At 43.2% G+C, this 557,054-nt stretch overlaps 6 protein-coding genes and 1 pseudogene across 30 annotated transcripts; 3 read left to right on the forward strand and 4 right to left on the reverse strand.

Moving 5' to 3' along the window:
- Window positions 1-34,077: 34,077 nt before the first annotated feature.
- On the reverse strand, window positions 34,078-35,013 carry LOC117360360 (olfactory receptor 2D3-like). Its single transcript, XM_033944059.1, has one exon. The coding sequence runs from the start codon at window positions 35,011-35,013 to the stop codon at window positions 34,078-34,080; it is 936 nt and encodes a 311-aa protein (XP_033799950.1).
- Window positions 35,014-43,511: 8,498 nt separating this feature from the next.
- LOC117360453 (NACHT, LRR and PYD domains-containing protein 12-like) lies at window positions 43,512-83,046 on the reverse strand. The gene is made up of 7 exons (XM_033944215.1): window positions 82,876-83,046; window positions 81,844-82,124; window positions 71,537-71,575; window positions 60,306-62,031; window positions 54,365-54,451; window positions 51,429-51,596; window positions 43,512-43,989 (listed from the first exon to the last, which is right to left on the reverse strand). Exons 2-7 carry the CDS (start codon window positions 82,103-82,105, stop codon window positions 43,893-43,895), a joined length of 2,379 nt encoding a protein of 792 aa, XP_033800106.1. The 5' UTR covers window positions 82,106-82,124; window positions 82,876-83,046; the 3' UTR covers window positions 43,512-43,892.
- A 7,741-nt stretch (window positions 83,047-90,787) lies between these two features.
- LOC117360845 (protein AF-10-like) lies at window positions 90,788-296,804 on the reverse strand. 22 transcript variants are annotated; one of them, XM_033945350.1, is made up of 16 exons: window positions 296,230-296,575; window positions 286,393-286,472; window positions 286,251-286,305; window positions 253,603-253,712; window positions 245,277-245,371; window positions 237,323-237,416; window positions 230,988-231,095; window positions 216,054-216,270; window positions 197,982-198,482; window positions 189,779-189,851; window positions 187,753-187,949; window positions 177,474-177,647; window positions 165,168-165,238; window positions 155,037-155,195; window positions 132,616-132,707; window positions 131,194-131,324 (listed from the first exon to the last, which is right to left on the reverse strand). In XM_033945350.1, the coding sequence occupies exons 1-15, from the start codon at window positions 296,360-296,362 to the stop codon at window positions 132,651-132,653; spliced, it is 2,124 nt and encodes a 707-aa protein (XP_033801241.1). In that variant the 5' UTR covers window positions 296,363-296,575; the 3' UTR covers window positions 131,194-131,324; window positions 132,616-132,650. The 22 variants fall into 22 exon arrangements, 21 of the variants coding, with proteins under 21 accessions (XP_033801236.1, XP_033801237.1, XP_033801235.1 ...); XM_033945351.1 differs by having other exon boundaries at window positions 131,222-131,324; window positions 132,664-132,707; XM_033945352.1 differs by lacking the exon at window positions 132,616-132,707 and having other exon boundaries at window positions 131,141-131,324.
- Window positions 296,805-316,854: 20,050 nt separating this feature from the next.
- On the forward strand, window positions 316,855-317,656 carry LOC117360361 (annotated as a pseudogene).
- A 62,147-nt stretch (window positions 317,657-379,803) lies between these two features.
- Window positions 379,804-465,906, reverse strand: LOC117360807 (zinc finger protein 883-like). Of its 3 annotated transcripts, XM_033945214.1 has the most exons (5): window positions 465,845-465,906; window positions 455,991-456,296; window positions 389,001-389,160; window positions 388,782-388,895; window positions 379,804-383,298 (listed from the first exon to the last, which is right to left on the reverse strand). In XM_033945214.1, exons 3-5 carry the CDS (start codon window positions 389,065-389,067, stop codon window positions 381,863-381,865), a joined length of 1,617 nt encoding a protein of 538 aa, XP_033801105.1. In that variant the 5' UTR covers window positions 389,068-389,160; window positions 455,991-456,296; window positions 465,845-465,906; the 3' UTR covers window positions 379,804-381,862. The 3 variants fall into 3 exon arrangements, with proteins under 3 accessions (XP_033801105.1, XP_033801103.1, XP_033801102.1); XM_033945212.1 differs by lacking the exons at window positions 455,991-456,296; window positions 465,845-465,906 and adding an exon at window positions 394,879-394,996 and having other exon boundaries at window positions 389,034-389,160; XM_033945211.1 differs by lacking the exons at window positions 455,991-456,296; window positions 465,845-465,906 and adding an exon at window positions 394,879-394,996.
- Window positions 428,328-449,064, forward strand: LOC117360806 (zinc finger protein 436-like). 2 transcript variants are annotated; one of them, XM_033945209.1, is made up of 4 exons: window positions 428,328-428,450; window positions 440,717-440,843; window positions 442,857-442,970; window positions 445,223-449,064. In XM_033945209.1, the coding sequence occupies exons 1-4, from the start codon at window positions 428,439-428,441 to the stop codon at window positions 446,734-446,736; spliced, it is 1,767 nt and encodes a 588-aa protein (XP_033801100.1). In that variant the 5' UTR covers window positions 428,328-428,438; the 3' UTR covers window positions 446,737-449,064. The 2 variants fall into 2 exon arrangements, with proteins under 2 accessions (XP_033801100.1, XP_033801101.1); XM_033945210.1 differs by having other exon boundaries at window positions 445,226-449,064.
- Window positions 465,907-466,158: 252 nt separating the features above from the next.
- LOC117360805 (zinc finger protein 436-like) lies at window positions 466,159-531,601 on the forward strand. Its single transcript, XM_033945208.1, has 5 exons — window positions 466,159-466,475; window positions 473,633-474,136; window positions 519,949-520,075; window positions 525,501-525,599; window positions 528,754-531,601. The coding sequence occupies exons 1-5, from the start codon at window positions 466,407-466,409 to the stop codon at window positions 530,115-530,117; spliced, it is 2,163 nt and encodes a 720-aa protein (XP_033801099.1). The 5' UTR covers window positions 466,159-466,406; the 3' UTR covers window positions 530,118-531,601.
- Window positions 531,602-557,054: the final 25,453 nt, after the last annotated feature.

The raw sequence follows: 557,054 nt of genomic DNA on the forward strand, positions 1-557,054 counted from the left end.
GATAAGTGTAAGGTGATGCATGTCGGTAACAAAAATTTTATACACGAATACAGGATGTCCGGTGCAGTACTAGGAGAGACCCCCCAGGAAAGAGACTTAGGAGTACTGGTCAACAAGTCAATGAAGCTATCTGCACAATGCGCAGCAGCGGCAAAAAGGGCGAACAGTATGCTAAGAATGATTAAGAAGGGGATCACAAACAGATCAGAGAAGGTTATCATGCCGCTGTAGCAGGCCATGGTATGCCCTCGCCTGGATTACTGTATCCAGCACTGGTCGCCGTACATGAAGAAGGACACAGTACTACTCGAAAGGGTCCAGAGAAGAGCGACCAAAATGGTTAAGGGGTTGAAGGAGTTGCTGTACAGTGAGAGATTAGAGAAACTGGGCCTCTTCTCCTTTGAAAAGAGGAGACTGAGAGGGGACATGATAGAAACATTTAAGATACTGAAGGGAATAGACTTAGCAGATAAAGACAGGTTGTTCACCCTCTCCAAGGTAGGGAGAACGAGAGGGCCCTCTCTAAAGTTAAAAGGGAATAGATTCCGTACAAATGTAAGGAAGTTCTTCTTCACCCAGAGAGTGGTAGAAAACTGGAATGCTTTTCCAGAGGCTGTTATAGGGGGAAAACACCCTCCAGGGATTCAAGACAAAGTTAGGCAAGTTCCTGCTGAACCAGAACTTATGCAGGTAAGGCTAGACTCAGTTAGGGCACTGGTCTTTGAACTAAGGGCTGCCACATGAGCAGACTGCTGGCACGATGGACCACTGGTCTGAACCAGCAACGGCAATTCTTATGCTCTTATGTTCTTTTCTATGGGGAGGATGAATTTTAAGAAAATGCTGAAAACTCAAATGTTTGCTAATGCCTTCTTATGCTAAGATGTATTTCAGTTGATAGTCGCCTTCTAGAATTTTTCTGACATTGAAGTATGATGTAAAGCTTGTTTGTACTTCTGAACTGATTGAATTTGTGCTCTATCCCTATTATAACAGGGATGATTAACGATGTTTTCTTGATATGTCTGTTATACGTGACAATCGGAGGGAAACAAGATTCTATGTTTGTCATTTGGAAACCGCTTAGTTGTATGCAGTATATAAATTTTTAAATAAATAATAAATAAATCTGATCAATTTCTTTGACTGGGAGACCAGAGAATTGAATAGAGAGAGAGAGCACTAGATGTGGTGAATTTAGATTTTAGCAAAGTCTTTGACAGTGTTCCACACAGGTATCTAATAGAGTGCCTTTATTATGGGCTCCAAAGTGACTCACTGGGTCAGGAACTGGTTGAGTGGAAGGCAACAAAGGATAGTAGTCAATGGAGATTGCTCTGAGGAAAGGGATGTTACCAGTGGTGTGCCTCAAGGTTTGGTTCTTGTGCCTGTTCTTTTTAACATTTTTGTAAGTGATATCACTGAAAGTCTGTTTAGTAAGATTTGCCTCTTTGCAAATGATACCATAATCTGCAATAGGGTAGACACCCCTGATGTTGTGGATAACATGAGAAAGGACCTGAGGAACAGTCTAAAATTTGGTAGATAAAATTTAATGCTAAGAAATACAAGGACATGCATTTGGGCTGCAAAAATCCAAGGGAATGGTACAGTTTAAGGGATGAAGAACTTTTGTACACAAAACAAGAGCAGGACTTGGATGTGATAGTATGTGATGATCTTAAGGTGGCCGAACAAGTTGAAAAGGAGATGACGAAAGATAGACAGAAGCTAGGGTGCATAGGGAGAGGAATGGCTAGTGGGAAAAAGGAGGTATTGATGCCCTGTATAAGACTCGGGTAAGACCTCATTTAGAATATTGTGTACTGTTCTGGACACTGCACCTTCAAAAAGATATAAACATAATGGAGTTGGTCCAGCGGAAGGCTACTAAAATGGTTGGTGGTCTTCATCATAAGGCATATGGCAACAGACTTAAAGATCTAAATATATATACTTTGGAGGAAAAGCAGGAGAGAGGAGATATGATAGAGATGTTTAAATACCTATGTGGCATAAATGCTCATGAGGTGATTCTTTTTCAATTGAGAGGAAACTCTGAAATGAGAGGTCATAGGATGAAGGTGAAAGGGGATAGATTCAGAAGCAACCTCAAAAAGTATTTTTTCACAGAAAGGATGGTGAATACTTGGGACAGCCTCCCAGTGGAGGAGGTAGAGATGAAGATTGTATCTGAATTCAAAACAGCTTGGGACAAGTACATTGGATCTCTAAGGGTTAGGAGGGGATAGTGGATGGTGATGGGTCTTAATCGTGCGAGTCAACTAATAAACAGACTGGAAATACTTAAGATTTTAAAACTAGAGAAACTTATTATTGTACTCTCAGATATCCGCTAGGTTGATCATCAAAGATCTCAACAACCTTTTATAGCGGGATCGAATATCAATCATCGAGTACCTATTCAAAATATCACAGTGCACTAAGTGTATAAATAAGCTAATAAATATAAAGCACTTATCTTAGTGAGACGTTAAGTGTGACCACTGTGCCCTGAGGCTTTTGAAAAAAGCCACTATTCCCTACGGGGACCCGTTTCGCCTTGACTAGGCTTCATCAGGGGTCAACGTTCTAAAAAGATAAATCAAGAAAATACTAGTTAAAATCTTTTGAAATGAAGGAAAGAATTACTTAATATAAACTATGATTAACAAGATAAAACTTTCAGACTTACTTGTATATTGGCTCGGGTTCACGAGACAAAATGGCGTTAAAGCTCTGTGAACGCCGACGCATGCGCTGTATTTATATGGATTAATTAATGTCAATGTTAGCGCATGCGTGTTCTAACTAACCCGCCAAATATATTAATATATTAATTGATGTTAATGTTGGCGCATGCATATCACTAACCAAAGAGATATTAAAATGTTACTATTCAATAGAATACCTTCCAGTCTATTATACTATTCAGACCTTTAGGACTCATAGTCTGGAGTCTATAGATCCATCTTATCTCCCTTTGTGCAAGACGTTTTTTTCGGTCTCCCCCTCTTTCATGGTTTTCTTCTTTATCTATACAGAAACATTTTAGATCTTCAAACTTATGTTTAGCTGTATTACAATGCTCTACCAACGGAGCCGTCCTTTTATTAAGTTTAATGTTGGATTTATGTTCGATCATTCTGGTTCTAAAACTTCTAGTCGTCATACCTATGTATATTTTGTGACACGGACACACTATCATGTAAATCACGAAGTTTGAAGAGCAGGTCAAAAATTTATTAATGTTGCTGTATAGATAAAGAAGAAAACCATGAAAGAGGGGGAGACCGAAAAAAAACGTCTTGCACAAAGGGAGATAAGATGGATCTATAGACTCCAGACTATGAGTCCTAAAGGTCTGAATAGTATAATAGACTGGAAGGTATTCTATTGAATAGTAACATTTTAATATCTCTTTGGTTAGTGATATGCATGCGCCAACATTAACATCAATTAATATATTAATATATTTGGCGGGTTAGTTAGAACACGCATGCGCTAACATTGACATTAATTAATCCATATAAATACAGCGCATGCGTCGGCGTTCACAGAGCTTTAACGCCATTTTGTCTCGTGAACCCGAGCCAATATACAAGTAAGTCTGAAAGTTTTATCTTGTTAATCATAGTTTATATTAAGTAATTCTTTCCTTCATTTCAAAAGATTTTAACTAGTATTTTCTTGATTTATCTTTTTAGAACGTTGACCCCTGATGAAGCCTAGTCAAGGCGAAACGGGTCCCCGTAGGGAATAGTGGCTTTTTTCAAAAGCCTCAGGACACAGTGGTCACACTTAACGTCTCACTAAGATAAGTGCTTTATATTTATTAGCTTATTTATACACTTAGTGCACTGTGATATTTTGAATAGGTACTCGATGATTGATATTCGATCCCGCTATAAAAGGTTGTTGAGATCTTTGATGATCAACCTAGCGGATATCTGAGAGTACAATAATAAGTTTCTCTAGTTTTAAAATCTTAAGTATTTCCAGTCTGTTTATTAGTTGACTTGAGATTCCTAGACTTGGAACATTGAGTTAGTTCAGTTATATACTTCTTCAACAATGGCCACAGAAGGATGGAAATCAGTTTTTAGTTTTACTTCAGAGAGAGTAGGTAAACTCATAGATGTGCCTACACAATTTGACTTACCTACATCAATAGATTCACAATCTCCAGCTTGGCTCGACGTTAATAAACTTTACAAAAACATCATCAGCATGGAGGTTAACAGTGATATGCTGATTGAATATTGCAAAAAGGAACGTATTCCAAGAGGACTTAGAATTCTTAAGGCTCCTCAAATCTTTAAATCAGATTTATCATTTTTGGATACTTGGAATAAGATCCTAAATAAATGCGCACTAGATCTGATGCTACTCATCATTGAGAACAGCTCGAAAGAGATTAACAATCATAAAAGCGAATTAGATAAAAACTTAGTTACTCTTAAATCCACAAACACAGATCAAGATTTTGAGAGTAATTATAAAAAACTTAACGAAGAAATGGAAGTTTTTAGAGATAACCTGAAAAAAGGAAAATTACGAAAATTTAAACGTGACGAAAACGATTACTTCCATCAAAAGGTGTATCCATGGATGACTAGTACCGATCAAGATGTGAATGTGAGACCAGGAGGAGCAAGTTCGGATATATCATCTTTCTCTTCCTCTTCGAGTGGAGATAATTCTCGTTTTTTAGGCAGAGGCCAAGGAATGAAAACAAGAGGCAGGACAAGAAGAAGAGGTTTACAACGACCAAGACCCAACACCCGGTCTCAAACCACACGGAGTCAGTGGTAGTAAACATCTCTAAGCGTCCATTATCTGCCATAGAGGTAAACGTTCTTTCTAGGGGATTATCTTTCATACCTTCTACAGTATTTAATGAAGTACAGTTTAATATAGATCTTGAAAAATTAATAAGAAAATTACATCTTAAAGTGTTTTTTCAAGAAGCTACACCTGTATTAGATCGCACTATTATATCTCCTAAAAGTGTATGGTGTCCTCCCACTCCTTTGGATCCGATTCTACACTCTTTCAAACAATGTATTATTAAAGACGTCAATGATTGGAAAGAGGCCAATCAACACTCTTTTAGTCATAATAATTTAAATAAAGAAGAAAGGAAAGTTTTAGATATACTCTCTAAAGATCGTACTATCATTATATCTAAGGCGGACAAAGGAGGGGCAGTAGTAGTCCAAGACAGTCATCAATATCATGAAGAAATTAAGAAACAACTACAAGATTCCAAAGTTTATGAACCTTTAATTTTCAATCCAACTAGGAAATTACAAAGGAAGATACAACAAGTTACCAACCTTGGATTACTACAGGGATTCATCACTCAAAAAGATTATAAATATTTGAATCCTTTAAACCCTTTGACACCAATTTTTTATACTGTACCTAAAATACATAAGAATTTGGAAAATCCCCCAGGACGTCCTATAATGTCCTCAAAGGGTTCTTTGTTAGAGCCTCTTTCTACTTTCGTAGATGAATTTCTTAAACCAGAAGTCATCAAAATACCTTCATATATTAAAGATTCTAGAGACATTATGTTAAAGTTAGAACAAATTGAAACTGAAAGTTTTCCCTATATTTTGGTCACACTAGATGTGGTTTCATTGTACACATCCATTCCTCAATTTGAAGCCCTTGAAGTCGTTAAAGAGGTCTTGGAGAGAAGAACTAGACCACATACAATTCCTACTAACTTCATTTTAAACCTGGCACAAATTGCTATGAAAGAAAACTTTTTCCAGTATAATAAAACATTCTACTTACAAAAATCGGGGGTGGCTATGGGAGCAGTTTTCACTCCGTCGATCGCTAACCTGTATATGTGTGAATTTGAGAAAACTTGGATACAGCATTCTCCTTTTGAAACGTATATTTCAAAATGGTTTAGATATATAGACGATATTCTGTTACTGTGGAAAGGATCAGTTGACAGCTTAAATTTGTTCATACAGTGGCTCAACAACTGTGACGATAACATCCAGTTCACGATGAAATATTCTACAAAACGTATTGAGTTTTTAGACTTGAACATAATACAAACATCTAATAGTTTTGAATTTGATTTGTATGTGAAGCCCACCGATAGAAACACCTTTTTAGATTTTAGTAGCTGTCATCCCTATAGTCTGAAGAAGAACTTACCTTTCTCACAGCTCCTTTGGATTAAAAGAAATTGTACCAAAGACAGTGATTATTCTAAACATTCCAAGGATTTTTTACGAAAGTTAAAAACGAGAGGTTATCCTAAACAAGTCCTGAAATACTCTCAGAAGAGAGCTAGATTCACACATAGAGATTGGTTAATGCACGAAGAACAACATTTAAACCTTGATGAACAGGTAGATCTAAGTACCAAGCAGTCTAAAGAAGAAATTATGACTTGTGTCTTGAAGTACTTTAACAAAGGTAGCGATTTGGCTAAGATCTTTAGAAACAATTGGAAGATCGTCCAGTCCCATAGATGTTTTGAAAATACGGAACTAAGAATAGCGTATTCTAGAGAACGAAACTTGAAAGAAATATTCACTCCAATGAGGGACATTACAGATAAAGATGATTCATATAGATTGTTACCCAACGGTTTTCATAGATGCGGCCACTGTAGCATCTGTGCTTTAACAATCTCCCAAAATTCTTTCATCAATACAGAAGATGGCAAAACTTATTATATTAATAAATTTTTGACCTGCTCTTCAAACTTCGTGATTTACATGATAGTGTGTCCGTGTCACAAAATATACATAGGTATGACGACTAGAAGTTTTAGAACCAGAATGATCGAACATAAATCCAACATTAAACTTAATAAAAGGACGGCTCCGTTGGTAGAGCATTGTAATACAGCTAAACATAAGTTTGAAGATCTAAAATGTTGCTGTATAGATAAAGAAGAAAACCATGAAAGAGGGGGAGACCGAAAAAAACGTCTTGCACAAAGGGAGATAAGATGGATCTATAGACTCCAGACTATGAGTCCTAAAGGTCTGAATAGTATAATAGACTGGAAGGTATTCTATTGAATAGTAACATTTTAATATCTCTTTGGTTAGTGATATGCATGCGCCAACATTAACATCAATTAATATATTAATATATTTGGCGGGTTAGTTAGAACACGCATGCGCTAACATTGACATTAATTAATCCATATAAATACAGCGCATGCGTCGGCGTTCACAGAGCTTTAACGCCATTTTGTCTCGTGAACCCGAGCCAATATACAAGTAAGTCTGAAAGTTTTATCTTGTTAATCATAGTTTATATTAAGTAATTCTTTCCTTCATTTCAAAAGATTTTAACTAGTATTTTCTTGATTTATCTTTTTAGAACGTTGACCCCTGATGAAGCCTAGTCAAGGCGAAACGGGTCCCCGTAGGGAATAGTGGCTTTTTTCAAAAGCCTCAGGGCACAGTGGTCACACTTAACGTCTCACTAAGATAAGTGCTTTATATTTATTAGCTTATTTATACACTTAGTGCACTGTGATATTTTGAATAGGTACTCGATGATTGATATTCGATCCCGCTATAAAAGGTTGTTGAGATCTTTGATGATCAACCTAGCGGATATCTGAGAGTACAATAATAAGTTTCTCTAGTTTTAAAATCTTAAGTATTTCCAGTCTGTTTATTAGTTGACTTGAGATTCCTAGACTTGGAACATTGAGTTAGTTCAGTTATATACTTCTTAAGCGTGCGAGACAGACGTGCGCCGACAAACGAGCACCGACAATTCAGCGCAGAACTTCATCGCGCCAAAGAAAAACATTCTTTTAAAGGGCTCCGATTGGGGGGTGTGGGGCAAATCCCCCCACTCTACTTAATAGGGATCGTGCTGGCATTGGGGGAGTGTGGGGGGTGTAACCCCCCACATTATACTGAAAACTTAACTTTTTTCCCTAAAAAATAGAGAAAAAGTTAAGTTTACAGTATAGTATAATGTGGGGGTTACAACCCCCAACCTCCCCCCCAACGCCAGCACGATCACTATTAAGTAGAGTGGGGGGTTCCCCACCAAGATCCCCCGTAGGAGCCCTTTAAAAGAAGGTTTTTCTTCAGCGTGATGAAGTCCTGCGCTGAATTGTCGGCGCGCGTCTGTCTCGCGCGCTTAAGACTATGAACCATAGTGGATGGCATGGTTAGGCAGACTAGACAAGCTAATAGTCTTTATCTGCCTTCATTTTTTTATGTTTTTATGTGCTGGGTGCATGCCACTATAGCGCAGTGGTTAAAGCTTCAACCTCAGCACCCTGGGTTGTGAGTACTTTTTAATGTAACATTAATTGCATTAGCCCCCTAGAGTGCTGCTCAGATGTCTGTGTGGCAAGTTTGCTAGGAATGCTGACTGTTTGTATTGTCCTAGTGGCTTGTTTTTTTCTGAGGTTTTTGTTTGGACGTTTTTGTATTCAAAAATGGCCAAGAAAGATAGATGCACTAAGGGCCAAAATGTCTAGATAGGTCATTAAAAAAAAAAAAAAAGACGTCTTGTGGTTTCAAAAATGGACATTATCTATACTGTATTTCTGGATGTCATTCCCAAAACGTCCAAACTCAAACAGACATCCTATTGAAAATGCCCTTGTGTGTGTTACTGTGTAAAAAATCTATGGTTTATCTTTGTGGCCTTTGAAACATAACTGGTTATTACCATGATGTCATAGTGACCAGTTTCTTTTGCCAGGCTGGCATTTGAAGGTACAAAAACAACTGGGAGATTAAGGGGGCAAGCTCTCGCCCCCAAACACTCTCTAATAGAGCACTACTCAATAGCAGCTATTTCCCAAATTCTAAATATGCTTGGTATCAGGTGTAACTCCTTACTACTGTTTCTGCTAAGTGGCGCAGCTGCGAACACACATGCCTAAAAAGTATAGAAAATGTCTGTTATTTCCATGAAATTTTGCTTTTGTGACCAGGATGGTCAAATTTTGAAATTTACCTATTTAAAATGCCAAATTTTCATTTTTTTCATTTTTATAAAGTCAAAAAAAGCAACATATGAATCATAATTACCATGTATTTATAGTATAGACTACAGAATATTTAGAAGTGAATAGTTTTTTGAGATTTGCAAATTATGTTGTAAGCCACTTTTATGAATCAGCCCCTGGATTTAATCTTCCATCACATTCTAATTATGCAGTATTGTCCTTGGTAGCAGCCTTCGCAGTCCAGCAAATCCTGGTGGAAGCACTCACCTTGCTCCTCTGACTATGCTCCCATGTTCTCCTTGCATGTTTCAAGTTGAGCATCAAGGACCTGGAGTTTGAGAGATATCCTACAGCCCATTTTACTCTAATTCTTCACCATATTCTCAACCAACTCCACATAGTTTTCAGCCTTTTTGATTGTCCAGGAATTTCCTGTTGCATTTCGCCAAACAAGGCTGGTCAATGCTAACAGAAAACCATGTCTTTCATACATACAGGACACAGAACTCAGTATGGAATAAGTAATCACAAACTAAACACCCACCCCCACCCCTTTTTTTTTTTTTTTTTACAAAAGCACAGAAGAGGTTTTTTTGCGCTGGCTGCCAGGCTGAATGTTCTGCGCTGTTCTGATGATCATAGGAATTCTATGACCATCGGAGCAGTGCAGAACATTCGGCATGCTGTCTTGTGCTACAAACCAAAGGAACGATACAGTTTAGGGGGTGAAGAAACTGTGGTGCATATATCCCCTAATACTGAACAAAATATAAAAATAGCAGATGTAAATTTGAAAAAAGAGAAATAACAAATCACTTTACAAATTAACAAATAAAAATAAAACAAAAAATGGAAAATAAGATAATACCATTTTATTGGACTAATACATTTTTAAATTAGCTTTCAGAAGTCAAAACCTCTTTCCATAGGTCAGTGAAATACACTGCTGTTACAGTATCCTTTCCTGACCTGAGGAAGGAGAATTTGGTTTCTGAAAGTTATTCAAAAATGTATTAAAATTAGTCCAATAAAACGAACACCGTATTTCCATTTTCTATTTATAAACATTTATCAACACAGCTACAATACTACTTTATCCTAAAGCAAAAAAATTACAAAATAGAATTTTTTTTCTACCTTTGTTGTCTTGGTTTTCATATAGGCTCTCTATCAGCTGAATTATGTGTTTGGGTATTCCCATTTGCACTAGAGTTCTCCATAGTTTATTGTAATCCACACAGTCAAAAGCTTTGCTGTAGTTAACGAAGCAAAGGTATAGGGGGTTTTGGTATTCTTTGCTCTTCTCCAATATTCATCTAACATTGTACTAGAACTTGAGTACAAGTTGATGGCACCTAACAACCTTTGTCGCCTGGTTTCAGCTTTCCTCATCTTGTCATTTTCTTCCTTCCATCCACTGTCTGCCCCTTCCAGAAACTGTCTGCCAACCCCTTTCCATCTTTCCATTTCGCCTCCTGCCCTCCCCCTGCCACCTTGGTCTGGCATCCATCTTCTCCCCTCTGTTCCCCTCACGGTCTGGCATCTCTCTCCTTCCATCTCTCCATCCCTCCCCCTCTCTCTTTTTATTTCTTCTACTCGGATCTGATATTTCTGTCTCCTTCCCCCCTCTCCCATGTTCTGGCTCTCTCTCTTCTCTATTTTCTGCTTCTGTCTAAATTAAATTCTCTCTTCCTATTCAGTCCTCAGTTTCCCTCTTTTCACTGTGTCTACTCACAGCTTGCCACCCCTTTCCTTCATCCCTCCACTATCTCACTAACTCTCTTCTTCCCCACATCCAGAATATGCCCTTTTTCTTTATCCCTCCTTCCATCCAGTATGTGTTCTCTTTATCTACTTTCATTCAGCATCTGCTCTCCCCTCTCAACTGACATTCATCTGCTTTCTTCTCCCCACTTCCATCATCTGCCCCTTCTCTTCCTCCACCCCAATTCCATCGCATTATCCTGCCCCTCACCTCCTCATTGCTGCTGCTACTTTCCCATATGCTCCTGATGCTGACGACACAAGTTCTCCCCATTTCCATCATCTGCCCACTTAACCTCTCCCCCTAGTTGGCCCATCTCCCTCCCCCTCACCTTCATAGGTCACCTTTCCGATGTTTTCTTTGTCAAACGGGCCCCGGCAAATATTATCTTGCAAGCGGTGCTCAGCCCAAAGATTCCCCTCTGACATGAGCCTCTAAGGAGGAAACAGGAAGCTGCGTCAGAGGGGATGCTTTGGGCCGAGCACCGCTTGCAAGATAATACTGTGTTTCCCTGAAAATAAGACAGTGTCATATTAATTTGGGGTCCAAAAAATGCACTAGGGCTTAATTTCAGGGGGATGTCTTATTTTTTTCATGCACAATGATCATCTCTCCATTCCTATCCTACACATCAATTCTTCCTCTCTCCTTTCTCTCTCCCACATGTGCAGCATCTTTCCTCCCCTCTCTTCCATCCCCTTGTGCTTTCCCTCTGCAGCATCTTTCTATCCTCTCATCCCCCCTCCCCATGAAGCAGAACCCTTGCACAGCATTTTTCTATTCCTCCACCTCATCCCCCGTGCAAGAGAACCTTTGCACAGCATTTTGCTATCCCTCCTACCCTCCCATCCCCCCATGCAGTAGCACCCTTGAGCAGGATCTTTCTATTTACACACACACACCCGCCTCTGTGTAGCCGAACCCACGCTAATCCTCCGATCCGAACCCCGCTGACCCTCCCACCATGAGACAACAAACAAACCTCTCTTCCAGCAGCATCAGCAGCCACAGCACTCTAAACAGGCTGCTTTGCAGCCTTCTCCTGCCGGTGGAACTCCTCTCTATGAGGAAAGACTAAAGAGGTTAGGACTCTTCAGCTTGGAAAACAGACAGCCAAGGGGAGATACAAATGGACTGAATTTTTAGTCTATCAAAAATGGCAAAGACTAGAGGACACTCAAAGTTAAAATAGGAGGAAATATTTTTTCATTCAGAGAATAGTTAAGCTCTGGGACACACTGCCAGAGGATGTGGTAAGAGCAGTTATTATAACTGGTTTAAAAAAAGATTTGGACATGTTCCTGGAGGAAAAGTCCATAGTCTGCTATTGAGACAGATATGGGGGAAGCCACTACTTGCCCTGGATCAGTAGCATGAAATATTGCTACTATTTGGGTTTTTGCCAGGTACATGTGACCTGGATTGGCCTCCATAGAGACAGGATACTGGACTAGATGGGCCATTGGTCTGACCCAGTAAGGCTATTGTTATGTTCACTTATACCATTCCCACAGTTAATGTAAATGTCCATACCTAATATGCTAGAATGCACATGAATTATAGCGTTCTATAATTTATATGTATACTTGCATGCCCCACCCACAATCCATTCAAATCAAACTTCTTCCATGTGCATGCCCATCACCAAAGTACGCACTGTCAAATTGTGGTCATTTATAAGGTCACTTAAGCATGTAAACAATTAGAACACCAAGAACACAGAATCACATTCTGAACCTACTGAATGTTTCAGAGATAAAAGAAGATCCAGATACAGTGAATTGCAGTAGGGTCATATTCAAAGGATTTGGAACGTCAGGACAAATAAATCAAATTTTAAATTTTGAGTTTCTGCCCTACAATTCTACCTGATAGAAGTCTGTTCTTCAAAGGAATATAGGGATCTTCTATACATTATGGAACAGTAGTAAAACCAGGTATATATGCATGTAGGCATGAAAACCTAGATTAGTCATAGAGTTGATGTAAATGCTTATGCCTTGTTCATAACATAACATATAACCTATAGTATTGTATAGGTACTACTGCTATTACCACTTATCATTTCTGTAGTACTGCTAGACATACGAAGCGCTGTACATTAAACATGTAAGGGACAATCCCTGCTTAATAGTTATTTAAAACAAACAGAACATATAATGAGGGGCATAATCAAAACAAACATCTGTTTTGGGCCTAGGGCGCTAGGTGCTCAAAGTCGGCAGCGTCCAAAGTCCATTCTCAACAAATAGGTCCAAAATTTTTTTTGACGAAAATAGTCAACTTCTACATCCAGCTATTTGATCGTCCAGACCGCTAGTACGTCTATTTTTATACTACATTCTCGTCCAAAAAATTGTCCAAGTCCCAAATGCCTAGAACAAGACCTTTTGGACGTGGAAGGTCCCTATGTATATGTCTTTGTAAAATAGGCACCTACTTGGCTTCACTCAGTAGGCATGTAAAGGATCACTAAAGGATGGAAGATTAGGTAATGTGGTTAGGGGCAGAGATGACATTAGGCACCTCTAAGCGCGATTCTCCATCAAACTTAGGTGACGGTAATGTAGGCCTTTACAACCTTGGCCTACATTACCAGTGCCTAAGTTTTTCAGTAGCAGCAATTCTGTTAACAGTGCCTATGTGTGATTGGCAAGCGGCAGGCACTGTTTTTCAAGACGCCGGCCTATGTAGGCTCCGTTTATAGAATCTGGGCCTAAGGTTACAGAATGCTATAAGTTATGCATCTAAATGACAGCAGTTAGGTGTGAGCATTTATGCCAGCCATTGAGCTAGCATACGTGCTCATGCAGTGGTGTAGTAAGAGAGGGTGAGGGGTGACCGAGAAAGGAAATCCAAGATGGTGGCTGCCCCGGGACAGCATCTCCGACTACAATCTACAGAGCAGTCCAATTTTGTTCTTAAAAATTCTAGTGCCGCATTCAAAGCGTAAGGGGACGATTCGGACTGATTCCCCTGCACTCCAGACTTCAGCCCCTACTCAACGCTCTATTTTGGACTTCACAACCATACCTGGGAGTTCCAGACCAAATGTTGGAGGGATGTCTGGCGTTTCCTCGGGAGGAAGAGGAGCCGAGGTATTGGACTGGGAGATTTCTCTCTCCCCTCCGGCAGGTGTGCCTCCACCACGCCCAGACTACCCTGCAGCTGAGTTGAGGGAGTCAAACTTTCTCATGTGCCACATTGTACATCAAAGGGTGTTGATGAAGGCATCACGCCATGGATGAGTACCTCGTGGGGGGAGGGGGGAGCCCTGGAGCCCCTGGCTGCACTGAACAGTCCTGGGATGAAGTCAATGAAGCCATCTATGCAATGTGCGGTGGTGGCAAAAATGGCGAACAGAATGCTAGGAATAATCACGAACAGATCGGAGAAGATTATCATGCCGCTATACCAGGCCCTCACCTAGAGTACTGCGTACAGCACTGGTCACCGTACATGAAGAGGAACACGATACTACTCAAAAGGGTCCAGAGAAGAGCGACTAAGATGGTTAAGGGATTGGTGGAGCTACCGTACAGCGAAAGATTAGAGAAACTGGGCCTCTTCTCCCTCGAACAGAGGAGATTGAGAGGGGACATGATCGAAACATTCAAGGTACTGAAGGGGATAGACTTAGTAGATAAGGACAGGTTGTTTACCCTCTCCAAAGTAGGGAGAACGAGAGGGCACTCTCTACAGTTAAAAGGGGATAGATTCTGTACAAACGTAAGAAAATTCTTCTTCACCCAGAGAGTGGTGGAAAACTGGAACGCTTTTCCGGAGTCTGTCATGGGGGAAGACACCCTCCAGGGATTCAACACAAAGTTAGACAAGTTCCTGCTGAACAAGGACGTACGCTGGTAGGGCTAGTCTCAGTTAGGACGCTGATCTTTGACCAAAGGGCTGCTGCGTGAGCGGACTGTTGGGCATTGTGGACCACTGGTCTGACCCAGCAGCGGCATTTCTTATGTTCTTATGTAAAGGCAGCAATGTAAAGTCCTAGACCTCCAGAGCCTGCCTATCTGGCCCACTTAAACCACTCATTATGTTTAACTGTAAATAACTTAAAACATTTATTTTGTCTTTAAGGTTCCTTTGATGTACATTTGACCTTTCAATAAGTCACTGCAGAAACAGAATCACATATACCTGTTTTCCACTTACTAATGAATCAGAACTAATTGGAGTAATCCAAATATTTTTATATTATGAGTCTTTGTAGGTCAGAGCCTTTCTGTGTTGTTGATTTCTTAATTATTGCCTAATTACCATTGATCCTTTTTATATGGGCTACAAAACTTTTCTGAAGATATTACAAGCCGAACAATTAGCAGACCTATCCCTTTGCTATTTGCTCTTTTTGTGTTTGTTTGTTTGAGTTGTAACAAACACTTTTATAATGATCTACACTGGGCATGATTAAAACTGTATGCATCACAACACCAAACGTTTAAAAAAAGGACTGAGTTTCTCTGAGCATTGTTAAAAGTTGGTTTGATAAAAACTTTGAGAGCTATTTCCAGCTCTTAGGAGTAAAAAGGCTGATTAACACAGTAAGCCTTATTACAACAAACAACCATCGCAGACCATAGTGTATAATAGAAATCAGTTCTGTTCTGTGCAGATAATCTGAGATCGCTGATAGTTAACCCTCTGAGACTGAAGTTTGAAGCTCTATAGCTTTAGGGACATAATCTCCACAGCAATTGTTCTCATGATCTACAGAGCACGTTAAAATTAATTCACTTTACAACAGTATTTGGCACAGATGTGAAATCCAGCATGTGGCAGGGTTCCATGAGCCCTATAGCGAGCCACAGCTTCTTAGAGACAGCATTCGTTATCCTGATGAGTGCCAAGAATGACTTTATGCATTTTGTAACCTCTCTTTCAATCTTGTCTCATTCTACATCTGAGCACTAATAGTTTTAGCACTAATAAATCTCTCTGGGGCCAATTACATTTCAACTTTTTGATCAACTTTTCAGCTATGGGACACACTTTGACATTAAGTTAAGGCCGCTAAGATTTTAAGATATTTCCAGCACACAGTTGCAAAGAGGCAATTATAATGCCACAAGGCCCATGGCACCTATATACTTCAAAACATGTCACTTAGAGACAAGAATCTTGCTTTTATACATAAAGAGAAGATGAGAGTCCACTTGTTTTTAAAACTTTATCGCTGAATTGCGCAGAGAAATGTGGTTGCCTTGCTAGTCTGCTTAGATATGTAAAAATAGGAGTCAACAGACAAGGTGATGATGATGCAACTTTTTATTGGCCTAACCCAATATATCTGTAATAATTAATTTGGGAACAATTCCCTATATTCCAATCAAAGGTTTAACATCATGTTGCTAATAACAAACAATCATTATCCAGTTTTAAGAGTGGCACAGGGTTTTTTTGGAAGGGGATGCAGGCCATTGTTACATTGAGATTCATTTATATACTGCCATCTAGTGTTCTACATTTGGATATATGGTTCATTAATGCTTCTTTAAAAATTAAGAGACCCTTTAACTAAGCTGCGCTAGGCAGTAACTACACCTAACAAAATGCTAATAAGAAATGTGCTACAGCATTTTTTTTGAGCCACATGCACTAAACAGGATTGGTAAGACCGTGTGGCCAATTCTAAAAGAGCTATTGATGTGCTAAAAATTTGGCAAGTAAATGATTTGCACGGAGATTCATCATAATCCCCATCTCTCCCGACTCTCACACATGCATAGAGCTGGCAGGGGAAGCCCCAAAGCAGTCTCTTGCCACTCAGCTGTTCGGCACAGGAAACCTTTTTTTAATGGACACAGATGCTGTGTGTGTGTTATACATGCACAATATCTGCCCCATTTAAAAGAAAAAAGCCCCCCTCCCCATTGATGACAGCCCTCCCCAACATCTCCCCAATGAACCAGCACCATGGACTGACCCCTCCAACACCAGCGAAAATCAGCAGGAGAGATAGCCACTCCCTCCTGTCTTGCCTACCCTCCTCCCCTCCCCCGCATGAGAAAAAAAATTGCAGGAGCGATGCCCATTCCCTCCTGTCACCAGATATTCCCTCGAACCCCCTCGGTACCTTTTTCACAAGTTGGGAGTAGGAGAAATGCGGTCTCACCTGCTCCAAGGCCCGCCAGTCCAAAATGGCAGGCTTTTCCCGCCATGATGCATTATGTGATGCATAGGGAGGGGGGCCTAAGGCCCTGATTGGCTCAAACACCTGAGTCCCCATTTCTATGGTTCACTATAATACCTACCAGGCTACTCTAGGAACCTGCTTGCTGCTCTATTAAGACTGGCCGTAATATCTGAAGCTATCATACAGGCAGATATATATTCTATTTCATTCATATCTTTTGGGGGTACGGGGGGGGGAAGGCCACAGAGGGAAATGTGGGGGGGATGATGCTTACAACCCTCTGGTCAGTTTGGGCAGCTTTTTGGCATTTATTCATTGCTAAAACAGGTCTAGTCCCAGACATCTAAACTGTACCCTGGGCATATTCTAAAATGTTTGAATATGGCAGAAAAACATCCAAACTTCAATACTCACAGCTCTAAACAACAGATAAGTGAATAAAATATATTTTACCTTATCAATGTGAGTGGTTTGGGATAGTAAGGTGCTGTGATGGTCCCATGGCAACCATAGTTTGTGTTTATCACAATTGTTTATGGTTTTGGGTCTGAGCACTTTACATTTATAATTTGATATTAGTTTAAAAAGTATAGAGCTGTGAGTATTGAAGTTTGTGATTATTTATCCTCACAGATTATTATATTAATTTCCCTAGCACCGTATTAGAAAAACATCCAAGTCATAAGCCTACCCTAGCCCTGTCCAAATCATGCCTCTAACACGCCCTCTTGAGATTTAGATTAGAGAATGACACAGTGGTGGTTACCCGCGGCTAGCCGCATTTAGCCGCGGGTAACCTGCCAAAACGGGGAATGAAAAATAGCAGTCGCTGCGGGGATGGGGACAAGGCCATTCGCCACCCCGTGGAGCGGTGAATGGTCTTGTCTCCGCAGTGAGGCATCAAGGATCGCGCGGTGCCCGCCCGCCCGATCGATCGTTTAACCAGCTTCCTTTCTACACCTCACCTTAGTTTGCCGGCTTTCTTTTTCGGCGACCCGCATGTGTGGTTGCTCAATATTCAATCTTCTGCTCTGATGCAACCGGAAACAGGAAGTTGCAGCAGGGCAGAAGATCGAACTTTGAGCAGCCACGCGTGCACGGCTCTTTGAAAGCGTGCGGGTCGCCAAAAAAGAAAGCCGGCGAACTAAAGTGAGGTGGAGAGAGGAAGCTGGTTAAACGATCAATCGATCAGGCGGGCGGGTGGGGGCTGCGGGGACCGCGCGATCGCGCGTGTTCCCGGCACACACAAGGAAGGAGGGAGTAAAAGTGACAAAAAGGCTTTAGAAGCTTAAAATATACTTGCTGATGGATAGAAGGAATGGAGAATCGTGATGGAAACTTTCAAATATTTGGTGGGCTTCAGTAAAGGAGTCATGACATGGTATAACATTACAGGGAAAAAAGTGTAGGAAGACTGATGCCTGGAACAGTCTGCTAGTAGAAATGGCAAAAACCCAAATCTAAAAACACAGAACACAGTAATAAAGGGCTGCTAGTGGTGGTGGGGGGGGCTGATAGAAGATATGAAAGAAGGGTGGTAGAAAGGAACAGATGGTAAAGGAGGGAGGGAAGGGTGGTGGTGGAAAGGAATAGAACAGACATTGAAAGAGGGTAGAGAGGAACAGACCCTGAAGGGAAATGTGGAAGGCAGAGTGGGGAGAAGATGCTGGAAGGGAAGAAAACAGATGCCAGACTATGGGGGAGCGGAGGGAAGAAGATGGGTGCTAGACCAATTGAGGGGGATGAAGGGAGAGGCACAGTAACAGCAAATGGAAGACGCAGAGAGAAGACACACAGTGGATGGAAGGAATTGAATAAGAAGATGTGGAAAGCAGAAACCAAACAAAGGTAGAAAAAAAAATTATATTTATTTATTTATTTTTTGCTTTAGGATAAAGTAGTATATTAGTTGTGTTGATAAAAATTTATAAACAAAGCCCTGCCAGCTGAACATCTCTTTCTCTAGTTCAGAAGCAGGAACTTTGATTTATAAGAAAGGAATAAGCTAAATATTGCAGTAATATTGCTGCGGGGACGGGAACGGGGCGGTGAATGGGATGGCAGTGGCGGTGATGGGGCGGTGCAGAGGATGGTGGGACAGGGACGGTGCAGTGACGGGGACAGATTTTTTTCCCCGTGTCATTCTTTAAATGCACTGTGGACAAACACCAAAGAAATTTGTCTAGAACATGAGTTTCAAAAAAAGCAAATTGGAAGGGTTTGGCAAGAAAAACAGCCATCTACCCTTTTATACTACATTTTAGACATTTTTCTTTTTTGAAAATGAGCCCCTAAATGTACATTAACCTAGAAATTAATGCACATTAAATCAATTAAAGGATAATTCAATAATCTAGATGACTACTGTGAGAGAGTGAGAGGCACTGCCTCACTGCTACTCCAATTATACCACTATAAAGCAGAGGGCATTATCTCACTGGACAATAGGGGGTGCTAGCTCACAGAAGTTAAGAGTAGGTCACCTTAGGGAAGGTGGAACAACCCTATCATGGGGCAGGACTCAAGCAACCAGGCATTCACATGCCCTAGAGTGGAGTCATTCAAGGAAACCCCAAGACAAGAGGTCTCCGGATGGAGAGATCTTTCCTAGCTGTGGGTTGAGGAGAAGCCTGGGGAAGCAGAGTAACACTCATGTGATTGTGAGAAGGGTGAGACACCTGTTAATTATTTGAAGACATTGATGTTAAATGTGAAAGGCTGAAAGAAAGCCTGTGTGTGAACTAGATAATCCCTAGCTGTGGGTTGAGGAGAAGCCAAGGAAAGCAGAAGAGCTGCAAGAATGACTGTCAAGGTAAGAGGTTTGTTATCTGCTTGGCTGAGGTAAGCCTTCTTATCAAGTTTCAAGTTTATTATTTCTTGATAGCCCGCAAATCACAGAGTAGCTAAGCTGCTTACAATAAAATTAATATCAACGCACAATAAAATTAACATTAAAAAAACCAAATAGTAGTAATAAAAGTAAAACAAAATAACATTCTAGAGGCCAGACTATAATACCTGAATAGAGAAAGACTGTTGCAACCTGTTTTTGGGGTATGGCAGCTCCTGGCCACAAACAGTATCTTGGGCCCTGTAAGCCACAGGCCCATTTCAAGACTTTTGCCTTTAAACTAAGAGACTAATTTTCCCTTCACTGAGCCTGTGAAGTAACGAGACTCAGTTTTCTGAACTAAGGGCTAGATTCACAAAGCAAACCGATCGTGTACCGATTGGTTTGTGACCTCTTAGCGACCAAATTCCCCTCCAGCCCGATTCACATACCTCTCTGCCAACCATCCTCTTATCCACGCATGCAAATGAGGGGAGGCAGCGATTCACTAAACAATCAATCTGATCCGACTGGGCTGGTTGATCAACTGAAGAAGCGACTGCTGGGGACCAGTCGAAAACGTCTTTCCGACTGGAAGCCCTGCTCTCTGCCCTGCCTGCTTCCCCTGAATGCCGCCCTGATCTGCCCTGATCTTCCCCCTGAATGCTGCCCTGCTCGATCTTCCCCTTGAATGCTGCCCTACAGATGATCTGCGCATGCGCGTGGATCACACAACAGCAATCCGTGCAGGCGTTCCTTTGTTCACCCCCATCTGCATATTGGGGCTTGAAGAATTGGTCGGAACTGCCTGGATCAGGCCCGATCGGGCAGGTTAGTGAATCTGGCCCAAATAGTTTTTGATGCACCTTTCATACGTGTCCAATTGTGTGTGCACAGGCTTAACCTCAAAATAGCTTAGGCTATTACACCCACATTTATCTGCCTCTGGCACTTTTGAATTTATCTGCAAAAGTGCCAGTAGGGGGGCTTCTAAGTGTTATCTTACCACAGTGGCCCAGATTCTCTGTAGTTCGACCCAAGTTGCGCATGCAACTTAATTGTTTAACAAGCACTGATAATTGGCAATTAACACTTAATAATTGAAGCTAATGGTCACTAATTAGAAATTACACACACAACTTTCTAAGCACATCTTATAAAGTGGTGTGTGTAAGTTCTAGTGTGTGAATCTCAAAAGGGGGTGGAGCCAGGGGGGTGGAGCATGGGCAGATCATGGGCATTCCAAAAAATTAGGCGCAGTGTTATAGAATGCACCTGATCCACTCATAATGAAGGCACAGGTATATAGGCCTAGCTTTCATTGGCCTAAGGGTGCACCTAAATGTTAGTTATGCATATGGGCACTTTGATTCTATATATTGCAAGTGCCTTTTATAGAATCACACTAAGAGACTGAATCTATAAGCAGCGCCCAACATAAAGTGGCACCTGTCACATGTCAATCTCGGACATGTGCTGTTTACAGAATCGTGGCTAGCAAGGACTCTAGGCGCTGGAAATGTAGGCCAGGGTTTTACAGGCCTACATTTCCGGTGCCTAGGGTCCTTGAAGAATTGCGGCCAGCAGTGCTGAGTGATGCCAAAGTCCAGCACTGCCCTTAAACACACCTACTTCTGGGAACTTTAGCAGCACCTAATGTTTTTTTAATCTATTATTAATTGTTTTTAATGGCACAATTATCATGCCATTTAAACCCAATTAAAACACTTAAGTTAGACGCCAGCAGTGTGATCTAGGCGCATACTGGCACCTAACGTTTTTGAGAATCAAACCCTAAGTGCTGTCCTGGTTGGCATAGATTTTTTAGGCAGGAGTGTGCATAACTTACATAGCATGTACTCTATATGCAAGAGAGAATATACATGGGTGGGACATGGATAGGATTCCAAGTTATACATTTAACTTACAGAATACTGTAGGCTATATGCTTGCCTATGCCAGGTCCATGACTGGTATAGGCTTTAGCAAACTTGTTTTTATGCCCTCATTATCCTATGCCTGCTGGGTTCATCATGCTGCCTGCCCACCTGTGACATCATCAACCTAAGGTGAACAGAGCACTATTTAAAACAAGCCAGGACTGAGATATTGCACTTTAGCTACAACAAACTTGCTATCCGGTGCCTGCTGGGTTCATCTTGCTGATCTGTTTGAGCTTCCCTTGGTGTGGCTGGTAGCCCTGCCCACTTGTAACATCATCAGCCTCAGATGAACTGATGTTGTGTAACTACCCCCTGGTCATGGCTTCCAACTTCAAAGTGCCAGAAGCAGATTATATTTCCTACCAAGTTATTGAAATAAACTGCCCCTATATATCAGATCCAAAGGGCTTTTAAACTCGTCACCTTATTCCCTAGCCTGTATCCTTGTGATAAGTACTTAAACCCAATTTCCTTCAGTAAATATAAAATTTGGAATGAACAAATCATACTCTCTGTGAATGTTATTTTAGGATGAACAAACTGTATTATGTAAATGTCAAGCACCTGTCAACTAATTATTATATAACTATAAGGGGGATGCCTAAGGGATCTGGCCAATTGGAATCTTAGTCCACTTCCAGCGCATCCCAGAATGCACTGGGAAACGGGCCTAAGTTCCCTCCTTTTCTGTGAGTATTTAGTTGCTTATTTTGGGGGGGTCTGTATCCAGAGAGACTGAAGACGCAATAGTGAAAGGGGTCTCCCGTTGGGATTCTGAATTTATCTTTTCAAAGAGAGAGAGTCAATAGCACCTTGAAATTGATTTCAGCTAGCTCTACAACAAAAGCATTTGATGCATGGAAAACTTTTCCCCTTTGAGCTAAGTACTCTTTAAAGTTTTAGATGTCAACTTTTTGCGAGTTTTTGCGACATTAGCTACTGAGGACTTGAATGAACTGTGGATTTTGCTAAACTCGTCCATTGTGAGCAAAATTGAAAAGCTTTTTTGCAATTATTTTTTAACCACAATTTTGGTTTTCTACTTTGGCTGTTCCTGCCGTTGTTGGGAGATTTAATTGTGACATACATTTTGGTGGAGTTTTTTGATTTATGATGAATCGAGGGCCTTTTCATTTACACAGCTGATGCTGTATGACAGGTTCCTCGTATTGAGTGAGGTCTTTTTCTCCACCTTATTTTTTGAGCATGCACACAATCTCCCTCCTCTGCAGTAGGAGATAAAATATCTGTTTTTTGCTGGTAATTGAAATCACCCATAATTATTGTTACCCAGTTTGCTGGCCTCCCTAATTTCTGATAACATTTCAACATCTTGTTCATCCTGGTCAGGCAGACAGTAGTACACACCTATCACTATCCTTTTCCCCCTTACACATGAAATTTCTACCCATTGGGATTCCAAGGTATGTTTCTGCTCCTGTAGAATTTTCAGCCCATCTGATTCAAGGCCCTCCTTAAAATACTGTATAATGCTACACCTCCATCGATTCGATCCACCCGATCACTGCACTATAGTTTGTATCCCAGAATGACAGTGTCCCATTGGTTATCTTCCTTTTACCAGATTTCAGAGATGCTTATTATATTTTTCCTTTCATTTAGTTCAATATATTCAAACTCTCCCATCTTATTTCTTAGGCTTCAGGCATTTGTATACAGCCATTTCAAACAATGTTTATCATATTGATAGGAGGGGCCATAGGCACCTAGGCCAATCAGGGCCTTAGGCCCCAAGCCGGTTCCAGGATGCATTCCATTTTGATGAGGCGGACCTGCCAGCAGGAAGTGTTAGGTCGTTTTCCTGCTGATTTTTCATTAAAGGTACAAGGCTGTGTTGTGATGTCAGACTCGGGGAAGGGGGTCTCTTGGAGGGGATCAGTCAGTGGGTGGGTGGGTAAGAGGGACAGACAGAGGAATCGGAGATCAGCTGAGCTGGTTGGACCCACCAAAACCACAGTTTTGGGGAGTCCTGCTGGCTTAGCTGATCAGATATTCCTCTGCTGCAATCAGCTGATGGCAGACTATAGAAGGGATCCCCAGCATAGATAGGCATCAGACATATAAGCCTGGGTTTTCAGGGCCTACATTTCTGGTGCCTGTCTTTATGTGAATTGTACCTACTTAGGCACTTAATTTATTTATTCAATTTTCTATACCATTCTCCCAGGGGCACTCAGAATGGTTTACATTAATTCATTCAGGTATTCAAATGTTTTTCCCTGCCTGTCTCAGCAGGCTCATAATCTATCTAATGTACCTGGGGCAATGGGGGGATTAAGCAACTTGCCCAGGTTCACAAGGAGCAGCGTGAGTTTGAACCCACAACTTCAGGATGCTGAGGCTATAGCTTTAACCACTGCACCAGAGGTGTGATTCTCTAACTGGCACGGTCACATGATTGACACACAATTGGCAGCCGCTTTTAAGACAACCGCCAACTTGGGCGCCGGTTAGAAAATCCGGGGAGTAGTGTATAAAAGTTGAAAAAACTAACCCAAGTGATATAGGCATAATCAAATAAGCAATTAGACAGATTAGTTTAAAAATCATCTTAAAAAGGCAGAATGAGAGTACACATCCATATAGTATAAATATAATAGGCAGTCACAAAGAAAATCATACCCCCCTTATATCAAAATGTGCTGCCAAGCTGCGCAAGCTAAATGCCAAACCACCCATAGGAATAGAATGGGCAGCTTGGTATTTAGCTGGCAGTGCTCAGAAGCGCAGCTTGATAAAAGAGGGGGAAAGTTAAAAGTACATATCCAAGTGGTGTCAAAAACCAGCATCACCAGCCAGGTTACAACAAAAAAAATTATTAAAAAAGTGGAAAAAAAAGACAATGCTCCAATACTAGTAAAAATGAAAAATGAAAACGTGAAGCAATCCTCCTTACCATTGTAGTCCAAAAGATGGCAGTGTTCCATAACGAAAGTCATCAGCAACCAGCAATACAGTATAGCTACAAATACTGCTCTTTTGCAAACTCACAGGGGTCATAGAGGAAAACACTAGAAAATTTAGCGCAGCTATTTGATCCATTTTCTATGATTAATATTTATGTTTCTACCCTCTTATGATTCATGATTATTCATTTATTCTTGTATATTTATTTATTGTGTAGCACTGGCTTATTGTTCTTTTTTTTAACCTTAATTTTTCATGGAAATAGTTAAATTTGTACCTTTGGAGATCGTTTGTGAGCAGATTATGTTAAAATTATGTAAAGATGTCATCAAATCATGGAAGAAAAATCATAATTAAATGTGTTTTTTTTACCTTGATATTACATATTTTTAGAAATAAATTAGAGAGCAAGACCCTTAAAGTCCCTAATGCCCCTTCCTTCAATCCTCCTTCTCCCTCCTACCGAAACTTCTCCCCCCCGTCTCCCTCCTCTCCCCTCTTCTTCCTCCTTGTAGTTCGTAATTCTATGATCAATTTGGAATGTAACCACTTGTAACTACTTTCTCCTTGCTACTCGCAACTCTATGATCAATTTGGCATGTAACCTCTTGTAATTTGTTCTAACCCATGTGAACCGCCTAGAACTCTTCGGGGTATGGCGGTATACAAAAATAAAGTTATTATTATTATTATTCTTACTCCCCGTGCTATAATTATTCAGATAATGATGTTTTTGATCAGTTTTATGATTAATATTTATGCTTCTACCCTTTTTAAGATTTGTTTGACTAATTCCTTACCCCCCCTTTTTTTTTTTTTTTTTTACAAAACCACAATAGCAGTTTTTAGCGCAGGCTGGCACACTGAATACTCTGCGCTGCTCTCTATGAGCATCGGGAGCAGCAAAGAGCATTCAGCATGCCGGCCTAAGCTAAAAAACACCATCAAAAATATGATCATGTCACACCTCTTCTACAAAAAGCACACTGGTTACCAATTTTGAATAGAATAATCTGTAAAATTGCACTGATAACCTTCAAAATCCAACAAACCAATGCACCAATATTTCTAGATCGTTTTTTTGATACCATATTCTCCAGCCAGGACACCTAGATCAACGAACAGCATGTGCTGACTATCCCTTCTCTAAAAATAATAGTTCCTAGAAGATCTACAATTTTTTCAGTCATAGCACCCCAGCTTTGAAACAACTTACCAATCTATCTACGTTGAGAAACCTCATTAGAAAAATTTAAAAGCACATTAACATGCTACCTGTATAAAGATGCATTTGAGTCATAGATAGGATAATTCATCTATCATTAATCCCAGGCTCAAATACCTAATTTTAACCTGACCTTATGTATAGGTCACAACCTCCCCTATCCTCTTTTTAGGCTTAGCCATATTTATAAAACACTAGCTGATGCCCCGGCGTTGCACGGGTATTTAATTATAGCAATAACACTGTAAATGGATTTAAATAAAGATACTTTATAGTGGTGAATGAAATAATTTTGTTACAGCTTTATAAAAAGTAAAATATTCAAAGTATAATGTGAAATATTTGACAAAATGAATACAATTCAACTAACACAAAAATTGATTATAAACAACATTTTTAGTTTCACCTCCAGGAGCAAGAACATATACATTCTTGGGTGAACCCACCCTTCCCACGTGTGCAGGTGGGCCGCGAGACCCCCAGAACATATCACCCCAGGTAGTGAGGGATCTGCATACCAAGTTTCGTTCAAATCGGTCCCACAGTTTCTTACATTTTTTCCATTGACTTGAATGGGTGAAATCTGATTTTCTGTTTGTAGCTCCGCCCACGTGTGCAGGTGGGCCTCGAGACCCCCAGAACATATCACCCCAGGTAGTGAGGGATCTGCATACCAAGTTTCGTTCAAATCGGTCACACAGCTTTGTACATTTTTTCCAATGACTTGAATGGGTGAAATCTGATTTTCTGTTTGTAGCTCCGCCCACGTGTGCAGGTGGGTCGCGAGACCCCCAGAACATATCACTCCCGGTAGTGAGGGATCTGCATACCAATTTTCGTTCAAATCGGTCCCACAGCTTTTTACATTTTTTCCATTGACATGAATGGGTGAAATGTGATTTTCTGTTTGTAGCTCCGCCCACGTGTGCAGGAGGGCCGCGAGACCCCCAGAACATATCACCCCAGGTAGTGAGGGATCTGTATACCAAGTTTCGTTCAAATCGGTCAAGCCGTTTGTGAATTACTGTGAGAATGGCAGCTTTTTACATTTTTTCCATTGACATGAATGGGTGAAATCTGATTTTCTGTTTGTAGCTCCGCCCACGTGTGCAGGTGGGCCGCGAGACCCCCAGAACATATCACCCCAGGTAGTGAGGGATCTGCATACCAAGTTTCGTCCAAATTGGTCACAGTGAGAATGGCAGCTTTTTACATTTTTTCCATTGACATGAATGGGTGAAATCTGATTTTCTGTTTGTAGCTCCGCCCATGTGTGCAGGTTGGCCGCGATACCCCCAGAACATATCACCCCAGGTAGTGAGGGATCTGCATACCAAGTTTCGTTCAAATCGGGCAAGCCGTTTTTGCGTTGGCAGCTGTTTTACATTTTTTCCATTGACATGAATGGGTGAAATCTGATTTTATGTTTGTAGCTCCGCCCACATGTGCAGGTGGGCCATGAGACACCCAGAACATATCACCCCAGGTAGTGAGGGATCGGCATACCAAGTTTCGTTCAAATCGGGCAAGCCGTTTTTGCGTTGGCAGCTCTTTACATTTCAAGCCGTTTTTGCGTGATCGCGGCACATACATACATACATCCGATTTTATATATATAGATTCTTCATCACCCTCCTGATGTTGTTTTTTCCTTAAATGTACTTTTACTTTCCTCAAAGATTGTAGTTCACCCCTCTTCCCTTTTGTATCGCTAATTACTTGTGTACATACATTGTATGTTTATGTGTACAAATTGTTTAATTTTTGTCTCCTAATTTGAAATGAATTTAGGAAGTTGGTTGGGATGAGAACTTTTCAGCACTCTCTCGTCTCTATGGTCTTCCATCATGATTAGTATCTATTATTTTCTGAGGGGTATCTATGGGGTTTTATGTTACTCTATACCAGTGGTTCCCAAACCTGTCCTGGGGGACCCCCAGCCAGTCAGGTTTTCAAGATATCCCTAATGAATATGCATGAGAGATTTGCATACCTGTCACTTCCATTATATGCAAATCTCTCTCATGCATATTCATTAGGGATATCTTGAAAACCTGACTGGCTGGGGGTCCCCCAGGACAGGTTTGGGAACCACTGCTCTATACTGTCATCCCTTGGGTTAGGCAGGCGCCTAATACGGAGTGCAACACCAGGTTTGGTTCCAAATGATCTCAGCCAACTAATGCTTATGAAGAGAATCTTCTATCCTTTCTCCATTCACCCCAACATAGGGATTCCATCAGGCCAATTACTGGCCAAAACAAAACTTTATTGCATCCCAGCTAATGAGGCAAAAAATAATGCAGTCTTTATTTATTTTTTAAAACTTTCCAAAATAAGAGCAAAATTCCTTTAAGCAGCTGAAGTTTAACTCAAGTCAGCTGTTTCAAAAGGTCAACTCCTCAAATGGGCCAGAGTTCATATCGCTTTTAAGTTTAACTCAATTCCCGTTAAATTAGCCTCCTTTGTTTCTCAGTTCTTCCAGCAAACTCTGTACAGTTCTCTCTTCATCTAGGCTCTTACACTGGCAGTTCCTTGAGCCTTAGCTTCTGTTCTATAAACAGAAAGATTTTATTTCCCCAAAGAAAAAAAAAACCCACCAAAAATCCCATACTGCACGAAAAGTGGTTGTGCTGTCTTTAACTTTAACCACCCATTCCTTCAAAGCAAAACTGAAATGGGGGAAGGGAAGAACACTACTGAAACTCCTGTGCAAGTCAGGCCCTCCCACATTCTTCCCTGGCAGCTAAACTTTCTTAAAGTTTTAATAGTTCCAAGAGAGACCCCACACTTTATATAATCTATGGAGCCCTGCTCACGTGCATCTGCTTTCCAGGCACTCAAAAACCACAAGCTGCAGCTATTTTTCTCAAACACATATGCTGTGCTGATTAATCAAAGTTATTCAGAATCCATAAGCATAGGGTTACCAGTATGTCCGGATTTCCCCGGACATGCCCTCCTATTCGAGAACATGTCCAGGGGTCCGGACAGCTTTTCAAACCTGGAACTTTGTCTGGGTTTTGAAAAGCTTCCTCCCAATCGCATTGGGCAGGAGGGCATCCGCGCATCCCACCCTATCCCCACCCTCTGCTGCCTGCTGCCCGACAGGAGCAAGCAGCAGGGGGTGGGGATAGGGTAGGACTGGGGCATAACTGGACAGGCCTAGGGGGTTGGATTTTACTAAAGTAAAATCTGGTAACCCTATATAGGAAGGATTTCCAGCTTACCATCTTCAGGCTGAATATCCCATTTCCTATTTCTTCCTCTGGCTCTTGTATTTCCATAGGTTCAGCTTTTTCATACACTTCCAGCACTCCCTCGCAGGTGTTTCTTCCAACAGCTTTCTTTCAGATGACATTAAAAACTGTTCAAAATTGCTAAAACGCATGTAGATTGTAAAAAATTGCAGGCAGACCTTAGGAAATTGGAAGACTGGGCGTCCAAATGGCAGATGAAATTTAATGCGGTTAAATGCAAAGTGATGCACATTGGGAAGAATAACCCAAATCATAGTTACTAGATGCTAGGGTTCATCTTGAGGGTTAGCTCCAAAAAGCCCTGGGTGTCATTGTAGACAATATGATGAAGAGAGAGAGAGAGATCACTGTGCTATCAAGGAGGAAGGAAGAGATGCTGGACCTGATGACAACCCTCCATGGTTCCAAGGAGATGAGTGAGAGAAGGATGAATAGACTGCAGCTACTGGAAAGAGTTAACAGAACACAGACAGGAAAGTAGAAGAGAAAAACTCACTGGGACTAATATGATTGGAAAAATAAAATGCTCAGACAACAAATGTAGAAAAAAATTATGAACTGCAATATATTAATTTGGGGAAATGTTCAGTGCAAGAGGAAATTAATTTGGTTTTATTTCTCTGATATTATGGTACATGGTGAGTTTTGATATCTTAGAGTTACATAAAAACTTGCTTCTATACCGCATAACTGTGATGATCCATGCGGTTTACAAAAGAATAAGACAATCAAGAGGAACATATTAATTGCCTAGAAATCTAATAAACAGATAAGTTTTTTTAATGTTTCTTAAACTGTTGGTACGTACTAGCATTCAAAATCAGGAAATTCAAGTCTTTGTCCCAGGAGCCTGCTTGGTAAGCTAAAAGATGTTGGTGATATTTCTTAGATTTACATCCCTTGACAGACAGAAAAGAAAAAAGAATATCTAACCATCTTAAACGTTTTACATTAACAAAAGTAAAGGAATCCACGAGGTATCCAGATATGAGACTAGCTAACACTTTAAAGCATATACAGCCAACCTTAACCATCACACATGCCTCCACCAGCAGCCAATGTACCGGTTTAATTTTTATTTTCATATTTCTGTTTCTAAAATGTGATCCGTATTTGGTGAGGGTCTGTCTGTGCACAGGTACCAACATTTCAAAATGACTGGGAGTACCAGACACAGTGACAAAATGAAGGAACCTGTTTAATACTGGGGGGGTGCTCAGCACTAACTGGATCCACAAATTTGGCTTCTTTGTTACTGTATTTTGCCTGTGACTAAGGTGCAGTATTCTGTTTGTATTTAGTTTGTAGAAATCTCTCAAAAGTCTTATTGTTCTGTTTGACTAGTAGTAGGTATATTTGTGTTGTAGGGCCAAGAGTTCATGGATGCTATGTGTACTGTATGTTGAGTTAGGATTTTTTTTTCAGGTTTTGCATTTTACAGTATACCTGGTAGTGCAGAGGTTTATGTTGCTATTGCTCAAATGACATCAGAATCAGAATATTTTTTGTATCGTGACTTCCAAGGAGAATTGTCCCACCTGTTGCTGGGGGAAGTTGGATTTTTGTGGATGTAGAGCATGTTACATTTAACTCATGAACTTCTATACTGTGTCAGACCAAAGATCCTTGAATCATTTGAGTTCTGTTTACAGTATTAACAGTGGGCTCAATATTCAAAGCAACTTAAACAGCTAGGAGATGCTCTTAAGCATTTGAATTGTTTGTCTGGACCTAAGTAGTAATATGCAGTGGCACTTAACTAGACAGTGCCACTGAACCAGCGAAGTTAGGGGCAGTCTAGGGCGGAGTTTGGACAGAGCAGTCACCTAGTTGGTTAGTGACAATGTTCAGCCCTCTAGAAAGCCGCATGAAGTTAGGACAGAAAAAGGCTGTCCTAACTTTATATGATGAAGATAACCAGGAACCAGTCTGAATATCAGCCAGTATCTTCTGGGTAAAAACTCTGGTTGCCCTCCATATTGATTTCCCTTCCACCCCTTCCCCACCAAACAGAAATAATTCTTCCTTGGCCCAATTCTCCAGTCCCATAGAACCTGGGTAAGCCTGAACCTCCACTAACCTGGGCCTATCTTGATGAATCTTTGGTGGTCCTGAGGTAAATGGGCAGAAGTGATGCCCACTTGCTCTTTCCCAGATCCAAGACCACTAGAAAATTGCTGTCACAACCAGTGTTCCCTCTAAGCGGGCGGGTGTTGTGAGCAAACTTTTTTCACCGTGAGCCAAAAATATCGGGCGCCAGCAAGTTATGAGCCAACTCGCCCGATTCTCCTCTCGCCGCCCTGCCATCTGCCGTACGCCTCTTCCGATCGTGCGCTGTGACGAGAAACGTGTGCGCTGCGATGTAATATTTTGTGCGCCAGCGCACGCCAGCGCAGCTTAGCGGGAACACTGGTTCAAATGGTTTTATTTATTTCCCCAAATTTATTTTTGTTATACGCATTGAAAATATTTGATATTGCGTTTAAATCAAAATCTCAATAAACTTGAAACGAGTGCCCGTGAGATTGTGGGAGGGTTAAATACTCAAAACTTAGAAGTTTTTGCTACGCCAGCTTTCTGGTATCTTTACATACAGTGGCGTACCTAGCATATGTAACATCCGGGGCCCATCATTTTTTGGCACCCCCCCCCATCTGTAAGAAAAACATGATTTTTAGTAACAAACCACACGTCACACATGAGTACCTAGGAAAAGGCAGCATCTTACATATTGCAGTGAGCAGTACATCAATACACCCATTGTAAAACTAAACAAGCCAGACCAGCACAGATCAATCCTACACCATCAATCCTAACAGAAAACCATGTCTTTCGAACACACAGAACACAGAAAACACCTTCGCCTAGTAAGGAATATGTAATCACAAACTAACCCCTCCCTCTTTTACAAAACTGTAGTGTGGATTTTAGCTACGGAGGTAACAGCTCTGATGCTCATAAAATTCTGAGCATCAGAGCTGCTACCACCAAGGCTGGTGCTAAAAACGCTTCACAGTTTTGTAAAAGGGGGGATAAAATAAAAATACATAGACAAAGGTTAAATTGAACCAGCAAGAAGCTGGACTCTGCATACAATGCTTCACAGAAACAGTGACACATGTCTCCTAAAGCAATAAATAAATAGAAATTTTTTTCTACCTTTGTCTTCTGTGGTTTCTCCTTTCCTCATCTTCTTGTAACTCTCTTCCTTCCATCCACTGTCTGCCGTCTCTCTTCCCCTATATGGCATCTTCTCTCCTTCTATGCCCCTTCCAGAAACTGTATGCCTCCCCCTTCCATCTCTCCTTTCACCCCATTGGTCTGGCATCTCTCTCCTCGCCTTCCCTCTCCCACACCTCTCCTCATAGTCTGGTATCTCCCCTTCCCTGATTCTCTGGCATCTCTCTCCTTTCCTTTTCTTCCATCTTTCGCTCCCCCTCCATGCTCTCACATCTCCCCCTTCCTTTTCCCTTAGACTGGCATACCTTCCTCCTACGCTCCAAGCCCTGGCATCTCCTTTAATTCCCTCCCTCATCTTCCTTCTCCCTCCAGCTGGGTACCGCAACACTCTTCCCTGCAGCTCTGCACTTCCCCACAATTGCCATGCTTCGGTTCCTCTTCTTCCTTCCTTCCTCCCCCCCCCCCCCCCGCGGGACCCTGCGGCACCATCAACTCTTACTCCCTCTAATGTCGGCCCTGCAGCTCCAGACTTCCTCGCACCTTCTCCCCTCCCCCTTTGGATCGCTATTATTTTAAATGTTATAGCCGCGGAGCTGTATCCATCAGTGGAGATGTCTAACCTCGGCCTGCCCCGGAACTCTTACTGCAGCAGCCGCCCGTCTAGGCAGGAACAGGAAGTCACTGTTGCAGTAAGAGTTCCGGGGCAGGCCGAGGTTAGACATCTCCACTGATGGATACAGCTCCGCGGCTATAACATTTAAAATAATAGCGATCCAAAGGGGGAGGGAGAAGGTGCGAGGAAGTCTGGAGCTGCAGGGCCGACATTAGAGGGAGTAAGAGTTGATGGTGCCGCAGGGTCCCGCGGGGGGGGGGGGGGGGGGGAAGGAAGGAAGAAGGGGAACCGAAGCATGGCAATTGTGGGGAAGTGCAATCCCCCCAATGCGTCCCCTTACCTTACCGACGCGTGTGTGCGCTGTGAAGAGAAACTTTGCGCTGCGATGTAATATTTTGTGCGCGAGCGCAGGCCAACGCAGCTTAGCGGGAACACTGGTCACAACCTCTAGCAACAGCTTCACAGTACTTTATCCATCCCAACTAACCTGCGCTCAAATGTTTCATTGGGGGCATCTTCAAGGAGGTAGGCATTTCCAAATGCATTCTCTTTTTCTGTTGGGAAATGCCTTGTCCTTCAAGCATGTGATTCTTCCCCACTTCTACTTTCTATCATGAACTTGGGTACAGATGCAGAAAATGAGGGAGATAAACAGATTAATGAGGATCACTCCAGAGGTCTCTAAGGGCTGCCATTCAAAACACTGCCCTAAATGTTAGACATGGCACTGTAACCCCCAGAAGTGTCCTTAAGCCTGTGGTAGAGATAGACTGGAGTTATAACCTTTCTCTTCAAATACTTTATCCATTTTGACATGACAAAATACTAAAGTCTGAACACCGTTCCTTTCTATTTAGGAACAGTTTTCTGACGACTACAATTCTAGGCTTTATTCTTTCTGGGATCTGCACCATACTTGAAACCTAGACTAGTTACGGTCAGAGATAGGATGCTGGACTCAAAAGTTCTTAGTACGATTCAGCATGGAATTTGTCATGTTCCAAGACTGCTACATTACACATGCCTAAGACTAATCCTTAGTGGTGATTTTGATTTGAATGAAACTTAAGTCATATATATCAGATAGTTTATCCCTACTGGTGAACAAATACAACCCAATGGAATATTTCTGATTTGGATAAATCAAGTAGAATGATTCTAGGGTTTCTCATTCCTTTACTGTATTGCCCACGAAATGCTATTCTAGTATATCAGGTGAATGTTTTCAAGCATCTCACTTTTTTCAATGCCCGTTTTACCTCATTGTTTCTGAGACTGTAAATTATGGGGTTCAGCATGGGAGTGATCACTGTGTAAAAAACAGATACCATCTTGTCCTTCTCAGGGGAGTAACTTTCTCTAGGTCTCATGTACATGAAGATGGCAGTTCCATAAAATAACATTACAACCATGAGGTGAGAGGCACAAGTGGAGAAAGTACGACTTTGCCTTGTAGTAGAAGGGATGCGCACAACAGTAGCAATAATGTAAACATAAGTGAAAATAATTAAACTAAAAGGAACAACTAAGGTTATCACACAGACCACAAATATCACCACCTCATTAACATATGTATCTGTACAGGCCAGGCGAAGGAGGGCTGGCACCTCACAGAAGAAATGGTTAATTATGTTTGGGCCACAGAAGGGTAAGTGGAAAGTAAACACAACATCTACCATAGAGATCATTAACCCACAAACCCAGGCGCCAGCTGCCATATGATGACATGCCTTCTTGTTCATAATGACACTGTAGTGCAATGGGTTACAGATGGCCGTGTATCGATCCCAAGCCATGACTGCCAAGAGAATGCATTCTGTCTCGCCTAAGAACAAAGAAGCCAAAATCTGTCCAGCACAGCCAACAAATGAGATGGTCTTCTTCTGGGACAGAAAGTTCACCAGCATTTTGGGGACAATGATGGTTGTGTAACACATGTCTAGGAAGGAAAGGTTACTGAGAAAGAAGTACATGGGGGTCTGGAGTTGAGAATCTACGTAGACCACGGCGATTATCAGACAGTTTCCACTTAAGGTAATTAGATAAATAACCAGAAAGAGTAGGAAGAGTAAAACTTGAGTCTTTGCATCACTGGTGAGTCCCAGCAAAAGGAATTCTGTCACCAAGGTTTGATTTCTCAGCTGCATTTCATGCCCCTAAAAAGGAAGATTGTGAAACACAAACACAGGATTTCCATAAATTAATGTACCAAAGAGGCAATTTTACAACTAGGCACCTCAATTTAGGTGCCTCAAGGCCATGCAGTAGGATCCTATTTTAAAATGGAATTGGTCTCCCAGGAATTACAAATACCAGGAATACTAATATAACCTGGTATTTGCACACATAATATTTAGGTGCCCACATTGTTCAAGCCAAGGCTGGACACTTGAAGAGAGGGGCAGAAAGAATTTTCAGAATGAGTCCCATCCCCCAATATATGGGAGAATGTTCCCGTTCTGCAATTTTTAATAAGTCAGACACATAGACTGTACAGCAAACAGATTCAAATTTATTAATAGCATTTATGTCTGGGGAGAGAAATATGCCTTACATCCCACTTTCTTTCTCTCTGAAGGAGAACTCTAAGTTAAAACATCTGACATCATTGTGATAATTAGAGTATGTTAGAATACAATGTCTTAGCTGATCACACAGCCTGTTCTTTCTGGGAATACTGTACATTGCTAGAGCATTGCATAACCTCTATGCCTGGCATAGTCACAAAAGACATGCATTTGCCAAAATGATTTTTACACATTAAGCCCAGTAGATGGCAGTAAACTTCACAATTTTCTCATCTGGACTTTATTTCCTCTCTCTTAACTTACCACATTTTCCACATATTGTAGAATTTTTCTTGTCAATCTGTTTAGTCTGTTTTTCCCACCTATAACGATGATTTTTCTTCATCAGATAGCATTTGGGGAACTATCTAGTATAAATATCTGGGCCTTGCTTCCCCTCTAGCTAAAGCCCATTGACATGTTTTACAAGGCCTTTCCTGTCAATTGCAATACCAATGTGAATTTTAGTCATCCTGAAATTAAACTGGATTTTTTTTCCTCATCCTAAAGCTTTTTCTACATAACAAGTGGTCATAATATCTGCTAAACTTTTGTAATTCAATTTAAGGCTCATCTGCCACAATCCAATTAAATTAACATGTCACAGATTGTTCCACAATTTACATGTCTCACTCATCCCAAATAATTCAAAGTTAAGCATCTTGTATCACCTTGCATGCTTTTATTTTCCAATTTATTCTATTAGTAACAGCCAGGCACACCTATAAAGTTTACAAAACCTCTACATTTCCCTCTCAAATCAGCTTACAGATTTGCATATGTCATACTAGCTAGTTTTGTGCCCTGACTCACAGATTTATGGTATATAGTAGAGGAGAACAACAAAGGTCAGCAGAATAGCTGGGGTTTCTTCTGGTAGCTACAGCAGATCATGGAGAGTCAAGATAACTCACCGGGAATAACAAGTAGTAGTATGGTTAAGATGAAACAAGGTATAATAATGCCAACTATAAATCTTGGCTAGCCAAATATAAAGAACAGGCCCCCATATTTGGAACAGTGCAGCAAAGGGTTTCCATCACATCAGTATATAAACACACCTATAAACATCTATGCTATAGGTCAGGGGTGTCCAATCTGCGGCCCAGTGAAGTATTTTGTGCGGCCCTGGTCGAGGGTGATGCAGTGTTTTCCTTTGCTGCCCCTGGTCGAGGGCGATGCAGTGTTTTCCTTTGCTACCCCTGAGCGTTTACCGTCTTGCGGGCTCCCTCCTCTGTCTTGCTGCAGCGTTTGCGCATTTGTGCGGCCCCAGAAACATTTTTTTCAGCCAATGTGGCCCAGGGAAGCCAAAAGGGTGGACACCCTTGTTATAGATCATCAGGGTTAAGGAACTGTAGTTGGCAAAAAAAACTTCACAATGAGGACATTAAATTACCCTACTACAAGTGAAGTAGTTCCTTATTCAAACATCTTAAAATACTGTTCTTCTACATTAGTATATTTAAAGATACTTTAGGATTTCATCCTGTCAAGAGCTTACCTCATCTAAGGAGGCAAGTTAATAAACTCTTCACTTAAAAACAAAACAAAACAGTTCCTGTGCTCTCATAAGAAAGCTGTCGCCAGAGCAGATCTGATTACTCCCAATATCTTCACGATATCTCACTGTGTCAACTAGGATAAATTCTTTCACATTTCCTATATATCCTGACAGTATCACATACTTCCACTGTTAGAAACTTACTGACATCCATATAATCTCTGCAATATAAATTAATTATTATCATATCATTAACACAACTCACATTAGTAGCGAACAAATTGCATTCACATTTTTCTAACAGTCTCTCAAACAACTTTCTTTAACCTAAAATTCTTCAATCTTTCATAACTTTTACACCCTAATAATTTAAAATATGGCTTTTAAATCTCTGTTGTTTTAGCTTCTTAAATTAAACAGCTGTGCATAGGAAATGCTACAAAAAAAAAATCACTATATGGACATAATTTCATTAATGGAAAACAAATTAGACCTTTAGAAAGATAAAAATACTGAAGACTAGGATGCTTAATTTTTAACTGATTCTTACATAATTTCAAGAAGTTTATACATTACATAGAATTCTCTAATCCCACTTTTATAACTTGCTTTGCAGCAATACATATGTGAGTGAAACAAACCTCCTTTACTTTAGTGTATGGAAAAGAAAAGACAGTTTTGCAAACAATTTAAAACATTCAGAAAGGCATTAACTTTTTGATTAGGCAGAAATAAAACAATACAATATGTTGGACCGCAATATAACTTGGGGATTAATTCCGTTCCAAAGTTAAACATCTAGAAATTTAACATTTCTTCCAGAAGAATTATTAACAGTCGGTAATGTGATTTTCTGTTTCATTTCCTGTCTCTAAAACAGAATGCAAGCACTCATTTCAAATCGTAAAGGTAAAAAATAACATTTAAGCAAAAGTTATTCAAACTCAGCATGTTCCTAATTACTAATTTCTTTATGTGGTAAGACAGAGATCTTAAGAACTTCCTTAAATTTACTCTTCCATTTACTCAGTTTTTTTCAGTGGGATAACAGAGGAGCGATTCGCTATAGGGTACCATCATGTAATTTATACGTGATTGGCAGCTGCTGTTTAGATGGCTGACAATATCAGTGCCCTATAGAGAATCCAAGCCTATGTGGGTATCCCAAGGACTAGGTTGAGAATCCCTGTATTAGAACCACAATGTACACCTGTTTAAAAAGATTATTTTCTTAGATTACACCAACTTCGCTCCATCAGATCAGTTTAGTCCACTATCTTTTTGAACCTTTTTGAACTATTATACAGGGTGGGCCAAAAGTAGGTATACAGTATTTATTCATTATTTCTTTTTATTTTACAGGTGTCATGAATAACATTCGGGTGAAGTTTTTGTATCAGTTACATCATTTCACTTTTACCTGATTATCATTCAGTACTGTATTATATCTATTCAATATCTGTAAAATAAAATAAAAAATAATGAATAAATATTGTATATCTACTTTTGGCCTACCTTGTATTTCCTCAGCTTGACTATCACAGTTTCTTGAATTACCCATTAACTTGCAATACAAATTGAAATTATCATCATTTATCATTTAAAGTTTTCTATACCATCTGGCTATAAATGACCACAGCAATTTACAGAATATAATATTAAACAAAATAGAAAGGTACATCAGAATAAAAAAAAAGGAAAGACCAACTATATTCACACAAGCATCTCATATACCACCACCACCACCCCCTTACGAAACTGCATTAGGCTTTTTATCGCCAGCTGCGGTGGTATTAGCTCCGTGGCTGGCGATAAAAAAGCCCCACTATTAGTTCTCTACGCCCTTCCCCCTACTCCAGATACATCATGTGATCCAAACTTATGAATGAAAATATATATATTTTAGATAACATTTTAAATGTGACAGCTAAATTGAATTATGGCTCTTGCAAAATTGATAGCGTTGTCCCTTTGATGATAGATCTGCATTGGCTGCCTATAATGGTACATATTAATTTTAAACTAGGGCCGGTGTTTGTCAACTCAGTCCTGGAGTACCCCCTTGCCAGTCAGGTTTTCAGGATATCCACAGTGAATAGGCATAAACTTGAATTGCATACAGTGCCTCCATTATTTGCAAATTTCTTTCATGCTTATTCATTGTGGATATCCTGAAAATCTGACTGGCAAGGGGGTACTCCAGGACTGAGTTGAGAAACATTAAACTAGGCTCTCTGATCCATGATACTATCTCTTCTTATTTGTATAATTGCTCAGCTTTAAGACAATTGATTTTCTCCTTGAACTCCCTAACTAAAAAAGATGTTTGTTGGAAGAGTATTTTAGCGATTAAAGTCTGAAATTATTTTCCATTACTTATTAGAAACATCTCTTCCCACATTCTATTGTATTATTTTCTATGTATTTTAAGGAATCAAGCTGCAAGCAATATATCTAGTTCTCAACTAATATGCTGACTTCTTAATTGTACATCTGGAAAGGAGCAGAACAAATGCCTTAAAAAAAATAGAATAGAACAGAATAGATACCTAATGTATATTCTTTCCATTAATTTGTTCCTTTCAACATAATGTGGTTGAATGAAGAACATTTCAATGAGCTATAGGTACCTCCATCTCTTCTAATGAACTTTAGCATGCTTATTGTAAGTCATAAAGCATTATATAACTTTCAGATGCTCCAGGGACTATATCATGTATATGCAATTAAAATCAGCTGCAATTACTCTTAGTCTCACCAAAGTGCTTCCAAGCTTACAACTAAATTAACTTTATCTTACAAACAACTCACTAATTGATCAAATTAGTACTCAATACTGCGATGAACCAAATTCAGTAAGAGAGAAATATTTACTCATCTCTTACACCCTTAAGCAATTTGTGCCAAGCATCAGTAGAAGAGATAAGTCAAGTCAACACTCTAGCACAAGTAGGATGATCACTTTAACTTATGGCAGCCATGTCAAAGGGTCTTTAGTGAGTCTCTTCCAACGAGGTTGGTCTTAAGCAGCTGTAATAAAAGCATCCAGTCAAAAGTAGAGCCATCACAAAATACCAAACAGTAGCAAAGTGCAACTCGATATACTCACCATTTCAAATAATTCAGAAATGTGCCAGGAATTAGTGTCACACTGAACATATTGACCCATGATACATATTCAGAAAAGTACTACAAATTTAATATATTTGCCTCTGTGCTAATTCAATTTCATACCACTTGCTCTGGTATGACATTTAACTTAGAGAAGCGCATGTAGATGGCTTTCCCAACTGGGAACAATCTTTGGAAGAGTCTAGTTAATGCCATAAATGGATATAAAAGCCCAAGTTTGGTGGGGAAATGTATCTTTTGCTTCTTTTTTGCAATACAAATACAAAAAGAGAAGAGCAACCCAGTGACTCTAGCCATTTGGAAGGATGGGACACAAAATAGTAAAACTGGTTTGGATCAAAGAAAAAGAAAATAGTTATCATCTCTTTGCTATCTTTCCTGACAAACACAAGAGGGAGCACAGAGAAAGCTATTTTGAAACTCTATTAGTAGTGGGTGCAACGGCGGCAGAAGGCAGGAAAGACTGGGAATCTTTCCTGCCCCCAAAGAGGCCACTAGACCAGTAAGTTTTTTAAGGTAGGCCTGGGGAGGGCAGCCTATTCCCCATTACTGCAGCGTTACCATGACATTGGTTCCCATTCCTGCATCAATACCATGAAACTGTCTAGCGGAACTGTGGTAATACCAGGAAATAGCCCAACACGGCCCTCATTACCGCAGTAACCGTGGCATCACCGTGGTAATGTTTTCCTGCCCCTGGGAGACATGTTGTTTTTTTTTTTTTTTAATGTCTCTGGCTTTCATCCTGACAACAATGCTGTCCACTCTGCTTTTTTTCCCATTGACTGATCATGAACCACAGATGTTGTTTGGGAATGTTCTGGTGTAGCTTCACGAAAAAACTGATGGATATTATTCCTCTTTTTGTCAAATGGATTGGATTGTGGATTCATTCACATTGCTGACAGCAGAAATAGACTTGCCAGAACTAAGCCCGTTTAAAACACATATTTTGTCACTCAAACGCACGACATGCTTCTTTCTCTTTGGAGCTATACCTGCAGATGCTTGTAACTCACTCTCTTGATGCTTGGTGGCCATATTTGGAAGAAAAACCAAAACTGCAAAGTGAAAGGAATCACAGCTTTTTCTAAGGCAGGAGGTCTGCAAATACACAAACACATGGCGTGAATGACAAATAGTGAAGGCTACCAGATGTCTAGATTTCCCCAGGCATGTGCTCCTTTTGAGGACATATCTGGGGGTCCAGGCGGCTTTTCAAAACCCAGTACTTTGTCCAGGTTTTGAAAAGCTTCCAAGAAATCGCCATTGGGCAGGAGGACATGCACGCATGCGATGAGAGAAGGCAGCGGGGGCGGGGCTAGGGTGGTACAGGGGCATAATGAGGCGGGTCTAAAGGGGTCCATATTTTCCGTTTGGAAAATCTAGTAACCCTACAAATAGTGGTCACAATGCATGCAACCATGGATACGTGAAATTGCAAATTGGGAATGTGCGAATAACGAGAATGGACTGTATTTAGTAATATACAGTATTGTTACCCAACACTGGATGCCCATTCATGCACACAAATACACCTGCAGGCAGGCATTGACCCATATATAAACATATATACACACACACAAACCATGTGCATACTGTACATAATGAATTGGTATGTTAAGGCTTCAAATGTATACTTCAAATGTATATCTCTGTATACTAAGATTCCACAGCAAGGGGCCCTGGAAATCATCAGGGATACTTTAGAAGCTAGACAGGGACCCCAAAGAATTTCTACGGATTTCCTTGTGGTTCTTGCTAAATGGGTTATTCAGGAAAGCTATTTTAAATATGGGGATACTTTCTATAAACAAATTCAGGGGGTTGCTATGGGGGTGACCTTTGCCCCCTCTGTAGCCACCTTGTACGTTGGCAAATTTGAAGAGCAGGCAGTTTATCCATCTACCTATTTCCGTGATAGTATTCTGTTGTGGAAACGGTTTTTGGATGACATATTTTTCCTATGGACGGGAACAGAGAGTGCATTACAACAATTCATCCAATGAATCAATACCATTAATATGCATCTTCAATTTACTGCCACATATAGCCCGATTAAAATTGAATTTTTGGACATTCTCATCTACAGGGCGGGCAATACATTATCCACCACCCTCTATAGGAAACCAGTGGCTAGGAACGCTCTGCTCCACTTCTCCAGCTTCCACCCATATAAACTCAAATACAGTCTTCCAGTTAGTCAATTTTTGAGGGCCAGGAGGGTATGTTCTAATTTGATTCAGTTTCAAAGGGCAGCCAATGACATCACTCTCAGGTTTCGGGCCCGGGGTTATCCAGAAAAAGCCATTCATAAGGCCTATCTGCGGGCCCGTTATGCCCATCGTGACTTGTTGCTCCAAGACACCCGAGCCAATAATCCCCAAGATTCTGAAACCACTAGACTAGTCTGTGTCCTTCCTTATTCGGATGCGGTCAAGAGGGTGGTGGGATATATTAGACAACACTGGCCCATCTTGAGGGCTCTGAGAGGCCTCCAAGATTTCCCCTTGATAGCATACATGAAGGGTACCACGATAGGCCAGATGTTAACCCGCCAGACCCGTGGTGTTGTGGACCAGGCGGCCCACTCCAAATGCACCCACTGTCAGTGGTGTGATAAAACGGTGGAGGGCAGTATTTGGCAGGACCCCCATACCAAGCGTATTATTTGGGCCAGGACCCACACTACATGTAAATCCAGCTGGGTAGTATATATCATCATTTGCCCTTGCCCTTTAATATATGTGGGTCGTACCAAACGGGCAGTCCAGATAAGACTCAATGAGCACAAGTCAAGAATATCCACAGAAACTCTGACGGCCCCTCTTGTAGCCCACTGGATGTCTAAGAAACACACACTTGATCAGATTAAATGGCGTGTTATTGACACCATTGATTATCAGGGAGCAGAAGGAAATTTGGAGGCAAAGCTTAATTTTCTAGAACAGAGGTGGATCTATCAACTTAATTCGGTCATACCTCACGGGCTCAATTTAGAACTCGAATGGCAGTCCCTTTGGTGAGGTCTCACTGTATTTCCCTGTCTTCATATACACTGTCATAATAATATAGGAGTGAATTTAGCAACGGTAATCTTTTCCAGCAGGGTGCTTCCTGGGGGAACGCGGTTAGTTTCGCGCTTCCGGGTTGACCCTTTGACGTCATGTCTCAGCTATGATATTTAAGTAGTTACAGTAGACGCCGCGGCCATCTTAGATTACATTTTGGTTGGCCACGTCGTGATGAGCTAACAGTTTTGAGGTAAGAGAATGTTATCAGCCAAGTTTCTGATAGTCTTTGTGTCATGCGATTTCATTGATTATTAATGTTAGTTCCTATTGTAGGGATTGTGCCCTGAGGAAACCTTAACAGGGTGAAACATGTTTTAAGTAAACTTCGTTACTTATTTATTTAACTTATTTAACATATTTATTGAAAATATATATACAAAAAATAGACAAAAAAAAGCATTGCACTTTTCATCATACCAGGGACCCTATGACGATTGGGGGCATAAATCCAACAGTTGTGAAAGTTTATTGAACTGTCTAGTTGCACCTCTGAGGGCCTGGATAATTCACTTGATATACTTTATTGAAATAGGAGGTGTTCAAGGGAGGTTTACACATACCGTCCCTGTTGCTATACTGTACATAATGAACACATACCAGCCCACAAAGACATGAGAGCTCTTTACCAATGGGTTGTTCATTCCATTGTATTGTATTACAAGGAAATGCTCTTATTAATTTAGCAGCTGTATGCTTTTCTTTTCACGTTGCATTTGTTTTCAGTTGATTATCATCATGCTGGGGAGTCTCTTTCACATTAACAGTATGACACGGCCATGTTTTCCCAGCTTCTCTGAGAATTGGTTCAGTTGTTCTTTCCCATGTTCACTAAATTGATTTTCTGATAAACTGCAAAGACAGTTAAGAGAGGTTAAGAGACTACTATTGTACTATGAGGAAGAGGTTAGTTTATTTGTATACATTCTGTCTACTATACATTGTTTTTTTTCTGCAGTGTATCATTTATGTTCTATATAGCAGAAATATCCAATCCCAGTCCATGCAGATCCACAGGCTGGTGAGGTTTAAATATGCTGAGGTAATAATACAAATGTGACCCATTGCGTGAAAAGGTTCCAAAATTGGAGTATGTGACTTATTTATACTACTAGACAGAGGGATGTCAACTGTATAATCCTGCAAAATTTCAGCCCTGTGGTACTATTGGCAGATAGGACTGTGCTCCTGGCCACAAAGACCCCTCCTGGACCACCTGGAGGTAGACCTGGAGGTAGGGGCCCTCCCTACACATGGGAGGGGGTCACAATGCAGGGGGGGCTTTGATAATGGGAGGAGGAGAGAGAGGGAGCAAAGGGGGTTGTTTTGTTAAAAAAAAAACACTGATAAATTATGCGGGCCCCAGCTTGATACTCATCCTGGGCCTGCATAAGATGAGCAGGTAAATTCAGGACAGATTTTGATCTGGCCTAAATTCACCTGCTCATCTTATGCGGGCACAGGATAAATAATGCTGAAGCCCAAATAAGCCCCAGCTCCTCCCGAGCACCACCCCCTGGCTCAACCCTGACCAGCCTCCACTTTTGCGGGGTGGGGGGTTGATTAGAGCCAATATTCAGTGGAACGGCCCAGCTTAATGCTACTGAATCGGCATTTAGCCACTGATCGGTGATTTAAGCAGACCAGAGCCACTTTGATCACTTGAATCGCTCTGAATATCAGACCCTAACCCTTTCCACCCATATTCTCTACCACATGGAACTTTTGCTAGAAGAATGCTATGGTGCATAGGGAGAGGTATGGCCAGTAGGAAAAAGGAGGTATTGATGCCCCTGTATAAGACGAGACCTCAATTAGAATATTGTATACAATTCTGGAGACCACACCTTCAAGAAGATATAAAAAGGATGGAGTCAGTCCAGCGGAAGGTTACTAAAATGGTGTGTGGTCTTCATCAAATTGAGTATGGGGACAGACTTAAAGATCTCAATATGTTTACTCTGGAGGAAAGGCGGGACAGGGTAGATATGACAGAAACATTTAAATACCTAAGTGGTGTAAATTCGCATGAGTCAAGTCTCTTTCATTTAAAAAGAAGCTCTGGAATGGTGAATCACTCAAAAACCTCAATACAAACTAAATCCCACTAAAGGGTATTTGAAAGAGATTGTGGAGTAAAATGATCTCAGTAACCCACTTGGATAGGGATAATTCAATCCCAGGATATTCCCATCCAATACCAAGTCATTCAGATTTTAAGATTACCATCACTGACTAAATTACCTTCACCTCCTTATTTGTGTTACCAATTTTTACAGTATCATAAATTCATTATTTTAAAAAATTTTATTTTTATACATAGCAAATCAACACTTATCTTTAAAGTGTGCTGAGTACTGACAAGCTCAACAGGGACCCATTTTCGCCGCTACCACGGATTTTTCAAGGGTTCTCAGGATACTTTTTTTTACAATCCTGCCACACTTGGGGCTGTTAATCGCTGCTGAAGTTAAGAGGTGATAAGCTTAGGAGTACTCTAAGGAAATACTTTTTTCCAGAAAGGGTGGAAAAGTCTTCCGGAAGAGGTGGTGGAGACTGAGTCTGTGTCTGAATTCAAGAACAAATGGGATAGGGATATGGGATCTGTGGATGGGCAGACTGGATGGGCTATTTAGCATTTATCTGCTATCATGTTTCTATATAGGTATATGGGAAGGGGGGGGGTCCTTGCTACCATGCCAAGGTATTTGGGGGTTACTTTTGGGTAAAGAGCCCTGTGGTACTGCAGTTTATTAATTCTGTCAGAATTCTGCAGGTCAGTGATTTCAGTGAAGTCAGTTGGCAAGTTATGGATTCCTGGTACTATGAAATAATGAAAGGAAACTTATATTGATCTGGAGGAGGATAATTTTCAGCAACTGCCAGCTGTTTGCTAGCCCACAGGTATTTTGTTCCTGTGAGCCTGCATTTCAAATTTCAAAGAAAATTTCTTAAGGAGTTTCCTTTTGAAAATCAACCGGTAAGCCTATTTTCTGATGAATATTTTATGTATATTGTAAACATATTTTATTAAGGTTAACTAGATACAATAATACAAAGTTCATCAGTAAACACACCACAATCATAGTCAACCAACATTTTACATTCCCTCCCCCCCCCCCCAGAAAATCACCAGACATGGTTGATTAATCCAAGTCTGTATAAGACATACAGGCTTGGATTCTCTAAATGGCGCTGGTTTTTAGACACTCAAGCTCAGTAAAAAAAACACACCAGCGAAACAATGTTTTTAACCGAGTTTCAAGATGCCGGAATCGGGCCTCCATAGGCACTATAGCCCGCCTAATGCCATTGTAAGAATGGCTAATGCCGGAAGAGGCACTAGGTGGCCTAAAACGCCTATGGAGGCACGATCCACATCATAGGTAACCATTGGAAATGTAGGCCAATCCAGTTAATTTACTCAAGATAAATCTTAACCTATGGCCAGCCCTGCCCCTGTTATCACCATTAAGAACATAAGAACATAAGCAATGTCTCTCCTGGGTCAGACCTGAGGTCCATCATGCCCAGAAGTCCGCTCACGCGACGGCCCAACAGGTCCAGGACCTGTGCAGTAATCCTCTATTTATACCCTTCTATCCCCTTTTCCAGCAGGAAATTGTCCAATCCTTTCTTAAACCCCAGTACTGTACTCTGCCCTATTATGCCCTCTGGAAGCGCATTCCAGTTGTCCACCACTCGTTGGGTAAAGAAGAACTTCCTAGCATTCGTTTTGAATCTGTCCCCTTTCAACTTTTCCGAGTGCCCTCTTGTTCTTTTATTTTTAGAAAGTTTGAAGAATCTGTCCCTCTCTACTCTCTCTATGCCCTTCATGATCTTATAAGTCTCTATCATATCCCCTCTAAGTCTCCTCTTCTCCAGGGAAAAGAGACCCAGTTTCTCCAATCTCTCAGCGTATGAAAGGTTTTCCATTCCTTTTATCAAACGTGTCGCTCTCCTCTGAACCCTCTCGAGTAACGCCATATCCTTCTTAAGGTACGGAGACCAATATTGGACGCAGTATTCCAGATGCGGGCGCACCATCGCCCGATACAACGGCAGGATAACTTCTTTTGTCCTGGTTATAATACCCTTCTTGATTATACCTAGCATTCTATTTGCTTTCTTAGCGGCCGCTGCGCACTGTGCCGTCGGCTTCATTGTCATGTCCACCATTACCCCCAAGTCCCTTTCTTGGGTACTCTCATTCAATAACATCTCTCCCATCGTATAGTTGTACCTTGGGTTTCTGCCTCCCACATGCAATACTTTACATTTCTCAACGTTGAACTTCATCTGCCATCTCGCCGCCCATTCCCCCAGTTTGTTCAAGTCCCTTTGCAATTCTTCGCATTCCTCTTTAGTTCCAGCTCCACTAAATATTTTTGTATCGTCCGCAAATTTTATTATCTCACACTTCGTCCCTGTTTCTAGATCATTTATGAATATATTAAATAGCAGCGGCCCGAGCACCGAGCCCTGCGGAACACCACTCGTGACCCTCAACCAGTCCAAGTAGTGGCCCTTCACTCCTACCCTCTGTTTCCTACCTGCCAACCAGTTTCTGATCCATCTATGTATGTCTCCATCCACCCCATGATTCTTCAGTTTCCGGAGTAGACGTTCGTGAGGCACCTTGTCAAAGGCTTTTTGGAAATCACCTTTTTCTATAATTCACCAATCTGTCAGCCTGCAATCTCTTCCCCTCCCAACTGGTTTCCAGTCTCTATATAGCCTAAAAGCAACAGCAAAAGTGTCGTGAGTTGCTGAAAAGTTCTCAGCCCAACCAAGAAGGGAATGATGTGGAGCCATAAAACTTACAAGTTATTCCACATATTCACCCCCTATGTTCAACACACTTGGCATGTCAAGTCTGAAGTTTCTGTAACCCTTCCAAAAAATACTCTTGATATCTGGTCACTGAATCCTGCTCTGCTGCTGCAATCACCTCTGAACCACTCAAAAATTTATCACCCTTTCAAACTCTTTTTAAGCTTTGGAAACAGAAAATAGTCAGATGCAGCAAGATCTGGTGAGTAGGGTGGATGGTCTCAATGAAACCCCCAACTGTGTCATAATATCCATCGTTTTGCCAGCCTTGTGAGCAGGTGCATTGTCTTACAAAATGAGAACTCCTTTCTGCAGCTTCCCTCTCCTTTTTTATTTCAATGCCTCCTTTAATCGGCACAGCAAGTTACAGTAGTATTCTACATTAACTGGCCCCTTGAAAGATAGTCATTACAACACCTCCCTGATCCCAAAACACGGTGGCCATAATCTTTCCCAATGACTTATGGGTCTTGAATTTCCTTGGCCTTGGAGAACCTGCATTGCATGAACTGTTTTGTCTCAGGATCATAGTATTGTAACCCATGTTTCATCAACAGTAACTAGTCATTCAAAAGGTTGGCACCAGCTCGCTGAAAATGCTGCAAAATCAACTTGGTAGTGTCTACTCGATGTCATGTCTCATTAGTATTCAAACATTCACGCACCCACTTGGCTGACAGCTTCTGCATACCCAATTGCTTGTGGATTATACATCCAACACTTTCCCTGGATATCTGTAGTGTATCAGCAATTGTTTTAGCTGATATTCACTGATCTACCAAAATCAGGTCATGGACATGGTAAACCAGGGGTGTCCAACCTGCGCCCCAGCGGCCCAGTGAAGTATTTTGTGCGGCCCTACTGCCCCTGGGTGTTTACCGTCTTGCCCCCCTCCTCTGTCTTGCTGCAGCGTTTGCGCAGCCCCAGAAACATTTTTTTCTGCCAATGCGGCCCAGGGAAGCCAAAAGGTTGGACATCCATGTGTAAACAATTTTAGGAGCTGACACCAATTGAGGCCTCCCAGACCCTGCTGCATCTTCAGTCTCAAAATCTTCACGCTGAAAGCTTACACATCACTTCTTCACTGTGGAGTATGATGGGCATGTGTTTGCATCATACATTCATAGTTTTTCTTTGGAGTTTTCTTCTGCAGGAATAGGAACTTCATGACAGCTCAGAGTTCCACACTTGAAAATTCTACACTTTTCATTGACATGGTTCAATCAATGATCTGAAACAATGTCAAAACAGCATTATAATTCTGCAAATTGGTACTTGGCAAAATAACACTCTTTTCAGCTACAGTGGAAAAATTACACTCAGAATTTAGGAAGTTGGTTGGGCTGAGACCTTTTCAGCACCCCCTCGTACCTGTTGCACTTTTTATCCATGATGTGCAAAGTGCGTAAATGCAACAACACACTGGTACAGGAGAAGAGGACGGAGCATGTGATACCGCTGCTGTTTTATAGATTACCAAATCAGGGTCAGCAGCTGGAGGGAAGTGGGAAGATATATGGGCCAACCTGTCTCCTTGTCTCTTGTGGCAATTCTGTGGCCAAAACCTATACGTGAAATTAGAGATGAATTCTGTTGATCTTTCAATGCTCTATTAAATGACTGCAAAATCACAGAAGATTTGTGGCTCTAACAATACTGTACTCTGCTCTACTACTGACCATATTGGAGCCAATATTCAGACCGTGTGAGACATAAGAACATAGGACTTGCCATAATGGGATAGACCAAAGGTCCATTAAGCCCAGTATCCTGTTTCCAACAGTGGCCGACCCAGGTCCCAAGTACCTAGATAGATCCTAAGTAGTAAAACAGGTTTTATGCTGCTTATCCTAGGAATAAGCATTGGATTTCCCCAAGCCATCTCAATAATGTCCTTTTAGGAAATTATCCAAACCTTTTTTAAACCCCGCTAAGCTAACTGATTTCACTACATTCTCTGGCAATAAATTCCAGAGTTTAAATTACATGTTTTGTGAAGAAATGTTTTCTCTGATTTGTGTTAAATCTACTACTTAGTAGCTTCATCGCATGCCGCCTAGTCCTAGTACTTTTGGAAAAAGTGAATAAGTGATTCACATCTACCGTTTCCACGCATTCATTATTATATAGATCTCTATCATATCCCCTCTGAGCCGTCTCTTCTCCAAGGTGAAGAGACCTAGCTGCTTTTGTTTTTTCACTTAGGGAAGTCGTCCCATCAAATTTTATCATTTTTGTCACCCTTCTCTGTACCTTTTCTAATTCCGCTATATTTTTTTTGAGATATGGCAACCAGAACAGCAGCCAAACTAGAAATTCAAAGCCGGTGCTGTATCTGGCAATCAGCATTGAATTTCCAGGGGTATTTTGGCTGGCTAAGACACAGCTGGCTAAGCCAGCCAAGACCTATCACCAAGGACAGATCTGCTTTTTTAGGCAGATCTATCTGGCAGCTAAACTTAACTTAACAAAAAAGCAGTAATTCCACAACCAAATATCAAATACACAAAGAAAGTGAAATGAAACAAAAATTAACTTTGTCAATTCAATTGCACTGATAGATCATAAATGGAAGGCGGCAAAACCTCAGACCGTATTGCTACGTCTCATAACATCCAAAGGCTATTGACAAATGCAATAATATGATTTCAATCATTGGTCCGCCTCAATCCTTTTCATGTGAATGCAATAATTCATTAAGTGCTATAAATAATATTTTTTTAAAAATTTTCAATAGATTTTATGATTTTATATAAATAAAGTTATTGTGATTGTCAAAGTTAATAATAAAGTTGTATGAAGTCATATAAAAAGTTCTGTGTATTGAAATTTTGCACAGAACTTTTTATATGACTTCATACAACTTTATTAATTTTGACAATCACAATAACTTTATTTATACAAAATCATAAAATCTATTGAAATTTTTTTAAAAATATCAATTATAGCACTTAATGAATTATTGCATTCACATGATAAGGATGGAGGCGGACCAATGATTGAAACCATAATATTGCATTTGTCAATAGCCTTTGGCTGTTATGAGACGTAGCAATACGGTCTGAGGTTTTGCCTTCTTCCATTTATGATCTATCAGTGCAATTGAATTGACAAAGTTAATTTTTGTTTCATCCCACTTTCTTTGTATAGCTAAACTTAACCATACAGTAACTGGGCTAGCTGCTGACTGGTCTATTCAACTGGAAAAAGCTGGCTATCTTCTGTTGAATATCAGCAGATAGCCAGCTATTTGGCCAACCAGAAGCCATTTCTAGCCGTCCAAATAGCGCTGAGTATTCGGCAGATTCTCTTTATCTACAGCATTTAGCTCTTTATCCAATCTTTGCCTATGCCAGTGCTATGAATGAATGATTTCTCTGTACAAGACCTCTTTTTATTTTTATGCGACTTATTGACATTTGGATTGGAAAGCAACAAATAATGTAATAAGTACTCACTAGACGAGAGAAAGCTTGGGGCAGGATTCTATCAGCTGGATGAAGGGTCCAATGGATATATCTTTGAAAGAGTTGCTTGCTAATGACAGGGTTTCTAGAGTGTGCATTGCATGCATGGTGGAACATATGTTGTTGGTACATTCATCTGTGAGATAGTTCTCCTCGAGGCTAAAGAGAGGAATGAGGCCAAATATCTGAGTTGAGAAGTGCAATGCAGTCATACTCACTTTCTCAGAAAGAATAATTTATTTATTTATAACAATGATAACCCACTAAATCAAGCATTTCACAAGAACAGCTATATAAATATAAATAAATAAACACGAACAACAGGAAAAGCATAGTAACTTAGTAAATGACAGCAGATAAAGACCTGAATGGTCCATCTAGTCTGCCCAATAGTCACACTCATATATTCATGGTTAAATTGTCTTTTCTTTCATATTTCTGGGCACTAGATCATAGAGGTCCACCTAATACTGCTGGAGTTGCCATCTTAACCATCCTGTCACTGGAGCTTCTATCAAAGCCCTCCCCAGGTCATCCTAAACCAGATCACCATATATGGGACACAGACGGTGCAGGATTGCCCAGTACCGGCCTTAGTTTGTTTTATACCATTCATTTTCTAATTAGAGATCCTCTGTGTTAATGCCATGCTTTTCTGAATTCCGCCTTCATTTGAGTGGACAAAACTAATTAATTCCTCAGTAGAGGACCAGCAACAGGTAGTTGTATAATCTTTTGTAACAATCTGATGGACAGGGCAGACAGAAGGAACAACCAACAGACCAATATTAGAAAATGTAAAAGAACTATCCAAGCAACTACTAAGACTCAATGTAACGAGGAACCTCCTTATGCACTGCACACAGGATTACAAGGAAAATGTTTATCAACTAAGGCCCAAATTCTGTAACTAGTGCCTAATGTTAGGCACCTATTTTGGAGGCGCTCAACTAGATAGGCACCTATCTAAATTGAATAACAAGCTCAATTAAGCTTTTTAATCAGTACTAATTGAAACAGGCGCCTATTAAAAAGAGTGATTCTGTAACAAGGTGACTCTAAAAATTCAGGCGGCCTTCAAAAACAATAGGCGCTATGTATGTTAGGTATGGGCCTGGCTTCATGTTAGGCACCTTGTTACAGAATCGCTGCTCTTAAGCGTGCTTAAGCGCTCGCATGGCCGCCTACCTTTTAGTTGTGCCTAGAACTGGCCTATGTATTAGATGTCTCCAAAATAGGTGCCACTCAGTGTGATTCACTAAACAGCACCCAATTTTACTTGAATCACCCTGAATGGGGCCTAATTCAGCGCCGAACTTTTGGGCGCTTCTTCTAGAATTTGCCCTTAAGTACCCCATTCTTAGGCATTTTAAATAAAGATTAGATTCAGTGGGCAAAAGTATGCACATGCACATGCATTTCCACTTTGAAAATTACCCCAGGAAAATTATATGCTTACATTCATAATTGTTTTTTGGATGCATAAATTACAAGCACATCCTTATATTTTTAAACCTATGCATCTAAGTGCAAACTATTTTCAAAACCCATATTTTTATGTTTTTCTAGGCTGTTCATCTAAATTCCAGGGAGGCGTGTTGAAGATGTATTTTGGATGTTATGCTGCAATAATTGAACATTTCCCCAAATGTCCGGAGCACAATTTAGACATTTGGGGCTAGACCTATTTTAATAATGAATAGGGGCCAAAAAGGTACCCAAACTGACCAAATGATCACATTTCAAATGTTAAAAGTAGATGCAGCCAGCTGAGCTGATCACAGCAATGGAATCCCAGATCAGCTGAGCCAGCAGGACTCCCTGAAACCGAAATGAGCTGAGCCCTGCCATGATCAGCTAAGCTCAATACAAATACGGCTTTTGGTATCTTGCCCTTGATATCTGTCCAAGAAATTCAATAGTTTTGTACCAATTGGTATAAAACTATGATCAGCTAAGCTGGCAGTGGCAGAGGACCCCCCAACACGCACCCCAAAATTGACAGGAACTCAGCTGATCGCAGCAATGGAATCCCCGATCAGCTGAGCCAGCAGGATTCCCTGAAGCCGCGATCAGCTGAAACTTTCAGGTAAAAAAAAAAATCTTGAACTGTTTGTTTTTGTGGTTTTTCTTTCCTCTCTCTGATAAGCCAAGCTGCCTGGAACAGAAGGCGCTAAGTTACAGAAAACAGAGCTCTTTGGAGAGAAGTTTTTTCTTTTTTGGAAGGTATGGCATATGGAAAGGCATTGTGGGAATTGTAGTCTGGACTACTTTGCTTGTATTTTTTTTTTTTTTTTGTCTTTTGGTGTGAAGTTTTTTCTGTTGTTTTTTTTGAGTGGAGCTGAGTAAAACCGGAGTGGAAATAAGAGAAACTCTGGACTGCAGAGCTCTGATTGACCAATGGGAGCAATCAGACAATGATTGTAAATGATAAAATTTTGCAAACTGTTACCCGTCTCTACCCAAGCTTGTTGCAAATACAGTAGCCTGCCAGTGTATACTATTGGAAATATACTGGCAGTAGCCACAATAGACATGATTAGCATAAAAATACAAATACAATTTAAATTTCAGAAGAATACCATGGCATGGAAAATAAATTATTTTCTTATACCTTGCTATGGCCCTTCCTGAAGAGGTCTAAGCCACAGGAACTTGAGCCATATGCAGAAGCTTGCTCATTATCTTTTCTCTGGATAGTTTCATTTCTTACTACTAGTCTGTTGAACATTTCTCTTCCATTTCTGCTATGTTGTTACTTGCTTAATTTAATCACCGTTTCATATTTTTATTATATTATTTAACTACTGTAAACCGAGTCGAGCTTTCTCAGATCGAGGACTCGGTATACAAAACTAAGCATTAGATTAGATTTATTTTTAATCCCTACATTTGTAGTGCTAATATTGACAAATCACCTTGCTTACCTTAGGGTTTGCAATTTGCAACCTGAATTCATCAAACTTTCACAGAGAAGTTTAACTCCAGAGTTTCCCAATTTGTTGCTTCCCAACCTACAGAAAAATGGCGCAAATTAATTTTAAAAAATTATTAGTTTGATAAAAGAAAAGAAAAATAAGATGATATCATATTTACTGGACTAACAATACATTTTTCCACTAGTTTTCAGAGGCCACAACCTTCTTCCTTAGATCAAGACAGTGAACATAAGAAGTGCCTCTGCTGGGTCAGACCAGAGGTCCATTGTGCCCAGCAGTCCGCTCACACGGCGGCCCAACAGGTCCAGGACCTGTGTAGTAGTCTTCTATCTATACCTCTCTATCCCCTTTTCCTTCAGAAAATTGTCCAATCCCTTCTTGAACCCTAATACCGTACTCTGTCCTATCACACCCTCTGGAAGCTCATTCCAGGTGTCCACCACCCGCTGGGTGAAGAAAAACTTCCTAGCATAGATTTTGAATCTGTCCCCTTTCAGATTTTCCGAATTCCCTCTTGATCTTGTAGTTTTCGAAAGTGTGAAGAATCTGTCCCTCTCCACTTTCTCTATGCCCTTCATGATCTTGTACGTCTATCATATCCCCTCTAATCCTCCTCTTCTCTAGGGAAAAGAGCCCCAGTTTCTCCAGTCTCTCAGTGTATGAAAGTTTTTCCATACCTTTTATCAAACGTGTCACTCTCCTCTGAATCCTCTCGAGTATCGCCATATCCTTCTTAAGGTACGGCGACCAATATTGGACGCAGTACTCCAGATGCAGACGCACCATCGCCCGATACAACGGCAGGATAACTTCTTTCATTCTGGTTGCAATACCCTTCTTGATTATACCTAGCATTCTATTTGCTCTCTTAGCGGCCCCTGCGCACTGTACTGATGGCTTCATTGTCTTGTCAACTATTACCCCCAAGTCCCTTTCTTGGGTACTCTCCGTCAATAACATCCCTCCCATCGTATAGCTGTACTTTGGGTTTCTGCTTCCCAAATGCAATACTTTACATTTCTCTACATTGAACTAATATACTAATATCATTTGATCTAATATACACATCTTCTCTCTTTTGATTCATTGACTGACAGGATTTTCACCAAACCCAGCTTTATACCTCCCTGTGATCAACTCACTCCCTGCCAAAATCCTTCCTCCCAGCTCACTGGAGCGGTACCTTTAGAGGTTTATTAAGCCCCATTCATTTATTCTGTTTCAGTAGGGCTTTCAATTCATCTTATGTTCTTATCTATATACACATCTTGTCTCTTTTTGGTAATATACGCTGTGCCTCATTGAATTGTAATTCTCTCTCTTTCATGTAAAAGTGTTTTTGTACTTTTCAAATAGTATTTGGAATTTTGACTATTTCTCATAATGCTGTATTTTTAAAGGCCTCTCTCTCTTCTTTCCTCACCAGCCCTGTCTCCACAGATTCGTTCACTGACGGGATTTACACCCATCCGGGCTTTACAGATCACTGCAATCAACTCACTTCCTGACAAAATCCCTGCTCCCAGCTCAGCGAAGAGGTACCTTTAAAGGTTTATATAGCCCCATTCATTCATTCTTTTTCAGTAGGGCTTTCAAATGATCTACATACACATCTTGTCTCTTGATTCATTGACTGACAGGATTTTCACCCAACCCGGCTTAAAGATCCCTGCAATCAACTCACTTCCTGCCAAAATCCCTCTTCCCAGCTCAGTGGAGCGGAACATTTAAAGGTTTCTAGAACCCCATTCATTCATTCTGTTTCAGTAGGGCTATCATTTGATCTAATATATACTTCTCTCTTTTGATTCATTGACTGACAGGGTTTTCACCCAACCCGGCTTTACACCTCCCTGCGATCAACTCACTCCCTGCCAAAATCCCTCCTCCCAGCTCACCGGAGCGGTACCTTTAAAGGTTTATTAAGCTCCATTCATTTATTCTGTTTCAGTAAGGCTATTAATTGATCTAATATACACATTTTCTCAAACTACAGAGGAATCACAGTGACACCAGAGACTCTGTAAAACTCAGTTTAAACAGGGTGATATGCAGAGTTATCTGATTATTCCAAAGAATAGGGCCTTGGAAAGACAGTGAAGCAGTGGCGTATCTAGCATATGTGACACACGGGGCCCATCATTTTTTGCCTCCCCCCCAATCTGTACAAAAAACATGATTTTTAGTAACAAGCCACACGTCACACATGAGTACCTAGGAAAAGGCAGCATCTTACATACTGCAGTGAGAAGTACAACTGCAATACACCCATTGTAAAACTAAACAAGCCAGACTAGTACAGATCAATCCTGCAGTCAATCCTAACAAAAAAACATGTCTTTCGAACACACAGAACACAGAAAACTACACGAGTCAGCTGTTTTAGAGGGAGTTTAAAAAGGAAGTGAAAAAATGACGCCATCATCTTGACATATTATAAGCAAATGGTTGGATGGCGATGGAATGGTTGAGGTGAGTGCTGGTAAAAGAAAATTTAATTTACTAAATGCACTCAATATAAAGCTTAATATGTTTTTCTGATCTTTTATAGGGAAACGATCCTTGATAAAGCGTAACATGTGAAAGCTTTCCCCAATCATTATAACTAAGATAAGTAAATTAAGTTATGATAAGTTTAAAGTTTTGAATAAGCTTGAATGAATTTAGCACTTTAAAGCACTTTAAAGATACTGCCCTTCCAAGTATGAAAGGCAAAGCAGAGTAATAGGAAGAATTTAAACATTATTGGTACTTGGGATTGGAGGTTGTTTAAAATTTGAAAACGAGACATATTTGCAACCCTCACTGGGAAAACTGAACTGAGAACCTCTGCCTGGAGCCATCTACACCAGTGCTTCCCAAGTTGGTTCTGGAGTACCTCTTTGCCAGTCAGGTTTTCAGGATATGCAAATGAATGCCATGTATATTCATTGTGGATATCCTGAAAACCTGACAGGCAAGGGGGTGATCCAGGGTCAACTTGGGAAACACTGAACTAGACAGCACAGCTGTTTCATGAAGAAATATTTAACCGTGCTTACTTTATAAGAGGATATCATTTACTATTATGAGGTCTTCTTGAGCCTGTCAGAATATTTGAGGATATATTTTATCATTTCTTAATCGCTACCAATAGCACTCTATTTTTTTAAGATAACATTCTGAATCAAGGCAAAAGAGAAGTAGTCAGTGTAAAATTAGACCTCTTTGTTAGGGCATAATCTTCTTTATCTACCGTACTTACAGCATTTGGTATTGTACCCAAAGATAGTTGGGTATTTATTATTATTTGGGTTGCTTTGTAAACACACATTTGATCTTTTCAGTGGAAAAATTACATCTTGATTTTTTCTAATATTTTGTTATTTAAATTGTTCTACAAAAATTTAGTTTTATTTAATATAATATGCCCATGGATAGGTACTGAATCTGCCATTCTATAAAAAAACCAACCCCCAAAATACAGAATAAAATGTGTATTGTAAACTGAAAATAAGCTTAAAAATAATTAACTTTCCACAGAGCTTCTATATAAACAGGAAAAAAGCCAGAGCACAAAAAAAAAAAACCAAACAACAACATATGAAAATCTGAAAGAAAGTATATACGGGGTTAATATTGTGTTGGTTCATTAACCAGTTTAAGTTAAAATGCCAACATGGATTAGTACACTACCCTATTGGGGGGGACCATCTTGTGGGCTAAATTAGAATGAATAGGGGGAAATAGATTCATGAGATCCTTTTTCTTATTTGCATAATTAAATGCAAGTTTGCTAAAGCGATATAGGGCCTGTTTTACAAAGCCACGCTAGCAGCTGCAGCGCAGTAACAGCCCCGAAGCCCATAGAGATTTAAAGGGCTTCGGGGATGTTGCCGCATGGCTTTGTAAAACAGGCCCATTGTGTGGCCATAAATGATAACGCATTTTAGTGACTCAGCCCCTTAGTACCTGCATATAGTATTTGTAAACTACTTTGATTTTACCAACATAATCCATGACTCTTTACCCTTTAAAGCTAAGGTCCTTAGGTCCCCTTTTATCAAGCCACATTAGGGTTTTTTTTTGGTTTTTTTTTGGGGGGGGGGTTTATTACCGGCTGCAGCGGTAAAATCTTCAATGCTCACAGAATTGCCATGAGCATCAGAGCTTTTACCACAGCCCTAATGTGGCATGATAAAAGGGGGCCCTAGTGCTGAGAAATCTACAAGAAAATAGCAGACTATATAGTTATATTCTTTTTGACTAAAACATTGTTGTTTTATCCTTAAACTCTTCTGGGACAATTCTATAACTGGGTACCTCCATTTAGTCTCTCTTACCACCCCCCCACCCCACTCCCATTTACACTGAACAGTAAGGCCCTGATTCTATAAAGGCTACCTAAAGTTAGGTGCCAATATTGGCACTCAACACCTTACAATCAGCTTTAATGGGAAGTATTTGAAAGTTAGGCGCCTAACTCGATAAGCCATGATTCTATAAAAAGTATGTATCTAGCCCAAAGCGCATACACTGTAAGTGGGCGTGATTAGGGGGCTGTCTCCTGTTTTTGAGTCAGGCGCTTCTTTGCAAATTAGGTGCTACTAGCCCAGTGTGTCGCAAACTTTGCAAGGTACAGCACACTCAAGGCCACAGCTGGAGGGCAATCGGAAATTGCTCAGACGTCGATGCAATGATGTCACACGCGTGATGTCATCACATCAACATCCTCACCTGCATGGATGTCCTCCAGCTTCGGCCCTGAGCCTCCTATTACCGCCGGTGGGGAGGGGGGTAAGGAGGGGTAAGAAGGAGCAGAGGCACCAGCAAGGAGACGCCAGCTGCCTACAGGATGTGCCTCCGCCGCAAGAAGCACGTCCTGTAAAAACACTCAGCCGGTACCGGCACCTCTCCTCCTCGCCAGCATCTCACAGCACACCTGGAATCTGCCGGAGCACAATAGTGTGCCATGGCACACAATTTGTGATACACTGTGTTAATCAAAGAAAACCATAGCATAAACTGAGGATGACTAAAAATTAGGATGCTAGAGCATCGCTTAAGCATGCTTAAACGATGCTAAGTGTTATTCTATAATGGATGCCTAAGTTTTATATCATCGGTACACAAATTGGTGCCTAACTTTAGGTGGATTTTATAGAATCAGGGTCTAAGATCCTATTCTTGTATAATGAAATCTAGGCACACCTTTACATCTGGCTTTTGCAGGCACCTATATGTGGCAGGAATAAGTATAACTTATGGTATTCAAGTAGGAGTCCCGCCCATATCCCACCCCATGTGTATGCCCCCTTGTGTTTACATGGTACGCAAATTAGGCTAATCATTTCAGTACAGCATTTAGTATTGCACTCTGCTCACATTTTTATGGGCAAGTGTACACTTATGTGCATATACGATAGTATTCTAGACAAGAGGCGTGTAATCGTGGAATGATATTCAGCCAGTAATTGGCAGCATGCTATCTACCCAACGCTGGTGTTCAGTCCAGATGTTCAACATTGGGCCATTTTGGTAACTGGCATTGAATATCCAATGTTATTTTAAGCTGCGGCAACTTAACCAGTTATGCTGATATTCAGCATTAACCAGTTAAGCGATAAACAGCTAAAGATAGCTGCTAAACATAGCTGGTAAGGTACTAAGTAGCCAGCTATCTTCTGCTGAACATTCATGGTTAGGTGCCGATATGCTATTTAACCAGCCAGGAACAGCTCCTGGCTGGTTATATAGTTTTGAATTCAGGGGACTAGAATATAGCATTGCCCTTTTGTTGTCCAGACAGACTGGTTCACTATCCATGTTAATCAGAAAAATACTTGTATCAAAAATTATCATAAGAGTAAGAACTAGGATAATATGGGATACTGCGTTTCACCTATTGTGCACCTGTGTATATAATAGTGTTGTCAGAATCCATACTTACTCGAGAGCCGAACAATTTGGTATTCCGGATTTAAGAATTTGTATCTGAGGACCTGCAATGCGACAACAGGTTAGGTCAATAGCATGTTTCCTTGCACTGCTCTGTAAGCAGTATGCGAGTACACCACAGTCTCTGAGTGTAAAGTTCAGGAAAGACAAATTGATGGCTTCAAAGTGCTTCATTGCTGACTTCACAAGTTCTTCATCTTGAATCTCAAATAAGCAATGGAGCCAGTTTAGCAGGTCATAACCCTCAATACCATATTCCTTTGTAGCTGCAGCCTTCACTGACTTCTCTAAATCTCTCTTTATTTCAGGAGAAAATACTTTGCATTGGAAATAGCTCTCAATCAAAGGCTTTGTTTTTTCATTTAACAGGCCAAAGAGGAACCTGGCAGGGAGCTTTGATTGCTTTTGCTTGATGTCTTCACTCACTGTCAGCAGCCTTGCAACATCCTTCCTTTGATTCATCAAGCTTCCTATTTCTTCTAGATCATTGTCCAAGATGTAGTATAATGCAGCAAAAAACTGCTGGAATCTTAAGTGACTGAAGCTGAAGAGATTCTGGCAGATGAGGCCTCTCTGGAAGACTGTTTTGTTTAAAAACAGAGCTACAACCTCAGACACCCTCAGATGGTGCCTTTCGAGATCTTCCTCCTTGAAGAGGAGTTTCTTCTCCAGGATTCCTTCATGTGCCAAGAAGCAAAGGTTTCTCATACACCTTCCAACATCAAGCTCTGTAGTTCTAGAATGATTCTTTAACATGCTAATTATAATAGAGTAAAATAGTGATGTGATGGTCTCCATGGAACTTGTAATGTCTTCCCCTTTCTCAAGCTGCTCTTTTATCATGGTGCAAACAGTCCAACACACAGCTGGGATAAAACATATGGTGTAAACAATCTCATTTTCAAACACGTATCGATAGGCCTGTTCAGCTTTATTTTTATTTGCAAAAAATAGGTTGAAATATTCTTTTCTTTCATCTTCATCAAATCCCAGGATCTCTGTGAAACGAGGTGCCTTTAAATAGAGTTGCAATTTTTCCAGGGCAATAGATCTAGTGGTAATGATGAGATACGATTTCGGAAGGAGCTTTTTCAGAAGCAAGCCATTTAAAATGTTCTGCACTGTGGTCTTCTCACAGGGATCGCTGCATATTTTAGTACCTGGTACATTTAGGGAATATTTTAGCTCATCAAAGCCATCAATTAGAAAAAGGAGCTTTTCAGGCTCCCCTAAAATCTCTTGAACTAAAGTACTAGCATCTGGGTAGTTATTTAGAAGGAGATCTATGAAATTAATTTCTGCCTCCATGATGTTCATGTCTCTGCAGCTGAGATGGAAAACAAAGTTAAACTTTTTCTGGTATAGCTTCTCAGATGCCCAGTCTAGCATGATCTTACATATTAAGATGGTCTTCCCAATCCCTGCAGAGCCTTGTACCACCACGGTCCGAGGCAAAAGTCCTTTGGAATCAGGTTCAAAGAACATCTCCACACTAGTAGGAAAGTATTTCAAGCTGTATCTTTCAGTCATGACTTCTAGATGTTTCTTTCCAATGGCAGAGATCTCCTCCTCCTTCTCATTTGGAGTGCGATGCTTTCCAATGATCAGTGGCTCGATGTAAGTTGTGTCCAGGTACAGGCTCTCTCCTTGCTGGGCACCTCCACCTTTCAATACTTGATACACCTCTTTTATTTTTTCAATGTATTTCTTCCTACAACCTAATCACAAAACATCAAATCTTTATAGATGGTTATTTGATGAATTTTTTGTTTGAATTTCTGATCCCCCCCCTTTAAAAAATAAAGTTGAATGAAAATTCTATCAATTTATAAAGCATTTTGGTAGATAGTAAAAACAAAACAAAACCCCAAACAAACCTAGAGTGTCCTTTTGCTAAAATTTACAAATACCTTGACTTAAGGGCCCTTTTACAAAGCCACAGTAGTGAGTCCCAGTACAGCATATGCAACGCAGCCCTTAGGAATTAAATCTGCCATGCGGGAATCACTATTGCAGTTTTGTAAGAGGTCCTTAATGCGGGATTTTACTGCATAGTAGCTGCAAATTTTACACATCAACTTTTGGGAACAATTCCTTTATTTTTATTGCAGGTTATGTGTTAAATGTTTCCATTAATGTGCAGCACCTGCTGAGAATTAATGTGGGACCACTTATCTAGGAGACAGTAAATGATCCCATGTTAACTCTGCATTAGACAATGTGCTGACTTATGATTCCACACCCATTCTCCACTCATGTCAAGCCTTCTGAGGGAAAAAAAAAATCTGTAAAATACAGTAATTCACAGTTTCAAGCATGGAATCAGCCAAACTACCACACAACCCCTTAACACAGTCACATAAGTCTGTTTTTGCATATCAATCATTTAATCCCCTTTGTTAAAAGGGTCCCTAAGTTAGCTGAGGTTATCAATGAATAATAATTGATGCAGAATATACACTGCCTGCTTGTCTGAGTTTTTAATACTGTACTTTGAAATTCCATGATTTTGTTTCCATATGGAAAATTTCATTCAATTCTGCTCATTGTAATGCACTAAAGCTGTGACCCTGGACATAACATAAGAATTGCCACTGCTGGGTCAATCCAGTGGTCCATCGTGCCCAGCAGTCCGCTCCCGCGGCGGCCCCTTAGGTCAAAAACCAGCGCCCTAACTGAGACTAGCCGTACCTACATACATTCTGGTTCAGCAAGAACTTGTCTAACTTTGTTTTGAATCCCTGAAGGGTGTTTTCCCCTATAACAGCCTCCAGAAGAGCGTTCCAGTTTTCTACTACTCTCTGGGTAAAGAACTTTCTTATGCTTGTACGGAATCTATCCCCTTTTAACTTTAGAGAGTGCCCTCTCGTTCTCCCTACCTTGGAGAGAGTGAACAACCTGTCTTTATCTACTAAGTCTATTCCTCCAGTGCCCTCGCTTTGAATGTCAGCTTTGAAATGCCAAAGCCATAAATAGGCAACATACTTGTCCCCATTCCCCTTAGCACTGATCTCGTTATGCATTCCCCATTTTCTTTATAGCAGAGTATTTTAAGGCAAGAAATAGAAGTTAAGTTTATTCTACAATTTTTCTAGAGTTGATGATACTGAGTTAAATCTCATTTTGGAGCCTAGTTACTCAGCTGCTTTAAAAGGGCTGTTCTCTAACTGGGTGTCTATGGTTAGGTGTGCCTTGTACATGTAAGGGCCAGATTCTATAAACAATGACTTAGCATGCCTAGATTTTAGGCACCGGTAGGCATGGTTGTCAATCAGCTACTAGGTGACACTTAGAGAAACATGCCTAGTGAAGTCTAGGCATGCTTAGGCATTGCTAGGCATCCTAGAGGTAGGTGACGGGATGTTTAATCTACTGGCACCTAACTCGGATGCCTAGCAACGCCTAAGTCAACCATGCCTATTCTCTGCCCATAGCCATGCCTAGGGTTAACAGATTATACGTTAGTAAAATCCAGACCCCTAGACCCACCCCCAGGCCTGCCCAGTTCCACCCACCCCCGCCCTGTTATGCCCTAGCTCCATCCTTAGCCCCGCCCCCATTGCCTGCTTAAAGGCAGGAAGGCATCCGTGCATGCACGAGTGTGCACGTGACATCACTGCGTTGCATCCACACATGTGCGGTTGCCCTCTCCCAACGCGATTTCTTTTCAAAACCTGGACAAAATGGACATATACAGGGAAATCTGAATGTCTGGTAACCTAGCCATGCCTACTTTTCAGGTAGGTGTTAGGTGTCACAGGGTACCTGGACTTAGGCATTTCTAGGCGCCATTCTGAGTTCTGCGAAGAATTCTTAATTGGTTGTTTTAAAACTTTTTCAGTTAACTTCAATGGTGTGATCAATTTTCACGCCATTTAAGCTAATTAAACTAATTTAAGTTGCATGTGGATTTTTGATAGGCGTCCTCAATGCAGACGTTATTTATAGAATACGGCCTTAAGTATTGAAAGATTTGGCACTCACATTAAGCGTTCTATGCACCATTCTATAAGAACATACCTTATTCATATTTTTACAGGGTTCTGCACTTTATTCTTTCAATTTTCACTCGGGCGAGTCAGAAAACATCTTGAATAGGAGGAGTTTGACAGTTATAGAATCATAGCATAACTGACTACTAACCTAAAGGCCTGGAACGGTTAATTTTCAGCAGAGGCCCTTCCTACCTGCGTGTGGTGACTGGAGATCGCTGCAGCGAGATCGTTGCTGGAGGCGGCACCTGTGGTGGTACGGTCGATTGCTGCTGGTTGTTGCCTAGGATGGGGCGGCATCTGCTCTCTCATTGGGGAGGAGCTGGTGGTGTCTCCGGATCCGTGGAGTGGGGCCGTGCTATGGACTCCTCCTTCCGATTGTCCGCCGATGGAGGCAGAGTGCTGTGTTCTGTGGGAGCTGCCCATGAGCATCCGCCACCCACCGAGAGCAGTTCAGCCCAGCACTGGATTGTTCTATCTCTGTGCATCTTCTGCCTGGAAGCGATGAGTCAGGGCTGCAGCAGCTGGAAAGCCTGAGCTGATATCTGTCACGTCTGGACTTTTGCCATTTATATGCTGAGGCAACAAAACTGCTTCAGGAAATTGGACTTCTGTCAGACTTTATTAGATTTTTTTTTTCCCCCCAGTTTATGAATTATTTTAAATTTTTTTTCCATTGTTTTTACCCCTATTCTTTTTATTTTATTAATTGAATTTCCCTGAATTCTATTGTTTAACGGTTCCTCCCTTCTATTCCTTTTTACATTTTACTTGAATTCATTTAGATATCATTTACATAGATGGTGCTCCTATCTGTAAAGTTAGGAATTTCTGTGAAATATTCTACATGCTTCTCTCCTCTGCACTCCTTCCTGTCCTCCATAGTCCTCCCTACCCTATTCTAACCCCTTCTTCTGTAATGTCACCTAGAGCTTGTATAGGTATGTGTGATGCACAAATGGAAGAAATAAAATAATAAATAAACATGCACAAGTGCCATAGTGCGTACTTGTAAGGACGGCATACACAATGATGGAGCACAGGATTCTACATATGGCACTCAAAACTCGGCACTGGAAAAAACTGGCAATAAACATGATTCTGTAAAGAGCATATGCCCTTTATAGAACTGTGCTTAGCGCCGATTCCCATGCCTAACTATAAGTGCTAGACTGAATGCCTGCTGAGTCCTGGTGTAAACGCTGGCATCCAAATTAGTTACGCTGAGTTCGTATTCTATAATTCCACATGTAACATTTTGGAATGCCCCTGACACACCCATAGCCAGGTCCCCTTTTGAGTTAAGCTCTAGTAGAATTAGGTGTCATGCATTATAGAATCTATGCAGTAGCACAACACACGCTCTTCACAAGGGACTCAAATCAATAATTGTTCTTCCAAAGATAGCATACAGTCTACTACCTTGGTATACCCTCATGCATACATATTCATAATATGTTCTTAAGGATCCTCAGCGGCACCACTTAGGGCTCAATTCAATCTCATTGCCCCAAGCTTTACGTGTCAAATCTTCATCGGGTCCTATCTTAACTTAATTCAATCATTTTTATATCATTTTTTACTATAGGTACCTATAGGTATAGTACCTATAGGTAGAGTGGTCGGGTTGCTGGCGATTGAATACACGGGGATTTTCCTTGATAAAGCTAATGTATAGCGAAACATGTCGGTATGACAATCCCTGGGCCAGAGACCACATGATAAAGAGCTAAGTATAGCTTTTTAAAAAAATCTAAATTAATATAAAAAACTTTAACAAAAGTAAAAAATGATATAAAAATGATTGAATTAAGTTAAGATAGGACCCGATGAAGATTTGACACGTAAAGCTTGGGGCAATGAGATTGAATTGAGCCCTAAGTGGTGCCGCTGAGGATCCTTAAGAACATATTATGAATATGTATGCATGAGGGTATACCAAGGTAGTAGACTGTATGCTATCTTTGGAAGAACAATTATGCATTATAGAATAGCATGCAGCTGAATGCATGTGTGAATTTTAATGAATGCCAATTAAAGGGGGGGGGGAAGGGGAATGAGACTTGTATACCACCTTTTTGTGGTTACACATGCAAAGTGGTGGGTAATGGAAGATTAGGGGCTAGATTCACGAACCTGCCTGATCGGGCCCGATCCGGGCAGGTCCGATGAATTCTTGAAACCCCAATATGCAGATAGGGGCGATCGGAGGAATGCCCCCATCTGCCTGACTGGATCACTCGATGGCGATCCCAGCGCATGCGCATACCATCTGTAGATGATCTGCACATGCGCTGGACCTCCGGGCCCAACATAGATTTTTTTTTCAGAGCTGGGAGTTGGAAGTCACTACTGAGCCTTAGACTTGTGCGCTGTGAGAAATCTCCTCAAGGACATCTTTACATATGTTCCAAATGCTGATCTTAAACTTCCATAATGGCATCTCCCACTTACAACCCCCCTCCCCTCAAATCCCATTGGAATCGTTCTCATTCATCGTCAAGCGTGCCAACTCTCCTGCTCTCCCCAAGCCCTGCTCTTGCCGCCCAGACTCTCCTGCTCTCTGCTGCCTTCCCTGCAGTGCGAGCCCGCGGGTTTAAAGCGGGGCTGCACTGCAGCATGCAGCCCTGCTTTAAACCCGCGGGCTCACACTGCAGGGTAGGCGGCAGAGATCAGTCTGGGCGGCGAGAGGAATTTTAAAGTTGCGTCCCCAGCCCCAGGGCTTCTGCAGCCCCTGAAACAGCAAAATCGGGGCAGCAGAGAGCAGGGCGGTGAAGGTCTGCGACTGGTGCCCAGCAGTCGCTTCTGAAGTTGATCGGCCAGCCCAGTCGGATCGTGAAATGTGCGTTGTGAATCGCAGCCCTGCCTACTTTGCATGCGTTTCTCCTCATTTGAATGCACGGATCACAGGAGAGGTTAGTGAATGGGGCCTGAGGGAAATCTGGTTGCAAAGGGGTCGCACCAGCCATTTTTTTTGTATTTTCTATCCTTTATAGGCATTTTAAGCTGATTTTGATAGTAATAGTTCATTTTTATTGGCTTTTAATTTGTTTTAATATATTTCTTGCTGTTTTGCCCTTTGACCCCTGCGAATCAGCTCAAAAGATCTTGCATCTATGTTCACTTATGCTGCTGGTTGCTGCTTATTTAGACTATGGAACACTGCCATCTTTTGGCTAATACTGGTAAGTAGGACTTTTTTTTTATCCTGTTTTTGTAAATATTAGAGCATTGCCTCTTTTTAGACTAGTATTCAATTATCTTTTAGCTTCAACCTGGCTAGTGATGCTGTTTTTATACACCACCTAGATATGTACTCTCAATTCGTCCTTTTAACTAGGGTTACCAGATATCTGGATTTCCCTGAACATGTCCTTCTTTTGAGGACATGTCCGGGGGTCCAGACGGCTTTTCAAAACCTGGCACTTTGCCCAGGTTTTGAGAAGCCTCCTCTAAATCACGTCGGGCAGGAGGAAATCTACGTGGATTTCCTCCTGCCCGACGAGAGCAGGCAGCGGGGGGCAGGGCTTAGGTTGGAATTGGGAGTGCGATTGTGGCATAATGGGGCGGGGATGGGTGGAACTGGGCAGGCTTGGGGGCGGGTATGGGGGTCCAGATTTCAATATAGTAAAATCTGGCAACCCTACTTTTAACTAATCCCTGATATTAGCTAGCCTGTACAGGTACCTTTTTGATTGGAGTGTGATTAGATATCAGTTTCTTTAAACATTTTATGTAGCTCTTTGGTTTTAATATAATTTACCTGATGCTTCCATGGTTTTGCATATATAATTTATACATGCTTATATCTCTGTTTTTATATGTTCAGGTTTTTATACACATATATACTGTAATGTAATGTAATGTAATTTATTTCTTATATACCGCTACATCCGTTAGGTTCTAAGCGGTTTACAGAAAATATACATTAAGATTAGAAATAAGAAAGGTACTTGAAAAATTCCCTTACTGTCCCGAAGGCTCACAATCTAACTAAAGTACCTGGAGGGTAATAGAGAAATGAAAAGTAGAGTTAGAGGAAAAATAAAAATAAAATAAACATAAATAAAAATAAAATAAACTGTATATATGCTTGTATTATTTTTTTTTTTTTTTATTTGACTATGGGCTCCTTTTATCAAAATGTGGTAGAGCTTTTTACCATGGGCTGGCATGGTAAATATTCCAACATACATTCAATTCCTATGCGCATTGGAGCATTTATCTCGCTTGCTCACACTAAAAAAACAACTCTACCAGTTTGATATAAGCCAGTGTATATCTTTAATCATGTTTTTTTTATTATGATTTAATTGATTATATTCTGCTATTGTTTAATACTTTAACTAAACCCGATACAGCCTTTGCGTGGGCAAAACGCAGCCTGTGTTGAGTTTCTGTATCTGCATTGTGTCTCCACTACAACAAACTATTTTTGGTTACTTCACTTTGGCTGATCTACTATTTTGACCACCATTTTGGATTTTGCAGGCCACCTGCCCTATTCTGAAATGGTCATTTGCACACGACTACATATGCATGCAAATGACTAGAATATCAGCATTTACATGAATTCTTGACCCCCCATGCACAAATTCCTATTAGAAGGCATGTAATAGGTTGAGACCATGCCTCACAGTTAATACTGTAGTCCTACCACATAGAGCAGATGGCATGAAACATTTATACCTCCAGAACTATAATTGACTGCATTCTGCATTAGTGGCTGCAGAATGAAAAAATAGTAAATCGCTGGACTGAGTGTATTGGTTGGGCTGAGAACTTTTCAGCGGTCCCTCATGTACAGTATGTGGGGAGGGGGGAGGGAAAAGAGAAGCGTGTTCATAAAAATTGCAAGCATGATCTCTGTGCCTCTACCTGTCGGTATGCCAAATTTCACATAATCCAGCAGGCTTTTTGTAAACTAGATGTGGATACAAAATACTGTAGTCGTACATGTCAAGAGACTTAGAAGTGTGTTTGTGATTGTGGAGCCTCCCACAGCTTAGTAAAAGGACTCCTAATTTATTTTATTATTATTTATTGACAACCTTTCTGAAGGCTATATAAGGGAATGGGATTTGATATTGCCTTTCTGTGGTTACAATCAAAGTGGTTTACATAATACTGTATATACAGTACAGGCACTTGTTTTGCACCTGGGACAATGGAGTGCCCAGAGTTACAAGGAGCTGCATTGGGAATTGATCCCATAATTGCCTAATTTCCATATTAAACCTTTGTAAAAGGAGCCCATAAATTCCTATTTGGAGGTCACTACCACATGTTAACTACTAATACAGTACGGTACTAATAGGTGACACCCTTGGTATGGTGTGATGTACAGTATTGGAGGGTTCATAATAGAGAATGACACGGGGAAAAAATCTGTCCCCGTCACCGGCCCACCATCCTCTGCACCGCCCTGTCACCGCCGATCCCTTCACCGCCCCGTCACCGTCACCGCCATCCCTTTCACCGCCCCGTCACCGCCACTGCCATCCCATTCACCGCCCCGTCACCGTCCCCGCTGCATCCATATAAGCCTTTTTCCTTTCACTCCCTCCTTCCAATTTGAGCCGGGAACACTAGCGATCGCACGGTCCCCGCGGACACTACCTGCCTGCCCGGTCGATCCTGGTGTTTGGCCGGCTCTCTCCCTTCTCCTCACCTTGGTTTGTGGGTTTTCTTTTTCGGCAACCTGCGCGCTTTCCCAGGGAGCCGCACACGCGCGGCTGCTCAGTGTTCGATCTTCTGCTCTGCTGCAACTTCCTGTTTCCGGTTGCGTCAGAGCAGAAGATCGAGGCTGAGCAGCGGCGGGTGTGCGCGGCTGTCTGGTAGCGTGCGGGTCGCCGAGGAGGAGGATCTGCGGACTGGGGTGAGGAGAGGGGAGAGAGCTGGCTGGACACTGGAATCGATTGGGCGGGCGGGTGTGAGCTGCGGGGACCGCGCGATCCTTCATGCCTCACTGCGGGGGACAAGACCATTCACCGCCCCGCGGGCGGTGAATGGCCTTGTCCCCGTCGCCGCAGCGACTGCTAGTTTTCTTCCCCGTTTTCGGCGGCTAAAATGCGGTGGCCGTGGGTAAACCGCCACCGTGTCATTCTCTAGTTCATAACCAGAAACAAAAAACTTGTGGAGAGTCAATGTCCAAGATGAAAGCTTTATTAGAGCAAATAAATAATCCACATAAAAATGTCTAGGGTCTGAACCACTGGCAACATATGGACCCAACACGGTCCATGTTTCGACGCTATTGTCTTCCTCAAGGGTCCCTTTAAGCAGGCTTGCGGATTAAATAATAAAAACAACGATAACCTCTGCGTTGTGGAGATGCACTTGATAGGGCAGAGGTTATCGTTGTTTTTATTATTTATTTGCCTTCATCTTGGACATTGCCTCTCCATAAGTTTTTTTGTTTCTGGTTGTGTTTCCTTTTGTGGAGGAATCAGGGTCAATTTTCTTGCTGCAATATTGGAGGGTTCATCATACGCTATAAGAGGCCTATGGTGGGACTTATGCCCATGACCTTTTATGTAAGGTTCACTGCAGTGGCCTCTATGGTACCCCTCTGATCTGCTGGGATGTCTGTGTGGCCAGTGTACTAAGAAATGCTGGCCCCTTCTACATTCCAATGGCTTGTTCTTTGCATTTTTGTTTTGGACGCTTTTTTCAAAAAATGGTTCAAAAAGATAGATGCACCGAGCACAAATATATCCATTTTTTTTAAAAAACCAAGATAGACATTTTGCAGTTTTGAAAATGGGCAAGTATGGTACTGGATTTTTCTGTGCTTTCTGTAAAACATCTCAATTTGGATTTAGGCATCATATTGAAAATGTCCCCCTCCAATTTAGATTATATTAGAGTTTTAGCTCTTGAGTGATTAACCCAGTAATATATTTTTACCAAGACTGTTGCCTGATTTGCCAGTGGTCTGGGAGATTTTGATTCCCATTCTCTTCTGATGAGAGAAGGGTTCCACACTGATGCTGCTGTCACCTTTCAGAGAAAGGAATTTCCCTCCCAATGGGATGCAGCCAATTAGCTCAACACCTTATGGTGCAGGTATTTGCTTCAAATATAGTGTGCATTGTTAGCACACTATATTGTTAGTAGAATTATGCTCTTGTAGCCCTCTCATCATCCCCCCGCCCTCCAGCCTGAGGGGGTGCACATCTTGCTCATCATTTTCTTTATTCTGCATCTGTCTTTTGGCATATTATCCTACCTTCTATTTCTTTCTTCTTCTTCCAAGAGAAACCCAAAACTGAAAGAGGAATGACATTAGTTAGCATTGCTCATTTACAAATTCATAAGTCAGAACTATCCACATGCTTTTATGGCCAATTAAACAAGCATCACATTCCTCTGAAAGATAAGGGCATGCACATGTTCTTATGAGTTTGTTAATGGACCCAGGGGCAACAGAATATCTTTCTGACTGACAGAACCAAACAAACCAATTTGTGATCCTGCCCCCAGGCTCCCTAGTTGCTGATACTATGGGTGAGCAAAATCAGTCTCGCACCTGTATTTTGCAATAGTTGTAATATACTACATAATTTCTCAAACCACTATAGAAAGAATTACAGTAATCTAAATAAGGGAGTAGAATGGCCTGGGCATACTTCAAAAGTTACTTAGTGTCAATAAAGACCTTACTGGTTTAAGTTGCCTTAGCTGGGGAAACCCCCCCCCACCTTTTTACCAAGGTATTAATGTGATGCTAAGTCAAATTAGAATCCACAGTAAACCCTAAAATCTTAGTAGCATTGTCTATCTTAATCAGTTCATCAGAAATTAATGTCAGCTCTTTATTAGGAATTAAATCATAAAGCTCCAGACCAAAGTATCCTTGTTTTAAACTTATTCAATTTCAAAAAGTTAACCTTAATTCTTCCACTATATCTCTCAGATAAGCCAAAGTTTCATCAAAGTTGTCCCTTACAGCACATAATAATGCTGACTTTTTGTAGTTTCTGTGGCTGATTGCCTAAGGTTTAACTATTATCCCAGGACAAGCAGGCAGCATATTCTTAACGTATGGGTGACGTCACCGACGGAGCCCCGGTACGGACCTTTATAACTAGAAAGTTCTAGTTGGCCGCACCGCGCATGCGCGAGTGCCTTCCCGCCCGACGGAGGAGTGCGTGGTCTCCAGTTTCTTCATTTCCGCGGAGCGAAGAAGACGCATGTGGTTTCAACGGCCGTTGAAAACTTCTTTTTTGCCTTCCCGCTCGCGTAATTTCTTATTTTTTCTCTTTTTCCCTTCGGGTTTCTTTATTCCCTTCTAATTTGTAAAAAAAAAAAAAAAAAAAAAAAAAAAAAACTTTGTTTTTTCCCTTTCTTTTTCAACCGGCCCCGGCGGGGCCTGTTGTCATCATACAAGCCTCCGGCTTTGATTTTGCGGAGGCCGTCTTTCCCTTCATGCCCCCCCAGCCGGGTTTTAAGAAGTGCCAGCGGTGTGCACGCCCGATCTCCCTTTCGGACCCACACAACTGGTGCCTGCAGTGCTTGGGTCCGGAACATCGGGCTGACACCTGCACCCGCTGTGCTACTCTCAAAAAACGCACACTTAAAAATCGACAAATCCAGCAGAATCTTCTCTTCGGCACCGGTTCTGCTATGGATCCGACCCCGGCGTCGACGGCACCGACTAAATCGGTACCGTCAATATCGACACCGCCTGATCCTTCTTCGGGGTCGATAGCACCAGGTAAGCCGGCTAAGAAGCCTTCCACTTCCCTCGAGCGCCCTCCAGCCACAGCAGCGACACCGGTCCTCCCGGCGTCCCGCAAACCCCGTAAACGCTCCGCTCCGATCACGGTGAGTGCCTCTTCATCGGCCTCCTCATCGCCGGAGCGTAGAGCAGCACCGATGGTACCCAAGAAAACTAAAACGGTACCGGTGCCCCCATTGGAGGACCGTATCTCGGCTATCCTCCAGGACAAGTTGCATGAACAGCTACAGCACCAACTTCAGGAACTGCTTCCGACCCTATTGGCACCGCTCCTTCCGGTACCGGTCCGGCCCGAGCCTCGCACCACTCCGCCGGTATCCAACCCCTCGGTACCGATGAACACTTCCATGCCGGTCTTATCGGCTCAACCTGCACTTCAGACGTGCGCTGCGGAGGACCCCTCCCGGTCCCAGGACCGACACCGGTCGTCTCGGGACCGGGATCGGCACCACTCCTCCCGGGACAGGGATCGACGCCGGTCTTCATCCCCCGGCACCGTATCCATGCGATCTGGAAAATCCCTTTCTAAAACCCGCCATACTGAGCCGGCCGTCAGGGACCCAGATTTATGGGAGCAATCCCCAATCGGTACCGAGGAGGATGCCTCCTCTACAGATGAGGAACCCTCCATGGCTGAATCCACCTCCAAGCCCGAGCAATCCTCCTTCTCAAAATTCCTTCGGGAGATGTCTGCGGCTCTTTCCATACCACTTGAGTCCGACTCCAAGAAGTCCCAGGCCTTTTTAGAAGCCTTGGACTTCGACCAACCTCCCAAGGAGTTTCTCAAACTGCCCGTACATGATATCTTACGGGAAACTTTTTATAAAAATTTGGAGAATCCCCTTACAGTTCCAGGTGCCCCTAGGAAACTGGACAGTTTATACCGGGTCATCCCTATTCCGGGATTTGATAAACCCCAATTACCCCATGAGAGCCTCCTGGTAGAATCCACTCTCAAAAAATCTCATGGTTCCAGTGTTTATGCCTCCACCCCTCCTGGCAGAGAGGGAAAAACGATGGACAAATTTGGTAAACGCCTGTACCAGAATGCCATGCTGGCTAACAGAGCCAACAATTATACCTTTCATTTTTCATTTTATATGAAACACCTGGTACAACAACTTTCTGCTTTGCAAAAATATATCCCTGAGCGCAAGGTTCCATTATTTCAACAACAGATTTCCACCCTCCTTCAGCTCAGAAAATTCATGGTGCGCTCAATTTATGATTCCTTCGAGCTCACTTCAAGAGCCTCTGCACTGGCTGTAGCCATGCGTCGCCTCGCCTGGTTGAGAGTGTCTGATCTTGATGTGAACCACCAAGACCGCCTCGCCAACGCGCCCTGCCTTGGTGATGAACTTTTTGGGGAGTCTTTGGATACCACGACACAAAAACTTTCGGCTCATGAGACGAGATGGGACACCCTCATTAAGCCTAAAAAGAAGACTCCACCTGCAAGACCATACAGACCTCAGTCCTCTTACCAGCGTCGTTTTTCTGCTAGGCCACTTAATCCCCCTCAACAGCAATCTCGTCGGCCTCGCCAACAACAACAACAACACTCTCAGGCTCGCTCTCAATCTCACCAGGCGACCAAGCCTCTCCCTCAGACTAAGCCTCCTCAGCCCTTTTGACTCCTTTCTCCAGGGCATAGCCAGTCTACAACCGTCGATGCCTCTTCCTCAACCTATCGGAGGCCGCCTCACCATCTTTCTACGCCGCTGGGAGGCCATCACATCAGACCTGTGGGTTCTCAACATCATCCGTCACGGATACTCACTCAGGTTCCAGACTCTTCCTGTAGACCATCCTCCCGTAGAGTCTGCTTCTCATTCCTCCCAAACTCCTCTCCTCCTCAGGGAGGTCCAATCCCTCCTCCTTCTCAATGCCATCGAAGAAGTTCCACCAGACCAACGAGGTCAGGGATTTTACTCCCGCTACTTCCTGGTACCCAAGAAAACAGGGGATCTTCGTCCCATCCTCGACCTCAGGAACCTCAACAAGTGTTTGGTCAAGGAAAAATTCAGGATGCTCTCCCTTGCCACGCTTTATCCTCTTCTTTCTCAACACGACTGGCTATGTTCCCTGGACCTCAAAGAGGCCTACACTCACATTCCAATCCATCAGACTTCACGTCGTTACCTCCGATTTCAGATACAGAATCGCCACTATCAGTACAAGGTACTACCCTTTGGTCTCGCATCATCACCCAGGGTGTTCACCAAGTGCCTGATTGTGGTAGCGGCCTGTCTCAGGTCCCACAACCTACAAGTGTTTCCCTACTTGGACGATTGGTTGGTGAAAGCAACTACGTCTCCGCTTGTACTGCAAGCCACTCACCACACCATCTCTTTCCTCCATCTCTTGGGATTCGAGATCAATTATCCCAAGTCACATCTGCTCCCCACGCAGTGCCTTCAGTTCATCGGAGCAGTTCTCGATACCGATCTCATGAGGGCGTTCCTTCCTGCCGACCGGCACCGGACTCTGCTTCACCTCTGTCGACAGGTGCTTCTCCAACCATCCATCCCTGCTCGCCAGATGATGATTCTTCTGGGTCACATGGCTTCCACAGTCCATGTAGTTCCTCTGGCGCGACTCCACCTCAGGATACCTCAATGGACCCTCGCCAACCAATGGTCACAGACCACGGATCCTCTTTCTCATCCCATCTCTGTGACATCGTCTCTTCAGCAATCTCTTCAATGGTGGTTGAACTCTTCAAATCTTTCCAGGGGCCTCCTTTTTCATCCACCCCCTCATTCCATGATCATCACCACGGATGCCTCCCCCTATGCATGGGGGGCTCACATGGGAAGTCTCCGCACCCAGGGACTTTGGACCCCTCAGGAGCATCAACATCACATCAATTTCCTGGAACTCAGAGCCATGTTTTATGCTCTCAAGGCTTTCCAGCACCTTCTCTACCCTCAGGTTCTTCTCCTGTGCACGGACAACCAGGTCGCCATGTACTACATCAACAAGCAGGGCGGCACCGGATCTCGCCTCCTTTGTCAGGAGGCCCTCCGAATCTGGACATGGGCCACAGCCCACAACCTTTACCTCAAAGCTGTCTATATCCAGGGCGAACAGAACTCCCTGGCCGACCATCTCAGCCGCATCCTTCAACCTCACGAGTGGACCCTGGACCCTCCCACTCTCCACTCCATCTTTGCACGCTGGGGCACCCCCCAGGTGGACCTCTTTGCAGCTCCTCACAACCATCAGCTGCCCCAGTTCTGTTCCAGACTCTTCTCTCCGCATCGTCTGGCCCCGGATGCATTCCTGCTCAACTGGACGGATCAGTTCCTCTATGCCTTCCCTCCACTTCCTCTGATGTTGCGGACCCTGTTCAAACTCCGCAAAGACAGGGCCACCATGATTCTCATCGCCCCTCGGTGGCCCAGACAGCACTGGTTCTCCCTCCTGCTTCAGCTCAGCTCCAGGGAGCCCATTCCTCTTCCTGTCTTTCCTACTCTGCTTACACAGCAGCATCAGTCTCTACTACATCCCAATCTGTCTTCCCTCCACCTGACAGCTTGGTTTCTCTCGGGCTGACTTCTCCGGAACACCTATCCCAGCCTGTCCGTCGAATTTTGGATGCCTCCAGGAAACCCTCCACACTCCAATGTTACCATCAGAAGTGGACCCGGTTTTCCTCTTGGTGCCTCCTACATCATCACAATCCCACCTCATTGGCGGTGGAGACCGTACTGGACTATTTGCTCTCTCTGTCCAATGCTGGCCTCAAGTCTACCTCAATTAGAGTCCACCTCAGTACCATCACTGCTTTTCATGAGCCTATCCTCGGAAAACCTCTCACGGCTCATCCTTTGGTTTCCCGGTTCATGAAAGGCCTCTTCAATATCAAACCACCTCTACAGCCTCCTCCTGTCATCTGGGACCTCAATGTGGTTTTGTCAGCCCTCATGAAACCTCCCTTTGAGCCTCTTGCTACTACTTCGCTCAAATTTCTCACTTGGAAGGTGCTTTTCCTCATTGCCATCACCTCTGCCAGGAGGGTCAGTGAGCTGCATGCACTGGTCGCCGATCCACCGTTCACTGTTTTTCACCATGACAAGGTGGTTCTGCGCACCCATCCGAAATTCCTCCCCAAGGTGGTTTCAGCCTTTCACCTCAATCAGTCCATCGTACTGCCTGTCTTCTTCCCAAAACCCCATTCTCATCCTGGAGAACAGGCGCTCCACACGCTGGATTGTAAGCGTGCCCTTGCTTACTACCTTGACCGTACCAGGGCTCATCGCTCCTCTCCTCAACTTTTTATATCCTTCGATCCCAACCGTCTAGGTCATCCTGTCTCTAAACGAACGCTGTCCAATTGGCTTGCGGCCTGTATTGCGTTCTGTTATGCTCGGGCCGGCCTATCACTGGAAGGAGCTGTCTCGGCCCATCGAGTCAGAGCTATGGCTGCTTCTGTAGCTTTCCTCCGTTCCACACCTATTGAGGAAATCTGCAAGGCGGCTACTTGGTCTTCAGTTCACACATTCACTTCTCACTACTGTCTGGATGCCTTCTCCAGACGGGATGGACACTTTGGTCAATCTGTGTTAAAAAATTTATTTTCCTAATGGCCAACCATCCCTCCTCCCTCTCTGTTAGCTTAGAGGTCACCCATACGTTAAGAATATGCTGCCTGTTTGTCCTGGGATAAAGCACAGTTACTTACCGTAACAGGTGTTATCCAGGGACAGCAGGCAGATATTCTTACGACTCACCCACCTCCCCGGGTTGGCTTCTTAGCTGGCTTATCTTAACTGGAGACCACGCACTCCTCCGTCGGGCGGGAAGGCACTCGCGCATGCGCGGTGCGGCCAACTAGAACTTTCTAGTTATAAAGGTCCGTACCGGGGCTCCGTCGGTGACGTCACCCATACGTTAAGATTATCTGCCTGCTGTCCCTGGATAACACCTGTTACGGTAAGTAACTGTGCTTTATGGGGTCACCCTATAAGGATGGCCCAGCAGGTGAGAAGTGTCATCTTTTTTGCTAGGAAAAAAGCACTGGTTAAACATTTGAGATAACAGACTGACTGGAGCATAGGCTTGTGGCTATACAAATATATATACAAAAAAGGCCTCATGATGAGTCTCCACAGATGGCTCCTCATGTTGCTTCTGCCTGATATCTAGGCCCTTTCTTCTTTCCTTTACCCCCTACCTAGTTTCCCATTCTTCTTCTCCCTGGTCTTCTTTCCACATTCTGTCCTTCAATAATCTTGTCTCTCTAAAGATTTCTAAGCCTTTCCTATGACCCACCCCCAATCCTTCATACCATTTCTCCATCCAGCCCTTCAGACACATTTTCATACTTTCCCCCTTCTCACTCTTTCCTTCCCATTAAAGATTTTCCCCTCTTTGTCTATCACCTCCTCCCTGCCACTGGCAACTCTTTTTTTCCCTCTGCATTCTTGTCCTTTCCTATCAATTTTCTTCTCTCCCTTTTTTCACTCCCTAGAGAATCTTTACTCCGTTTCTTCCTTGTGTACTTCTTCCCTCCTACCACCAGAAATCCAGATTCTTCCATTTCTTAGCCCCTCCATTTCTTCTGCCTTCACTAATAACTGCCCCCCTTCTTGTCCCCTGCCTCTCTCCTTCCCACCCTCCCTTCTAGCCCATATTAGAAGCTATTACCCATTCTCATTTTTTCCTGGCCCCTATAGACTCTTTGCTCTTTTCCTCTAGAGGTGCTGCTCTCATCTGCTTCCTCTTTGTATTCCTCCATCTTACTAGAGGTTCATTTTTCCTCACTCAGTCACTTTCTTTCCTTCTCCCTCTTTTTACCTGCACCTTAAGAGTTTTTCCCCTGGACCTGAGCTGACACCTCGAGCAGGATCTGCTCTCCTTCCTCACATCTCTAGGTTTTTCCAAACCACCTCCAACTACCCACCCACAGGAAAGGTCACCACTTAGACCTGATCTCATTTCTCTCCAATGCCTTAACCACCCCCAGTGTTAGTTTTAAAGGCGAAACCTGGGCCAACACCCCCTTGTCAGACCACCTTCTATGTAATTTCAAATTACACTAGCTCAAAAAACACACCCAAAGGCATCCAAGGAGCAATCACAAAGAGAAAACAATATGGTCTAGAGGACAATTAAACCCAGTAGAATTCTGGTCACACTATAGCTCAATATCCACCCCTGACGCAGACCCCCAACTTCACCCTAGAATGGAAAAATTTCAGCAATCAAGTTCTAGATGACATCGCACCTTTAAAACTATGTAAAAAAAGACACTGTTTGTCTGCAAGCTGGTATGATGCCGACCTATTGACACTAAAACGAGAAGTACGTAAGCAAGAAAGAATATGGTGCAAATCAGGAAAAGATAATGACAGATACACTTGGCGACTGAAAGTCAAAGAATACAAAATAATGATTACTGAAAAGCGCTGCAAACACTACTCCCAATCAATTGCCCCTTGCTGAACAGCAAAGAACTCTTCAGAATAGTCAATTCCTTATTTGATATCAACCTTTACAAACGCTCCCACACAGACCTTCCACCCTCTGCAGCAAACCTAGCTGACTACTTTGCCACAAAAATTCATAATCTGAAAACGTCCCTTGTAGCTACTAGCACAGATCCATCAATCAATCTACCCGCCCTACAAATGACGGCTCGACTACTGACATGATCTAGAACCATTTCGATAACCCAGATTGGAACCAATCCCTCAAGCTCTACTCCAAATATGCAAAATCAAACTGCCTACTAGATAACTGTCCACCAATCATCATGCAAACAATCCCCTTTCCATTCAAAGCTGATCTTTTCAACTGGGTCTCTCTTTGCCTGTCCACAGGCCACTTCCCCTCGGAACTCGGTCATATTCTTGTGACTCCCATCATAAAAAACCCCAAAGAACCAGTCTCTTCTGCTGCAAACTACAGACCTGTAGCCAACATACCTCTCTTCCTTAAACTAATGGAAGGTCTAGTAACCTTGACCTTATGAAATACCTAGAGAAGTTCAACATCTTACACGACTCTGTCAGAATTTCTCACGAACCATAGTACTGAAACCATTTTAGCATCATTGACTGATCAGCTCTTCCATCTGTTTTTGCTGGGAAAAAGTGCACTGGTACTTCAATTTGACCTAAGCAGTGCCTTTGACCTCATCGACCATGACATCTTGATCAAATGCCTCGAATCTATTGGTATCTCGGGACAGGTACTAACCTGGTTCACTGGCTTCTTAAAAAACCGCACCTACCAGGTCCATTGTGATGGAACCTTCTCCCAATCCTGGTCTAACCCCTGCAAAGTCCCACAGCACTCCCCTCTCTCCCCCTCCCTGTTCAACGTCTACATGTCATCATTGGGTCATACACTATCAGACTTAAAATTGAAATCATACATTTATGCTGATGACATTACAATCATCATCCCCTTTACCTCACTGACACAAGAGACTGAACAACACACCTCTTCGGTTCTCACCAAGGTAGAACAATGGACTGCACAATTCAAATTCAAATTAAACCCAGAAAAAACTAAACTCTTCCTATCAAGTCCCAACAATAAGCTAACGAATATCTCTAACCTACTCGATCAATCTTACCATCAAAATCCTCGGAGTTATCTTGGACCGATGCCTTACTTTTGAAGACCACACCAATGCTCAGGTTAAAAAATGCTTTTGCACCCTCTGGAAACTCCGTGCCATCAAACATTATTTTGACTTCCTCTCATTTCGATTGCTGGTTCAGTCTCTAATCTTAAGCACTTTAGACTACTGCAATATCATATACTTGGGTTCCTTGAAGAAAACCATCAAACGCCCGAGAATCATCCGGAATACAGCCGTCCGTCTCATCTATGGTCTCAAAAAGTCGGACCATGTAAGCCCGTTCTACAGAAAACTTCACTGGTTGCCAATAGAGGCAAGGGTCATCTTCAAGTTTGCCTGCCTTTGCTTCAAAACCTTAACAGGTTCATCCCTGATCTACCTATCGCACCATTTTGCATTCCCAGGCACTATCTGCACACGGAATGCCCAACTGTTTACCTTCCCCTCCCAGAAAGGCTGCATCTACAAGAGATTCATTGATAGAACTCTGTCATTCCAAGCTGGCAAATTGAATAAATGTCTAACCTCCCTCATTTCAAATACTTCCTCCTACCAATCCTTCAGGAAATCAATCAAAACCTACCTATTTGACAAATTTTGACTCCTTCCCAACTGGTTGCATCTCTGAGAAATTACTGTATATCTGTCACATTCCCGATTACTCCTAACCTCTCTCAGCTCACTAATGTAATTTGAATTATTTTACTAATGTAATTGGCAATACCTTCTGTAACATCGCTGTCTATGTACAGTCTCTTCCTCTGTAAACCACTCTGAACTGCTTCTGGTATTGTGGTATACAAAATAAAGTTATTATTATTATTATTATAGCTCACAGTCTCCTCATTCATCAACAACAGAAGAAACATTTTAAAAGATGTAATCTCTTGCTGTCATAAGAACACTTTTATACTAAGAACTGTGAAATTTGCAGCTCTTTATTGTGAGACAGATATCTTAATAAACACTCCTGCTGCCACTGGGAGGCAGGAGGTCCGTACATTGGGAAAGAGAGAGGCAGATCAATATGCATTAGAAGTAATTAGGTTAGTAAGCCATTGGTTTAGGCAAGGATTTGGGTTATCCCAGGTCCAATTTGATGACTGGAACTTAGGTGGCAAAGGGATAGCAAAGCCATTTTGGGGAATGGCACTTGCTACTTCATGTTAAGTCATTGCCATATCCATGCTCTACATACCATTTCCTTCCAGCATGGAGGCCGTATCTCTAAAGTTACTCTGTTGTAAAGCTGCAACTGCAGTGTCCACCGCATCTTTACCATAGAAGTCCTTAAGGAGCATAAGTGTTGCAGCCTGGTCTGAGTCCTGGAGCTGCTCCCAGGGGATGGGGCTTTTCCCTTCTGTTGTAATGATACTCAATTGGAATTTAAAGCGCTTGAAATCATCCTGCCCCAGAGTTTCCAAGGCACTTAAGATGAATCCATCTTCTTGCTCCATCATCAAGTAGCAGGAAAATAAACTACAGTGAAACAAAACACAAATTTAATCTTTAATCACTGACATCTCAGTTCAGAAAAAAAGGAACATAAAGAAGTAAGTTTTAAAAACTTTCATGCAGGGACTTTTACCCATGTTGTAAAAGAGGCAGAGAAAGGTAGTATTAGGCCAGGTTATGAAAATACATGTAGCATATGGCACTACTGCATTTCAAAACCAGTTCTTTACAATTCATAACTCTGGAGACTTTATAACTGGGATCTAATCAGAACAGAACATTCCTGAACAACTGCAGGCTTTTGATTCATGATGCAGGCCTCTGGCCAAAACACAATTCGTGTTGAGTCAGTATTTAAATAAAGCGTTCCCACTTTACTCCACTGATTTCGTCTCCTTCACAGCATTATTTGTTGCTTGGTAGCCTGTGGAGGATTTGTTTTCATCAGTCCTACTAGACCACCAGTAGCCTCTGTGTCTTTGGGGTTGTGGCCCTTATCAACCTAGCTTGAGATTATCCCTGCCTTTTCCCCAAATGCATGTTTCTGCCTATCTTGATCAGACTAAGATCCACTGTATCTGAGTACAGTCTCTTAGATGCTTCTGTATACACTTATTAGTACTAAATACTTATTAGTAGAGGGAGAACCAATTTACAGTTTCAAGCCTTTGTTTCACCTTTAAACCTGATTTTGCTTTGTTGCATTTCTTTAACACATTCTCCTTTTAACCACATAAAATACAGAGGGATAGGAAACCTATCTATCAGCACGTACCTCTTCAGAAGGGCCGCACAGCACAGCAAGAGCACAGAAGAATCCTGTCTGTTGTGCCTGCTTGGAAGTTCCTGCTGAGATCTTTCTTTCCTGTTTCTGGTACAGCACAAGGCGAAAAATTTCCTGAGCAGCACAGAGCATAGCGAGAAATGGCAGTCTGCCCAAACAGTAAAACTGAAACTAAAAGAGGCCCGCTTTCAGAAATGAATGTCCTTCTATTTTGTCCTTGTTATCAGTGGGTTTATTCAGATGTCTGCACTGGTGAAAGGTCCCACCTAATATCTCTGAAATAATCTGAAAATCTAATCCACAGTGTAAAGAGTGAGTCTAGTAGCCCATCAGCTTTTAAGGGGGACGTTTTGTAAAGCATTTCCTGCACGTAAATCAGGCAGAAAAGGACTGTTCTAGAATTGCACAGGGGTATTTTTTCCTAAAAAGTATGTGAACTAAAAACACTGCATATATTTTATACAGCCTACATCTTCCGGAGGAGTGGAGTTGTGAAATATGTATTTTATAAAATACACATGCACATATATAGAATACAAGCACCAATTTGCACTATCTTCAGAGCAGGTGTAAATTTGTGCAGGTGATTTTGCACACTTTTGTGATTGCTTCAGTTTACTATTTTATAAAGGCACAATAGGTGCTCTGTTATTTACTCTCTCTTTTACTAAAGCCAACAGCGCATGCCTGCGTGGTAAATGCTCTAACACCCATAGGAATTGTAAAAGACTTTGTAAAACAAAGCTTAAATGAGCCCTTGATGAGCCTCTGCATGCTAAAACCAAGACACTCTGGTGAAGATTCTCAAAACTTAACGTGCCTTTAACACGGTCGCCTTAGGTGCTGGGGCCAATCAGAATCTTAGGCCCCTCCCCAGTGAATCCCATTTTGAGAATCTTCAGACCTGCTGCAGATCTAGCAGCAAATAAAGAACCTCCCTCACCCCAAGAAGTCTCCAAAGATTAGGGGAAAGAGATGAAGTCCAACTCCAAACTAAGGGAAAATAAAGAGAAATCTATGAATTAAGAGTATTAAACGGACAAGCCCTCAGTCACACAGCAACCTCTGGAATCTCCAGGGAAAAGCTGTCACGGGTTTACACCCAGAAAGGTGTTAACTGCGAAACATCCCCGGGCTAGCAGCAGCAGGGACAGGAAAGAGTTGGGATTCTTCCTGCTCCTGAAGAAGCCACTAGACCACTGAGGACATTAAAAGGAAGGCTTGGGGGGGAAGGTGCTCTGGGTCTCCATTGCCACGGTATGACCATGGCAGCAGTTACCGTTCCCGCAGCACTACCATGGACTGTTCAACTGTTGCCGCAGTATGCAAATGACCAGCATAAGGCAAGCAAAGTCTTTGTGGAGAACGAGAAAAGACAGAGGCAAGATAAGCAGTACCCGAGTCATATACTTTATTGCAATATAAGAATCTTGAAATATACCTGATGGTGTATAGGCAGCCAGTGATGCTGTTTTAGGAAAGGTTAGCTAGACAATGAGAGGAAATTTTGAAAAGACGTGCAAGTCAGAACATCCTAAAAAGACAACCATCGCCCGTGTATTTTCAAACAGGATACAGGCTTTTGAAAATATGTGAGTTGGATGTCTATGCACTGGATCATCCAGCATGAACACCCATTTTACAAACTGAAATGTTTGAATTTTGAATGTGGGGGGGGGGGGGGGGGGAGGGGACAAGGGGCATATCTGTACAGCAGCATTCTTAGAAAATGGCCACAGACATCCACGCAGAGCAGAAAGTCAGCTTAGTGGTTAGTGCAGTGAGCCTGTATACCAAGGGACCCAGGTTCAAATCCTATTTTTATAATTGTGAGCTCTTCAGGAATAGAAAAATACCTACTGTAACTTACAAATCTTTAGATATTTTTCTGTGTCTGCTTAATCTGGAGGGCTTACAATAATAAAAAAAAGAGCTGAAGTGAGCTTTGAACCTGAAAAAAATAAGAGCTGAAGTAGACTTTGAACTTGTCTCCCTTGGGTTATAGTCCATTGCTTTAACCACTAGACTACTTCTCATATATACTTCCTGTTTTGTTCAGAATGTTCATATTTGAAGTTGTCATACCAGAGAAGCTGGTTTCCCTTTCCTGTTTCACTCTGAGAGGGGGATAGCAACCACTGGAAGATTAAGGAGGTGTCACACATTGATCTCTCCAGCAGACAGCAACTCAAAGCACCTTTCTGTGACCTAAACGTGCCCGAAACAGGTCTAACATAAAATGTTCTTCTTTTTAGACATGGATGTTTGTTCCCCTTCTGTAATTGCTGTAGGACATCCAGATTTCAGACTCTCCCTAGTCCAAAACATGCCCCCTTAATACTTGGATGTACTGCAGTGTTGAAAGTCCCTATTCTGCCTTGGGAAAACTGGCATTTGGGTGTTTTAAGCAAATGAATGTCCATTTCAGCTTTTTGAGTTGTTCATTTGCTTCGAAAATGAGCACCAAAGTTTCCTAATGGCCATATTTTATAGAGATTGCCAGTGTTAAGTAAGACAAAATAGAAGCCCTGCATAAATAATGTTATAATAATCTAGCCTGGAAGCTACCGAAGCACATGACATTAGCAGTGCACAGGAAAGTTATCAAAACAAGAGACGAACAACACCTTGACAAATTTAAGAAAAACTTTAAAACTTTTTTATTTCGTGATGCATTCTCTTCTATTTAATTTCTCACTTCTTAATTTCTCTGCTATCTAATTTCTCTTTTACAAACATTCCATATATTCTATTCCCCTCCAACATGTTTTTTTTCCCAACCCCTCTTTCTCCTTTTTCTACCTACAATGTAACTGTACCCATCCGTTCCCTCTCTCCTCACTGTCAAGTCCGTCTTGTTAATGTCTTTAATGTTCACTATATATTATTTAAATAACTCAATATTTCTTCAATTGTTCCTACTCCTATCTGTCATTTTTAAATCTAATGTAAACCGTCCAGATATTTGCTTGATGGTCGGTATATTAAAATCTAATAAACTTGAAACTTGATTATGAGATATTTAGGGCCTAGAGCTACATCACAGTATCTCTGCAACACAATGGCCTCATCTTTGGAAGGGCAGAGTAAATAGCACTGCTTCGACTTCGATGAAGCAAACCTTATATTTCTTAATGTATAGAGACTTTTGGACTCTATTGAGATTACATAAATTAGATAAGTCTAGATCCAATAAATATTGGAACTGTCATTTGGAGGTTGGAACATTAGATCATCTTATATTCCAATGCCCTTTAATTTTAGATTTTTGGAAGTCTATTTGGAGCAAGATAATTCTTATTCTTGAAGTTCACATACCATTGTCTTACGGAATAATATTGTTTGGAACTTCAAAAATTAATAAGAATCCACTTAAAAAACAAATGGATAAACTCCTCCTGATTATGACTGGAGTCGCATTGCAAATGAAAGGAATTGGAAGCAATGGGATAGATTAAATGTACCATTCTGGTAGGAAACCCTATGTATGTACTATAAATTAGAGAAAATACTGGCAGAACAAAAGGGTGAAATCTGAAAATTTAAGGAAATTAGAGTCCATTAAATACTTTTGTAAAACATTTTTAAATTTGAAGGTATGATGTTTTATTAATTCTTACAACACTTCATTTCTTATACACTTCCAATTAAAGGGAGGGAGGGATTTCTTTATTCTTGCTTTGTTTGTACTTACATAGTATAAAAGTGCTTAGGTGATATTTTTATGTATTTTGTCTGCACTTTGTTAGATTATTTTTCTAAAAATGTAATAAACAGTTAAACAACAAAATGCATTATTTAAAATGGGTTATTTTACCACAACGAAGGGGGGAACCAACAAAGTCTGCAGTCAGGAATACGAAGGCAAACCAAAACAAGGAAAACTGCAGATGGGCATACAATGATGCAGGCAAAAGTTTTAGATAAAATGCAGTTAAAAACATCACCTAAGGGCAAACAAGCCTTTTTATGGCTTTGGTATTTCAAAGCAGTGGGCACTGGAGGATTAAGTGACTTGCCCAGGGTCACAAGGAACAGCACCAGGATTTGATCTCACAACCTCTGGGTGCAGAGGCAGTAGCTCAACCCGTGAACCACAGGATACTAGACTAGTTAGACCTTCAGTATGACCCACTATGGCAATTCTTATGATGCAGGACTACGAGAAAGCACTTGGGGAGAAATTCTATAAGTGGCGCCTAAAATGTAGGCGCCTACAATAATAAAAATCTATTTAAAAATTACCCCATTTTTACAAAACCGTGCAAGAGGTTTTAGTGCAGCCAGCGTGCTAAATGCTTTGCGCTGCTCTGAAAGTCAAATAGTTCCTATGAGCATCAGAGCAGCGTAGAGAATTCAGTACACTGGCCAGCACTAGAAACCTCTTGTGCGGTTTTGTAAAAGGAGAGGGGGGGTTAAGAGTTAATGGCATCATTAATGAGCTTTAACAAGTTTATAATGACTAAGGGCTAGATTCACTAAAGTCAGTGATTGTCGCTAAACCTGTTTTTACAGGTTTAGCGACAATCGCTGCTAACCGACCCCCTTCACTAAATGGCCCACTGCATATTTTTCCCCTCGATCACCCATTTTCCAATCCGGCCATACAAACTAGTAAAACCCCATGCAAAATAGCCAAGCGATTGATTCACTTATATTGCTTGGCTATTTAGCATCTGGTTTTAGCGATCATAAAACCCAATGGCTGTAAACCTATCGGTAACTGTGTTACTGACAGATCTGCCTGGTTTTTGTTTTCAATGGCAAATATTTTTCGTGTACTACACACGCAAAATATCTGCCCCATAAAAAAATCCACCACTGCCAACGCCCCCCCAATGACCCCCAACAATCGTGCATCCCCCCCGAAGAAATGCGGCAATCCACCCTAAAACAAATGGCAGGAAAGACCTTCTCCCCACCCTCCTCTCCACCTCCCCTGAAGAAAAAGGCAGGAGGGATGCTTGCTCACTCCCTCCTGCCACAAAGGCACCCACGCCCTCCCCCCCTGAAAAAAACAGCAGGAGGGATGCCCACTCACTCCTGCCACCAGAGGCCCCCCTCCAGGCCCCTGTGCCCTGTACCTTAAAGTTGTGAGCAGGAGGTACTAAATACACCTGCTCCTCCTCTCTTCGCGACAACACTGGGTCTTAGGCCCCTCCCCGGTGCATCAAGTGATGCACAGGGAGAGGCCTAAGGCCATGATTGGCTCAGACACCTCAAGCTCCTCCCTTGGTATATTAAAAACAAGAAGCCAGAAAAAGAATCAATTGGACAGCTAGACAACCTAGGGGTAAAAGGGGCGGTCAGGGAAGACAAGGCTATAGCAGAGATATTCACACCAAGGAAGGTATGAGGGAGATATCAGTGCCAGAAATAGTATTCAGATATGATGAGCAAGAGAAGCTGAAACAAATCTCTGTAGTGTTGAAAAACAGCACTAATCAGTTAAATCTGAAGTCTGTCTCTTTCATACCCTACTACATTTACCAATCCTGTAAATTTAGTAGGTCAGTGGGGTGGAAGGTTAGCTGGTTAAATCTACTGCAAATGAACCTTGTAGTTTTTTTTTCCCTCGCAGAGTAATGTACAGGCCATCTGCTTGTGTCACTTCAAAGAGATACAACTGGTTCAGTCTGCAGGGAGCCCCTCTTTGTTCTCCAAGGGAGGATTTCTGCCTGTGGATACAAAATCTTAAATCCAGCCCTGGTTGTGGAGGTATCGGGATGACACCAAGATCAGCTCAGCCTGTCCTTGGAGAATTACACAGGCTTCCTGTGAACCTTGATTCAGATTCCATTTATCAGATTGCTGCTTCCCAGATAAGATACCACCAAGATATTACCAAGCCACTTGTGCCCACCTTTGAGAAGGAGGAGGACAAGACTCAGAGAACAAATAAGAACAAAATGCACTGTTAACATTAAAGATATAATGGGTCCACTACTACCTGAACCTGGTAGTATACATCCCAGAGTACTGATAGAATTGAAAAATGAACCTGCAGAGCTATTGTTAGTGATTTGTAATTTATCTTTAAAATTCAGCATGGTATCAGAAGCCTGGAGGGTAGTTAACATAACGTCAATTTTTTTAAAGGGTTTTAGAGGTTATCCAGGAAGTTATAGACCGATGAGTTTGACATTGGTGCAACGCAAAATGGTAGAGACTATTATACAGAAAATAATGACAGAGCATATACATAAGCAATATACATAAGCATAGATTAATGAGACAGAGTCAACAAGGATTTAGTCAAGGGAAATCTTGCCTCAATCTACTACATTTCTTTGAAGGAGTGAATAACATGTGGATAAAGGTGAGCCAGTCGATATTGTATATCTAGATTTTCAAAAGGCATTTGAGAGAGTACTTCATGAAAGACTTCTGAGGAAATCAGAAAGTGATGAGATAGGAGGTAATATTCTATTATGGATTAAGAACTTGTTGAAAGAGTAGGATTAAATGGTAAATATTCTCAATGGAGAAGGGTAACTAGTGAGGTTAACTATATAAACTATATAAATAGTGGGGTTCCCCAGGGGTCTGTGCTGGTACTGCTGATTTTTAATATATTTATCAATGATCTAGAGACAGGAATAACTAGTGAAATTATTTATTTATTTTAAAAATTTATATTCCGCATAATGCAGATTCCAATAAAACATCCAAAATAATTAAACACATACAAATACTAAATACACTTAAAATAAAAATTAAAATAAAAACTAAAATAAAACTAACCTAAAATAATACTTTTTTCCTCCTGCTCCTACTCAACTGAAAAATTACATTTGTTTATTTAATTAAAACATTTTGAATCCACCTTTATCCAAGACAGCTTACAAAGTTCCATACATAATAAAATTGCAGAATAAAAAAAAGCTACCATACAGTTTTTGAAATGCACGAAAACAGGACAGTTTTAAGCCCTTTCCTGAACTGTAATACAGAGGAAGCTTGTCTAAATTTGTTGATGACAAAAGGTTGTTCAAAGTTGTTAAATCACAAGAAGATTGTGAAAAACTGCAAGATGACCTTGGGAGACTGGGTGTCAAAATGTTGTTTAATGTGAACAAGTGCAAACTGATGCATGTGGGAAAGAAGAACCCAAACTATAGTTAGGAGTCACCGCCAAGGGAAAGGATCTAGGTGTCATCCTTGAGGATACGATTGAAGTCCTCAGCTCAGTGTGTGGTGGCAGCTAAGAAAGCAAATAGAATGTTAGGAATTATCAGGAAAGGAATGGAATACAAAGATGAGAATGTTATAATGCCTCTGTATTACTCCATGATGCGGCCACACCTCAAATACTGTGTGCATTTCTGGTTGCCGCATCACAAAAAAGATATAGCAAAATTAGAACAAGTACAGAGAAGAATGATAAAAAAGATAAAAAGGGATGGGACAACTTCCCTATGATGAAAGGCTAAAGCAGCTAGGGCTCTTCAGCTTGGAGAAGAGATAGCTCAGGGGTGACATGATAGGAGTCTATAAATACTGAGTGAAGTGGAAAGGGTGAATATGAATCGCTTGTTCCAAAAGTACTAGGACTAGGGAGCATTCAATGAAACTACTAAGTAGTAGATTAAAACAAACCATAGAATATATTTCTTCACACAATATGCAACTAAACTCTGGAGTTCATTGTTGGAGAATGTAGTGAAAGTGGGGTTTAAGAAACGATTGGAAAGTTTTGAAAAAGAGAAATCCAAAAGCCATTATTAAGATGGCTTGGGGAAATTCACTGCTTATTCCTAGGATAAGCAGAATAAAATCTGTTTTTCTCCTTGGGATCTTGCCAGGTACTTGTGACCTGGATTGACTACTGTTGGAAACAAGATATTGGGCTTAATGAAGCTTTGATCTGTCCTGGTGTGGCAAATATTATGTTCTTATGAGCCTGTGACCCTGCTTCATTGTTCCATCTGAAGCTCTTTATACATATCATGGATTCAAAATATGCCTGATCACTTGTGTAGGTAGAAGTTTGCATGTATATTTGAAAATGCATTCCATATGCATGCATTTCCTCTCCAAGCCAAAATATGGACCAATGAACACCTTTTCTGAATACCACTAAAATTCTGTGCACTGCTTCATATTTAGTTGCATTGAAGGTGGGTAATTTTCAAACAGCTGATTTACATGGGTAAAGTAATTTTTGCCCCTAAATTTTCCTTGTAAATTAGTCTCAGTATTACTATATGAACTGCCTGCATACAACAAAAGAGAACTTTTCTCACACAATTATAATTAAACGACGCCCAGATTGTCTAATTCTCTTCTCCAGGCGCATGAGCTTTTTAATTCCATCTGAAGTCAATGGGCTCTTGTACAACCTAGAAAACATAAAAGGAAGAAATGAGTGAGCACTCCTGAGAATGATAGGAAAATATACATCTTTCAGCAGTATCGAGTTCCTTTGCAGCTTATTTATACTATAGAAATAATAAATATGAGAAGTTTGGGTGAAAGTAGCTTTGAAGATTAGTATTAATTTCTAAAAGGAAAATTGTTCTCACTTTTTTTTTCCAGAAGAGCTTTGGACACATTCTTGAACATAACTACAGTAAAACCTTGATTTGCGAGCATAATTCGTTCTGGAAATATGCTTTTAATCCAAAACACTCATATCAAAGTGAATCTTCCCCATAAGAAATAATGGAAACTCGGACGATTTGTTCCACAACCCAAAAACTTTAATACAAAATATTGTACTGTATAAAGTAAAATCTATTAACCTGCACTTTACTTTTGAACAGAATCGTGACTGATATGAAGGAGACGAGAGAGGAGAGGATGAGGGTTATTGTGTAGGGCGACTTTCACTATGACATGACGCGCTTATTGCAAGATCTCGCTCATTTAGCAGCATCAGAGAGAGAGAAGAACCATCGGCTCAGTTGTCATGCGCGTATACTTTATGTACTTGTATTGCAAGACCTCGCTCATACTTTATTTATTTGTATTGCAAGACCTCGCTCATTTAAGTTAAAATTTAATAAAACATTTTGCTTGTCTTACAAAACACTCGCACACCAAGTTACTTGCAATCCAAGGTTGTACTGTAATTTCTCTTTCCATTAAGTGACATCCTCTTCAAATCCAGATTCCAGCATTGTAGGAGTGATTCTAAGCATTTTGGGGGCCTGCTTCCAGCTCTATCCTTGGATATTCAATGCCAGGTTATGTCCAACCACCAGCACTGAATATCTAGGCGTAGGTGGCCGGTTAAGTTAAATATTCTGCATTTAAGCACATAATGTGAACTGCATATAGATAGGAATGTGTTTAATGCAGTTCAGCACAGAATATCAGCATTTAACCATATAAGTGCCGAAGACTACCCACAAATTAGCTAGTTTTCACTTAGGCACTAACAATTCATATTTAGCAGCACTATCCATCTAACTGCCACTGAATATCTGTAGTTAACCCTGGACAAGTGATTTAAAAGGCCAGGAGTCTTTCCTGGCCATTTTAATTGCTTTGAATATTGACCAGGTTATGTCTCTTGGCTGCTCAAAATGGCCTAGTGATTTGAGCAGCAGGCTGAGGACTAGGGAAGCCAGGATTCAAATCCCACTGACATTCCTTGTGATCTTGGGCAAATCATTTAATCCTCTATTGCTTCAGCTACAAAAACAAAGATCATGAGCCCTCATGGAAAAGAGATATCTGAGCTTCTACTGAAAAGGCATGATCTAGAATTAAATGCAAATCCCTTTAATTTCCATTTGGATATTTTTCTCATAAGAACACAAGAATAGCCTTACTGGGTCAGACCAATGGTCTATCAAGCCCAGTAGCCCGTTCTCATGGTGGCCAATCCAAGTCCCTAGTACCTGGCCAAAACCCAAGGAGTAGCAACATTCCAAACTACTGATCCAGGGCAAGCTGTGGCTTCCCTCATATCTCTCTCTCAATAACAGACTATGGACGTTTCCTCCAGGAAATTGTCTAAACCTTTCTTAAAACCAGCTACGCTATCCGCTTTTACCACAACCTCTGGCAATGCGTTCCCGAGCTTAACTATTTTCTGAGAGAAAAAAAATTTCCTCCTATCAGTTTTAAAAGTATTTCCCTGTAACTTCATCACATGTCCCCTAGTCTTTGTAATTTCTGACTGAGTGAAAAATCGATCCACTTGTACACTTTCTACTCCACTCAGGATTTTGTAGACTTCAATCATATCTCCCCTCAGCTGTCTCTTTTCCAAGCTGAAGAGCCCTAACCTTTTTAATCTTTCCTCAGATGAGAGGAGTTCCATCCCCTTTATCATCTTGGTCACTCTTCTTTGAACATTTTCTAGTGCCGCTATATCTTTCTTGAGATAAGGAGGCCAGAATTGAATGCAATAGTCTAGATAAGGTCGCACCATGGAGTTCTTCCTTCTCTATGGTTCTGTAACTTACTGTGAATTTAGTCAGTGAAAGATCCTCATGATCTATCCAGGCTGCCAATTTTAAGCAGAGTGGGCTATTGTGTAATATAATGCAAAAAGTAAAACTGCAGAGAATGTACAAGGTGCAGGAATTTATTCAATAAAAAAGAAGTCATAAAAAACATGGTAAAAAAATCAATAAAATAAAAATTGTATCCAAGGATGGTTTTTGTTATAGAATGTACCAGATCCAACATGGTCCGTGTTTCGAAAAACACTTCTTCCTCAGGGGTCCAAGATGTTCAGTACATAGATATTCAAGAACCAAATGGATGAAAACAAATGTACAGAGATTCTAAAAACACAGGTGAAGAACTCTCCTGTATGTGAAGCTGCATTGAGTAGTTACCCCGAATAAGTGTTTTTCAAAACACAGACCATGTTGGGTCCGGTACGTTCTACAACAAGAACCAGTCAGTCTTTGGCTACAATTTTTATTTTATTGATGTTTTTTTACCTTCTCTGATCTAACGTTGTAACCCTTCTTCCATAACTCTTTTTGTAATCCGCTTAGAACCGAAAGGTAATGGCGGAACAGAAATCTGTAATGTAATGTAATTTATAAATTACTTTTTCTGAATAAATTCCTGCACCTTGTACATGCACTGCAGTTTTGTTTTGATTTTTGCGTTGCATCTTCACTGTAGTTCCTGTTGGTTTCTTTTTGCTTTGCCTATTGTGTAATATACTGTAGATATGTAACCCACTCAGCGAAAAAATAACAAAAGTGGGGTTACCAATAACAGAGATAAAGGCTATAGATTTTAAAAGGGTAAATTTTAGCATGTTTTATTTTTGAAAATTTTATGTACTATAGGTTCCATAAAAAGGCACTATGCAATTTTTTTCAGTTTTGGATTACAAAGATATAGATTTTTCAGTTTTTGCTATTTTTCAGATGCTTCCCCGCCCCCCCCAAAAAAAAAAAGTACATTTTTGATTATAAACATTTCTTATTAGTCCATATCTGAGGCTGAAATTTTGCAGGATTATGCAGTTGATATCCCTCAACCTTGTAGTATCAATGTCACATATCCCACTTTTGGTACTTTTTCACTTAGCAGGCAGGTACAAGGGGCCACTGAAAAGTTCTCAGCCCACCAAGAAGAGAATGATGTGGAACCATGAAACTTGCAAGTTATTCCACACTTTTCATTTCAATGATATGAAATTAACAAAAAGTGTCAAGAAAAGTGTGTAACTTAAGTTTCATGGCTCCACATTCTCCATCTCAATCCCTGCACTCCAGTAACCAAAACTTATTAGAAATCCCTTCAACCCATCACATAGTTTATGATTCGACTAGAAAATCAATTTTCAGCATCACTGCTCCAACATTATGAAACAACTAGTCTTTAAGCCCGTTACATTAACGGGTGCTAGAATAGAGTGTCTGTCTGTCTGTGTTTCTTTATCTCTCTCTCCTTTGCCGCTGTCTGTGTCCTTCTGTCTCCCCCCCCCCGAGCAAAGCTGTCTGCCCCAGCACACACCTCCTACCCAAAGCAGCCCCTTTTCCCTCTCCTTATCTCTCCATGGCCCCTTCTGTCTCCCCCCAGCACACCCCTCCCCCAAAGCAGCCCCCTTTCCCTCTCCCTCTGGCCCCCTGAATTGATCCCCCTGCTTACCCTCCCTTCATCCCGGCGTCTTCTGGCCTGCTCCTCTTCAAAGCAGGCCGCGATTGTGGTGGCCAGCCCCAGCGAACTTCGCAGGCCGCTCCCCAACCCGGAAGCATGCTCCTCCCCGACACGATCCCGTGCGTCAGAGGGAACGTGCCACCGAGGCCGGAAAGCGGCCCGCGAGGCCCGCCAAAGCCGGCCACGATTGCAGGCTGCCCGAAAGAGGAGGATCAGCGGCAGCGGTGAGCGAGGGCGGGAGGTATGGTCCAGCTTGCTTCGGGTTGGTGAGGTGAGGGCGGGAGGTCTGTTGAGCTTCCTTCGGGTTGGTGAGAGCGGGAGGAGGGGAGTGGCCAGAGTGATCATTGGCCGGGTTCTAAAATGGAACACGGCCACGGATCACATACCACAGCCGCAGTAATCATGCTTTTTTTAAAAGCGCATGCACCACTAACCTTTTATTATATAGGATATGCCATCCCATCTCCACGAAGACTCCACCCTTTCTAAATTTAAATCAAACCTAAAAAAATTTATTTTCAAGGATGCCTCTAAATCTCCCTTCTTTTGTATCTCCCCTTAAATGTTTTTCTTTCCTATCAGAAACTGTATATCCACTCCCTCCTCTCCTCAATTTCGCTTGTTATGTCCTGTTTTTGTGTCACCCCAATCTATTTTATATTTTAGTCTTTTTAATTATGTACACTGCTTAGGTAATATGTAAGCAGAATATCATATTTTAATAAACTTGATTCTCTTCTTGGTTGGACTAAGAACTTTTCAGCAGCCCCTCATATGTACTTGAGCATTTGATAGTTTATAGAATCAGCTTTATGTGCTATATTGCCAATCAATTTCTCTCTAAGCAGTTTACCATCCAGTCATAATAAAATCAAAATAAGCATCTTAAGGGAACAGTAGAACTTGAGTACATAGAAGACATAATTAGAAAGCAGGATCTGTGGGGCAGCATTTTAGAAAAGCCAATAAAAAAATCGGAATTCAGATGTCCTAGCAAAATGTCTCAAATTTAACACAGCATACATATTTGGGGTAGTTTCAGTCTGTGGCAGTCAGCGTTTCTTAAACAGTGACTACAACGGGCAGAATTAGCCCCAGATATTCAATATCAGGCATGTCCAGTCACTGACACTGAATATTGTCACAAACCCTCTGCAGCGGCGGGCTGTCGTGTGACAAACACAAGGATTCTGGCATGTCCCCTCTAACCAGGGGTACCTTCAGGACTTTTCAGGTGGCTCTAGGCGACCGCCTAGGCCTATGAGAGACAAGGCAAGCAAAGAGTTTCCAAATATCACCAGTGAAACCAAGTTCTTCAAATAGGAATATGATGTTTATTCTGACCCAGAGGTCAAAAAGATGCAGCATAAAACAAAAATCACTTTTGCATTTCATTCAAAAATAAAGTCAATTGTAAAATAAAGATATCACAAAACAGCAATCTCCTGTAGTTGATTATTCCTGAGGTCATGTGCTCTGACTCAGGATTGCTTTACACTGGTGTTCACTCATAATTCAAACTTTCTCTCAGCATTAATATCAAAGGCATGTAACAGCAGATTTCAGCAGCCAAATAAAGTTTGAAATAAACCTTTGCTGTAAATCCAAATTAAACCAAAACTCTTTAGGCAATATAGCTCTTGCAAACGGATCAGCTTTTCCCTCAGCTCCCTGTGCAGGCAAAACAAACAGCTGAGGGAGATAAGCTAATTAGCTCTTCAGAAACGGAGCCACAGCAGGATTTCTAAAGTTCAAAACACAAACTTAAAATGTTCTATCTTGAGCTTCTTGTTTCCAAACTTGACTTTAAATCACTTCCATAGTTTAGGATTCAGGTAAGTGTTATTCTTAACCCAAAAATACTCATAAAGTCCAAACCTATCTCACATTCTTCAGGCTTGTTTGCACAGCAGAAAAACATAGGCAAAAGGGAAAAAAAAACCACAAACCACTAATGGTTTCCCAGTTACTCACTTTCTTCATTCAGTTTCCATACATTCTGTCTGGCTCTCTAGCATAGGGCCAGCTACTTGTACCTCCATGCTTTCCACACGGTCTGGAATCTGGAAGTTTGAAATTGGAAGGATTTCTTCCAAATCCTGCATGGGCCAATCTGGCACGGTTGTCTCTCCTGCTCTGCTCCACAGCTCCTCACCTGCCTTAGGCTGTGGGAGTGACTCACCCTGGTCACTCGCTCCTCCTCCTCCTCCTGCTGCTTGTCTCAGCCTGCTTTTAAACAGCTCAGAGCCAATCCCTTCAGCCTGTAGCGGGGGATGGGCTTTGGCTCTAAAGCAGCTTTTCTCTGCCTGGGTTTATCTAATGCAGCTATATTCCTTGTGGCTTCTCTAGCTGCCCTAAAGCCTGGAGGCTGCTGTTGACAGTCTGCCTGCCTCTGCTCCAGATCACTACTGCTCTGATCATAGGGGCAAGGGAGGTCAGCCTCAAGTTGTGCGCCAGAATCAATCTGATCAGCTCTTCTGCACCCAATCCTATTAGGGACCGAACTAGTACTGGTGCTGGGTTTGTCACAATATTCAGTATATAGTACACAATGGCACCTAGATATTTTTCTTGGGTGCAGACTCCTAAGGTGGACCCTAGCATTAGGTAATTATGATTTGGATTATTTTTTACAATGTGAATCACTTTGCAGTTGTCCGCATTAAATTTCATCTGCCAAGTGGATCGCCCTCTATAATGTCTACCACAGGGGCATAGACAGAAGTCCATTTTAGGGAGGGGAGGTTGCCAAAAGGTGGCTTGAGAGGGCCAAATATTTTCTCCACCCCCACTGCCTCTACCCCTGCCCCTGTCACACTCAAATGTATCTTTGCTGACAGAAATGCTAAGATCCCCCCAGCCAAAGAGGTCTCCTCACAAGTCCCACTTGTGCTGCCAGAGCAGCACTCAAGTCAGTGGCGCACTTCAACTGCCGACAATGGCACTGCTACACATGCTCAATTAAGCTGCTTAACTGAGTATGCGCAAGAGAGCTGGCATCAGTAACTTAAGTGCTGCTCTAGAAACACTGGTGGGACTGGAAATGAGACCTCTGGCTGGCGGGAACTCACACCTCCCCAGTTATTGAAGCAGAGTAGGCCCAAGTCAAAGATAATGAGGCCCAAGCACCTGAGCCCCCCCCCCCCCATCATGGCTATGCCACTAGTCTACCATCTTGGAGTCTCCAGGGCAAAAGACCTTCTCCTGCCTTTTTTCCCGTCCTTCCTTTTTATGACTTTGGCATCCATATCCACCACACTTTTTCAAAGATACCCGTTTATAAAACCTCACTACAGCCACTTCCACATCTGTCAGTTCAGGCAATCTGATCAAGAATGTTGACTGGTGGTGTTGAGTTCAGGGAGAAAGCCCTAGAGCCTAGAGAAAAGGCAGCTCCTCAGCTTAACATATCATGTAACCAGTCTTAGCTATTTTTATTGTGTACTCTAATGAGTTGTTGTTAGGTTTAAGGTGCATACTAAGGAGTTAGCATATTGCATGCAATTTTGTGTGCACATTAAGCTTTAAGAATATATTCATGAGATGGAATAGGGAGCTATTTGAAGGAAATGAAGATTTTACTATCAGTGTGTGTTACATTAGAAATGGTTAGTTTTCACAAGGCTGATCCTCAAATGTCAATGTTACAAAGGGACTTACGATAAGATGCGCAGGCGTTTGCAGTTTTCAATGAGGTAGGTGATGCTTGAAACTGATTTGTCTGTAAAGAAGTTCCCAATCAGGTACAGTTCAGTCAGCATCTGTTTCTCACTGAGAGCATAGCAAAGATCCATTGCACTCTCATCTGTGAGGCCAGTGACATTAAGTCTGGAGAGAACAAATGCAACATTTAAGATCATCATATAGCAGGAGAGGGCAGCTTTTATACTCAAGAGGGCACATGCATGTCAGTACTATACCTAGTGGCCGCAACATTATGTAATGTCTGAACCAGAAATGCACAAAGCTCCATAGATCTTCTGTGATAAATAAATTAAGATTTAAATGTATTTTTGAGAGCACAAAAAAGAGAACTACACATCATTGGCAAGAAACAGAAAGAGGTACAAACAAGTGTTCATTTTACATACAACTACTGATCAACCCGCCCAAAAATCCTTTTCCCACAGCCATACTAACCCAGTAGTTAAGAGACCCACACAGAAAGACCAACAACCAACCCACAAACCATGTGGTGCTATGAGCTCAATAAACTTAGCAAAATACCTCCCAGGGAACTCCCACTGGTGAAGCAACCCAAACAGAATGCCAACAAAACCATGGTCAACACCACCCTGGGAGAACATGCTTCCCACCCTCAGCAGCCAATGCGCACCTCCAAAACCAAGACCAGCAAAGGTCTTAAACAGAAGGAAAGGTAAGGGCTCAACATATCAAATATAAACAAGTAACCTCTAGCCAAACTGTCAGTCTCACTACTCCCATCCCATGTCTACCCAATCGTGATAAATAAATTAATATGTAAAAAAATAAACTACAAACGATGGAAACATGAGTGACTATTCAGAAAATATCTGCAAAATACCATCTTTAAAATTGTCAAAACTCTGGTTAATGACTTTTTCTGTGTGTATTTCCTATTCATCAATGCTCGCCCCACTCCTGTCATACCTCAGGCGCACATTTTTGATTTTCTATGGACCTGCAATTTTAAAAGGAAAACTTTTCTTGTAACATCTTTTTGAAAATCCACCTGGTACACACACTGTAGACAGAGAGAAATTCTATAAATGACGCCTGTTAATTGTGAAACACCATTTGAAACGTCAATTAACATTAAATTTACCGGCACCTAAACAAAAGGCATTGGAATCGCACCTAATGCCACTATAGGCGTGGCTAGCACTGGATGTGGCATTAGGCGCTTCAAAGCGCCTACAAGACTTCGAACCTGCATTACAAAGTGTACAACCAAAAGGGAGCTGCCAGGGAAAGAGGGTTTATTTTAGCAGGATGGCCACATACAATTTTAAAAACAGAGGCTCTTTTTAGTATGGTTGCACACATTCAGAATTTGAATCTTATTCTTGTGTTCTACTGCTCAAATATTCTGGTCTCAAGTTTGGAAGCATATACAATGACATTCCACAAAACCTCTTCACTATCATGGTGTAATTTTCAACATCTTTCCTTGTGGATGAAAGACCACAAACTAAAACTGAACCCAGACAAAACAAAATTCATACTTCTCGAAAAAAATAAAACCCCAACCATAACAAACCTAGTAATAAACTCAATCACATAACCCATTCAACCCACTCTAAAACTTCTAGGAATGACGACAGACAGATGCAGCACCATGCAACCACAAATCAACAAAACAATACAGAAATCTTCGCGGTCATGAGAAACTAAGGCAAGTTCGAAAATTCTAAGATCGAAAACAATTCCAGCTCATGGTCCAAGTCCTAGGTCTCCTTGACTACTGCAACATCCTATATCTCCCCTGCCCCGCAACAATGATAAAACAACTACAAACAGTACAAAACACAGCCCTGAGACTAATCTATTCACTAAGAAAACATGACCACATCACCGAGGCATACCTCGACTCACATTGGCTCCCAATTAAATTCTACTGTCTATTATTTAAATCCATAAATGGTGACAGCCCAGCCTACTTGAACAACCGTCTAATCTGAACTACCACAACGAGACACAGGAGAACCCAGACACCATTCACATACCCTCCAATCAGAGACAAACGGAAAAAAAAAAAAACTGTACGATGGCCTTCTAGCTACACAAGCAGCAAAACTAGACCACCAACTCTCCAATCTACTAATCGTGACCCCAGACTACAAAACTTACAGAAAAGAAAGAAAAATCCTGCTATTTAAGAAATCCATGAAGACTAACACACCGTATGACACAATCCTCTGAAGCAACCCGCTCTACTTTTAACACCTCTGGACAGGTCCAGAAATCCTATTCTGTAATCCACCTTGAACCGCAAAGTAATGGTGGAATAAAAATCACTAATGTAATGTAAATAACTCTTTTACTGACCATAATAAACTAATTTCAATTTTAACTGCAATTGCCATTTAAGATATTTTATTACATTACATTACATTTGTGATTTCTATTCCGCCTGTGCCTTGCTGTTCTAAGCGGATTAAAGTTAAAAGAGATCAGGACATTACCAAGAGAATTACATTACAACGATTTAAGTAAATTACATGTTATGGTATAGAAATTCAAGTATAAGATATCTGGATTTATCGATAGAATAACTTGACAGGGTTAAAGTAGTTACAAGGTTCAGTGGGGAAAACAATATAGGCAACTGAAGAAAGATACCTAACTTTGAAGGAATCAGTTAAGTGGATACCTAAGGGAGATGCTTATTTAGGAGAAGGTTAAATGGATACCTAAGGGAGATGCTTATTTAGGAGTTTGGATATTTTTGGTAAATGAGGTTCAAGGGGATGACTAGTGTGTTATTTGCTAGGGAGAGTGCATGTGCGATTGGGGAGGGGAATATTAAGTAAGGACGTGCTTTTTGAAAAGAAATGTTTTGATTTCTTTCCGAAACACTTTGATGTCTGTTGTTTTGATCATCAGTTTGGTGATGGTGGGGTCAATTTTTGCTGCCTGAGTTGCTAGAAGGCTGTCGTAAAGTTTCTTACGTCAGGTACCATTATGAGGGGGGAAGGTGAAAAGATTCTGAGTTCTTCTTGATCTGGGTAGTCGGTAGCGGCAAAGACAGTTGTTCAGGTAATTGGGAGCCATACCATGGGTTACTTTGAAAAGTAAGCAGTAGAGTTTGAATTGAGTTCTTGCTTTTATCGGAAGCCAGTGAGAGTCTACATGCACTTGGAAGAATTTACAATCACTTAACTATCATATGTGGTGGCAAAAAGTTTGTTGCATCTATAATAATAAAACGCTAAGCGCGCATGCACACTCGAACCGTGTGTTCCCTGAGATCTGACCTGTCGGGATGTGGCGGCACGAGTGCGCATGCGCGCTTCCAGGATGCGCAGAGTGGCGGCTGCCGGGAGGAGGGCTGTCGGCGGAGGGCAGACGCCGAAAAGGGCTAAGACCGGCGGGAGCGGCAGGGTCGAGGCACAGTCGGCAGTGCACGGCTGTGGAGAGCGCGCGATCTGCTGGCCTACGAGTGCACAGTCTGCTCTGGCCCACGTGGCAGCTGGCGTCTCCGTGCGACATGCAGCAGCACCATGGAGCACGGGTCGAGTATCAGTCAGCGGTGTGAGGCAGAGGGAGCGTGTTGTTTCCTTGGCAGCCAGGGTCTACATCCCTCCTGGCGGTGCATGACGGCAGTACTTGGTTGTGAAGATGTTAGAAGAAATGTCGCACTGGGCAAGGTTGCAGCTGCTAGCCGTGAGCTCGGTTCGTGCATGGAAGGTAAGGCAGAGAGAGAGATATAATTAATAGTAGCAGTAGCGAGGCAGAGGGAGGGGAGAAAAAAAGGGTGGGAGGCACCACAACCTAACACCTAACCAGGCACCATCTTGAAAAAAAACAAACAAACTCCTAAACTGCACAGGGAAATGGAGGGGAGGGAATGCTGCTGCATAGGGGGCAGGGAGAGAGACAGATATAAAAAAGACAGACAGCGGGAGGGAGACAGAAAGAAAGGAAGAAATACACAGGGGCAGGGAAGAGACAGACAGAAAGAAAGCAGGAGGGAGAGAAACAAAAATAAAAAGACAGGGATAGGGAGAGAGACAGAAATAAAGACAGACAGACATATATTCTAGCACCCGTTAATGTAATGGGCTAAAGACTAGTACAGTCAAACCTTGGTTTGAGAGTAACCCGTTTTGCGAATGTTTTGCAAGACGAGCAAAACACTCAGCAAACTTTTGACTCGCAAACCGAGTGTTGCGAGCACCACCCCCCCCTCGCAAAGGCCCCCTCGCTCCAACCAGCACACCCCCCCCCGTGCGAACCAGCCCCCCCGCCCGAACAACTTAAACTTCCCCCCCCCCCCCCGTCTAGCGCAGGTACAGATCGTGTGCCTAGAAGATCTTCCAGCTTCTGCCTGCCTGCCTTGAGCATACATCTGCGCATGCTCAAGCCGGAAGCCAGAAGATCTTCTAGGCACACAATCTGTGCCTGCGCTAGACGGGGGAGGGGGGTAAGTTTAAGTTGTTCGGGCGTGGGGGCCGGTTCGCACAAGGGGGGGTGCCGGTTGGAGGGGGGGAGCGATGCCAGTTATCGGGGGGGGGGGGGTAATTACGAGCATAATCCGTTCCAGGAGCATGCTCGTAATCCAAAATGCTCGTTTATCAAAGCGAGTTTCCATTATTTTCTATGGGGAAACTCGCTTTGATAAGCAAGCATTTTGGATTACGAGCATGCTCCTGGAACGGATTATGCTCGTAATCCAAGGTACCACTGTATATAAATATGAGGCCAATATTGCTTGAGCTTCTGATAGACTTTCAAGTTTTCTTCAAACTTGAAAAACCTGATAAAACGTATATTTCTAACTAGTTCTGACATACTTATTCTATAGGACTTAGAACCATAACTAAAGATTTTATTTATCTATTTTATATAAATTGAAAGGACATGGGAGGGAGGGTGGGTCAGATTATACTGCAGGTCATTGTATAATTGTCTTCTATTGACTTCAAAAAACACCGAGGAGTTAACCACACCTCTCTAAAGCCTGTTCCTCCAGCCAACCTACCCAATCTTACCTCTGATTCTCTCACCCCAGTCCCAACACTCTACTCTAACACCAGATCTGTCCGAAATAAAACCCAAATACTAAAAGATTTACTCGGAGACTTCGATCCGGGTTTCTTGTGCATCACTGAATCATGGTTCGAAAAAGATGATTTTTTTCACACAAAACGAACTTTGCCCCCCTGGCTACTACGGCCTCTTCTCTCCCAGAATCAACCGGAAAGGAGGAGGCCTGGCTCTGCTTTACAAATCATTCTTCGATGTCCAGCTCCTTGAAAAGGGCAGCCATACCTCTTTAGAATTCATGCTAGCTTCAGTCAACGATGAACTTCATCCCTACCCATTAGGTATCCTGTTACTTTACTGCCCACCTACCACCCGGAACAAATCCTCCGAACTCATTCTCGAGACCATAACAAGGGCCTTCCTAAAATTCCAGAGACTATTGATCATTGGCGATATTAACCTCCACCTATACGATAACACCAACAAGGATGCAACTGATTTCAAAGACTTCCTCACCTCCCTACCCACCTACCCACGATAAGGGGCATACTCTAGACATCATCAGCTTCCTCGACCTGACCGAACACAAAACTTCTGCTGAAGAGGCCCGTTGGGAACATGTCCCCTGGTCTGATCACCTTCTAGGCTCCATCTGCCTTCCCATTTTCATGTCTCACCTTGGCACTCCACCCCGAGCCACTAACTATTACCTACCGCAAAAAAATCACGAGTGAATTGTTCTGGTCCCAATTTCTCAACCAACTTCCCCCTTTTCCTAAACATGCCGACCCAAATTCCAACTGGCACAACTGGGTAACCCTTTCCGGGACCACTTACCGTGCTCTTGCCCCTTTATCTACTAAACCTATCTCCTATTCCCGCAAGGCTCCCTGGTATCTTCCATACTACAGGGAATTGAAGCAGAAATGTTGAGCCCTGGAGCGTAAATGGAAAAAATCGAAATCCCCTTCTGACAGACAATCCTGGAGAGACAATATCAAGTTCTATAACACTATTAAAAAAAGCAAGGAAGAATTTCTATGGAGATAAAATCACCAGATCAAAAAACCAAAATAGTACATTGTTCAACATCTGGCGCAACCTAACCTCAAAAAACGACTTCACCTTTCCCCCTTCCCCCCCATTCCCCCCATCCACAAATGACCTAGCCAAATTTTTCAACGAAAAGATTACTACCATAAGGAGTTCTTTCCCCCCAGCTGTCTCTTACAATTCTCTGCCTCCCAATGACTCCAACCCTATCCCTGCTGATAGATCCTGGACTGCCTTCGAACCCCAGATCTCTAAACTTTGTCTCAAACTGAAATCCTGCAAATGCATCCTAGATCCTTTCCCATCCTACCTTTACGAAAACATTCCTGCGCAGGCCATCTCCTCCCTTACCAGTCTTATAAATACTGCTCTATCATCGAGCCTGTTCTCCACAGAAATGGGACACATTGCCTTATCCCCTCTTCTGAAAAAAGCCGATCTCGACCCTTCCTTACCATCGAACTACCGCCCCACAGCAAATATCCCTCTCCTAACTAAACTGCTAGAGGCCATAGTCGCTACCCAGCTCTCTTCTTACCTAGAAAGATTCTCCATTCTCCACCCCTACCAACACGGCTTCAGGCCCAGCTTCAGCACCGAGTCCTTCCTAGTTTCCCTAATTTCAAAGGTTCAACTACATTCTCGTAACAAATTTGCTGTTTCTTTTACAATTTGATCTCTCTGCAGCTTTCGATGTCATCCACCATGACATACTACTTTATCAACTTTCCGAGATAGGAATTGACTCCACCGTCCTAAAGTGGTTCTCAAACTTCCTTCACTCTTGCTCCTCACTATCAATACAAATGGCACTATGTCCGTACCTTGGACACCATCTTGCGGTGTCCCTCAGGGATCACCCCTATCCCCTTTAACATCTACATGTCCTCCCTGAAGCTCCTCCAACTTTCCCCCCTTGAAACAATCTATACATACGCTGATGACATCCTTATCCTCCTTGAAACAGACCAGAACCTCACCAACCTCCACGAGAACATTACATCTTGCATAATGAGACTCCACTCCTGGTCCTTCTTGGTACAGATGAAACTAAATGAATCAAAAACAAAATTACTCTGGCTCAGCCCAAAGATAGAACACCTGCCCACCATCTTCGCACTACCCACAGGCGCTGCTCTGCACCTTGAGTTCTCAAGCAAGGTCCTTGGCATCACTATTGATTCTTCTCTCTCCCTTAACGACCACCTCAACTCTTTGGCAAAATCATGCTTTTTCAGCCTCCACATGCTGAGGAAAGTAAGATCCTGCTTTCGCCAAAAACATTTCGCCATCCTCGTTCAATCCATCATCCTCTCCAAACTTGACTACTGCAATGCCATTTACTTATGCCTAACAAAAAAAAGTCTTCAAAGACTCCAGCTTATCCAGAATACTGCAGCCAAGTTGATCTTTGCAAAACGCAAATCTGACCATGTCTCCCCACTCCTGTCCAATCTTCACTGGCTCCCAGTGATTTCCAGAATCCATTTCAAATGCTCCTGCCTGGCTTTTAAGATCATTCACAGCATCCTTCCTGCCCTAATCCCACTATCCTTTAACTCCTCGAGTCCCGACTCCACCAGACCCGCCCAAAGATATAAACTATCCTTCCCCTCTCTATGCGGTATTCTCTATGCAGGTAAACTGGGAAAATCTCTTCTCTTCAAAATCACAGGTCTCTGGAACGACCTTACTATCCCATTGCGGAACCTGGGCTCTCTCCAACTATTCCGCAAGCAACTGAAAACTTGGCTCTTCTAACATGTAATTCTATTTTCCCCCTTACTCTTCCATTCTATATATAAGCTCATGTAAACCTTTTCCTTTCTCTTCTTATATTTTAAGTTCTTGTAAACCATGCCGAGCTCCACTTCTGTGGAGAGGATGCAGTATATAAACTTAAGGTTTAGTTTAGTTCTATTGCCCCATTGTCCAAGGTACAGGGAAAAATGTTTGAGTACCTGAATAAATTCATGTAAACCATTCTGAGCTCTCCTGGGAGAACGGTATAGAAAATTGAATAAATAAATAGATTATGTTGTTATTATACTAGTTTTTTTAACCCATTACATTAACAGGTGCTAGAATAGATGTGTAGACTTAGAAAGAAAGACAGACATACAGAAAGAAATGCCTCTCTCTCTCTGCTCCCTTTCTTTCTGTCTCTCTCCCTGGCCCCCTGTCTGTCTTTCTTTCTGTCTCCCCATTGTCCAACAGCACCCCTTCCCTGCTCCCCTGTCCAGCAGTAGCCCTTCTTCCTTCCTTTTACTTCCCCCCTGTCCAGCAGCACCCATCCCCTTCTCCCCCTGTCCAGCAGTAGCCCTTCTCCCTTACTTTTACCTCCGCCCTGTCCAGTAGTACTCCCTTCTCCCTTCCCTGCTCCCTGTCCAGCATCCGGCCTTGCATTATCGAAGTGGGCCAGCCTAGCAAATGCCCCACGGCTGCTTGATGAAACCATGGCTGCTGCTGTTGCTGGCCCGGGGCTGAGAAGAGGCATCCTGGCAGCAGTAGCATAGTCAGATGGCAGAAAGTCAGCCGGCGTCTGAGATCAGGGCAGGAAATCAGCTGAGACAGGCATTGCGCATGTGTGGCACGGAAGCATGGAGATTGAAATGCGCATGCGTGCTAAGGGTTTTATTATAGCAGATTGTAATACTACATCCTCTTATTGTGATAGCTCTCAACACTGATGTATATTTTCTTTATCTTGATATATGTCAGACAAAATAAATACTGATATGCTTTGAATATATCGACCCCGGTATGTACCAATAACCTAAAAAGGAATACCTGAAATGAAGCACTTATGAAAAATCTTGGAAATGATATAACACAAAACAAAATTACCAAAGCACACCCCTAGTACAAACTTGCTAAATAGAAAGTCTATATGATAAATCAGGCAAGCATACCAAAAGTACAGTTTGAATAATGGTATCACTTACGTTAAAGACTGAAGCTCACAGTCTGGCTGCTTTAAACCTTCGCACAGGAGTTTCACAGAAGAATCTTCTAGTTTGTTATCTGATAGACTACAGAAAAATAGTAGTGGATTCAATAAAGAGCTTAAATCAACTTCAATTAATTCAGAACACCGGGGCATTATTGCGAAGGTTGTGGAGAAGGTCACACCCATCTGGCATAGCTCTCTCTGTTTCTCCCCCTCCCATAGTCTGGAATCTCTATTCTTCCCCCTTCCTCCCCATACCTGCAGTCCAGCATCTCTCTATTACCCTCATTGTATTTCTCTCCCCTCCTACACTTGCATCCCCTTGTCTAGCACCTCTCTCTCTCTCTCTTCCCTCTCCTGTAGTCTGGCATTTCTATCTTCTCTTTTATTTCCCTTCCCTGTCTTCCCTTGGAGATCTGACATCTTTCTTTCCCTTTCTTCCACATCCCCACGGTCCATCATCTCTCCGTTACCCTCCCCAATGCTATTCCTTCTTCCCTCCCGCAGAATCTGTTGCTTGCTCACTGCTCACGTTCCCAGAAGTGCTGCTCTTACTCTTCAGGCCACCGGCACTGCGAGTGAAGTAGACATGCTGCTTTTGGCAGCCCAGAAGCTCTCTCTCTCTCTGCTACTGCTTCCCACTTAGGTGGGGCAGGAAGCAGTAGCATAGAGAAAGCTTCTAGGTCACCGAAGGCAGCGTGTTTACTTCACTCACGCTGCCTGTGTCCCGGAGAGTAAGAGCATCACTGCTGGGAGTGAGAATGGTGATCAAACACCAGATCTTGCTTGGGGGGAAGGGAGAGGGACTCCAGATAAGTGTGCGGGCCATCCAGATGCCATTGGCTTGCATTGAAGACCACTGAAATAAAGCACAGTTACTTACCGTAACAGGTGTTATCCAGGGACAGCAGGCAGATATTCTTAACACATGGGTGACGTCACCGACGGAGCCCTCGGTACGGACCTTTTTAACTAGAAGTTTCTAGTTGGCCGCACCGCGCGTGCGCGAGTGCCTTCCCGCCCGACGGAGGAGTGCGTGGTCCCCAGTTAGTATAAGCCAGCTAAGAAGCCAACCCGGGGAGGTGGGTGGGACGTAAGAATATCTGCCTGCTGTCCCTGGATAACACCTGTTACGGTAAGTAACTGTGCTTTATCCCAGGACAAGCAGGCAGCATATTCTTAACACATGGGTGACCTCCAAGCTAACAAAGAGGGAGGTGGGATGGTTGGCCATTAGGAAAATAAATTTTGTAACACAGATTGGCCGAAGTGTCCATCCCGTCTGGAGAACGCATCCAGACAGTAGTGAGTAGTGAATGTGTGAACTGAGGACCAAGTGGCCGCCTTGCAGATTTCCTCGATGGGCGTGGAGCGGAGGAAAGCTACAGAAGCAGCCATAGCTCGGACTCTATGGGCCGTGACAGTTCCTTCCAGTGAGAGACCGGCCCGAGCGTAGCAGAAAGCAATACAGGCAGCAAGCCAATTGGAAAGTGTCCGTTTGGAGACAGGACGACCCAAACGGTTGGGATCGAAAGACAAAAATAGCTGAGGGGATGTTCGGTGAGCTCTGGTACGATCAAGATAGTAAGCAAGGGCACGCTTACAATCCAGCGTGTGCAACGCCTGTTCCCCAGGATGCGAGTGAGGCTTAGGGAAGAAGACGGGCAGCACAATGGACTGGTTAAGGTGAAAAGCCGAGACCACCTTGGGAAGGAATTTAGGGTGGGTACGCAGAACCACCTTGTCATGGTGAAAAACAGTGAAAGGTGGGTCGGCAACCAGTGCATGCAGTTCGCTAACCCTCCTGGCAGAGGTGATGGCAATTAGGAAAAGCACCTTCCAGGTAAGAAGCCTGAGCGAAGTTGTGGCAAGAGGCTCAAACGGAGGTTTCATGAGAGCTGAGAGAACCACATTCAGGTCCCAGACGACAGGAGGAGGCTTGAGAGGCGGTTTGATATTGAAGAGCCCTCTCATAAATCTGGAAACCAGAGGATGAGCCGTGAGGGGTTTACCGAGAATAGGCTCATGAAACGCAGTGATGGCACTGAGGTGGACTCTGATGGAGGTAGTTTTGAGGCCAGCATTGGACAGTGAGAGCAAATATTCCAAGACAGTTTCCACCGCTAAGGAGGTGGGTTCCTGATGATGCTGGAGACACCACGAGGAGAACCTGGTCCACTTCTGATGGTAACATTGGAGAGTGGCCGGTTTCCTGGAGGCGTCCAAAATGAGGCGGACCGGTTGAGATAGATTCTCTGGAGAGGTCAGCCCGAGAGAAACCAAGCTGTCAGGTGGAGCGAAGACAGATTGGGATGCAGTAGAGACTGATGCTGCTGCGTAAGTAGAGTAGGAAACACAGGAAGTAGAATGGGTTCCCTGGAGCTGAGTTGGAGCAGGAGTGAGAACCAGTGTTGGCGAGGCCACCGAGGAGCGATAAGAATCATGGTGGCGTGATCCTTGCGGAGTTTGGACAAGGTCCGCAACATCAGAGGAAGTGGAGGGAAGGCATACAGGAACCGATCCCTCCAATCGAGCAGGAATGCATCCGGAGCCAGACGGTGAGGAGAGAAGAGTCTGGAACAGAATTGGGGCAGCTGATGATTGTGAGGTGCTGCAAAGAGGTCCACCTGCGGAGTGCCCCATCGAGCAAAGATGGATCGCAGAGTCGGAGGGTCCAACGTCCACTCGTGAGGTTGAAGGATGCGGCTGAGATTGTCGGCCAGAGAGTTCTGTTCGCCCTGGATATAGACCGCCCTGAGAAAGAGATTGCGGTCCGTGGCCCAGGTCCAGATGCGCAGAGCCTCCAAACAAAGGGGGCGAGATCCGGTGCCGCCTTGCTTGTTTATGTAGTACATGGCGACTTGATTGTCTGTGCACAGGAGGAGGACTTGAGGACAGAGAAGATGTTGGAAAGCCTTGAGGGCGTAGAACATGGCTCTGAGTTCCAGGAAATTGATGTGATGACGACGCTCCTGTGGGGTCCAAAGTCCCTGGGTGCGTAGATCTCCTAGGTGAGCTCCCCACGCGTAGGGGGACGCATCTGTGGTGATGATCATAGAGTGGGGGGGCAGATGAAAAAGTAGACCCCTGGAAAGATTGGAGGAGTTCAACCACCATTGGAGAGATTGCTGAAGAGATGATGTCACAGAGATGGGATGAGAAAGAGGATCCGTAGTCTGTGACCATTGGTTGGCGAGAGTCCACTGAGGCGTACGAAGGTGGAGACGTGCCAGAGGAAGGACATGCACCGTCGAGGCCATGTGACCCAGGAGGACCATCATCTGTCGGGCAGGAATGGAGGGATGCGTGAGCACCTGACGGCAGAGATGGAGCAGGGTCCGCTGGCGATCGGAGGGGAGAAAGGCCCTCATTAGCGTGGTGTCCAGAACTGCTCCAATGAATTGAAGTCGCTGGGTGGGAAGCAGATGCGACTTGGGGTAGTTGATCTCGAAACCCAGGAGGTGGAGGAGAGAGATGGTGTGATGAGTAGCTTGTAGCACGAGTTGAGATGAAGGTGCTTTCACCAACCAATCGTCCAAGTAGGGGAACACCTGGAGGTTGTGAGACCTGAGGAAGGCCGCTACCACTATAAGGCACTTGGTGAAGACCCTGGGTGAGGAAGCGAGGCCGAACGGTAGCACCTTGTACTGATAGTGGTGGTGCAGTACCTGGAACCGCAGGTAGCGGCGAGAACTCTGATTGATGGAGATGTGAGTGTAGGCCTCTTTGAGGTCCAGGGAACATAGCCAGTCGTGTTGAGAAAGAAGAGGGTAAAGCGTGGCAAGGGAGAGCATTCTGAACTTCTCCTTGACCAGACACTTGTTGAGGTCCCTGAGATCGAGAATGGGACGGAGGTCTCCCGTCTTTTTGGGAACCAGGAAGTAGCGGGAGTAGAATCCCTGACCCCTTTGATCTGGAGGTACTTCTTCGATGGCATTGAGAAGGAGGAGGGATTGAACCTCCCTCAGGAGGAGGGGGGTTTGAGAGGAGTGTGAAGCAGACTCTACGGGAAGGTTGTCCGGTGGAAGAGTCTGGAAGTTGAGAGAGTAGCCGTGGCGGATGATGTTGAGGACCCACTGGTCCGACGTGATGACTTCCCAACGGCTGGAGAAAATGGTGAGACGACCCCCGATGGGCTGTGGAAGAGGTAGCAAGGGTGGATGACTGGCTATGCCCTGGAGAGAAGAGTCAAAAGGGCTGAGATTGTTTAGCAGGCTGAGGAGGCTTAGAGGGTTGAGTGGCCTGAGATCGAGCCTGGGCATGGTGTTGCTGTTGACGGGGTCGCCGAGATTGCTGGGGAGGCGGATTGAGTGGCCTGGCTGAGAACCTCCGCTGGTAAGATGATTGAGGCCGATAGGGTCGGGCAGGCGGAGCCTTCTTTTTCGGCTTGATCAGGGTGTCCCACCTGGTCTCATGGGCAGAGAGTTTCTGGGTGGTGGAATCCAGCGACTCTCCAAAAAGTTCATCCCCGAGACAGGGGGCGTTGGCCAGACGATCCTGGTGGTTGATGTCCAGGTCGGAGACTCTGAGCCAGGCCAAGCGACGCATGGCTACGGCCATGGCAGAGGCCCGAGAGGTGAGCTCGAAGGAGTCGTATATCGAGCGGACCATATACTTGCGCATTTGGAGAAGGCCAGAGATGTGTTGTTGGAACAGCGGGACCTTGCGCTCAGGAAGGTACTTCTGGAGGGCAGACAGTTGTTGGACCAAATGTTTCAGATAGAAAGAAAAATGGAAGGAATAGTTGTTTGCCCTGTTGGCAAGCATGGCATTCTGGTAAAGCCTCTTGCCAAACTTGTCCATGGTCTTACCTTCTCTGCCAGGAGGGGTAGAGGCATAGACACTGGAGCCCTGAGTCTTTTTTAAGGTGGATTCAACCAGAAGGGACTCATGGGGCAATTGAGATTTGTCGAATCCAGGAATAGGGATGACACGGTAAAGGTTGTCCAGTTTACGGGGGGCTCCCGGTACCGTGAGGGGACTTTCCAAGTTTTTGTAAAAAGTTTCCCGCAGGATGTCATGCACGGGAAGCTTGAGGAACTCCTTAGGAGGTTGCTCAAAGTCTAAAGCCTCTAGAAAGGCTTGAGACTTCTTTGAGTCAGATTCTAGTGGAAGGGATAGGGCAGCAGACATTTCTCTCAGAAATTTAGAAAATGAGGACTGCTCTGGTTTAGAGGTGGCATCGGGTGCCGATGGTTCCTCATCAGATGAGGAGGGATCCTCCTCGGTACCGAGAGGAGTTTCCTCCCATAAGTCAGGGTCCCTGACCTCTGGTGCATGTCGAGACACCGGGGTGGAGGGCGCGGTATGGCGAGTCTTGGACAAAGACTTTCCAGAGCGCACCGAAACGGTACCAGGAGAGGACGACCGGCGTCGATCTCGGTCCCGGGAAGAATGCCGTACCGCCTGGTGCCGAGGAGGATCCAATGTGGCATGGGAATGAACCACCGGATCGACATGGAGTTGTTCGGCCGAAAGGATCGGCATGGAGGTGTTTACCGGTACCGAAGGGGTGGACACCGGGGGCTCGGTACGGGGCTCGGGCCGGTCTGGTACCGGAAGGAGCGGTGCCAGGATAGTGGGCAACAGGTGTTCAAGTTGTTGCTTTAACTGTTCCTGGAGTTGAGCTTTTAAGATGGCCGAGATACGGTCATCCAGGGGTGGCATCGGAACCGCTTTCTTTTTCTTCGGTTCCTTGGATGCCGCTCCACGCCCCGGCGATGAGGAGGCCGATGACGAGGCACTCACCGAGATCGGGGCGGAGCGTTTGCGGGACCGGTGCGATGCCGGTAGGGCTGGTGTCGCCACCGTAGCCGGAGGGCGCTCGAGGGAAGAGGAAGGCTTCTTAGCCGGCTTACCTGGCGCCAGCGACGCCGATGTGGGGTCGGTCGGTGTCGAGGTCGACGGTGCCGATTTTTGAGGTACCGCCGTTGAAGACGAGGAGTCCATCGTCGACCCGGTGCCGAACAAAAGATTTTGTTGGATTTGACGATTCTTGAGTGTTCGCTTTTTAAGAGTGGCACAGCGGGTGCAGGAGTCCGCCCGATGCTCCGGACCCAGACACTGCAAGCACCAATTGTGTGGGTCAGTGATGGAGATCGGGCGTGCACACCGCTGGCACTTCTTAAAACCGACCTGCGGGGGCATGAAGGGGAAGATAGCCTCCGCGAAATCGAATCCCGAGGCCTGTATACTGGCAACAGGCCCCGCCGGGGCAAAAACGGAAAAAAGGGGAAAAAAGCAAAGTTTTTTTTTTTTTTTTTTTTTGGCAAATCAAAGTAAAATAAACCCGAAGGTAAAGAAAGAAAAATAAGGAAAAAAAGCGCGAGCGGGAAGGCAAAAAAGTGGTTTCAACGGCCGTTGAAAAAACACACGCGTCTTCTTCGCTCCGCGGAAACGAAGAAACTGGGGACCACGCACTCCTCCGTCGGGCGGGAAGGCACTCGCGCACGCGCGGTGCGGCCAACTAGAAACTTCTAGTTAAAAAGGTCCGTACCGAGGGCTCCGTCGGTGACGTCACCCATGTGTTAAGAATATGCTGCCTGCTTGTCCTGGGATAATGTATACACTGTACAATCTAGGAGTGATTTTAGACTCCAACCTCTCCATGAAATACCATATCTATTGAAAATAAGTAAGTTTTTTTATTGCAAGTAGATTTCTGGTTTGCTGTGTTCTTGCAAAATGTTTAATGCGTAGAAAAGTGTACATTTTTTAGGAGTTGTCATGTGTTTGTTCGTTTTGTTATGATCTGATTATTTATGCTTTAGTGGAACCTGCTCAGAATTATGGATGTAGCGGGATATAAATTTTTAAATAAATATTAGAGTGGTGATCAGTTGGGTAACAGTAAGTTTTGGGTGGGGTTTGGAGGGCTTACCACACAGTACAAAGGGATTATTGTGAGATGTGAACATGGGACTTTTTATGTGAAGTTCACTGCAGTGACCCCTAGGGTGCCCCACTGCTCTGCTGAGATGTCTGTGTGACCAGTCTATTAAAAATGCTGGATCTGCCTAAATCTCAATGGCTTGTTTTGTGCGCACTTTTTGGATTTTTTGCTTTGCAAAAATGGTTCAAAAAAATAAAACGCACTAAGCACAAATATCCATTTCCTCCCCCCAAAAAGATAGATGTTTTGCAGTTTTGAAAATTTGCATAATTGATACTGGATTTTTCTGCATGTTCCGCAAAACGTCTAGACTAGGATTTATATGTCTTATCAATGCCCTCTATGTCACTTACATAAAACAGATACTGTAAGCATCTGGTTATAAAAGTAGACTCCACTCAATTAAACCAAAGCACAGATTACAATTTATAAATGTAAATACCAAAGGAACTACAGTGAAGGGTATTTTCAAAACATACATCTAAGTCCAATTTGGACATATGGTGCTAGATGTCCAAAGTTGACAGTAAGAAAATACCTATTTTTGAAAGGTAAACCACCATACATCGAAAAATTTTTTTTTTTTAAATCCTCTATCTGGACATCCAGGCCATTGCGATGCTCAGATCACCAGGGCAGCTTTCTCCTAACAGGCCCACTTGGAAATTTCTCCCAATCTGTATACCTTATACTCTCGCTCAGCAAATTGTATATCTATAATTTTGCTTCCTTAAAGTTTCTGCACTCTGTATTTCCTCTGACTATCTGCACATTGTAACTTGCTGAATGTCCAGCTCTCTTGATTGTAAACCGCCTAGAAGTCGCAAGATTGTGGCGGTATAGAAGAATAAAGTTGTTATTATTATTATCTATCTTTATACCACATTTTCAACCAAAATTTCATCCATGTCATAAATGCCCAGAACAAGATAATTTGGATGTGGGAGGGGCATGGCAATAGAGCAGTGGGGCACCTTAGAGGGCACTGTTATGAACTTCACAAAAAGGGTGCCAGATAAACTTCTCACCAGAACTCCCTTATAGATTATGGTGTGCTCCCCAAAACCCACTATACCCACCAGTCTACAACCCCAATAGCCATTATGGCTGCAGGTGGCACCTATATGGCAGCAGATTAGGGTTTTGTGGGGCTCACATTTTCCACCATAAATGTAGTGGTTAGAGTGGCTTATGGGACTTGCTACTCCTTTCTATGGTTCACTAGCCTACCTACCAGGCTACTTAAGACACCTGTGTGCAGCTCTACTAGGCTTTCCAATACCAGGTGCTGATGTTCTGGAGACATGTATGTACATTTGTATTCTGATCTTTGTAGATGTGAGGGGGGTCAGTGAGCACTGGGGGAGTGTGGGGATGTCTTACCTTGATGCATGCAGTGGTCATCTGGTCAGTTTGGGGCACCTTTGTGGCACTTAGACCCTTGTAAAACAGGTCCTAGTTCCAAACATATAAGTTCCATCCAGGATGCCTTTCAAAATATTTTATTATATCGCTGCAAGACATCCATGTCTAACTCACCCTCGAGACTGCCCAAAGCCTGCCCAGAACTTGCCTTCACCGCGCCCATCTCGTGCTCTGAACGTACAGAGGCTGGAACACCTCGCTAGACGTACAGAAAGACGGTTTTGATTATCGACACTTGGACATCCTAGCGATTAGGACGTCAAAATGCCGATTTAGAATGCTTTTTGGATATCTATGTTTTTGGATTATGAGCCTGAGTGTCTGCTAAAGTGCTTTCCTACTTACCTAAGATACAGACAGTTTGCAATTCCCAGCATTAATACATCAAGCTGCTGATATCCAAGCTGACAGTCCTGAAGATGAAGAGTGTGCTTTTTGTAGCTATAATTGATACAGAACGTCAGCGCAAGACAATCTGCTACAGTCAGAGGTAGAGAGGAAAGGCTGATCTCTGTGAAACGTTCCATGGCAGCTTTCACAAATTCTACATCCTGAGTCTCAAACAAATAGTGAAGCAACTCCAGCAACTTCTGTTCTTTGAGGGGTGGATTCTTTGTGGCCGATACCATCACCCACTTCATTAAGATTTCCTTAATCTGAAAATCAACCTTACATGCTAGGTTCTTCTGGATAAAGCCGACTGTGTCTCCATTAAGTAAGCCAAAAAGAAAACGTACAGTTGCTGTAAGAAACCCATCAGTTTTCTCTTGGTTGTCTTTCAGCAACTTGATCAAATTAGCGTTACTTTGTGGCTTCGCTTCTAGAACAAAGAACAAGGCAGCAAAGAACTCCTGGAAAGTGAAATGGACAAAACTGAAGGTGCTACGGCTCATGGTACCTTCCTGACACTGGTTTTTATTCAAAAACAGGGCCAAGATATTTTCTGCATCTAAATTATGCTTTTTAATTTGCTCTTCTTCAAACACAATTGTGTGTTTCCTCATGCCTTCTTCTGCCAAGGAGCTAAGGCTTTGCAGGTGCTTCTGTGCAGTTTGTTTGCAAGAACAGTGATTTAACATACCAGTGACAAAAAACACAAACAATGAGGTGCTGGTGGTCAGGTTCTCATCCAGAGATTGTCCACTTTCAAACTGTTGTTGAAACACTGTACATACACTCCAGCACACAATAGGAGCAAAGCACATGGAGTATACCATTTTATTCCCTTGTACAAATGTATAGGCTTGTTTTGCTTGCTGCTCGTCTTCAAAGAAGTTTGAGAAATACACCTCTTGGCCCTTTGGGGAAAATCCCAGGATCTCAAAGGAACAAGGTGACACTAAATAGCGCTTGAGTTTCTCTGCTGCCATTGACCAGGTAGTAATTAGCAAATGTGATTTGTCGAGGACTGTTCTCCTTAATAAGCCATTAAAAATACATGAAATGCTGGCCTTCTCATGAGGATCACTGCACAGTTTACTGTTCAGGTAGTCCAAGGAAAATCTCAGCTCATCAAAACCATCAATTAAGAAAAGTAGATTTTCAGGGTTTGCTAGTATTTCACTTACTGGTGTCTTTGGGTCCTTACAATTACTTAGAAGTAGTTCAGCCAGGCTTGTATCTGCCTGAATGAGTTTCATTTCCTTGCAGCTGAGGTAAAAAATATAGTCAAATTTCTCATAAATGTTTCCGGATGCCCAATCCAGCATAATCTTCCGTAAAGTTGTTGTCTTCCCAATACCAGAAGGCCCCTGTAGTACTACAGTGCTTGCAAGAAGTCCATGTTCATTGGGTTCAAAAAGCTTATCTATTCCAATGGAAATACATTCAAGGTTCTCTCTTTGATTCAAGTCATCCAAATCCTTGTTTCCACCAGCAACTATCTGATGCAGGTCATCCTCCTGCCAACGGTGTTTCTTAATAATTATTGGAGGAATATATCTCTTATTCAAGAGAATACTTTCCCCAAGGCGAGAATTCTTGTCTTCTATCACTTGGTATTCCTCTATCATGGTTTCCATGTATTTCTGCCTGTAATCTAATTATAAGAAAACAACAATTATAAAATACAGCAATATTGTATAGTTGTAACTGATGTTTTCCATAGACAGCAGGATTGATAAAATACAAAGTAGGTGAATCATCCAACAGCATCATAATAGCACTAGTCTCCCATGAACTTTAGGAGAGGTGCGAGGGATTGTACATCTTATCAAACCTGCTGTTTACAAAAAAACACCCATTACTGGTAATCAACATTGCAATTTTGGTCGACAAATGATTGAGTTAGGCACACAAGTGGGCAATTCACAAGCTTAAGGCTGCTCAGGCTTGAACCGTTAGGCTTTTAAGGAGTTAAGTATGAGAATTGATATGTCTTAGGGCTAGATTCACTAAGCAAACTTTGCAACCCGATTTCCCTCCGACCCGATTCACTAACCTGTGTATCAATCAGATTCCGATCCGTGCATGCAAACGAGGGAAACGGCATGCAAAGTTGGCAGGGACACGATTCACTAAACAAAAATCTTGAACACCGACTGGGCTGGACGATAAACAAGAAGCGACTGCTTGGGACCAGTCGCTCACCTCCTTTCCGACTGTCCTGCCAGCCCTGCAATAAACCCACTGTGTCTCTGCCACGACCTGCTCTCTGCCCCGATCTCCTGTTCTCAGCCCTCAGCTTTCCAACTGTCTCACCGCCCTGCTTAGCCCCGATCTTCTGCCCTGTTCAGCCCCGACTTGCCTGCCCTTCCCCGCAGTGCGAGCCTGTGGTTTTTAATGGTATCTAGCAAAGCTGATTGTACGAGCCACTGTTGGTACAGTTTAATAACTGGATTTAGAGTGGAACTGGAAAATTGATAAGAAATGCAGAAACAAGAAAATCACTAACATATAGGTTTCTGTCAGGTACTTGCCACTGAATTGGTCACTGTTGGAAAAAGGATACTGTGCTACATAAACCATTAGTCTGAGCTAGTATGGCTGTGCTTGCTTTGTTATCTAAAGTACAGTATACAGTACAGTGTACTGTACACTGGGAAATATGGTTTTTTATGGCAATAAAAGATTCAGTCCGTTCTTGAGGTGATATTGTACATTGCTCGTTAGTTTTGTATCACCTCTGGAATTCTGAGGCTTTTTTCCTCCATCACTGCATGGTAGATAGAGATCTTTATGGTGGGTTTTGCTGTGCAAGGTTTTGTTCTTTTTTTAAGTTTGTGAGTTCTTATGTACTAAAATTATTGCTTCGTCAGGAGAGTTATGACCCATAACTATGATTGTACTATGAGAAGCCAGTCGTCCAGGTTAAGAAAGATTAGATGCCCTTGTTTATGGAGCTGGGCAATCATTGGCAGGAGATAGTTAAAAGTATTTTATTTATTTTTTTTTTTTTCCATTATTTTTTATTTTCTAATTTTTCATAAAGTGTACATAATAATAAATTACAATTGATAAATGCATATTAGTCACTTTTATATCTAATACATTATATATCTGAATTTGATTTTCCCCCTCACCCTTCCCCCTCCCTTTCATTACTTTAATATAATATTTTAATTTTCAAATTTTTATAAAAAGTATACAACATATTAGAATACAATTGATAAATATTCAATAACTTTTTTATATCTAATACAATATAATCTAAACAAATTTTGTCCCATTTCCCTCCCCCCACCCTTTTATTACCTTTTATTCATACGTTATATTTTGTATAATATATTATAACATACTATATATAAATTAATTTTTCTTACCCCCCCTTTATGTGTGTCATAAAAAAAAAAAAAAAAAAAAAAATCCTTAAAAGAAGAAAAGAAGAAGAAAACATCATATTATTTATTCATTACAGTATTTTGTCAATGGCCCCCATATTTTTATAAATTTAGTATATGTCCCCTTTTGTATTGCTATTGTTCTTTCCATTTTAAAAATATGACATATTGTATTCCACCAAAATGTGTAATTTAGGTTGTTGTAATTTTTCCAATTATTAGTTATATGTTGAATGGCAACCCCTGTCATAATTAATAAAAGCTTATTATTTTCTGGTGAAATTTGACTTTTTATTCTCATCATTGTTCCAAATAAAATTGTATCATATGATATTGCAATATGATTTTCCATTAATTTATTAATTTGTGGCCAAATTGAATTCCAAAAAATTTTAATATAAGGACAATGATATAATAAATGATCTATTGTCCCTGGTTCTAAATTACAGTGCCAGCATCTATTAGACTTAGAACTGTCTAATTTTTGCAAACGAGTAGGGGTCCAAAAAGCTCTATGTAATAAAAAGAACCATGTTTGTCTCATAGATGCTGACACTGTACATCCCATTCTCCAAGACCAAATTAGTGGCCATTGAGATGCATTAATTTGATGTCCAATCTCAATGCTCCAAATGTCTCTTAGACCATTTTTTGGTTTTTTATTTAAATATCCAGATATTAATTTATACCACAATGCGGCTTGATGTCCTAGGAAGTCTGTTTTAAAGCATAAGAACTTTAAACTATATTGATTGTTTAATGATTTCCATTCAGGGAACCCAACCTGAATGGCCTGCTTCAATTGCAACCATTTAAAACTTTGTGTTTTATTGAGACCAAATCTATGTTGCAATTGTGGAAAATCCAGCAGTTTACCTTCTGAGATAATATCATCTAGAGTTCTAATGCCTGCATTAATCCAGTTCTTCCAAAGGATTTGAGCTCCGCCAATTTTGATCTTGGAGTTTATCCATATGGATTGATTAGTTGATTTGTATATTGGGATGGGTGTTAATTTATCAATAAATCTCAATGTTTTCCAAGTATCCATTATTATTTTATTTTCTTTGTATCTTTTAGGTATATTAATACTTGGTAGATGAACTAAATTTAGGGGAAACATAAGGCGCCATTCCAAATATAACCAATCTGGTGCATTATCTATAAGTTCTGGGAGGATCCAATACATACCCTGACGTAGAATATAGGCTTGATGGTACCTATAGAAATTTGGAAAATTTACCCCTCCCTCCTTAATTGATTTTTGTAAGGTTACTAAAGCTATTCTAGGTGTTTTACCAAGCCAAAGAAATTTTGTTAAAATTCTATTAAGCTTTTTATAAAAGGACCCCTGAAAATAAATAGGTATCATACTCATTTGGTAGCAAACTACAGGCAACATCATCATTTTAATAGTTTGAACTCTTCCCCACCAAGAAATATGTAATGGGTTCCATTGCTCACATAACTCCGTAACTTTTTTTAATACATATTTTTCATTTTCTTTTACAGTATCTTCAATTGTTTTTTTAACTTGAATGCCTAGATATTTAAATCCTTCTTCTTTCCATATGAATGGAAAAGTATCAAATAATCCTTTTACACAGTAAACATTCAAGGGTATAATTTCAGATTTATTCCAATTAATTTTATAACCTGAAAATTTGCCAAACTTATCAATTAATTCCAATAAAGAAGATAAGGTAGACTCTGGATTTCTCAAATAAAGCAAAATATCATCCGCATAAGCCGAAATTTTATATTCCATATCTGAATATGGAATACCTTGTATCTCCCTCGTTTGCTGTATTGCTAACAATAAGGGTTCTAATACAACATCAAATAACAAAGGAGATAAAGGACAGCCTTGTCTAACTCCCCTCTGCAATTGAAAACCATCAGATATCATATTATTAATATTTAATCTTGCAATCGGGAAGCTATACAATGTTTTTACCATTTGTATAAATCCAGAACCTATACCAAACCATTCTAAAGCCTGATACATAAAATTCCATTCTACCCTATCAAATGCTTTCTCAGCATCTAATGAAACTGTAAAAGCCGGTTCATCCATTTTTTTTGATAAGTTTAGCATGTGAAATAATAGTCTAGAGTTATTGGAGGAATGTCTTTTAGCAACAAAACCCGTTTGATGCATATCTATAATATGTGGGAGAGCTTTAGCTAATCTCAAAGCCAAAATTTTCGCCAAAAGTTTATTATCAACATTTATCAAAGATATAGGCCTGTAGTTTGAAACCAAAGTAGGATCTTTATTTGGCTTAGGCAAAACAATTATTATTGATTCAGCCATAGTACCTTTAATATTACCTTTTATAAGTTGTGTCTGATATAAATTTAGTAAATGTGGGGAAAGGATATTTTGAAATGTTTTATAAAATTCTACTGTGTAACCATCACCACCTGGAGCGGATCCAACTCTAAGAGATCCCAATGCTGTTTCTAATTCTTTTAATGATATAGGTTCTTCTAAACTTCGTTTTATATGATCAGGAATTTTAGGTCCATTAATTAAATCTAAAAATTTTTTTCCATCTTTTTGTTTCCCCAAACAAGGTTCGGAAGAATATAGATCCTTATAAAAATTTAAAAATTGTTTTAATATTATATTTGTTTGATTTGTTATTATACCATTATCATCTTTTATTCCATTAATATTAGTTTTCCTTTTTTTTGCCTTAAGATAATTTGCCAATAATTTTCCCGCCTTATTAGAATTTCCATAATACACTGTTTGCTTGGAAAACAAATCTTTTCTTATCATTTTTGAAGTTAATTCATTATATTTACCTTTTACTTTCAAAAGAGCTTGCAAAACTTCATATTCCCATTTACTTATCAATTTAGCTTCTAATATTTTTATTTCTTTTTCTAATTCTATATATTGTTTTTTAATTTGTTTCCTAATAAAAGCTGAATATGATATAATATTACCCCTCATAGTTGCTTTAAATGCATCCCATACATTCTCTATAGATGTATCTTCCACTAAATTTGTTTGAAAAAATTCATTAATTTGTGTTTTAAAATTTTCCAAAAATTTGTCACCCACAAGCAATGCATTATCAAATCTCCAAAGAGGTCTATTATTTTCTAATTGATCTAATTGTAATTCTATCCATATTCCCGCATGATCCGAAATGATAATAGGATCAATGGAGGCTTTAATCACCTGTTGCACTTTATTTGTTGAAACAAAAATATAATCTATTCTTGAAAATGATTTATGAACCTGTGAACAAAATGAATATTCCTGATCATTAAAATGAAGAATACGCCATATATCCTTCAAATCGCATGATCGAACTAAATTATCTAGACCTAAAGATTTAATATTTTTACCTGGTTTTTTATCCAATAATGGATCCATTACAGCATTAAAATCTCCAGCCACCACTAAATTAGAGGCAGCCAGTGGTAATAACATATTTTGTAGCTTTTTGAAAAATTCTGATTGATTCGAATTAGGGGCATATATATTAAATAACGTCAGGGTATCATTTCCCATACCTATATCGATATGTATCCATCTTCCATGTGGATCTGAACTTTTTACCTTTATATTGGCCATACATTTTTTATTTATAAGAATTGCAACCCCTGCTTTTTTACCCACTGCTGGAGCAAAAAAACATTCCTTTATCCATCCACCTGATAATTTCTGTGATTCCTTCATATTAAGATGGGTCTCTTGCAGACAGTAAATATCCGCATTTTGCTTTTTTAAAAATGTTAATATTTTTTTCCTTTTAATTACATGATTCAGGCCATTGACATTAATAGAATATATTTTAAAAGACATTATACATTTTAATACTTTTCATTATCTTATTCTTCCTCTCCTCTTTCATATTTAATATCCAAAAAATTTTCTTCATGACACACATATTTAACCCTAATATATCTCCCTTAATTATTCTAGTAAATATTCTCTTTGTCCCTCCCTTTCCCACCCAGTACATTGGCTGCTTAAGGATACACATTGGAACTGTAATCCAAACATTCTCCCCATTCCAGGCAATCAATATTCAATATTTAATTAAATTTCCCTTCTATCTATCTATATTGATCTTTTATATCTTTAATCATTTTCCATAACATTTCATTAATGTATCATTATCCATTTAACAATATGTTAATTTGTATTTCCTTAGTATTATGATTTCAACATATAATTATTTTAAACATATATGTAGTGTATTATTTAATAATTTTCCTATATTTTGTTCTTTCTTTCTTATAATTATTGTTGTCTTTTCTTTGTATTGTTTTCCTCCTTTTCTTCAGATATTTCGATATGTCATATTTTCTAATTTTTCATAGAGTCTTCAAAACCATCTTAATGTTCTATGTTAAAATATCATAGGTTCTGGTTTAGAGAGAAAATCTTTTAGTTTTTCGGGATCCTCAAAATATAAGGATTTGTCTCCAGATGATACTCTCATTTTCGCCGGGTAGTATAGACCATATTTAAATCCTTTTTCTTTTAGTAGAGGTCTCATGTCTAGTAGTCTTTTTCTTTTATTTGCTGTGTTTTTGGCAAAGTCTGGTAAAAACCATAATCTTGATCCTTTATAATTTAGGTTTTTATCTTTTTTTGCAGCATTTAGTATCTCTAGTGCTTGTTGGTATCTCAACATTTTGAAAATTATTGGTCTTGGTCTGTTTTTGTTTTCTAAATTTTTAATTGGGATTCTATGCGCCCTTTCAATTTCAATTGGTTGTTTCAAGTCTAACTGTAGTATTTTTGGAATTAAATTTTCAAGGAAAAGGATAGTATTTTTTCCCTCTAAATTTTCTTGTATTCCAAAAAGTTTGATGTTTTTCCTTCTTCCTCTGTTCTCGTAGTCCTCCAGTTGATCTTTTAATTTATTTAATTCCAGGCTGTCGTTTTTACATCTTTTTGATTCACATTCTATAGTTTCCATTTTTGATTCTAGTTCAGTTGTTCTTTTGTTGTTAACTTCCATTTGTCTATGAATATTTAAAATTTCTTCTTTCATTTCCGACATATTAGTTATAGTTTCCTTAAGCATTTGTTTGATTTGTTTTAGTTCTTCCATAACTTCTGCTTTGCTTAATATGTCTGATTCTTCGATAGGAAGTGGTATCTTGCTAGGTGTTATTTGGTCTTGTTTCTGTCTTTTTGCAGATGTACCAGCCTCATTTTTGTTTTGTCTGGTGCTTGCCATATTATTGTTTCTTTTTTCGTGGATTTTATTTATTCAGTTTTGTTAGGAATCTTAAAATATATTTCAGTCACAATTTTTTTGTAATCTGTCTTTGATATCTTTTCTTTTTTACTCCAGTGTTGCGTTGTTCTAGTACTGAGCAGATTACAAATCAGTATCTCTGTCCAAATATAATAGTCAATAAAAGAAAAATCCTTTTCCTCTTGTTCTCAAGACTCTCTCTCTCAGAATTTCAAGCAGCAGAAATTTACTCCACAGTAATTTCTTATTAGTTATCTGTTTTATTGTCTCAATGAGAAAGGAAAAGAAACAAGTCTCCTTTTAATGTCTTTCAGCTCTTTAGAAACACTATGTTATTCAGCACATAAGAAATAATTATTTTTCCTCAGGCTTTACTTTGACTTCAGGCAGGAGAGGGCTATATCAAACTGTCATATTTTTATCTTTGACAGGCAGCCCTCTATCCCAATCAGTCTGAAGTGTAAAATTTTCTATTTATTAATTAAATGGAGTATTCAATGTTCTACTAGAAATTACTTCAAGCAGAGGGTAATTTGATCTTTTTCAGGACTCCAACTCAATATCGGCAGGAGAGAGCTGCTTCAAATTGTCTCAGCTTTAGATTGTTAAACTGACAACTGCCTTATAATGAGATCGTTTTGTTTTTTCAATACTTCAAGTTATTAATTGATCTCTCAGGGCTTCAACTGGCTGTAAATGGCAATTTCAAACTGTCACAGCTCAGGAATTCAATCAACAGCAGGCTTCACACTAGAATCAGTCTTTTTCTTACTTTCTTTCTTTTTTTGGTCAGTTTAAATTTCTAATATCCCTTCTCTATCCCGTGCCGATCCAATTTTCTTTATTCAATGATCTGTCCTCACATAAAGAAACCGGCAAAAAGGACAATACTGATCTCTCTCATTCACCACCCGTAGGGCTCTGAGTCAGCGTCGGCAGGAGAAATCAAATCGCCACACAAATCAACTGACAGCAGCCTCACAATTAGATCAGTTCTTTTCTTTTTAACTTTTTGTCAGTTTTAATCGCTCCAGCAAACCTCCTCTTCAGTCTCCTAATATTTCAGTAAGGAGAAAATTTGCCGATTCTTTGCCCTCAGAGTCTCTGTTCAGCGCGGGCAAGAGAAATTTGTTTCAAACCGCCACAGCTCTATCTTTTAAATTTCTCTCGCTGCAAGACTCTCTCTCTCAATGCCCATAAATTTTATATACGTTGGCCATTTTAAGTTTTTATCTATCTTCACTCTCTGCTTTGCCGTTTCAATAAAGATAAAAGCCGGTGAAATTACCTTCCCCTCAGCTTTTTTTGATGTCGGCGATTTGATGTCGGCACTCTAACTTTTCAGCTGTTATTCTTTCAATCTTCAACTTCAGGCTTTAGAGGGTAACACCATCATTATTAATAATTTTTTTTTTTTTGAAATCTTCAAGAAGGGAATAATATTTTTTCTTCAGTTGCCTAGATATAGAGGAGCTTAGCGATTACACTTCCATTCGTGTTCGCGTTAAGCCACGCCCCTCAAAAAGTATTTTAACAATCAATGCTTAAAGCAAGGAGAGGACCAAAACTGGAACTTGGTGGACAGAAGGCAAGCCTAAGTTACTCTCAAAAATGAAGATGCAATGGCGTAACTGTAGCTATATTTCTTAGCTAAAGAACAGACTTGGAAACAGAAAAGAGGGGATACTATGCACTCTAATTTTGACTTTGCAAAAGAAAAGGTTGAGATCTCAGATCTAGTATAAAATATAAGGTTCCTGTCTTTTGAGAAGGTGAAAAGTATCTGAAATACTAGCTCATTGAAATAGAACCCTACTTATAAATATAAAAACATATAATACATTACTAAGAATGGTCTAAATAGATTTGGAGGTTTCATACCTTTTCTTATCTTTCGTATAATAATTTGATTGTGCTCAGACGCTGGAAATAAATTGAGAATGTTATTTACAAATAACAACACTACAACATGGAGTGGCATTATCGATAGGACACCTAAGTCTGAGGTTGGATGTTTTAGGCAAGTCATCCAAAAACCCAGCAGAAAAAATATTAATTTTCAAAGCTGCCAGATGTCTATCTTTTATTTTTGAAAATGATCTATGTATAAGTTTTGGTCCTTAGGACGTCTTATCTTTTTTAGCCATTTTCAAAAATAAAAATGTCACCATTAAAAACACACAAAAGCAAGTTTTATAGATATATCCAACTACCTTGTCTGATTGCAGATGAATTCCCATCAGCTGAGCCATTTGGGAGTATTCCTGCTGGCTCAGCTGATGGGAATTCCCCCTGCCAGGATCAGCTAAGCCGCGGAGCTCTACACCCCTCCCACCAACATCCCCCTGATCCCCCCATATCCTCCAACATTGCTAGACCCCCCTCTCATGAGAGGGGGAAGGCTCGTCATTTGCAGAATGCGACCCTATAGGCAAGAGGAAATGGGTTTCCCTCCTGCTGATCTGTCCTCGGAATGTATGGGGGGGATGTGGGAGGGGGTCCAGCAATGTTGAGGGAGGGCTCCAGGGCTCAGCTGATCCTGGCACGGGGAATCCTGAAACCAGCTCAGCTGATGGGGATTCCTCTGCCGAAATCAGCTGATGGCAAGCTCTCAATGTGCTGGGGTTCCCCCCCTCCATCTCTGGGTGGTGAAAGGGGGGTCATGACCATTAGGAAAGTAAGGGGTGGGGGGTCATGCCTTAAACCCTCCAGTGGTCATCTTGTCAGTTTGGTCACCTTTGGACACTTAGACCTATTTTACTTTGGTTTAAGTCCCAGCATGTAATTTCTGTCTAGGATGTCCTGGAAAAGCTTCAATTATTGCTTCAGGACGTTCACGTGTAAGCCCACCCGATTCCCACCCACAACACCCCCCTCCCACAACATGCCCCTTTGAGCTCTGGACGCACAGCAGCTAAGTGCTGCTGAACGTCCAGAAAGTTTGTTTTGATTATTGGCACTTGGACATCCCAGTGCCGACTTAGGCAAGTTTTTGGACATTTTAAAGTTTTGATTAAGAGCCCCATGGTATCTATATCCAAGTTCTAAAAAGGAGGTCTCAAAGTCTATTTTATGAAAGTGCCCATATTGTAGGCACCTATGTTCCTTTATAAAACAGGGGCCAATACTCAAAAGAAATACAAGTTCACCAGTGATGAGTGAATATATAACTCAGGGGTCTCCAAAGTCCCTCCTTGAAGGCCAAATCCAGTCGGGTTTTCAGGATTTCCCCAATGAATATGCATGAGATCTGTTTGCATGCACTGCTTTCAATGAATATTCATTGGGGAAATCCTGAAAACCCGACTGGATTCGGCCCTCAAGGAGGGACTTTGGGGACCCCTGATATAACTCATCTACCTGTGTATTTTTAGTCACTATGGTGGTAATGTTATGAGGGGGTACCTAAATAAAGCATCATTTAAGGTACCTATGTAAAGTCTTATTTTATACAGATAAGCAGGTGACGTCTTTATAAAATATTGTCCTAAGGGGCAGTCTTAGAGCTGGTGTTAATGTTCACATCAACATTTGTCAAGTATGTGCTTAAATTATATTTTGTAATATATGGTGTTACTTTATTAAGCTGCAGTAAACAGCAGTAAAATTTGGGCTTAACACAGGTTAACACAAGAATTTCCTGAATGCTAATTCTAGATTCAATGCAATGGGTTAAATCGCCTTTTTGGTGCTAACCACTAATTTTCAGCAGCATTTAACCAGTTAACCACATAAATGGGACCAGTTCTATATTTATGCAGTAATCCATAGCCAGTTAAATGCTGAATACTGCACTTAACTGATTTGTTGCTGTTTTCTGGATCTCGATGCATCTGGGTAGCTAGAACTGACGTTTCAGCTATCATGCTGTGACTTTCTTCAGGGTATGCTGTGAGGTCTACAGTTTGTCTATATATATATATATATATATATATATATATATATATATATATATATATATATATATATATATATAGTGGGTCCACTGATTTATTTAGATTTTTATCCTGTCCTCCCAGTAGCTCAGAACGGTTTACAAGTAAACATTCACAATGGAGTGAATTGGACATACAAGATTATACAGTAGATTTAAATACTTGGACATACAAGATTGTGCAGCAGTTTATATATAGGGACTATACAGCAAATTAAGAACAACAGTTTAAATATAAGTAGTTTAGTTTAGATACAAGTTATTTGAGTATAGGCTGAGAGTGGACTATGCAGAAATTTAGGCAGAAGATTAGAATGGAGAAAGAAGGGTAGAGGTGGGGTTTAAGGGGGTTGGGTGTAGACTGAGGGTGACCTTTAGTTGAAGAGGAGGGTCTTTACCATTTTCCATAATGTCATTAGTGAGTTCTGTAGTCTGAGTTGAGGGGGGAGTTGGTTCCAGAGTTGGGGAATGAAGTGGCTGTAGGAGCGTTTGTGGGCGGTTTCTGAGAGGAGGGACCTTCCGGGGGGAATGCATAGGCGTATCTCCGTTTCTGAGCGGAGGGTGCGGGTGGGGATGTAGATGGGTAGCTTGGATTTTATGTAGGAAGGGGTGGTGGCATAAATTCTTTTGTGTGCTATTGCCAGGGCCTTGAATGCACAGCGTTGGTTAATTGGGAGCCAGTGTTCAGCGCAGAGTGCTGGGGAGATGGGATCATGGTAATTGAGGCTGTGTAGGAGGCGGATAGCTACATTTTGGACCCGTTGGAGGCGCTTGAGATCTTTTTTGGTTATTCCATTAAATAGGGAGTTGCAGTAATCCATTCTGGAGAGGACATATGCGTAGAGGAATTGAGCTAGGTCAAGTGTGGAGATGTAGAGTTTGATCCTTCTCAGTTGGCGGAGGTAGTAGAAGGAAGTAAAGACTACTTGGTATATGTGGGTGGATAGGGATAGGTGTCCGTCTAAGGTTACTCCTAGGCTGTGTACTTGATCTGTTGCCGTTAGTAGAGTGGAGTCCCATAATAGTGTTGGGCGTGTGTATTTGGTTTTTTTTTTTTTATCCATAAGATCTGATTGATAACAGGGAGGTCTTTTGGTCATGAATTTGGCGGGAAATTTATTGTTATTACAAATTTGAATTTTGGCAGAAATGTCCATTGGACAAAGTTTTAAGTTCTGGCAGGGAAGTCTGTGGACACATTTTTTAAATTGACAGAAAAAAGGGGGATGGAAACTCTTAGATGGAGGGAGGCGTTTGTCCTTGCCCCCGTCCTTTTTGCACTAAATTTCTTTTGGATGTGCAGCTGCCATGCTTTGTTTATGGAGAGCCCTTTATTCCATTGATGTTATTTGAGTGTCTTGCTATCTCTATTGCCTTTTTTATTTTTCTCGGCCACCAATGGTCTTCTTTCTCCAGGACTTTTTGTGTTCTCAAATCTAATCTAAAGCTGTAGCCCTCCATGGGAGGAAAACTGGTCATACGGTTAGATTTAATGCTATGGGGCTCATTTTTAAAGCACTTAAGACACACATAGGTTACTATGGTACTTTGCGTGTCTACTCTAGGTGATTTGAAAATAAGCCTCTTAATCAAATTCCCTGAAATGACCATAGAGACCAATATAGGAAATACCAAATTATATGGTTCCTAAAATAGTGAGAACCAATCCTACACAAAGCTTTAAAGGATAGAACAAGGATTTTAAAATTATCACAATTGATTATAGGCAACTAATAGAGGTCTGTAATAGAAACATGACGGCAGATAAAGGCCAAATGGCCCATTTAGTCTGCTCATCTGCAGTAACCATTATTCTCTTTCTCTCTCAGAGAGATCCCACATGCCTATCCCAGGCCCTCTGGAATTCAGACATAGTCTCTTGTCTTCACCACCTATTCAGGGAGACTATTGCACGCATCTACCACCCTTTCTGTAAATTAGGATGTTGCGCTTTTTTTTATGTTATTTCAAAAAGAATCCCTGCTGTGTCATTTTGTTCTATTTGCAGTCTGGACAGTAATTTTTATTGTACTGCAATAATCCAGATAATATTAAACAAATGCTTGAATGAAGTCACAAGTCAAGCATACTATGAATTTTGCATTTATTGTTTTGCTTACCTATCTTTTGCTGGAGTCTAAAAGCTGTATTTCTGAGATTACTCTGTTCCAAGATCTTGATTGTGACATTCATAGCTTCTCTGCCACTGAATTCTCTCAAGAGCTGCACAGTACTGATTCGATCAGACCCTTTAATTTTGTCTTGTGGAATGTGGCTGTAATATTCATGCCCAAAGATCGATAAACAGAATTTAAAGCGTTTGAATTCATCCTCCCCCAGACTTTCCAGAGCTTCAAGAATAAACAGATATTCTTGCTCCATTTGTAGAATTCAGGAACTAGAAAGAAATGAAATGAAGCTCAAAAGGTAACATTTCTAGCAATGCTAGGCCGCTGATCGATTCTGCAATTACATTTAAATAGAGGCCGACTGAAACTGAACCAAACCCCCTTTTCTGAAAAGGTTATTTTAATTTTCAGCAATGTTTTCAGTTTGGGCCAAAAAAATGACCATGGGGCTCAATTTCAAAGCACTTTGATGCACAAAGTACCATATAGTAACATAGTAAATGACAGCAGATAAAGACCTGAACAGTGCCATTCAGTCTGCCCATTAGTTATACCCATCAAAAATACATGATTAAATTAACTTGTCTCTTTGATATTTCTGGGTCATAGACTGTAAAGTCCACCTGGGTATTGTCCTAGGTTCCAAATGCTGAAATTGCTGTCAAAGCTCACTCCAGCCTATCCAACCATCCTATTTGCAGGATATGTACCATAAAGTATGGCCAGTAACATCCTCATGTTCCAAGTTAGTGGAATTCCCATTGATGCCCTCCCCAGCCCATCCTATACCAAATCACCACATATGGGACACAGATTGAGTAAGTCTGTCCCGTACCGGCCTTAGCTCTTTAATTTACATTCTTTGTTTTCTAATTAGAGATACTCTTATGTTTATCTTGCGCTTTAATTCCACCACCGTTTTCCTCTCTACCACTTCCCTTGGGAGGGCATTCCAGGCATCAACCACCCTTTCCGTGAAAAAGAATCTCCAAGCATTGCTCTGAGTCTTCCTCTCCACAACCACAAATTATGCCCTCTAGAAATCTACGGTACTGTATGGGTCCAAGAGGGACATTTTGAATAGGTCGTCTAAGTTTGACTTGGACATTTTAAGAAAAGCATCCAAAAATTAGACGGAGAAAAATATCCATTTTTGAAACCCCTAGATATCCATCTCTCTTTACGAAAATGACCTATTTAGACATTTTGGCCCTTAGGGAGTCTTATCTTTTTTGACCATTTTCGAACACGAAAATGTCCAAATGCAACATGTCCAAAACCTAGGCATTTGGACATAGGACGGGCAATCACCATCATCTATACTAGTCTGGCCACAGACATGCCAGCAGAGCAGTGTGAACTTCACATATAAGGGTGTCAGGTACACATCTAACCAGAACCCCTTTACATTTTATGCTGTACCCTCCAAAACACTCCCAAAACCTACTCAATCTACCTGTCTACCACCCCAATAGCTCTTATGGCTGCAGATGTCACCTATATGTAGGTGCAGTACTTTTTGGCGGGTTTTAGTGGGCTCACTTTCTCCCACAAGTGTACCAATTAGGGTGGAGTCCACTGCAATGTCCACCAGGCTATTCCAGATACCTGCTTGCTGCTGTACTACTGTAGAAGGTTCTGTACACATCAACCTGAGATAAGAGCAGAGTTTATTGAATACAGTCAACAAATATGATACAAAACATATAAAATATCTTATCATTTCTTCCAGACCCGACACAGTCTGTTTCAGCTTTGAAAATGAAGCCTGCTTTAGGGGTACAGATGACAATCCGGTAGATGGCGCTGAAGCACTTAAACATCTCTCTCTCACAATGTGAATAACTTGGTGAGAACTCTTGAGAAAGTATCACTTGGGAGCTGTGTATCTGCAGCTGTCATTGAGACAGATATGTACTATTTCATTCAGATCTTTGGGGGGGATGGGGGTCAATGACTAGTGGGGGAGAGGGTGGGGCTATGCCTTCATCCCCCCGTGGTCATCTGGTCAGTTTGGGTAACTTTTGACCCTTATTCATTTTTAAAACAGGTCTAGCCCTAAACAAAGAAATTGTGCCCTGGACGTTTTATAAAAAGTTTGATTATCGCTGCAAAGTGTACCAGTGCTAAGCTTGCCCAAATCCAGCCCATAACACAACTTATTAACCCAGTCTTAATCGATAATAAGCCACTCAAACAAACTAACAACACAAAAATTTTGGGTGTACTAATAGATAATAAACTCACATTTCGTTCGCACATCAGTGCATTGGTCAAAAATTGTTTCTATAAATTGAGGATGATACGATCACTGGTCCCCCTCCTGGACAAACTCTCCCTTAATACACTAGTTCATTCCCTAGTAATATCTAAATTAGATTATTGCAATTCTTTATTAAAAGGGGCATATTTAAAAGACATAAGGCGTCTTCAACTTATACAAAACACAGCAATAAAGATAATTTCAGGCTCTAAAAAATTTGCCCATGTCACACCTTTACTGCAAAAAGCTCACTGGTTGCCAATAACATATAGGATTACATATAAAATAGCTCTTCTAGTCTTCAAGACAATACAGACCAACACTCCAGCATTTATAGATAGGCTTTGGATTCCATATAGCTCATCGAGAGTTCTTAGATCATCTTCACAGTTTACCCTTAATGTTCCTTCCTTGAAAATTATCGGAACACACCGTGCTTCTATTTTTTCTGTAACTGCTCCAATGACTTGGAATTCTCTTCCTTTATATATAAGACTCGAGCAAGATTTGCAGAAATTTAAAAGTAGCTTAAAGTGCTTTCTTTTTAAAGAAGCCTTTTACTGAAAATATAAAGTCCATTCAAGAGGTAATACTTTACAATTGCCATCTCCAAAATAAGATTTCTAATAGCTTTCTTATTCGACCCCACTTCTGCCAGCAATCCTCTTCTTCCTACACTTCTTATGTACTTCCCTTTTATGTACTTTTTCTTCAAAAATTGTATTTCCTCCCCTCTTTCCTATTGTTTCCCGTGGTTTTAAAAAGCAATTACCCATGTAGGTCTGATTAATGTATTATGTATGTGATTTCTCTAAAATCATATTTTTATCTTTTGTACAACGCTTTGTAATTTGGAAAAGCATTCAATCAAATAATATGAATAAACTTGAAACTTGAAACCTCCAGCATGACCCCTTGAGATTTAGATGCATTGCAGGCAAAAAAAGCCTATCAAAACATCTAGAACAGGGGTGTCCAACCTGTGGCCTGGTCGTTTTCCTCTGCTGCCCCCGGGTGTTTACCGTCTTGCCGGCTCCCTCTTCTGTCTTGCTGCAGTGTTTGCACCTTTGTGCAGCCCCAGAAAATTTTTTTCGGCCAATGCAGCCCAGGGAAGCCAAAAGGTTGGACACCCCTGATCTAGAAAGTCAGCTTTGAAAAGGGTGACAGATATTTTGCTGAGAAAAACGGCCCGATTGCCACTTTATGCCAGTTTTTAGACATCTGTTCTGAAAATGAGCCCCCATGTATTTCTGGTGGAAGCTGAAAATTTGTGTTTTGACTCATTTGTCTTTCTTCCCCATCTCCCAACCCTAAACAGAAGTTGCCCCTCCTCCCAGATGTCCTTCTGAGTGCCTCCACCCCCCCCCCTCCCACCTGACCTATCTTACAATTCCTGGTGATCTAGGGGTGTAGTTGGGGTAGAAGTAATAGTGTCCTTCCATGTTACTCCTGTCCATTCAGGCCTGCTTTCAAAATGGTTGCTGTGATTGGGTCATCATGCTTGTCTTGATTACACCATTAGATTATACTCCTGGCATAATTCTACATAAAAAATTGTAAATTCTGCAAAATTTACAAGTGTCAAAATTTAAACAATATTTTGGCTAATTATCCAGAACTTCAGTACAATCCAGTATTTTCATTTAAACTATAATAGAGAAAATAGAGTCTATGTTTTTCTCATTTAGGGCTCCTTTTACAAAGCAGTACTATCGATTAGAATAAAGAGTGCAAACAAAGTCCAAGGGAATTGAATGGGCTTCATCACACTCAGTGCATCGCTAATTGGTCCTGCTGCTTTGTAAAAAAGAGCTCTTAGTGATTTCTTTCTAGCCCTGGATCAAACATCCCCCCCCCCCCATGCAACATCTCTCCCTTCCTCCCTTGCCAATTGTCAACCATCATGTGCAATATTTATCCCTCTCTCCCCATGGACAATCTCTCCTTCCTCTCCACGTTTCTCCTTTTCTCCATGCCATGTGCAGGATTTCTCCCTTCCCCGCCTCTTTTCTGCATCTCTTCCTTCTTCTCCTCCACCCCATGTCCAACAATTCTCCCTCTCTCCCCTCTTCCATCCCATCTCTCTCTTTATCTCTCACCCCCCACCATGTGTAGCATCTTCCCTTACTTCCTTCCCTCTCTTACCGCACTCATAATTCTCCCTCCCTAATGTGTGGCTTCAACAGGTCCTGGCGGCGGCAGCAATTCCCACACACTGCCTGCCAATAACCCAGAAGCCTCTCCTCACAGGATAGGATGCGGCAGAGGACAGGCTTGTGGTTTAGTGGCAGGCAGCGTGTGGGAATCGCTGTCGGGACCATTAGAACCATGCTTTAGGGAGTGAGATGCAGGACTGCAATAGCCAAGCCTGCTCCCCTCATGCCAGCACTGAATAGAAGCATCACTGCTGGCCCAGGCCCACCCGTGGCTATACTCCCCTTACCTGGAAAGCATGCACACTCTACAGCAGCGAGGAAGGATCTGGGTCTTCTATTTCCACAGACTCTTGTTTTGGAAACCTCAACTTCTGAGCAGGTAAAGCAATCAGCCACCAACAATGGTACCAGGTCTGCATCCTTGGTGAGACCAGTGTGGAGCTAATGGTGAGCATTAGGTGAGGATGCCGTGCAATCCTGTACAAGCGCCACAGTGGAAAAATAGGGAGGCTCCTCCAGCAACCATGGCTGCTCCAGAGCAGGCCTGCTCTCTTCTGAGGCTGAAAAAATGTTCCACCATGGTACTGGCTCTCATTGCCATCAAGTCAAACACCAGCAGGCCTCACCCAATCTGAATTAGCTGAAATGCCTCGCCTGACCTAAATGAGCTGAAAGGTCTCCAACCCCAGCTCCCATTCCCCTGGATCTAAAATGGAGTGGCTTAGGAATTCTGCTTGAACATTGTCCTTACCCACTATATGAACTGCCAAAAGGGCTTGCAGATGTACCTTCACCCAACAACAGAGGGTCACCTCCTCCAGAGCCACCATCTTGACTTTGCTGCCAATTGCCTACCATCACTTGAAACAGCTTCCTCCAGAGCAAGGGAAGGAACTCAAGAAAAGTCAAACATGCCATTCAAGTCTCTTGGTGGTTGAAGGACCAAATCCCCTACGACACCCAACCCAGGCATTAAGCCCCGCAATTTGAGGAGACGCAGTAGTTACCACAACTAACTCTGGTGAATCCAGTGAAGATCCCTGAAGGAAATAGCCAGGACTGTCTTACAAGGCCATACCAGCCCTGGCTCTGGTTGGGAGTAACAACTGATGATCAAAGTCCTGAGAGACCAAGCTACTATCTCCAGAGTCACTGCAAATAATCCCACTCTCTGGGGACTGGCAAATTGAAGTCTGTGCTTCTGAGCTTCCAGCTTGTTCACCTAGTCCTCTGGACAGGAAACCACTCATAAGCAATCTTCCCTGGCAATGCAAATGCACTGCCACCAAAACCAGCACCTTGGAAAAAGTACAGGGAGCCATGGTCAACCTAATTGGAGAGCTGGAAACTGATAATGGCATCTTAGCACACAAAAGCAGAGATACCTCTTGTGATGGTCCATGGTAAGAATATGTATGCTGGCCTCCGTGACATTTAAAGAGGTCAAGAATTTGACCAGTCAAACTGAGGCTATCACCGGCTGCAGGGTCTCCATTCACACTGCTGCACCTGAAGATAAGACACTCAGCACTTTGAGATCCAGGATGGGACAAAAAGGAGGCTTCCTTTGGGATCAGAAAATAAATGTTATGTTTCAATATATAGCCACACCAAATTGATATTCAAACAGTTATACTGTCAGAAATCAAGTGCAATACACTTTTCACTTTATATAAACGGTAAAAGACCTCAGTGTTTCTCAGAACTGAGAAACTATCTATGCCAGTAAAGATACTGTCATAGAGAAATATATCCTTGGTCTTATATTCTGCCGTTTACTTTTATAATTTTGCTATACTTTTTAACTATTTATTATCGTTTTTTAAGATTTTATAGAAAAGTGAGCACTTATCTTGTTTCTTTTCCAACAGTGCAAAACCACCACAGTTGCCTTTCAAAAATTATTTTGCGGTATATTCCAATTCAGACTGATTCACATAGAAATCCCAACAGGCCCTGTTTCGCCCTATGGCTGCATCAGGGGATTATTTTCAATTACGAGCCACTGCTTCAATGATTTTCTCTCAGCTGAGAGATTTTCTTTCGCTGAGAGAAAATCATTGAAGCTGTGGCTCGTAATTGAAAATAATCCCCTGATGCAGCCGTAGGGCGAAACAGGGCCTGTTGGGATTTCTATGTGAATCAGTCTGAATTGGAATATACCGCAAAATAATTTTTGAAAGGCAACTGCGGTGGTTTTGCACTGTTGGAAAAGAAACAAGATAAGTGCTCACTTTTCTATAAAATCTTAAAAAACGATAATAAATAGTTAAAAAGTATAGCAAAATTATAAAAGTAAACGGCAGAATATAAGACCAAGGATGTATTTCTCTATGACAGTATCGTTACTGGCATAGATAGTTTCTCAGTTCTGAGAAACACTGAGGTCTTTTACCGTTTATATAAAGTGAAAAGTGTATTGCACTTGATTTCTGACAGTATAACTGTTTGAATATCAATTTGGTGTGGCTATATATTTGAAGATATTCAGCTTGTATTGTGTATAAAGAATAATGTTTCAATAGCCATTTGGTCACTGGGACAAGTTCCACCATTCCCAGCTCGAGGAGGTGCTACAGAGTAAAAGCAATAGCCCAATGCTTTAGCTCCAAGCCACATGGACACACCATGAAGGTGTCAGGGACAGAGTGAACCAGATCCAAGGTAAAACCTTACTTGACCACCTCCAGAACCCACTGACTTGAGATTATGTGAGCCCGCTTCTGGCAGAAGAGAGATAGCCTCCTACCACTAGAATCACTGAGGGACCTGGCATACCTTCATTGGGAAGGACTGGAACCTCCTGCCCAGTTAGAGGGACTTGTGCCTCTGGGCCTTCTAGAGCCACAAAAGGAACCCTATTTAAAGGGCCTGCCTGCAACTGCAGACTGTGATGTAGAACGAAGGTCTGGCTGGAACTACTTTACTCCCCCAGAGTAATCATGGGCTGATGGGGTCTGCTGGGAGCCCCACTTCTTCAGTCCAGGAAGGCAGAGAGGTCAAACCTTATCCATATCCTTTGTCAACTTTCTAAATCCTTCCCAAACAGCAACCACCCCCAAAAGGGCAACTGACTGAGGAACTTCTTAAAAGTGACAGTTGTGACTCAATGTTGCAGCCATAGTCAGTGATACCACATGACCAAGGATGCCACCTAGCATAAGGAAAGATGCGCCAGATCATACAGAACATTAGCCAATAAGGCCATGCCCAATTCCAGCTAAAAGACCTCAGGGAACTCTGGCAGCTATTATAACCAACACAACATGGCTCTGGCTACATAGTCCTCACAAATGATGGCCTGCACACTCGCTGTCCTGAAGGAGAATCATAGACTAAGTTGCTAATCCACCTGTTTCTCATGGAGTTCTCTGATGACAGAACCACTCAACTGGGACAGCTGTCTTTTTGGTCACAGCTGTGACCAGTGCATCCACCTTTGGGTAACTTCCATTTACCGCTCCATCAGGAGCAAAAGGATATAGGCAACCTAGAGCCTAGCCTCCCTGAGAGTGCTATCCGGGAACTCTCACTCCATCAACATCATGTGAGATAGAGCTTTAATGAGAGGAAAATGTTTAGGGAGCCTCACCAAACCCTCCAAAAGAGGGTCCTCTTTGAAGGGGTGGGAGCCCAAGGGCCTCCAAAGCAGGCTTCTTATGCCTAAAGAGCCATATAACATGTGACCACTTCTCCTCCTTCTATAGGGAAGAATCCTGTTCTGCATTGGTGGTGGTGGTGACCAGGTCCCTCTGTGCTGCTTGGCCCCCAACCTAGAGCCCAAAAGTGGCCCCTCTACTGGCCAGAGCCCCCCCCCCCCCTGCTTACAGGACTTGCTTGACATAAGACCATAGCATAAGAATAGCCATATTAGGTCAGACCAATGGTTCATCTAGCCCAGTATTGTTTCCAATAGTGGCCAATCCAAGTGGCAGAAACTCAGAGCTCCGGAGACAAGAGGATCTTGGGGCCCTTCAAGACCCTCCTACAGTCAGGCCTAGAGTGGGTAAGAGAGAACCCCTAGCCCAAGCCCCTAATAGAGGCTGAGAGAAGCTACAGTGGGAGAGACAGATGTAAAAGCCAAGATGTTCACTATTCCCACTAAAGACATTGAAGTCAAGAGTCCCAGTATATCTGTGTTGGAAAGCTGAGTAAGTGCCTCTCACACACATAGAAAGCCCTAAGAGCTAATGCTCTTTTATGAGCTTTTTTTGTAAAATGGCTGTTCCCACTATACATACCAAAAATACATTTTTTTTTTCTGTGAGCTTATAACATAGGTGTCAGCTCTGTGGGTCCTTGAGCACCTCCAATAATAAGCAAACTCCTTGGGTGTGCCCACAGAGGAGTAAGAACATAAAAATAGCCTCACTAGGTCAGACCAATCGGCCCAGTAGCCCATTCTCATGGTGGCCAATCCAGGTCCTAGTACTTGGCCAAAACCCAAGGAGTAGCAACATTCCATGCTACCGATCCAGGGCAAGTAGTGACTTCTCCCATGTCTTTCTCAATAACAGACTCCCCACTCCTGTCCAAACTTCACTGGCTCCCAGTTCACTCCAGAGTCCTCTTTAAATGTGCCTGTTTAGCTTTCAAGATCCTACATGGCATCCTCCCTCCCGTTATCCCACTCTTCTGGAACTCCTCTAACCCTAATTCCACTAGATCCTCCCAAAAACTGAAACTATCATTCCCCTCTGCAAAAGGTATATCCCGCGTAGGAAAACTAGGAACATCCCTCCCCTTTAAAACCACAGAACTCTGGAACAACCTCACATCCCCGCTCAGAATTTCAAGCTCCCTCCAATCCTTCCGCAAACACCTGAAAACTTGGCTCTTTTCAAAAATCTAACACCTCCCGCTCTTTGGTACCTCTTTATCTTCCTAGCTCCTTTCCTATAACCCTTCATTGTAGCTCCTTTTCAACCTAACCCTGTAAATTGTGCCGAGCTCTATGCTTGTGGAGATGGCGCGGTATACAAACCTAAGGTTTAGTTTAGTTTAGACTATCCGCTCTTACCACAACCTCTGGCAATGCATTCCAGAGCTTAACTATTCTCTGAGTGAAAAAATATTTCCTCCTATTGGTTTTAAAAGTATTTCCCTGTAACTTCATTGAGTGTCCCCTAGTCTTTGTAACTTTTGACGGAGTGAAAAATTGATCTTACTTGTACCCGTTCTACTCCATTCAGGTAATTTCCAATCATTTTGAAGTTAGCTCCTATGATTATAAAATACATGCTTAACTCCCACAAAAAACATAGGTCAGACTGCAGAAGAAAACCAGCAGAGAAAGCAACAGGTAAGTATTATTGCTCTTTGACTCCTCCTGTCAGTTGGAGGAAGCCAGAACAAACAGATTTCAACAGCAGCAGTGGCACTGGTCTCTCACCCCATTCTTCTGACAATAGCTGATTTGGCAGGGCAAAAATATGCCTTTGGAACCTATTGAATTACACATCTGAGAGCCCCTTGTAAACTTGTAGCTGCTAGGCACATGCCTAATTTTACCTGTAACTTTCACTGCCTTAATCCTGCTCTTAATGTTCCCAGTACTTCCACTTAGCCACACACCTAATCTGGTACTTTCACTAACAACATATATGTTAACAGTCTAGCATCAATGCACGGAAATCTAGAAAAAGAGAAGGAAGTAAAACAGCTTTAGTTAAAACAAGCAGTAATACAGGCATTACTTACAAGTTACTGAAAATTCCTGGATGGTATTCACAAGGACAAAAAAATGACTTCCGAGTGCTTGTTGGCAATATAGTCTTTAGAATTTCTTTTTATACTATATTTTAGAAGCATTGCAGCTAAAGAGGGAATTGGAAACTGAAAGTATTTCAGGCCATATTCAATCTCTCTCCCCCTCCCCTCCAAGGCTGTGTGACCTTCTTCCTATTCCCTCCCACTTAAATAGGAAATAGTTTAACAACCAACAAGCACTTTTTTTTGCTAGTCAGTCTAGCAGTTTCTTGGCACATAAAAAGTAAATATTTAACAGGATTGCACGAGAGGAAACAGGGAAAGTGTATGCTTAAGAAAGAATAGGAAACAGAAAACTGACAATATGTACTGAGGGAAATACATAACAGTATTTAGTAGTACATGCCAAGTATGAAATGAATGTAGCTTTATCTGGATTATTTAATACTTGCTTACCTAGAGAGGAACATGACTTTTTTTTTTTAATTGACATACAAAACATTACCCAGGGAATCTTTAAGCATTTCCAAAGTGGAAATCCTGCTATTTAAGGGAATATTAAGAGATTGTGCATTATTATTTCTAATAGTGATTACAATTTTCAAGCATATTTTGAAGCAGATTACACTTAACCAAGCCAAACTTGATGAATTTAGGATCTCCAACTCACAAGGCTTCTACTTGTAGTGCTAAAAAGAAAAGCCTCAGACATGCCTCCATTGTACTGCACCCCAAGCAGCAGGGAGCTGCAGTAGAAGGCATCTTCTTTCCTTTATAAAATACAGTGGTACCTTGATTTATGAGCATAATTCATTCCAGAAGCATGCTCGTAATCCAAAGTACTCGTATATCAAAGCAACTTTCCCCATAGGCCATAAAGGTAATGCTGACAATTCGTTCCACAACCCAAAAGGTGCCAAGGAACTGGGAATAAGTGGCGAGGGGTGGCCTAGGGGTGTGTACCTGTCGGGTGCTGCAGTTTGTAGGTGGCCAGCCGCACATGCACCCATCGGGGTCCTTGTACAGATGAAGGCAGCGCAGCCTCAAGGAAACACCTCCTCCGTCTGCCAGCTGCTGGAGAATCCCTGAGCCCACGCAGCGTGGCTTCAGGGGGATGCCTCTTCCGTCCGCCAGCCGCTGGAGAACCCCCCTGAGCCCATGCGCCGCTTCAGGAGGATGCCTCTTCCCACCAGCCTTCCACGCCGGGTGCCTTCCGCACCCTGTTGGAGAGCCTCTGAGCCCACGCAGCCAAATGCCGTCCCACCTGCACATTGCGTATGATTACGCACATCAATCATCGATATTCTGTGTGATCATACACAATGTGCAGGTGGGACGGCGCTCGGCTGCGTTGGCTCAGAGGCTCTCCAACATGGTGTGGAAGGCTGTCCGGTGGACGGAAGAGGCATCCCCCTGAAGTGGCGCTGTCTGCAGCTGTAAGTGCTCATTTATCGGGGCAGCGCTCAGTTTGCGAGACAAAAGTATGCTGAGTGTTTTGCTCGTCTTGCAAAACACTCGCAAACCGCGTTACTTGGAAACCCAAGGTTCCACTATACTAGCAGACACTCGCATGCTTACAGCCGACCATGGGGGGAGTTCCAAATGCACTGGATGCGCTTCTTCCGCTTTGTGCCCTTGGGGGTCCGCTGTCTGCATGACTGCAGCCGCTTGGAGCACTTGACCATGGCCCGCCTGGACGGCTCCATCGAGATCTTCAACCTGGCCACCAAATTTGGCAAGCCGGATATGACCCACGGGCTGTAGTTTGCCCATGCCTTATCTATAGGATTTCAATGTAGTTCAATCAGTACTGGCGTTACATGATCGAACCTCTATTTGTAGAATATAAGTCATGCTGCTGTGTTCTGCATTAGTTGTACTCTTTTCATTTGCTTCTTTGATAGTCCTGTGAGACGTGCATTGCTGTAGTCTAGTGTTGACAGTATTATTAGTTGGACGAGTATCTCGCATTGCTGGCGGAGGAAATAGGATCTAATCTTTTCAGCTTTTGAATGGTGGCATATGACATCCAAATTGTGTTGTTGATGTAGTTTTCAAACATTAATGAGTTGTCTAGGGTGACTCCCATAACTTTTGGTAGATTTCTCTATGTTAAAGTTAGCAATCAGTGTGATGGAGGAAGGGATTGCTGTGTCTTTTGCCCAAACCGTAGCTTGTTTTTTCCTGTATTTAATTTAAGGTGTTGCATTGTTGCCCAATTTTTTATTTAATTTATGGCTAGTGATAACTTGATGATGAGGCTGGTTGGATTTAGAACTATGGGGATTAGTAGAAGGATGTAGTCTGCATACGAGAATATCCATCCTCCGGGGTCTAGTTTAATTAAATTTAGGGTGGTCATGAATTTGTTATACAGTAAGGGAGAGATAGAAACATGACAGATAAAGGCCAAATGGCCCATCCACAGCAGCCATTATCTCCTCCTCTCCCTAAGAGATCTCATGTGCCTGTTCCACGCTTTCTTGAATTAATCCTCCTTAGATTACTCCTTAGTGTATCACCTCTTAACTTCATCCTATGACCTCTCATCCCGGAGCATTCTTTTAAATGAAAGATATTTGCCTCATGTGCATTTATGCCATGTAAGTATTTAATCATCTCTATCATAGCTCCCCTTTCCCATCTTTCCTCCAAAGCATACATATTAAGATCTTAAAGTCTGTCCCCATCAACCATTTTAGTAGCCTTCCTCTAGACCAAGGGTGCCCACACTTTTTTGGCTTGCGAGCTACTTTTAAAATGACCAAGTCAAAATGATCTACCAACAATAAAAAAACACAAAGCACACTGTACGCAGAGAAAATGTTAAATTATAATTTATATTCAGGTTTTCTTTCAAAGAGGTCAAGGCAGATGACTTTAAAATATGCAATGTCACCTCAGTAACAACTATACAAAAATATACAAATATATCCCTCCCCTTTTACTAAACTGCAATAGTGTGTGCTGAATGTTTCAAGTTTCAAGTTTATTATTTGGCTTGATTAACCGCCTTAAACAAAGTTTCTAAGCGGTGTACATTTAAAAAGTTACATAGATTAGGTAACAAAACAGTCCATACAATTAATAAATAAACTTATTATACTAAAATTAACATTGTTAAACACAAGGTGAGGAGGGATGAAATACAATTTGTAAAGTAAAGAAAAGACATCAAAGGAAAATACAAAAGGGTAATAAGACATTTAAGGGGAATAAAATAAACAAAACAATAAGATAAAAGATTAACTTGCAAATGCATCTCTAAAAAGGAAAGTTTTTAACTCGTTTTTAAATTTTACAAACTCTTTCTCCTCCCTTAAAAACATAGGGAGGGCGTTCCATGTCTGCGGTGCCGTACAAGAGAAGATAAATTGTCTCCTTGTATTGATTATTTTTAGAGAGGGAATAGATAAAAGATTTTGTTCGCTAGATCTCAAGGTTCTCTTTGCAGAATAAGGGATAAGTAATCTAAATAAAAATGCTGGGGTCTTATTATATAAAGTTTTAAAAATAATTGTACATAATTTATGAGTAATTCTATGCATAACAGGAAGCCAGTGAGCCTTTTTAAGGAGTGGTGTTACATGATCAAACTTTTTGGATTTAGTTATTAATTTAATTGATGCATTCTGAATAATTTGTAGTCGTTTTATTTCTTGTAAAGCAATTCCTTTAAATAGGGAATTACAATAATCGATTTTAGATATCACCAGAGAATGAATAAGTATATTTAGTGCTTTAGAACAGAGAAATTTAGAAATAGAACGAATTTTCCGCAATCTGTAAAAGGTAGTTTTCACAATGCTACTGATATGGTCATGAAAGTTGAGTTTATTAGAGAGCTGCACGGGAACGGAGACAACGGGTTCCCCCTTCGGGTCACGGGGATCTCATGGGGACGCCCACTAGGGTCGCGGGGATCCCATGGGGACGCCCCTCGTGCTCTCGGGGATCCCGCGGGGTTCAATGCCGTTCCTACCTGCCCTGCTGCGAGGCCTCGTCTTCCATTTTCTTCTTGCCCTGCTGCAGCACACATAGCCAATCGGAAGTCTTCCCCGATGTCAGCGCTGACGTCGGAGGGAGGGCTTAAGCAAAGCCCTCCCTTCCTCTGACATCAGCGCTGACATCGTGAAGACTTCCGGTCGGCTGTGTGCGGCAGGGCAGGTAGGGAGAAGGCAGTGGCTTCCAAAGCGGGGGGGGCGGTCCGCCTCGGGTGCAGCCGTGAGGGGGGTGGGGGGGAGTGAGTGTGCACAGCTGGTCAGGTCCCCCGATCGACCGACAACAGGCCCTGCCGACAAACCTCCCTGCCCTGTAGCCGCAAATCTAAATTACCTCTTACAGCAGCTTCAATACTCCAGCTGCTGTAAGAAGGTAATTTAGATCCGTGGCTACAGGGCAGGGAGGTTTGTCCGACCGGGCCTGTTCTGTTGTCGGTCGGGTGGGGAAGCGCCACAAAGGTAAGGGGCAGGGAGGGAGAAAGGAAGGAAAGGTGGAGTGGAGAAGAAAAGACGCTTAAGGGAAATGGGTAAAACTGAGGGGGGAGAAGGATGCTGAAAGCACTGGGGAAGACAAAGGGGTGGAGAAGGACGCTGAAAGGACATGGGGAGGACGGGAGGGGGGGGAGAAGGTCTCTGAAAGCACATGGGGAGGACAGAGGGGGGAGAAGGACCCTGAAAGGACATGGGGGGGAAGACAGGGGGGGGAGAAGGACGCTGAAAGGACATGGGGAGGACGGGAGGGGGGAGGACGCTGAAAGCACATGGGGAAGACAGAGGGGGGAAAAGGATGCTGAAAGGACATGGGGGGAAGACAAAGGCGTGGAGAAGGACGCTGAAAGGACATGGAGAGGACGGGAGGGGGGAGAAGGACGCTGGAAGGACATGGAGAAGACAGGGTGGAGAAGGACACTGAAAGCACATGTGGAAGACAGAGGGGGGGAGAAGGATGCTGACAGGACATGGGGAAGATGGGGGGAGAAGGACGCTGAAAGGAAATGGGGAGAGAGAGTGGGGAGAAGACGCTGGCAGGGAAGAAGACAGATGCCAGACTATGGGGGGAGCGGAGGGAATTAGATGGGTGCCAGACCAATTTGGAAGGGGGGAGAAAGGAAGAGGCACAGTAACAGAGCAAATGGAAGACGCAGAGAGAAGAGAGACAGTGGATGGAAGGAATTGAATGAGAACATGAGGAAAGCAGAAACCAGGCAACAAAGGTAGGAAAAAAATTTTTTTTTTTTTTTTTTTGCTTCAGGATAAAGTAGTATATTAGTTGTGTTGATAAAAATTTATAAACATTAGAGGCTCTGGTAGAAACCCGTTTACAAAGTATGTATTCTTCCCAATTAATATTTCCAAATTAATAGTCTTTTTGCTTATTTTTAAATGGGTTTCTACCAGAGCCTTTAATTCAGTAGCATAATTAACTGAAATAACTATTTCTGAAGTTTATATGGACGGGCGGGGACGGAGGGGATTCCTCGCGGGGACAGGTGGGGACGGAGGGGATTTATCGCGGAGACAGGTGGGAGTCCTCACGGGGACAGGTGGGACTTTGGCGGGGACGGGTGGGATTTCTGTCCCCGCGCAACTCTCTACTCCCGATGTTCTTAGGTTCCCTGCACTAAAAACCACTATTGCAGTTTAATAAAAGGGGGCCTAGAGCAAAATATAGACAGCAGATATAAATTCTCAAAACGGACACATTTTGATTACGAAACTGGAAATAAAATCATTTTTCTTACCTTTGTTGTTTGGTGATTTCATGACTGTGCATCCAATATTTATTTCTTCATCCTTCATGCTTCCTATCCTCCAGACCTCATTCCATTCCCTAACCAACATCTCTCTCTGTCACTCCATGAGTCCAACTTTTTTTCTCTCTCCCTGCTGCCCTTTCTTTCTCTCTCCCTGCCCCCCAAGCCACCGCTGCCGATTTCTCCCTACTTCCTCGATGCTGCAAAAGTCAGGCCCGCAAGCCTCGCCTCCCTTTCTCGGTCAATTCTGACATCGGAGAGGAAGTTCCGGGCCCAGAACTTCCTTTTCGATGTCAGAATTGACGTAGGGGGGGGAGGGGGGAAGGAGGCTTGTGGGCCCGGCGTGAGCCTGGCTGTTTGATGTTGCCCTTGCGATCTACTGGTAGATCGCAAATGACCTTTTGGCCACCCCTGCTCTAGACCTACTCCATGCTCTTGTATCTTTTGAAGGTGTGGTCTCCAGAATTGTACATAATTTGGCAGAGGAAATAGGGGATTCTTGTGGCACTCTGCATGGTGGAGTCCAATAGTCTGAGTAGACTCCATCTTTCAGACCTCTCTCTTGAAACCATTTCAAGATATGACATTTTTTCTCTCACAATCTCCCAGGCACAAACCTATAACTAGCAGTGCATTGGGATCACCACCTAATATTTCCAGTGTGGAAGAGAAGGCAGAATACCCTATTTGTAATTTCAAGGACAGAGCTCCCCTTTTAACAACATAAGAACATAAGAATAGCCTTACTGGGTCAGACCAGTGGTCCATCAAGCCCAGTAGCCTGTTCTCATGGTGGCCAATCCAGGTCACTAGTACTTGACCAAAACCCAAGGAGTAGCAATATTCTCTCCACATACTAGTATATTTATCCCTAATTGCCTATTGTTTCCCTCTTTACAACATTAAAGATGATTTTTTTCAGTTACAAAAGAGAATTTAACTTTATTAAAAAGAATTGACATTTCTTAAAAGGAGAACTATAGACTATAATACTATTTTTTATTTGATCATTTTAGGTTTTACATTTTTGAGGGTATTTTAGCCAAAACGATCAACATCAACTTGTAATAAACACTTTAAACATAATTACCACAAAGAAATAGCATAAAATAAGTAGATGAGGAGGTTGGCTCTCTCACAAAGGATAACCATTACATTTAACAAAATAGATTAATAAAAGCTTTTAGTTAAAAAAGGAAAAAATATTTTATCCTTTATCTTTACAATGTATAATTTTCTAAAGCTATAAATATCACAATTACAAGCATAACTTGAAATAAAGAACACTCTTAATAAAAAAAGAAAATCGGGTGAGCGCAACGTGGTTCTTCAACACACTCACCCCAGCATGCAACAGAATAATTATAACCTCCACAGAAAGTTTCTCAACTCACCACCCTCTCCCCAACTTGTTGTACCCCCCCAGTGCTCCTCTTACAACAAATAACTTTTTCACACTTCAAATCACCATCATTTCCTAGCAAAGCTCCCCATCTTACAATATGTCAAGGTCGTTAGTTTATAAGGAACATACCAATCATCCATTTTAGTCACCACCCCTCCCAATCTGGCAAGGCAGCCATCAAAAACAGTTTAGAAAAGCTGATTTCTGCATCATTCCAATCAGGGGCAGTGATACAAAACCACCAATACAATTGATGCCTCTAAATTCATATCTAAAATTAGGGACAATGTGAAACACAGACTTCTAGAAGCCCTGGATGATTTTATACCCCCAAGTCACAAAAAAGGGGTAATACAAATCCCACTTAAAAAGGGAAAATCCAAACCCCAACGCATATGCAAACACGTCCTCCAACACCTCCCATCTCTACCACCTTTCATATTAACCAGTAATACTGGGGTTTAGTACCACCACATATGAGCTTTATATCCATTTTCCATCAAGGAATGAGCAAACCCTAGAGAATTAGTGTGATACCATGTACATTCCTACTCTGTCATAGAAAGCACCCAACCCAGATCAGATTCCCAAACCTTCATATATTTTAGGGGCTCACCCTCTTAACATTAAGACTGGCATAGACAAACGGGTTTACATGCTTCTACCAGCAGATGACTTCAGTGACAAGTATAAAATGGGCTGTACAGCAAGAAGCCACCTGCTAGACAAGAACCCCCAGAACGACCCTTTAAATTTTTTTTCTTGTGATCTTCCTTTTATTTATTTATTTTTTTATATGGAAATCAGAGAAAAGAAACTCTCCAGTTCAACTTTAACAGCCCATCGGCTAAACCGGTGAACTAGATTCTACTGCCCAGAAAGGAACGTCCGACTCCCCACAGTGACTTAAAATATTCAACACCTCATCCCATCCGGGACTACTTTTTACTTTTCTGCTTACCCCATGCCATACTAAACACTATGCAAATTATACCTCAGGTGAGTCCTATGCCAGTCTGGATGGACTAAAAGATTGAAAATTAGCAGGTAAGGCCTAATTTATCCTTTTATAGCATCCCTCCAGACCAGCACAGATGAATGGCAGGTACCAAAGCAGTGATCATTGGAGCCCTGACTGAAATATCCATGCACCAAAACCATATCTTGCTGTGCTTGTAAGTCCACCCAATAGTGATGCACAGAAGAATGCAGAGAGGACCAAACTGCTGCCTTACAAATATTCACAGGGGATACCAAAGAACACTTTACCCAGGAGGCTGCTTGCCCCCTCGTTAAATGAGACCTGAAGAAAGCAGGAGTCACTCTGTTCTTTCACAAATAAACAGAAGCAATAATTTTTTTAATTCAGTGAATAATGGTCACCTTGGAAGCTGCCTACCCTAACCGATGGCCTTCTAAGAGACTAAAAAGATGCTCAGAAAGACAAAACTCCTGAGTCCATTTGGTAAATGCATGCAATACTCGCCTGACATCCAATTTGTATAACTGCCGCTGATCTGAAGCACCAACCCAATCCCCTAACACTAAAAGAGAAACTGTCTCGCGTGAAAAGGCATTACCACCTTGGGCAGAAAGGAGGGAATAGGATGCAAGACATGTTCCCTCTTGAACTCTGGAAAAGAAGGTTGATAAGAGAACACCTGTGTCTCCAAAAACACACCTTGCTGATGTGATGGCAGCCAAAAAGACTGCCTTCAGGGTGAGATCTTTCAGAGAACTGGTTCTCAAAAGCTCAAAAGTAGGCTCAACCAAAATTGACAAGACAAGACTGAGATCCCAAGAGGGCACCATAGGACACACTGGAGAATGAAAACGATGAACCGCCCGCAGAGAGCAGACCACATCTGGATGAGCAGTTAACTGTTTTTCCTGAATCACTTCCCAGAAAGCCACCAAGGCCACTCCAGAACCCTCAAAGACGACTAGGCAAGGCCCTTCTCTACTCCGGCCTGCAGGAAATCTAAAAGCTCTGGTAAGGAAGCTCACAAGGGAGCTACGGAGTGCGAAATACAAACAAATGCCATATTCTGATGTACGCATAAGACGTGGACAACATCCTAGAACCTAACATGGGTACAATCACCTGGCCAGAGTAACCTCTTCTGGTCAAACATGCCCTCTCAAGAGCCAAGCTGCAAGACAAAAGGGAGCTGGATCAAACAGGCAAATGGGATCCTGCAACAGAAGAGAGTGAGAGAGAAGACAGAGGATCTATGTACCACGGCTGACAAGGCCAATCTGGAGCCTCTAGCACTACTAAGCCAGCATGGCAGCTGATGTGAAGGAGGAGCCGATCGATCAGGGGCCAGGGTTAAAAAACATACAGTAGCCAGTCCATTGGCCAAACTTGAACCAGCACATCTAATGTCTCCACTCAGCAATCTCTGTGGTGACTTAAAAACCTCTGAACTTTGGCATTGTGAAAGTGGCCATCAAATCCATCAGCAGATGGAACAATCATATTGAAGGCCTCATCCACAGACTCCATTTACTTGGGTTCAGAACATGATGACTGAGAAAATCCATCTGGATGTTCTCCATCCCAGCAATATGAGTCACCAAGATGTCCAGAAGATGAGCCTCTGCCCACTCCATCAATACAGCTGCCTCCTTCTCCCTTGCCGATTCATGTAGGCCACTGCTGTCGCATTGTCCGACATGACCCAAATCCCCTTCCCTGTTACCAAGTTGCAAAAAAAACAAGCAAGACTAGAAGAATTGCTCTGGTTTCGAAGCAGTTGATCAATCAAGTCGACTCCTCAGGAGACCACATCCTCTGGGCCGAGTGACCTAAGCACTGTACCCCCCAGTCACTGAGACTGGCGTCTATAAAAAAGACCATCAACTGCTACTGCTCCAGGCCCATCCCTTTGATCAAATTGTTCGCCCTCAATCACCAATGTAAACTGTGACAAACCAGTCCTCACATGGGCAGTGGGACTGAGGAGACCATCGATCCAGCAGAGCACATTGCAGCAGATGCATGTGAGCCCACAACCACTGCACTACCTCCAAGGATGCTGCCATTGACCACAACATTTGAAGGAAGTCCTGAAACTGAGGGAGCTGGGAACCCAGGAAAGAACAGATCTAACCCTGAAGCTTCTGCACTCTGGCCTCCAGCTCCCCAAGCTCATGTCAAACTGAATCCCCAGGTATTCCAAGTGCAGAGATGGAACTAGATGACTCTTGGCCAGGTTGATTACCCAGCCCAGCATGTAGCAATTGGACAACCTGTTCCATGGCTATTACACTATCTTTGTAAGACTTTGCCCGAATCAAACAGTCATCTAGGTATGGATGCACAAGGATTCCCTCTTGGCATAATGCCGCCACTACCACAACCATGACCTTGAAGAAAGATCAGGGAGCCGTCACCAGACCAAACAAAAGCGCACAAAACTGAAGTGTCTGCCCAAAACTGCAAAGCAAAGGAAATGGTGAACACCTGTATCAGTATGTGCAGATATGCCTTCATCAGATTGAGAGAAGGGAGGAACTCTCCCAGCTGCACCACCAGAATCACCGACTAAGGTCTGCATACGAAAAAAATGGAACTTGAAGGGCTTGATTCATCCTCTTGAGGTCCAAAATGAGATAAAAGGACCCTTTTTTTTGGAAGTCACAAAGTAGATGGAATAACGACTAATCCTCAGCTCACCAGGGGGAACAGGAACCACCACCTTGAGATCGATCAATTCCTGCAGAGTTTACTATTCAGCTTTCCATTTCCAGGGAGCCAGACAAGGGGACTCAATAAATACATCCAAAGGTTTGAGCAAACTCCAACGCGCACCTGTCACAGACCACCTCCAATACCCATTGATCTGAAGTAATCTGGGTTCACCCATAATAAAACTCCCAAAGCCTCGCACCTACCGGCACAGGGAGCTGGACCCGAAAACCTTCATTGGGCGGGAGGAGACAGAGGCATTGCCCCCGGATTTACAGTCCCCACGATGACTGCCCCAAAAGAACTGCACATAGCTCTGATACCATGGTAAAAATACAACAGGGTGGGAGTGATTTTTCTCTTACTAGTAATGCTCAGCACAACAGCATGAAAATTATATACATGCTATTTGTGTGGTGAATCGCTGATAAACTGGTGAAGAACTGTGCCTGGTACTTGCTCAGAAGAGCAATCATTAGGCACAGCTCCTCTCTCCTGTCAAGCTGCTTTCCGTGCCCTATCAACTAAGCTACAAGACTCTCCAAAGCCGCTGGCGGCTTCAGGGCTTTCCATGTCACTCAGCTGTTCAGGGCAGGAACAGCAGCTTTTCTTTTTTTTTACCCTCTCCCCATACCTTCTAATGAAGATCAGCAGGAGGGATATTTAAGTTTTCTTGCCGGCAGGCCTGCCTCTTCAAAATGACGGGCCTTCCCCTTCCCGGTGAATCCTGGGATGCACTGTGAAAGGCCTAAGGCCCTGATTGGCTCAAGCGCTTAAGGCCCCCTCCTCGCAGCAGCAATAAGGGAATCCCTGCAGTAAAAGAAAATCCTCTCCAAAGTCACCTAAGAATCCTATCTGTCAACTGCCTCTAGCATTGCACAGAACTTGCAAGTGCCTGACACATCAACCCCCCAGCCAGGAGCAATCTGCACACTTCTGGAGCTTATCACTGTGCATCATGGGAGGAGTAGAATCGCATGAGAACTGGCCCAGCAAGCAAGCGCTCCCTGACCAAAACCAAAGCCTCAAAAGTTGCTGATAAGAAAGAAGAAGCCCTCCCTTACACTGAACTTAGTGCTTGCCTGTTAGTTTTAAAAAAGGTTTACCAAACAGCACACACCTTCCTTTCTCTTACAGATTTTTAAAATCATAATAGGCAGACCCCACAGGCTCTCTAAGCTGCGGTCAAAGCAACAGCAGCTGATACACCACTAAAGAATTGGGGAGATGAAGTAGGGGGACAGACTCAGCTGTCCGAGTATGACACCCTTGAGGCTTAAGAAGACCTCTGCGGGCCCCCGCCTCTGGCCAGCAAAACAAGAGAGTTAATGCTCAGATAGAAAGATAGAACCATATTCCTCCTCCTTCCCCCCCTTTCTTTTTAACAAACTGAGCACAAGCTGGGACTGCACAGACTTACCACCTCTGCCTGCTGGAGACTGAGAAAGGACTGACTTTAAGGGACTGCACAGCCCACTTATACTCATCACTGACATCATCTGTTCTCAGTCTTCACCTGCTGGTAGAGATGTGTAAACCCATTCGTCTTTGCCAGTCTGGAGGAATGCTATAAAAAAATAATATTTGAAAAAATTGCTATCAACCTGTGATGTTTGCATTTGGTGTCCTAACTTTATCTAGACAGTTGTCTGGGTACCGGTTTGAATATTTGCCAGCACTTGGATAACCTCGGTGGCCAGGCAAGACCTAGATAGTCAGGACTGGTATCAGGACTAAGCCTGACCTTGAAATTTCCAAGACAAGTTCTTTGGGTCAGTGCTGCAAAAAAAAAAAAAAAATTAAAATAACTGGTCACCACACGCCCATTATTTCTAAAGTTTTGGTAATAATGACAGAGAAATGAAAATGGAGTCACAATTGCAATAGGGCAAAAGTGACATGAAAAGGATTATTTTCACACCTGAAAGCAGTGACAGTGGAACATATTTTTGGTTAGAGGGGTCTAAATTCTCTAGTTACTAACACAGCATTGGTCCACGTAATCCAGACAAATACTGGATAAAAGAACTGTGTAAACCATTCAAAAACTACACTATTCTGGATAAAATGCCTCAGTTTTGATTAACTGAAAATTAGTGGAGAAAAAAAAAAAAAAGAGACCCCCCAGAAGTATGTCATTCTCTTAATCCCGAAATGCACAATGCAAGAATTCTTCCAATCATAAATCAGAAAAACAAAACACTCCACCAGCAAAAAAATCCACTTATATACCAGTTGTCCATCCCATTCCTCTGCCTATGACTGGTAGTGATATTGGCAGTAGTTATACAGGAGATACTGACAATGGATGCTGTCTAAAGATAGTGATCATGCAATCAGATATATGATTTTCATGATGGTGTGGCAGTGAAAGTACAGAACATAGTGAGAATGTCAAATACTCAAACATCCACAGGCAGTAAAGGCGGTGGTGTTCTTCACAGAGCTGTTGAACAGTTGGCATAGCAGAAGTTGTTAAAGGAGGTACAGTAAACAGAGAAATAGCCACTAGCGACTATAGTAGACCAGGTGAGAGGACGAGAAGTACCTTACGAAGCAGATAGCAAGGATTGAGGATCAGTGGCAGACTGCAGGGAAGGAGAACTAGCTTTTGAATCAGATGGAAGTGAACAATGAATAGAAGTTGACAGCGAAGACAAACCAGATGGTGAAGTTGATGGCAGTGATTGACCATCAGCAGCTGATAGAAGGGAAGGCAAAGCAGCTGATGAAGCAGACATACGTGAATCAGGTAATGCAGCCAATGGTTCTGAAGGCAAGGCAACTGGTAGGATAGATGGCGGTGAATGAGAAAAATCGGATGATTGGCTAAATGAAGGAGCAGATGGTACAAGATGAGACATCACAGATGGTATTGAAGGAGAAAATATCTTTTGTTGAACAGGTGGTATCACTTCATGTTTTTCATTTACTGGCACCACTCTGTTGGTGATAGGGGATAGAGATTCTGGTAATACCATATCAGTAGTCAGACTTACTCCATTTAAAGCCTTCAAAATGTCATTCATGGCAAGCTGGTGGCTTGAATGGGTGAATGTTGGCGATGTTGAATTCTTTCTGGCATTGGCTACAGAAGGACAGCAGAAAGTAGCAAATGCTGAGGAATGCTCTCTGCTTTGTCTTCTGAAGAATGTATCCTAACAAAAAAATTAAAAATCTCTCTTTAGAACAAAGTAAAATTCAGGTGGCCAAACAAATGTCTCAAGAAAGCATAATTCCAAATCTAAGCAATATAAACAGTAGTAGTAGTAATCCATTATCTAAATTCAATTAAAATTACTGGAAAAAATGTTCTGTGCCAAATTCAGCAAGTAAAAACCATGATCCAAAAGTCATTATGGCAAAACATAAAACTCATTAACAGCTTTTAGACTTACTTCTATTCTTTTCAACCCAACAGAAGTTGGAGGTCTTGGTTTATATTCAAGTATTGATCTTTCTTGCTTCCTCCCTCTGTCCCTCCCTCTCTCTCTGAAGATTGCATTCCCCACACCTGCCCTCCCACCCAACCTGCACTTCAGTCCCACCACCTCCCTACCCACTAACCTGTACTTGTTTTCACCCCTGCCCACCTCCCCACTTGATGGCCGGCACCCTGCTACCAACTCCCCACTTGATGGCCGGCACATCTGTCCCTCCCCCCGGTCGACCGACACTGTTCTTTTCCTGTCTGAAGCTGATGCCAATGCTGTGCAAATGATCAAGGCCTGCAGGTTCCCGCGCTCTCTGAGAATCTCAGAAAGAAAAGGATTGTTTTGTTCTATATTTTTGAGTTTCTCAGATTTTTTTTTTTTCATCCAAGCTTCTTGAAGTATTATTTGTGAGGGGGGAGGGGAGGGTAAATTTATTGTTACATATTGTATAAGATATTGATTATATGATAAGAAAGGGTGGGAAGGATGGGAGATAAGAGCATATTATTTGTACCATTGATGATTATTAAGTGTTGTATTTATTATTAATTAATATTGTTACACTTAATGTAAATTTGAAAATGAATAAAGAATTAAAAAAAAAAAAGAAAGTATTATTTGTAATGATATAATAAATGACAAATAAAAAGCTCTCCAATGCTATTTCTTGTGAGGGAGCCTGCCCTGTCCATTTCTAACGTAACTTTGGAAGGAAAGATTAGGTTCTTACCTCAGTAATTTTTCTAGTAGACAGACATGATTCCTGAGCTTGTGGGAAGTCAATTCCGTCTCGTGAGAATTTTTGAAAGTAGCTTCATTAGCATTCTTTTGCTCCACCTCCCATCCACTTGCACATTGTCCACTCCTGCCACATGTGCCACTGAGGATGCCAAGAGTTGGGCCTCTGCCCAACAAAATAGCATCTGGGCTTACAAACCTAGAGCAGCACTCTTGGTGCCCCCCTGGCAATTGACATAGGCTACCACCATTGTGTTGTCCGAGAAAAAACTCAAACCACTTTGTTCTGCAATACGCTCCCGAATAGATGGCTTGAAGTTCCAAACAATTGATAGACTACTTCCTCTGGGAAGGGGACCAGTATCCCTAAACTGCCTAGATTTTTAGGCGTATATAATTTTTTTAAATAATGTGCCCCCGAGCTGTATAGGCTGGCATCCATCATCAGTATCACCCATGCAGAGATGAGAAGGGGAATTCCTCTGGTGAGAGACTGAGAGTCCAATCACCAGGCTAGACTGACAAGCTTCCACTGTCCAAGGCAGCTGCTGCTGGAGAGGATCCCTCTGCAGGCATCATCGGGAAAGGAGCATATACTGGAGCAGACACCAGTGCACTCTTGCTTAGGGGACTATGTCCATGGTTGCAACTACTGATCCTAGCACCTGCAAATAATGCCAGGCTGTCAAAGCAGTCTTGCTCTGGATCTTCTGTATCTGATGCAGAAGCTTCTCTGTGGATTTCTGGGAGAAACACTATTTTCCCTTGTGTTGAACCAGACTCCAAAATATTCCAAGATCTGCGTCGGCTCCAGGTGGCTTTTCTAAAAGTTGACCAACCAGCCCAGCTTCTGCAGCAGTTGAATCATTCTTTGAACCACTAGTCTGCCTTTGGATTCAGACTGGGCGGTTAATAGCCAATTGTCCAGATGGATGTACTTGTATGCCGGCTCTGCGCAAGTGTGCAGCAACAACCACCATTACTTTAGTGAAGGTCTGTGGCACTGTGGCTAGGCCAAAGGGCAAGGCTGTGAACTGGAAGTGTTGTTCCAGCACATGGAATTGCAAAAACCTCCTGTGCTCTGTAAAAATGGGAATGTACAGATGGGCTTCCATCAAATTCAGTGAGGCAAAAAATTTGAGAAATTCCCCTGGTCCACTGACACAAATACCGACCTCATCGTCTCCAGTCAGAGATGGTTTATCTTGAGAGCTGTATTCACTGCTTTGAGGTCTAGAATTGGCTTCCAGTCTTCTGAGCCTCTCTTGGGCACTATGAAATATATTGAGTATCTGCCAGAGCTTGAGTCTTCCTCTGGTATGGTCTCTATGGCTTCCAGATCCAGCAGCTTTTGTATTGTTGCTCAGACTTTGGCCACTTTTTCTGGCCTCCCAGCTGGAGAGTCTAGAAAAAGATCTGTGAGAGAACAAAAAACTCAAGCTTGTACCCCTCCTTGTACCTCCGATATGTGGAGGCTTGACTGCCAGCTTGGCATCATAACTGCTTCTTGGAGTTGTGGAAGAGCAGGATTCTGAAGATTGGAGGGCACCTGACTCCCCCAAATCTTTGTCTGGAGCCTTGAAAAGATCTCTGACCTACAGGTCCTCCTCCCAAGAACTGGAATATTGTCTAGAGCAGTGTTCTTCAACTGCTGGTCTGTGGACCGGTGCCAGTCCGCAGAAATTTTCTGCCGATCCACAGGGCCGGCACGTCCATCAGGCAAAAGACAGCGTTCTTCAGCTGCCAGTCCATGGTGCGATCAATGCGGCATATTCAGGCCGGCTCCCCGAGTGCTGCAGTGCACAAAGCCATGGGAAAAGGCTCCTACGCGTGTCCTGCGCCTGAACTGGAAGCCTTCTCTCTGACGTCCCAATGTCAGAGAGAAGGCTTCCAGATAAGGAGCGGGACGCACATGAGGAGCCACTGCCCACAGTTTGTGCACTTCAGCATTCAGGGAGCCGGCCCGAACACGCCACGTTTATCGCACCATGGACCGGCCTGAAGATAACACCAGGGGGCAGGCCAGAAGGCAAGGCACAGCATGGAGAGAGAGAGACAACAACGGCAGGGGGAATGCTTTTATTTTTTTATTTAGTGATTGATTTACACCTGCAGTCTGTTCAGGAAGAAATGCATTTGTTTCTTTTCTTCTGGAGTTGTACTGTTTGCAGAGTCTTGCATCTTAGGGTTTGTTTGCAAATATTAGTACTTTTAGTTTTTGATCCCGCATTTGCATGGGGTTATCTGTTTTCTGGCAAGAATGAATGTTGATAAGCATACATTATTTTGTGGTTAACCATTATGTGTTGTTAATATGATTATATTGTGTGTATATATGAAAAATGAATGGAAAAAATGGTGTTACAATTAGTATTATTATGGGGGCGGGGTCTGGGGTGGAGATGGGCACGACTTAGCCCAGTGTCCTTCAACTGCCAGTCCACAAAATAATTTTATTTCCGCTAGTCAATAGGTGTCAAAAAGGTTGAAGAACACTGGTCTGGAGACCTGAAACTTACGGTGACCTAATCCCCTAGGGGCTCAAGGTCTGCTGTCCAGTTGTGACAAGAGTGAAGTAACTGTCACTGGCCAACAGAGGGAGCCCGAGCAATGGAGCTTATGGACACTGAGAGGAGCTGATTTGCATGAGTGCTGTCAGTGTTGCTAGGAGCTGGAGAGCCAAAGGACTGAGGAGCGGTCTGGAGAAAGGACTGGCTGGGATGATGGCAACCGGCGGAGGGACTGGTAATGGCATAGGATGCTGCTAAAGATCTGGAGGGCTAATGGAGGGTCAGGAGGGATTCAGAAGCCTGGAGAGATGAGGAATCCAGAGAGGACCTCTGGACGACCAGGAGGTCAGGAAGATTTGGTCAGGGATTTTAAGTGAATGAATGTGGAATGCATGTGTAAGCCTGTATTTATGTTTTTATTGAGAACTGAGGTGCCTTGGGGTCTGGATATGTGATGGATATCCTGCTCAGCCCAGTCTCATGACGACACCAGTAAAGTCATAAGATCATCCAGACCTTTCCCAAAAAGTAAATGGTAATTTACTCAAGGTCGCCTTGGATGAGGAATCCCCCACCCATTGTCTGATACATAGCATCCTGCGGGCGGAAATGGAATAAGCAGATGCTTTGCTTATGACTCTAAAAAGGTCATACAGAGCATCAGCTACATAATCCACTCTAGACATTAAAAATTGTCTGGATTGTGGCACAACTTGAAGTGGCAAGCCTGGGTGACAAGACATCACCACAGCTGCTTTTAAACCTGAGGCTGTAGCCTTGACGAGCTTCTTAAGAACAAAATCACACCTGCAGTCCTTGGCATCCTTTATTACCACACCACCTTCACTGGGAAGAGAGGTACGCTTTATAACCTGCACCACCAGTGAATCCACTTTCAGAGAAATAAAGAGCTGGTTAAATTCAACATTCATCAGATAGAGCTTTGCCATGGCTGAATCTCCGCCCACTGCCTGATCCAGAGTATTCTACGGGTGGAGATGACATATTCCGAGACATTGCTCAAGACCCTAAAGAGGTCATAAAAAGCATCCGCTACATAATCTACCCCTGCTAGAAAAAACTAGAGGTTTGTGTTGTGGTCTGACTCTTTATCCCATCTCAGTTTAGAGTGGCTCAGAGGACGTATGAAGCTGCTGTGGCTATCAGGCTAAGCGCTGTGGCTTCAAACTTCCTTTTAATGACAAAATCCAGCCTGTGGTCCTGAGTATCCTTCAGTACCACTCTGCCTTCACTCAGAATGAAGGTACACTCTGCGACTTGTACCACCAAGATTCTACCTTCAGCATATTAACTGCTGAAATTCATTGCCCACCAGATAAAGCTTTGCTACAGCTCCGACTACCCTCAAGGGTTCCTCGGTGACCTTCCAGTGATCTGTATCTTAGTGATATCTTAATATGAAGGGAAGCATGTCACTTGCACTTTAGTGCTGGTCATGAACGAGCACCGAGCAGCCATCCAAGGTGGCTTCAAATTCAACTCCTAAAGGGACTCTAATGATTCCTTACAATACTGATGGTCTGAAAAGTACAGTTGGGTCATCGCCCAGATCCAGAGCTGCCACTTCATTGTGGTATGGCTCTCCTGAGATGCTGAATCTCCTAGAAGCAGGAGGAACCCACCTTGGAAAGCAAAGGCATGAACTCAGATGCTTCTTCATCTGAATCATGCCATAACTGGGTCCCCAACACTTGCGCATGGCTAAGGGGATCCTGCGCCCTTCATGGGCATCAGCTCCGACACCACTCCCACCAAGTCCCCTGAGGGAATAACCCAGTCTCTGTAGCTTAAAAAGGCTTCATACATCATATGGATGAATTTGAGACTGAAACCCTGGCCAGGTTGCCCAGAGGGTCCTGGTAGAGGATCCAGATGTCCTCTGAGCCTTGTCCGCCAGCACATGACTGTGCTTCGCTGGAAAAGCTAACTCTTCCTAGTCCAGTTTCAACTGGATTTTCTGGCCCAGAACCCACATTCCGTGCATTCCATCACCTCAGAGGACTTAGGAGAGATGAAGCCTGTAGATCCCGCAACCCATGGAACACTGACTACCTTCAGACAGGCATTCACAATTTTGGCATTAATCTGAAGTAGCTCCTCCAGAGGAGTTCTCCACACCAATTTTAAGCAAAAATTAGATGTTTTGAGGCAAAAATTAGATGATGGAGGCTTTAAAAAAAAAACCAAAAACTGGGAAATACATGACGACCACAATAGTGATTCTGGTGCCTAAAACGACACATGGAGGCTCAATACAAAATAAAAAGACACCTGTAAGGGTTTTGTGGTTTGTTTGTTTTTAAAGGAGGTGTCCCTAACCTCAGAAACTGATAAAATTCACATTTAGAGACCTCCCCAATTTTTCCCATTGGCTGTACCAGCTCTACTCACTGTGCTGGGAGCCGCTATTCACACAACCTGTAGCTTCAGATAAGCCAAAAGACAATCAAATGGCTTGTTTCTTCAGACTGCCATCCAAACCCATTGTGCAAATGGACCCTCAGACCTCCACCAAAGCTCACGCAACTCTGTGTGTGTGGGGACAGGACACAGTCAGCCCCAATCCAGGAACAAAACCATCACAGAAACCAAACAGCTTGAGTTCAAACCTACTGCAGACGAGACCTGGGGCGAGCCAGCTCCCAAGGGACTGGTCCCTAAGCCTGGCCACACAGGAATCTACAGGCCTTTAACCTGAGAGTCTGTGTCTTCTTGCAGCCAGAGATGTATCAGGGTAACAGAAAGTCTCTGTAGCATAAAAAGACTTGTGATCAGTTAAAAAACAAACAATAATTAGACAAACTTGAGCAGAACAGACAAGCTCCTACTGAGGAGATCAAGCACTGCTCAGAGTGAGGGAAGACGGAGCAGAAGAATATGTAAATGAGGCCCTCTACACACTTTGCAGTCAAGAAGAGCTAAAACCCATTAGTCAAGACTGATGTTCCTATTGCACTAGAAAAAGAGATTATGTACTTACTCTAGATAGATGGGATTAATTCCCTATAGCCGTGTGCTGCTGCAGAAGGAACCCACTCCAGATTTTTCACTCTGCCTCTGCTGTACTTCACTGGGCTCTTTAGCTCCACCTACAGTTGGTGCCCAAGCACTGAGGGCTATCTAATACACGTGAAGCAGAGGTACCTGTAGCAACAGGCTTAAAACAACTGTTCTGCTCAAGAATTAACTCAACAATAATGTTAACCGCTAACACTGGCTTCAAAGGAGCTCAGAAATTGCTCCCATATAAAACTGAAACATATATACAAATTCTTCTCAGTCCCCATGGGCTGACGAGCATCCAAGAATCAGCCTGGAGAAGCATAAACAGAGTAAATCAGTAGACATGCACAGTAAGGACTGAGCAGGAGTCTAGAATGTCTCACCTATCTACTGGGAAAGAGCTTACCAGGGTAAGTACATAATCTTTTTCCAGTGCAATAATCCACAAAAACAGACAGATGGGACGTACAAAAGCAGTCCCACAAATAGCTAGGCAAGTTGCTGCGCTGACCCTGAAGACCAAGGACCCATGACAGAGTCCCATCTTGCTGCCACATTCACTGCTGAAAAACTTGGCAAATGTGTAAAGAGAAGACCACGTTGCCACCCTGCAAACCTCCTCACTAGAGATAGCTCAAGCTACGGTCCACAAAGAAACCACACTTGTGGGAGACTGTTTCCCAGAAAGAATGTTGACGAAATGGCTCTATGGATCCATCTGGAAATTGTGGCCTTGGAAGCGGGAGCACCCCACCTAACTGAATGAGTTAGCACAAAGAAATGGCAGAGAACTCGTTAGTGACCTCTAGATAACACAGAGGAACTCTGCGCACATCCAGTCTCTTCAGCAGTCAATCATGTGTCCTGAAACCGTAGGCTGAAAGATAGGCAAACGCACTTCCTGATTAAGATGGAAAGCCAAAACCACCTTCAGCAGGAAGGAAGGAACTATCCAAAGGGAAATCCTAGCCTTCAAAATACAGAGGAATGGTTCTCTGCAAGACAGAGCCTGTACTTCCGACATCTCTCCGAAGGAATGGCAACCAAAAAAAAAGGTTACACAAGAATGCTGCAATTCTGACAAAAAGCCACATGAGGGAGCCCAAGGACTGCATCTCAGCAAGTTTCAAGGTGAAATGAGCAGTTTTGAAAAAAAGAGCTTTAGAAGAACCCACCCCCTCCTAAAAATCCAGCTAAAAGTGCAATATTTTTCACAATTCCCAAAATCAAAAACAGAGATTTAGGATTTTTCAGGAGGGGGAACATCAGGAAACACTCAAAACCCCACTTTTACAACCTCCTCGAATGTCGCTCACAGGCTGTCAGGCTTTCGCTCTTTCACAGTTGCTGGATGAGAAAATTCACTGCCACAATGCTGGAAATGCCTCTGCAAATCTGATCTTCAGGCTGCCAGTTAATACTCATATACCTGACCAAAAGATGCACACTGGGACAGGCAGAGGCGTGAAGACGCAGCAAGTACCCTGCAAGACACCACTGAGCCTTCTAAGGGCGCCTAACAGCCTGCGCTTGACCCCTGCTTGATAGTAGGTGAGACCACGTCAGGAATGGCCCTGAGCTCCAGAGAAAAATATTCAGGCTGGCTAACAGTTACCCAGTAGGATTGGCCTGTCAGCTACAGACCGAAGTCTAAATTCTCAAGCAGGTTCAAAATCGCTCCAAGCACTAAATTACCCGAAAAGGGGACAAAATTACATAAGAGTTAAAAATAAAATGGGGAAAGCAGAACAAACACTCCTGCAGGTATGTGTGCAGAAGGAAAGAACTGTAGGTGGAGATAGAGAACCTAGTGAAGTACAGCAAAGGTAGAGTGAAAAATCCAAAGTGGATTCCTTCTGCTGCAGCAGCATGCGGCTATAGGAAAATAACCCATCTGTCTAGAATCTCTCACCTATTGCACTGGAATTAATTTTTATCAACCCCCAGTCTCACTTGCACACCTTCTCTAAACCCCTTTTTTTAAATTAGAACACTGTACTGCACTCCGACTTAGAGTTCTTCCTGCAACAGAGAAACATATAGCACTGGCTATATCCTCTCAAGTACCTTCAGCACAGTCAGAGACTGTTTCATGAAGCTTGCAATAGCAAGAGTGCTATGGCACTAATGAGAATGACCCACAGAAAAGGCAATCCTGATTTACTGATGGGATTTTGAAGCAAAAATTTCTCAACTTATAAACGTTATACTGTATACTAAACACATATATAGAGACACACATAATGTAAGCATTCATGCAATATCATATACATTCACTCACAAACATACAAGCCTATGGGATTTGATGGAACCTCCTCCACCCCTATCTACTATAATAAAACGCTAAGCGCGCATGTGCACTTACCTGCATGATCCATAATCCGTAGGTCCGTGGCCGGCAGGAGTGTGCATGCGCGCTTAGCTGCCAGAGAAATTGAAAAGCGCTGGCCTCCCTGCTCTTCATCTCGCGCAATCCTCCCTCCAGGAAATACGGCCCTACCGGTCGAAGTTTATTTTTAAGTTAACAGACGTGGTAGCGACTCCTCTCAAGAGCCGCACCTGCATCGGAGAAGGCTTCCGTGAGAGGAGCTGCTGCGGCACCTTTCAACTTAAAAATAAAGCAGACCAGACCGCGGGAAGGAAAGGGGGGGTGGCGGCAGCAAGGGACTAAGGGAGCAGGCCAGACCGTGGAAAAGGAGTGTAGGGGGAAATGCTGCTGCACAGGGAAGTGGGGTGGGGGAAATGCTGCTGCATAGGGAAATGGAGGGGGAGGGAATGCTGCTGTGGCTGCTGCACAGGGAAGTGGGGTGTGGGGGAAAGAAATGCTGCTGCTGCATAGGAGGCAGGGAGAGAGACAGGTAGAAAGAAAGACAGACAGCGGGAGGGAGACAGAAAGAAAGGAATAAAGACGCAAGGGCAGGGAGAAGACAGACAAAGGGGGCTAGGGAGAGAGAGACAGAACGAAAGACAGCGGGAGGGAGAGAGACAGAAAGAAAGAGACACACATATATTCTAGCACCTGTTAATGTAACGGGCTTAAAGACTAGTCTATTTATAATGAATTACCAAGAAATCCACATTAGAACTAGGGAAGGTTAACCTGAATATAAGAAGCATTGAAGGAGAAAAAAAGTGTGTGGGGGGGGGGGAGAATCTTGTGTCTACTGTATATTTTGGCTTGCCCTCATTTATTGATCAGATGAATGAAAAGGGAAAGGAGATGTGTGTGAGGTGGATGAAAAAGAGGATAAGCTGGGGTTGCCAAATATGTACATCATGCTTTAGTGAATAGGGGCCAACATGCAATAAGTGCAGACTTCAAAGAAGTGTGTATTAAAATGTATGCCCAAGCAATAAGAATCCAAATAATTCATGTGAATGACCAAAAAAATAAGGGAAAAGGGAAAAGGGCAAGCAAGCATACCTGCACTGAAAAAGGAGAAGTGTTCTGATGAGGTAACCAGCTTTCTGCACACGGGTTCCTAATATCAAATGCTCAAATAAGAACAAAAAGAACAAGGACAGTTTTATTTTCATATGTTCAACCAATAAGAGCACTAAAAGCTGTTTTTACTATGGATAAAGCTTTGCAAGATTTACTTAACTATGATACCCAAGGACCACAATTTATGTTCAAATCTGTTTTTATTGTGAGGGAAGACAAAAAATAGAGCCAACAGAATCCAGAATAAACAAGTATTCAACAAGTCACAACTATGCAAAGAAACACAACCCAGCCATACCCATCCAAGCCTGCCCCAGCAAAGTAAACCCAACCCCCCTCATGAGATCAGTATTGAAGGACCACAATTTAAACTGGCAACAATTTTCTGTTGTCATGACTGTGACTGGTGTTTGCTCTCTGTTGTAGCAATCCACAATGGCTGTCACTCTATCTCAAGGCAGCCTCAAGCCACGTAAAAATGTTGTGACCCCTGCCAAAAATCCATGGTCATCTCTATGACAGTATAGTATCCAACCCCTATCTCCCACCAACCAGCATATAATATTAAAATAAGAGCGGTTAGGTCCTGCTCCAGAAATTCCACCCCCATTTTAACCAGCTTTCCGATTTTTTTGAAAAAACAAACGCACTACATCCACATCAAACCGGATTTAGGAAATATTATAGTACAGAACACTCCCTAATAGGTCTAACCTCCAACATTCAATACCATCTTGACCACCACAAATCCGTAATCCTTTTTTCCTTAGACATCTCAGCTGCCTTCGACACCATCGATCACGACCTACTTTTAAATAGACTAGAAGAAAAAGGTTTAAGCGGCACAGTTCTAGACTGGTTTAAGTCTTATTTTAACAATCGTACTTCATCCGTGAAATTTAATAACGAAGACTCTACTATTTTTACCTCAACATTTGGAATCCCACAAGGATCCATTTTATCTCCCCTTTTATTTAACATCTTTTTATCGCCATTATTAGAAACTTGTCAGTCCATAGGTTTTATTCCATACGCATATGCTGACGATATTCAACTAATCCATCCTTTAGATCCCGAAAATATCATAGACATTGCTTCCATAAACCATAAATTAGAACAAATACATAACTGGTTGAATTCAAACAAATTATCATTAAATATTAATAAAACCAAATCCATTTTATTCAACTGGAAAAAAGATATATGTCTTGCAAAACCATTTCTTCTTAATAATTTCCCTATCAGTTCTGAAACATCAATTAAAATTCTCGGGGTTATACTTGATGACAGTTTATCTTACCACGATCACATTTCCTCTGTCGTCAAAAACTGTTTCTTCAAATTACGTCAGATAAGAGCCATTTCCAAATTTCTAAATCCTTCCTCCATAAACATCTTAATACATTCATTTATCATTGCAAAAATCGACTATTGCAACGCACTATTCTTAAATATAACTCAGAAGGAACGAAGGCGACTCCAAATAATTCAGAACACGGCTATTAAACTTATCTACAACGCAAAAAAATTTGATCATGTATCCCCACTGATGATTGACGCACATTGGTTACCAATTAACCACAGGATATTGTACAAAATTATATTTCTAATCTTTAAGACTCTATCATCTAGCGAGCCACAATTCATTTCAAAATCTCTAATCCCCTACAAACCACAACGCTCTTTACGCTCATCAGAATTAAATTTACTAACTATCCCCTCTTTAAAAATCATCGGCACGAGAAGAGCAGACATCTTTACTGTAGCAGGCCCACAATCATGGAACTCCCTTCCTCAGTATATTAGAATGGAACATGATACCTCAGCTTTTAAAAAACTTTTAAAATCTTATTTGTTTAGGGACGCCTATGATCTCTAATATTTTTTTTTTTTACGTATCTACTTGATCTAAATTAATATTCATAAAGAGTGCCTTGTAACAATTTACCCAACCTTTTGTTTTTTCCCTTTTTTCCTATGCCCTTAATGTAACTTTGTCCCCTTTTTCCCCGCTTTCTTGTTAGTCATTATTGAAATTTGTTGTTTTTAAAGTATATTAATGTTTCTATGTTTTATTATATTATGTACATCGCTTAGAATGTTTATATAGGCGATATATTAAGAATTAAATAAACTTGAAACTTGAAACTACATTCCTTTGGGGCGACTTAAAAATGGTGCTGGCTGGCAACTCTTCTCTACCTTTCACATGAATAAAAGCATATTTCCCCATCTCAGAGAAAAGGCAACTAAAATAGTGGATATAAAATACTGAGAACGGATGATTTTTCATGTCATGATTTCAAAAGCAGTCTGCAAAAAAAAAGTTACATATCTGAACTATAAATTTTTTATTTTTGGACTGTTGCCCTAATAGAGCCCCCCTCCTTTACTAATGCATAGCACAGGTCTTAGTGCCAGCAGCAGCGGTAACTGCTCAGATGCTCATAGGAATTCTATGAGCATTGGAGCAATTACAGCCACTGCTGGCACTAAAACCCGCACAAGAAGGGGGAGAATTTGTTAAAACACCTATTTTTTGTTTTTGACATACAGAGATATTGAGGCTTTAGGTCTATAGTTGGAAGGGTGATGTGATGCACCCTTTGGATCTTTCACAATAGGTGTGATGATAATTTTGCCGAGTTCTTGTGGGAACTGGCCCTCTGTGAGCAGTGATTCTACCCACTGCATGAGGTGGGCTCTAAATTTTGGTGTGAAGGCTTTTAACAGCCAAGGAGGGCAGTTGTTAAGGTCGCATGCTGCTTGGCTATATTGTTTATAGAGTCGGTTCGGGTTTGGCCATTGTATTGTTGGAAAGTTTGACCATGCCCCGTCTGCTGCGATTGACTCTCCTACTGTGGGGTGTATTGTTACCTTGTCCAAGAGTCTTGGGGTGCCGTTGAAGGTGGTCCTGGCAATTGTGATCTTGTTCTTAAAGAATTCAGCTAGCTAGATGGCTGAGGGGGGGCTGGTTTCCTGTGGTGGCTAAATAGGGTTTGGTGTCTGTGAGTAGAGAATGACACGGTGGCAGTTTCCCGCGTCAGAGGAGAAGCTTCCGCCCACACACGCGCGACTGCAGACAGGCAGTCTCCGCCGGCTTCAGTAAGTTCTTTACTAATGCGCCGCGAAGGTAAGGGGAAGGGAGGGAGATTCTTGGGCCGCTGAAGGGCAGTGAGGTGGCGAGAGGGAAGGGTGGATGTGACGGGGACAGGGCAGTGAAGGGGACAGTGGTCCGGCGACAGGGACAGATTTTTTCCCTATGTCATTCGCTATCTGTGAGCTCTCTTGCTAGTTTGAATAGCTTTTTTGTGTCTGTAACTTCCAGGCCTACTTAAAAGGAGTAGAACGTTTTCCGCTTCTCCTTTAGTTTAATCTTGTATTGTTTGATAATGTTTCTCTATTCTGATCATGGTGTTTCCATTCCCTTTCGAGTTGTCTGCATTTCTTTTTGAGTAAGAGTAGGTCATTGTCGAACCACTTGTCAGCTTTCCTGTAGATTCTGTTCTTTGTGCTGGGGCTAATTCATCCAGGAAACTTTCACTTAGTGAGCACCATTGGGATATAAATTCTTTAGGTTTGCAGGCTTCAATCGTGGAGCCTGCTTTGTCCTAGAATGCAGAGAGGGTTGATGATAGGACGAGATTTGTAGGTTGATCTTTGGGTTTCTTGTTTGATTTTGCCTTGAGCCCAGTTTATGTTGAAGGTGTACATGTAGTGGTCTGACCATTGTGAAGGGTGCATTGCTCCACTGGAGCTATGGATTTTGTCTACTGGAGACTGAAAACACTGAGGTGATTGGGGCTACATTGTGTCTTATATTGGGCCAGAGTTCACAAAGCAATGTTACTTACCGTAACAGTTGTTATCCAGGGACAGCAGGCAGCTATTCTCACTAGTGGGTGATGTCATCCGACAGAGCCCCGATACGGACATCTTGCAAGCATGTCTTGCTTGAAGAAACTCAGAAGTTTCGAGATGCCCACACCGCGCATGCGCCAGTGCCTTCCCGCCCGATGGTCCGGGCGTCTCTCCTCAGTTCAGGTAGCTAGCAGAGAAGCCAACCCAGGGGAGGTGGGTGGGACGTGAGAATAGCTGCCTGCTGTCCCTGGATAACAACTGTTACAGTAAGTAACATTGCTTTATCCCAGGACAAGCAGGCAGGTATTCTCACTAGTATTCTCACAAGCTAACCTCAATGGGATGGAGGGAGAGTTGGCAACTTAGGAGAACAAATTTTGTAACACAGTTAGGCCAAACTGCCCATCCCGTCTGGAGAAAGTATCCAGACAATAATGAGAGGTGAACGTATGAACCGAGGACCAAGTGGCAGCCCTACAAATCTCCTCAATCGGTGTCGATCTGAGGAAGGCTACAGAGGCTGCCATTGCTCTGACCCTATGTTTTGTGACCTTACAGGGAAGGGGTAATCCAGCCTGGGCATAGCAGAAAGAGATACAAGCCGCCATCCAGTTGGAGATGGTGCGCTTCGATACAGGTCGTCCCAACTTGTTTGGATCAAAGGAGACGAAAAGTTGAGGAGCAGTTCTGTGAGGCTTGGTGCGATCCAAGTAGAAAGCCAAAGCACGTTTACAGTCCAGAGTGTGAAGAGCTGATTCTCCAGGATGAGAATGAGGCTTTGGAAAGAACACTGGAAGCACAATGGATTGGTTGAGGTGAAATTCAGAGACCACTTTAGGCAGGAATTTCGGGTGAGTGCGGAGGACCACCTTGTCATGATGGAATACTGTGAAAGGTGGGTCCGCCACCAAGGCCTGAAGCTCATTGACCCTGCGAGCAGAGGTGAGGGCCACCAGAAAAACCACTTTCCAAGTGAGAAACTTTAGTGGAGCCTTGCTCAGAGGCTCAAAAGGAGGTTTCATAAGCTGAGAAAGGACAACATTTAGATCCCAAACCACTGGAGGCGGTTTGAGAGGAGGATTGACATGAAAAAGTCCTTTCATAAATCTGGAAACCACAGGATGAGAAGAGAGAGATTTCCCTTGTAGAGGCTGATGGAAAGCCGCAATAGCACTCAGGTGGACTCATATAGATGTTGACTTGAGACCAGACTGAGACAGATGTAAAAGATAGTCCAAAACAGAGGATAGGGAGGCTCGCTGAGGCTCCTTAGAATTGGAAATACACCATGAAGAAAATCTAGTCCATTTTTGGGAGTAGCATTGACGAGTAGCAGGCTTCCTGGAAGCCTCCAAGACATCCCTCACCGCCTGGGAAAACTGGTGCGGAGTTACGTTGAGAGGAACCAAGCTGTCAGGTGGAGAGACTGCAGGTTGGGATGAAGCAGAGACCCCTGATGCTGAGTAAGCAGTGAAGGAAACACTGGAAGTAGGTACGGTTCCCTGCTGCTGAGTTGAAGTAGAAGGGAGAACCAAGGTTCCCTGGGCCACCGAGGAGCTATCAGAATCATGGTGGCATGTTCGGACTTCAGTTTGACTAGAGTCTTTTGAATGAGAGGGAATGGCGGAAACGCATACAGAAAGCGATTCCCCCAATCCAGCAGAAAAGCATCTGCCTCGAGGCGATGAGGAGCATAGATCCTGGAGCAAAACTGAGGCAGCTTGAAATTGTGGGGAGCCGCAAAGAGGTCTATCTGAGGCGTTCCCCACTGAGCAAAGATCTGATGAAGGGGCTTGGAGTGAAGTGTCCATTCGTGAGGCTGGAGAAGACGACTCAGTTTGTCCGCCAAGACATTGTCCCTCCCCTGAATGTAGACAGCTTTGAGGAAGGTGTTGTGGCGAACCGCCCAATCCCAGACTCTGAGAGCTTCCTGGCAGAGGGAGGCCGAGCCCTTGCCCCCCTGCTTGTTGACATAATACATGGCGACCCGATTGTCGGTGCGAATGAGGACCACCATGTCGTGAAGCAGATGTTGAATAGCTTGAAGAGCATTGAAGATGGCTCTGAGCTCCAGAAGATTGATTTGATGGAGTCGGTCCGCACAGGTCCAGAATCCCTGAGTGCGAAGCCCATCCAGATGCGCTCCTCAGGCATAGATCGAGGAATCGGTTGTGAGAACCTTCTGGTGGGGAGGAGAATGAAACAGCAAACCTCTGGATAGAGTCGAAGAGGTCATCCACCAGAGCAGAGACTGCCGAAGAGCAGGAGTGACTGTGATGTGTCGAGTCAACGGATCAGACACCTGAGTCCACTGAGATGCCAGGGTCCACTGAGGAATTCTGACGTGGAGTCTGGCAAACGGCGTCACATGAACTGTAGAGGCCATGTGGCCCAGGAGGACCATCATGTGTCTCGCTGAGATGGTCTGGCGAGAAGACACAGACTGGCAGAGATGAAGAAGAGCATCCATGCGCTGAGAAGGAAGGAATGCTCCGAGACGTATGGTATCCAGGACAGCCCCGATGAAGGGAAGAGACTGGGTCGGCTGTAGATGAGACTTGGGAAAGTTGATCTCGAATCCCAAACTCTGCAGGAACAGAATCGTTGACAGGGTCGCTGAGAGGACCCCTGAGGCCGAGGGAGCCTTGATCAGCCAGTCGTCGAGGTAGGGGAATACCTGAAGACCTTGGTTCCGGAGGGCCGCGGCCACCACCACCAGACATTTGGTGAAGACTCTGGGGGACGAAGACAGGCCGAATGGAAGCACTTGATACTGCAGATGGAGATGTCCCACCCGAAATCTGAGGAACTTGCGAGAGGCCGGATGAATGGGAATATGAGTGTAGGCCTCCTTGAGATCCAGAGAGCATAACCAGTCGTTCTGCTCGAGGAGGGGGTAGAGAGAAGCAAGTGTCAGCATGCGAAACCTCTCTTTGACTAGGAATTTGTTGAGGACCCTGAGGTCCAAAATGGGTCGCAGGTCGCCCGTCTTCTTCAGAACAAGGAAGTACCAGGAGTAAAACCCCTGGTTCAGTTGGTCCGTCGGAACCGGCTCCACGGCACGAAGCCGGAGCAAAGCCTGAGCTTCCTGAAGAAGAAGGGCGGTCTGAGTCAAGTTGGAAGGATACTCTCTTGGAGGGTGGTCCGGAGGGACCCGATGGAAATGAAGAGAGTATCCTTCCTTGATGATAGTAAGGACCCAGAGGTCGGTTGTTATGGCCTCCCAGCGATGATAAAAATGATGGAGGCGCCCTCCGATGGGAAAAAAAGGGGGAGGCAGAACGAGGTTGGTTATGCCCTCGACGAGACAGTCAAAAAGGCTGAGTGGTCTTAGGGACAGCAGGCGACTGAGACTTAGGCTGACCCTTCTGGGGAGGCTGACGCTTCGCCGGTTGCCTCGCAGGTGGAGTTTGCCTCAGCTGATAACGCCTCTGATAAATCAACGGCGGACGAGAAGGTCGAGACTGCTGAGGCTTAGGCTTCGGCCGAAGGATAGATTGGAAGGACTTTTCGTGGTAAGACAACTTCTTCGTGACAGTCTCGATGGATTCGTCAAAAAGATCCGCCCCAGCGGTCCTGAAGATTCGGGTCCATATCAATGGTCCGCAACCAGGCCAACCGGCGCATCGCCACCGAGCAGGCCGCCGCTCGGGCTGAGAGCACTAATGCATCATAGGCAGATTGCATTAACTGAAGCCGAACTTGGGACAGCGAAGCAACCACTTCCTCAAACTCAAACCTAGCCTGGGACTCGATGTATGGTGTGAACTTCCGAAGCACAGGTAGAAAAAATTCCAAGTAGGCTGCAAAGTGGAAATTGTAATTCAGGACTCGAGACGCCATCATCGAATTCTGATAGATGCGTCGACCAAACTTATCCATGGTTCTGCCCTCGCGGCCCGGAGGCACTAAAGCATAGACCTGGCCAGGATGAGACCGCTTGAGCGAGGATTCGACCAGGAGGGACTGGTGAGAAAGCTGAGGACCCTCGAAGCCTTTATGATGCACCGTGCGGTACCGCACATCCAATTTGCCAGGGACCGCAGGGATAGAGTAAGGAGACTCGAAGCATCGCATGAAGGTCTGGTCGAGGAGCTTGTGCAGGGGAAGCCGCAAGGACTCTGCCGGAGGACGAGGCAAGTGCATGGTATCGAGGTACTCCTTGGAATATCGAGACCCAGCATCGAGAGTAATGTCCATGTCATCTGCCATCTGCCTGAGGAACGATGAAAAGGACAGTTGGTTCGCCGTCGCCGGTCTGCGAGACGGACTAGAAGAAGAAGAGGCTTCAGGCTCCAGAGAGGCCTGCGAGCAACAGGACGAGTAGAAAACCTCGGGGTCCTCGAACTCCGGGCCCGGAGGAGACCCAGTCGAAGCAGCATACCCCAACCGAGGCAATTTCTTCTGAGGCGAGACGGTCGAGTGCCGAGAGGAATGCTTCAAAGAATGTCTGGATCGATGCCCCTCTCGATGCCTGGAAGGGGATCGAGCCCGTCTGTGAGAAACTGGGTCAGACGCCTCTAAGGAGCAGATCGGACTCGATGCCGTCGATCACAGAGGCGGAAGAGTCGGCGCCTCCCCTGACGCCGCCCAGGCTTGATAGGGGGTTCGGAAGAACTCGTCCTGCTTCCTGCTATGCCCAGGACTGGGTGGCCCCTAAGGTGGACGCCACACTGAGTCATGGGCGGAGTAATCGGTTCCAAGGGAGGCAGGTCACTAAACGAGGCTTTCCTCGAGGGGATTGGCTCCAAGGGAGGCATATCACTAAGTGAGGCCCTCCTCGAGGGAATCGGTTCCAAAGGAGGCACAGCACTAACGGAGGACCTCCTCGAGGACCCGGACACCGCTCCTCCTCGCCGAGCAACGAGGTCGTGCGGCGAGGAGGAGGAGGAGGGGGCTGTCCGCCCCTCGAAGCCGAAGCTGGGAGGTCACCCTGGATGGTGGCAATCAGTCGAGGCCCCATGGTCTGCATGAGCTCCATGAACTGAGCCTCCAGAAGGGACCGCAACGAAGCCGATATGGAGGGATCCGCACCAAAAGGGGGCCCTTCCGCACGGTCTCCGCGCTCTTTCGGTGCTGCGTGCTTCTGCTTGCCAGTCTTCGGCACCTTGAGCACCACCGGTGGAACTGTAGGGGTCGATACCTGCTCCGAGGAGACGGAGGAAGGCACTGGCGCCGAGGCCGAAACCGGTGTGAATGATGCCGGTTTCAGGAGGCCTGAAGCAGCCGGGGAGGCAGAGGGCTTCGCTGAAGGAGTCGAAGCACCCGTCGATGTCGAAGCTGCAGGATCCGATGAAGCTTCCATCTTGAACATGGACTCCCACAGTAGACAGCGGCGCTTAAACGCTCTCGCCCTCAGAGTGGATCAAGGCCGGCACGATTTCGGGAAATGATCCGGTCCCAGACACTGTAAGCAGCGTCGATGAGGGTCCGTGAGCGAAATCGCGCGCTGGCACTTGCTACACTTTTTAAAACCGGTAATCGGCCGGGACATAGGCCGGAAAAGCTCCGCCGCAAGGTCGAAGGTGCGGGGCCCCAGCCATGCGGCCGACCCGGTATTGGAAGGAAAAATTTTTTTTTTTTGAAAAAAGAAATCAAAGAAAGAAATAAATGCACAGGAGTGCCAAAAGAACTCAACCCGCGGCAAAATAGAAGGCAAAAAAAAGAGATTCAATGGGCGCAAATTGAAGATAGACTTCTCAGCTCCGCGGAAGAAAAAGAACTGAGGAGACACGCCCGGACCATCGGGCGGGAAGGCACTGGCGCATGCGCGGTGCAGGCATCTCGAAACTTCTGAGTTTCTTCAAGCAAGACATGCTTGCAAGATGTCCATATCGGGGCTCTGTCGGATGACATCACCCACTAGTGAGAATACCTGCCTGCTTGTCCTGGGATAAGATGTTGTTTTCTGTCTTTGTCTGTTGGTAGAGGAGCATAAGCCATTCATTGTGGACTAGTCTGGTGTGGTGTAGTGGTTAGAGCTACAGCCTCAGCACCCTGAGGAGGTGGGTTTAAACCCCACACTGCTTCTTGTGACCCTGGGCAAGTCACTTAATCCTCCACTGCCCCAGGTACATTAGATAGATTGTGAGCCCATAGGGATAGGGGAAATGCTTGAATACCTGATTTGTAACCCGTTCCGAGCTCCTTGGTGAGAATGGGCTAAAAAAATCAAATAAATCAAATACAGAAATAGAAAACACCACCATATATTCCAAGACTGTGGGCTAAATTAGGCATTTTACCCACATACTCTTTCCCCAGTATGGTCCAGATAATAATAATAATTTATTTTTATATACTGCCTACCAGCAGTTCATAGAAGTTTACACAATAGGTACTGAGCATACAATATAATAATAACATCATACATAATAAAATTCTAAGTACCTAATAGAATCATTAATATCCGGTGGGTCGCTGTGGGGCTGGCAAATTGTCCGATTTCAAAGTGACAATCGATGTTGAGATGATTTTGCATGTAAATGAGTTTAAGGGAGATCCACCAGAATCCCTCCGATCAATCATTGGGAAACTGACTGACACTTTTAACAGAGACAGGGGAAGCCTGAACAGCTGAGCGACAAGAGAAGCCCCGAAGCAGCCTCTTGCTACTCAGCTGTTTGGGGCAGGAAGACTTTTTTTTTTTCTTAATAGGCATAGATATTTTTTTTTTTCATAGGCACAGATACTGTGCTTGTGTTACACATTCACAATATCTGTTCCTATTAAAAAAAAAAAAAAAGTTGTGCAACCCCAAACTTAAAAAAAAAAATTAATAATGCTGCTTGAGGGAAACCCACTCCTTCCTGCCTTGGCCACCTGGACCTTTCAGCTTTAAGTTACAGAGCAGGAGGAGGAGGAGGGATACCCCCCCACCCCTGCCGGAAGAACTAATCCCCCGATACCACAACTCCCCACCCCAATGCTGCAACCGCTCCATGAAAGGACCTCCTTCTCCTACCCCCGTACAACCCATGGTAGGAGGGAAACCCACTCCCTCCTGCCTCAGTCACCCAGAACCCCCACCTTTAAATTACAGAGCGGGAGGATGGATGTCCACTCCCTCCTGCCACTGGATGGCTCCCATGCCATGACCCCCCCCAATGCCGTGAACCCCTCATGCCAGGACCCCATACTTTAAAAGTAAATTGGCAGGAGGGATGCCAACTCTCTCCTGTTTTGGTCCTCCTGCCCCCCTCCATGCCTTAGGCCCCCTGCCCAGTGTATCCGATTGGCTCAAATGCTTAAGGCCCTTCCCAAGAATTCCTCCTGCCTCTCTTTTTATTTGGGGGCCATCATGGCAATATGGCAGACCTGTCAGTAACAGTTACTAAGATGCCACAAAGTCAAGCCTCAAAACAACATCCAACCCGAATCAAAACTTTAATAGAGTAAATGGGTAAAAAGATGGTTAAGCAATCTCTTTTCAGCAATTTCTCAGTGCCTCCTCATAATCACCAGAAACTTGCTATCAATGTTATTTCCTCAACTATTTAAAATACTACTCAAACACTGTTCACTTTCAAAATACCGCATAAAACTTTCCCTTGAACACTTCACATACACTGGAGAGTGAGCATATCATAGTGTACTAGGAAATCAGATCATAGGACCTCTTACGATCTATATATCATTTGAAGTTCACATCCTGTAACTTTATTGCTTAATCATTTATTCTCACTCCCTCCTTCCAATCCCTAAATTAGTTTTTAAGAAATGATAATACCTCAACACTAATCTCTTTCCACAGAACACTATTGCAAAAAAAACAAAACAAAAAAAACAAACAACTCTTTACAAATGCCTTAATAATTAAAAATCTCTACAAAAATAGGCAACACTTATCTCCAGTGACTCCAGCCACAACCAGCGCTGGTCTACAATGCGGACTCCCTAAGGTAACAGTTACTAACCTGACTGACAGGTCTACCTGTCGGTAATTTCAGGTAGTTTGTAGTGGTTGCTAGATTTAATGCATGCCTAAGCGATGTTAGGGCATCAATCGGGGTGCTCATTTTAATATTAATAACCTTATTTTAATATTAATGAGGTAATTTGCATGGCAGGGTTGGAGGCTGTAACGAACGCATGGAAAAGCCCACTGTGAGCCATTGTGAACATCAGTTGGTAAAACAAGGTCGATGCTAAACTGGTTCAGCGACTATCAGATGCACGATGAGTTTAGTGCATCCAGCCTATGTCTTCCCTTCTTAATATCATTTAAACAGTTGTATTAGATTAGCTGCTCTTGGGCTTCTATGTTTCAGGAGTCCACAACAATCAACAATGGGCAATAACCTACATTTCAAAGAATATATCATAAGGTTACAAAGCATGCAAACTGTTTCTTCATATATTCCCAAGGAAAGACTTCCATTATCTCCAGTACCATACTGAATCTGAGCCCCTGTACTTCCTTACCAGTTGGAGCTTGCGATGAGAAAGTAGAATTTGCTGCTGGCATTAGGAATGAAAATGAAAGCTGGGATTTTAACAGCAGTAGGCGTTCCTTTTCCCTGGTCAAGTTCCTGACCTGCTCTTCCAGCCTGTGGCTCTCCATTTTTAACTGATGCAATGCCTTCAGGGTTTCCAAGACTAGCAAGAGAGAGTATCTAATATTATTACTAGTCTCAGACCTTGGAGCTGTCCCCATTTTAATCAAATGTTTTCCAAAGAACTGAGGTTATTATGAGTACCAGTTGATAGACTTATAAATGTTATTTTCAGGGAGTTTTCATAACAGTGACTGGTGCCTAAAAAGGAAAAAAAAATTGGTAAAATGCTCAAGTTTTTAAGATGCAGTAAAATGCAATATGTTACTCACAAAATTTACAGGGGGGAGATCAGGGATGTTTACTTAAATTGGAGAGGGGTTTGGGAGAGTGTTTTGATGTCCAGGAGGACATCAGGGAGAGGATGCAGAAGGAAGGGGGTGAGCACTCCTGCACCAGTTCTTTTGCAGCAACTGTCTGCCCTGTGTGGTAAATGCAGGCACGTCCTCTGAATTTACCACATAGGCTTTCCACTTACTGTGACTGGAGATTGTTCCTTCCAATGCTGGTTTCAATCTCAGAATGGCTGGCATGGCTACAAGCAGCAGCCTTGCTACTGGAGACCATGGTAGTCATTTTGATAGACAAGATGGAACGGGGCAGGATCAAATGGGGATCACTTCTGCCTACACCACTAGACCTACAGCAATTGTAAGATAGGTTGGGTGGGGGACAAGACAGGCCAGGCCGAACCAGGTTGTATCACTGAATTATTTATTTTATATAAAAAACATATTCCACTTAAACCTAAGCAGATTACAGAAAAAACCCCAAACACCATCATAAGATAAAAACATCAAAAAGTCAGTATAAAACACAATAAAACAAAATACACAGATAATATTTCCATTAATCACTTCATTCCTTCAGTAACTGCTTCTTAACCAGTAGTGGTCAAGTTTCACTTTTAGCTTTGGTTTTGGCCAAAATTGGGGGAAATAAAGTGGTTTTAGTTGCCCTTTAATCATGATCTCGAGAGAATTATAGAGAATTAAGAGGTTATGGTTACATAGGACATCCTCATTCTGACTAATTAAAGGCCCTCTTTTAGCTGCGGTAGAGGTTTCTACCGAGGCCTAGGGTGCTAAATGCTCTAATGCTCAAAGGAATTCTATGAGTGTCAGGACATTTAAAGGGGATAATAGATGGATATGAGGAAACTAGAAGTGGAAGGCCATTTTCAATATGACGTCTATGTCTGACTTTGGACATCTTCGTCCACAGTTGGATGCAAAGAAACAGCCATTTTCAAATGGGACGTCCAAATAATAATTTTTTTTTTTTTTAAAGAGAATCACCTACTTGAAGAGAATCACCTACTTGGACATCTTGGCCACCAGAATTTCTAGACCCGCCACGAAGTATAACTTTTTTGGCCACAAAAACATCCAAATCAGCACCATTTAGAAGTTGTGGGATGTGCCAGCATTTAATGGACTGGCCATACAGACATGCCAATAGAGAAGTGGTGCACCGTAAAGGGCATGGCTGTGGATGTCACAAAGGTGCCAAATGTACATCTCACCATAACCCCTTCATAATTTATGCCGAGCCCTCTAAAACTCCCCCAAAACCTACTGTACCCACTTGTCTACCACGTCAATAGCCCTTATGGCTGCAGGTGGCACCAATATGGCAATATAGTATTGTTTTGGTGGGTTCATATTTTCCACCATAAACGTTGTGATTAGAGTAGCTTATGGACCTGGCTTCTCCTCTTTGGTTCTCTAGCCTACTCACCTGGCTACTTAAGGCACCTGTGTGGAGTTCTAACTAGGCTTTCCCATACCAGATGCTGCTCTTCTAAACAGGTATGTATTGGGAGAATGTGTATGTGTGTGTTTGGGGGGGGTCATACCTTTATGAATTCAGTGGTCATCTGGTCAGTTTTGGTACCTTTTTGGCACTTAGACACTTCTGAAACAGGTCTAGAGCAGAACATTTAAGTTCTGTCCAAGACACCTTACGAAAAGGTTTGATTAACGCCGCAAGACATTCAAATCTAAGCCGGACTAAATCCTGCCTAGCACACACCTCTAATATGCCCCTTTATGAGATAGAGGTCCTGGAGGGTGAACATCCTACAAAATGTCTAAATTATTGTTTTGCTGAGAAAAACATCCAAGTGCTGATTTATATGTTTTGAAAATGCCCCTAATTGTGGTAACACCACCAGAAGGGCATTGATTCTATAAGTGTCAATCCCAAGTAATTACTCTGAATCATATTATAGAGAGAGAAAAGATCTTCAAGTACCAAGAAATGTAGTCCACGATTAAGAAAACATTGCAGAAAAGATACAGAAGTTTCCCATCATTTTTGGTGCCACAGGATTGCTTGAAAAGAATTTCCAAGCACACTTGGATAGGCTGTCTATACCTATTGTATCGTATGAACTCCAGAATGAAGTTCTCTTTAGTATTTAAATTGAATCAGGTTGGGCAGACTGGATGGACCATTCGGGTCTTTATTTGCTGTCATCTACTATGTCATGTTACTATGATGCAAGTACCAAGCATTAGCGGTACATTTGAGACAGAGACCATACTCCACATACCGCAGATTGAGTGAAGCTCATTCCCATCATACGTGCAAATCTGACTCATTTGGAAAGATTGTCCCCAAGAGAAATTAGGTCTTAACAGCTAATTTTCTCTCCAAACCAGTCCAGACTAGAGGTCTGCACGGGAACAGTGACCGCAGGGGTCCCGCAGGAATCCCCCCTAACCCACAGGACTCCCAAAGGGACCCTCCTCTGGCCCACAGGATCCACGGGAACCCCGCTCTAGCCAATGAGACTCCCACAGGGATGGAAGGCTTTGGAAGCAGGGTTCGGCCATATAATATAATGGACACGTCAGCCTTTGTAAAAGAGGGGGTTTATAAGTTAATTACCTGAACAGAAAACAAAAAAAGGTTCCACCAAAGAGATTCCACAAGGAAAACAGCAGCGCAAACACAAAAGAAACTGTGGAATTGATGATCCTGTCAGAAGTAATTGCTGCTTTTTATGGGGATGGAGGTAATTCCTTGCAGGGATGAGTGGGGACGGAGAGGGATTTCTGTCCCCGAGCAACTCTCTAGTCCAGACACAAAGTTGGCCTTCTCCTGCCAGTGGATGAAGACTTAGAACCACTGAACTAATTAAATCATTAATTATCCTGTACAGTCACCAAACAGCCAGGAGTTCAATAACCAAGTAGAAAGAACACTAAGAGGGGTGTTTTCCATATGATATCTAAAACTGATTTTGGACGTGTTGTTGGCCACATTCAAAAAATCCAGTACCAAACATGCCTATTTTCAAAACGGGAAAATATCTTATCCTTTTGTTTATAAAATGGCCATTTCATAGATGTGTTTGTGCTCAGTGTGTCTTTTTTCTTTTGGGAAAATTTATTTATTTATTTATTTTAAAACAAAGGACACCCCCCAAAAATAAAAAAAACACCCGTACAAAACAAGTCAATTAGGATATAGAAGGGGGGCCAGTATTTTAGTAGACTGGCCAGACATTCCAGCAGAGCAATGTGACATCCTAAGGGGCATTGAAGTGAACTTCACACAAGTACCAGGTACCATAATTGCATTACATCAGAGATTTCTATTCCGCCAATGCCTTGCGGTTCAAGGCGGATTACAAAAGAATTACAAAAAAGGTAATACATGAAGAAGATATCTGGTAATTTCTAGAGGAGATGAAGAGTAGATGAGGTTGCTTTGGGGAATTGGGAAGGTATTGGGGAGTGGTATTGGGAATTGGTAAGGAGCTAGCGGTATTAAGTAGTTTGCAGGAATTTCTTGAAGAGTAGAGTCTTTTTCTTTTCTGAATGTTTTGTTGTCTGGGGTCGTAATTAGTAGATTAGAAATTTGGTTGTCGAGTTTTGCTGCTTGTGTGGCTAGGAGGCCATCATATAGTTTTTTCCATTTGACTTCTTTGATTGGAGGGTACGTGAATGGAGTGTGGGTTTTCCTATGTCTGGTTGATGTAATTTGGATGAGACGGTTGTTTAAGTAGATTGCGCTGTCGCAATTTATGGTTTTAAATAGTAGACAGTAGAATTTGAATAGTATTCTTGCCGGGATTGGAAGCCAGTGTGAGTTGAGGTATGCCTCTGTGATGTGGTCATGTTTCCTCAATGAATAGATAAGTCTCAGTGCTGTGTTTTGGACAGTTTGTAATTGTTTTATCATTGTTGCTGGGCAGGGGAGGTAGAAAATGTTGCAATAATCTAGAAGACCTAGGACTAGGGATTGTACTAAGAGACGGAATTGTGTCCTATCGAAGAATTTTCGAAATTGTCTTAAATTTCTCATAACCGCAAATGATTTTTTAATTGTTTTATTGATTTGTGGTTGCATGGTGCAGCATCTATCTATCGTCATTCCTAGTAGTTTTAGGGTGGGTTGAATGGGGTAGTTGATTGAGTTAATTTCTATATTGGTTAAGGTTGGGACTTTGTTATTTTCGAGGAGGATGAATTTTGTTTTATCTGGGTTCATCTTCAATTTATGATCTCTCATCCATGTTACTACTGTTTCTAGTGTTTGGTGTAGTGTGTCTGTCATAGAGGGCTTTGGTTGATCAAAAGGTATGTAAGGTGAGCCCTCCAAAACCTACTAAACTCAACTGTTCACCAAACCAATAGCCTACAGTAGGTTTTGGAAGGCTCACCTGTTCCACCACCAATGTAGTAAGTGGGATATGGGCCTGGGTCCCTATCTCTATGGTTCATTGCGTGGATCACCAGGCTACTAAAGGAACCTGCTTGCTGCTCTAATAGGACTGGCAATAGGATCTGAAGCTGTCATACAAGCAGGTACTACTGTTTCATATACATCTTTTAGAGGAGGGAGGGGGTCAGTGACCATCGGTAAAGGTGGTTTCAGGCCTTCCATTCTGCCAGTAGTAAGTGGGTACCTTTTTTGACACTTATTATTAAAACAAGTCTGACCTCAAACATTCAAATTGTGCCCTGAATGTACTTTATAATGTTACATTATTGCAGAAAAACATCCAACTCATAAGCTCACCCTAGTTCCTCCCAAAACTCACCCTAGTTCCTCCCAAAACTACCTTCAACACATCCTCTGAGATTTAGAAGCACAGCATAGAAATCAGTCTACAAAATGGATTTCAAAAATAGATTTAGAAGGTTTGGCAAGATAAATGTCCATCTGCCCTTTTACACTACTTTTTGGACATTTTTCCTGGGAATCAAAGAAACAGCCAAAACACAACTAAAACGTCTCAAACAACCAATTATAACACCAACCACAGAATTAAAATGTAATACTGTACACCCAGCAAATACACAGAATCTTTTGTACTACTACCACCATTTTTCATTATTCCCCTCCCTTCGACAGTTATTCTATTACAACACGTAAAACCATTTATTCAGTAGTTGCACCAACATTATAGAACGCCCTCCCCAAAACCCTAAGACAAGAAGCTAATTTAAATAATTTCAAGTACAAACTTAAAATTTTTCTCTTTAAAGATGCTTACAAGATGTAGATAAAAGGTTCATTCTGGACAACCCCTTTTCCCTGATGTTTTTTCCATTACCTTCTTTTTATTTTAAATACTGTAAACCCTACCCATTTCCCTTTTGTTCATTGTTTTGTCAATAAACTTTTTTAGTATGTATGTCCCTTCCCCTGATTTTTAATCATTTTTTATAAACTCTGTATGATGTAAATCATTTTGGTAATTAAAGCAGTATATCAGGCCCTAATAAACTTGAAACTTGGAGTGTTCTGGAAGGATCTGGAGGAAAGAAATTTATCTAGAAAGACTTAAATTTCTCTTTTAAGTATCATCCTACTAAAAACTTCCTGCCAGAGCATCCATCATTAATGATGCTTTTTTACATGGCTCTCTCAGAACATAAGAATTGCCGCTGCTGGGTCAGACCAGTGGCCCATCGTACCCAGCAGTCTGCTCACACAGCAGCCCTTAAGTCAAAAACCAGTGCCCTAACAGAGACTAGCCTTACCTGCGTACGTTCTGGTTCAGCAGGAACTTATCTAACTTTGTCTTGAATCCCTGGAGGGTGTTTTCCCCTATAACAGACTCCGGAAGAGTGTTCCAGTTTTCTACCACTCTCTGGGTGAAGAAGAACTTCCTTACATTTGTACGAAATCTATCCCCTTTTAACTTTAGAGAGTGCCCTCTCGTTCCCTCTACCTTGGAGAGGGTGAACAACCTGTCTTTATCTACTTGACTTGTTTATAACCTCTCTATCTCCTTCTTGCCTGCTCCCGACTCGTTAAGTTATATTGATTGACTTATTTGTAAATTTCGCTGTAGATGTACAGTCTCTTGTCATGTAAACCGCTCTGAACTATTCTGATACTGCGGTATACAAAAATAAAGTTATTATTATTATTATTATTATTAAGTCTATTCCCTTCATTATCTTGAATGTTTCAATCATGTCCTCTCTGTCTCCTCTTTTCAAGGGAGAAGAGGTCCAGTTGTTCTAATATCTCACTGTATGGCAACTCCTCCAGCCCCTTAACCATTTTAGTCACTCATCTCTGGACCCTTTTGAGTAGCACTGTGTCCTTCTTCATGTACGGCAACCAGTGCTGGATGCAGTATTCCAGGTGAGGGCGTACCATGGCTCGGTACAACAGCATGATAACCTTCTCCAATCTGTTTGTGATCCCTTTCTTAATCATTCCTAGCATTCTGTTTGCCTTTTTCGCCGCGGCCGCACATTGCACGGACGGCTTCATTGACTTGTCAACCAGTACTCCCAAGTCTCGTTCCTGGGGGGTTTCTCCAAGTACTGCACCGGACATCCTGTATTTGTGTATAAGATTCTTGTTACTGACATGCATCACCTTACACTTACCCATGTTAAACCTCATTTGCCATGTCGCGGCCCATTTCGAGCATGTTTGTCCTGTTGCAGGTTTTTGCAATCCTTCTGCATCTTCACTACTCTGAATAATTTTGTATCGTCTGCAAATTTAATCACCTCACTTATCGTACCAATTTCCAAGTCATTTATAAATATGTTGAAGAGCACAGGTTCAAGCACTGAACCCTGGGGCACTCCACTCGTGACACTTTTCCAGTCCGAGTACTGTCCATTTACCCCCACTCTCTGTTTCCTATCTGCCAGCCAGTTTTTAATCCACGTGAATATTTCACCCTAGATTCCATGGCTTGCAATTTTTCAATTGCTCGTTCCCTGCAGGCCTCAGGCAGCTTTCATGGATTCTCCAGCAGGGCCTGAGGGCAGCAAAAAAAAAAAATAGTGCCCATATAAACGATTTACACCAGCCCACCAGACAAAGTCACTAACTTCACCTACCATCTGCTAAAGACTGAGAAATACTGGCTACTGAGTAACTACTTGGGATACTTAAAGGGATGATGTCACTAGTTCAGTGGTTTCTCAGTCTCCATTTGTCTATACCAGTGATCTCAAACTCGCGGCCCGCCAGGTACTATTTTGAGACCTTCGGTATGTTTATCATAATCACAAAAGTAAAATAAAACAGTTTCTTGATCATATGTCTAGCTATAAATTACAATATTATTATTAAGACTTCGCCAAAAGGAAAGATTTAAACTATAAAGGGTTTTACCTCATGCAAAATTGTCATTTCTTTAATAAGACAGTAACTATTTTTTTCTGAGGCCCTCTAAGTACCTACAAATCCAAAATGTGGCCCTGCAAAGGTTTCGAGTTAGACCACTGGTCTAGACTGATTTGTTGGAACAATAAGGAATATGTATTTTTTAGTACTCTTTCTGCTACCAGTAGATGTTGTCATCAGCAGGAAATCAAATGATTTGTCAGATCAGTAATGCATTAGAGGAAAATAGATTTTGCTTTGTTATTATTGGATATACAAGTAAATCAAAGTAAAATTTTCCATGCTTGTTTCTACTATCATAATCAAATCCTCAAGCTGAAATCTTGAAATGTTAGCTAACTCATCTATCCTTCAGTCTCTTCAACATCAATCCCAAGATCAAGGAGAAATTAGGTTCTTACCTGCTAATTTACTTTCTTTTAGCTTCTCCAGACTGGTAGAGGTTAATCTTACAAGTGGATATTTATCTCATCATGACCAGCAGGTGGAGATTGTCACACCACTGTACTAACCCAAGAGAAACAACTTTGGGGCTATATATTCTGGGAGTTTTCACTCCATCCATTCATCCCACTATTTATTTGTCAACAACTGGACAAAGTCGGATTGTAATATCCTTGTGCATATCATGATGCTACACAAATGATCCTTGTGAGGGAATGTATAGAAGTTATAAGTCCCCCTTATTGCTCTCACAGAGCAACCTTAACTCCCACAATACAGAGCAGAGAGTGTGCGACTTAGCCAGGGCAGAGCAAGGAATGAAAGTATGTCCAGGCAGGCCAAACTCCCGAGAACAGCTTAGCCAGAGAGGACAAGGGAAGACAAGAAAAGCCCTTCAGCAGATGCCTTTAACACATATTTATAAGCAGAAGTTGAATTAAAGTAGCTAAGTTGTATCTTGGACCTTGTGAACTACTAATCCTTGAAGCCAGGCCTGGTTTTGATTAATCTTTTTAAGGCAAGACTGGTGCACACCTAAACTGTGGGGCCCTGAAGGATTGGGCTACAAGATTACCAGTACTTTTGTTCTTAGTTTATCCAGCCTGAGGAGGAAACATAATTACCTACTTGTGAACCCATTTTTTTAATTTAGTAATTTTAATTATACATATCAAGTATAGATATACAAGAAAAAACCAACATTGATGAAACATATTTTACAAGAGATATTACAAATTGAAAGAAACTAATTCTAAAGTCCAGTTCAAAGAGAGATTTGCGAGAATAAACTAAAAGTAAATAATTCCTCATGAAAATCCAGTTAGCATTCTAACTATAAACATTGAGATCTATTTTCTGTTCTAATAGAAATTTCTCCAAATGAGAATGATTAAAAAAAAAAAAAAACATCAACAGAGAAATACACTGGAAAAGAGTTACTCCAATAGCCAAAACCCTGGATTTCAGGACCAAGAACTGTTTCCTGAGTGGCTCTCGTTACATTTGGAAAAATCTGAATTGGCTGCCCGCAAAAAAAAACAAACCACAAAACCAACTTTTTTATATTTAAAGTAATTCTTTAAAACTAGCAATTTATCTCTTTCTGATAATAGTTACCAACAAAGTTAAACAAGTGGAAAGTATATCTTGAGGGTCCTCTAAGACAGTGTTTCTCAGCTCGGTCCAAGAGTACCCCCTTGCCAGTCAGGTTTTCAGGATATCTACAATGAATATGCATAAACTTAATTTGCATGCACTGCCTCCACTATATGCAAATTTCTTTCATGCATATTCGTTGTGGATATCCTGAAAACCTGACTGGCAAGGGGGGTATTCCAGGACCAAGTTGAGAAACACTGCTCCAAGGTGGCAGTGAGTTCCCCAGCAGCTAATGCTGGAGCTATATCTACCGCTCCTCTAGTTGACATTGCTAGTGATGATGGCAGGTACATAACCTTCTGAAATACAACTGACTCAGATATTTCCAGTTTTAAAGTTTCCCTAAAATATTTTCTAAGCAATATTTCAGCTGAAAGTAAAGGCGAACAAAGAAAATTTTAAAAGCGTAGATTAACACGCAAGCTATTTTACAACTGTTCCAATTTATGATGAAAAAAAAAAAAAAAAGACTGACTGACTGACTGAAATATTTTACTTGATTTTCATCTCCTCTCTAGCAGATTTAATTTTTGTATCACATCTTGTACTACAGAGATAGAAGACACAACTTGACAAGAAAAAGTACATAATTGTGCTAATTTCCTTTTAAGCAAGTTCTCAGTCCGGGTGACAACTCACGAAATATCTTTTAAGGAAATATCACCCTCAGGAACATCTTGAGTGAACCCATTTTTTTTTATTATTATTACTTTCACCACTCTGAATGACTATCTATTGGGGCTCCATGCCACACTCATCTATGCTGCTATGGTCCATCAAATTTCTATTATAGGACTGTGAAATCTTTCTTCTCATGCCTGAACCAGAACACTCCACACTCTAAGGTAAAGGAGAATTTTCATTGGCCGATGGCAGCAGCATTTTTATTCCATGAAGAAAAACACCAATATACCTACTATACATACCATGATCAAAATTGGCTTGTTCCAGTAGTAGCTCATGCCCTTCATTCCACTGCTTCTCCAATAACTGCTCCATGCTAAAAACTTCTCCAAGTAGACTCTCTGATGAGTACTTCTCTGGTAGCTCAAGACAGATGGGTGTACTGCTATCATCAGACTTCTGGAACTGAAGCTGATCTGCTTCAATGGCCAAGTCTTTTCTGTACACAAAGTCAAACAAGTTGTAGGTGATACCATTTACTGGATTAACTTTATATATTTGCGACTAGCTTTTGGGAGTTACACTCCCTTCATCAAGTCGGTGCAAAATACTGTAAGCATTGGATAATGCTGAACAAACAAGTAAATCACAGGTTGTATTGTTTCAATGATGGTGATGCGATATTATTCAAATATGTAAAGAGGACTGAAATACAAGACTGGGTGTGGTGCGATGCATTATACAAGAACATAGGGCCTATCACCTCCAAGATAAATTCTAATTTATCACCTTCCATTTTCGAAGGACCCAAGTTCGCAATCCCTATATAAAAAGTAAGAAAGTAAAGCCTTTATTATAGGGGTAAACCACTCAGGTATTTTCAGGATTTAGAAATATTTCTTAAATCCATCCAAAATGTTACAATAATGGAAATTTGGGGGAAATTCAAGATGTGAAGATTCAACAGTCTAGCCCATTTTCCAAAAATTTTTAATCTTCTGATGAACACCACATTTTTGTTCAGATTAAGCTTCATTTGTATGGAGATCAGTTTAATATTAGGCTGTTCCGATTTTTCAGTTCTCTTACTCTGAAACAAGTTTCTAGAATGCATTCGGGAATATATTTTAAATTAACCAAAAGCAGTCACTGACTGTACTAAAGATGCCACAGATCAATACTATTCAGCTTCACCAGCTGTCTGGACGTCAATACGTGCCATAGCAATAGCCAGCACAACTAGATTAGATCCTAGTCTAATAACTGAACCAGAAATCATACTCACTGCCATAACAAATGCTCTCGCAAGCACCACACTGGCCTCAGACCAGTTCTGAGACTGAGGGGCACCTTGCTCCTCTCCTCTTACAAGAGCCACAGTTGACAAATCCCTCCGCCACTTTGAAGAAAGTAAGAACAATTTCTATGGCATGCCCCATCACGTCAAGGCTCTACCAGTTCTGGTCCTACCCACCTCTGAAGTAATTTCCTGTTTTTGAGGGGCAAGAAAAGGACTGGCAGAAACTTTAGCCATGTGTGTAGTATGCAAGGCCCCATGGTTTCTCTCTCCGTTACTACCATCTGTTAGTTTCAATTGACCAAACAGCACAATAGTTCAAGTTAAATTTTCTGTGAGTATAGCCCAAACTTCAGATTGGAAGGGTGTATATTCTCTTACCCCTCTCCTAACTCTTCACAGTAAATAATATGTTTATAGATCCTCAGAAGTACCACCTAGCACTCATACCATCTGTTAGTAGCATACCTAAATCTTACCTGCTAATTTGATTTCCTTTAGTCCCTCTAGACCAGCATAGATGGGTCTGTGCACTCCGACCAGCAAGTGAAGACTGAGAAATAAAACTAACGAGAATCCTGGCTATATACCAGCTGGGCAATGGCCCAAAAAGATAATGTACAGGGCTGAACTAAATTAGCACACAAAATGCTTCAGCATACCCCCATCTCCTCCAATATTATGCAAGCCCCTGCTATGTCTAGAAAGGGATTATTTGGGTTTGGTTTAGAGTGTCGCGCAGTGGTTAAAGCTACAGCCTCAGCACCCTGGGGATGTGGGTTCAAACCCATGCTGTTCCTTATGACCCTGGGCAAGTAACTTAATCCCCCTGTTGCCCCACGTACATTAGATAGATTGTGAGCCCAACGAGTCAGACAGGGAAAAATGCTTGAGTACCTGAATAAACCCAAGTAAACCGGTCTGAGCTCTCCTGGGAGAACGGTACAGAAAACTGAATAAATAAATAAGCACCTCCAATCATTTTCAAAATTTGGCTGCTATGAATTAGTTCCCAGGCATACAATACTTACTCTGATGCAGGACTTGATTGCAGCTTACTTCCTTGAACCATATCACAGCCACCATCTCTGTTAGCATTTTCTGCTATAGAAATACCAACAAAAGCTGCTAGTTTCATTCTGAACACAGAAAACACCGTTTCGTGCTTTTCTACAAAGGACACCAATCCCGGAACATCTGCTACAGAGTACTATTCAGCAACAATTTTTTTTTCCTCAGTACAGAATTTTAAACACCATTTACTGAATCCAGACTCTGCCCACAGACCACCTCAGCACTACCCGGATAGCATCAAACAAGCTGCCCAAATATTCAGCTGTACGAGGGGGCCATTGAAAAGTTCTCAGCCCAACCAAGAAGAGAATGATGTGGAGCCATGAAACTTAGAAGTTATTCCACACTTTTCATTTCAATGATATGACATGAAGAAAGAAGTGTGGAATAACTTCTAAGTTTCATGGCTCCACATCATTCTCTTCTTGGTTGGGCTGAGAACTTTTCAGCTGCCCCTTATATTGTGGTGTCGTAATGCCTCATTTTACAAATACCTAAGAGACAACCTCACTGTTGATGTCACAATGGCTTGATTTCTCTATACTTCCGCCCATTTACTAGATGCATTTGCTTCATTGAAATGAAAAAAAAGTGTCAAGAGAAGAGTGGAATAACTTGTAAGTTTCATGGCTCCACATCATTCTCTTCTTGGTTGGGCTGAGAACTTTTCAGTGAGCCCCTCATACTATCCGAGTAAGTGCCACTGAATATCTGTGTTTGGCTCACATCAGTGGGTCTTATCTGAATATGAGCTTTTCTACCTAGATAACTCCTGTTAAATATTGACCCCCTAATGGGTAGTTAAGACTGGTGCATTTAAAATACTGATTGGCCTTCCGGTCTGACACATGGTGAAAGCAGATGTGTGCGAGAGGAGCTCTGGCTCTCCCCTCCCTAAAATCTACCCACCTGTAACCTTGATTGCACTCCAGTCTGACGGGAATGCTTAAAATAAATATATGCAAAGGTAAACAAGGTTGGAATATTCAAAAGTAAATGGTTTTTCTAAAATACCTCAGCCCCACCACTCCACCGCTATGTTAGCTTCAAAACAGCGGGAGATTTACGTGGCAACTCATCATAGGTATTAAATTTATCTAAATGCTGTGATAGTTTTACAAAATTATTATCATTTTTATAAACTGATATATTATTATTGGTGTGTATACTTAGCTTTTAACCACACAGCTGGACCTGGGAGTCAGACCCGACATGTTTCGCACAAACAGTGCTGTTTCAAGGGTCTCCCTAGTGTGAAAGTAAAAAGAACAAGCCTTAGGGAAATGGCAGAGAAATCTAACCCTACATGCCACCCCCCCATATAAACCAGTTTAAAAATCACTTAATCAAAACGCTTACCGAGGCCGCCGTTGTCATCCGACTCACAAGTACAACTTCTGTGAAAGATGGCGCCGGCATTCTCAGGCTGCTTTTAAATCCAAACCCGGTGATGGCCACTCCCCCCCGGTACTACCATTGGTTCATTCATCCACCAATCAACGAAACCCAGTCAATCTCTCCATTCAGTCCCCCTGGTTCTACTGTGTCCAAAGGAAAAATAAGCCTTTGTTCTGCCTCATTCAACCTCCGTAAATCCTTCCCACCATCCCTCCCCGTAATCTTTTTAATCACTCACCATCTAATCTGATCAACCCGATGGTTATGCCTCCGCCAGTGGGCAACTAAAGGTGCTTGAACAACATTATTAACAATGCGTGATTTATGTTCAGTGAGTCTAGTTCTAATCTTACGATTAGTCCTGCCTATATATACCAATTCACATGGGCATATGATCGCATATATAACATCCTGTGAAGCGCAGTCTGTAACCGCATTAGAATCTAGACTCACTGATCTTGCCGGAACCCTCCATGATTCACCACTAATGGTGGAGGGACACCACTGGCATTTTCCACTTGGGCTGTGGTAACCTCTCCCCCTCTCTTCCCGTACTTTAAGGGATCACATCTCTGTCCCACAGTTCTACCCCTGGAGTACGCTATCCTGGGGAAATCATCAAAAATTGAGTGGAGCTGTACTATGTGCCAGTGTTCCCTCAAAAAACCGACCATTAGCTTTGTTGCCATTGAATATGGGAGCACACATGTCAATGAATCGTTACCATCCTTGGCAGAACATCCCGACTCACCTAAGAGTAAATCCCTCTGAGCAAACTTAGCTCTCAAATATGCTTGGCGAATAGACTTTTCCGGATATCCTCTCATCCGGAACCTGTCTGCTAAGGATGGTAACGATTCATTGACATGTGTGCTCCCATATTCAATGGCAACAAAGCTAATGGTCGGTTTTTTGAGGGAACACTGGCACATAGTACAGCTCCACTCAATTTTTGATGATTTCCCCCGGATAGCATACTCCAGGGGTAGAACTGTGGGACAGAGATGTGATCCCTTAAAGTACGGTAAGAGGGAAGAGAGGGGGAGAGGTTACCACAGCCCATGTGGAAAATGCCAGTGGTGTCCCTCCACCATTAGTGGTGAATCATGGAGGGTTCCGGCAAGATCAGTGAGTCTAGATTCTAATGCGGTTACAGACTGCGCTTCACAGGATGTTATATATGCGATCATATGCCCATGTGAATTGGTATATATAGGCAGGACTAATCGTAAGATTAGAACTAAACTCACTGAACATAAATCACGCATTGTTAATAATGTTGTTCAAGCACCTTTAGTTGCCCACTGGCGGAGGCATAACCATCGGGTTGATCAGATTAGATGGCGAGTGATTAAAAAGATTACGGGGAGGGATGGTGGGAAGGATTTACGGAGGTTGAATGAGGCAGAACAAAGGCTTATTTTTTCTTTGGACACAGTAGAACCAGGGGGACTGAATGGAGAGATTGACTGGGTTTCGTTGATTGGTGGATGAATGAACCAATGGTAGTACCGGGGGGGAGTGGCCATCACTGGGTTTGGATTTAAAAGCAGCCTGAGAATGCCGGCGCCATCTTTCACAGAAGTTGTACTTGTGAGTCGGATGACAACGGTGGCCTCGGTAAGCGTTTTGATTAAGTGATTTTTAAACTGGTTTATATGGGGGGGTGGCATGTAGGGTTAGATTTCTCTGCCATTTCCCTAAGGCTTGTTCTTTTTACTTTCACACTAGGGAGACCCTTGAAACAGCACTGTTTGTGCGAAACATGTCGGGTCTGACTCCCAGGTCCAGCTGTGTGGTTAAAAGCTAAGTATACACACCAATAATAATATATCAGTTTATAAAAATGATAATAATTTTGTAAAACTATCACAGCATTTAGATAAATTTAATACCTATGATGAGTTGCCACGTAAATCTCCCGCTGTTTTGAAGCTAACATAGCGGTGGAGTGGTGGGGCTGAGGTATTTTAGAAAAACCATTTACTTTTGAATATTCCAACCTTGTTTACCTTTGCTATCATTTAAGAAGGGTTGGTGTTAGAACTAACAACTAACACACTGGTATTGCACTAAAGCTAAAATAAATATATGCCACTAGAACTGAAATATAATTCCACATCGGTCTCGCTTAAGTCCATTGTGGAGCATGAGGGACAGGTGGGCCTGACTATGCCAGAAGGACAGTACTTACACACTTGCGGGAAATCTGAGAGGCCAAAGAGATATTGTGGAAACTGGAGGAAGAATTTGAAAGCCTGATGTTGCAGGTCACGACAGTGTTGGAGGACTGGCAAGAGACAGCAGCCTCGTGTGTGAAGGACGTGCAGTGATTTTTCTCCGAGCACAAACCCTGAAGTTAGGATTACCCAACCTCTATGCAGTTTGTCTGTGCTTGTTTTGCATTTTCTAGTGCTTATGGAGGGTATTGATCTAATATGTATTCACTGGAGAAGATTGCGGCCATTGAGAACCAAGGTTGCCTACAGCTGATCTAGTGATTGCTTATGGAGGGCAGAGCATGCAAATTGATCTAATGCAGTGATCTCAAACTCAAACCCTTTGCAGGGCCACAATTTAGATTTGTAGGTACTTGGAGGGCCTCAGGAAAAAAATAGTTAATGTCTTATTAAAGAAATGACAGTTTTGCATGAGGTAAAACTCTTTATAGTTTATAAATCTTTCCTTTTGGCTAAGTCTTAATAATATTGTCATTTATAGCTAAAGAGACATATGATCAAGAAACTGTTTTATTTTACCTTTGTGATTTTGATAAACATACTGAGGGCCTGGCGGGCCGCGAGTTTGAGACCACTGATCTAATGGGTATTCACTGGAGAAGGTTGAGGCCATTGAGAACCAAGGTTGCCTACAGCTGATCTAGTGCAACATGTCTCTTTTGTTTAATCTTTATTAAATTTTCAAACTACAATTATGCATGCAAATAATTCATGTACATATATTACAAGAAAAGCACAATAAACTTAGATATTAATAAGCAATTATTTTCCCCCACCCAGTAATCAAGAAAAATAAATACCCACAAGAAACTACCTAAAAGAATTCCCAAATCAATTCCAATGCAAACCCCTGTCCCCTCCCTCCCACCCTGGATGTGTATGTTTAAAGGTCAGTAAAATAAAGTTAATTATCATTCCTTACAAAATTTAGCCAATGGCTCCCAAACATCCAGAAATTTCCTGTAATTTCCCTGCTATATAGCCAAACATTCCATTTTAAAAGTATAACAAAGAGATTCCCACCAGAAAGCATAATTTAACCTATCCCAGTTCTTCTAATTCTTCAATATAAGTTGTAGTGCAACATTTCAGTAATAAAATCAGGGTTATTGAAATACTGAAGTCGTTTATTGCAGTTTCCTGGCCATAAAGTATACAGTAGACAGGAGATTCCACAGGGTATTGTGTGAACATGGAATTATGATTTGAAAGTGGAGTTTTGAAAGTGGAGCTGGCTGCAATAGATTGATGGAATATTTGACAAAGGGCTTGATTTTATAACAGGACGTGCACAAGTCCAAATAGGCATCTATTTTTTATAAAGGGCAACAGAAGGCACTTATTTGCCTTTATAAAATAGGTTCCCGGATTGAGGTCCAATAGTACACAAATGCTAATAGATACATTTTCCCCATTCTAAGGCATTATCGTGTACAGTGGAACCTTGGTTTATGAGCATAATTCATTCCAGAAGCATGTTACGTTCTCCCCCCCCCCCCCCCGAGGCCAGCGGCACTGCTCCCCCCCCCCCCCCCACTCAATCGCCTGCCCCCCAAGCGCGAACCGGCATCCCCCCACTGTACAACTTAAAACTTACCCCCCATCTGGCACTGGCACGCAGCCCACAGGATGTGCCGGTGCCGCTTGAAGAACTTTCTGCCTTTGCCGGACCTTGAGCATGCATCTGTGCATGCTCAAGGCCTTCTAATTCTCCCTCTCACCGAGATTCTCGGAAATCTCTGAGAATCTCGGCGAGAGATTATCTTTGGGACAAAGCGATGGGACCAGACAGGATCCATCCCAGGATACTAAGGGATCTCAGAGAGGTTCTGGCGAGTCCTATTAAAGACTTGTTCAACAAATCTCTGGAGACGGGAGTGATTCCTGGGGATTGGAGGAGAGCGGATGTGGTCCGTATTCATAAAAGTGGTCACAGGGATGAAGCAGGAAACTACAGGCCGGTGAGCCTCACTTCGGTTGTTGGAAAAATAATGGAAGTGCTGCTGAAAGAAAGGATAGTGTACTTCCTTGAATCTAATGGGTTACAGGATCCAAGGCAACATGGCTTTACAAAAGGTAAATCGTGCCAAACGAACCTGATTGAATTTTTTGATTGGGTGACTAGAGAGCTGGATCGAGGACATATGCTAGATGTAATTTACTTGGATTTCAGCAAAGCCTTTGAGACAGTTCCTCATAGGAGGCTGTTGAACAAACTTGAAGGGCTGAAGTTAGAACTGGGTTAGAAACTGGTTGTCGGACAGACGCCAGAGGGTGGTGGCTAATAGAAGTCGCTCGGAGGAAGGAAAGGTGAGTAGTGGAGTCCCTCAGGGTTCGGTGCTGGGGACAATCATGTTCAATATGTTTGTGAGTGACATTGCTGAAGGGTTAGAAGGAAAAGTGTGCCTTTTTGCAGACGATACCAAGATTTGTAACAGAGTAAACACCGAAGAGGGAGTAGAAAATATGAAAAAGGATCTGCAAAAGTTAAAGGAGTGGTCTAATGCCTGGCAACTAAAATTCAATGCAAAGAAATGCAGAGTAATGCATTTGGGGATTAATAAATCGGAAGGAACCGTATATGCTGGGAGGAGAGAAGCCGATATGCACGGACGGGGAGAGGGACCTTGGGGTGATAGTGTCTGAAGATCTAAAGGTGAAAAAACAGTGCGACAAGGCAGTGGCTGCTGCCAGAAGGTTGCTGGGCTGTATAAATTGAGGCGTAGAAGGAAGGTGGTGTTGATGCCCCTGTACAGGTCATTGGTAAGGCCCCACTTGGAGTATTTTGTTCAGTTTGAGACTGTATCTGGAGAAGGATGTAAGAAGACTTGAAGCGGTCCAGAGGAGGGCGACGAAAATGATAGGAGGTCTTGCACCAAAAGACATATGAGGAGAGACTGGAAGCCCTGAATATGTATACCCTAGAGAAAAGGAGAGACAGGGGAGATATGATTCAGACTTTCAAATACTTGAATGGTATTAAACGTAGAACAAAATCTTTTCCAGAGAAAGGAAAATGGTAAAACCAGAGGACATAATTTGAGGTTTGAGGGGTGGTAGATTCAAAGGCAATGTTAGAAAATTCTACTTTACGGAGAGGGTGGTGGATGCCTGGAATGCACTCCCGAGAGAGGTGGTGGAGAGTAAAACTGTGACTGAGTTCAAAGAAGCGTGGGATGAACACAGAGGATCTAGAATCAGAAAATATTAAAAATTGAAATAAGGCCAGTACTGGGCAGAATTGCACGGTCTGTGTCTGTATATGGCCGTTTGGTGGAGGATGGGCTGGGGAGGGCTTCAGTGGCTGGGAGGGTGTAGATGGGTTGGAGTAGGTTTAACGGAGATTTCGGCAGTTGGAACCCAAGCACAGTACCAGGTAGAGCTTTGGATTCTTACCCAGAAATAGCTAATAAGAAAAAATTTTAAAAAAATTTAAATTGAATCAGGTTGGGCAGACTGGATGGACATTCGGGTCTTTATCTGCCGTCATCTACTATGTTACTATGTAAAATAGGTAAGAGGAAAAGAAGGCTACTTCGATTCTCAAAAATAGTAGCTGAAATGGTAAGGAAAAAGAGGTAACTTTTATAAACTACAAAAGATTGCAGAAAGAGGCAGACAGTCAAAATTATCTGGAAAAGTTAAGGGAGTCTGGTCGAGTAGTCAGGAAAGCAAAGGTGCAAATGGAAGAAAAATAGCCAACAATAAAACAGTGGGATAAGACTTTTTTTAAAGATATATTAGTGATAGGAAGAAGTGCAAAAGTGGTATTGTGAGACTCAAAGGTGAAGGGGACAAATATGTAGAAGCTGATAAAGGCTGAACTGCTTAACAAATATTTCTGTTTTATGTTCACAGCTAAAGTGCCAGAGGCGTTACCATAGAAGAAAACCAAAGTAGGGATGGAGGTGAGGTAGACTCTGATCAATTTTCAGAGGATTGTGTTCATGAGGAGCTAGCTAAACTAAAGGTAGGGGGCTGTATAGAGTACATCCGAGAGTACTGAAGGAACTGTGTATGAGCATTAAATGCATATCCCACATTTTTCTTGACATTTTTTGTTTCATTTCATCTCATTGGAATAATTTGTAAGTTTCATGGCTCCACATCATTCTCTTCCTAGTTGGGCTGAAAACTTTTCAGCGGCCCTTTGTAGTATGCCAGTGGTGCTTTATTACAGGGATCTTAAAGTCCCTCCTTGAGGGCCGCAATCCAGTCGGGTTTTCAGGAGTTCCCCAATGAATATGCATTGAAAGCAGTGCATGCACATAAATCTCATGCATATTCATTGGGGACATCCTGAAAACCTGACTGGATTGCAGCCCTCAAGGAGGGACTTTGAGATCCCTGCTTTATTACAAAATGCTGAACTGAGGCAACTGGGTGCTGGCACTGTGTTGCTGCTGCCGGATGAATGCGGTAATCATAACATGCTGATAATACAAAACACTGTTGCCCATCGAAATCAGAAGCCAATACCATACAGAGAATCTGTTATAGCAGGGCTTTAATACTTGCTTACCTGAACCAAGTGAAGCCAGATCTGCACTTTGTACACTTTCATCTCTGTCCACGGATGGACATTTCTGCAGTCCTTCATTCTCTGTTGTGTTGGGCAAGGTAGGCATAAGCACTGGTCGAGAATTCTGAAGGCGAGCACTGCGTAGACATCCGTTTCCTGAGCTCCTTTCCTCTATAGCTGCTGGAGGAGATGCCTTCAGGCTTGCTTTGTGCATGCTTTTAGATAGTTTGGATGCAGGAACTTTCAAAGACGACTTCTGCACATTGAGCTTCTTTTTACCTGCATTCTGTGAACTCCCTGCTCTCTGCACTGCTGGAAATTCTTGCCGACTGGTACCCTTTGCACTTGCCAGAGTGGATGAAACAGAAGAAATTGCAGGCTTCTTCTTATTTTGGGGTGGCTTAGGTCTTTCTTGGTTGAGGTTCTTTGGTTTACTTATCTTGGGCTTCTTTCTCATTATTGTCTCCTCCTCTGAATTAGAATATAGCACTCGCTTGGATTCTGGAAATGTTAGGAACACGATTTACAAGTGCCGTTTAATCATATAAACAAGCATGCTGTCTAATACAACTATGCAATTAAAACAAGGATATCTATACTGTATACAATGTATACAACTAACCCTTACTCAGAACAGGTACACATGTGTTTGAGGATTAGTGCACTGCTGGAGCTTGTTCTACGGGCCTATTTTATAAAAACACACGTAAGTGCTTATGATGCTTAAAAAAAAAAAAAAAAAAGGGGGGGGTCTGTTTTCCAACATTCCTGTTATAAAGTTACCTCTCAAGAGGTTAACGTTGAACAAGCCATCTGGATAGGAAAACAGACAGTTAGGTCTTGGCATTTAAAACAACGTTAAAAGGCGTAATCAAAACATACATCTAAGTCCGATTTGGATGTATGGCACTAAATGCCCAAAGCCTGCAGTAGAAAAATGCCCATTCTTGAAAGGCAAATCACTATACGTCCAAAATATTTTTTGAAAATCGTCTTATCTAGGCGTCCAGGCGGTTGATCGTCCATACCACCAGTACGACTATCTTTATACCACAATTTTATCCAAAAATTCATCCAAGTCCCAAACATCCAGAACAAGAGCATTTGGGCATGGGAGGGGCCAGCATTGTGATGGACTGGCCAACCAGACATGGCAACAGTACAGGACACTGCTGTGAACTTCACAAAAAGGGTGCCAGATAAACATCAAGTTTCAAGTTTAATGAGGATTTGATTAATCGCTTAATCTAAATTCTAAGCGATGTACATTTCGATAAAATTACAATGTAAAAGGGATAATACAATAAATGAGACTAAAACAGACTATTGACAAAATTTTTCAAGACTGGAAACAGAGGGAAAGGATGGGTAAGAAATTACAATGTAAATAAAAGTTAAAGAAACATGTAGGGAGAACACATAAGGGAAGGGTAATAATAATAATATTGTTAAGATAAGATTGTAGAAAGAAAGTAAAATTAGTTCTAAAACGAAGGATTAATTTAAATAGAACAAGTAATGATTAAAAGGACGTTTTTATGATTAATTTGTGAAGGCGTCATTAAAGAGAAAAGTATTCAGTTTACATTTAAATTTTTCTATATTAATTTCTTCTCTTAAGTGATAAGGGAGAGAATTCCAGGTTTGGGGAGCTGTAACTGAAAAAATAAACTGTCGTCGAGTATTTATGATTTTAAGGGAAGGGATCGTTAACAAATGCTGTTCGGTAGATCTTAATGTTCTATTTGATGTGTAAGGGATTAATAATTTGTAAATGAAGCCGGGGTTTTAGAAGAAAGAGATTTATATGTGAGCAAGCAGAGTTTGTATGTTATTCGATGTGCTACCGGAAGCCAGTGGGCTTCCTTAAGAAGGGGTGTTACATGATCAAATTTTTTGGCTTTAAAAATGAGCTTAATGGACGTGTTTTGAATTATCTGTAGACGTTTAATTTCTTTTTGAGCTATTCCAACAAACAAAGCATTACAATAGTCTATCTTGGAAATGACAAGAGAATGAATAAGGATATTGAGAGAATCGGCAGAGAGAAATTGTGAAACGGAGCGGATTTGTCGGAGCCTGAAAAAGGAAGATTTGATAATGCTACTGATATGGTCATGAAAAGTGAGTTTGTGATCAACGATAATTCCTAAAATTTTAATATTGTGTACCTCTTGCAAAGGTTGACCCTTGATAGAAATTGGAAGGTTGAGTTTGGGATTATCCTTCCAGGGAAAAAGCATCACGTTTGATTTATTAATATTCAATGCAAGTCTATTATTGTCTCACCAGAACTCCCTTATAGGTTATGGTAAAGCCCCAAAACTCACTATACCCATCTGTCTACAACCCCAAAGCAATGTTACTTACCGTAAAGCACAGTTACTTATCGTAACAGGTGTTATCCAGGGACAGCAGGCAGATATTCTTGACTGATGGGTGACGGCACCGACGAAGCCCCGGTACGGACAATTTTAGAGTGATTGCATTCTAAGAACTTGGAAAGTTCTAGCAGGCCGCACCGCACACGCATGAGTGCCTTCCCGTCCGACGGAGGCGCGCGGTCCCCAGTTAGGATAAGACAGCTAAGAAGCCAACCCGGGGAGGTGGGAGGGACGCAAGAATATCTGCCTGCTGTACCTGGATAACACCTGTTACGGTAAGTAACTGTGCTTTATCCCAGGACAAGCAGGCAGCATATTCTTGACTGATGGGTGACCTCCAAGCTATCAAAAAGAGGGATGGAGGGAAGGTTGGCCATTAGGAAAACAAATTTTGCAAAACAGATTGGCCGAAGTGTTCATCCCGTCTGGAGAATGCATCCAGACAATAATGAGAACTAAAAGTATGAACTGAGGACCAAGTAGCAGCCTTGCAGATTTCCTCAATAGGTGTGGAACGGAGGAAAGCCACAGATGCTGCCATAGCTCGAACTCTATGGGCCGTGACAGAACCTTCCAGTGTCAGTCCGGACTGAGCATAACAGAATGAAATGCACGCTGCAAGCCAATTTGACAATGTACGTTTAGAAACAGGACGTCCCAATTTATTTGGATCAAAGGACAGAAAGAGTTGTGGAGATGATCTGTGGGGCTTAGTTCGGTCTAAATAGTAAGCTAAAGCCCGCTTACAGTCCAAAGTATGCAGAGCCTGTTCTCCAGAATGAGAGTGAGGTTTCGGAAAAAAAAAGACAGGCAGAACAATGGATTGGTTGAGATGGAATTCAGAGACAACCTTAGGGAGAAACTTTGGATGTGTACGCAGAACCACCTTGTCATGATGGAAGACTTTAAAAGGTGGATCCGCAACTAGTGCATGTAGCTCACTGACCCTCCTGGCAGAGGTAAGAGCAATAAGGAAGACCACTTTCCAAGTAAGGAACTTGAAAGGAGCTGTAGCCAAAGGCTCAAACGGAAGCTTCATTAAGGCGGAGAGAACCACATTGAGATCCCAGACTACAGGAGGAGCCTTAAGAGGTGGTTTCACATTGAAAAGACCCCTCATGAATCTGGAAACCAAGGGATGAGCTGAGAGAAGTTTCCCATGAACTGGTTCATGAAAAGCAGCAATAGCACCGAGATGGACTCTGATGGAAGAAGACTTGAGACCAGAGTCAGACAAAGAAAGAAGATAATCCAACAAGGTTTCCACTGCAAGGGAAGTGGGATCATGATGATGAAGAAAACACCAGGAAGAAAACCGTGTCCACTTCTGATGGTAACATTGCAGAGTGGCTGGTTTCCTGGAAGCATCCAGGATAGAACGAACGGGCTGAGACAGAAGAGGAGCAGTTGAATTCAACCCAAGAGATACCAAGCTGTCAGGTGCAAAGACTGGAGGTTGGGATGCAGAAGGGTCTCCTGATGCTGTGTAAGCAGAGAAGGAAACAGTGGAAGAAGAATAGGCTCCCTGGAACTGAGTTGAAGTAGAAGGGAGAACCAATGTGGTCTGGGCCACCGTGGAGCGATGAGAATCATGGTGGCCTGTTCCCTCTTGAGCTTGAACAAGGTTCGTAACATGAGAGGCAGAGGAGGGAAAGCATACAGGAACAGATTGGACCAATCTAGGAGAAATGCATCCACTGCCAGACGGTGAGGAGAGGAGAGTCTGGAGCAGAAGAGGGGCAGCTGGTGGTTGTGAGGAGCTGCAAAGAGATCTATCTGAGGAGTGCCCCATTGAGCGAAGATGGACTGGAGAGTCAAAGGATCGAGAGTCCACTCGTGAGGCTGGAGAATTCTGCTGAGATTGTCCGCTAAGGAATTCTGCTCTCTCTGAATGTAGATAGCTTTCAGGAATAATTGGTGATTTGTGGCCCTAGACCAAATCCTCTGGGCTTCCTGACACAGAAGGCGAGAGCCTGTCCCACCCTGTTTGTTGATGTAGTACATCGCAACTTGATTGTCTGTGCATAGTAGCAGCACTTGAGGAAAGAGAAGATGCTGGAAAGCCTTGAGGGCATAAAACATCGCTCTGAGTTCCAGGAAATTGATGTGACTCTTCTTTTCCTGGGCTGTCCAAAGGCCTTGAGTTTGGAACTCGTTCAAATGAGCTCCCCAGGCATAAGGGGAGGCGTCGGTGGTGATGACTAGTTGATGAGGAGGTAGATGGAACAGAAAACCTCTGGAGAGATTGGTGGATAGCAACCACCATTGAAGAGACTGACGAAGAGATGATGTCACAAATATGTGCCGTGAGCAAGGATCCGTCGCCTGGGACCACTGGGTAGCTAAGGTCCATTGAGGAGTGCGCAGGTGAAGACGTGCAAAGGGGGTGACATGAACTGTCGAGGCCATGTGACCCAAGAGTATCATCATTTGCTTGGCAGAGATGGAACGTTGTGGAAGCACCTGCTGACATAGAGATTGAAGAGTCTGAAGGCGGTTGGACGGCAGGAACGCTCTCATGAGGACTGTGTCCAAGACTGCTCCAATGAATTGAAGTCTCTGAGTGGGGATGAGATGAGATTTGGGTAGATTGATCTCGAACCCCAGGAGTTGAAGAAAAAGGATGGTCTGGTTGGTGGCCAGGAGCACTGTCTGAGAGGAAGTGGCCTTGATTAACCAGTCGTCCAGGTAAGGAAAGACCTGAAGGTGGTGAGAGCGTAGAAAAGCAGCCACCACAATCAGACATTTGGTGAACACTCTTGGAGAGGAGGCAAGACCGAAGGGTAGCACCTTGTATTGGTAATGACAGTGATTGATCATGAAGCGGAGGTACTATCTGGAGGCCAGATTGACCGGTTTGTGAGTATATGCCTCTTTGAGATCGAGGGAGCATAGCCAGTCGCCTTGAGTGAGAAGAGGGTAAAGAGTGGCCAAAGAGAGCATCCTGAATTTTTCTTTGACCAAGCATTTGTTGAGATCGCAAAGATCTAAAATGGGTCTGATATCTCCTGTTTTTTTGGGGACCAAAAAATAACGGGAGTAAAATCCCTGCCCCTTTTGATCTAGAGGAACTTCCTCTATGACGTTCAGAAGGAGTAGAGATTGAACCTCTTGAAGGAGGGAAGACTGAGGAGTGTTCAAAGCAGACTCTCTTGGCAGACTTTGGGTAGGAAGAGTCTGAAATTTGAGAGAATAGCCGTGGCGGATGATGTTGAGGACCCACTGATCCGAGGTGATGATTTCCCAACGGCTGATGTAGAAAGCAAGACGTCCTCCTATGGGTCGTGGAAGATGGGCAGATGGTAGAACACTGGCTATGCCCTGGAGAACCAAGTCAAAAGGGTTGGGTAGACTTTTGTGGTGGAGGAGGCTTCACCTGTTGTTGCTGTGCTGGCCTAGGAGTCTGCCGTTGTTGTTGGCGCTGACGTCTAGGCTGTTGAGGAGCCAGTGGCAAAGGACGAGCCACATAGCGGCGTTGGTAGGCCGATTGTTGCCGAAAAGACCGGGCAGGTGGGGTTTTCTTTTTAGTTTTTAGGAGAGTATCCCATCGAGTCTCATGGGCAGATAGTTTTTGCGTAGTGGAGTCCATGGATTCTCCAAAGAGCTCATCGCCTAGGCAAGGAGCATTAGCTAGGCGATCTTGATGGTTGACATCAAGTTCTGAGACTCTGAGCCATGCCAGACGACGCATGGCAACAGACATGGCCGTGGCTCGAGAGGTCAATTCAAATGTGTCACAGATCGACCTGACCATGAACTTCCAAAGCTGGATAAGAGAGGAAGAACATTGGCGAAAGGCAGATTTTTTGCGATTAGGGAGGTACTTTTCAAAAGCAGTCAGATTTTGAATTAGATGCTTCAGATAAAAAGAAAAATGAAAGGCATAGTTCCCTTACCTGTTAGCCAACATCGCATTCTGGTACAATCTTTTGCCAAATTTATCCATAGCGGTACCGGGAGATGTTAAAGGCTGTATCGGAGCCGAAGTTTGGACAGCCTGATGTAAAGCTCTAGGTTCCGGTGCCAGAACGGGCATGGAGACCGAGGAAGCAGAATGTACCGGTACCGACAAAGTGGACGCGAACAATAGAGGCTGCTCCACTGTCGGTACCGGTGGCTCAGACCGGACCGGGACTGGAAGGTTCGGTGCCAATAGAGCAGGAAGGAGCTGTTGCAACTGCTCTTTAAGCTGCACCTGTAGGATGGCAGCAATTCGCTCGTCCAGCGAAGGCACCGGTACCGCTTTTTTCTTCTGCAGTACCTGTGGTGCCGCTCGACGCCCCGAGGAGGAGGAACCCGAGGTCGAGGGGCTCACCTCAATAGGGGTGGAGCGCTTCCGCGGGCGCCTCGAGGTCGGCAGGACTGGGCTCGCTGCTACTGAGACCGGAGGACGCTCCAGCGGGGAAGGCTTCTTAGCCGGCTTACCTGATGGTTGCGACGCCGGCGCGGTGTCGACGAGGTGGGTGCCGACTGAGACTGGGCTGATGTCGGTGCCGTAGATTCAGACATATCGGCACCAAATAACAACCGTTGTTGAATCTGACGGTTTTTCAAAGTCTGTCTTTTTAATGTGGCACAGCGGGTGCAGGTGGACGCCCGATGGTCTGGATCCAGACACTGTAAGCACCAGTTGTGCGGGTCGGTGAGAGAAATGGGCCGTGCACACCGCTGGCACTTCTTAAACCCGGGTTGGGGGGGCATGAACGTAAAAATGGCTTCTGCCAAATCGAAGGCCGAGGCCTTGATGGTGGCAACAGGCCCCGCCGGGGCGAACCGAAAAAAAGTAAAGTTTTTTTTTGTTTTTTTTTTTTTAAATCAAAAAAAGAACAAAAGAAAAAAAGGAAATAAGATTTCCTGAAGGTCGTAATACTAAAGTAGTACAAAGATCCATGTTGATCGGACCCTAGGCAAGCAAAGCCGGAGATACCAGGAAACTTCTTAGTCCGGCTGTCGAAAGACTCATCAAATCCGCATAGTAAGGATGGCGCCGCCAATCCAGAGATTCTACAAATACTGTGCCCGGAAAGCGAGCTCGAGATGGCAAATCCAAGCCATCATCAGCCAGCGGAAAACACTGAAAAAGAGAAGGCAGAGGCGAGAAAGGAGCCATGCAGCTACCCCCTCTAACTCCCACTCCCTGGGCCCTCCGAAGAAGCTAGGAAGCTTAGAATTGAGAGACAAGGCCATGAGGTCTAGGTCAAGGAGATCTCACGTCCATAAAAAGAGCTAGAACGCCTGAGCCACAAAGGATGCAGAAGATTACACTATTACTAACATGCACACTTTCCAGAGCGTACACAGCGCTGTACACTGTAAAATACAAGAAATGGGCCATGCTCAGATTCCGCGGAGAGAGTCTATCCAAACTCTTATCCTGATCCATAAAAGAATCTGCCAACAGAAGACGAAGATGAGTCCACCCATTGAAGCAGACCAACTTCACCTGCCAACTGAGTACAACACCTACTGCCCAAGCTGTAGAGAAATACCCCCATCCTAATACTGACCAAAAGGACCCTCAGCGGCAATCCGGAAGAATGATCTGAAGCTCCAGAAAGGTAGCCTGACCCTGCTCAAGAGTAGAAGAATGAACAAATACTGAGTCGCCTCTGAAGACCAGACTCTTGGAGCTGAGGATGGAAGCCACCGAGCCCCCCAACCCGATAGCCCGGGATGGTCGGTGGTCATGAGCTAGTCCAGCAAAGACCGAGGCATGCCTTGAAAAGAGAAATCACCCTGAGCCACCAAATCATACAGAGCGATGCAGAAGGAGCATACCAAATAATTGGAGCCCTGAGATACCGGGAACCACCGGAACAAAAGCGACTGCTGTAGCGTAAGAAGGGGAAAGCAAACCGAAGTTCCCAGTGGAGTCAGCAATATGGATCCCAGAAACTGTACAGAATCCTATACTCTTGGTCATGGTAAGCGAAGAAGAATACCAATCTGAGACCGAGACCCCACGCCCAAGTCTCCGGAAAGAAACACATGTCTCTCCTATATGAATAAAAACATTACCCCAATATACCTATAAATAGTACAGGAGAAAAGAGCGCTGTGCAAATTCGAAGATGCACGTGTAAAGAACTGAGGAAAAGATACCACCCTTTTCGTGTCAGTCAAATGGCCCGACTAGAAGTCGTCCGAATCAAGCAGACAGTCAAGAAGAAATTAGATGAATCGCCTGGTAGCGCCAAAACAGTACCACCGCCCACATCACCTAAAACGTTTGTGAAGCCTTGGGTAGGCGAAATGGCATGTGCCAAAACCGAAAGCACTGCTCCAAGAGAGGCAGGCAAACCAAGTGCCGATTTGGAATCCATAGAGAAAATGTAAATATACTCCCAGGTTGTCTGCAGAAATGTGTAACCCCCGAGAAACTAATTCAGCAGAATGAGATCCAGCCTGCCCAATGCCCCCGTCTCAGGCACCATGCAGTAAGTGGAACAACGTCCCTTAGTTCCCGAAGAACTACAAGAACTGTCCTGAGGACCAGTAACACTGAAAAGGGAAACACAAAACAGAGACTCCAAGAACGAACTGGAAACCTGAGGAGGATACAAAGATGCAAGCATCCTGAAAAATCTTCACAGCCCCCTGACCTGACATTATAGCGTCTTCTCCCTCATGAGAAAGCCTGAAGAGTCATTGGAAGAAGTCAAGATCCCCTCAGAATGAAGTGCAGAAGGTCAGGGAATGGCAGGATGAGACTGTAGGATCTGCAAGAAGATTCTCCTAGGAAAAATCAAGTTTCACAATGTAAAGAGGAATATACTGGAACCATGAAAACAGTACTAACCCCATGCAACATGAGCGAAATACATATGTCCTTTAAAGTGAATACGTACTAGACTCAATCAAGATGCTGCATCTACCGCCCCGTGGAAAACAGCAGCATCCTTACAGGTATCAGACAAAGCTCACATCGCTAATGAGAGCTTCAGGGATGAGGCTAACAGCCACATAGCACGTGATCCTCCGCGGGTTTGATAGAATAGGTAACTGGCTCCTGGTTAAAAGGAGCTGTACAGCTCTTCCTGTCTGGTCGGGGGGCTCATCTAGCATGTGCCATGAGAAAATGGTGACAGGAGAAACCAGCGTGATAAGCATGGAAATTTGAAGTCCAGGCCCCCTCAGAAATAGAGAAAGAAAGTCCTGGCCGCAGGAAGATGCGCAGTGTCATTATGCCCATAGAGACAGCCTGAACTTGGAAACTGTTTGTACTACCTTTAGGTATATATATCCTGTGCCACTACTAGACACATGCAGCTCAGCACAGAGGCCCAAATAAGGACAGTTACCAACAGACAAAGGCTCAATCTGCAGGGACCCCAAGAGAGACAATGAGATACCTCAATAAAATATCCATACCTTAAATGTACGATGACCGAACCCACAGTACTAAGACTCCCAAACAGAACCTGAAGTTCAAACAACCGTAAAAGCCAGACATACCTCACAAGCTTGTTGTTAGGGCCGGTTGAAGCCAGTTTGCAGCAAAAGCATGGCAAAATGTAGCAACTGTGGTCTCTTTTTTTTTTTTTTTTTTTTTTTTTACAGAGAAGGGAAAGAAGAAAAAAATTGAGACCCAGTCAGACCCTCTAGCAATGGAGGGAGGGTGAGGCAGGGACCTGGGGGGGCCCAGGTGTAACCCCTAAAGCCGGCACCGTTCAGTCAGACACCCCTGTCTCACTGAAGAGAAAATCTCAACAGGAGAAATAGCATTGCCAGCTCACTGAAGAGAAACCTCAACAGGAGAAACAGAATGGCAGTCTCACTGAAGAGAAACTTCAACAGGAGAAAATAAAGTTCCAGTCACAGCCAGAATTCAGGAGCTAGTTGAATAGCAACCTTTTCCTGCTGGGAGATAGAGAATACTGGATAAACAGGAGGAGTGCCAGCCAATAGGACCACCTGTTAATCAGTTTCTCTATCTTCGCCTGCTGGTAGATGTGAGCTATCCCATTGGTCTCTGGATTCATCTGCTGCTGTTGCTAGGGAAGAAGACAGATATGCCAGACTGTGGGGGAAGGGGAGGGAATAAGATGGGTGCCAGACCAATGGAGGTGGGGGGAGAGGTGGACAGTTTCTGGAAGAGGCATACAAACAGAGCAGATGCCATATGAAAGAGGCAGAGAGAAGGCAGACAGTGGATGGAAGAAATAGAATGACAAGAAGATGAGGAAAGCAGAAACCAGCCAACAAATGTAGAAAAATAAATCTTATACTTCTCTTTTTTTTGCTTTAGGATAAAGTAGTATTTTAATTGTGTTGATAAACATTTATAAACAAAGCCCTGCTAGCTAAAGATCTCTTCCTCTATTTCAGCAGCCAGAACTTTGATTTATAAAATGACAATTGTACAGAATATTGTTTCTTTTTATACTTTAATAAAATAAGTTCAGTATAAAATAAGTTCAGAGAGGCCAAGCTTCGAATAGAAGAGAATCTAGCAAAGGACATTAAGAAAGGGGATAAATCCTTCTTCAGGTACATCAGTGATAGGAAAAGAAACACAAATGGGATAGTACGCCTTAGGAAACCAGACGGGATTTATGCAGAATCAGATTCCGAGAAAGCCGAACTACTAAACGAATACTTCTGCTCAGTCTTTACCTGCGAGGCGCCAGGGTCCGGTCCACAATTGCAAGCAAGGCAAAGCTCAGAAGACCCGTTCTGGAATTTCGAGATTACACCCAGCAGCATCTACTGCGAACTATCAAGACTCAAAGTGAACAAAGCCATGGGACCGGACAATCTACACCCCAGGGTGCTTAGAGAGCTGTGTGATGTCCTGGCGGAGCCATTGTCTGTGCTCTTCAATCTTTCCTTGAGGGCGGGAAGAGTCCCCTTGGACTGGAAAACAGCCAATGTAATCCCACTCCACAAAAAGGGCTGCAGGACAGAGGCTGAGAATTACAGACCGGTGAGTCTCACATCCATAGTAAGTAAACTCATGGAAACACTAATTAAGCATAAATTAGATACGATCCTGGACGAGAAGAATCTAAGGGATCCCCGCCAACATGGATTTACCAAGGGCAGGTCCTGCCAATCCAATCTAATTAGTTTCTTTGACTGGATAACAAGGAAACTGGATGTGGGTGAGTCCCTAGACGTCGTTTACTTGGACTTTAGTAAAGCTTTTGATAGCGTCCCGCACCGCAGACTATTGAACAAGATGAAATCAATGGGACTGGGAGAGACATTAACTACATGGGTCAGTGATTGGCTAAACGGTAGACTTCAGAGAGTGGTGGTGAATGGTGCCCCTTCAAAAACGTCAGAGGTGATCAGTGGAGTGCCGCAGGGCTCGGTCTTGGGCCCGATCCTCTTTAACATATTTATGGGAGATCTGACTCAGGGGCTTCAGGGTAAAATCACATTATTTGCCGATGACGCCAAACTATGCAACATTGTAAGTGAGAACACTTTACCAGATAGTATGACGCAGGACCTACTTCTATTGGAACACTGGTCCTCAACTTGGCAGCTAAACTTTAATGCTAGAAAATGTAAGGTCATGCACCTCGGCAGCAGGAATCCATGCAAAACTTATACACTTAATGGTGAAACCTTAGTTAGGACCAAGGCGGAACGTGATTTGGGGGTGATCATTAGCGAAGACATGAAGACTGCCAATCAAGCGGAGAAGGCTTCATCAAAGGCAAGACAAATGATGGGTTGTATCCGAAGAAGCTTTATCAGCAGGAAGCCCGAAGTTATTATGCCGTTGTACAGATCCATGGTGAGGCTTCATCTGGAATATTGTGTACAATTCTGGAGGCCACATTACCAAAAAGATGTGCTGAGAGTTGAGTCGGTTCAGAGAATGGCCACCAGGATGGTCTCGGGACTCAAAGACCTCCCGTATGAGGAAAGGCTGAATAGATTGCAGCTATACTCACTCGAAGAACGTAGAGAGAGAGGAGACATGATAGAAACGTTTAAATATATCACCGGCCGTATTGAGGTGGAGGATGATATCTTCTTTTTTAGAGGTCCCTCGGCCACAAGAGGACATCCGCTGAAAATCAGGGGTGGGAAATTTCATGGTGACACCAGGAAGTTCTTCACCGAAAGAGTGGTCGATCGTTGGAATGAACTTCCGCTTCAGGTGATTCAGGCCAGCAGCGTGCCGGATTTTAAAAAGAAATGGGATACACATGTGGGATCTCTAGGGAGGTAAAAAAATGTAGAGGGGATACACATGGGGTATCTCTAGGGGGGTAAATTCAAGGGGGTGGGGTTGTTAGAGTGGGCAGACTAGATGGGCTATAGCCTTTTTCTGCCGTCATCTTCTATGTTTCTATGTTTAAAATTATTTGAGGCTTGTGTGGATGGGATCAGATGGTTTGCGGAGATGGGGACCAAGCTCGCAGAACGGGGCCAAATTTTTCGTGACCCGTCAAAAGCACACCGGACTTTAGCGCGCTGACAATACTGCAGTGACATTTGTGCACAGGACATGTGCCACCGCTTTGAAGCGCTGAGGGGGTGTGGGGGAAAACCCCCCACTACACTGAAAATTTCTAAACAGCGAAAACAGAAAGGAGAATGGGAGTTTTCAGTGTACTTGTGGGGGTTCTTCCCACATCCCCCTCTCACAGTGCTAACAGAAAGATTTCAAAGTTGCGGGAGCAGCAGCGCACATATGTCCTGCACGCAATGTCACAGTGGGATGTCGGCGCACCAAAGTCCGGTGCGCTTTTGACAGTGTACCAAATTTTTTTCCACCATGTCATTCTCTAGTCTAGCGTTTCTTAAAGAGAGGCTCTCAGAGGAGTCAAGGAGGAGAGAGAAAGAGCAGGAGCTTTCTCTTAGACAGACAGCCCACGGGAAGTGGGGGGGAAGTGCTTCCCACTTCTGGAGTATCTGAACCAGAAGAGTTTGAGGCCATGAATATGCAGGAATTTTGTCCAGGGATTGAAATGGAATTAGAGCAGATACAGTTAAGTGAGTTGGGCTGCTGGTTTTCTAAATTCACTGTGTGAACATTTGAAAAGGACTATTTTGTGCTAGTTTGCTTATCTGGAATTATGCTTTCTGATATTTTTCTGAAATTGTTGGCATCTGTGTTGAGTGCAAGAAAGCTTGCAATGCCACAGGGAAGTGACTGTTTGAAACAAACGTTTTGGTTTTTCCCTGGAAAGTTTCTGTGCTATGCTGTGGCTATGATTAGCAGAGCTGCATTCAGCTGTGCTAACTACTGACAGTTTCCATGGAGACCCAGGAGGCAGAACGGGGTTTGCTCTCAGTTCATTTAGCCCATCCAGCAATTGAAAAGAGAGCTAAGGTGCCTCTCCTGGTACACAGTGTTATTTTTGCTTGATTCATGTTTGCGTTTTGTTTTTACTGAGAGGCTGAAGAGTCAGCCAGAGTGCAAAGTACTTATCCAATAACAATGCCATCCTTATAAGAAGATTGCCCATGTAGAACTGAGCAAAGGTCCTGGTCTTTACAACTGTACTGGATTTTGGAAGTACCTTACCAAAATCCCTTTCTTTCAGAAACTCTCCCTCTGTATTTTACCCTATTACAGCTTGGACCCAGTGCTCAACCCTACTGAGGAAAGTCGAAGAGATTGTGAAGGAATTTTCTTTGCACGTGTTTCTTTTTTTATTTTTCTATGGTGGTTTTTTTTGCATATGCTCTTTGAATGTCTGGTTTGGCAAGCTGTGCTAGTGAAGTGCACTAAGCCAGCCACAACTATTGGAATATCAGAAAGGGACAACTGGAAACTAATCAAGCTCAAGTTTTGGAGGATTGCTCTTTTTGTGAGAATGCTGAACTGTTTGCACCCTCTGTTATCTGTAATTGTTTGAAAGTGATCAAAAAGGATCATAATCACTGTTTGACCAGTGGCCTAAATAAATCAAAGACTTTCTTTTGACATCTTGACCATGCAGTCCTTTCTTTGAGTAGAAAATAAAACTACTTACCTGTGATCAAAGTCCTGGGCAGTTGCCTGGGTTCAACCAAATCCTAAAGGATACCCTTAGTCGGAGAGGACACGTCAGGCCAGAATATTGTTTTGCCATGGCCAAGGTCCCCACTGCGGACAATAGGGGCCAGGTTGTGACAATATGTAATTCAAGAAGAGCAAACCATGCTATCTGTATGTTCTATTATATACCAGGCATGTCCAACTTCGAACAGGTCGTGATCTACTTTTTCCGGCCAAAAGTGCCAGTGATCTACCACCATGAAAATTAAGTTTCAAATTAAATTTTAAAACAATAAAGGCACTATGGACACAGGACGGAGGCACTGGGAGTACTATGGACACAGGACGGAGGCACTGGGGGCACTATGGACAAAGGATGGCTTTGGGGGTGGACAAAATCTGGAAGGTAGTGGGGGGACATAAGGAGGCACTATGGACATGGGACGGCTTTGGGGGTGGACAAAATCTGGAAGGTAGTGGGGGGACATAAGGAGGCACTATGGACAAGAGAAGGGCGCACTGGGGGCACTAAGGACACAGGACGGAGGCACTGGGGGCACTAAGGACATGGGAAGGAAGGAGAGAATAGAAAGGGACAATTGTTAGGCCTGAGTGTAGAAAGAAAGAAATGAAAGAAAGGATACACAGTCAATTAATATATGTCCCCTTTTGATGAAAAAAAATAAATGGTCACGTTACCTCTGACTTACTTTCTCTGCAGCAGAGTCGTCAGCCGCGCTGAAGTGCAGGAAGGTCCCGCGATGACTCGTCTGCCGGCTCTGCTCCGGAAGAAGTAAGTTACGTCGGAGGGGGTGGACCCGGCAGACGCAGTCATTGCGTGACTTTGCCACAACTCCCTGCGTCTGCCGGGTCCACCCCCTCCGACGTAACTTACTTCTTCCGGAACAGAGCCGGCAGACGAGTCATCGCGGGACCTTCCAGCATGCGGCTGCTGAGTTCACTCCAGAGCAAGTACGTCTGAGTGGGGTGGACTGGCAGCCGGCAGCTACAGTTATCGTGGGACCTTGCTGCATGAAGAAAGAGAAAGGAGCAGAATTGCTGGAATGGAAGAGTGATGGAGGGAAAGAAAGGGAGTAGGGTGGTATGGAAGGGTAGTGCTGATGGAACTGATGTACAGAGAAAGGGGAGAGACATAAGGGGGAAGGATATTGGAGGGAAAGAAAGGGGGCAGATGCTGATTAAAGAGGGGTGGATAGCGAGAGAAAGAGCAGACATTGGATGGTAGTGGGGAGCCTATGCTGGATAGAAGTGCAGATGGGAGAGATAAGGGAGCAAATTCAGGAAGGAAATGGGAGGAGAGAAAGAGGGGAACAGACGTTGGATGGAAATGGACAGAGAGGAGAAGGTACTAGATGGAAGGGTTGGAGAAAGAGGATACATGATGGAAGGAGGGGATAAATAAAAGGAGGGCATATGATGGGGAGAAAAGGATTGAGTTAGGGAAACACTGGAGGGGTTAGGGAAAGAGGTTGCAAGTTTTAGGTAGACAGTAAAAAAAGAAGAACATTGATGAGAGGGTAGTAAGAACTTAATCTAGACAGTTGCAGAAAATAAATTGAAAAGGAAAATGAGGGGAAAAAGGGAAAGGGATTGCAGAGGAGAGGTGTAGGAGAGGGAAGGAGATGAGAGAGAAGCCAGACCAATGGAGGTGAAAGGAGAGATGGAAGGGGGAGGCATACAGTTTCTGGAAGGGGCACAGAAGGAGAGTAGATGCCATATAGGGGAAGAGAGATGGCAGACAGTGGATGGAAGGAAGAGAGTTACAAGAAGATGAGGAAAGCAGAAACCACAGAAGACAAAAGGTAGAAAAAAATTTTCTATTTATTTATTGCTTTAGGAGACATGTGTCACTGTTTCTGTGGTGCAGAGTCCAGCTTCTTACTGGTTCAATTTAACCTTTGTCTATGAATTTCTATTTTATCCCACCTTTTATAAAACTATGGAGCGTTTTTTAACGCCAGCCGTGGTGGTAGCAGCTCTGATGCTCAGAATTCTATGAGCGTCAGAGCTGTTACCACCGTGGCTAAAATCCACACTACAGTTTTGTAAAAGAGGGAGGGGTTAGTTTGTGATTACATATTCCATACTAGGCGAAGGTGTTTTCTGTGTTCTGTGTGTTCGAAAGACATGTTTTTTTGTTAGGATTGACTGCAGGATTGATCTGTACTAGTCTGGCTTGTTTAGTTTTACAATGGGTGTATTGATGTTGTACTGCTCACTGCAGATGTAAGATGCTGCCTTTTCCTAGGTACTCATGTGTGACATGTGGCTTGTTACTAAAAATCATGTTTTTCGTACAGATGGGGGAGGGGGGTCAATAAAATGATGGGCCCTGGGTGTCACATATGCTAGGTATGCCACTGGGTCTAAGGCATTACCCTAGCTTATCAGCAATGCCCTACTTGGGAAGAGACTCTTGTCTTCCCTCTCACCACCCCCACCATGAGCAAACTACTGACTTTTAATGGGTAGGAGCCACTCCCTGCTCTAACTGAGCCTGATCTCACCTAGGCTCCTCTCTGGCTCCCCCGGTAGGCATTAATGAAAACACAGGGACCAAGACAGGCACAGCTTCCACACACCCCTTTCCCTGAATGCGCGCACTCTCTCCCCCACTGCCAAACTTGGACCCCCCTGACATCCCCCCCATCATGACACCAAGTGCCCCACCTTCCAATCACCCCTGCCCCTCACAAAATCCTGATGGCCTGGTGGGCCGGGTTCAGATCAGACCCCTCCTCCTCCGAATCAAGAGCCCTCCACCCCCGACACTGCCCCCTCCCCTGTACCTGTCGTCAAAAATCAGGCAGGAGAGATAACCACTCCCTCCTAAAGTCTTATATGTTTCCATATTTCTATCATCGATCCTAAAACCTCTCAATTTCCTCTTTTTTTAATTTTTAAAATTTCTGTGATAAACTTCATGCAAAAATTTAAAAAACTCACGCTCCATGCTTAAATAGGTATGGACTGTTCTATTGAACAAGTTTATCTTAGTGATTCTGAACAGCCATGGAACAATGGGACCCATTTTGCCATCAATACTGGCTTTTTCAAGGGTTCTCCTAAGCTGCTACACTGTTTTTATAGTAACCCGCGACTCTCTCTACTTGCACTGTTAGCTCCCTGGCTGGCTAAACAGGTCCCATTGGGCCATGGCTATTCGGAATTTAAAAAAACAGAACATTGAGATTTTTTTTAGGATCAAATGAGAGAAACATGGAACCATATAAGACTTGAATAAGGTTTATTCCTGAACATCAAATCAGGTTTCTGAGATCCTGCATGCACAACCATGGTGCTAATATTCTGAAACATAGTATGGTAACAGATAGCATAATAAACATGGACAAGATGGCAAAACATAGATGACAGCATGGTAAGTACAGGTCAGCAAAACAGCATTTTGCAATTGCAAATAGTGCTTAGCATACAGAGAGCACTTATGGACATGAATGTTACACATTCACACATGCAAGTGCTAGTATTCTGCAATCTTATCCCGAAAATTGAGTTTAAATTTAGGTGCTAAGATTATAGAATAAAGGGAGTATTAGGGCTCATTCTGGGAAACAGTTTAGGAAAAAAAATAAAAAAGCACATAAGCACATAGAAACCTCGGTTACCTTTAAAAACCAGCAACACCTTTTTGGACTCAAGTGTCCAAGTCAGGCACTTAATATCAGCAATCCTGTCATGAATCATGTGAGTAATACATACTTGTCTCTGTTTTACAGATTCTTCCCTTGTCTTGACCCTTCTGGCCTGTGAGGCGTTCTGCATCCTTTTTGCTTTTGCTCCCAGAGCTTTTAACCTTCAAAATCTCCTTTTTACTTGCTGTTTGCACGGCCTTTTTCACAGAACCAGAGTTCACAAACGGCTTCACCGAGTTTTCAGAAACCTTTGTAGAGCTGGAGCAGCTAGAACATTCAAGAACCTAACAGCGTGAAAATATGAGAGAAAAAAAGTAAAAAGTTAAAAAAACCAGGAAAGAAAATCCGTTAGAGTTCCCTTCCACATTTCTTGGATAACAATTATTCCTCTAAGTTTATCATTAACTAAGGGGAGCCAAACATTATCTAGGGTCAACCTAACATGTAAAACCTATATATCACCTCTATTCATATCTTTGGACAGTCTATGTTAATTCAAACCTTCCATCAACAGAGTCTAACTATTATTATATTTGTAGAATCAATCCACCAAACCCTAAATGGCAAGGCTGGGGGCGGGGATTGGGCAGATCATTGCCCTAGCTTGTTAGCTGTAATATTTAGACTGCTAACCAGCTAGGTAAGCACAAAGACAGAACAGGGGGAAAAAAAACACCCCAAGTCTGAATATTGACTGGTGTCCAGTTAAACTCACCTTGGATCTTGTGGGCCCTCTTTCCCAATCCTTGAAGAAAATTGAAAGCTGCTCTGGCTTCCCTTACCTCCTAGAGGCAGCAGCAGCCATTTTCAAGAGTAGACAGCACTGGGCTGGAGCTACATATGCCAAGTCTCTAAGGAGGACCCTTGCCTGATCTCCCCTTAGACCACCAGGAACAACTCCAGGTAGGTCCAGTGCCCTACGAAGTAGAGGGCAAGCTGATTTTTTTCAGATTATCAGGAGAGGGCACAAGACTTGTGGTGAGGTGAGGTTTTTTAATGTTTGTTTGGGTTTTTTTTACACTTATTTAGCCCCAGAATTTAGGGCTGGTGTCAGGACATAGCCCATCATTGAATATCTAGGGCTAAATCTGCTGAAAATTTTAGGCCTGTCATGTGCCTACATTTCGACACTTAATTTACAATCAGAGCTGAAAATCAGTATTAAGCTCCAAAAAAAAATAAATAATAATTTCCCTGCCCCAAATCTGCCCGTTGACACACTATTTTTAGGCTGTTAAATTTAGGAGTTTAGTAAAATTGAGCATCAACATAGGAACTCAGCCCTAGTAAATTTTCCAAGGCCCCAACTCTAAGGACCGAAAACCCTTTGAAAGTTGACCTGACTGATGTCTCCACTGCTTTAGCTGATGCAACTTTCTAAAATTTTAAGGATTTTAAAAAAATATATTTATATGTTATATCTTTAAAATGGAAAAGTTTATGGCCATTCAGAAGGGTTATTATAAAAAATTTATGGAAGTTTGGGAACCATTAACTAAATATTGTAAAGACTGATTTATTTGTAGAATTTGGGGAAAACCTGCACATCTAGGAAGGGGGGGAGGGGGATATGTTTTGGCATTTGTTAAATATAGAAGGGTTGATTACAAGTATTTTAGGAGATGTTGTAAATTGAAAATGGGAGGGAAAAATAATTTTGTCTTTATTCTATTAAATATATTGTGCTGTAATGATATTCATTTATGTAAATGCATCATCTTTTGTGCACAATTGAAGTTTTAAAAATGAATAAAGAAAGAGCTCCAGTAACTATATACAGTGGTACCTCGGTTTACGAGTGCACCGGTTTGCGAGTGTTTTGCAAGACGAGCAAAACATTTGCAAAAGCGGTGCCTCAGAAACCGAGCATGGCTCGATTTATGAGCACCCCCCCCCCCGGCAATCTGGCACCCCCCCTGCCTTGAACCGGCACCCCCCGCCATGATCCGCCCCCCCCCCCTCCCGACACAATTGGGCACTCCCCCGCCGCTTCTTACCCTCATCTGGGCACTCTTGCAGATCAGCCCTCGTCTGCTGGGCCTTGAGCATCTGAGCATGCTCAAGGCCTGCGATTTCACGTTCTGAATGTGCAGCTTTGCTCAGGGGGGGCTTAAAGACTAGTAACGGGCTTAAAGACTAGTATATATATATACTAGTCTTTAAGCCCGTTACTAGTCTTTAAGACCCCCCTGAGCAAAGCTGTCTGCCCCCAGGACACACCTCCCCCCCCCCAAAGCAGCCCCCTTTCCCTCTCCCTAACTGTCTTTCCATGGTCCTCTTCTGTCGTCGTCCCCAGAGCAAAGCTGTCTGTCCCTAGCACACCTCCCCCTAAAGCAGCCCCCTTTCCCTCTCCCTATCTCTCCATGGCCCCTTCTGTCTCCCCCCAGCACACCCCTCTCCCCAAAGCAGACCCCTTTCCCTCTCCCCGTCTCTCCATGGCCCCTTCTGTCTTCCCCCCAGAGCAAAGCTGTTTGTCCCAGTACACTTCCCCACAAAGCAGCCCCCTTTCCCTCTCCCTGTCTCTCCATGGCCCCTTCTGTCTTCCCCCTGCCCCCCCCCCCCGAGCACAGCTGTATGTCCCAAACACACCCCTCCCCCCCAGAGCAGCCCTCTTTCCCTCTTCCTGTCTCTCCATGGCCCCTTCTGTCTTCCCCCTTCACCCTCCAAGCACACCTGTCTGTCCCAAGCACACCCCTCCCCCCCAAAGTAGCTCCCTTTCCCTTTCCCCCTGGCCCCCCCCCCCCCTGTATTGGCCCCATTCTTATCCTCCCTCCATCCTGTCATCTTCTGGCCTGCTCCTCTTCAAAGCAGCCTGCGATCGTGGTGGACAGCTTTAGCGAACCTAGCAGGCCGCTCTCCAACTCGGTAGCACGTTCCCTCTGGTGCGATCCCATGCGTCAGAGGGAGTGTGCTACTGAGGTTGGAGAGCAGCCTGCGAGGTTCTTTAAAGCTGGCCCTGATCGCAGGCTGCTCTGAAGAAGAGGATTAGTGGCGGCGGCGGCAGCAGCGAGTGAGGGCGGGAGGTGACACGCGAGGACACAGGCAGGGAGAGAGGGCAGGCGGCAAGTGAGAGGCAGCGGCGAGTGAGGGCGGACGGTGACACGCCGAGGACAGGTTCTCCTGCTTCATGGCGGTGGGCGGGGCTGCAGGAAGACATGCGAGTGTGGCGGCAGTGGCAACCCCGACTCCTTCTTCTGCACGGAGGTGGAGAGCGGCTTGCGAGGTTCGCTTCAGCAGCTGGCGAACCTCAGCAGGCCGCTTTGAAGAGGAGCGGGAGGGAGGAGTCGCTGGTGTCTTCTGCACAGTCACACGCAGGCACCGTGAGGACTGGCACAGAAGCACACCTCACGCCACCAGGAATCACGATTTTTGAAAAGCGCATGCGCGCTTAGCCTTTTATTATTATTGTCAGAAATGTCAGTATTAGTCAACTGTTTTCAATAGCTAAAATATTTCTTTTACAATGGCCTCGTCATCAGACCCAGTTTATATATTTCTGAAGACACGTATAGATGTACGTTAAAAAAATGTTGTAAGTGTGAAATAATATTGCCTTGATAATATGACTCATAATAAAGCAACATATGCAGGGTGGATTTAACATAAGAACATAAGAATTGCCACTGCTGGGTCAGACCAGTGGTCCATCGTGCCAAGCAGTCCGCTCACGCGGCAGCCCTTTGATCAAAGATCAGTGCCCCAAGTCTAGCCTTACCTGCGTACGTTCTGGTTCAGCAGAAACTTGTCTAACTTTGTCTTGAATCCCTGGAGGGTGTTTTCCCCTATAACAGCCTCCAGAAGAGCGTTCCAGATTTCTACCACTCTCTGGGTGAAGAAGAACTTCCTTAAGTTTGAATGGAATCTATCCCCTTTTAACTTTAGAGAGTGCCCTCTCGTTCTCTCTACCTTGGAGAGGGTGAACAACTTGTCTTTATCTAAGTCTATTCCCTTCATTATCTTGAATGTTTTGATCATGTCCCCTCTCAGTCTCCTCTTTTTAAGGGAGAAGAGGCCCAGTTTCTCTAATCTCTCACTGTACGGCAACTCCTCCAGCCCCTTAATCATGTTAGTCGCTCTTCCTCTGGACCCTTTCGAGTAGTACTATGCAATAATAACAACAACAACAACTTTATTTTTGTATACCACAATATCACAAAACATTTCAGAGCGGTTTACAGGAGAAGAGACTTTACATATACAGAGAAGATACAATGAGTTAGTTGTCAAGGAAAAATTATGTTCTTACCTGTTAATTTTCTTTCCTCTAGATGCAGCAGATGAATCCAGAGACAAGTGGGATAGCACACATCTACCAGCAGGCGGAGGTAGAGAACTGATTAACAGGCGGTCCCATTAGTTGGCACTCTCCCTGTATCTCCAGTATTGCTCCTTGCCCAAGCAGTCGTAACCAGAAATATGGTCAACATGTAAAAACTTCTTCCCCAACATAAATTGTAAAGGCAACAGTAGAGAAAACAAATACCAACCAGAACAAAACTTCATAAACCCAGGAAACCAACACAGAGATCAAATAGCTAGAAAGGGTGGGGCTCTGGATTCATCTGCTGCGTCTAAAGGAAAGAAAAAACAGGTAAGAACATAGTTTTTCCTTCCTCAGCAACGACAGCAGATGAATCCAGAGACAAGTGGGATGTAGCAAAGCAATCCTCAATCAGGGTGGGAAGCGAACGCCGCCTCCGCAATAACCGAAGCACCGAAGGCAGCCTCTGCACGCACCGCCACATCCAACTGGTAATGCTTAGAAAAAGTATTCTTAGAAGACCAAGAAGCCGCACGACAAATCTCCTCCAAAGAAAAACCTCTGGACTCCGCCCAAGAAGTAGCCAGGGCTTGAGTGGAATGAGCATGAAGCTTGGCCGGCAACTGCTTACCCGATGTTAAGTAAGCAGAAGCAATGGTCTCCCTGACCCATCGAGCAATGGAAGCTTTGGACGCCGAAATACCTTTGTTGCGGCCCGCAAACAGGTGATCCGAACGGCGAAAGTCGTTAGTAACGAGGAGATAATGAAGAAGTAGCCTACACACATCCAGGAATTGCAGCTAAGAGAATTTCTCTCCCTCCTTCCGGAAGGAGGGAATGTGAAAGGTTGCCACCATTTTGGAAGAAACGAGGGAACAGTCCTAACAGACACACCTGAATCTGAAATGCGCAAAAAAGGATCCCTACAAGATAATGCCTGTAACTCCGACACCCGCCTGGCCAAAGCCATTGCGACAAGAAAAACTGTTTTCAACGTTACATCCTTCAAAGTTGCTGTCGACAAAGGCTCAAAGGGAGGCTTTCGTAACCCCCCAAGGATTACCTTAAGACTCCACTCCGGACAGATCTTTTTAAGAAGGGGACGAATATGTTGCACCCCTTTCAGAAATCGAACTACATCAGGTTGGGATGCAAGGGAAGAACGAGCCACCCGACCCCTATAACAAGCAAAAGCAGCCACTTGAACTTTAAGAGAATTATAGGCCAACCCCTTGGCAACTCCATTCTGAAGAAAGGAAAGAATGGCCGATAGCGAAGCCTGGAAGGGCGACAGACCCTGAGCAGCACACCAAGAATCAAAAACCCTCCAGACTCTAGCATACGAGGCAGAAGTAGATCTCTTTTTGGCTTGAAGAAGAGTGGAAATAACCTGCTCCGAATATCCCCTACGCCTCAGCCGTGACCTTTCAAGAGCCAGGCCGTAAGACCAAAGTGGGACGGATTTTCCATGCAAATTGGCCCCCGAGTCAGCAAGTCTGGAGCCACCGGAAATTTCAATCGATCGCCCGTCGACAAGACACATCAAGTCCGCATACCACGGACGACACGGCCAATCCGGAGCCACCAGGATTACTATGCCCGGAAAGCAAGCTATGCGATGCAATACCCGCCCGACCATCAGCCAAGGAGGAAACACATAAAGGAGACAACTTTGAGTCCATGGAAGAGCCAATGCGTCCACCCCTTCGGACGCTTGCTTCCTGCGTCTGCTGAAAAACCGAGGAATCTTTGCATTTTGAGACGAGGCTATGAGATATATCTCTGGAAGACCCCACTTCTGAACCAGCAGGTCGAATGCCTGAGAGGAGAGTTCCCATTCTCCGGGATTCAGAAGATTCCTGCTGAGAAAGTCTGCTGAACATTTTTTTGTCCCGCGATATGCGCCGCCGAGAGAAAAGGAAGATGAATTTCCGCCCATTGAAGCAGGACCATTGCCTCGCTGGCCAATTGAGTTCTTCGTGTATCCCCTTGCCGGTTAACGTAAGCCACTGCCGTTACATTGTCCGAAAAGACCTTCGTCGAACGGTCCTGAATCAAAGACTGAAACACCTGAAGTGCTAGCCTGATCGCTCTCAACTCCAGCACATTGATCGATCACTGAGCTTCCTCTCGAGACCAGACACCCTGCGCCGAAGATTGAAGGCACCGAGTTCCCCAGCCCAGCAAACTGGCATCTGTCGTAACTATGATCCAGTCCAGTGTCGCAAGAGGCAGGCCCTTAAACAGATTGATCTTGCTGAGCCACCAGCGCATGCTGAGCGCCGCCCGAGACATCCATCGAAGATGACAATTGTAGTCCTGAGACACAGGGGACCACCGGGAGAGAAGCGACTGCTGTAACGGCCTCATGTGGAAGCAAGCCCAGGGCACCACCTCCAGAGCCGCCACCATGGATCCCAGAACTTGCACATAATCTCAAACCCTCCACCTGCTCGATTGGAGCAGCAGACGAATCTGAGATTGTAACTTGTCTCCCCAGTCTCTGGGCAGAAAAACCTTCCCCAGACGCGTTTCGAACTGTACTCCCAGATGCTCCAACGAAGGGGTAAGAGAGCTCTTCGGCAAATTGATGACCCACCCCAAAGATTGAAGAAGAGAGATCACCCTGTGGGTCACCGCCAAACTCTCTTGTCTGGAAGACGCCCGGATCAGCCAGTCGTCCAAGTAAGGATGTACCCGAATCCCTTCTTGGCAAAGGAAAGCCACCACTACTACCATGACCTTCGAGAACATACGTGGAGCCGTGGCTAGGCCGAATGGCAAGGCTCGAAACTGATAGTGCTGGCCCAGGATTGCAAAGCAAAGATACTTCTGATGCGGCGGCCAGATAGGAATGTGCAGATAAGCCTCCTTGAGGTCGAGCGCCGTAAGGAATTCCCCCGGCTGAACAGCCGCAATGACCAACCTCACAGTTTCCATCCGGAAATGCCGGACCCGCAGAAAGCGATTGATCTTCTTGAGATCTAAGACCGGTTTGATCGAACCCCCCTTTTTTGGTCACTATGAAATAAATGGAGTATCTGCCCTGACCCCTTTCCTCCGGGGGAACCGGAATCACGGCCCCAATCTCCAAAAGAACTTGAAGGGTGACCTGTACTGACTCCCGTTTGGCCGCCCCTGTACAAGGGGAGACCAAGAAAAAATCTGCGACGGGAGAGAAAAATTCTAATTTGTAACCTTCTCAAATTATGTCCAATACCCACTGATCGGACGTTATCTTGGCCCACTCCGCCAGAAAGGAAGACAGCCGACCCCCTATGGATACGACGGAGGGAGCCAACTTCTCGTCATTGTGAAGTACGTGAGACCGGGGTCCGGGCAGGTTGAGCAGGTTGGGGTTTTGTAGGATGAAAGGAATTCTTTTGAGAAAACCTAGGCCTAGAATTATAGGAAGAGCCATAAGAAGGTGGAAAAAATGACTTTCCAGGCCGATATCTCTTAACATCCCTGAAGCGAGATCTGGCAGACAAAGCTTACAAAGGGGCTTTAGGTTTATCCTCCGGCAACCTCTGCGTTTTGGTTATCAACAAAATCTTTAACCAATTTTTCTAAATCATCTCCGAACAATAAACGACCCTTGAAAGGAAGCCTCACCAGCCTAAGCTTGGAAGCCACATCTGCCACCCAGTGCCGGAGCCACAATGATCTGCAAGAAACAACAGAAAGAGACATCTGTTTTGCCGAAACGCGAATAATATCATAGAGGGCGTCTGCTAAATAGGCGAGACGCCCTCAGGAAAGTCAGGAGGAACAGAAACCCCCATCTCCATCATTTGATCCACCATACGTTGAGCCCATTGCAAACAAGCCCGTGCTGCATAAGAACTGCATACCGCAGCTTGCAGGGTAACCGCCGCAACCTCAAAAGACAGTTTAAGTGAAGACTCAATCTTCCTATCCTCTTTGAGCGCTATACCTCCCTCAACCGGTAAGGTAGTCTTTTTGGTAACCGCAGCCACCAAAGCGTCCACCATGGGGTTCTTAAATTTGTCCAGCTCTTCTTGCTAAACCGGATACAACTGGCGCATAGCCTTAGCGACACGGAGACCAGCCTCCGGCGTGTTCCATTGAGCCGAAATAAGCTCCTGCATCGCCTCATGAACCGGAAATGTTTTAGCTGGTTTCCTCGTGCCCGCCATAAGAGGATTAGCCGCCCCTTGAGCTTGAGGATCAGGCTGAGAGATATTAAGGCCCTGAAGCGCTTTGGTAATAAAAGAAGGCAATTCCTCCTTATGAAAAAGACGGAGCGCCGTAGGATCATCCACCTCCCTAGCCAGCGCATCCTCAAATTCCAAATCCGCCACCTCACCGTCCTCCAGTGAGTCCACAGTGAGTCCGCAAGAGCAAGAGAACAGGCGGAGTCAGACGGAGGGTCCACCCCGTCCATAGGCGCCACCCTGCGCCTTTTCGCCGACTGAGACCCAGAGGAGGTCTAGTGGCCTGAAGCACGGGAACCTGGTCCACATCATCTGCCCGTGGCTGTGCAGACAGAGAGCTCTGCATCCAAAAAGCCTTATGCATCAGCAAACCTCGATTCTATTTCTCACAATTTTTCAAGTAGTCGTTAATGCGGAACCTTGTCGAACACCTTCTGAAAATCCAGATATATAATGTCGACCGGGTCACCCTTGTCTATCTGCCTGTTTACTCCCTCAAAGAAGTGCAGTAAGTTTGTCAAGCAAGATCTTTCTTTGCTGAAACCGTGCAGGCTGGTCCTCATCAGATTTTGTCCGTCAACCTAAGCAGTTCACAAAATACATGCACAATTATAAAACAACTAGTCATTAAGCCCGTTACATTAACTGGTGCTAGAATACTGTTCACCCTCTATGTTGCCCCTTCCATTCATTGCCCTCTCTTCTCTTTCCATCCAGTGTGCGCCCCCTCTCTCTCTCTGTCCCATATGGCCTCTCTCCATCTCCTCTTTCCTTTTCCCTTGGTCTGGCATACCTTCCTCCTTCCCTCCATGCCCTGCCATCTGTTCTTCCCTCCAAGCCACTCTTCCCTGTGCTCACTTTCCTCCTTCAACTACTTCATCGGGCAACAGCAGCATTCACAATTCATTGCTGTTGCTGGCTTCAAGTATTCCTCTCTGGTGGGTCCTGTGTTCATGAAGTAGGCAGGACCCGCCAGAGAGGAAGGCCTGAAGCCGCAACAGCAGCGAATTGTAAACGCTGTTGCTGCCTGAAGCACCCGAGGCAGACGGTTCTCTCCCCTCCCAGCCCAACCCCCGCTGACTTTGCGACCCTCCTGGCGAGATGACTTTAATAGCAAACCTCCCTCCAGCGTTGGCAGCCGCAGCATGCTAAACAGGCTGGTTCGCGGCTTTCTTCTGCCGTTGAGTCTATCTGTCGCGTCATTGATGACATCATTAGTGATGCGGCAGAGGGACTCAACTGCAGGAGAAAGTCACGAAGCAGCCTGTTTAACGTGCTGCGACTGCCAACGCTGGAGGGAGGTTTGTGTAGAAGCGATATGTGTCTATGTGTCTTCTATGTGTCTCTTCCCCTGCAGCACTTTGCTGCGGCTCATCCTCCCATCCTGAATCTGTTTCTCCCGCTTTGTGTAGCCGCCGCATACACATTCTGGCCACGGACCTACGGATCAGGGATTACAGATCACGCAGGTCTGAGTGCACATGCACGGCTAGCGTTTTATTATATAGGATATTATAAATAAATGAGCAGAAAACTCTTCCAACAATAGAAAGACTAGTCAGAAAGACTTGATTTAAATCATGCCCGTGACATTATGAATAGATGAATAGAATTAATTTACTAAAAAATGTAAAAATTGCATTTGTATATAGCCACAACGTAATTAAAATCTAGTCCTTATTTTATAACCATATTTTAAACAGAAAAATACTTTAGAAATTTTTTTTTTTTTTTTTTTTTTTTTAGGAAAAATCTATTTTATTTAAAAATCTGATTAAATTTTTTTTATTTTATTTAAAACATCATTTATTTTTATGCACCCTGAACACTAGTGTCTGGTACTCAATAACAATTCTACCTATAAAAAGGCAACACCTAGAATAATATACTACCTGCTATAAAATCAGAACAAGTCCGACTGCTACAGAAAGCTACACAGAAACTAAACACCAGCAGTATACCTTATAGACTACACAATAGCAGAATACTGCACCTTCATCACATGCACAAAACACGAACAGACCCTCAGATATAAACAAGGGACCACACTTGTAAGAGATAAGATGGCAAAAAAACTGAACTGGAAACTTCAAAAAGACTATGCACAGCATTACTAGTGAAACAAACTGAAATGCAAAATGATGTAGGAACATTTGCCAAATTCGACAACATATTCCAATTTTTTTCTACATTTGTTAACTCAGTAGTTTATATTTCTATTTGCTTTGATCCCAATGTCTGTCTGCTTTGCTCTAAATATTTTCTCAGGTCTCCTGGGTCCATTTGACATGGTTTTCTCTCTCCCAGTCCACTTTTCATCTTTCTTCTGCATCTCTTATCTGTCCTGTTCAGCATCTCTCCTTTTATACTCCTGTCTCTGTCCTCCTCGCTTGTTCCTCATCTGCCTTCCCAATGACCCTACCATATCCTCCAGTGTCCAGCATTTCCCCTGTGTCCCTGTCTCTATGCTCCAGCATATCTCCTCTCCTACCACAGTTCCCAACCCAGAGCCAGCATCTTTCCCTCTATCCCTTGCCCCCATCATAGGCCAGTATCTCTTTCCCTTTCTATTTGTCCATCTCTCTTTTTCCCCATCCTCTATCTGGTCAAATTCTGCACAAGTTATTTGTAGTGTTTTTATGCATATTGTTTGTTCCAAAAGTTTGCTTCTCAAGAATGAATCCTGTGACTTAACAGGCTTGGAGTTTGCTTTAATTTACTGACAGACTGGATGAGCCATTTGGCTTTTATCTACCATCATGTTTCTATGTGTCTGTTTCTTCAGATTTCTAATGATGGCAATTTAGCCAAAATACCAGACCACGTCGAGTCTTCCTGGATTATTAAGAATTACACTAAAAAGCTCTCTTGGACTGACTGTCAGCTTCACGGTATTGTTTGCTGTTTCTGCCATTTGTGAAGATTTGCTCTTCTGTTATGTTTTGGGTTTTTTCTGATGCAAGATGTGACACTACAGTATAAGTCTCAGAAACCTTCTGCCTACTTCCCTTCATGCCAAACTTCTGAAAGTTTGTGGATACGGCTTGCCACCTTGGGAACCAGGGTAGGCAAAATCCAGTGTAGGAAATAAAACCACCTCTACATGAGTCAGCTTACTTTCTGGGACTGTACAAGGAGCTGGAATCAAGTTGCCACAAAGGTTATAAAGCTGTTGGTTGTGCCTAAATAGAGGAATTTCCTTTGATCTAAGAAGTATGAGCTAGATTTTCTGAAACTTTATTAGCAAATTATTTGTTGATTTTGCTTCCATTTATCCTGCATGGCATTTTTTTTGTTTTGTTTACACAACCTAATTATGTTCTCATATGCAGTTCAGATTGCCAGCAGATATAGTGATCTTGAGACAGGGACAGGCATGGACAGACACCTCCTACAATACCTCAGCTACACTCCAGGAGGTATAGTTAATGTGACCATTTAATTTTTTCATCAAAACGGGACATCTATTAATATTCAGTCCTGCCCCCAGCTCTGCCCTAGCCCCGCCCCCAATTTCTTCCATTCATTTTCATGTACACACAAATGTCAGGACAAATGTCAGAAAGTGATGAATGCCTGGAACTCTCTCCCGAAACAGATGGTGGAGGAAACTACCATTCTAGGATTTAAGGGAAAATTGGACGCACATCTTCTTGCAGGACACATTGAGGGATACGAGTGACTAATGTATGCACCAGGGTACGCCTGGCAGAGCCTCCGCGTGTGCGGATCACCGGACTGGATGGACCCCAGGTCTGATCCGGTGCAAGCATTTCTTATGTTCTTATAATTCATAATGGTAAACATAAAATATTTTTTAAAACCCACAAAAAGCACACTACGCAGAGAAAATGTTAATTATTATTTACGAGTTTGGGGTTTTTTTCAAGATGTCAAGGCAGATTACTTTAAAATATGCAACTATAGAAAAATAGACAAATATAGTGCAAAATATAGATAGCAGATATAAATTCTCAAAACAGATGCATTTTGATCACTAAATTGAAAATAAAATCATTTTTCCTACCTTTGTTGTCTGGTGATTTCATGAGTCTCTTGATTGCACTTCCTTCTGACTGTGCATCCAATCTTTTTCTTTCTTTTGCATCCAACATTTTTCACAATCTAGCCCCATCCACTTTGGGTCCAGGTCTCTCACTCTCTTTTCCCTCTGTTACTCTCCCCAGATCCAGTGTCAGTTCACCTTTGTTCCAGGTCTCCCTCACTCTCCCTCTGTCTGAACATCTCATAGTCCTGCATCTGCCTCCTGTCTTTCCCCTTTCGTCCAGGCTTTTCTCATCTGCTTACAACCCCCCCCCCCCTTTCTCTGCCTCTTTCTCTCCTTCTTTCCTTTCTCCCTCCCAGCAGATTTTAGCATCTCTCTCTCTCCTCCTTTTTTCCCCTCAGATCTAGTATCTGTCTCCTTCCTCTTTTCCTCCTCCCAGGTCTAGTATCTGTCTCCTCGCCTTCCCCCCTGCTCTGGCATCTCTTTCTCCGCTCTCTTCCTCCTGTTCTTCCTTCTCAATTTATTTTCTGCCTTTGTCTAAATTCTTTTTTACTATTCGTCCTCAATTTCCCTCTTTCACTGTGTCTACCTATAGCTTGCGACCTCTTTTCCTCACTCCTTCCAGTATCTTAACTATCCTCTTCCTTCAATCCAGTATGTGCCCTTTTTTCCCTTTCTCTTCCCCACTTCCTTCCAGCGTCTGCTCCCCCTCTCCCTCTCACTTCCATTCAGTGGCTGTCCCTCCTCTCCCCCACACTTTCCTTAAGTGTCTGTCTCCCTCTCTCTACCCCATCCATTTACTGTTCACCCTCTGTCTCACCCCTTCCATTCGCTACCCTTTCTGCCCTTTCCATCCAGTGTCTGCCCTCCCTCTCTTCCCAATGGCCATTTTCTACTATTGCCAAACTGCTGTAGCCTGATGATTTTGGGGCTACTGCTCAGCTCAGCCGTTCCTGAGGAAGGGGTGTTCACCCCCGAAACGGAGTCCCGTAGGATGCTTAGTTATTCGCTGGCTGCATTTTCTAGAGAAGCTAAGTATCTTCCATTGGCTTTATATTGTTGAAATTGGACACTTGAACTTTCTTGTTCGGCCCCCCTGGATCAGGGGTAGAGACCACTTGTAGAGAGTGTGTTTTGATTTTGTTTGCACTCTTTAGCACTTTTGTGTTATTTATCACTAAACTCACAGAGAGCCCGGGGATGTTTCACAGTTGACACCCTGTTGGGTGTAAGCCAATGGCAGCCGTTATTTCTGGGGGTTCCCGGAGGAAGGCTGTGTGACTGAGGGCTCTCTAAAAATTCACTTCATTATTGATCTTAGTTCGAGTGGTATTAACCTTCCCCTTTTTACAGGTGGTCTCTCCCTCTCATCTCAGTTTCCTTCTTGGGGCTTGGGAGACTTTTTTGTTTGAGCTTTATTTCATCTCCCATTTTTCAGGTTTGTTAGTATTCAGTCGATCTCTGAAAACGGGACATTTTGGTGACCCGAAGCTGTGAGTGGGAATAACGGAACAGGGGATCTGAAAAAGGGACGATCCCATTCAAAACAGGACGTATGGTCACCTTAGGTATAGCTAACTTCTTTCTGCATTAATGGCAGCATCAGAATGTCTGTCCCAAGTTAACAGTATAACTGATTTCTCCAAAATGCATGCAATATCCCCAGCTGTTAAATGTAGAGATTTTGTACTTAATACACATTAGGTGCAAAAGCTTAAAATAGACCTTTAAATTGCATCCGAAGCAATGAAAGGTGACATGACTGGGAAAAACAGGACTGCAATCCTGACTTCTCTCATTTCAGCCTACTGTTCTAAGCACTACTGTCAAAAAGAAATGGAGCTAGGAAAGTCTTAGGAATCTATCAAATGGCCATTTCCACACACAAATCCTCAGGTCACATTCAAAATACTCTGATTCAATGTCTGACTAGTTATCACCTACTTCCTGATCACTACAGCTAGGCCTAAATGGCTCGACTGAATAGATGAGGCCTCACATTGTTCTCAACAGGATGTCAGCCAAGCTTTCAAAATTGGCATCAGTCTGGTCAGACTTACTCAACTGAACCACACAGCAAGCCCCATCAAGTCATGGGAGAGAGAGAAAGAAAAAGGATAAGAAATAGAAGCCGAAGAGTGTTAGGGGATAGACTGGAGAAAGGATAAGTGACAAGCTGTGCTAAGAGAGGATAGGAGAGGGGGAGGTGGACAATCTGTTAACAATGAAGATAATATAGAGCTCAGGGCCAGCAATAGCCTCCACATATTACTGCAGCTATAGTAGAAAAAGAAAATACGTTTAAAAAGGAAGACATTCTAGGTAAGGAACCTAGTATGCTGTAGAGAGTCATCACCAAGAGTGGCCCTTGTGCCTCCTCTGCCAGGATAAAAATGCTGTAAATATTTCTTTATAAATTTTATTGTGTCAACAGTATCATGTACCTTCAGTAGATTTGGACTTATTTTCACACTATCTGTTGTGTCTCCTCTTGTAACAGGACAATCTGTGCAAACTGTTTCTCACTTTCTAGATATTTGACGTTTTCTTTCTTACCCGACACTTGTCTCTACTCCTCCGTTGTCGGTCAACAGCTTTCTTTGTGTTATTGTCTCTATTAAAGGCAGCGCTTGTATTTCTTTTCACATCATCAGTTGAAAGATCCTAAGAAAAAAATGTAAGTTGTTGAAGCCAGAGGTTGGATGGTTGTTGCTGGGAAGATATTTGCAGTATAGCACATATCCATAGAAGTCAAATGAATGAAAAGTTGGTAACCAAGACAACAACAGTGGAGCAGATGGAAACCATCAGGCACTGATGGGTTTCAGGATGAATGAAGTTTATTGCTCCACAGTGGGGACAACAAAATGTCTCTTACTCCACCAAAATAGCAACTGAACGACTTGATATGAATTGTGTTTCGGCCAAACAGGCCTGCCTCAGAAATCCAAACTAAATAAAAATCAGCATAAAGAGTAATGAATAAGATACATATACAAAATGAGTTTAGAAACTGTAGCATAACAGTATATATAAATAATAATTAAAAAAAAACAATAAAATGTGTCAACAATACATAAATCCAAAGTAAAATGGATTAATTATCACACAAATAGTATGTTAAAATGCAGAAGACACCAACAGGTAGCATAAAAACAAATATTAAGTACATAGCCTAAAAATGCAAAAATATGAAATAAATAAATAGCCAGATTTACATAGCCAGAAGTTGTAAGAATAAAAAATGTCAACAGGCGCATACACAAAAATTCTAAATGGAAGAACAATGAAATCCCACAAGATGTTATGAATCCTGGAGTGTCAGATGGTGATAACCAAACAAAGGGATAAAAGGAAAAAAAGTGGGGAAAACACAACAACAACAAAAAAATGGCCTAAGACTAAGGGCCCCCTTTTACAAAGCCGTAGGAGTGAGTACTGGCACAGCAAGTGTAACGTGGCCCATAGGATTTGAATGGGCTGAACTGCATTTACTGCGCAAGAATTGTAAAAAGGGCTCTAAGGGGCAAATTCTATAAACGGCATCCTGATTTTAGGCGCCCTACCGCTGTCTATCTACCAATCAGTTGTGGATTAGGAATTGGTTATCGCCCCTTCAAAAACAGGCTACATCCAGATGAGCTGCCAAAGAGCCCTTCAAAGGGCCACATATGAAAAACCGACAATTTACACCTGGATCGAAGCTACTGCTAGGCCCTTATACAAACTATCATGAAAAGTGGAGGGGAGAAACTGGTCCACCCTCTCAGGGCGCACCAAACCGGGTAACACTTCCAAGCCTTTACATAGGCTGCCACTGCAAATTTCCTTTTGTTGTGAAGCAACATGGCAATTATGGCCAAGGGATAGCCCAGGCTACTGAAGGCCGCATGCTAGGAGCCATGCCGCAAGACCAAAGTGGTTCGGATCCTCCATCGTAATCTGACCGTATGTCAGAAGGTAGGAATGACAAGGTAGCCAGAGTCCCTGATCCTGCTAGAACAGAACCAAGTCGGCATACCACGTCTGCCTTGGCCAATCGGGAGCCACCAGAACCACAGGATCCTCGTGGGCCGATATCCACCCCAATAGACACTTTCAAGGGCCACGGAGGAAAGATATAGTGGAGGCCTTCCTGTGGCCAGGGCTGAACCAGAACAACTAGGGCTTCGAAGCCTTCCTCGCAACGACAACTTAAGAACTGAGCAGCTTTCTTGTTGACTGCAGTCGCCATAAGGATGAACGTAGGGCACCCCCACTGAGAGACTGTGCAATCGAATGCCCTTTGAGTGACCACTCTCCTGGGTATAGCGTGCACTCCTGCCACACGTGCCGCAGGCAGCGCCACAAAGCAACTCTGCCCACTAGAAGAGCAGCCGAGCCCCCACACTCTGAAAGGGACTCCTCGTGCCTTCCTGTCGATGGACTCAAGCCACCGCCATAGCACTGTTCAAGAATATACCAACAGCTCAATGACTGAGACGATCCTCAAAGTGGAGAAGAGTCAGCCAAAACGCCCGAAGTTCCAGGTGCTTGATCGACCACTTGCGCACTGAGGGCACCTACTGGCTCTGAACAAGGACGTCATACACACCACTCCCCAGCCTTTAAGATTCACAACCATAGAAAGAATCACTCAATCTGAGATTCAGAGGGGAAGGCCCCTGGAAAGCAATAGAGGTCGCAACCCCTATACATGACTGTTTCATGCCACAGATAGTTTCATGCCAGGGTAGTGGTGCACAGAACAGGTTCCGCTATATATTCCAGCGCGAAAGAAGAGCATCCTTCAGCTGATGCAGTCAGCTCTGGCCCAAGGGACCACATCAACTGTTACCATGTACTGCCATGCCGTTGTAATGCGAGTGGTTAGAAGAGAACCAGTCACAATTTCTCTTGACAGAACACCTGCAGAAACACTGTTCTGGCCCATGTGAACTTGAACCCCTAAGTACTCCAAATCCTGGGCTGTCTAGAGGCAACACATCCTGAAGTTATTTCAGCACCTGGACTGGGTGATTAATTGTGCCACTTGATGGACAGCTCCGACGCCCCTCGAACAGCGAGGGAGCTCTGGTCAACCAGTCATCCAGATACGGGAGAACCAGGGTGCAAAAATGGTCCACCACCACCATCACTGTGGTGAAGGTCCTGGGTGCCGTTGCCAATTCAAACATTGTCGCAAACTATAAATGTTGCCCCAAGGTATGAAACCACAACTTTCCAGTGGAAATATGGGGCTACTCTGGGAGATACTCTACATACTTCATATCTTTTCACAGGAAGGATCCGGTGATTGGCGACCGATCCTGGTCCTCAAAGTATGCGATGTGGTGCTGACAGTGCCTCACTTCTGCATAGAGATTGTGTTCTCAGTGTTGCTTCAGTGGCGCCAGGGAGTTCCTAGCAGGGAGGCCAAAACAGAATGGGCATCAGGTTTGGCAAAAACTGTCAAGATGTTGTACAAGACATCAGCCATATAAACCACTCTGGAGAAATCCTATTCGTGAAGCACCATTCACAAGCACCACAGTGCCAGAATAAATGGCGCAGCTTGGAATGGCACACCTGAGCCACAGGGAGGCCAGGAACTTCCCTGGCGCCACTGAAGCAACACTGAGAACACAATCTCCATGCAGAAGTGAGGCACTTTCAGCACCACACCGCATACCTTGAGGACCAGGATCGGTTGCCAATCACCGGATCCTTCCTGTGGAAAGATGAAATATGTAGAGTATCTCCCAGAGTCTGAAATGGATTCTCATTCTGAAATGGTTGCTACGGCCGCAATATTCAGGAATCTGCAGACTTTGGCCTGCACCCAAATGGGGAATCCAGAAAAAAAACTCAGTCAGAGGAAAGAAACTCCTGAGAATCTCTAGGACCCAGTGGTCAGAGATCATGACTTGCCATTCCACCAAAAAAGTCGACAATCATCCCCCAATACGCGGAGAAGGAGATAGAAGCCTAACGTCAGAACTATCTTTTTGAAAGCCTCTGTCTGACTTGCCATAGACTGCTGACGGCAAGACCTGCCAAAGTGCAGTCTGGCAGACGAGGAGGACCGTTCTCTTGTGGAAGAGCCCAAGAACTGACAAAATCACCTAAAGGGAGAAAAAGTAGAGTGCCCAGAACTCCTTGAAGGGTGGGAATTATACTCAGGCAACACTTTGGGCTTGCAATCCTACACTCTGGTCATAAGGTCATCCAGACCCCGGTTAAAAAGAAGCTATCCTTTAAAGGGCAACCGGCTCAAGGTCTCTTTAGAAGATGAATCACCAGACCACTGCTGGATCCAAAGCAGTCTGTGAGTCAAAACAGAATGGGCATCAGGTTTGGCAAAAACTGTCAAGATGTTGTACAAGACATCAGCCATATAAACCACTCTGGAGAAATCCTATTCTTGAAGCACCATTCACAAAGCACCACAGTGCCAGGATAAATGGCGCAGCTTGGAATGGCACACCTGAGCCACAAAATAGAAGGCCAATGCTGCCTTAACACCAGCAATGTCTGAATCAGACAGACGCTTAAGGACAAAATCCACACGTCAGTCCTGAACATCTTTCAGGACTACTCCATCACTGGGGAGGGAAGTGCGCTTGCTGACCTGTGCCACTGAAGAATCCACCTTCAGGGAAGTAAAGCGCTGTTAAAGGCAATCACCATGGGAGAGAGCCATGCCATGACAAGAGCCCATTTCAAGGAACCCTCAGGAGCCTCCCAGAGATCCATAAGAATCCAAACGAGGTCAGGATGAACAGGAAGAGAAGTAGATCGTTGCCTTTGGTCACTCATGAGGGAATATTCTTCAGTGACAAGGCTGCTCAGCCTGCAGCTGCAATTCCTGCAGAGAAAAAAAAAAATCTGCAAACAGCGGGATCTATCCTTAAAATCAGAGGCTCCACAGGAAGTCTGGATCCTTGCGTTCTATCAAGTTAGCCACATCAGCATCCGCCTCAATGCCTTCCTGCAAAAGCAGTGGTATGGAAAGAGTGTCTGGCGCAACTGCATGCACAGTCAGCTTTGAAACTAGCATCCCTGAAGGAAGGCAAGCAAAAAGATCCTGGTCCACCTTAGCAAGGGTCCCTGTGACCAGCACAGATGCCAGTGGAAAGGAAACAGGCAGAGACTTTTTGACTAAGTATGCCTTAAAAAGCATAATCACAAATTCTGGGGGGAAACCATCCTCTGCGATGGGAGCCAAACTCTGCACCCCAGACTTCCGACTTTTTGGAAGATTTGTAAGGTTTATTGCCAGCGGCGCGCTTGTGTTTTGCCAAAATATCACCAGCACACTCCCCAGGGCCCCCACCCCCACCCCCCGATGCCATTTTCATGGGAATCAGAGTAGAAAGCGCTTGAAGATCCTCCTTAGAGGTCGAAGGCACCACATCCGGGCAAACTTTACCCCCCCTTCCAGACCACAGCACACATGGAACACGGCTGTGCATCTGACAGCCATCTACTGCATATGAGGTATGAAAACATGACATCCTGCCCTGGGGAGGTTATTTTGTGGTTTTCTTTCAAAAATAAAACTGGCAAGTATAAAAAATAATGTTAAAATCAAATCTGGAAAAATCTAAGATGGACCCCGAGGGCCTGATTTGATTAAAAATAGACCAGGAAAACCACAGAGAACCTTCAAAAACAGAGATTTTAAGGGAGGGGCATGCAGGGAAACAACCTAAAGACCCATTTTAAAGACACCCCCCAAAAAAAAAAAATCTCCAATTCAAGCTGTTAGCTTGAACTCGCAGAAACATGTGCTGGCAGGAACACTGCAGCCTGTACTCTTTGTGAAATGTGCTGAATGGAAACACTGCAGATAGAGCAAAAAAACTGCTTAAAAGGGAGATACTCTGTTTCAAAGAACTGGAAATCTGGATTTCACCTCTTCTGACTGCCCCACCGGCTTGATCTGCACAACCAGAGACCTCCACCATTCTTGGACACGCCATGCAGAGGCGGAGGTACGCAGTCTGGCTCCGATCCTGGTCATGCCTCCATAGAACCATTCAGTCTGTGCTCTACCCACTAGCGGATGAACCCGGGGTGAGCAAACTCCCAATGGAAAGGTCCCCGAGTCTCGATATGAAGTGCAGGCTGTCCAGGGGGCTTACTGCCTAGCAGGGAATCTCCCAGAAGCATACTTTTTCCAAAGGTCTGCGATCTCTTGCAGTCACGAATGTCCCCGCAGGGAACCTCCACAGCATGAGGACAAAAAAAAATTGCAAACAAAAATACTAAAATTCCACAAAATTAAACACGAGTAGAAAGATAAGCTCCTATAGCCTGGCCTGTAGGAAGGAAGACTGGTGAGATGAGGAGCATGCTCAGTGATGAGGTATGAGGGGAGGGGTTAAAGCCTCTGAAGTTTTGAGGCTTCCTACAGATCCTGGTGGGTAGACAGGAGTAACCCACTGGTTCCAGAATAAAGTGGAATTGTACAACACACACCTATTGCATTAGAAAATGTAATTAGCATCACATTCACATAAGTTAAGAATACCATTAGAGAGTCTCTTGTGCACAAAGACCATATCACCAGGTTTCTCAGCTCTAGGCTGATCAGTTACCTACTTCTGACTCCAGTAGAACCCTGCAGTCCCAGTTTGCTTCTGGTTCCTATTCACTGCAAGCTCCAGTTTGTACTCTAGCTCTTGCAAGTTCCAGATCCAGGCACCTGTTTACTCAAATGCAGCTCCAGACTTCTAGGTACTGCCCAGCCAGTGCTGAGGCTATTCCATACAGGGCTCAGGCCCCATAAATACTCAGAGTAGCAACTTAACACCAATTCACAGAGGGATCTATATTTTTTGCACAATTATATACAGTCCCCCCCCCCCCTTAGCATTTCAGTGCTCCTGTATTTTTACATTCCTCACCCGCTTCTTGAAGTGGTTCATGCAGTAGCCATGGTACTGGAGTTCCTGCTTCCCACTGCCCACCACCTCGCACAGAAGACCTGCCACCTGGGCACTGTGAGAAAAATATAGGGGTATCAATATAACAGAAGTCCTTCCATCACAACTTATTCCTTTATCCCCAGTTAGAAGTGACTTCGACAGGGAAGGCATTCTGAAGTGACTCAAACAAATTCAAGGCTCTTCATAAAATTAGTCCAAGTTTTTTCTACTAACCAGAAATTCTCCTTCCCATTTGCTTTCTCACAATTCCTAAGAAATCTAAAACATAACAATAGAGCAGGGATGTCAAAGTCCCTCCTCGAGGGCCGCAATCCAGTCGGATTTTCAGGATTTCCCTAATGAATATGCATGAGATCTATTTGCATGCACTGCTTTCATTGTATGCTAATAGATCTCATGCATATTTATTGGGGAAATCCTGAAAACCCAACTGGATTGCGGCCCTTGAGGAGGGACTTTGACACCACTGCAGTAAAGAGTGCTCTCAAATATTCAATCCAGGTTCATTTTCTCCCCCATTCTCAAAACTAAATCCCTGTACAACTTTGAGACCCAACATGATTGTTTTCATCCAAGCAACTCTTGAGGGCTCTTTAGAAAAGGTAGCCAAAACAATGACTTGCAGCTATCATGCCTCTCTCATTTTGCTCTCACCTTACCAAGGGAGTACAAAGCTTTAAAGCTATTCAGAAATTTATTAGATCTGTGATTGTCCTGGGGGTTCCTCCTCCACCTCCTCACCTCCCCCCCACCCCAGTCAGATTTTCTGGGATATCTACAATGAATATGCATGAGAGACACTGGCAGGTAATGCATGCAGTCTGTGTAAATCTCACATGTTCAATGCAGATATCTTGCAATCTCGACTGGCTAAGAGTTGTCAATGACAGGTTTAGGAAATGCTGTTTTATATAAGCCTATACAAAAAGGTGATATCAGCAACACCTTTCCTCATTTTTACTTCTACAGGTCCAAAATTCAAAAAGGATTTATGCTTTAACTCTGGAGTTGTGCTCATAAAACTGGCCTCTTTTAATGTACTAGTTCCAAGGACTTACATCATACTTAAAATTTCATTAAGCTTTCAAATTTAGAAGCATAAAAGTGAGCGATAAGAGGTAGATTTAGGGTGAGGAAAAAGTTCAGATTTTATGATTTTTCAGTATGTGAAATCAGGCCTGCAATTCATATGTCTGTCTAGGCAAATTAATGGCAGGCTTAAATTTATACCAATTAATATTCATCCTGTGGCAGTCAGGATTTTGTTGTTTTTAAAGGCTGACTACCATTGGCAAAATGAACCCTAGTTATTCAATGCGCAGCACCAGAGGGAGAGAGAGAGTGTGGTGGACAGTCTCTGCTTGCCTGTTACAAATCTGGTCATTGTTGTAAAGCCCATGAGTCATCTTGAGTGGACCTCTCTAGGAGTTGGATCAGCAGAGATCTGCCCTTGGATTGTGCTAGCCCCATCCCTGGAATGACACTGCTCATAGGCATGGGGTAAAGAGCAGCTTGGTACCATAGTAACATAACATAGTAGATGACGGCAGATAAAGACCCGAAAGGTCCATCCAGTCTGCCCAAACTGATTCAATTTAAATTTTTTAAAATTTTCTCTTTGCTATTTCTGGGCAAGGATCCAAAGCTCTACCCAGTACTGTGCTTGGGTTCCAACTGCCAAAATCTCCGTTAAAACCTACTCCAGCCCATCTAAACCCTCCCAGCCATTGAAACCCTCTCCAGCCCATCTTCCCCCAAACAGCCATATACAGACTGTGCAAGTCTGCCCAGTACCGGCCTTAGTTCAATATTTAATATTATTTTCTGATTCTAGATCTTTTGTGTTCATTCCATGCTTCTTTGAACTCAGTCACCGTTTTCCTCTCCATCACCTCTCTCGGGAGCGCATTCCTAGCATCCACCACCCTCTCCGTAAAGTAGAATTTCCTAACATTGCTCTTGAATCTACCACCCCTCAACCTCAAATTATGTCCTCTGGTTTTACCATTTTCCTTTCTCTGGAAAAGATTTTGTTCTACGTTAATACCCTTCAAGTATTTGAACATCTGAATCACATCTCCCCTTTCCCTCCTTTCCTCTAGGGTATACATATTCAGGGCTTCCAGTCTCTCCTCATACGTCCTCTGGAGCAAGCCTCCTATCATTTTCATCGCCCTCCTCTGGACCGCTTCAAGTCTTCTTACGTCCTTCGCCAGATACAGTCTCCAAAACTGAACACAATACTCCAAGTGGGGCCTTACCAATGACCTGTACAGGGGCATCAAACACCTTCTTCCTTCTACTGGCTACGCCTCACTTATACAGCCCAGCATCCTTCTGGAAGCAGCCACCGTCTTATCACACTGTTTTTTCATCTTTAGATCTTCGGACACTATCACCCCCAAGATCCCTCTCCCCATCCGTGCATATCAGCTTATCACCTCCCAGCATATATGGTTCCTTCCGATTATTAATCCCCAAATGCATTACTCTGCATTTTTTTTGCATTGAATTTTTGTTGCTAGGCTTGATTAGACCATTCCTCTAACTTTTGCAGATCCTTTTTCATATTTTCCACTTCCTCTTCGGTGTCTACTCTGTTACAAATCTTGGTATCATCTGCAAAAAGGCATACTTTTCCTTCTAACCCTTCAGCAATGTCACTCAAACATATTGAACAGGATCGGCCCCCAGCACCGAACCTTGACGGACTCCACTACTCACCTTTTCTTCCTCAGAGCGACTTCCATTAACCACCACCCTCTAGCGTCTTTCCGACAGCCAGTTTAACCCAGTTCACCACTTTGGGTTCTAACTTCAGCCCTTCAAGTCTGTTCAACAGCCTCCTATGAGGAACCGTATCAAAGGCTTTGCTGAAATCTAAGTAAATTACATCTATCATATGTCCTCGATCCAGCTCTATGGTCATCCAATCAAAAAATTCAATCAGGTTTGTTTGGCACGATTTACCTTTCGTAAAGCCATGTTGCCTCAGATTCTGTAACCCATTAGATTCAAGGAAGTACACTACACTATTCTTTCTTTCAGCAACACTTCCAACAACTGAAGTGAGGCTCACCGGCTTGTAGTTTCCTGCTTCATCCCTATGACCACTTTTGTGAATAGGGACCACATCCGCTCTCTTCCAATCCCCAGGAACCACTCCCGTCTCCAGAGATTTGTTGAACAAGTCTTTAATAGGACTCGCCAGAACCTCTCCGAGCTCCCTTAGTATCCTGGGATGGATCCTGTCTGGTCTCATTGCTTTATGAGCAACTTGAAAAACTGAAGGTGGACAAACACTCTCCTCTGTGAACGGCACAGAATCTACTCTATTTTCTCGTGTAACTTTGCCAGACAATCTCGGTCCTTCTCCAGGATTTTCTTCTGTGAACACAGAACAGAAGTATTTGTTTAGCACATTTGCTTTTTCCTCATCATTCTTTACATATCGCTTCCCAGCATCTTTTAGTTTAGCAATTCTATTTTTCATCTTCCTCCTTTCACTAATATATCTGAAAAAAATTTTGTCAGAGAAAGGGCGGGACCGCCGGAAGAGGAAGCAGCGCAGACGCAGGGCTCAGAGAAGGGGCGGGACCGCCAGCAGAGGAAGCAGCAGGACAACGGTAGGCAGCTTCTCCATGATGGGGGGGGAGGCTGTGGGGGTGCGAGCGGTCCTTCGGGGTGGGGGTGAATCGGACATCGGGGGGGGGCATCAGGCTTTCAGGGTGGGGACAGGACTTCAAGGGGGAGAGGAGAGTCGGGGCGGCATGCGCGGTATACGGGTGTGCGTGTATATAAAAATTTCTTTACATAAATTACAGTTTCCCGCACGCTATACCCGTGTGCGCGTTTTACATGGGTGCGCGGTATACGAGTGAAAATACGGTACACATTGCATGAAGAAATATTTTCTTCAGTTTGTTTTAGTTTTAAATTTACTACTTGATAGCTTCTTTCCATGCCCCCTAGTATTGTTGAAAAGAGTAAACAACCAATTCACATCTACCTATTCCACACTACTCACTATTTTTAATTTTTTTTTTTAATCTTTATTCATTTTCAAAACTTACAATAAGTGCAACAATATATTCAAACAAATTAACAATAAATATCACTTAATAATCATCAATGGTATAAATAATGTGCTCTTATCTCCCACCCTTCATCATATAATCAAATACCTTGTATGATTTGTAATAATAAATTATTCTCCCTCCCTCCTCACAATTGAACTTGTAAATTCAAGGGAAAAAATATCCTCTAATCAGTACAATATTTTGTTAATGGCTCCCACACATCTTGAAATTTCTTAAGACAACCTTTCTGTATCTCAATAAATCTTTCCATTTTATTTATTTATATATCTCTTTGTTAATATATATATATGGACCCCTGTTCGGTTACAAAGATTGGTTAGCTCTAAGTCTAATAAATGTTGGCACTGTCATCTTGAAGCAGGGACTTTAGATCATTTGTTATTCTATTTTCCATATGTTATAGCTTTTTGGAAATCAATTTGGGACCAAATTAATTGTTTATTAGATAATCCAGTGGCATTATCATATGATACTGTGCTGTTTGGTATGTTCAAATAATAACAAATTATTACTTATTATGACAGGGGTTGCCATTCAATAAATTACTTATAATTGGAAGAACTGGAGCAGATTAAATTATAATTTCTGGTGGAATTCTCTGTTATATATTTATATATAAATATAAATATATAACAGAATTCCACCAGAAATTATAATTTAATCTGCTCCAGTTCTTCCAATTATAAGTAATTTATTGAATGGCAACCCCTGTTTATATATATATATATATAAATATAAATATATAACAGAGAATTCCACCAGAAATTATAATTTAATCTGCTCCAGTTCTTCCAATTATAAGTAATTTATTGAATGGCAACCCCTGTCATAATAAGTAATAATTTGTTATTATTTGAACATACCAAACAGCACAGTATCATATGATAATGCCACTGGATTATCTAATAAACAATTAATTTGGTCCCAAATTGATTTCCAAAAAGCTATAACATATGGAAAATAGAATAACAAATGATCTAAAGTCCCTGCTTCAAGATGACAGTGCCAACATTTATTAGACTTAGAGCTAACCAATCTTTGTAACCGAACAGGAGTCCATAAAGCTCTATGTAACAGAAAAAAAACATGTTTGTCTGATAGATGCTGTACATCTCATCCTCCAAGTACAAATTTGTGTCATTTAGACACAGAAATTTGATGTTTGATCTCTATGCTCCAGATGTCTCTCAAACCAGTGTTTGGGGTTTTTTTTTTAATCAGTCCAGTTAACAATTTATACCATTGGGCTGCCTGGTAACCCAGGAAGTCCGCCTGAAAGCATAGGAACTCCATACTATATTGATAATTAAGGTTTTTCCATTCAGGGAACCCCGCCTGAATGGCCTGCTTCAATTGCAACCATCTAAAACTTTCTGATTTATTAATGCCTTATTTATGTTGCAACTGTGAAAACTCAAGCAGTTTACCATTAGAGATAACATCATCCAATAAACGTATTCCTGCTTTCATCCAATGCTTCCAGGCGACCTTTTCTCCACCTATTTGAATCTTGGAGTTTAGCCATAGAGATTGATTTGTAGATTTATAAATTGGAATAGTTGTTAACTTACTTACATAACACAATGTTTTCCATGTATCAGCTAATATTCTATTATCTTTACTATACCTAGGCATTTTGATATAGAGAGTTGCGCGGGGACAGAAATCCCACCCGTCCCCACCCGTCCCCGTGAGGACTCCCACCCGTCCCCACCCGTCCCCGCGAGGAATCCCTCCGTCCCCACCCGTCCCCGCGAGGAATCCCCTCCGTCCCCACCCGTCCCTGCGAGGAATCCCCTTCGTCCCCGCCTGTCCCTATAAACTACAGAAATAGTTATTTCATTTAATTATGCTACTGAATTAAAGGCTCTGGTAGAAACCCATTTAAAAATAAGCAAAAAGACTTTATTAATTTGGAAATATTAATTGGGAAGAATACATACTTTGTAAACGGGTTTCTACCAGAGCCTCTAATGTTTATAAATTTTTATCAACACAACTAATATACTACTTTATCCTTAAGCAAAAAAAAAAAATAATAATAATTTTTTTCCTACCTTTATTGCCTGGTTTCTGCTTTCTTCATGTTCTCATTCAATTCCTTCCATCCACTGCCTCTCTTCTCTCTGTGTCTTCCATTTGCTCTGTTACTGTGCCTCTCCCTTTCTCCCCCCTCCCAAATTGGTCTGGCACCCATCTTTTTCCCTCCGCACCCCCCCATAGTCTGGCACCTCTGTCTTCTTCCCTGCCAGCGTCTTCTTCCCATTCCCTCTTCCCCATTTCCTTTCAGTGTCCTTCTCCCCCACCATCTTTCCCATGTCCTGTCAGGCAGCATCCTTCTCCCCTCTCTGCCTTCCCCATGTCCTTTCAGCGGCCTTCTCCCCCCTCTGTCTTCCCCATGTCCTTTCAGTGGCATTCTCCACCCCTTTGTCTTCCCCAGTGCTTTCAGGGTCCTTCCCCCCCCTTTCTCCCGTTTACCCCATGTCCTTTCAGCGTTCTTTTCCACCCCTTTGTCTTCCCCAGTACTTTCAGCGGCCTTCTCCCCCCTTAAGCGTCTTTTCTTCTCCACTCCACCTTTCCTCCCTCCCTGCCTCCACCTTTGTGGCGCTTTTGCACCCGACCGACAACAGAACAGGCCCGGTCGGACAAATCTCCCTGTCCTGTAGCCGCGAATCTAAATTACCTTCTTACAGCAGCTGGAGTAGTGAAGCTGCTGTAAGAGGTAATTTAGATTCGCGGCTACAGGGCAGGGAGATTTGTCGGCCGGGCCTGTTGTCGGTCGATCGGGGGATCTGACCGGCTGCGCACATTCTCCGGGGCGGTCCGCCCCCTCCCCCCTCTTTCGTACGCCATTGCCTTCTTCCTACCTGCCCTGCTGCACACAGCCGACCGGAAGTCTTCCTGATGTCAGCGCTGACGTCGGAGGAAGGGAGGGCTTTGCTTAAGCCCTCCCTCCGACGTCAGCGCTGACATCGGGAAGATTTCCGTTCGGATGTGTGCTGCGACAGGGCAGGTAAGGAGAAGGAGACTACCCTCGCGGCTCGACCAACCCCGCTGCGATCCAACCCCGCAGGAACCCCGCGACCCTCGGAGGCGTCCCCACGGGATCCCCGCGACCCTAGGGGGCATCCCCACGGGATCCCCGTGACCCAAAGGGGGAACCCGCGGGTCCCGCGGGATTCCCGTCATCCCCGTTCCCGTGCAGCTCTCTATTTTGATACTGAGCACATGTTAAAGGGAGACATGAGTTGCCATTCTAACCACATCCAATCTGGGAGTTTCTCCATGAGCTCTGGGAGGACCAATAGATACCCTGGCGCAATATATAGGTTTGATGATACCTATAAAAATTGAGGAAATTTACCCCCCCCCCCCTCTGAAATTGGCCTTTGTAAAGAAGCCAAAGCAACTCTAGGAGTTTTGCCCAGGCAAATAAATTTTATAAGAATGCTATTTAATTTTTTTATAAAAGGACCCATGAAAATAAACCGGCAACATACCCATCTGATAACAAACCACAGGCAAAATCATCATTTTAATAGTTTGGACTCTCCCCCACCACGAAAGATATAAAGGATTCCATGTTACCTTTTGCCTGCTTAAATCACTTTGAATAAGACTCCATACGCATAAACTTACGAAGCTCAACTGTTTTTTGAATCTGGAGCTCTATATGTTTACAGGGACTATGTTACTTTACAATCACACTGCAAAAAAACCCACTAGAACATTTCAAGGTATCCCAACTCCTACTGCTCCTTCCCATTGGCCCCTTTCTCTAGGTAAATTAGAAAGGAAATGAGACATCTCACCAAGTGGCGTGAAACGTTTTGGAACATCTAGAAGCATTACAGGTCATGCAGGCACCTCTCCCAACTCTTCCCTCTTCATTACAAATATAGCAAACCTTATGACATGAAAACAAAAATAATTTTTATATAACATAAAAGCACAAGAATGAATTGAAGGTGTGGGCCTTAAAGAATGACATTAGCTAAATAAGGTGAAATCCGCCTGTTAATGAAGGGGGATTTTAGTCCAATCCTTAGCTCAGACTTCTAGTTACCAAGAGGAGGTTCCTAGTTCCTCCCCTTTCTGCCATTATGCAGAAAAGGGAGGAATTGCGAGTAAACTATCCCTCCCCCCCAAAAAACCCCAAAACCAACCCCCCCCCCAGGCTGTAAAGTATAGGGTTACCATCTTTTTTTTTGTCTTCACAAATGACACTTGATCCAGTCCCCCCTCGCAAGTGCCAGTAGATCAGGTGACCACTGTGGCATACCTAGTATATTTGATACCAGGAGCCAATCATTTAAAACACCCCCCCTCTATTTGAAGAAAAAAAAAATATTTGTAAAATAGAATTTCAAATATATATTATTTATATAACCCTATAACTTTTGGTTATGGCGGTATAAAAGACTAAACTAAACTAAACCTTAAGTTTATATACCGCATCCTCTCTGCGGTTTACAAGAGCTTAATAAAGGAAGGAATAGACTAATGGGGTTGGAGGTAGAGTACAGGGGGGGGGAAGAGAGCATTACATTTTTGTGAAAAGCCAAGAATAAAGTTATTATTATTATTACAATGACACCTTGGATGCTGATCCCTAAGGGGGGATCCTAGCATCTAAGTATGATTTGAATTATTCTTCCCAACGTGCATCACTGCATTTGTCCACATTAAATTTCATCTATCATTTGGATGCCCAGTCTTTCAATTTCCTAAGGTCTTCCTGCAATTTTTCAGTTTGCATGCATTTTAACTACTTTGAATAGTTTAATTTCATCAATAAATTTAATTACCTCACTTCTTGTTCCAATTTTTAGATCACTTATAAATGTGTTAAATAGCCCCAGTCCCAGTAGAGATCCCTGCAGCATTCCACTATTTACCCTCCTAAATTGAGAAAAGGAAAAATTAGGTCATTACCTGCTAATTTTCTTTCTTTTAGTCCCTCGAGACCGGCACAGAAATGGATGGGTTTATGCTCCTTTGTCAGCAGGTGGAGACGTACTTAGCCAAAAGTTAGTGTCTGTCTCCACCTGACAAAGGAGCATAAACCCATCCATTTCTGTGCAGGTCTTGAAGGACTAAAAGAAAGAAAATTAGCAGTTAAGGACCTAATTTCTCCTTCTTTAGCGTCCGCACAGAAACGGATGGGACGAATCAAAGCAGTACCCATCATGGATGGGACCCCCGAAGAGCCGCTACAAGAACATGTTCACTGAACACCGCGTCCCAACATGTCTGAACATCCACACGGTAGAGTCAAACAAAGGAATGGACAGAAAACCAAACCGCAGCTTTACAGGTATCCACGAGGTACAAGAGAAGATTCAGCCCAAGTAGCTGCTTGTCCCCGAGTGGAAAGAGCTTTGGGAAATTCCAGAACAGGTTTCTTTTGGAGAAGGTACACCAAAGCGATAGCCTCCTTGATTCAGCGCGCAATGGTAGCCTTGGAAGCACTGTCCCCCTTGAGGACCCGCTAGGAGGACAAAAACACGATCCGACTTATGGAACTTCTGAGTCCGCTAAACATAAGAGCAAAGGACCCTACAGACATCCAACCTGAGCAACTGCAATGAGCCCTCCCGACTATCTAAGACTGGGAGACCATGGACTGGTTGACATGAAATAACAAGACCACCTTCGGAAGAAAGGAGGGAACCAGCCGCAGCACGACTCAATCCCTAGAGAACACCAGAAAGGGAGGCCTACACAAAAAAAACCTGTAGTTCTGAAAATGCAACTCACAGAAATAATGGCCACCAAGAATCCTGCCTTAAGAGTAAAGTCCTTCAATGTACAGGTATCAAGAGGTTCAAATGGAGGATGCACGAGCTCAGAGAAAACTAGATGGAGATCCCAGGCAGGAACCAACAGCTGAACTGGTGGTTGGAGCAATTTTGCAGCTCTCAAGAACCCAATCCCAGTCAGAGAAGGCACCAAATGCTTACCATATAAGAGACTGCGAAAGTAAGACAAAGTGGTGATGTGCACCCGAAGGGAAGACCATCCTACAGAAACTCCAGGATGCAAGGCAAAACAGCTCGAAGGAGAACCATGCCACGTGCGGAACCTCGCTCTTCAAAAAGACGCCAAATACGGACATAAGCCCAAGAGGTGGAAATTCTCTGAGACCCTAAGAGAATGGACAGCATCTTATCCGAATATATTTCTTCCTTAGGCGAGACCTTTCAAGAGCCAAGCCGTAAGACAAAAGGGACCCTGAACGAACAGCGGAATGGGACTCTGAGACAGAAGAATGGGCAAGATGGGCAGCGGGAGAGGATCTGCCACTAGCAGACAAATCAGATCAGTGTACCACAGGCATCTAGGCCAGTCTGGAGCCACGAGATCACATTGCCTGTGTGCTGGGCAATCCCAAGAAGAACTCTGCCCACCAAGGAAGGAAAGACATACAACAGGCAGTCTGTCGGCTAGGCCTGCAGTAAAGCATCCAACCCCTCGTGCTGACAATACCTGCGGTGACATGGTGCTTTGGCATTGACACAAGATCCATGATCAGCCGACCCCAGGACTGAACAATCAACTCTAAGGCTTCCAGCCCAAGACACCACTCGCCAGGATCCAGCACATGAGAACTGAGAAAATCTGCCTGGACATTGTCCACACCTTGGGAAGCCAAGATGTCCTGAAGATGAGCCTCCACCCATTCCATGAGCAGAGAGGTCTCCAGCACCAACAGATGACTCCTGGTGCCCCCATGATGATTGACAAAGGCCACCACAGTGACATGGTCAGAGAACTCAACTGATTTGCCCTCTAGCAAGGATTGGAATTCCACCAATGCTAGCCGAATGGCTCTGGTTTCCAGAACATTGATCAACCAGGACACCTCCACTGGACACCAGCAGCCCCGAGTCGAGCGACCAAGACATTGAGCTCCCCAATCGAGGAGACTGGCATCTGTGAGAAGCACTGTACACTAAGGCTGATCGAGACTCACTCCCTGAAGCAGATTGGAAGACTGAAACCACCAGCGAAGGCTGTGCCAAACTAACCCCGGCAAGTCCAGATCTTTCATCTGTGGCAACCAACACCAAAGTAGTGCATACTAAAAAGGATGCAGGTGAGCCCGAGCCCACTTCCACTTCCAAAGAGGCTGCCATGGACCCCAAAGACCTGCAGAAAGTCTTGCACCAGCAGCCATCGGCAATCCATCAGAGAGCTAATCTGCATCTGCAATTTGCACACCCTGACCTCTGGAAGGAAACTCTTCCCAGAAACTGGGTAAACTCCACAACCCGAGTTGTGACCCAGGATCTCTCCTGCAACGACTTCACTAAATCAACCAATTATCCAGATAGGGGTGCACCAGAATGCCCTCATTGCGCAAGGCAGCTGCCACCACAACCATAATCTTGGTGATGGTGTGCAGCACCGTATCTAGACCAAAAGGGAAGCACACAAACCGATAATGTACTCCCAAAAATCGCAAAGCATAGGAAACATTGACACAAGGCCAGAATGGGAGCATGCAGATAGGCCTCTGTCAGGACAGGTGGACAGAAGTCAGAATTTCCCCAGGCTGGACAGTCAGAATTACCAATTTCAGGGATGCCATGTGAAAAGACGGAACCCAGAGTTCTGTAGACACCTTTGAGATCCAAAATGGGCCGCAAAGATCCATCTTTCTAAGGCACCACAAAATAAATGGAATATCCGTCAGTGCAAATCTCTGGAGGAGGCACAGGAACTATTGCTTTAAAGGTACAGCAAACAGTCAATCAGTGTTGTTGGGGAAGAAAGCGATCTTGCTATGTTGGATCTCCTCTGATTCCCCGACGCTCTCCCGCTGGCGCACCTTGATGATACACCAAGCTTCCATGGAGAGGCTTTGTTTTTCCTCGTTGGACTCTGCCCTGGGCCGGTTATTTTGTTTCTGCTGGACACCATTTTGGGACACTTTAACACTTAGAGCTCTTAGTCACCTGTTGCATGCATAGGACTTTGGTTGGAACTGCACTGGACTGGAATTTGTTCTTTGTTTCTTGTTTTGGCTGGGGGGTCAGGAGTGGGATTGGGGTGGGGGGAGGCTCAGGTATACGGTGAAATTGGGATGTGCTGTAGTATCCACTTATTTTGTTGAACACCATGTATATTTGAGTCTTTTGTTTATTCTTGAAAATGCAATAAAATATATACTTAAAAAAAAAAAAAAAAAAAAAAAAAAAAAAAAAGGTACAGCAACCAGATCAGTGTCTGCTGAAAAGCCCTTCTCTTCCAAGTTGCCTGACAAGGAGAGGAAACGATCTGGCAAAGGACATGAAAACGCTAGTGCATTCCCATCCCAAATCACCTCCAGGACCCACTGATCCATTGTGATCTCAGCCCATCCCCGGTAAAACTCCCGCAACCGGGCTCTTACTGAACTGTGGGAAGGACCCACAATGCATGCGTTGGAAGAAATGTCCTCAGGAAGGAAAAAAGGTCACACCCCGACCAGGGTGGTACCTACAAAATCTATTCAAAATGTCCCCAGGCAGAACCACCACACGAAACCTGGCGAGGACGGTATTTAGGATTTTGTGTGTGTTTGTTTTTTGCTTTACTGAGGCACATTAGAAAGACACTCAAGGCCTGAACCAGCTTATCCAAGTCCTCCCTGAAGAGAAAAGGAGCCCCAAAAGGGGAAACCTACTGCACTTAGCCTTTAGACACCACAGCCTTCAGACACCAAAGCTGCCAACCAATCCCGAGCCACAGGGTACAGTGGGTCATCACACCTAGAGCCATGGACTTGACTGAGACACCCAACAGATCATACATGGCATCAAAGAAAAAAAGAAGCTCCCAGCTCAATCTTAAGAGCTTCCTGATCCACCAAGGACCAGTCAGCCGCTTCGTGGTCAAAAACTCACAGACCACCAGAACACAAGCCCGGGTCCCCAGACCACCACCTGGACAGCCAGGGCAGCCCCATCAAAACTGCGTTTTAAGTAAAAATTCTATCTTATGGTCCGGAGGATCTCTCAGGACTGAGCCGCCTTTCAACAGCATAGTATGTCTGCGCGCAATAGCCAAGACACTGCTGGAGACAAAGATATCTTTATTCCCATCAGGAATGAGGTAGAGTCTGACCATGGACCGTGTCAATCACAAACACGCATCTGGAATGTACCATGGAGCATGCACTAAATCGTGATGTACAGTATAGGGAAAGAGCAGGATCCTGACTGGATCCCTCTAAGAAGAGGGTCCATCCTACGAGGGGGTCCTTAGCTGCCTCTTCAAAGTGTTAAACTGAAGACACCTAAAGAATGAGCTCCTGCAACTCTTCCTGATGAAAAATGCGCACAACATGCACATCCTCTCCAACCAGCATCTCAGAAAAAAATTTAATTAAATTAAATTTTAAAAAAAACCAAAAAAACAAAAACTATCCAAAACATCAGAACAACCCCTCCCCACAATGGATCTGGAAAATCCTCCCCAAAATCCAAGTCCCCATCTGCAGGAAATGATCAGCCATAAAAGAAAACTTCGTCCCAACACACCCGCAGCTGCCTATATCCTGTCTTGACCCAAGGAAGGGGGTTATGGTCTCCAAAAGTTAGTCAAAAATATATTACAATTAGTCCAATAGAAAAATCATCTTATTTCCATTTTCTATTTATAAATGTTTATCTGCACAGCTACAATACTACTTTACCCTAAGTCAAAAAAATTTTAACCTTCGTTGTCTGTTTCTGCTTTCCTAATCTTCTCTTCCTTCCTTTCATCAGCGTCTGCCCTCTCTCTCTTTCATTCAGCATCTATTTCTGCCCCTTCTATTCACTGTTTGACCTCCTTCCCCTTTCCATAAGGCATCTTCCCCCTTTCTATGCCTCTTACATCCAGCCTATGTCCCCTCTCTCCTTTTTACATGATTCATTCCAGCTTCAACCCCATCTCCATTTTTCTCTTTCTTCTCTGTCTCCCCCCTCCTCCCATGCTCTGGCATGTCTCTCCTCTCCTTTCTTCCTTTCCCCATCCCATAGTCTGGCAACTTTTTCCTTCCCTGCCATCTCTTCTTCCCCCATCTCCAATAGTTGGCATCTCTCTCCTTCCCCCTCATCTAGCATCTCTCTCACCTCACCCTTCTTTTACCTTTTCTTTTCTTCCTTGGTCTTCCTTCTCCATCCCTCGCCATTCCCCAATTTGGAAGTTTTCTCCCTTAAACCTCCCTCCCCACAAGATGAGGCTGCTGCTTGTAATCTTCAGGTCGCCAGCAGCATCAGTAAGCTAATATGTTGCCTCTAGCGATCTTGGCTTTCCCTCTACTTCAACTTCATGTCCCTGCAGAGATAGGACACTGTAGAAGGAAAGCTTCTGGGCCACTGAAGGCAGTGTTCAGCTCATTGAACTGCCAGTGGCCCGAAGATTGCAGGCTACAGCGTGGGGAAGAGACCGGAGAAATGTACATGTGTCTCCCAGGCTGCTGCCCCAACACTCAGACAAAACAATACTATACATTTGTAAATGCCACAGACACCTGACAGAGCACTGAAAAGAATAACATATCCGGGGAAATCTGGACATCTGGTAACCCTACCTCTGAGTCCCATCCAACTTCTGCACTGATCTCCCAACCATCCCATTCCTCTTCTGCTCTGTTCCCCCATCCATCTTCTGTTCCATTTGGTATTTCTTCTTTGTTCATGTCTACCATCATTCTTTCTGTCTCCCTGTTCCTCCATCAAGCTTAAAATCTACACTCTTTGTCCCCTATCAGCCCTATGCATCACTATCCCTTCTCCCCTATAAACCCTATGCATCACTATCCCTTCTCCCCTATAAACCCTATGCATCACTATCCCTTCTCTCAGCAGCACCCTCTTTTTTTCATCTATACCAGATCTTTGTCCCTCTCTCCATCTTCCTCTGCTGACCACTTTCCCAGCATCACTCTCTCATGCCTCTAATGTCTCTTCCCTCATCTGATTTCTCTACTCCACCCTGCCCCCCCCCCCACACTCTCCTCTGATCTCCCTGCCAGCTGTTTCCATCCTTCCACCCCTCTGAGCAGCATCTTTCCCTGTCATGCTGTCCAGTATTTCTCTCTAGTTCCTTCATCTCCCACCCCCACCGTCTTCTAAGCCTTGGATTTGTTGCTGGCGGTGCCAGTAATTGACACCCGATGCCAGCTGGCTCCTGAACTGTTCTCTCTGCTGCATCCCACTTCCTGTGATGCGTGCAGACGGGATGCGGCAGAGAGAAGAGTTCAGGAGCCAACTGGCAGCGGGTGTGTCAATTACTGATACCACCGGCAACAAATCCGAGGCCTGGAAGACCCCCGGGGGGGGGGGCGGAGAAGAGGAGTTGGATGCATTAATACACTGAGCCCAAAGTGGGTGGGTGGGCTGCCTTTGTGAAAGGTTTTAAACCCAGACAATCAACCACAAAATTCCCCTAATTTTATAAAACTGCCCTAACACCCGGACAGTCCTCTAAAAATGACATGTCCAAGAAAACCCAGACAAATGGTAACCCTAAGAGTAACTCGGCCTCCGGGTGTTGGACTCTGGCTTCAGTCCATTGACCAGAACTGGTAGTAAAGTATTTAGTGGCTCATATTTTTCCAGTGTATAGCCAGAATGACTCAGATACAATGAAAAATCAGTAATGATAAATAGTAACACTTTCACTTAGGATGCAGGAGACACGTTCAGCATCCCACTTCAAAGTCTAATCGGTCATGCTACACCCCGAGCAGATTTGTGAAACGCTGGCCACCGTCTGTGTACCGATCAGCTGAAGGCAAGTCGAATAATTTTTTCTTCTATCTTTGTGTCTTCTACAGCACAGCACTGAGTCTTTTCAATTTTGATGAAAGTTTTTTTGCCAATGAGGTGACTGCTCAACCATCTTTAAGAAACCACTTTTTGTGGAGGTGGGAGAGCCCTTGTCTGAGGCTTTTTCTTTCTATTTTAACTTGTTATAGAGCCTGTGCTGTTCTGGCATCATATTACTTGACATCATTCATCAATTTAAGTGAAAGTGTTACTTTTTTTTCTACATCTTTTCAGTGACAGTTAAGAGTTTCTGCCCATGGCCCACATGAGAAGGCCACATCTCGGAACAGGCCTATACTCTTGGTGTCTTGGATTGCTGCAAACGTGAAGGTACCTTATTGTAGCGCTCCCTAGGAACAGCTCCCAACAGAACAGGTTCCATGGTGATGGTGTTAGCAAAGCACACTTCCGGAATATAAAGAGCACATACCACATGTGCCCATCCTGGGCAAGAAAAAAAAAAAAAAGTATTAAAGTAATAGCACCAAGGCAGAACTCATTACTTCCAAGTACAACTCTATATAACCTACACATGCAAATGTTTTGAATAATTCTCTCAGTCCATTTATCAAAATCCACTTTAGTATTAATTTAGTCTTTTATTAATCTTCTTTTCTCCCACTCCCACAGATCTTCACACTTATATGTTAAATGTTTGGAAAAATCATGGATATCTTATATATTCATTTATATGGAGAAAAGACCTCAGCGGTTATACCTGAACAAACATATTTCACTTCAGGTATTCATATAGTTAGCCTCATTGGTCAGCCCTTCTCATCTATATTTTATTTTATATTTATCTTTGTAGCTTATTTTTAAAGTGAGCACTTATCTCAATTTTAAAGCTGCTGCATATAAATGACTATATAAGATATGTTAAATGGTTTGAAAAATCGTGGTTATAAGTGTGAAGATCAGTGGAAGAAAAGAAGATTAATGAAAGAATGAATTAATACTAAAGTGGAGTTTGATAAATGGACTGAGTGATAAGAATTACTTCACTTATAGATAAAGAACATTTGCCAGTTAAGTGAATGTTTTGAATAATAGCATTTATGTGCATGGCGCCCAAGCACTATTCTGCAAATATTTGCTGAACTTGAATGTATATATATATATATACAAGGAGATGGGACATAGGATAGTATGTATATACAAGGAGATGGGACATAGGAGGGGCCCCCATTTACAAACATAACTTACAGAATACAGTGGTACCTTGATTTACAAGTGCACCGGTTTGCGAGTATTTTGCAAGACGAGCAAAACATTTACAAAATCGGCACCTCGGAAATAGAGCGTGCCTCAATTTATGAGCGCCCCCCCATGATCTTCCCCCCCACCCACCCATCACATTCCTTACCCCCATTTGGCACCGGCACCAACGCACAGGACATGCCGGTACCCGAAGATCTGCCTTATCCCAGGACAAGCAGGCAGGTATTCTCACTAGTGGGTGATGTCATCCGACAGAGCCCCGATACGGATGTCTCACAAGCATATTTTGCTTGAAGAAACTCAGAAGTTTCGAGATGCCCGCACCGCACATGCACCAGTGCCTTCCCGCCCGATGGTCCGGGCATGTCTCCTCAGTTCTTTTCTTTCCGCGGAGCTGAGAAGTTTTACTTTGATTCTGCGCTGACTGAATTCCCGTTTTTTGCCCTCTAACTAGCCGCGGTTGAGTTCTTTTTACTCTCATCGTGTATTTTATTTCTTTTAAAAAAAAAAAAAAAAATTTCTTCCAGCGATTCGGCCGGGTCGGCCGCGTGGCTCAGGCCCCGCTCCTTCGATCTCGTGGCGGAGCTTTTTCGGCCTATATCCCAGCCAATTACTGGTTTTAAAAAGTGTAGCAAGTGCCAGCGCGCGATTTCGCTGACGGACCCACATTGGCGCTGCCTGCAGTGTCTTGGTCCAGAACATTTCCCGAAATCGTGCCAGCCTTGTTCCACTCTTACAGTGCGGGCGTTTAAGCGTCGCTGTTTTTTGTGGGAGTCGATGTTCAAAATGGAAGCTGCGAAGGAACCTTCAGCTTCGACTTCGGCTGCCGCTTCGCCTGCCCATGCGAAGCCCTCCACCACTCCTACTGTCCGGGTCTCCTGAAGCCGGCTTTGTTTGTCCCGGTTTCAACCCCCGACTTCGGCGCCGGTGCCTTATTCAGTCTCCTCGGATCAGGTACCGCCTTCTACCATTCCACCCGTGGTTATCAAAGTGCCGAAAGCTTCCAAGCAAAAGCACTCGACCACGAAGGAGCGCGAAGACCGTGCTGGAGGACCCCCTTTCGGTGCGGATCCCTCCATATCGGCTTCGTTGCGGTCCCTTTTGGAAGCTCAGTTTGTCGAGCTCATGCACACCATGGGACCCAAGTTAATTGCCACCATCCAGGGTGACCTCCCGGTTCCGATTCCGGGGGGGGCGGACCGCCCCCTCCTCCTCGCCGGTCGGTCTCGCTGCTTGTTGAGGAGGAGCGGCGTATGGCGGCCGGTCCCTCGAGGCGGGCCTCCTTTAGTGACATGCCCCCTTTAGAGCCCATCACGCCTCCAAATGAAGAGGTCTGGCATACCTCTTCAGGTAATCGAAGCCCTGGGCATCGCAAGTTTCAGGAAGAGTTCTTCCGCACTCCTTACCAGGCCTGGACTGCATCTCGAGAAGCGTTGAATGTCCCGCCTCTTCGCTCCACGGCCGAGTCCCATCTACTCGCTAGAGGCGTCGGGGGACCATGCTAAGCATCGTCATTCTAGATCCCCCTCCAGACACCGGGAAGGGCATCGGTCCAGGCATTCCTCACGGCACTCGGAAGTTTCACCGCAGAAGAAGCTGCCACGCCTGGGGTACTCTTCGTCAGACATGTCCCCTCCGCAGGGGCCGGAGTACGAGGAACCATCTACCTCTTATTCTCCCTGTCGATCCCAGGTCTCTCTGGATCCCGAGGCCTCGACTTTGTCCAGTCCTTCTCGGAGGCCTGTGCTGGCGGATCAATTGTCTTTTTCTTCTTTCCTCCGGCAGATGGCGGATGACCTGGACATTACCTTGGATACCGGTTCTCGGTACTCCAAGGAATACCTCGACACTATGCATTTGCCTAATCCTCCTGCGGAGTCTCTTCGCCTGCCTCTACATAAACTACTCGATCAAACGTTTGAGATGTTTTGAAAAGCCATACTCCATTCCTGCGGTTCCGGGCAAGTTGGATGCACGATACCGCACAGTTCATCACAAGGGGTTCGAGGGCAAGTTCCTCAGATTTCGGGTGGAACACCTACATCTGCACTATCGAGTGCTTCCATTCGGCCTATCCTCGTCTCCCAGAGTCTTCACGAAGTGTCTGGTAGTGGTGGCCGCTACACTACGGAATAGGGATCTTCAGGTGTTTCCCTACCTCGACGACTGGCTCATCAAGGCCCCCTCAGCTCCAGAGGTCATTTCGGCGACCCTGGCTACAATTTGCTTCCTGCAGAGTTTGGGCTTCGAGATCAACTTCCCCAAATCTCATCTACAGCCTACCCAGTCTCTTCCCTTCATCGGGGCGGTCCTGGATACCATTCGACTCAGAGCATTCCTTCCTCCTCAGCGCATGGATGCTCTTCTTCATCTCTGTCAGTCTGTGTCTTCTCGCCAGTCCATCTCAGCGAGACACATGATGGTCCTCCTGGGCCACATGGCCTCTACAGTTCATGTGACGCCTTTTGCCAGACTCCATCTCAGAATTCCTCAGTGGATCCTGGCTTCTCAATGGACTCAGGTGTCAGACCCGTCTGACTCGACACATCATAGTCACTCCTGCTCTTCGGCAGTCTCTGCTTTGGTGGATGACCTCTTCGAATCTATCCAGAGGTTTGCTGTTTCACACTCCTCCCCACCAGAAGGTTCTCACGACAGATTCATTGACCTATGCCTGGGGAGCTCATCTGGATGGTCTTCGCACTCAGGGATTCTGGACCAGTGCGGACCGACTCCATCAAATCAATCTTTAATGCTCTTCAAGCTTTTCAACATCTGCTTCACGACATGGTGGTCCTCATTCGCACGGACAACCAAGTCGCCATGTATTATGTCAACAAACAGGGGGGCACGGGATCGGCCTCCCTCTGCCAGGAAGCTCTCAGAGTCTGGGATTGGGCGGTTCGCCACAACGCCTTCCTCAAAGCTGTCTACATTCAGGGGAAGGACGATGTCTTGGCGGACAACTTAAGTCGTCTCCTCCAGCCTCACGAATGGACTCTCCATTCCAAGCCTCTTCATCAGATCTTCTCTCAGTGGGGGACGCTTCAGATAGACCTCTTTGCGGCTCCCCACAACTTCAAACTGCCTCAATTCTGTTCCAGGATTTACACTCCTCATCGTCTCGAGGCAGATGCCTTTCTGCTGGATTGGGGGAATCACTTTCTGTATGCGTTTCCTCCATTTCCTCTCATTCAAAAGACTCTGGTCAAGCTGAAGTCCAACCATGCCACCATGATTCTGATAGCTCCTCGGTGGCCCAGACAACCTTGGTTCTCCCTTCTACTTCAACTCAGCAGCAGGGAACCATTCCTTCTTCCAGTGTTTCCTTCACTGCTTACTCAGCATCAGGAATCTCAACTTCATCCCAACCTGCAATCTCTCCACCTGACAGCTTGGTTCCTCTCAACGTGACCCCTCACCAGTTTTCCCAGGCGGTGAGGGATGTCTTGGAGGCTTCCAGGAAGCCTGCTACTCATCAATGCTACTCCCAAAAATGGACTAGATTTTCTTCATGGTGTGTTTCCAATTCTAAGGAGCCTCAGCGAGCCTCCCTATCCTCGGTATTGGACTATCTTCTACACCTGTCTCAGTCTGGTCTCAAGTCGACATCTATCAGAGTCCACCTGAGTGCTATTGCGGCTTTCCATCAGCCTCTACAAGGGAAACCTCTCTCTGCTCATCCTGTGGTTTCCAGATTTATGAAAGGACTTTTTCATGTCAATCCTCCTCTCAAACCTCCTCCAGTGGTTTGGGATCTCATGTTGTCCTTTCTCAGCTTATGAAACCTCCTTTTGAGTCTCTCAACAAGGCTCCACTAAAGTTTCTCATTTGGAAAGTGGTTTTTCTAGTGGCCCTCACGTCTGCTCGCAGGGTCAGTGAGCTTCAGGCCTTAGTGGCGGATCCACCTTTCACAGTATTCCATCATGACAAGGTTGTCCTCCGCACTCATCCGAAATTCCTGCCTAAAGTGGTCTCTGAATTTCATCTCAACCAATCCATTGTACTTCCAGTGTTTTTTCCAAAACCTCATTCTCATCCTGGAGAATCAGCTCTTCACACTCTGGACTGTAAACGTGCTTTGGCTTTCTACTTGGATCGCACCAAGCCTCACAGAACTGCTCCTCAAATTTTCGTCTCCTTTGATCCAAACAAGTTGGGACGACCTGTATCGAAGCGCACCATCTCCAACTGGATGGCGGCTTGTATCTCTTTCTGCTATGCCCAGGCTGGATTACCCCTTCCCTGTAAGGTCACAGCACATAGGGTCAGAGCAATGGCAGCCTCTGTAGCCTTCCTCAGATCGACACCGATTGAGGAGATTTGTAAGGCTGCCACTTGGTCCTCGGTTCATACATTCACCTCTCATTATTGTCTGGATACTTTCTCCAGAAGGGATGGACAGTTTGGCCAAACAGTGTTACAAAATGTATTCTCCTAAGTTGCCAACTCTCCCACCATCCCATTGAGGTTAGCTTGGAGGTCACCCACTAGTGAGAATACCTGCCTGCTTGTCCTGGGATAAAGCAATGTTACTTACCATAACAGTTGTTATCCAGGGACAGCAGGCAGCTATTCTCACGTCCCACCCACCTCCCCTGGGTTGGCTTCTCTGCTAGCTACCTGAACTGAGGAGACACGCCCGGATCATCGGGCGGGAAGGCACTGGCGCATGCGCGGTGCGGGCATCTCGAAACTTCTGAGTTTCTTCAAGCAAAATATGCTTGTGAGATGTCCGTATCGGGGCTCTGTCGGATGACATCACCCACTAGTGAGAATAGCTGCCTGCTGTCCCTGGATAACAACTGTTACGATAAGTAACATTGCTTTCTTTGTGCTGGACCTTGAGCATGCTCAAGGCCTTCAGGTTCCCGTTCTCTCCGGATCACGCGGGGGGGGGGGCCTTCATGAGCGGGGGGAGCAATGCCGGTTCTTGGGGGGGGGGTAGAGCAGCGCTGCTGGCCTCGGGGGAAGGGGGTGGGTGGGAACGAATCAAGCGAGTTTCCCTTAGTTCCTATGGGGAAACTCGCTTTGATATACGAGTATTTTGGTTTACGAGCATGCTTCTGGAATGAATTATGCTCGTAAACCAAGGTTCCACTGTACTAAGTTATGCATGTCCCTGTTTGCACTTATACCAACTGTATGGTGTGTTGCTACAGGTTAAACCACTAGTATTCTAGAATGGAAAGAAGGTACTTTACTTTTATAAAAATGTGACCATCTCTAGGAAAAGGTGACTGAAGTAGTAGATCCAAAATATTGAGAATGACCTATTTTTCATGCAATGAGTCCATAAGCAGTCTGAACTTCTGTAACTTTATTTTTTCACAAAAAAAAGGATGGGATTTGGACTAGAGTTGCGCGGGGACAGAAATCCCACCCATCCCCGCCCACACCAGGATCCTCTCCATCCCTACCCATCCCCACAAGGAATTACCTCCATCCCCGCCCGTCCCCATAAAAAGCAGCAATTACTTCTGATAGGATCATCAATTCCACAGTTTCTTTTGTGTTTGCACTGCTGTTTTCCTTGTGGAATCTCTTTGGTGGAACCCTTTTTTTGTTTTCTGTTCAGGTAATTAACTTATAAACCCCTTCTTTTACTAAGGCTGACGTGTCCATTATATATTATGGACGAACCCTGCTTCCAAAGCCTTCCATTCCCGTGAGAATCCCGTGGGTTAGGGGGGATTCCCACGGGACCCCCGCGGGATTCCCGTGATCCCTGTTCCCGTGCAGACCTCTAATTTGGACTGCTGTATTACAAATAGTTTGCTCTAACAGAAGGGATGTTAGGCGAGTTCTTCAGCGTATATTGGGTGATTCTCAGAGAGGGCGCAACTAGCAAGCTTTGAGAATGTGCAGATGTTCAAGACCCTGCATTGGCACAACTTGAGAGGATAACGTGCAGCTTTTTCAGCACCAGTAAGTGCAATGCCAGTTGGAGGTGGGGGTGAAAGTATCCGGGTGCAGAACTTCCAATTTTGTTTTCTTTATCATGGCTCAGAAAAGAACTGGCTGTCCCTCAACTCATTTTATTTATACATTTTTTTTTTTCCTGGCACCTCTGACATGCGACTTCCCCATATTGACCCCTTATATACTACCAGCCTGATAGCCTGCTGGCTAGCACTCCATAACATGAGGTCAAAGACTAAAGACCTTCTGTTCTTGATCTGAAGCAGTGCACGAAGAACTTACTCAGGTGGAGAAAGGGGTTTTGAGACTCTTTAACACTGTGAGGGATTTGCAACTTGCTTTGCCAGAATAAGTCAGACCAGTATTTTATATATATGTTTAGGAGAAAAACAAAAACACAGTACCAAAGATTGAATATGATGGCGAGAAAGAGGTGGGTGGTTCTTCAGGGAAGCCAAGAGGAAAATACTGACCCCCCTCCCTTTCTGTAGAATAGGGGTATCAAAGTCCCTCCTCAAGGGCAGCAATCCAGTCGGGTTTTCAGGATTTCTCCAATGAATATGCATGAGATCTATTAGCATACAATGAAAGCAGTGCATGCAAATAGATCTCATGCATATTCATTGGGGAAATCCTGAAAACTTGACTGGATTGCTGCCCTTGAGGAGGGACTTTGACAACCCTGCTGTAGAACTATTGACTTGTGGTGGACATGATGTATGGATCAGCTTCACAGCTTCTTGCAGCTTTCCATAAATAATGAAAAACCTATCACTCACTGGGGGAGGGGAGGGGAGGGAAGGATAGAAACTGCATCTGTCACTGGGAAAGAGAAAGTAAGGACAGCAGTTAATGTGTTACAACTTATGACAAGGATGTGTATGTAATCTTTGTAGAATGGATCATGATGGATCCAAAATTTCTAATCTCCGTTTAGAGTCAACCTTCATCCCCACCTTTTTTTTTTGGGGGGGGGGAGAAGAAAGGTTACCTCAAATTATATTTGGGTCTGTTTATATTCGAGTTTACAGTATTTAAAACTGCCAAAATGGCCGTACACTGATCGGGCTGTAAGGCACAGCTCAGAGTAATCTATACAACTTATCTGAAGTTATTGATTTACCTTCTGGGACGATGCCAAAAAAGTAGAGGGAAGAGTTTTGCTGGGGCCTCACAGAGCTCCTCTTCGACCGGGCTCGGCAATATAGAAGAACTCCTATGCCGGATGCAAGCCACCTCCCTGCAAGTTTTGGAAATGCTCCCGCTGGTGACACCGCAAGCTAGTGGACCCGCGGCGTTCTCCTTGGGATTGGACACCACACTGAGCCCCAATGCTAGGGCTCCGCCCCCACGCCCTCAGACGGAGCAGCCTGAAAGGAATCAGCTGCTGCAAGTCTTGGAGGCTGGAAAGAACATAGAAGGCAGAGCTGAGCTGGATACCCTACCCTTGGTGGGTAATCTAGAATTGAGCTCTGAAGTGGAGACTCTGCATGGGGGCGAGAAGGTCCAAGGTAACGGCGAGGACAGAAAGCAAGAAAATGGAGGGGTTCTCCAGTCTACACTCTGCTTACCTCCAGTTCAGAAACCCCAGGAGGTAACTTTAGAAGCTATTTGGGACCTTGTGTTAACTCTGCCTACATTAATTAATCCTCAGTTTCAGTATTTAGAAGATAAAATGAAAACAAGTGACCGATATAAAAAAAATTGCAAACGGAAATGTTAGATTCCAAGACTTCATTAACGAATATCAACCAAGAAATTACTACCTTCAAAAAGACTCATGAAGTATTGATAAAGGATAATATAAACTTGCGAAGAAAATTAGAGTCTTTAGAAAACTCATCACGGGCAAACATTAGGTTGATTAATTTCCCTAGGAGTGTTGTGTACACTCCAAGGGAACTGTTGAAAAGATATTTCCTGGAAGTATTGGAAATCTCAGAGGAGTTACTACCTCTTATATCTCAAGTATATTATCTACCGAGAAAATTGCAAACTAAGCAGCAAGTTAATGCTACTGACATGAATATAACTGCTTTACTTGAACTTTCTGAGACAGAGTCAGTTACACCTGCTACATTACTACTGACGGTGGTTATGGCCCCAGATAAAAATTGGCTTATGAAAAATTTCTTCAAACATATACAGAAAGAATTCCTAGGTTTAAAAGTACAAATGTATCTAGATTTAGCCAGGGATATCCAAAGGACGTCAAAAGGAATTTCTTTCATTAAAACCTGGGGTTCTTGCATTGGGGGCGACTTTTTTTCTAAGTTAGCCATGTAAATGTGTGGTTCATTTTTCCTCACAAAAGTACATCTTTTTTGAACCTTTCCAATTGACTACTTTCCTTTCATTGTCGTGAATGGAGAAGGATAAAGTTACTAGCCCTAAATAGAATTTAAGAGGTGACTATTTCAACTAAATATCAACCTGACCAGTTATGTTATTCTTAGGGGTCCTTTTATCAAGCTGTGGTAGGGGTTTAATGCGCAGGCGTTAGTATTTTAGCCGGCCGCAGGGGTTAGCGCATGATGAAATGTCAGACGCGCTAACCCCGCTAGCGTGGCTTGATAAAAGGAGCCCTTAGTTAAGGTATTTCCTTATTTGATTATTCCACTATCTACATTTTGGATCTCTAATATTGGGGACTAGAGCAATTATGGAAAATTTCTTAATTATACTGTATTTTTTTGTGTGTGTATTGATTTGATCCTATATGCTATCTGTACAAGTTTATACTTGTTCCTCTACATCAGGGGTGTCAAAGTCCCTCCTCGAGGGCCGGAATCCAGTCAGGTTTTCTGGATTTCCCCAATGAATATGCATTGAAAGCAGTGCATGCAAATAGATCTCATGCAGATTCATTGGGGAAATCCTGAAAACCCGACTGGATTCTGGCCCTCGAGGACCGACTTTGACACGGTTTCAAGGCTGAGGCTGCGAACTATAGACCGATAAGCCTCACCTCAATAGTGTGTAAACTCATGGAAACACTAATTAAGTATAAATTAGATACGATCCTGAATGAGGGAATCTCCAGGATCCCAGTCAACATGGATTCACCAAGGGTAAGTCATGCCAGTCCAATCTTATCAGCTTCTTTGACTGGGTAACAAGAAGACTGGACTCAGGAGAGTCCTTGGACATCGTGTACCTGGACTTCAGCAAAGCGTTTGACAGTGTTCCACACCACAGGCTGCTGAACAAGATGAAATCGATGGGATTAGGAGAGACTAACTGCATGGGTTAAAGATTGGCTTAGTGGCAGACTTCAGAGGGTGGTGATTAACGGTACCCTCTTTAAAATGTCGGAGGTGACTAGCAGAGTGCCACAGGGTTCAGTCCTGGGCCCACTCCTCTTCAACATATTCATTGGGGATCTGACTCAAGGGCTTCAAGGCAAGGTAACCTTATTCGCTGATGACGCCAAATTATGCAATATAGTAAACGGCTATATCTACAGGATGCTATGGAGCAGGGGTGCCCAATACGTCGATCGCAATCGACCAGTAGCTCAGGAAGGCAACGTGAGTCGATCGCTAGACATGTGTTGCCTTCCTGATCTACCGGGCCGATCAGCCTTCTTCTGTATTCTCCCTAGGGCCCAGCTGTCATCTGCTGCTACCGCCGCTGCTGAAAACTAAAAAAAAAACCCGGCTTGGAGATTTCAGCCCGTAGCGAACTTATGCTCCGGGCTCTAACGTGTGCGTGCCGGCTTCTCTTCTCTCCGAAACCGGAAGTTATGTCCGGGGGGGAGGGGGGGGAGAAGGGAAGCCGGCACGCACATGTTGAGAGCCATGAAGCAAGCATTCGCTACGGGCTAAGGCGGGAGACAGGTTAATGAGCATTTCCTCTTCTTGCTGCCGGGTCCTGCCTACTTTCTGTTTCCGCGAAGGCAGGACCCGGCAGCATTTCCTCCAATAGGTCGATCGCGATGCTGGTCGGCTGAAGCAGGGAGAGCTTGGGGCGGCGGCGGCTTTCGGGCCTGTTATTGGTGGTGGTTTGGGTCTTGGTCCCCGATGGAGTGGCAGTGGCTTGGGGGAGGGCAGGGAGAAAGAAAGAAAAAGGGCAGGCAGGGAGACAGAAGGAAAGAAGAGAAACAGAAAAAAAAGAAAGGGAGGCAGAGAGAAAGAAAGGGCAGGGAGAGAGGAAGGAAAAGTTGGGGGAGGGAATGAGGTCTGGAGGAGAAAGAAGGGAAGAAAGATTGGATGCACAGTCAGAAGAAGAAAGTGCAACCAGAGACTCATGAAATCACCAGACAAGGTAGGAAAAATTATTTTATTTTAAATTTAGTGATCAAAATGTGTCTGAATTTATATCTGCTGTCTATATTTTACACTAAGGTCCCCTTTTACTAAACCGCAATAGAGTTTTTTAATGCAGGGAGCCTATGAGCATCGAGAGTAGCGCTGGGCATTCAGCGCAGCTCCCTGCACTAAAAACTGCTATTGTGGTTTAGTAAAAAGGGAGGGGGGTGGGTATTTGTCTATTTTTGTATGGTTGTTACTGAGGTTGTATGGTTGTTACTGAGCATAGAGTCATCTGCTTTGACCTCTTTGAAAAACCCTGGAATAGGAATGATAATTAACATTTTCTATGCGTACAGTGTGCTTTTTAAAAATTTTATTGTTGGTAGATCATTTTGACTTGGTCATTTTAAAAGTAGCTCGCAAGCCCAAAAAGTGTGGGCACCCCTGCTATGGAGCAAGACCTGCGTACTTTAGAAAATTGGTCCTCGATCTGGCAGCTGGGCTTCAACGCCAAGAAATGTAAGGTCATGCATCTCGGTAACGGAAATCCTTGCAGAACTTACACCCTGAATGGAGAAACTTTAACCAGGACTACGGCAGAACAAGACTTAGGAGTAATCATCAGTGCTGACATGAAAGCAGCCACTCAAGTGGAGAAGGCTTCATCTAAAGCACGGCAGATGATAAGTTGTATCAAGAGAAGCTTCGTCAACAGGAAGCCTGAAGTCATAATGCCATTATACAGAGCCATGGTGAGACCTCATCTGGAATACCGTGTGCAATTCTGGAGGCCACATTACCGTAAGGATGTGCTCAGAATTGAATCAGTTCAGCGGATGGCCACCAGGATGGTCTCGGGGCTAAAGGGTCTCCCGTACGAAGAAAGACTGAGCAAATTGTAGCTCTACACTCTCGAAGAGCGTAGGGAGAGGGGAGACATGATTGAGACATTTAAATACATCACAGGACGGGTCGAGGTGGAAGATGATGTCTTTCTTCTCAAGGGACCCTCGACAAGAGGACATCCACTCAAACTCAGGGGAGGGAAGTTTCGTGGAGACGCCAGGAAGTACTTCTTCACGGAGAGAGTGATTGAGCATTGGAACAAGCTTCCAATGCAGGTGGTCGAGGCACACAGCATCCCAGACTTCAAGAACAAATGGGATACCTATGTGGGATCCCTACGAGGGTCATGCCAAGGGATAGGGTCACTAGGGTATGGACTTGAATGAGCAGGTCAGTAGAGTGAGAGTATAATTACAATTATACTTTAGGGGGTCAGTAGACTTAAGAGGGTGGGTAAATGGTGTGGGCAGACTTGATGGGCTGTAGCCCTTATCTGCCGTCATCTTTCTATGTTTCTATACTTGAAATGTTAATATGAAAATGATAAAATAAAAAAATAAAATAAAAACAAAAACTATGTCAGCATTTACCAATGCTTTCACCAGGGCTGGTGCTATGGGTTTTTTTTTCTGTCCTATGCAAATGATGACTATGTAGCTAGCCTCCCACCCCAGGGGATTCCAGTGAAGCCCTTCACATACTACTTCATGACTACTTGCTTTCAGTGTACTTTTATTCATCGATTCTATATTGTAACTTATCGCTGAGTGTCCAGCTCCTCTTGTTGTAAACCGCCTCGAACTACCATGGCTTTGGCAGTATATCCAATATAATAAAATGCTAGGCCACACATGCGCACTCCCATCGCGTGCGTCCGTTTTCCGTGAGCTGTAGCGACCCGCAGATAGGAGTGCGCATGCGCTGCTTAGGGTTCCATTTTTCCGTCTGGCCTGCTCCCTGCCAGTTGGCCGCCTCCCTTGCCAGAGTTATTTTTTCTGTTTAAAGGTGCCGCCGCGGCTCCTGTCACCAGCCAAACCTGGCTAAACACTAATATGCCGCGACTCACCCCTCCCCCCTCCCCCCCCCCCGACGACCCTACCCGGCACAACTGAAACCCCCATTGACCCTCCCACCGCTACAAGGCTGACAAACCCGGCAAAAGCAGCAGCGTCCCAGGCACACTAAACGCTGCTTCAGGTCTTCTAATGGCCTAATTTCCTCTGCCATGTCCCTGATGACGTCAGATGCGGCAGAGGAAATTAGGCCAGTAGAAGATCCGAAGCAGCGTTTAGTGTGCCTGGGACGCTGCTGCTCCTGCCGGGTTTGTCAGCCCTATAGCGGTGGGAGGATCAATGGGGAGTCAGGCAGGCATCGGGGTGGGGGGGGGAGTTTCAGTGGAAGGGGAATGGGAGGCAGGCAGGCTGGCATCGGAGGAGGGGTGGGGGGTTCCATGGAAACATACTGCTCAGGGGGATGGGAGGCAAGCAAGCAGGCAGGCATGGGGTGGGGGGGTTTCAGTGGAAGGGGAATGGGAGGCAGGCAGGCTGGCATCTGAAGGGGGGTGGGGTGGGGTTTCGGTGGAAGGGGGATGGGAGGCAGGCAGGCTGGTATGGGGGGGTTTCAATGGAAGGGGGATGGGAGGCAACGGAGGGGGTGGGGGGTTTTCAATGGAAGGCAGGCTGGCATCGGAGGGGGGGGAGGAAGGAGGCACTGGGGGCACTAAGGACATAGAAAGGGGCACTATGGACATAGGAAGGGCCACTAAGAACATAGGAAGGAGGCACAGGGAGATTCACAGACAGAAAAAATGACAGACAGGCAGCATGCAAGGAGAAAGAGACAAAGAAAAAAAATACCCAGACAGACAGACATGAAGGGAAGGGATGGCCGACAAAGAAGAGGACTCGAGCCGCAAGGAAGAAGCTGGGCCTGCCTGCCTGTGGGGAACGCTATAAGGGAAGGGGGGGCCATGGAGCAGGCTAGACCACGGGAAAGGAAGGGAAGGGAGAGGAGCCGAACGGAGCAGCCAGATTGCAGCAGGACACAATGCGGGGGAGGGGCCGAATGGAGCAGGCCAGATCGTGGTAAGAGAAGAGAAGGGGTGGGGGAAATGCTGCAACTGTTGCACAGGGACCTGGAGGGGAAGGAAAATACCGCTGCTGCTGCAGCACAGGGAAGTCGGGGGGGGGGAAGAATGACAGACAGAAAAAGGGGAGACAGAGACAGACACAGACAGAGAGAGACAGCGGGAGAGAGACAGAGAGAGAGAGAGAGAGAAAGAGAGACAGAGACAGAGACAGAGACAGAGAGACAGCGGGAGAGAGAGAGAGAGAGACAGCGGGAGAGAGAGAGAGAGAGAGAGAGACAGCGGGAGAGAGAGAGAGAGAGAGAGAGACAGCGGGAGAGAGAGAGAGAGAGAGAGAGACAGCGGGAGAGAGAGAGAGAGACAGCGGGAGAGAGAGAGAGAGACAGCGGGAGAGAGAGAGAGAGAGAGAGAGAGACAGCGGGAGAGAGAGAGAGAGAGAGAGAGAGAGAGAGACAGCGGGAGAGAGAGAGAGAGACAGCGGGAGAGAGAGAGAGAGACAGCGGGAGAGAGAGAGAGACAGCGGGAGAGAGAGAGAGAGAGAGAGAGAGAGAGAGAGAGAGAGAGAGAGAGACAGCGGGAGAGAGAGAGAGAGAGAGAGAGAGAGAGAGAGACAGCGGGAGAGAGAGAGAGAGAGAGACAGCGGGAGAGAGAGAGAGACAGCGGGAGAGAGAGAGAGACATATATTCAAGCACCCGTTAATGTAACGGGCTTAAAGACTAGTACGAAAATAAAATATTATTATTATTACTCTTTACATGGACTAGGGTTGGAGCAAGACTATCAGATTTCTACTCAATTCACCTCCAACGCCAAATCCTTATAGCAAACTAATGTAAAACAAAACCCTGCAAAAAGCTCAGTCTACAGCAGACCTGCCATACCACAATAGTACTGCCAAGACTATGAAAAGACAACATTAGAGAAGTTGAACCCATTAACATCAGTATACTTCCTACTGGGAAAAACAGAACAAGTATAAGAACATAAGAAGTTGCCTCCACTGGGTCAGACCAGAGGTCCTTCGTGCCCAGTGGTCCGCTCCCGCGGCGGTCCATCAGGTCCATGACCTGTGAAGTGGTTTCTGACTATTCTTATAACCTACCTCTACTTCTATCTGTACCCCTCAACCCCCTTTTCTTTTAGGAACCTATCTAGACCCTCCTTGAACCCCTGTAGCGTGCTCTGGCCTATCACAGCCTCCGGGAGCGCGTTCCAGGTGTCCACCACCCTCTGAGTGAAAAAGAACTTCCTAGCATTTGTCCTAAACCTGTCCTTTTTCAATTTCTCCGAGTGCCCCCTTGTACTTGTGGCTCCCCACAGCCTGAAGAATTTGTCCCTGTCTACCTTCTCTATGCCCTTCATGATTTTGAAGATTTCTATCATGTCTCCTCTAAGTCTCCGCTTTTCCAAGGAGAATAGCCCCAGCATTTCCAATCTGTCAGCGTATGAGAAGTTTTCCATACCTTTTATCAGCTTTGTCGCTCTTCTCTGGACTCCCTCAAGTACCGTCATGTCCTTTTTGAGGTACGGCGACCAGTACTGGACACAGTACTCTAGATGTGGGCGCACCATTGCCCGATACAGCGGCAAAATGACTTCCTTCATCCTGGTCGTGATACCCTTTTTGATGATACCCAACATTCTATTCGCTTTCTTTGAGGCTGTCGCACACTGTGCTGATGCTTTCAATGTTGTGTCCACCATCACCCCTAGGTCTCTTTCAAGATTGCTCACCCCCAGCAATGATCCCCCATTTTATAGTTGAACATCGGGTTCTTTTTCCCTACATGCATGACTTTGCATTTCTCAGTGTTAAAAACTCATTTGCCATTTTCTTGCCCAGTCTTCCAATCTCGTGAAGTCCCTTTGCAGGTCTTCACAGTCTTCCTTGGTTCTAACCCTGCTGTAGAGTTTGGTGTCGTCCGCAAATTTAATAACCTCACAGTTCGTCCCTGTCTCCAAGTCGTTAATAAATATATTGAACAGGAGCGGTCCCAGCACCGACCCCTGTGGGACTCCACTCGTGATCCATTGCCATTCTGAGTAATGGCCCTTTACTCCAACCCTTTGTTTCCTGCCTGCCAGCCAGTGTTTGAGCCATCGGTGGATATCCCCTTGCACCCCGTGGTTCCACAGCTTCTTAAGCAGCCGTTCGTGGGGTACCTTGTCAAAGGCTTTTTGGGAGTCAAGGTAAATGATGTCTATGGATTCCCCTTTATCCATCTGGCTGTTTATTCTCTCAAAGAAGTACAGCAAGTTCATGAGGCATGACCTTCCCTTGCAGAAGCCATGTTGGCTTGCCTTCAGCTGCCCATTGTTTTCTATGTGATCGCAGATGGTGTCCTTAATCAGTGCTTCCATCATCTTTCCCGGAACCGAGGTCAAACTCACCGGCCTGTAGTTTCCCGGGTCACCCCTTGATCCCTTCTTGAAGATGGGCGTGACATTTGCTATTTTCCAGTCCTCTGGGATCTCCCCTGTTTCTAAGGAAAGGTTACATATTTGGCAAAATGTTTCTGCTATTTCGTTTCTCAGCTCTTTTAGTACCCTTGGGTGGATGCCATCCGGACCTGGTGATTTGTCGCTCCTTAGTCTGTCTGACGGAGGACATCCTCCCGGCTTACCTCTAGTTTGACCAGTTTCCCATCCCGGTCTCCATGTAAGATCTCCTCGGGTTCTGGAATATTGGATGTGTCCTCTCTCGTGAAGACTGACGAGAAGAACTTGTTTAACCTGTCAGCTATCTCTGTTTCCTCCTTTACCACTCCCTTCCTGTCTCCATCATCCAAGGGTCCCACTTCCTCCCTGGCCGGTTGTCTCCCCTTCACATACTTGAAGAATGGGTTTGAAGTTTCCTGTTTTCTCTGCCAGTCTTTCCTCATATTCTCTTTTTGCTTTCCTTACCACTCGGTGACATTCCCTTTGGTGCTCATCCTGGTTGTCCTTGGTTTAGTCCTTTTTCCATTTTCTGAACGATGCTTTCTTGTCACTTATCGCCTTTCTCACTGCATTTGTTATGCACACCGGGTTTTTTGTTTGATTCTTCTTGCACCCTTTCCTAAACCTGGGGATGTACAGGTTCTGTGCTTCGTGCACCGTGCCCTTGAGCAGGGACCAGGATTTTTCTACGGTCTCCATCTTCCCTGAGCTGCTGCTGAGTTTCTTTCCCACCATTTTCCTCATTGCCTCGTAGTTCCCTTTTCTGTAATTGAGTGCTGTCGTTGTGGGTCTCTTAACTTTTGGTGTTCCTATTTCTAGCTTGCACTGGATCATGTTGTGATCGCTGTTTCCTAGTGGCGCTAGTACTACCACCTCCTTTGCAGGTCCCCCTAGCCCGTTGAGGATTAGGTCAAGAGTGGCTTCTCCTCTTGTTGGTTCCATGAAGCAGTCCCTTATAGCCTCCAGGAATTTTGTTTCCCTTGTGGAATTTGAGTGTCCAATACTCCAGTCTATACCAGGGTGGCTGAAATCCCCCAACACCACCACACTTCTGCTTTTGCATACCTGCCTTAATTCAGCCTCCAGGTCCTGGTCGTTTGCTTCCGGTTGTCCTGGTGGGCGATAGTACAGTCCCAATTTTATGTCTGCTCCGTTTGCTCCTGGTAGCTTAACCCATAGTGATTCCAAGTTGTCCGCCCCTATTGTTGTTTCCATCCTGGTTGAAGGAATGGAGTCCTTTATGTATAGCGCTATTCCTCCACCCTTCTTGTATGTCCTGTCTCTCCTGTAAAGTTTGTACCCTGGTATGACCACATCCCATTTGTTGTCCTCGGACCACCATGTTTCAGTGACTCCAATTATGTCTATGTCCTTCATTCTGGCTATGACTTCTAGCTCCCCCATTTTGGCTCTTAGGCTCCTAGCAATAGTGTATAGGCAATTTAAGTCCCGGTTGTTTACCTTCCTTGTTGGTTTTCCTCGTGGTTGTTGTTCCTGTCTACCCCCTCATGGGCTGCCAGTCCCCGGGTCTCGCTTTGTTTATCCTCCTCCTGTGGTGTGTCTATTTCTTCCTCATCTCCCTTCTGTGGTATGTCTATCTCGACCTCAGCCTGCTTCCCCATTTTTGGATGTTTTCGGTTGTTTCCTCCATTTCTTGCTCTTTGGTTTCGTTAGTTCCCTGGGCCCCTGCTTTGCATCCTTGGACTTTTTATCAAAAAATGTCCACTCAGTCTAGATCCCTCTATCGCTTTTTCCTGGTCTAGTATCCTTGTTTGATACTCTAGTCCGATGTGTCGATGTCAGATCGACTATCGGCTTTCCCCTTTTCCTCAGTTTAAAGCCATGTCTATGTTGTTCTGGATGTTGTGTGCCAGCCTCCTCGTCCCATTGGTGCTCAGGTGCAGTCCGTCCCTCCTGTAGAGCTTGTTCTTTCCCATGAAAGTTGTCCAGTTCCGTACAAAGTGAAAACCTTCCTCTTCGCACCACCTCCTCAGCTAACCGTTAATTACTTGCAGCTCGGTCTGCCTCCTTGCATCCGCCCTCGGTACTGGCAAGATCTCTGAGAAGGCTATCTTCCTTGTCCTCAGCTTCAGTTTCCTCCCCAGTATCCTGAACTGCTCGGTCAGTGTTGTCCTGTTGTAGTTCCTTCTGCTGATGTCGTTGGTTCCAACGTGGATTATCACTGCTGTTTCCTCTGTCTCAGCTCCTTCCAGGATTCTCTCAATTCTGTCTGTGATGTCCTTAGTTCTCGCCCCTGGGAGACATGTCACTAGTCGGTCATCTCTGCCTCCTACTATGCGACTGTCCACCTCTCTCATGATTGAGTCTCCCACTACGATTGCGGATTTCCCCTTTCTCAGTTTCCTCCTGGGTCTCAGGTCTATATCAGTGACTCCATCCGCCAATCCTTCCTACGGATTCTGATGGGACTCCGCCTCCTCTGTCTGCTCAGTTCCTCCGCAAGGTCCTGTTGGAATCTATCCTTCCCTCCTGGAATCTGGTAGAATCTGTCCTCCATATATTGGTTCCTGTCCCCCGGCATCTGGTGGATTCCGTCTTCCAACTGTTGGTTCCCTTCCGACTTGTTGGTGATCCTGTGCCTCCACCATCCTGCAGGCCTCCTCAATGAATCTCTCGAGCTCTCTAGCCTGCTCATTGATGTTGCACTCTCTGGTGGTATCTTCAGTAGCCCAGCCTGGTTCATCTATGGTGCGGAGTCCCTCCAGCTCCTGGACCTGCACCTGCAGTCTCCCGACCTCCTTCTTCAGGCTATCCAGTTCCTGACGTCGACTGTATATGTTCGCCTGCCTCCCGGAGGGGAGGTAGTCATACATATGACACCCGGTGCAGTTAACTGGAAAGCTTCGCTGGGTTCCTGTAGCCTCCATTTCTCCTTTCTCGTACTTGAAGTCCCTTGGTGTGTAGGAGTGGTGCTCGGCGTGCAGCTAGCTGAAAGAATAGAGAGAGAGAAGAGAAGAATGAGAACAGAAAAGTACTTTTTTTTTTTTTTTGAGTTAGAAGTTAGAAATTGCTGCTGGGCTGCCTGGGCTCCTGGCTCCTTCCAAGGCTCCTTCGCAAAGGCGCTCTCGCTAAGGCGAGTGCCTTTGCCACGCGCCGTTGGCTCCCTTCCTTTTAAGGGGGAGCCCGGGCGCTGAGACGACCTGACGCGCTGGGGTGGGCGGAGCTTCCTCTCGCCGCTCCCCCTCTGCCTCGCTTCGCCCGGATTCCTTCCTCCCCTCTGCCTCCCGGTCCGCTCTACAAGGAAAAGCTAAAAAAAAAAAAAAAATAACAAGGATGCCGCAGATGATGTAGTATATGGCTGCTATAGATCATTAAACACAGCAAGTAACACAATACCACAAATTAGTCACACAGGTCAAACACAGCCATCCCCTCAATGCACAAGGGACTAAAATTAGAAACATAAATATGTGGACACAAATTTGACTGAAAACCCCAAGAAGTCAGATTCTGCATGAAGAGAGACACTGGAGAAATAGAAAGAAAAATGCATTTCCTCTTGTACCTCACAAAATAAAACCTATCAGAGATTGATATATTCCAATTAAAGTATTTTATTCTAAATTTATTTTCTACTATTGATAGTTGACATTTTATTTTCTCATAACAGTAGTCTTAGTCTCTCTCTTCTGCTTTTTTCCTACGTCTCTCCATGGTCTGTTCATTTCACATTTCTCTTTGTGCATTCCTCCGTTATATCCTTCTATTTCAGCACTTTCTTCCATCTCTTTGCTCTTAAACTATACTTAAAATCATAATAAGTATGTTGGGGAAGGATTGGTTTTTATTACCACAAAATATATGAATTAGACAGAAGATTTGGGGGTTGGTGCTAGCAGGCTGTCTGAATTGCTGCATACTGCCACCAAATGCCACAAAAGAAAACTTAAAAAGTGCCAGGTTGCTGTGTGAAGTAATTGGCTCTTGCCTGAGGCTCTTTGTACTGCAACACTTAAATACAAGACTTCCACTGTAAACTGCTATAAACTCCCTGGATAGTCAGGCATCATAGTAAGGAAGGCATGTTAGTGCGTTTAAATTAATAATCTGTATATGAATATATTTTCCACTTTCCCATCTTCCTCTCTTCCTTCCCAATGGATTTTGGTAGTAATCCTGAAGTAACACTGAACGAGAAAAACTTGTGTCTGTCAACTCATATAGTCACAGCTTCCATCATTTATAATAAAGCCATGTGGTAGCTGGACTAGTAGCGAAGTCCACTTGGACAGGTTGAAAATGAAGGCTTGATTTATTTGTTTTTATATTAGATGGGAGGGAGGGGGAAATTTCTTTGTTGCATTAATATTTGAAAGTTTGCTGCGCTTATTATACAATGTACATATGTGATTCGTTTATGGCGCATTTGTAGTTTGAAAATCAATAAAGAATTTAAAAAATAAAATAAAATAAAAGCTAATGAATATGTGGGTAATGGTACATTTTTATTAGTCTTATTTTAGCACTCCCATCTAAAACAAAATTTACTAGTAGACTGATGCAAAGGGGTTGACAGCACCAAACCGAATGTAATATTTATGGGCTTAGGCTGCTTACAAGGGAAGAGACACAAAGAGCGATGCCATCTTTGGCTTGTTTCTAGGAAAGTTTGTGTTGAGGAGCCGGAGGAAGTGTCAGGAGTACAGGTTCCCGACAGAGTAGAAAAATGTGTGCAAGGGGAATATGGTACCCTGAATTGTTGGCAAAGTGTGGGAGCAGAGTAGGGGGTTTTCTGTTGTAATTTATAGGTAGGTGTGTTTAGAGCAGCTACAGAGCAGGGCTTTCTGAAGTACTGGAAAGAGAGCTAAATAATAGAGAAGATGTGGCATTATCATAGAGATGATGTAGTATTATTTATACTGGCTTCAATGCAATAACAAGTGTATTAGAAATGTTATGCAAGAGCTGGAGTATTTCAGTAATTACTCATGTTGATAAAATATCTCTGTTAAAAAAAAAACAAAAAACGACATGTACCTTCAGGCTTTGCGCCTTCTCAGTGTACCCCAAGATGAAAAAAGTTGAAAGTCACTATACTATGGTGCGTTTGGACAGTGGGTACACCTACTATTTTATTACTTCCTCTTGGTGGCAAACTGTTCCTCTGTGTTCCCCTCATACTTGCGTCTTCTCTCTCACTCCCTTGTGGTTCTATATGCTCTAGTCAGTGCTTATTTTCCTTTCTGGAGAGGCAAGTAGATAAGACATTGGGAAGGTTCTATCTGCATTCAGCAGCTCCATTGCTTCAAGCTTCCAGGTCCTTTCCCTAATAAGGACCATCTTATGGCAGCAAGAATGAAGTTGCTCAAGAGTGAAGTTTCAGAAGCTCAAGATCAAATCTCCCCAGCGATTCGATGCCTTCTCTTTTATGGTATGGTGTATTTTACAGCAGTGTCCTTTTTACACCTATGGACCGGCGGAAATAAAATTATTATTTTGTGGACCGGTGGAAAAAAATAATCATTTCGTGGACTAGCAAACTACTAAGACTGAAATTTTAAAAAATCCATCTCCGCCCTGTCCCTGCAAGCTCGGTCCCCGTAAAACCATTTGATCCCATTTGTACAAGCCTCAAATAGTTATGATTTTATATTGAATATTTTATTAAAAAGTATAAAAGAAGCAATATTCTGTACAATTGTAATTTTATAAATACAAATATAGGAGTCACGTGATGTGCTGAGCCGAGCAAGACGTGCTTTGCTCGAGCTCCGGGGCCCTAGATCCCCCTACACCCGTTTTACTGGACTTCCATATTTTGGCAGTGGCTCATGCTTCAGTGGTGTATGGACCGTTTTCTTCTGTCGGGCAGCCCTACTATGAGCGGGAAATCTAGCCGTACCAACAAAGATCGGGAGGTGAGAGCCTCGCGCGCGGACACCAAGATGGCGGCGGGAGCTGAGTCGGGTTCCGCGCTCCCGCTTTCTGCGGCGCATATAGAAGCACTGTCGGCTTCCGTGGTGCGAGCGTTAGATGCCCGATTTGATCAACTTTCCTCTCAGCTAGCCTCCCTAGAATCTACCATCGCTGATACTACCAGACGCACCGGGGAGCTGGAGCACCGCGTGGCCCACGTGGAAGACGCCCACGATGCCTCGGCAGCGGAACTCTCCTCTTTAAAAACTTTGCTTCAGCGCCAAGAAGAAAAACTGGAGGATTTAGAAAACCGCTCTAGAAGGGATAATTTGCGTCTCATTGGGCTGCCTGAGACGGTCTTGGATGCCGGTTTACTTCCCACCTTGGAGGTCTGGCTGCAATCAGAGCTGCCGCTCCCTGCTGGGATGGGGCCCCTCAGATTGGAGCGTGCACACCACCTGGGGCGGCGGTCCGATGACCATACCCGGGCAACTATCTTCTTTGAGGGGGTAAACAGACAGGTGGATAAAGGGGAATCCATTGACATCATTTACCTTGACTTTCAAAAAGCCTTTGACAAGGTACCGCACGAAAGACTGCTTAAAAAGCTGTGGAGACACGGGGTGCAAGGGGAGGTCCACCGATGGATCAAAAACTGGCTGGCGGACAGGAAACAGAGGGTTGGAGTGAAGGGCCATTACTCGGACTGGCATGGGGTCACGAGCGGAGTTCCGCAGGGGTCGGTGCTGGGACCGCTCCTGTTCAATATATTTATTAATGACCTGGAGGCAGGAACAAATTGCGAAGTTATTAAAATTTGCGGATGACACCAAACTCTACCGTAGGGTTGATACCATGGAAGACTGCGAAGATCTGCAAAGGGACCTAACGACGCTAGAAGAATGGGCCAAAAAATGGCAAATGAACTTTAATGTAGGGAAATGCAAGGTCATGCATGTAGGGAAAAAGAACCCGATGTTCAGCTACAAAATGGGAGGATCACTGCTAGGGGTAAGTAACCTTGAAAGAGACCTGGGAGTGATGGTGGACACGTCTTTGAAGGCGTCGGCACAGTGCGCCACAGCCTCAAGAAAAGCAAACAAAATGTTGGGTATCATTAAGAAGGGTATCACGACCAGGACGAAGGAGGTCATCCTGCCACTGTATCGTGCAATGGTGCGACCGCATCTGGAGTACTGTGTCCAATATTGGTCGCCGTACCTCAAAAAGGACATGGCGGTACTTGAGGGAGTCCAGAGAAGAGCAACTAAACTGATAAGAGGTATGGAAAACCTCTCATATACTGACAGACTGAAAAAGCTGGGGCTGTTCTCCCTGGAAAAGCGGAGACTTAGGAGACATGATAGAAACCTTCAAGATCCTGAAGGGTATAGAAAAAGTAGACAGGGACAGATTTTTCAGATTATGGGGAACCACAAGTACAAGGGGGCACTCGGAAAAATTAAAAGGAGACAGATTTAAAACAAATGCCAGAAAGTTCTTTTTCACCCAGAGAGTGGTGGACACATGGAACGCGCTTCCGGAGGCTGTGATAGGCCGGAGCACGTTACAAGGCTTCAAAGAAGGTTTGGATAGGTTCCTAGAGGATAAAGGAATTGAGGGGTACAGATAAGAGTAGCGGTAGGTTATAGGGATAGTCTGGGACCATTGCTCAGGCAATGGGCCTGATGGGCCGCCGCGGGAGCGGACCGCTGGGCGAGATGGACCTCTGGTCTGCCTCAGCGGAGGCAACTTCTTATGTTCTTATGCTGAATTCAGCACATAAGACTGAATTGATGTGACATTATAGAAAGAAAAGAAACACGCTTACTTTTGACGGGGCCACAGTCCGCTTATTCCAGGACTATTCCCCTGCGCTGCAGGACCGGCGGCGTCAGTTTTCCAGGGTCTGCTCGGCCCTCTATGAACATCGACATCGGTTCCAGCTTTCCTATCCTGCCCTTCTGAAGATTTGGACGACCGACGGCTGGAAGAGTTATGCCACAGCAGAGGAAGCACAGGCCTATCTGGATGCCCTACCCGGGGAATCTGGCCCGTCATCAGCCCCTTGAGGTTTTGGGAGTCCTGGTGATGGATTATGTTTGCATTGCTTCTTTTTGTGGTTACTTAGAGTTTGTTTCTTGTATGGGATCTTTGTTACAATCCTGCCTGTGACTTACCATCTCCCGTTTCTGTACTGTGTCCCCCTTTTCTGGGGTGCAGCGGAGTGAGCCTGTGTCTTGGACAGTCCTGGAGGTTGCGCAAGACAGGCGGTTCTAGTCTCACCTGGAATCCTGCCTGCGGTTTGGCCCCTTACACTCTTGTACCGTGTTCTCCTTCCCAGGGGTTCTGGGGCGGTGTACCTGTGCTTTGGGCCAACCTGGCTACGGAGCCGGGCAGACAGTTTTCGGCCCATCTACGGTCCGTCCGGGGATTTGGCCTCTGACATTCCTGTGCGGTGACCTTTTCCCTGGAGCACTGGGGTGCTGACTCTGTGTTTTGGGCCACCCTGGATGCTGAGCCGGGCAGACAGTTCTAGCTTTGTCTGGGCTTACTTTTGGATTTTGTGTGCCCCCTATACCTTGCTTGCCTTATGTGGACTCCCTTGCAGGGGTTTATGGTCTGTTTTAGGGATTGTTACTGTTGGAGAGGTTTATGATGAGCCCTAGCCATTTTTGCCCGCCCCTACGGCGCTTTGCTTTTACTTGTTACTGGCACCCATTTTGGTTCCCCATCTTTCTCTTTCATGGATTTACAGGGTGTGGGAGTTTTTGAGGTTCTGGTGGGGAGCTCTGATGTCTGGAGGAGACAGTTGCTTGTTTTGGATATTTGAGATGTGTATGGGGGTTTTGTTTGGGGTTTGGGGCTTTCATAGGATATCTTTCTTTCTGGGATCCTTGTCTCTTGTGGGAAAGGGGTTTTCTGTCTTTTTATTATGGTTTGCCTGGGATTGAGTGTGTGAGTGATTGCTGGGGGGAAGGGGGGGGTCTTAGGGTATCCTTTTGTCTGGTTCCCCTTTTAGGACTGTTTGGGCCTTTTGCCCTTGGCCTTCCCTTTCTCTCCCTTCTGCTCCTGTGTAGGAGGATTGCTGTGTTGTGGTACTGTTGGGTTGTTCTTAGTGTGTGTGTGGGGATCTTGTTCTACACTGCTTTGGGGGGGTGGGGGGATTGGGGGCCCTGTTGCCATCTTTGTGTGACTCTCTCTCACTCCACGTCCGTTGACTGGGGTGTATGTTTGTAGTGGGATTTTCTGGGGATTTTTGGGAGTCTAGGGAGGGTGGGTGGGAGGGAGGTTTGGGTTGGGGGAGGTTCGGGCGTGGGTGGGGTTGGTATTGGGGGGTGGGGGGGTCCTCCTTCGCTATGTTTGCCTTATTTTTGCTGTGATTTACTGTTTCACATTTGCTGCCTTGTTTTCCTTCAACGGATACTGCTACTCTGGGAGGGGCTGGGCCCTTGCGGTAGTTTTCTTTTGGATTCCTTTTTCTTCTCTCGCATCTTTTCTGACTTCCAGCTGTGAGTACCCCTTTTAGAATTACATCTTGGAATGTAGGGGGGATTACATCGCCGGTCAAGAGATCCAAAATAATTGCTGCTCTACAACGCTATCGGTCAGATATTGCATGTTTACAAGAAACTAGATTGACTGATGCAGAACATCTTAAGTTGCGTCGTTCTTGGGTGGGGGAGGTGTATTTTGCTTCCTCTTCGGGCCGTCATGGGGGCATTGCTGTGTTGGTCCGCAAGTCTTCTCCCATTGGTGTCCAGGTTCTGGACAAGGAGCCGGATGGTCGATCTCTGCTTTTACGACTTACCTTGGGAGGGCGCTCCTATCTTTTGTTAGTGGTTTATGGCCCTAATTCTGGTGAATCGGCCTTCTTGCAGTGGCTGCTTCAAATTTGTTCTCGATTTCCTAGTGATCCTCTATTTCTCTTGGGAGATTTTAACTTGGTCATGACCCCTGATCAGGATAAATCTGGATCTCCTGTCTCTTCTCTGGGCTCTAAGGGTCACCTTCTTTCGGACTTTTGTGAATCTCTTTCGGTTGTGGACCCTTGGCGCCTCCTACATCCTGAAGTTCGCGACTACACTCATCTTTCTCGTGCCCATGGCACTTGGTCTCGCTTGGATTATATCTTCTTGTCTTCCTCTATGTTTTCTTCTGTTCAATCGGCTGAGATTGGACCTCTGTCTATTTCAGATCATGCTCCGATTTGGGTAGATGTTTTCTTGGATTCTTCGTACCTCCGAGCGTCGTCCTGGCGGTTTCCCTTCTATCTGGCACAAGATACGGAATTTCGTGCCTTTTTGCAGGCCCAATGGGATGACTATTCAGCGAATAATGCTTCCCACGTGGATGATCCCATTTTGTTTTGGGAGGCTGGGAAGACGGTGATTCGAGGTCAGATCATTTCATTTCTGTGTGCCCGTAACAAGCGTATTAACCAAGGGATTGTTACTCTCGAACGGGCCTTACGTTTAGCGAAGCGGTCTTTTTCTCTTCACCCTTCTTCAGAGACTCGAGACTGTTATCTGTCTACTCAGGTGGCCTTGAATTCCCTTATTCATTCTCGTTCCCAAAAATGTAAAGCCTTTTATCAGCATCGTTTCCATCGTTATGGGAACAAACCTGGACGCCTTATCGCTCATTTGACTAATGCTACGACTGGAAATTAGCCGATTTTATCTTTGTGGAACCGGGGCGGTGGGGTGGTGTCTCAAACTTCTGAGATCTCCGGGGTTTTGTTTGACTTTTTTCGTCGGTTATATGAAGCTCCGGATGATGCTTCTTTGGAGATGACAGATTATCGTCACTCTTCTGGGCTTCCTCGTTTGTCAGAGGCTGTGATTTCCTCTCTTAACAGTCCATTCCGGGCAGTTGAACTAGAGTCTGCCATTAAATCGCTCCGCTCTGATCGGGCACCGGGCCCAGATGGGTTCTCGGGCGACTTCTATAGGCTCCTTTCCCCTTCTCTTTTTGGACCTTTGCTGGCGTACTTTAATGCTGCCACTGCTCGTGGCTCTTTTCCGCGCTTTGCGAATGAGGCCCTTATTACTTTGCTCTTGAAGCCGGGTAAGGCTGCGGATTTGCCGGGGTCTTATCGCCCCATTTCTCTAATAAATGTTGACCTCAAGCTCTTCGCACGCATGCTGGCTGATCGTCTTGCTCCTCATTTACCACAGCTTATACATGAGGATCAGGTTGGCTTTGTTCAGGGCCGCCAGTCGGTACATAATGTCCGCAAGGTACTTCTTGCTCTTGCCCAGTGCCAATCTCACCACATTCCGACGCTATTTGTTAGCCTGGATGCATCCAAGGCGTTTGCTAGCATTTCTTGGTCCTTTTTGTTTCACACTTTGGAGTATGTGGGGCTCGGAGGGTTCTTTTTGGATGCCGTGAGTTCCCTCTACTCTAATCCGCATGCCTCTTTGCTTGTTAATGGGACACGCTCAGACACTTTCCCTATTCTTCGTGGTACCCGGCAGGGTTGCCCTCTTTCCCCTCTTCTGTTCCTTCTTTCTTTGGAACCCTTGTTATGCACGCTTCGGGGGTTTGCGGAGGTTAGAGGTCTCTCGGTTGGCGACTTTGAACTTAAGACTCTGGCGTATGCAGATGATTTGTTCCTCATTCTTACCCGCCCTGAGGACTCTCTCCCAGCAGCTCTGGATCTTATTTCTGAATTTGGGTTTTATTCGGGGCTGTCCCTTAATTTGGATAAATCCTTGGCCTTACCTTTTCCACCAGATTTACGGACTTCTTGGAGGGGCGCTTTTCCTCTTCGTTGGGCTGATTCCGCTTTGCGGTACCTGGGGGTTACCATCCCGCTGTACTGGTTGAATGTGACGCCGCTGTTTCAGGCTTTACAAAATAAGTTACACCTTTGGGAATCTCTTCCTTTCTCGCTTCTGGGTCGAGTACATTTGTATAACATGCTCTTGGTTCCCTGTTGGCTTTGTTTTTCAGGTCCTTCCCCTTTATTTGACTTTTTGTGACGAGCGTAGACTGGAGCGCTTGGTCCAGAAATTTATTTGGGCTGGTAAGAGACCTCGTTTGTCTTATAAGCGGGCGGCGACTCCCTGGTATAGAGGGGGTTTAGGCTTATTGAATCTTTGCTATTTGACGGTTGGTTGTGGCATGCGGCATATTAACGATCTCTTCAGGGGTACTTCAGCGTTCACTAATACTTCTCTAGAACTTACTTGTTTTCATTCTACTCACTTTAGTGCCTATCTCCATTCTGTCCCTTTTATTGTACCTGAGGCTCTTTCTATGAAAGTATCGCATAGACCCTTGAGGAAGGTTTGGCGTTGGGTCTGCAAATTTCACAATCTTTCTTCCTCTGTTTCTCCCTTTCTACCACTTCGCTTTAATGGTTCTTTCCTGCCTGGGACTGATGGGCCGAGTTTTGTTCGGTGGGGAACTAAGGGCATTCATTATCTGTTTCACTTGGTTAATGATGATGGTACCCCTAAATCTTTTGCTCAATTGCAAACGGAATTCGATCTTCCCCCTTCTGACTTTTTTGCTTATATGCAAATTCACCATTACATTTCTTCCTTACCTTCTAGCTCATTGCAGGCCTCCTGCCAAGAGTCGTTGTCCACAGCTTTTACCATTGGTTCGCAAGAACCGGTCCCCCTCAAGTTCCATCATCGCCACTTGAAAGATGAATGCCCTTTGTTTGACCATTCTCAGTTGCGAGATGCTTGGTCTTGTGATCTTGGTGTAGACTTTCCTTCGGACATACTTCTTCAGTCTGTCTGCCGTTTGCCAGCATTTCGTAAATATACCACCTTTTGGGAACAACATTTTAAATTGATTTTTCGTTTATATATCTCTCCTAAAAGGGCTTATTTGGCTCATTTTCGTTTAAATGCAGCCTGCCTTCATTGTCAGGCCCCAGAGGCCAGTTTGGGGCACATGTTTTGGACTTGTCCTCAGGTACAGCTTTTTTGGACTGCTATTTTTGCTTTTGTTGAGAATCTTTGGCATGTTACCATTCACAGCTCACCTTTGCTTTTGTTTGGGACTCTTCCTCACTACTTTCCACGTTCCAAAGGAGTAGCAGCTTTCCTCAAGTGGACTATCCTGATTGCTTTGAAATGCATCTTACTGAAATGGCTTGACGTTGAGGCTCCGGACTACTCCCTTTGGAGGAGCCGCATGATAGCTCTCTTGATGTGGGAGCGACGGGATGTGCCTGATTTGTCCTCTCGCCAGGGCCGCCTTTTCCAGTCTACTTGGGAACCTTTCTGGACTACTTTGACCCCTCTGGCTCGTAGCTGGATTCTTAATTGATGATTTTTGTTGTGCTTACCCTTTTGTTTCATTTTCTGTATGTCTTGCTCATTGTTTCTTTATGATAATTGGAAGGAGGACCCAGGGGTGGGATTGGGGGGGAGGGGGGTGTTTTGGGTTGGGTGAGGGGGAGGGTGGTTCTTTGGGGGAATATTTCAAACTCATTTGAGCTGCTTTTTGACCTTGTTGTGCCCTTCTGTTATTTTCTTGATTGCTCAATAAAATACATTTGACAAAAAAAAAAAAAAAATACAAATACAGGGCAAGAATTAACAAAACCCCGTCTCCCCTCCCCTTCACATATATCCCCTCTACTATCAAGAAAACTGAATAAGCCAAATTATTACAGAATGCTACACAGAAATATGCTAACAGAAAACCACAGTCACACATGACAGGAATAGTGTTAAGGAAGTGCATCTAGGGCAGGGGTGTCCAATGTCAGTCCTCGAGGGCCGCAATCCAGTCGGGTTTTCAGGATTTCCCCAATGAATATGCATGAGATCTATTAGCATACAATGAAAGCAGTGCATGCAAATAGACCTCATGTATATTCATTGGGGAAATCCTGAAAATCCGACTGGACTGCGGCCCTCGAGGACTGACATTGGACACCCCTGATCTAGGGCAACTGCCACCTGGTCAGAGAGCCCTAAGCCAGCTGGAAGCTAAAGAAGCACTGCTTGGGCTTTTCAGTCCCCAGTTATGTCAAACACCAGCTGTAGCAGGATACATATTTCAAATCAGATATATTCTAATCACAAAATAGAAATAAAATTATTTTTTCTACCTTTTGTCATCTCTGGTTTCTGCTTTCATCGTCTTTTCACTTTCTAGCGTCTGCCCTGTCTCTTCAATCCAGCATCTGCCCCTTTCATCCACTGTTTTGCCCTCTCCCCCTTCCATATGATATCTGCCTTCTTTTTATGCCCCCTCCCCTTTCCATCCAGGCTGCGCACCCCTCTTTCCATTTTACATGATTCATTCCAGCTTCACTGCTCTCTTCATCATTTTTATCTCTCCACTAGATCTAGCATCTTTGTCCTCTCCTTATTTCGCTGCTGATCCCCTTCCCAGCATCAATTGCTCTTTAACTTTCTCATTCCTCTCTCTCCCCTTTCTCTCATCTGATCTCTCCATTCAATCCTGACCCCTTCCCCTCCTCTAATATCCCTGCCAGCTGTTTCCTTATTTTCCTCCTCCCCTTATCCAATAGTAACTCTTCCCTTTCCACCCCCCCTGCCCAGCAGTACCCTTCTCCCTTCCCTCCTCCCCCTTATCCAATAGTAACTCTCTTCCCTTCCTCTCTGTCCAGGAGTACTCATTCTCCCTTCCCTCTCCAGCAAATTTTTCCTCTCTCTAGCCTAGTGGCAGCTGTGTGCTTTCAACTTTGCCACACAGCTGCCGCTAGCAGTAGTTTAGATGCGGTTTCATTAGGCAGCCTTGGGGCCTTTGCTAGGCCGGTCCACCTCACGAAGCGGACTGGCCTAGCAAAGGCTGACTGATGAAACCATGGCTAAACTACTGCTAGTGGCAGCTGTGTGGCGAAGTTAAAAGAACACAGAGCTGCCGCTACTGGTCCAGGGGTGCAGAGACAAGATAAAGGCAGGAGGCATATGCGGCAGGAGTCCCAGCAAAGGTAGAAGGCATAAAACGGCAAGAGTCCCGGAGAAGGTAGGAGGCATACGAGGCTGGAGTCATTCGAGACAGGAGTCCCGGCATACACAACGGCAACAGAAAGTTGCAAGTCAGCCGACACCAGCACCGGACCCTCTCTTCCTGCCCTGTGTGCAGTTTGTGGAGGGACCTGAACCTTCATTGACCAGCAAAAAAAATTTTCTGACCGATACTGTTTTACAGGACAGCTGGAAACAAGCACAGGCAAAGCCAGGCTGGATGTTTCCTCCTCCTTAGCCCCATGAGCAGGGAGTCAATGCTCCAGTAGGCTTAAGAGTTGGGTACCTCATTCAGAACAGCGTCGCATCTCTTCCTTGCTGGTATTCCTCATGGGGAGGAAAGAATCACCTAGATCAGTGGTCTCAAATTCAAACCCTTTGCAGGGCCACATTTTGGATTTGTAGGTACTTGGAAGGCCTCAGAAAAAATAGTTAATGTCTTGTTAAAGAAATGACAATTTTGCATGAGGTAAAACTCTTTATAGTTTATAAATCTTTCCTTTTGGCTAAGTCTTAATAACAATATTGTAATTTATAGCTAAGAGACATATGATCAAGAAACTGTTTAAATTTACTTTTGTGATGTGATGATGATAAACATACCAAGGGCCGCAAAATAGTACCTGGCGGGCCGCGAGTTTGAGACCAATGACCTAGATGGACCCCCTCTGGAAGAAAAAAAGGAAAAGGTGCCTCCCTGACCAGTTTCCAAAAGCTTAAGCTTCAATGCTATTGGGCCACTATTCAGATTTAACTGGCACATCTCTGGAGCAGGGGCTCAAAATATTTTCTTACAACTGCATAGGAAAGCACATTTGGGCAGCCCTTTGCAGCTATATCGCTTCGATGTATTGTGAAGCTGGTGTAGCAAGTAAAACATAAGCACCTACATTGCTACTCTACTCAAACTATTCCCCCAGGAACACCTACATGCAGATTACATAAAAAGTAGGCACACACTTGAGCATTATTTTATAAAAGCCCTCTTCCATATGTAAAATAGGCTTTACATGTGGAACCCTATCAAAAAACTTTCCAGCTATTCAGATTGCTGCCAACATAAAGCTACCAAGAGCACTACAAATAAATTAATAGTGAGGACCTAGAATGTAATAACAGCAATATGCATTTTAAAACCAAAGTCTGTCTTTTAGGTCAAACAGAAATGCAAATATCACCACCATAGGTGCACTGGATTGAACTTTTTCTCCTATTTCTTGTCTTTTGAGATTTTATTTCTCAGCTTCATATTCTTGCAGTAAATATGCTTTTATAGCCAAGCATCCCTTATCCCTATCCCTCTTCTCCTTCAACCCTTGTATGTTAAAAGGGTTACAAATTTTTTTTTAAAAACGGTGGTACTGACCCCCATTATCAGTTCTCTTGAATGCTCCATCCGTCAGTGGGCACAGTTCACAACTCTAGGAAGAAAAGGGTAAAGGTGTAACAGAGAAAGCAGGAGATCAATGCTCTGTCAATTTTCTACATGCAGTCCATATAGAACTCACCACTATGGCTAACTTCTCCAGGGTCTCGCACTTCCTGCAGTACCAGGGGCCTTTGGGGACTTTAATGATGCCATAGCAGCCTGTCAAAAAAAAAAAAAAAAAAAAAAGGAGGCTGATATCAGCTCACTGAATAAACTAGCCATCAGCCTACAACTTAAAGAGGTATACAAAGGGCATATCATAAGGCTCCCAATACAGAGCAATCTTCTCCATTACAGGTTTTATTGTGAGCAGAATAGTTAAATCAGAATAAGTAAGAAAAATAATCATTTGCTGTAGTATTGCATAGAAAAACCAAACCTGGTGTATACACCTAATCAAGATCAAAATCGGGAATTGTGCAAAACCACTTTGCAATCCTAGCTTCCAGCTTGGCAGTTCTGTAAGTTACAGAGGGTTTACTAGTCCATGTTCCAATATCATCCTTGCTACTAGCAGCCTGGTATGGATTCTCTGAAGGGAGAGAATTAAACTCTTCGAGAGACACAAACATATTCCTAACAAATGTTCTCTAATCCTCTTAGACTTATGTTCAAAAATAGCATCTATAAACTTATTGTTCTGTAGCAGGTTGCCAAAATGCTGTGTCATTGCAATTGCAAAATCATCATTCTGGGTTCCTGCTCCAGAAAAGCTGCCAAACTAGTAGCTGGTCTATTTAGAGAGTCTGATCCAATAGGAGTTTAAACTAGGGTTAGCAGACATCCGGGACAACCTGAACGTGTCCTCTTTTTAGAGGACTGAACAGGTGCCTGGACAGACTTTGCAAAACCCAGTAGTTTGCCCAGGTTTTGGAACGCCACAAAAAACTATGGCCGCATTTGGAGGGCCTCTGAACATGTGTGGATGACGTCACATACGTCCGCACATACTCTAGGCCCTCCAGACTTGGCCGGAGCTCATCAAGAAAAAGAGGAGGCATTGGGGGGGGGGAAGGCTGGGGGCGAAACAGGGCAGGGCCATGTGTGTATGGTTTTGCCACCCAAAATATGGTAACCCTAGTTTAAACTGGACTTTTGGAGGGAAGTATATGGCCCTAGGTTTTATTGGAATCTTGTTTTCTTCTCCATAGCAGTTCAAGCCAAGAAGGTAAGCTAGTGCTGTGTAGATCTAGAAAAACAGGAGCAGCAAACATTTGCTGGCATGTTAGGCTTTTCCAGACTCCACTAGCTTAGAGATAGGCAATTCCAGTCCTTGAGAGCCACAGGCAGGTCAGGTTTTCAGGATATCCACAATGAATATGTACGAGATGGATTGGAATGAACTGCTCCTTGAGATGCAAATCTATCTCATGCATATTATTGTGGTTATCCTGAAAACCTGACCTGCCTGTGGCTCTCAAGGACTGAAATTGTCTACTCCTGCACTGGCTAATCCGATGGATGGGATTGTGTGCTTTGTTGCGATATTTCTCTTCCCTTTCTACCTTTGCTCTCTTTCCTTTACTTTTATCACAGGGGTATCCAATGTCGGTCCTCGAGGGCCGCAGTCCAGTCGGATTTTCAGGATTTCCCCAATGAATATACATGAGGTCTATTTGCATGCACTCATTTCATTGTATGCTAATAGATCTCATGCATATTCATTGGGGAAATCCTGAAAACCCGACTGGATTGCGGCCCTCGAGGACCGACATTGGACACCCCTGTTTTATCATAACAGTGATTGTTCTTCTCTCTTCTGCTTTTATTTATGAAAGAGAAAGGGGATGGATTTGATTAATTGCATTTCTGTGGTTACAATCAAAAGCAGTTTATATGTTATGGTCCAGAACCGCAAAAGATACGGAGCAGACCAAGGTGATGAAATTTTTTTTAAAAAGATTATTATATATAATCAAATCAACATAACACTCTCTACCAGCCTGACATGGCCATGTTGGGCTGGTAGAGTGTGTTTTCTTCAAACAGATTATAAATTAATTTTTATTTTTCATCACCTTGGACTGCACCGCATCTTTTACGGATCTTCGAATGACCCAGTCTACCATTGGTCCTGGGGGAAGCCCATACAACATCTATTTATGTTGACCACGGCTGGACTAGGATGTCTACGCTGGTGCTTCCCAGCTCAACTCGACAGCTAGAATATAGAGACATAGAAATTCTGTCCGCCGACACCATCAGATCAATTGTCAGACTTCCCCAGCACTTCACAATTTTGTTGAAAGCACTCTGGGATAAAGACCTTTCCTCTGGATGCCAGGTCTGGCAACAGAGCCGGCTTGTATATTATTCACTACCGCTACATGTGCCACCAATATGGCTTCTAGGTGGTCTTCCATCCAATGAAACAATTGGGCCTCCAGTTTTAACTGAGTACTCTTGGTGCCTCCTTGTCTGTTGACATATGTTTCTGTTTATTAAAATCTTTATATATTACATTAGTGATTTTTATTCCACCTTGCGGTTTTTATTACCTTGCGGTTCAAGGCGGATCCCGCCTATACAGCCAAAAAAGATCAAAGCGGTTTACATGACAACTCAAATTTGTAAAAAGAACGCCATTAAAAATAGAAATGGAAGAAAAAAAAAGACAATTGTGGCCTTGTTCAAGAAAGCCCTGACTGCTTTGCCTTCCAGAGACTTTTCAAAGAACTGCAGTGCTAGCTGAATTACTCTCAGTTCCAATTTGTTGATAGCCCAGTTTCTCCAAGAGGGTAACCAGCGGCCCTGAACTGGGCTATCCTCACTAAGACCTTCCCAGTCATACAGACTGGCATCCATTGTCATCGATATCACTCAACCCTCAGAGGACCTTCTTGCATCTTCCAGTGCTCCATCAGCATCATGGCTTATCTCTGTATGTGAATGAAAGAAAAATGCGGAGCTTAGAGCTACGGAAGTCTGTGGGCATTCCAAATTTGATTCCCGCAAAGATGGAATAATGATGTCCATCAAATCCACTGGTTTGAAGTCTGTACACTGTTGGGTCCTCTTCCTGGTATAGGGCTGCAATCACCTACCCAAGACCCGGAATCTTCCAACACGATTCACTCTGAGGGAGTAAAGATATTGACCCCGACCCCCAGTCATCCCAGTCCTTTTCTTACTGGGCCTCCAGATTCTGCGGTAAAGCTTTTCACTGGGAACTGTGCTCTGCAAAGGTAAACCCCCATGCGCCACTACCGGTGGTACTCCAGACTATGCAGATGCTTACTTCACATAAGCTTCAAACATCAAACTTACAAATCAGAGTAAAATCCCTGACCTGGATCTCTTGAGCAGTGTTTTTCAACCGCTGTTCTGTTGCCTGGTGTGCCGCAGGGCCGCCATCAGGGCAGTACTACCAGTCCTGCATTCAGGGGCCCGGAGCTGACAGGGGGCCCGAGGCAGGGGCGCCAGTAGCTCGCCAAGGCAAAGTGAGTCGATCACCCAGGACTCACTTTGTCTTGGCGATCTAATCTATCGAGCCGATAAGTCTTCTTCTCCCCGACGTCAATTCTGCAGTCGGAGAGGAAGTTCGGGCCAGCCAATCGCTGCCTGGCTGGGCGGAACTTCCTCTCCGATTGCAGAATTGACGTCAGGGAGAGCATGCGTCGGCGTTGGCTTTGGGGCCTGTTATCCATTGGTGGGTCCTGCTCCCCGATGGCAGTGGCTTGGGGAACGGCAGGGAGAAAGAAAGAAAAGGGGCAGGCAGGGAAACAGAAGGAAAGAAGAGAAACAGAAAAAAAGAAAGAAAGGTCAGGGAGAGAGGAAGAAAAAGTTGGGGGAGGGAATGAGGTGTGGAGGAGAGAAAGCATACAGGCTGATAGAAGGGAAGAAAGATTGGATGCACAGTCAGAAGAAGAAAGTGCAACCAGAAATCACCAGACAAGGTAGGAAAAATGATTTTATTTTAAATTTAGCAAAGTGGAGGCAGTATTACCACAGTTTTCAAAGGAATTTGCCCAAATAACTTAATAGTTAACTGGGTAAATTCCCAGAGATGAAAACTTCCCTTCACTTACTATGCACAGTTCTGAATTTATATCTGCTGTCTATATTTTACAATATGGTCACCTTTTACTAAACCGCAATAGTGGTTTTTAGCGCAGGGAGCCTATGAGCGTCAAGAGCAGCGCTGGGCATTCAGCGCAGCTCCCTGCGTTAAAAACTGCTATTGTGGTTTAATAAAAAGGATGGAGGGTATATTTGTCTATTTTTGTATGCTATAAAAAACAAATACAGAGAGAGACTGAGAGCTGTTGACGAAGAGCTACGTGTGTGTGTCTTTCTTCGATTCCAGCCAGAATATCAGCTTTGTGTTCAGCCAAACAGGCCCAGGTTTCGCACTGAATAAAGTATTTTATAATTTTTCACTATTCTGTTTACTTAATATTTCATAATAAAGTAATTATAAAATACTTTTTGTGTTTATTTGATTCCTATTCAAGAGAATTACTTTATATATAGTCAATATAGGCACAGAGTTAAATTTTTTAACATTTTCTAATGGTGGTGTGCCTCGTGATTTTTTTCATGAAACAAGTGTGCCTTTGCCCAAAAAAGGTTGAAAAACACTGCTCTTGAGGATCTCTGAAGAAGAACTTCTTGTGCCCTCATGGGTTCAGAGGCGTCTCTGCATTTGCACTTTGTTGCCAATGCAGCGTCATCATTCAAGGGCTCTAGGGGGAATTTATGCCCCAACCAAACGAGCTTCCTGCAACTCTAAGACCCTAGAGGACCAGAGGGGCTAAGCCCAGCGCTCCCGCCCCCACCTCCTTATGTGCCCCGTGGCACATGGACGATCCTCAGCCAGCTATCCAGTTCAAAATTGACATGATATAGGGGTAGAAAGGCCTGGTGTTTTGAAGCAGATAGAGGCTTTTAAAATAAAATGGGAAATCCAAGATTGCCTCTGCAGCAGCATTTCGCACCAGAAAACAGCCTGGGAGAAGTATATAAAAAAACTTCCAAAAATGTAAAAAAAGGGGTTTTGGTTAGAGGGGGACCCTATAGGAAGCCCCAGAGATCCTCAAAAGTCTAGTTCTTGAACCACCCCAAAGTTTTGAAATTATTCCAAGTTATAAATTTAAGACCTCTTTTACTAAGTTACAGTAGAGATTTCTACCACGGCCCGGGGTGCTAAACGCTCCGCCAATGTTCACAGGAATTCTGAGCATAGGAGCAGCGTCTGAGCATTTAGTACTCCAGGCTGCATTAGAAACCTCTACCATGACTTAGAAAAAGAGTTAACAGCTGGCAAGACTGGTCTGAGAAGAACCAGCACCCTTAGGCCCACTTTTATCAAGCTGCACTAGAGGTTTTTAGCGTGGGCCGGCAAGGTTAAATGCTCGATGCTCATAAGAATTCTATGAGCGTCTGAACAAAACCTCTAGTGCAGCTTGGAGGGTTAGGCAAGTACAGCAATTCGTTTGCAGGAGAACCCAGTGTGTTTGGACCGATTCCCTAGAGATCCGACCTTAAACTGGATATGTATGGAACCGAGACCCTTATTGCACAAACCTCACTGGGGATAAGGGTTGTCTTTACATTAACATTGGCTATTTAGAAGCTAAGTTATTTTCATTTCTTAATAATCCCAGGGCAAGCTTGAACTTTATAATCTGGTGGTCTGCTATAGAGCGGGATGTAACATTAGAAAAGCAGTACATAAAGTTGACGGCCTCTCAGGTTATATATGAAGGTAAATCAAAAAGTAAAGGCAAAATATATTTAACAGCTTTAACAGAAGTAACTGAGCAACTGACTATATCATTTTTCCACATAGATCCCCATGCAAGATGACGCATTTGTTGTATCATTCAACTAGCTTCTGCATTCCTGCAGTTTTTTGGCTGCTCCTGAAGCCAGGTGAGCACCGCTTCCTTTACTTCATCATCAGAGGTGAATCTTCAACTTCACAGCATCTCCTTCAGTGGACCAAAGATGTTATAATCGCTAGGTGCCAGATCCAGGCCGTAAGGACGATGTGGAAGACGTCTGAATCCAAGCTATTGCAGTCTCTTCTGTTGCCGTTACTTTATGAGGACAGGCATAGTCACAGTGTGGCAAGACTTGTTTTGGACAACATTCCTTTTCTTTTGACTTGCAGGTCTCTAAATTCACTTCACAGCAATGCACAGTAATGTTCACCATTTCCCGTGCGCTTGGAAATGTGTTAGAATAGGCCTATTGCCAAAAGAAAGCGCTCTACTATACGTTGTTCTTCAATGGTGCGTCCATGTTTCTGACCTCGTGGCTGCCACACAACTAAAGGCCAAACTATCCAACAGGCAATGAACGAGTATATATGTTGCATTTCGCTAGCTCTGTTCCAGTTACTGCATAATTTAACAATTGCCTTTAATTTTTTATTTGCCCATGTCATATTAAAACACCAACAAATAAGGGAAGATCTCATTCTGAATATGGATATAATACTAATGCAGCAGTAAAAAAAGGGTGTTGGGGGTGGACGAATGTCACTGAACAAGAAGACATACATTAAACAGAATTGAAGTACGTTTAGCAATAGAAGCATTTAAAATTAAATAAGATATGACTTTCGTATAATGGATATTTTTAAAAATTGAAATCTGCTTCCCCAGACCAGCAGCTTAAAGCAGACAGTGCAAAGTAAATACCGGTAAATCAATACTCTGTATCACTAAAGCAGCAGCAGCTCACATTCTTCATTTATATTACATTAAGGCAGTGTATCGCAAACTTTGTGCATCCTGAGATTTCAGGTGTGCCGCAAGACGCTGGGGAGGAGGAGAGGTGCCAGCTGACTGCTTACAGGATGTGCCTCTCGTGGCAAGAGGCACATCCTGTAGACAATCAGCCGGCGTCAGCACCTCTCCTCTCCGTGCATCTTCCCTGCTGGCACCCCCTACTGACAGCTCAGGGCCCATCTGGAGGGCCTTTGCACATAAGCACGACATCGCGTCGACATCCACGCACTTCTAGATGCCTCGAGCCACAGTCGCTACGTTTAGTGTGCTACGGCTCAACAAAGTTTGAAAGACACTGCATTAAGGGCTCTGTGCACTAAGGGGTTGTTTTACTAAGCTGTGATAAACACTCATGCATGCTTACTGAAGGTTAAAATGGCACTACTACGCAAGGATGACTGTTTCTTGCCGGAGTGTATCACCTGAAGTCAGGCACCCCCGCAGCCACGACCCGGCATTGGGAGGGAGATCCTCTCTCCCAGCATTTAAAATCTTGTGTGCCGTGGCCGTATGCCTGAGGCAACTCAAAAGGAGCAGGACACGCCATGAGGCACGGTAGGAGTCAGTTATGAGGAAGAGAAAGGCGAAGATTGTTTCTAAATCAACTATAACAGGTCCGACAGATTGCCATCTCTCTGCGGTTACTGGACTACCTATTGTAGGTAAGATTGATCTTCAAACCCAATCAGCCTCTCTCTCTTCAGGCGAACCCATGCCTCCACCTCAACCTGTGTCTAATTCTTTAGAGAAAGATGATTCCACCCTTATGGTAGGATTGGATTCAACTTCTCTACAATTACCAGAGCTGGACCCAAAAATATATTCAACTGGAAAACAAACTACCTCGATATCTCCTGTTTCAATGCCCTCAGGGCCTATTATTAGGCCCGAGATTGGCGATAAAGTTATTACACTGCAAGATGTCTGGACAGTAGTGAATAGAATTGAGAGCTCACTGTATAATACTGTTGTAAAGTTGTGTCAGTTTAACTGAGATTACGAATAAGGCAGCTGAACAAGAAACTCAATTGACTATAGTTGAAAAAAAGTAGATAAATTGGAAGCCTCTGTATCTGTAATTCAGTCCTGTGCTGCATCTAGTATGAAGGATAGTACTTTATTACATTTGCAGATGGAAAAAAAAATGAAAAATGCTATGAAATCTAGGAACCTCAGTTTTTTTAACTTTCCTATATCTCATTATTTATCTCCATTAGAATTACTAAAAATGTACTTGAATGATATTCTTTGTTATACTCAGAAGATAGAAACTTTCTTACCTGATAATCTTTATTATATACCTAGTGGTTCTAAAATTATTTCTGAAGAGGGGAGTAGATCAGTTAGTATCACCCAACAGTTTATTTCCCAAGTTTTAGAATCATCTAAAGACTATATAGCCAAGAGAGCAACATCCAAACTAGAAAAACAAGCTATCCTTAAACTATGGGCTACTTTTACAAAGGTGCGCTAGTGGTTTTAGCGGGTGCTAAAATGCCGCACGCACTAGCCGCTACCACCTCCTTTTAAGTGGTATTTTTTTGGCTAGCACGCACTATAGCGTGCGCTAATCCTGTGCGTGCGCTAAAAATGCTAGCGCATCTTTGTAAAAGGAGCCCTATATTTTGCAAACGAAAATGCTTCGTTTTGTGAGCAACAGTTAAGGGGTCCTTTTACTAAGGCACACTAGTGCATCAGCGTGCCCTAAATGCTAACATGTGCCGACATGTTGCCGCGCGTTAGCATTTAGCGCGCACTAAGACACACTAGCGCACCTTAGTAAAAGGACCCCTAAATGTTTTTCCAGACATCTCAAGACAGACACAGTACAGGAGGAAGCAGTTCCTGCAACTTAAGACTCGGGTCTTAGCTGTGGTAGCTTTATTTTTTCTTAAATTCCCATGTAAATGTTGAATAAGTTAACAGAATAGTAAATATATTTTGGTTGATCCAACTCAACTTGGAATTGTCCTTCAAGATAAACCTAAATTAGATATTTTGCCTGTAACTAATGCAGTGGTTGAGACTTAGTGAAGTGATATAGAATAGTGTTTCCCGACTTCAGAGGATTATGATTTTCTTCCTTTAATTGATGTGATTCTTACAGGTGATAATCAGCCCTAATAATGTGGACTTGATAAATACTTTAAGTTTGCTATATTTTTATGGAGACCTGTTGTATAATTGCCTTGTTATAAATTAAAAAAAAAAAAAAAAAGGCACTACCACAGGATGCACTTAGGCAAACCATAGTACTGGGATCAGCACTTGCTTCCTACGCTTAAAAAAAATATTTTATTTTTGGAGGACAGAGTAAACATACCTTGTGCTAATGTTAGCACAGCTACATCACTATGTGCTAACTAATTAGCGTGTGGTTGGCATGGGAACCCTTACTACCTATAAAATAAGGGGAAGTAAGGAGCTGATATGCTAATGTCCATGCACTAATTTCAAAATTAGCATAGGGCCATTAATAGGAAAAAGGAAGCTATTTTAAATTCATGCTAAAAAGTGGCCTCAGCACACAGGAAACCCATATGCTACTAGCACAAACCATTTTTTAACACAGTTCAGTATAAAAACCACTAAGCATTTCCCCCATAGAAACAAAATCAGTACATCAGGCCCTGGTGTCCAGGGGAAAATACTTAAGTCATGGGCCCTAAAATAGCAGAAACCATTTGCACTTGGATCCTTGATGGAGTAGTGGCATGGAAATATAATTAGTCACATGGTACTATATAACAGGGCAGCTTACAGTTATCCATTGCAGGAGGAAGACATTTTGGCCAATCTTGGTTTTTGAATTTGCATCCTAAAGCAGCATGTTATTTATTGCCCTTGATTCTACCTATTGAAATCAATGCTGCCCATCCTATAATGCGTCATATTGGAAATGTTAGAAATTCAGGTCTGGTCTAAAATCTATCCCCTGAAACTGGGAAATCTGCAGTATATAACACAGAGCATTACCTTCTTATGCACTTAGAACTGAGCAGACATTTAGAGATTCAATACAGAAAAACAATAAGATAACAAGAGAGGATGATAACAATGATAATATAACATTTCAGCGTCAACCTAAAGCTGCATTAGTAGCAGAAGCACAATTAAAAGTAACTGCAGATGAGTGCACTCTCACTATTTTTGGAAGAGAAAGTGAAACGTGACCTTACCTTGATGTACTGCTATATCACAACCGGGACCCCCATCACAGAACACCAACAGGTTTTGTGCCCAGCTCCTTTCATCAGAGCAAATACAGCAACGACCAGAGGGGATTATAACTTCAGCCCTCGTTTTTTCCATCTCTCAAGGACCAGAGCTTGGACCATGTGGTTTGTAACTGCCAACGGACCATAGAGTAGTCTTCCAGAAGAGAAGAGCTCAAAGCCTGAGGTATAAAAGGGAAAGGGGTTGCACCTGTTAAGCTTAAACAGAATTATAAAATTACCCGGGTCCACAAATAAAACCTTCTGAACAGGTCTGTAAAATAGGATGGAATTTGTAGTCCCTGATTCTATACATGCAAATCAGTGCTATATTTGTGATAGGATTGTTAGAAATCCAGGACTAACCTATATCTTCCTTTTGGAACAGGCTGGATTTGCATCTCTGTACTTGTGTCACTTACCCAGGTCAACCCAAGCACGTTAATCTAGTCCAGGTTTTGCCCTTTTCCATGGCTGCAAAAGTTCCACTTACAAGTCTCACATAAGAAGGCTAAAACACAAGCAATTAAATCAGTTGTTCTCAATCCAATCATTAGTAAAACCCCAGCTAATCTGTTTTTTTTTTCAGTATATCCACAATAAATATACATGAGATAGAGCTGCCTCATGTATATTCATTGTGGTTATCCTGAAAACTTGATTGGCTGGGGGGTCCCCAAAACGAAAGCATTTTTACATAATGCTTTCAGTGGCTGTAAAATCTGTTCTCTTGAACTGGAAGGATAACAAACTCCTTAACACTTATTTCCGGTGGCAATCTTTATTGCGAGTTCATAAATTTGAACTAATTTTGGAGGATAAATTTAATATCACCAAGTGCAAAACTAAAATATGATAAGCCTTGCAAAAATATCTACATTAAAACCATTCGTACAGATCCATTTCTTTTTTCCAAACTGACCATCCTTTTGTACTTTTTCATGTAAGCAACAATTGATTTGTTGAATCAATGTGAAATTATGTAATCTGAACCATGTCTTACTTTGTGTTATTCATGATACTGCATATGTTATGTGTTGTACCTTTTTTCTTTGCTAAAATTTTGTATTTTTCCAAAAAAAATATGGACATAAAAAAAAGAAAGTATCATGTTTGCATGCTATGAGCTCCTTTTCTCATGAATCAGAAAGTCTTAATATCGTCTATAATAGCTCCAATTTAGCAAGGACAGCCTTAGCCAGTTCTAATTTTACCTCACTTTAATGGGAGTAAAACCAAAACTTCCTTAGTCCATTTCTGAAGATTTGAAACCACTGGTAACCCTAATATGGGAGTAGGAACTGACATTTTCTTTTCTGCTCACCTCTCCTATTGGATGGCTGAATAGGGTTGCTCCCAAGGGTGTAGCTATCATACAGCAAGCCCAGCAAAAAGTCCAGGGCCACCCAATAGTAGGGGATGCCTACAGTCAAACCAAAATGCCTTCTAGATCATTGGCTTCTTGCTCTCCATCCCCACTTTTGGCACTCCCTGTGTCTCTGTCTCTCTCTTCCTCTCTCCCAAGTCCAGTGTCTATCTCTAGCCCCACCCATCCCCCTCATGATCTTCCAAACTTGCACTGGCAGGAACAGTGGCAGGGGGACAGATTTTTCCCCATCCCAGCGGGAACTCATTTTCTTGTCCCATCCCAGCAAGTTCTTTTCCTGTCCCTGCCCCATTCCTGCAAGCTCTGTTCTCATCTGCACAAGCCTCATTTATGATTTTAAAATGTTTGAGGCTTGTGCAGTTAAGGCAGAGCTGATATGAATGGGACAGGGACAGCGACAAAACTCACGGGAATGGGACGGAGAAACAGTTCTCTACAACCAGCCCTGCTAGGATATTTCCTTTGCTAGGCCACAGTATATCAGAGGAGGTAAGACCCAATAGAGGAAAGGTCCTGGAGGGGTTAGCTGGAAGCTACATGCTTTCATCACTACTGTTGCAAAGCAATTTTGGAGGACTGTACACATGTCTAGAGAGAGACAATAGACACACAGAAGAGAGAGATGTCAGCTCATCATGGAAAAGAAGGGTAAGAGAGAATAAGAAATGCTTGGCCTTTAGGGGGCAGAGAGACCCAGGTAGGATAAATGAGGCAGAGGGAAGAGAGAGAGATATGCTGGACCAATGGGAGGGAGGGAAAAAGAGATGCCGGACCTCAATGAGGGTAAGAGGTCAAATAAGATAGATGATGGTCCTGAAGTGTAAGGGGCAGAGATGGCAGGCTTAGGGATGGGGGGTACAGGAAAAAGGGAAGAGAGAGGAAAGAAGCTGGACATGGGGAGGGACAGGCACACAGAAGAGGTACTGGGCATAGAGAGACTATAGGGACAAAGACACAGAGAGGAGATACTGAACAGACTACAATAGGGATATAGAGGAGAGATGCTGGGCCAATGGAGGGAGGGAAAGACAGATGCCAGACCACAGTGGGGAAGGAGAGGAAGGGTCAGCTGGCCCTGGAATAGGGGACAGGGGTTGCAGAGGAGAAACAGAGAGCTGCTAGCCCAAGGATGCAAGATAACATATACATAGTAACATAGTAACATAGTAGATGACGGCAGATAAAGACCCGAATGGTCCATCCAGTCTGCCCAATCTGATTCAATTTAAATTATTTTTTTTTTTTTTTTTTCTTCTTAGCTATTTCTGGGCGAGAATCCAAAGCTTTACCCGGTACTGTGCTTGGGTTCCAACTGCCGAAATCTCTGTTAAGACTTACTCCAGTCCATCTACACCCTCCCAGCCATTGAAGCCCTCCCCTGCCCATCCTCCTCCAAACGGCCATGCACAGACACAGACCGTACAAGTCTGCCCAGTAACTGGCCTAGTTCAATCTTTAATATTATTTTCTGATTCTAAATCTTCTGTGTTCATCCCACGCTTCTTTGAACTCAGTCACAGTTTTACTCTCCACCACCTCTCTCGGGAGCGCATTCCAGGCATCCACCACCCTCTCCGTAAAGTAGAATTTCCTAACATTGCCCCTGAATCTACCACCCCTCAACCTCAAATTATGTCCTCTGGTTTTACCATTTTCCTTTCTCTGGAAAAGATTTTGTTCTACGTTAATACCCTTTAAGTATTTGAACGTCTGAATCATATCTCCCCTGTCTCTCCTTTCCTCTAGGGTATACATATTCAGGGCTTCCAGTCTCTCCTCATACGTCTTCTGGCGCAAGCCTCCTATCATTTTCGTCGCCCTCCTCTGGACTGCCTCAAGTCTTCTTACGTCTTTCGCCAGATACGGTCTCCAAAACTGAACACAATACTCCAAGTGGGGCCTCACCAATGACCTGTACAGGGGCATCAACACCTTCTTCCTTCTACTGACTACGCCTCTCTTTATACAGCCCAGAATCCTTCTGGCAGCAGCCACTGCCTTGTCACAAGAGTACAGAGAAGAGATGCTGGGCATGGAGGGGGCATAGGGACAGAGACTTAGACATAGAGAGGAGCTGCTGGACAGAGTACAATAGGGACACAGAGATGAGATGCTAAATGTGGTTTGTTCTGCCCCCCATATTATGTGGGTATTTGCTCAGTTAATTGTTTGTGTTATATTTAGGTTATGGGTGCTCTGTGGACTCGGATTCCCAGAGGACTTTGCTTTCCTGAGACCTGCTTCCACAGAGCATGGGCCCGCCTCCTTCTCCAGTCTGAGGAGCAGTGGCCATATTGCTGAGAACATTCCTGGATGAGAGCCTGAGAGTAGTGTTGTTCTCCCACCAGGTTTTTTCACCTGTTCAATTCTAACAATCTAGCACAGCGTAGGTTATTTTCTAAGTCTGGAGAGCAGTGTCATCGCCACAGAGTGGACACTCCCAGCGTAGCCCTGCTATGCTGGTGGAGTGAGAAGACATGTAACAGGCTTGAACTGCATTGAACTACCATATGACTGTAAGTTGTTTGCTTCATTTATTAAAGAACTGTTCAATTAATTCAGAGTCTGGCTAGTGATATCAAGATTACAGAATTAGGGGTTGACTGAACAGGAACCTCTTACAGTGGCCAGTAACTTAGAGGAGGCCCTGCTTTCAGCACAAAGACGTGAAATCTATACAAAGAGCTGTATCTGTATAGTAGGAGTAAGATAGCACTTGGTGGGAAGATAGGGCAGATGCTAAATATAAGGAGGAGAAAATAGGGGCAGGAATATAGAAGATAGATGCTGAACAGAATTGATAAGAGCTGCCTAGGGAAGGCGGTTGGTAGACATAGAGAAAGAAGAAATGTCAAAATGACAGGAGATCCTGGTAAGAGAGTTGCAAAATGAGAAAAGCAAAAATGAAACACTAGGAACAAAATAATGCTTAGACAAGGGTAGATAAAAGTATTTTTTTTCCCTGAATTTATTAATTGTAATAAATCAGCTTTGGGAAATGTGCATCTCTGATATCTTATCTTAACAAGTTTTTTTCTATTCTGCCTTTACCTAAATCAGGGGTGTCCAACCTTTTGGCTTCCCTGGGTCGCATTGGCCGAAAAAAAATGTTTCTGGGGCCGCGCAAACGCTGCAGGAAGACATTAGAGGGAGCCGGCAAGACGGTAAACACCCGGGGGCAGCAGAGGAAAACTGCATCGCCCTCGACCGGGGCCGTACAAAATACTTCACGGGGCTGCATGCGGCCCTTGGGCCGCAGGTTGGACACCCCTGACCTAAATAGTTAAAGGATGCCAATTTGTCCAGGAAGTACAGATTTAAAACATAAAACTTACATAGCATAATTAAGCCCAATTTAAATTAATCACGATAGAAACAGAAAAGATTTTAAAAGTTTTTCGAACCGAAGATATGCCCAAAGACACGTAATCCCAAAGGAAGTTGATTCCAAAAACTAACCTAGAAAGAGGGTTATACAATAAGGACACTAAGGGGATCTTTTGCTAAGGCGCGCTAGTTAGCACAAGCTAAATGCTAACGCATCCATAGAATATACACCCTGAAGTTGCATTTTTAAAAATTTGTTACCCCTGGAGGCCCTCTGCATATAAGAACATAAGAATTGCCACTGCTGGGTCAGACCAGTGGTCCATCATGCCTCCAGACAAGGCAGCCCCCAGGTCAAAGACCAATGCCCTGAGACCAGCCCTACCTGCGTACACTCCGGTTCAGCAGGAACTAGTCTAACTTTGTCTTGAATCCCTGGAGGGTGTTTTCCCCTATAACAGCCTCCGGAAGAGCGTTCCAGTTTTCTACCACTCTCTGGGTGAAGAAGAACTTCCTTACGTTTGTACGGAATCTATCCCCTTTTAACTTTAGAGAGTGCCCTCTCGTTCTCTCTACCTTGGAGAGGGTGAACAACCTGTCTTTATCTACTAAGTACATTCCCTTCATTATCTTGAATGTTTCGATCATGTCCCTTCTCAGTCTCCTCTTTTCAAGGGAGAAGAGGCCCAGTTTCTCTAATCTCTCAGACAACACGATGACATTATACATGAGTGCGCATGTGTGTGAATTCATCACATCGACACCCGCGCATGTGCAGAGACCCTCAAGTCCTTGGGGAAGGAGACAGGAGGTTTGGCTGGGGTCAGAACAGGGTGGAATGTGGCAGAGCCAAATGCCCTCATTTTCTTTCAAGAGGAATCTGGCAACCCTACTGACAGCTCGATTGAATGATTTTAAAAAAACTGCAGAAGCTGCTTTTGGATTTCAACGAACTCCTGTTAAATGATATCATTTGTGTCTTGTATGTCTTTGATGTGGCAACAAGAGTTTTGTCTGCTGATTAGACTCCTACCATCTGCAAAGTTCTTCCAACCTGTGCCCAGCTGTTCCAACATCTTACTATTACTGCAACAGATTCATCTATCATTGCTGGCATCAAGGAACAGTTCCAACATTAAATATGCACTTATTTTCCTGTTCATCCACTACACAATTTAGGTTCTCTTTTACACCCATGTTTGAAAGACAATCCAGTTACCTTCCCAGATGATGTAAAAACATAGGCAACTGAATCTTTGGGAAGGTTGTACCAAAACCAGATCAAAATGGAAGGCTTTATGACATGAACAGTTGTATAGAACATTGTCCCTTATGTAAAATCATAAGTGTTTGAGGCTTGTTCAAATGAGGACAGAGTCTGCAAGAACAGTGCCAGAGCTTGAGGGGATGGGGCTGGGATGAGGACAGAGCCTGCGTAGTCTGGGATAAACTTTGTTCCCGTGTCATTCTCTAACATGTACATTGGCTATGTGCACCAATGTGTTTGTACAACCTTAGGTGCCATACACAGAATTTGGAGGTATGTTTATAGAATTATGTTTATAGATTGAATATCGGGATGCTGCGGAGCAAAGCAAAAGGGGGGGGGGGGGCTTGTTCTTGAAAAAGCCTCCGGGCGAAACTTGTTGAACCCAGAGGTCCCACCCAAGGTTCAAACATATAATGAATAGAGATACAGTCAAACTGAAAAGCTAAGTTAAAAAAGCCTTTTAACTTTTATAGGAAAATGTTTTTTGCAAAATGGAAAATAAACAAAATGAATTATTTAAGGCACAAAGCACTTTAAAAAAAGATATTTATTAAGGTCTAAAGATGAATAAAAGCCAAAAAAGAAAATAAGCCTACGAATAATTTGGCTGGTGGTTGGCAAGATCTGAAGACCATAATTGAAAATAAGTAAATGAGTAATAAATAATCTATCACATATAAATTTTGTTAACGATTTAATGCTGCTATGGGATTTGTAATAAATTAAATTACATGCATAACTGCAAATCAGTGCCAGTTAATGCTAGTTAAGGGTCGTTATTGGTACTTAAAGCAAATTAGTACCTAGTTTAACATTTATACTAGTCAAAAAGAAGTGGAGTGCTTCATGCCACATCTGCCTCATGCCATTTGCTTCAGTCTGCAGTTTCAATGTATGTGACCTCATAGTTCTGCAGGACCTGCGGACACCATGCATTCAAACATAGTAGATGATGGCAGATAAAGACCTGAATGGTCCATCCAGTCTGCCCAACCTGATTCAATTTAATTTTTTTCTTCTTAGCTATAAAGCCAGACAGAGAAAGAGGCAGGGGTAGGGGGAGATGTAGTGGTGTTGGTAGTGCTTTGCGGGGGGGAGGGGGGGAGAAATCAGGAGAGAAAAGGAATCATGACATAGGGAGAGATAATTGTACAGGGTGTATTGGGATTGAGAAGAGGTGAGGATTATGGAAGCAGGAGTAGGGGATAGGGTAGAGGGAGAATACCATGTTAGGGGTGGAAATGGGGTAAGGATAGAGTGAAAAATGATATGTATCTTTGTTTCCAGTGAAGAATTATAGTTTCACTGTCTCCTTGTACGGGATACCAGTTGGTGATGTCTCCCTTAAACAGATTTGCAGAGAGCTGGGGGTGGGGGGGGGGGGGGAGATATGACTTTATTTATTTATTTATTAGGATTTATTTACCAACATTGTGAAAATATTCACCCAAGGTGGTGTACAACAACTTTCCCTCCCTTTACTCTGAGCTGTGTTTGAAAATCTTGATCAACATTATGACATCATTAGACTTCAGGGTTACTGTGGGGATAGAAATCAATAAACACATTTAAAACATACCAGTAGATTACTGGCATTTCTTGTGGAGAGTCACAGCATTCTGAGCTGGGTTTGAAAAATCTTGATCAACATTATGACATCATTAAACTTCAGGGTTACTGTGGGGATAAAAATCAACAAACACATTTAAAACATACCAGTAGATTACTGGCATTTCTTGTGGAGATTCACAGCATTCTGAGCTGGGTTTGAAAAATCTTGATCAACATTATGACATCATTAAACTTCAGGGTTACTGTGGGGATAAAAATCAACAAACGCATTTAAAACCTACCAGTAGATTACTGGCATTTATTGTGGAGAGTTATAGCATTATCTCTTCTACTCAGCTTGTTTCTACTTATATTTACGGAGTGTGCAGATAGCTTGTGGAGAGTCACAGCATCATCTCATCTACTCAGTTTGTTTTTACCTGCATTCTGGCATGTACTGAATGCTTTACCTATATATTTTTTAATATTTTTCTTTATAAATAATCAGGTAGGTTATTATAGATTTGCTAACAGTTACCTCCAGTATCCTTTCACTGAATTAATCTGATTTTCAAACTCTAGTTCTAAGTGAATGCTAAGACTGGAGCAGTTCTCTGATGGTTGGATCTGTGCTTGAACTGTATTTGAACTGATGGTTGGATTCTATGCTTGATTTTATGTGTGTTTAAGAGAGTGGGTGTTTGGTGTTTTATTTCCTGAGGGTTGGTCTAAGAAACTCATCATTTTCAGAAGGGGCTTGAGTTCTTTAAGGATTTATGGGTTTATTCTTTTAGGGTTTCTGTCCTCTTTTGACATGTTCCCCTTTATTAATGGGGTTGTGGAGCTTCCATTGTTAATATCCTGTTTAATTTTCTGTTCTGCAGATCAATTTTTACTTACTAAGTTTTCAGGGCCATGGCTCTTAACAGATCTGAAGAGCTGGACCTTTCACAAGACCCTGAGCAGGTGCAAGAAATATCTCCTGCCATTGATGGCAACCCTGATTTTGATGCGTGGAGAACTCAGCCAAGCACCTCCAGGGCTGATGACTATGCACCAAATAGATGGTTATCTCAGGCATATCCAGTTCGTTATCTCAGAAAACTGCTCCAGTCTGCAGTCACTGCCTCCCCAGTGGAGAATGTACATAATGAACACCAGAACCAGCCTTTTCAAGTTAGCGACCGACTAAATTTCATTAGATGGGTATCTAAGGCAGATCCAGTTCGTTATGTCAGAGAACTGCTCCACTCTGCAGTCACTACCTTCCCAGTGAAGAATGTACCTAATGAACACCAGCACCAGTCTTTTCAAGTTAGCGACCGACAAAATTTCCATAGATGGTCATCTCAGGCAGATTCAGTTCGTTATGTCAGAGAACTGCTCCAGTCTGCAGTCAATGCCTCCCCAGTGGAGAATGTACATAATGAGCACCAGTCTTTTCAACTTTGTCGCCGACTAAAATTGCTTAGAAGGTTATCTAAGGCAGATCCAGTTCGTTATGTTAGAGAACTGCTCCAGTCTGCAGTCGCTGCCTTCCCAGTGGAGAATATACATAATGAACAGTATCGGTCTTTTCAAGTTAGTGACCTACTAAATTCCCATTTCCTGAATGAAGAGCCAGCAGGACCTTCAAACAGCGAAGATAATGACTTTGCTACTCTAATATTGGAAACACTGCTACCAAGTGATCTGTATTCCTACACAGAGCATGAAACTGCTCTACCCAGTGTGTCTGGTGTGAGCTGCAGATGCTCTGAAGCTAAGATCATTGAAATCGTGAGTCCAGAGGATGTGGGCTCAGAGGATGAAGACAACATCCAGCCATGCAGTGAGAATTCTAATGCATCTCCTGGAACCTCTTATCAAGTATCCACTCAGGAAGAAGGAGACACAAAAAACAAAACCCAGAAAAGAAAAAGCAAGTCACAGAAATCAAGTGAGTGTGGTACAGGAGGGGGTATTTATTTTTTAAAATTTCTATACCATTTTATATCAAAACAGTTTACAATATGGTTACATACATAAAATCTTAAAACAGATTAAGGCCTCCTTTTACGAAACTGTGATAGCAGTTTCTAGTGCGGGGAGCCGCACTGAATGGCCTGCGCTGCTCCCGACGCTCATTGAGTTCCTATGAGCATCGGGAGCAGCGCAGGCCATTCAGCGCGGCTCTCCGCACTAGAAACTGCTATCGCAGTTTCGTAAAAGGGGGTAAGACAAGTAAAAACGGAAGGATTCAGTTCTTACAACATAAAGATCAATATTCAAAGAAATGCATCCACAAATAATTGTATTTTTAGCAATTTTTTGAATGAACTCCTATCACTGCATTTCTGAATTTACCCTACAAGGGTATTCAAAATTTTACTCCTGCACATGAAAAAGGCTTTGCATTGGCTTCTGCATATTTTGGATTAACATCAACAAGGCAGGTTTGGAGGGATTTTAACAGTTTCAGTTTTTAGGTATGTGTTTGATGAAAAGGTAGAGTTATAATTAGGCAGGTTAGCCTCCAAGGCAGACAAGAGTATCTACTCTCCACTTCTCTCACTCTGCTCTCATCTCCTTTTTCCTTAACTCCCTCCACTTGTTCTGTCCTCTTCTTCCTAACCTGAATGTTAAGAAGACAACTGTATTCATCCTGACTTTTCATCTGCTGCCTGTCTCTCATTTCCACCCCTAATAATGGCCCTGTGTGGGGGGGGAGGTAATAGGGGAAGAAGCCTGATATAGAACATAGGACTAGATTCACTAAAGATAGCGACTCAGTCGCTGTTGCCCAATTCTCTGGCTGATTTTCCAACAGTGATTGATTCACTACCAAGTTTGCATGCAAATGATTTGCACGCAAACCCACCAACTCAGTCACTCAGTGAGCGATTGACACAATGCAGAGCCCTAACAATAGTGACAGGAAGCAACCTCCTGTCACTGCTATCAAGGTTTCTGGGCTTTTTTTTTTAAATGGAACAGATGTTCTGTGTGCCATCTGTCCCATTAAAAAAGCTCCACCCCCCACACTAGCATCCCCCAAGCCACCGTCCCCCCCCCCAAACCCCCAAAAGATGGCAGGAGTGATGCCTACTCCCTCCTATCCGTAAAGACCTCCCCGAAGAAAAAGGCAGGAGGGGTGCCCATTCCCTCCTGCCCCCGGAAGTCCCACTCCACCCTCCCCGCCTCCATGCCCCTTACATTGACATTGGGAACAGGAGGTACTGGAGACACCTTCTGCTCCTCAGATCTTCGCCAAAGACACTGCTACCAACGGCCCTCTCCCAGCGACCCCCTACAATCGCGCCCCCCCCCCCCCCCCCTTGGGAGGGGTCTGAGGCGTCTGAGCCAATCAGGGACTTCCTTAGGAAGGAGTCTAAGGAAGTCCCTGATTGGCCAAAACAAATGTTCAATCAGGGACTTCTTTTAGACTCCTTCCTCAGGAAGTCTCTGATTAACTCAGATGCCTCAGGCCCCTCCCAAGGGGGGTGCAATTGTCAGGGATCGTTGGGGGAGGACCATTGGCAGTAGTGGGGGATTTTTTTTTTATGGGCAGATATTTTGCTTGTGTAATACATGCAAAATATCTGTGCCATTGAAAAAAAAAACCCACAGGCAGACCTGTCAGTAACACAGTTACCTAAGATATCAAGAAAATTAGACCTGAAATTCCATCTTACCCAATGTAAACTGTATAGAAAAAATATATAGGTAACACGATGTTTATGTAAAACGTTGTGTATAAGAACTTCAAGAATTTATTAAAGGTGCTAAAGAATAGCTACTACTTTAATGCTATTTCACATCAATGCTAGCAGAATGTATTTAAACAATCATTATCTATAAATTGAGTGAAGTTGCTATCTAGGGTCTCTATAAAATTCTCACTAGGAAGCTTGTCACATGATCAGATCATAAGACCTCCTATGATTTATATATCATTCCAGGTCCGCACCCTGGGTTTGATGTTATAATCATTCATGCTTTCACCCTCCTTCCTATCATTTAAATTGATTATCCACAAGTGCTAAAAATCTTAATAGAACTATACAAAAACCCTTCTTTTTTGTGTTCTGTATACAAAAACCCCTTTCGTTTTAGTTAAAAAAATAACAACCATAATGTTATGAAGGAAAAAAGGCAACATTTATCTTCGGTGGAACCAGCTACCACCAACACTGGTATGTAAATACAAACTCCCAATGCCTGCTGGTGAGAGGCGTTTCAATCCTGCACGGATCTTCCTCAGGGGATTTGTAAAGAATGACTGCCTCTCATAAAATTCATTAAAAGCAAAAGTGGCTCATCAGAGAACTTCTGTACTGCGACTATAGCAGACTGATAATCGCAGTAGAGAAGTTCTCTGATGAGCCACTTTTACTTTTGATGAATTTATAAGGAAGGAGTGTGAGAGCATAAATGATTATAACATCAAACCCAGGATGCAGGCCTGGAATGATATATAAATCATAGGAGGTCCAATGATCTAATCATGTGACATGCTATGATATGCTCACCTCCGTTTCCTAGTGAGAATTTTATAAAGACCCTAGATGGAAACTTCACTCAATTGATAGATAATAATTGTTTAAATACATTTTGCTAACATTGATGTGAAATTGCATTAAAGTAGTAGCTATTTTTTAGCACCTTTAATAAATTCTTGAAGTTCTTATACATAAAGTCTTACATAAACATCGTGTTACCCATATATTTTCTCTATACATGTAACACAGTTACCGACAGGTCTACAGTAATCGCCTTTTAGGATCGGTAAAACCCAACGCTAAATAGCCAAGCAATGTAAGTGAATCATTCGCTTGGATATTTTGCATGGGTTTTACTAATTTACATGACTGGATCGGAAAATGGGCAATCGAGGGGAAAAACACGCAATGGAATGTTTAGTGAATCGGGTTGGTCACAAGTGTAGCAATGATCACTGACTGTAATGAATCTAGCCCATAGAAACTTGTAAAGAAATGTGGAAGATTTTAAAAATATGCATCTAGACCTTTTCCTTTGATATTGTTCATTTGAAGGAACATATCACATTAAGTTCAAAACACTGCATTCTTTATACCTTTTTTTTTTATTAAAATCTTTATTAATTTTCAAACTTTGGCAGTGCCATACAATTAATTTAGACATAAACACTACGAAGAAGGTACTTTAAATACACAATTAATACATAAAACAATCATTCTCTATACTTTGATTTCCAGAAATGATAGATCAAACAAATTCAGGTGAAATTTTTTTATTTATTCAGCAATCTACACACCAGGAAACCAAAATTAGCACTGCAATTATGATGTGATTAAAATGATGGGAAAAATTGTTTAAAAAAAAAAATCCCCTAAGATATGAGGGGCGTTCAATAATTTATCTACCCACGTATGAAAGCAATAGTGAGCATATTGAGACATTTCTCAAGGTTACTCATACACAGTTGCGGCTCCGTTTGAGTCTAATATTTCAAGAGACAGGATGTCAGGAGAAGTTACATTGGAAGGAGGGACTCAGCCAGTAGAAGGTCCTGGAGCAGCCCTATGTGCAATGTTGCCTTCCTCTTCTTCAACAAAGCTTCTAAGAGGCTGGTGGGCCCACTGGGGAGGCACAAAGTGGCCGATCCAGGGGAGTCACAGGGATTTTTTTTTTTTTGCTGGCATTGACCACAAACGGAGCAAGGGAGGGGGCTGTTAGACCCGCAAAAGGGAGGGATGGGGGCTGCTAGACTCATGAGGGGGGCTGCTGCTGCACCCATGAAGGGGGAAGGGGGTTGTTTGAACTGCTAGAGCTGAAGGGAAGGGAGACAGTTGCTGGATCTGGTCTGAAGATAGGGGGGAAGGGAAAGAGGTCCCATGTGGGCCCATATGGTGGGTGGAGTGGAGCTGGAAGGAAGGGAGAGGTGCCATATCCACACCTGGGCACTGAAGGGAGGGGATAGAGGTGTTGGACCTATGAGAAATGAATTAGAGGGAAGGGAGAGGGGTGCAGGACCTGCAGGGGGGAAGAGAGAGAAGGGCAGGAAAGAGAAAAGCTGAATCAAGGGGATGAAAGAAAAATGAGTGAAATATTGAGCATAGCAGAGGGAGAGAGGAAAAAGAGAGTATGAGAGACATATTGGTGTAAGGGAGTAAGCTGGTCACAGGGAGATATACAAAAAGAGGGAAGATGGTGGGCATGGATGGGAGCATAGTAACAGGAACAAAAAGAGGAATGCTGCATGTGTAGGGTTACCATATGGCTCCAGAAAAAAAGAGGACAGATTGAGAATTCTGGGCTTTACTTCCATTGTTTTCAATGGGAGTATGGAGGACAGACTGAGACATCTGGGTTTTACTTCAATTGAAAGCAATGGAAGTAAAATCCAGAGGTCTCAATCCGTCCTCCTTTTTCGGGAGCCATTTGGTAACCCTATGCATGGGGTTGGTATATAGAAACATAGAAGATGACGGCAGATAAGGGCATAGCCCATCAGGTCTGCCCACTCTACTGATCCACCCCCAAGTCTACTATCCTAGGGATCCCACTCCTGGTGACAGGTTCCCTTGGCTTAACCCTCTAAGAGATCCCACATGGGCATCCCATTTGCTCTTAAATTCTTGCACGCTGTTTGCCTCGATCACCTGCACTGGGAGCTCGTTCCAAGGATCAACCACTCTCTCGGTGAAGAAATATTTCCTGGTGTTGCCATGGACACAGAGGGGTAATGCTAGACATGGGAGGGTATATGGACACAGAGAACATGGCTAGACATGGGGGAGAATAAGAACATAGAAGGAAGATGCTGGGCAGAGGGAGGCATAGGGATATAGAGAAGTGATACTATACACGGGGAGGGGATCATAGAATGGTGAGATGATGAAAGCAGGGAGATGGGCACAGGGGAAATACTAGAAAGTGACATATAGGAGACAGAGAGAAGGGAGATGCTGAACATGGGGAACAATTCATACACAGAGACAGAAGATGGATGGTGAGCCTGGCGAAAGAAGAAACATCAAATGGTCAGGAGACCCTGACAACTGAGTTAAGAGAAGACCAAAAAAAAACAGAGACCAGTGCCTGAGACCAACATGATTTAAAGAATAAAATGATGAGACAACAAAAGGTAGAAAAGAATAATTTTATTTTCTATTTTGTGAAGAATATATCAGATTTGACATATGTATCCTGCTAGAGCTGATATTAGATATAACTTTATTTATTTATTCATTTTTTTATACTGTTCTACCAGGAGAGCTCAGAATGGTTTACATGAATTTATTCAGGTACCGCAAAACCCAGGCCATGCTTCTTTAGCTTCCAGCTGGCTTAGGACTCTCTCTGAACAGGGGCAGTTGCCCTAGTTTCACTCCCCTATTCCTGTCATGTGTGACTGCGGTATTCTTTTAGCATGATTTTTCTGTATAGTTTTCTGTACTAATTTTGGCTTATTTAGTTTTCTCGATAGTGATGGGGATATTTGTGAAAGGGAGGGGAGGGTAGACAGGGGTTTTGTTGATCCTTGCTCTGTATTATTTGTATTTATAAAATGACACTTGTAAAGAATATTGTTTCTTTTTATACTTTAATAAAATAAGTTCAATATAAAGTAGTTTAAGTGAGGTAGAGACGAGTCCATTGAAGATAACCCTCTGTGTTCTGAGAAGAGTAAAAGCACTCTTTCATTGGCAACATTTCTCAGTATTGGTCCAATCAATCATTTTGTCAAGGTTGGATTATTGTAACTCGGTGTATTTGGGCCTTTCAAAGGCTAGTCTGCAGAGACTTCAACATACAGAATACTGCAGCTAAGCTTATTTTCGGTAAGAGTAAATTCGATCACATGGCCACTCTGCTCAAGGAATTACATTGGCTTCCAGTGTATCTCAGAATTCAATTCAAGTGCATTTGTATTGCATTTAAGATCTTATTTGCCATTTTCATCACTTTGATTCCTTTAGACTGGAATGTGCATAGGTCTCATCTTGACAGAAGTTCTCAAAAATTAAAGCTTACATTTCCCTCTCTCAGTGGTAAAAACAGAACCTTCAAGCAATTTAATCATTCTTTTGCTTTTAAATTAACCAAATTCTGGAACACTTTACCGCTTACATTAAGAAGTTTAGGTTCTTTTGCTTTATTCCAGAAAGCTCTAAAAACCTTTTTGTTTGCTAAACATTTTGGAAACTAATATTCTAGTCTACCAGAATGCTAGGAATGATAAAGAAGGGGATCACGAACAGATCGGAAAAGGTTATCATGCCGCAGTACCGGGCCATGGTGCACCCTCACATGGAGTACTGTGTACAGCACTGGTCGCCGTACATGAAGAAGGACACGGTACTACTTGAAAGGGTCTAGAGAAGAGCGACTAAGATGGTTAAGGGGTTGGAGGAGCTACTGTATAGCGAAAGATTAGAGAAACTGGGCCCCTTCTCCCTCGAACAGAGGAGATTGAGAGAGGACATGATCGAAACATTCAAGGTACTGAAGGGGATAAACTTAGTAGATAAGGACAGGTTATTAACCCTCTCCAAGATAGGGAGAACAAGAGGGCACTCTCTAAAGTTGAAAGGAGATAGATTCTGCTCAAACGTGAGGAAGTTCTTCTTCACCCAGAGAGTGGTAGAAAACTGGAACGCTTTTCCGGAATATGTCTTAGGGGAAAACACCCTCCAAGGATTCAAGACAAAGTTAGACAAGTTCTTGCTGAACAAGAACGTTCGCAGGTAGGCCTAGTCTCAGTTAGGGCGCTGGTCTTTGACCAGAGGGCCGCCGCATGAGCAGACTGCTGGGCATGATGGACCACTGGTCTGACCCAGCAGCAGCAGCAATTTTTATGTTTTTATATTACTGAGTTGAGCTTCTTTTGGTTGATGATACCTGTCTATAAAACTAAGTTTTAGTTAGTTAGTTAACCCTCACACTGGATGGCCTGTGGAAGCAACTTCCACAAAAATGTGCAAGAAAGTCGAGGATTTAATTTTGTCAGACAGATGAATTAAGATTTTCTGAATAGCTGAAGAAATTGGTATCTCGGCAGGTACAGTATGGAAAATAATTCATGAAAAGTTGGGCATGACAAGGTTAGTGCAAGATGGGTTCCAAGAATGCTGACGCCATATCAGAAGGCCACGAGGCTCCAATGCTGTTACAAGAACTTGGAGATGCTCCATGAAGACCAAATGAATTTTTTTCTCCTCCCCCCTTTTTTCCTCCCAATAAACTGGAGTCTTGAGTCCATGGTAATTTTCGCTATAGAAAGTTTATTGTAGGCCGCAGCATGGTTACATAGCAGTAAACTATACAGCAATTATCAATATACAACTTAAATCGTACTCGGTATACAACACTTAGCACTAACTACTAACCTATCCCTAATTTTTACCCTGGCTAGCTGTTCTAATGTAGACCCAGGGAACACACTATCATACCAAGTGAGGAAAGCTGGGGACTACTACCATTTACATGATTCATTCTCTGAGAGTGTAGCTGCTGATATATGAATAGACTATGCTCTACTCCCACTTGGCCCGAGCCACCATCCAAGCATCTTAGGCCCTGCTGACTGCCTCTGTCTGTCGCCCCCCACTTTCACCATTCAAGTGAGTGGGGATACCAATGGTCACTTCTTGGGTGTGCCCCTCCGTCCAAGAGGGGTTTTCTAATAGCCATCGAGGGGTAGGAGCTCTCTCTTTAGAGTGGCACAAATCCTATTTCCCTACGTCCAAAATAGGCTCCCCCATTCCTCTCGTGGCCCCTCTGGGTCACCAATCCTGCCACCACTTGAGGCCGTGACTCCTCACTTGTCGAGGGTCCCCATCGCTACCCCAGCCTCATGCTGCAGCCTTACATAGGAGCATCGATTATTTGCATCCTGAATGTTGCTTATTAAAATATCCAAACCAATGTCCGATAGATGTCCCCAATCTGGGCGGTAAAGACCCAGGCAATCATTTGTGAATAATTCATGAGCAATGCTGCTCTCCGAGCATATGCATGAATTTGCCCAAACACTTGTTCAACTTATGTCTTGTCCTCTCTACTGAGCGATGGGATTTTTCACCCTTCCATACTTGGTGAGGGATGATGTGGGACTACACCAGATGAGTACCTCTGCATACTCTAGCTCAGTGTTTCTCAACTTCTTCAAGCCAAGTACCCCCTAAGCCTAGCAAATACCACCGAGTACCCCTGCCCAAACTCCACCCCAGACCCACCCAAACTCTGCCCAAGACCTGCCCAAACGCTGCCTCAGACTCCACCCTCATAATAATAGTACTAATTGTAATGCAATTTCTTCCATCCATTTTTCATATGCACATAATATAATCTTATTAATACATAATGGTAACTACAAAATGTAAAAAAAACACAAAGCACACTGTACACAGAGAAAATGTTAATTATCATTTATATTCAGGGGGGGTTCAAAGAGGTCAACGCAGATGATTTTAAAATATGCAATGTCACCTCAGTAACAACTATAGAAAAATAGACAAATATAGTGCAACATATAGACAGCAGATATAAATTCTCAAAACTGAGACATTTTGATCACTAAATTGAAAATAAAATCATTTTTCCTACCTTTGTTGTCTGGTGATTTCATGAGTCTCTGGTTGCACTTCCTTCTGACTGCATCCAATATTTCTTTCTTTCTTTCTGCCTCCTGCATGCTTCCTTTCCTCCAGACCTCATTCCATTCCCCAACCAACATCTCTTTGTCCTTCCAGGAGTCCAACATTTCTTCCTCTCTCCTCCGCCCCATTGGCAACAAGTCTCCCTCTCTCTCACTGTCCATCTGTCTTGAGAGATCCAGGCTTCTCTCCCATCCCCTCTACTGCCACATTCAACATTTCTCCCTCTCTCATCCCTCAGATCATGTGCAGCATTTTCACCACTGCCCACCAGCTCCTTGCCCGTTTTTCCTTCTATCACCCCTCTTCAACACCATGCCACATCTCTCCCTCCATCACTTTGTCCAACATTCCTCCCCCTTACATCCCCTTCAAATCTGTCCTTATGGTCCCTCTCCACCGTATCCAACATTTCTCCCTCTCATCCTTCTATTCCCCAGGCATCTCTTACTTCACTCCTCTCTCTCTCTCTCCATGCCCAATTTTCCTTTCTTCTTTTCCCCATGTGCACCATATATCACTCACACTCATGCCCAACAGTTCTCCCTTTGTCCCAAGTTAGTGCCACCTTCCTCTCTTCATTCTGTGTCCCATGTTCATGTCCCCCCTTTCTTTTCTTTTCTTTTTTAATCATGTTTATTGAGGTCAACCAGAATAACACAGGGCATACAGAGATTATTGTTATCCCCTTTCTTTCTGTGTTGATTTTGTGCCCCTTTCCCCTCACTGCCTTCCAGTCTTTGTCCCAAAATTAAATTGAACTGCTAGGGATACCTGCCTTCCCCCGAAGCTGACCAATCCACAGAAGCTGCCGGGGATCCCTGCATGCCTCACCTCCCCTGAAGCCAACCTGTTCACAGAAGTTGCTGGGGATCCCTGCATGACTCCCTCTCCCAAAGCCGACCCATCTACAGAAGCTGCCAGGGATTCCTACCCGACTGCCTGCCTGCCTGCCACACCACTACCAAAGCCATCCCTGTTACTTTGTCAGAGCCGGACTCACTCCATCTTCTCCCAGCAATAACTCCATGCAGGGACGGCGCGTGCAGCTATTCAAACGTTGCACTTGGCTGTCCCACAATCCTTCCCTCTGGTGTCAATTCTGACGTCAGAGAAGGTTGTGGGTCAGCTACACAGTGTGTGAGTCGCTGCCTACATCCCTGTATGGAGTTACTGCTGGAAGGGGATAGAGTGAACCCAACTCTGACAAAATAATAGGCACAGCTTCGGGGGTGGGGAGTGGTGCGATGGGTGTTCATACAGGCAGAGAGGGATTGCTGGCAGCGGCTTCAGCAGCGGGCGGGTGGGCAGGCAGGGATGCCAGGAAGCAGATTCTGCAGCAGGCGGGCAGGGAAGGATCCCTGGCAGTGGTGGCCAGGCTGCATACCCCCAACAAGCAGCCTGCATACCCCCAAGGGTACGCGTACTGCATGTTGAGAAACACTGCTCTAGCTAACTCCAAAATACCCTTCTGCATGTTTTTACCAACTTGACACTGTGAGTTCGACACTGTGAGTAGAAGTCACGTCATTGTCACCAAGATGTATGATGAGGGCCCACAGCTGTGGATGGGATGACTAGAATTCATGAATCATTGTCATCAGCTGGTCCCACCTCATGCTTCGCATTACCAACCATTCTAGTGTGACACCCATGGTGGGCAGGCCAAGCCCCTCAGCTGAGTTACAAGAGCAAGCTCTCCTGTATGCCCGATACACAAAGGAATGGCCGCAGATCCATGCCACTTTTGCACCTGGGGAAGACAAGACAATATAGTTAAAACCAGGGCAGGATTAATTTGTCGGGTGCCCCTAGGCACAAAAGTCCACTGGACTCCCTGCCCCGCCTCACCTCATCTGCCCCCATTTACCCATTTTCTTATTTACTTCTTTATTTCCACTTTATTTCTTTTATTTTAAAATTCAAAACAAACAACAAAGATTACCATACCAGTGCTAGTGTACAGTTTTTCTTCTATGCAACCTCCAAACATCTCTGAACAAATCCACCCTTCCTAGAGGAAGAGATCTTCAGCTGGCAGGACTTTGGGAAGCCCACCAATTTATATTTGGCATGAGGCATGGTGGGAAGAAAATTTAGTGCCCGTCATTATATTGGACTAATACATTTCTCAATTAACTTTCAGAGGTTAAAACCTCTTTCTTCAGGTCAGTAAATATACTGCTGTTACAGTATCCCTGTCCTGACCTGAGGAAGGGAGTTTTGTTCTCTGAATTAGTAAAAAATGTATTAAAATTAGTCCAATAAAAAGGATCACCTTATTTCCATTTTCTATTAAACGATTATCAACACAGCTACAATAGTACTTTATCCTAAAGCAAAAAGAAATAAATAAAACAAATAGAAATTATTTTTCTACCTTTGTTGTCTAGTTTCTGCTTTCCTCATCTTCTCATAAGCTGGGAATCATGGATCTAAAATTCAACAACCCAAGGAAAAATATTTCCATTAGTATCCCTTCCAGATCTGATACTATGGGCTCTTTTTACTAAGCTGCGATAGCGTTTTTAGCTCATGAATTTTAGCTCATGAATTTGGCTAGAACTAACGCCAGCTCAATGCTGGCGTTAGAGTCTGGCGCGCGCTAAAACCGCTATCGCAGCTTAGTAAAAGGAGCCCTATGTCACTCCACATCAAACAAATTGAAGATATCCGGGTGTTCGGCATCAATCTCAGTCGGTTCAATAAGCCTGCTCAGTTTTTTATTTGTGTTGCTGGAGTTTTTATTTTTTATCTTATATATGGATATTTACAGGAACTAATATTTTCTTGGGAGGACTTCAAGCCCTTTGGCTGGTACCTCACTTTAGTGCAATTTGGGTTTTACTTATTGTTTGGTGTAATAGAACTTCAGCTCATTCAAGATAAAAGGAGAATACGAGCATAAAACCTATGTTAATAGCCTTTCTAACCATGGGAACCTTGGGTTTGTCAAACCCTTCCCTAGGATATCTGAATTATCCCACCCAAGTCATATTCAAATGCTTTAAACTGATTCCTGTACTGATAGGAGAAGTCCTTATACAAAGAAAGAGTTACAATATCGCAGATGTGTCAGCGACAATTTTTATGAGTCTTTGTCTGGTATAGTTTACATTGGCTGACAGTAATTTTGCACCAAATTTCAACGTGACAGGCATCTTCCTTATATCTGTGGCTCTATGTGCTGAAAGTTGTTTGGTGAATCTTAAAATTTTGTATTATAAATAATGATGGTATGCGGAAAATATTATTTAAGATTAATATTCCGCACATGACTAATGAAAACTGATCATCCACTCTGACCAAAAATAGTATTTAAGCCTGAAAGGCCAGTATATATTTTGCATTGTCTTTTAAACAAATGTCTGACAAACTTTTCTTTTATAAATTTATGATCAAGGGTGAGCTTATAAAAAGTATGCAAAAGTTTAAGTCTTGAAAATGTCAATTAAAGCAGCAGGATTGGGAATGACTTTTAGATAAAACCGTTTGTAGTAACAACTTAAAGACAGTAAGATAATGATTATTAAGACCCCTTGCTTTACTCTGGTCTTTATTTACAAAGGTGAAATTGATGCGCAGATACCCTGCAGATGTACAGAGGTGAAATTGATATGCATAATACAAGACTGAGCAGCTCATACTTTAAAATATTTGAGGATATATCTTACAGCTGATTTGACCTCTTTATATGATGCCAATTATCCCCCCCTTACTACAACAGCTGAGGGAGGACTTGGCTAGATGGGAGCGGCTCTACATTTCATGGTTAGGGAGAGTAAATGTGATTAAAATGATGGTTTTACCCCAATTTTTTTATCTCTTTACAGCCTTACCGATTTTTCTTCCTAAGGCGTTCTTTGAGTCTCTGCATCATACTATTTTTTTCCTATATTTGGAAGCGGAGGCCTCTGCGAGTCCGTCGCAATATATTGTTACAGCCAAGAGACAGGGGGAGGGATGGTGGTCCCAAATTTTTACTACTATTATATTGCTGCTCAGGTGTGCTATTTGCTGGCCTGGAAACAGGAGTCTCATAACTCTTGGGTACAAATGGATGCTTGGCTTTTGGGGGATGTCTCTATTTGACACATCCCGTGGTTTGACCTGGGCTGGATTCGAGCTATTGCTAAAAGGGCTACACCGGTGTTGGGGGTCATTCTCCGCCTAAGGGCATTATTTCAGGAGAAATTGTTTCCAGGACTGGTTTATTTCCATCAAACTCCAGTGATGGTGGCTGAGGGTTTTCTCCCAGGTCAATCTGATTACTGATTTAAGGTATGGGAGGCAGGAGGGTTGGCCACCTTGGGACAGTTTGTTGTGGAGAGAGCTTTGGGCCTGACTTCTCGTATGCAGGAGGAATTTGGTCTCAAGGGGTCAGACCTTTTACAATATAATCAGGTGGTGGATTTCCTTAAACCAGGGGTGTCAAAGTCCCTCCTTGATGGCCGCAATCCAGTTGGGTTTTCAGGATTTCCCCAATGAATATGCATGAGATCTTTTAGCATACAATGAAAGCAGTGCATGCAAATAGATCTCATGCCTTAAACGAAAGGCTATGCCGAATCTTAAGAACATATAAGAACATAAGAACATAAGCAGTGCCTCCGCCGGGTCAGACCATAGGTCCATCCTGCCCAGCAGTCCGCTCCCGCGGCGGCCCAAACAGGGGCCTGTCTGAATCACCAGAAGGGGCCCCCTTGCCACCTTGGTTTCCCATTGAGTCCTATCTTCCCATCGAAGTCCTAACCCTCAAGTCTTGCACATGCACGACCTGGTTGGGTTTCTATACTTATTACCTGGTTAGCTTTCTATACCTGTGTTACATCCCAGCACCTCTCTCAGTATCCCACGATCCCTTTATCCCTCAGGAATCCGTCCAATCCCTGTTTGAATCCTTGTACCGTACTCTGCCTGATCACTTCCTCCGGTAGCGCATTCCAAGTGTCCACGACCCTTTGTGTGAAAAAAAACTTCCTTGCATTTGTTTTGAACCTATCTCCCTTCAGTTTCTCCGAATGCCCCCTCGTACCTGTTGTCCCCTTCAGCCTGAAGAATCTGTCCCTATCCACCCTCTCTATGCCCCTCATGATCTTGAAGGTCTCTATCATATCTCCCCTGAGCCTCCTTTTTTCCAGAGAGAAGAGCCCCAGCCTATCCAACCTCTCGGCGTATGGGCAGTGTTCCAGCCCTCTTACCAGTTTCGTTGCTCTCCTTTGGACTCTCTCAAGTACCGCCATGTCCTTCTTGAGGTACGGCGACCAATATTGAACGCAGTATTCCAGATGTGGACGCACCATCGCTCGATACAATGGCATGATGACTTCCCGCGTCCTGGTTGTTATGCCCTTCTTTATGATGCCCAGCATCCTGTTGGCTTTTTTCGAGGCTGCTGCGCACTGTGCAGATGGCTTCAGTGATGCATCCACCAGCACACCCAAGTCTCTCTCAAGACTGCTGTCTCCCAATAATGCCCCCCCCCCAATTTGTATTTGAACAACGGGTTCTTTTTCCCTATATGCATGACCTTGCATTTTTCCACGTTAAAGCGCATTTGCCATTTGTTTGCCCAGTCTTCCAGCTTGTCCAGGTCCCTTTGCAGGTCCTCACACTCCTCCCTGGACCTAACTCTGCCGCACAGTTTGGTATCGTCTGCAAATTTTATAACTTCGCACTTTGCCTCTTTTTCCAGGTCATTGATAAATATGTTGAAGAGTAACGGCCCCAGCACCGATCCCTGTGGCACACCGCTCGTGACTCCCCGCCAGTCAGAATATTGTCCCTTTACTCCGACCCTCTGCAGTCTACCCGACAACCAGTGCTCCATCCATCTGTGCACATCCCCTCCCACCCCGTGGTTCCACAGCTTCCTAAGCAGCCTTTCATGTGGCACCTTGTCGAAAGCCTTTTGAAAATCGAGGTAAATGATGTCTATAGGTTCCCCATTGTCCACCCGACTGCTTATTCCCTCAAAGAAGTACAGAAGGTTCGTTAAGCATGACCTTCCCTTACAGAATCCATGCTGGCTTGTTCTCAGTAGGCCATTTCTCTCGATGTGCTCGCAGATACCATCCTTGATCATAGCTTCCACCATCTTCCCTATAATTGAAGTCAGGCTCACCGGCCTGTAGTTCCCGGGGTCACCCCTCGATCCCTTCTTGAAGATAGGTGTGACATTCGCCAATTTCCAGTCCTCTGATACCTCTCCAGTTTTCAAGGATAGGTTGCAAACATGCTGAATTGTGCCAGCTATTTCTTGTCTTAGTTCTTTCAGAACCCTTGGGTGGATCCCGTCTGGGCCCGGCAATTTGCCGCATTTTAACCTGTCTATCTGTTTGAGGACATCCTCCTTACTTACCTCTATGTGTTCCAATTTTTCAGCCTGTTCCCCACTCATGAGCTCCTCTGAGTCCGGTATATTAGATGTGTCTTCTCTCGTGAAAACCGACGAGAAGAACGTATTCAACCTCTCAGCTACCTCTTTATCCTCCTTAATCACTCCCTTCCTATCCCCATCGTCCAACGGCCCCACCTCCTCTCTCGCTGGTCGCTTCCCCTTTACGTAACTGAATAATGCCTTGAAGTTTTTCGCCTCCCTGGCCAGCCCCTCTTCGTATTTCCCTTTTGCTTTTCTAACCTCTCGGTGGCATTCCTTTTGGCATTTCCTGTGCGCCTGGTGATTTTCCTCCGTTGGGTCCTTTTTCCATCTCCGGAAGGATACTTTTTTGTCATTTATTGCCCTCTTTACTTCTGTTGAGATCCAAACCAGGTCCTTTGACCGCTTGTTCTTGCCGCCTTTCCTGAAACTGGGGACGTACATCCTTTGTGCTTCCTGCAGGGTGTCCCTGAATAGGGTCCAGGCGCTTCCTACAGTCTCCATCCTAAGGATGTTTCTGAGCTTCCTCCCCACCATTTCCCTCATAGCAACATAGTTCCCTTTCCTGAAGTTGAGCGCAATTGTTGCGGTCCTCCTTACTGTGGGTGTCCTCCTTTCTAATGTGAATCTGATCGCGTTGTGGTCACTGTTGCCTAGTGGTCCTCCTACTTCTACCCCTCTTGCAGGCCCCCCTAATCCGTTTAGGATGAGGTCAAGAGTAGCACCCCCTCGCGTCGGTTCCCTGACTAGTTTCTCCATGAAGCAGTCCCTCACAGCTTCTACAAATCCTGTTTCCCTAGTGCAGTTGGAGTGACCCGTACTCCAGTCAATCCCCGGGTAGTTGAAGTCCCCCATCACTGTTTCACTTCCAGTCCTGCATTCTTGTCTCAGTTCAGCTTCCAAGCCGTGTCCGACTCCTTCCGGCGTACCAGGTGGGCGATAGTACAGCCCCAGTTTTATGCCTGCACCCTTGTTTCCCGGCAATTTGACCCATAGCGATTCCAGCCCCTCTGCCTTCTTTGCCATATCCATCCCGACCGAGTAGATAGAGTCCTTTATATATAGTGCTATGCCTCCCCCCTTCTTGTGGGTCCTGTCCCTCCTGTAGAGCTTGTACCCCGGCAGCGCCACATCCCATTAATTCTCCTCTGTCCACCATGTTTCTGTAATTCCAATTATATCCAGGTCTTCCCCCTTGGCCACGACCTCTAGTTCACCCATCTTGGCCATGAGGCTTCTTGCATTTGCGTATAAGCACCGCAGGTCCCGTCGTTTTTCCTCCACCTCTGTATTTACCTGGACCGCCTCCCCTTGAATTTCGGGCAGTTCTCCTGTTCCCTGTGCTTCTGCTTTGCCCTCAGCCTTTACTCTCGTAGCTTTCGGTTTCCCCACATTCCCGCCACCCCACTTCCCCGTTTTTCCTCTGGGTTTTCTTGCCCTACCGGCCCCCTCCTGGGCTATCATCCCTTGAGCCTCCGTTTGATCCCCCTTGCCTTGTGGCACCCCTATATTGCCCTCAGCTTTCGCCCTCGTGCCACCCAGTCCCCTTGTGTCTCCATGCCCCTTAGTCTCCTCCCAGCAAGCTCCCTTTACCTGATGTTTCCCTCGCTATCTGATCATAAGATCCACCGGTCTCTCTACTTCCTCCTTGCAGTCAGCCCGTTCAGCATCTGTTCTGGATACTGTTGTCCGAAGCGTCAACATCAGATCAGCTGTCGGCTTTCCCCCTCTCCTCAGTTTAAAGCCCTCTCGATCTCCTTCCTCACATTGGCTGCCAGTAGTCTAGTTCCCGCTGTGCTCAGGTGCAGGCCGTCCCGCCGGTAGAGCTTGCTCTTTCCCCAGAAGGACGTCCAGTTCCTCACAAAGTGGAAGCCCTCCTCCTGGCACCATCTCCTCAACCATGCATTCACAGCCTGGAGGTCTGCCTGCCTCTTTGCATCTGCTCTCGGTACAGGCAGGATCTCTGAGAATGCTATCCTCCGGGTACTCCGCTTCAGCTTTCGTCCCAGGACCCTGAACTGGTCATTCAATGTGGCCATGCTGAAGTTCCTACGGCTCACATCATTCGTTCCAACATGGATTATCACCGCAGTCTCCTCTGTCTCTGCTCCGTCCAGGATCCTCTCGATCCTATCAGTGACGTCTCGTGTCTTGGCCCCTGGGAGACAAGTCCCTAGCCGGTCCTCCCTTCCTCCACCTACGTGACTATCTACCTCTCTCAAGATCACCACAATAGCAGACTTAACTTTCCTCAGCAACCTCCTCTGTCTCAGGTCCATGTCCTCGGTGTAGTGCGGTGTCTCTCCCTCGGGGTCCCGGTGAGTCATGGTCTCCTCCTCTTGCGTGGTTCCTCCGCTAGGTCCTTCCCCGGTGTCGCCTTGTGGATCCTGGGTCTCGTCTGCCGACATCCGTCTGTGCAGCTGCTGGTCCTGTTCCTCCACCTTCCTCCTATAGGCCTCCTTGATGAATCTCTCAAGGTCCCTCACATGGTCCACAATGGGGCCTGCTCCGTCTGTGTCCTTGGTTGACCAGCTCGTCTCCTCTGTGTTGCACAGTCCCTCCAGTTCCTGGACCCTGACCCTCAATCTGCCGACCTCCATCCTCAGGCTTTCCAGTTCCTGACACCGACTGCATATGTACTCCCGCCTTCCCAAGGGGAGGTAGTCGTACATATTACACTCTGTGCAGTATAACGGAAAGTACCTCTGGGATCCTGGGTCCTCCATCGCTCTCGTGAAGTGCTGGTGTGCTCCTGCTGTGGTTAAGAGAGAGAGAAAAGAGAAAAGAAAGTGAATTACTTGGCGTTTCTGGCTCCCTCGCAAGGCTCCTTCGCAAAGGCGCTCTCGCTAAGGCGAGCACCTTTGCCGCGCACCTTCGCCGCGCGCTGAACGGCTGGGCGCCGTTGGCTCCCTTCTTCTTAAAGGGGAGCCCGGGCGTCGATGCGACCTATGCGACCTATGGATAATACGGCCTGGGATAAGGTGTGAGAGGCTTCCAGTGGGCGGGGGTGTATTTCCAGACTTTATGGGTTGCTCATCTTGCATGAAGTTCCATCGGTGCAATACTTTGCCTATTGGGAGACCTTAATGTGTCAAACCTTTACGGCCAGTAATCTGGTGGAAAATGGGTACAAGGACTTATACCGCTGGTATTATACACCTGACAGATTACATAGGATTAATCCTAATATCCCTGATGAGTGTTGGAGAAGGTGTGGGGCTCGGGGCACATTTTAACATATCTGGTGGTCTTGCCCAAAGGTGGGTCCCTTTTGGGATATGGTGTGCACTCTTATCAGATATATGTGGGGTGATCCTGGTTAAAGAGTTAGGATGTGCCCTTTTGAATTTGATTCCAACTGGAATCCCTTCCAAGTTCTCTCTTATTATTGTGACAGCAGTCAAAGCGGCACGTCTGGTATTGGAGGCTGCATGGCGTCAGGATATGATTCCATCGCAAGCACAAAGCACAAGTGGTCAATAAAATGGACTATGTTTTTCATATGTCCAAATTGACCGCCTTGAAGCATCATAGATTAGGCCCGTTTTTGCTGCGGTGGAAGCTGTATATTGACTGGACTGCCCGAAGGGGGGTGTTGATTGTATTTTTCTTTGCACATATTTTTTGCTTTGCATCCAGGACCTGGGGGGGTTAGGGGTGGTGGTGTGGGGGAGCTTCTAGTACTCTTTTTTTTTCTTGCAATTTGTTGGCCTTGTTTCAAAGAGTCTTGTAACAACAGTTGGTTTGTACTGGTTTATATTTGTATGTTTAAATTTTTCAATAAATAATATATTTTTTAAAAAAACAAACAAACTGGTAAGAGGACAGTGCTAGACCCAAGCTCTCATGCAGCCATGTGGTCTCACAAAAGGCATGCTGTTCTCTACCAAACTGAAGAAGAAGGTGAGCACCAGTTATCTACAGTCATACCCTCTGGGAGTAGCTAAGCATTCTGGGAAATTCAGTCCACAGAGCACACTTTGTTTACACATTTAAGAACAAACACTCATACACTTGTTTTCTGCAAGAAAGTGAGAAAATGCCCACATAAAATGGGGATAGAATACTCCATGCCTGGTATATGTAGATACTACTAATACTATTTAAACTTAATAATACCATATAGTCCAGTTAAAGTCCAGAAGCTTGACTTGATGACTGCTGGCTTGTCATGACATCTCTGATGTGTGGATGAGGCCCTTCTAAGTGATGTCCAACTTGAGAAATGAGACAATCGGTAAGCTCCTAATTTACAGCCAATTGTAATCTATGTGGCAAGAACAGTCATTTCCGGATGGATTTCTGCATCAGACTCTTGGTCTATGAGCTCCAAAGGGTTCTCTTCATTTGACAGTGGATAACCATTGTAGAAGAAATTCTGGCCCTGTTAGCCAAGTAGTTTCTATTAGCTGGGATGCTGGCACAGCTCTGGTTGTCCAATCTGCCGGATTTTGATTAATTATATTGTATCAAAAAAGGGGGTCTTAGTGGAAAATGAAAGTAAATGACATAAAAAATTTTTTTTTACAAGTCAATGTCAATAACTCACATATATATATAATAATAATAATAATAATTTTATTCTTATATACCGCCAGACCAGAAATGGTTCTAGGCGGTTCACAACAAATAGAACTGCACATGTAGCGAAAAATACAATTCATAATAGAAATACTGTACATCAAATTGTAAAATATAAAAAATACATAATTATTTTTAAAGGCAAAGAGTGCTTTAGGATACAAACTTTTAAAATGGGCCTATACTATCGTCCACCCGGGCAAACCGGAGATAGCGATAAAGAAATGGATGCCGAGATGAAGCAAGAATGCAAAAGCGGTTACACAGTTGTTATGGGAGACTTCAACTACCCTGGGATAGACTGGAGTCTTGGAAGCTCAAGATGCGCTAGGGAGACAGAATTCCTGGAGGCTATACAAGATTGCTTCATGGAGCAGCTTGTTAGAGAACTGACGAGAGGAAATGCCACTCTGGATCTAATCCTAAATGGACTAAAGGGACCTGCAAAGGAAGTGGAAGTAGTGGGACCGTTGGGAAACAGCGATCATAATATGATCAAGTTCAAGGTTGAAGTAGGAATACCGAATGGAAAGAGAACCATAGCGACAACTTTCAACTTCAGGAAAGGAAACTATGAAGCAATGAGGGAAATGGTAAGGAAGAAACTTAGGAACACTTCCAAAAAATGGCAAACAGTAGAACATGCCTGGTCTTTTTTCAAAGACACGGTGAGCGAGGCACAAAATCTGCACATCCCCAGATTTAGAAAGGGGTGCAAAAAGGGTCGAACAAAAGACCCAGTATGGATGACTAAAATAGTGAAGGAAGCGATAGGCAATAAGAAAAATTCATTTAGGAAATGGAAAAGGGACAAAACTGAAGGGAACCAGAAGGAGCACAGGAAGTATCAAAAAGAATGTCACCGTGTGGTTCGAAAAGCCAAAAGAGAGTATGAAGAGAGGCTAGCCAGGGAGGCACGAAATTTCAAACCGTTCTTCAGATATGTTAAAGGGAAACAGCCAGCTAGGGAGGAGGTGGGACCACTGGACGAAGGAGACAGGAAGGGAGCGGTGAAGGAGGTGAAAGAAGTCGCAGAATAATAATAATAATAATAATAATAACTTTATTTTTCTATACCGCCATAGTCAGGCGACTTCTAGGCGGTTTACATTGTAAGAAGGCTGGACATTCAGCGAATAACAAGTACAGTACAATACTAATACAATACAATAAATCCACATATAATACAGTAGAGTGAGTCCAAATTCAAAACATACAATAAGTTTAAATACAGTACCGAATAAAGAGTCTAGATGCAGTACAATAGTCTAAATGGTAACTTACATATTAATTGGAGATCTAAGGGTAATGAGTGTCTGAAAGATTTAGAACATCCGTGAGAGGGGTCTTAGTGGGGAGGGGACCGTTTTAGCCAATGAATTTAGCGAATAGGGTGGTTTTGATCGATTTGCGGAAAGTATTATAAGTCATGTTTGGTTCGTTTATGTGGTTTTTCAGCCAGGTTTGCTGTCTGTTCGCTTGGAACTGGAAGGTTCTGTCCAAGAAGGATTTGTATCTGCAGCCTGTAATCTTTGGGTATGCAAATATGTTTTTGTTTCTGGTCATTCTTGTGGGGTTGTATAGGGTGAAGTGAGTTTGTAGGTATGAAGGTGCTAGTCCCCAGGCTTGTTTGAAACAGGTGCAAGCGAATTTGAATAGAATTCGCGCTTCTATTGGAAGCCAGTGTAATTTTTTGTAGTAGGGGCTGATGTGATCGTTTTTTCTTAGTCCAAAAATTAGGCGAACGGCGGTGTTTTGTATTAGTCGCAGTTTTATTATTGTTTTTTGTGGGATGCCTAGGTAGATGATGTTGCAGTAGTCGAGGAGGGATAGGATCAGTGCCTGTACCAGCAACCTGAATGAAGAAGGGTCAAAGTATTTTTTAATGGTTCTTAGTTTCCATAGCGTGTAAAAGCATTTTTTCACTAGTGAGTTTGTGTGGTCGGTCATAGTTAGGTGAGTGTCAAGAGTGATGCCCAGTATTTTTATGTTTTTGGAAATTGCGTATTCGTGATTATTTATTTTTATCGATGTTCTCGTAATTTTGTCATTGGGACTAGCCAGAAAGACTTTTGTTTTTTCTGTGTTTAGTTTTAGTTTGAAATTAGTGGTCCATTTATCGATTTCGGTCATTGTGTTTGAGAGATTATCTACAATTTCTTTTGTGATGTCGTTTAAGGGTATGAGGATGGATATGTCATCCGCATAAATGTAGTATATTAAATTTAGTTTTTGTAGTAGGTGACCTAAGGAGGCGATATAGATATTGAAAAGTGTGGGGGATAGGGGGGAACCTTGAGGTACGCCTGAAGGGTTTTTCCATGGTTTAGAGTAGTTTCCATTGCTGATTACTCGGTAGGATCTATTTGTTAGGAACTCTTGGAACCATTTCTTTGCCTTTCCCGAGATTCCCATTGCTTCAAGGCACAGTAGCATGATTTCGTGGTCTACCAGGTCGAATGCGCTGCTAAGGTCTAGTTGTAGGATCAGTGCGCTTTTGCCCTTGCTAAAGAGATCATAAAGGTGGTTCAGCAAGGAGGCTAGGACAGTTTCAGTGTTGTATCCTTTTCTGAATCCTGATTGGTGGTCGTTAAGGAGGTTAAATTTGTCTAGGTAGTTGACTAGTTGAAGGTTGACCAATCCTTCCTGTATCTTTGTGAAGAGGGGAATGCTTGCTATGGGTCTGAAATTGGGTGTCAGTGCTGGGGAGGCTTTCTGATCTTTGGGGATTGGAGTGATTAGTATATGTCCCATTTTTTTGTTTAGTGTTCCGTTTGCAAGGGCGGATGTTAGCCATGCAAAAAGTTCCTTTTTAAATTCTAGGGGGGCAGTTGTCATGAGTTTAGAGGGACATGTATCAAGTAGGCAGTTAGATTTGGTGTACTTGTTAAATAAATTTAGGAATTGCTGCCAGTTTGGGTATTCGAGGTGGTCCCATAACATGTCTACTCTGGTGTCTTGGTCATGGGGATCCAGGAATTGGAGAGCATTTGGTGTGGATGTGGGTAGAGTTGCTCTTAATTCGGTGATTTTGTTTTGAAAGAAGTTGGCTAGGGTTTGTGCTGATGGAGTTTGCTCAGTGTCCTTTTTCAGTATTTGTGTTGTATCGGTTATAGTTTTTACTAGTTTGAATAATTCTTTGCTGTTTATTTTTGATGTACCGATTTTATTTGCATAATGCTTAGTGCGTTTTTCTTTGATCAGATTTTTGTATATTTTCATTTTTTGTTTCCAGTTTGTCTTGTCTGAGTCATTGTTTGTTTTTTGCCAGATTCTCTCCAATTTTCTTAGTTCCTGTTTGGTGGTTAGAAGTTCACAGTCAAACCATTCGTTTGGTGGTCTATTTTTCTTTTTGTATGTTTTATATGGTGCTATTAGGTCTAAGAGTTCTTTGCTGTAGATTTCCCATGATGCGGGGAAGTCTTGAATTTCATTGTTTATGGGTTGTAACTCGTAATGGGTCCAGAATTCGGTTGGGTTAATGATGCCACGGGTGGTTACTGTGTTCAAATTTGCGTTTTTGTGTTTTTGATGTGTATTCTGTTTCTGCCAATGTAGATTGAACTTGCCAATGAAATGGTCTGACCAGATACATTTTTCCCAGGGACCTGAGTGGTATTGTATTTTGGGGGTTAGTATTTCTTTGTGGGAGAAGGTGATTAGGTCTAGTTTGTGTCCTTTTTCGTGGGTTATTTCTGTGTCTGGGTATGGAAAGTCCAGTGACATAAGGAGGTTGGCGATTTCAGTTGTTTCTGGTTTTGTCTTTTGTTCTAGGTGAGTGTTTATGTCACCCAGAAGCAGGTTGTATGAGCCTTTTAGGTTAGATAAGGTAAGGAATTCGGCGAATTCCTCTTTTGCGCTTGACCATTTTTTGGGTGGGATGTAGAATAGAGTTGTGGTTAATGATTCTTCTAACTGTGCGTTAGTGATTATGCAAGTTAGTATTTCGAGGTTATCTGAAGATTTGGAGTCGGTCATGGTGTAATTGTAGTGATCTTTTAGGATGATCGCTAGTCCTCCTCCTTTTTTCCAGTTTCTTGATAGTGGGATAATTTTATATCCCTGAGGTAGAAATTCTTTCATGATAGTGTCGGTGTCAGAGATCATCCATGTTTCTGTCAGGAACAGGAGATCGGGTTTTGTTTGTAGTATCCAATCATTTATTATGTGGGCTTTGTTTCTCACGGAACGGGTGTTTAGGTAATATCCCTTAATGTTTTCGTAACTGTTAGCTGTGGGGATTTCCGAAAATGTTATCTTTTTAATGTTTCTGTTGCAGAGCTTGTTCTTGTGTGGTTTGCGGTGTTTGCGGGCGGTGTTTAGTACTGTGATTTGATGAAGGTCTTGTTTTGGCTGGTTTTGTAGGAGTTGGAGAGGGTTGGAGGGCTTAGTTAGTTCGATTGGTCTGAGCCAGGAGATGGGGTAGGTGTGCATAGGTTGGGGGAGGTTGTCTTCATTGCCCCAGCATTTAGAGCTTAATAGGCATAGGTATAGAATCCCTAAGAGTAGTTGTTGTTTGTTGCAGCTTGCCATGTTGTGTGGTAAGGTGAGTGGTTCGGGTTGTGATAAGTGAGGACTATTGCCTGGCTGGGTCAGCAGATACTAGAGAGGTAGTGGTGGGGTGAAACTGGTTTTGTAGACGAGTAAGTTGGGTGAGGGGACTGAGTTGAATTGTGAGAGCGGGTTGGGTATGGGAGGAACTTACGGTGAGGGGTAGCGAGATCTTAACTATGAATAGAAGGATAATCATACAGTAGAGTCTGTGGGGAAGACAGTTGTGGCTGGTTGTGCCTGTAGTACCGGTCATGCAGTAACATATAGTAATTATTCATGCATTAATTGGACGGGTCATGCACTAACAGGTTGTACATATGGTTGTAGGCTGTTCATGCATTAGTTGGTTATACGTGCGGTTAAATAATAATATTATGTTTATTAAGCAAGCAGTTGTGCATACGATTACATACTGTTATGCCTATTGAACATGCAGTATCAGTCTGTGCATGTTGACTACTCGTACTGGTCCAGTAATAAACATGCAGTATACAATTGTACATGCAGTGTAAGCATGCAGATTCTAGTTTTAATGTGTACTTATCCTTGTTCTGGAGTGGTGCTTTTCGCTCAGGCGCTTCGCAAAGGTGCGTGCTAAGGTGCACGCGCCTTTGCCGTGCGCCTTAGCCGGCGCGCCGAACGGCTGCGCGCCGTTCTCGCAGGCAAGAAAAGGTATTCGCCGAGTGGGGGCGGAGCTGGCTCACACGCCCGGATGGGAGGGGGGCGGTTTCACTGGAGGCTCCGTGGAGGAGCCGGCCCCGAGATGAAAATGTGCTGCCGATTGCAGCTGAGGGTGTCCGACGAGGGTCTGTGGCAAAAACGGCCCGAAAATAAGCTGAGGCACGCTCTGCCGATTGCAGGCTCAACTCTGGGCTCACCGTTCTCGCAGGCAAGAAAGGTATTCGCCGAAGGGGGGCGGAGCTGGCTCACACGCCCGGATGGGAGGGGGGCGGTTTCACTGGAGGCTCCGTGGAGGAGCCGGCCCCGAGATGAAAATGTGCTGCCGATTGCAGCTGAGGGTGTCCGACGAGGGTCTGTGGCAAAAACGGCCCGAAAATAAGCTGAGGCACGCTCTGCCGATTGCAGGCTCAACTCTGGGCTCACCGTTCTCGCAGGCAAGAAAGGTATTCGCCGAAGGGGGGCGGAGCTGGCTCACACGCCCGGATGGGAGGGGGGCGGTTTCACTGGAGGCTCCGTGGAGGAGCCGGCCCCGAGATGAAAATGTGCTGCCGATTGCAGCTGAGGGTGTCCGACGAGGGTCTGTGGCAAAAACGGCCCGAAAATAAGCTGAGGCACGCTCTGCCGATTGCAGGCTCAACTCTGGGCTCACCGTTCTCGCAGGCAAGAAAGGTATTCGCCGAAGGGGGGCGGAGCTGGCTCACACGCCCGGATGGGAGGGGGGCGGTTTCACTGGAGGCTCCGTGGAGGAGCCGGCCCCGAGATGAAAATGTGCTGCCGATTGCAGCTGAGGGTGTCCGACGAGGGTCTGTGGCAAAAACGGCCCGAAAATAAGCTGAGGCACGCTCTGCCGATTGCAGGCTCAACTCTGGGCTCACCGTTCTCGCAGGCAAGAAAGGTATTCGCCGAAGGGGGGCGGAGCTGGCTCACACGCCCGGATGGGAGGGGGGCGGTTTCACTGGAGGCTCCGTGGAGGAGCCGGCCCCGAGATGAAAATGTGCTGCCGATTGCAGCTGAGGGTGTCCGACGAGGGTCTGTGGCAAAAACGGCCCGAAAATAAGCTGAGGCACGCTCTGCCGATTGCAGGCTCAACTCAACATGTTCTTCTCGTCTGTATTTACAAACGAAGACACAACCAACATACCGGAACCTGAACAAATCTTCAATGGAAATCAAGCAGAAAGATTAACATCCATGGAAGTGAGCCTTGATGATGTACACAGGCAGATAGAAAAACTTAAAACTGACAAATCCCCGGGTCCGGACGGAATCCATCCCAGGGTTTTGAAGGAATTAAAGGAGGAGATAGCGGAACTACTGCAGCAAATTTGCAACCTATCCTTGAAAACAGGCATGATCCCAGAAGATTGGAAGATAGCCATGTCACGCTCATCTTTAAAAAGGGATCAAGAGGTGACCCGGGAAACTACAGACCAGTGAGTTTGACCTCGGTTCCGGGGAAAATGGCGGAAGCACTGATTAAAGAACACATCGATGAACATTTGGAAAGAAACAAACTTTTGATAACAAGCCAACATGGTTTCTGCAGGGGGAGATCGTGCCTAACGAACTTATTGCACTTCTTCGAAGGAATTAACAAACGGATGGACAGAGGAGACCCCATAGACATCATATACCTTGATTTCCAAAAAGCCTTTGACAAGGTGCCTCACGAGCGTCTACTCCGGAAACTGAAGAACCATGGAGTGGACGGAGACATACATAGATGGATCAGAAACTGGTTGGCGGGTAGGAAACAGAGGGTAGGGGTGAAGGGCCACTACTCGGACTGGATGAGGGTCACGAGTGGTGTTCCGCAGGGCTCAGTGCTCAGGCCGCTGTTATTTAATATATTCATAAATGATCTAGAAACAGGCACGAAGTGTGAGATAATAAAATTTGCGGACGATACAAAACTATTTAGTGGAGCTGGGACTAAAGAGGAATGCGAAGAATTGCAAAGGGACTTGAACAAACTGGGGGAATGGGCGGCGAGATGGCAGATGAAGTTCAACGTTGAGAAATGTAAAGTATTGCATGTGGGAAACAGAAACCCGAGGTACAACTATACGATGGGAGGGATATTATTGATTGAGAGTAACCAAGAAAGGGACTTGGGGGTAATGGAGGACATGACAATGAAGCCGACGGCACAGTGCGCAGCAGCCGCTAAGAAAGCAAATAGAATGCTAGGCATAATCAAGAAGGGTATTACAACAAGGACAAAAGAAGTTATTCTGCCATTGTATCGGACGATGATGCGCCCGCATCTGGAATACTGCGTCCAATATTGGTCTCCGTACCTTAAGAAGGATATGGCGTTACTCGAGAGGGTTCAGAGGAGAGCGACACGTTTGATAAAAGGAATGGAAAACCTCTCATACGCTGAGAGATTGGAGAAACTGGGTCTCTTTTCCCTGGAGAAGAGGAGACTTAGAGGGGATATGATAGAGACATGAAGATCATGAAGGGCATAGAGAGAGTAGAGAGGGACAGATTCTTCAAACTTTTGAAAAATAAAAGAACAAGAGGACACTTGGAAAAGTTGAAAGGGGACAGATTCAAAACGAATGCTAGGAAGTTCTTCTTTACCCAACGAGTGGTGGACACCTGGAATGCGCTTCCAGAGGGCGTAATAGGGCAGGGTACAGTACAGGGGTTTAAGAAAGGATTGGACAATTTCCTGCTGGAAAAGGGGATATAGGGGTATAAATAGAGGATTACTGCACAGGTCCTGGACCTGTTGGGCCGCCGCGTGAGCGGACTGCTGGGCATGATGGACCTCAGGTCTGACCCAGCGGAGGCATTGCTTATGTTCTTATGTTCTTAGTTGTGTCTTTAATAATTTTCTAAAATAGAAATAAGAAGAAGCTCCTAGCATGCTTTTTCCAAACCAAACATTCAATTTAGCAGCCTGAAAAGAGAGGGTTCTCTCAAGAAACCTCTTATAACAGCATAATTTAATAGAAGGGTATGTAAACAAATGAACTCTATGTGTAGGCTTATTAGAATGGTTCAAAGAAAAGTGAGGAACAAGGTAGCCTGGTAACATGCCGAAGATTAATTTATAACAAATGCATGTAAATTTAAACAAGATTCTGGCCTCAATCGGCAACCAGTGTAGCTTAAGTAATAAGTCAGCATGCTGTTCCAAAGTAAGGTTTTTATAGATTGTTCCATAGTATAATCAAGTCCATTCAAATGTTTCATTATTTCTTTGATCTTATCGTTAGGAGTTGCAAGAAAAAATTTAATTTCAATTTAAAGGCAATCATCCAGAGTTCAATCTGGCTCAGAATAATCGCTAAAAAATTTTTAAGCTCGACTAACAAGCAAGTTAACGGGATGACTATAGTAATGTCATCTGCGTAAATATAAAACCTAAGATTTAAACTTTGCAAGAGGTTTCCCAGAGATACAAGATAAATATTAAACAAAGTGGGGGACAAAGGCGAACCTTGCGGAACCCCACATAAATTTTCCCAAAGGTAAGAAAGGCTATCGTCCTTTAACACCTGGTATGATCTTTTACCTAGGAATCCTCAAAACCAGTTTAAGACATTTCCCGAAATACCAATACATTCCAAACAGTCAATAAGAATAGTATGGTCCACCAGGTCAAAAGCGCTACTCAGATCTAACTGCAAAATCAAAGTGCTTGTACCTTGACTAAATAATGTATGGAGATAATCTAACAAAGAGGCCATGACTGTTTCGGTACTATATTACATCCTGCTCAAGCTGTTAAGACAGCAACCCAAATACTCAGAAAACTCTTCCAAGTAATATATCAACTAGGAGGTTGAAGTATCATAACTGGGCACAAAGCCCAGTTATGATACGTACTTCAACCTCCTAGTTGATATATTACTTAGGCTAACCTAGTTGATATATTTCACCTTTTCAGCTACTGTATTTGAGAACCAAAGCAGCCTTCTTTTCCTTTTATGTACTTTCCTAACATAAAGATTTGTTGCCTTTAGAATAGCTTCTTCTAGTTTCGCCCACTGCTTTTCTACTTTGTTCAGCTGTTCTCGCCAACTAACTCTTCCTTGAGGTATTACCCATCTTGACAAAGTTAGTTTTTTTGAAGTCTAGAATCTTCAAGTCTTGAGTAAGTGCTTTCATCCTGCATTTTGATATTGAACCTCACCATTTTGTGATCACTAGATGTTAAATAATCACCCACCATGACGTCAGGAACACTTCCCCCGTTTATAAGCACCAAGTCCAAAATAGTTCTATCCCGCATGGGTTTCATACTACATATTGGAACAATTCTTCTTGTAGTGAATCCAAGATCAACAGCCTCAGCACCCTGAGGTTGTAGGTTCAAAACCCTGCGTTGCTCCCTGTGACTCCAGGCTAGTCACTTAATCCTTCACTGCCCCAGGTACATTAGATAGGGAAAATGCTTGAAGTACTGTAAAAGATATGTAAACCGCTGAGAACTCTGTAAGATTCAGTGGTATACCAAATTTGAATTAAAATAAACATAAGATCTCCTTGTTTCTAGACAATCCTGCAGCTGACACATCCGGCATATTGAATCTCACCATTCTGTGAACCTAGATGCTAAATAATCATCCATTCTATCCTCAGGAACACTTCTCTCACATGTGGGTTCCGTTACTAATTGCCAGAACAATTCTTCCTGTAGTGAATCCAAGATCTCCTTGTTTCTAGACAATCCTGCAGCTGACACAACCGGCATATTGAATCTCACCATTCTGTGAACCTAGATGCTAAATAATCATCCACCCTATCCTCAGGAACACTTCTCTCACATGTGGGTTCCATTACTAATTGCCAGAACAATTCTTCCTGTAGTGAATCCAAGATCTCCTTGCTTCTAGATGATCCTACAGCTCAAATTATCTATTTTATTTTTCTCTTTGACATTGGGGTCCTTTTACTAAAGCGCGCTAACTGATTTAGCGTGCGCTAATCGATTTAGTGCGTGCTAAATGCTAAGGCGCCCATAGAATATAATGGGTGCCTTACCATTTAGTGCGCGCTAATCATTAGCACACGCTAAATTGATTAGCGCACGTTAAATCGGTTAACGTGTGCTAAATCGGTTAGCATGCCTTAGTAAAAGAACCCCATTGTTTTTTTAAATATTTATATTGATAGTTTTTAAAAAGATTGCCTTGATGTGATCAGATTAGCGGCCGCATCTATTTGAAATGTAGGCTAGCATTTTGCTGGCCTACATTTCAGGCATCTGTCACAGCCCTAGGAAGATGCCTAGGGCCACTTAAGCTCAACCAAGACCATTTCCAGGCAAAACCATACCTACGCCCAGCCTTAGGCAAACTCTAGTATCCCAACATGTTTCCCTCAAATGTGACAGATGCCTACAGTGTAGCATTCTGCGTTTTTTCAACATGTGTCCTGATTGGCTGCTAGACAGTGGTAGGATGCCTATTGCTGCCTATAATTGGAATACCCATTTATAGAATCAGCCCCCAAATGTTCTGATAATATTTTTCTCTAATTGTATTTCTTCTTTTTTCATGCAGTGTTAAAAACAGCAGAAGATCCACATTCTGGGACCTGCCAAAGTGCAGATGGCCTGAAAAAAGCTACAGTGGACAGCGAGACATCCAGAGCCATTAAGCGAAATCATTCTCAGAATGCTCACTCATGTGGTCTCTCATTTAAAAAAAACGAAACTAGTGGATGAAAACAGAAACCTATAATACCAAAAAATCCAAAATGGCCTTCTGCATCCAGAGGCATTAAGAGAGAGCATTCCAGGAGTGCTCACTCATATGGTTCACCATGTAAAAAGGCAAAAAATAGAGGACATAAGATCGAATGAAGCATAATTGGCCTCCAAACTATGGGCCATGCTTGAGCCTAAGAGGGAGCCAAAGGAGGCCTCAATGACAAGACAAGGCACACCAAAGGAGTCGTGAGGAGGAGATGTCAATATATCTGCCACGGGTGTGCAGTTCAAAGTTCACTTTATTGATGGTAGCACTGCGAGGACTCAAAGACTCGACACTGAGAGTGTGTCGGCATCTATGCCTTTGTCAAGAGTCTCAATGGCTGGTAGTCCTATCACATAAATAGAGCATTCAATACAGATAAAATTTAGAAGTGAGCAGGAAAATATCTGGTGTCCAAAGCAAAGCTGAGGGTCACGAGTAATAAGAGGAAGAGGAACAAAAGAAATAAAGGCTTGAAAAAAATAATAAAAAAGAAATAAAAGGGAGAAAAAGGGACAGGGAAAAATGGGAAAGGAGGGTTAAGGGTTGGGAAAGCAGAAAGGGGAAGTGGAGTAAAAGAAAGAAGGAAAGGAAGAAAAAAGGGAAAACAAAGAAAAAAAACATGAGAGGAAAGAAAATAAAAATAAAGGGGAAATGGGAGCAAAAAGGGAATGGGAGAGGGGCAAGGGGACTTGGTACAAAAGAAAAAAAGGAAAGGAAATAGGAAAAAGAACAAAAAGGATAATAAGTGGAAAAAAGGAAAGGGAAATTGTAAAACAAACCAGTGAAAAGAGGAGAGGTTTGATAGAAAATGGAAAGGTTAAAAAGAAAGAAGGTGAAAGAAAAGAAAAATGAAAACACCCCAACAACAAATGAGAAAAGGGGGAAATGAGGAGGAAGGTGATAGGGGAAGGGGGAGAAAAGAAAGGGAAGAAAGAAGGACATGAAAAAGTAAAAGGAGAAAAAAGGATAAGAATGGAAATAAAAAAAGAATAGGGGGAGGAAATAGAATAAGGAGAGAAAAGAAACAAAAAGATAAAAAGGAAAAAGGAAAACAAGAGAGGTAAAAAGGGTGCAATAGGAGGGTAAGGGGAAAGGGGTAGCTGAACAAAAGAAATAAATGGAAGAAAGGAAATAAAGGAAAGTAAAAGGAGGAAATAAGGATGGGAAGGGGAAGAGATAAGACCTAAAAAAGAGGAAAGATTGAATAGAAAAATGGTAAGAGAAAAAAGAAAAATGGTGAAAAAACAATGAAAAGAACAAACAATTAGAAAGGAAGAAAAGGGTGAAAAGGGAGAAAAAATGGGAAAGGAGGAAGGGGAGGGTAGTGGGAAAGTGGAAGAAGGGGAACAAAAGAAAAAAGGGTGAAAAGTAGAAAAATGAAAATGAAAAGGAATGGAATGAGGTAGGGGAAGGGGAAAGAGGAACAAAAGAAATAAAGGCTTGAAGAAAAATAAAAGACAAAATGGGAGACAAAGGGTCAGGAAAAAATGGAAAAGGAGGGTGAAAGATGGGGAAAACAGAAAAGGGAAGTGGAGTAAAAAGAAGAAAGGAAGAAAAAGTGAAAAGAAAAGGAAAAAAAAGTGAGAGGAAAGAATAAAAATAAAGGGGGAAGGGGGAGAGGGGATTAGGATCAAAAGAAAGGGAAGATAAAAAGAAAAAAAGGAAAAGGAAGGAAATAAGAAAAAGGATAATAAGTGGAAAAAAGGAAGGAGAAAATGTAAAAAAAAAAACCTGTGAAAAGAGGAGATGTTTAGTAGAAAATGGAAAGTAGAAAAAAGAAAGAAAGTAAAAGAAAAGAAGAAAAATGGAAAAAAAAATCAGAAAATGGAAAAAAGTGGAGATTGAAGGGAAAAGGGGGAAATGAGGAGGAAAGTGATGAGAAAAGTAGAAGGGGAGTAAAAGAAAGGGTGAAATAAGAGTGGAAAGGGGCAGGAGATAAAAAGAAAGAAATGGAAGAAAGAAAAAGGAGGAAAGAAGGATGAGGAGAAAAAAGGAAGGAGAAGAGATAAAAAACAGAAGAAAAGAAAAGATTGAATAGAAAAAAATGAGGGGAAAAAGAAAACCAGTAGAAAACAAATGAAAGAACAAATAGGAAGATAAAGGGTCAAAAAAGGGGGAAAAGATGAAAGAAGGAAGGGAAATGAGAGGAGAGGGAACCTTTTTTCTTTCCATTTTTTTCTCCTTTCTTTTTTCCTTTCTTTCCTTACTTTTTTATTCCCCTTTCTCTTTGCCCATCTTCCTCCTCATTTCCCCCTTTTCCCTTCCCTTTTATCTCCACTTTCTCTCTTTTTATTGTTTTTCCATTTTTCTTTTTTTCACCTTCTTTATTCTGTTTCCTCTCCATTTTATATTAAACCTCTCCTCTTTTCACTGGTTCTTTTTACACTTTCTCCTTCCTTTTTTCCCACTTATTATCTTTTTTCTTCTTTTTCCATTTTCCTTCCCTTTTTTCTTTTTATCTTTCCTTTCATTCTTTTGTTCCTATTCCCGTCTCCTCCTCTTCTTCCCTTTTTATCCCATCTTCCCTTTATTTTTCTCTTTCCTCTCATGCTTTTTTCTGTTCTTTTCACTTTTTTCTTCCTTTCGTTCCCTTCTTCCTTTTACTCCACTTCCCCTTTCTGCTTTCCCCACCCTTCACCCTCCTTTCCCATTTTTTCCCTGTCCCTTTTTTCTCCCTTTTTTAAATTTTTTTATTACTTTTTTCAAGCCTTTCTTCTTTGTTCCTCTTTCTCTTTCCTCTTCCCCTACCCATTCCATTCCCTTTCATTTCCTTTAATTCCTTTTACCCTGTTTTTCTTTTTGTTCCTTGTCTTCTTTCCCCTTTTCTCCTCCCCTTCCCCTTTCTTCCATCTCCTTTTTACCTCTTTCTTTTCCCCTTTTTCTTCCTTTCTAATTTGTTCATTTCTTTGTTTTTCGCCCATTTTTCTATTTTCTCTCCCATTTTTTCTATTCAATCTTTCCTTTCTTATGTCTTTTTATCATTTCCCCTTCCTTTTTTCTTTCCCTCCTCATCCCTATTTCCTCCTTTCACCTTTCCCCTTTTCCTTTTCTTTATTTCCTTTCTTCCTTTTCTTTATTCGCCCTTATCCTCCTAATTTGCCATTTTACCTTCTTTTTTCCCTTTTTCCTTTTTCTCTTCTTGTTTTTTCTTTTTACTTTTTTTCTCCCCCTTTTCTTTTTTCCATTATCCTTTTTTTCTACTTTAGATTTTTCTAACTGTTATTTTGTTTTATTTTACCATTTTTCTTTTTTACCTCATCTTTTTCTTTTCAGTCTTTAATCTTTTTTTCTGTTTTTTACCTCATTCCCTTCTTTTTTCTTTTCTCAGCCTTATTTCCTCATTTATCCTTTTCCTTGCCTTTCTTCCTTTTCCTTGTTTTGTTCCCCTGTCCATTTACCTTTTCCCTCCTATTTCACCCTTTCTCCCTTCCCTTTTTCTTCTTTCCTTCTTCTTTTTTTTCTCTTTTTTTCCTTTCTCTCCTTTTTTCTTTTTACCTTACTTCTTTTTTCCTCCCCTCTCTTCTTTTTTCAGTTATATTTTCCCCTTCCCCTTTTTTTCTTCTTTTCCTTTCCTTTCCTTATGCCTTATTCCTGTTTTTCCTTCTCCTCTATTTTTTATATTTTTCCTCTTCCAGATACTCAAAAAGAGGTTTATACTATGAGAGATAATACATAAAGAAAGGAGAAAGGATCTCAGAAATCCATGCCAAAGATCATTACAATTTCTATAGGCTTATTCGAAGGTTATTTATGGATCTATAAATGAAACCTCCATCCACGAATAAGCCTATAGAGATTGTAATGATCTTTGGCATGGATTTCTGAGATACTTTTTCCTTCATTTAAGTACTATCTGTCATAATATAATCCTCTTTATGGGTATCTGGAATTGTTATAGGTTTCTGCACATTTTCGCTAATCTCATTATTTTTTCCTCTTCACCTTTTTTCTTTCCCTTTTTATCCTTTTCTCTCCTTTGACTTTCTCCTTTCCTTTCTCATTCCTTTCTTCCCTTTCTTTTACTCCCCTTCCCCTTTTCCTCATCATTTTCCTCCACATTTCCCCCTTTTCCCTTTTATCTCCACTATTTTCCATTTTTGATGGGGGTTTTTTACGTTTCTTCTCTTTTCTATTACCTTCTTTTTTTGTACTCTCCATTTTCCATTAAACCCCTCTTCTTTCCACAGGCTCTTTTTACATTTTTCCTTTCTTTTTTCCCATATATTATCCTTATTCTTCTTTTTCCTATTTCTGATCCTATTTTCTTTTTATCTTCCATTTCTTTGTTCCTAATCCCCTCTTCTCTTCCCCTTTCCATTTTTCTCCCATTTCCCCTTTATTTTTATTCTCTCTTTCCTCCCCTCTATTCTTTTTTCTGGTATATTTTCCTGTTCCTCCTTTTTTCCCTTTTTTTCCTTTTTATCCTTTCCCTTTCACCTTTCCTTTCACCTTCCTGTTTTTCCACCACCTGCCTTTTTCCCCTCTTCTAGATACTCAAAAAAGGTTTGTACTATGACAGAATACATAAAAAGAGGAGAAAGGATCTCAGAAATCCACGCAAAAGATCATTGCAATCTCTATAGGCTTATTCAAAGGTTTTAAAGGATGAAACCTCCATCCACGAATGAGCCTATAGAGACTGTAATGATCTTTGGTGTGAATTTCCGAGATCCTTTTTCCATCATTTAAGTACTATCTTGTCTTTGAGTATCTGGAATTGTTATAGGTTTCGCTATGCTCAAGATTTTTCGCTATGCTCAAGATTTTTCACTATGCTCAAGATTTTTTACTCTTCACCTTTTTTCTTATCCTTTTTTCTTCCTTTCTTCCCTTACTTTTACTCCCCTTCCCCTTTCCCCATCACTTTCTTTGTCATTGCCCTCTTTTCCCTTCCATCTCCAATTTTCCATTTTTTGATGTTTTTTTCCATTTTTCTTCTTTTCTTTTACTTTCTTTTTTGTACTCTCCATTTTCTATTAAACGTCTCCTCTTTTCAGAGGTTCTTTTTACATTTTCCCTTTCCTTTTTCCCCACTTATTATCCTTTTTCTTCTTTTTCCTATTTGCTTTGGTTTTTTTTTCCTTCCCTTTCTTTGTTCCTATTCCCCTCTCCCCTTCCCCTTTCCTTTTTTCTCCCATTTCCCCTTTGTTTTTTTCTTCTTTCTTTCCTCTCATGATTTTTTCCTTTTCACTTTTTTCTTCCTTTCTTCCACTTCTTTCTTTTACTCCACTTCCACTTTCTGCTTTCCCTGTGCTTTTTTCTCCTATTTTTTCTTTTTTGTAAGCCTTTATTTCTTTTGTTCCTCTACCTCTACCTTTTCCTCATATCTCTTCCCCTTCCCCTAATCCATTCCATTCCTTTTCATTTTACTTTTTCTATCTTTCACCTTTTTTCTTTTGTTCCCCTTCTTCTTTCCCCTCCCCTTCCTCCTTTCACCCTCTCCTTTTTCTCCTTTTTCACCCATTTCTTTCTAATTGTTTGCTCTTTTCTTTATTTTATCACCGTTTTTCTTTCCTCTCCCAGTTTTGTATCAATCTTTCCTCGTTTCTTCTGTCTTTTTCTTCTTCTTCCTTCTTTCTTTCCCTTCTCATCCTTCTTTCCTCCTTTTCCTTTAATCATTCCTTTATTTCCTTTCTTCCTTTTCTTTTTCTTCCCTGCCCCTTTCCCCTTACCCTTCTATTTCAGCCTTTTTACCTTCCTTGTTTTCCTTTTTCTCTTCTTGTTTCTTTTCTCTCCTTTTTCTTTCTACCTTATTTCTTTTTCCTCCCCCTCTTCTTTTCCTTTCCTTTCTTATCCTTTTTTCTCCTTTTGTTTTTTTTCCTTTCCTTTTTTCTTCCTTTCTTCTCTTTCCCCTTTCCCTATCACCTTCCTCCTCCTTTCCCCCTTTCCCTCCCCTCTTTTCTCCCCTTTTTTATTTTTTTTCCTTTTCTTTCATCTTTTTTATTAGCCTTTACATTTTCTATTAAACCTCTCCTCTTTTCACTGGTTCATTTTACATTTTCCTCTTTCTTTTTTCTACTTATTATCCTTTTTCTTCTATTTCTTATTATCTTCTATTCTTCTATTTCTTATTATCCTTTTCTTCCCTTTCTTCCTATTCCCCTCTCCTCTTCCTCTTCTCTTTTTTTTCTGCCATTATCCCTTTATTTTTATTCTTTCTTTCTTTCCTTTTCTTTTCACTTTTTCATATTTAGGAGTCCTTTTACTAAGGCACACTAACCGATTTATCGCGTGTTAAATGCACGCGCTAAACGCTAACGTGCCCATTATATTCTATGGATGCGTTATCATTTAGTGTGCCTTAGTAAAAGGACCCTTTATTCCCCTCTTCCTTTTACTCCAGTTCCCCATTCTGTTTTCCCCACTCTTCCTTTCCCATTTTTCCTATCCCTTTTTCTCCCATGTTTTCTTTTTTGTTATTTTTTCAAACCTTTCTTTTGTTCTTCTTCCTTTTTCCCCTTCCCCTATCCCATTCCTTTTCATTTCCCTTTTTCATCCTTTCACACTTTTCTTTCCTTTCTTCCCCCTTTCCACCTCATCTTCCATGCCCCTTTCACCCTTTTCCTCTTTTTCACCCTTTTTTCTTCCTTTCTAATTCTGTTCTTTGTTTTTTCACCATTTCTCTTTTTCACCAGTTTTTTTTTCTATTCAATCTTTCCTCTTTTCATCTATCTTTATCTCTTCCCCCTTCCTTTTTTTCTTTCCCTTCTCATCCTTATTTCCTCATTTTCCTTTTCTTTTATTTCCTTTCTTCCTTTTCTTTGTTTTGTTCCCCTGTCTATTTCCCTTTTCCCTCCAATTTCACCCTTTTTTACCTTTCCTTTTTTCTTCCTTTTTCTTCTTTCCTCCTTTTTTTATTGTTTTCCTTTCTCACCTATTATCTTTTTACCTTATTCCTGTTTTTCCTCCCCTCTCTTTTTTATATTTTTTCCTCTTCCAGATACTCAAAAAGAGGTTTATACTATGACAGATAATACTGAATATAAGTCAATCTGAATATGTCGATACCCCCATTCCCCCCTCCACCAAAAAGGAGAAAAAATGGCTGACTTGATTATAAGACGGGGGCTTAATATTCAAGTGCCATGCCCTACCAGGATCTGCACCTAGTGTCCCTTCCCTCACACCCTCCTCTGCCAGGCTCTGCACTCAGCCTCCCTCCCTGCCAGGTTCTGCACCCACCCATCCTCACTACTTACCAGGTTCTACACCCAGCCCTTCCTTCCCTGCCATTTAAAGCTCTGAACCCAGCCCCCTTCCCTACCAGGCTCTGCACCAGCCCCCTTCCCTCTCTGCCCTACCAGGCTATGCAGCCAGCCCCCCTCCCTACCATGCTCTGAGCCCAGCCCCCTTCACTAATTGCCAGGCTCTGCACCCTATCCCCCTTCCCTGTAATGCTCTGTACTATGTCTCACCTTCCTGCCCTGTACCCTCTTCCCCCTCTGGGGTCTAGTGGTTGACTGGGACAGGAGGAATCCCTCCCGTCTCCCATTCTGGGCTGATACTAACAATTGTTTTAACCCCCCCCCCCCCCCGCATATATTTTCTCATATTCCTGGTGGTCCAGCAGTGTATGGACAAGAGCAAAGTTTCCTTGCTCCTGCCCAGCTCACCTCCTGAGCTTCTCGAGCTGCCGCCCAGCCCTATGCTGCTCACTGAATGGCTGCCGCCAGTTCTCACAAGTCCTGTGATAACTGGTGGCAGCCATTCAGGAAGCGGCGCAGGATCAGGCAGGAACTTGAGAAGTTTGCTCATGCATGCCGGTGCACAGCTGGCTGAGAGATTGTAAGGAGGGGTGCAGGGAAGGAGCATGGAAACTTCTCTTTTGCTCATACACTGCTGGACCACCAGGGATGTGAGAAAAGGTACGCAGGGGGAGGGGGGTAAAAAAATTGTTAATATTGGCCGGGACGGGAAGGATCCCTCCTGTACCGGCCTGCATCAAGTCCAGGAGATAGTCAGGTGATGGCCCAAATATAGGATGAGACCCCCATTTTAGGGCCATTTTTTTGGCCCAAAATATCGTTCTATATTTGAGTTTATAAAGAACATAAAGTACATAAAGAAAGGAGAAAGGATCTCAGAAATCCATGCCAAAGATCATTACAATCTTTATAGGCTTAGTCAAAGGTTTTTAAAGGATCTATGAATCAAACCTCCATCCACGAATAAGCTTATAGAGATTGTAATAATCTTTGACATGGATTTCTGAGAAACTTTTCCTTCATTTAACTACTGTCATAATATACACTTCCCTCTCCGTATTCGCGGTTTCACCAATCACAGTGTCGGTTATTCTCAGTTTTTCATTTGCAGGCTCCGTCCCCAAAATTATGTCAGAGAAAATCGCTGCTCCCAGCGTTGTACAGAGAAAATCGCTGCACTTTCTTCACAGGCAGAGGTCAGGTTATTCACAGTTTTAGCATATTCTCTAGGGTTTTTAGCAGAAAACCGTGAATAACATATGAAAAGTTATTCACATTTTTTTCTGTATTCGCTGAGTTGTTTTTCCCCTATCACCATGAATATGGAGGAGGAAGTATAATCCTCTTTTTGAGTATCTGGAATTGATATAGGTTTATGCACATTTTTGCTAAGCTCATGATTTTTCCTCTTCACTTTTTTCTTTACCTTCTTATCCTTTTTTCTCTATTGACTTTCTCATTTCCTTTTTCATCCTTTCTTCCCTTGATTTTACTCCCCTTCCCCTTTCCCCATCACTTTCCTCCTCATTTCCCCTTTTAAATCCACTGTTTTCCATTTTTGATGTGCTTTTTTACATTTTTCTTCTCTCTTCTTTTACCTTCTTTTTTGTACTCTCCATTTTCTATTAAACCTTTCCTCTTTCCACAGGTTCTTTTTACATGTTCCACTTCTTTTTTCCCACTTCTTATCCTTTTTCTTCTTTTTCCCATATCCTTTCCTTTTTTCTTTTAATCGTCCCTTTTTTATTCCTATTCCCCTCTCCCCTTCCCCTTCCCTTTTTTCTCCCATTTCCCATTTATTTTTATTCTTCTTTCTTTCCTCTAATGAGTTTTTTCTTTTCACTTTTTTCTTCCTTTATTCCACTTTTTTCTTTTACTCCACTTCCCCTTTCTGCTTTCCCTGTCCCTTTTTCTCCTATTTTTTCTTTTTGGTTATTTTTTGCAAGCCTTTATTTCGTTTGTTCCTCTACCTCTAACTTTTCATCTTTCCCCTTCCCCTACCCCATTCCATTCCTTTCACCCTTTTTTCTTTTGTTCTCCTTCTTTCCCCTCCCCTCCTTCCTTTCACCCTCTCCTTTTTTCTCCTTTTTCACCCTTTTCTTCCTTTCTATTGTTTGCACTTTTGTTTGGGCTCCTTTTACTAAGCTGTAATAGTGGTTTTAGCGCGCGCTAAGCGCGCACAGAATTTTTACACACATAAGACACTAATGCCAGCATTGAGCTGGCGTTAGTTCTAAACACAGAGGCCCTGATTCTACAAAGTGCGTCCCGATTTTAGGCAGCTGTAGGCGTCCTACAGCTGTCTAATCAGCCAATCGGGATGCACGTTTTTTAAAAAAATGCTCCCCAGGCAGGCTGCCTATATTGAAGGCACCTCCGGGAGCCTAGGGAGGCCCGCAAGACGCCTAAACTCGTCTAAGGGCCTTAGGCGGGCCTTAGGTGAACCTAGGCGGCCCTACGCGTCTCCCTAGTAGAGGAAGAGACGCTTAAAATGTAGGCCAGCAAAATGCTGGTCTACATTGTAAGTAGACACGGCCGCTATACTTATGGCAGCAAGGGATCTCCCTGCTGCTATAAGTGTAGGGGCCGCGGCCGCCTGTCCCATCGCCGGCAGGAGGATGCCCAATCCTCCTGCCGGAACCCCCCTGGAATCCATCCCCATTAATCCAATCAGGCCTTAGGATTAGTGGGGATGGGCGGCCCGCTATGCCTAAGGCCTGATTGGTCCAGGCTTCTAGAGCCTGGGCCAATCAGGCTTTAGATTTAGCGGGGATGGGCCAGGAAGGGGTGGGCCTGTCTCATTTCCACGAGGCAGGCCTGTCGGCTGGATGGCAGCAAGACCAGTCCAGCCGACCAATATTTAAAGGTTAGTTGGGGGAGGGAGGTTAGTTTGGGGGGGGGGTGTCGTCGGATCGTCGGGCTTTTCGGCAGGAGGATTGGGCATCCTCCTGCCGGCGATTACCAGTTTGGGGGGGAGGGGGGTTACAGGGGGGTTCTGGCAGGAGGATTGGGCATCCTCTTGCCGGTGATTACCAGTTTGGGGGGAGGGGGCTTCCAGCAGGAGGATTGGGCATCCTCCTGTCGGCGATGGGACATGCGGCCGCAGCCGCGGCCGTTATACTTATTGTAGCAGGGAGATCCCTTGCTGCCATAAGTATAGCGGCCGCGTCTAATTTAACCTGATTCTCTAACCGGCGTCTGTACCATAGACGCCGGTTACAGAATCGGGATTTAGTGTAGGACCGATTCTGTATAGGACACCTCTCCTGGGCGTCCTATACAGAATCAGGGCCATAGTGCAGGTTTAGCGTGCGCTAAAATTATACACGAGCTAAAAATGCTATCGCAGCTTAATAAAAGGAGCCCCTTGATTTTTCACCATTTTTCTTTTTTCCTCTCCAGTTTTTCTATTCAATCTTTACTCTTTTTTTGTCTTTTAATCTCTTCCCCTTCCTTTTTTCTTTCCCTTCTCATCCTTTTCTCCTTTTCCTTTTATCTTTTCTTTATTTCCTTTTCTTTGTTTTGTTCCCCTGCCCCTTTTCCGTTCCCCTCCCCTTCCTATTTCACCCTCTTTACTATCCTTTTTTCTTCTTGTTTCTTTTCTCTCCTTTTTTCTTTCTACCTATTTCTTTTCCCTCTCCCTCTTCTTTTTCTTTCCATTCTTACCCTTTTTTCTCCTTTTGCTTTTTCCTTTCTTTTCCTTCTCCTTCCCCTTTCCCCATCACCTCTCTCCACATTTCCCCCTTTCCCTTCCCTTTTTTTCTCCCCTTTTTTCCTTTTCTTTCCTTTTTTTATTATGCTCTCCTTTTTCTATTAAACCTCTCCTCTTTTCACTGGTTCGTATTACATTTTCCCCTTCTTTTTTTCTATTATTAACCTTTTTCTTCTATTTCCTATTTCCTTTCCTTTTTTCTTCCCTTTGCTCCTATTCCCCTCTCCCCTTCCTCTTCTCTTTTTTTCTGCCATTTTCCATTTTAATTCTTTATTTCCTTTTCACTTTTTCATATTTAGGGTCCTTTACTAAGGCACTGTAACCGATTTATCACACGCTAAACGCTAACGTGTCCATTATATTCTATGGATGCATTAGCATTTAGCACGCCTTAGTAAAAGGACCCATTATTCGCCTTCTTCCTTTTACTCAGTTCCCCTTTCTGTTTTCTCCACCCTTTGCCCTCCTTTCCCATTTTTCCAATCCCTTTTTCTCCCCTTTTTTTATTTATAGATTTATTCATTTATTACATCATATAACAAATATAAGAAATACAAAAATTCAAACATAAAGTAATTTGAAATCATTTTAAATTTTCCAGTCCACATTTTGGGACTGATTTTCCAACTAAGGGAAGTCACATAATAAAATAGGAAAATAAAATTTATCCTCATATAATCAGGCCTAAATTATATTGTGCTACATCACAAACCCTCAGCCTCACCAATATTCTCTTTAGAATTAACAGGAGATTTATCAAAAAGAAAATTTTCCAATTGATTTGGATCAACAAAGACAAATTTAGTATTTTCATAGGTCACTAAACACTTATAGGGAAATTTCAAGAATAAAGCTCCCATAGCTAGGAGACAAGCCTTAAGCTGTAAAAATTGTTTTCTTCCCTTTTTTCTTTTTTGTTATTTTTTCACACCTTTTTGTTCTTCCTCTTTCCCCCTTCCCCTATCCCATTCCATTCCTTCTCATTTCCCTTTTTCATCCTTTCACACTTTTCTTTCCTTTTTTCCCCTTCTTCTTTCCCCTTTCCACCTCCCCTTCCATACCCCTTTCACCCTTTTCCCCTTTTTTCTACTTTTTTGCCCTTTTCTTCTTTTCTAATTCTTTTCTTTGTTTTTGCACCATTTTCTTTTTTCACCTGATCTTTTTCTATTCAATCTTTCCTCTTTTCTTCTGTTTTTATCTCTTCCCCTTCCTTTTTTCTTTCCTTTCTCATCCTTATTTCCTCATTTTTCCTTTATTTCATTTCTTCCTTTTCTTTGTTTTGCTCCCCTGTCTATTTCCCCTTTCCATCCAATTTCATCATTTTTCCTTCCCTTTTTTCTTCATTTTTCTTCTTTCCTCCTTTCTTTTTTTATTGTTTTCCTTTCTCACCTTTTTTCTTTTTTCCTCCCTCTCTTCTTTTTTTGGTACTTTTTTCCTCTTCCCCTTTTTTCTTTCTTTTCCTTTTTATCCATTCCCTTTTTTCCTTTCCTTTTACCTTATTCTTGTTTTTCCTCCCCCTCTCTTTTTTATATTTTTTCCTCTTCCAGATACTGAAAAAGAAGTTTATACTATGACAGATAATACCGAATATACTCAAATATAAGTCAATCTAAATATAAGTCGAGACCCCCATCTCCCCCCCAAAAGGAGGAAAAATGGTTGACTCGAATATAAGACGGTGACTTAATATTCAAGTGCCATGCCCTGCCAGGATCTGCACCCAGTTTCCTCTCCCTTACACCCTCACCTACCAGGCTCTGCACTCAACCCCCCTCCCTTCCAGGCTCTGCACCCAGCCGCCCTCACTACTTACCAGGTTCTGCACCCAGCCCCCTTCCCTCCCTGCCATTTAGAGCTCTGAACCCAGCCCCCTTTCCTACCAGGCTCTGCACCAGCCTCCTTCCCTCTGTACCCTACCAGGCTATGCAGCCAGACCCCTTCCTGCCATGCTCTGAACCCAGCCCCCTTCACTAATTGCCAGGCTTTGCACCCTACCCCCTTCCCTGCCATGCTCTGTACCATGTCCCACCTTCCTGCCCTGTACCCTCTTCCCCCTAGTGTGGTCTAGGGATTGGCCGGGACAGGAGAAATCCCTCACGTCTCTCATTCCGGCCGATACTAACAAATGTTTTACCCCCCTCCCCCCACGTACCTTTTCTCATATCCCTTGTGGTCCAGCAGTTTATGGGCATGAGTAAATTTTCCTTGCTCCTGCCCTGCTCCCCTCCTTCCAATCTTGCAGCCAGCATCACACCGACACGCTGGAGTTAGCTTCTTGAGCTCCCACCTGGCCCTGCGCTGGTCACTGAATGGCCTGCAAGAACTGGCAGCAGCCATTCAGCGAGTGGCGCAGGGCCATGAGGGAGCTCTAGAAGTTCGCGCCTGCGTGCCAGTGGACCGCTGGCTGAGAGATCATAAGGAGGGGCGCAGGGTAGGAGCAAGGAAAGTTTGCACCTGCCCATACACTGCTGGACCACTAGGGATGTGAGAAAGGTACGTGGGGAGAGGGGAGTAAAAAATTTGTTAGTATCAGCCGGGACAGGAAGGATCCCTCCTGTCCCGGCCTACCAGAGGCCTGCATCAAGTCCGGGAGGGGGTCGGGTGATGACTCAAATATAGGATGAGACCCTCATTTTGGGACCATTTTTTTGGCCCAAAAATCTCGTTCTATATTTGAGTATATACGGTACATAAAAAAAGGATCTCAGATATCTTTATAAGCTTATCCGAAGGTTTTTAAAGGATCTATGAATCAAACCTCCATCCACAAATAAGCTTATAGAGATTGTAATGATCTGTGGTGTGAATTTCTGAGATACTTTTCCTTCATTTAAGTACTATCATAATGTAATCCTCTTTTTGAGTATCTGGAATTGTTATAGGTTTTTGCACATTTTCACTAAGCTCATGATTTTTTCCTCTTCACTTTTTTTCTTTCTCTTCTTATCCTTTTTTCTCCTTTCCTTTTTTTACTTTCTTTCTTCCCTTGCTTTACTCCCTATCACCTTCCCTTATCACTTTCCTCCTCATTTTCCCCTTTTCCCTTCCTTTTTATCTCCACTTTTTCCACATTTTGATTTTTTATATTTTACATTTTTTCTTCTCTTCTTTTACCTTCTTTTTTGTACTCTCCATTTTCTATTAAATTTCTCCTCTTTTCACAGCTTCTTTTTACATTTTCCCCTCTTATTATCCTTTTTCTTCTTTTTCCAATTTCCTTTCCTTTTTTCTTTTTATCTTCCCTTTCTTTGTTCCTATTCCCTTCACCCCTTCCCCTTCTCTTTTTTCTCCCATTTCCACTTTATTTTTATTCTTCTTTCTTTCTTCTCATGGTTTTTTTTCCTTTTCTTTTCACTTTTTATTCCTTTATTCCACTTCTTTCTTTTACTCCACTTCCCCTTTCTGCTTTCCCTGTCCCTTTTTCTCCTATTTTTTCCTTTTTTTGCAAACCTGTATTTCTTTTTTTCCTCTACCTTTTCGTCTTTCACCTTCCCCGACTCCATTCAATTCCTTTTCATTTCTCTTTTCTCCCTTTCACCCTTTTTTCTTTTGTTCCCCTTTACCCTCCCCTTCCTTCTTTTACCCTTCCCCTTTTTACTTGCTTTTTGCCCTTTTCTTAATTTCTAATTGTTTGTTCTTTTATTTTTTTCACCATTTTTCTTTTTTCCTCGCCCATTTTTCTATTCAGTCTTTCCTCTTTTTTTTTGTCTTTTTATCTGTTCCCCTTCCTTTTTTCTTTCCCTTCTCATCCTTATTTCCTCATTTTCCTTTTTCCCTTTCCTTTATTTCTTTTATTCCTTTTCTTTGTTTTGTTCTCCTACTCCTTTCCCCTTACTGGCTATTTCACCCTTTTTACCTTCCTCGTTTTCCTTTTTCTCTTCTTGTTTCTTCTTTCTCCTTTATTTCTTTTTCCTCCCCCTCTTCTTTTTCTTTCCATTCTTATTCTTTTTTTTTTCCTTTTGTTTTTTCCTTTCCTGTCTTCCCTTTCAATTCTTCCCCTTTCCCCATCACCTTCTTCTGCATTCCACCTTTCCCTTCCTTGTTTTCTAAACTAAACCTTAGATTTATAGACCAGGTCATCACCACAACAGGAGCTCGATTCAGTTTGCAATAATTAAAAATAAAAATACATTTAAAAAGGATAAAAAGGTAGTGACACTATACCAGTAAAAGGGTTCTAGGAAGCCTAATGAGAGTGGTTTCCAAAATAATTTTTAAAGATGTTTTCTGGTTTTTGCAAAATAATTGAAGAGAGCCAGGACCACTAATAATAGAAGGAATGCATTCCAAATTTAAGTCAATGTAAAAGAGAGAGATTGGCTTAATTTACCGACAAATTTAATTCCCTAAAAAGAGGGAAATGAACATTTAAATCTTTGGGTACTTCTTGCAAGACAAGATCTCTGAACGTTCCAAAATAAAGGAACAAGAGGCACAACGAAAACATACAAGATCTTGAAGACAATGCATGTACATTTAAAGTGAATCCTGAGATGGACAGGAAGCCAATGTAACTTTTTCTGCAATGAGGAAATATGTTCAAACTTATTTTTTCCAAAAATCAATCTGGCTGCGGTGTTCTAATTGAAGACTTTGCAGGATGATCTTGGTTAATCCTAGATACACTGCATCACAATAATCTAACCGGGCTAGAATGATAGATTGAACCAAGACAGAAAAGTGCTGCTGATGAAATAGAGCCCTGACTTTCCTCAGCATACTAAAACAGAAAAAACACTTCTTAACGAGAGATTTTATTTGATCCATGAATGAAAGCGAAGAATCTACAAGAATACCCAATATTTTGGAAGAGAATCTGCAAGGACGCTCCTGAATCCAGAGTCACAGCAGAGGGAATGCAATCCAATTTTAGCTCCAACCACAATAGCTTGGTCTTTGCAGCATTAAATCTCAACTGGACAGACATTGCCCAAGCTTGAAGTTTAGAAATGCAACATTTTATATTAGAACTGTCAGAGTGTAATGTTTCAATGTACTCATCTAGATGTTAAAGAAATGCTGTAGAAGGTGGAACAAGCTTTCAGATCTGGAACATCGATTCTGCACTCAGCTGTAGTTGGCAAAAGTCACACGCAGAGCTTTTAAAGTAAGCTCAGCATCTGACCTGCTGTAGAGGGTGGAGCAAGCTCTCACAGCTGGAACTTCAATTCTACAGGCAGCTGTAGTTGGCAGAAGTCCCGCACTGAGCTTTTAAAGTAAGCTCAGCATCTGACATGTTGCTGAGGGTGGAGCAAGCTCTCACACCCGGAACTTCAATTCTGCAATCAGCTATATTTGGCAAAAGTCCCACACTCAGCTTTTAAAGTAAGTTCAGCATCTGACGTGCTGTATATGTTCTACACCTAGAACATCAATACTGCAGTCAGATGTAGTTGATAAAAGTCCCGCGCTAAGCTTTTATAGTAAGTTCAGTGTCTGACATGCTGTAGAGGGCAGAACAAGCTCTCACACCTGAAACATTGATTTGCAGTCAGCTGTAGTTGGCAAAAGTCCCGTGCTGAGCTTTTAAAGTAAGCTCAGCATCTGACGTTCTGTAGAGGGCAGAGTGAGCTCTCATACCTGGAACATCGATACTGCAGTCAGCTGTATTTGGCAAAAATCCCACGCTGAGCTTTAAAAGTAAGCTCAACGTCTGACGTGCTGTAGAGGGTGGAGAAAATTCTCACACCCTGTACATCGATTCTGCATTCAGGTATAGTTGGCAAAAGTCCTGCGCTGAACTTTGAAAGTAAGGTCACTATCTGACATGTAGTAGAGGGTGGAGCAAGCTCTCACATTCAGAACATTGATTCTGCAGTCAGTTGTAGATGGCAAAAGTCCTGTGCTGAGCTTTTAAAGTAAGCTCACTATCTGACGTGTTGCAGAGAGCGGAACAAGATCTCACACCTGGATCATCGATTCTGCAGTCAGCTGTAGTTGGCAAAAGTCCCGCGCTTAGATTTTAAAGTAAGCTCAGAGTCTGACGTGCTGTAGAGGGTGGAACAAGCTCTCACACCCGGAACTTCTATTCTGCAGTCAGCTGTAGCTGGCAAAGTCACACGTTGAGCTTTTAAAATAAGTGTCTAGCGGGTTTATTGGCAGGGTATTTCATTGAACTTCAGCCATCGAGTTTGATTTGTCTGAGGCGGTATTCCCATCGATGACCCGGCCAATGATGGGTTTTAAGAAGCAGCCGGTGTTCTAGAATTATTTTCAACAAAGCCCCACACAGTTGGTACCTGCAGTGTCAGGGGCCGGAACACCAAATCCAACCTGCATACGTTGTTTCACCTTACAGAAGTGCACCATCAAGAGCCGCTTTTTACAGCACGATGCCACCATGGAGGCAGACCTTTCTTCAGCATTGTCGACATCGAAGATTCCGGTGTCGAAGTCACAGACACTGCCTGATGCTCTACCATCGTCTTCGGTATCCCAGGTCATCGCACCCTCTGGAAAACCAGCTAAAAAGCCATCAGTTTACCAGACGGGGTCACAGGTCACTAAGGCATCTTTTCCATTCATGCCGACCAAGCAAAAACCCCTTGTCCGACAAGTTTCACCATTGAGGGGTGATACAACATCTGAGTTATCCTCTCCGGAACGTGTTGCAGCACCATTGGTACCGGCGAGCAAGCCAAAGGTACCGGTGCTAACTTTCTAACAGAAGCTCAATGCTCTGTTCTGTGAGGAGTATGGGGAGAAGTTTAATCTTTTTACCCTGACATCGACTCCTTTGGTACTGGCCCAGCCTGAGTATAACACTGCAAGGCCTTCTGGTACCGTCGATGCTGTATCGATGCACCGATAGGATTCTTGACACCAGTCGTCACGTCTATCCAGTTCTGCATCGAAGCATCGCTCATATACACATCACTCTACCTCCTCAAAGCATCACTCTTCGTCTTCAAAACAGTCTAGTTGGTGCTTATCTACATCTAAAAGGTTCCACATCGACAGTTTCTCGAACGGTAAATATACCAAAGAACCTTTGACACCAGATCGGTAACGGTCAAAGAATTGTTCTTCAATTTTAGTGGATCCTGACTTACAGGATGATTCCAATCCAGAACCTTTTCTTTCTGCTACTGAGGAGGATTCTCCTGCTTCCAAGTCTCCAAGACTTTCACATGGGAGGACATCCTTTCGTACAGAGAAGTTTTCATTCACCCATTTTATTCACCAGCTGGGGAAAGTTCTTTCAGTGAAATTGGATGCAGATTCTAAATATAGAATTTTTAGAAACTTTGGACTATGATCATCCTTCTAGGGAGCTCCTTAAACTGCCTTTGCATGGCATCTTAAGAGAAACCCTCTACAAAAAGCAGTTTGTTGCTGCTGTTTCTTCCAATGTGAGTCCCTTCTTATCAATCAGCCCTTATATTCTCCACCTAAGGTCTATGCTTCAATGCTGACAGAGCAGAGGGCCACTCTATAGATGGATTTGCCCTCTGTCAGTATCTGTTATTGGCGGACAGGGTCATCGGCTGCTAGCATCTCATAGCTGCAACACTATCATCATTTGGATTGCCTTTTGCCAAATTTCATATTGGAATGGACTGGACTGTGGTGAGAAATCTAACATGTGTGTAGAGTCTGTAAAGTTAGATTCTTCCACCTCTTTTACAAACTACCTCACATAGCAGACATCTCACTATTTCTGCTTCTCAAGGTCTACAATGGAGAATCTAACATGGGTGTAGAGCTTGTAAGTTAGATTCCTCCATATCTTAAACTACAAATTTTCAGCAGTCTGCTAATGGTGCTTTACAGTTAATGTCCAGAGCTGCTTCTATGTCTGTGCCCATGGGTTGACTGGCACGTTACCTTCTGGATGTTCCTGTTTCCTTTCATTGACGACTTCAGGATTCCAACATGGGGTATCGAGCCTGTAAGGTAACTCTTTTTTCCTGCTGTTTTGTTACCTTTTATGCATACTATGGTGGGAACTAACAGGAGTGTTGAGCCTGTAAGTTAGTTTATCCCAGGACAAGCATATTCTCACATATGGGTGATGTCACCGACAGAGCCCCCAGTATGGACACTTTAAAAGTGCATTGCCACTTTAAAACTTTAGAAAGTTAGCGATAGCCCGCACCATGCATGTGCGAGTGCCTTCCCACCCAACGCAGGTCATGCGTCTTCTCAGTTTTTTCTTTTCCGCAGAGCTAAGAAGAAGTGGTTTAACGGTTGTTAAACTTTTTCTTGCCTTCCCGATCTCGCGGCTTTCTGAATTTTTAGTTTGGCCTCTTTTTTTCTTTAGTGTTTTTTTCTTGTCTTAAAAAAAAAAAGAAAGAAATGTTAGATATTAGTTAGCTCGTCTTCAGGTTTGACTCAACGGGGCCTATTTGTTACCTCAGCGTCTGATTTCCATTTCACTGGGGTGCTGTTCCCATCCATGTCAGGCTGCTGACTGAGTTTCTTCAAGTGATGCTGTGTTCGAACTTCTTCGGATCTTTTGGGGCTTATACGCCATCTTGAATTTTGTTGCTGTAAAAAAAAAAAAAGAGAGGTCTTTACAATTTTCTCTTCTTCAGCAATGGACTTCATGTCATCCTGGAGTCGACACAGTCTTTAGAGTTCCCTGCACCGGATGTGTGGGGCCGAAGTTTCGACACCACAGGATCCACAACACTGCAGGATCCAGCGACACTGACTCTGGTGTCATAGTTTACTTGGACTTTTTCAACAAGGACTATTAGATGTCGCTACCGACTCCAGAGCTGATTCAGATGACACCGCATATAGTGACACCGGCAGTAACATCTGACCTGCTTCCACTGTTGCAAATGCTGTCTCTAAGTAAATGGGCTAGGAAGCCTTCCCTTACTCCATTTAGGACTCAGGTCAAAATGGCATTGAGTCAAGTCATGCCGACCTCAAAGAAGTCCCGTAAGCGTCCGGTCCTAACCTTGAGGAGTGGCTTGACATCGGCCTCATTCTCATGGGACTGGAGCGCGATACCGATGGTACCGGTGAAAAAAGCCAATGGTACAGGTGCTTTCCCTTAAGTACAAACCACTGGGACTCAGCTCAAAGTTCAAGTCATGTTGACTTCAATAAGTCCCGTAAGCACCCAGTCCCGATCATGATAAATGGCTCAACATCAGCCTCATCCTCACAGGACTGAAGCGCGACACCGATGGTACAGTGAAAAAAGCTAATGGTATCGGTGCTCTCTTAAGCGAAATATTGACAATTTGCTACGGGAGGAACTGGGTGAGGTCTTTTTTTTCAAATGTTGGTACTGACACAGTCTATATCCATGTCAACACCACATCTCTTGGTGCCGGTCCAGTCTGAGTCAGTCACGAAACCAACCACAATCTCGAGTCTTCGGCATTGATTCTCTGACACTGTCCTCATTCCATCTGGAATTCTGACTTGGTTGGAGATTCTGAGCAGGAACCATTCTTTACTACAAATGGTGATTCTTCAGCTTTAGCTTCATCACAGCATTCTCTTTCTGCTGCTGCTTGTACTTCTGAACAGTTGTCTGCAGCATTGTCTTCCGCTGCCTGACTCTGCCCCTTCAGACTTTAAATCTGTGTGAAAAAGAACTTCCTGGTGTTTGTTCTAAACCTCTCCCCTTTCAATTTCTCTGAGTGCCCCCTTGTACTTATTGATCCCCTTAATTTGAAAAATCTGTCCCTGTCTATTTTTTCTATGCCCTTCATGATCTTGAAGGTTTCTATCATGTCTCCTCTAAGTCTCCCTGGAAAAGCGGAGACTTAGAGGAGACATGATAGAAACCTTCAAGATCATGAAGGGCATAGAAAAAATAGACAGGGTCAGATTTTTCAAATTAAGGGGATCAATAAGTGCAAGGGGGCACTCAGAGAAATTGAAAGGGGAGAGGTTTAGAACAAACGCCAGGAAGTTCTTTTTCACACAGAGGGTGGTGGATACATGGAACGCGCTACCAGAGGATGTGATAAACAGGAGCACGCTACAGGGGTTCAAAGAAGCTTTGGATAGGTACTTGGAAGACAAAGGGATTGAGGGGTACAGATAAGAGTAGAGGTAGATTATAGGGATGGGATTAGAGGTAAGTTACAAAATTAATCAGGGACCACTGTTCAGGCATTAGGCCTGATGAGCCACCGCGGGAGCAGACTGCTAAGCAAGATGGACCTCTGGTCTGACTCAGCGGGGGCAACTTCTTATGTTCTTATGTTCTTAAATGCAATAAAGAGTTTTTAGAGGTTTTGGATTATGAATGACCGCCAAAGGGAAATCTTGAAGTTTTTACATCCTTCCTTTTTGAGGGAGACTTTCTATATGGATTTAGAGTCTCCGTTTTTTCCACTTGAGTCCTTCTACAGAGTGGTTCCTATTTCTGAGTTTGATACACCTCAACTTCTTCATGAGTCTCTAGTGGTAGAATCGACCTTGAAGAAATCTTCAGACACTAGTGTCTATCCATCTGTATCAGCTCCTTCTGCTCCTTCTCAATATAGGAGGTAAACATTCATGTCAATGTATGAAGCTGCTTCATAAAAGTCTTCTCAGTCTTTCTGATGTGGTCCTCAGGAGCATAGCCTCAGTTTCCTTTTTTTCCACTTAAAACTTAGACTTTCTTTTCGGTGTTGATATGGAAGGAGAGCCTACATTGCTACTATACACTGAATTACTATTGTCCACAGCATCATCTTCCACTGCTTGACTCTGCCTTCTCAGTATAAAGAAGAAACAATTAACATTGACTTTTTGTGGGTGATGGGAACTAACAAGGGTGGGGAACATTACAGTTAGTCTTCCTGTCACTACAGTTACTTCTTTGTTTCGCTGCAATACAGGATCAACCAGGTGTGTTTGTTCTTCACTGGCCTTCCACTGTTTCACTAATGTAATCTAATCTAATCTAATCTAAACCTTAAGTTTATATACCGCATCATCTCCATGAGAATGGAGCTCGACACGGTTTACAAGAACTTAAAATAGTGGGTAGAGAAGAAGAAAGGACTGCCTGGCCTGGATTTGGAAGCCATTAGCAGCTAAGTTATTTTTTCTTGCTTTTGCTGTGGATGTTATGAGCTGGACTATACTGCCTTTTGTTACATTCACCCACTGACTTTCATCTGTATTAAGCGTGCTGTTCGATACCACCTGGCAGGCTACTTTAGTTGTCTTGTTTTTGGACTATTTTTCAGCATTTACATATAAACAGATAAACAGCTTCTGTAGGAGTGGAGTTTTTTTGGCCAGATGAAACTGAACTTTTTCTCCACTTCTTTTCTTTTTCTTTTGGGGAGTGTGGATGCTATTGGTTGTATGTTTAAGGTCTTGTAGTGTTGTTGGGTGTGTGTATCGTTTGTCCGTGTGGGGCTTGTTTTGAGTTAATAAGTGATGTATATGACCCAACTCCTTATACCTGGGAAATGCAATTGGATGTCCTTCTAAACCAAGGTTTTTAGTTCATCAAGGAGCACACCTTTTCATATCAACTTACTGTGTTCTGAGCGATGTATTATGCTCTTAATGTCTTTTCAACATTTCATGAGCCCTGGAGTCCTCCTTTGCGTGGACAGTCTTCTACCCATGTACTCCATAAACACTTGGAGCCACAGGGTCTCTCCAGTTATGTCAAGTAGCTCAGAAAATCTGGCTTTGGGCAATTGCTTGCCTCCTTATCATGACGATTGTCTGTTTTCTAGGAGAGCAAAATTCCCTATCAGACAAAATCAGCAAAAGTATTCAGCTTAACCAATGGACTCCCGGCTCTGCAGCTCTCCTTTCTATTAAGTTTAATGGGGCACTCCACGGGTAGACTTGTTGGCGACTCGCACCAATTATAAGCCGCCCCACTTTTGTTTCAGCCTATACTCATTGCATTGTCTGGGGAAAAGGCATCTTTTCTGGATTGGACGAGCATGTTTTTTCTATGCGTTTCTGTCCTCTCATTTCATGTTGATGTCTTTGTTCAAACTACACCAAAATATGTTTTGGTATCTTTTAAGGATATTTTGTCTTGGGGTTTTTGTTCAAACTACAACAGGAGTTAGCCACCCTGCTTATCATAGCTACTGGGTGGATCAGATAGCATTGGTTTTTCCTTCTACTTCACTTCAGCACAAGGGAGCAAATACCTCTGCCATTTTTGTCTACTCTGCTTTCTCACTAGCACGGATATTTTTTATATTCCAACCTGCAATCATTTCACCTGGTAGCTTGGTTTCTTTCGGGCTGAACTCTTCTGTATTACATCTCTCTCAGCCTCTCTGCAAGATTTTTGATGCCTCCAGGAAACCAGCCTCACTATATTGTTATCATAAACAAAAGTGTGTTAGGTTTTCCTCCTGGTGTCTTCTTCATCATCACGATCCCACTTCCTTGTCAGTTGAAATGGTGTGCATTTTCTACTTCATCTATTAGAGTTTATCTCAGTACTATTCTAGCTTTTCACCTGCTAGAAGAGGGAAAGCTTTATACGGCTTCTTACAGCTTTTTACATGCCAATTGAGGTAAAACCTCTCGCTGCACATCCTTTTGGTCTCCAGATTCATGAAACAACGTTTCAAGGTGAGACCATCTATCAAACCTTCACCTGTAGTCTGGGACCTTGATGGGGTTCTTTCCAGGTTAGTGAAGCCTCAATTTGAGCCAATGACCACAGCTTATCTCAAGTTTTTTGCCTGGAAAGTTGTTTTTCTTATCTTGCTCACTTCTTCCAGGAGAGTCAGTGAATTACAAGTGTTGGTGGCAGATTCATCCTTCACAGTTTTTCTCTATGATAAAGTGATTCTACACAAACAACCACAGTTTCTACCAAAAGTGGTAATGAAGTTTCATCTCAATCAATTGATTGTTCTTCCAGTTTTTTCCCTAAATCTCATTCTTATGTAGGAAAAATGTCTCTTTGCTTTCTGGTCTATAAGTGTGCTTTGCCTTTTTATATCACCAGGACATAGACTTATAGGACTTCTTTTGATCCTAACAAGTTGGAGCATCTTGTTTCCAAAAGAATGGTTTCTAACAGTTTGACTGCCTGTATTATGTTCTACTTTGCTCACCATGGCTTGTACCTGGTGAGGCAAAACACAGCCCATAAAATCTGAGCTATGGCAGCTTCTGTAGTTTTCCTTAGCTCTACTCCTATTGCGGAATTCTGTAAAGCTGCTACCTGGTCCTCAGTTCACACATTCATCTGTCATTATTATCTGGAGTTTTTCACCAGACGGGATGGGCACTTCAGCCAAATTGTATTATAAAGTTTATTTTCTTGAAAGCCAACTCTCCCACCATCCCGTTCTAGTTAGCTTGGAGGTCACTCATGTGTGACAAAATGCTACCTGCTTGTCCTTGAATAAAGCACAGTTACTTACTGTAACAGGTGTTATCCTGGGACAGCAGGCAGATATTCTCACAACCCACCCACCTCCCCTGGTTGGCTTCTTAGTTAGCCTATCTTAACTGAGGAGATGTGTGACCTGCATCGGGCGGGAAGTCACTCGCGCATATGCGATTCAGACTATCGCAAACTTTCTAAAGTCTTAAAATGGCGATTCACTTTTAAAGTGTCCGTACCGGGGGCTCTGTTGGTGACGTTACCTATGTGTGAGAATATCTGCTTCCTGTCCCTGGATAACACGTCTTACGGTAAGTAACTGTTCTTTTCCCGAAGCTTCAGATCCTTCCTTTGGTTTTACTGCAATGCAGGATCAACCGGATGTTAATTTCAAAATATGCCTTCCACTGTACCATCAATGTTAGCCGGTACCTTTCAACAAGCTTCCGTTGTCCTCAAGTTTTTTTCTCCTATGCTCCTATTTTCTTCATGCTGGAGGTTTGGGAGTGCATATAGGGGAGGAGGAAACCACTACATCCTTTTTAGGATGTTTTTTCCTTATTCTTTCATTGGACATCAGAGACTCATTTTTTTTCTTGATCGCAGCACCGGCTTATGCTTGCTAGATCGGTTACTTGACTTCTGTTGCACCCTGCATATAGAACATTCCTCAGTTCTTATTTGCGCTGTAACATCACCATTATCTTCTTCTATTGCTTGGCTGATTACCTTTTCATTGTATTAAGGGCCTAGTTCCTCAGATTCCAAATGGCATTCACCACTATCAATACAAGGTTCGACATCTTGGCTGGGAATCCTCTCCAGAGGTTTGTCACCAGGGGCTGGTGCTAATAGTATGACCTGGAGGTCTCAGGACCTTCAGGTCTTTCCTCTGGAAGCTTGATTCTTCAAGGATCCTTGCTCATAGGGTGTATTCTTAGCATTCTATCACATCATATTGTTTCTTCAGTATTTGGGGTTTGACATTAATGTTCACAAATCACAACTTCAGTCTTCTCCAAACCTTCAATTTGTAGGAGCTCTGCTTGTCACAGGGCATGTTTCCTTCAGCAGTGTCAGGACACCTTTATCCAACTTGGTCCTCCGGATGTTCAGTTTTAATTGCTCTCAGCATAGCGTATTATGATCCTCTACAGGGCGTTTCTTCCTCATGAGCGTCAGGACACTTCAGCTTTGTCATCAAAAGGCCCGGCTCCAGTCATCCTCAGTCAGGCGAATGATCGTTCTTCTGGGCTTTCACAGTCCATGTGACTCCCTTTGTGAGAGTTCTCTCAGGACGCCATAATGGGTTTTAGCTTCAGAGTAGTCTCAAGCGATCGATCCTCTCTCGCAAAAACATTTTTGTCATCTCCTCTCTTCGCCAGTCGCTTCTGTGGTGGATGAACTCTTCCAACTTCTCATCCTTCTTTCCTCCTTTCCTCCTTTTCCATTCCTTTATTTCATTCCTTTTCTTTGTTTTGTTACCTTGCCCCTTTCCCTTTTCCCTCCTATTTCACCCTTTTCCCTTCCTTTTTCTTTCTCTCATTTTTTCTTTTTACCTTATTTCTTATTTCTTCCCCTTTCTTTTTTCTGGTATTTTTTCCTCTTCCTTATTTTCCTTCTTTTCCTTTTTATCCTTTCCTTTTATTTCTGTTTTTCCTCCCCCTCTCTTTTTTATATTTCTTACTCTTCCAAATACTCAAAAAGAGGTTTATACTATGACAGATAGTACTTAAACGAAGGATAAAGGATCTTAAAAATCTATGCCAAAGATCGTTACAATCTCTACAGGCTTATTCAAAGATTATTTACGGATCTATGAATGAAACCTTCATCCACAAATAAGCCTATAGTATAGGAAAATATAGCCTATAGAAGGCTATAGGAAAATATAGCCTATAGAAGGCTATAGGAAAATATAGCCTATAGCCTATAGAAGGAAAATAGGGAAGAGGAAAAAATACCAGTATAGGCTTATTTGTGGATGGAGGTTTCATTCATAGATCCGTAAATAACCTTTGAATAAGTCTGTAGAGATTGTAACGATCTTTAGCATGGATCCTTTCTTTATGCACTATCTGTCATAATATAAACCTCTTTTTGAGTATCTGGAATTGTTATAGGTTTATGCACATTTTCACTTTGTTCATGATTTTCCCTCTTCACCTTTTTTCTTTCCCTTCTTATCTTTTTTCTCCTTTCTTTTTCCATCCTTTCTTCCCTTTCTCCCCTCCCCATTTCGCTCTCCCCTTCCTCCTCCTTTCCAATCCCTTTTTCTCCCCTTTATTCTTTTTTCAACCCTTTCTTTCTTTTGTTCTTCTTTTCCCTTTCTACTCCCCTCCTTTCACCCGTTTTTCAATCCTATGTCTTTCTAATTGTTTGTTGGTTTCTTTATTTTTTCACCATTTTTCTTTTTTCCCTACCTTTTTCAATTCAATCTTTTCTCTTCTGTTTTCTATCTCTTCCCCTTCTTTTTTTCATTCCTTTCTCATCTTTATTTCCTTTCTTCCTTTTCCTTATTTGCCCTTACCCTCCTATTTCACCATTTTTATCTTCCTTTTTTCCTTTTTCCTTTTTTTCTTCTTCTGGTCTTTCTGTCCTTTTTACCTTATTTCTTTTTCCTCCGCTCTTCTTTCCCATCATATCCTTTTTTCTACTTTTTCTTTTCTTTTTTCTTTCCTTTCTTTAATTATCCCAGGAAAAGCAGTCAGCATATTCTAACATGTGGGTGTCATCCACAGAGCCCCGGTACTGTCACTTTAAAAGTGCATCGCCAGTTTATAAAATTTAGAAAGCTCACCATAGCCCGTACCGCACATGCTCGAGTGCCTTCCCGCCCAATTTAGGCGCTCTGCTTTTCAGTTCTTAAGTTCTTAGTTTTCCGCGGAGCTAAGAAGTCATGTTTTCAATGTTTGTTGAATTTTCTTCCTTGCCTTCCCACTCTCGTATACATTTATTTGTCCTCAAGTTTTTTTTCTCCTATGCTCCTGTTTTCTTCATGCCGGAGGTTTGGGAGTGGCTGTAGGGGAGGAGGAGGCCACTACATCCTTTTTAGGATGTTTTTTCCCTATTCTTTTCATTGGACATCAGAGACTCATTTTTCTTGTTCATCGTAGCACCGGCTTATGCTTGCTAAATCGGTTATTTGACTTCTGGTGCACCCTGTATATATAACATTCTTCAGTTCCTATTTGCACTGTAACATCACCATTATCCTCTTCTATTACTGGGTTGCTTCTCTTTTCATAGTATTAAGGGCCTAGTTCGGGGGTCGGCAACCTGCGGCTCCAGAGCCGCATGCTGCTCTTTTCCACCTTTGCTGCGGCTCCGGTAGTGTGTCACGCAGGCATGCAGCTTACAAGTCCGGCGTCGCGGCGGGAAATAGCCATGCTGAGCAGTGAGCTCAGCACATACACAGATGAAAGCCTTGCTTGCTGATTGGTCCGGCGGCCCCGCCCCGCCGTGCCGTGCCGCCGGACCAATCAGCAAGCAAGGCTTTCATCTGTGTAGTGCTGAGCTCACTGCTCAGCATGGCTATTTCCCGCCGCGACGCTGGACTTGTAAGGTGCACGCCTGAAAAAGAAATCATCCTGGCCGGGGTCGGTGTCATGCTCCGGAGATCTACAGCCTTCCTATCTCCCTCTCCCTTCTACCTGCTTCCAGCCACATCCCCTGCTCCGCGGCTCTCTTTGGCAACTCAGCAGCAGCGATCGACACAAGCTTCTGACGTCGGGGCCTACCCTCTGCGAGTCCCGCTTGTTTCAACTTCCTTTTTCCACAAAGGCGGGACACGTAGAGGGAAGGCCTCGATGTCGGCAGCTTGTCTTGATCACTGCTGCTGACGAGTTGCTGAAGAGAGCCGCGGAGCAGGGGGGTGTTGCCAGGTGCAGGTAGAAGGGAGAGGGCCAGATGCAGGACTCGTGGGTGAGGGAGGAGAAGAGAGAGAGAAAGAGAGAGGGGAGGGAAACAAAAGGAAATATTTCATACTGGGCTGGGCCGGAGTGGAGGGAGGGTGGAAAGATTCTAGCTACAGGGTGCAGTAACAAAGGAAAAGGGGGGAAAGCTGAAAATGGAGATAGTGACACAAAGAAGAGAAAGGGTAAGCAGGACCTACTGAATAAGGATAGAGATACAGAGGGGACATGAAGAGGAGGTGAAATAGAGACATAGAAGTAATGCTGAAAAAGTGTGTGGGGGAGATAAAGACATTGAAAGGGCAAATGGTGAACATGGCGTAAAGATAAGGACAGAGACAAATGAAGATTCTGAAAAAGTGGTGAGATAGGGATATAGGTGAGATGGACACAAAGAAGGGTGATGCTGGAAAATAGGTGGAATGGTAATTCTGACAGACACAGAAGGGAAATGCTGGATCAAGGAGAGATGGGGCTCAGGCTGGATGGAATGAGGAGAAATGCCTTGTTGGCCCGGAACTTCCTCTCCTACGTCAGAATTGACGTCAGGGAGCGGAATGCTGGTCAGCGCAACACTTCTGCAGGGAAAGCTTGGGACGGCGGTGGCTTGGGGGCTGTTCCCCGATTGCGGTGGCAGCAAACCGAGTGGCTTGGGGGACGGCACGGAGACAGAAAGAAGGGGGAACAGGGAGACAGAAAGAAAAAGTTGGGGGAGAGAAATACAGGAGGCTGAAAGAAAGGAAGAAAGATTGGATGCACAGTCAGAAGAAGAAAGTGCAACCAGAGACTCATGAAATCACCAAATAGCAAAGGTAGGAAAAATGATTTTATTTTCAATTTAGTGATCCTGTATATAGCATTAAGATAAGAAACAATATATGCAGTGTTAGATTTGTTTTATAATGGTTTTGCGGCTCCAAGTTTTTTTTTCTTTTCGAAAACGGATCCAAGTGGCTCTTTATGTCTTAAAGGTTGCAGACCCCTGGCCTAGTTCTTCAGATTCCAAGTGGCATTCACCTATCAATACAAGGTTCGACATCTCGGCTGGGAATCCTCTGCAGAGATTTGTCACCAGGGGCTGGTGCTAATAGTATGACCTGGAGGTCTCAGGACCTTCAGGTCTTTCCTCTGGAAGCTTGATTTTTCAAGTATCCTTGCTCATAGGGTGTCTTCTAAGCATTCTATCACATCATATTGTTTCTTCAGTATTTGGGGTTTGACATTAATGTTCACAAATCACAACTTCAATCTTCTCCAAACCTTCAATTCGTAGGAGCTCTGCTTGTCACAGGGCATGTCTCCCTCAGCATTGTCAAGACACCTTTATCCAACTTGGTCCTCCGGATGTTCAGTTTTAATCGCTGTTAGCATAGCGTATTATGATCCTCTACAGGGCATTTCTTCCTCATGAGCGTCAGGACACTTCAGCTTTGTCATCCTCAGCCAGGCGAATGATGGTTCTTCTGGGCCTTCACAGTCCACGTGGCTCCCTTTGTAAGACTTTTCTTAGGACGCCATAATGGGCTTTAGCTTCAGAGTGGTCTCAAGAAATCGATCCTCTCTCGCAAAAACATTTTTGTCATTTTCTCTCTTCGACAGTCGCTTCAGTGGTGGATGAACTCTTCCAACTGGTCTAGAGATCATCTCTTCCACGCGCCTTCTCATCCTTCTGTCCTCCTTTTCCTTTTCTTTATTTCATTCCTTCCTTTTCTTTGTTTTGTTACCTTGCCCCTTTCCCTTTTCCCTCCTATTTCACCCTTTCCCCTTCTTTTTTTTCTTCATTTTCTTCTTTCCTTCTATCTCTCTGTTTTCCTTTCTCTCATTTTTTCTGTTTACCTTATTTCTTTTTTCTGGTATTTTTTCCTCTTCCCTATTTTCCTTCTTTTCCTTTCCTTTTATTTCTGTTTTTACTGCCCCTCTCTTTTTTATATTTCTTACTCTTCCAGATACTCAAAAAGAGGTTTATACTATGACAGATAGTACTTAAACGAAGGATAAAGGATCTCAGAAATCTATGCCAAAGATCATTACAATCTCTATAGGCTTATTCGTGGATGGAGGTTTCATTCATAGATCCGTAAATAACCTTTGAATAAGCCTATAGAGATTGTAACGATCTTTGGCATGGATTTCTGATATCCTTTCTTTGTGTACTATCTGTTATAATATAAACCTCTTTTTGAGTATCTGGAATTGTTATAGTTTATGCACATTTTCGCTTTGCTCATGATTTTCCCTCTTCACCTTTTTTCTTTCCCTTCTTATCTTTTTTCTCCTTTCTTTCTTTTTCCATCCTTTCTTTCCTCCCCATTTCACGCTCCCCTTCCTCCTCCTTTCCAATCCCTTTTACTCCCCTTTATTCTTTTTTCAACCCTTTCTTTCTTTTGTTCTTCTTCTTTTCCCTTTCCCCTCCCGTCCTTTCACCTTTTTTTCAATCCTATGTCTTTCTTTCTAATTGTTTGTTGGTTTCTTTGTTTTTTCACCATTTTTCTTTTCCCTACCTTTTTCAATTCAGTATTTCCTCTTTTCTCTTCTGTTTTCTTTCTCTGCCCCTTCTTTTTTTCATTCTCTTCTCATCTTTATTTCCTCTTTTTCCTTTTTCCATTCCTTTATTTCCTTTCTTCCTTTTCCTTATTTCCTCTTACCCTCCTATTTCTCCATTTTTATTTTCCTTTTTTTCTTTTTTCCTTTTTTTCTTCTTCTGTCCTTTCTGTCCTTTTTATCTTATATCTTTTTCCTCCGCTCTTCTTTCCCATCTTAACCTTTTTTCTACTTTTTCTTTTCTTTTTTCTTTCCTTTCTTTAATTATCCCAGGAAAAGCAAGCAGCACATTCTAACATGTGGGTGTCATCCACAGAACCCCAATACGGTTACATTAAAGGTGCATCACCAGTTTATAAAATTTAGAAAGCTCACCATAGCCCGTACCGCACATGCTCGAGTGCCTTCCTGCCCAAATTAGGCACTCTGCTTTTCAGTTCTTAAGTTCTTAGTTTTCCGCGGAGCTAAGAAGTCATGTTTTCAACGTTTGTTGAATTTTCTTCCTTGCCTTCCCGCTCTCGTGTTCATTTATTTGTCCTCGTTTTTTTTCTCCTATGCTCCTGTTTTCTTCATGCCGGAGGTTTGCGAGTGGCTGTAGGGGAGGAGGAGGCCACTACATCCTTTTTAGGATGTTTTTTCCCTATTCTTTTCATTGGACATCAGAGACTCGTTTTTCTTTTTCATCGCAGCACCGACTTATGCTTGCTAAATCGGTTACTTGACTTCTGGTGCACCCTGCATATAGAACATTCCTCAGTTCTTATTTGCGCTGTACCATCACCATTATCCTCTTCTATTGCTGGGCTGCTTCCCTTTTCATAGTATTAAGGGCCTAGTTCCTCAGATTCCAAGTGGCATTCACCACTATCAATAAAAGGTTCGACATCTCGGCTGGGAATCCTCTCCAGAGGTTTGTCACCAGGGGCTGGTGATTATAGTATGACCTGGAGGTATCAGGACCTTCTGGTCTTTCCTCTGGAAGCTTGATTCAATTTGTAGGAGCTCTGCTTATCACAGGGCGTGTCTCCCTCAGCAGTGTCAGGGCACCTTTATCCAACTTGGTCCTCCGGATGTTCAGTTTTAATCGCTCTCAGCATAGCATATTATGATCCTCTACAAGGCGTTTCTTTCTCATGAGCATCAGGACACTTCAGCTTTGTCATCAATGGGCCTTGCTCCAGTCATCCTCAGCCAGGCGATTTATGGTTCTTCTGGGCCACATGGCCTTCACAGACCATGTGACTCCCTTTGCGAGACTTATTTCAGGACTCCGTAATGGGCTTTAGCTTCAGAGTGGTCTCAAGCGTTCAATCCTCTCTCAGAGCACATTTTTGTCATCTCTCTTCGACAGTCGCTTCAGTGGTGGATGAACTCTTCCGACCGGTGTAGAGATCATCTCTTCCACATGCCTTCTCATCCTTCTTTCCTCCTTTTCCTTTCCTTTATTTCATTCCTTCCTTTTCTTTGTTTGTTACCTTGTCCCTTTCCCTTTTCCCTCCTATTTCACCCGTTTCCCTTCTTTTTCTTCTTTCCTTCTTTCTCTCATTTTTTCTTTTTACCTTATTTCTTTTTTCTTCCCCTCTCTTTTTTCTGGTATTTTTTCCTCTTCCCTATTTTCCTTCTTTTCCTTTTTAACCATTCCTTTTATTTGTTTTTCCTCCCCCTCTCTTTTTTATATTTCTTACTCTTCCAGATACTCAAAAAGAGGTTTATACTATGACAGATAGTACTTAGACAAAGGAGAAAGGATCTCAGAAATCTATGCCAAAGATCATTAAAATCTCTATAGGCTTATTCGTGGATGGAGGTTTCATTCATAGATCCATAAATAACCTTTGAATAAGCCTATAGAGATTGTAACGATCTTTGGCATGGATTTCTGAGATCCTTTCTTTGTGCACTATCTGTCATAATATAAACCTCTTTTTGAGTATCTGGAATTGTTATAGGTTTATCCACATTTTCGCTTTGCTTATGATTTTCCCTCTTCACCTTTTTTCTTTCCCTTCTTATCTTTTTTTTCTCCTTTCTTTCTTTTTCCATCCTTTCTTCCCTTTCTCCCCTCCCCATTTCGCTCTCCCTTTCCAATCCATTTTTCTCCCTTTATTCTTTTTTCAACCCTTTCTTTCTTTTGTTCTTCTTCTTTTCCCTTTCCCCTCCCCTCCTTTCACTCTTTTTTCAATCCTATGTCTTTCTTTCTAATTGTTTGCTTTCTTTGTTTTTTCACCATTTTTCTTTTTTCCCTATCTTTTTCAATTCAATCTTTCCTCTTTTCTGTTTTCTATCTCTTCCCCTTCTTTTTTTCATTCCCTTCTCAATTTTATTTCGTTGTTTTCCTTTTTCCATTTATTTATTTCCTTTCTTCCTTTTCCTTATTTGCCCTTACCCTCCTATTTCTCAATTTTTATCTTCCTTTTTCCTTTTTTCTTCTTCTGTCCTTTCTGTCCTTTTTTCTTTTTACCTTATTTCTTTTTCCACCGCACTCCTTTCCCATCATATCCTTTTTTCTACTTTTTCTTTCCTTTCTTTAATTATCCCAGCAAAAGCAAGTAGCATATTCTAACATGTGGGTGCCATCCACAGAGCCCTGGTACGGTCACTTTAAAAGTGCATCGCCACTTTATAAAATTTAGAAAGCTCACCATAGCCTGCACCGCGCATGCTTGAGTGCCTTCCCGCCCGACTTAGGCGCTCTGCTTTTCAGTTCTTAAGTTCTTAGTTTTCCGCGGAGCTAAAAAGTCGTGTTTTCAATGTTTGTTGAATTTTTTTCCTTGCCTTGCCACTCTCATGTTCATTTATTTATCCTCAGTTCTTAAGTTCTTAGTTTTCAGCGGAGCTAAGAAGTCGTGTTTTCAACCTTTGTTGAATTTTTTTCCTTGCCTTCTCACTTTCATGTTCATTTATTTGTCCTCAAGTCCTATGCTCCTGTTTTTTTCATGCCGGAGGTTTGGGAGTGGCTGTAGGGGAGGAGGAGGCCACTGCATCCTTTTTAGGATGTTTTTTTCCCTATTCTTTTCATTGGATATCAGAGACTCATTTTTCTTCTTGATCGCTGCACTGGCTTATGCTTGCAAGTTCGGTTACTTGACTTCTGGTGCACCCTGCACATAGAACATTCCTCAGTTCTTATTTGCGCTGTATCATCACCATTATCCTCTTCTATTACTTGGCTGATTCCCTTTTCATTCTATTAAGGGCCTAGTTCCTCAGATTCCAAGTGGCATTCACCACTATCAATACAAGGTTCGACATCTAGGCTGGGAATCCTCTTCAGAGGTTTGTCACCAGGGGTTGGTTCTAATAGTATGACATGGAGGTCTCAGGACCTTCAGGTCTTTCCTCTGGAAGCTTGATTCTTCAAGGATTCTTGCTCATAGGGTGTATTCTTAGCATTCTATCACATCATATTGTTTCTTCAGTATTTGACATTAATTTTCAAAAATCACAACTTCAATCTTCTCCAAACCTTCAATTTGTAGGAGCTCTGCTTGTCACAGGGCATATCTCTTTCAGCAGTGTCAGGACACCTTTATCCAACTTGGTCCTCCGGATGTTCAGTTTTAATCGCTGTCAGTATAGCGTATTATGATCCTCTACAGGGTGTTTCTTCCTCATGAGCGTCAGGACACTTCAGCTTTGTCATCAAAGGGCCTGGCTCCAGTCATCCTCGACCAGGTGAATGATGGTTCTTCTCGGGCCACATGGCCTTCACAGTCCATGTGACTCCCTTTGCGAGACTTCTCTCAGGATGCCTTAATGGGCTAAGCTTCAAAGTGGTAGAGACCTTCAAAATACTTAGGGGCATAGAGAGGGTGGACAGGGACAGGTTCTTCAGACTAAAAGGGACGACAGGTACGAGGGGGCACTCAGAGAAACTGAAGGGAGATAGGTTCAAATCAAATGCAAGGAAGTTTTTCTTCACCCAAAGGGTCGTGGACAAATGGAATGCGCTCCCGGAGGAAGTGATCCGGCAGAGTACAGTACAGGGATTCAAACAGGGATTGGACAGATTCCTGAGGGAAAAGGGGATCGTGGGGTACTGAGGGAGGTGCTGGGGTGTTGCATAAGTATAGACAGCTCACCAGGTCGTGCAGGTGCAAGGCCGGAGGGTTAGGACATTGATGGGAAGATAGGACTTCGATGAGAAACCTAGGGGGCAAGGGGGCCCCTTCTGGTGATTAAGGCAGGTCATGACCTGTTGGGCCGCCGCCGGGGCGGACTGCTGGGCGGGATGGACCTCTGGTCTGACCCGGCAGAGGCACTGCTTATGTTCTTATGTTCATAAGTGATCGATCCTCTCTCGCAGCACATTTATGTCATCTCCTCTCTTCGACAGTCGCTTCAGTGGTGGATGAACTCTTCCAACCGGTCTAGAGATCATCTCTTCCACACGCCTTCTCTTCCTTCTTTCCTCCTTTTTCTTTCCTTTATTTCATTCCTTCCTTTTCTGTTTTGTTACATTGCCCCTTTCCCTTTTCCCTCCTATTTCACCCTTTTCCCTTCTTTTTCTTTCTTCCTTTTTCTTCTTTCCGTCTTTCTCTCATTTTTTCTTTTTACCTTATTTCTTTTTTCTTCCCCTCTCTTTTCTCTGGTATTTTTTCTTCTTCCCTATTTTCCTTCTTTTCCTTTTAATCCATTCCTTTTATTTCTGTTTTTCTTCCCCTTCTATTTTTTATATTTCTTACTCTTCCAGATACTCAAAAAGAAGTTTATACTATGACAGGCAGTACTTAGACGAAGGATAAAGGATCTCAGAAATCTATGCCAAAGATCATTAGTATCTCTATAGGCTTATTTGTGGATGGAGGTTTCATTCATAGATCCGTAAATAACCTTTGAATAAGCCTATAGAGATTGTAACGATCTTTGGTATGGATTTGTGAGATCCTTTCTTTATGCACTATCTGTCATAATATAAACCTCTTTTTGAGTATCTGGAATTGTTATAGGTTTATGCACATTTTCGCTTTGCTCATGATTTTCCCTCTTCACCTTTTTTCTTTCCCTTCTTATCTTTTTTCTCCTTTCTTTCTTTTTCCATCCTTTCTTCCCTTTCTTTTCTCCCCTCCCCACTTCTCCCTCCCCTTCCTCCTCCTTTCCAATCCTTTTTTCTCCCCATTAATATTTTTTCAACCCTTTCTTTCTTTTGTTCCTCTTCTTCTTTTCCCTTTCCCCCTTTTTTCAATCCTATGTCTTTCTTTCTAATTATTTGTTGTTTTCTTTGTTTTTTCACCATTTTTCTTTTTTCTCTACCTTTTTCAATTCAGTCTTTCCTCTTTTCTGTTTTCTTTCTCTTCCCCTTCTTTTTTTCATTCACTTCTCATCTTTATTTCGTCCTTTTCCTTTTTCCATTTATTTATTTCCTTTCTTCCTTTTCCTTATTTGCCCTTACCCTCCTATTTTTCCATTTTATCTTCCTTTTTTCTTCTTCTGTCCTTTCTGTCCTTTTTACCTTATTTCTTTTTCCTCCGCTCTTCTTTCCCATCATATTCTTTTTTCTACTTTTTCTTTTCTTTTTTCTTTCCTTTCTTTAATTATCCCAGGAAAAGCAGGCAGCATATTCTAATATGTGGGTGCCATTCACAGAACCCCGGTACGGTCACTTTAAAAGTGCATCGCCACTTTATAAAATTTAGAAAGCTCACCATAGCCCGCACCGCTCATGCTCGAGTGCCTTCCCGCCCGACTTAGGCACTCTGCTTTTCAGTTCTTAAGTTCTTAGTTTTCCGTGGAGCTAAGAAGTCGTGTTTTCAACCTTTGTTGAATTTTTTCCTTGCCCTCCCGCTCTCATGTTCATTTATTTGTCCTCAAGTCCTATGCTCCTGTTTTTTTCGTGCCGGAGGTTTGGGAGTGGCTGTAGGGGAGGAGGAGGCCACTGCATCCTTTTTAGGATGTTTTTTCCCTATTCTTTTCATTGGACATCAGAGACTCATTTTTCTTCTTGGTCGCTACACTGGATTATGCTTGCTAGATCGGTTACTTGACTTCTGGTGCATCCTGCACATAGAACATTCCTCAGTTCTTATTTGCGGTGTACCATCACCATTATCCTTTTCTATTACTTGGCTGATTTTCATTGTATTAAGGGCCTAGTTCCTTAGATTCCAAGTGGCATTCACTATCAATACAAGGTTCGACATCTCGGCTGGGAATTCTCTCCAGAGGTTTGTCACCAGGGGCTGGTGCTAATAGTATGACCTGGTGGTCTCAGGAACTTCAGGTCTTTCCTCTGGAAGCTTGATTCTTCAAGGATCCTTGCTCATAGGGTGTATTCTTAGCATTCTATCGCATCATATTGTTTCTTCAGTATTTGGGGTTTGACATTAATGTTCACAAATCACAACTTCAATCTTCTCCAAACCTAGAGATCATCTCTTCCACATGCCTTTTCATCAGAAAGTTATGACCATGGATGCATCAACTTATGCATTGGGGGCTCATCTGGATGGCCTTCAAACTCTGGATCATTGGTCATCCAAAAAGCAACAGCTTCACATCAGTCTGCTGGAACTCAGAGCGATTTATTATGCTCTCAAAACTTTCCAGCATTTGATGGTCAACTATGTCCTTCTGCTTCGCACGGTCAATCAAGTAGCCATGTACTATATCACCGAGCAAGGAGGCACAGGTTTTCTCCTCTGTCCGGAAGCTCAGATCTGACTGTGGGAAATTGCTTGCAACATCTTTCTCAAAGCTGTTTACATTCAAGGAGATCAGAATTTCGTAGCAGACAAACTCAGCAGAGTTCTTCAATCTCACGAGTGGATCCACAATTCTGTAGCTCTCCATCCTGTTTTTTCTCAATGGGGAATTCCTCAAATGGATCTGTTTTCATCTTGCCACAACAATAAATTGCCCCACTTTTCCAGACTCTCTACTCCCCTCATTGTTTGGAGGCGGACGCTTTTCTTCTGGATTGGATGCACAACTTCATTTATGCGTTTTCACCCATTCATCTCATTCTAAAGAAACTTGCCACAGCAAAGCATGACTTGTCACCTGGATTTTCATAGCTCCTTGGTGGCCCAGGCAGCCTTGGTTCTCCCTTCTACTTCAACTCAGTATCAAGGAGCCCATACTTCTGCCAATATTTTCATTGCCTCTTATGCAGCGTCAAGAATCGCTTCTTACTCCAACCTGCATTCTCTGCACCTGACAGCTTGGTATCCCTCGGGCTGAGCTCTGCTGATCATTGTCTCTTTAAGCCTGTTTGATTGATATTAGAAGCTTTCAGATAACAACCACTTTTCTTCCTGGTGTCTTCTACATCATCATCATCCGAAATCCATAGCAGTTTCACTAGTTTTGGATTATCTTCTTCATTTATCTGACTCTGATCTCAAATCTACATCTATCAGAGTCCATCTCAGTGCTATCACTGCCTATCATCAACCAGTGGATGGTAAACCTCTCACTGCTCACCCTTTGTGTCCAGATTCATGAAAGGACTTTTCAATGTTAAACCAACTCCATTGGTTTGGGATCTCAGTGTGGTTCTTCTTAAGTTGATGAAGCCTCCATTTGAACCAATGTCTACGGCTCATCTCAAGTGCATTATAGGGAAAGTTGTTTTTCTCATCTGTTTCACCTCTGCCGGAAGAGTGAGTGAACTTCACTCGCTAATGGCGAATCCACCTTTTACAGTGTTCCACCATGAGAAGGTTGTGCTTCGATCCCATCTAATGTTCTTACCAAAAGTTGTCCCTGAATTTCATCTCAATCAATCGATTGTACTTCCAGTGTTTTTTCCTAAGCCTCATTCTCATCCAGGAGAAACAGCTCTTTACATTTTGAGTTGTAAGCAGGCTTTGGCCTATTATCTCGACAGAACAAAGCTGCATAGGGCATCTCCTCAACTTTTTGTCTCCTTTGGTCCTAACAAGTTGAGGCATCCTGTTTCCAAGAGAACAATTGCCAAATGGTTGGCTGTTTGCATATCGTTCTGTTATATTCAGGCTTGGCTGCAACTGGAGAGTCGGTCACAGCCCATAAAGTTTGTGCTATGGCAGCTTCAGTAGCTTTCCTTCATTCTACTTCTATTGATGAACTCTGCAAACTGCTACTTGGTCCTTAATTCATACGTTCACCTCACATTCTTGTCTGGAATCTTTTTCCATATGGGATGGGCACTTCGGCCAGTTAGTACTACAAAATTTATTTTCCTAAAAGGCCAACACTCCCACAACCCCATTCTGGTTAGCTTGGAGGTCACCCACTTGTGAGAATATGCTGCCTGCTTGTCCTGGGATAAAGCACAGTTACTTACCGTAACAGGTGTTATCCAGTGACAGCAGGCAGATATTCTCACAACCCACCCACCTCCCCTGGTTGGCTTCTTAGCTGCCTTACTGAACTGAGGAGCCGCACGCCTCGTCGGGCAGGAAGGCACTCGCACATGCGCGATGTGGGCTATCACAAACTTTCTAAATTTCTTAAAGTGGCGATGCACTTTTAAAGTGTCGGTTATGGGGCTCCATGGATGAAGTCACCCAAATGTGAGAATATCTGCCTGCTGTCCCTGGATAACACCTGTTACGGTATGTAATAGAGAGCTGCACGGGAACAGGGACGGCGGGAATCCCGTGGGGACGCTCCCTAGGGTCGCGGGGTTCCTGCGGGGTTGGATTCACTTGAGCCGCGAGGCTCGTCTTCTTTCCCTACCTGCCCTGCCGCAGCACACAGCTGACCCGGAAGTCTTCCACGATGTTAGTGCTGACGTCGGAGGGAGGGCTTAAGCAAAGCCCTCCCTCCCTCCGACGTCAGCGCTGACATCGGGAAGACTTCCAGTCGGCTGTGTGCTGCGGCAGGGCAGGTAGGAAAAACTCAAGGCAGTGGCGTACCAAGGGGGGGAAGTCCGCCCCGGGGCAGTCTTAGGGGGGTGCAGAGCCGGCCAGATACCCTTACTTTTGTGGCGCTTTCCCCCGACCGACAACAGGCCCAGTCCGACAAAACTCCCTGCCCTGTAGCCGCGAATCAAAATTACCTTCTTACAGCAGCTGGATTCAGTGCGGGGAGGTTTGTCGGACCAAGCCTGTTCTGTTGTCGGGCGGGCGGGAAAGTGCCATGAAGGTAAGGGGCAGGGAGGGAGAAAGGGAGGAAAGGTGGAGTGGCGAGGAAAAGACGCTTAAGGGAAATGGGTAAAACTGAGGGGAGAGAAGGACGCTGAAAGCACTGGGGAAGACAGAGGGGGGAGAAGGAGCTGAAAGCACATGGGGAAGACGGGGGGGAGAAGGACACTGAAAGGACATGGGGAAGACAGAGGGGGAGAAGGATGCTCAAAGGACATGGGGAAGACAGAGGGGGGAAGAAGGATGCTGAAAGGACATGGGGAAGACAGAGGGGGGAAAAGGATGATGAAAGGACATGGGGAAGACAGAGGGGGGAGAAGGATACTGAAAGCACATGGGGAAGATGGGGGGGGATAAGGACACTGAAAGGAAATGGGTAAGAGAGAGTGGGGCGAAGACGCTGGCAGGGAAGAAGACAGAGATGCCAGACAATGGGGGGAGCGGATGGAAGAAGATGGGTGCCAGACTAATTTGGAAGGGGGGAGAAAGGAAGAGGCACAGTAACAGAGCAAATGGAAGACGCAGAGAGAAGAGAGATAGTGGATGGAAGGAATTGAATGAGAACATGAGGAAAGCAGAAACCAGGCAACAAAGGTAGGAAAACAATTCTATTTTATTTATTTTTTTTGCTTCAGGATAAAGTAGTATATTAGTTGTGTTGATAAAAATTTATAAACATTAGAGGCTGTAGTAGAAACCCGTTTACAAAGTTTGTATTCTTCCCAATTAATATTTCCAAATAAAGTCTCTTTTCTTATTTGTAAATGGGTTTCTACCAAAGCCTTTAATTCAGTAGCATAATTAAATGAAATAACTATTTCTGAAGTTTATAGGGACGGGTGGGGACGGAGGGGATTCCTCGCGGGGTCGGGTGGGGATGGATGGATTCTTCACGGGGACGGGTGGGATTCCTCACGGGCACGAGTGGGGATGGGTGAGACTTTGATGGGGACGGATGGGGACAGGTGGGATTTCTGTCCCCGTGCAACTCTCTAGTACGTAACTGTGCTGTCCCCTTCCTCTTACCCCATTGACTTCCTCCACATTTTCCCCTTTTCTCTTCCCTTTTTTTGTTTTTTTATTCATATTTTTCTTTCACTTTTTTATCCACTCCATGTTTTTTAAATTAAACCTCACCTCTTTTTATTTGTTCTTTTTACATTTTCCCCTTCCATTTTTCCACTTATTATCCTTTTTCTTCTATTTCCTATTTCCTTTCTTTTTTTCTTCTCTTTGTTCCTATTCCCCTCTCCCCTACCCCTTCTCTATTTTTCTGCCATTTTCCCTTTATTTTTTTATTCCTTTTTCTTTCTTTCCTCTCATGCTTTTTTCATTTTCTTTTTCATGATTTCTTCATTTTTATTTTTACTTCAGTTCTCATTTTTTTTCATTCCCTTCTCATCTTTATTTTCTCCTTTTCCTTTCCTTTATACCTTTTCTTTGTTTTGTTCCCTTGTCACTTTTACCCTTTTTACCTTTCCTTTTTCTTCCTTTTTTCTTTTCTATCTCTTTCCTTTTTTCTGTTCTGTTTTCCTTTTTTCTTCTTTTTTCTTTTTCCTTGCCCCTCTCTTCTTTTTTCTGATATTTTTTCCTCTTCTAAGTTTTTCTTTTTCCCTTTCCTTTTCCCTTTTTTCCTCCCCCACTCTTCTTTTTTATGTTATTTTTCTTTACCTTTTTTCTTTCCCTTCTTAACCTTTTTTCTCCTTTTACTTTTTCATTTCCTTTTTTCTTCCTTTCTTTCCTTATTATTACTCCCCTTTCTCTTTCCCCATCACCTTCCTCCTTCTTTGCCCCTTTCCCTTCCCTTTTATCTCTTTTCCCTCTTTTTTATTGTTTTTCCATTTTTCTTTTCTTTCAGCATTTTTCTTTTTTATCCTCTATGAAAATAGCGATTTTATCAAACCCCAAATAAACTTGAAATAAATTTGAAACGATACTCTCCATTTTATATTAAACCTCTCCTCTTTTTACTGGTTCTTTTTACATTATCTCCTTCTCTTTTTCCACTTATTATCCTTTATCCTTCCATTTTTTCTTTTTATCTTCCCTTTCTTTCTTTTGTTCCTATTCCTGTCTCCCCTTCTCCTTCCCTTTTCCCTCCCATTTTATCTTTATTTTTCTTTCTTTCCTCTCATACCTTTTTTGTTCTTTTTACTTTTTCTTCCTTTCTTCCCCTTCTTCCTTTTACTCCACTTCTCCTCTTCTTCTTTTCACCCTTCCCCTTTCTCCTCCCTCTTTTCCTTTTCCTTCCATTCTAATTTGTTCATTTCATTGGTTTTTCACCATTTTTCTTTTTCCCTCACCTTTTTCGATTAAATTTTTCCTCTTTTCTGTCTTTTTATCTCTTCCCCTTCCTTTTTTCTTTCCCTTCTTATCCTTATTTCCTCCTTTTCCTTTCCTTTATTCCTTTTTTTATTTGTTCCCCTGAACTTCCCCTTTTCCTCTTATTTCACCCTTCAGTGCTGCTGAGCAAATTGTAAATACAGTGGAACCTTGGTTTATGAGCATAATTCGTTCCAGAAGTGTGCTCGTAAACCAAATTGCTCGTATATCAAAGCGAGTTTCCCCATAGGAAGTAAGGGAAACTCGCTTTGATTTGTTCCACCTCCTCCTTCCCCCCTTCCCGAGGCTACCGGCGCTGCTACATCCCCCCCCCCCCCCCACGATCCAGCATCCCCCCTGCAAACCGTCATCCTCCTCCCTGCTCGCATCGCCCCCCCTCCCCCGCGATCCTACATTCCCCCCCCCTCCCCGAGCACCGAAATAACATCCCTTACCCCGATTTGGCACCAGCACATGCCGGTGCCGGTGCCCGAAGATCCTCCCTCTTGGCTGGGCTGGGCGGTGCGTCGGAGATCCTCCCTCTTGCCTGTGCTGGGCTGGACTGGGCCTTGAACATTTGCGCATGCTCAAGGCCTTCTGGTCTCGCTCTCTCCGAGATTCTCAGAAAAAAAAAAAGGAGGACATGGCAGAGAAAGGAGATGGACACCAGGAAGAAGGGGGGTCCCAAACCCCAGCCAGAGAAGTATCAATTCATAAGGCGTTCAAAACAAGACTAAGGGCTTTATGGGGCAGAGAGTCCACATATAAATCCCAGGTACGAAGAAAGTTTTTTTTTCTGTCTAAAGGATCCTTGCACCCAACTTCTCTCCAAGAGCATGAGATCGTGGAGACGGTTACGCCATCTCCAAAAGGAGAGAAAAGAATCAGAGGTCCTCAACCCCAAAATCACTTTCTTAGACAAAAGACCTGCTTTCCTCACAAAGAGGCCATGCGAACCTGCAGGCAATCTGAAGGCTTTGAATTTGTCCAACAAGAATCCTACTGGGCTAAGAGGAATAGACTTCCCCAAGAGGCGCTCCAGATAACGTACAATTTGTTTCCAAAAGGCTCTGGCCCCCAGGCCACAAAATTAAATTAAACAAAGCACACTGTACGCAGAGAAACTTTTAATTATCATTTATATTCTGGGTTTGTTTTTTTTTCAAAAAGTCAAGGCAGATGACTTTAAAATATGCAGTCACCTCAGTAACTGCTACCGAAAAATATTATACCCTATCAAAGTTGAGCAACCATCGTTACAGCAGGCAGATGCACCCACAAACCCTAATTGGTACAAATTAACATCAATTGGTTCTTAGCACTCAATTATTGAGTGCTAATAGCTGGATAACAATTAAGTTATGTGCATATCTTTTGATCATGCTCACATCTGGGCAACCTTTATAGAATCTGGGAATATCACACGTGAACCTTTAGAATAGTACCTAGGTTTTTATTTGAATAAGTGCTAGTTAAGTCTGCATTTATGCACACAAACTGTGCATGAGTGCCACTGCACAGTTATAGAATTGCCCTTTATATACATTTAAAACAAATTAGCAGGCTAAATTAAGAAACAAAATGAAATGACACAAAGCAAAAGAAACAACAAATGTTATTGCTGTTTCCCTTCTCATTTTCCCGCTCTCTCATACATGCCTTGATGTCTCGGCACAGCTTCTACTGCTATGCCTCAGATTTCCAGAGGGACAGTGGAAGGAATAAAAAAGGTGGATTTACATTGTTGCTTTTGTTCAGATGGTTTATGAACCTTCTGCTTCAGAACCATATATTCAACTGCTGAGAAATTGTGACAGAATAAAAAATTTAAAGAAACATGGGGTCCATTAGCGTTATTTGTTAAAACCGATTAATTGAATAAGCCTTTAATTCCTAAGTGATTTCTAAACATATCTAGGGAGGGGAGGGGGGAAATGTACTTTGTATTAATACTTATCTGGATATAAGTTCTGTTTTATATAGTAATTGAGTGTATATTGTTGCCACTTTGTATTTGATTTGAAAATTAATAAAGAATTTTTTAAAAAAGAGAGAGAAATATATCAAGTGTTAACACTTTGCCTTTTGTTTTACTGATGACCAAACTGTGGCCTGGTCAGTAAAATAATTTGCCACTGGATGAGAGAGTTAGTGGTAGACAAATGATTCCAGAGCTGTCATATCGCAAACTGTGTGCCGCGAGACATGGCGAGAGGCACGTCCTGTAACCAGCGCCAGCACCTCTCCTCACCAGCATCTCTCCTCCTCTCCCCGCATCTCTCCTCTGTCAGTAACCCCTACTGGTGTAAAAATAGGCTTCATCGCGCCAACATCCATGCACATCCAGATGCCTTCCAGCTGCGGCACCAAGTTTAACATGCCACGGTGTCCAAAAAGTTTGCAGGTCACTGTTCTAGTTATTAGCTCTATTCACAAGACCCCACCTTCCCCCACTGGAATAACAACCAAGATACTGAGGACTGCTTGGAAAATCTGAATTCTTTCCAGGCTGCGATACTTTTATTTGGACCAGAATCAAAGTGGGCAAAAATGCTATATATGAGCTCTTGCCACAAGACCACTTAAGTCTCTTCTTTAGATGTGACCCAAGGTCTTGATGAGTCTGTGCATGTCTGGTTTTGGGTAGTTATTACAGTTGACAAATGAATGGTATTACCTGCAAATAATTCATAGTAATATACAAAGTAACATAGCAAATGATGGCAGATAAAGACAAGCATGGCCCGCCTAATCTACCCTGATAGGTGGCGATTCCATGCAGATTAAACCCCCCCCCCTCCCCCTTTGTCTTTAGTGTTGTAACTGACATCCATTGCGGTCTACCCACTCTTTACCTTTTGTTTTTTCCTCTAGGGTGTGAAACTACTACTATTTATCATTTCTATAGCACTGAAAGGCATACTCAGCGCTGTACATTCAACGTGTAATACATGGTCTCTTCTCAGAAGAGCTTACAATCTAATTAGGACAGATAGACAGAACAAATGGGACAGATAGGGGTTGGGGAGTTTCTTGCAGAGAGAATGATAGGTATATGGTGAGTGGGAGTACGAGTTGCTAGAGAAAGTGATTTAAGTTTTACCATGAGTGGAAATGCTCAGTACTTTTATTCCATTTGTATGTCATATAGGGAACTTCTGTGTTTATTCCACCAGTTTCCTTCAGGATCAATATGAGCGCCAGAACTTTACACTACAAAACGGAATTGGTTAAAACATTCTTCCCTGCATTTTATAAAGTCACAACATCTGATGTATCAACCTGAACTATTTTACTACTACTACTAATCATTTCTATAGCGCTACTAGACATATGCAGTGCTGTACATCAAAACACAGAAGAGACAGTCCCTGCTTAAAAGAGCTTACAATCTAGACTCTTGACTAGACAAATTAGACAGAAGGGCATGATAATACCTTAAGTGTTCATACTTTGCCTCTTTCTGGGGCTTGGATCATAGGCTCCCAGTATTCATCTGGCACAGTGCTAGCATTGCCTCAAGTGACTGATCCCCACCTCCAGATCCTACATATTCTCTTTGGTGGGTTCTCTGGTGTGTAGTGAGACCTGAGCTCTGGCCAAAGCATTTATCACACTCACTGCACTTATAAGGCTTTTCACCTGTATGAATTCTGTGGTGTTTAATGACACTTGAAAGGTCACCAAAGCATTTTTCACAATATGCACACTTATAGGGTCTCTCCCCAGTATGTGTTCTTTTGTGTCGCATGAAACTTGAGCTGTCACTGAATCTTTTCTTACACTCTGTACATTTGTATGGTTTTTCTCCTGTGTGTGTCCTCCTATGCACAGTGAGATGTGCACTTTTAATGAAGCCTTTTCCGCATTCGGTACATATGTATGGTCTCTCTCCTGTGTGGATTCTCTTATGTTTAATGAATGTTGAACTGTCAGTGAAGCTTTTCTCACATTCAAAACATTTATAGGGTTTTTCTCCTGTGTGGATTCTCCTGTGCTGAACAAGGTGTGAGCTGTCAGTAAAGCTTTTCTCACAATCTGGACATTTATATGGCCTCTCTCCAGTGTGGACCCTGTGATGTAAGATAAGATGTGAACTGTCAGTGAAACATTTCTCACATTCAGTGCACTTATATGGCTTCTCCCCTGTATGAAGTCGTCTATGTACAATTAAACTTGAGCTATTAATAAACCTCCTCTGACATTCATTACATTGATATGGTCTTTCACCAGTGTGGGTTCTCTTATGTACAGTGAGAGTTGAGTGGTCACCATAGCATTTATCACAATAATTACATTTATACGGTCGCTCTCCTGTGTGAGTTCTCTTATGCTTGCTCAATGATGAGCTGTCCCGGAAACATTTATCACAATCAGTGCATTGATAAGGTCTCTCTCCTGTATGTGTTCTTCGGTGTGCGTTGAGTGCTGATCTGTAATAGAAGCCCTTATCACAATCTTCACATTCATATCGTTTCTTTGCCATTCTCCTTTTATCATTTGCCACAGTGATTTTCCTCCGTCTGTATTGCCGCCTTGTCTGGATTCCCAGGTGGCTGATAGTTGAGGCATGCTGAAGGCTCATCTCATATTCTTGGAACTTACACTGCCCCATGTCTCTGTGGTCTGTCTGGATGCAGATACTTTCAGCCCAGCTGGGTGGCTTTCGCCCCCTATGGGGCTCCAGACTGAGGTATGGTAGTTGGGAATCTCTGTGGCAGCCTGTAGTTGTGTTTAGCCCTTGCTCCAAAGGGCTTTGAAGACACTTTCCCTCTATCTTGTGCCTCCAGCTGTGGGTTTTCCATTGAAGAGCATCCTCTTTAACTCCTCCCAACAGTGTTTCCTGTAGTCTCAGGCTCGTTGCAAATTGCTTGTGAAAATTGTCCTTGCTTATGTTCCTGGATCCAGGCTCTGAGGGATTAAAGTGGAGAAATAATAATAATCCTTCCTTAACTCCGTAGCATGAGGGAATATGTGCCTCATTCTTTTACAAACACTGAAACAATCAGAGCAGGAAAAGAGCAATTCCATAACAGGGTGCTTGATAGGAGCCTATTCTATACATGAAAATAGGTGTCAACTTTCCTTTATAGAACACTAGCCTAATAGTTAAAATACGCACCTAGGATTTAATTGTGAGCACTTATGCCAACCATAGAGCAGATGTAAATGCTCACGCCTAAGTGTAGGAGATAAGTATATGACTTAAAGTATTCTGTAAGTTACACATTTAAGTTTGAGCCCTATCCAAGCTCCGTCTATGCATATGCCCATCTTTAAAATTTGCACTGTATATTAGGCTGCCAACTGGATCCAGATTCACAGGACATGTAGTCTTGCTTTTCTTGGGAAAATCAGAACTACAAGTCCCTGCATGCAATGGGGTAAACCCAGGAATGTATCAGTGCTTAGGTGAAATTATGCCATTTATGCATGTGTGGGCACACATATGTGCATAAATGCCATTATTATAAACATTTGTGTGTGTGATTGGTGCATTAACTTAGCATCTACTTTATAGAATTGCTCCCAAAGTCCTTTCTAACAAGCTCAGCTTAACATAGTCAGTGATATCTTACTTAGTACTAAGGCAAGCAATAAGAGGGGCATAATCAAAACATATGTCGAAATCCGATTTGGATGTATGGTGCTAAACACCCAAATCGGCAGTGGGAAAATGTCCGTTCTCGAAAGGTAAATCACTATTGGGCTCATAATCAAAACATAAACATGTCTAAAAACCTGCCCAAGTCGGCACTTGGACGATCTAAAAGACAGGTCCTCCAAGTGCCGATAATCGAAACGGCTTTTTGGACATATCCAGGAATATTTTATGCCCTCCTCTCTACCCTACCCTTCTTTCTTGCCTCCCTCACCACATGAGTGAACCTTCCCTTCCCCCATACATCTTTAACTCTTTGCCTGTGTGAGCAGCATCTCCAACCAACTTCCTGCACTAGCCTCGGTTCTCCCTCTGAGGTCACTTCCTGATTCCATGACCCAGAAGTGACTTCAGAGGGAGAGCTGAGCATTGGAAATGCTGCTCATACTGGCGAAGAGTGAAGTACAGGGGGAGGGGAGGAGGAGAGGTGCTGGTACCTCCACCAAGATGGCATCCAGGGCAGTCCACCCCCTTGCCCCCTTTACTACGCCACTGGGTGTTGTTTTGTTGCCTATTCTTGTACTTTATTTATGGCTAGTGATAACTAGGTGATAAGATTGGTTGGATTCAGATCTACGGAGATATGAGAATATCCATTCTCCCGGGTCTAGTTTAATTAAATTGAGAGTAGTCCTGAAAATGTTATACAGTAGGGATGAGATAGGGGATCCTTGTGGCACTCGGCATGGTTGGGGTCCAGTAGCCTGAGTAGATTCCATCTTTCAGAACTCTTTATCTTCTTTTTATGAGGAACCTTTGAAACCATTTCAATACATGACCAGAGATTCCTAGCTCAAATAGCCTGTACCTACATAAAGATGACACCTGCAGGCATAAGGGCTATTGTTGTTGTGTACAGGTGGGTACAGTAAGTTTTGGTTTTTTTTGGGAGGGTTCACCATACAATATAAGCAGGTTACAGTGACGTGTGTACCTGGGACTTTTTAATCCAGAACCCCCTAGAGTGCTCCTCTGCTCTGCTGTGCTCAGCTGTCTGTGGCCAGTTTGCTAAGAACGCTGGCTGCTTGGATATCCCAACAGCTTGTTTTTGTGCGTTTTTCATTTGGGTGTCTTTGTTTTCGAAAAAAGCCAAAAAAGAGAGACACACTAAGAGCCAAAAAGTCTAGATAGGTAATTAAAAAAAAAAAAAGATAGATGTCCTGCTGTTTTGAAAATGGACATTTTCTCTACTGGATTTTTGGACATCTTTCCCAAAACATCCAAACTCAGACTTAGACATCCTATCAAAAATGCCCCTTAGGGTGGTACCCCAAAAAAATTAACACATTTCTTTCGTCCATAAGGCTAATTTTATTCCTTTATACAAAAATGAAAAACACACACAATTTTACTTAAAACAAACAAAGCTTAGGAGTCACCCCACCTCACTTTTTTTAAAAACCACTGCCAAGCTTAACAGTATATTGTAATTCTTGTGCACTTGACAAATAATCAACGTAGAGAATGACATGGGGACTGTTTCCTGCAGGTAGCCGCTGCTAACCTTCAGGAACAGGGGAAAAAATTAGTCCTTTGCAACCGGTATGGGAACAAGGCTTTTTACCGCCCCACAGAGTGGTAAATAGCCTTGTCCACACAATGGATCTGACACAAGTCGCCTACCTTCCCCCCCTTCCAGCCACCAGCCTCCCCCCCCTCACGATTGCGTGTCCAGCAGCCCCCTTCATGAGTCCAGCAGCCCCTCTCCCTATTGCGGGTCCAACAGCCCCCCTCCCTTGCACCCTTCCTCTCGCTCCCGATCAGGGTCAAAACTGGCAAAAAAAAAAAAACCAACAACTTCCCTGGGTCTGTCCCTTTGCACCTCCTGGGATGGGCCTACCAGCCTCTTAGAAGCTTTGTGGAAGAAGAGGCAACATTGCACGCAGGGCTGCTCCCGGACCTTCTTTCAGCCGAGTCCCTCCTTCTGATGTAACTTCCGGTTTTGCCCGATTACAAAGTTCTTTGAAAACTGGATTGTCAGTCCACTCTGTGGAATGTTTCTTCAGGAATATGTTCGCTTTTGATGATCCTCCTTCAATTAAGAGATCAAAAAATGACTCTGTTCTCTTTTGTTACAAGACTTTCAAAGGTCACAGGTTCCATTTCATCTGTACACATGAGACATCATGAAATGTCTGGCAATGGTAGACGTTGCAAGTTTTGTACCATTCGTAGGTTTTTTTGGGGTGTGATTCTGTCATCAAAAAAGTTAAGAGCTGCTAGGTGCTCGGACAGAAACCATAGATGTCTGGAAGTGGCTGTGAGTGCCTTGTTTGCAACAGTTTTATTCAGATACTAGTGTTTTAGCCCGTTACATTTGTTACAGTAATGGGTGCTAGACTAGCCCCACCTATACCCTGACCCCACCCTTGCCCCGGCTCTACCATGCCCGGACCCTGCCTCCCACTGATCCCAGTCCAACCACTTCACCTTTCACCATTTCCTTAGTCCTCTGTATCCTTTTGGCCGTCATATATCCTCTACTGCATTTCTCACCAAACAGGGCCTTTCCCTCCATTTGGGTCTGGCCTCCTGGACCCCCGTTACTTACCCGAGGCGGCAGCAGCAGTCCTGATGTACCAACCCCTCCTCCCTCAGTGCCCCAAAGCAGCAGCGGTCCTACCATTTCCATCTCTCCCTTTCCCCCTTTCACACCCTCTACCATCTCTCTGTGACCGTTTCACCCCTTTTGCCATCTTTCCCTTTTCTGTCCCCTCCATCCTTTCCCAAGGCCTTCTCTCTCTCTCCTGCCCCCTCCATCCTCCCTGAAGTCTATTTCTTCCTGTCCCCCTTGTAGCCCCTCTGTCCTTCTTCTCTGTCCTCATCCATCTCCCAAATCTGACATCTCTCCCTCCCTCCCTTACACCATCCCTGAGTCTCTCTCTCTCTCTCTCCAACAACTCTCCCTTCTCCCACTCCTGCCTCGTGGGCAATTCCCAGACATAATTTATTTTTCCATTTTGTACAGTTAGCAACTCTAATAGTGCCTGCACTTTAAGAAAATCCAAATAGCTGCAGGTAGTCTCCCGAAGCTAAGCTGCAACCTACGTACTCTCTCTGGGACTCTGCCCCAGTGCTTCACTGGCGACGCCATCACCCTGGGAGAAAGAACCAAGGTCTCATGCTCACTGTTGTTAGTGATGAGGGTCGGCATCCAGTAACTTTTGAACAGTGAGAGGCAGTTCCGGGCATGGCCAAGGCAGGGCATGGGTGGGGCCAGGGTATAGGTGAGGCTTGGCGTAGGGGCTACCACATAGCTCCTCCAGAGTCTATCAAACCGAACCCCAAGATTTTGCCAGCGCAGGCCGACCCAAAGTCCAATCCCACCACCAGCGCCACGGGCCTTCCTCCCCACTCCGCCCTTCTTTGTGAGATCTCAAAAGCGACTCTGCCACAGCCCAATCAGAGGCCCACTGGCGCCTTCGGTGAGCAGAGTGCTACCAATGAAGTGCCGAGGAAAGGCGGAGCTTCGTAGCTAGGAGTGGTTGGACGGTGGTGGTGTCGAATCCCAGTCCCACCACCTCACCTTTCACCATTTCTTTATGTACTGCGCATGTGTGGCACGGAGCACGGAATTTGAAGTGTGCATGTGTGCTAAGGGTTTTATTATAGCAGATGTGTTGAGAGTAGTCAGCAGTTCAACGTCATTGTATGTAGCTCTAATTCCCATTGACGCTTCATTCCACTGTCGAACGTACACAAGATTGACAAACAAGGCCAAGCAGTTACATTGCTGAGCCATTGTGCTGTCATCTGAAACTGTGCTCTGAATAGGAACAGCCAATCCATGTGGCATTCTAGCAGTTGACAGCTGACAGACTGACTTTCAAAAGAGCCAGTTTTCAGTCATACAAACTAATTGGGTGCAATCACCTACATACACAACATACAAGCAAACAGTGCATGCTGGGGGGTGACCTCTAAATATTGTCTAATCAAACAGAAATTTAGCACATGAGTTAGACATATCAAGTTGGACATAAATAAGCCTTGTGGAGACAAGATTTGACAAGGTTAATTTTTTTTTTTTTTTGCATACTACCATAGACCACCCTAATGCCCCTCTATTTATTCATTATTTCTTTTTATTTTACAGGTATTAAATAGGTATAATACATTGTTGCATGATAATCAAGCGAAACAATGTAACTGATAGAAAAACTTCACATGAATGTTATTTGTAACACCTGTAAAATAAAAAGAAATAATGAATAAATACTGTATACCTACTTTTGGCCCACCTTCTTTCCAACTTTCATTGGGTTGGAAAGAATAAAATAAGAACTTCATTTTTATAAATGTGGCCAGGGAAGATAGCTGGGTTTCTTTGATTATTAGATCTGTAGTTGTTAAAACAGATTTTAGGTAGCTACTTGTTACAGAGGAGTTTTTCCTCCTTTTAACTTTGGATGCCATCACTGCTTGGTTCAACAGCTGACCCAGGTCTTCTGCTCTCCTGATTAGCTGGGGATCCTGAGAAGGCTGTTTACAGCCCCCTAGAAAGGTATAAGGGAGGATGTCATCACACCATGGCAGAAGCTCTAATGGTGAGATCTAGGGCCAATGGCTGGAATACTTTTGGTGCGAGAACTTGTTATGCGAGGGACTGCAAGAAAATGGCTCTCCCCACTCCCACCCATCTGGAAGGATTTTCAAGGCTGCAATGACCAATGGTAGCTCCTTCAACAAAACGATGACCCTGAGAAAGGGATTACAGTAAATTTTTCCTGACCTCTGCTATGACATTTAAAAGCCTTCCTCTTCTCTGCATCACTAAACTGACTGGTACATGGGGCTTCCCCATCTTCAATCTTTGATACAATCACTGGCTTGACGCTGGTATGCCCTGTGAGGAAGAGGAAATAAAAGAAAGAAATTATCACATTAAACACAAAGGACTATGTGCTACTGAAGCTAGTTCTGCTATTCAGAAAAAGAGTGGTTTCCTAACTGGTAAAATAGAGACAGCTTGTTATGATGTTACCCAGTGAAGCTAAAGTGACATAATTCTCCATCATCACATTCCTGTACAGCTCCTTCTGCCATTCTTCTAACAGCTGCCACTCCTCCTCAGAGAAATAAACAGCAATGTCGCTGAATGAGACCGATGCCTGAAACAGCAAGCAATACATGCTCAGAGTCTTCCACTGCAGTGTCATTTTGGCAACTAGCTGTATTAGTAACACCTAAAATTCAGAGCAAGCAAATGGAAATACAGTAGACTCTCTGTTAACTGAAACTCAAGCAACCAACAAAAACAAATAAATCTAAGAAATACTGTAATACTTTAAATAAAAATGAAAATAAAATTAATTTCTGGTGGAAATTAAGTGTAAACTTGGCGTGCCACACCTAAGTACGCCCACGCTTTGCCACATGTCCGATAGTTTGTCTGGAACACTTTATGGTATGGCATAGTATGGGGTGTAGAAGTCTCTCAAACTGTCTTGAGCTGGGGCACACTAAAGGTAGTGGCTGCGGCTCGAACAATGTCACCTTGATGGCATCATGTGCATGCGTGACATCATCACATCTATGTCCACGCATGTGCAGAAACTCTCCAGATGGGCCCTGGGACGCCAATAGAGGGTGCCAGCAGGGAAGAGGGCCGGAGAGAAGGGAAGGCGCTGGCACTGGCTGATTGCCTACAGCAGTGTTTCTCAATTACTTCAAGCTATGTACCCCTAACTCTAACAAATATCAGCTGAGTACCCCAACCATAGACCTCCCTAGGCCCACCCAAGTTCTGCCCTAGATTCCACCCCTTTACTAATTGTAATGCAATTTTTTCCATTCATTTTTCATATAAACACAATATACACAGCAGATATAAATTCTCAAAACTGACACATTTCAAGTCTGGTGACTTTATTTTTCTGTGCTTTTAACCATGTTTCCAGTGCCTTCTTATCCATTGACTGATTTCTCTCCTTCTTCACTTTCTGCCTTTCATCCATCTTTGGCAATAACTTAACATTCAATTTTTCCATTTTTCTGCTTTCTTCTCAAAATCTACTTTTCCATGTCTTCCCTTCCCTTCATATCTCTCTCTCCTTCCCTCCCTCCTCCCAGGGGTCCAATATATCTCTCCTTCCTTTCCCCCTTTCCCAGTCTGGCATCTCTCTCCTCTCCTTCCCATAGCCTGGCATCTCTCTCTACTACTACTACTACTACTACTATTATTATTTCTATAGCGCAACCAGACTCCCCTCCTTCCCTTCCATTCCCTGGTCTGGTATCTCTCCCTTCATTAAGTCGTCTCTCCTCCCCATTAGTGTAACATTTCTCTATCCCTTCTTCCTTTCGGCCCCCTGCAGTCCATCTCCCTTCCCTTCCTCCTTTCTGGCCCCCCTTCCAGTCCAACATTTCTCCCTTTTTCCCTCTTTCCTAACATTTCTTTCTCTCTTCCTCCTGCATACTACTTCTCCTCTGGTTCTCCTTCCCTCCCCCAAGCAACTTCTCTCCATGAGTCCAACTTTTCACTCTCTGCCCTTTCCCCCTTCCCACAAGTGTAACATTTCTCCTTCCCTCCTCCCCATCCATCTCACTCTCTCCATGAGTCCAACACTTTCTGCCTCCTGCACACTTTCTTTCTCTCTCCTTGCCTCTTCACTCAAGTGACATCCCTCCTTCCCACCCCCAACCCAACATGCTCTCTCCCCATGCACCATTTCTCCCTCTCCTCCACCTCATGTCCATTTCTCCCACTCTCACTCCTCCTGCAACAATTTCCTTCCTTCCCCCAACTCCATTCACAACTAATATGATCTTTCCCTATGCACCCTCCCCTCCAGTGTGCAGCACCTTTCCTTTCCCTCCCCTTCTGCCAGGTCCAGCAGCACCTCTTCTCCCTTCCCTTTCCCTCCACCCTGTCCAGCAGCACCTCTCCCTCTCCCCATGTCCAGCAGTACCTCTTTTCCCTTCCATTTCCCTCCTCCCCTGTCCAGCAGTACCCCTTCTCCCTTCTCTTTCCCTCTTCCCCTGTCCAGCAGTACTTCTCCTTTCTCTAGCAGCAGCTTACTGTGCTTTTAATTTTCCCACACAGCTGCCACTAGCATTAGTTTAGACATGGTTCCATTAGGCAGCCTCGGGGCCTTTGCTAGGATTGTCTGCCTCTGACAAAAGAGGAAGTTGCATCATTGAAGCGGACTGGCCTAGCAAAGGTCCCAAGGCTGCCTGTTGGAACCACGCCTAAACTAATGCTAGTGACAGCTGTGTGGCTAAGTTAAACGCACACTGAGCTGCTGCTGCTGGTCCAGGGCTGGGGAGAGAAGACGACGAAGGCAGGAGTCCCGGGAGATACGTGATGGCAACAGGAAGTCGCTAGACATGCAGCGCTGGCACCATACTGAGTGTTGAGAATCTCTTCCCTACAGGATGTGCCTCTCGCGGCGAGAAGCACGTCCTGTAGACAAGTCAGCTGTCCAGCTCCTTTCTTCCTCCTCAGTGTGCTGCGCCACACTTAGAATCTCAGGAGGCACATTAGTGTGCCATGGCACACAGTTTGTGATACACTGGGGTATAATATTAGTTAGGCCTATTTTTAATAATAATTCTCAAGCAACCAGAAACTACATTTATCCGGCATCTATCAATCCCCATGGGTACTGGTTAACTGAGAATCCACTGTAATGTCAGAAAGATTTGCTTCTGTTAATTTAATTTAACATGAAGTTTATATTCCACTTGTAATAGAAGATTTGGAGCGGGTTACAAAAGATTCAGGCCCTTATTTTAGTTTAGAAGAAACTCTGTGCTTTATGGTCCAGATTCTATATGTGTCGCAATCTACCAAGTCTTAGTGCAGGCTTACTTGAGAAACGAGGCAACAATTTATAACTAAAACTTCTTAGTTAATTGAAACGGTATATCTCTGGCAAATGAAATGATAGAAAGATGTGGGTTTTTGCATTTGAATCATTATCTTCTTGATTACTTAGCTAGCTGAATAACTCAGTTTCTAAGACTTGGTCCCTTTTCTTGGATTGTGACACATATTGTGCGACCTAAGTATCCCTTATTTTGGACTAAGTCACAGTCTTGTAATTAGTACCTGATCCTGTAATTCTCCTGGGAATATTTGTAATCCGCCTAGAACTGCGAGGTTAAGGTGAAATAGAAATTACTAATGTAATGTACCTTTACTGGGGTAATGCATTTTCTCATTGGTTCACGCAAAACTCACAAAATGAAACTACTCATATAACATTAAATGATGTAAAAAAACTCTTATTCAAAAAACACACAACTTTGATCCCAGTGGAAGCTCTACCGTTTTACTTCTCTAAGCTTCTTCAGGGTACGTGTTATTTTTGACAAAATCTATTTATCATTGAGAACATCACCGTTTACACAAGTTCCTGCTGCTCAAAATGCAGTGGCTTCTTATGGAATACACCTGAACGCTCTTCCGGAATCTGTTATAGGGGAAAACACCCTCCAGGGATTCAAGACAAATTCCTGCTAAACTGGAACGTACGCAGGTGAGGCTGGACTCATTCAGAGCACTTGTCTTTGACCTGGGGCCGCTGCGTGAGCCGACTGCTGGGCACAATGCACCACTGGTCTGACCCAGCAGCGGTAATTCTTATGTTCTTATACCACTTAGTGGCAATATTTATTTATTGATTGATTGATTTGATTTATTTCCTGTCCTCCCCAAGGAACTCAGAACGGGTTACATGGTAACATACATAACAGTTAGCAAACAAGGCACATAACAATAATTAGCTGCTAAAAGATAATTTGTGTTTACATTTCTTATAACTTGCTATACTGCCCTTGGTAAACCATAAGACTGATTTACAATAATAAATACAAAGTAAAAAATAAAAACAGAGGTCCCAAAATTCAGAGTGATTTAACCAGTCATTAACCAGTTAAATCACTTATTCAGGGCTAGCTTCTAATATTTTGCAGCACTTAAACAAGTGCTGTTGAACATCATGGTTGGTGCCAAACTCAAAGCTGGCTATGTTGGGGACATTCTGGAGGCGGAGTCAGCACTTGGCCACTTAAGAGCTGAAATTCAACCCTTAAGCAACCAGATTTGCTGCATAAATGAGAATACATAAAAGTATGTCCTATTTTAATGCAGTAATCCATGGTCACTTAAAAACAAATGGATATTCAAAGCCAAAGTCCGCACAGGTCCCGGTTTTGAATACCTGAAAATAACGCTCACTGCCTGATGGCTGAATATTGATCCCATAGGAAGCAAAGCATGAGAATGACAAAGTCATAGAGTCAGCTCCTTGATATCACCCAATTCAATTCAAACCATAAGCCCTAGAAAAATAGTAAGTCTTTAGATCAGCCTTGGAGATGTTCTTGGAGATGGAGATTCTCACTTGGAGATGTTTTAGCAAAGCATTCCACAATAAGGTAACAAGAATATAGAAAGCAGAATTTTGAGCGTCCTCAAGATGAGTGTGTGTGAGGGCAAGGATTGCCATATATGTGGAACTAAACTTGCAGAAACTCCTAAGGGTTGACCTAGAGAAAAGATTTTCAAGGCAATTCTCAGTCCCTCTGATGGTGTTTTTTCCTGTTGACCTATGGATATTTTACAAAAGGTTCTGCTTTCAGTGGGCCTCCCATAAAACAGGCTAGATATCGTAAATGTCTCAACTTGGACATTCTTCTCTGGATTTTATATATGGTGCTAAAATTTGTGCATGCAATTTAACTAATGAGCAAATGAGCGCCAATAATTGGTGTTAATTAGCAACAGTTTGGGATTTGCATGTGCATCTTGCAACGTGCTACTCTATAAAGATGCATGTGCATACTTTTTAGCATGTAACTGAAAAGGTGACAAGGCCATGGGAGTGGCATGGGTGGTGGGTCAGGAGTGTTCACTAAAGATGCACTACAATACTACTATTTATTATTTTTAAAGCACTACCAGATGCATGCAGCGCTGTACAACAGAGGATCTCCACCTAATTTGCATGCAAGGATTTATACTGCACTAGGTTTCAGCTATGTAAATCCTCATGCCCAAAAGTTGGGCACAGATCCTAGCGCTGAACACTATTCTATAAATGGTGCCCATTTCTAAGTGCCATTTATAGAATAATACTGTGTGCATTTTTTGGGGTACCCAAAGTTCGGCACCATTTAAATAATCTAGTTTTCTATTTCCAACCTAGATGCTTTATACAAAATCAGGCTTCAAAAGTCAGTAAAATAAATGGACTAGCTACACAATGCAGCCCTCTGATAGGGAACCCCACCATTTCTGCTTTACATTTCATTACTCATTGGTAAAAGATACAGAACAGTTGTACTCCAACCACAGTGAATGAGCACATTATAAATCCCCTGCATTAATGAATTTGCAATCACATGTTCTGCAGCAACCCTTCCCCCACTAGTAACCATCCGGCAGACAGAGATTCACTGCACTTTCCATACAAGAACTGAGTAGGCACAATCTAATCCAGAAAGCAGACAGCTTGAAAATCACTGCAAAATTAATGTATTTTTGCATGAATTTCCATTAAAAATGCTCTACCCAGAGGTATACAATAGCAATCCAGTTCTAGGTAAGTAAGAATTCAACTAGGTAACAGTTCAGAGGGTTTGAATTCAGCCCATCTGAATCAGCCTGTGTAGGACCTTCCTCCTTAAAGATGTTATCCATATGAACTAAGTATGCACATTCCTGGTTTTGTTCTTCCCCTGCCTGGGAAGGAAACCAGGCAACGGCTCCTATTTAAAGCTGTTTTCCTCTTGGCTCTCTATTTTAAAAAAAGAAGTCCTTTTGATCTAAATATGAGCCACAGCTGTTTCATTTGTTATCTAAACCTCAAGATGATTCTCACCTGATCAGAATCTGGCTCAGACATTTTTCTTTCTGCTGTGCTGAGAATCCTCTCCTTTTCAGTCCCAGCCGCAACTTCCGGGCACTGGGGGATTGATAGAGACAAAGAGCTTTCTTCCCCCCCCCCCCCCCCCCCCCCCCCCCTCTTCAGATGGCAAGAATATAAAGCTCTAGGCTGTGTACTTAGCAGCTTTGTGAGGGCTGATTCAGCATCTGCCTTCTCTGAAAACAAGGAATCCCTTGCCCCACCTACCGACCAATACAATTCACCAACACAGAACTCACAAAAGGGGCTTCCTGCAGCTCCATCCACTGACAAAACCCGCCACATTTTAGTTTTCTGATTTTACCTTGTCTTGAGTCCTGTAATACAGAAAGGTTCAAGGTGCAGTAGTAAATAAGGTTGCCAGATTTTTGGTGAGTGATTCTGGGGCACTTGTTCCCTGTAGCTTGGCATAATTAGTGAGTGAGGAGCTCATTTCCAGGGGAGGGGGCAGGGAAGGTAATGGTAAGGGGACTGTCCACCAAGAAAATCATAATAATATACTTTCAACATAGATTAGTTCCTGATACTTCACATGCTTTAATTTTTGTTGCTGCAAAATATGTAGGATTCAAAGAACTTTTTTGTGCCCCTTTCCATTTTCTATCTGTTTCAGAGGAAGGGGTAAAACGCGGATCTCATGGACCTTACAGACCTCGTGGATCTAAAACTGCACGTCCTTAAAAATCTGAAGTCCGTGCATTGACAAGTCCACCTTTTAGCTTATTCCACCGTTTTTCCTGCACGCTCAGCTCAGGCCCCCAACTCTGCCTTCCCTAGTGGCTAAGGAGGGAGGAGGCGCATAAGAACATAAGCAGTGCCTCTGCTTGGTCAGACCTGAGGTCCATCATGCCCAGCAGTCTGCTCACGCGGCCGCCCATCAAGTCCAGGACCTGTGTAGTAGTAACCCTCTTTCTATACCCTTCTATCCCCTTTTCCTTCAGAAAATTGTCCAATCCCTTCTTGAACTCCAGTACCGTATCTTGTCCTATCACTCCCTCTGGAAGCGCGTTCCAAGGCATTTGCTAATTAGCAAGATCACCCCTTCCTCCAGATCTCTCCTTCAGCGCTGATTCCGAGAGCCCCTGCGATATGACACTGGATAGCAAATAGCTGGGGTTTTTTTTTGTTTTTTTTTTGGGGGGGGGGCGGTTAAAAAATGTGTGCAAAGTTCTGCAGTGCATCTGACCTCGCAGACCTCATGGATCTGAACTGCACATCCTTAAAAATCTGAGGTCCGCGCCACTTTTAGTCTCTGGCTCCAAAAGACCTCTATGACATTTTAGTGCTGACAGATCCTAATGCTTTTCCCTCCCTATGCTGAGACTAAAAGTGGCACAGACCTCAGGGCAAAAGTTTTGCCGCTAGTCTCAGCATAGGGAGGGAAAAGCATTAGGATCCATCAGAGCTAAATTGTCATAGAGGTCTGTCAGAGCCAGAAACTACAAGTGGCACAAACCTCAGATTTTTAAGGATGTGCGGTTTTAGATCCGCAAGGTCCATGAGGTCAGCGTTTTACCCCTTCCCTCTAATGATTGTTCTGGCCTTGGCTAAAATAGCTCCTGCTGAAAGAAAGAAAAGCATAGACAGAACTGAAACAGGGGAAGGGGTAAAACGTGGACCTCATGCTGTAATGTCCATGAGGTCCGCATTTTACCGCTTCCCATCATTAGACAAGACTAGATCGCCTAGGGCAGCTATTTTTTTGGGGCAGCAAAGAAGCAGCTGCAATCAAAGCAAAACAATATACAGTACCTTGATGCCCACACAAACTCAAAAAATAATTAGCAAGTAATTCAATCTTCATTTGTATAGAATTTATGTGTAATGATCATGATTGTTAAGTTTAATTATCAAAATAATGGAGGGGCTGCAAGCTAGGGAAAGATAATCAGGGGCGTACAAAGCCCAAGTAGATATAGGGTGCCCACTATATAGAAACATAGAAGATGACGGCAGAAAAGGGCTACAGCCCATCAAGTCTGCCCACTCTGCTTACCCACCCCCTGTCTATGCCCTAATGACCCAATTTCCTTATCTTGACCCTCGTAGGGATCCCACATGGGTATCCCATTTATTCTTAAAGTCTGGCACGCTGTCTGCCTCGATCACCTGCACTGGAAGCTTGTTCCAATGATCAACCACTCTCTCTGTGAAGAAATACTTTCTGGTGTCGCCATGAAATTTTCCGCCCCTGAGTTTGAGCGGGTGCCCTCTTGTGGCCGAGGGTCCCTTGAGAAAGAAAATATCATCTTCCACTTCGACACGTCCCGTGAGGTACTTAAATGTTTCGATCATGTCTCCCCTCTCCCTACGTTCCTCAAGAGTATAGAGCTGCAATTAGTTCAGTCTCTCTTCGTACGAGAGACCCTTGAGCCCCGAGATCATCCTGGTGGCCGTCCGCTGAACCGATTCAATTCTGCGCACATCTTTACTGTAATGTGGCCTCCAGAATTGCACACAGTACTCCAGATGAGGTCTCACCATGGCCCTGTACAACGTCATTATGACTTCAGGCTTTCGGCTGACGAAACTTCTATTGATACAACTCAATATCTGCCTTGCCTTAGATGAAGCCTTCTCCACTTGATTGGCAGTTTTCATGTCTGCACTGATGATTACTCCTAAATCTCGTTCTGCTGAAGTCCTAGTTAAAGTTTCTCCGTTCAAGAAGTACGTCCTGCATGGATTTCTGCTTCCAAGGTGCATGACCTTACATTTCTTAGCATTGAAGCCTAGCTGCCAGGTTGAGGACCAACTTTCCAATGTAAGCAGGTCCTGCGCCATATAATTCTGTAAACTGCATTCACTTACTATATTACATAGTTTGGCGTCATCGGCGAATAGTGTTATTTTACCTTGAAGCCCTTGAGTCAGATCCCCTATGAATATGTTGAAAAGGAGTGGACCCAGGACCGAGCCCTGCGGCACTCCACTGGTCACCTCCGATGTTTTAGAGAGGGTACCATTAACCACCACCCTCTGAAGTATGCCACTCAGCCAATCATTGACCCATGCAGTTAGTGTCTCTCCTAACCCCATCGATTCCATCTTGCTTAGCAGCCTGCGGTGTGGGACACTGTCAAAAGCTTTACTGAAGTCCAGGTACACGACGTCCAAAGACTCTCCCAAGTCCAACTTTCTTGTTACCCAGTCAAAGAAGCTGATGTGATTGGATTGGCAGGACCTACCCTTGGTGAATCCATGCTGACTGGGATCCCGAAGATTCCCTTCATTCAAGATCGTGTCCAATTTGCTTTTAATTAGTGTTTCCATGAGTTTGCACACTATTGATGTGAGACTCACTGGTCTATAATTCGCAGCCTCTGCCCTGCAACTCTTTTTATGCAGAGGAACAACATTAGTTAATTTCCAGTCCAGGGGAACTTTCCCCTTACTTAGGGAGAGATTGAATAGCTCAGCCAAATGTTTCGCCAGGACATCGCTCAATTCTCTGAGCACTCTTGGATGCAAATTGTCTGGCCCCATGGCTTTGTTCACCTTGAGTCTTGCCAGTTCACTGTAAACTTCACCTGGTGTGAACTCAAAATTCTGAAACGGGTCTTCTGTGCTTTGTGTTGCATTCAACTGCGGACCGTGTCCCGGTGCCTCACAGGTGAAGACTGAGCAGAAGTATTCATTCAGTAGTTCGGCTTTATCGGAATCTGCTTCCACGTAACTTCCATCCCGTCTTCTAAGGCGTACTATCCCACCTGTGTTCCTTTTTCTGTCACTAATATACCTGAAGAAGGATTTGTCCCCCTTTTTAATGTTTTTTGCCAGAATTTCTTCCACTCGAAGTTTTGCCTCCCTAACTGCCATTTTGACCGCTGTAGAACTGGTCCTATATTCTACCTTTGCCTCTCTTTTCTCCGTGCGCTTGTAGGAGAGAAACGCTTTTTTCTTCTCCTTAATGAGGTGCGAGATCTCCGCGGTGAACCATTGGGGTTTATTGTTTCTTTGTCGTTTATTTACTGATTTTATGAAGCGGCTAGTTGCTTCATGTATGGTTGATTTCAGTGTTAACCACTTAGCTCCTACATCATCGGTCTCCGCTTGGTCCTGCAGCATTCGATGGACGAAATCTCCCATGCGTGCGAAGTCTGTGCCTCGGAAATTGAGTACCTTTGTTTTCGTGTTTGATCTAGGGAAGCCTTTCCTAAGGTTGAACCATACTATGTTGTGGTCGCTTGAGGCTAGCGTATCTCCTACTGAGACCTCTGAGACTCTTTCCCCGTTGGTGAGTATCAGGTCGAGGATCGCCTGGGCCCTAGTGGGCTCCGTTACCATTTGTTTGAGATGTGCTCCCTTTATGGAGGTTAAGAGCCTCCTGCTACCGCTGGTTGTCGCTGAAAATGAGTTCCAGTCTGCATCAGGCATATTGAAGTCCCCTAGCAGTACAGCTTCTCCTCGTAGAGTGATATTCTCTATGTCTTCAATTAATTCTGCGTCCATGTCTTCCAGTTGTCTTGGGGGTCTGTATACCACACCTAGATACAGGCATTTTTCTCTGCCTCTTGCCAGGTTTACCCAGAGGGACTCCCCGGTGTACTTGACATCTGTGATCCTGGTGGTTTTGATGTCCTCTTTAATGTATAGAGCTACCCCCCCCCCCCCCCTCCTAACCTGCCCTCTCTGTCCTGACGAAGTAGATTGTAGCCCGGTATAGCCATATCCCACCCATGTGAGTCCGTGAACCAAGTTTCAGATATTGCCACCACATCTAGGTCGGCATTCCTTATTTCAGCCTCCAATTCTACCTTTCTACTGACTCTTTTTTAGCACTTATTTTCTTTTCCTTCTTATGCATCTTCGTTCTTCATTTCTCTTTGTATTTTTTTGTTTGTTCTCATTTCCATTTTCCTTTTGGTTGTTGTGTTCACCTTCAGTGATCTCCTTTTCTCTTCCATTCCTCCTCCCCTTCCTTCCTTATGTTTCTAGAGATCTACATTTATTTGAAAATTAAATGACAAACACAACAAAAAGGTTAATTTCATTTTCAAACTAAATGAAACTTTCTTCCCCAAATTCATTTTTGTCTTTTTATTTTAAAACTGTAAGAAGACAAAACCTCCCCACTTCCTCTTCCCCTTTATCTCTCCCAGAAGTCTCCTCCTGTGTTTTTTTGGAGGGAAATATAACAGGCCCTGAACAGGCTGGTTTTGGGGGAAATTCCCTAAAGAGGGTTGTAGAGGAACATCAAAGGGATCTGTTGCTCTGATGGTTAGGTGATTGGAGACAAAGTTAACTATTTCCTCTAGGCTGGCTATGTCAATGCAGAGAAATAAATTAGTAAATGAGACTGGCAGACTGAGTGAGGGATTGAGGAGCCAAATAAAGAGATTTCCTGGGAGCAGCAGAGGCAACTGGATTCAGTCCAAGGGCCTCAGGTGAGTTCAGCTGCTATAGGTGGGGAATGGGATCATTCAGATGTATTCCAGCTATACCCTTCCAGAAGTCTAGTTCTGTGATGAGCACACAGAGGGTTCCCAGATATCCGGGTTTCCCCAAACATGTCCTCTTTTTGAGGACTCTGTCGGGAGTCCAGATGGTATTTTACTACTTTTGTCAAGGGAAAACCAGATATCTAGTAACCCTACAGCAGTGGTCTTCATTGCAAGACATGCGTTGACCTTCTGGGTAGACCACAGAGACCTTCTGGGTGGCTCCTGCTTCTTTCTGGAGTCCCCTCCCCCGCCCCCGAGATCCATTGTTTGCTCACCATTCTCATTCCCAGCGGCTGCTCTAACTCTTCAGACAGCTGGCGGTGTGAGTGAAGTAAATATGCTGACATTGGCGACCTGGAAGATTTTCCTCTGCTACTGCTTCCTGTCCCTGCATAGGTGGGAAGCAGTAGCAGAGAGAAAGCTTCTGGGTCACCGAAGGCAGTGTGTTTACTTCACTCATGCCCGAAAAGTTATAGCAGCGCTGCTGGGAAGAACAGTGAGCAAGCACCAGATCCCGACGGGGGTGGGGGGGAGGGGAATAGCATGGGGAGGGTAAGAGAGATTCTGGACTGGGAGGGAAGGGGCAGACAGAGATGCCAAACCATGGGAGGGGGAAGGGAAGGAGAGATGCCAGTTCATGGGAGGGAGGAAGGGGAGAGATGTCAAACCACTGAATGGGTAAGGGGAGGAGAAGAGAAGAGAGAGATGCCAGACCAGGGAAAGGAAGGAGTGAGAGATTCCAGACTAAGGCAGGGGGAGGAGAAGGGAAAGACAGAGAGATGCCAGACTACAAAAGGGGGGAAGAGTGAAAGGCAGATTGAAAACCGGATGGAAGCTTGAGGGCATAGATTGGTCCAGGTGTGGTTTCTTGAGAAGAGGACGAACTAATGCATGCTTCCAAATCAGTGTACAATGATTTTTCCTGTATTTCACTTATTTAAAGCTTTAAAAATGAATAAAGAATTTTTTTAAAAATGAACGATGCAGAGGAGAGAAAGGGAGAGATACCAGACTGTGGGAAGGAGAGGATAAAGATTCCAGACCATAGGAGGAGAAAAAGGGGAAGACAGATGTCAGAGCTACCCAGTAATGTGCCTAGAATTCATGGGTCTTAAATCGAGTTCTGGCTGTAGGGGGTAGCTTTAATCTAAAATTTCCTTATCATTGTTATATTTTGCTAAATGGTAAATACTTTTATTTCCTGGACCCTAAACAGCTCAGTCAAGAACCCTTTTACTAAGCTGTGTTAGGTGCTAGTGCGCAGCTAACTCAAAATGGCCTAACGTAGGATGTTGCTTCAGCATTCTGCGTAGAAACCACAAGAAGGCAGAATAGTCAAAAGGTTCAGGAGGGGGCCACTCAGGGACCCAGAGTTGTTGACTTCATTCAGCTAAGTTTGTCATTTTTTATTTTTGTTGGGGAGTCGGCTGACTTGGTTCAGGCTGGGGCCACTCTGTGGTTTCACTTGGTTTTTCACTGCAGTTTATTTATTTAATTATTTGATTTGTGATATTTTTCACCTTTGATTTATTGCACACATCGGGTGCCCTGTGATGGTGTGCGGGTGGGGGTATGTTACCTCTACCTGACTTGTGAAGCGTTGGAGCTTGTCTCCCGTCGCTGCTCGCTCATACTGAAGGCACCTATTATAGGGTATTTTCCTGTCCATTGTCACGTTGTACCACGTGGGGTGTTCAGTTTGGTCCCTGAGTGGCCCCTCCTGAACCTTTTGACTATTCTGCCTTCTTGTGGTTTCTAGTTTAGGTTGTGGCAGTCCTTTTGGAGTGTTTTTTGCGTGCGTCAGCATTCTGCGTGTCACAATTGCCAATGTTACCTTCATCATATTGTCCCTCATCTTGGACATCATTCAACCTTCCAGACTCTGCTGCTCTATTACGCTGTATTGCATCTCTCAACCCTCCCTCCCCTGCCTCTGACCTCTAGCCAGCTTCTCTGGTTAAGAAATTATCATCTAAATTGACTCCTTTTCTTCTGCCATTGTTTCACCGAAGTCTTCAAGAAGACGCCATTCGTTTGATTTGGAAACATGCATTAGTTTGTCCTCTTCTCAAGAAACCATTTAAGTAACCTTCCTCTGGACCTCCATCCTTTTTATATTTTTTTGAACGCATGGTCTCCAGAATTGTACACAATATTCAAAATGAGGTCTCACCAGAGTCTTATACAGGGGCATCAATAACTCCTTTTTCCTAATGGCCATACCTCTTCATTCCGGGTATGCAGGGCCACATTTTGGATTTGTAGGTACTTGGAGGGCCTCAGAAAAAAGAATAGTTTAATAGCTAAAGAGACATATGATCAGGAAACTGTTTTATTTTACTTTTGTGCTTATGATAAACATACTACCTGACGGGCCACATATGGCCCCCGGCCCCGCGAGTTTGAGACCACTGAGATAGAGAGTCAATATTATCAGCATTTCCAGAGTACTTCTTGTCTCCACCGGAAATCTAGTTACACGTGTAACATACAAAATATAGAGTTAGGATCGCACGAGAATTACGGTTTTTGTCCCCCCCCCCACCAAAAATATTTCAGCTAACAATGAAGGCATATAAAATAAGCCACTTGTGCGCCCTTCTGAATCCTGCTTGTCAGTGGAATAAATACTGTTTTCTGCATACTGCAGGAATAATAAGACACAAATCCTACCTATCTTCCCGAAAGAACTAACTGAGGAACTGTGGAGACAGCTGTTCACTGGAAGGGCCACACATAAGAACATAATAATTGCCGCTGCTAGGTCAGACCAGTGGTCCATCGTGCACAGCAGTCCGCTATATTAAGTTCTGATCTCTGGGAGAGCAATTTTGTCCTGGTGCTATCAGATAGTGTCACAAAACTTCTGTGCCTTAGCAATCCTGCTTTCTACAGAAAACATCTATTACAGGTGAGTAATAATGCTTTTCTGTCTATTCTGTTTTTAAAAATCCTAGACTATTTCAGATTTTCTCATAACCTTTCATATCAGGATATTCTAAGCTGCATTTAATCAGTAGTTCTTTAAGAGACCTTACTCTGAACCATATACTCCTGAGCAACTGTTGGCTTTCCCCCAGATTCTAGTTAAGCTACTCTGTTTTCAGAGGTTAGCTCCAGCAACCTGATTCTAACGTGGTTAAGGAAGCAGAGTCTAAAATTAAAGTCATGGGAGAAAGATGAAAGGAGATAGGCTGAGGAGTAACCTAAAGAAAAACTGTTTTACAGAAAAGGGAGTGGAGAAGAGGACAATATTAGAATATAAAGAAAGCTTGACAGAGAACAAAGATCTTTGAAGGAAAGGAAAGGATTGTAAAGCTGAACAGGAGGTGTAAATAGGTGCACTACATACAGTCTTTATCTGGTTACATGTTCTCTGTTTCGATGTTCCTAAGGCGATGGTACTGAAAAGAAGGAAAGATCTTTTTTTTCTGTAGCAAATATACTTTTCCCTTTAAGAAGGGTTCTGCATCACAACTTCCAAATTCAAGAGAGCATGATATAAGCACATAAGATCCCTAGTTGCAAAGAAATGAGGGGGTCTATCGAATGCAGCAGGAGGTTACTAGAGTGGGCAGACTAGATGGAACTAATGGTACTTATCCCTGTTATAGTCTGTGTAATGCAAGAGCTGATGAAGCAAAGAGGAGCTTGGCTGGAAAGTATCTGTATTAATTAGGTCACCTGTATATGTCCCTGATGTATAGGATATGTAGCCATCAAACCTAACATTATATCATGGATTGAAGAAGAAGAACCACCAGGGCTCAGTGATCCTTGGGACTTGAAAAGAAGCAAAGTTATTAATCACTCCATCCGAGGTAAGAAACAGTTACTGATGTGGTGCAGATCCAGTGCAGCCTCAACAGAAAAAACTTTAGTAATAATCCTTAGGTAGGTTCATAGCAAAAATACATGTATAAAGTTATGAAGTAACTTCTAGATGAGGAATGAAATTTAATTTATGTTGGGACTTATACAGTAAAACCTGCACAGACCAATTTTTGTGTGCACTTGTAAAAAAAACTTAAGATTTTTGAAAAGCCAAAATGATTTACCATTTATTATTTATTGTTACTTACTATTATCCACCCACCCCCTTTGATCACAACTCTGATCGGTTCACAGACATATAAAAGTAGTGAAAGGAACTTCAACATTCATCCAGGGCAATGCCATAGGAAATTTTACAGGAGTAGAGGGGGTTGCCATATCATCGGTTCACCAATGATCAGTGTTAAAATTAAGTGGTTGCAAAGGTGAAGTGAAATAAGTGAGCCTTAAGAGCTGAACGAAAGTTAGTGTAAGAGGGCTATATAAGGGAATGTGGTAGAGAGTTCCAGAGAGAAGGTGAAAGAAAAAAGAAGGCACTATTTCTAGCTGATTTATTTATTTGTTTTAGTATTTATATACCATAGCCTACCGTATTTTTCATTCTATAAGACGCACCTGACCATAAGATGCACCCTAGATTTAGAGGAGGAAAACAAGAAAAAAAAGCATTCTGAACCAAATTGTGTACTAATATATACCAGGCTCTGCACCCAATCCCCTTCCATCCCTGCCCTACCAGGCTATGTTGGACCAACAGGAGATGCAGCTAATCAAACCCTAATGCAGGAGTGCCCACACTTTTTTGTAATATAAAGCAGTTACTGTACCTCTTCCCAAGTTTGGCCAAACTAGTCTTTAGTGCAGGGACACAATCCCATGTCTGGAGAAGAACCTTAAAGCAGCCCTGCTTTCTGACAATACTTCTTGCTACCAATTAAAGCCTGGCTATAAATGATATAATCCACTACTAAGCAAAGTCAGGAGCTCCTGGAGCATTGGTTGCCATGCCTCCTTCATACCAGCTCTGAGAAGCAGCGATCACTGTGGACCCGGTTCACGGCTTCTCGCTCCTCCTCAAGCACTCGGTCAGACTCGGGATGAACTTGATAGAGCCCCGTTGCTGCTGCCCGGAGATTCCCATCTCCCAGTGCCCAGGAAAATGCAGGGCCTGACAGAGAAGAATGTGAGCGGAAAGCGAAGGCTTCCAAGGCAAATAAGGGAAAAAGAATAGACAATATTAAGACCGAATATAGAAGAAGAAGAAGAGAACAGGAAGAGAATCATAAACATAGGAAAAAAATTGTATGAAATAAAAATAAAATAATAAATAAAAACAAAAACAAATTTAAGAAGAAGAAAAAATAAATAAATAAAAATAAACGGAGAGTAATTTAAATCAGTTAATTAAGCAGCTCAGCAGATCTCTGGAATGTTGGCTCAATCGCCAGTGACAGGTCCTGAAGCAGCTGAAGGCAAGGAGGCAGATGCAGGAAGGGCCCAACGGCCGAAGGTAGAAGGTCAAGGAGAGAAGGTGGGCTGTCTCAACTGTCAGCTGTTTCCATGAGGGCTGTATGCTGCATTTGCATCCAACACCCTCGTCTCTGGCTCCATCAGCTGCAGGTGCTAGCTGCTCCCCATCACTGGTCTTCGTGGCAACATTGAAAGACTGTGCCCTCGACAGTATGCAGGACGCTCCCGCAAGCCGCCTCCTCCATCGACGCACACCCTCCAAGCTCCTCACGATTCATCACTCTCAACCCGGCAAGTCAAACATCATTCTCCCCATTGCTGACCTCCATCAAATCGGCAAACTTTCCAATACCACTCCTTAGCCGCACGCTTCTCCTGGCCAGTTAGTAGCTGCCTGTCTCCGTGCGCCCTTAAGCCCAACGGAGCCTCGATCCACGAGGGAGGCCAGCATGCTGCTACTGCGCGCAGCTCTGACAAAAATGTCACTGTTTTGGAAATTTGGAAGGTACGAGGGGAGGGGGGTGTTACATTCACTCCATAAGATGCACCAACATTTCCACCCACTTTGGGGGAGAAAAAAAGTGCGTCTTATGGAGTGAAAAATACGGTAAGTGGTTTACATTCAGGTACTCAAGTATTTCTCCCTATCTGTCCCAGTGGGCTCACAATCTGACTAATGTACCTGGGGCAATGGAGTGTTAAGTGAGTTGCCCAAGGTCACAAGGAGCATCACTGGTTTGAACCTACAACCTCAGGGTGCTGAGGCTGCAGACCTAACCACTAGGCCATTCCTCCACTCCATTCAACGAAGACAATGAGATGGGGTATAGGGGATAATAATGGAAGCTAGATAAGGCTATTCACCAAGGCAAACCAGCCTCTGAGTAAAGGTTAGGATTTTTAATTTGTAAGGTATAGGGAGCAAGTGAAGTTTCACTAAAGGAGTTGCAGGATCTCTATGCTTTGCCCAGCAGAGAACTGTAGGTGCCATGTTTTGTAGTATGGTTTCAGTAAAAGAAAAATCAGAAATAGCATACTTGTAGTATTCTCATGGATGGAAACTCCAATATGTGTTGGTTATATAGCATGTTCCTTTACTAGGGCACACTAAACTGAACATGTGCAGCTCTTTTGTCCTCTTGATTCTTCCTGCAGGCTTCCAAGGGGTATATAATTAAGCCTGGCACAGAGGGGCTTCTTATCTATGCAGAGGCACAGGATTTTTAAAACCATATACCACATTTTTCGCTCCATAAGACACACTTGACCATAAGACGCACCCTAGATTTAGAGGAGGAAAATAAGAAAAATTATATTCTGAACCAAATTGTATACTAATATATACCCGGCACCTTTAAATTCCATCCCAGGCGCCTATAAATTCCATCCCAGCCCCCCTCCCCCCAGTGGTACCTTTAAATTGTGGTGGTCGCTGAACCGCTGCCTGCTGATTATATTGGGGCCAGCGGTAGGAAATATATACGATAACAGTAATAGAACAATAAAACATAAATGAAATAAAACGGAAAGAATGAAGATGAGAACCAACCCCCTCCCCAGTATTAAAGCAATAAACCCTGCTTCCGAAGGATAAGTAGAATGCCTAGTGTGGGAGAAACTGGTGGAGAGTAAGAACCAACAGTTGTATGCTGTGAAAAGGAAAAAAATAAGATCACAATAAAGATTTACAAAAAACTCTAAGAAATGTCATTAGATCAAAATTAAATCATAATGGGTGACAACGAAACCAAAATAAATAAAAATTAACAGTCAAATAAGGCCCATTTAAGTCCAGCTTGAAATTACCGGTAGATCTGCTCAGCGCAAGGCCAAGGAAACGCTGTCGACTGTAAACTAAATCGGCTGAAAATGCTTCTGTTTTCTTTCTGGGGGATGCCGACTCCAGCTGTTTCAGCAATCAGTCCCCCTTCGGAGTCAATGAAGCACTGGCCTCTCCCCTGCTCTCTTCCACGCTGGCGGCCACTAAGTTTGAAGGCTCAGAGGCCGATGACAACTGTTGCGCGCTGCCTCCCCTTCGGGTGGAGTCTGCGTTGCTGGGATCGCTAGCGTTGATAAGCTTTTTTCCCCTCTCTGCCACCATCCCCAGCCTGCTGGGCTGTGCCTCCTAGATGTCTGCGGTAGTCTGTGTCAGCTGAGAGCATCCCGAATGCTAATCTCCCATGTTGCCCGATGAAGTCTCACAGGCCCAGGCAAAAGTGCACTTGTGCGCCACTGGCCCCAACATAATAAGGAGGCAGCCATCCAGCGACCACCACAATTTAAAGGTACCACCGGGGGAGGGTGTATGTGATATATTTGCTGCATAAGACGCAGCCTTATTTCCACCCATTTTTTTTTTTGTGGGGGGGGAAAGTGCATCTTATGGAGTGAAAAATATGGTATGTTAAGTTATCCTAGGAGAAGCAGGCAGCATATTCTCACATAAATGGGTGATGTTATCAATGGAGCCTGGTAAAAGTGTATTTGTACTTTTAAGTTTTCAAAAACTTTGTGACTGCCCATGAAAACAAGCCCTGCAGAACATTAAATAGATGTTAGCATTTTACAGAAAATCACACCATTCTGTATGAACTTTAGGGTTGTCCTTTCATAGAATGCATTCACATTATGTGCATTTATTTGACATTTTACATTAGTGTTTTAAAGCAGGTTTAAATCTTTGAAACTTTGGTTAGAAATGCATTTTTGGGTAAATTTATTTCATAGGAACTATAAGTAATACATGGTATTTGGTTATTAAGGCATGTAATAAAATGTAAATAAATAAGAACATTGGTGTCTTTTTTTTCAAAAGAGAAATATGGCATGTAGTCAAGCTGAATGGGAGATCTGCAAAGAAGTATTTGATAACCCATAGGGTATCTGTCCCCAGGCATATACTGCATCAGAGATTGTGTAATGTTTTCTATAGAGGGCTGTTTTGTCATCAAACAAGCCTGTTAAAAGCTTTTAAGGATCCTTGATTTCATTTCTAACAGTTTGTTTTTTATGTAAAAGCTTATTTTTCATGTTTAAAAGGGAGTCAGTAGAAGGCCAGTAGAGGAAGCCATGTATTAGAGGAAAAGAAAGTAAATTTAGCTAAGAGGGAATAAAAAGTACAATAAAAGAGAAATTTCTTCCCCATTTTGATGCCACTTAAAGAAGAAGTAATCCCTTATGAGGGGCCACTGAAAAGTTCTCAGCCCTACCAACAAAGTTGGAGCAGTCTCCATCAAGGGCTATATATTTAGTCCAATGGTTTTCCATTTTTTTTGTTCCATCGGAAAAATACGGAATGAAAAAAAGTGGAAAATCGCTGGACCTCGATGGAGACTGCCCCACCTTTGCTGGCTGGGCTGAGAACTTTTCAGCAGCCCCCTCATATTACTTTGCTTCTGGTCTAACTGTGCCTCCTCCCCATGATGGTATCCTTAAATCTAGCAAAGGCACAGTGGGCATCCAGTGGGAGGTGGGGGATTAAGTTGGCTTTAATATAGTACCTTACTGCAGTGGTATAAACAGTGCAACAGGTGAACATCATCATAGCCACACTTAGGAGGGAATTCATCAAGCAACATTAAGGCTTAATGTACTTTTAACGCATGTTAAGGGAATTATCAGCACTAAATTCTAAAGCTCATTTTATACCTATCAGCTTTTAGGCGCCATTGAGCGCAATTATCAATCATCTGCTAGGTGCCATTTATAGAATGGCGCCTAGTGGCATCTAAGCGGTCTTAGACACCGGTAGGCGTTGAATCCTTCAGTGCACTCTCATTTAAACTAGTGTTTTTTGGTCTAAATGAGTGCGCCTACTGGTGGTGCCTAAGTCAAACCATGCCCAAAATACACCCTCAATCTACCCCTAACCATACCTTTTTCCTAGTAGACGCTTCAGAATAGGTGCTTACCGAGTAGGTGCCTACCAGCTAATTAATTTTTTAATGACTTTTTAATGGTGCTTTCAATTAACAGCACCGATTAAGCCAATTAAAAAATTAAGTTCAGGTGTTTAGATCGGCTAGGCACACCAATCTAGGTGCCTAACTTTAGGCTTCATTTATAGTATCAGGGCCTTAGTGTTTAACATGCTGTAGTTCCCTTAACACATATTAATTAAAGTGCATTAAACCTTAATGCTGCTTGATCAATTTCACCCTAAGTGGAATGTATTGAAAGGCTTCACCTGAATGATCCAGATACCTAAAGTGACTTTTAATACTCCAAATATCTGCTCTATTGCAGTGTAAGTGAACACATAGATTCAGTTGGTACCTTCTGTCCAATAGCTCCTCAGAATGGTCAATATTCATTTGGTTAGTGTGTCTTAAAATGTCTAGGGTCCATTTTGCTAGCTGTGGTAGCAATGCTGCCATGGTAAATTTATAGAAGCCCATTCAATTACTTTGGGCTTCAGTGCATTTACCGCAACTTTGTAAAAGGCCCCCTCTATTGTGTGTATTAAAACACTTAGGCCCATATTCTATAAACTGTTTAATAACGGTTTTAAAAGAAAAATATAAGTGCCTATCGGCACCTGCATTGCGGCTACAGAAGCAGTTTATTTTATGCCTAACTCCAGTGTAGGCATGGCTAATGCACCTCCATAGCTGCGAATCACATGAAAGATAGGTGCCGAAAATGAAGGCCTTGTTGCATGATTAACACGCTATTGGCGGCCGTTTCTTAGGCAGTTGTCGCTGACAGTGCCATTTATGGAATCTGGGCCTTAGTGCATATTTAAAAATCACTATTAAAATGAATGTGTGAAATTAACTGAAAAAAAACCCACCCCAAAATCAGAGAAAAATATAAACTAACCAAAATCTTTTTGCCTGCACACATCCCTATTAGGAGCCATGATTTACGCCCGTATTCTTTATAGCTCAGGAGGAAGCTATGGAGAAACTGACTTGTACTGACTGTCTGTTCTCTGTATACTACACTTTCTTTCAGTGACTGTCTTTCCTACAAATTCCCCTACTTCCTACCCCACTCATGATTGCAGCAGATAACAAGTGTTAAAGAGTTATTAGTTTAGTTTCAGCCACGGAAGGTTATCTCCTTGTAAATATGTTAGGTTATGTAGCAAAGAGCAATGAACTGCCCACCAGTCAGTATTTCTACTGTCTTGGCTCCTAAAGCAGCCCCTTCCCTTTCATGAGGTGGTGTAGGCAGGCTTAGTTCATAGGCTAGGTTTTACTTAATTCTAGAGCACATCACATCCACAGTCTGACAAGAACAAGTGGTGAAGCTGGACTAAGCCAGGGCTGAACACGTAGTAATGTAGAAATTAAAGGGTTTGTGTGTGGGAAAACTGCATGCTGGAGGATGTGTCCTGATACATTGAGCTTTCCTAAAAGTTGTAGAGTTAGTACCTTGAAATACTAAGCAATCAACTCCACGCCTATTTATAATCACCTATGTCTATGAGATTGTTTATCTATGGTTACTCAGGACAATCCCAGCAGCTCTGCATGTTTTGTTGTTTCTGTCTGATTGTAATAATGTGTTCATTGATAATTCTAGTGCAATAGGTGACACATTAGACCAGGGGTCTCCAAAGTCCCTCCTCGAGGGCCGAATCCAGTCAGGTTTTTGGTATTTCCCCAATGAATATGCATTGAAAGCAGTACATGCACATAGATCTCTTGCATATTCATTGGGGAAGTCCCGAAAACCTGACTGGATTCCGCCCTCGAGGAGGGACTTTGGAAACCCCTGCATTAGACAGATGGGTAGTGTCCCCATGGCCGTGTGCCATCTGCAGAAGGAATCCACTTTGGATTTTTTCTCTGTGCCTCTGCTGGTTTTTTTCACTGTGCTCACTAGCTCCATCTACAGTTTTTTCTTTCTGCACATGTGCCAGCAGGAGTGTGTTGTTCTGCTTTCTCTTCTTTATTATTTTATTCGTCTTCCTGACTTTGTGGTGTGCGCTTGCAGTCTTCCACCTTTTCATAGCACCCTGATATGAGCATTCTGATTTTAGAGCAATTTGATTCTCCGGAAGGTGCTCTTAAGATAGCGAGGACCATGTCTCGGTTGTATCCTCTAGCACAGGAGTGCCAACAGCTTCTGGGTCAGCCTAGGGTGGATTCTTTGGTTGTGCGGGTGACTAAGCACACCTCTCTACCCAGTGAAGGTGGTGTGGTGCTTAAAGATATGCAGGATCGCCGTGTTAATGTGGTCCTTTGGAGACTTTTTGATGCAGCTGCTTTAGGCATAAAGGCTGTTTCAACAGCATCCTTTGTCACATGCACCTGTCTCTCACGACTGCGCACGCTGGAGAGTGAGGCTGTGTATCCTCATCCTCAACTTCTTTTGGCTGGATCATACTATGTTGCTGACGCATTTTATGACCTTCTGTTGGTTTTGGCAAAGATGCTGGAGTACGCCAGCATCTTTGCCAGAATGCTCTGGATCAGATAATGGGCTAATGATTCCACTTCCAAGGCTATTTTGGCTAGACTTCCCTTTAAGGAGCAGTTTTTGTTTGGCAAGGGCCTCGATGACCTCATAAATTCTATGGTAGACTGTTGCCCTAAGACCCTGCCTGTCAGCAGACCCAGGACTTCTAGAGGTTCTGGTCGCTCTAATTTTCATGGCTTCAGGCGATCTAAACCATATGTGAGTGCCAAGTCACAGAGATTTTCCCAAGGCTCCCAGCCCAGGTATGCCAGCTACAGGTGGTTTCAGCCTTCCGCCTCCTGCCCTGCACCCTCTTCCAAAAAGATGCAATGACACCAGGCAGAGGGATAGGAGGCAGCGTTCCTGTCCTGCCTGGATTCACATTTCATCTGACCAGTGGATCTTGGACATTATTCGGTCAAGCTACAAGCTGGAATTTGCCTGACCTTTGACAGACTGGTTTGTGGACTCTCCCATGGGGTGGCTGGACAAAGCACTCAAGGTTCAACCCACTGTTCAATGCTTGCTGGATATTCAAGCTATAGAGCCGGTGCAACCCAAACTCTTGGACTCAGGCAGATATTCTATATACATTATCGTGCCAAAGAAAGGCTCCAAAGATTGAAGGCCTATTCTGGATCTTCAGCACGTGAATGCGGCTATCAAGGTTCCAAGTTTTCGCATGGAGATGGTACGATCGGTCATTTACAGAAAGTATGTTTACCTGCTTTTCAGCCTACTGGTTCCAAGATGCAAGATCAACTTTTGAAGAAATTGGATGTGTGCAGAATGCTTCTTCGCTACCTGGTGGTCACTAACAAATTTCATCACTCTGACCATCTGTTTATGCTGACTCATTCTGTTAAGAGGGGCGTTCCTGCGTCCAAGGCCATGATTTCCAGAAGGATTCGTAGGGCCATTTTGTCAGCCTATGTTCTTTCTGGGAAATGGTCTCCTGTTTCTGTTAAGGCGCATTCTTCTTGGGCCGAAGCTAGAGCTGTCTCTCCTGACGAGATCTGCAGGGCAGCAACATGGTCCTTTCTACATATGTTTGCCAAGTTTTACAGAATGGATGTGTCTTTGGGTCCTCGGCCTTATGGGCCAGCGCAGCAAGCCTGCCCTAGCTTTTCGGGGACTGCTTTTCTACATCCCATCTGTTTAGAATGTCTCATTTGTTGCACTGGAAAAAGAGATAATGTACTTACCCTGGTAAGCTCTTTTCCAGTAGATAGATGAGACATTCTAGACTCCCATACTGTCCTTCTTGCGCCTGCCTACTGTCTCAGTCTGTTTATGCTTCTCCAAGTTGTTTCTTGGATGCCTGTCAGCCCTTGGGGACTGGGAAGAATACTGTATATATGTTACGTTTTCTGCTGGAGTAGTTTCTGAGCTCCTTTGAAGTCTTTGTTGGCTGTTTGCAGTTGATGTTCTCATGTTAATCCTTAAGCAGAACAGTTGTTGCTGAACTTGATTGCCATGGATGTCTCTACTTCATGTTCATTTGGTTGCTCACTGTAGGTAGAGCTAGAGAGTATAGTGAAGTACTGCAGAGTTACAGAGAAAAAATCCGGAGTGGATTTCTTCTGCAGATGGATGTGGCCATGGGGACACTACCCATCTGTCTAAAATGTCTCACCTATCTACTGGAAAAGAGCTTACTAGGTAAGTACATAATCTCTTTTTTAGCACTTGACAAATACTAACTTGTCCTTTATTTCAATAGAGGATAAAGCCATGAACCCAATCAAGGTTAAAAATCAGAAACAATGTTCAAAAAATCTGAGATTAAAGAGAAAACTTAAAAGGAATGTTGCACTCTGTTCAGACAGCTGCAAACAGCTCTACAAATCAAGGAGGCATCAAGGGCACCCTGCAGAACGTAAGCTGAAGAAAGCCAGTGACTACCAAAAGGAAGCCATAAAACAAACTATGCAACTAGGAGTCTGCAGAGAGAAAACTTCAGACATAGATATAGAAAGATTCATCTTCCAGAGGCCCCTGAATAAAAATGGAAAATATGATTGTACTGAGTGTGAGAGAACTTTTTGTCACAGTTCCACATTTCTAAATCATCAGAAAGCTCATGTACAGAGGCAACAACAGGTGCATGAAAATGCTGAAAAAAGCTCTATTGAAAGCCCACATTGGATTATCAAAAGGAGAAACCATACTAGAGAGAAACCATTTCAGTGTAAAGACTGTGATAAGAACTTTTGTCACAAATCAAGCTTGATCACCCATTACAGGATTCACACAGGAGAGAGACCAGTGTACAGAATGTGAAAAAACCTTTGGCCACAAATCATGTCTTATTACACACCAAAGAACACACACAGGGGAAAGACCATATAAATGTACAGAATGTATAAAAAGCTTCAGTGACAGTTCACATTTTATCTTGCATAAGAGAACACACACTGGGAAGAGACCATATAAATGCCCTGACTGTGAAAAATGCTTCCATAGAAGCTCACATCTTAATGAACACAAGAGAACCCATACGGGTGAAAGGCCATACAAATGTGCATATTGTGAAAAATGCTTTGGCGACAGCTCAACTCTCATTAAGCATAAGAGAACCCACACAGGGGAGAGACCATATAAATGCACTTACTGTGAAAAGGGCTTCATTAAAAGTTCTCACCTTACTGTACACATGAGAACACACATAGAAGAGAAACCTTATAAGTGTTCTGACTGTGAGAAAAGTTTCAGTGACAGTTCAAGCTTCATCAGACACAAAAGAACACATACTAGGGAGAGACCATACATACGTGTGTACTGTGAGAAAAGCTTCACGGATCTATCTAGTGTCATTAAGCACCAGCGAATCCATACAAGAGAGAAACAATACAAGTGTCACGACTGTGAGAAATGCTCTGCACTTATTAAACACCAAAGTGCCACAGGTGACAATGAGAAAGAGAAGGCAGCAAGACGTAGCTATGGCAAAATGAAATTCAGTACTGGCTCTCCAATTTCCATAGTCATTTTACTTTTTACATTAAATATTATCTAAATTTGAAATCTATTCTAGTGCTAATGCCCATATAATGAGAAAAGAAACATTTCTGAGCCAAGGGACAGGAAGCTATTGAAATACCACAGTAGCTTTTGAAAAATTAAAATCAATAATTAAGTACCAACTCTGAGAAAAAAAAAGAAAGTAGGTGAAAGGGGGAGGAAGAGAAATTAGATCCAAAATTACTCCCCCTTTTACAAAGCTGCATTAGGCTTTTTTATTGCTGGCCAAGGTGGTATTAGCTCCGATGCTCATAGGAACACAGCTTATTTAAAATGTAATTGAATAAGGTTTTGTCTATTATTCAGTATTTTACCTAATCCAGCTTATCTTTCAGACTTATCAAGGCTGCACATCTTTAGATTTTATGCAATATATTGAATGCCAAACCACAGGAACACCCTAAAGCACACAAGCCCTCGAAATCACTAGTGTAGTCCACAGTCCAGAGAAAATTGCAAGGGATACAGATGTGTTTTTATTTGGCATCCCTAAACCAGCTGATCCTTGATACTCTAGTCTATACTGTATAGTAAGACCATGATTTAAAAAGCCTCATTGACTTTTGTAATGGAAGTATCAAAGCTAAGTGATTATAGCTGATTAAATATCAGAAGATACAATTGACAGAACTGTGACAATAATCCTGTTTCCAAGTTTATGTCTAACTTTGATTTACCTTCCATCAACATTGCCATCTGAGTGGTTTACAACTTAAAATCATAGAAAAGAATACATCATTATATAAAAGGATAGTTATAAAAATAATAATTTCATAGATGGCCATCTGCCACCCAGCCAATTTCAGACTTTGAAGTAGGCATCAGTTATTCAGTATATGAGTAAGAGATCTGAAAAAAAAAAATTTTTTTAAACTACATTTAAAATTTGTAAGCAAATTTTTTTTGTGTGAATATCATTCCATAAATAAGGAGCCACAACTGAAAAAAATTGCAGAATGCATACGTCCCACGTGGACTAGGTGGATTGACGGAACAATAAGCAAATCTAGCTGCGAGGATTTAAGCAGTTGAGGTGAAGTATAAGGCGCTAAATACTGGTTTAAAAATTATGTGTTCCAGTAAGCTGAAGCTTAAAAAAACAACAGCAAAATCATATAAGAAAGTCTTGCTGATACTGATAACCAATGTTCTTGCTTTACGGTTCAAACAATTTTATTGATGCAAACAACAGAGTAAGCAAAACAATGGCATAGAAGGGTTCACAGCAACAAACAATGAAGCATCTTCCTCAACACTATAACAAGCATCAACAGTTAAGGATTAACATCAACAGACTCCCCCCTCCCCCCGCCAATTCTGCTCATGGCAAGCGAGGCCAGAGTCGGTGGAATGGCACCTTGAGGCCCTGGACTCTTATGAGCTCCGAAGAAGGCCACTCCACCTCCCTCCACCCAGTCATCCCTAGTGATTATACTGTAACTAAGTGCCAGAACCCAACGGAACACCCCCAATGTTCTTGCTTTAATAGGGGAGTAGTATGATCTTGAGGAGCAGCACCCAATAGTATATAACAGCAGTGTTCTGAATTAGCTGTAAGTACTTAAGAACACCAAATAAAAGTGAATTACAGCAATCCAAGTTCTCATCACAAAGGAATGAAGAAGCTTACGTATAGCATCCTGTGTCAAAAGAGAGTGAATTGAATGTAATTGTTTTAATCTAAAAAAAAAAAGTTCTGAACCAGAGGTGAAATATGAGACTGAATATTTAAAGAACTGTCAAATTGTACTCCCAAGTATTCTTAGTAATGTAACAATTTCTAGCCAAGAACTATCCATAGTAAATGGGACTGACGCTAACGGGTGGAAAATTACCCAAATAGCAATGCTTTAGATTTAATTATATTCAGGTTCAGCTTGTGATTGTTTAACCATTGTGCAATTTGATCCATTTTGTGATTCAAAATAATCAAAGTATAGATGTAGAGGAAGAAATATCAGTGACACTCAAAATCTGAATGTCGTTTGCATGAACAAAAGTAATTAATCCTAAAGATTGAACATCAACAATGGAGAGAGAAAAATATTTAAAAGCATAGGCACCAGTATGGAGCCCTGTGGAACCCCACAAGAAACAGGTAAAGACCATCCTTCCAAGAAAATACATATGGACGTGAAGAAAGATGTGATTGAAACCAGACCAATACAATTTGTGTCAATCATATGATAGATAATTTTGCCAATAGGAGTTCACGGTCAACCAAATCAATTGCATAGGATAAATTCAGAGAAATAAGGATCACTGACTTATCCTGGTCAATATGGGTCCTAATAAAAGTAATAACACCTACCAATGTCAGCTCAGTTGAATAATTCTTATGATACCTTATTTGGGGAGAATGAAGTATATTCAAACTTTTCCAAAAGTTGATCAAAAAATGATTTTATGTAACTTTGGCTACTGAAAAATTCTTAGCCCAACCAACAAAGTTGGGGCAGTCTCCATCAAGGGCTATACACTTACTCCAGCAATTTTCCACTTTTTGTGTTCTGTATTTTTCCGATGGAATGAAAAAAAGTGGAAAATCGCTGGACTAAGTGTTTAGCCCTTGATGGAGACTGCCCCAACTTTGTTGGTTGGGCTGAGAACTTTTCAGCGGCCTCTTGTATGGACATTCTTATGAACTACCATTTAGAAACATTAGTGCTCCTTTTGACATATTTGGAGACATTTTTTGCTTTCAAATATGCAGGGAGGGGCTATGATGAAGTGAAGCTGCTTCAGTGTATTGAAGAAACTATGAGAGGTGGCTTTTTATATTAGCCCCTCTAATAAATGATATGGTATTGTATCACCCTCTAATAAATGATATGGTATTGATAATACACGGTGTGATAAAAAAAATATGGTGAATGCTGCTGTCAAGCGCCATCCAGTGGAAAGGCATGGATCTTCAGTATGGGAAACGGCGCGTCAAACCTTAGTAGGAGTATGTGATAAGTTTCAACTTGTTTGGTGCAGTCGGTTGGTTATGAGCTACAGTTGAGAGAAGGTATGCTTTAAACCATGGATCATGAACATGAAATTTTGTTTCAAACTGCAAAACAATGCTAAAGAAACACACAAAGGGCTCCTTTTACGAAGCCGCGTTAGCGGCTTTAGCGCGCGCAACTTTTAATCATGTGCTAACCCCTGCGTTAGCCTAAAAACTACTGCCTTCTCAAGAGGAGGCGGTAGCGGCTAGCGCAGCCGGCAGTTTAGCGTGCGCTATTATGCACGTTAAACCGTTAACGCGCCTTCGTAAAAGGATCTCAAAATGTTAAAATTAGTTTATGGTGATGTTGCGGTGACCATGAAGACGGTTTACAAGTGGTTTGAGCAATTTCATAATGGTTGTGGATCCGTTGAATATGAAGAGAGATTGGGACATTCTTCAACATCAAAAACTCAAGAGAATGTTGAAGGAGTAAGCAAAATGATTCAATCAAACAGATGATTGGCTGTCAGGGAAATTTCTGAGGATCTGAACATCTGTTATGGTTCTGTTCAAAACATTTTAGCAACAGATTTGAATATGAGGCGAGTGAGTGTGACCTGAGAAATGGGCAAACAGTTTCATCCCCCATCCTGACAATGCTCCATGTCGCACATCGCTTCTAGTATGGTAATTTATGTCAAAAACATTATGGTGTGTCCTCATCCAACTTATTCAGTGGATCTGGCACTGTGCGACTTCTGGTTCTTCCCCAAAGTTAAAATGATCATGAAACGTAAACATTTTGAATTAATTCAGTACAATGAGGCAGGCGCAACAGTCTTTACCTCTAGAGCGAGATTCCTCCTAATCATGAACATACAGTTCTCCTTTGGATGCAATAACATAGCCTATGTGCATGACTGTTTCTAATACAAGCTGTATATTGCATGCCTCGTGCATTTTTACTTGTAACAAGAAGTGCTTTTTCACATTCATTGTCCACAGGTTTGCTTCTAACATTTCTGTGCATAGAACCTGAAAACTTTGCACATAGGCACTTTGCTTGAGTGTTGGCCCTACACTCTTTTCCTGCATATGTCACATATTTTGTCTTTAAGCCCGTTACATTAACGGGTGCTAGAATAGATGTGTGTGTCTGTCTTTCTTTTTTTCTGTCTCTCTCTTTCCTCGGCTGTCTACCACCACCCCTTGCCTGCTCCCCCTGTCCTGCAGCAGCCCTTCTCCCTTTGTTTTACCTCTCCCCTGGGAGGAGGACCGGCGGCTGATGAGGCTGCGGCCACCAGGAGACTGCGCTCGGCTGCCCAGGAACCCTGTTCCACTCTTGGTGCACCTGAGTGGTGGCAGAGCCGGGTCCACGTGCCTCCGGGTCCACGTGCACGGCCCGCACAGCACACTCCAAGGAGGGGAGCAGAAGGAACGACCCGATCACCTCATCTGGCACAACCTGCACCTGCGAGCCCCACTCTGCTTCCCCACAGGGGACGTGCTGCAGAGCATCACTGACTCTTGCTTTCGGGGGGCTGCCACAAGCCGCTCCAAGCCTCAAGCTGTGTCATTCCTTGGCCATATTCTATTTGCAGCGCGTGGGTCACACGCCACAAATAGAATACGGCCACGGAAGGACACAGCACGCTGTCAGGAATCACAGTCTCCTAAGCGTGCATGCGCGCTTAGGGTTTTATTATAGTTTCAAGTTTAATAAAATTTTGATTAATCGCTTAATCTTGATTCTAAGCGATGTACATAATAAAAAATACAGTGTTGGGGAAACAAAACAATGCATGACAAAAACGAAGTCCTACGGGACTATTAACAAACTTGACAAAACTAAAAACAGGAGGGAAAAGAAAAGGAACTACAAGTTATTTAACAGAAAGCGAGACATTCAGGGAAAAAACATGGGGGGGGGGTGAAGTTAAAAAGCTTCAATAAAATAATAGAGTCAGATTAAAAATTGACTGGATAACTAATTTTCAAAGGCGTCTTTAAAAAGAAAACTCTTCAATTTACTCTTAAATTTTTCCAAATTGTATTTTTCCCTCAAGTAAGAACATAAGAACATAAGAAATTGCCTCCACTGGGTCAGACCAGAGGTCCATCGCGCCCAGCGGTCCGCTCCCGCGGCGGCCCATCAGGTCTATCACCTGTGAAGTGGTTCCTGACCATTTATATAACCTACCTCTGCTTCTATCTGTACCCCTCAATCCCCTTATCCTTCAGGAACTTATCCAAACCTTCCTTGAACCCCTGTAAATAGGAAGAGAATTCCAGGCTTGGGGAGCCGTAATAGAAAAAATAAATTGTCGCCTTGTATTAATAATTTTGAGGGAGGGAATCGTTAGCAAATGCTGTTCATTGGATCTCAACATTCTATTGGAAGTATATGGAATTAATAATTTATAGATGAAAGCGGGAATTTTATAAAGGATAATTGACTGCGTTGCCTCTAGTCTCAATCTTTTGCTTCATTGTTCTTCTGCTTAAAACGTAGACTCCACAAACCCTGCGATACATTACGTAATGATTGCAAAAAAACCAACCAGGTAGATACGATACAAGAAACAGGTTTAACCACGTTACTCACTTTTTCCTGCTCTGGGAAGGCCTTCCGAGGTCCATAAGAAGTCCGGAGTGATTCCTGCTCGGACAAATGAGAATCCCTCATCTAACACCCCTACCCCAACCCCCCCCACCCCGACACGGAAGACGTCTTAATCCTGCGAAGAACAACTGCAAGTAGGAACGCGAGAGACGACGAAAGAAAGTAAACGTTAATGGTTTTCCCCTCTCTGCCAGTAACACAGCCTTGGCGCTCGGTGCACGCACTGCAAGCTGTGTCCTTCCATGGCCATATTCTATTTGTGGTGCATGGCGCACTTGCTGCAAATAGAATACGGTCATGGAAGGACACAGCACGCTGTCAGTATTCACGGTCTCCTAAGTGCGCATGCTGAGTAACGTTACCATATGGCTTCAGAAAAAGGATGGATTGAGACATCCGGGTTTTACTTCCATTGAAACCCGGATGTCTCAATCCATCCTCCTTTTTCTTGAGCCATATGGTAACCCTAATACTGAGTCTCCCAGACTTACCCCCCTCTTCTATTAAACTGTGCTAGCAGTTTATAGCGCAGAGAGTCACGCTGAATGGCCCACGCGGTTCCTGACGCTCATAGGAACTCAGCGTCAGGAGCAGCGCAGGCCATTCAATGCGACTATGCTACAAACTGCTAGTGCAGTTTAATAGAAGAGGCCCTTAGTATGCGCAAAATGTTGTGTCCACTCATCTATTTTAAAAAAGTGAAGGGAAGGAGGGTTTATGATGTTACATAGTCCTTGGAAGAACCTTTCTCTGCTCATGCACTTTAGATTAAATTTGTCCTGTTCAGGCTCCTTCATGAATATGCTTCTCTCTAGGATCCACACTTTAATTCTCTGTCTTTACAATTTCCTGGCTCATCATGTTCTCTGTTAGACCCCTCCTAACAGCATCAGTCCATTATTTTTTTCTGTCCTGCTTGGGTTTTCCAATCCTACTCATTACTCTCTGCCTTTGTGGCCTAACCCTTATCCTTTTCATTCACTCTCCTAAGTCATGCCTTTTCTTTATATTCACACGCAGTCTACCAGCAGTTTCTTCTCATACTGATGCTTTCCCTTTCTGGAATGAGCTAATTGGGTCACTTTTCCTCCCTAACTCCCTCAGTACCCTTTATCTGTCTTCTCTAGAATTTGTTGCTGGGGGGTGTGGTAAAAGCAGTTAGCATAACTGGGTTTAAAAGCTGGACAAATTCCTGGAAGAAAAATCCATAAATCATTATTAAGGCAGACCTGAGGAAGCTTATCTCTGGAAGTAAGCAGCATGGAATCGTGTTACATTTTGGGAGTCTTCCAGGTGCTTTTGAGGTGGATTGGCCACTGCTGTAAACAGGATGCAAAGCTAAATGGACAAGATCTGACCCAAAATGGCAAGTCTTAAGTTCTTTGCATATGCTGACTGATTCTTGACTGATCTGTTCAAGTATGGTGTTGATGTATTTCACCATCTTTTGTTTATAGCATGTATGTGATCGTGAAGCCATCTGTATGGCACATGTATGAATGATTTCGTAGTTCGTTGGCAGGCTGTTCACTTGGTCTCTATCCTTGAAAGTGAAGCTGTAAAAAATTTCCCCTCCTGAGGAAGCTTTCCATCACGAAACTCGAGTCAGGGGGAGACGACTTGTGTTTCATGGCTTCAGGAGCTTTATTTTAAATACACCTTTGCACCAGCACTTACAAACAAATGCCTGCCCATGTTTTGCGACCTGCACCATTCCAGCCACAAGCATGCAGATAAGTATTTTGAAATATCTGCATGTATGTTAATCTTAATGGTGGTTGGACTATGTAAGTGCTATGATGATCTGATGGTCAGCCTATGTTTGGTTCACTTCACATGAATGTTTATAGGTTGTGGGTCTGAGCACTACATAAATATTTATAGATCTTATTGGAACTGTGATTATTTTATGAAGATATGTATGAATGATGCCATAATGAAGTGGAACACTTATGGTTATCGTGTAACTTTGAATCCCCTATTTATTATTCATCTAGTGCTATCATTGTACATGCTATTATGCAAGATAATCCTCAGGTATATAGTTTCAGGCTGTGAGGGGTAGAGAGGGACTGGGACTGGAGTTTCCAGGCTCACAAATCTGTGCTGAGTACTAGATTATAATGTCATAATAATAATAATAATAATTTATTTTCTTGTATACCGCCCCACCAATAGTTCTGGGTGGTTCACAACAGGAGAATACTGAGACATTTTAGCACATGATACAGTTTCATAGAACACACTATCTACGTACAATCTAAAATTATATAATAAAAGTAATACAGTTGTTAAAAACATTCAAGTACAATGTTAAAAATTATTTAAAAATTAAGAATAGAAACAAAAGACCTCATTTAAATATATCAAAATTAATATTCTTATTTGTCAAATAAATAGGTCTTTATTTGACAAATAAGATTTCCTAAATGTGAAGTAAGAATTATATTGAACAATCATCGGGAGTTCATCTTCCCAGCTTGATACTTCAAAGTCCTGTCTAAAAAGATCTTAAAACGACAGGTCTTTGGAGTAGGGAAGATGAACTTTCCAGAATTCTAGTTCCTTTTGTTGAATAAGAAAGTTTCAGATAGGGGAACAAATATGAGGGAGATAATCCAAAAAGCACCTTATAACAAATGCATCCGAACTTAAAAAGCACTCTGGCCCCAAAAGGCAACCAATGCAACTTGGTATAAAAAGGGCTAACATGATCATACTTTTTAAGATTAAAAATCAGGCGAACTGCAGCATTTTGCACCAACCAAAGTCTTAATATAATCTTTTTAGGTAACCCCAAATAAATTATATTACAATAGTCTAAAGTTGATAATACAATAGATTGAACCAGTAATCGAAAAGATTTGCTGTCAAAAAACTATGCGACAGTGGCCTAAATTTCTATCATAGAAAGCAGCCTGAAATGCTAGTGTATGTTCCAAGGATTTCTTGCTCTTACAATTCTGTAACTGCATTCAGGTCATCTATTAACTCTGTATTATTGTTGGAACTGTGCCTTATAGTAATAAAGGGCTGACTGAATCATTTGCTTCAACATTAGCCTTTCTCAAAATCCATAGCAGAAGATATAGTTGAAAATCTAGGGTTTGAAACTGAGAACTCTGTAGTATTAAATTAAGACTGATTTAAAGGCAATATTGAGATGAAATTGCTTTGAATGTGCCATAGAAATGATTAGTAACAGTAGCAGTGATAATGAAAAGGTAGATGTTTCTGGTATTTTTTTGCACTAGACTTATGGCAAGGATGTCTAGTCTTTAATGTAGACTCTCACCAGGATCACTCAAATTTCTAATCTTGGTTTATATTCGAGTCAATCCTTTTTCCTCATTTTATGGGGGGAAAAGGTCACCATGGTTTATATTAGGATTGGTTTATATTTGAGTATACTGTATGTAGTACTTTCACTTTTTAGGGGATTGGGAGATTAAGTGGAGGTCATGTTTTTATCTTTCCAGTGGTCATCTGGTCAGCATTGGCACCACTTTGGCACTTAGGGCCAGATTCTAAAAACGCTGCCTGAAGTTAGGCACCTAGATTAGTGTGCCTAACCAATCTAGGCGCCTACCTTAATTTTTTTTATTAGCTTAATTGACACTGTTACTGAGCAATAATGAACTCATAATTGGCAAAAATAAAAAATAATTGGGTAGTAGGCGCCTAGCCCAAGACGCCTACCAGAAAATGGGCTTGGATAAAGGGCAGATTGTGGGAGGATCTTGGGCGTGTTTTCTGTGTAGGCGCCTACAGTGGTCTTAGGCACTAGTATTTAGGTCAAGAAAATCCTGGCATTGATAGGGGTGCCTAAGTGCATTTTTTGCTTTGCTAGAGGCGATTCTATAAATGGCACCTAAATGAAGATTGACAGGTGCTTATCTTTTAGGCGCCGTTTATATAATCAGGGCCTTAGTCCTTACTGAAACAAGTATAGCCAAAAACATGCATATTTTTGCCCTGGGTGTTTTTATAATGTTCCATTATCGCAGAAAACTGTCCAGATTGTAAGACCGCCCTAGCCTCACCTAAAACACAACTCCAACACACGCCCTTGAAGTTTAGACAAACTCCATAGAAAAAAGGCTTAAAAATTAGTTTCATAAATAGCGATTTGGACATTTTTGCAAAATCATCCATCTTTTGCTTTGTGCCATTTTTCTTTTTTTTAAAGTGAGCCCCATAGTGCTTATCTGTCTGTTTATTATATGCTATCTGGGCAATTCTATAAATGGATGCCTAGTGCATGCTACCAATAAACAGCAGTGATACAAATGGAAGAATAGTCAAATGCAGGGGTGCCCAACACGTCAATCGCAATCTACTGGTCGATTGCAGAGGCAACGCGAGAATCTCCATAGCATCCAGTTTGCTCAGTCCTTCGTATTTTCATGCTTTTCCGGTAACGCCTCATTTCTGCTTCTCTCTGCTAACCAAATCGGGAAACACTGTCAGGCACGTGCAGTGGAAAGCCACTCAATTTGAAAAGAAGTTGGACACTATGGTAGGAGTCTGTTATTTTTGCACGGGAGTTAAGAGCTCAGAAGAGTGTCTGTTGCTCAGTATAGAGTGATTTTGTGGTACAATTGGTATGTTTCCGCGCTTGGGGAGAGATTCAAAAGAAGAATGTGAGCGAGTTAGGTGTTGAGGGAGAGGGGGTAGATGACGTACACGAGCGGCTATGATTGATATTACAGGGGAAAGGGGAAGACAAAGAGAGTGAGAAAGACCTGGAACAAAGGTGGGAGGACTCAAAATGTTAGAGAGAGGGAGAAACCTGAAACACAGGGGAGGCAGAAGAGAGGGGGCAGATGTTGGACTTGGGCGTGTATAGAGGGAAGAGAGAGAAAGAGACTGCAGAGAGGTGGAAAAATTCTAGACCAGGGAGGGAGGAAGGAAGGAGAGAGAGAGAGGTAGAGAAAGACTTGGAAGGAGAGAAAATGCTGGACATGGGGGGGGGTTGAGGTTGTTGTAAGCAGAAGAAAGACAGAGAGAGAGAGAGAGAGAGGCCTGGACCAAAGGGGAAAGACAGGAGGAAAATGCTGGACTATGGGAGTTGCAGACAGAAGAGACAGAGGGGGAGAGACCCTGAGGAAGAACAGAGGAGGGAGAGAGAGGGAGCCATTGCCAATAGGGGTGGAGGAGAGAGGAAGGAAAGTTGGACTCCTGGAGGGACAGAAAGAGATGTTGGTTGGGGAATGAAATGAAGTCTGGAGGAAAGGAAGCATGCAGGAGGCAGAAAGAAAGAAATATTGGATGCACAGTCAGACTCATGAAATCACCAGACAACAAAGGTAGGAAAAAATGATTTTATTTTCAATTTAGTGATTGAAATGTGTCAGTTTTGAGAATTTATAATCTGCTGTCTATATTTTGCACAATATTTGTCTATTTTTCTATAGTTGTTACTGAAGTGATATTGCATATTTTAAAGTCATCTGCCTTGACCTCTTTGAAAAATAAAACAAATATAAATGATAATTAACATTTTCTCTGCGTACAGTGTGCTTTATGTTTTTTTTTTAATTTTGTGGTTACCATTATGAATTAATAAGATTATATTGTGTGTACATGAAAAATTAATGGAAAAAATTGCATTAAAATTAAAACTATTATAATGGGGGTGGGGTCAGGGGTGGAGCTCGGGCTGGGGTACTCAGTTGGTATTTGTTAGCATTTTCATTGTTGGTAGATTATTTTGGTCATTTTAAAAGTAGCTCACAAGTTAAAAAAGTGTGGGCACCCCTGGTCTACTGAATTGTGCCATGGCCTGAGAACCTGGGGAGCTGGATTTGATTCCCATTACAGCTGCTTGTGACTGTGGGCAGGTTACTAAACCCTCCATTGCCAGAGGTACAAAATAAGTACCTGTATATAATATACAAACCACTTTAATTGCAACCATAGAAAGGCGGTATATCAAAACCCATCCCTTATCCTTATAAAAAAATACAGTAGAATCGCAGTTATCCAGCACCCATGGGGATTGGTAGATGCCAGATAACTGTAGTTTCTGGTTATTTGAGAGTTACTTTTAAAATAGTTTTGTCTCCCTTCCCACCTCACTCTCTTCTCTCTATCATCCCCCAACCCCACTTGTAGGTTCAGCATCAGTTCCTCCTTTCCCACCCTTCTTTCTGAGTCATTTTCCCTTCCCCCCCCTTTCATTGGTCCAGCATCCATCCATCTACCCTACCCTACCCTTCACCCTGCTGGACCCTCCCCTCCACACAAGTCTGGTGCACCTTCCCCCCAAGCAGCTGAACCTCCGCTGACTCTCCATTATTCCCTCTTATTCGAACCCCGCCAACCACAAGCCCTACATACCTCCCTCCAGAGCAGTGTTGGGCCGGCAGCACTCTAAACAGGCTGCTTCCAGGCCTTCTCTCGGGGCCTTCCATGTGCTGCATTACTAATGACATCATCAGTGATGCAGCAGAGGGAATTCCCTGACAGAAGGCCATGAAGCAGTCTGTTTAGAGTGCTGCCGGACCAATGCTGCTCTGGCGTAGGGTTTGCGGTCGGCGGGGTTCAGATGGATGGCGGGCCGAATTAAAAAACTAAACAGGATGGATATGGGCCATAGTTTTCCCTTGTCTGTTCTAGATGCATTAAACTACTCCTACCTATTAACAGAGCCTTTCCCACTCCCCTCCTTTCCATCCCCTCAAACAAGGCCTCCTCTCCAAGTTTCCCCATCTCTGTAAGTCGCCTAGGTATGAGCGACACACAAATGGAAGATTAGATTAGATTTATACAGTGTTATCTAATGCACACAGATTGGTGCACTTTGGCAAGCCTACCTACACTCTTAACTGACCTGGTATAAGTGATCACACCTAGTATATTTCCATAATGTTAAATGCTAGGATAAAGTACATGTGTTTGCAGTGCGCCTATCACCCATGCACAAAATGAAGTATATGTGCCTAGCTTGCAACCCTGCCTTTGAACTTCCTGTATCTTCCCCAGGATATGTTATCTGTAGTAAGTGCCCATCTTTTCAAAATATGCTCACTACAAATTCGTTTATTCAGGTATAGCTGCTTTAAGTTTGCTAATTCTTTTGGTGCAGAAGCCTAAACTTCAGTAAGTCAAGAGGAGAGGTAGTGGGCTCAAGCTATCTCAGGGATTTCTACATGGACCAGAGCCCCCCCCCCCCACCCCCCTTGCTACGTAGAGTCGGCAATGCTGCAGGCTAAATTAATCCATCATTTAGCCACAGAAAACAAACATCCTTGTTGTCATAGTTAACTGATAGGTGGCTTTGTCTATTCTTGTTATGGTACTGCTTAGATTTTGGTACTGTAAAAATTTCCCCCCACGTTTTAGGGGATTAGGGTAGCTGCCTTCTAATTGTTACTCTGAGGCCTCTGCTGCTTTCTGTTCCTTCGAATCGGCCGTGTACAGTCGCCTCTCCTCTCTTACATCTGCCATTCCCAGGGCTCTGTCTGGATAAAGCATTGTCTCTCATTTTAATGAACACAGTCAATCAGAGCAGGAGGGGCGCGAGACCGGCTGTTTGGTTGGAGGAGGCTGCAGGAAGCTCCCACAGGAGGGACCATGTCCTGGACTTTTATTGGCGGGTGGGACACTGAGGGGAGATCAGGGGCGGGCCCTTCTCTTGTCTGCTGCGGGTCAGGGTGCTACGCTGCATAGGAGCAGAATACACAGGGAGATTCTTTCTTGCTGTCTTTGTGTCCGGATTGCTGCCAGAGAGTCTACACTGGGAATATTGTAAAAGAAGCCGGAAAGGAAGATGTCTGATAGGGTGAGTAGTGTGCCCGGTATGTTTGAGCGTGCAGGTTTAATGCAGCATAGACTAAACAATAGTGTGCTGGTCAAATGGGGAAAGGAAAGGACAGCCGTGTCGCACCAGGTCGGTCTTTAACTAGCATTTAATTTGCCTTTGCTATATATGCACAGCACATTTTTAGATCAGAAAGCAGGGAAGCAGCTGACTGAGCTGAGTCTGAGACAATGAGGATTGATCCCAATGGTATTCTTCACTGGTGTGAAAATGAGACTGCTGCAGTCAGCCTCTCTAGATAAAGCACTTTGAATTAAGGCAAGATGTTTTGTGATGAATGGACGTAAGCACAATGGATCGATGTATTGAGAAGAAGCCGAACTCAGATGATAAATATTTTACAGTTCAGTCTAATCCATATTCAATAACGTTACCATTATGAATTCTGCTGCTTTAATATAGCAACCAAGGTGCTTCGGTTCTATCTTTCAAGCCTCTAGCCAGCATGTTTAGTAATGAACTTTGCTCTGAGACTTAAGCAAAATGTACCGATATAACGTTCCTGAGACTGTCCAGCAGATTGCTGACAGATGGGAAGTAGATTTAAGAATGGGCCAAAGATATCCACACTCCAGTGAGTGATGTATTTAAGAGTCGGCCAAACATATGGACACCAAAATGGAAGGTAATTTGAGCAGCAGGACCATACTGAGCTATAGTTACACCTTGTGAGACTTCACTGATTCCCCCCACCTCCTTGACTTGACTGCTTTTGCCACCACCAAGAGGAAATGGTGGGCTGGGAGCAATTTTTGCACCTCTCTATACTGCTTGCATAGTCCTTGGTATGGTTTTGTTTAGCAGTTAGATTTCTGTTGTATCAAATTTAAGGCTTGTGTGAAATAATTTGATGCTTCTGTGAAAATCTGTTATTAAATAAAGCAGAGCACTAAGGAGGTCATTTTAAAAGCATCTGCACATGTAAACAGTGGCATTTAGATATATTAAACTGGTGTAGGGTTACCAGATGTCCAGGAAAACCTGGACCTGTCCTCTTTTTAGAGGACTTTCCAAAACCCAGCAGTTTGTCTGGGTTTTGGAAAGCACCTACCTCTGGCCACATCTGAAGGACCTTCAACAAGCATGTGCGGATGACGTCACACTCATCTGTGCATGCTCCGTGGCCCTCCGGACACGGCCTGGAGGTTGGGAAAAAGAGACAATTCTTTTGGGGGATGGAGCTGGAGGCAGAACAAGGCGGGGCTGGGGTGGAACAGAACAGGGCTATGCGTCCAGGTTTGTCTGTCGTTAGATATGGTAACCCTAGAATTGGCTACACATGTAAATGGAAGTTTCACAAAACCACTAACCCCTTGTTCTATGTGAAGTGCTCAGAATTGTGCGTGTAAATTTGTGCATACAGTTTAATTACTTAATGAACCAATTAGTGCTGATAATTGAGTGCTAACAATCAATTATTGACGTTAATAGGTAATTAGAATTTAGGCATACATCTTTATAGTTGCTATTTTTTAGATGTCCATGTAAATTTTCTGTGTGGATCTGAAAAGGGAGTGTGGCCAAGGGAAGGACATGGACAGGTCAGGAGCGTTCTATGATTTCTGCACAGTGTTATAGAATTCAGGTGAATAAAAACAAAACTGTGGATGCAATGTACTTGATAGCAGAGTTTTTTGTAATGATTCTTCACAGATGATTCAAATGATGCCTTTAAAAGTTAATCCATATAACACACATCAAGGAATTTTGGTACGGATCCAACACAGTCCGTGTTTTGGCTTGGAACACCTTCTTCAGGGGTCAGAATGCCACAAGATATAATTATGCTATAAAGCAAACAATCTAATCTAATCCTTAGGTTTGTATACCGCATCATCTCCATGTTCGTAGAGCTCAACGCGGTTTACAGTAGGAGAAATAGGAAGGAACTACAACAGAGGGTTAGAGGTAGAAGTGTAAAGAAAATTTACAGGACTTGGAATGTCAAGATATAAGAGTTTCCTTGATTCCTAAGTTGGAGAGAGACTTACATTTTTTGAGAAAAGCCAGATTTTCAGATATTTGCGGAAAACTTGGAGAGAGCTCAAGTTCCGAAGAGGGGAGGTAAAGTTGTTCCAGAGCTCAGTGATTTTGAAGTGGAGGGAGGTCCCTAGCTTTCCTGTGTGGGAAATGCCTTTTAGCGAGGGGAAGGTTAGTTTTAATTTGTGGGAGGATCTGGTGGTATTAGGGTTTGAGGAATTCCAAGAAAGAGGGATAAAGGGAGGGAGGATACCATATAGGATTTTGAAAGTTAAACAGGCGCATTTATAGTGGACCCTGACGATTATCGGAAGCTTGGCCAGGAGCGGGGAGACATGGTCAAATTTACTTTTAGCGAAGATGAGCTTGGCCGCGGCATTCTGAATCTGTTGGAGTCTGTGGAGGTTTTTCTTAGTTAGGCTTAAGTAGATAGAGTTGCAATAGTCCAATATGGAGAGGATGATGGATTGGACAAGGAGGGTAAAATGTTTTTGATGGAAGCAGTATCTAACTTTCCTCAGCATGTGAAGGCTGAAAAAGCATTTTTTTACCAAGGATTGGAGGTGGTCATTGAAGGACAATGTGGAATCAATGATGATGCCCAAGACCTTGCTCGAGAACTCAAGCTGCAGAGAGGAGCCAGAGGGTAGTGGGATGGAGGTGGGTAAGTGATCTAGTTTTGGACCGAGCCAAAGAAGTCTTGTTTTGGACTCATTCAATTTCATTTGCACTGTGCGGGCCCAGGATTGTAGGTTCATTATACAAGAGGATATGTTCTTAGACAGGTCGGTGAGGTTTGAATCGGTCTCGAGGAGGACGAGGATGTCGTCTGCATAAGTGTAAATTGTTTCAAGGGGGAGGACATATAGATGTTGGTGGAGGAGTTTTAGGGAGGACATATAGATGTTGAAAAGGATAGGGGATAGTGGAGAGCCTTGCAGGACTCCACAATTCGGTTTCCAGGGGGAGGATGAGGTGCCATTCATGTTAACAATGTAAGAACGAGAGTGGAGGAATTTAGAGAACCAACCTAGGACTGTGGAGTTGATACCTATCTCAGAGAGTTGGTAAACAAGAATATCATGGTGAACAACGTCGAAAGCAGCGGAAAGGTCAAATTGTAGGAGGACGGTGAACTTGTTTCGAGAGTGAAGTTGTTGAACCCTTGAAATCAGGAAAGACAGTAGGGATTCGGTGCTGAAGTTAGGACAAAAGCCATATTGATAGGGTAAAAGAATAGATAATTTCTCTAAGTATGATGAGAGTTGGGAAGAAATGATGGGCTCTAGCATCTTGGTTAGGAGAGGGATATTTGCAATTGGGCGATAGCTGGATGGTATGGAAGGGTCAAGGTCAGATTTTTTCAGTAGTGGGGTCAAGGCTATATGACCCATTTCTGGGGAGAAATGGCCCGACTGAAGGGCGGAGTTTATGAGAATGGTGATAGAAGAAATAGCCTGAGCGGGAATGTTCTCGTATAGGTAGGAGGGAAATGGGTCCAAGGAGCAATTACAAGATTTCAGTTTGAGGCAGAGATTGAGGACCAGGGATTCAGATACGCACTCAAAGGTGGTCCAGGATTTGTCAGCTGGGATAGGGTTGGAGACCATTAGGATGGGAGTGGAATCGGTGGGCACTAGGGAGTTGTAAGAGACTGAAGGAGGGAAAGAGTATCTCAAGGAAGAAACCTTATCGTTGAAGAATTTTGCTAGAACATCGGCTGAGGGAGAGGAGGGGAGCAAGGTGGAGTGCCAGTATAAGGAGCATAGAGCGTTACACTCATCTAGCAAAAGCCAAAGAACTAACAAATTGATTCTGGAAAAGATCTAACCAGCTATGTCATTCAAAGCCCAAATGATAAAGTTACAACTGTCTTATTTTGGTCACTGTCAGAAGAGAATGATTATTGGAGGACATCATGTTTGGGAAGATTGAAGGAACCAGGTAAAGAGGGTGACCTGCAATCAAATGGCTGGACATGTTGAAAACAATGATGGGGATGAAGCTGGAGGACCTTAATGGACTAGCACAAAACCAATGTCTTTTTAGATCTGTAATTCATCAAGTCACTAGGACTCGACCATGAGTCAATGGAACCAAACTATTTTCCATTTTACAATGGTAAATACAAGTATTTAAAAAAAAGATTCACTGTCAGTCTTTGCACCAGCTCAGAGGCATCCATAGATTTTATAAAGGTGCTCGTTTCAACCAAAGTTTTACACAAGGGATTAAGAGGGAAAGTTATCAGGGTGTTGAAGTCTTCCAAGTTGTTGGGGTAAGTGCCACTACTTCGTTCATAGCTGAGTTGCATAGGCATTACATTTGAGTTACCTTGCATGGTGTTTAGTACTTTCCATATAACATTATAGGTGTAACATGGAAGCTTTGGTGGTAGCTGGACTTTCAAACTGGTTTGCTTCTTGACTGAGGAAAAAGCAATATATAGCATTCCATGCATGAAGACAGATATGCGGAGGTGGACCCAACAAACTCGAAGGTTTGGCTTTGGGCTTTGTGGACAGTCATTGTGAATGCTGGTCTTACAGGAAACTGATGTTGTTGCATTATACATCTGAGCTGACATTTTGTTGAGCCTATGATGATTCGTAGAATGTGTACTTGTGGGCTTCATTGTTCTCCAGTGATGATGTTGGCCTTGATAATGTTGTTACAGTGGTCGGTATCAATGAATTGTCCTTCTGAGACATCTTAAGTTGTGCAGTGGCATGATGATTATTATTTTTCAACTTGAGCTCATGTGGTGGAAAATTGGCAATGTCAATTGAGTTTAGGAATTCTGGGATGTGTTGGAGCATTTGTTCTGGTTGGTCCTTGACTGAATCATAGTATTGATAGGCTTTGTGGTCTCCAGGTAGCTGTTCAATTATCTCGGTGTTGATCTTACTAATGTCTTTGTTTAATGGTGTGAGTATAGCTCGGTCCTTCTTGGCTTCATACTTTTGATTGATAAGTCAGTTTCCGAAGATGTAATCAATGAGGTTTCCATTAGAAAGGATTTCTTCTGGTAGTTTGATTTCATCTATGGCATTTATCAGTAGTTCATTGTTCACAAGCTCAAGCAGATATTTTGCAAATTGTTTTAGTTCTGGGTCGAGGCATATAATTCTTTTTTTAGTAAAAAGGATTTGAAGTTTCGCCAGAGGTTGCTTTTTGATTGCGAAGTCTAGTAATTCACTTTGATTGGCTCTGGGTTGAACAGGGAGGCACTGATGGAAATCTCCTCTCAGGACCACAATCTTTCCTCCAAAAAGCTAATTTAGATTTGCAGTGGCACAGTAGAACAGATCTATATTGTGGAGCCTGTGTTTTGGAATCATAGGCATTTTCATCCATTAATAAAATGCCAATTTTTGTGAGCTCTGTAGCTTTGGTTGATCCGGGTTTGATGTTTGAAATTGATTGTGATGTGAGTGGTGCTTTGAGTCCAAAGGTCTTGTGTGAGGTTCGTCCATTAGGGAGTAGAATGGATGCAATTCCGGTGAACGCCATGTATTTGATGTTGCACTGTTGTCCATAAAGGATGTGATATAGGGTCTTGTAAATAAAGGTCTTGCTGGTTCCACCAGGTTCATCAATGAAGAAGGATCTATGTCAAGGGTTGGCATCATCAACTGCATGTAGGATGGTGCCAACAATTTCAATTAAGATGCAGCTACATGTGTTCTCCATGAGCAGTTGACTCTTCGATATTTAGGTTTTCTTGGTTTAGCTCTGTGGAAGAGTCCAGTCCGGGTTTTCCTGGACCCTGTGTCCACTCACATAAACAGCCTTGCAGATATAATAGTTTTTTTATTAAGTACCACACAGGCTCTGGTAAGGCAACACCCTTTCTCATCTCGTGGATAAACAGTTTTTCTTAAGCAAGGTTCAAGGGCTGGTCCCAGTCAGACCCACACATAGTCCACAATACTCAATACAATAAGGTTAGCTTACCTTAACCAGCCATGTGCCAAAAGTCTCACACTATTAGCTTGTCTAACAGTCCTTGCCATATTTCGGGATTTCCCAGGCCTTTGACTTAGCCACAACTAGGAAAGAGTTCTCTCTCTCTCACAATCTTAGAAGAATCCCTCTTCTTCTCAGGGTTCCTCTCAACCCACAGCTAGTGAAGGGTTCTCTAGTGAAAGTTTCTTCCTCGGGACCTTCTCTCTCAGGGACCTTCTCTAAATAACTCTGAGGTAGGCATATATTTTTCTCCCTGCTTGAGTCCTACCCCTCTGACTCATCAGGGCTGTATTACTTCCTTATTGGGTTTCAGCACTGAGAAGCAAAGTGCATTCTGGGCAGATAGTTCCCCCAGATTTATCTAATGCCCCCTGCTGTCCAGGGGTATAACTGCAGCTTCAGTGAGGGGAAAACCCTGTATCTCTCGCAAGTTCATTCTTGCAATTGTCAATGTCATCCATGCCAAATCGTTGTACCCAGTTAGCAATAATGTTGCTTTGGTATTCAGCTTGTGGGGTATGATTTGATAAATTATTTGATTGCTTTGATAGAGCTGTCAGTTTGTTTTGCTTCTCAGATAAAGTCTTCGGCTAAGTCTTCTTTGAATATTTCCCAAAGGCGCTTTGGGTTTTCCAGAGCTCCAAAAATCAGAATCTGCATGAATTGTTCTCATTGCTGTGGGCATCTTCAAAATGGCAGACTCATAGACTTTCTACCCATTGTTGATCATTGTAGGCAAGCCTTCAAGCCAGGGAAGCTTGCTTGTATGTTGCATAATGGACATCATCAACCATCAGGAGATCTTGTTGCATGCTTCACATAGTATAGTAGCAGTAGTTTAGTAATGAAATTGACATTGTGGATTTGGCCAATGACATGTAGATGTCGAGTTCTTTGTGCCCATTCACTTGATTTTCTGACCCATTTGATGTGTTTGCGCATCTGTCATTAATTGTGGTAAATTACTTCTTGTGAGTTTTCATTGGAAGTGACTGTTTTGTTCTTTTTGTTTTAGTGCTCGGTTGTGTATGGAGTAGGCTTCTAACATTGAACGTTTTTGTCCAATGTCTGCCAAATTTTCTTGGGCTTGGTTGATGTTTGTGGCCATGCAGATGGATGTCTAAACAATGAATGATGTGGCTCTTCTTCTGGATCTCGTTGCTGATAATCTCCAGCATGCTTCCATTGGAATGATGCATCAACCTTTAACATAGGTGTCTGCTTCATTGTAAAATAAGTGTTCTTTGATCTTGATGGATGCGCAGACATGACCTTATAGATGTACAGATATTTTACGGCATGGATGCTTCCCATATATTTGATGTTGATATGGCACTCATACTTCTTTAGTAGATAAGGGTTGTATGGATCCATGTGATGGTTATCTCTTGTTACTCGGTGGTCATTGATGTCTTTGAGGTAGACGGCATGTTCATGTGAAAATGTGTAATTGTGCTGGTACAACTTGGAGTCATAGTGACGTCAATAATTTGGCTTCTCATCATCCACTAGAGTGAACTAATGTGGTAATAGCGGTGATGAAGTGAGTTGAGATTGCAGCATCAAATGAGTGTGTTTTGTTGGCAAAACCATGAAGAATCTGCAGATAGTAATTCCTCTGTACTGTGCTTGGTATTATTTCTGTATAACTCTTTAGGCCCCCTTAATGGATTATATTGTATGCAGACAGCGCTCAGTCACCAAGACGGTGCCACCAACCCCTACGTTCAAAACCAAATTAATTAGTTCAGCTGGTGACCACTTTTTGTAAAACAAATTGTGAGTGGTTTTTTGAGTTAATGTTAATCACTGTGTTAAACTTGTGGGGTATGCCAAATTTTAGCATAATGTTGCAATCTTTCATCTACAGATTAGGTATTATGACTTCAAAGCCAAATCCAGTAGTTCAACTGGTGACCACTTTTTGTAAAACAAACTGTGAGCAGTTTTTAGGAGATAACATTAATCAGTGTTAAACTAGTGGCACATGCCAAATTTTAGTGTAATGCTGTAATCTTCTTTAACGTTAATTGGTGTGTTAAACTTGTGGCGTACCGCAAATTTTAGCAAAATGCATCAAAATTGCCCTTTGATTCCTACACAGGGTCAAAGATCAAAGACCCCTGAAATGAATTTTGCTGAAGTCTTGACCTATGCCCCACCCCCTACCTGATTACCCCCAAATGAATTTTGCTGAAGGGGAGTGTGAGTGCAGTGGTTAAAGCTACAGCCTTAGCACCCTGAGGTTGTGGTTTCAAACCCATGCTGCTCCTTATGACCCTGGGCAAGTTACTTAATCTCCCCTTTGCCCCAGGTACATTAGATAGATTGTGAGCCTGCCGGGACAGATAGGAAAAAATGCTTGAATAACTGAATAAATTCATGTAAACCATTTTGAGCTCCCTGGGGAGAACGGTATAGATAATTGAATAAATAATACAAAAAATAGACCCATCTGCACATTTTGATTTTGTTGGCAATCATGATTCCCCCCCCTCCCCATATCAGATGACCCACCAATGAATTTTGCTGTAGTCCAGACCTAGGTAAATCACTTTCTCACATCCAAAAAACATGGATTCACCCCATTTCATCAGATGGTTTAAGAACATAAGAAAATAAGAACATAAGAATAGCCTTACTGGGTCAGACAAATGGTCCATCAAGCCCAGTAGCCCCTTCTTATGGTGGCCAATCCAAGTCACTAATACCTGGCCAAAACCCAAAGAGTAGCAACATCCCATGCTACCAATCCAGGGCAAGCAGTAGCTTCCCCCATGTCTTTCTCAATAACAGACTATGACTTTTCCTTCAGCTAAGCTATCTGCTCTTACCAGAACTTCATTTCAGAGCTTAACTACCGGTATTCTCTGAGTGAAAAAATATTTCTTCCTATTGGTTTTAAAAGTATTTCCCTGTAAGTTCATCCCATGTCCCCTAGTCTTTGTAATTTTTGACAGAGTGAAAAATCAATCCACTTGTACCCGTTCTACTCCACTCAGGATTTTGTAGATTTCAATCATATCTCCCTCCAGCTGTCTCTTTTCCAAACTGAAGAGCCCTAACCTTTTTAGTCTTTTCTCGTATGACAGGAGTTCCATCCTCTTTATAATCTTGGTCGCTCTTCTCTGAACCTCTTCCAGTGCTGCTATATCTTTCTTGAGATAAGGAGACCAGAACTGAATGCAATACTCCAGGTGAGGTCGCACCATGGAACGATACAGAGACATTATAACATTCCCTTTTTTAATAATTCCAGCATCCTGTTTGCTTTCCTGGCCACTGCCACACACTGAGCAGAAGGTTTCATCGTATTGTCTACAATGAAACCCAGATCCTTTTCTTGAGCGCTAACTCCCAAGGTGGACCCTAGTATCTGTGATTTGGGTTATTCTTCCCAATGTGCATCACTTTGCATTTGTCCACATTAAATTTCATCTGTCACTTGGACGCTCAGTTTTCCAATTTCCTAAGATCTGCCTGCAATTTTTCACAATCTGCATGCGTTTTAACAACTTTGAACAGTTTCTCTGTGTAAGAACTGGAAATGTAGTGTCAAAAATAATTTTGATAGGGAGAGATGTCCCACAAGGATCAGCCCTTTCAGTACTGTTGTTTAATATTTATATGGCCACGTTAGGTAGAGTTTTTCAAAAGTTAGGGGTTCAGTATAGGTTGTATGAACATGATATTGTTTTCCTACAGAGAAAAAAATATACTATATCTCAAGGGGATGAGATGAGATTGAATTTGTGCATGAAAAGGTTGTGATGTGGATGTCAAGTCATGGATTAAAGTTAAATGTTAGTAAGACAGAAATGATGATTGCGGGACAAGATAAGGATAAGTTATGTCCAGAATGCTTGAATGTGTTGGATGTTCAATTGAAAGTGAAAAAGGAGATGTTGTTAGGGGTTCAGTTGGACTCTGCCTTGACTATGGGAAATCAAATATTGAAGACCATTCAAATAGGTTATACACAATTACATCTTTTGTACAAGTTAAAACCAATGTTAACTCCTTATGATTTTCGATCTGTGGGCCAAGGGCTGATGTTGGCCCAAATTCACTAACTCTCCAAACTGTGTGCGATCCGTTTTCGTTTGCATGCTGGCTGACAAATTCACTAAAGGCCTGCATGCAAATGGGGATGATCGTTAACACACCACCTACCCACGGCCAGGATCATGCGCACATCCTGACAGTAGTGACAGGAGAAGCAGCCTCCTGTCGCTGCTGTCAGGGCTCAGCCCCGATCTCTCCTGCCTACCCTGCTCTGCCCAGATCTCTTTTGCCTGCTCCTGCTCTCTGCCGCCGCTCCCTGCAGTACAAGCCTGTGGTTTTAAAGCGGGCCTACACTGCGGGGAATGGCAGCAGAGAGCAGGACAGTCTGGCGAGCAGGGAAGAGAGATCGGGGTAGAGCAGGGCAGGCAGGAGAGCCTAACTAGCCCCACCCACTGGCCCGACACACCAGCCCTGCCCGACACCCCTCCCAGGCCCCAATCTCTCCTTCCTGCCCTGCTCTGCCTTATCGCTCTCCTGCCCTAGGTATGGCACAGCCCTTGCCCCCCCTCCCGGCACGGCCCACCCACCCCCGATACCAAAATGTTGAGAGCAGGAGGAAAGTCCTCCTGCTCCTGCTCCCCGGGCCACCGCTGCGCAATAGCGGTCTTAGGCCCCGGCGCATCATCTGATGCACGGGGAGGGGCCTAAGGCACTGATTTGCTGAGGCGCCTCGGGCTCCTCCCTGGGAGGATCCTGGGAGGAGCCTGAGGTGCCTCAGCCAATCAGTGCCTTAGGCCCCTCCCCATGCATTAGATGATGGGGCAGGGCCTAAGGCCGCTAACCCCCCCCTTTGACAAAACTGTAGACAAAGGTTAAATTGAACCACCAAGAAGCTGGACTCTGCATACAATGAAACACCACAGAAACAATGATGCATGTCCCCTAAAGCAAAAAAATAAAATAAAATAAAATTTTTTTCTACCTTTATCTTCTCTGGTTTCTGCTTTCCTCATCTTCTTGTCACTCTCTTCCTTTAATCCACTGTCTGCCCTCTCTCTGCTCCTTCTTTATGGCATCTTCTCTCCTTCTATGCCCCTTCCAGAAACTGTATGCCTCCCCATTCCATCTCTCCCTTCACCCCCATTGGTCTGGCATCCATCTTCTTCCCTTCCCTCCTCTAATGGTCTGGTATCTATCTCCTCTCCTTCCCTTCAGTCTCCCACATCCCCATGGTCTAGCATTTCACTCTCTCTTCTCCCTTCCACCCCCCCCTCATTTCCATTAGCATCTTTCCCCTTTCTTTCCCTCCAATCCAATTCCATAGAGTATCCTTTCCCCTTATGTCTCTCTCCCCTTTCCCTGCACACTAATTCCATCAGCATCTGCCCCCTTTTTCTTCCTAAGTCTAAGTCCCAAACACCCAACACAAGAGCTTTTAGGTGAAGGAGGGGCCAGTCCTTCGCCTAAAAGATGGATTATGTATAACCGGTGTCTGTCAAAAAGAATACCGATTACAGAATCCACCCCCCCCCAGCAACAATCGCGGCAGAAGAGATAGCCAATATTTCCTGCCGTGATCCACCCCCCCTCCCCCGATCAGGCAGGAGGGAGCCCAACCCCTCCTGCCCCGCCAAAACCCCCACCCGCACCTGTGACACGATCGGGGCAGGAGGGAGCCCAACCCCTCCTGCCATGCTGAAACCCCCACCCGCACTCACGACACGATCGGGGCAGGAGGGAGCCCAACCCCCTACTGCCTCACTGAAACCCCCTACCCCCCACCCCCACTAAGATACGGGCAAGAGGGATCCCAGGCCCTCCAGCCCTTGACACCCCCTCGATACCCCCCGAACAGGCCCCCCCGAACCCCGGGACCCCCACCTGGCGACCCCAATCCCCCCTGTTTATATATATATATATATATATATATTCAATAAGAAATAAATAAGGGTTATGCACCTAACTGCTAGCAGAAATGGTATAAGTGCTCGCGCCTCAGGTTACTACTAGGTCAGCTGTGAAACTGGGGACTTGCACTAGTATTCTATAATAGCACTTCTGGGCAGAACTGCTGTTATAGAGTTCATGCATAGCACATATCACCATGGCACCTAAAGTTTAGCACTTTTTCTTGAATCTACCCCTAAGCCTATATTGTAGTTATATTCATTGTGATTGAACTGGATGTGCTTTTCTCCCTGTTGCATTAATCTATGTTTCCAGTCACTGTTTCTTCAGCTGATTTAATGAATTTGAAACCCTGTGCTTTCCAGGTGAAATTTACATTCAGTGATGTCGCTGTCTATTTCTCTGAAGAGGAGTGGCAATTGTTAGAGGAGCAGCAGAAGGAGCTGTACCAAAATGTGATGAAGGAGAATTACACAACTCTAATGTCTCTGGGTAAAGTCACAATGTTTTCTGTTTCACTAGTCTGAATGAATTTCAGTAGAGTAGCTTAATTGTTAATGGTAATAGGACCATTTGAACTATTCACTGCTGCTGTACACCAGTAAAGATATATCCCAGCTGGGAGCTAAGGAGGTTTCACTGTTTATAAGATATCACTCCTAATTCAAATTAGTTTTTGTAATCTCTTAATCATTCGAGTTTTCTCAAGTCCATTTCTAGCCACCTTTTCTGGTGTGTCTACTCTATATCAGGTTTTTGTATCATTTGCAGTCCCTCTACAATATTGATAATAAAATACAGAAAAGATCTAGTTCTTGGACACATCACTTTCACCAGAGTAGATATCATTGATCACCATTCCACTTCTTTATTGGCCCCTAGAGCCCTGCAGTTCCCGCCTGTTTTTTTTTGTGGGAGGGGGCTTCCAATTCAATTAAAACTGGGGCTAGGATTCAACTACACAGGGATTTACTCCCTGTTTTTTATCCCCTCCAATGTCACCTATAGGGTTACCTGATGTCCAGGAAAACCCGGACATGTACTCCTATGGGTGGGGCCTTAGGCATTTGGGTCAGTCAGAGCCTTAGGCCCCTCCTTGGTGCATCCCAGGATGCACTTGGAAGGGGAAGGCCCACCATTTTATAAGAGGTGGGCCTGCCAGTCGGAGCAGGGTAGGTGTTCCTCTAGCTGAACTTCCTGAAAAGGTAGTGGGTGGGGGTTGTCAGGGGCACAGGGGGAGCTGTCAGAGGGTTGGACGATGGTGGAAGGGAGTGGACAACTTTCCCGCTGCAGGGTGGGGATGCGTGGTTGGGTAGCAGTGTCAGGGGATTGTGCGAAGCAGTGGGAGAAAGCGGGCATCTCTCCCGCTGCAGGGTGGGTGGGTAGTAGTGTCGGGGATTGTGTGACGTGGCGGGAGAGATTGGGCAACTCTCCTGCCGATCTTTGATTTGGGGGTTTGTTTTTAAAATTTGCATGGGGGTTCTGAGCTGTCAAACCTTACTTTACAATCAGCACTCGGGCACTGATTAGAAAGTAAGGCTATGACAGCTCAGACTTGTTGGCAAATTTTGGCCGCAAATGTGGCACAAAGAGGTTAGGGAATCACTCGGCGAGTATAGAGGATCGCCTGGAGTGCTCATTTTAATATTAATGATCTTGTTGTACTACATTTGCATGGCAGTATTGGAGACTGCTAGAAAACTCGGAAAGACTACTGTAAGCCGTTTTGATAATCTGCCATTAAAATACATGCACGCTAAACCGTCTGGAACCGGTTTAGCGAGCACATTAAAGGCACATTTTAGTTTTGAAAATCTTCCCCTTAGTCCTCTGCCTTCTCTTTGTTCCTACTCAAGTGTAATAGGATTATTTCAGTTCTCTTTCATTCCTTGGAGCCTCTCTAGTCTTCAAGCAGATGTTGAACAGAGGTGCAAGGGATGTAGTCAGCATATTTCCAAGTTATATCCACCATCAGGTCCTATTTTAATTAGCATTTCAAGTACCCATCAGAATAGTTTGGAGTGGGTATTGTCAGCAAGCAGTGCCTCCCTCCGAAATGTTGCTGAATAGATCCCTATACTCATACTCCCAATGTCTTACTTACTCTTTGCCCCTCCCACCAAAATTAAAAAGGCAAACTAAACTTATGCAACCTCTTTAAATGGATATGTCATCATTGCATCTTTTATTAAATTAATTTTCTGTTATAGCGAATAAAAGGAATTATTTAAGGCTTCTGCTTTCTGCTGGTCCTCCTTTTTATAAAATGCATCTCTCCCCCTTTCTTACCTTGTTTTTTTTCCCCCCATGTTTGCTTTACACAGTGCTGAGAAAAAGTTTAGGAATCCTGTAGGATGGTCTGCATTTTAACACAGTTTATAAGCAAAACATGATTAGATTCTAATCTTAACCCTGCTAACAGAGATAGATAACCCCACTGACAACACAATCCATGGGTACTTATATTTGGCACCTGTTCTTTCATTTATTTTTCATTGTGTGTAGGATATACCACTGTAAAACCTGATGTTATATCAAAGATTGAGCAAGGGAAACAGCCTTTGGTCAGCAGTCCCTCTGGTTCAAAGGGAAGAAGAGCTATTGGACGCCCCTCCAAAGGTAAGTCACTGATAGGGTAGAGTCCTTCATATCATTATGGAGATAATTGTATAACAAAGATGCTAACATTTAAATGCTGATTACATGTGTAAATGCTGTGGTGTACATGGCTTGCTGGCTACCGGGAGCAGACCACCCCCTCTTCTGGGCGGAGTACCCCCTCCTGAGTCTAGACAGTAGCGGTTTGCGTGGAGTAGTCCTGGGGCCACAGTCCACATGCGAGTGGCCTCTGGCTCTGCCCCAGAACAGGAAATTGATGTCAGAGGGGGTAGGGCTGGCAGAGCCAACAGCCATGCACAGGTGGAACGCAGACCTGCGACTGTTCCACACATACATAAGATACATAAGCAATGCTTCTGCCGGGTCAGACCTGAGGTCCATCGTGCCCAGCAGTCCGCTCACGCGGCAGCCCAACAGGTCCAGGACCTGCATAATAATCCTCTATCTATTCAAAGCGGAATAAAATTTTTTTTTTAATAAATAAATACATAAATAAAGAGAGTGGGAGAGAATTCCATATAGATGCTACCTGATAAGATAAACTATTATTATGAAACTTGTATAATCTTACAGATTTGATGGAAGGAAAGCTTAATAAAAATTTCTGTCTTCCCATTCCCTGCAACCATTGAAAATAAGTATACAGATATGGGGGCAAGTCCCCTTAAAATAACTGAAAGGCAAAAACACAGAGTTAATAAAAACAAATCTGACACTCAACTGGTAACCAGTGCAGCTGTATAAGAAAAGGTGTAACTGATTCAAATATAGAAGGAGAAAAAATTAGTCTCACGGCTGCATTTTGTATTAGTTGAAGTTTGCCCCTTTCGTTCTTTGAGGAATTATTATAAAAAACATTGGCACAGTCTAATTGCGAAAGCACCAAAGCTTGAGCAAAAGGCGCATAAGTGCCAAAATTCCACCTATGCGTTATTCTGTAAATCAGTGTGTTGCAAACTGTGTCATGAAGCAATTCCAGGTATGCTGCCAGGGATTCAAAAATAGATGATGTGTATGTGAGTCTGTCACTGGCTCCTTTCCTCCTCTTCACCACCTGGCATGCCTGGTATACCTCTGTAAAGGTTTGCCCACATGAGAGCTTAGGGCCACATCTGGAGGTCCTCCGAGCATGCGCGGACATCATCATGATGACATCATTGTATTGGCATCCGCACATGCTCCGAGGACACCCAGATGTGGCCCGAAGCTCATGGAAGAAGAGATGAGGTTCATGTGGGAGCGGGACTCGGGGTGGAGCAGGGCGGGGCTAGAGTGGACTAGGGCGGGGTCACATGTCCTCTTTTTTTGTGTGCCACGGAAAACATTTGCTCCAGTGGTGTGCTGGAGCTAAAAAAAGTTTACGAGACACTGCTGTAAATATATATTTAATATACAAAGCACTTATTTGCAAGGGAATGTACGCATGGGTGGAGTATGACTCAAAGTTTCATGCCAAACTTATAGAATCCTATAAGTCAGGGGTGGGCAGGCAGCTTCAGTCCTTGAGGGCTGCAACTCAGGTTTTCAGGATTTCCTCGATGAATATGCATGAGATCTATTTGCATGCACTGCCTCCACTGTATGCAAATAAATCTCATGCATATTCATTGAGAAATCCTGAAAGCTTGGCTGGATTGGAGCCCTTGAGGACAAAAGTTACCCACCCCTGCTATAAGTCATTCACATAAAGTAGCTCTGGCAGTTAGGCACTAATACTTAAACCACATTTTTGGCTAGCATTAAGAGCTGTTGCCTAATTTTAAGTGTATTTAAGTGATTAAGTTAGTATTCTATGAAGGAAAATAGGTGCCTACATTCTTTAATAGAACAGGTTTCCACCATGTGCCTAATTATAGGTAACCCTTAAAAAATTGACTTTCACATCTTGGAGAATCATAGGGGTTTGTTGTTGTTTCACCAGAGATAATTTTCAGGGCAGAGTACATTGAACTGGCTCATTTTTTTTGTTTGTTTTGTTCTCCTTGCTATTTTGAGTACAGTTTTGGAACAGTAAATAAGACCTGAACCCTGTTGGTTCTATGAGATATGTAATTACAATCTCAGGGCCCATTTTATTTGCACACAAGTGTGGTGTTCCTTTGAAACAGTGTGGACAGTGGGCACATGGCCCTAAATTAAGTGGGATTAAGCTCGGGGCAGTTGCCTATTCCTAAATCCAGGCCTGAATGGTGGATGATTGCATTTCATAATTAAATAACATAGGTACTGACCCTGCTCTCATTTTAATCCAGCAGAACTTGGATCGAGGACCACAAACAAGGTCAAGCTTCACCAAAGGCAAAAAGTGAAACCCAAAATGCAGGAGATGTTCTCAGAGAAATTCAAAATGAAAGTTCATCATTGTTTACTCCAGGCCAATGTCACTGTAAAAAAGCGAAAGCTGAAAAAGCATCAAGGAAACTCTATTGGAGAAAGTCTGGATAGATCCATAAAGCATGAAAGAAATTCCTGGAAAGAAACAAAAGCTACTGTTCTGCAGAAAACAGTCTATAACAGAGCCCAAAATGGGATGCCTCACCCAAGCCATAGAGGAGTGAAACCCTATGAATGTGTTCAATGTGAGAAAAGCTTCAGAAAGAACTCAACTCTCATGAAACACCTAAAAACCCATGAAAGGGAGAAACCATTTAAATGTAATTTTTGTAGTAAAAGCTTTTGCTACAAACTGAGGCTTATTAAACACCAGAAAACACACCCAAAGATACAACATAAATGTAAAGATTGTGTGAAAAGCTTCAGTACAAAAGCAAGACTTACCGCACACCAAAAAAAGCACAAAATTAAGAAACGGTATACATGTAAAGATTGTAAGAAAAGCTTCAGTCAAAAATCAGGACTCACATCACACCTGATAACTCATACAAAAGAGAGACCATACACTTGTAAGGAATGTAAAAAAACCTTTGGTCACAAATCAAGCCTCACAACACACCAGAGAACTCACACGGGAGAAAGACCATATAAATGTGACTGCTGTGAGAAAAGCTATGGTGATGGTTCAAGCCTCATAGTACACAAAAGAACCCACACAGGGGAGAGACCATATAAATGCACGTACTGTGAGAAAAGCTTCAGTAACAGCTCAAGTTTCATTGTGCACAAAAGAACCCACACAGGGGAGAGGCCATATAAATGTAATGATTGTGAGAAAAGTTTCAGTGACAGCTCCCACCTTATTCTGCACAAGAGAATACACACTGGAGAGAGACCGTATAAGTGTACTGATTGTGCAAAATGCTTTAGTAGAAGTTCACATCTTATTGAACATAAGAGAATTCACACAGGGGACAGACCATATAAATGTACACACTGTGAGAAAAGTTTTAGTGACAGCTCAACCCTCAGTAAACATAAAAGAACACATACAGGTGAGAGACCATACAAATGCATGGAGTGTGAGAAAGCCTTCAGTGAAAGCTCCCATCTCATTGTGCATAAGAGAATTCACACTGAAGAAAAGCCTTACAACTGTGCTGTCTGTGATAAAAGGTTTAGTGATGGCTCGAGTCTCATTAGGCACAAGAGAATTCACACAGGAGAAAGGCCGTATAAATGTGCTTATTGTAGAAAATGCTTCAGTGACCTTTCAACAGTCATCAAGCACCAGAGAACCCATACTGGAGAGAGGCCATATCACTGCCAGGACTGTGGTAAAAGCTTCAGTCAGAGCTCTGGTCTTAATAAACACAAAAAGATTCATGAACCAAAGTACCAAGACATTCATTGGAAACTCATGAAACACTAAAATATTTTCATGCCAGAACAGCACCCTGAACCTTATTTTCAACAGTGATGTAGCTCATAGTCAACTTTTAAAATAAAAATGCACCCCCTTTGTCTTTTGGGAATGTAGTATGAATAGCGAGAATTCTGGTAATGAATTCAGACATAGTCTCTATGGAAACATGAAAGCAGATAAAGGCCAAATGGCCCATCTAGTCTGCTCATCTGCAGTAACCATTATCTCTTTCTCTCTCCAAGAGATCCCACGTGCCTAAACTAGGCCCTTTCACATTAGCTAGATATGTAAAGAAGTGTGCAAGGAATGAATATTTAAAGTGAAATATCTCATAATGATCTAGAGCATTTCCAAATGGAGAGATATTCCAGGAGTACGGAATTTCATCACTGCTCCTTGTTTAAACCTAACACTAATCCCTCAGAGCTGTTTCACTTCCTTTTTACTGATGAGTTTAGTCTTGGTTGATGAAACATAGAAGAATCACAAATAACATCTGATTTGCTGGTGATGATATTTCAAATGCTCCAGCTCCTGTCATCAATGAAAACTGTCTTTGACATCAAGATACCTTTTGACCTAGACAAGCACCTAGTGGTAAAGGAAAGTTAATCCATAATGACACCATCTGGCTGCTTAAGAATTTCAACATGACATAGAAACATTGGTGTACAATGCTGCACTAGTTTAATATAAAACCAATGAAAGAACAATTTAGCAAACGGAATGACAGAAGACTGAAACCAATATAAAGGATTGCTTTTGCAGAACAGATGACATTAACCAGCTGCATCACTTGCAAATTCCCACATCTTTGGAATGACAGAAACCAGAATTGACTTAGACTGGGTAGATGTTTTTTAATTGATGTGTAACAGCCAGCACATGATTGTGATCCTAGGAGCTTAGGTATAGCTCTTGTAGAAATAGAATAGACATACAGGGTTACCTCTTCAGAAAATCTAAATATTCAAAACATTTTACAGTATGAGTTAAAATAAAAAGAAGGCCTCAAGCAAAAGCTATCATCATGTTTGGACAAGCTTTAAAAAAAAAAAAAAAAATCAAAGTTAAGAGTGATTAACTTGCTAGTGCAGGTGTAAACAAACAAACAAAATCCCTTGAATTTCCAAAGCAACAAAAGAAATTCAATAGTTAGATCAATAAAGATTGCAAATACAATAGGAAGTGCAAAACTCTACTGCACCAGTCAAATATAGACTAAGACATGACTCTTATATGCCAAAAAAAGAGAGTGCCGTGGAAGAGGTCATAACATAAAAAATACAAACCCACAGTGTGGAATGAATGAAGTCTGTTGAGTCACTAGACCTCACTATTTCCCCTCCTTGATTAAAAAAGCTTCTGTCCAGATACAGAGAGAGCAGCTGGTGAAATCATTGCTAAGACATGAGGAACAACTAAAGTGATCTACTGAACTTAAACACAGAAGACAAGTGATATCAGAGCAGAGAACAACTTTTAACCTGGTGCTGTCTGAACTTTAAAATTTAGAAAGCCCAGTTAAAACTAAGCTTGTATTTTCACTTTGTTTTCATTTTTGTTCTGGCCAGTATCAGGAAAAATTTCAGAACAAGTCAAGGTTTCTTGCTGTCCTGTGTGACTTCAGAAGCTAGTATCTTACTATTCCCTGGTCATTACTACTGCTGATGATGTCTCCTTTCCAAAATCCCTGGTGATGTTGTCCAGTGTACCCTACCTTTACCAGATCTCTATCACTACTAACATACATGCTTAGCCCTTCAGATGTGCAATGGACAGTCACACTTGCCTGACTGGGGACTCCGAAATGCCTTGTTCTCCCAGTTCCTGTGGCCATGTAGTCCTGTCTAATCCTATTTTATTGGAAGCATTCACAGCAGGGAGAGAAAACATCACAGAGATTGTGAACCCATAGTTTGTTTTATGACTGCTCAAGATGGCAGTGTGGAGTTAGGGGTGTCACAGAAAGGGGGGGTGGAGGCAGAAAAAAATTGATTTTTCTACCCCTTCTACATCAGACAACCTAAGTTTTCAGGAAGGTGTTGCCAAGGTAGGGGCATGGGCAGGTCATGGGGTGAACCAAAAATGTGCATGTAGTCTTCTAGAATAGCACCATTTATGCACTGAAATGCCACCAGTTGGGCACCAGCATTTACACCAGATTTCATCTGGCATAAATACTGGTGCTGAATTTTAGGCACAAGAATCAGATCTAAGCGCTATTCTATAAAGAATGCTCATCTGGATTGAAAACTGGTTGGCAGATAGGAAACAGAGAGTGGGGGTAAATGGACAATACTCGAACTGGAAAAGTGTCACGAGTGGAGTGCCGCAGGGTTCAGTGCTTGGACCCATGCTCTTCAACATATTTATAAACGACCTGGAAATTGGTACGACAAGCGAGGTGATTAAATTTGCAGGTGATACAAAGTTATTCAGAGTAGTGAAAACGCAGGGGGATTGCAAAGATCTGCAACGTGACATAAACATGCTCGAGAAATGGGCCGTGACATGGCAATTGAGGTTTAAAGTGGATAAGTGTAAGGTCATGCATGTCGGTAACAAAAATGTATATACGAATACAGGATGTCCGGTGCAGTACTTGGAGAGACCCCCCCAGGAAAGGGACTTGGGAGTACTGGTCGACAGGTCAATGAAGCCATTTGTGCAATGTGTGGCGGCGGCGGCGAAAAGGGCGAACAGAATGCTAGGAATGATTAAGAAGGGGATCACAAACAGATCGGAGAAGGTTATCATGCCACTGTACCGGGCCATGGTACGCCCCCACCTGGAATACTGCGTCTAGCCGTACATGAAAAAAGACACAGTACTACTCGAGAGGGTCCAGAGAAGAGCGTCTAAAATTGTTAAGGGACTGGAGGAGTTGCTGTACAGTGAGAGATTAGAGAAACTGGGCCTCTTCTCCCTTGAAAGGAGGAGACTGAGAGGGGACATGATCGAAACATTCAAGATAATGAAGGGAAAATACTTAGTAGATAAAGACAGGTTGTTCACCCTCTCCAAGGCAGAGAGAAGAAGAGGGCACTCTCTAAAGTTAAAAGAGGATAGATTCCATACAAACATAAGGAAGTTTTTCTTTACCCAGAGAGTGGTAGAAAACTGGAACTCTCTTCTGGAGTGTGTTATAGGGGAAAACACCCTCCAGGGATTCAAGACAAAGTTAGACAAGTTCCTGCTGAACCAGAACGTACACAGGTAAGGCTAGACTCAGGGCACTGGTCTTTGAACTAAGGGCCGCTGCATAAGCGGACTGCTGGGCACGATGGACCACTGTTCTGACCCAGCAGTGGCAATTCTTATGTTCTTATAGTGCTCAAAATCAATTTGCATATAAAACAGCTCCAGCTCCTCTCTCCTTCCTTCCACTTTGTATTCTTACTATGATTTTCTAAATTGTAAATTGCCATGAACCTAGTGAGGCATTGAGTGACCCAGAAATTGCAGATTAGATTAGAATTTGCTAAATGTAAGTTATTTGCACTGACAGTTGAATGTGCGTGTTCAAAATATTTTTCTGTGGAGTGGGTCTGCAGAGTGTCCTCCTGACTTAATATCAGTTCTTCAGCTTGGTGAATGCCATCAGTTCTCCTGCCATTGTATCGGACGATGGTGCTTCCGCATCTGGAGTACTGCGTCCAGTATTGGTCGCCGTACCTTAAGAAGGACATGGCGTTACTTGAGAGGGTTCAGAGGAGAGCGACGCGTCTGATAAAGGGGATGGAAAACCTTTCATACGCTGAGAGATTGGAGAAACTGGGTCTCTTTTTCCTGGAGAAGAGGAGACTTAGAGGGGATATGATAGAGACTTACAAGATCATGAAGGGCATAGAGAGATTAGAGAGGGACAGAAAGAGAGAGAGAAAGGGAGACAGAGAAAAATATAGAGAGAGAGCTAGAAAGAAAGAGAGAGAAATGGAGAGAGACAGAAATAGAGAGAGAGAGAGAGAAAGAGAGAGAGATATAAAGAGAGAGAGAGAAAGGGAGAGATAGAGATAGAGAAAGATTGGAGAAACTGGGACTCTTTCCCCTGGAGAAGCAGAGACTTAGATGGGACATGATAGAGACTTACAAGATCATGAAGGGCATAGAGAGAGTAGAGAGGGACAGATTCTTCAAACTTTCGAATAATAAAAGAACAAGAGGGCATTCAGAAAAGTTGAAAGGGGACAGATTCAAAACGAATGCTAGGAAGTTCTTCTTTACCCAACGTGTGGTGGCCACCTGGAATGCGCTTCCAGAGAGCGTAATAGGGCAGAGTATGGTACTGGGGTTCAAGAAAGGATTGAACAATGTCCTGCTGGAAAAGGGGATGGAGGGGTATAGATAGAGGATTATTGCACAGGTCCTGGACCTGTTGGGCCGCCGCGTGAGCGGACTGTTGGGCACGCTGGACCTCAGGTCTGACCCAGCAGAGGCTTATGTTCTTATGTAACCCATACTGGAGCAGCATTTGAAATTTCTGGTTCTATTGATTCTGTTATTTTCTTCAGTCAACCACGTGACTATTATTTTTTAGGAAACATTGGTAACTCCCTCTGGAAAACCTTTCTGGGTTCTGGATGGGGTGATTGGGTTTCCTGGGGGTTGTTAAATGGGAAGCCCTTCACATGGCCTGATAGGGCTGAGATGATGGGGGCAATAGGCCACTTGAAAACAGCCCAGTGGATGGAGAGGGATAGAGCTGATGGGAAATATGATTGACAAAAAGTTATCCAACCCGGATTAGATCAAAGTAACAAAAGTGTTAACTCAGACTTATACGGGGTCTTTGGTTGCTGAATCCCCATTGAGATCTGAGGAGATATCCCAAACTGGCAAAATAAGTGGCAGCTGAAAGAGTGCAGTGGTAGCATTTCTGCCCAGTAGCAGGGGCAGTCTTAAGAGCTGTTCCTCTGGAATGGAGGGACAGGGGACCATGCGTCTAATGTAAAAGACTTGCAGTGAAGCAACCTGCTGACAGAGGAGGTGTTGGTGAGAAGAACCACACCTCAATGAGAAGCAGTGTATTTGTTTATTGGGGTCTTTTGTACCAGCGGAGTGTTGTATATGTAAGAAATGTACCCTCACCCATTCCCTCTCCACTATGCCTCTAATAGTGTTTCTTCCAATTATAGTTCTACACCTGCCCCCAAAGTTTCTTATTTGCCTATATTGAAATTCATCTCAATGGTGAATCTCGTATTCTTCCTCTAATTCTGCAAAGGATAGGATCTCTCCCTTCTCCTCAATTTGCCCCAGGGCATGAAGCCCTTGGGCCTCCCATTGGCAAAAGGTTGGGTCCACTCTCCCCGGCTGAAAGCCAAGAGTCCATCAGAGAGCTGTTTTTGTGAAGCTTTATCTGTCTGTAAAATAATTTGTTGTGGATTGTATACCATGTCAATAAAGGAAACCCCATTCAAGTCATGCTCCTTTTATTTGCTATACTGCTCAAGGGCCAAGGCCATCTAGGCTTTGTATAATAAATATAAATTTAACACATAAAATGTTAAAAAAAATATGAAAAAGAAATACAACTGAGATAGGATAGAAGGAAAGTAAACAAAACTGTGTAGCTCTTGAAGTCGTAACAAACCATACTCTTGTTCAGATAAGGCCACAGACCTTAGGGGTGGGATTCATCCATCGTAGGCCTCACAGAAAAGGTGAGTCCTCAGGTGCTCTCCATTCCCCTTGGGACCTTTTTTTCACTATCCAAATTTAACAAAGATTTCTTGACTTCAATAGCAAATTGTATGCTAAAGGCCTTAATATAAAAAAATATCCATAGACCAGTATCTGGAAGGGGTAAATTGTATGAATTAATAAAGAATTTGTGCAACAATTAGATGCTGACATATTCCCTTGAAAATAGAATCACAAATGTTGGACATAGGGTGGAGAGCAGGGAGAGATGGTGCATGGAGAGAAAGTAATGTTGCACATGATAATGGAGGGGAGGAAGGGAGAGATGCTTCATGGAGGGAAATAAAGAGGTTTGCCCCAGAGCACAAGGGAGGGAGAAAGAGAGAGAGAGATGGTAGACAGTGGGAAAGAAACAGAAACATTGTATATGGCAGTGGAAGGAAAGGTACAGAGATGGAAGATGGATGGTAAGTATGGAGAAAACTTCAAATGGGCAGGAGACCCTGGTGAGCAATTTTACAGAAGAAAAACAGAAACCAGAGCCTGGGACCAACAAAATTTGAATAATAAAATGACCAGACAACAAAAGAAACAATAATTTTATTTTCTGTTTTGTGATTACAATATATCATATTTGAAATGTATATCCTGCCAGAGCTGGTGTTAGACAGCAAGCATGAGCTAGGACCTAAAAGAGAGAAGAAAAGTCTTTTTGGTTTATTTTGTTTACACCTCAGTGCTGGCGTGGGTTTGAGAGGTTGTAACCCTATATAATGTTATATTATAACAGTGGTTCCCAACACTGTCCTGGAAGACCACAAGGCCAATCGGGTTTTCAGGCTAGCCCTAATGAATATGCATGGAGCAGATTTGCATGCCTATCACTTCCATTATATGCAAATCTCTCTCATGCATATTCATTAGGGCTATCCTGAAAACCCGATTGGTCTGGTGGTCCTCCAGGACAGGGTTGGGAACCACTGTATTATAACACTGTGAGTGTTAATCTATAATCTGTTCTGAGCTCTCTGGGGAGGATGGGCTATAAAAATAAATAAAATTACTAAAAATATTTTTTTTATATGGGGAGTGTTAAAAAAATTATTGGCTCTGAGTGTCACATACCCTAGGTCTGCCAGAGACTGCATGCATTAAGATATGACTCCCCTAATGTTCACAGACCCCCCTCCTCCCACCCTTAAAATATTGTATTTAAAGAGTACATACCAGCCGCATCTGGTATAGGAAAGCCTAGTACAGCATCACACAGATGTCTTAAATAGTTTGGGGGGGGGGGCTAGTGTACAATAGAGAGGAGGACCCAGGCCCATAAGACACTCATTTATGGTGGAACATGTGAGGCCACTAGAATCCATCAAAATCCTCTACTTCCATATAGATGTCACTTGCAGCCATAAAGGCTATTGGGGTGGGAAAAAGGTAGGTATAGTATAGGGCAGGGGTGCCCAAATGGTCAATCGTGATCAACCAGTAGATTGCAAAGGCAACACGAGTCGATCGCGTTGCCTTTCCAATCTTGTTCTTCCTGCTGAGCCGAACCAGGCCAAGCACGTACAAGCGCCGGACCCACAAGCCTTCACTTCCAACATTAATTCTGACGTCGGAGAGGAAGTTCTGGGCCAACCAATCGCTGCCTGGCTGGCCTAGAACTTCCTCTCTGATGCCAGAATTGGTGGGGGGGGGGAGGCTTGTGGGCCCGGCGCTTGTACGCATTATGCCTGGCTTGGGGAAGTAGGGAGAAATCGGTGTGTTAGCTTGGGGGGGGGGGCAGGGAGAGAGATTCGGGGAAGTGGAGAAATTGGCACGATGGATTGGGGCAGGAGAGAAAGAAAGAGGCGGGCAGGGGGAGAGAGAAAGAAAGACAAATAAAGAGGGGGGCAGGGGGAGAGAGAAAGAAAAACAGAAATAAAGAGGGGGCAGGTGGGAGAGAGAAAGAAAGACATGCAGGCAGGGGGAGAGAGAAAGAAAGACAGGCATGCTGGCCCTTTTAGACAACTTAGTGGCCAAACATTCTCGGGGTCACCAACCAGGAGGAACCAAGTTTCCAGAAATTTCCCTGAAGTAATGTCTAAAGGTTATTTCTGGAGATGATCAGATCAAGAGGTAAGAAAAGAAGCATGGAAAGCATCACCTTCCCAGATAGCAACCGAGTTAAAAAGACTATAAGAATGAACTCCCAAGAGGATGTGTAGTTCCTAGCAACCATTCTCTAAGGGACCCCATGCTAGTGGGTCCTGTCAAGATTCTCTAAGAGGGGACTCCATGCTAGTGGTTCCTGCTGCTGAGGCCTGCTGGCTATGCTATGCTTGAACTGCCTTTCAGGTATGTGACCGAGACCTGAAGAGAGTCCCAGACCCAGACTACAGTTCTTCCAGTGCTGGGCTTCTTCCCAAATACCTGCAGAGTTCCTGTTGCCCAAGAGGCATCTTTCCCACCCAGGCTGTGTTGGGCTGCATCCCTGTGCTCCTGCACGGTGCCAGAGCTCCAGCTATTCGAGAAAGGCTTTCTCTGCTTTTCTGTGCAATAGTGAGAAGTAGCCCGGATTATTGGTCTGTAGGGAAAATGTGTGTTTGCTTTCCAAATAATACAGCGACCACAATTGAACACAATAAAGGTGAGGTTGCACCATGGAATGATACAGAGGTGTTATAATATTCTTCATCTTATTTTTCATCCCTTTCCTAATAATTCCTAGCATCCTGTTTGCTTTTTTGGCTGCTGCCACACACTGGGCAGAAGATTTCAACATTTTTCTAGATCCTTTTCTTAGGTACTGACTCCTAAAGTATAACTATGATTTGGATTATTCTTCCCAATGTGCATCACTTTGCATTTGTCCACATTAAATCTCATTTGTCATTTAGATGTTCAACAGTTTTGTATCACTTGCAAATTTAGGCTCCCTTTTACTAAGCCGTGGTAGAGGTTTCTATCGCAGCCCAGAGCACTAAATGCTCTGATGCTGCTCCAATGCTCATAGGAATTCTTTGAGCATCAGAGCATTTAGTACTCTGGGCCATAGTAGAAACCTCTACCATGGCTTAATCAAAGGGGAAGTTAATCACCTCACTTGTCATTCTGATTTCCAGATCATTTATAAATATGTTAAATAGCACTGGTTCTAGTACAGTTCCCTGCGGCACTTCACTATTCACCCTCCTCCACTGAAAAGATGGTTATTTAACCCTACCCCATTTCCTACCATTAACCAGTTCCTAATTCACAATATTGTTTAGTATCCCAAAACCTTTTAATTTTCTCAGGGCCTTCATCAAAAGCTTTCTGAAAATCTAGATCCAATGGTATCAATCATAGCTCACCTTTTTCTACATTTATTCACACCTTCAAAGAAACTGAGCAAATTGATAAGGCTGAATCTATGCTGACTGTCTAATTAAACCATGTTTGTCTATGTGTTCAGTAATTTTATTCTTTATAATAGCTTCCACTATTTTGCCCAGCACTGAAATCGGTCTTACCACTCAGTAATTTTCTGGATCACCTCTGGAACCCTTTTTAAAAACTGGCATTACATTGGCCACCCTCTAACCTTCAGGTACTGTGGACAATTATAATGAAAGGTTACAACTCACCAACAGCAAATTAGCAATTTTATTTTTCAGTTCTTTCAGTCCCTTGAGTGCATACCATTCAGTTGAGGTGATTTATTACTCTTTAACTTGTCAATTTGGCTCAGTACATCTCCCAGGTTCACTGAGATTTCTTTCAGTGTCTCCATGTTGTCATCCTTGAAAACCATTTCTGGTACAGGTAAATCTCTTCTTCCATAAAGGCAGAAGCAAAGAAATCATTCAGTCTCTCCACCATGGCCTTGTCCTACATCAGTACTTATTTTGCTTCTTGATGATCTAATGGCCGTATGGATTCTTCTGATGTACCTAAAAAAAAGTTATTACTATGAGTTTTTGCTTCAGTGGCAGGTTTTTCTTCATATTCTCTTTTAGCCTTCATTATCAATGCTTTACATCTAACTTGCCCAGTGCTTATGTTGCTTCTTATTTTCTTAATTTGGATCCTTTTTCCATTCTTTGAAGAATGTTCTTTTGGCTCTAATATCCTCATTAGCCTCTTTCATTTCACTTTTCAGCCATGCTTGGCTGACGTTTACTTTTCTTTCCACCTAGTGGAATCAATAATTTCTAAACAATTATCTAAGGTTTTAGATAAATGTTTTAGCCTTCATCCTTTTTCAAAACGGTTTTAGGCCTAGTTGTAGTACAGAAATTGATACGCTTACAGTCTCTCTTCTGATTCTATCATATGAATTTATTGTAAACTGCTTAGCTGCTCTCCCTGATGATAGCAGCATAAGAATAAAGTGAACCTAAACTACCTCTGATCAGGGAGATATCCTACAGACTATTACCATGGAAGAAAGCTATGCCAGTTCAACCAAGGACAGCAAATCAGCGGGAAACAGCAACACTGATAATCCTGAAGCTGTAATAACAAAGGGAGTCACAGATGGAAAAATAAAGGTGCAGTCAAATATCAGGGATTCCCACTGCAGCACCTGATGACTCTGGGCAAATCACTGGTCTAACAAGATGAAAAGGAAGCAGTTTGTTTCAAAACAGACAGCCTGGTGCCAGTGTGTAATGGAAAGAGCAGGCATTTGTTTCCAGCAGCCTATCACAGATCTTCTGATTCTTTTTTTTAACATGAAATTCAATCATTTTGACTCACTTCTATATGAAGTTCGATATTCAACGCATGGATTATGAAGTTTCTTGCTTATGGTCTCAGAACTGGCAAAGTTCCAGACAAAGAATCTGTAAATATATGTATTTGCTGCTATAAGGCAGAACATACATGATCAATCTCATCACTGTGTTTCTTTAGGAAAACAATAAACTTTCTGACAAAGATTGTGTATATTCAGTGTGTGCTGTTTGGCGTGCACTGTGAACACATGCTGGGTGCCTGTACAGTAAAAGTATGATTAGGGTTACCATATTTGTGAAGCCAAATAAAAGGACACATGGCCCCGCCCCTCACCCCTCCCCTTGCCTAGACAGTTGCCTGCTGTGTGCAGTCAGGGTCATAGCAAGCTATAATTGTATTCCATGTGACTTACTCTCCATGGCGCCCCATCCTTTCTTGTGTTGCACCCATGATATATCAGACTTTCAGTTGTGAGTCTATAAAATACTGAGTGGAGCAGACCAACCTTTGAGTTGAGAACCATGTGGAAACATTAAACACCCTCCAGCTGTTAACAGATCTGAAGCATCAGGGGCAATTGAAAACACCAACCAAACACTAAAATAGAAGGCTCTGTGGGCTTTATTTCAAAGCTAGCCAGGGAAACTAGCTTTCTTTCCTGACCATAGTCAGGTTTAGTACCTCTCCCTCCTTTTTTAAAACATTCAGCAAATGGTCACATATAGCAAACAGCCCCAGGAGTCTCAGTAACACATGCAGAGCACAAGTTACAGATTGTCATACCGCCCCCCCCCCCCAAACAAAAAAAAAATATCCTTTACTTATCTTAAATCCATTTGGAGTTTATTTTTTAAGGATCTGGCAGCCAAACAATAACCTTTTATTTTTCTCTTTCCCAGGGAACAGGCAATTGGGAGAAACTTTCTGATACATCCTCCTTTCAGTTACTCCTAATCTTAGGGCAGAGAGCATTATTTTATTTTGTCCCAACTTCAGGCTAACTTAGGCAGCAGAACAATGGTGTACCTGCACTGTCTGTGCAGTAAGTCCCTCCCGGATCCTGGCTGGCCTCTTCAATCTTTTCTCCTCTCCTTGGGCCTTGGCAGCTGCCGGCTATGTGCAATGCAAAAGATCAGAGGAGAAAGGAGGCTCTTTTTGCTTGCACACAACTCGCACCAGAAGATAAGGTGACTGGTGTGACCTGAGCTGACCGCTATTGGTGCATGCTGTGCATCTGTGACTTGACTGCTGCAGCATCGGAACTCCAAGTCCAACCGTCAGTGGCATATTTGACACCTGGGGTCAATCATTTTTTTAAAGATATTTTTAGTGAGAATGACAAACAGCTGTCCAGCCTCCCCTCCCTAAGAGATCCCACATTCTTGAATTCAGACACAGTCTTTGTTTCCACCACTTCTATTGGGAGACTAATCCACGCATCTCCCACCCTTTCTGTAAAAAAGTATTTCCTTAGATTACTCCTGAGCCTTTCACCTCTTCACCTCATTCTATGCCTTCTCACTCTGGAGTTTCCTTTCAATTGAGACTCGCCTCATGTGTATTTATGCAACACAGGTATTTAAACAACTCTATCATATCTTCCCTCTCCTGCCTTTCCTCCAAAGTATACATATTGAAATCTTTAAATCTGTCCCTGTACACTTTATGATGTAGACCATCAACCATTTTAGTTGCCTTCCTCTAAACTGACTCCATCCTGTTTATATCTTTTTATTAAAGTGCAGTCTCTAGAATTGTACACAATATTCAAAATGAGGTCTCACCAGAGTCTTATACAGGGGCATCAATACCTCCTTTTTCCTACTGGCCATTCTTCTCCCTGTGCATCCAAGCATCATTCTACATTTTGCTGTCATCTTTTCAACCTGTTTGGCCACCTTAAGATCATCACGAATTATCACACCCAAGTCCTGCTCCTCTTCCGTGCACAAAAGTTCTTCACCCCCTAAACTGTACCATTCCTTCAGGTTTCTGCAGCCCAAATGCATGACCTTGTATTTCTTACCATTAAATCTTAGCTGCCAAATTTCAGACCATTCTTTAAGCTTTGCCTGGTTCTTCCTCATGTTTTCCATACCATCAGGGGTATCTACTCTATTGCAGAGTTTGGTATCATCCACAAAGAGGCAAATCTTATCAGTCAGCCCTTCAAGCAATATTGCTTACAAAAAGTTAAAAAGAACAGGCCCATGGACCAAACCTTGAAGGGGGCTAGGTTTTGGAAAGGCTATGGGGACAAGCCCCGCCTTAGTCAGAGACGGAAATTAAGTGAGCAAGGAAGAGCTGGATAAGCAGGGGTTTTTTCCTTGTTCTGAGTGAACATCCAACTTTTTAGAGGAGGGGGGAGTGTGACAAGGTGGAGTATCTGTCATTGGCCACTGAAGGGAGCCCAAGCAGTGGAGCTCATTGACCCTGAGATGAGAGCTAATTTGCATAGAGCTTCAATTACTCCTGGGAGCTGTCGACTCACCCTGAGTGGATCATGGTGCTGAAAAGAACAGCTCCCAGCACTGACAGCTAAGAAAATAAGAAACTCCTTCCGGAGCTAGGTGACTTTTGAGAGGAGGAATGCTGGCCTTGGGTCTAGTTCACAGTAAGCCCTTAAGGCCATTATTATTACTACTACTACTTGTCACTTATATAGCACTAAAAGACATATGCAGTGTTATATATTTGACATTTATAGACAGTCTGCTTAGAAGAGCTTACACTCTAACTTGGCTAGACATGACATAGAAGGTAGGGGATGCAGAACCCAAGGTGAGAGGAGTAAGGAGTTCAAAGAACTCTCAAAGAGGTGGGCTTTTGAACAATGCCAAAGACAGAGCCTGCCAAAGGGATTCAGGCAGCTTGTTCCAAGCATATGGTGCAGCAAGGCAGAAGGGACAGAGTCTGGAACTGGCAGTTGAAGAGAAGGGCACAGAGAGGAGGGACTAGTTGAGTAGAGTAGAGTAGCCAGGCTGACCAGTCCTGACAGGGGGACTGGTGCAGCAATAAAAATCCTGGTGGTAGGAGGGTCTACGGGGACAATGGAGATATCTGGCCCTGGAGTGAAGCCCAGTAGTGGGAGGGTCCACGGGGCCCTTTACACTGGCAAGAAAGAGCTAAAAGTAGCTGGAGGGCCCAGTAGAGCCTGGAGTCGAGGAAGGGACTCAGGCTTGATGACTGGTGGTGGGACCGGTGAAGAAAGATCCAGGTAGTGGGGACCCAAGAGGCCAGGGAGTGAGGGACTGGCAGTGGCCCAAGAGGCAGCTGAAATAGCTGGCAGAGTCCAAGGCTGAGGGGGTCAGGCAGCTGATCGACGGTGAGACCAGTGGCAAGCGGTGGAGAGACCAATGATGGCACCGAGAGCCATCAGAGAGGACCCCAGGTGAAGCAGCCTGAAAGACCCTCCAGGGAGGACCTTAGGATGACCGGTTGGGGAAACCTGGTCATGTGTTTTAAGATCTGTGTGTAACCCTGTATATTTTGTGCTAACAGAGACCTGGAGAAGACCAGAAGGTGCCTGGGGGTTTGGAAATGTGACAGTTATTCTGCTCGGCCCAGTCATGTGATCACATCTCCCATGCCAGGACCCCCTCCCCCATCCTTGACCCTTGTACTTAAAAAAAAAAAAATTGGCAGGAGGGATGCCCACCTAGCCAGTTCTCCCCCACACTTCCCACCCCTGTACCTTATAGGAAGAGACGGCAGGATGGATGCCCAATCCCTTCTGCCTGGCAGACCCACCTCTCCAAAATGGCGCCAAAACCATCATTTTAAAGAGCGGCTTAATATAAAAAGCATATGATAGAATGCATGACTCAAGTCAAAAGATTCTTCAAGTGATTTTCATGAACAGCGTTTTTTTTTTTTCTCTGATTCCTTGATGAAGCAAGCTGTGAAACAAGTCCCATCAGGATCTTTCAGTTAAGCTGTTCTTTCATTCTTATTGAAGATTATAAAAGCAAAGGAAGTTTTTTTCTTTGACCGATGATCAATGCTACTCCAAACAGAGGCATGTGTAATTACACTAGCCACTAGAGGGAATCTATTTCTCCTCCTTTGAACAGAAACTTTACGAAAAGGCTAATATAAAGTCAGCATATATGATACAGATACCATTGAAATGTTATATTCTTTTATTATTTAAATTTAAGTTATTGATTTTCTTTTTTCCACCTTTCATTGTTTCCCATATTCTTATGAACCGACTGCTTGTTTTTTTAAAATATGGAAACAGAGTTTATTACTTTATGATAAGGTCCCAGAGTACACTGCTGTGCACCCAGTGGGCTGAGCCCCCCTTTCTCTTGGCTACTTCTCTTGTGTGTGTGGAGATAGCAATCTCCATTTTAGAGCTGCACATGGCCATAAAGTACTGTTTCCCTTCTGATTTTTATCTTTGAATCTGCTAGCTTCAGAGTGACTTGGTGTTGCTGAGCTTAAAAAAGTACAGTATTACCACTTCACATCGAGTATGTGAAAATATGCTCCTGGCTTGCCCTAACCATAAGAGGTGCTGGTAGAGTGTGGATCCTGTAAAGAAGAAATTCCTTAAGATCTACTGAATTATGTTTATTTATTTCCTTGTTATACGTTTATTAAAGAAAGCTAGTTTAAGGAATCACATAACATAGTCCAGCCTGGTAATATTATAGGCTACAGATCCAATGAGTTTATCTGTCTGGGATTCTCTGGGATAAGCCTCAGAACAGTAAAATCAGAAGCTGCTTAATAATCCTCAGAGTTGAGAGTGAAAGGTCAAGATAGAGGGGAAATGGAACCATGTTGGAGAGGCCATGAGGGGTTGTAAAGGAGATGAGTGAGAGGAGGGTGGTCAGTACAGAGAGTAAAAAAATTTGATATGGAACAGGAGAATGGGTAAGGAGTGGGATAAAAAATGGGAGAGCTGGGACTGAGAGAAGGAAATGGAAAGTTGATAGCTATGTGAAAAGTAAAAAGGAGTTGCAATGGACACCTCAGCCATACAGACTGACATCTGGCATCAGTATTAACCAGGTGGAGATGTGTAATGGCATTCCTTGAGACAGGGACTGTGACTTCAGCCACCATTTCAGGAAGTGCTGTGCCTGTCTACGGTAAAGGGCTGGCATCGCTAGAATCTAGTATGTAATTTTTGCTCTGCATGCCTTCAGTAGAAACACTCTGCTTTGTTCTGTGTCAAAAAAATTCCCCGATATTCCAGGGGCCTGGTTGGAGTCAAGTGACTCTTTATGAAGTTTATCACCCAGCCTAGACTCTGCAAGAGCTGGACTACCTGGTTCAGTTTCTATTCATTTGGTCTCGGATGGTGCTCTTATGAGCCAATCATCTAAGTATGGATGTATCTGAATCCCAGCTTTGCAGAAAGGTGCGTGGTACTGTCACCAGACCAAACAGAAACGCAGAGAACTGGAAATGCTGCTCTAGCACGTGGAACCTCAAGAACTTCCTATAGGCTGGGAATATGGGAATATGCAGATAGGCTTCTGTTAAATGCAAAGAGGCCAGTAATTCCCCTGGCACCAATGAGGCAATGACTGACCCGACTGTTTCCATGCAGAAGCACAGAATTATGAAAGCTGCATTGACCGACTTCAGATCCAGGATAGGTCTGCAGTATGAGAAGACTACTACCTCAGACAAGCCTAAATCTGCCCAGATGGCCTGTTTCTTTGGACTGTTGTCCAGATGCCTTGTGACTCAGACTCTAAGATCCCCATCGGGATCCATGCAATGCTGTGGGGGGAGGAATGCAGTCTGCCCCCGATCCAAGTAAAATACCATCAGTGGGGCCACACAGCCTAGATTCAATCCTACTGAAAGAACCTCCAAGGTTAGATTTAATAATTCCACTTCAAAAATTTCTATTAACAACTACGGAATCCCTCAAGGCTCAATTCTATCTCCTCTCTTATTTAACATTTTTACGGCCCCTCTGTTAACCTTATGTCAGTCCATAGGGTTCTCATTCTTTGCATATGCCGATAATTTTCAACTTGAAATTTGAAATACAAAACTTGCGGGCTACAGACATCTCCCTTGAGTGTCTGTGTTTTCTCACATCCAGAGATGTCCCAGCACCAAAAGCCTCACGATCGGATCAAAGAAACCCAAAGGAAAAATATAAGAAACATAAGCAGAAAGGCTTCTACAACCTCAGCATGTAGAGAGAAAGACTGAGGTGATGTGCAGCCCAGAGTGATGGGAGGCGGAGCAGAAGAAAATGTAAATAAGGCTCTCTGCACACCTTACAGTTATAGAAGGCAAAAGACAATCTTTCAAGATTGATGTTCCTATTGCACTAGAAGTGAATTTTCAGAACTTGGCTTGGATATTTTCCTGTTGTTAATTTTTAACATTCCTTTTCCTTTATTGCTTTCATTTATTTTTGTTAAATTTAACTTTCTTTTTAAAGTTTGTTTGTAGACATAATAACAGCCCATTTTTACATGAAAATGTCTTATGGCCCAACAATTTTGTTCCTGTGGCCTGGGCTTCCATTGTATTCAGAAGTGGCCTCTGTTGGCAAGAACTTTCATTTGCAAGTTGGAGTAAGTTTCAAGAACCCTGAAACCATGAGCCCTAAATTCTACCTATTGCCATTCACTGATGGCTAAGATGGAAATTCTGCCTCCACAATAACCCAAGTCCTGACCAACCCAGAGAACAAAAGTCCAGGCCAGGAAATAAACACAACTCATGGCACTAGCCACTAAGGGGGAAATTCATGAAAGGGTGTTAAGCACATTAGCACGCACTAACCGCTAAAGACACCCACAGGAATACGAGTGTCTACTGAAATTAATGAACAATTTTTTAAAAATCCGAATTTATTAATGTAGGAAAAACAAGTACGTCATCTTAACGTACTGATGTTTCTTCACTTTTCAACATATTTGCTATTTCTCTGCACACATTTTTCCTGTCGCTCTGCAAGCTTGAAAATTCCCTTGCGGTAGAACTCTGTTCCAGCTGCCTGAAGACACAGACACACTGCTTTCTGGACATCCTCCACCATCTTGTAGTGTTAGCCTTGCATCTGTTCCTTCACAAAACCAAAAAGATGGTAGTCAGAGTGCCAGGTCGGTATTGTAGGCAGGGTGCAGAAAATCATCTCTTTCATTTCAATATCTCTGAAGAAGGTCATGAGTGATGGTATTTCTCTGAACTTTGTGGTTTTCGGGCACTCTGAGAATTTTGGAGAATTTCTGCAGCGGGGATTTACTCTTTAACAAGGAATTCAATGACAATACATTGACAAAACTGTGTCGGCCATTTTGAACCTTCTACCTGTGGTCACGTTAGAAGCTAATGTCACAATACCTCAACGTGTAAAGTCTGTACATTAAGATGATGTACATTTTTTTAAAAATATTCTTTATTTATTTTTAAAACTTACAATAAGTGAAACAGCATATAACATCAATTTATATTTAAATACATCACTTAATATCCTATTAAAATCTAATTCAGATCCCATAGCCCTCCCTCTCCCATACTCAATGATTTTCATCAAACATAAGAAGACATATAATAACCCCCCCTCCCCACATTATTTGCACTTATAAGAAAACCAAAATACCCCCCACCCTTCTCCCCCCACCTTGGATGTGCATATTTAAGGGAAAAAAATAATATTCATTCATTACAGTATTTTGTTAATCATTCCCAAATATCCTGAAATTTCCTAAAATTCCCCTGCTGCATGGCAATTACTCTTTCCATTTTAAATATATGACATAGGGAGTTCCACCAAAAGCTATAATTCAATCGATCCCAATTTTTCCAATTTCTCATAATCTGTTGTATGGCAACCCCTGTCATAATGAGTATAGCTTGTTATTATTCGAAGATAATTGGCTCTTGGCCCTCATTGATGTGCCAAATAACATAGTATCATAAGTTAATGCAACTGGATTTTTCAGCAAATTATTTATTTGTCCCTAAATTAACTTCAAAAAATAAGTATCAATGGATAATAGAATAGCAAATGATCTAATGTTCCAGCTTCAAGATGACAGTGCCAGCATCTATTAGACAGAGATATCTAACTTCTGTAAACCAACTGGGGTCCAAAAAGCTCTATGCAACAGAAAAAAAACAAGTTTGTCTCTTAGACACAGACACTGTACATCTCATCCTCCAAGCCGAAATTCGTGGCCATTGAGACACAGTAAAGATAAAGATGCTTTTCTTGTTCACTGTATGTACATCTAATTGTTTATTGAACTGTTGTTGGTTTGGAAAATCAATAAAGATTTATGAAAAAAAGAATTGCTACCTTCAGGGTTACAGACCTTCAGAAGTAGTTTAAAAGAACGGTCGTGTATAATCGTGCACAAATGTTATCTCCGTCTCATACTCTGAGGATATATTCATATTTATTCTATATTTAATATACCACTTTTCCTCCAGGATACATTTAACCTAGTCTGCATCAGAATAAGTGAAATCATCCATTGTTGTTACCTAATGTTCCCTAACCTTAATCCGATCAGATAGTCAAGATATAGCTGTGATACTAAATTCTTTCCTTGATTCTCTGACTACATCCTGTACTTATTCTCGGACGACCTTTGGCAATAATATTTGAGCTGGAGACCACCATTCATTAAGAGTCAGGTGTTGGTGTAGGACTGAGACCGGGGCGGTTAAGTAGATACCCCAGCAGAGGACAGAAACCCAGAACCCTCATAATACTAGAGGAAAACTGTCCTCCCTTTGAATAGCGCCTAATAACAAGGAAAAATAATACTTAGCATGACCCCCTTCTCTCCCTCTTCTCGCTCTGCAGCCGAAAAGCCAACCAAGGGCCACTCAATTCTTTGATGAAAAATACAATGTTAGCGGTACTCTGATTGGACGAGGCTACAGGAAGCGTCCCCGCGAGACATTGTCTCGACTAGTGTTATTGGTCAATGAGTGAAGGGGCAGGTTTTCTAGTTGGAAGAATGCAGTTACAGCATAGGGTGGCTGTGGACAGCTCCTAGCTTGCTGTACCGTGAAAGCTGGAAGGCGAGAGGGGGACGCGGGGGTAGGGGTGGGGGAAGCACTGAGAGGCATCGCTTGGTGGGGGCAGAGAGGGGAGAGTGCAGTCGCTTTCTTGTCACACAAAGCATTGTGGGGGTAAGGGGGAGACAGCTAAGCTGCCCTCCTGCACTGTGCATTGCAGGGAAAAGCTACCTTCTCTTGTTACACGGAGCACTGTATAGGAACTGCTCCTTCCCTGCTGCACTGTACATTTGTGCATTGCAGAGGAAGCCGATCGTTTTCTCATTGCTTTGCCTCTTGCAGGGGGACGACGGCTCTACGCCTCAATGTTTGTGTGGCCGAAGTTAAAGAACCGGACTGGACAGATGTTCGTGGCTGAATCGGATTATGAACAGGTAAAAAAAAAAAAGGTTCGATGTGTTTCGTCCGCAAGTAACCGGTGAACATATGCGTGCTTTGGATAACAGCACAATCGTGTTATTACGCAGGGCTTATTTCTGAATTTCGGGGGAGACTTTGGCAGTATTGCATAGATCGCTTGTCTTGCAAAGTGATTATTTCGCCTTGGGGAGGGCTTGGTCCCCTTCAGACCTACTTTGCTCCTAATGTTTAATGCAGCTTTGTTTTTATAGGCAGCGCCGATAGAGCATACTGGAGAGCCACGAAATCTCCGTGTCTCGTAATTCAGAAACACTGCAAGACAGTCATCATTGAATCATATTTCCATTATCTTCCATTTTGAAATCAAAACATTTTCTGCAACCAATCAGCTTGCGAGCTCCATTGGGTCTTGCCTCCCTGTAAGAAGCCCACTGGTATTTGCAGCAGCCTAAGAAAATGTCCGTTTTCAGGAACGATTTGTCTAAAAATGATAGCTCCCTGGCAGCAGGCGCCATTGGTACACGGCACCAAACCTCCCGTTGAGAACCTTGCCTTTAATTCAGACTGTTTAACTATGACATATCTTTCCATAGAGCCTGTTTTAAAGGGGTGGGACTTTTAGTTAAACACCAATGAATATTGCTAGGGCTTGAGTTGCTGGATCTGATGCTCTTTCCTAGACTTGGGGGAGATTTCATCAGCTCTCCGAGACGTTTGTTTTGTCTGGCTCTCTTAAAGGCATGAATTACTAAAGCCTTTCTCCCTTTCTTTGTCTGTGGGGGGAAGAAAGCTTAGTTAAGCAGGCCCATAGGCTTGGATTTTGAAGTTTGAGTAGTTATTTTAGAACCTGGCTCAGAAAGCCTCAAGGGTTGATATTCAGCAGTGTGAGTCTTTTTAAACATATAATTGGCCTTTTAAACTTATGTAATCTGTTATATTAAAAAAAAAAAAAATACCCACTATTTCTTGTTACCATTTTGATAGATGATATATTCAGTAGAAGGGATTTGGATTTAGTCATATCTTTTTTTTTTTTTTCAGTACAGTACTAGCTCAAGGTGAGTTATATTCAAGTAGTTAGTGGCTGAATTTCATCTCACTATAAACTGTGTGCCTTTCCTGTACAACATTTATCTGTATAACTGCTGCAAATTTTAAATTTAAATATTGTGCAGACAGATCTATCACCATCTGTTTAAATGCTTTTGAATATCCCAAGTGCCTATTTAGGAGTTCTTTTACTAACCCACTCCCACCTCCCCTTTTATCAAGCTGCGCTGCCAAGCAGCATGAGCTAAATGCTGAACCACCCATAGAAATAGAATGGGCGGCTTGGCATTTAGCTCGCGCTGCTTGGCAGCGCAGCTTAATAAAAGGGAGGGAATAAAACTTAGCACACACTAAATGCTAAGAAGCCCATAGATAAATGGGATCCTTAGTTTTTAGCATGCTTTAATTCCATTAGCATACAGTAATGCATTTAAGTGCTTACTTTTAGTGAATCTTTAGACTGATTTTCAGAGGGTTTAACAATGTATATTTTGGACTTTAGCGCCTAAATTTGTTCTTTGAAAACTAACTAGGCTTGAGTACCTGGATTTGGGCCACTAGTTTCACTTGGATTCTGAAAGAGTGGGGTTATAGGACAGTTTGTGTAGGGGAAATGGTTAGAATTTTAACTTTTGTTTTCAGCACTAGACATCTAATTTAGGATCCTAAGAAGGTCACTATAGAAGGGTTAGGCACCATTTACTCATATAAAAAGTCATATGATTTTAGACAAGCCGCCACTTCTAGTGCAACAGATACGTCTATCCCTTCTCCACCCTTGATCTGAAGAACTAGTATTCTGTTCTGGAAGTGGAGGAGATGAGAGCATCCCAAGGAGAGGAAGGACCAAAGCTTGAAATCCCCAAAATTACTGGATCCGTGATCACTAGGAGGCTTAAGGTAGTAGTAGTTGGTGATTCCCTTCTGAGGGGTATAGAAGCATCCACCTGCAGATCAGACATGATGTCATGAGAGATATGTTATGGAGAGCTTGCCGAGATTCATCAAGCCTGATGACTATTATCTGATGCTGCTCATCCACATTGGCACTAATGATACTGCGAATGTATCATAAGCAACTTTGTGGCTTTGGGAAAGAAGGTGAAGCAGTCAGGTGTGCATGTTGTGTTCTCGTCCATCCTTCCTGTTGAGGGTAAAGGCAAGGGCAGAGAAGCTCACATCCTGGAGATGAATGTGTGGCTACGTGGTTGGTGTCATCGAGAGCATTTTGGCTAACTGGACCAAGGGCTCTAAGCAGGGATGATGTGCATCTATCAGAGAAGGAAAAAAGTGACTTTGGCAGCAGGCTGGCTAATCTACTGAAGAGGTCTTTAGACTAGAAGTGATTGAGCAGGGTGATCAAAGCCCCCGGGTGAGTATAAGCCCTTAGGTAAGTAAATCACTGATTACCTCTACACTAATGAGAAAAGGGGGCATTGTCTGGAAAGCAGTATATACTAATGCTCGAAGTATGGGAAACAAGATTCTGGATCTAGAAGCTGTGATGGAAGAAGATGAGTTGGATATAATGATGTTCATGGAGAACCATGACTGGGTGTAGTTATACTGGGTTATAAACTGTTCAGGAAAGACAGGATAGGAAGAAAAGGAGGGGGAGTAGCGTTATATGTTAAAGATCATATTAAAAACACACAATTGCAGGATCTGCAGGTCAAGGAAGAGGCACTGTGAATCAATTTGGAAAGAGGGAATGGTGAATATATTTACATTGTTGTGATATACAGGCCTCCTTCAGAGATGAAAGAAGTGGACAGAGATTTAATAGTAGACATTCAGAATATACCATATTTTTCGCTCTATAAGACGCATCTGACCATAAGATGCACCCACCTGTAGAGAAGAAAAAAAATTAGTTCAGAATTTTTTTTTCTTGGTTTTTCCTCCTCTACACGTAGGTGCGTCTGGTACTGGGAAGCCTGCAGCACAAAGAAGCAGCCCCTGGTACCTTTTTTTAACAGGCAGTGGTCCAGCGCACTCTCCTGCTGGACGGCTGCCTTTCATTTGCAGAGTGGCGAACAAAGGAGCGCAACCTTTGCGCTTTCTGTCTGGTCCCGCGCTGCTCTGTGATTGGCTGCAGTCAGTTCTCGCATAGTGCATCTTAAGGAATGAAAAATACAGTATCTAAAAAAGGGGACGTTTTACTAATAGGTGATTTTAACATGCTGGATGTTGATTGGGGTATCCATATTGCGGGGTCTTCTAGAAATAGGGAAATCCTGGATTCTCTATAAGGAGAACTGTTCCAGCAGTTGGTAATGGAAGCCACATGGGATGGGGTCATACTGGACTTAGTGCTTATAAACGGGGAAAGTGTTTCTGATGTAGCAGTGGGTGATCATCTGGCATCCAGTGATCACTGCATGGTACGGTTTAATATTAAGATGGGTATAGAGAGGGCTTATTCAAAAGCAAAGGTTCTAAATTTTTAAAAAACTAACTTTGTTCGGATGGGGGATTACGTCAAGGAATTGTCTGGATGGGAACATCTGGAATGAGTGGAAATGCAGTGGGCAAAACTGAAAGGAGTAATTGTAAGATGGACAAACCTTTTTGTGAGGTAAGTAAGTAAAAGTAAGAGGAAAAGAATGCCACTTTGGTTCTAAAAAGTAGTAGCTGAGAAGGTAAGGAATAAGAGGTTAGCTTTCATAAACTACAAACAGGCAAAAATATCTGGAAAAGTTGAGAGGCTGGTCGTTTAGTCAGGAAAGCAAAGATGCAAATGGAAGAAAAAAATAGCTGACACGGTAAAACGGGGAGACAAGACATTTTTTAGATATATTAGTGATAGGAAGAAGTGCAAAAGTGGCATTGTGAGACTCAAAGGTGAAGGGGAGAAATATGTAGAAGCTGATAAAGAAAAGACGGAATTGCTTAACAAATACAGTAGAACCTTGGTTTGCGAGCATAATTCATTCCAGAAGCATGCTCGTAAACCAAAGTTATCGTATATCAAAGCGAGTTTCCCCATAGAAATTAAGGGAAACTCGCTTGATTCGTTCCACATCCCCGAGGTCACTGGCGTGCTTCCACCCCACCCCTGCGAATCAGCATCGTTCCTCTCCCCCCCCCTCCCCGCAAGTCAGCATCTCTCTGCCACAACTGGCATCGCCCAAACTCTTACCGCGATGGTGCACCGGCACGCAGCACCAACCCACAGGATGTGCCAGTGCCCAAAGAGCTTGCTGCTGATTCTGCTGGGGCTTTTTGGGCACCAGCACGTCCTGTGGGTTAATGCTGTGAGCTGGTGCCCCATCGTGGTAAGGGTTTGGGAGGGGGTGTGATGCTGGTTCTCAGGGGGGGGCTCGCAAATCAAGTCAACGCTTGGTTTGCGAGGCAAGATTTGCTAGAGTGTTTTGCTCATCTTGCAAAACACTCACAAACTGCGTTACTCGCAAACCAAGGCTTGACTGTATTTCTGTTTTGTGTTCACAGCTGATGCACTGGGAGCAAGACCGCAGAAGACAAACACGAATAGGGATGGAGGAATGATCGATTTTCAGAGGAGCTAGCTAAAATAAAGATAGACAAAGCGATGGGGCCAGATGGTGTACATTCGAGGGTGCTGAAGGAACTTAGGGAAGTTCTGGTGTCTCCGCTGACTGACCTTTTCAATGAGTCTCTAGAATCGGGAGCGGTACTGGAGAAGGGCGGAAGTGGTCCCTCTCCACAAAAGTGGAAGTAAGGAAGAAGTAGGGAATTACAGGCCGTTAAGTTTTCTGTGGTAAGAAAATTAATGGCAACACTTTTAAAACAGAGAATGGTGAAGTTTCTGGAATCCTGTGGATTACAGGACTGGAGGCAACATGGATTCACTAGAGGTAGGTCTTGTCAGACAAATCTGATCAATTTCTTTGATTGGGTGACCAGAAAATTGGATAGAGGTACTGTGCTAGATGTGGTGTATTTAGATTTTAGCAAAGTCTTTGACAGTGTTCCACACTGACTTCTAATAAATAAACTGAGTGCCCTCTGGATGGGTCCCAAAGTGATGGGCTAGATCAAGAACTGGTTGGATGGAAGGTGACAGAGGGTAGTGATCAATGGAGATCGCTCTGAGGAAATGGATGTTATCAGTGGTGTGCCTCAAGGTTCTGTTTTTGTGCCTGCTCTTTTTAACATTTTTATAAACCATATTGCTGAGGGCTGTTGAGTAAGATTTGCCTCTTTGTGGATGTTACCAAAATCTGCAATAAGGTAGACACGTGAGATGGTGTGAATAACATGGCAAAGCTAGAAGAATGGTCTGAAATTTGGCAGCTAAAATTTAATGCTAAGAAATGCAAGGTCATGCATTTGGGCTGTAAAAACTCAAAGGAACGGTACAGTTTAGGGGATGAAGAACTTATGTGCATGACAGAAGAGCGGAACTTGGGTGTGATTGTAGGTGATGATCTTCAAACAAATATAAAAAGGATGTAGTCGATCCAGAGGAAGGCTACTAAAATGGCGCGTGGTCTTCATCATAAGGCGTATGGAGACTAGCTTAAAGATCTCAATCTGTATACTTTGGAGGAAAGGCGGAGGACAGATATGATAGAGACGTAGGATGAAGTTAAGAGGCGATATGATAGGGCATAGGAAATATTTTTTTATAGAAAGGGTGGTAGATGCATAGAACAGTCTCCCGGAAGAGATGGTGAAGACAGAGACTGTGTCTGAATTCAAGAAAGCCTACAATAGGCACTTGGGATCTGTTAGAGAGAGGAAGAGATAATGGTTGCTGCGGATGGGCCATTTGGCCTTTATCTGCCATCAAGTTTCTATGTTTCTTATAGGGAGCTTCATTAGCATTATTTTCCTCTGCCTCCCATCCTTCTGGACTGTCTTTCAATTCCTCAGTTGTCTTTCTATAAGCCTGTCTTTTCTGCTCATGTTTATTTTCAATTAAATTTGGTCTTTTTTACTGTTTGCAAGGCTTTTCAGTGCTGCAGAGGATCTTACTCTTGGGATAGCTGTGGCTGCAGGAAAGCGCATACTTTGAGATTGAGGGTCTGCTTCTAAGAGGCAGACGACTTTGCAGTGCACCCACTTGGACAGCCTACACTAACAGTTTGGGGGCTCATGCCAGGTTCATCCACAGTGGGCTTGAGCACAAGCTGAATAGCTTTGTGATGGTTTTTCTGTGATTAGGTCTGACTGCTTTCCTCCCTGTTTGCGTGAGATCCAGTAGGGACTGAGGTCTCCAGCCAGTTTATTGGGCCTGATAGGCAGTCCAGATTCCAGGCTTGTTGAGGCAGAGGTTCTCCCTGACCGATGACTTGAGGCAGATAATCTCTCCAGATCCAGATACACTTTCAATGAGCTGAAGCAGGCTGCAGCACCATTTCCTCAGAACATGGTCTGTGACAGCCTATGGGGAGAATGGGGGGGGGGGTGTCTGAAAAACTGTGTTTGACTGTTTCTGCAATTAGGTCTTTGGTCCCCCCTCTAAAATCATATTTTTTGTTTTTGGTCAGCCCTGAACTATTTCTAAGCCATTTTTTGGCACCAAAACACAGCCGCAGTGGCCATCTTGAATTATGAATGTTCAAAAGAGCTACCTAGACCAGACACAGTCCCTGGAATATCTGAGTGTCTTATTCAACATTACAGAAGACCAAGTTTTCTTCCAGAAGCACACAAACAAAAATGTCATGGTCAGATTACAGACCTGTTGACCAAACCATCGCCTGCTGCATGTCATTACCTTCGATTCCTTGGGTCAATGGTGGTTTGTTTATGTACTGTATATTGTGGGAGGGTGCTTTTATTTTGTTTGTCCTTATTTTATGTATGTTTTGATGATAAACTGCTGGAAATTTGGGATCAACAGGCTATAAGATTTTAAATAAATAATGGAAACTGTAATTGTTTTTCTATACTGCCAAGCTCTTTGATTTGAATCTTTGAAAACTTGCATCTGAACAAGGTGACATAGATGAGATCAGAGAGATTCAAGTCAAGGCATGTAAAAATCTGATTTATCAAATTGATTTGTGGTTTATTTGATTTTATCTCTGACTTTATCTAAACCACTTCTCTCATTCATTCTAAACATTAGGTTGATGTACTTCATGTTTTATATGCTGCGTAATGAATTTTCTTTCACTGTGTCTTGTAGGAGATTAGAAAGAAACTGCAGTCAAACAACAGAATCAAAACTGAAGAGAGTAGAGCCGAGCCAAATGTACTTCTGGAAAGCAAAACTAAGACCAAAGGACAAGTGACACAGCCAAGATTAGAGTTGCAAAGAAGACATAAGATCAAAGGGAGAAGGATAAAACAAGAACTAGAGGAAGGACATAGTAATAAGCCCAAAAGACAAAGAAAAAAACCAAGATTAAAAGCAGGAAAGAATGAGGAAGGATATAAGAAAGAACTAGGAGGCAAATCAGAGACAAGAAAAGAAGAAAAACAAGAAGACTTGGAGAGCAGAAATGACATAAGAGGACAAGTATGGAGAATCTCATCAAGAGAAGAAGCTTGGACTGATGGAGGAGAAAAACTGCAGCAGCTACAGCCTGAAAGCAGATCTAAAATTGGAGAACAAGGGATAGAATGGAAATTAGAGGCAGAAAACAAAGTCAGAGTGAGGGGCCGTCGAAGAGGTCCAAGATTAAAACTGGTAAGTGGTACTGGGGCTGAAAACCAGAAATGAGATGATAAACTGTGTGGTCCTTGAAGCAATGGTGAGGAAAAGACTAGAGAGCAGATCATAATGAGAATATATAGTAGATATGTAATCAATGACACAAAAAAAAAGAATAATATTGTAAAGTGATGCTGAATGTGAAGCATTGATATCAGTCTGCTGTTACGATGGTATTCACTAAAGGTGCAAATGAAAAGCCAGACTGAACACTTGAAGGAAAGCTAGAGGCACTGAAAGATAGGAATAGTGATGTTTGAAAGTATTGAAAATATTTAGTTGTATATTTTACTCAGGATGTGCAATAGAATTCTGCCTTGATAAATGACCATGTAATAGATATATGTTCAGTTCATTAACATCCCTTAAAATGTTAGTTCACATTAAATTGTTTTTGTACACACTAACTTATGAATTAGTGCTTGTACAATTGATTTATGGATATGAAAAAGTGTTTAAAATGCTATTAAAACAAATGTGTGAAACAAACTGGGGGAAGAAAAGTTAAACAAGCCAAAATTTTTGGACCTGTGTACATCCCTATTAGTTATAGCAAAGATGCTCAGCTGGAATCAGGGGAGTACACAGAGCATGGAGATTGGATGAGCAACTGACAAAAACCTCCTTCAGTTAACAGGATATATTTTGAGGGGCCTAAAAATAGAAAATGACTACTTTTTGTTCTAGAGTCCTTAAAAAACACAGCACAAATTGATTATTGACCTGACCATGGTAAATGAATGTCTTTACCTCTATAGCTGTTAGAAAACCATGAAAAATCAGGCATCAGTATGAAGGCTTATTGCATTCAGTTAAAAAAAATATGAAAAGTTTCAAGCTATTAAAATGCAAAATTATTTCCAAAAAATAGGTTCAGGGTGAAAATATCAAACAAGGAGAAACCAGAAAAGGTATTGGATATAATGAAACAAACTGGCTTCAATAAAAAAAAGAGTCAATGAAGTGTGACCCACTGTGGCTTGTAAAAAAGCTCAGAGATATGAAAGCTGTTAAACCTCCCTGAGAGAAGAGTTCACCTTCCAGTCATAGCAGCTTAACAAGTCCATGGGGCACACTCAAAAACTCCAAAAATGTTTTAAAAAAACCAAAGTTTTAAAGTCTTTCCACTTTAAGAGGTGAATATCTTCACTTGGTTAAAATGAGAACTTCCACCACTAGTACTTAGCTCTGTATGTTGCTTTGGGGGTCCCAACGTGGCCCCATTTCGATCTCTGCCTCAGGAGATCCGATGTCAATGGTGTTCAGAAAGTAACAGATGTAAGCATGGGTATTAATCTGCAATTCTTCATTAGCTAAATATTTTCACACTAGTCTTATAGCCCGTTACATTAACGGGTGCTAGAATATATGTGTGTGTGTCTGTCTTTATTTCTTTTTCTCTCTCTCTCCTTAGCCGCTTTCTGTATATCTGTCTTTTTTTTCCCCTTGGCTGTCCACCACCACCCCTTGCCTGCTCCCCTGTCCATTCTCCCTTCCTTTTACCTCCCCTGTGTCCACCTCCACCCCTTCACTGTTCCCCTTATCCAGCAGCAGCCCTTCTCCCTTTGTTTTACCTCCCCCCTATCCATGCCTCCCTTCCTTTTTCTGCCCCTCCTGTCTATCAGCACCTGTTCCCCTTTCCATCAACCCCTCTTTCCTGCTCCCCCTGTCTTGCAGTACCCTTTCACTGCCTCCTCTGTGTAAATGGCATTAACAGGCCCTCCCTTTGAATTAGCGCTGCAAGGCGCTTGGGGGGGTCTCACTTATTTCCTCTGGGTCCTGACATGTCTGCAGTTTGCTTTTAGACTCGGATGAGGCACGCAAACTGATCTTTCAAAATAAATGAGGGTGCTAAACACAATACAAATGACTCCTTCCTAGGCACAGTGTGGGGGAGGGAAACCCCACTTGCGCGTTAGTCGGGTGCTCAGCATGCACAGCCTGGCTCCTATTTGCAATATCCTTCACTCAAAATAAACAAAACACAGGACACTATACTCGCCCCTGTGAGCCTGCAGGAACGGAGCCTGCTGCTCATTCTCTTTAGTATTTGCCCTGTCCGCGTCTCTCATTCAACTCCCCGTTAGCAGAAGCCGCTGCCCAGCCCTCCCCCACCTCTCTCATACACGCCAACCAACCTGCCCGGTCAAGCCGCGGAGCGTCGCTCCCTTCGCCACCCATGGACTAAAGTGCTTCCCTCCCCAGCCGACCATACCAGTCGCTTCCCCCACCCTCCTTCCACACGCCCGCGCTGCAGCCCTCTCGGAGTCAACGGAAGAGAGGTGAGCGGAGAGCAAAGAAGAGGCGCTGGTAGACAAACCGTGAAGAGAGGGAAGGGGAGAGGGGGTCATAGGCTTTTTCCTCCCTCCACTGTGGCGGGAGCCTGAGCGGCATAGGCGGTTGAGGGGGGAAGGTTGTGGTCGGAGCTGCTAGGCTGCAGCGGATGGGGTGATGGGGTGAGTGCCTCTCCCCCCCCAAACAACCAACTTCAGATTTCAGTTTGTCCGTCTTTCACTGTGCGAAGCCCTTTTCGGCGTCTGCCCTTTGCCGAATCCCAGGCCTGCTCTCCTTCCCATAAGTGCCGGTCCCTCACTCCGCGCCATCTAGCACATGCGCACTTGTGCCGCCACAGCGCGACAGATCAGGGAACATGCGGCGCGAGTGCGCATGCACGCTTAGCGTTTTATTATTATAGATATCATGATGTTCAGTTGTATCACGGCTGAATTTAGATTTTGAAGACTGACATCTAACAAACTTTCAACTGCCAGCCACGTAATCACCAAGATTACACACTTGTTTAATTACTTTTAAGACTCCCGATGCAGGCTGATTGGCCAAAACATGATCATGTTGAATCTGTTTTTTATATTTGAATTAAAGATTTGTAGTACCACAAGGTAATCTCCACTGTGTTCGGCGTTTGATATATACTGTGGAATCAGTTTTTCTGTTTTTGTTGGTTGTTTCTCTGAAGGAAAGTTATATTTAAGGACTTATATTTTTCATCTTCCATTGCTTCAAGTATAAACTGGCATCACAAGCTACAACATGCTTGCTCAACCCTATCCCATCCTGCTGGATAAGAGCACCTTTTGTGAGATTATATCCTCAACCTCAGACTACAGACTCACGAATTCCCAGCCACACTAAAAAGAAGGTCCTGATTCAACCCATTTTGAAGAAACCTTCTTTGGATCCATCTAACCCTGCCTGTCAGTATCTGTTTCTATGCTTTCATTTTCTTCCAAAGTGATTGGAACAAAGGCAATGATTTTTACCTGGAAAAAAGATATCGGCCTGAAGTCGCCATTCATCCTTAACAATACCCCAATAGAAATCGTTCCCAAATTAAAAATCTTAGGAGTTATAATCGATGACAAATTAGAATTCAAAGACCATATCAATAATATAGTTAAAATATGCTTTTATAAACTACGCTTGATACGATCTATTGCCAAATTTCTTGAGCCCAAATTGCGTAATATTTTGATTCATTCATTAGTAATAGCTAAAATGGACTATTGTAACTCTTTACTGCTTAATATTACTCAAAAAGAAAATCGACGTCTACAAATTATCCAAAATACCGCTATCAAATTGATTTATAACGCTAGGAAATATGATCACGTAACACCATTATTTATTGACGCTCACTGGTTCCCTATTAGCCATCGAATATGGTTTAAGGTTATGTTGCTTATATTTAAAACTTTGGCTTACAACGAACCCCAGTTTATATCAAAAATGCTAATTCCCCACCGCTCTGTGCGTGCACTCAGATCATCTTTTCAAAATCTACTAGTCGTTCTTTCTCTAAAAATAATAGGCACTCGAAGATCAGACATGTTCTCTGTAATTGGTCCCCAATGGTGGAACTCTTTGCCCCAACATATCAAAAACGAAAAAGATATCTCTTCTTTTAAAAAATCCTTGAAAACACACCTTTTTAAAGATGCTTTTAACATTTAAACTTTCTTGATTTTATAATAGTTCTTTTTTAAATAATAATTACCCTGTTTCCTTTTGTTTTTTCCCTTATTTATTTTTCTCGATATAACAGATGTATCTTTTACCCTCCTCCCCTTCCAACTAATGTCTGTCTTGTATTAATCTCAACGTTTATGTATTTTGTATTTATTTTTAATTCTATCCTATTTTATAATTATGTACATCGCTTTGTAAACAAGATTCAGCGATTCATCAAATATTTAATAAACCTTGAAACCTTGAATTGAGAAATTAGTTTTCATACAACTTCTCCATTATGCTGAAACCTCTAACATTCTTCATCCACAGCAATCTGGATTTGATTCTGGTCACATTCTGCTTGGTCTACTGAGTGAATTGCATTCTATCCTGGAAAAAGGTTGTGTTACACTTTTTTCCTTAGATCTGTTGTCTGCTTTTGACTTTGTAGATCATGGACTTTTTCTTCATCATCTCAGTGACTTTGGACTCTGACATAGGGCTCCTTTTACTAAGCTGCGATAGCAGTTTTAGCGCATGCTGAATTGCTGCAGGTGCTAGAACTTAACGCTGGTATTGAGCTGGCATTAGTTCTAGCCGCGTAGCGCGGGTTTAGCGTGCACTAAAATCCTGCGTGCGCTAAAAACGCTATTGCAGCTTAGTTTTGCAGCATAGTTTTGAAATGATTTACCTCATTTCTCACTGACCACTCTTCAGTTCGTGCTCACTCAACGTTTTCCACTCCCCTTCCTCTATTATATGGCATTCATCAGAGCTCTGTTCTAGCCCCTCTCCTTTTTAATCTGTTCCTTAGTCCATTAGCAACTTTAATCCAGGATGCAGAGGTTTCATTCTACTTTTATACTGATGATATTCTCTTACTCATTCCAGCAGATACCTAGCTCCAGATTTATCAATACTACAACATTCCTTGGACTTAATTCATTTTTGGTTCAACTTGAACTGTCTTGTTTTGAATCCCTCAAAAACAGTTGCTTATTGAGTGTCTCAGGCGAAGGACTGTTATCGCTCACTCCAACACTAGCAGGGAATCCAGTAACCCTAGTCACATCATTTAAATACCTCAGTGTGTACATTGCCAAAAACGCTTTTTTAAGGAAAAAATCTCCAAAGTAGTCTGTACTTCTTCTGGGTACTTTGACATAGGGTCTTTTAGCTGGGCGCACCGCCCAGCTAATTTAGATGACCGCCCGGCTTTCATCTAACACGAATCCTGGTGCTGCTGCTGCTGCTCAACATTTAAAAAAACAACGCCTCTCACCGGCTTGGATATTTCCCGCTTTAGCCCTTAGCGAACTCATGCTTCGGGGCTCTAACGTGTGCGTGCCGGCTTCCCTTATCTTTCCTCCGAAACCGGAAGTTACGTCCCGTGGGGGGGGGGGAGAAGAGAAGGGAAGCCGGCATGCACATGATAGAGCCTCGAAGCTTGAGTTCATAGTAACATAGTAACATAGTAGATGACAGCAGATAAAGACCCGAATGGTCCATCCAGTCTGCCCAACCTGATTCAATTTAAATTTTTTTTAATTTTTTTATTTTTTTTCTTCTTAGCTATTTCTGGGCAAGAATCCAAAGCTTTACCCGGTACTGTGCTTGGGTTCCAACTGCCGAAATCTCTGTTAAGACTTACTCCAGCCCATCTACACCCTCCCAGCCATTGAAGCCCTCCCCAGCCCATCCTCCACCAAACGGCCATACACAGACACAGACTGTGCAAGTCTGCCCAGTACTGGCCTAGTTCAATATTTAATATTATTTTCTGATTCTAAATCTTCTGTGTTCATCCCACACTTCTTTGAACACAGTCACAGTTTTACTCTCCACCACCTCTCTCGGGAGCGCATTCCAGGCATCCACTACCCTCTCCGTAAATTAGAATTTCCTAACATTGCCCCTGAATCTGCCACCCCTCAACCTCAAATTATGTCCTCTGGTTTTACCATTTTCCTTTCTCTGGAAAAGATTTTGTTCTACGTTAATACCCTTCAAGTATTTGAACGTCTGAATCATATCTCCCCTGTCTCTCCTTTCCTCTAGGGTATACATATTCAGGGCTTCCAGTCTCTCCTCATACGTCTTCTGGCGCAAGCCTCCTATCATTTTCGTCGCCCTCCTCTGGACCGCCTCAAGTCTTCTTACGTCTTTCGCCAGATACAGTCTCCAAAACTGAACAAAATACTCCAAGTGGGGCCTTACCAATGACCTGTACAGGGGCATCAACACCTTCTTCCTTTTACTGACTATGCCTCTCCTTATAAAGCCCAGCATCCTTCTGGCAGCAGCCACTGCCTTGTTACACTGTTTTTTCGCCTTTAGATCTTCAGACACTATAACCCCAAGGTCCCTCTCCCCGTCTGTGCATATCAGCTTCTCTCCTCCCAGCATATACGGTTTCTTCCTATTATTAATCCCCAAATGCATTACTCTGCATTTCTTTGCATTGAATTTTAGTTGCCAGGCACTAGACCATTCCTCTAACTTTTGCAGATCCTTTTTCATATTTTCCACTCCCTCTTCGGTGTCTACTCTGTTACAAATCTTGGTATCATCTGCAAAAAGGCACACTTTTCCTTCTAACCCTTCAGCAATGTCACTCACAAACATATTGAATAGGATTGGCCCCAGCACCGAACCCTGAGGGACTCCACTAGTCACCTTTCCTTCCTTCGAGCGACTTCCATTAACCACCACCCTCTGGCTTCTGTCCGACAGCCAGTTTCTGACCCAGTTCACCACTTTGGGTCCTAACTTCAGCCCTTCAAGTTTGTTCAAAAGCCTCCTATGAGGAACTGTATCAAAGGCTTTGCTGAAATCCAAGTAAATTACATCTAGCATATGTCCTCGATCCAGCTCTCTGGTCACCCAATCAAAAAATTCAAACAGGTTCGTTTGGCACGATTTACCTTTTGTAAAGCCATGTTGCCTCGGATCCTGTAACCCATTAGATTCAAGGAAGTACACTATCCTATCTTTCAGCAACACTTCCATTATTTTTCCAACAACTGAAGTGAGGCCTGTAGTTTCCTGCTTCATCCCTGTGACCACTTTTATGAATAGGGACCACATCCGCTCTCCTCCAATCCCCAGGAATCACTCCCGTCTCCAGAGATTTGTTGAACAAGTCTTTAATAGGACTCACCAGAACCTCTCTGAGCTCCCTTAGTATCCTGAGATGGATCCCGTCTGGTCCCATCGCTTTGTCCACCTTCAGATTTTCAAGTTGCTCATAAACACCCTCCTCCGTGAACGGCGCAGAATCTACTCCATTTTCTCGTGTAACTTTGCCAGACAATCTCGGTCCTTCTCCAGGATTTTCTTCTGTAAACACAGAACAGAAGTATTTGTTTAGCACATTTGCTTTCTCCTCATCACTCTCCACATATTTGTTCCCAGCATCTTTTAGCCTAGCAATTCCATTTTTTATCTTCCTCCTTTCACTAATATATCTGAAAAAATTTTTGTTTCCCTTTTTTACATTTTTAGCCATTTGTTCTACCGCCTGTGCCTTCGCCAAACGTATCTCTCTCTCTTGGCTTCTTTCAGTTTCACCCTGTAGTCCTTTCTGCTCTCCTCTTCTTGGGTTTTTTTATATTTCACGAACGCCAACTCTTTCGCCTTTATTTTCTCAGCCACTAGGTTGGAGAACCTTATCGGCTTCCTTTTTCTCTTGTTTTTATTGATTTTCTTCACATAAAGGTCCGTAGCCATTTTTATCGCTCCTTTCAGCTTAGACCACTGTCTTTCCACTTCTCTTATGTCCTCCCATCCTAACAGCTCTTTCTTCAGGTACTTTCCCATTGCATTAAAGTCCGTACGTTTGAAATCTAGGACTTTAAGTATCGTGCGGCCGCTCTCCACTTTAGCCGTTATATCAAACCAAACCGTTTGATGATCGCTACTTCCCAGGTGAGCACCCACTCGAACATTAGAGATACTCTCTCCATTTGTGAGGACCAGATCCAATATTGCTTTTTCCGTTGTGGGTTCTGTCACCATTTGTTTGAGCAGAGCCTCTTGAAAGGCATCCACTATCTCCCTACTTCTTTCCGATTCCGCAGACGGACTAAGGCAGCAACTCCCATACGTATTTTTCAAGACTGCTCAATAGCACTGTAAGAGAAAAGATAGCAATTCCACCCACTTGTCTTTCTAATAGACAAAAATGTTCAGTTCATGCTGATCTACCCTTCCATTCTAAAGATTTTCCTCAAGGGTTCCTTGAAATCTTAATACGGTCATCAACTACATCAACCAAAAGGGCTGAGCAGACATGCTGGTTGGCTTATGGCTTGATGGAGTAGGCCACTCCTTGTTGTGCGACCATCTTGCAAAAGGGACACCCTGTAGACTGGTACACATCCAGACCGCAAAAAGTTTCTTGGTGTTTATTTTATTAATAGTTTTCTGAATTTATGTTAAGTCAATAGATTACACTTGCTTAGGTATGCTGGGATGTGGGGACCCACGGCATTAGTTATGACCCTGTCTTCTGATAAACGGGATATAGTAGAGGACTGCTTTAATCAGACTTTAACTGAGCTTTGAGGATTGAGGGGAAAGGGGGAGGAGGGAGGGAGTTTTAAAAAAAGTAATGCAAGTAGGGTGTTTTTGTTTATAGGTTGGAAAGGGGGTGTATATGGGAGATATATGGAGACTTAAGAGTGCAACCGATACCTTATTGGATATTTATGGATTTGGTATGTGTGCTGCTGTGGTTCATGGTTTGGTACAAAAGAAAGAGTGGCCCTGTAATATCTCAGAACTATGGGACCCTGCTCCTTCTTAGATGTGCACAGACTCCAGGGGAAGGCTGGGCTCTTAAGGTGATGAGAGAGAAATTTACCACATTTAAAGAATACAACTAAAGTGTTGTGAATTGCTAATTGTGTTCTATCTTGGAAAGTGGGGGGCATAACTTCTCCAATTAAAAGAGATCCAAGATATTGGTTGCCCTAAAGTGGCATAAGGGCGATATAGCATGTCTGCAAGAAAAACAGAAGATTATTTGATAGTGCTCATCTTAAATTAAAGCGCAGCTGGGTAGGCCAGTCTTATTCTTCATCTACTGGTAGACATGGAGGAGTGGCAGTTTTAGTTAGGAAATATACAGTAAGATCTTGGCAAGACAGAGCTTGAATCTCCAATACATGATGTGCCTAGGAAATGACCACCAGAAATACTGCCTTAGCAGGGAGATCTTTCAGAATGGACTTACATAAGAACATAAAAATAGTCTTACAGGGTCAGACCAATGGCCCATCAAGTAAAAAAAGAAGAAAAAAACCAGACGATTTTTCAAACCCTCCCCGTAACACTAGCCTGGACTAACAGCAGCACTGCTCTCTCCTTATTGTAATTTGCCTGACTGCTGTCGTAGCTTTATCGAGTCAATTCCCTTCTACAGCCTCGGGGATTTTGCTAGGCTGCCCCCACCTCTGATGATGCAACTTCCTTTTTTCTCAGAGGCGGGACGGCCTAGCAGAGGCACCGAGGCTGCTGGAGGGAATTGACTCGCTAAAACTAGGGCAGCAGTCAGGAAAATTACAATAAGGAGAGAGCAGTGCTGCTGTTAGTCCAGGCTAGTGTTACGGGGAGGGTTTGAAAAATTGCCTGTTTTTTTTTTTTTTTTAATTTTATTTGACCGGAGTCGAACACAGAACTTCAGACTGTGCCAAGTCAGCCAGGGAATCCCCAAGCCGGTGAGAGCCTGTTAATCGGGAGGGGGGTAGTGGTGCCGATGGACCTGGGAGATAAGAGGGAAGGGTGCTGATAGGAGGCGAGGAAAAGAAGAGAGGAGGGAGTGCTGCTGCTAGACCTGGGAGGTGAGTGGGTAAGGTACTGCTTCTAGCCAGAGGGGAGGGAAAGGGTAGGGAGAAGAGCCCTGCTAGTCGGAGAGGAGAGGTGCTGCTGGCCCCGGGGTGGAAAGGAGAAGTGCTGGAGGTAGTTGGTGGGGGAAATGGAAGTAGAGAGGAGGGGAGGGAGAGGTGCTGTTGGAGCTGAGTGGTGGAAGGAGGCGAGAGGGAGAGGTGCTGCTGAATTGGGAACAGAGGAGAGTGCTGCTTGACTTAAAATGGAAGAGGGAAAGCTGCAGCAGGAATGAGGGGAGAGCAGTGGAGGAGGAGAATGGATGGGGGAAGAGCAGAGAAGGAGAGTAAGAGGGGATGAGGGAAGAGAAATGCTGCTGCTGCTGTCGCATCCAATTGGGGAGAAAGAGGGAAGGAGGGAGAAGGAAGACCAGGAAGGGAGAGGATAGGAAAGAGAGATGCCAAGACCATGGGAGGGAGGGAAAGGAAAGGCAATACTAGACCATAGAGGGAGATGTCAGGGCATGGGAGGGGGGGGGAAGGAGACAGATGCCAGACCAAGGGAAAGGAAGGAAGGAGGGAGGGAGATAAGATGCCAGATAATGGAGGGGGAGAGGAGAGAGAGGCCAGGGCAAGGGGGAAACTAAAGAGACAAATGCCAGACCAGAGGGAAAAGAAGAAGAGGTGCCAGAGCAGAGAAGGAGAGATAGGAGAGGAGAGCAATGCCAGGGCATGGGGGGAGGGAAGGGAAGGAGATAGAGATACCAGACCATGGGGTGGAGTGGGAAGGAAGGAAAGAAGAAGAGAGAGATGCCAGAGCATAGAGGAAGGGGTAGAGACAGAAAAATGGAGAGGAGATGAAGCTGAAATGAATCGTGTACAAAGGAGAGAAAGGGCACAGGATATACAGTTTATTGAAGGGAGAGGGCAGACACTGGATGGAAAGGGCAGATAGAGGGTGGACAGTGGATGGAAGGGACAGAGAGAAGGTGGACAGTAGATGGAAGGGGTAGAGAGAGAGCAGAGGCTGGGTGGAAGGGGCAAAGATAGAGGGCAGATGTTGCATGGAAGGGAGAGAGGACAAACGTATAGAAAGAAAAGAGCGAAGACAAGATGATTAAAGCAGAAACTACAAAAGGTAGAAATAATTTTTTTGTTGCTTTACACAGAATCAAGTAGTATTGTAACTGTATTCATAAAACTTTATAAATAGGAAATGGAAATAAGGCCATTTCTTTTGGACTAAACCCCTTTCCTCAGGTCAGGACAGGATACCATAACAGCTGTATACTGTACTGTCTTGAAGAAAGATTTGGCCTTTGAAAGCTAATTGAAAATGGTATTTTCTTATTTCTCGTTATTTGTTTTATTTCTATTTGTTAATTTTTAAAGTGGTGATTGTTATGTATCAGTTTTTTCAAATTTACATCTACTGTCTTTATATTTTGCACAGTATTAGGGGAAATGTGTCACTGTTTCTGTGGCGTTGCATTAGTTTAACTTTTGTCTACATATTTCTGTTTTTAGTTTGTGATTATTCCATATTGGGCGAGAGTGTGTTTCTGTGTGTATGAAAAAGACATGGTTTTCTATTAGCATTGACTGTGCAGGATCTAGTTTGTTTAGTTTTACAATGCGTGTGTTAGTGTTCTAGTGCTCACTGCAGTTTTTAAAATGCTGCCTTTTCCTAGGTGCACCCTTGTGTGGCTAAAAATAACTTTTTTTATATAGAGGAGGGGGTTGTTAAAAAATGATCAGCACTGGCTGTCATATATACTAGGTACGCCACTGGATTTAATGACCCTATTCTAATCACCAAATTTCCCTGTCCTGCCCCACCCGGCTACTTTTTCATGCCACCCGGCTGAAAAAATTTCTGGGGAGTCAGCTCTGAATATGTTTGGTCTTGATCAGGATTTTTAACTTTCTCTACTGTGTGCTTGTATTACTTCTCAGATCAATTACTGTAATTCTATATATTCCGGACTTTCAATCACTCTTATGAAATGACTCTTATCCATACAGAGCACAGCCGTATGCCTGTAGATCATTGGATTTCAGTAATTTTCTGCCTTTGGTTTAAAATACTGACCCTTGCCCATACATTAACAAAGCCCTCTACTTGGCCTCCCTTATTACATCTTATTTCTCCTCCCACCTCTTGTGATTATCAAATTCTTTACAAATGTATCCCCCCCCCCCACACACACACACATACACGCACACTTTCTTCAGCACACTTAGATATCAGATCATTTGGCTTTTTTTTTTTTTTTTTTTGCATCAACCCTATGGAATCATCTTCTTTCTTTGTCAACAGATGATGAATCCAGAGACGAGTGGGTTGTGACTATCCACCAGCAGGCAAAGATAGAGAACACCAAACTGAGCTCTGTCATCTATATATAAGATGGTCAGCCTCCTGGATAGCCAGTATTCTCTATCTCCAGCAGGTGGATGGATGGCATAGAAACATAGAAACATAGAAACATAGAAGTCGACGGCAGATAAGGGCCAAGGCCCATCCAGTCTGCCCACCCTAATGACCCTCCCCTGCCTTTACTTTGCGAATAGAACCCACGTGTCGATCCCATTTGGCCTTAAAATCAGGCACGCTGTTGGCCTCAATCACCTGAAGTGGAAGACCATTCCAGCGATCCACCACCCTTTCGGTGAAAAAGAATTTCCTGGTGTCACCGTGCAGTTTCCCGCCTCTGATTTTCCACGGGTGTCCTCTTGTTGCCGTGGGACCCCTGAAAAAGAAGATATCTTCTTCTACCTCGATGCGGCCCGTGAGATACTTGAACGTCTCGATCATGTCTCCTTCTTCTCCGTGTCCCTCTGTTCATCCAAGTCACAGCTCAACGAGGTTTTCTAAGAGCAGCTTAGTGCCAGTTCCGCAATCAGCATGGAGCCAGGCCTATAGTGCCCTGGGGATTCTTGACTATAGCTACCCAGTTTGGCTGAGCACTTGTCTTGCCATGTAGGGCTGTTAGACCATTTCTTCCTTCTATTGGACAGGGATCGCAGTTCCAGTCCTGGAGATGAAGTCGGGTCTCATTTCGGGCATCAGGCTTCTCAATTCGGTCTTTTGGAGACGCATTTCTCCTCAGGGAGTACAGTTATGTTGACCTACCTCATTCGTTGGGTTCAGAGTTGTCTTTGTGGTGGAACATTGGTCCTGGTTTGGGTGCTTCATTTCGTCTCTGGTGGTTGGGGCTCTGCACCAGTTTCAAATGTGGTGCATACCTCTGTCTCTGGATATTTACCAGCTTGGTCAGTGGGAATGGAGTGCTTCTCCATCGCTGGGGTTGATGCACTGCCTTTGCAGGCTAACTGCTTCACTGAACAGGGGTTCTTGACACTTGATGACTTCATGCCTCAGGATAGGGTGGGCAGTGTCCTTTCTGGGCACTGCATCTTGCTCCATCTCTAACTGTCACCCTTGGCCCCTCATTAGCCATTGAGTATGACAGCTTCCTTGTAGGGCAAGCCCAAGACAAGCTGTAGCTCTAAAACAAGTGCTAGAGACCAGCTTCTTCTCTGGTTATAGAGGGCAGTGCTACTTCTAGTCAGTGTCCAGCTTCTTCTCTGAATGTGGTCTGCAAAGTCAACTCTGGTTACAGAGACCAGCTCTATTGCTGGATCTAAACTAAACTAAACTAAACCTTAAGTTTGTATACCACATCATCTCCATAAAGATAGAGCTCGACACGGTTTACAGGTAATTTAATAAATGAGGGAAGGACATAATAAGAAATTAGAGGTTATGAAGAGGATAGATAGCTTTATGTTTTGGAGAAAAGCCTGGTTTTAAGATGCTTTCGGAATAATTGGAATGAGCCTAGGTTCCGCATCGGGTCAGGGAGGTTATTCTAAAGCTCAGTGAATTTGAAGAAAAGGGATTTCCCTAATTTACCTGCATACATGACACCTAGAACAATATGTCTGCTCCATCTCTGGACATAGAGAGTTGTGCTATTGTTGATTTCCGGGACCAAATCCATCTCCGAAGGTTAACCGATGCACCATTCCTGATTACTGAGACCAGCTCCATCTCTGGATGTAGAGCGAAATGCCATTGCTGGTTTCAGGGGCCAGTTCCATCTCAGGATATAGAGTGATACGCCATCTCTGGCTAAAGAGACTGGCTCCATCTCCGGATGTCAAATGATGCACCATCTCTGGTTACAGAGTCAACTCCATCTCCTGAGGTTGAGTATTGCGCCATCTCTGTTACAGAGACCGGTTCTACCTCTGGATGTTGAATGAAGCACAATCTCTGGTTACAGGGACTAGCTCCATTTCTGGATGTCAAATGAGAGGCCACCTCTAGTTTCAGGGACCAGCTTAAGGGCAGTATGCTGTTGAGAGGCCATCTCTGGTTTCAGTTTGTGTGAAATTGGCAGTGAAAAAGGTTATACTGGCTGTGTGTCTGTATATATGTGTGAGTAGAGAAGAAAGAGGGATATGCTTGCAGTATGTAGCTGGGGGAGGCAGAGAGTGAAGGAGGGGGAGCGTTTGATTTGGTGTACTATAAGGATCAAGCAAATTTGAAATGTGCTCTGTAATGGAAACACTGTCCTAGAGTGCCACTTTCACAAGAAGATTGGGAATTCCAAGGGGTAGCTTTTAATAAGTGGAGCCAACCTGTAGAATCAAAGCAGTGATCCAAATTGGATTTATTCTTGCTACCCACTCCCACTGGTCAGCACTAAATGAAGCCTCAACTTGTGAATTGCGAGGCTAGTTTTCATAATATCAGTCATGAGAGTAATTCATGCCACAAGGCTGGCCTTGTGGATGGGAAGTTGATGCTGTGTTTAATACCATTATCCTAGCAGGGCTCTGTTGGAAGATCTCAGGGCAAAGATCAGAGGAGGAAATGCATTGGGAGCTTTGGTATAGAAGAACTTATGTTCTTATGTTAAGAACGGAAAAAAAGAGCATAATGAGGGGTATTCTGTAAAGGAGTGCCAACTTTTGTTTATAGAATATTACTGTATCTGGGTATATGCACATGTATCCAGATAGGCATGAACACTTAGACCAGCCATAAAGCTGGTGTAAATGCATCTAGTTGCCAGAGATATACACATAACTTATAGCAGGGGTGCCCAATAAGTCGATCGCAATCACTGCCTGGCTGGCCCAGAACTTCCTCTCTGATGTCAGAATTGACGTCGGGGAATGGAATGCTGGTCAGTGCGACGCTTCTACAGGGAGAGCTTGGGGCAGCGGTGGCTTGGGGACCTGTTCCCTGATGGCGGCGGCAAACCTAGTGGCTTGGGGGCCTGTTCCCCAATGGCAGCGGTGGCAAAGCCAGTGGCTTGGGGGAGGGCAGGAAGAAAGAAAGAAAGAGGGGGCAGGGAGATAAAGAAAGAAGGGAAACAGAAAGAAAGGGGATACAGGGATACAGAAAGAAAGGGGGCATGGAGAGAGAGAGAGAAAGAAAGAAAGGGAGGCAGGGAGACAGACAGAAAGACAGAAGGGAGCAGGGAAAAAGAAAGAAAAAGTTGGGGGAGAGAATGAGATCTTGAGGAGAGGAAGCATACAGGAGGCTGAAAGAAGGGAAGAAATTTTGGATGCACAGTCAGAAGAAGAAAGTGCAACCAGAGACTCATGAAATCACCAGACAACAAAGGTAGGAAAAATTATTTTATTTTCAATTTAGTGATCAAAATGTATCCGTTTTGAGAATTTATAACTGCTGTCTATATTTTGCACTATGGCTCCCTTTTACTAAACCGCAATAGCGTTTTTTTAGCGCAGGGAGCCTTTGAGTGTTGAGAGCAACGCGGAGCATTCAGCATAGCTCACTGCGCTAAAAACCGCTATCGCAGTTTATTAAAAAGGGAGGGGGTATATTTGTCTATTTTTGTATGGTTGTTACTGAGGTGACATTGCATAGAGTCATCTGCCTTGACCTTTTTGAAAAAAAACCTGGAATATGAAAGATAATTAACATTTAATCTACCTTTCACTGTGCTTTGTGTTTTTAAAAATTTTTTATTGTTGGGAGATCATTTTGACTTGGTAAGTTTAAAAGTAGCTTGCAAGCAATGCTCCCTCTAAGGACTGACTTGATGTGAGCAAAAATTTTTCTTTGTGAGCGAAGAGCTTAGTTGACATGAGCAACAAAATTTCTGTTACTTTATAAACAACTAGCTGATGCCCCGGCGTTGCACGGGTATTTAATTATAGCAATAACACTGTAAATGGATTCAAATAAAGATACTTTATAGTGGTGAATGAATGTAAGTCTCACTGGAATTAGCAATCTCTTAAACTGAAAAGGAAGATCTGTTGGAATAAGTGGCATCCAAAAGTTTCAGTATTGATATAAACAACTCAATATGTGGAAACTCAGGTTGAAAAGAAACTCCATGCAGTTTTTTCCCGGTTCAGAATGGAACCTGTGTGCCTAGTTCAGCATATGTGAGTACTCATGTAATGTAATAACATTATGAACTGGGGTGCATGAAGGAAACAGTTACAAACACAGTTAGAACATACAAACTCTATATGTATGGTGTCCGTGGTAGAATAGAAAAGATGTCCCTAGTGGTTATAGTGTCATATAAAGTGTTTTATAGTTGGAATTACTGTGAGAATGGCAGCTTTTTACATCCTTTCCATTGACATGAATGGGTGAAATAAGATTTTCTGTTTGTAGCTCCGCCCACGTGTGCAGGTGGGCCGCGAGACCCCCAGAACATATCACCCCAGGTAGTTGGAATTACTGTGAGAATGGCAGCTTTTTACATTTTTTCCATTGACATGAATGGGTGAAATCTGATTTTATGTTTGTAGCTCCGCCCACGTGTGCAGGTGGGCCGCGAGACCCCCAGAACATATCACCCCAGGTAGTGAGGAATCTGCATACCAAGTTTCGTGCAAATCGGTCAAGCCGTTTTTGATTTACTGTGAGAATGGCAGCTGTTTACATTTTTTCCATTGACATGAATGGGTGAAATCTGATTTTATGTTTGTAGCTCCACCCACGGGTGCAGGTGGGCCGCGAGACCCCCAGAACATATCACCCCAGGTAGTGAGGGATCTGCATACCAAGTTTCGTTCAAATCGGTCGAGCAGTTTTTTAAATACTGTGAGAATGGCAGCTTTTTACATTTTTTCCAGTGACATGAATGGGTGAAATCAGATGTTCTGTTTGTAGCTCCGCCCACGTGTGCAGGTGGGCCGCGAGACCCCCAGAACATATCACCCCAGGTAGTTGGAATTACTGTGAGAATGGCAGCTTTTTACATTTTTTCCAGTGACATAAGAACATAAGAATCGCCATCTCCGGATCAGACCTTAGGTCCATCAAGTCCGGCGATCTGCACACGCAGAGGCCCCGCCAGGTGTACCCTGGCATAGTTTTAGTCCCCTTATCACTCTATGCTTCTCATAAGGAGATGTGTATCTAGTTTACCCTTACCCGTATCACTCTATGCCACTCATAAGGAGATGTACATCTAGCTTACCCTTAAATCCTAGAACGGTGGATTCCGCAATTACCTCTTCTGGGAGAGCATTCCAGGTGTCCACCACTCGCTGCGTGAAACAGAACCTCCCGATATTTGTCCTGGACCTGTCCACCCTCAGCTCCAGTCCGTGCCCTCTAGTCCAAACTGAAGCTGAGGGGGGACAGGTCCAGGACAAATACAGGATCACAAACTAAAAGTACTAATACAGTGGTACCTTGGATTACGAGCATAATCCGTTCCAGGAGCATGCTCGTAATCCAAAATGCTTGTTTATCAAAGCGAGTTTCCATTATTTCCCGCTTTGATGCGTTCCCCCCCCCCCCCGAGAACCGGCATTGCTCCCCTCGAAGGCCCCCCCCCGCTATCAGGCACCCCCCCTGCGATCCGGCACCCCCCTGCCCCGAACCGGCACCCCCCCCGCCACGATCCGACCCCCCCGACATGACCGGGCACCCCCCACCACGATCCAACCCCTCCCAACACGACCGGTGAATGGGTGAAATCTGATTTTCTGTTTGTAGCTCCGCCCACGTGTGCAGGTGGGCCGCGAGACCCCCAGAACTTATCACACCAGGTAGTGAGGGATCTGCATAAAAGTATCGTTCAAATCGGTCAAGCCGTTTTTGAATTACTGTGAGAATGGCAGCTTTTTACATTTTTTCCATTGACATGAATGGGTGAAATCTGATGTTCTGTTTGTAGCTCCGCCCTCGTGTGCAGGTGGGCCGCGAGACCCCCAGAACATATCACCCCAGGTTGTGAGGGATCTGCATACCAAGTTTCGTTCAAAGCGGTCAAGCCGTTTTTGAATTACTGTGAGAATGGCAGCTTTTTACATTTTTTCCATTGACATGAATGGGTGAAATCTGATGTTCTGTTTGTAGCTCCGCCCACGTGTACAGGTGGGCCGCGAGACCCCCAGAACATATCACCCCAGGTAGTTGGAATTACTGTGAGAATGGCAGCTTTTTACATTTTTTCCATTGATATGAATGGGTGAAATCTGATTTTATGTTTGTAGCTCCGCCCACGTGTGCAGGTGGGCCGCGAGATCCCCAGAACATATCACCCCAGGTAGTGAGGGATCTGCATACCAAGTTTCGTGCAAATCGGTCAAGCCGTTTTTGATTTACTGTGAGAATGGCAGCTGTTTACATTTTTTCCATTGACATGAATGGGTGAAATCTGATTTTCTGTTTGTAGCTCCGCCCACGTGTGCAGGTGGGCCGCGAGACCCCCAGAACATATCACACCAGGTAGTGAGGGATCTGCATACCAAGTTTCGTTCAAATCGGTCAAGCAGTTTTTTAAATACTGTGAGAATGGCAGCTTTTTACATTTTTCCATTGACATGAATGGGTGAAATCAGATGTTCTGTTTGTAGCTCCGAACACGTGTGCAGGTGGGCCGCGAGACCCCCAGAACATATCACCCCAGGTAGTGAGGGATCTGTATACCCAGTTTCGTTCAAATCGGTCAAGCAGTTTTTTAAATGCTGTGAGAATGGCAGCTTTTTACATTTTTTCCATTGACATGAATGGGTGAAATCAGATGTTCTGTTTGTAGCTCCGCCCACGTGTGCAGGTGGACCGCGAGACCCCCCAGAACATATCACCCCAGGTAGTTGGAATTACTGTGAGAATGGCAGCTTTTTACATTTTTTCCATTGACATGAATGGGTGAAATCTGATTTTCTGTTTGTAGCTCCGCCCACGTGTGCAGGTGGGCCGCGAGACCCCCAGAACATATCACCCCAGGTAGTGAGGGATCTGCATACCAAGTTTCGTTCAAATCGGTCAAGCCGTTTTTGAATTACTGTGAGAATGGCAGCTTTTTACATTTTTTCCATTGACATGAATGGGTGAAATCTGATTTTATGTTTGTAGCTCCGCCCACGTGTGCAGGTGGGCCGCGAGACCCCCAGAACATATCATCCCAGGTAGTGAGGGATCTGCATACCAAGTTTCGTTCAAATCGGTCAAGCCGTTTTTGCGTGATCGCGGCACATACACACATACACACACACATACATACACACATACATACCTCCGATTTTATATATATATAGATGATTATCATGAGACCAGAAATGAGCGATCATATAAAATCTATGAGCGATGCTTCTTAAATATATGAGCGATTGCTCATGTGCTCAACTTAGAGGGAACATAGCTCGCAAGCTCAAAAAGTGTGAGCACCCCTGACTTATAGTATTCTATAAGTTACACACATAACTTTGAGTCCTGCTCATGTGTATGCACACCTGTCAGATATGTGTGCGTTTAAGTGGATTTTTGTCATTTATGCACATATGTGCAAACATATGTGTGTATATAATGCATTCTAATTATTAGTGTGCACATTTGCTGAGTAAATTTTGTGATTTTATAGAATTACAGGTTCCCCTCTATATTCATGGGTTCGGCGCTCACAACAGATTATTCGTGTTTTTATCTTGCTGACCCATCCCACCTTCCGGACCTCTCCACTTACTTAATTTTTAAAGCCTGGTGGACTAGTGGTGAAGTGGGGCAGGAACAATTTTCATATGCTCCTGCCCTAAGCAGAGCTGGGAATAAAAATGTCTGTCATCAGTTCCCATGGTTTCACGAGAATACAGCGGGAGAAAAGACGGTTTTGTTCGTAGCTCTACATGGGGCAGGAGCGTAGAAAGTTTGCTTCTGTCCCATTTCATCACTAGACCACCAGGCTTTTAAAAAGTAAGTAAGTGGAGAGATCCGTGAGCCGGGGTGGATCAGAGTCAGCTCTAAACTTATTTGAAAATTTTTCTTATTTGTTTGCTGGCTTTGCACCTAACACCCCGCAAATATGGAGGGAGGAGTTTACTCCCAATTTTCTTGGGACTTTGGAGGGGAGGTGAGATAGAGGGGTGGGAATGTTCTTGAGGGTAGAAATGGGAGGATAGAAAGAGAAGTTTGGTGGGTGAGTTTGATGGAAGGTTCGCCTAAGGTGTCTAGTATTCCTGCACCACCATGTTTTGGTATAAAGGGCTAATTTGTGGCATCTGTTCTCAAGATATGCAGAGAAGGGATACTGTTAATAAAAAAATGAGCAACGATTATGAAAACAATAAACAGAAAGGAAATTTAATTACATTGTACAACTATATCAATGAACCTTACAGAGAACTTACAATGGATTATTCTTTCCCAGGAGAAATAGACAGCACAAGAGGCTTCCTTTGAAGCCAAAGGGAAATAGATTTCACCATCGTCTTTGGGAGGGAATTGTGATGGGGTAAGATTTAATAACCCTCTTTTGAACATTTTGTTTGGATTTTCTAGGACAAGGGTTGCTTTTTTGTTGGCTTTCTTAATGTATAAAATTTATGCTTTAATAAACTCCTAGTCTGCTTGATTAAACAGATTAAACATTCTTACTCTTATGAAGCCTCATTAATCATGTTCTCTTAGTCTGTTTCGGCTGGCATCATGATTATTGCAGTTAAGAACATAAGCAGTGCCTCCGCCGGGTCAGACCATAGGTCCATCCTGCCCAGCAGTCCGCTCTCGCGGCGGCCCAAACAGGTCACGACCTGTCTGAATAACCAGAAGGGGCCCCCTTGCCACCTTGGTTTCCTATTGAAGTCCTATCTTCCCATCGAAGTCCTAATCCTCCGGTCTTGCACATTCACGACTTGGTTGGGTTTCCATACTTATTACCTGGTTAGTTTTCTATACTTGTATTACATCCCAGCACCTCTCTCAGTATCCCACGATCCCTTTATCCCTCAGGAATCCGTCCAATCCCTGTTTGAATCCCTCTACTGTACTCTGCCTGATCACTTCCTCCGGTAGCGCATTCCAAGTGTCCACGACCCTTTGGGTGAAAAAAAACTTCCTTGCATTTGTTTTGAACCTATCTCCCTTCAGTTTCTCCGAATGCCCCCTCGTACCTGTTGTCCCCTTCAGTCTGAAGAATCTGTCCTTATCCACCCTCTCTATGCCCCTCATGATCTTGAAGGTCTCTATCATATCTCCCCTGAGCCTCCTTTTTTCCAGAGAGAAGAGCCCCAGCCTATCCAACCTCTCGGCGTATGGGCAGTGTTCCAGCCCTTTTACCAGTTTCGTTGCTCTCCTTTGGACTCTCTCAAGTACCGCCATGTCCTTCTTGAGGTGTGGCGACCAATACTGAACGCAGTATTCCAGATGTGGACGCACCATCGCTCGATACAATGGCATGATGACTTCCCGCGTCCTGGTTGTCTGGGTCTCGCCACATCTGAGTAGGTAGAACCGATGTTTCAGCAAGATGAGGTGAGATCCGAACAACTGCAACAATCACCTCATAAGTCATGATTTACACATGGAAGATGCTTTATAAATTACCCCTATACTGAAGGAAAAAATGTATCATCAAAAAAATGCATCCACAAACATTTTGAAAGTTATTTTAGGATCTCAAAATTGTTTTCAGGAATCACAATCTCTTGGTTTTTCCAATTATTGGTCAACATTTTTTGTATAATTTGTAGTTCAACTAGAAGGCCATTTTTCTGCGATCTTGTAGTATCTTTGCCTCCTTCAGTGATATCTGCTTCCTCCTTCCCCCAGTGTTATTCCTGAAATTCCTTTCTATGCTAGGTAACAGGATGAGGAAAACAGTAATGTTTTATACTGCCTCTTCCAAATAGTGGCAAACCTTTGATTTTAACTAAATTGGAGACTATAGAAATCTCCGGAGCCCTACACAATCTATACCAGTGTTCTTCAACCTTTTTACACCTATGGACTGGCGGAAATAAAATAATTATTTTGTGGACCTGCACCAGCGGTTGAAGAACACAGATATAATCTTATTAACAACACATTCATTCCTACCAGAACACAAAGAACCCCTATGCAAATAAGGGACCAAAAACTAAAAATGCTAATATACTGTATACAAATGAATCCCTTAGATTTAAGGCTCTTTATGCTGTACAACCCCAGAGAAAAAGAAACAAATGCATTTCTTCCTGAACAGTGCAAAATATAGACAGCAGGTGAAAATTCTCAAAATTGACACAATTCAATCACTAAATTGAAAATAAAATTATTTCCCCCCTACATTTGTTACCTCCCTCCCTCCATGCTGTGCCTAGGTGCCTCCCTCTGGTGGGTGTCTTACCTTCTGACCTGCTCCCTCCTGGCTGTTTTATGCTGCTGACTGTGCAATGCGCATTTTCATGGACACCCCCAGTGTTATCTTCTGTCCGGCTCTCTTTTCCTCACTGCCACAGTGCACAAAGCCGCATGTGGTGGCAGTTCCTCGCGTGTCCCACCCTTCATCCGGAAGCCTTCCTTCCCTCTGACGTTGCGATGTCAGAGAGAAGGCTTCCAGTTCAGGCGCAGGACGCGCGTAGGAGCTGCTGCCCTCAGCTTTGTGCACTGCGGCAGTGAGGAAGAGGGAGCCGGCCAGAAGATAACGTCAGGAATGGCAATGAAAATGCCACATCGAACGAACAGGAGGGAGGGAGACACGCAGGTACCCAGCTCATCGGGCTCCCCAATCTCCTCAGGCCCTGCGCGGATTGGCAGGAAATTTTTACGGACCGGCGGTTGAAGAACACTGATCTAGACCTTTGGATTGACCTCAGTCAGTAGAAAAGGCTGATAAAGTATGAAGTATCAGGCTTCTGCTGCCAGGTGGGAGGAGTTGTTGAAGAGTTTCCAAGTTCTAGATTCCAAGTTTATTTGATATATTGCCAACTGGTAAATACCATCTCAGCAGTGTACATTATAAAATATATATATATATAAACGAAAAAGGAAATTATATCACAAAATATTATAAACATTTAAAAGAAAGGAGATACAACAACATTACAGCTAAATGAAAAAAAAAAAAAAAAGGATCCCTTAAGTTACTTTTCCATTGCAGTAGGAATGGTATGCTGAATCTAGAGTACACTGACCATTCTCGTAAGCACACTGCAGAAAGATGTCAATCACATCTTTTGAAACCTCCTTCTTTGAGGAATCTGCTGCCCCCAGTGGGCTCCCACTCTATCCAAGGTGCTTTCAATCTGATGGCAACGGTATGCAGCAAGAAAGCGCCTTAGATAGAGTGGGAGCCCACTGGGACAGTTAGGGAAAAATGCTTGAGTACCTGACTAATTTGTAATCCGCATAGAATTGTAGGACATGCGGAATATAAATTATTAAAATGAAGAGAACCGAAACGAAAGGGCTGGACACCCTGGTGCAACCATGGCCAAAGTCTGGACTTCTATATGTGTTTCCTCCATGGCCCCTGATAGGCCATGTGGCCTATCGTATTGTATCTCACCCAGAGAGGGTGATCTTCAGGGCCCCAGATTGGCCCAGGTGTCCTTGGTATGCAGATCTGGACCACCTACAAGTGGACAAATGCGGTTCCAGGTATATCTGGACTTGTTCACACAGGGGCTGATTGCCCTAGAACATCTAGGCTGCTTTGGTTTGACTCCATGGCTCTTGAACCCATAGTGCTAGCCAAGAAAGGATATTCAGAAGTGGTCATTACTACCCTACTGAAGGCCAAGAAACCATCCACTCTTTCAGCATATGCCATGGCATGGGATACTTTTTAGCAGTGGTACAATAAGGAGAATCTGGAGCACAACAAAGCCCCAGTATCATCGGTATTGGCCTGGACAAGGGAATAATAGTGGCATTCCTTAAGGTACAGATGGCAGGCCTGGCTTGCTTTAGAGGCAGAGAGAAGTGGGTTTTCTGTCTGTTCATCCAGACATTAGATTCTTCAAAGGAGCCCAGAGGCTCAGGCCGCTATTCCGAGATCCCTTCCCTTCCTGGAATCTCAACATCATGTTATTGGGTTTTCAGAGGGAACTGTATGAGCCTTTGGAAGAAACTTCTCTCATGGATTTTACAATCAAAGCAGTGTTCCTAGTTGCAGTTACCTCAGCCAGAAGAATTTCAGAATTGCAAGCTTTGTCATGTAGGGAACCATTTTTGTGGATCATGGAAACAGGAGTGACCTTGTGTACAGTACCTTCCTTTTTGCCAATGCTTGTTTCAGCATTTCACATCAGCCAGGAAGTCAGGCTACCAACCTTTCAACCTATGGGTTCTAAGAAGAAAGATATGGATTTAAAGTTGATGAACATCTGCAGAGTCTTTTGAAGTGACTAATGAGTTTCGTCTATCAGACCAACTCTTTGTCTTAACCAAAAAGTAAACCTGAGGCAGACCAGCCTCCAAGGCCAACATTTCCTGGTAGATTCGGACAGCAATCTATTCCACCTACAATGTGTGCATCAAACAACTGCTAGTTTCAAGTTTCAAGTTTATTTAGTCTTGATGAATCGCCTATATAACTTGCTAGGCGATGTACAATAAAAAAGACATGTATTAATAAATGAAACAAGTGTCATTGAAAGCATATTCAACCAGAGGAGTAGCCTCCTCTTGGGCGGAATCAAGGGCCATAGGCAAGTCCAGGTTTTCAGGATATCCACAATAAATATGCATGAGATAGATTTGCATCTCAAGGAGGCAGTGCATGCAAATCCATCTCATACATATTCATTGTGAATATCCTGAAAACCGGCCTGCCTGTGGCTCTCGAGGACTGGAATTGCCTACCCCTGCTCTAGAGCCCTTGCATGCTTTGGAATGAATTGAAAGGGGCAGCAGACTCCTGAAAGAAGGAGGAGGTTTCAGAAGCTGTGATTGACATCTTTCTGTAGTATGCTTTCGAGAATGGACAAAGTACCCCAAGGATCAACATACCACTCCTATCTATTGGAAAAGATATTATCAAGGTAAGAACCTAATCTCTTCTTATGTCTCAAAAATTCAGCAGCACACCCTATAGAGGCCTAAATAATTAGTTACATTCAAAAATTTTACTAAAGTAATAATTTTTTAACAGACATTTGAATTTAAGATAGGAGGACTCAATTGTTATATCCAACAGCAGAGAATTTCAAAGAGTAGGCCATAATACACTGAAAATTGATGACCAAATGAATTCAAAACAGATTTGATGATAAGAGGTATTGTTAATAAATGTTGAAATGAATGTAAAGATCATATAGGTTAATATGGGATTAAATTTTGTAGCAGAAATAAAGGAAAGCTGATGTAAGTATGTTATATTCTAAGATTACATGTAGCTAGTGTTCACTTTTTAGTAGCGGTGTGACATGATCACATCACTGTAATTAGTTTAATAGCCATTTTTTTTAATTAATTGACATCTCTTGATATATTTTTGTGTGAGACTTGTGTAAAGAGCATTATAATAATCTAAATGATTCAGAACAAAGGTATGAAGCATTCCTGATGGCATTTTGGTCAAGGAGACTTTTGACGTAACAAGTTTGACACTCTCAGGAAACAGAGCCAACTGTTAGAAGAAAAGATTTGCAATAGCAAAGCTTTAAGTAGAACAGTCATTCTAGGCTTCTAGCTCTGGAGTAAGTAACATTTTACAGACAAGGCCATGAATTCCAGTATTGTTTCTAGAGGGCTGCAACATTATGTAAAATCTGAACTGGAAATGTACAGAGTTCATAGTCCATGTAACTGTATTCCTCATACTTTTCTTAAAAGTAGTTAGTCTAAAGAGTAGCAATCTCTTTGAAAAACAAACAGAATGAATCAAAGATAATACCTAGTCAGTCTCTGGAAGGATCTAACTTTCTTGTTGGTTCCACAAATAGTTGCTGTTTGTCCCCCCTCCTTTCGCCCTAGACAGCAATCACTAATTATACCTCTTCCAGCTATACCTCATTCTCCTACTGCTGGCCCCCCCTTATCCAAATGCCCACTTCTACATACCAGACCATCATGCCCCCAGTTGCCCTTTCCCTCTTCTTCTCTGCCAAGCTTGGGCCAAACCCACACGATGGCAACTGCTGCACAACCTCCCCCACACTCCAACAACTACCACACTACTTGCTACATTCTGCTTCACCAAACCAGTCATCACAGGACAGGGCAAATAAGGTGATCTAAGCTCTCAAGTTTCAAGGTTTATTAAAAACTTGTTATACCGCTTAATCTGAAATTCAAAGCGGTATACAATAAAATTCATTGTCGGCATACAATGACATAAAACAATAAAATTCATTGTCGGCATACAATGACATAAAACAATAAAATTCATTATCAGCATACAATGACATAAAAACAATTGATTAAAAACAGAACATATCATTACGGGGGATATGTCAGTAAAAACATAAGTCAGTAAAAACAGACATGCATACACCAGACAAACAAAAGTAACAAGAGGAAGAAGGGGAGAACTACAATCAGTAAAGAAAATAACAAATAAGGGAAGAACAATAAAGAACCAGAAACCCCCTAAACCTTATCCCCATCTCCCTCTAGACCACAAACGATAACACACTCACACTGGCTCTCATCAACACCAGATCAGCCTCCAACAAAACCCTCATCCTCCACAATCTCATCCTCGACAAGGCTGGGATGCCCTTGTAATTATAGAAACCTGGCTCCATTATAATGATGGTGTAGTGCTGGGTGAACTATGCCCCCAGGCTATCAGGCCCTAGCCCTCTCACACCAATGGAAGGGTGGTAGAGTAGCATACATTGTCAAGACTACCATCTCTCCAAAGCTGATAGATTCCATCACCTTCCCTACACTGGAAGCCCTAGCCTTCAGTATAGGTCCCAAAAGGGAAATACTTTCATCCTGATTTACAGCCCCCCCCCCCCCCCACTCTCCAGCAGAAGCCCTAGAAACCCTCCTTGACTTCAACACCAAACTATTCCTCTCCTCCAATCGAGTGACCATCCTAGGTGACTTTAACTTTCCCGACTATTCCACAGCCTCAACTATCGGGACCCCCATCTCCCCACTCAGAACATTGGCTACCTGTCAACAAATGCTGCATGCTCAAAGCCCTGGTAATAGCATACAAAATATTCCATCCCCGCTTACATCACATCCAAATTGCACTGGTACACTCCCAACCCCCCCTCCACTCTGAAGCAGAAAGGCGACTATATCCTCCCAGGAAGATCTCTCCAAATGGAAACTGCACGTAAGTGCTCGTACAGCCACTTCATCCCTCAACTTTGGAACCAGCTGCCTGCACAAATAGGATCCCAGGACTCGCTGATGAACTTCTGTCAAGCAGTGAAGACCCTCTTCTATAACTGAACACCCACCAACAAGCAGACTCCTCCAATCCCTTCCTGTGAGCCCTTGCTCTACTACCTGCCTGTCTTAATCTACTGTGACTTTTCTCTATTCAGCTGTGATTTTCCTTCTGCATCAGCCATATGCCTTGATAATCTCGAAATGCCTTTGTAATATATTGTAATACTTTGTGAATGTTTTTTTGTACTTCGTTCTAAGCTCCTGGGAGGACTGGATAGAAATCTAAGCAAATAAATAAATATTTTTGAAGTAAAGACCAAAGGCCACCAATGGCTCTCTGTCTATAAGTCATACAGTTGTGTAACCAGTTTTTGTTATATTTCAAACCATACAGATTTACAACATAGAAAAAAAATCCTTTCAGAAGTCAAGAATCATATCAATATGCAGTTCCATGCTATTTGCTGTGCTGTGGTTTGCAGCATCTAGAAAGTATTATGATCATTTTCCAACCATTAAATTAGATTTTTCAAACAAATGCCACCACATGAATATTTTTTTATTACTGTTCATAATTTATGATAAATACCATTAATTGCCCAGAAAATTCATGAATCATGCATTCTAAGCATCTTATTGCAATCAATATATCCTCCAGTTTGTGGATAAATTCATCACATTTAATTACTCATGTATTATGCTATCACATTTAATTACTCATGTATTATGCTATTTCTTATGTGTAAGTAGTTGTGGTTCACAGAGTGTCATGGGTGAGAGACAGAGCTCTGCTAGACTTACGGTACATATATAGCTGTTTAAAGCCTGATATTTTGAAAAGCCAGAACTGTGTAGCATTATATAACTGCTCAGCATTAACTTTGGTCTACAGTGTGTAAATATTCAATCCTGAGGTATTAATGGGAAGACCTTTATTACTGATTCAAACCCTTGTGAGTACTTCTGTGTTGATGGCTACAACACAACTAAGCAACTAGAAGGGACGGTGAATTCTACTAGGCCTGGGAACACTGCTGTACTACCTATCTCTAGAGAAGGTCTAGAATGTTGCTTCAATCAAACTCTTACTGCCATTAGGAGCTAGAACAGGGGGTAGACTACCTGTGGCCTATGAGAACACTTTATACTGATTTTTATGTCTGGGTGAAATTTTAATAGAGAACAATATATACACATTTCAAAATACAATCTAACACATTAAGGGGATGAAATTTCAACATGAGCAGAAAAGACATGCTCCTTCAGCCTGGCTTGTAGTAAGGAAAACTGATGCTTACAGGGTCAGTAATGAGGTAACATAGGGAGGGGTTCAAGTCTCTGAAGTTTGAGGCTTCTTGCAAAGTCCTGGCAGGTAGATGGAAATAACCCACTGGTCCCAGAATAAAGTGTGGATTTACAAGAAAGAAGATTAGCAAAGGTAAGAATAAGAATAGCCACACTGGGTCAGACCAATGGTCCATCAAGCCCAGTAGCCCATTCTCATGGTGGCCAATCCAGGTCACTAGTACCTGGCCAAAACCCAAGGAGTAGCAATATTCCATGCTACTGATCCAGGGCAAGCGGAGGCTTCCCCCATGTTTTAATAACAGACTATGGACTTTTCCTCCAGGAATTTGTCCAAACCTTTCTTAAAACCAGCTGCGCTATCCACTTTTACCACAACCTCTGGCAATACGTTCCAGATCTTAACTATTCTCTGAGTGAAAAAATATTTCCTCCTATTGGTTTTAAAAGTATTTCCCTGCAGTTTTATCGAGTGTCCCCTAGTCTTTGTACTTTTTGATGGAGTGAAAAATCGATCCACTTGTAAGAACCTAATCTTTTGTTTATTTATTCAAAGCATCCTGTTGAAAAGCACCCCCCCCCCCCAAGGCTACATACTGGGGCAAAATCATATCGAGCAGGTTGTATGCTGCCCTAGTAGAGACCTGCCCAGATTTCACCCTAATCTTTCATAATGCAAAAGGGAGATGGGTCCAAGGGTAGAAGTATGGATTAAAGTACAGTATGTAGACAAGTGGCCGCTTTTCAACAGGACATCTGCATGAAAAGACTACAAATAATTAAAAGTACGGCAATTAAACTCATAACAAAGACAAAAAAATAAATGATCATGTAACACCATTACTGATAAAGGCACACTGGTTGCTGATCTCCTATAGAATAACCTATAAAATATTATTACTGACCTTTAAGACCAAACACTCTCACAAGCCAGAATTCATAAAATAGACTGCTCATCCCCTACACTCCTACCAGAACTCTCCAATCCCAAAATCAACATCTCTTAGTAACACCATCACCCCAACGGATAATATATGATACCACACGTTCATCAATCTTCTCAGTCACTGCCCCTCAACTTTGGAATTTAATGCCTACTCACCTTCAGGAAAGAATCAGCACTTGATAGATTTAAATCATATCTAAAGACATTCTTCTTCAAAGAAGCATGTGATCTATAACAACCTGATATTGCTTCTTCTCACAGATGTAAACTCCCTTTTCCTTATGTACTTACCCTCTATGTCTTTCTTTCTTATACAATACTGTACTTCTCCCCCTGATTCCCTCTCGTTTCAAGTCAAGTTTCAAGTTTATTTAGATTTGATAAATCGCTCATCTATAATTTACTAAGCGAGTTACAATAAAATATAAAATAAACATACAATTCAACGTACTGCTTAAAATGGGTTAGACGGACAAACATACTGACAAACTTGAATACATAAGGAAAAAAGGGAGAAAGTTACAAAGTTAATGTTTTTTAAAAAAAAAAAGAAAAGAAAGAGCCATGAGTGGAAGGAACATGAGGAAAGGTAAAAAATTTTATTATTATTTTTACTATTTTTTTTTTTTTTTATATAAATGGTGTTTGCTGCGCTGTGTGTATGTCATTTAAAGATTAAAAGTGTCTCTAAAAAGAAAAGTTTTCAGGTTGTTTTTAAATCAATTAAGGTCCTTTTCTTCTCTTATATGTTGTGGCAGAGAATTCCAGGTCTGAGGGGCCATCATCGAATATATGTCATGACGTCTAGTACCAATAACTTTTAAAGAAGGAACTGCCAACAGCCTTTGAGCTGTGGAATGGAGAGAACATGACGTGTTATATGGAATAAGCATTTGGTTTATAAATTGTGGTTCGTTAGTGGACAGTGTTTTAAATACTAGAAGCAGGATTTTATAGGTTATACGGTGATTAATGGGGAGCCAATGTGAATCAATCAAGAAGAAAGTTACGTGATCATATTTTTTTCCGTTGTGGATGATTTTAACAGCGGTATTTTGGATTATCTGTAAACGTTTCTTTTCCTTTTGAGTGACATTTAATAATAATGAATTGCAATAATCGAGCTTAGCAATGACAAGTGAGTGTATTAGAATATTTAAAGATTTAGGTTCCAGAAACTTGGAAATAGAACGAATCAAAAGTAAGCGATAAAAGCAGCATTTGAAAACATTACTTATGTGTTCGTGATACGATAGTTTGTTATCGATAATAATCCCAAGTATCTTTAACGATGAAACTTAAATCCTGCAAGTGCATCCTAGATCCTTTCCCATCCTACCTCTACGAAAACATCCCAGCGCAGGCCATCTCTTCCCTTACAAACCTTATAAACAAAGCTTTACTATCGGGCCTGTTCTCCTCAGAAATGGGCCACATTGCCTTGTCCCCCCTTCTGAAAAAAGCCGATCTTGACCCTTCCTTACCATCGAACTACCGCCCCATAGCCAACATCCCTCTTTTAACAAAACTTCTGGAGACCATAGTCGCTACCCAGTTCTCCTCTTACCTAGAGAGATTCTCCATCCTCCAACACTACCAATTCGGATTTAGGCCCAACTTCAGCACCGAGTCCCTCCTAGTTTCCCTAATCTCAAAGGTGCAACAACTACACGCCCGAAACAAATTTGCTGTTCTCCTACAGTTCGATCTCTCCGCAGCTTTCGACGTCGTGCACCACGACATACTAATCTACCAACTTTCCGAGATAGGAATAGACTCCTTTGTCCTAAAGTGGTTCTCAAACTTCCTTCGCGCACGCTCCTACACTGTCAACGCAAACGGCTCCAAATCCACCTCGTGGACACCATCCTGCGGGGTCCCACAGGGCTCTCCCCTATCCCCTATCCTCTTCAACATGTATATGACCTCCCTGAAGCTTCTCAAACTATCCCCCCTTGAAACAATTTACACATATGCAGACGATATCCTTATCCTCCTCGAAACAGACCAGAACCTTACAAACCTCCAAGAGAACATCACCTCATGCATAATGAGACTTCATGCCTGGTCCCTCTCTGTTCAGATGAAATTAAATGAATCAAAGACAAAACTACTCTGGCTCGGCCCAAAGTTAGCACACCTGCCCACCCTCTTCACTCTACCCACAGGTCCCGCTCTTCGCCTTGAATTCTCAAGCAAGGTCCTCGGCATCATTATCGATTCCTCCCTCTCCTTAAACGATCACCTGAACTCCTTGGCAAAATCATGTTTTTTCAGCCTCCACATGCTTAGGAAAGTTAGATCCTATTTCCACCAAAAACACTTTACCGTCCTGGTACAATCCATCATCTTATCCAAACTCGATTACTGTAATGCCATTTACCTGTGCCTAACAAAAAAAAGTCTTCACAGACTCCAGCTCATCCAGAATACTGCGGCCAAATTGATTTTTGCTAAACGCAAATTTGATCATGTCTCCCCCTTACTTACCAAGCTTCACTGGCTCCCTGTACTTTCCATAATTCACTTCAAATGCTCCTGTCTAGCTTTCAAGATAATTCATGGCATCCTTCCGCCACTAATCCCTCTATCCTTCCTCGCCCAAACGCCTGCTACCACCAGATCCGCCCACAGACATAAACTATCCTTCCCCTCTCTACGTGGCATCCCCCACGCAGGCAAACTGGGAAGATCCCTCCTCTCCAAAATCACGGGCCTTTGGAACGATCTCACTATCCCGCTGCGAAACCTGGGCTCCCTCCAGCTGTTCCGGAAACAACTGAAAACCTGGCTTTTCTCTAATATATAACATCTCCTTCCTACTTCCCCCTTTTCATATGCCCTTGTAAACTCTCTCTCCCCTCTTCTTGTATTTTTAAGCTTTGTAAACCGTGTCGAGCTCCGCTTGCGTGGAGATGATGTGGTATATAAACTTAAGGCTTAGTTTAGTTTAGTTTAGTTTAGATACTAAGTCTAGATGTATGTTATTAATGGTAAATGGAGCACCCAGAGTTAACCCCTGTTTCCATGGAAAAAATAGAGCTTTTGTTTTGTCATCTTATGTTAATCAAATAAGTAAATATGTGTCCTGAAATGAATCCAGTTTGTATATCCTACAATTTTATAATTTTATTGCTGTAAGCCGCTTAGAAATTAGATAAGTGGGATAACAAATTTTTAATAAACATGAAAACAGTGCGGTCGATCATTGCCTCAGTCGCGTTGTTTTGTCATCTTATGTTAATCAAATAAGTAAATATGTGTCTTGAAATGAATCCAGTTTGTATATCCTACAATTTTATAATTTTATTGCTGTAAGCCGCTTAGAAATTTAAATAAGCGGGATAACAAATTTTTAATAAATTTGAAAACAGTGTGGTCGATCATTGCCTCAGTCACGCTGGGGGAATACCTTGCCTCTCTTAATCTAACAGAGTCATACTTGCATATTCCCATCTTTCCGGCTCACAGAGAATTCTTGAGGGTCCATATTCTGGACGAGCATGTTCAATTCTCTGCTCTTCCCTTTGGCCTAGCAACAGCACCACAAACCTTTACGAAGATGATGGTTGTGGCAGCGCACCTCCACAAGGTGGGAATTCGGGTGCATTGTTACCTGGATGATTGGCTCATAAGAGCACCGTCGAGGGATGAGGGAATGACAGTTGTGGATCAAGTGGTTCAGTTCCTAAGGATATTGGGATGGGTAGTCTATTTCAGGAAGAGTCACTTGATCCCAGCTTAGTCCCTGGAATACCTGAGAATCCTAGTCAAGATGGTACAGAGCAGGGTCTTCCTCCCAGAAGCACACAAAACGAAGTTCATGAGGCAAATTTGGGAGATTCTCGGCCTGCTGGGATCTATGATAGCCACAATAGATGTGATACCCTGGGCAAGAGCACAGTTGCACCATCTTCAGAAGTCTCTCCTTTCAAGGTAGTCTCCGCAGTCGGACACCTGGACCGCCCACTGCTGTGGTCAGGCAAGGCATGAAGTGGCCTGGACTGGTGTTTGGAGCCACAGTCCTTGACCAGGCGAATGCTGCTATGCATCTCCCAATGGACAGTTCTGACAGCGGAGCTCATTGCGAGGGACATCCGCTGCAAGGGCGGTGGGCTCCATTTCAGAGAAACTAGTTGATCAGCTAATTGGAGCTGAGAACGATACAGTTAGGTCTGTGGGCCCTGGGCAGTGTCCTGGAAGGAAAGGCAGTCCGAGTCTTCTCAGACAACTCAATTGCAGTAGTCTATGTAAATAGGCAAGGAGGCACCAAAAGTGCCCCACTGAGCTTGGAAGCTCGCCTGCTCTTTCGATGGGTGGAAACCCATCTCTTGGCCATCTGGTCGGCGTACATGAAGGACACCGTACTACTCCAAAGGGTCCAGAGAAGAGCGACTAAAATGGTTAAGGGGTTGGAGGAGTTGCCGTACAGTGAGAGATTAGAGAAGCGGGCCTATTCTCTCTTGAAAAGAGGAGATTGAGAGGGGACATGATTGAAACATTCAAGATAATGAAGGGAATAGACTTAGTAGATAAAGACAGGTTGTTCACTCTCTCCAAGGTACAGAGAACGAGAGGGCACTCTCTAAAGTTAAAAGGGGATAGATTCCGTACAAACATAAGGAAGTTCTTCTTCACCCAGAGAGTGGTACAGAACTTGAATGCTCTTCCGGAGTCTGATATAAGGAACAACACCCTCCAGGGATTCAAAATAAGGTTGGACAAGTTCCTGCTGAACCAGAACGAACGCAGGTAGGGCTGGTCTCAGATACGGCACAGGTCTTTGACCTGGGGGCCACCACGTGAGCGGACTGCTGGGCGCAATTGACCACTGGTCTGACCCAGCAGCGGCAATTCTTATGTTCTTATCTCAATGGCTCACATAGCTGGGGTGGAGAATGTGCAGGCAGACTTCCTAAGTCAACAGACCCTGGATCCCAAGAAGTGGTCTCTCTCACAGAGCCTGTGATAGAGTAATCTAGTGCTGGGGATGTCCGATGTTTGACCTCATGGCCTCAGCATCCAACAAAAAGGCAGTTCATTTCTTCAGCTGAAGATATGAGCCCAGAAGCTCCAGGCTAGACACTTTGGTCCAAGCCTGGCCTGCGAAGGAGCTCCTGTATGTATTTTCCCCCTGGCCAATGATGAACAGATTGCTTTGATGGGTCAGAATGAACCCAGGTCGAGTGATCCTGGTAGCTCTAGATTGGCTGAGACAATCATGGTATGCAGACTTAGTACACCTGCAGAAAGACGAGGCTCTCGGGTTTCTTTGTCATCTGAATCTTCTCTCACAGGGTCGCATTGCCCTGGAGGATCTGGAGCGTTTTGGTCTTATAGCATGGCTCTTGAGCGTGAAACCTTAGGGCGTAAAGGCTATTCACCTGAAGTTATTGCTATGCTTCTGAGATCTAAGAAGCAGTCCACATTTGCGGCCTATGTGAAAGTCTGGAAGTGTTTCCCGATTTGGTGCAAGTAAAAATGCTTGGAACTGTTGACCGCATCGGTTTTGGTGGTGTTGGACTTCCTGCGAGAAGTTGTGCAGAAAGGCCTGGTGTCTCTCTCAAGATACAGATAGCCGGACTTTCATGCTTCAGAGTGCAGTTCAGCAAGTGCATGTTGGTGTCTCATCTGGATGTTTCCAGATTTTTGAAGGGAGCCTTACGTCTTTGCCCTCCAGTTATCCAGCCCTTCCACTCGGAGAAACTGAAAGGGGACAGGTTTAGAACAAATGCTAGAAAGTTCTTTTTTACCCAGAGGTGGTGGACACATCGAACGCGCTTCCAGAGGTTGTGATAGGCCAGGGGTTCAAGGAAGGTTTGGATAGGTTCCTAAAGGATAAGGGGATTGAGGGGTACAGATAGAAGTAGAGGTAGGTTATAGAAATGGTCAGGAACCACTTCACAGGTCATAGACCTGATGGGCCGCCGCGGGAGCGGACCGCTGGGCGCGATGGACCTCTGAAGGCAACTTCTTATGTTCTTATGTTCCATCTTGGAATCTTAAACTGGTCCTGTTAGCCCTTGTGAAGGCCCTATTTGAGCCTTTGGAGGAGGCATCCCTGATAGATAGTTTTCTTAGTGACTGTGATTTTATCCCCGTAGGATTAGGAAAGGAAAAAGCTACAAGCACCACACGTAATGAATAGCTTTTAGATATAGCAGTAAATCCAACCAAGGAGTACTTCTAGTGCAGCGGTCTCAAACACGCGGCCCGCGGGCCGCATGTGGCTCTCCAGGTTTTATTTGCGGCCCGCGGTCTGGAGGCATCATTCTCTTCCTTTTGGAGCAGCAGCCAGCTCGTTCATTCAAAGCCGCGGGTTGGCGGCTCCTTGCGCTATCCACTCCTGCATCGGAAGCCTCTCTGATGTCACAACATCAGAGAGGCTTCAGACGCAGGCATGGATCTCGCAAGGAGCCGCCACCCGCGGCTTTGAACGAACGAGCCGGCCAGACATTCTGCTGCTCCAGTGGCGTACCAAGGGGGGGCGGTCCACTGTTCTCCCTAGAGTGCGGCTCGCGGCTCGTCTAGAGCAGTGGTGCCCAACCTGTTTCCCTTCCCTTCTCACTGCTGCCATCGGGGATCAGGCCGGCACCGTGTTCTTTGATCTCCCTGCTTCTCTTCCCTGCGGGGCCGACCAACTCTGGCGGCCCGATGTCAATTCTGACGTCGAGAGGACGTTCTGGCTAGCCAATCGCTGCCTGGCTGCCCAGAACGTCCTTTCCGACGTTAGAATTGATGTCGGGCAGCGAGAGTTGGTCGGCCCCATGCAGAAGAGAAGCAGGGAGATCTCGGCCTGTTTCCAATAGCGGCCGTGGCAGCAGCCTATTCCGTGGCGGCGGTGGCATGGGGGAGGGCAGGAAGGAAGGAAGAAAGAAAGAAGGAGGGGGGACAGGGAACCAGAAACAAAGCAAAAAATGGGGCACGGAATCAGAGAAAGACAGACATAGAGAAAGAAGAAAAAGTTGGGGGAGGGAATGAGATCTGGAGGAGAGGAAGCATACAGGAGGCTGAAAGAAGGGAAGAAGTATTGGATGCACAGTCAGAAGAATAAAGTGCAACCAGAGACTGATGAAATTACCAAAGGTAGGAAAATGATTTTATTTTCAATTTAGTGATTGAAATGTGCCAGTTTTGAGAAAGAAAAGATATTGAACTTTAAATGTGAGTGCTGCAGAAAAAAATAGAGTACTTGGAGGGCCGTAGAAAAAATAGTTAATGTCTTATTAAAGAAATGACAATTTTGCATGAGGTAAAACTCTTTATAGTTTATATATCTTTCCTTTTAACTGCTAAAGGAAAGTTTTATAAACTATAAAGAGTTTTACCTCATGCAAAATTGTCATTTCTTTAATAAGACATTAACTATTTTTTCTGCGGCCCTCCAAGTACCTACAAATCCAAAATGTGGCCCCGCAAAGGGTTTGAGTTTGAGACCACTGTTCTAGTGCAATAGGAACATCAGTCTTTAATATGTGAGTTGTGAACCTCTGATTGCGAGATCCTGTATAGAGAGCTTCATATACATTTTTCTGCTCTGCCTCCGATCACTCTGGGCTGTCCTGTAATTCCTCAGGTTTTTTCCTCTACATGAGATGGTAGGAGCCTATATATTCTGCTCAAGCTTATTTTTCCTTTAAATCTGGGTTTTGTTTATCCGATCTTGTGGCTCTTAGGTGCTACAAGTTTATCCGGACATGTGGCTCTTAGGTGCATCTCTGACTGCAAGAGGACACAGACTTTGAGGGCAGGGGTCAGTAGCCAAGAGGCAGCCTGTTTTGCAGGGTACCTGCTTGGTCAGCTTGGAAGCTCAGGGACCATTCCCTTAGGAGCAAAGCTTGCTCCAAATTTTGTCCGCAGAAAGCTTGAGCACAGACTGATTAGCCCCATGACTGTTTTGCATTTTGATCAGGGCCGACTGTGTTTCCTCTCCTGACTTCATGCTTGGGTACCGATGGGGATTGAGGTCTCAGTCCACCCAGTAGGACTAAGGAGCAGTCTGAAGAAGCGAGTTGTCTGATGTCCAGGCTTATCTAAGGCAGAAGTCTTCTCTTTTACCTGGCTGTATTTTCAGCTTTAGCAGTTCCCAGCACCTGCATGACATAGTGAGTGTTGACTGTAAAGGTTATGAGAAAAATCAGAGAGGGGGGGGGAGGTCTCTAAAAATGTTTTTTTAAGCGTTTCTGGGGCTAGGGACAGGGTTCCTCATCTCTAAAATCCTACTTCCCAAATTATTTTGATTGTTTAGTTCCCAGGGGACATTTTTTGGCACCAAAATTGCTGCCGCGGTGGCCATCGTGGATTTTACGATTTTTGAACAAAAGCCTCTATCTGCCTCAAAATATCTCGATTTAGTTCAAAATCATTCCAGATGGACTCTTCAGGCCATTCATGCCAGATTTGCGCTGGATGTTTGGCTGAGGATAATCTGTGTCCCACGTGACATGCGGCATGTGAGGGGGGGGAGTCAAGGGCTTAGCCTCCCACTAGCTCCTCTGAAGGTATGGGGTCTGAGAAGGCTCGAGTTCTGAGTCAAAATATGGATTGGAGCTGGGAAATGGTGAAAGTGCATCTCCAGCAAAGTGCAGCCGTGCATCCACCCAGTCAATATGAATAAGTCAAAACAATACTGGGGAAACCAAAACTTTTTGGTTTAATATCACTGAGAGCGATTGAAGAAAGGTATCTGAAAGCTACAAAAAAATAACTCCTATAAGTCATCCAAACTCCTTAAAATACTAGGAATGTATTCATATGCAGTCAAAAATATGCACAGACACATGAAGGCAAAAACAAGGGACAAACCCTAAGAATGTCGCCTCACCACTCGATCATTGCATATGATTGAGTAGATATCAAAAAGAGTCTTTCTTCGCTGCCTATGCAGTCTAATTAGTAATATATTTAATTAGTTGGTTGTAACAAAAGATCTTATCTTTATTGAGGGTTCCGATGTGGCCCGTTTCGTTCCTGGAAGCCCCTCTTGTCCAACACTGGTTGGACTATCATCATCCGATTTCATTGTTTCAATTTTCCATCTTTGAAGTTCCTGTTCTCCCCGCGGGGGTAATTTAGCAGCGCGCTTATACGCCAGAGAGCAGAGCTAGATAGTCAACTTAGGCATGCTACAGCCAGGATTAAATAGTGAGATTGAATGGCTTGCCTTTCTGCAGTGATTCTTTTCAGCATTTTTTTTTTTTCATTATTCATTTTTCAAATTTTAGCACCCTTCATGTTTTTCTGTTTTCCCATTGGTTGATTTGTTGACGGCTGTGACAGATTTGTTGACGTTGTTTGACGCTGTGATGTCAGTCAGCTGATATTTGAATCCTAGCTGTGGCGTCTTTTTTGCCATTTGAGCGCAGTTGAAGTAGCCTGCACTTTTGAAGGAGCTCATTTAACTGTTTTGGTGGGTACCCTCGGTTTAGCCATTTGAATTTTAACTTTAAAGTGTATAATTGACCAGTTTTTGCATGCGTTTTGAGGTTTACACAAAAAATATATTAATTGTTTTCAGAGACAGACTCCACCTTTAAAATCTTTCTGTTTGAATCTTGCATATCGGTTCCCTGACGCAGGAACGAAACGGGCCATGTTGGAACCTTCAATAAAGATAAGCTCTTTTGTTACAACCAAATAATTAAATATATTACTAATTAGACTGCATAGGCAGGGAAGAAAAAATCTTTTTGATGTCTGTTAAATCATATGCAATGATCGGGTGGTGAGGTGACATTCTTGGAGTTCACCCCTTGTTTTTGCCTTCATGTGTCTGAGCATATTTTTGACTGTATATGAAGACATTCCTAGTATTTTAAGGAGTTTGGATGACTTATGAGAGTGATTTTTTTTTTTTTTTAGCTTTCAGTCAATATGAATGGCACTATGTCATCCTCTTGGAAGCCATCATGCGGAGTCCCGCAGGGATCACTTCTATCACCTATTCTTTTCAATATCTACATGACTACTTTGAAGCTTTTCCGTTTATCCCCCTGTGAAACACTATATACGTATGCAGATGACATTTTTGTTCTCCTTGAGATAGACTCGAATCTCACTAACCTCGTTGTGAATATAATAGAATATATAATGAAACCTCAGTCATGGGCCCTTACTATACAAATGATACTGAATGAGTCCAAAACAAAATTACTTTGGTTTGGCCCAAAATTAGAGCAGCTACCTTTGTCCATTCTGTTGCCCTCAGGATCCTCATTGCAAATTGAATTCTCAAGTAAAGTTTTGGGTGTCATTGTAGATTCAACGCTTTCATTCAACGACCATCTTAATTCTTTGGTTAAAAAAAGCTTTTTTAGCCTTTTTATTTTGAGGAAAGTGAGATCCCGTTTCCATCAACAACATTTTGCTGTCCTTGTTCAATCAATCATTCTTTCGAGGTTGGACTGTTGTAATTCGGTCTATTTAAGTCTGACCAAGAAAAGCCTTTAAAGACTTCAATTGATCCAGAATACTGCGGCCAGGCTGATCTTTGCAAAAAGTAAATTTGATCATGTCTCTCTGCTTCTGCAAAAACTTCATTGGCTTCCAATAATTTCCAGGGTTTATTTTAAATGCGCCTGCTTAACATTCAAGATCTTGCATGGCATCTTTCCCCCTTTAATTCCCCTGTCTTAGAATTCTGTAAGATCTGATATCACCAGATCTACTCAAAAATTTAAATTGTCCTTTCCAACATCGAAAGTCATTATGTACATTGGCAAATTAGGGAAATCTCTACATTTCAAAATTACTGAGTTGTGGAATAATTTTCCTGTTCAACTGTGCGATCTGGTCTCTTTCCAACTATTTTGAAAATATCTGACAACTTAGCTATTTTCAAAGTTGTAAATTCCGCTCCTCTCCATTCTATTCCAGATTCATAATGTACTTGTTCTCTCTTCTAATTTTTTGTAAACCGTGCTGAGTTCTATTATTATAGAGAAGATGCAGTGTATATAAGCCTAAGGTTTAGTTTAGTTTAGTTTAAATTCTGGAGGGGACCAGAGGAAAACCTGCAAGCGCCCTCTGGGCATCCTGGTCTGGGTTTTGCTCCAGAATTTCTTAGTATGATGCATGAAGTGTGTTTTAATTACAGTGGTTGCATGGGCTCCTCAGGAGTCGCGGTGATGATAGCACCAGGTTCCTCCCCTCTAAGGGTGCAGTTCCCTCACAGCAGATATGGCGATTCAGCTGAAGAGGACTTGGATGAAGTGGACTTGAATCTATGCCTTTACTTTCCCAATCTGGGGCCTCAGTAATAGGAGATTCAGCATATCACTTTGGAGGGCAAGATCTTGACCAGGTGGCAGCCCTGGAATTTGGAGAGGACCCGACTGTGTGCAGGCTGTTTAAGCCCTCTGCACTTTTGGAGAGGGCTTAAATCAATCCAAGAATTGAAGATAGAGCTGCCTCAAACCTCTACTGCTCAGTGCTCACTCATGAGCAGCACTAAGGCTCAGACTACATGCTTTCCTTCTCATCTGGACATTACTAAGATGTTAACAGACCATTGGGAGGTCCCGGTGGGGCTCCTTGTTGTAGCAAAGGCCATGACAAAACTTTACCCAATGGACACTGATTTTAATCAGCTGTTTTTTTCCCAACAAAGGTAGATTCCCTGATGGTACAGGTTACAAAGCATACCTTCCTCTCCAGTGAAGGGAGAGGGGTGTTGAAAATGCACAAAACCACAGACTGGCTTTCGTCCTTTTGAAGTAATTTTAGGCCGCAGTGTTAGGGTTGAAGGTAGCAGAAGCAGCGTCATACATTGCACTTGCCTCTCTAAATTGCATGGGGGAGGGGCAGATTTTGACAGGATCCCCCTTATGTCGGGAGTGGATTATGTATTACAGTAGACTAGGAGATTCAAAGCATCTAAATACTTAACATATACCCTATGAAGTACACATTAATAAAGAGGAAAAACAGGTAGTGTTTCTCATTCCACGTTTTCAAATCGAGTCAAATCACTCCAACTGTTATATAGAAAGCACTTTCACATTACACTAAAGTGACTTATAAGAGTAATTACTCAAAACTTTTCTTTTATATACCATACATTAGGAAGTTTTTGTAACATTTAAAAAACTAAAGTTAACTAACCAGGAGAGGAACATCAGAGATTTAATTCAGGAAAGTGGATTATTGGGTCTCTTATAGCATGCAGCTATTTCAGAACCCTCTTCAATCCTGATCTGTTTTATAATTTGTTCCTCCCCCAACCTCTCTAACTATCTAAATCCTTTTTAATTAACTTTATAATCCTGACTTTTGAGTTAAATAGTTATAAAATAGTTGTGTGGTGGATCACAGCAACATATGATGTCAATCCTAATGTGTAAAATTATTCTTATCTGTTCCATAGAACTCCAGCGCTGTCAGAATTATGTGGAGTGGATTATGTGGCAGATGCTGTGCTCAGGGTCTTGAGCAAGGTCTCTGCATATGCTATTTCTTCCCATAGAATGCTATGGATCAGACATTGGGCAGGAGATTCCTCCTTAAAGGCTACTCTAAGCAAGTGTCCTTGAATGGTCAGGTGTTTTTTGTCAAAGGACTGGACAATCTGATGGCCAGTGTGGTGGATCATAAGCCAAAGTCTTTGCCAGACAGTAGGCAAAAGACCTTTAAAGGGTCAGGTTGAGGAAATATTCATGGCTCGTGGTGGTTCCATCAGTTCTCAGAAAGCTAGAGGGCTTTACAGAACCAGAGATAGAGATAGGGTGTTGCCAGATGCCCTCAGTCATCTGGAGCCCACCCACAGCAGCACTCAAAAAGCAGTTATGGTGCCAGGCTAGCAACCGTAATGCCGTGGATAGGCGGGAGTTTGACGGCTCACTGGGAATCATGGACATGGATCTCCTTGCATTGCTGAGTCCTGGGCATTATTTGGGAAGGGTACAAGCTAGGGTTTTTTTGCCCCCTTCTGGACCTCTTTGTGGATGCTCCAGTGGGAAAACCAGAGAAAGTAGTTAGAGTCCAAGTGTCAATAGAGTTTCATAGATCTAGGAGTTAGGCTATCCCGGATGAAGTATCATGCCCAAAAGAGACTCGGAGGATTGGAGACTGATTCTGGATCTGAAGGCGGTCAAAACAACTCTCAAGATACACCACTTCCACATGGAGACTGGGAGAATTTCTTGCTTCTTTGAATTTTACAGAGGCCTATCTACATATCCCCATTTTTCCAGATCACAGAATATTCTTCAGATTCCACATCCTGGAGCTGCCCTTCTAATTCTCGACACTTCTATTGGGGCAGGTGATGGTTGACAACAGCACACCTTCGCAATGAGGGGATTCAATTTATTTATTTCAATTTTTATCCCATTCTCCTGGGAGCTCAGAATGGGTTACAATTGACATACACAATAAATTACGGACAAAGGCATTTGCAGTAGAGACAGGTGACGTTAAAACGTTGGGAGGGGAGGGGGAGCAAGGAGAGCACGGACTGGGAGGAGGGCAGAGATAGAGGAGGAGTGGGAGAAGAGCAAGGAGTCAAGGAAGGGGAACATGGAATAGGAGATTGGAAGGAGAGCAAGGAGTTAAGGAATGGGAGCGAGGAGGAGGCTGTTCGTTGGCATTGTTCAGTTGAAGAGAAGGGTCTTCAGCGTTTTCCAGAAGGTCATCAGCGAGTCTTTCCGGAAGGTCATCAGTGAGTCTTGTGATCTTCTCTGGGCAGGCAAATGGTTCCAAAGACGGGGGTGAAATGGGACTATCTCCAGGTTCTGGGGTTCATGGCGTTAGAGCGCAAAGGAAATTCTGATGTAGTAATTTCTACTCTTATGAAGTCTAAGAAGTCGACTACACTAAGGCGTGGAAGACTTTTCAGCATTGGTGCAACCACAAAAGAGTAGAGCCATATTGCGCTCCTGTTTCAGTGGTGCTGGCCTTTTTCTAGGCAGGCCTTGATAAGGGCCTTACTGTGGCTTCCCTTTGGGTCCAACTTGCTGAGCTTTCTTGTTTCAGTGCCCGGGACCATAGTACTTCACTTGCGTTTCACCCTGACATGGCCAGATTTTTCTGAAAGGTGCTTTTCGCATTAGACCACCTATCAAACCTCTGTTCCCTTCGTGGGATATTAACTTGGTTTTGTCTTGCCTTACCAAGGCTCCGTTTGAGCTTCTCAAAGATGCTTCCCTCTTGAACCTGCCACGGAAAGACAGTTGTTCTGGTTGCCATTTCCTCAGTGAGATGTGTTGGAGCTCAAGGCTTTGTCTTGTAGAGAGCTTTTCCTGAGGATCTCGAAATCTGGGATTTCTCTCCGCACAGTTCCTTCATTTCTGCCAAAAGTAGTGTCAGCATTCCATGTTGATCAGGAAGTGCATTTGCCTGTTTTTCAGCCTACTGGTTCTATGAAGAAGGACCACATTTTGAGGAAGTTAGATGTCTGCAGAGTCCTATGTTATCTAGAGGTCACAAAAGAGTTTCACCTCTGACCATCTGTTTGTGCTGACTCATTTTTCTAAGCAGAGCACTCCTGCTTCCAAGGCCACTATTTCCAGATGGATCCATAAGGCCATTTCGTCAGGCTACATTTTATGTGGTAAACAGTCTTCTGTTTCTGTTAAGGCACATTCTACCAGGAGTATGGCCTCCTTGTGGACCGAGGCTAGGGCAGTCTCCCCTGTGGAGATTTATAGGGCAGCTACTTCCACTCTGCACATGTTTGCCAAATTTTACAGAGTGGATATGGCTGCAAGACAGGACTCTTCCTTTGGGTCTTTGATCTTGAGTGTCGGCACAGTCAGCCTGCCCTAAGTGTTTGGGACTGCTTTTGTATGCCCCATATGTCTAGAATGACTCACCTATTGCATTGGGAAAAGAGATTGTCTTTACCTTGTTAATATCTTTTCCAGTAGATAGGTAAGTCATTCTAGACTCCCGCCCTGTACTTCCTGCGCCTGCCTACTGTCTCATTCTGCTTATGCTTTTCCAAGTTTGATTATTGGATGCCAGTCAGCCCTTTTTGGGCCTTGAAGAATTCTGTATAATTGTTCAAGGTGTGTGCAGGGGTACTTCCTGAGCTCCTTTGATGCTTTTGTTGGCTGTTTGATGTTTGTTGTTCTAATGTTTCTTATTTAAGCAGAATAGTTGATTCTTGGGAAAGTTCCCATCGGTGACCCTACTTCACATACTGTCGATGGAGCTCTCTTTTTGCTTGGATACTAACTATAGGTGGCAGTAGAGCGCCCAGTGAAGTAGAGTAGAGTCAGAGAAAAAATCCAGAGTGGATTTGTTCTGCAGATGGCTCATGGCCATTGGGAGATAACCCACATGTCTAGAATGACTTGCCTATGTACTGGAAAAGATATTATCAAGGTAAGGACATAATCTCTTTTTATCGCTGATATTCTAATCATTTACATGCATACTCAGAAGATAATTACCTCTTAATTTATAGAATTATTCCTAAACATACTACATTTTATAAAGGAATTTTGCATGTATATGATAGTATACGCGTGTAAAATACCTGTTATACCATTTTTCTGTGAGTATGTCTACTTGTATATGGCTGTTGTAGGCATGTTCTAGAGTAGAGTTTGGGCAGGGCACAAGTAGAATTCCAATTTATGCATTAATTGTACATGGGCGCATTTCAGTACCAATTTCTGCAGGATTGTGCTACTAGTTTCTTAAGACACAGATGTTTATTTGTCCTTATAAAATAATCTATGGCAAAATGCCCTTCACACATAGGCATTCTTTTAATAAAATTACGCCAAAATGCCCTTCATACATAGGCATTCTTTTAATAAAATTACCCTAAAAGAGAATACTATAGTTACAAAATTAAGGGAAAAATTTTAACAGTCTGTTTTACAAAGCCGCACAGCAACAGCCCCGAAGCCCTTTAAATCTCTATGGGCTTTGGGGCCATTATCACGTAGCAGCCGCTAGTACAGCTTTGTAATACAGGCCCTAAGTGTTATGTGGGAATGGCCTAATGGCTAGAGCTGCTGCCTCAGCACCCTGAGGTTGTGGGTTCAAGCCCAATGCCACTGTTCTGAACCTAGTAGGTTACCTAACCCTCCATTGCCCCAGATTCCATAGTTAGATTGTGAGCCTGCTGGAAAAGATAGGGAAAATACTTAAGAGTACCTGATTAGATTGTGAACTACTCAGGCGGCTATGGAAACATATGTGAAATCTCTTTATTTTTCAGAAACCAGTTAAATTCCAAGATGTTGCGGTCTACTTCTCTGAGGAAGAGTGGCAGCTGTTAGAAAATCAGCAGAAAGAACTGTATAGGAGTGTGATGAAGGAGAACTATGAAAATTTGACATCACTGGGTAAAATCAAACTGCATTTTCTCTTTTAGTATTGACTTTGTGATCTCTGGAATAGTCCTGGCTTCCAGGCAGGAACATTGGCTGTGACAGCTTGTCCCTTGAGGCTTTGGAACTGGTCGCATTAACTGTCAGAATACGAATCTATAAAAGACTCAACTATTTTCTTTTGTTCTTTATTTGTTTGGTTCAGGATATTCAATTAGAAGTGTTGAATAAATATAAAAAAATATAAAAGACAATATATGTTAGCTACTATCCCTAAAATTTAAATGGCATCATTTAAAGAGATAGTATAAAAAACATGAGTAATTTTCAATTTGAATGTTTTCAAAAATACCACAATACTGTAATAAAATAATGTGATTGTGCTCAGTTTTTAAACCTCACCCAAAGGTGACTAGAACAGGTGATATCTTACCACCTCATAGCACAACAAAGAAGGATATAAAACTGCTGGAGAGGTTGCAGAGACGAGAAACGAAGCTAATAAAAGGTATGGAGAACTTGGAATACGAGGAACGACTTAAGAGACTGGGATTGTTCTCCCTTGAGAAAAGGAGACTGCGAGGGGATATGATCGAGACTTTCAAAATACTGAAAGGAATCTACAAAATAGAGCAGGAAAAAAAATTATTTATAATGTCCAATGTGACACGGACAAGAGGACATGGACTGAAGCTAAGGGGGGACAAGTCCAGGACAAATATCAGGAAGTTCTGCTTCACGCAACCTGGAATGCTCTCCCAGAGGAGGTTATTGTGGAATCCACCGTTCTAGGATTTAAAAGCAAACTAGATACACATCTCCTTACGAGAGGCATAGAGGGATATGGGTGACTAAAATTACGCCAGGATGGGTCTCCACGTGTGCGGATCGCCGGACCGAAGGTCTGATCCGGAGATGGCAGTTCTTATGTTCTTATATCTGGCAACAATGTCCACAAACATAAATGAATGACCCTTCTAAAAACAATGTAATCAAAATCTTGTACTTATTGAAACTGAGAGTTAGTCATAGTATAAAAAATATCTCTTAAAAAGATACAGTAGAATAAATATAGCCATACATTCATATAGGACTAGATGGTACCCCAAAAATTGGCATTCACTGTTCTCTAAATGGTGCTCCGAGTTGAATGCCATTTATAGAATAGCATTTAGAGTCATTTTCCGTGCCAAACTGAAACCTGGTATAAATCCTGATATGTAAATTAGGTGTAGATCCCTGATATTCATTAATAACTGCGTGCATCTTTAATGGACACCCCTAACCCGGCCTATGGTCTTTATAGATTAGCACATAAGATGCACACGTAAATCCAAATTGTTGCCAATTAGCACCAATATTTGCTTGATAAGAACCCAATTACTAATTGCTTATTCCAGTGCAATAGGTGAGATATTCTAGACAGTAGAGTTATTTCCCTTTAGCCGTATGCTGCAGAAGGAATCCACTCCAGATTTTTCACTCTGCCTCTATTGTACTTCACTGATGCTCTCTAGCTCCACCCTCAATTCTTTCCTTCTGCATGCATGACTGCAGATATGTTTGTTCTGCTCTCCCCATTTTATTATTTTTAATTTGATGTAATTTCTTCCCCTTTTCGGGTAATTTGGTGCTTGGAGTGATTTTAAAGCTTTACCTGCTTTAGAATTCATAGACTTTGGTCTGTAGCTTACAGGCCAATCCCACTGAGTACCTGTTAGCCAATCAGCATAGTTTTTCTCTAGAGCTTGGGGCTTTACTTGAGGTGGTCTCACCTTCTGTTAATCAGGGGTCGAGCACAGGTTGTTAGGCACCCTTAGGAGGCTTGGCGGTGTCTCACGGGATACTGGATGCATCTGCCCGTTCCAGTGCGCACCCGTTGGGTCGCAGGAGTGGAGGTGTAGTCAGACACTGGAGTCTGACAAGCAGCCTGAATATCTGCTTTGCAGCACTATTCCCAGCATTTTGGCAGTGAATAGTCTCATCCAACACTGATCTGACGGGTCATAGTGAGTACACAGGCTATGTGGGGGCGGAATGGGACAGGGTCTGATGCGGATTGGGATAGGGTTTGAGGCGGAATGGGGCAGAGCCATGCACCCGGAATTTTACAATTTTAAATATGGTAAACCTAGGTGTGAGCAACTACACCATATCAAAAGCTGGTGTAAGTGCCCATGCCTAATGGTTGGTAGTTCGGCAAATAACTCCTAGTATCCTATAACCTGCACGTTTAATTCCTAAGTATGCTCCTGACACGCCCATGTGCCCTAGAAATTGCGTACGATAGAATTTGTGCATGCAACTTCCAGAATAGTGACTAAGGGCAGTTGGATACACAGCCTGCTAATTGGTACCATCTAGCGCCAGTCAACACCCTTTTAAGCCAATACGGTAATTGGTTGTTAACTCTACTTAGCAGCCAATTATTAAATTGAGTTGCTTGTGCAATGATCTTATTCTATAAGTTGCTTGTGCAAATTTGTGTGCTAGAGTTAGGAGGATAGTAGAGCTTTCAGAAATACTCCTATCTGTCTCAGAATTCCCTCCACCTTGCTCAGACAGATTAAACTCTAGCTCTTGTTTCACTCTTCACAAAGTGAGAGTGAAGGATAAAGGGTCATTGATTTGATATACTACTTTCTGTTGCACAGCCAAAGTGGTTTACATTTTTATTATATTCAGGTACTTTCTTTGTCCCTAATGGACTCACAATCTGAGTATTTGTATTTGGGACAGTGAAAGATTAAGTGACTCTCCAAGAGTCACAAGGAGCTGCAGTGTGCCCAGTTCTTTGGAGACAAGCAGGGGAGATGTAGTCACACTTGTTAGTCTAAGGACTTCACCAACAAGTGTGACTACATTCCCCTGCTGTCTACGGAGAATCCCTGTTACATGTAAGCACCTTTCTCCGAAGACAAGCAAGGGAGAAGTAGTCACACTTGTTAGTCTAAGGACTTCACCAACAAGTGTGACTACATTCCCCTGCTGTCTATGTTACAGGTAAAAAAAACTGCACTTACTGTTCCCTCTAAGCCACGGGTGTCAAACTCAAGGCCCACGAGCAGAATCTGGGCCGCCTGGCCATTTTATGCGGCCTGTGGTGTGATGCGGCGTTTTCATAGCCGCCCCTGGTGTTGTCTTTTGGCCTGTTCCCTCCTCCTCACTGCCACAGTGTGCACAAAGCCAAGGGCAGCGGCTCCTATGCGCGTCCTGCGCCTGAACCGGACGCCTTCTCTCTGATGTCGCGTCAGAGGGAATGCTTCCGGATGAGGCACAAGGAGCTGCTGCCCGCGGCTTTGTGCACACTGCAGCAGTGAGGAGGAGGAGGGAGCCAGGCAGAAAATAATACCGGGGCGGTAATGAAAACGCCGTATCGCACCGCAGGCCGCATAAAATGGTCAAGCAGGAGCCGACCAGAAGATAAAACACTCACCGGAAGGAGGCACAGCATGAAAGGAGGGAAACAACAATGGTAAGGTGAATGATTTTATTTTCAATTTAGTGATTGAATTGTGCCAATTTTGAGAATTTACATCTGCTGTCCTATATTTTGCACTGTTCAGGAAGAAATGCATATGCTTCTTTTTCTTTGGGGTTGAACTGCATGCACAGTCTTGAATCTTAGGGTTTGATTTGTATATATTAGTACTTTTAGTTTTGGTCCCATATTTGCATAAGGGTTATCTATGTTCTGGTAGGAATGAATGTTGAGAAGCATACAGTGTGCTTTGTGTAGTTTCATTTTGTGGTTAACCATTATGTGTTGTTAATAAAATTATATTGTGTACTAGCTGATCACCCGGCGTTGCTCGGATATAAATTCCCTTCAGGAACATTCACTTGAGGAATAACATCACACAAATTTTCAGTTTCGGCTTCACCACAACACACCACAGCGGCACTTCCTTATATAGTGTTGACTGTGACATCATTCTGACTGTGTGACATCATTCCCCAAGCTTCACACCATTGGTCAAAGCAATATCTGTCTTTTTCGATGAGTCTTTACATGTCATCCCCTTCCCACCCCCACAGTATTTTTTTTCCCAGATAGCAATTGATATGTATACCAAGTTTGGTTGAAATCTGTCCATGCGTTTTGGAGTTATGCTGGAACATACATACATACATCTGATTTTATATATATATAGCTGATGCCCCGGCGTTGCACGGGTATTTAATTATAGCAATAACACTGTAAATGGATTCAAATAAAGATACTTTATAGTGGTGAATGAAATTAATTTTTTACATACCTGCCGTGAGACCCCCAAAACATATCACCCCAGGTAGTGAGGGATCTGCATACCAAGTTTCGTTCAAATCGGTCAAGCCGTTTTTGAATTACTGTGAGAATGGCAGCTTTTTACATTTTTTTCATTGACATGAATGGGTGAAATCTGATTTTCTGTTTGTAGCTCCGCCCACATGTGCAGGTGGGCCGCGAGACCCCCAGAACATATCACCCCAGGTAGTGAGGGATCTGCATACCAAGTTTCGTTTAAATCGGTCAAGCCGTTTTTGCGTGATCGCGGCACATACACACATACATACCTCCGATTTTATATATATATATAGATGTATATATGAAAAATGAATGGAAAAAATGGTATTAGTACTATTATGGAGCGGGGGTGAGGGGTGGAGATTGGGCGGAGTCTGGCCCTCGACTTAGCCTGTGTTTTGGATTTCGGCTTCTTAATGTGACTGAGTTTGACATCCCTGCTCTAATCTGAGCCAGAGTCTTCAACCTACACTTCTATTGCTAGGGACAAGCAGGTTCCTGGAGTAATTAGTTTGCCTTTTCTTCATTATTGAAAATGTGATAGTGAACCATCATCACCCACTGGCAGGACTATAGGTAGAGGACTCCTGCTCAGCTTAGAGGGGAACATGGTACCCAGTGTGTACTGGGCAGGTGAATTATGTGTGTATGTTGTTTAGTGTGACTATGTACTAATCTGTTTTTAAAACTGGAGCCGATTTTAATGCAGAGTGCACTAAGGTAATGAGATATACTGTACAATGTAGCAGCGGTAACACAATATATCCACATTAAGAGAGTGCAACCCTGTTAGAGCAATTATTTTGAGCAGTTCTGTTTTCCATATGCTAACTGGCCCATAGCGAAATGGTTGTTTGGTGCAGGGAACACTCCCCCCTCTCTTTGAAGTTGAAAGTGATCTCTCTCCCCTCCGCACTTCTCAAAACAGAAGGTAGCCTTACTTGCAAAAGAAACCAAAACTACAAATCTAGAGATGTTGGGAGAAAAAATTAAAATGGGGATAAGCCTGTCAGGGTTGACATGGATTCTAACCTTTTTGGTTGAAATCATGAGGGGAAAATTTGGGGAGAAAACAATGTTTAATTATATCAAGACTTACATATTTTAATAAATATTCTGTCAGATCATGTATTTCTCTTTCCCTATGCATAGGTTTTACTACTACAAAACCTAATATCTTAAAAAGGATGGAGCAGGGGCGACCACTATGGGTCTCAACCAGAAGAAAAGTTATTAAACATTCTTTTAGAGGTGAGCAAATATTACAGATCAGGGCACAGACCTCTAAGAATACAATCTACTAAAAGCTTTTGTTATTTATTTGCTATGATTATTATCAATTCTGTAGTGCTACTGGGTACCATTCTTTCTCCAGGTCTTAGCCTTGATTAGAAGAAACCCTAAGCAGTTTTGGGGAGATGGTCTTCTCTATGCCATATTTCTCTCACCCTTGTATACAGGTGGGGGTTCAGAGCTGGTTCTCTTAGTGCCTTGGGGTGTTCCTTTATTCCTCATTTAATGCTTTAGAGCAGGTTTGTCAAAGTCCCTCCGCGAGGGCCGCAGTCCAGTTGGGTTTTCAGGATTTCCCCAATGAATATTCATGAGATCTATTTGCATGCACTGCTTTCATTGTATGCTAATAGATCTCATGCATATTGGATACTGGATTGCGGCCCTCGAGGAGGGACTTGGACACTCCTGCTTTAGAGCAATGCTTCCCAATCCAATCCTTGAGGCACACCTAGCCCAATGGCATAGTGAGAGAAAATGGCATGCTTTCTATGTCCAGCTTGTGATTGCATTTGGCTTGGATGATTTTTGGCCACTGCTGCACTCTCGGGTGAGGGGCAGAGACAGTCCAACCAGTTGATTGTTTTTCCTTATTTATTAACTTTCACTTTTAGCACACTGGTTTGTGCACTAGTTATCACACATTAATTTACAATTGGGAAAGTCCGAGGATGTTTCACACGTTTCACCCTTTTAGGGTGTATGATTGTGACAGCTGTGCATTAGGGGCTGTGCTCCCCATTGCGGGCTGTGGGACTGAGGACTTCCCATTCACCTTTAATAATTTATTAGGAGTGCTTGTCAAGGCTGTCTCTCCCCCATACTCGATTCGGGGCAGGGGAGACTTTTTCTCCTTCACCTAATTTTGGATGCCATTTATTAAATATCCCCCTAAGTGCCTATCTGATGTCGCTGCTCTTTTCCTTTCTGAGTACCTCAGGGTGTTGACGTGTGCAGATCGCTGGACTTGATGGATCGAAGGTCTGATCCGGAGATGGCAGTTCTTATGTTCTTATGGCCGCTGCCCTGCTCCTCTCTAGGCTCCTTGGGGCACTATTGCCTCTGCATTCCCTGTCTGGAATTTTCATAAAAACTGGAATGAAGCTCTCCCTCCCCCCCCCCCACGCATTATAAGCGAACAGTAGCATGCATTATTTCCTCAATTGATTTTAATTATTAGGATTTAGCAGCTATTTACCTGTACCCAGAGGGCTTATTGTAAGGGACATTAAAGAGTTATCTGATCTGAACCCTGGCTTACCCCAGTTCTTCATCTACTCCTCCAACACCAGTGGCAAAAATGATGCAATTGAGGCACAACAGCTTTCATTCAGCTTCCAACCCATTGCTTTTGGGATGTATAGTCCTACACTCGGCTTAAGAGACCACAGTTATTAATCCACAACAACCCCCCCCTGATATTCAGACCATGGTAGTTGGCGGTTTTAAAGCTACTGACCTATTCAGGCTGAATCTAACTCAGGTATTTAATGCTGGGGAGATATAGTAACATAGTAGATGACGGCAGATAAAGACCCGAATGGTCCATCCAGTCTGCCCAACCTGATTCAATTTAAATTTTTTAAATTTTTTCTTCTTAGCTATTTCTGGGCATGAATCCAAAGCTCTACCCGGTACTGTGCTTGGGTTCCAATTGCTGAAATCTCCGTCAAAACCTACTCCAGCCCATCTACACCCTCCTAGCCACTGAAGCCCTCTCCAGCCCATCCTCCCCCCAAACGGCTATATACAGACACAGACCGTGCAAGTCTGCCCAGTACTCTCCTTAGTTCAATATTTACTATTATTTTCTGATTCTAGATCCTCTGTGTTCATCCCATGCTTCTTTGAACTCAGTCACCGTTTTCCTCTCCACCACCTCTCTCAGGAGCGCATTCCAGGCATCCACCACCCTCTCCGTAAAGTAGAACTTCCTAACATTGCTCTTGAATAAAGACACCAACACTGAATATCCAGGTCAGCTGCCAACCTGGGAACTGGGCAGCTACCCTGGGCTAGTTTGCAAAAGGTGCATAAGTATGTGTGAGGAATGAGTAAATAAATAACTACCTGTTAGTTTTCAGTGGAAATTGACCTACAGTTTTGGTCTGCAGTTCATTTTTCTAGATTTATGATGCTAAGAACTGTCTACTGCTAAAAATTAGTGTTAGGTTAACTTTTTTCCCTGCCCTAAATGCAGCCCCCTTAAGGGCACTTTACAGAGATATTCATCGGCATTATCTGGACAATGTACACCGCCTTGGATAAATTTCTTCAAAAAGGCAGTAAGAGGCACCTAAGTTAAAACGGCAAAAACTGGCACCGTTAAAGCGCCTACCAGTGCCTAAATAATTTGCATTGGAATTGTGCCTAGATAGGCGCTTTAGGTCGCCGAACTCTACTATGGGCTTGGCTAACACCGAAAGTGGCGTTAGGTGGCTGTCAAACACATTTTGACCTGGGATTCGCATTTCCAGACTGCTGAGTACGATTGGTATCCAACAAAACTTTTTTTTCTAGTAGAACTCAAACAATAACTACCGTGTCACCAAACAGATTAGTACAACATCATATACTGTATCACAACACAGGCATTGACCACGTATGTTACTTTGTACTTCTTAATCAGTATTCAGACTCCTGAGGCAGGCCCCTTTTGGCCGAAACGTGGTCATGTTGAGTCTTATTACACAATAAAGCAACTGAGCATCAAAGGTCACCTTTGTTGTTGTTATTTGTGGAGAGACCATATCTCACTAGTAAGGGATAGAAATTTTAAGGACCCCCTTTGCATAAGCATTTTTTTTTTTTTTTTTTAAATCTTTATTCATTTTCAAATATTACAACAAGTGTATAATAGTCAAACAGAAAATCTTTAACTAATCACTTGACAATCTTACTTAAATTCCTTCAAATATATAAATATAAAAGAATCCCTACCCACCCACCCATATTAATAATAAACAATTATCAATTATTATCTTTCACATTCCCACCCCCCCTATATTTTATCTAATACTAAGGTGTTTAAGATGTATAAATGTTATTTTAATTAATTATGTTATATAACTGAATGCCTAACTTTCATCTTGAATCAACTCTTATTTTCCTGCAGAGGGAGAACCAGTGGACACAGACAAGTCAACAGATCAGCAAGAATATAGAGACAATTTACTAAGACTGATGGTATCAGAGGAGGACAATAAGACCATTATCCAGGATTCAAAGCTGTGCAAACCCCGTGAAAGGAAGCCAAAGGCAGAGAATCTTCCAGGAAACCCATGTAGGGAAAGTGTAGAGGAATGTCTAGATTCTCAGATTGGTTCTCTTAAACCAACAGCTACCACTGAAGCACCATACCTGCAAATAATTGTGAAATCTGAAACATATGATAAAGAATTTGAAAATAAGTGGCATCATGGTACAGGGAGACCACATCAATGTTCTGAATGTGAGAAAGCCTTCAAGAAAATATCAACTCTGATTAACCATCAAAGGACCCACAAAAAGAAGAGAAAGTATAGGAAGCGCCTGACAAAGAGTTCAACGCAGCTTATTGTTCATAATAGAAAACGCATATTAGCAAGACCATTTAAATGTACAGACTGCGAGAAAAACTTTTGCCATAAGTCTAGTCTCAGCACTCATCAGAGGATCCACACAGGGGAGAAACCATATGAGTGTAAGGACTGTGGAAAATGCTTTAGTAACTTGTCTAGTCTCATTAAACATATAAGAATCCACACAGGAGAAAAACCATACAGTTGCAATATATGTGGAAAAAATTTCAATGTGAGTTCAAGTCTCATTAAACATACACGAATACATACTGGAGAGAAACCATATAAATGTCCAGTTTGTGAGAAATGCTTTAATGATAGCTCACATCTCACTCTACATATAAGAATTCACACAGGAGAGAGACCATATAAATGTACAGACTGTGGGAAATGCTTCATTAGAAGTACAAAGCTTGTTGAACATATGCGAACGCACACAGGAGAGAAACCCTATAGATGTACAGACTGTGAAAAGTGCTTTGCTGATAGCTCATCTCTCAAAAAACATAGAAGAATACACACAGGTGAAAGACCCTATAAATGTACAGACTGTGAGAAAAGATTCACTAAAAGCTCCCACCTCATTGTTCATAAAAGGACGCATACAGAAGAGAAGCCATATACTTGCACAGAATGTGATAAACGTTTCAGTGATAGTTCAAGTTTTGGTAGACACAAGAGAATTCATACAGGAGAGAGACCGTACCAGTGTGCGTATTGTGAGAAAAGCTTCACAGATCTTTCAACTGTCATCAAGCACCAGAGAACACATACAGGAGAGAGACCATATAAATGTACAGTATGTGAACGATGCTTCAGTCAGAGCTCTGGTCTTATTAAACACCAACAAACTCACCTTGGACTGGAAGGTAAAAACTGTGCCATAGCCTATCTTCTAGAAACTCTGAAAACAGAGTAACAACCCACTGCCAGATCCCGTTACCACTAGGTGGGGTTACACAGAACAAAAATGTTAGGAGCAGAAAAGACATGGGATCTGATGGGCAGAGAATAATTAAAGAGAATAGCATTCTTCTGTCAAATCTTGCTGAGCACCTTCATGTGATGACCTCATTGTGTAACATCTATACTGAATCTCAGCAACGCGAACACTCTATTTGAATATATAAAGATAAAAATGATCAAGTCCATATCGGTTGCCCATTGACCAGAATGAAAAAGTGCCCATTTTTAGCTTCAGCGCTAGTGCTAAAGATGGCATTATCAACCGTGCACATTCTTTAGGATAAAATAACATTCAAGCCACCGTTATAGGCTAGGGTGAACGATGTCCATTTTTCCACTGCTAATGTAAACAGACCACAGTAGTTAATAGAAATCTTTAAGAGGACTGAATACAATTCATTGGCTCTTGAAGATTAAAAGGAGATGGCAAACTGCTGCTTTTATACAATAAACCCACTGTTTGAACCTAGAGAGTACACAAAGACATCCTGACAAAAACTGAAAGCAAGACCATTAGTATTGGAGGAAAAGCTGTAAAGTATAACAATGATGATAAAGATCTTTAACTGAACCAATAAATCCCCCCTCAAAAAAAAATCCACCCCCCCAAAAAAAAACTACATAAGTGATGCAATCTTAAATAATCTATATAATGCAACAGCAATAAAAATGGAGAGAAGGAAAAGGAGCTCTAGGAAGGAACAGCGAAAGAGAGGCTGGAGCAGCCAAAGTAACCAGAAGAGATAATTGAACCTGTTATCGTAAATCATGTGGCACCAATAAATGAGAAGGATACAATGGAGGAGATGAAGACAGCAAAACACCAAAAGATTGTGGAACAGTAGATTGGATGTACTAGTTTGTAGTTTTAATAAGCTTCCCAAAAAAATTAAAAGCAATAATCTTAAAAACAATTTACAAAGGATGTATGCAGTCACAAATGACTCACAAGATAAAAATCAAATAATGTATAAAATACAAAATGACCCAACAAGGGCTGTGTTTCGGCAAAATAAAAATGCCTTCCTCAGGGTCCTTATAGGGTCCTTGGCTGTCTTAAATATAAAAACATAAAAGTCAAAACAGCACAACACACAAGCCTCCAATGAAGACAGAGCAATGAGCAGAGTCGAGAAGGAAAGCAACAAAGGAGCTGGACATAGAAGAACTAGTAGATTAACTTCTAAATCAAGCTGATTGAAACAATATTGAAATTTAAAAAAATGCTTTAGCAGCATTTAATGATACAAATTCTTAATACCATTCCCATAATTGCATGTAACTGTGGTATCATAGGTTGGCCAAACAGTCTTCAAAGAGTTAGATGTAAAAAAGAAAAAAAAAAACTCATGGAGCCAGTATATGCTAAGACTATATATTTCATTCCAATAGGTAAAGGAGATATGGAACTTAGAAAAATAGATTATATATAGACAGTTAGTATAGATTACTCGCAGCAGATCCAAATGCTCAAAGGCTGCTAAATTATGAAAGAAAACAGCCTTAGATAATTTCCATAATCAAACTTGGACAAACATGCTGAAGAACAGAAGAATGAGTGGGAACCTACCAATATTTGTAAAGAGAGAAGAACATTATTTGCAAAAGGACAGGTGACAGCTTCAGCGGTTAGAGAACAAGGCCAGCACCAGGCAGACTGCTTCAGTTTGAGCCCCGAAAATGGCAAGGACAAATTAAGAACAAGTATGCATATGTAGTATCGCATCATACCTTATCTTATGCTATGAGTTTATCTTGTTGGGCAAACTGGATGGACTGTACTGTCAGCTACTATGTTATTATGAAAATACTTTTTAAAGGACCACAAAAGTAAGAAAACCAAGCAGTAAATGCAAAATTATAAAAAGAATGACAGTTACTTCAACAACCACATGTAGATCAAAATCTGATGCAAGAATTGACTAAAGAGAAATTAACAAGAAGTTGATATTTAATAATGCATAGGATGGTTGGCAGCAAGCATAGAAAAACAAAAAAGAAAATGCAAATTTTGTAGCACAAACCTGGTGATGGTTTCTTATCTCATGATTGACTACATTGTGCTGAAATGAGAAGGTTTGCACACAAGAAGGCACAATAAAATTGTACAGCTCATCCCCCAAAACTGTGTAAACACTGAGATCACAACCATAATGGAAATGCAGAGAAGGAAGAATTTGTGATCATATGGGTGGTTCTAGTCCAACTGAGAGCCCAGGGCCTCTGACTTCATCCCCTTACCCTTTTTCCTCTCCCCCCTTTTTGGGTGCTCGCCCCATAACCAGTAGGGCATTACATTGTTCTTCCTAGTGAGAAGACAGCATGACAGGAGATTAAAAGGGACTTTTATGGCATTATCAGTCTCCCTAACTTGATAAGTTCAAATGATTACTATAATATTAATTAAATTAACAGACTTATAAAATAGCAGCTTATTTACCCCAGATGTTTTATTATTGGTCTCAAATGTCTAAGCATACTTTTTAAACAGTTGTTCCATATGCAAATACAATTGAAGGAGCTTATGTACATCAACCACTTCGGTAAAAATACCTCATAGAGTAAGCCCATAGAGCCATTACTCACAAAAAAACATGAAGGAGAAATATGTAAATGAATTATTATTACTTTTTTGTGTGTGTTTGTTGATATTCTCAACTATATTCAAGTACCTCACATTGAACCCATTAAAGTTGTTATAGGCCATGTTTCTTTCCAAAGAGCTATATCTGGGTTATATTCCAAAAGATCAGTATCCTGTCTCTAGATTTTTACTACTCTGCCTCTAAGCTGAGCAGGAGTTCTCCAACTGCATTGCTATCAGTGGATGATGGTGCTTCATTATTGTGTTTTTAATTGCTAAGGAGAGTTTGCCTATTCTTCACTATTGAAAATGTGATAGTGAAAAGGCACCCCTTCCCCCACCCCCACTACCAGAACTGTAGGTGAAGGACTTCTGTTCAGCTTAGAAGGAACACAGTCTCCCCAGCTATTTACTTTAAAACCAGATGTAGTGGTAAATGAGAACCACATTCGGGACAATTCTATATGCTGGGAAGGGTATATGCCACTTAGGTGTATCAGAGTCATCATTGATTGACAAGTGCCTATGTGCTCTAAAAGTACTATTATTTAACCTGGCACCTAAGTGCCATAGTGATTAACTGCAAGGGGGGCATGCATATAAGTGAAGCATAGGTGAGCCATGAGCATCTCTCTCAATTACGTACATAGTTTATAGAATACTATAAATTACGCAAGTTACTTGGCACACTTAGGTGTGCCAGCTTACACCTGCTATTGACATGGAGTAAGAAGGTGTGCCTAAACATGGGATGCCAATAACAACATGATAGTTTTTCTATAACTGAATCTTGATTTCAAGATGTCAATATAGAGTTGACAAGCCCTCGGCATTGGGGCATCTAAGTTGAGGCACAAATGTATAGAATTGTCCTATTTCTAATGGTAACAACTATTCTATACTATGTATAATAATTAAGCAGCAAGAGATGCAATCAGAGACCAGAAAATATTGGTAGAAGCATTCAAAGACGGTAGACATTATCTTGAACACACTAGGCTGATTAAAAAGAACTTACAAGTAGAGAATGACACGGTGACACTTGGGTAACCCGCAGGAACGGGGAGGAAAATAAACTGGTTGCCACGGGGACGGTGAATGGCCTTGTCCCACCAGTAAAGTATGCCATGTTGCTTCCTTTCCCACCCCTCCCAGTCAGCAGCCCTCCTCCCAATCATGACACTTGCTCCCTTTCGATCGCCGGCAGCAAAAAAAAACCCCCATCCGGGCATCTCTTCCCCTCGTCAAGTCATCTCCTTCCTCTCACATTCGCAGGCACTTTTCAGTGTTTTCTTTCTGAGGTGTCCAGATGCAGCAGTATTCTCACAAGTTCAGTGTGACTGCCCCAAAGCTTCTCTGATGTGAACCGCCCAGACAGAAACAGGAAGGTGCATCAGAGGAGATGTTTTGGGGCAGTCACGCGGGACTTGTGAAAAGGTTGCCGCATCCAGACACCTCAGAAAAAGAAAACTCTGAAAAGCACCCGCAAAGGTGAGGGGAAGAGAGAGAGATGGCTCAACGAGGGTTAGAAGTTTGAGTGACACTAAAGGGAAGTGGAGAGAGGGGAGGGGAATAGACACTGAAGGGAAGTGAGGAGGGGAGAGAGAGGGGAACAGATGCTGAAGAGAATTGGGGAGGAGAGAGGGGAGCAGACACAAAGTGGAGAGAGAGGAAGCAGATGCTAGAAGGAAATGGGGAGGAGAGAAAGGGGAGCAGACGCTGGATGGGAGGGGAGAGAGAGAGAGGGGGGATGGGAGAGGATTGAGAGAGGAGCAGACAATGGAAGGAAGAGAGAGAGAGAGAGTGCACAAACTAGATGGAAGGAGGAGATAAAGAATACATAAGAATTTTGCCGCTGCTGGGTCAGACTAGTCCATTGTGCCCAGCAGTCTACTCCCGCAGCGGCCCTTAGGTCAAAGACCAGTGCCCTAACTGAGTCTAGCTTTACCTGCGTACGTTCTGGTTCAATAGGAACTTGTTTAACTTTGTCTTGAATCCCTGGAAGGTGTTTTCCCCTATAATAGCCTCCAGAAGACTGTTCCAGATTTCTACCACTCTGGGTGAAGAAGAACTTCCTTACATTTGTATGGAATCTGTCCTCTTTTAACTTTAGAGAGTGCCCTCTCGTTCTCTCTACCTTGGAGAGGGTGAACAACCTGTCTTTATCTACTAAGTCTGTTCCCTTCATTATCTTGAATGTTTCGATCATGTCCCCTCTCAGAATCCTCTTTTCGAGGGAGAAGAGGCCCAGTTTCTCTAATCTCACTGTATGGCAACTCCTCTAGCCCCTTAACCATTTCAGTCACTCTTCTCTAGACCCTTTCAAGTAGTACTATGTCCTTCATGTACGACGACCAGTGGTGGACGCAGTATTCCAGGTGGGGGCATACCATGGCCCAGTACAGCGGCATGATAACCTTCTCCGATCTGTTTGTGATCCCCTTCTTAATCATTCCTAGCATTCTATTTGCCCTTTGCCGCCACCGCGCATTGTGCGGACATCTTAATTGTCGACCAGTACTCCCAAGTCTCTATCTGGGGGGGGGGGGTCTCTCCGAGTACTGCACTGGACATCCTGTATTAGTGTATAAGATTTTTGTTAGCGACATGCATCACCTACACTTATCCACGTTTAACCTCATTTGCCATGTCGCAGCCCATTTCTCAAGCATTTTATGTCACGTTGCAGGTCTTCACAATCCTGTGTCTTCACTACTCTGAATAACTTCTGCAAATTTAATCACCTTGCTTGTCGTACCAATTTCCAGGTCGTTTATAAATATGTTGAAGAGCACAGGTCCAAGCACCGAACTCTGTGGCACTCCACTCGTGATGCATTTCCAGTCCGAGAATTGTCCATTTTCCCCCACTCTCTGTTTCCTATCCGCAAACCAGTTTTTAATCCTTGTGAGTATTTCACCCTCGATTTCATGGCTCGCAATTTTTTGAAGTAGTCGTTCATGTGGGAACTTGTCGAACGCCTTCTGAAAATCCAGATATACAATGTCGACCGGGTCACCCTTGTATATCGGCCTGTTTACTCCCTCAAAGAAGTGCAGCAAGTTCGTCAAGCAAGAACTTTTTTTACTGAAGCCATGTTGGCTGGTCCTCATTAGATTGTGTCCATCAAGGTGATAGGTGATGTTGTCCTTTATCAGCGCCTCTACCATCTTTCCCAGTAACGAGGTCAGACTAACCGGTCTGTAGTTTCCCGGATCTCCCCTCGTTGAACCACTTTTCATTCTTCCGGAATGCTTCCTGATTTGATCGGCAAATTGGCTATTAGTTGGAGAAGTTAAGCAATAACCCCTTTCAGTTCCTTGATTACCCTCAGATGGATGCCATCCAGTCCCGGGGATTTATCATTTTTAAGCCTATCAATCTGCCTGCATACCTTTTCTAGACTGACCATCAACCCTGTCAGTTTCCCGTCTTCATTTCCTGCATATAGCCTGTCAGCTTCCGGTATGTTGTGAATATCTTCTTCGGTAAATACAGATGCAAAAAACAATGTGTTCAGTTTGTCGGCGATGGCTTTGTCCTCCTTTAGCAGTCCATTTATTCCGTGGTCATCCAGTTGCCCCACTGCTTCGTTTGCGGGTCGTTTCCCTTTAATATATCGAAAGAACGGCTTGAAGTTTTTGCCTCCTTGGCTATTTTTTCCTCGTAGTCTCTTTTGGCCCCTCTTACTCCCTTATGGCACCTGCTTTGATGTTGTTTGTGCTTTTTTCAGTTTTCGTCCGTTTTTTACCTTTTCCATTTCTTAAATGAAGTCTTCATGTCTCTGATTGCTTCCTTCACTGCTACAGTGAGCCACGCCGGTTCCTTGTTCTTTACCTCTTGGATCCCTTGTTGATATGCGGTATATATAAATTTTGCACCTCGGTGACTGTGTCCTTAAAAAGGGACCATGCTTGCTCTAGCGTTTTTACAGTGCTTATCTTCTTCTTAATCTTCTTCCCCACCATGAGTCTCATCCCTTCGTAATTCCCTTTTCAGAAGTTCAGTGCAGTAGCCGTCGTTCTGGATCGATGTTTTGCCCCAGTGTCCAGGTTGAAGTGGATCATATTGTGATCACTGCTTCCCAGCGTCCCTTCTGCTTCTACACCTTGTGTCGGTCCTCGTAATCCATTTAGAATTAAGTCCAGAATTGCATTTCCTCTCATATTTTCCTTGATAAGTTGTTTCAGTCTATCCACAGTTCCAGTCTATCCTCGGATAATTGAAGTCACCCATGATAACTGCGTTGCCTCCCTTGCAGTTGCGTTTAATCTTGTCCGTCATTTCTCCATCAGTTTCTTCGGACTGCCCTGGGGGTCAGTAGTAGATGCCGATCTTCGTTTCCGTTGCATTCGTTCCCGGAATTTTGGCCCATAGAGACTTTACCTTATTTTTCGTTTCCGGCATGTTCTTTCCGATAGACTCAATTCCCTCTTTGATGTATAGGGCAAAACCCCCACCTTTTTATCCTACTCTGTCTCTGTGGTTTATCCTGTATCCCGGAAGCACAGTATCCCAGACATTTTCCTCATTCCACCATGTTTTTGTGATGCTGATGATGTCAAGGTTATCTTTTTGTGCCATAGCTTCCAATTCCCCCCATTTTATTCCTTAGGCTCTTTACATTCATGTACATTCACTTGAGTTTGCGGCCTGTTACTTTCTAGCATTTCTTTCCCTCTTGTGTCCCTTTCGATCTGTCAGGACTTCTGTCATGCTTATGATCCGGTGAGTCTTCCCAGTAATCTTCCTGCATGGTATCCTCTGTGTATACCGTTTCCTGAACCATCGACTTGGTCGACTGTTGGCTTTACCCTTCTTCCTAATTTAAAATCTTCTCAATTTCTCGCTTGATGCTGCTTGCAAGTAGCCTCGTTCTGTCTCCTGAGGTGGAGACCATCCTTCCTGTATAGCTTCCTGGATGCTGGAGGAAGAGGATAGAGTTAGTGAGATACTGGAAAGGGTGAGGGAAAGAGGTGGCAAGCTGTAGGTGGACACAATGAAAGGGAAATTGAAGATAAGAAAGTAGAAAAGAGGTAGAAAACAAATTACATTACATTACATTACAGATTTCTATTCTGCTTGTGCCTTGCGGTTCTAAGCGGATTACAAATTAGGAGACTGGACAATTTCAGGAATATTACAGTACATAGAATCAGGAATGTATCAAGTTACAATTGTTAGTCTGGAAGTTTCCAGGAGAAATTTAGAGCACATAGTAGATAAATAGTAGGTTGATGAAGTGAGTTGTACAATGTTTAGGTATAGTTATGGTGGGGTGTTCGTGTGTGTATTTTCTAGTGCTATGTTGAGGTTAAGATGATGGAAAGTATTTTTTGAAGAGATGAGTTTTGATTTCTTTTCGGAATTCTTTTATGTCTATTGATTTGATCAGTAGATTGGAAATGGTAGTGTCAATTTTTGCTGCCTGTGTAGCTAAAAGGCTGTCGTATAGTTTCTTGCGTCGTGTACCTTTGAGAGGAGGGTAAGCGAATAGGTTTTGAGTTCTCCTTAATCTGTGTGAGAGATTACGGTGTAGTCTTTTGTTTAGGTAGCTGGGTGCTGTTCTGTGTGTTACTTTGTAAAGTAGACAGTAGAATTTGAACTGGGATCTTGCTTTTATTGGTAGCCAGTGTGAGTCAAGGTAAGCATTGGTGATGTGGTCAAATTTGCTGAGGGAGTAGATGAGTCTGAGGGCCGTGTTCTGAACAGTCTGTAATTGTTTTATCATGTAGTTTGGGCATGATAGGTATAGGCTGTTGCAGTAATCTACTATGCTTAGTACTAGGGATTGTACTACTATCTTGTATTGATCCTTGATGAAGAATTTTCTTATTTTTCTTAGGTTACGCATTGTGAAGAATGCTCTTTGGATGATTTTGTGGATTTGGGTCTGCATTGTGCAATTTCTGTCTAGTTGAGAAGGAAGAGTAGAAAAGGAAGGGAAAGGGAGAGGAGAGAGAGAGATACCAGAGCATTGGGGGAGGGAGATGAGACAGATACCAATCTGAAGAGATGAAAGGAGGAGAGAGATGCTAAAAACCACCTGGGGGAGGAAGTGAGAGACGGAGGGGAAGAAGACAGAGATGCCAGACCATGGGCGGAGCGGAGGGAAGAAGATGGGTGCCAGACCAATTGGGAGAGGGGGGGGGTAGGGGTAGAGAGGGAAAGATGGAAGGGAGAGGCACACAGTTTCTGGTAGAGGCATAGAAATAAAGCAGATGTCAGATGGAAGAGGCAGAGAGAAGGCAGGCAGTGGATGGAAGGAAGAGAATGACGAGAAGATGAGAAAAGCCGAAACCAGACAACAAAGGTAGAAAAAAATGTATTTATTTTATTTTATTTTTTTTGCTTTAGGATAAAAGCTGTGTTGATAAACATTTGTAAACATAGCCCTGCCAGCTGAAGATCTCTTCTAGTTCGGCAGCCAGAACTCTGATTTATAAAATGACAATTGTACAGAATATTGTTTCTTTTTATACTTTAATAAAATAAGTTCAGTATAAAACTACTCAAGGCTTGTGTGGATGGGATCAGATGGTTTGCGGGGACGGGGCAGGGACCGAGCTCGTTGGGACGGGGTGGGGACAGGAACTATGTTTGTAGGGATGGAGCAGAGACGGGGATACATTTTTTCTCTGTGTCATTCTCTACTTACAAGCTTACATCAGTGCAGTGGTGTCGTAAAGGAGGATGGCGCATTGCACCATGTAACCCCATTCTTCCCTGCCACTTGAGTGCCCCACCCCATGCGTACCTCTTGAAATGTTTGTTGGCATGAGCAGAATTTTTCACTTGCTGCTCTTTTTGGCCTCGGCTCCCTTCTGATGTCACATCCTGTTGCCGTGACCAGGAACTGACATCAGAATTGAGCCAAGGCTGGCGTGAACAGCAAGTGGAAGATGCTGCTTGCACCAGCGAACATTTAAAGAAGTATTCAGGGGGGTGGGTTCCTACGAAGATGGCACCCAAGGCAGTCTGCACCCCCAACCCCCTTGCTACGTCATTGCCTTAATATATTGTTTTCAATATAATTTATCCAGAGGCTAGTGTTTTTATTAACATGTATGGTGCCCTCTGACTGCCTCTTTACCATCTGGTGGCACTTAAGCCATCTCATAGTTCAATCCATATGTGGACTCAGCAGATCCTGGGAGGTGGTAGGGCTCTATGCATGTCAAATCACAAGTTGGCTGGAGGCAGCAGCACCAGCTATTTTGAAGGGGATCTAAATTGCCTTCACAGTTTGGCAGGAATACTGTTTCTTGTATATATTGCACCTTATTAACACTGAAAGAAACTTTCTTTGGCAGAAGACAAATATTAGGAAAAGTAGTAGCAGTAAATTTGAAAGACTGAAATTATGCCCTATCTTGCCACTGACTTTCATTTATGTCTTGATATACACAAACAAGCCTATGTGGAGACTCAAAAAGAGAGGGAGAAAGAGACAATTGAGTGATCTTTCAGTCAAAACTGTGAATCAGCAAAAACTTCACTGTGGACAGGAAGAAAGAAGTATTGCCAAGATCTATCCACTGTAGTCACTAAAAACAATAACATTCCACTACCAATCACATATTGTTACCAGTTGTGTGTGACTAGTTGGGACCATATGATGGTGCTTATACCAGTTGGGGAAGAGCCTGTATATTGAAAAGACTGAGAAACATTTGATAATGGTTGATCTCTTCAAACAGTGAACACTGAAACTGTTCATGAGAAGCTGTAAAGTAAATGGCAGAGGTGGCTGCAAATGGTACATTATGAAGCATGAAATTTATAACAATTCTTGAAGTCTAAACACTATGTAGAAGCCTGCAGACTATGGCAGGGTCCAGGACCCGCAAGCAAGCAAGGCCCCAAACACCCACCACGAGTGCTGGGATCCAGCCCCCACAGAAAAACACTTTATTTTTCTCAGTATTTCTTTATACCCAAAATAACCCTGCCACTCTCCCAAACAGTCCTTGCAGTCAAAATACATCCCTCCCTTCAATAATGTCCCACAAGTTCAGGCTTTATAGGTACCGTATTTCCCTGAAAATAAGACAGTGTTTTATATAAATTTTGGGTCCATTAGGGCTTATTTTCGGGGGATGTCTTTTTTTTTTTTTTTCCTGTACAACAATCATCTCTCCCTTTCGACCCCAATTCTTCCTCACACACCCCCCCCCCCATATGTTCAGCATCTTTCCTCCCTTCTCACCCAGGTAAGGCTAGACTCAAATAGTGCACTGGTCTTTGATCTAAGGGCCGCCGCGTGAGCGGACTGCTGGGCACGATGGACCACTGGTCTGACCCAGCAGTGGCAATTCTTATGAAATACGGTAAGTTGCTGTTGACAAATTTGCTACAGTATGTAAGAGAGATTCTTTCGTGAAGTTTAAAGATCAGTGTTTTAAAAAGATCATGTTCCATGAAACATGAAGGAGAAAGGAGATGAAGAGAGAAAAGAAAGGGATGTTAACAAGACTAAGAATATTATAATGCCTCTGTATGGCTTCCATGGTACAATGTCATAAGAGCGGTTAACCTAGCAGGTTTTAAGAAAGGTTTGGACAATTTCCTGGAGGAAAAGCCCATAGTCTGTTAATGAGAAAGACATGGGGGAAGCCACTGATTGCCCTGGATCGGTAGCATGGAATATTGCTACTTTTATGGGTTTTGCCAGGTACTAGTGACTTGGATTGGCCACTGTGAAGACAGGATAGATCAGTGGGCTCAAACTCAAACCCTTTGGATTTGTAGGTGCTTGGAGGACCTCAGAATAGTTAATATCTTATTAAAGAAACTAGTCTTAGCCCATTACATTAACAGGTGCTAGAATATATGTCTGTCTTTCTTTTTTTTATGTCTCCCTCCCGTTGTCTTTTTCTCTTCCTGGCCCTCTTTCTCTGTCTTTCTGTCCCTCTCCCTGCCCCTGTGTCTTTCTGCCTCCCTCCCGCTGTCTTTCTATCTGTCTCCCTGCCCCCTTTGCAGCATTCCCTCCCCCTCCATTTCCCTGTGCAGCAGCATTTCCCCCACCCCACTTCCCTGTGCAGCAGCAGCATTTCCTCCCCCTCCATTTCCCTGTGCAGCAGCATTCCCTCTCCCTCCATTTCCCTGTGCAGCAGCATTCCCTTCCCCACCCCACTTCCCTGTCCAGCAGCAACAGCATTTCCCTCTCCCCACTTCCCTGTGCAGCAGTCGTAGCAGCATTCCCTCCCCCTCCATTTCCCTGTGCAGCAGCATTTCCCTCCCCCCACTCCACTTCCCTGTGCAGCAGCAGTATTTCCCTTCCCCTCCACTTCTCTGTGCAGCAGCAGCGGTATTTTCCTTCCCCTCCAGGTCCCTGTGCAGCAGCATTTCCTCCCACCCTCCTTCTCTTCCCGCGGTTTGGCCTGCTCCGTTATTCCCTTGTTGCCCCCCCCCTTACTTCCTGCGTTCTGGCCTGCTCGGATATTCCCTTGTCAGCCCCCCATTCCCTTCCCGTGGTCTGGCGTGCTCCGTTATTCCCTTGTCGGAGTTTATTTTTAAGTTTAAAGGTGCCGCGGCGGCTCCTCTCATGATCCCCGCTTGCGTCGAAAGCCTTCTCCAACACAGGTGCATCTTGTGAGAGGAGCTGCCGCCATGGCTTTTAATTTAAAAATAAACTTCGGCCTGTAGGGCCGTATTTCCTGGCTTGAGGAGGTGGAGAGCAGAGAGTCCAGCGCTTTTCATTGTCTCTGTCGGCCACTGGCACAGCTATGCGCGCATGCGCACTCTTGCCAGCCATGGACCTACGATCACGCAGGTAAAAGTGCGCATGCGCGCTTAGCGTTTTATTATAGTAGATGACAATTTTGCATAAGGTAAAACTTTATAGTCTATAACAGTGTTCTTCAACCTTTTTACACCAATGGACCGGCGGAAATAAAATAATTATTTCGTGGACCGGCAAACTAATAAGCCTGAAATTTTTAAAAACCCCATTGCTGCCCTGTCCCCGTGAGCTCGGTCCCATTAACTATCTGATCCCATCCGCACAAGCCTCAAATAGTTATGATTTTATATTGAACATATTTTATTAAAGTATAAAAAGAAACAATATTCTGTACAATTGTCATTTTATAAATATAAATAATACAGGGCAAGGATCAACAAAACCCCCGTCTCCCCTCCCCTTCACATATATCCCCTCTACTATCAAGAAAACTGAATAAGCCAAATTATTACAGAATGCTACACAAATATCATGCTAACAGAATACCACAGTCACACATGGCAGGAATGGTGTTAGGGGGAGTGCAACTAGGGCAACTGCCTCCTGGTCAGAGAGAGCCCTAAGCCAGTTGGAAGCTAAAGACGCACTGCCTGGGCTTTGCACTCCCCAGTTATGTCTAACATCAGCTCTAGCAGGATACATATTTTAAATCTGATATACAGTGGTGCCTCGCATAACGAACGCCTCGCACAACGAACGCTGCACACAACGAACTTCATGTCTTGATTCACACAACGAACTTCACACAACGAACTTCGTTTCACACAACGAACTTCGTTTCACACAACGAAGTCGCCCGAGCTGCCGATGTATTGCATCCTTCCGCGCAGGCACTGCAGGCAGTCGTTAGTCACTGCGCTTAACTGCCCTCTCTCACTGTATACAGTCGTCCTTTTAAGATAAACTCAATATTTTTTATATATCATGGCTTCTAAAAAAAGCAGGAAGGTGATTTCTGTTGAAATGAAACGGGAAATAATTAGAAGGAGTGAATGTGGGGTAAAACAGTGTGACCTCGTCAAAGAGTTTGGCCTCAGCAAGACCACCATTTTCACCATTTTGACAAATTTATCTTTTTTTATGTCACCTTAGCATATTTTATGCTGCAGAACGAATTATTTTTTTTAACATGTATTGTTATGGGAAAACGCGTTTCACATAACGAACTTTTCGCATAACAAACTTGCTCCTGGAACGAATTAAGTTCGTTGTGTGAGGCACCACTGTATTCTAATCACAAGATAGAAATAAAATTATTTTTTTCTACCTTTTGTCGTCTCTGGTTTCTGCTTTCATCATCTTTTCACTCTCTTCCATCCAGCGTCTGCCCTCTGTCTCTTCAATCCAGCATCTGCCTCTTCCATCCACTGTCTGCCCTCCCCCCTCCCCCTCCCATATGGTATCTGCGTTCTTTCTATGCCCCTCTCTCCTACACCACATCTAGCATCTTTGTCCCTCTTTCCTTATTTTTCATCTGACCCCCCTTCCCAGCATCAATCTCTCTCTACCTTGTCATTCCTCTGTCTCTCCCCTTTCCCTCATCTGATCTCTCCATTCCATCCTGACTCCTTCCCCTCCTCTAATCTCCCTGCCAGCTGTTTCCTTCCAATGTTCCTCCTCCCCTGTCCAGCAGTACCTTCTCCCTTTCTTCCTCCCCTTATCCAACAGTAATTCTCGTCCCTTCCCTTTCCCTTCTCCCCTGTCAGTAGCCCCTTCCCCTCCCTTGTCCAGGAGTACCCCTTCTCCCTTTCCTCCTCCTCTTATCTAACTAACTCTCTTCCCTTCCCTTTCCCTTCTCCCCTGTCAGCAGTAGCCCCTTCCCCTCCCTTGTCCAGGAGTACCCCTTCTCCCTTTCCTCCTCCCCTTATCCAACAGTAATTCTCGTCCCTTCCCTTTCCCTTCTCCCCTGTCAGAAGTAGCCCCTTCCCCTCCCTTGTCCAGGAGTACCCCTTCTCCCTTTCCTCCTATTATCCAACAGTAACTCTTGTCCCTTCCCTTTCTCCCCTGTCAGCAGTAGCCCCTTCTCCCTTGTCCAGGAGTACCCCTTCTCCCTTTCCTCCTATTATCCAACAGTAACTCTTGTCCCTTCCCTTTCTCCCCTGTCAGCAGTAGCCCCTTCCCCTCCCTTGTCCAGGAGTACCCCTTCTCCCTTTCCTCCTATTATCCAACAGTAACTCTTGTCCCTTCCCTTTCTCCCCTGTCAGCAGTAGCTCCTTCTCCTCCCTTGTCCAGGAGTACCCCTTCTCCCTTTCCTCCTCCCCTTATCCAACAGTAATTCTCATCCCTTCCCTTTCCCTTCTCCCCTGTCAGCAGTAGCCTCTTCCCCTACCTTGTCCAGGAGTACCCCTTCTCCCTTCCCTCTCCAGAAAATGTTCCCTCTATGTAGGCTAGCAGCAGCTCTGTATGCTTTTAACTTCGGCACACAGCTGCCCCTAAGCAGTATTTTAGCGCGGTTTCATGAGGCAGCCTTGGGGCCTTTGGTAGGTCGGCCCACTTTGATGATGCGATGTGGGCCGGCCTACCAAAGGCCCCAAGGCTGCCTCATAAAACCACGCTAAAATACTGCCTAGGGGCAGCTGTGTGCCGAAGTTAAAAGCACACAGACCTGCCACTGCTTTTCTGGGGGTGCGGAGACAAACGCAGCAGGAGTCGGTGGTGGCAGGCAGGAGTGCCGGCATAGCGACGGCAACAGGAAGTTGCACGTCAGCTGATGCCGGCACCTTTTGCTGCGGCGGGGTCCTGAATCCTTCACGGACCGGCAATATTTTTTTGCGGACCGGCACCGGTCTGCGGACCGGCGGTTGAAGAACTGTGGTCTATAAATCTTTCCTTTTGGCTAAGTCAATAATAATATTGTCATTTATAGCTAAAGAGACATATGATCAAGAAACTTTTATTTTACTTTTGTGATTATGATAAACATACCGAGGGCCTCAAAATAGTACCTGGTGGGCTTCATCTGGTCCCCGGGCCACGAGTTTGAGACCACTGGGCTAAAGGACCATTGGTCTGACACAGTAAGACTATTCTTATGAAAAAGAAGGAAAACCATAAGCGGGAAGCAACAGTGGCGTACCAAGGGGGGGGGGGCGGTCTGCCCCGGATGCAAGGCCCGAGGGAGTGTACAGCTGGCCACTTACCGGGGAATAGGCTCCCGCCGGGGAAAGGCTGCCATTGCAGTCATCAGAAAGAAGCCGGCGCCGAATTCTCCCTCCCTGCTGCTTCTCTTCCCCGAGCCGAGCAACTCTAACTGTCTGACATCAATTCTGACATCGGAGAGGACGTTCTGGGCCTGCCAATCGCTGCCTGGCTGGCCCGGAACGTCCTCTCCGATGTTAGAATTGACGTCGGGCAGCTAGAGTTGGTCGGCCCGCAGGAAAAGAAGGAGGGAGAATTTGGCGCCAGCCTGTTTCCTATTGCCAGTTGCAGCCTTTCCCTGGCGGTGGTGGCTTGGGGGAGGGAAGGGAGAAAGAAAGAAAGGTGGGGGGGAGCCAGAAAGAAAGCAAAGGGGAGGGACAGGGATCCAGAAAGAAAGAAAGGGGGCAGGGTGAAAGAAAGAAAAAAAAATGGGGCATGGGGAAAGAGAAAAAGACAGACATAGAGAAATAAAGGGGGCATGGAGAGAGAAAGAAAGAAGGGGGCAGGGTGAAAGAAAGAAATGGGGAACGGAGAGAGAGAGAAAGACAGACATACAGAAAGAAAGGGGGCATGGAGAAAAAGAAAGAAGGGGACAGGATGAAACAAAGAAAAAGTTGGGGGAGGGAATGAAGTCTGGAGGAGAGGAAGCATACAGGAGGCTGAAAGAAGGGAAGAAATATTGGATGCACAGTCAGAAGAATAAAGTGCAACCAGAGACTGATAAAATTACCAAACAAAGGTAGGAAAAATGATTTTATTTTCAATTTAGTGATCAAAATGTGTCCGTTGTGAGAATTTATATATGCAGTCTATATTTTGCACTATAGGCCCCTTTTACTAAACTGCAATAGCAGTTTTTAGTGCATGGAGCGTTGAGAGCAGCATGGGGCATTCAGCGCAGCTCCCTGTGCTAAAAAACGCTATCGCAGTTTAATAAAAAGGGAGGGGGTATATTTGTCTATTTTTGTATAGTTGTTACTGAGGTGACATTGCATAAAGTCATCTGCCTTGACCTCTTTGAAAACCCGCGGAATATAAATGATAATTTACATTTTCTCTGCGTACAATGTGCTTTGTGTTTTTAAAATTTTATTGTTGGTAGATCATTTTGACTTTGCCACGAAGGTAACGGGGAGGGAGGGAGGGGAGCTGCTGAAAGACATCTAGTAATCCTTGCAGGCTTGACTGCAGGGAATTATTTTTGTAAAATCATGTTTTGTTATGTGACTGGCATTATTTAGACTTTAATTTCTATGAATGAATAGAATGAAAATTATATAAAATTACTTGCTTGTTTTTATGTGCGTGCGCTGAAGGAAAGTGGAGAGAGAGTGGGCTGAGGACGCTGAAGGGAAATGGGGAAGAGAGAGTGGGGAGAAGACACTGATTTATAAATTGACAATTGCACAGAATATTGTTTCTTTTTATACTTTAATATAATAAGTTCAATATAAAACAATTCAAGGCTTGTGTGGATGGAATTAGGTGGTTTGTGGGGATGAGGACCGAGCTTATGGGGATTAGTCCAATAAAATGGTATTTTCATATTTCTCATTATTTGTTTTATTTTTATTTGTTAATTTGTAAAGTGGTGATTGTTATGTATCAGTTTTTCAAATTTACATCTACTGTCTTTATATTTTGCACAGTATTAGAGGACATGTATTACTGTTTTTGTGGTGTTGTGGTGTTGCATTGTATGCAGAGTCTGGTTTCTTGGCAGTTCAGTTTAACTTTTGTCTATATATTTCTATTTTTAGTTTGTGATTATTCCATATTGGGCAAAGGTGTATCTATCTGTGTGTATGAAAGGGACATGGCTTTCTGATAGCATCGACTGTACTGGATCAATTGACTGAGCAGGATCTGGTTTGTTTAGTTTTACAATGTATGTGTTGGTGTTCTAGTGCTCACTGCAGTTTTTAAGATGCTTCCTTTTCCTAGGTACACTCTTGTTGTGCGATATGTAGATTGTTACTAAAAATCATATTTTTCATATAGATGGGGGGGGGGTGTCAAAAAATGAGGTGCCCCGGCTGTCATATTTGCTAGGTACGCCACTGGGAAGCAATAAGAGACAGGAGGTCCATTATCTGCGCATGCTGCTCCTCAGTGGTTCTTTCCTAGCAGGGCTTCCTACTTCCACCTCTACACTGATTACAAATATGTACAAGATCAGCGCCTGATGGGTACCTCCATGAAACATCCTTTATTATGCCTGACGCCCAGGCTTTGGACTTCACATCGCTCCAGGAAGGACCGGCCGAGCCTCACTACATACAGAGAATATTGGAGAACTGAGATGCAAGAAAAGAAGGGAGCGGTTTATGGTTTCAACTCCCTCTTATTAACAGTTGGTCTTCTTTCTTATAAATGTTTCCTACAACTTATCACAAAAAAAACCGATATGTATTTTTGACCTATAATTAGTACAGCCCAGACTCATACAACACAGGCTTCCAGTGCTTTGGTACCTGAGGAACTGCAGTGGATGCTCATTGGGTGTCGCCATGGTAAAAAAAGTTTGTTTGGCTGTGACGCTAATTGGTTCTGATTTTCATGTCACCATGGTAACCAGGGCAGTAATCGGGATTGTGGGCAATGTTAACTGCGCCTTACTAAAGGAGAGCTGATGGGCGGTGAGTTTTAACTTTATACGGCAGACCCAGAAAAAGTCCTTGACGTGTACAATGCCTTAAATATTCATCCAAAATTGGTGTTATTAAAATGATTCATAGTAGATGTAAACTTTGTCCAGAGAGAAGTATAATAGGCAATGTCTGTTCCGGGAAACATACTGTCTGCAAGACAGGACGCACAAAAACAAAACAAAAATTTACAGCATTTTAACTAAAACTGTAAGTCTATGAGCTCTAAGAGTTAAGGTACATGGTTACATGTGGGATAAAGTTAATTATTTTAATAGTAGCAGGAAATGTGATGTTGAGGATTACAAGTATTTAAAAGGAGTATTCTGGTTATGCGTATTATTTTAGTTGAGCTTCTGAGATGAACTAATAAAAGCAATAAATACTAATAAATTATTATTTATAAAAGTAAATTAAATTAAAATTGAGTTAACAAGAGCATGGACCAAATAGGAAAACAAATGAGTTTCCGTGGATTTAATACATATTGTTTTTAAAAGATATGAGAAAGTGAGTAAAAGACTAATCACCAGAAGAGTAAATTCTAGTGCAAAAGGCATGAGTCTTGAACAAGTCGGTTATTCTCCTTTACTCTCGAGTTTGTAGAAGGTATCATCTATCTTTTTCAGCTCCTCCTGCATCTCTGGGCTGTTTTCCATCTTCTTAATTTTACCTTCTACAAGTAAGTTGGAAGGTGTTATGAATTGGATTTGTTATTTTGGGGTATTCATCTGAGCCATGAGGCTTGCGGTGCTCTAGAAGTTCCCAGTTTCATTAGCACACCTTTGCCTGGGAGAAGACAGACTCTGTGGACAAAGTCTATAGCCGGAAGGACAACTCTTGTACAGGGAAACTGCCTGGCTCAGGGACTGTTCCCCCTGGTAGCACAGCTCGTTCTTGGTTTTACTGGAGTTTGAACACAGGCTGTGTGGCCCCATGCCAGTTCTGAGGACTTTAGCGGGTGCTGGAAGACACATGAGCTGTGGTGGTCTGGAATTTCAGACTCATTCAGCATTTGGGGCCAGATTCTGTATAGGATACCCAGTCTCAGAAGCTGTCTAAGCAGCTTTTGAGAATCGCTCATGGGCGTCCTATATATAGAATCGTGTCTGCCGGTGTGCATGTCAGACGCTGGTTAGAGAATTGGGTTGCCACTGAGCTGATCACAACAAGGGAATCTCCCTGCCACGATCAGTTTAGTGGCAGGGAACCCATCCCCCCCTGCCCAGTCCCTCCTACCAAAACCCTTGAAGCTGCCCCACCCCCAAGTGTCCACAACAAGGAGTGCTCAATTCTTCCTGCTGCTACCACCCCAAGACATCCCCCAGCAGGAGGGATGCCCAATCCTTCCTGCTAGACCCCCCCCAAGACACCAACACCCAGACCCCCCCCCCCCAAGTACCTTATTGAGTTGGCCTTCTGGAGGGATGCTTACTCCTGGATGGCAGGCCCGCCTCCACTGAATGATGGGCCTTCCCCTTCCTGGTGCATCATGGGTTACATCAGGGAGGGGCTCAAGGCCCTGATTGGCCCAAACGCTTAAGGCCCCTCCCATAAGGGGGGGCCATAGACATCTGGGCCAACTGGAATCTTAAGCCTCTCAGTGCATTCTGGGATGCACTGGGAGTGGCCTAACATTCCGATTGGTCAGATCCCTTAGGCCACTCCCAATCAGAATATTAGGCCACTCCCAGTGCATCACAGGGGTTTTTTAATCACCGGCTGTGGTGATAAAAGCTCTGATGCTCATAGAATTCCTGTGAGCGTCAGAGCTGTTACCACTGGCTGGCGCTAAAAACCATGCTACAGTTTTGTAAAAGGGATGGAGGTGTAAAATAGAAATATATAGACCAAGCTGGACTCTGCATACAATGCAACACAACAGAAACAGAGATACATGTCCCCTAATAATGTGCAAAATATAAAGATAGCAGGTGTAAATTTGAAAAAATAGAGAAATAGCAATCATCATTTTACAAATTAACAAATAACACCCCCCCCCCCTTTTATGAAGATGTGTTAGGGTTTTTTTTATTGCAGCCCATGGTGGTAAAAGTTCCGATGCTCATATGAATTCTATGAGCATTGGAGCTTTTACCACCGCGGTCGGTGATTAAAAATACCATAATATGGTTTCATAACCCCCCACTCTCACCCTCACCCCTGTTTTATGATAACATTTTAGGCTTTTTCATCTCCGGCTGTGGCAGTAAAAGCTCTGACGCTCATATCGCTGCTGCTGGTGATAAGCCTGCCTGTGCCCCCATCTGGTGTATTGCGCCCAATATTAGTCGCAGTACCTAAAGAAGGATATGGCGATACTCGAGAGGGTTCAGAAAAGAGCGACACGATTGATAAAAGGTATGGGAAACCTTTCATATGCTGAAAGATTAGAGAAACTGGGGCTCTTTTCCTTAGAGAAGCGGAGACTTAGAGGGGACATAATAGAGACTTACAAGATCCTGAAGGCCATAGAGAAAGTGGAGAGGGACAGATTCTTCAAACTTTCCATAAATACAATTTATTTTAATAATCCTGTTCAATATGTTTGTGAGTGACATTGCTGAAGGGTTAGAAGGAAAAGTGTGCCTTTTTGCAGATGATACCAAGATTTGTAACAGAGTAGACCCCAAAGAGGGAGTGGAAAATATGACAAAAGATCTGAAAAAGTTAGAGGAATGGTCTAATGCCTGGCAACTAAAATTCAATGCAAAGAAATGCAGAGTAATGCATTTGGGGATTAATAATAGGAAGGAACTTTATATGCTGGGAGGTGAGAAGCTGATATACACGGATGGGGAAAGGGACCTTGGGGTGATAGTGTCTGAAGATCTAAAGGCGAAAAAACAGTGTAACAAAGCAGTGGCTGCTGCCAGAAAGATGCTGGGCTGTATAAAGAGAGGCGTAGCCAGTAGAAGGAAGAAGGTGTTGAAGCCCCTGTACAGGTCATTGGTAAGGCCCCACTTGGAGTACTGTGTTCAGTTTTGGAGACCGTATCTGGCGAAGGATGTAAAAAGACTTGACGCGGTCCAGAAGAGGGCGACGAAAATAATATGAGGCTTGCGCCGAAAGAAGTATGAGGAGAGACTGGAAGCCCTGAATATGTATACCCTAGAGGAAGGGAGCAACAGGGGAGATATGATTTAGACAATCAAATACTTGAAGGGTATTAACGTTAAAACAAAATCTTTTCCAGAGAAAGGAAAATGGTAAAACCAGAGGACATAATTTGAGGTTGAGGGGTGGTAGATTCAAGAGCAATGTTAGGAAATTCTACTTTACGGAGAGGGTGGTGGATGCCTGGAATGCGCTCCCAAGAGAGATAGTGGAGAGGAAAATGGTGATTGAGTTCAAAGAAGCGTGGGATGAACACAGAGGATTTAGAATCAGAAAATAATATTAAATCAAGTTTCAAGTTTATTAAAAGTTTGTTATTCACGCAATATCAAATAATTTCAATGCGTATGACAATAAAAAAATTTTGGGAGACAAAATAGAAACATAGAAATAAAACAATTTGTATAAGTAAACATACAATGTATATACATAAATAATTAGCAATACATAATTATTGAACTAAGGCCGGTACCGGGCAGACTTGCATGGTCTGTGTCTGTATATGGCCGTTTGGGGGAGAATGGGCTGGAGAGGGCTTCAATGGCTAGGAGGGTTTAGATGTGATGGAGTAGGTTTTAACGGAGATTTCGGCAGTTGGAACCCAAGCACAGTACCGGGAAGAGCTTTGGATTCTTGCCCAGAAATAGCTAAGAAGAAAAAATTTAAAAAATTTAAATTGAATCAGGTTGGGCAGACTGGATGGACCATTCGGGTCTTTATCTGCCGTCATCTACTATGTTACTATGTAACTTTGAATTTACTGTCTGACTCCTTTCTCCTTTCATACCTTCTTCTTGAAGCCATCTGATCATTCTGCTAGGGGATTCCATCATCAGAGGGATTAACCTTGGAACACAGAACAAGAAACTCAAAATAGTAAAATGCCTTCCAAATACTGACTGTAATTAAGGGAGAAGAAAGAATTTGAACCCTGATATTATTATGCACTTCGGAACAAATGACCTAGCCAACAATAACTAACTTGCAGCGCAGAAAGCTTTTTGGGAGCTGGGGGAAGGGATAAACTCTTTTGTAAAGACTAGCTTTTTCAGAAGAGAGACAAAATTTTTTTCAGGTATATTAGTGAAATGAGAAAGACAAAAAAATAGAATTACAAGACTGAAAGAATGTATGAACCACTATGTGGAGAGTGATGAGGACAAAATAAATACTACTGTTCAATATTCACAGAAGAAAAACATGGAGAACGACCGTGATTGGTTATCAAAGTTACACATGAGAATGGAGTGGATACCATACTGTTCATGGAAGAAAGTGTTTATGAACAACTTGAAAAATTGAACATGGACAAAGCTATGGGACCGGACGGGATCCATCCCAGATATGAGGGAGCTCCGAGAGGTTCTAGCAGGTCCTCTTAAAGATTTGTTCCTTGGGACTGGAGAAGATCGTATATGGTTCTTCTTCATAAAAGTGGTTGTAGAGATGAAGCTGGAAACTACAGGCCGATAAGCCTCACTTCAGTTATTTGAAAGATAATGGAAACATTGCTGAAGCAAAGGGTAGTGAAATTCTTGGAATCTAATGGATTACAAGATCTGAGGCGACATGAGTTTACTAAAGGTAAATTGTGCCAAACGAATCTGATTGAATTCTTTGACTGGGTGACTAGGGAATTGGATCAAGGACGTGTGCTAGATGTAATTTACTTAGATTTCACCAAAGCCTTTGACACGGTTCCTCATAGGAGGCTCTTAAACAATGGGCTGAAGTTAAGGCCCAAAGTGGTGAAATGGATTAGAAGCTGGTTGATGGACAGAGGGTGGTGGTTAATGGAATTCGCTTGGTGGAGGGAAAGGTGAGTAGTGGAGTGCCTCAGGCATCAGTGCTGGGACCAATTCTGTTCAATATGTTTGTGAGCAACATTGCTGAAGGGTTAGAAAGTAAGATTAGCCTTTTTGTGGATGATACCAAGATTTCTAACAGAGTGGACACCCTGGAGGGAGTGGAAAACAGGATAAAGGATCTGCAAAAGTTATAAGAATGGTCTATCATCTAGCAATTAAAATTCGATGTAGAAATCTTAGGGCAGCGTATTTGCTGGAGGTGAGAGGGACCTTGGGTTGATTGTGTCTGAGGATCTAAAACCAGCTAAATAGTGTAATAAAGCGGTGGCTGTAGCCAGAAGGATGCTAGGCTGTATAGAAAGAGGAATAACCAGCAGAAGAAGGGAGGTGTTGATGTCCCTATATAGGTCATTGGTGATGCTTCACTTGGAGTATTGTGTTTAGTTTTGGAGGCTGTATCTGGTGAAGGATATATTTATTTATATTTAAAAAAATTTATGTTCTGTATATTCAGTAATTCTATGCAGATTACAAAATAACATACATAATAAAATCACAAGAAAAAAAACCCATAACAGAGACAATTACCACATCAACACAACAAAATAACAACACATCACATATTTCAGCAAGCTATGAAATTACCATCCGTCCTACACATAGTTTACATACAGTAAGGGAGAAAATAGAATAATGGCACAAAAAGTCTATTCAGGGCTCAAAAGAGCGCACAAACAGCAGTCTTCAAACCCCTCTTAAACTGCAACACACTGCTGATCTGTCTCAAGCCTTGCGTCAGCATGTTCCAACAGGTGGATCCCTGTACTGAAAACATAGTTTTATGGAACCCTACCAACCGTACTACACCTAAAGATGGCACATCCAACAGAAACTTGTCTATCGAACAAAGGTTCTGCTTCAGCTGATATAAATATAACAATGATCTCAGTGACTTTGGACAATCATTATGCAAAAGTTTGAAGATTATATAAAACTTTAAAGTCAATATGAGCTTTAATAGGAACCCAATGTAGTTCCCTTAGAACTGGAGAGATATGCTCATAATGTGAAATATGAGCAATCACACGTGCAACAGCATTCTGGGCAAGTTGTAGAGCTTTCAAAACATACTTAAGTAAGCCCAAATACAATCCATTGCAGTAGTCAAATAGTAGTTTTGAAATTACCGGCAGACAGCAAATCTCTCAATCTGCTCAATAACCTCAACTTAAGGAATGCTTGTGACACCACAGATTTTATTTGCAGCTTCAGTGATAATGTTGAGTCCAGTATGACACCAAGATACCTACACTGATATAAAAAGACTTCAAGTGGTCCAGAGGAAGACGACAAAAATGGTAAGGAGTTTGAACAAAAAGAAGTAGAGAAGAGACTGGAAGACCTAACTAAATATGTATACTTTGGAGGAGAGGAGGGGCAGGAGAGATATGATGCAGATGTTTAAATACTTGAAAGGTATTAATATAGAACCAAATCTTTTCCAGAGAAGAGAAAATGATAAAACTAGAGGGCATAATTTGAGGTTGTAGGGAGGAAGATTCAGGAGCAATGTTAGGAAATTCTTTTTCATGATGGGAGTGATAGATGCCTGGAATGCCTTTCTGAGGGAAGTGGTGGAGAGGAAAATGGTGATGGCATTCATAAAAATGTGGGATAAGCATAGAGGATCTTTAATTAGAAAATGAAGGATGTAAATTAAAGAACTAAGGCCAGTACTGGACAGACTTCCATGGTCTGTGTCCCATATGTGGTAATTTGGTGTAGGATGTGCTGGGGAGGGCATCAATGGGAACTTCACTAACTTGGTACATGAGGATGTTACTGGCCAGATTTTATGGTAGATATCCTGCAAACAGGATAGTTGGATAGGTTGGAGTGAGCTTGGATGGCAACTTCAGCATTTGGAACCTAGGGCAATATCAGGTGGACTTTACAGTCTACGACCCAGAAATATCAAAGAAGAAACAATTTAATCATGTATTTTTAATGGGCATAACTAATGGGCAGACTGGATGGACCATTCAGGTGTTTATCTGCTGCCATTTAATATGTTTAATTATGGTTTTGTTTTCTGGAATGAACTTCCTTTGTGTACTGTTCCTTCCTTATATAATCCTCCTCTAATCACACCCAGGTTCATGGTTGCTCTCTTCTTTGTGCCTTTCCTACCATATTTGCTTACCTAGGAAATCGTCCAATTTCTCTTGCATAGTGCTCAGGATTCTGAACCCAGTTCTCCAACTTAATATCTCAGTAGAGCCTGAGGCCGGATGTTTTGCATACATTCCCCTCAAATATTGCTTTCCAGCCATATTCCTCTCCCTGAGATTTCCTTTACTTACTCCATTAACAAGAACATTCATGGAATTCCATCCTCCATTCACTTTTCTTCACAATTTCTGATCTCCAGCTGTTCCTGCTTTTGCTAGTCCCCTGTTTTCCAGCAGATATTTTGAGAAGTGCTACTTCTGCTTGGTAATCATCGAGCGGTGGCTCTCTTCTCTTTACAAGACATACCAGAGCTCTCAAGCATCCTCAGAGATTCTACTGCTGACAAAAAGCTTCACACACACCCCCCCCCCAGTCAGCCAGTTTTTCATTCCAACTTCACTACATTCTCCCTTCATGGAGTTTCTCTCCTCTCTATCTCCACACACACACACACACCCCCGTTTTGTCTATAACATTACTTTATTTAACAGGAATCATGCTTCCATTTTGATTTGCAGCTTTTCATTTCCAATTTGTGATGACCTAGGGAAAGAATGGTCTGGTCATTCTTACACATGCCTCTTGCCAGGATCCAATCTACTGTTTCTTCCTACATCTTTTCAGCATATCCCTCTCCTCTGCTCGGATTCACCTGCCACTATGAGGTTGGCTATTATTTTAGAGCCTTCATACGCATTTGTTTTGTTGAGTTCTTACCTTTCACTTTTGTTGAGGATGGTTGTATACCACTTATGAGTCCTCTATTCATTTTTCTTCCCTTGCTCTCCACCTACTTGTATCAGATAACATATCTAATTTTGTTGTGTGGCACTACACATTTCTGTTTTCCTTGGCAAACTCTCCCTCCATCCTCTCTGGTTAAGCTAGGGAATCCCATTTGTGAGAATATGCTGCCTGCTTGTCCAAGGATAAAGCACAATTATCATAACAGGTGTCCTCCGGGGACAGCAAGCAGATATTCACACAACCCACCCACCTCCCCTACTAGGCTTCTTCACTTGGGCATAGAACTAATGACCTCATGAGCTGGCATTGGGCAGGAGGGTACTCACACATGCACGGTGTGGGCAGTTTCAAATCTTTCTAAAGTGACTTTAGAACTGTACACTTTAGAACTGTCCATACCGGGCTCTGTGATTGATGTCACCTATCTGTGGGAATATCTGCTTGCTGTCCCCGGATAACACATGTTACAGTAAGTAGCTATGCTTTTGCTCTGTTTTCTTGATTATAGACCATCAAAAGAACTTGGGAAACCTAGAGCATGATTGAACCTTTCCAGGAAAAAAGCCAATACTTTGGGCACCCTTCTAAATTTCAATATAGAAACATATTTTTAAAGGGAAAGTAATGTAAAGATTAGACTAATGCTCCAATCTAGCTCAGTATCCTGTCTTCATGGTGGCCAATCCAGATGATAAGTACCTGGCAAAAACCTATAAAGTAGCAACTAGAGAATGATACGGTGGATGTTACACGAGGCTAGCCGCGAGAAGCTGTGGGTAACTCACCAAAACAGTGGAGGGGGAAAAGGTACTCACCGCAGGTACGGGGACATGGCCATCCACCACTCCGTGGAGCGGTGAATGGCCTTGTC

Source organism: Geotrypetes seraphini, chromosome 5 (assembly GCF_902459505.1).
Source record: "Geotrypetes seraphini chromosome 5, aGeoSer1.1, whole genome shotgun sequence".
Lineage (NCBI taxonomy): Eukaryota > Metazoa > Chordata > Amphibia > Gymnophiona > Dermophiidae > Geotrypetes > Geotrypetes seraphini.

Excerpts from the sequence above, each read along its gene's own strand:
- LOC117360845 (XM_033945340.1), bottom strand. The coding sequence starts at position 296,362 with ATGGAAAAAACGAGGGCTGAAGTTATAATCCCCTCTGGTCGTTGCTGT. Across the intron at positions 253,713-286,250 it reads CAAGAGAACTGATAATGGGG|GATGGGCACATGTGGTATGT; the intron begins GTCAGTACCACC and ends TTTCTTGCCCAG. Across the intron at positions 155,196-165,167 it reads CTTCTCCTTTTTCAGTGCAG|GATACATTCTTCAGAAGACA; the intron begins GTATGCTTGCTT and ends TTTTTTTGTTAG.
- LOC117360806 (XM_033945209.1), top strand. Across the intron at positions 440,844-442,856 it reads CACAACTCTAATGTCTCTGG|GATATACCACTGTAAAACCT; the intron begins GTAAAGTCACAA and ends CATTGTGTGTAG. Across the intron at positions 442,971-445,222 it reads TATTGGACGCCCCTCCAAAG|CAGAACTTGGATCGAGGACC; the intron begins GTAAGTCACTGA and ends ATTTTAATCCAG.
- LOC117360360 (XM_033944059.1), bottom strand. The coding sequence starts at position 35,013 with ATGCAGCTGAGAAATCAAACCTTGGTGACAGAATTCCTTTTGCTGGGA.
- LOC117360805 (XM_033945208.1), top strand. The coding sequence starts at position 466,407 with ATGTTTGTGTGGCCGAAGTTAAAGAACCGGACTGGACAGATGTTCGTG. Across the intron at positions 474,137-519,948 it reads GAGGTCCAAGATTAAAACTG|AAACCAGTTAAATTCCAAGA; the intron begins GTAAGTGGTACT and ends TTTATTTTTCAG. Across the intron at positions 520,076-525,500 it reads TGAAAATTTGACATCACTGG|GTTTTACTACTACAAAACCT; the intron begins GTAAAATCAAAC and ends CCCTATGCATAG.
- LOC117360453 (XM_033944215.1), bottom strand. The coding sequence starts at position 82,105 with ATGATGGAGCAAGAAGATGGATTCATCTTAAGTGCCTTGGAAACTCTG. Across the intron at positions 62,032-71,536 it reads GAAGAAGAAAGAAATAGAAG|GTTGTAGGAAGAAATACATT; the intron begins GTAGGATAATAT and ends TTTTGTGATTAG. Across the intron at positions 51,597-54,364 it reads TGCAAATTGCAAACCCTAAG|CCTCGAGGAGAACTATCTCA; the intron begins GTAAGCAAGGTG and ends TCCTCTCTTTAG.
- LOC117360807 (XM_033945211.1), bottom strand. The coding sequence starts at position 394,902 with ATGTCTGAGCCAGATTCTGATCAG. Across the intron at positions 388,896-389,000 it reads AAGCTGTCTCTATTTTACCA|GGCATACCAGCGTCAAGCCA; the intron begins GTTAGGAAACCA and ends TCTTCCTCACAG. Across the intron at positions 383,299-388,781 it reads TTTTAAATGTCATAGCAGAG|AGCCTGGATCCAGGAACATA; the intron begins GTCAGGAAAAAT and ends TTAATCCCTCAG.